This window comes from Micropterus salmoides, unplaced genomic scaffold (assembly GCF_014851395.1).
Source record: "Micropterus salmoides isolate LMB-PRFRI ecotype aquatic unplaced genomic scaffold, ASM1485139v1 Ms_hic_scaffold_14, whole genome shotgun sequence".
Classification (NCBI taxonomy): Eukaryota; Metazoa; Chordata; class Actinopteri; order Centrarchiformes; family Centrarchidae; genus Micropterus; species Micropterus salmoides.
In genome coordinates, this window is record NW_024040485.1 from 12,333,396 (window position 1) to 12,910,111 (window position 576,716).

Consider the following 576,716-nt stretch of genomic DNA (forward strand, 5'->3'; position numbering starts at 1 on the left):
AAGTGTTTATATATGTGTGTGTGTGTGTGTGTGTGTGTGTGTTGAATGCTAATGCATCACAGAATACACACACAAATACATGTAATCAATTGACAGATGGGGACATTCATAAACACATAAATAGAAATACATGCATGTCTCATGCCTTATTTCTCATGTCTCACATGATGCTCTTCATATGTGGGGAAAAAACCTTCAAATGCGCACACTCACACGCATGTTGTCTTATCTTCGTGGGGGCATCACATTGACATAATGCATTCCCAAGCCCCTTACCCTAACCTTAACCATCACAAGTACATGCCTAACCTTAACCTTTACCTAAATCTAACCTTAACCCTACAACCAGGTCTTAACCCTCAAACCAACAAGTCATCCAACCTAAACGACAATATTTGTCGGTTATCCATCCAACGACACATATGAGCGTTAACTACGTTAAGTCACGTGACCTACATCAAATGACATTAAACACGTGGTTAATATTGTGAAATGGTGGCTATTTGTTTAGGTTTAGGCAACGAAAACCACTTGGGTTAGGTTTAGGAAAATGTCGTGGTTTGGGTTAATGTAAGTAAATTACAGAAGTCATGGAACTCACATGACGGAAGTCAATAACGCAAGTCACATGATGTAAGACAGTAACGCTATTTAACTTAAAACTTTAAATAACTCAACATTTACTTGGTTTCACTTCTCGCTGTGTCTTTTCATGTTACCTTTGTTACCATTGTACGGCAACTAGGGGTTGCTGCCAAGAAAACACGTAAACATGGGTAGTAATAACGTGCTACACAAACAACATCTACTGCTGTCTCCCTCCCTCAAACAGTCCTTTAAACTTGTGGGGTCCAGCATTTTGATCCCCTCAAAGCTGGTCAGTCCCCACAAGTATAGTGAATCCCGGTTTTTGGACCCCGCGAACATAGTAAAACAAAAACACACACAATGAAAAATATGCCTTCAGCTCTCTTCTCCTCATTTCTGGATATATAGTTTATCTGACAGTTGCACAGAAACTTGCTGTAATTCTGAAACATTGTGGTGCAGTTTTCCAGCGTTCAACCTCCATTTTGTGATAATAAAAACAACACTTTTCTTATCTGTGCGCTGCAGGTTGTCAGAGTCTCCTGCTGTTCAAGCAAAGGATGTAAGACATTTCACAATGTATTTCCACAGAGAATCAAAGAAGGTGTCAGCCACGTTGCATTTGTTACCTGTAATGTGTCATAAAGGATTTGTCCAAAGTCACTTTACGTGGACATTATGAAATAATCACACCCACTAAAAGACAGATTATCAAGAAAAAGACACCAAGTTCCCTTTTTAGTCTCCCATTAACCAAAGCTAACTAAAAACTCTGTGTGTATATATATATACAGGTGATACTGGTCCTATAATTACAATATCATCAAAAAGTTGATTTATTTCAGTAATTCCATTCAAAAAGTGAAAATTGTATAATTTATACATTCATTCCACACAGACAAGTGTTCATTCCTTTTAATTTTGATGATTATAACTGACAACTAATGATGTGAAAACCCCAAAATCAGTAAATCAGAAAATTTGAATATTGTGAAAAGATTCAATATTGAAGACACCTGGTGCCACACTCTAATCAGCTAATTAACCTGCAAAGGCCTTTAAATGTAAATGCTCCGTACTTGTATAGCGCCTTTCTAGTCTTTTCGACCACTCAAAGCGCTTTTACACTACATCTGCATTCACCAGTCACACACATAGTGCTCAAACGGAAACTAACATTCACACACACTCATACACTGGCGGAATAGCCACCAGGGGCAATTCGGGGTTCAGTATCTTGCCCAAGAACACTTCGACACCAGGGGGAGCCAGGGATTGAACTTCCAACCTTCCGATTAACAGGCAACCCGCTCTACGTCCTGAGCCACAGCCGCCCCTGGTCTCTCAGTCTAGTTCTGTAGGCTACATGAGGAAGACTGCTGACTTGACAGCTGTCCAAAAGACGACCATTGACACCTTGCACAAGGAGGGCAAGACACAAAAGGTCATTGCTAAAGAGGCTGGCTGTTCACAGAGCTCTGTGTCCTTGTGTCAAGCCACTTTTGAACAAGACACAGCGTCAGAAGCGTCTCGCCTGGGCTAAAGACAAAAAGGACTGGAGTGCTGCTGAGTTATGTTCTCTGATCAAAGTAAGTTTTGCATTTCCTTTGGAAATCAAGAAGAATCAAAGAATCCACGTTGCTTGAAGTACAGTGTAAAGTTTCCACAGTCATCTGCTGGTGTTGGTCCACTGTGTTTTCTGAGGTCCAAGGTAAACGCAGCCGTCTACCAGGAAGTTTTAGAGCACTTCATGCTTCCTGCGGTTGACCAACTTTATGGAGATGCAGATTTCATTTTCCAACAGGACTAGGCACCTGCACACAGTGCCAAAGCTGCAAACCGGAACCTGGTTTAAGGACCATGATATCCCTGTTCTTAATTGGCCAGTAAACTCGCCTGACCTTAACCATATAGAAAATCTATGGGGTATTCTGAAGAGGAAGATGCGATACGCCAGACCTAACAATGCAGAAGAGCTGAAGGCCACTATCAGAGCAACCTGGGCTCTCATAACACCTGAGCAGTGCCACAGACTGATCGACTCCATGCCACGCCGCATTGCTGCAGTAATTCAGGCAAAAGGAGCCCCAACTAAGTATTGAGTGCTGCACATGCTCATACTTTTCATGTTCATACTTTTCAGTTGGCCAACATTTCTAAAAATCCTTTTTTGTATTGGTCTTAAGTAATATTCTAATTTTCGGGGATACTGAATTTGGGATTTTCATTAGTTGTCAGTTTTAATCATCACAATTAAATGAAATAAACATTTGAAATATATCAGTCTGTGTGGAATGAATGTATACATTATACAAGTTTCACTTTTTGAATGGAATTACTGAAATAAATCAACTTTTTGATGATATTCTAATTATATGACCAGCACCTGTATATGATATTGATATTGTGATACTATATTTTTTGGAATTTGCTAAATCAATTAACATCTATATCTCCACAAGTCTTTCTTCAAACACTACCAAATTAACTGTTGCAAAGGGTTTTTAAATCGGTCAAATGGTGAGTCTTCAGTATCTTGCTATAACTTGTACAGTATGCACAACATTTTCTTGTTTGCTCAGTTTTGGATCTAATGCCACCAAAATAATTCACAACACACCCAAAACCAGAAGAATGATGTGTGATTTTTATCAGAATTTTCTCACCAACATCTTGACAGTTGTAAGCGTTTTAAGTTTAAACTGACAAAACTATCCGCACCTGGCACATGTGACGTCACTCAACTTGTGAGAAGGTGTGTGGAAATTAAGTGTTTATGCAGCTTAAACTTTAAAACTTGGAAACACAAAATGTTGCAGGTGGGTTGGACATTTCACCCAGTAGTCCGGTACATACTCTGTCCTCAAGGTGATGCTGTAAAAATCAAGTTTGTGTTTCTGCAATTATCTTAAAGTCCAAATTCTTTCATCACTTTAATCTCTTAAATCATCTGCGTCTGTTCTTCTCTGAAAATGTCAAATGTTGCATTATTCGCGACTTGCTTGGATTACGATCATTGTCGCTTGCGGCTAGATTTGTTAAATTGTTTACATTTCAGAAAACAACAATATTTTGTTAGTGTTGCATTTATGAAAACAGCAAACACACATCCTCAAACTAAATATTGCTCAGTACACCCATATGAAAATCAAAGTTTGTGAACATGAAAGCAGGTTTTTTTCACAAATATTCACTAAATTAAATTGTTTTCAAGCACTTAATTCCAGAAAGGGATGTGAGGCATGAAAGGGAAGAGTTTAAAAGGTTAAGATGGTAAGTTAAGGCTGATTTTAGATAACTTTTTGTGCACTGGGAATTCAAATCATTACCAACTTACTAAAGCAAACTCCACCGCCATGGCTGGATCAACCTAATCGGGGCAAAACTGAGCAACTGGGCCTTCTCTATGTGCAAAATGTAGCTTTTATATTATCCAACAAAGTTTAAATCAAGGGCAACTGGACTTGGTTGTCAGTTGCCCTTGATTTTAACCTTCGTTGGATAACTATGACCTGGATGACTGAGAATCTTCATAGACATCTAGCTTTTATATTCAATTAAAAGGCAATGAGAAAGCGCATCTTGGATCTGACAGCGATGTAACTCAAGCAGGAGGGAGAAGGAGGAAAGAAAACACACAGTGGTACAATGCAAATTCCACATAAAGATGGTAAATCATTATAATGATAACAAAAATGATAATAATAGGACTACCTGTAATGAACCGGCGACCTGTCCAGGATGTACACCACCTCTCGCCCAATGTCAGCTGGGACTGGCTCCAGCCCCCTGGTGACCCTGCCCGGATAAGTGGTTATAGATAATGGATGGATGGATAATAGGACTAATAATAGTAATTGTAAAAGCGTGTGTCAAGCAGGAACAGGAGACGAGAAAGCACAAAACAACGGGAGAGTACAAATATTACACGGTTTGATGTGTGGTATTTTGATTAAACACGTTTATGAATTTATAAAAGTTAGCGCAAATCTGAAGGTCATGAAAACATACTGGGACCCTCTTCAAAACAGGGGCCACTTTAAGGCCCTTACCATGTCACTTTATATTGTGCGTTGGTGATGCGTATTCCCAAACTTGAAACACTTTGAGCCTGGAGTTTCGGGGCCCATGGGTGGGGCAGTTTCACATTAGCTACAGGTAATCTTGAAACCTTATACTGCCTTAATTGATCACTGTTGAGGCTGCTGGCATGGCTGTGGAGATATTTGCCCTGATATGAAGAGGGTCAGTGATTTCCTGTCATCAGTGTTAAATGGAAAACAGAGCAATGTGATTTGACGTAGTTCAGTGTGACATCTCGTAGTACTGTAGGCTTAAGCATCTCCAAATCACAGCAGATGAAGTCTTGGGCAGCCTTTTCTCTACGGTAATGCTCCCTGTTTGAGAGCTCTCATCCTCTATTTAAGCTTTCCCCTCAGACACCTTAACATAAACTGTACCTGCGTGACACTGCATTATCATAACTGAATAAAGATGGGTCAGAGTGAGTTGGCAGCCTCTCTGTGTGAAGAGGGCACAGCAGCACTGATATGAACTTGCCACTGTGTCCCCGTAGTGTGTGTGTGCGTGCGTGCATGTATACCCGCACAGGCACACTGGTGTGTGCTTGTGAATATACTCCCATCTGTCCGCTCACTTAGTGTATATGTGTGTTTCCTCTCACAACAATTTCTCTCCTCAGGCTTTGCAGCCCCCCCACCCTCCTCCGTAGCGGTAATGGCAGGTCGTGTTGGCCCCTCTTAGACAGTTTGCTCCTGTCAAACACAGTTTCACCCTGACGCTTTCAGCTCCTGCTGCACTGGGACCATCCATCTCAAGCTGCAGGCCTGTCAGAGACTTTCCCCACACAGCAGCAGATCTTGTTTCCTCTCCTGGACTCCTTTCATTTATTTATTTATTTATATACTCTTTGCTCTCCATCTCCTCCTGATTCCTGAGGGTTTTTTAATTTTTCGCTTTGTGCTTGTTCTTGATACAGTACATGCATTCAAACATGAATTTGATCTCTTTTTTTCCTTTTTCAGCTTTCATTGAACCGTCCCAAATCTCAACTTTAGTACTGAGAGACAGTAGTGGAAGAAGTATTTCTTCCACTACATCAATACAATGATGTTTTGTAAGAGGTCAAAAGCCCAAAAGATTGGAAACCACTGGTTAAATTGTATTGTATTGCTTTTTATTTAATAATCCCATCATATGTTTTTAATTTAAAATCTGTAGTAATAAAACTGTCAAATAAATGTAGTGCAGTACAAAAATTGCCTTTATTTTCCTCTGAAATTAAGTGGAGTTGAATTATAAAGTCAAATAAAAAGAAAATACTCAAGTAAAGTACCAATAACTCAAAATTGTAGTATAGTCCTTGAATAAATGTATTCAGTTACTTTCCAACAGTGATGAGTCAGAAAATAATGGACCCAAGTGTAAATACTGACTATGACCTCATCTCTCTTCATTTCTCCTGCAGTTGTCGCAGACTCAAGTATCAGTACTCCAGTTTTTTTTCAGAGCTGTATGGCCAGCTTCTGCTACATCTAAATTAGTTCTTTTTTTGCGTCAGGTATGAGGCCCCCCGGCTTTTTATCATCCATCGTGTCTGGAGTTTTGTTTCTCTAGTTACGACCCTGCAGCATCTCAGCCAGCCTTGTCGGAGTCATGATGAATGAGTTACGGACAGCTGGGGAGATAGATCCAGCAGGGTGATCATTAACTGATTCATAAAGAGATACAGGGGAGAAACAAACAGACCAGTATCTATATAATATATGTATGTATGTGTCTATATACAGGACTTGTATGAGTGAGTGCCTGCTGAAATATGTGCAGCTGAGCAATATGTTTTTCTTTTTTCCAGTCCTACATTGATCCACCCACAAATCCCCACCATCTTAAATCACATATAGATGGAAACGAGCAGAGGGGAGGAGGAGGAGGAGGAGTAAGGGTGGGTATAGCTGTTCATTACAGCCTTTCTTCTACCTAGAGGTAGAAATGGTAGTTTGATGGCCACTGTTTCCATGGCAACTCTGTTAGAGCAACCTCTGCCCACAACATCTGAAAAGATCAGAGATGTTATTTTTAAAGTAACACAGAGACAAGATGGTGTCTAATGGCTTGGAGGAGGGATAATCATTAATTCTCATACAAAACAGCCACACAGGCAAAAGCCAAAACAGCGAGCGAACACATTGTACACATTCAAGTGCGGTGCATGGAGTTTGGTTTGAGCAGTGTCACTGCTCAACAGGAAGTGGAGAAGCTAGAAAACATTCATATTCATCATCTCTTCTGAGAGAACAAAATAGCAAGTTTCACTTTCCTAAATCTGAATATTTAAACTGCTTTGGTGGACAGAAAAGGTCCATTAAATAGACAATAAATAGAACATCCGCTGTTTTTCAAGACCATATAAATTGCAGATTAACAATCAAATATAACAAAATAGTTTCCCTTGTGTGTTTTCAACGTATAATCCAATTATGTGCATGTTTTACTGCTGTGTTCGTAAACAATGGTGATACAACTTCGGATATTAATAGCTAAGATTTTTGATGGAGAACAACATGAAAAATAGGTCCCGACAACTACATTTTTACCTTATAGACAGCAGTTGACAAAAAAAATCTCTGTACAAGTTCCACTCACTAGCTGGTGCTTTGTGTGACACGTTACCCAGTTGTCATGGAATTGTAGATGTTAAAACCTATTTTTTCTAAGCACTTTATTAAGTTCAGACTGAAAGTTTGTTCTTTTTTTTTAGGGTTTGTTTTTGGGGCATTTTACACCTTTATTAATAGCTCACAATAGAGAGATGACAGGAAATTTTTGACTTGAAACATACTTCCCCAGCTGGACACAAACCTGGGACACTGCTGTCCATGGTCTGTATCCCAGCTCCTACGAGCCACCAGGGCAGCCCAAATAAAAGTTAGTTAGTTATTAGTTTGTTCCTAGAAAGACTTGTCAATCATTTGCATTCCTTTACGTGAATTTGTTGTTGGTACCGCCCATTTTCTGTACTCTACTACTACTCAGTGTTCAGCTAATGGACCTTTAATCTTGAGTTTTTTCAAATGACATGCCACAAAATTTGCCACCATGTCTTTAATTGGTTTTCTGGCTTTTCTCTCTCTTTCTCCTGTACATGCCTCATTTGATTTGGATCATAGACCCATCACATGTTTGATTACATTTCCAGGATGGATGTCTTGATATATTTTACCAAATACACTGAGGCAAAGCAGGACGTGGCTGAGACAATAAGAGTCCCCCTCTTCAGGGCTTCAGATGAGTGTATACAGCAATTCCAATGTAGCTGCTGCAGGCTCCTCAGTGGACACAGTTGCCAGTATGTGTTTCCATGGAGACACAGTTTGTTCACGCACCCCTGCAGCTTGTGTCATTGACTTCAATTAGTGCAGAAGGACGTCTTGCCTAAGCACATACTTACACAGAGAGCCTGTCTCAAAGGGTTGTAGAAAATTGGCAGAGGAGATCTGTGAGTGCAGTATACGTCAGAGAGGAGTTGAGGGCTACAGAAAGGCTTTATGGTGTAATGGCATTCATTTAAATACTGGAAGATTGATAAAACAAAAAGAGCAACATTTTTGAGACCCCTTTTTGACATTAAGATTTACACTAACTACAACAATAAAATGAAACTGGCCAAGGAGTCACATTTCCCTTAGCTCACAACTTAGACAGCAAAATAGATTCCTGTTGTTGCACCTGATTTCGGTTTCTTCGGTTTCTTCTAAGTGAGTGTTTCTCTGCACCCAAAGGAAGAAACAAGGCGTTCTTTTTTGGACCAAATTATACCAATTAGGCGTAAACATTTTTAAATTGTGCCCGGCTGGGATCATCAGCTTTCCAATCTTTCATAACAAGTTTATTTCAGCTGGTGCAGTGTACATCAGTTACAGTTCAGGCTAATTAAAAACCCTTTTTTGAAAAATCAAATAACCAAGAATTGTACTTACTGTAAGTGTCTTGATGCGCTCATGTCATTCTGTTGCTCACCAAATGTTGAGATCACATGTTATTCAATATAAAGGAGCATTAAACCAGATACTCTTCAGTACCACTTGTCAGCCACTTCTTGGAATATGGACACTCACAGAATTAAAACTCTGGGCTACACAGATAATTAAATCCCTGCCTAGGGCTGTTGCAATAACTGCAAAATTGAAATACTGCGCTATTGCCCAAGCCAATAAACGCGCAGAGGATGGCAAGCACCGCAACAACCGCAATATTCATATGTATTAAAGGTTTCTTTAGATAGATATATTAAGAAATTATATTTACTTAATTATTCAGTAATGTTTTTATGAATATTATTGTTATTTGTTCATTAATAAACAACAGCCAAATCAAGAAATTAAGTGCTACAGGATGTCTCATACTCCTGTAATACAGTATTTTACAACTTGGGAGGGTTTTCTCATCTGGACTAACATACCAAAGAAAATTACATCTCACATTTCAAAAACAGCGTCACATCTAGTGCATCAAGTATGACCACTGACAGATAATAGGAAAATGTAAGCCTCACTGTTTCTGCACCACAGTCCATTATAAACCACATAATACATGAAGTTTACAAAGGCATTGTCAGGTGAGGATCAAGGGTCCTCTCACTTTGTTTAATTTATTAGATAAGCAATCTGCAAATCTTATCAAAATGTTATTTTTTTATTTTTTAAAATACAATGGAAACTCAAAGTACTATTGATAGACATAATTTCAACTTGTGGTAAAACGGTGCAATGTTTTTAATGGGTATTTAGCAAGTGAAAGTACAAATTACACAATTGTGTGCACAGTGGCGAGGCACTATAAAAAAAAAACGGAACAGTATTCATTATTGGTCACTTGATAGGCACACGGTCATGTTATGTGTCACTATTAGCAGTAAAATAAATACATGTTTTCCACCAGGGCAGTATTCAACAGAAGTTTAGCTGCTGATCTGAGCTTCCCTGCTGTTACCGTTTTATTGCCAATAATAATCATCAGCGTTTTTTCTCAGGAAGGTAAGGGCACATTTCTGTCCACATAGCAAAGCCATAACAGAGCGCTGGAGAGTAACTACATGAAATTAATCCAACTACATATTTTACACAACTAGCAAAAGCACAGCTCTGGAGAATACATGAAATTAATCCAACTAGTAACTGGTTTTTTCTACCAGAGCAGTAAAAGTTTAGCTGGCTGATTGCTTCCACGCTGTAAGCTAACATTTTATTGCCAATTACTGATCAGCTGATTATTATTATTTCCTCTACTTCTTCTATGGATGCATTTAGTGACTGCGTCTACACTGCCGGAATTATACAAGCAGAAGAAGAAGCCATGATGACGAAACATCGGCTATTGTAGAAACATGGCGACAAAATACTGCAATGTCCATAGGATGGGGAGCCTATGGTTATGTAGATAAAAACGGCTCCTTCTAAGGTAATAAAAACATAATGGTTCATTGTGTAAGGTCTTTATACACCACTGAAAGCATAGATATTATATTACATTTCTGTCAATAAATCCACAGAAATATTACACACTGAGCCTTTAAATTAAATTATCATTATTTGGCGTTAGCATATTGCGCGGCTAGTGTGGCTAGCAGGCTTGGCGATGTTGGATTAACGTTGTGATACTAAGGGACACTAGATAGAAACTGTGAACAGTAAGGCTCATTTGAAGCTCACTAACTAACGAGCGTCGTGTGTCGGATGGCTGCAGCTGTTCTGTGGAAGTTATAACATTACTACAGCACAGGTGTTTTTAAAGTTGAATGGAAGTCCATTCTGCTCAATGTGTGTGTGTGTGTGTGTGTGTGTGTGTGTGTTGCTAGGGTATGTAAATTGACTTGATAGACATGCCCATGTGTCATCAGTTTTGCAGATTTCAAGGCAATAGTTAAGTTAAGACATTTCACTCAAAACCAAAGATGCCAACCTCATGGTGACACCATAGTCATCAGGCAACATCATCTGGTAACTATAAATGTCTTCATCAAATTGCATGGCAATCTATCCAATAGTTGTTGAGATATTATAGGCTGAAACAAAAGAATGTCAGCAGACCACCTAGAGCCATGCTGCTGGCCTGGCAAAAAAACACGTCATTCTGCAGCTTTAAGATGATTGTCATTAGCTTTTCAAAACATCCTTTGGGTCAGTTCCAGGATTCATCTCCCTGTAGTTGACTTAAATTTCCATGTACACAAACAAAAACATTACTGGCAAAGTGGTGGGTTGTGCCTTTAAAGTGATTCAACCTTGACTTTCCCAACTCATTATGAGCACACTCCCAGGCCGCATCTGTAATTACCATGAACAGGTGCATCACTCAGCCACATCGCCATGGAGTTAGAGATTTAATTTAGAGATGCTGCCCAGGATATTAACCCTGCTAATTACAACAGCGAGATCTGCGTTTAACCACAGGGATGAAACGTTGTGGACCTTAGGGCGAGGAAAAGCACACAATTACTTTCGCTTTTATTCTGAGGGGAGTCCAGGTGGGGAGGACGTGGTGTTTACACAGAGGAGGCTTCCAAATCTAGCTCTCGGCAAACTGTGTGATCACCAAAGAAAATGGCTTTTTGTTTTTTGGATGGATGCGTACGAACGGAAGGTTTTGGAGTTTAAGCAGAACAATTTAACACATGTAGCAAAGGATTTGTCAGCTAGAGTCTTGCATGGCCATATTCTAGCAATATAAGAAACATTGTATTCACTGGATAGTGTGGCTGCAGACTCTTAGTCTTGTTTATGATGCTTTTACTGCAAATTTACCATGCTCCACAGAAGACGCCATAACCTCTGCTCTCCACCCTGCCCTGACCCACATGGAGAGGAAAAACAGCTATGTGAGGATGCTAATCATTGATTTTAGCTCAGCCTTCACTACAGTCATACCACAACACCTGACTGTTAAACTGAGCCAGCTCGGGCTTAACAACTCCCTCTGCAACTGGGTGCTGGACTTCCTTACAGGGAGGCTGCAGTCAGTTTGAATCGGCAGCTCCACCTCCAGAACAATCAGACTGAACACCGGTGCTCCACAGGGCTGTGTGTTCAGCCCGCTTCTCTTCATAACTGCTGACCCACAACTGCTCAGCATCATACGCTTTTAATCTCATCATAAAGTTTGCTGATGTGACACCAATGTGGTAAACCTCATCGGTGTTGCATGTCTAAATTAGCTATGAATTTTAATAAATTTATGAGAATTAATACTGAATTATGAATTTTAACATTCAAAAATATATTAATCCATAAAAAGCTCTCATTTAAAAAGGGGACCACCGGAGTGGTTATTATCCTAGAGTCTCCGGACCTCTAGGTAGCTTTTAATAATTATACAATTATTACTAGTGATCAGTTAGTTAATAATCACTAAATTATCTTAAATCAATCAGTCAGTCTCATATCTAAAGGGTCAATTCTCTTGGCAGGGACGTGGAAATAGTCAACACACACAGTTCTTGATTACAGTGAATTTATTAACTAACTAAAGCGATATAAAAGGGTGGTTAAATACAGGGAAAATAAACAATGGCTAAACAATGAGGAATGGCGGTTCGATTGTGGGAAGCATTTGACTCATACGGCAACCTACAAATGCAATTAGATGATAACTCAGTTAAATTTGTCTAGGGGTATAAAGATTCCATATACTGGACTAAAGAAAAATGGATTAGCAACTATTGGAGGTCACTGACCACAGAATGCTTGGTTTTGGTCTCACTGCTTGTCGACGGCCTGCTTTGGCCTGTTGCACAGGTCCCACACTAGCTGCCCGATCCTGGCTTTTTGCTAGGGATTTTCCGTATCTGAAGGAAAAACCTCAAGGGTTGGCCGTCCTCCGTCTGGCAATTCGGCTGTTTTCAGGTTTCCTTCGTTGCCGCTGACCACGTGGCTTGGTCTGACCTCAGTGAAGTTGGCTCAACGAAAAAGCTTAAAAAGGGAACTTAGTCGTTCCTGAATTAGACCAGTGTAATTTAACGGACTGATAACTTTAACAAAACAAAAGAAAGAAAAAAATAAAACAAGTACAGTTGCTGGAACTGAGGGGCAAATCGATGTTGCAGCACTTCGCGTGTGTAGCTTCAAGCGAACAAAGGCCTCGTTGCGCTGGTCGAACTCTTAGGGCGTTGCCAGGAGAGGCACGTCCAGAGAGTAGAGCGGAAGACCAGAGCACGAGGAGAGAGAGCAAACGATGTCGCGTGTTGCTCTTTTGTTGTCTAGGGCGTGGTTCCCCAGAGGGCAGTCCTTTGTTCCTGAGGGAGTGTTTCCGGTTTCCCAGAGGGACTGTCTTTCTAAACTTAATGTCTATAAAAGAAAAGAAAATCTATTTGCGCGTATTATAATCAAATATTTCCTTCAGTGGTCAAACAGTTGGTAACAATTATTGGTCACGATGAATGAGTGACATTTAACGGCATTTCCGACAATGGTATGTAATACTTATTTTGTCCACTTGGGGGAGCTCAGGTTACATGAGAAAAGCTTAGATTAATCCAAAACAATCTTTCCTGAGGAACTGGGGAATTTCGTTATTCAGCCATTTCAAGCTGGATAATTAATTAAGTATAGAATGACATTTCTTTATCATCATTTCTAAAGGAATTGTGTGAGAAAGTATTGTGAACAAGCATTGGTTACACATAAGATGAAGGAGTGTCCTTAATCTTGCTGAAAATAAAAACACTGCAAAAGTAACTTATTTAGATTCTTTTCAGCACTAATATCAACAACAGATAGCAACAACATGGTAACATAACTATTGAAATAGAGGCAAACGTAATCAAGTAAATAAAAGATTTAATTAACCAGTTAATGCTTTGGGTCTTTGGAGACTGCAGTCTTTGTTTATTTAAAGTTTGGCTGTCCTGGATTATGTCACAAGTGGGTGTGACAAGGAGTATCCCTTTGATGGGGTAATGAAACACAGAGCAATATCAGTTGCCACGGTTACATGTGTGTGGGGGGGGGCAGTTTAGGATTTCCTGCCCCCCTCCAAGGAGAGTTCCGATAGGCTGTTTGTAATCTCTGGTTAATTTCCCTTTTGTCAGTTTAACAGTCAGGCACCGTGTTATCAGCTTCAGAATCAAAAGGTGCCAGTTTTACGATCAACTGCTCAGAAATAGCACTTAGAGAAAGCAACTTTTCCACCCCCCTTCCGTTGAGGTCTCTTCAGCAGTCTGTTGAAAGTTGATCTTTAACCCCCCTGCTCCTCTCTGGGAGAGGAAAAGAGGAATTTGGAGTAGCTCCAAATTTATTTAATATAAAATGCACAAATCCAGACTGTTGTCCCACTACATCGGCGACAATGATGAATTTCTTTACAGAGTGGAGGTGGACGAACTGGCAGCGTGGTGCAGAACCAACAACCTCTCCGTTAACATAGAGAAAACAATGAAGGGGGTCATTTTTGACTTCAAAAGCCAAACACCCACCACTCCCCTCTTACCATCAATGATAAAGATGCGGAGACAGTCAGCAACACAAAGTTCTTGGGAGTGCACATCACTGAGGACCTCTCCAGGTCTTCACACGTCACTGCTCTCTCCAAGTAGAACCGCCAACGTCTCCACTTCCTGCAGAAGGGTTAGGGTTAGGTACCATAGAGAGTGTTCTAACCAGCTGCATCTCTATCTGGAATGGAAAATTGGAAATTGTAGGGACTCTGACCGCACGATCCTACAGCGGACAGTGAACACAGCTGGCAAGATCATTGGAACTGCTCTTCCATGCATCCATGATATCTATGATGCTCGGGTATTCGGGGGGCCATCAGCATCATGAAGGACCTCACACACTCTTCCCACACCCACTTCACTCTTCTGCCATCTGGCATGGGATACCAGAGCAGAACTCTTAGTGTATTTTTTTAACAGGGTCTTGTATATTTTTGTAATGCTATACTGCTCATTATATTACAATGCACAGACCACAGTTTTCTACCTGTGTCTACTGTTTGTTGTTTATTGGCTATTACTTCTTGATTTATTTTATGTTGATTGTTCTATATGGCACTGAGGTCCAAGTGAAGTGAGTGAGGTCTATTCCCCTGTATGTAAGACTATACATATGCAAAAATAACAATAAAGCTATCCAAGTCATTTGCTGTCTAGTAAAAGATCACCTGATACACAGGGAGTTTAAGCTTCCAACAGTGTTTTGTTAGGAATAAAACAAATAAGAACTAAGTGATTAGCATGAAGAGCAGTGCGACACATATACAGTATTGTTTCTGTGGGCTAAACCAAAAGAGGAAAGAGCTTGATTTATTCATTTTGAAAGTCAAATGTCATCAACAGAAAATCAAAGGAAAGGCCACTCCAGAAGCCACAGTGATTGCTTACCTAGTGATCTGAGGACAAGCGCCAAAGATGGCAAAATTCAACAAAAAAGTCATCACAGATTTAATGCTACCCTGCCACAGCAAACCTTTGAAGAATCCTTTGAAGTATTTTTATGTGTTTTGAAATTGCATATATTCCATCTCTATCTGACACTCTCACACGGTCTCAAAACACCTCATTTTATGTGCATCTGCGTCAGAATAGTTTGTTTTTTTTTCATTGGAAAACAGAAATGGGTGATAGCTAGCCTGTGATCTTTTATTCATCCATTCGTCCTCTTCTCCTCACTCCTCGCCTCCGCACCAGGGAGCTCAGCATCTGACAGCCCTTACTGAAAACCACCAGCTGGAGTGACAACAAGAGGAGGAGGTAGGAAAGAAAAGGAGAGGAAATCTGTGTGTGTGTGTGTGTGTGTGTGTGCGTGCGCAGGGGAGGACAGGGGGGCAGTCAGGGGCACAATATGTTGACAGCAGCCTGGCCCTCAGAGCAGAGCAGATGGTTAGGACAGGACTGGCTGTGGCTCCAGATCAAAACCTCAAAAGTCAAGCTTAGAATAAAATGAACTTTCCGGTTTCAGTTAACTTTGTGCCTTTTTTTATTTTTGACCCCATTTTGCAATGCCCTTCCTGAGATTATTATTTTTTTAATCAAGTTATGAAAGTAATTGTCTTGTTTCCAAAGCTGCCCCGTGAGGCTGTACACATAGTTGCTTTGAGCGAAATGCTAATGTCATCATGCTAACATGCTGATGTTTACAATGCAGTGTTCACCATTTTAATTTAGCATGCTAACATTTGTAATTAGCACTGAACATAAAGAACAACTGAGGCTGATGGGAATGCCATTATTTTTGCAGGTATTTAGTGATTTACCAATAAATTAAGCAAATAGAAATTTTTACCTGACAATGATGCTAGATGAGAAGTTAAGGGATAATCAAAGTTATTCAGAAATATGAATATCTGAAACAAATCCATGTTGTTGAGACATTTTACTCAAATATCAACCACAAATATGAACTTCATGGTGGCTCTAGAGGAAAAGTCAGAGGATCACCAAAGTCTGCAGGATTCATCCTCTGTGGAACATGAATATCTGAATACATTTTCATCTACCCAATAGTTGTTGAGATATTTCAGAATGAATCGAAGTGGGGCACCAGCTGACCAACTGTCATCCATAGAGCAACAATTCTAGCATGTCTACTAATTTTTTTAGGAAAAGCCCTGGTGCTAATTGATGGCAGCTATAATACTTGTGATGCATTGCAGTAGTCAAATCTTAAGCTGTATTCATTTAATTACTGGTTGCCATTTATACCAACATGACAGTATATTTTATATTAGTAACAAAGGCCCGCTCTTGCTCTTGAGGGATCTAGATGCTTCCCAAATTAATCCAGACTATGAGTCGTGTTAGAAACCTACATTAATACCACAGAAAATACATGTTGTTCGCTCAAGATGTACAGTGAGTATACTGGATCCTCATCATCATCACCACTAACTGCAACTAAACTATGTTAAGACACAAGCATGTTGTAAAAACCTGGAATATTTATGAAACCCTTCTCATTTGAGGAAAAAGCTCAGGAAGCACCTTTAGATACCTTTTTGTGTACATACTGGAGTTGCACATTTACAAGAAGTACAGCACAACCAGTACAACCAGCAATGACAGAGTGTAGCTGGTAGGAAGAAACAGTATCAAAACCAGCAGCAGCAGCATGAATAATCACAAGTATGAGGATTACATGCTTGGGAGATTAATGAGAGCAGCTCATTAACTTAAATGTAATTGTTGGCTGAAGTCAGCTGATTCTAATTGCAGTAGCTTACAGTATGATGCCTGATCTCTGGTGTGTTGACTCGTGCACTGTAAAACAAAAAAAAACAACATCTAATAATCCATGTATATGCATGCTAATTTAACAAATATCTTAAATAAACAGCTACTGTGGTTTTCCTTTGTAGGACAGAATTTCTTCATAGTGTGTGTCTCTGAAGCAACAAGAAAAGCGCATGAACCAATGCTGACAGCAGCTCAGAGCTAAACAGAGGAGGTAACTGCACTAAATGCTCTTTTGGTGGTGACAAAACATGGATACTGTTTCTTATTAGTGACATTTTCTGTTTCTTTTAATAAATAGTCAAAGCTGGTTTTCTGTATCAATACAAGTGATTTTACTGTCAAAGTCCAGAAATGATGGTATGAACTAACAGCAAAGGTGCCGCCTGTTGTGGACTAAGGACATGAAGTTCACATCACCTGTCAGCTACAGACTGTCCTCTATCTGATTTTTTTTTTTTTACTATCTTCAGCCACTCATCCTGCATCGCTCTGTCTCTTCATCTGTCTGATTTTTATTTCTCTGACTTCGTATGTATCCTACTCTCCTCTTTCTTCCATTACTGGTATCTCGGCATTTGTCGTTCCTTTCCTGAACTTCACAGCCAACCTGTACCACTCTGACAGGAGAGAGCTGTGCGCGCACACACACACACACACACGCACACCACGGAGCTCCAAGTTGCCATGGCAATCTGATGATAAGGAGATATGATTGAATGGTTGAGGTAGAAATGTACTGAAATGTGCCGTGATTGCTACAGTGTGCTGCATAGCCAGTGATTTTTACTTTCACATCACAGACCCACTGCAGTTATCATTATTTCTGGTGAGTACTGAGCTGAAGTAATTTAACCCAATATAATTCACAGCGAAGTGTGGCGTCATTCAGCGTGACGTTTCAGTGTTCATCACTGCACACCTTCAAAGGAGGTGATCATGTTTGGATTAATTTTTCCTTACCATTTTGAATTGGTAAGACATATATGTACATTGTCTATTCAAACTCTCTTTATTCTGTAAAATATATATTTCAAAGTAAGTGTGGAAAATATAATTGAAAAGAGTCACTGTCAAAGTTAAGGAGCCCTGTTTTTTATATTTTTTTGTAAACTACTTTTATGTACCTTCACAGTTTGGAACAGTTGAGTGTGTTGGACTTAATTATAAGTTATATATATACTTTCTGTGTGATTCTATCTCTCTGTAAAAAATATCCATAACATTAACTGCAGTAAGCACTGCAACCATTCATTTACCACATCCTTATGAAGTTGCTGTATCTTGACACACACGAAGCCCACATTCACAGTGTTTTTGCCAAAACACTGACACATTTACCAAAGATCTGGCCATAACACTAAATATTTACACTGTGTAAAGTTACAGAAAAGCAACAGAAAAAATTATTTTGATGTTTTTGAACAGAGATGGACAGCAACAAGTTACAAATTGTCTATAGTTGGTCCACATAGGTTTATACTTGAGTAACAATGTTGTTTTGAGCATTTATATATTCCCTTAGAGTTTGGTTTGTTTTCAGGTATGTTACGAAAATGTGTAAACATCTAAAAAACTAACAGTGGTTCACCTGTTTATTCACAAAACCAAACCACATTTAGGAAATTACACAAAACCTTCCCCTGTCATTTGAATGTAGACCGATGCTGTTTTCTCTTTTGCTTAATTGAACTCACTGCAAAGAGATATTGTGATGTAATAATATTTTCCCAAGTGCCTGTCTGTTACTGAAATAGAAGCATCACAGTGTGTGCACCACATGGGTTCATTAGGCCCAAGTTTAAGATTTAATGAAGTACACTTGTGCTGTGACAAGACACGTACAGTAAACTGGGAACCACTGAGAGGTTTATAAGGTCACAGACACCTACACACACACACACACACACACACACCTGTTGAGAGTAAACTCACACATACAAAATTTGAATTGTAGTTTCAAACACTCACTGCAAGGTAAATTTGCTACATGTAAGTAAAGGAAAGACATTCTCTGATCATAAATGTCTACAGTACAAGACAAACATGACCATGACTGTACCTCCAGGGAGCTGCTAAAGTACGCATTTACAGGTGACAGCACAGTCATAGATTTTCTCAGCAGGCGCCTGGAGATGTCATCCAAAGTCATCTCCTATGGATAAATGTCTGTTTACATCATCACATCGTACATGCAAGGGTGAAGCACACATAAACACCCTTAAGTGTCATGTGGTTCTGCCTTAAATGGGAGGAAAGCACACAATTAAAATGGATAAAACAAGGAGAACAAAATTAATAAATGAAGCACTGACAAACTGAGGTCAAATCTTGTGATGATCCAGATATAACCAACAAATAAGGTAAGAATGTGCATGTGTCTGTTTTACTTGAAAGAACAAATGCCTTTTAATTCCACTTGGACATATATTAATATTAAAATGTTGTCTATTTCAAGAGATGTAGTATATCTGTGTTTCAGGTGTTAAATGTACAATTGGTGCCTGTTTGCATAGGCGGAAATAGCTGGGGGGTTGGGAGGGTCAGGACCCATCCCTTCTGAGGGTTGTCGCTCCCTAAATATATCATTCAGTAATATAATGATACATACTTAAAATAAGTGTGTAAGTAGGAAATCAATTCAAATACAAATGGGTCAACAAAAAAAGCGTTATAAGTTTTAAAACATTTTGAGTCCCCCATCTCTTGACTCACAGTGGTTTGGCCCACTGCCTGATTTCCCCCTTTAGGTCATCTACAAACACAAGTCCTATGGGAGAGAACAAAGTTTTTATCGGTAGTTGTGGAACTCCAGTAAGTAGGCTGTCATGGCTATTTTATTCACATCGGATTACAGATGATGGAGAGTCATTAATAAATTTCTCATGGCAAAAAAATTATGATAACTGATGTATTTTTCCACGAGTCCACTATGTCTAGGTTTATAGAGTTACCTAGTTTGTTTAATACCATGGTTCTGTAGCTTGTTGGATAACAACACTACACTAACAAGGTAAAAAGTCTATGTGTGAACTGTTATAAAGCTACACTTGTGTTGGGTTTCTCTAAATACGATAAGTGGCTTGCTGCAGTTGAATATCTAAGCAGGCTAAGGGACATCCTCTGTCCCAGACGAAACCTAGGCCTACTATGTGGAGGAGCAAGATAATATAACAGTTATAATATGACCGCATGGTGAACCCATGAACCTAACTCATATTTAAACAACTATCATTTTGTGTTGTGGGACAGAGAAAATGAAAGAGAAAAGAAAAACGATTATTAAAGATTATTTTTCAGTGTATCAAAATAGCAAGTAATTACAAAAAGTCCCGATATTAAGGCAATATGATAACTTCACGGCCTCCGTGCTACACTAATAATAGTAGTAAGGCTTTCCTCTGTGTACACATGTCCTATGAAAGTACAATTGTGGCTGTATTATTTGTGTCCCCTTCAAAAAGTGCTCTTGAGAAATTTTGTTTGGCTTCCCTCCCCCCAACTGTTCGATGAATTTTTCACCCATGCCTGTGTGTATGTAATTGTCTACACAAATGATGTAGCAGGCCCGGCGTCAGGATGAAGTGACTGAGGGGGCAGTTAAAAATGGAGAGGCGGCAACTCTTTTTATATATACATCAATACACAGGGCCCTTCACGGCGTGAAGCGCATGGCGCAGTTGCGTTGGGGCATCTCCAACTCCAATTTTGCTCGTTTGACGGCAGAAAAAATGGTCTGCTCGCCGTGCGCATGGTTCAAAAGGGTCATACTTAGTCTGTGAATTTGTCAAGGGTAAGTAGGGCATAACTTGCAATACACCAACCATGTGTCATCTCCCATTTAAAGCCAGGTGCGCTTGTACTTTGGTGCATTGCCATTATAGCGTATGAACAGCGCATTATGAAAAACACCAGTTGACTGATTGAACTGCAGACTCACAGCAGAGAGGGGATATGGACAGAAGTGTTGACGTGATCTAAAAACCATCTCTGATCATGAAGCCTGTGTTGCTCTGCTGCTCTGCAGTTTATGAGTGAAGTGTCGGAACTCCAGTCTGTTAACGGACAGACGAACGTCTGGATCCTCACTGCACTGCATTAAAATAAACTATGATGAACGGGTCGTGGGTCACATCTCTCCCCTACACTGTGTTTTATTGATGTATGAGTGTTTTCTTTTACGATTTACTGTCATGATTAGAGAGGCTGCGGTCATTTGATCTGAAGGCCGGCTGAGCGAGATCAAACAACTGGGTGTGTGTCCCACCCACTGAAACTAAGCTTTTGTCTTGTTAATCCGGAGGGCGATCTAAAGTATTTAACAGACTACTTGTACTCCTGTTGTACTCTTAAACACAGGACAAGAATCGTGGAGCAAATAAGAGTTTGCAGCAGTGAGGTAATACTTTACTCTGTCTTTCCTACTCTTGAGGTGCTATTTCTTTGCACTTTTACTGAGCAATCCACTAGAATCTGAAGGCCGGCTGAGCGAGATCAAACAACTGGGTGTGTGTCCCACCCACTGAAACCAAGCTTTTGTCTTGTTAATCTGGAGGGCGATCTCAGCTGGGTGCAATCATTCTTAATGCCCTACACCTGTGTGCAATTAGACTCAGTACTTCAGTGAAACCTACCACTGAAGCGTCAGCGTTAGCGTCTGCTCCTTGTGTGAAGACCTACTTGGGTAAAGTACAGCGAGTCCACTGAGCAAGGCCGCCTACAAGAGAAGCTTTTTCCCTTTCCGAGGCACACCCACTCACCTAAAGCTGCCAGCTACAAATACACTCAGGCCATGTGCTACCACACTATTACTATTGTCTCCGGTCCACGCAAGAGGTATCATGCCATCAGGCACAGAAACCAGGCACTCCTCAAGCCTTTAAAACAGGCACCACCCACATCTGTTTACTTGTCTGTTGGATCATTGAACTGCCAGTCGGCAGTCAACAAAGCTGACTTCATCACTGCTTATGCTAACACATTATCTCTTGGGCTACTAGTGCTCACTGAGACCTGGATCAAACCAGGAAACTCTGCTACCCCCGCTGCGCTGTCCACCAATTACTCTTTTACTCACACCCCCGGCCGTCTGGGAGGGGGGGGTGAGACTGGGTTCTTAATTTCCAACAAATGGAAATTCACACAGCTGCTACCCCCGAATCAATATGCCTCCTTCGAATACCATGCTGTCTTTGTGTCCGCTCCGGTAAAGGTCTCTGTGGTTGTCATATACCGTCCCCCAGGACAAATGGGTAACTTTGTGGAGGAGCTAGACACACTGCTGTCTTCAATCCCAGAGCATGACTGTCCCCTACTTGTCCTCGGTGACATGAACATTCACTTAGACAATTCAAACTCAGCAGACTTCCTGTCTCTGATTCAGTCCTTTGATCTAACACGGGTTCTCAGCCCCCCGACCCACAAAGCTGGCAAGGTGCTTGACCTCATTCTTGTCCGAAACAGTGCCACAGAGTGCCTAACAGTCACACCTCTACATGTGTCTGACCACTATTTCATTCAGTTAACGGTATGCCTACAAGAAAAGCCCATTCTTCCAACACCATTGGTTTCACACCGCTGCAACCTCCGCAAACTGTCTCCCGCTCACTTTGCCTCAGTGGTAGCTTCCGCTCTACCCTCAACTACTCCCTCAAAACATTTTCCTCACTTGAGGTCAATGATGCCACACAATCTCTGTGCTCTACACTAAGCTCGTGTCTGGATAGCCTGTGTCCTCTATCCACCAAGTCTGCTCGCCCAAACCAGCCCCACTCGTGGCTAACTGATACCATCCGTGGGCTCCGTACTGATCTCAGAGCGGCTGAAAGAAAATGGCGAAAAACCAAAGACCCCGCCGACCTTAAGGGCTACCAATTTCTCCTATCCTCCTTCTCAACAAGCATCAGTGCTGCCAAAACTGCGTTCTATAATGACAGAATAAGCAGTGCCACTGACACCAGGAAATTATTTTCCAACTTTTCCAAGTGCTACTAAATCCTCCTCCACCTCCACCACCCACAAACTTGTCTGCTGATACCTTTGCTGCCTTCCTCACAGGAAAAGTGGAAGCTATAACTAGCCAATTCTCTGAAACACTCAAACTCAACCATTGTAGCAGTCCTACTACATCTTTTCCTCTGCCCTCCCAGGTCAGTGGTTGTTCACTCTCCTCATTTACTCCTCTCACAGAGAGCGAAGTATCAGAACTCTTGACCTGTAGCCGTCCAACTACATTCCCACTGGACCCGATTCCTACGAATCTCCTCCAAGCCATATCTCCTACTTTGGTCCCGACAATCACTCGTGATAAATACTCCTCTGGCTTCAGGAACCTTCCCGACCACTTTCAAAAGGGCTCGGGTTGCAACCTTGCTCAAAAAGCCCTCACTTGACCCAACTCAAGTTGAGAACTATCGACCAGTGTCTCTTCTACCCACTCTACTGAAACGGCTCTTCTGTCTGTAACAGAAGCCCTAAGGTCAGCTAAAGCTGCAGCCCAATCCTCGGTTCTTATCCTGCTTGACCTATCAGCTGCCTTTGACACAGTCAACCACAGGATTCTGCTATCCGCTCTCTTTGTAATGGGCATCTCGAGTAAAGCACTCCTGTGGTTCGAATCCTACCTCTTGGGGCGTTCCTACAATGTTTTGTGGCAAGGACAATTATCCTCCTCCCACTGCCTCTCCACAGGGGTGCCCCAAGGCTCAGTGCTTGGGCCCCTTCTCTTCTCAATTTACACCACCTCACTGGGGCCGATCATTTGCTCGCACGGCCTCTCCTACCACTGCTACGCAGACGACACGCTACTCTACCTATCCTTCCCGCCAGGCGAGCCCACTGTCTCGGCGCGGATCACGGACTGTCTATCGGACATATCTGCATGGATGAAGGCTTGCCACCTTCAACTAAACCTCTCTAAGACTGAACTCTTGGTCATTCCAGCCAAGCAATCTATCCACCATAACATCAAACTACAAATTGACTCCTCAACCATCACTCCAACCAAGGTGGTGAGAAACGTGGGTGTCATGATTGATGACCAGCTGTCCTTTTCAGACCATGTTGCTGCTGTCTCAGGCTCATGCCGCTTTGCTCTATACAACATAAGGAAAATCAGGCCCTACCTCAGTACGCCACCCAGCTTCTGGTACAGGCCATGGTTATTTTCTCGCATCGACTATTGCAATGCCCTCCTAGCAGGTCTTCCAGCTGAATGTGTGTGAACCTGTGCGGTGAAACCCTTACAAATGGTTCAGAACGCAGCAGCGCGTCTGGTTTTTGATCAGCCCAAAAGGACTCATGTCACTCCATTACTCAATGACCTCCACTGGCTCCCCGTGGCCTCCAGAATCAAATTCAAGTCACTAATGCTTGCATACAGAGTGACTACTGGGTCTGCACCCATCTACCTAAACTCCATAATACAAACTTACGTTCCTTCTCGGCCGCTACGCTCCTCGAACAAACGCCGCCTGGCTCTGCCATCCCTTCACACAAAGCAATCCCAGTCCCGGCTATTCTCATCTGTGACACCACGATGGTGGAACGAGCTACCACACGCCATCAGAGCAGGGGCGTCCCTCTCTAACCTCAAGAAGCTCTTGAAAACTCATCTCTTCCGAGAACACTTCCTCTTATAACACCTCTAACTCCTAATCTCTAACATGCACTTCCTGTGCTCTTCTTCTTCTATCCCCTACAATGATCTTGTATTGATTGCACTTTTTGTTTTGATTGCACTTTTTGTTAACTCTTACTTCCTTCCCTAGGTATCGACCCCATTGATGTGATATGTACTGTGAGCTCTTACTAGTATGTATTATCAGTTGTAGATCTGTAGTTGATGCTCTGTTGATGCTTGTATGTTGTTCCTCAAATGTAAGTCGCTTTGGATAAAAGCGTCTGCGAAATGAGTTAATGTAATGTAATGTAATGTCATCATTTTAAACGTCATGTGCGCAATAAAGTCGCAACAAACATCATAGGGTATTTGAGCAGCAAAACAGAAAAAACCTGAAGTTCTAAACTTGACATGACAGGACAGAGGAAACTCTCCAGAGGAAACAGAATTCAACTTTTAGCTTCTGAAATAATTTAGACGCTCTGATGGAGGACTGATCAGGAGGATGGCTGTTTTACTCCAAACAGTTTCTCTGTATGAACCTGGACTGTTTGAGAGTTTTTGGATTTGTAAAAGAACACAGAACATTATTAACTTTAGATCCTGACCGATCCTGTTGGCGTGTCAGGAGATTTTAATAATCAATGAAGTTACGCTGCCTCGTGCGTAAATGAGCACAGTGTCACAGTAATGCGCCCCTAAAGTAACAAAAACAATCGCTTTCTGCTGCCTCAATAGCAACGTGCCAACAATATGCCTGACCTCACCTCATTTTAAGACCAACACTCCCATGAGTTCACAGATGGGTGCAAGTGCATTTACTGTTTAAACAACTCGGTCGCTTGGTGTGCAAATTTCAACTGCGGTGGTTTAGACACTTTCACCGCGCTTTGTGCTGGGTGCAAGATAGGGACAATTATCTTTTTGGTCTTTTTGATAACCGTAGGTTTTCAGCCTGCAATGACAATTTCTGTATTTGTTTTCATCCTGTGTGTGGCAAAATGTCGGTGCTGCATCATTCTTTTTGATGATCATGCCTCCCTATATTCAGCCCATCCTTGCTGTTGGCAGAGGAAAATTAATACAGCGTTTGTGCATGTTTACTCTGTGCATGTGGATCGCTGTCAGATGATGAGCTGTCAGATGCAGAATGAATCCAAGACACATCACTGTCCTAACCCCCCCACCATCAGTCTCTCCTTACTGAGCAGGTCTGCATGCCTGTTTAGTAGTAGACTAAAGGTGTTGCCAGTAGCAACACAAAATGTTTATCTAAAATGAGAAATTAATAGTGCGAAAATGACTGCGTTCTCTATAGATCAACTTTTACCCGCTGGCGCTTATGCAAAAATTGTGTTTTTTTCAATCAGTCTTTATCATGACACCTCTTAACAAAACACATAACTTAGGAAAAGTCAAAGACTGGGGGATTTGAATATTGTATAGAAAAAAATAGGCCTAGGCTACAATCAAAAAACAGCAGCACATAAGTTTTTGCCCCTTGGTGGTTCTAGACTGGGGGGTGCAGAAAATGCAACTTAGGGGACAAAGGCCCCTTCTGCCCCCTCGTGGCACCGGGCCCGTGATGTAGCATGAAAGTCATCTAAGGTACATTTGTAGCACTTAATTGTTTGTAGTCAGTGCATGCCATAAGATTGTAGTACCCTTCATTGTGATCTTGTGTCAGGGACATACAGATGTTTTGCATTTGTGCTAATTACTGGTATGTCTATATATACACACACAGAAATGCCTGTTTGCCTTGTGTGCCTGAAGAAGGAGATTGCTGAAGCTTGCATGAAATTAAATAGTTTGCAGACATTCTTTTATCATTTAACTAGGATTGTCCTCTAGCACCAAAGAAAACATTTCAGCCATGTAGGAAGTTGACATAGCATAAACATTTGCCATTTTGTATTTGCTATTGTCATGTAACTGGTCAGAGCCCTGGCTCCCCTTTCTCAGTAGTTCCTCACGTAGTAAAATCTCATGAAAAGATGCTTCACTGAAAGAAAGTACGGATACAGTTACATTTAACATAACAATGCGTGTAATTGCCATAATGCCATTTCTTTGCATTTACAGTTGTAGGATATTCTACTCAGAGTTGTTGGATAATTAAAAACCGTCTACACGAATTTCATTACAAGTGCAAATATGAAAAAGACTCCAGTGTAACGGTGCACCTATCTGACAAATTCAAGCATACGTTTCCTGTTCTGGCAGATTCGCAGGTCAGAAGTCACCTTTTGTTCACTGAAACACTGGTGCACTGTTGTTGTAGTTGGACAAATAGTTTCTCTAGCCTATTTCAGCATTATTTTAAGCACATTAACTCACTAACAGATGGATAGAGGGTATTGTATGCTGTACAGGTTTGTAAATCCCCTCGAGGCTGGTTTGTGATATTGGGCTATACAAATGAAAATGACTTTGTTATAATAAAGACAAATGTATTTTTATATCAGGAACAAAGTAAAACATATGCCTTGCAGCTGCAATTTGTGCCTCCCCCCTCCTTTGTTTCAGGCAGAGGGCAATCTGATTGAACTTTGTGAAAACGCTTTCTTGCCACACAGTATTAGTACAGTACTGTGTCCAAAATCACTCCCTTGTTCACTCATTCTATGCTCTATATATTGTAACTGACCCTCTGTAGTTTACTCTAGTGGGATGTAAAGAGATTTTGTTCACTTATGAATCATCATCATTTTGAGTCGCGCAAAAGTAATTTTAGCATTTATAAAATTCATTGCATCAGGGGATTGTTAACAGCATGTAGTTCACATGCCATGGACACTATTTTTTCCATTCTATGGTGGGAATTTTAAGGGCACTAACAAGCAAATACATTTCACACTCAAATATGACAGTGAATATATACAGTAACTGTACAAACTACATAGTGATTGCAGACACAGCCATAAGTAATCCGGTGACTGAATGATTATTATTATGACTGAAAACACCTGTGTGGGTAACCAAGCATTGAGAGTGTGTGTGTGTGTGTGTGTGTGTGTGTGTGTGTGTGTGTGTGTGTGCATACCTATAAACACACTGAGATCATGCTGACAATGAGGTAATAATGTGGTGAATTTAACTTTTGTTTTGTGTACAGTATTTACTGATATTTTTGCTACCTTTGTGACCTTTATATTTGCAGTCTACCTGCACGTCCCTGTCAAGTTTTTGGTTGAACATTACTGATCCACAGCTGAATCTTATGGATTTACTAACACCCCAAATAAAGAGTACTAAATTGCGTGTGCATTCTAAAATATTGCATATGTAATTGTAGTACCTCTTTATGGGTGATTAAGAATTACTGCGTAGATGAAAACAGGTGCAAACACAATGGAGGTGGCAGTATTTAAATGAGGGTTTTGCGTGTTTTAATGGTTTCCGCCATGGAGAGTCGGGAGGGAAAGTAGCCACTGCGTAAAAACCTTGGTTTTTAGACACCTTTGGTATCTGCCTTGGTACCCCTCCTGCTTCAAAACAGCCCCTATTACCCCTATTCTCAAAAAGCCCAGTTTGGACCCAGGTGGCCTCAACAACAACCGTCCGATCTCCAACATTCCCTTCCTAAGCAAAATCCTGGAAAGAGCAGTTGCTGCCCAACTTCATCAGCACACATCCCACTATGATCTCTATGAACCCCTTCAGTCTGGCTTCAGAGTGCACCACAGCACTGAGACTGCCCTCATCAAAATCACTAGTGACCTCCTCATTGCTGCTGATTCTGGACTTATCAGCATCCTCATTCTTCTAGATCTCTCAGCAGCCTTTGACACAGTTTCCCATACAATCTTTCTCAACCGTCTATCTGAATGTGTTGGCCTCACGGTTTCAGCACTCTCCTGGCTCCAGTCATACCTCTCTAATACGGAACAGTAGAGACTACAGCTCCCCCCCAGCCCCAGGCAAACAAGGTGTGCCTCAAGGCTCTATGCTTGGACCCCTCCTTTTCACCATTACATGCTCCCCTTGGCCAGATAATACGCCACCATGGTCTCAGTTTCCACTGTTATGCTGATGACACACGGCTGTATATCAGCACCAAACCATCCACTCAGCTTCCCCCTCTGTCACTTGTTAACTGTCTGAATGAAATAAAAACCTGGATGTCATCTAACCTACTCAAACTAAACAGAAGCAAAACAGAGCTAAGTAGTGTCTCCAAAGCCGCTGCTCCTGAGGGTAGGTGATCTACTCCTCAAAGTGGATGGTTGCTCCATCTCTCCATCCCAAGAAGTCCATAATCATGGTGTGATTTTGGACACCACCCTTTCCTTCCAGTCACATGTCAAACTCATAACCAAATTGGCCTTCTACCACCTCAAAAACATCTCCAAACATCGACCTTCACTCTCAGACTCTGTGGCAGAGTGACTCATCCATGCCTTTATCACCTCCCGCTTGGACTACTGTAATGGTGTCCTGTATGGGGTACCTAGCAAGGTCATGGACAGGCTACAATATATCCAGAACTCGGCTGCCAGGGTTCTCACTCACACTAGATCGTGGCAGCACATCACCTCAGTTGTCACTCAGCTTCACTGGCTCCTGGTCAAATTCTGCATTAACCTACGAAATCCTACTCCTCACTTATAAATCTCTCAATGCCACTGCCACTTGGGTCCTGTGAAAGGCGCTATAAAAATATAAGTTATAATTGTTTCATTCAGTGCGTCCCGAGTATGTGGAAATCATATGTACCTGCCCATCCTGCCTATTGCAAGTACTTGGGACAACAAACCTGAAAAACTGCTTTGGGAAACCTCAGCAGAAACAGATGGAATGACCCAGACGCGAGGAAATGTCAGCAGGTCGTGCTTCATCCAGCCAGGGGGAACAATCACCGACTGTCCATGCCCGGTTGCTCAGCAATCTCCTGTCCCTGGCCCTGGACACCCCAACGCCCCATTCCCTCTCCAATACCTACAATGGGTTGTGTCGCTATTACGATCGGTGCGCTGTGAACAGTTGGTGATCATTCCCTCTGGCTGGATGAATTTTACACGTGAATAACTAATTAAATAAAAAAAATTATTTCTATATATTGGATATAGAATAATTTTATCTAATATTTTTTATTTCTCTACGTCTTCTTTCATTGTGGCTATGTCTCCTTCTCACAATGATGACAGCAGCCATCTCTGCGCAACACTTGCCGGTTTACACCTTGTACCTTTGCACCTTGCAAACTTATTAAATACAGATGCTGTTGCACTCATATGAAATTGTGTTTAGGCTTGTTAGATTACACTGCATGTAGTAAATACATTTATTTGCACGTTACCCTCCCATTACTTTGCACAATAAAATTGAAACGCCCCAAATTGCATATTCATTAAGTCAAAAGTAGTAAATGAAGGTGCTTTGTTGCACTTTTGGAAGACATCATTCTCTGTGCACAATGTTAGTAGATCAGCTTACAGCTTTGCTGGTGATATCAAGTTTGCACGTTTTTACTCACACAAACCTTTAGTAAGTCTGGCCCATTGTGTACTATTTGAAAATACTGTTTACCTGAGAAAGGTAAACAGTCCACCTATTACTGTGTGTGCTCTCCAAAAATAAACCCATAGTGCAAAATTCTTCTACAGTCAGCATTATCTTCCTGTTCTTGAACTTTACACTTTGCATTCTTTTTTACGATATACAGCCTGCTCTGTCTCAACTCACCAGACTCAGCGCCAGTCGCAGACTGCCAACATTTCATGCTTGTTTGCATCACAGCTTTCAAGTCGCACATCATGTCTTTTCTTTAGAAATCCAAACTAAACATCTGTGTGTGTGTGTGTGTGTGTGTGTGTGTGTGTGTGTGTGTGTGTGTGTGTGTGTTTGGGATCGGGAAGGATCTTCTCTTGTCTTCTTTCTAATTGTCTGAATGCTTTTGTGGTACATCTCTTTGTGAAATAAAGATCCTGACACACTTAATGGTCTCTTCACACCCTGGCTAATATGTGTATAGAGCACATGTAGATGCTTTTAACATAGCTTATGCCACTATGAGAAATTATGTAATTGTTGTCTCATTTGTTGTAGTATCTGCCAAATAAACATGAGACACCATTTTTCCAGAACCTACAGAGAAATTTAAATGATCCAGTAAATTTTTGGATGTGTGTGTGTATCTACTTATTTATACAACAGTGCTGAAATTTTTGTTCTGATCTTTACTCACTGAAATGGAGGTAATATTGGTAATACTGCCAGGTAAAACCAGCACATAAAATCTGCTTCTCCTGTGCTGCCCAATTTCCAGTCCAATTAATGTAAACTACAAGATTAAGTAATAGTGTGATTAAAGCAATGAACCATTCACTGTGAATTAAACAAATGCAATCGTTTTATTGAAGTGTTTACAAGGTTCATAGCAACCTGGTTTCCCCAACACTAGTTTATTTGATTTGGTTAATGTCCAGAAAGAGTTATGGAAGAAACCAAAACACGTTATAAGTGACATAAAATGAGAGACGCAGGGATTTTATAGTTGTTGATTTTCAATTTAAAAACGCTCCAAGGGTTGTGTTGGTTTGTAATCCAAGAGCCATTCTGAATGTGTAGAATTAACAAAATCAAACTAATGTGTGTTGTATATGCCACAGTCATTTTAAATTACAGGGCTGTAATTCAGGTCTGTTAACTTGATTATGCTAGTTGCTCTATTTTCTTTTACCTTAATCTAGCTAATATAACCCAATTATATGTAGGCAGTATTGTCTTAATGTGGTTTTAATCAAATAATCAGGGTGCATGTTAACATGCTGGTTGAGCACAGTTCACTTTTAAAGGTACCCTCCACCAATTTTTTCTGACGTTGGTACATCCACCATATCGTCAGATCTTTGACCAAGCAAATATTGACAGGAATCTTTTATCTACTCCCCAAACACGCTTGTTGGAACATTATCTGTACACTCTTTAATATAGCTATTTTGTGATTGTAAAATAAATTTTCCTGTGATAATATAGCTTGTTACTGCCAACCATGCTTGCTATTAAACTAGCTGTCTGAGTAGGGTGACCGTATTTGTAAACCCCCAGACCAGGACCCTGTTGTGTATCGCTGTGACTCGTCTGGGATCCAAACCCATTTGATAAGGTTAAACCTAGCCTACTGTGGCAAATTAATTGTTGATTACTATGTTGGTGACCAATTTGGTTTGTGACTATTGTGGTCTGTGAATGCTAAAATGAGTTTAGGTACTTTTCAGCAGTGCAGATACAGTGCCTTTGCTATTTAGTATTTAGCATTGAGAAAAGAATTTGGGCAAGGTTTTTGTGCTGTGTTCAGACTGGTTAGTTTGTTTTTGGATGATGAAGGGTGCTGCATATGTCTCCAATTTGTTTATTTGCTGTTTTGAGATGTAACACGCATTTGTGTTTTGGGTGAGTATAGTCACATACACAGAAATTCACTTGAAGCAATGTTGCGAAAACCTGTCAGCGGTGAGATAGTCCAAAAGTCACCAGCGGCTTCAAAGCGCTGTTTGGAGAGGACCTGGCGAGTGGTGTAATGACAATTCGCTGGCTGACAGAGAACTGCTAAAGAACGGGGAAGTGTACGGGGAGGGGCGCTGCAGCTTTTTGACAAATAAACACTCGTAGTCGGTCTGGATTATGCTCTGACAACTACGCCTTTTACTCGTGGGAGGAGCTCAGAGTTAACTGCTTTTATTAAATTAGCTTTTTACCTTAGTTTTTGGGATTGCAACTTGATTTATCTTCACTCTTGCTTCTTGGCAGCTAGCTTCTGTGCACATCCAGTTCCACTGTTGTTGTTAGCATCGGACGGCACCGGAGTCTTGTTACGGACAAAACTGGACATTACTTGGAGAAAAGAAAGCGAGGAAGTTGAACTATCTGGTGAGTTCAGAAAATATGTCTCTGTAACTTTATTCCAGCTATCGTACTCTACTATGAACAAGTTAGCACAGCCCAGCTCAATCCGAACTGCATTCAGAAAATAAACATTTTAAAAGTTGTTGTCCTGCTGACAGACCTGACAAAATATGAATTCATATGTCAACAAATTGGCATCATATTGTAGTTATTTCGGCATCAGTTTGATCCGTTTATTTTAATTTAATTTACAGCAAAAGTTTTACTTTGATTCATACAGCTGTAGTATTCGCAGGTTGTGTTTATTCGCTTATCACGTTGTGTTTGAACACTCAAAATGTCCAGCGGTCAAACTCACGCGAGTAAAGCGAGGCGAATATTAACTTCGCTTTCAGTGTGAACACACCTTTAGACATGCTATGGTTGAAACTGTAAAATCAATGCTTTGTCTGATCTGAATGAGATGTACCGCTGAATTGCTTTAAAACCTGGTATGTCTGAAATGCTTGGGTTTATGATAAGATTTTGGTCTGGTTGATGAGGAACTAAAATATTGCCAGTAGGGAAATTAACCCTCTGTTTTAGCGTCTGCGACTTGGTGGGTTGGCCAGCTAGCTTTGGTAACTTTAAGTATTATAGCTCATGCTTTGTCTGGTTAGCGTGTGCTTTGTTGTAGCTTGTGCGTCTTGGGATGACTTGGTGGGCCAGTGAGCCTTTGTTTGGAAGAAACTTTTGGTGGGCTATTTTGGTTTAGCCATACTTGGTAATTTCAGTTTTGTGTGCATTTGGTTGCAGGAATTTTGGTATGTTACATTTAGCAGAAGGCCAACTTTGTTTGAGATGAGCTTTGGGTGCTTGTTCTTCGAACTTTGGGTCAGGGCTTCGACTTCAACTTCCCAGTTGTCAATATTCCTCACTTTTCTGTATTCCTGCAAAACTATCTGCAATTTGAGATGAGTACTGTCTTTACACTCTTTCGATCATAGGCGTTTAGGACCTCTCTATGCACTGATAAGCACCAGTTTTATCATGTGACTGTTTACTTGCAAATTCACGAGTTTCTCTTTGCTAGTTTCCCATCCTTAAATTGCTTCCCTGGATTCGGGGTTGATTGGCCGTGGTAAGATGGATAACGGTGAGTGGTTTAGGTCACTTATGGTGGCATGTCTGTGTTTGTAGCCACTCTAGTGATGGGGACCCTTATAAATGGTCAAAGTTAAATTGAGATAATGTAAATATTTTGTTTTGTGTATTTTGTTTTCAGATGTCAAGGTGGAACCTTCTTCTTAAGCTATGATACTTGGCTATCACTCGTTAGGCTAGCAACAATTGCTCCCAGTAAAAACCTTAAACTACTGACTGTCTCAACTGCTGTCTTTAACCTTTTATTTGAAAATGTTTTTAGCTAGCTGTATAGCTGCGCACCTACATGCATAGCGAGGAAGAAAGACAAGAACTATCTTCTGTTGTGGTGAAAAAAGTATGAATTCTAATTGACCTTGGTCATTATCAGTTGGTCATGATGGCTTGAGATGGATTATGGTCAGTGATTAGGTTAAAGTTTTCAAAGTATTTGTCATAGGCTAGCAACATTGACAATGGAACATTGACTGACACCAAGCGGGAAGCTTTCAGTCTACAATATGAAGCCAATGCGGAAGTCCCTGAAGCCTGCATTCTATTGAAAATCCAGCAGGGGGCGACTCTTCTGGTTGCAAAAAGAAGTCCGGCTCCATTGGAAATAATGGGAAAATGACCCTACTTCTCAGCTGAATAATTACCCCAGTAAACACTTTCCTGATGAGTTTATGGTCTCAGTCGCTAGTTTCAAGTCTTCTTCAATACAAAATTATGTTCATTTAGTAAATTATGGTCCCATTTATTTTAAAATAGACCAAAAAGCAGAGTATGTTTCAGGGTGGGATTATCTATGATTGACAAGTCGTTACCATAGCGACCTGTCAATCAGGCTAGAGCTGACTTGTACCCTCGACACTGTGTAAATTTAACCAGCGTCATTGAAAAAGCTTATTAGGAGTTGGCTGTTCACTTTCTCTGGTGAGTACATTTAGTTTTAAGACTGTTGTTCACTAGACAAAGTTATCAGCCCAGTTAAAATGACAGTTAACATGAGTTAGAGTTGCACCTAGCTAGCTCCACACACGAGAAGGGTCCAGCTGTAGCCCGCAGACAAACCATAGACTGTATATAAAAACCAGACAAACGTGACGGAAGTTGAACTTAATATTAACTATACTATACTTATATATATATATATATATATATATATATATATATATAATTATAGTATATTTATACTATAATTCCTGCAAATACTTTTTTTTAATAGCCTAATGATAATAATAAAGCAATGTTTCAATTCATACCACTGTTGTAAATTTTTTTCTTCCAAAGTGATTTTAAGTTTCACAAACCAAGAATATTCTGTAATGTTACATCACGAGCCAGATGTGTCTCGATTTAGGTTAAAACTTAACATTACTGAGAATTTATTGACAGAATAACAGCGGTACGAACATTATCAGCTGTTGCTGGACACATCTGCAGTGGTCTGTGTGACTGGGCCTGGGGGAGCTAACCGTAGCTAGCTAGCTATTCCTGACAACCCCCCGAAGTATATTGCTCTTACCCCAACCAGGGTATGTGCCTAAAGTTATTGATTATGCACTGATTATGGTCGGCACTTGCGGAGCTTCTCAACTCCGAAAACGTTTGAACACATTTTCGATTCGCTGCCAATTTTCGTAAAACTCGCAATCTCCGAAATCTACACAGTTGATTTCTCGCCTAAAAACTTCTCAGAAGTGTATTTAAAGTTCTGTTGTTGGCTTCTAAAGAATAAAACATTAGGATTAGGATCTATCATGTACGTAAGCCGAGATGAATGTCATCACGTTTTTTGCGCAGTGTCTTCTGGGAACAACTTCCGTCATGGTCTGCAGGCTGCAGCTGGATATACTTGCCGCACACGGCAGTTAGCTCCGCCGTATCGTCACTTCCGGGCACTTCCTGGTTGCATATACTTGACATGGTGGCGTCCTATCGGCCAAACTCGAGCCTTCAAAACGGCAGTCCACAAACCAACGGGTGACGTCACGATGACTACGTCCATTTCTTATATACAGTCTATGATTGACACACACATTGTTGTCTAGTAGCCTACTGTTTTTACAGTTGCTTCCAGTAAAAACTGCTGTCTTCACCCTTTATTTGAAAATGTTTTTAGCTATAGCTGTGTAGCTGTGCATCTACAGTCATAGTGAGGGAATAAAGATTAGAAATATCCTCTTTCATGTCATAAACTCTAATTTAGCTCAGAGACAGAAGAGGTTAGATTAAAGTTTTCAAAATATATTTGTGATGTTTGTGAACATTGTGCCTTTTTTGTTTGTTTTATTGCAAATGTGAAGGGGGGTGAAATGTCTCATTTTCAGTTCCTAACATGTTGATGTGAATTTTCTCTTCCTACAACTTTATTTCCTCTGGTTGGTGGAAGTGTTAGTGACCCTGCTTTGAATTCTTTCTGAGTTCTTATTTAAAAGACTTGACACAAAATTCTCCACACAACCAATAAATACCAGATACTGTATCTCCATGACAACATGGACCTTTTTGTTCCTTGATTTTTCCGATGCTGTGGGAGCCACATCAACACTGTGTGACTGACAGAAGGTGTGCTATTTAAAACTGCTTAGTGAATATTTTGTTATGCTTTTATTCTTAAAGATGTCAACAACTTTTTATCTAAGCACTGAATACATTAGGTAAAGTGTGTTTAAACTATAAAATGTGTAATTTACCTACAAATAAAGAAGGATTTTATAGTTTAAATACACACCTTTTAAATATTTACATATCATTGTCAAATATAAATCTTAGCATGCTGTAAATACTGCATATAGACATCCATTACATGCATAGTGTATATCCACCTACTTCATGTAATGTATAAAGTAATCTATTACATTATTCATTTAATATTTACTCAAGCACTCTATGCACTCTGCACTCTTGTTTACAATTTACAAAAACTGTTTGGTTTGTATTTAGACATTTTATGTTGTTGTTATTCATTGTTGCTTTTTAAAAATATGTTTATATATGTAATTATGTATATAATATTTAAGGTTTGTTTCTCATTCCATTCCATAATTTTTCATATTGAAAATATAATATATTTCATTTAGTGGTTCCTCTGCATTTGGAAGCATTGTGTCATTCTTGCACAAATTTCAAATACAGACAGACATGTTGACACATGCATAGAAGCCGGTGCCCTTCAAACTGGTAGTGGTGGCACTTTGAAAGCCTAATTCCAGTTAGAGGCCCAAAGTAACCAGTAGTGTCCTGGGCTCTGCAGCCAGTGGGCTCTGCAGCGGGTGATTAAAACTGCTCAGAAGATCATTGGTACCCATCTCCCGAGCATCAGTGATGTCAGTGAGGTGAGGTGCCTATGCAGAGCCCAAAGGATATTAAAGGACAGTACCCACCCCAGCCACAGCCTGCATACTGCTGCCTTCTGGGAAGAGATATAGAAGCTGCCACACCACCAGACTGCAGAACGGGGGTTATGTGCTGTAACCCGGATTCTATGAGTATAGGCGCAGCCCTCTAAGGCTATCGGTAATGGGTTTACCCCTGCCACACCGCTACAGCCTCCTCATTTGGAGAAGGCCCAGGGGAATCACCACGGTTCCAGTTTTCCGGCTGGAAAGTCTTTGCGCTTTAGACAATCTTCTGCTCTTTAGACAGCTCAGTGCTGAAGAAAAATGGGAGCCGAAGGCTGGGTCTCACTGTTGTGTATATATATTATAGGTGCGGACGTAGGAGAGGCCCACACTGTGGGTGGGCGTAGATTAAAATTCTCAGTGGGCGAAGGGTGAAGCCTATACGAAATAGAACAGCTTTTTCCCCCAAGCTATCAGACTGTTAAACTCTAATTCATCCTCAGCACTGCTCCATTGAATATAGTTCATTTCTGTTTACCATTTTTATAATTGCTTCTACATTAATGTATGTTGTCTGCTATGTAGCAGAAGGGAGTTACAAACTTTACAAAATGTAATTCTATAACCTGTTGTATTGTGACAAATAAATCTACCTACCTTCCCAGAATCCTTTAAATCTATGAACTGTTCAAGTGGCTACCCTGATGCCCTACATTGAGGGAATTCACCAGGCCTTTTTCCGTGGGTCCTTTGGAGGCCACAAGAGGAGAACTGGTTGTCATGATTCCAGGCCCTATTCATAGTTTTCACGTGACATCACATTCTAAGGAAAACGCTCCCTTGGAGGGCAAAATAAATTTTATTTTCCGCTGACTGCCAGCCAGGAAGCAAGTGATAGACTCTTACTTTGAGTTTGTTCTTTTGCATTGCCAAAATGCTGGATGTTTGTTGTGCTTTCGGATGCACTAATCAATGAGGAGACCAGCCTGAGCTGTTTTAGGTGAGGGATTCCCTTCAAGTGCCCAACACTTGCAGTTTGTGTCCATATCTATCTTTTTCTTGAGTTGAGAGGTGATCCAATTTTAACTGCTTTTGCAGTGTCTACGAGGGAGTCTAGTGTGAGCGCGCATGTCACGACTGAAAACTATGAATTGGCCGTCTCAACCTCTCTTTTCCACAAAGCCTGGCGCTGCTGAAGTCTTGCTGCCCGTCACCCCAGAGACTGAGCTGCCCAGCGCTCCAGAAACTTTGTTGGTCATCTCCACAGAAACTCAGCTAATCAGCGCCCTAGAGTCTTTGATATTCTTGCTATTGTTACGAACCTCCAGTGGAAAGTCCAGGGGAGGAGGAGGTTAGCAGAGATGGGGACTCGAGTTAGAGACTCGGACTTGAGTGCGACTTAAGTCGCACACACAGTGACTCGTGAACAATGTTTATTTTTAGGAAACGTCTGATGAGCTTGCCGTTATTCCCTTCCCTCCGTTACCTATAACCTGCATACATAACACGTAGCATCTGCTGTGCGCAGCCGCACGTGAGAGTGGACAACAAACACCGACAGCTGCTCCGCCATTCATCATAAACTTTGGCTTTAAAACTTCATAAAACAAGACCCAAACAAAGACACACGCAAATAGGTTAGTAACCTGTGGTGAGTAAACCTGTTTAGCTCAGCATTGGCCATCTAACGTTAGCTTGCTTCTTGCTTCAGCTACGACCGACGAGAGGTTTACTCCGACTGTCATTCATTATGAAATGATGAACGAGCGTTTGTTTACTTGCCAAACTTGTGGTGGTCGATTAACGTAATCGTAATTATGTCCCGCTGGCTGCCATCACGTTAATTTTTACCGTTGGTTAGAAAGAGGTTACAGGTTTATTATTGACCATGTAACCTTAGTTTTATTTAATTATAACGTTACACTGGTTTGAGAGTCTGGTGATGAGTAGTTTAAGCTGTCAGTGATTGCATTGCACATTATGGTTGTGCTCTGTAAGTTAAAAACAGGTTACAGTTTATTGATTTGAGAGTCAGGAGGATGTGTTGACTTACAGTAGTTTATAAGCTGTCATTAACTGCATTGCACAGGTTGTGCTCTGTAAGTTAAAAACAGGTTACAGCTTTATTGTTGACTATGTAACTTTACAGTTTTATTTAGTTATAACTTACACTGGGTTTGAGAGTCTGGGGAGTGTGTTGACTTACAGTATTTAATAAGCTGTCATTAATTGTAGACGCATTGTACATTACAAATTTACCTACGGGTATAAATAAAGTAAACAAACAAACAAACAAACAAACAAAGGCTACATGGTTGTGCTCTGTAAGTTAAAAACAGGTTACAGGTTTATTGTTGATTATGCAACGTCACAGTTTTATTTAGTTAACGTTACACTGGGTTTGAGAGTCTGGGGAGTGTGTTGACTTACAGTATTTAATAAGCTGTCATTAATTGTAGACGCATTGTACATTAGGCTACATGGTTGTGCTCTGTAAATGAAAAACAGGTTACAGTTACAGAATTCCTTATAGCCATGCTGTTTTATTAGCAACCTGGATTGAACGCAGCAGGTGATACAGCATTCATAATGACCATGAGAGACTTGACTTGGACGCTAGCTCAAAGACTTGTGAGCATCTCTGGAGGTTAGTGACAATAATAAAATCATTCCAGGTTGAAGGAAGAAAGTAGATGGATTTATCAGTATAGTTTGGCGTTTTATTTACGTTTTATTAAGGTATAAAAAAAAAAAAAACTTCCCAAAAACAAAGAGGAAGCGCCCAGTTCAGGATACGGTTGAGACAACACGCCATCAAACTAAAAGGTAGCTCACAGGAAGACAAATGCCACAAAGGAGAAATTAATACAATAACAAATACCACCCTCCCTCCACTGAGGGAGTAAACCCCAACATGAGGTTCAGACTTGATCCATACCACTGCAAGGACTCCACAAACGCCACAGCAGTGTCACCAAGCTCTCGTAAGCCGTCTGTCTACATAGGTCTGCTCTCCACACCCTTCCCCCTCAGTCTGCCTGCTCTCTGCTCCTTGTACCAGCTCCTGCGCTCCCGCTGATTGTAAACTGGGAACAGGTGTGCACGCTAGCCTCCCGACTGCAACATGCAGAAGGGGAAGGGCAGGACCTGCAGAGGACAGACAAGCAGCAGTACACCTGGGCAGACACACACACACGGCCTAAGGGCCGTAACACTATTGACTTTCAGCTGGTCCCAAAGACTCAGTTGCCCTGTTCCATTGGATAGCCACCGGTTTTGTCTGGGTCCCAGTCGGCAGTCTGGCTAACAGACAGTTCCTGATCTCCAGTCTGCAGCCAGGCCAACACTAACTCTTCATGTTTCGTTAGCTGCCCAGTTGACTCCCACTGTCCAATCGTTGGTCCGGGCAAGTCCTGGTTTCTATTGTCCAGTCAGTGGCCCAGCCAACTCCTGTTTCTTTGGCAGTCTGGCTGACTCTCGCTTCCAATGTCAAGTCAGAGATCACGTTACACGTTGATGTGGTGAGCGGTAAAACCAGCACAGGTTTACAGAGACATTTTGACTTTTCCAAAAAGACACTCGGACAGTAAAAGTCATTTCTGTCATTACATGTGTGGCAGGATGAGTTTTTTTCCCCCTCCCTCTTACCTGTGTACGGGAAGGTGCACCAGCACACCTGGGGCTCATCCCCTTTGATTGGGGGAGGTGGAGAGCTGCCTTTTTAAGCCTGTGTGGTAGACTCATTTGGGTTTCTGTCTTCTCCTGTTGGGTGTGGAGACGCGTCTGGGCTGGCGTGCTGCACGTTTGTTGCCGTTAGTTTACTGCGGAGTGGTAAGGAAGTCCTTTTGTTTTTGTGCCTTTCAGTGTTTGCATTGTTGGGCGGGTGGCACTAATGAGCGTTCTCTCAGAACCGACTTTGTTTCGCCGTGGATATTCCCCGTGTGGATAGATGAATACCTGGGCTGCTGGCGTTGGGTGCCTCGGTAAGCTGTATTCCTCCCTCTTCGTCCTATTTGGTGTTTATCAAGATCTGATAGTCTTATTTGTTATAGTTGGATAGCTTGCCCCCCTGCCGGGGTCTGAGGGTGGCGTGTCCCGTAAAGCGGTAAGTACCTTGTTTGCCTGTTTGCTACAATTTATCGTGGCCCTGTTTTTAATGGTGTGTTTTCACATCACAGCGGGACCGAGCTACAGCCGTGTGCATGTTGCTGTTGAGGCTGTTGGGTGCCACAGTTATCTAAGAGGTTAACACTCCCCGGCGTGTTTCTCCTCCCACTCATGCTGTTCTGGATATCGGTATAAAATTTTGCTGTGTATTGATACAGTGTCTGGATATATGACTGTCCTGGATGCACAGAACTGGTTTGGAGTAATACATTTTAAGTGTTTGAATATCCAGACATTGGCTCTGTAAATATTGGTATCAACTTGATGTATATTGCATGTGGGTTTGTTTGTTTTTTTTTCTTTGTTTGATTTTGATCCTTTAATTACGCATGCGGGTTTGTTGATTTGAATGGTGTTTTTCTCTAATACGCATTACATATTTTTTTCTTAATAGAGCAGGTGTTGCTATTTTAAATTATGACAAAAGAAAAATAAAATTGTGTATATATTTTTTTTATAATTACTTGATTGTCTCTGCCCCCTAATTTTGACAAAACGATCTGTGTGCTTTTAGGGTCTTGGGCCTATCCCAAGTGGCGTTGTCGGACACTTTCAGCTTCTCGAGTGTTATAGACCGCTCGTTTCATGCCACACATGTTTAGATCACTCATAAAGAAGCTGGTTCAGAAAATGATGCCATCAACTGTTTCGTAGTTTATTTGTTTTTTTTCTCTTCAAACTCTTGTTTGGCTGTTATAAAAGGCGGCTTTGGTCAGTCATAATCAGTCTTTTTATTCAGCACTTCATCAGTAGGGATGGGGATCGTTAATTTTTATTATTGATACCCTTATTGAGACACTTAACGATCCGATTCTTTATCGATACCACTATTGATACTTTATTATTAATTAGTGATGGTTATTTGGTCAGACCAGACCCAATGGGCATGAGGTAGGCCTGCACGGTATGAGGAAAATATTCAATGTGCGATAATGTTATATATTGAGATGACATATTTTAGATCCCGAGTTACCCCTGTTCAGGAGGTACTGGACCAGCTCTCCTTCGTAAAGGGTCCGATCCTCTAGGCCTATGGGTATTACCCTATTAGATATAACTGAGGACTGTTTAAGCTGGTGTCGAAGAGATTCGCCTAACTTCTCACTGTCTTCTTCCGAATGCCTACCCTGCTTACTCTGAAATGGCACCTGACTGAATAGCCCTAGAGCCAAATACCACACCAGCCACGCCTGTTAATGACCGCTCTCTTCTCATTGATCAGTGCACTTGGTATAGTTGCTAGGACTGTGTTTAGTGGCCAGGAAAATAGGCCCCAAGGTGTTAAACACACTTTACCTAATAAATTACTACCTTAGTGAAGAAATAAATTCAATGTCTACTACTTGTACTTTAAATGCAGTGATTATATATTTTATAGCAAAATTAAGCAAGGGCAAGCATACAACTTAAACTGATTAAAACTTGAGTAAACTGATAATCTCTTAAATTCAAAACCTGATTATGATAGCTGAGCTTGAGTATTTTGAAGTCGTCTTTTTGGAGAGAAAGGAAGGGGAAGGAGTTGTCCCGGCCGGTGAAATCCTTCCTACACTGCTGGGCTGATGACCCTGGTGGAAACTTGAGGCTTTGTCCAAAGCCCTCAAATTGTCTTCAAAAGTCTTCAGTCTTCGTTGCAGCTTGAGTGAGAGAAAATCTTCAGAGTCCAATGATTCTTCAGTTGGTTTGGTCGTTGTGGTTACCCTCTGTGGCTCGATCTCTTGAAGTCCCCTGAAGAATCTCTGAAGTGATCTCTCTCTGACTCCTCTTTATATATCCTACTCCGTGGCTGAGTTTCTTTGTCAAATCAGCCACCACCCTCTTTCTGTCTGCATGACTACTGTCACATAGCTTGTTCATCCTTAAATTCAGTTGGGCCAGAGATGTCCTTGTTTGGCCATTTCCTTTCCCCTTGCTGACCCTTCTCTCCCAATGACTCATAGTCATACGACCGTTACACCCATCTCAGTATTTCACAATCGGAAGATCAATTCAATTTATTAATCTTCAATATCAATGAGATATCCTGATTTTCAATCATCATATCATGTTAAATACCAAATCTTTCTTTTAATCATTATTCAATATATTGCTTATAGCATTGTTAAGCTCTGTTTTGCAGATGGAAGGATGTTGCACTTCCCTTTTCTCACTCACTGTTGTTACTAAAGGGAGAAAGGCTCCAGTTTTCTTCTTTGCGACCTGATAGCAAGAGCGTTGGGATCTCAACTTATTTGACACACATCACTTGTGATAAATAAACATATATTGAAGGGTACATATTAACTGCCTGGTTGTTTTTAATTTAATATTTTAAATACAGCTAAATGTTGTTTCTAGAGCAGCAACATTGTTTACAACAGCAAAGTAACTCAATAACTTTATCGGACATCACTAGTAGTAGTGAGTGACGTTTAGAAAGAATAACATCAGTCTGCATCAGTCCCTCCTCCTCTCTCGCTGACTGCAGGTAACGTTACCAGGTAGAAGGAGGAGCGGCTGGTTTGTCTCAGCCAGCAGCTGAGTTTTTAAGACTACAGACCAGTCTGTGCTCCAGACCGACAGCTTTCTATTTAGCTTGTTTTTAACATTTGGCTAATGCTAAGGTAGCGTTAGCTGTGCTTGTATAAAACATACAGGATGAGTTACTGGGGACAGAGATGACTTAATTAACCTCCAACAAAATTTTGAATAGGGCCCCCGAAGGCCTACTGCCGGCTCTGAATGTGATGATAAAATCAATAGACATCAATTTTAAAATCATTAATGACTACAAGGGTACATGTAACAAGAGATAAAAGCTCATACAATTAATGAATTAATTCATGATTAGGCAGCTTGCATACGAAGAAAGGGAACTTAGTGATTACACCATTTAACTAATGAATAATAGCTATGCCTACTCCTCAATAGCTCAGGGAAGGTAAAAATGCAAGAGCTGCAAGGTTTAGCCACAGTATAAAAGTCATTGCATGCATTGTCATTGGGTTTTTGTTTTGTATTTCCCATTTTATTTTGTTTGAGTCCTTCCTCATGTGTCTTTGTTAACTTCACTTCCTGCCTTTGTGTGTTTCCCGCATGTATAATTTGTCTACCCCTCTCTGATTAGTGGCACCGGTCTCTCATTATCTTCACCCGTCAAGTGTATTTAATTTATCTGTTTCCCTCATTCAGTGCCTTCATCTTTAGCCACTTTCTTACAGAGATCTCACAATAAATGCACAAAGAATATCCAATATGCTGCATTTGCCTATTCGTACTAAACTAACGTTTGCGGCATAATCCCTCAACCACGTGTGCTTTCATGTAGTGATCCGGCTTTCCGGAAGCAGCGGCGTAGAAAAAGACTATTAGGTGTAATACAATTACTATATTATTGGCGCAACACTCCCGGAAATTAACGCGGTGTGAAAGCAGCTTTTGTCTTTAGCCGCTTTCACACAACGATCCAGCAATAAACGCGAAAAGAATGTCCACAACATTGCTGCATTTGCTCATTCACACTGAACAAAATATTGTGGCATAATCCCACAACCATGTGTGCTTTCATATAGCGATCCAGTTTTCCGGGTTAGGCAGTGAAAAAAAGAAGACTATGACTTATTACACAACAGCGTTGAAACGCCACACCTGTTCCAGCATGCCAGCAGTGGCTTTTCACACAGACATCGTTACTGTTACTACCAACAATCTGCCCCCCCCTCCCTGCTCCGAACCTTTCATACAGCACAGTGAGCCAGCATTATGGCGTAATAATCCTGGAAAATAAGTGTGAAAGTGCCTTCTAGACTTAACATTCCAGCCTTTTCGTCGGTGTTCTCCCACTGCTTTTTGGATTATTTCAATTGGAACGTGCCTGTTAAATTGGACTTTGGATTCTGGACTTGTTTGCCTGGTATGGACTGCTTAAGTTACCTGGTTACCTTGCCTGCCTCACTTACCTGGAGGCTTGTGTACCTGGTTTGATTTGTTGTATCTTTGAACTACACCTTCCACCTCTACTACTGTATTTGTCACATACACATAGATGCAGCAAAATTCATTCTCTGCATTTAACCCATCTCTGAAGGGACCAACTCCTGATTGAACGGAGTGATTGGTCAAGCAGCACTGACTAGAGAACCAACCTAGCATGTTTTTAATGGTGGGGGAAATCTGAGCACCCGGCGGAACCCCACGTCGACACGGGGAGAACATGTAAACTCCACACAGAAAGGCCAGGACCTTCTTGCTGTGAGGCCACAGTGCTATCCATTAAGACACCGTGCTGCCCTTTAGGTAATTAGCACTAAACACAAAGTAGAGCTGAGCCTGATGGGAATGTCATCAGCAGGGATGTGATTTTTCCGGATTAATCCGGAATTCTCGATTTTCCGATCTGAAAATATGACCCACGTGAATCATGCAGATCTGTGGAAAGGATGGAGGACATCCTACAGGCTGACGTGTGTAAAGTTTTCTTCCTTTCCAAGGATCAACAAGGATGTTCGTTTGCGTTCAGCTGCCAATTCCACACCTGCACAGTGTGTACTTGGGTTGAAACGGTATGAAAATTTCATATCACGATTATAGTGACCAAAATTATCACGTTATCAGTATTATCATGGTATTGTAAAAATGTGCCAAAAAAGATTAAAATGTACTGATACACATACTGAAACCATTTCAACAAGTTTTATATTGAAAACTACAAATACAATTGACATTTTGTTTGCATAAAAAATCAAATACCTTTTGTAAACATATCAAAATCATTTAAGTGTGCAGATTTTATATTATATAGGTAATACAATGACCCTGTGCACAGTTACATGAAAACAAATATGTATTATGTCAGTGATAGTAACTGCAATGAGCCCAACAACTGACATGAATACAGGAGTCTGTAGCGTTTCTAGATATGCTGGTTGGTTGACTAAACTGTTTAATGTGTTATGTGCAGTGGACGAATAGACTACCTACACATGACGCACACAGCAACAGAACAACGTGCAGCGTTTTTACAAGAGCAGCTAACACTGAGAACTTCAGTTTACACGCTGTTAGCAAGTCAGAGAGACAAACCAAGGCTAAAAGTTGACTCACCCTGTGTTCACTATAAGGTCATTTTCTTCAATCAAGTTTCCCTCAGCACTCTCATAAAAACTAAAATACGACTGGCCTGAAAAATCTCCGCAGCGTTGTCATTGACCCAAACAAACCCACGTTGCATTCTGCCCATGCGCACCTGCTTCTGGGAGATGGTGGACAGTGTTTGCCATATAATTGCGCGGTAAACCGTACACAGTTAACATGGTAATTAAAATGTGTATGGTAATAATAACTGTCGGGAATTTTACCATGGTTTACCGTTAAACCGGTAATCGTTTTATCCCTAGTGTGTACCATAGTCGCTCTCGCGCACAGTGGTAAGTAACGTGTTGGGCAGTAATACTGTAATTTTATTTTTCCCAGTAAAGAGTAATTTAACCGATTACTATTTCCAAAACAGTTATATTATAATAGTTAGGCTACTAATCCAAGTAACGCTGTGCTACTGAATGCACCATCCCTGGCGTAAATGCGCGACCGCGCTGCAGGTCAGCGGGACCGGACCTTATGTTGTTTAAGTCAGCTGTTAGCCAAAAAGCTAAAGGAAGACTGGAGAACAGGGAGAGAGGTATTTTCGACAGTTGTAAATAAATTTATTACCATTATTGTGTCACAGTCTACGATGCAAAGAACATTGTCGTCCGTTGTAAACCTTCTGCGACCAGCAAAAAGTTTTTGACTGCGAACAATTCTACATTTATACTTAGGCTAATTGAAGCATCAGCTAAAACAACACAGCAACATGAAACTCAGAAAGAAAGGCCGGCTGCTACTGCCAGTGATGCTTTGACTATAGTCTATGATCAGGAGAGAGTGGCATTATATCACCCAGTAATAAGTAGAGTAAGTAATATTACTTTTTAAGGAGTATATGCTGAGTAACTAGTTGGTAATAACTATATTATTTCTGAGTAACTTGCCAAACATTGAGTTGACAATAAGGATCGGATAAATTGGGTATGTTTTGATTATTGCTTGTTATAGGCTGTTTAATGTTTACTTTGACTTTGTTGTTGATTGATCAATCACATAGACTATATAAGCTACAATTTGCTGTATGAATGGTTGCTTTTTAAGTTGTCCTTATGTTAAAGGTTTTGGCACGTTTTTAAATTTCTTGTGACAGGGATTAGGCTTATATAGCCTAAGGTCATTTCATATGGCTTTGATCCGCAGATCAACAGACAGGCAAAGCCTAGCCTAGTTATACACTCAATTATTTCATGTTGCATGTTGCACATATAGCGGTTGAAGTTTGGTAAAAAAATGTATACAAAATAATTATTATAGAGCGGTTGCGATGTCACAGTGGATTAGACACTTGTCTTTGATTCCCACTGCAACACATCCACCAAATAAGATATTGTCATGGGTCCTGCTTTACTATCCATGTTATAATAGAGCCGCGGCCAGTTTTATTGGGGTGGGGGGGGGGGGGGTCTCAGTATATTTTCCTGCTTTTTTGCCCTTTGCCAATCACATGCCTGATTAGTTTTGCAGGTATTTGGGCATAAAATAAAGGACACATTTAACTGAAAGGGATGCTATATGAACAGCAGCGTTGTTTGTGAGGGGGACATGATTTTCTGTATACATTTAATGGCAACCCATTTTACGCTAAACCACATAAGCTTTATGGTAGCATTAAAAAAGTCAGTGGTTCAAGTCATTAGGATTCATCCTCTGTGGCACTATGAATATCAGTAGCAAATAGCATGGCAATCCCTCCAAAAGTTCATATTTCAGTCAGGACCAAATGGTGGACCGACATTGCCATCCATAGAGCATAGAAATTTTGTAGATGAAGACTGAGCGGTACATTTTAAAGGCACGCAACAAATACAGCATAAGTTTCCTCAGGAGAGGGATTTCACAACCTGAAATCAATCTCCTCATTAAAATATCTCATGAGAAAAAAAATATGACTATTCAGGGATCACCAACAAGTAAGCATTCTGTAATCAGTCTGTAATGTAGCCTCACGAGATTCATGAGATCTCAGTCATCAGAACAGGGCAAATGGTCATTGTAGCGTGTTTGAACAAAGCCTGGAGGTCATGCAGCTGGCTTCCACTCGCGTTATAATTAGTTGTCTAAAGCAGAATGACGGTGATTGCTGTGTTGCACATAGCAACTATTAATCAACTGAGCAACTGCATAGTGATTGTGGCAGATCTTTGTTTGTACATGGATCTGTTTGACTGAAGTCTGAGGATGTTGTGAGTAGATGTTTTCAATGACCAGTAGTTAAGTGAATCTGCGATTGCCCTCCTATGGACCTGGTTTCTCCGCAACCATATGTAAAACCCAGAGTCACCAACCCCGGCATCAGAATGGAGAGTGATTTTACTGTGGTTTATTTGAGGCTTTTATCTAAAATTAATTAATCTGTTTTATCTCTTAATCATTTGAGTGTGTGACTCATGCCTTTATCTCAACCCATTTGGACTAATGTAATGCACTTCACACTGGCGTTAACCAAGCCTCCCTCGCGAGCATACAGCCAAAATGCAGCTGCTCATCTTCCAGCAGGAACTATGAGGATATTACCCCAGTTCTGGCCTCACCCTACTGGCTCCATGTATAAAATAAATTTTAAGATTTTGTTTGTATTTAAGTAGTTAAAGGGGTGTACATCTCGGACCTCCTACATGATTACTCCCCCTGGAGGTCGCTGAGGTACGCTGATCAGCTGCAACTTGTCGTCCCTAAGCTGATTATACACGGAGTAGCTTTTAGAGGCAAGGCAAGTTTATATGTATAGCACATTTCAACAAGGTAATTCAAAGTGCTTTACATAAAACATAAAAGCAACAGGGAAATATAAAAAAGTTTAAAAGCAACATAGGGAAATTGAAAAAATACACATTAAAAAATAATAAAAGTTACAGTGCAGTGTACAATCAGGGATAAAAGAGTTAAATGGAAAATAAAAACAGGCTGAGGGGTTGAGCAAATAATTGAGTTACAATTATTTTGAAAAGAGAATAAACAGAAGTATACTTGATCTACTCTCTCTAGCTAGTCTGTACTCGGGTCCATAGCAATCTTTGGGTCCACTGAAACTTCAAAAACCCTCGGACACTACAGAGAAACCAGGACATGTCTGTCCGCAGGCCACTTTAATCCAGTTATACTCTGGACCCACCTGCGTGTTTACAGGTGGACAGAGGTTCCTGCAAATCACTCAGGTGTGAGATTTAAGACCACTTCCTTCACTCTGTTCAATCTCACTCTCATTATCTTTTCACTCAATTGCCTACTCAATTAATACTTAATTAAAAGCAATGGTAAAAAGCTAAAAACAAAGAAAAAGAAAACAGGACAGTAAAAGTTACAGTGCAGTGTAAGTTATCAATCTACTAGTTAAAGGCAGTGGTAAAAAGAAAAATCTTAAATATTTAATTAAAAGCTATGGTAAAAAGAAAAGTCTTAATTTAAAAGAACTGACAGTTTCAGCAGACCTCCAGTTATCTGGGAGTTTGTTCCAGATATACGGCACATAATAACTGAACGCTGTTCAGTTCAGCTCTTCTCCTTGTTTAGATTTGACTCTGGGGACAGAAAGCAAACCTGCCCCAGACGACCTGAGAGGTCTGGATGGTTCGTAACGAAGCAGAAGATCAGAAATGTATTTTGGCCCTAAACCATTTAGTGCTTTATAAACTAACAGCAGGATTTTTGAAATCAATTCAATGTAAAGACCTCAGAACTGGAGTAATGTGATCCACCTTTTTGGTCTTAGTGAGGACTCGTGCAGCAGCTTTCTGAATCAGCTGCAGCTGTCTGATGGATTTCTTAGGGAGCCCTGTAAGGACACTGTTACAGTAGTCGAGTCGAAGATAAATGCATGGATAAGTTTTTCCAGGTCTTGCTGAGACATAAGTCCTTTAATCCTTGATATATTCTTCAGGTGATAGTAGACTGACTTTGTAATTGTTTTAATGTGGCTCCTCGGATTCAGGTCTGAGTCCATGACTACACCAAGATTTCTGGCTTGATTTGTGGTTTTTAACATTACAGATTGAAGTCGAGTGCTGACTTTCAATAGTTCCTCCCTGGCTCCAAAAACAATAACTTCAGTTTTATCTTTGTTCAGTTGAAGAAAATTCTGGCACATCCAGCCGTTGACCTGCTCAATACAGTTACTCAGCACCCGTATGGGATCATAGTCCCCTGGTGAAATGGTTATGTAAATCTGTGTGTCATCTGCATAATTATGGTAACATATTTTGTTTTCATAATCTGAGCCAGTGGAAGCAAAACAAACGAGGCCCCAGAATGGAGCCTTGGGAACTCCACATGTCATTTTTGTCAGCTCAGATGTGTGATTACCTATAGACACTAAGTAGTCCCTGTCCTGTAAGTAGGATTCAAACCATTTTAGTACTGTGCCAGAAAGTCCAACCCAGTTTTCAAGTCTGTTTAGTAATATGTTGTGGTCGACCGTGTTGAATGCAGCACTGAGATCCAATAATACTAAGACTGACACTGTCAGTGTTTAAATGGATGTCATTGAAGACCTTAACAAGAGCCGTCTCAGTGGTGTGGTGTGGTCGGGGCAATTTTTCAGCAGTAGCCCCTAAACTGTGTAATCAGCTACCCCCCGTGCAGGCAATTAGGAATTATGCACAGGGGGACAACATTTTTAAAATTGGGCCCCTCATTGACACCCACTCGAACACCACCTCCATCCACCCACCCTTAGTTCGAATACAAACACAGGTAACTTCAAAGAAGCTTTTGGCCCTTAGCCTTATAGTGACACAGATGGAGTCCGTAACAACCTTTTCCCAATTCAGTGTTGTAGACTCATCCAGGCCATGCTCGCATACATATTCAATTACTCAATATGATTATAAAGCACAAAAGGTCATTACAGTTTTTTTAATTAGACTGTGACCGTTATGTTACTCCTTTTAACTTAAAATAAGACAAGGATGGGAAAAAATGCCCTTCAGTGCTTGAGTGATTAAAGTAAATCAAACATTGAAGAAATTCAAATTATAAGTGAACAAATAAACATACTTCATCCATCAAATTCAATCTTAATGGCTACATTAATCAAAGTATTGGTCAAATTATGTGCAGACCAGAAATACTGTATTGAAAATATGTCTGTGTCGACTGAAATGATGATAATAACAATATAAAGAGAGGCATTGTTATGTGTAGTTTATTGTAATGTAACTATATTTGCAGCTGTATACTATGGCTTGTGATGTGCTGCTGACTAGTGTTTACTGTAGGTCAATTTTCTTGAGATTTTTACCGGTCTGTGTTATTAATCTTTATTAATATAAAGGGAAACACAAAATTAAGGTGGCAGGAGTATAATAGAATATAATGCAGTAAAGCTCTCAGGCATTCTGTATTGCTTTTAGATGTGTAGATATTCTCCTGACAACACAAGGTTGTTGTATAATGAAACAAAAGTTTTTTAGTCCTTTCATGCTGCACACACAGAACTTCACATATATTAATATTTGGATACACATTAAATGTGTATAAAAATGTTTTCTCATGTAATATGATTTCTGTTGAGTCAGTCTTCCCTCCTCTTTTGTCTTTGCCTTTGTTTGGGGAAGTAACCTCTTTAAATATGACAATATGGCACATTTTCTCACCTCAGTGATAAATGAATAAATTTTAATTCAGTGATAAACTCCTCGACTTGATTAGCTCCTGTGTTTCAGCAGGTTTTCTGCTCATGTTCAAAACCTTCTGGACATTCAGAATCTCTCCCTCGTATGTGTTCTCTGACATGTCCAGAAAAAATGTCGTAATATTTCAAGAATAATGTCCTCATTTAATGAGAATTCATAATATTTTTAAGCAGTCTACCTGCCCTGCTGTGCATAAGCCTGTGTTGTTGCTCTGCTGATTTGGCCCCTTTAGACTGTCTGCAGACAAAGACCTGTTTTGGGACTGTACTGGATGAGAGGTGGATAAATGAAACTTACTGAAAACACTTTGATCAGACAGAAATCTCACCACACATTCACAGACACCAACTTCAGATAAAGTGCAGCTTTTTTGTCTCTGTGTGTTTTGGCTTTTCTTTTTCTTGGGCCCCTGACAGGCTGCTGTGTTCGCTTAAAGTGACTGGCTTTGCATTTGCGGGTCCTGCACATCTGAATGGTTTCGACCATACCATTTTCACAATAACAGTGGGGGGTGGGTTATCAGATGACGAGTGTGAAATATGTTTTAATGATAATACATTTATTTATCATGTAAATACATCTAAAAAGTTTTGTTATTCATATAAGACAGTAAGTCAAGTGTTGTACTTTATTCCATATAAGGGTCAACCATAGACCTTTGCATGGGGCCCCCCCGGGCCTTGGGCCGAGGTCATTTGTACCTTTTGAACCACCTGACAGTGGGCTGCCCCCACGTCAAAATGTCCCTCACCCTTTAAAATTCTTGTCTAAACACTTACTTTTACTTGGCTTGTAATCCAGCATGAGAGCTGTTTGGTCTTCATTTAGTCTTTTTAGTGTTCTGAATTACCGGTTGTGTTGTGTGTTTTATGTGTTATTATATTTTTATTTATTCATTGTTTATTCATTGGAGCACTTTGGTTATCTTTCTGTGTTTTTTAGAATGTGCTGTAAAAATGAAGTGGCTTGGTGCAACCTTACCACTGACAAAAACTGGGGAGATCCCAACGTACCTTGCAGCAGAAGAACGTTTCAGATGACTGTCATCATCGGATAAGAATGGCTTTCTGTTTCCGCCCTCCATTTACGTTTCAGGTGCATTTAGCATGATTATTCACTGTTTTGAGGTGGGAATTACCCATAATTGTCTCTCTCTCAACTTTAATGTGTGCAGGAGATACATAATGTTCCAAACAAGCCATTAAGTTTAGACACAACAGGAAAACGCCGCATGGAAGAGTTTGTAATGCTGTTGTCTGCCACCATCAGCAAGGCAGTGACTAAGAAGTGGTAAAAACATAGAGATCAATGCCACACTGATTGAGAATAACAGGGCCACTTTGAATATACAATTAGAGTTTATCTAAACCTAAAACCTGTAAACCATGCCAGAGAAAACGGTAATATAAAACAACTGTTTGTCTCATCTGCTGAACTTTTCGTGCATTTCGTGGAATATCAGAGACACAATCAACTTTTCTTTGATGGTCCACATAATAGTTACAAAAACAACAGTGTAGAGAAGCATAGCATTTCACAAAAGTAATAGAGGCATGTAAAGGACCTATCCTGTATTTCATATGCCTTAACAGCATGTCATGTGCCTGTGCTCTCAAAATCAAACTAATTTTAAAGATTTCAGTCCTGCTTTGGTAAGACCTGTGTTGACTGTGGTAAGCAGTGTAAATGCCTGCTCACAGCAGAAAGTGGCAGAGCAACATTACTTCGTTAAATTAACTGAATAGTTTTAAGCATTTCAGTTATTTTTAAAATGATTTGAACAAAAATAACCATCTTTGGTCAAACCAGTCACGAATGGTAGACACATGCAACTGGTAAAGGTGGGGTCACATTTAGACTCATTTGTTTTTAAAGGTTTCAAAAAATGTTGATAAAGTACAAATGAATCAAAGTTAACAAATATTATAACCGACAGGTAAACATTAGTTCTCCTTTCTCTGTCTTTGGAGCTTAGACTGACAACAGCAGAAATGCCTGAACATGGTAACTAACAATAAATACAGTAGAAACACACACCCGAGCATACACACTAAAATCTCCCCTACTGAGACTTCTGATGTGTGATTTGTCATTCTCCTCTCCCACACTGACGACATGTGTCATCCATTACAGAACATTTCGCAGAGCTGCTCTTCTTATTCTCTGACAACCTGCAATTATATCAGCATGCTCTGAGAAGTCAATCGACGCTACCAGCCACACATTAAAGCCAATCAAAAGCTTTTGAACAGACTTGTCAGGAACAAAATGGAGGTCTAGGCCCTATACTGTCATACTGACACTGACAATTTCAGAAAAAAAGACAATTTGAACATCATGAAAGTCTGTGTTAAATATTTATCTCAACATATCATTCTCAAATTACTCTGACAATTGTAGTTGAAGAGTCCTGGAATAATCTGGTTAGAAAGACCATTCATCAGTGTATTTGCAAAAGGAATACATATATTACTATTTTGCTCCTTAGCTAAGATATTTGTTGGTGGCAAAGAAGACCAGCGTAACTGACATTTAGTTCTCGTGTCTGATAAAATTAAGAACACATTTCCCACAAATCATGCTGCATCCGATCCTCCCTCCAACTCAGTGGCATTCCTCCACATGCATTTGTTTTTAAGAGCAAAAAAGAGGGAGAGAGCTGATAACTGTGAACTGAGAATTTTCCATCAGCTTTTTGCTCATCTTACCATCTGCCACTGCGAGAAAACATTCGCTCTTTCTATGCTGGAAGATCAGCAGCCCTCCTCCGCTTCATCCTCCTCCTTCAAATTTTGTGCCATGAAGCAATCCAGCAGACTTCCTGTGAAATCATAACCCGGTAGCAGACCAAATATAGCGGAAAGGCCAGTTAAAGCTGCCAATCGTCTTGGCGGTGATATCTTTGTTTATTGTAATTATGATAATTTATCAAAACTAATGGTAGTAATGTTAAAATGCTACACAGAAGACTTAAATATTTAAAAACACTATACTCTAATGAGACTGAACACGCAAGTTGGACAGATTAACCCACATTGGAATGTAAATATGTGTATCTTCATTCACAGCTGCAAGAATTCCAAATGTTATATTTGTGGCTGTATGTCTTGGACACTCGGGTAAAGAGGGGAGCAGAGCTGAGAACTGAACACCACCTGGTGGTAAGTTGGATCAGATGGCAAACCCAGACGTGCAGTGGGGGTGGACTTGGAGAATGGAGGTCCCTTGTCTGCGAGGTCTTCAACTCCCTCCTCTTGAAGATGTTGGTACCTGTTGTGGCAGAAACCATAGGGTGTATTCACACCTGTCTTGTTTGGTTTGATTCTAACTCAGGTTCATTTCTACCCTTACTAACTGCAGTCGCACTCAGGTGCGGACCAAACAACCATACTGAGACCCAGCTGAAGAGGCGGTCTAGGCCGAACGGATGCTGATATGGTTCATTTAAGGTGCAATTGTGGCCCGACCTCTATCCAACCCAGTTGCAGAAAGCACCGCCCTTTTTGAACAGGCTCTTGTAGTCAGTACAGATTGTGTCTTTAATTACAGTGATAACTACCTCATATGACAGACAAATGCACTGTGTGCCTAGGCAGAGTGTGACAGGGTCAGATTTTTATTACGTAATTAGGGGATGATGAAATGGCTAAACATGACTCATTAGTGAGCACTACACAGCAGTATGCAGTAATAATTTCTGATGTAATAATCTGAACACAGCCTCTGTTTCTGAATGCAAACTTTATACTTGATCCGTCTACAGTGCCACTGTCAGCATGCCATGGTAGTCACACATAAGAGCATGCTCTCTCTGCAGGAGCTTATATACATCAGTTTGTGAATTGAAAGCTTCCTGCTTTTCCCCGCTTCAGAATTTCTGTCTAATGAACGGATGACCTTTTAAAGGACCTTAGCACACGTGGTTTTGTTTACAAATTCTAAAAGAGTAGTGTGTAAGTGAACCGCACCTTGCTTTGGTCTGGATTTGGTCCAGACCAAAGCGGACTAGCAGAACTAGCGGACTTTCCTGGTCTGGATGCACCCTTAGCATGAGCTAACTAACATTACATTAGGAACAATCAATAGCCTACATTTATCTGGATTTGGTTTAGGTTTTGGAAAGGGAATACATTTTAAGCAATTGTTTATTAAAGTGCCCTGGAGCAGTGTTTGACCATATCTTGGATATACAATATATAATACAGCAAAAAATGCTAGAAAACTTCTTCTTTTGCATAGGAGTCAATGGAGCACAGCAATGAAAGTGTCGGAGCTCAGTTAGAGTGAGCCCTATACTGCACTGTGGCCAGCTTGTATTTTCCGTGCGTGGCTTAGCGATAGGTGAATTGACAATTTCTCTTTTTCAAATCACGTACATTTCATCACTCCATTATTAATTTGTAAACTTTTCATTTTTTTAAATTATTTTTTTACACCCATTCATCATTGCATTTCACAATCATTTTACTTACCTATTTTTCAATTTACATGCATTTCTATCACCCCCATTTTTATCAATTAATTTTTGTTACGTTTTTGGTGGTTGTCCATCTTGTGAAGGGCTCATTCTGTGGGTGGAGAGAGTCCCAATCAAAAATGTAAAATTCAAGACTCCTTCAAAAACTATCCAAGACACATTATAGGGTTTGTGCCCTAAGTTAAAATACCTATATTTTACATGGAAATGTGTATTTTAAAAATTAATGTGCAATAAGTCCATTTGTGAAATTTCCTCACTACTAAATATTCCACGGTCAACTGTAAGTGGTATTATAACAAAGTGGAAGCGATTTGGAACAACAGAAACTCACCCACGAAGTGGTAGACCACATAAAATCCCAGATCAGGGTCAGCACATGCTGAGGTGTGCAGTGTGCAGAAGCCGCCAACTATCTGCAGAGTCAATATCTACAGACCTCTAAACGTTGTGTGGCTTTCAGATTAGCTCAGGAACAGTGCGTAGAGATCTTCATGGAATGGGTTTCCATGGCTGAGCAGCTGCACCCAAGCCTTATACCTCCAAGTGCAATGCAAAGCGTCGGATGCAGTGGTGTAAAGCATGCCGTCACTGGACACTAGAGCAGTGGAGACGTATTCTCTGGAGTGATGAATCACGCTTCTCTGTCAGGCAATCCAGTTGACGAGTCTGGGTTTGGCGGTTGCCAGGAGAACGGCACTTGCCTGACTGCCTTGTGACAAGTGTAAAGTTGGTGGAGGGGGGATTATGGTGTGGGGTAGTTTTTCAGGGGTTGGGCTCCTTAGTTCCAGTGAAAGACTCTGTTAATGCTTCAGCATACCAAGAAGGAACTGTTAATCAGCATCAGGATACCAAAACATTTTGGACAATTTCATGCACCCAACTTTGTTGAAACGGTTTGGGGATGGCTCCTTCCTGTTCCAACATGACTGCGCACCAGTGCACAAAGCAAGGTCCATAAAGACATGGATGAGCAAGTTTGGTGTGAAGAACTTGCCTGGCCTGCACAGAGTGCTGACCTCAAACCAACAGAACAACTTTGGAATGAATTTAGAGCGGAGACTGCGAGCCAGGCCTTCTCGTCCAACATCTGTGCCTGACCTCACAAATACGCTTCTAGAAGAATGGTCAAAGATTCCCATGACCACACTCCTAAACCTTGTGGACAGCCTTCCCCAGAAGAGTTGAAGACGTTATAGCTGCAGAGGGTGGGCCAACTCCATATTAAATCCTACGGATTAAGAATAGGATGTCATAAACCTTCACGTGTATGTAAAGGCAGGTGACCCAAAACTTTTGCCAATATTGTGTATGTTGCAGTAATGGGTTGAGTGCCCCTGTGGTTTCAATTGTCCAATCAGGACACACTCCCTATCACATGAATGAATAAAAAGGTCAGGAAAAAACAAACAAAAAGGTGAAAACTGGTTGGTTTCTTAACTGTCCAATGTAAAAGGCATTTTTATTGCAAGTCCCACATGGTTCCTTCTCTTATGAGATCCTGAAGTTAGCTTTTTTTTTTGTTTGATGCCCTTTATCAAATGTTGGCGAATTAAATGTTTACTGAACAAATTACCTTTTATATTTTAACTTTTATATCTTGCTTTTTTATTATCTTCTACCGACAAAGTACCCCCTCCTCCTTTGCTTAGTTTTCTAATGTGCATATCTGATTGATTAATTCCCTATACAAGTGAGACACTCAGTGGGAGACAGATATGTGGGAGGAAATTGGAGAGGGAATGGGGGTTAGGATGAGGTCTTGCATGGTTCCCCACTGCGTCCTCTTTGAAATGACGTGGATAGGTGGGCTTAGCACTCAACCACTTCATGCTTCCCACGCACATTGGAGTCACGATGGCAATCCAACAGTCTGACTGATGCATGATGGCAGAAGAGAGACAGACATAGCGAGAGGGAAATATGTCCTGTGGAGAGCCTCATTGAGTGGCAGCGCAATGGAGCATGTACATCTTCAAGAGACTGTGTTTTATATCAATAAAACAACTGAAGAAACAAACTTATTCTTCTCATCAAATCCCCATAAAATCCATTTTTTACTGTGCAGAGCATAAAAAATTAATATTATTATCTGCGTAAAGATTTATACTTACTCAAATACTAGAGGATTGCATCATTTCACACTGTGAGCTGAAGTCAGGTGAGTAGCAGACCGAGGGAAGAACCAACTGATGATTAATAGTTGGCAAAACAATAGGAAGGCTGACCTAGAACAGGAATATTCATGTATTGCCACGGAGTGCCAAGCATGCAGGTATTTATTAGTTGTTTGACATGTGTTCACCATTTAATGTGCCAATGTAGTCTAGAAATGTTCAGCCTTTAAAAGCATTGAAATAATTTACTTTGAAAACCATCTATCTGAATTTATTGACAGAACATAACCTGATTGGTCAAATAATTTCCAATTGCTTATCTTTTGGCGGCCAGCATGTTCAAGGTTGAAATATGACTTGAATTTTAAGATGTAAAAGTGACAATTAAATCTGAGCAATCAATATAGTTTTTTGACTATAGGATACTTGAATTTATTATCTGAATTTGCAAGCAATAAAACTTTAAAATCAAGCTTTTGAAATTGCACATTTTGAAATTACCTTCTGGATATTTCCTCAGAACGATCCAGGCCACATATATGCAGATACATGTTTTTTAAGTGATGATTCGTTTTCACAAATAGGTATTCATTCTCCTATAAGATTCACATCCTTAGGGACTTTCCTTGCTTTTAAAAAATGCTTTGTAAATACACAGCAAGATTGAAAACTCAAATAAAACCATGTTACCCTTTCAATTCATTACTTTTAAAGCTTTCTAGCCAGAAAATTTACTTCACAGACATTTTGGTCTTGGTATTTCTTGGTAAAATGGGTTGTACTACCAAGGTTATAACATGTTATCCATTTAATTTGTCCGCATGCAATACAAAAATACCTCTACCCACCTACCTACTAGTTTGGTTGAAGGTTACGTTTTGAACATGTGGAATAACAAGCTATTTGGTACAAATGAAGGCCTGCATGAACACATCACACAAATTTGTCCTGTTCCATTTAATAGCCAGAGGGTTGCTGGTTTGACCCTTGACACTGACAGACATTTCAATTATGGTCCCACCATCAATGTCACTATGTCCTTGAGTAAAATGCCTGGAACCCTAAATCGATTTTTTTTATGCTGTGACCAAAATGAAGACCTTGTCTGTGGAGATATTTCAGACAAAAATCCAAATCCAGAAACATTATTATTATAATATAATATGCATTGTTGTGTTTCTCTCTCGCTGTTCCGCTCACACACTGTTGTAATTATCACAGCAGCATAACACTGTCTTTGCCTCGCTGCCTTGTCTAAAGTTCATAGAGAATTCACTGGAAGCCACTGGAAGATGCAGCTGAGTGTTTTCCATGGAAACAAGGCTCAAACCATTGTCTTACCTGCTTTGTGGCTGCTTTGCAACTTACTTATATGCAACAAAATAGCTTACAGATTGCTGACTGCAAGATCAGAGATGTTTTTTATTTTTCTCAATGGGAGTATTTCCATGGATGTCCTTGAGGCAGGTCCAGTAACAGTGTTAAATTGTTCCAGGACGGCAGGAAACATGCGTCACTACCCTTCATCCAATCAGGCGTTTTCATAGATTTTTTCCCCTCACATTTAATATATTTCGATAGAACTGGTGTCTTCAAGGCAGTTATTGGAGCCTTTCCTATTTTCTGTTTTGCTCTCTGAGAATATCCACATCATGGCAGGATTTAATACTTTTTATGCTTCATTGATTTATGGCCAACCTATCAAAATGTCCCAGCTGAGTGATCAATCACCCCGCACTCAAAACACCAGCCTGCATATAGCTGGCACTGGAAATTGTCAACCCTGGATCCAGGGGCGGGTTGAAACCAAATGAGGGTGCCAGATTGGGATACAGTAATAAAGAAAGGGGTAAATTTGCAAAATGAATAAAAATGTGAGTCTCCCATTTAAAGACCTGGTTCTTTGCAATAAAAAGCTGTACTTTATCAATCTATACATTTGCATATATTCTGTTCTTACAGTTATTATTCTTTACATTTATTATGTTTATTCAGTGTAATAAATGAAATAATACATATTCTAATGTGAAGTGCATGAGACAAGGGGGGCCCTGGACACCCCAAACTGAAAGAGACAGAAGAGAGACTGAAGAGTTTTGGGGGTTTCATTTTGCATGTCTTTATGGTTGTTATGCATCTGTTTGTGGTCAGTTTGCATATCTTTGTTATTGTTTTATGTTTTCTTTGGTAGTTAACGTCTCTTTATGATTGTTTTGCTTCTTACAGGTCGTTTTGCATGCCTTTGTAGTAATTTTGCTTCTCTGTGATTATTTTGCATCTGTCTGTGGTCATTTTGCACGTCTTTGTTGTTTGCATCGGTTTGTTAATATTTTGCATCTCTTGGTGGTCATTTCGCTTCTCTTTGTGAATATTTCTTTTTTGTGGTTGTTTTTTTTTGTGTCTTTGTTGTCTTTTGAGTTTCCAGCTAAAAATGTTAACGTCCTTTCATACAGAGACCCCTGAGCTTGTAGCTATATGCCCGTTCACTAATCCACCTTCTCGCCCTGGCCCTGCCTGGATCACAACAATCCTGTTGAGACTGAATTAAAGCAGCTCTTAGTATTCAGACTGAGAAACTTGTTCATTTGCAGATACAATGTTGTAATGGACTTTAGTTAGGGCTTTACTTTGTGCCCATTGATGCCCTGTGACGATTGTTTGGTCGCTGTCTGTGGTGCTGAAAGTAAACAGGATCGCCTGCGGCCACAGAGGCCACAACAAATCACTTCCATGGGAATATAGCTGCTTTTTGGACTAAACTGCCACAGTCTGCTACATGTTGTGTAATTAGAATGAGAAACTTTTGACTAAATGTGAGTCACACACATGGGGGGGGGGGGGACTCAGTGCCTCACAGATTGCACTCAGCAGGGGACCGGACCTTGTACCTTCAGGAGCGTCTGAGAGGCGCAGGCGCAAATGTCAGAGTTTTATGAATTGTTTCTTTTCTGGAACAGAAAGTCCCACGCAGGCGACGTCGAGACTTTCAGTTCACCAGCCCAATGCTGAGACCATTTTAAAAAAAATCTATCTCCTCCTTCAGCTGCATTTGTAGACTAAACTGTTGTCTCACTTTATTGCCTCTGTGTCTGACTAGGTGCGATTCCCAAAAGAACTGACACCCACCTCCTCCTCCTCCTCGTCGTGGTGCCGCAGCAGCAGCAGTCAACACGGTGAGTGCGTCCTGCAGCAGAAACAGCAGCAGCAGCAGCAACGGCACCTGTCGTTTTCAGGACGAGGTGATAACCCTTTTAGGAGTAAAACAAGGTATTCGTAGCCAAATACCGCGGGGATCCGTTAACACCGATGGCTTCACGTGAAGATATTTGCGCCTCTGAAAATTACGCATCGGTAAGTTCCTTTGACTTGTTTTCCACGCCGAGTGCTGCGCGCTTTCAATCGTATCTCTGGCTTTCGCTGCGGCTGATCAATTAAGAAGGATTTCACTGATCTGTAAAGGCTTTTGTTTAAAACAAGAAGAAGCACATTTCTTCTTGCATGACAGTACGTGAGCTGTGATTTTCGAGTTAGAGCTTTTAGTAAATAAACGGTGGGTGAACGATTTTCTTGCTGATGTTTTCCATGTGCAAATCGAAGGTCACCCACATGCATTGATGAATTAAGCGTTTATGAATGCAGGAATAAAAGGGGGAAAGGGTTGGCAAAATTAGCTTATTGATGTGCAGCACCAAGGGAAAAATCTATCATCGACCGATTATAATTAAGACTGTTGTATTTTTCTTCTACCTCGGACATGCCCACAAACCGTTTGACATTTTACATGCTGTAATTTAAAGAACAAGGAAATACTCTTCAGCAGCATGGGATGAACTGTTATTCCTGTATTGTAGCCTACATGGCTACATTACAGGAATGTATGTGTGATTATGACACGGTTAATGTTTTTAATTGAACATATTAACAAAGCTGCCAATAACTAATGATTTTGAACGGACCTACATTATTCCACACTGACAGACATGCGATCTCCCAGGCATTAACAGACTTGCATTTGGGTTCAATGAAAGCGTTCTCCCGTCTTACTGGGATCGTTTCAAAGTGACCATGAATTATTAATGCACCACGATGTACAGATGAATTTAACACACAGGAGCAGGAAGCTGATATGTTGAGACAGATTTTTAAAATTCAGAGAGAAATCATTAAGGAGGGTGACATGATGTTTCTCTCTTGTTTTTCTCTGTATCTGCATCTGCAGATCTCATGCATGCGCTCACACCTTCCTATGGTTAGAGTAATTCTGCATTTTGGGTGTTCCTTGCCAGTTTTCTAACAAGTTCAGTGCCATTATTCATGACTGGAAATCCTCTTGCAAACTGCAATAGCCTGACCTGTACTACAATGTGTCTTTACTACTGGGGAACATTTATAAAATAAACAGTACAAGCAGGGCATTCTGTAAACCTGCACATATAGTTGTTCACTTCCCCCATAATCATAGTCCTGTTCAGTCCAGTACCTATCAAGCTTTACAGATTTCTAAGTGACTCACATGTATCCAGTGCTGAGCAAGGCTTTTTTGCCCTCAGGATGTTTAGCCCTTCTGTTGTTTCCTGTAGTAGTGTTTCCTCAGTAAAAAAGCCACATGAATTTATCAAGTACTGTTTTTTTAAACTTCCTTTGGAGCCTCCAGAAACATGGCTGCTGTGACATTTTGGTGCTAAAGAGATGGAGAGAAATAGAGCTAATTGATACCCTGCCTGGCAAGTTGTCATAGTGTTTTTCTCTCTTTCTTTCTCATGTCTGATTGTGTGTTTTTCTTTTTAAATTTGCATCCCGACAGTTTAGTGTTAGCCCTGCATGACACATGTTATCCCTTCTCTATATCTCCGTGGTTTTCCTCTGAGCTCGGTCTGTCCTACCTATTACTTGATAAAGCATACGAGAGATGCTTTAGAGGTAATTGGATTCTGTACCAGAGGGAAAGGACATAGAGCGGAATTTGTGTGTGTGTGTGCGCGCGTGTGTGTGCTCTGCTGTTTCTCTGATTGAATGTGTGTTATGTGTCTCTGCTGGTTCTGGCCAGTGCGTCCTCTGTGTTTGCAGTGAATCATTGTGTTTTCAGGAAGCTGGATGAGTAAGCCACAAGGGGTGGGGTTTTGGGGGTTGGTTAAAGTCTGACCCTAGGCACATAAATATTATTCTTAAAGGAGATTTATGTGATGGATTCAAATTTCTTGCCTTTTGTAATCCACTTGTCCTTAATAAATCCACACCATTGTTTAAAGTTTCTGCTTTAATTTGGAATTTAGGTGAATGACATCTTTTGTGGTTGTATATAACCTCAGAGAAAAACAACAAATGCTGCCTCTGTCATCGAGGAAGTTTTTATGAAAGTTGGTGTCTGTTGGATAAGATGAATAAAAATCCAACTTTTTGTTGAAGACAATTCAGTCAAATTATGAATGGCGATTAATTGATTGACAGTTTGGTCTATCTAATGTCAAAAAGTGAACAATGATGATCACAATTTACTAACTAAAATCCCAAGGTAATATCATCAAATTGCTCATTTTACTATCACATAAGACAAAGTAAAGCAGCAATTAAAACAGAATAGAAGATAAAGGAGAAGATAAAATGAATTGGAGAAAAATGTGTGATGTGCATCGAATTTAATGATGGGCCAGAAATAATTTATAGAGTTGCATAAATAAATTCAATGTCATGTGTTTATTAAGATGTTAATTCTAGAGGAAAAAGTTGCAGTCTATTTACATACTTACTCTTACATAGTGTGGTTATCTAATCAATTTGTAAAATTACTTTTTGGAACGAGCTTCATTTTTATAAAATGATTTCATGCTATAAATTAATTTAGCTTTTAGTGCCACTTCAACTTCTGCATAATAGTACACCAGTTTAACTATAAATGATGTTTAAGCAGCCTATATGGTCCTTTCAGCTCTTCTGTTTTCCAAATTACCACTACTTGTTCAAGTCTGTCTGATAGAAACAAGTTTGATTTAGAAGACAGTAACTCCATTTCAAAGGCTGACAATAAAAAAATCTAAAGTAAAGTTACAGGTTAATTAATCAACAAATTGTCTTATTCCACAGACTAACACTGACTGAGATCTATAGAGTTACAAAGAGGGAGGAGCTATTTTCAGGAAGTAAAAGTTTCATTAATTTTTCTTGTAGACAATGTTATATCACACTTTTGGAGGAATGCAAAATCTTTTATTGTCAACAATGAGGCGTTTTTCTGGTTCAGATCCCTGACTGCCTCTTCTCCCTGGTTAATGGCAGCAGAATTTCTCAGAAGCAAAGTTGAAAAACAGAAACCTGTGGGATTGTGACATTATCTGGGCGAGTCCCTGTGTATCTGTTTTAAGTGACATTGAGGACAATTCAAAACTAGAATCTCAAAAACTGAAACATTTTAAGTGCTACAGTTAGCAACAACAATTATTCAGTATTCAAGTTTCCAAAACACATAATAATATCAACTAATACTGAAGAATTTCAAAATGTTATACATTATAATAACTCAACTTGAAATCATAACAAAACAGTGATGCAGTGGCCGAACACAGTGACGATTCTCTCATGTTACGTTCTTGTTGTTTGTGCTCTTACGGAGCCTTTTTCGTCTGTGTGCTGTATTTCAGAGTCCTTGATGCTGAAGTGTGGTTACGCTAAGGGGAGCAATTTCAGTGCATCGCTGTGAACACACACACACACACACGTATTGTGGAGCCTTTTGGATACAAACACTTCACTGGAGACAATGAGAGGCTACCTGCTGACTGCAATTTTTCTGCTGCCCTTGGTGAGTAGATTGTGTGCATGCGTCTATGTGTGCTGTGTACACTGTGTAAGTGTGTGTGTGTGTGTGTGTTCAGGAGCATACATGAATATGTAACCATATCCACATATGAGGGAGTGAGTGGGTCTCCATCATCAGCCCCCTCCTTCTCATCACTTTCTCAGCTTCAGATTTTCATACGTACACTCTTGCGGGTGTGTTTGTGACAGGCACTGGAAGCATGGAAATCACCATATGCCGCATCAGCACATCAGCATACGCTACAGGTCCTGGATCAGCTCTGTGCTAAGACGGCCGGCCGCCTGTTAGAACAATAACAGATGGCCCGGCTGACCGGAGAGCTGCCTATCCATCTGCTGTGACTCACTTTTATTAGAGGTCTCTTAGAAATAAAAAGCAGGATGGAAGAGTTGTGCAAGATTTGTGGGAGGTATTATATTCAGCACACTAATGCAGCACAGCAGCAGTTTCCTTGGTGAAGCTACACAGATACAGAAATTGTTTTTGGTTTATGCAAAAATAAATGTAGCATTATCATTTTGATGATGACATCTTTTGCAGTAAAAACAGTAATAATACCAATTTGATGAGGGTTACTAGGTAGACTAAAATTAAATCAGAATGCAACCTTGTAGGCACAAACATCTGTACCGCACCAATATGAAGTGTTCCTCTAGCTGACATCTTTGCTCAAGCTGACCTACAGCTGCTGATGTGGCAGATATGTGTGTTGTGGTGCACTTACTGTGTTTTAAATGGGTCTGTACAGTGGGCCAGTTTTATTATCTGTGCTACGTGGTGCTGTGGAAGCTACTGAGTTATCTGGCCCTCGAAAAAATAGCCTTGGGGAGGGAAACATGGTTCTGCAGCTTCAAAATGGACAGCTTATCTGGACAGACATCTGGCAGAGGGCGAGGAGAGGAGAGGGGAGGAGTGATTGGATAGAAGAATAAGCTACACTTTCATTGATCTGTCTTCTGGCCTATGTAATGTTTTCCTGGTGCCTGTTTTAGGTTTTAACAGTCCTCAGTTGACCTGGATTGAGTTGCACTAGCTTTTGGTAAATCCATTATTAAGTTTGGGTGTAAAAAAGGCCACTTCTTCACAACAGTTGTGTGTGTGTGTGTGTGTGTGTGTGTGTGTGTGTGTGTGTGTGGTAAATGGAGATGTAAATGCCTGTGTGGAAGCACGTGTCTATGCGATCGGATTAGCATGGAAAAATAAATACCTATTGTAAATATGGGAAAGTAAAACAAAATACTAATCAAACTCAGTAACACCTGCTAGGAGTCTATATAAATAAATTAATGAATAACACATTTAAAACTGTCATCTTACATGCCTGTCTGCACTCGTGCCAAACAGATATTAGTCATCTGCATCCAATTATTTCTCATTTCTGGGAAGCCTTGCCTACAATATGTATTGGCTCCTAGCTGGTTACCTGCTGCTTAGCAACATGGATTCTTGCTACGGGTACAAAGAGGTCTTCCTTTCACTCAATGCCAATGTCAGTTTCATTAAATCATATCAAACACTACTGTCAACATAAAAAGTGTGTTCTTTAATATGTTTTTTTCTTTGTTTTGTTTTTGTTTTGCCATTGTGGTGAGGCAGTGTCCAGTATTTGTGTTTATAAGTGTGTCAGAAACTAGATGGATGATAGCTCTAATAGCATTTCACATAATTCGTGCAGTGTTTTAAAATTCTGCCCATGTGGAGCTTGATAAAGAAAGGAACTGAATCCTAGGGCATCTTCCCAGTCGTTTGATGTCCTATCTTATCTAGGCAGCGAGGCCTGAAGTGAATTCATATTGGAGGGCAGAGTGATGAATCAGCCACGGCTCAGAGGGCTGCGACTTATTACACCTATTATTTCACAGTGAGAGTGAAAGAGGGGAGGTTCAAGAAAGCTGAGGGTGCAAAACAGATATTGGCCTCAAGATAGACATACACTACTATACTACCTCTGGGTAAATAGTGTGTTTTCTACCTTGCCTGATTATTCCCCTAGTGAAATAGCATTTAGTGCATCTTTAGCTTTCATATTTTGACATATTCTCAAGCACTGCCAACTAAGACTAAACACACATTTTCTACCCATAATCTAACTCCCCTAGCTACTACAACCCATGAGCTAATAAAGTCAGCAGGCAGGATGAGTCATCAAAAATATTTACAGGAAGTGAAAAGAGAAGGATTTTGGAATAAAAACAGGCTACTCGTAAATGCGCTGATAAATATTTACATACACAAACAGATAGTATAACAATCAGGATAAAGTGGATTTTTTCCCCCTGCATTGGTAAATTTGTTTGTCCACTTGGAGACAGAACATTGACATATTTTAGTTTGGAAACAGACACATTAGAATTTATTTCCAGTCATATTTCTGGCCAACAGAGGAATGTATTCCCTCTAATAGGGTCTCCACCAGCTCCTAAAGGAAATATCTCTTTCGCGGCTTTATGCTCCACTATGTTCACCAGCTTACTTTCTCTGTTTGCCGTTGGTGTTTTCACAGAAAACAGCTGCCTGCTGTGGCTTGAAATGAAATTGATGAGGTCAATGAGACTCAGTGAAGTAATGGGCCTTCAAACCAAAAACAAGGAGCTAAAAGACACCAAAACTCTCCAAAGGGGACGCCTCTCTGTCGGATTGTTGCCATGAATCACATTTCACATTACATGTAACTATTTTATCCATTGTTAAATTAAAAATATTGATTAGTGCAATTTTAAAGCACCTTTCACATCTTGAGTATTCTCTATCATTAAACATTTGTGACTGAAAAAGCAACAATCACAGATATAGGAAAATGCAGCTTCATTAGGTGTGGTTTGATCTCGTTTGATAGGTAATAACCCCTCCGTGGCAAAAAATCTCTGCCCACAAGAGTGCTAACAAAAACACACATGGACCCTGATGCAGACACAGAGACTAAAGGTATACAATTATTGTACATGAAATGTGATGGCGGTTTCCAGACTGGGAAATTCCGTGAGCAGGCAGGTGGCATGAGCTGAGCAGGCTACACATACGAGGGCTAAAACTGAGCAAGGCAGACGAACTGGGCTCTCCTTTGTCGGAGACCAAGAACCTGAAGTACAAGCAGACAAAGAAATCAAGGAAAAGTCATGGCCGCAAAAAAGTCACAATCTGATGCCTTCCCAAATTTGGCCGTAGTGCGAGTGCCACTGAAATTAACTGACTGATTGGTCTGCCAGGAGAGGGAAAGGAGCACCATGCCCACACACACACACTCACACACAGACACACTCAGAGGACAAAAACACCAGGAAGGGGGAAAACAGGGAAACACTAGAGACCAAAAGGGCGGTACAGCCAGATCATGACACAAAAACAGAAACGTTGAATCTCACATAACCAGCATAATTTTAACTTTAGACAATATTGCTGTATTTATGTTGTACCCATTTGGCAAGAGTGAGAAGGTGGTCTTCAGGTCTTCAGGGCCTTTATCACTCTTCTCAATGGTGCAGAGTATCAGTATAGTTAATATTTCTTGTGAAACTGTGTGTGTTACTGTTTATTTTCTCCAGGTGGCCTCAGAGTCCGAGCATTGTCTCATCAAGCGTGAACATGAGAAATGCATGGAGATGATCATACTGCACAACCCCAGCGATGACCTTGACTTAGGTAAGTGATGTTCATTCATGCCTCTGCTGTTGTTATGAAATTGTTCATGTCTCAGGTTTCTCAGAAAACACTGTCATGTGTCAACTCATGTATCTCCCTAAAAATCGAACTTTCCGGGAACAAATTAAAAGAAAACAGGTTTGTTTTTATACTGAACAATGTGGCATTTGTCAGTTTATCTGATCAGTTTTGAGAAAGGTCATAGAGGTCATGTAAGGATGGGAGATGAGTGCAGTTTTCTATTATGTACATCACCCCAAAAGGCTGCTCGCTGTACAGCACAGACTACCATCCAGTTTACAAACCAAATGTCTGCCTGTAATGTCACGCTGCGCTGCTTTCGCATTTTTTTCCCACATGTCCCTTTTTTTCCAACAACACAGGAAGCTTGGTATGTGATTCCTGGAAGCAATTATTTTCTTGGCTATGGGCTGTGGTTTTCATTAGCAACTGCTACAGGACTCCGACTGCTCGAAAGTTGCCCAACAGACTGCATCTCCCAGACTGCACTGTGACTCACGGCTTTGCTGACAGCCTCCAGCTCCTTGAAAAACATATGAAACAAATAAAAGATTTTAGAGTGTTAGATAACAATTTCAATGAGGAGAAGAGCTGTAGCTCTTTTTGGATAGATATTAAATGTCTTACTGTGTGATACACGGCAAACTGCATGTGCTATATTGAAGTTTTTGTATTTTTAAATCTTTTTTTCACGTCACATGCCGTGAGGAGGTAAGAACACAGGTCTGATTTATAAATAACAATGTATATGTATTGCATATTTAGTGTTTCGTATTTATAGTGAAAATCAGGCATTCGGTTGCTATTTTATTCCCGTATTCTTCTGTAACATGAACAGTTATTTTGTTTTTCTATAGCACTATCCATTTTCAAACCATAGTGTCACACATGTTGGCCTGCCTTCACCTTTAAATGACCCTTGTTTCCTCCTATTCTTTAAAATGAACTATTCTGTGTGTCTGGCAGCAAATCGTTGTTGAGGAAATAAGGAAACGCCTGGCTTTTAGAGATCTGATTTGGGACTTGAGGAAAAGTAGAAAACGAGAAAAGAAAAATGTGAACAGTAAATTAGTAAAAAGAGAAAGAGAAAGGTGGTGGTCTGTTTTAGCTTAGTCAGACGATCTTTCTTTTTTTCTGATTCATCAAGATCTATTTCTAAAAACATTATTTATTTGTATTAGTTATCATATTTTTAACTGAGGTTCTCTGGACTCAGATTAGTCTGCAGGCCATGTGAAATTGCCACATAATGATTGAATATAGCCATTAGAAAATCAAATGGGCTGCACAGTGTTTATTATTATTTACAATTATTTCAGAACTAAATCATCTTCAGTCAACAGTTTCTCTGAAGCTAATTGTGAATGAAATTGATTGAAATTTGTGACATTTTATTTAGATTCTGACACCTAAACATCACACTACAGAACAGGACACTTAAATACCTTTAGGGTATTTTAAATGTTAAAACAACTAATCAGTTAATCAGTTAGTCCATTGACAGAAACTTGCTGGTATTTTGATAATCTTTTAATTGTCGGTAATTTTTCAAGCAAAAACACAAAACATTCTCTGGTTCCAGCATCTCCAATGGTAGAATTTGTTGGGTCTCCCTTTGCCTCACCCTTTAGGAAGTCATAATGGGTGTTTTTCCGCTAGTTTTTTTAGTACATTTGACAGACCAAACAATTAATGAATTAATCTGAAATTTTTACAGGAGCTTCATGACACATTTTTTTCCCAATAAATTATAAAAAAAAGATGAATGAATCCTCTTTGGGCAACTGGTTTATTAGTATTCTGCTGCAGTTGCACCCGATGACTCAGACTACAAAAAACTGATTAGTCATCTGATACGATCAGCCTTAATGGGAAAAAGTTTATGTCTGTATGTGTATGTGTGCTTGAGCTGCTGTGGTTGTTTACAAGTATTCTATACTATGCATGTGCAGGATGTGTGTGGATACTATGCAGCCCAGTGAATAGAGTATACTGTGGGATCTTGTGTGAGATAGCCAGTGATGCAGACAGAGTGCTTTATTAAGCCGGTTACCTCTGTAGCTCAGTGCGGCTCATTTGCCTGCGATTTGCCCTTTAAAAGGTAATTGGCTTCGTGTCCGGCTCACCAGACGGAACCAAAACAGATTAGAGAGCCAAGCAGAATGAAGAAAGGTCTACAAACACAAACACACATCCATGTCCAGGAACCCATGCACAGACAGTACTCACACTCAATAACACACTCAAAATGCACGCGTGTGAACACACACACACAATCAGACTCCTCTGCAGCACTATAAAACCACCCGGGCATAAACAGCATGGTAAACTTAGAGAGATGGAGAGAAAAAGGTGGAGGGATGGAGAGCTTCTCAAGATAAAACACATTTAAGCAGAAAGAAAGAAAGAAAGAAATCTGTGAGAGTAGCACTAAAAATACAGGATGTGAGATTTATAGTGAGCATGATGATGGCAGATGAATAGAAGTTGAAACTGGGTTGAGTAAAATTTAATTTCAGCCTGTTTGTGACACCCGATTGTGGAGTCTAAGGGGTGCCATTAAAAAATTTGAAATATGTTAAAGAATAAGAAATGAGTGAGGAAATATAGAGATAAATAAATAAAATAATAGATAAAGATTGAAAATAAGAAAATGTGGAAATCTAAAAACAAATAATTCAAAAAATGAAAGTGGAAATATAAAGATAAATAATAAAATATAAAATAATGATTATAAGCAAATTTTTATATCATTTATTTTCACATTTATTTCTTTAAAAATATATAATTTTTTGCATATAAATTATTTTTTTCTGTATATGTTTTACATTTTTAAGTGATTTATTTTATATAATGTACTTGATTTATTTTTATCCCTTAATTTTTCTGTATTTTTTCCAAGTTGTAAAAAGGCAGGCCATCCTGTCCAGGCTGAGTAGTAATTTCCTGCACACATGAATCCTGCGACTGTCAAATGCACCGCAGTAAGTGCAAGTACTTGTCAAACACAACAAGTGTAACACAAAAGCCCTGCAATCCAACATTAATGAGGGTTATCATGTTCAGTTTCTGTTTTAGAGAGGTGATGATGTCAATTTTATTGTCATTTAGGACGTTTGGTCATTTTGGCAGTGATGTACTGTTGAGATGTGAGCAGACAGGTGAAACAGTTCTGCAGTAAATTACATTCTGGTGAAATTGCTGCACTAATAGGTGTGCGTCTATGTGTGTGTGTGTGTGTGTCTATAGATAAATTGTGATGTAAGCAGTAATAAAGAAATGTTAAATTAATGCTTTGTTCATTATTTTGTATTTTGAATGTCAACAGGTGGTGATACACTTTACAGTTTTGGTTCACTTTCATAGCGTCATATAGTGGTTTTCGGGTGCAGCACGTGTTTTCATGAAAAAAACTCTAAAAACAAACCTGCTTATCCAATTGCCTAATTTCCACAAAATCCAACAGAGTTGATAAAAAAGTTGAGATACTCATCTGAGTCATCTTTACGTATTACTAGCACTGAGCTGCAGCTGCTGCAGCAAGAGGTGTGGTCCTTTGTCTCTCAGGCTAAACCACAGGTTGCCTAATCTTATTGGTGAATATTGCCAGGGCTGTATGCAAACTAAAAAAATGCTGGATGCAACCTGAAAAACGCGTTCATAATTTTTTTTTGTGAACAGTTAATATTCTCCTAAAAACACAGTAGAACTGATTCTTTTCCGTTCTACTGTTTTTTCCTTCATTGTGTCTCCCCCACTTGTGAAACCAAACCTTGCTCAGCACCAAACAGCAGACAGACACAGTTAGCAACTAGCTGGTGAACATAGTGAAGAATTTAGCAGCTAAAGAGCCAGATATTTCCCTCAGGAGTTGGTAGAGACCAAATACAGAGCTAAAAGAGAGTGAATATTGGGCTTCATCATGTGGCCAGAAACTCCAAAAATAACTGCTAAAAAGTTCCCCATAGCAACTTAAAAGCCATATTGTGCTTCTGTTCAAGAAGCACTTTTTATCATGATTATAAGTATTAAAACAGGCTAACTAAATTGTTAAGATGATCTGACTGAGATGGGCCAAGAGAGGTAATAAGACTTGAAAGCTGCTTTTTATTGAGTACGATTGAATTGAATTCAGTTCAGTTCAATTAAATTAGTGTCAGTACCATTTCATCACCTTTATAGCAGCAGTAAAGCTGATAGGACCTTTACACTGACCTCACTGTGTTTCTCTTTCCCCTGTTCTCTGCTCCTCAGTGTGTCCTTGGATGTGGGATAACCTGACCTGCTGGCAGGCGGCCAGTGTTGGTGAAGTTGTGGCGGTCAGCTGTCCAGAGCTCTTCCATGACTTCATGGGCCCCGAAGATGGTGAGATTAGCTGTGTGTCTCATGTAATTTGGTCTCATTTGTATATAAAAATGTGTTTCATTCAGTTCAATTCAGCCCAAATCAGCACAGACATATTTTTTCACTTTCAGAGATGGGGAAGGTCAGTCGTAACTGTACCGAGGACGGCTGGTCTGAACCTTTCCCTCACTATGTGGACGTCTGCTTCTTCTATGACAACACAACTAAACCTGTACAACCTTTTCTACCTCATCTAGATTTCCTTTTACATTTCTCACAGAGACACATGACTAACTTTCTGTCTCCAACATTAGGATAGCTACTACGCCTCAGTCAAGGCTCTGTACACCGTTGGCTACAGCACATCGCTGGTGTCTCTGACTACAGCCATGGTCATTCTCTGCAGATTCAGGTGAGCTTCACAATGCGGCTTCCAAAGTCAGGTTTCTTAAAATTGGTTCATGAAATGAAAATACGTTTCATTTATGCTTGTTCTCTTTTCTTTAACCATTTGAATCTTGTTGGCAAAGAATTTAGGGCATTTTTTACTTTTTTCTCACATTTACTAAACCAAATAATTAATCGATTGAAGGAAATAAATCAGCAGATTAATCAATAATGAAAACAATCAATAATTTGCTGCCCTACTGGCATTCTCTAACCATATACAGATGTTTGCTGTGTGTAGAAAACCATTCGATACACTTTACTATAAGTGCCTTTATCAAGTATTTATTTGGGAATATAAACAATAAATGGTTCATAACACTCTATAATGTAGTTGCAAAACATATATTTATTAATGTATTTGTTAACCACAGTAACTCTTCCTGTGGGAATCTATAAATGGAGCCTAGTGTGGAAACTGATAATGAATGACAATACAGTAATATAAAAAATGTCTTCATAGAAGAGGTTAGAAAACAATTATCTCCATTAATAAACACTTCAAATGCCATTATATCTGCCTAAAACTACATTTTGGTGTTTTATAAACCATTCTGCTTAGCTAAATGCTAAATAGGGGGCTATAAAGTAAAGTGTTTTTTTTTTTCTTCATAAAAACTGGCATGTATAGTACCACGGACATGCCAAACTATAGCATTCCCGAGTAGCCTGACCTTTTCTGAAAATACTTATATATGACATGCCGAGCTAAGACATATAGTATAGTGACTAACAGGGGAAATAAACAAGCAAAACGAGCAAAGGGTACATGGTCTAACATGGCCAGCTGCACTAATTAATTTACTTTTAGGAGTGAAGATGTGATCTATTTTCTCTCTCTTTTCTCTCCAGGAAGCTCCACTGCACCAGGAACTTTATTCACATGAACTTGTTTGTGTCTTTTATCCTGAGAGCCATCTCAGTCTTCATTAAGGATGGTGTGCTGTATGCTCAGGAGGACAGCGACCACTGCTTCGAGCACACAGTCAGTAACAACAACTAGTTAATATACTGTATGTTCATTTAAAGGTTAATACACACATTATCAGTGGCTGATGAAATACTTTTTCTTTTTATGGTTTTATCAACAGCAAAGAAAACAACTATGACTGCTTGGTTGGTTATTAATTAATGAACAAATGAATGGGTCATTTTCAGTTCAAAAGGCTAATTACTTCATTAATTGAAATTAGAAGCAGATAATTGCAAAATGAGGCCTTTATTATTCTAAATGATCACTACTCTGACTAAATAACCCATGGCAGGTTTTGAATCAGTATAAGAAGTTTGTATTTGTTTTCAAGATTATTGGTTAATTGGTTCCAGAGAGCTTTATTAAAGGATTCATCGCTGTGCCGCCAAGGAAAGCATGCGTGCAAAATATGATTGTGCACGTTCAGTTTGAGATATAAAATGAGTTTCACAGACAGAAGGGCTTGTAAACACTTCTCCTCCAGTCTTTCTGTGTTTGATACACACCTTTGAAGGAACTTCAATCACATGCAAATTTTACAAAAACCAAACACGCTATTAGATGACTAATACTCCCTGATTACAAATGCAGAACAAGCTCTTAGCCTTTGTCTGGTAACAACACATCGCCCACACTTGTTAAGCAGTCATGATAAATAAACCTAATTAGGTACGCTAATGTCTTCAGCAAGGCCAGTAGAAATCTTCTAGTAGATGCTCATTAACATATCAACAGGTACTCTACCCTTTTTTTTCTCAAACCCTCTGCTTCACCGTTGTTGCTATGGCGATCACAGGTCGCCATCATGGTATCGTGACACCGGGAATCAGATCAGCCCTGTAATTGGCTGACCCCACTCAGAATATGGACTCTTTAATTAACATGATGTCTTTTGAGGACAGTCCATCAGACCTGTAGGCGTGTCTCTGCTGCTGGCTGTTTAATCCACACATATTTGCTAAATGGTACAGTTTTAGGGTAATTGCTGTGCGGTGCAGTGTGTAGCAACCCTGTCACCACAATGACGACGATTTCTGTTTACACTGTGATTTACAGGAAAAAGGACATTTGTCACTCTGACATATATTGTCTTGAGCTTTCAAAAGAAAATCTGACCATCTAACATGGATTTTACACATGCAAAAGTTGCAACAACATTTACTTTTACTGTGGATAAAACAACCACCTACAAACATGTTTAATGATATACCTTTAAGGTCATGTCTTCTAAGTGAGATGATAACAAATCCACACTGCTTCAAATGCCCTAAAATGATTGTCCAACATCAGCAATACAGATGTGAAATCACTAAATAGATTAATAAATAGATTTCCCTCTGCCTTTGCTCTGCTGATGCACCTTCCCCTGTGTTTCCACGTGCAGGTGGCGTGTAAAGCAGTGATGGTTTTCTTCCATTACTGTGTCATGTCCAACTATTTCTGGCTGTTCATTGAAGGTCTATATCTCTTCACTCTGCTGGTGGAGACTTTCTTTCCTGAGCGACGCTACTTCTACTGGTACACCATTGTAGGATGGGGTGATTATCATTCTTTCTGTTTATACTGTATATTCAACCATTTATGCCACAATTTCAACTTTCAAAAGTAAATTTATTCATTTGTAAGTACATTTTTATTCTCAATTTTTTATGTTTGGAGGAATAGAATAGGACAATAGGGTATAGGGTTTACCAGATATTCTGGATTCTCATTACCTATACAATACCTCTTTATCCTGGAGGTCTCATTATAACAGTTTTGTATTTATTTATGTGCCAAGGACTTTTGAGATTTCAACCAAACTTGACAAAATAAATGTTTTAAATAACATGTAACATGTGAAATACAGTTGAAGTAGCAATACTGTCTTGAGACATTCTTCCTCTTTTGAATATGATAATTGCTTGTAAAAGTTATCATGTAACTGATCCTATATAGATAAATACAGTGTAAATGGGGTTTTATTATGCCAATTGTACTGCAGTTTTGCTCCAGTGTGTTAATGATCACTGTTATTGCAGGAACTCCCACCATCTGCGTCACTGTCTGGGCAGTTCTGAGGCTCCACTTTCATGACACTGGGTATAACTCCTCTTCCAACTTGCCTGTCAGCTGTTAGCCATGTCCATGTTGTATACGGCACTTGAGAACATATTGTATGAAAGCAAAGAAGCAGAGGCCGTCGGGATGCTGAGAATCGCCCACCAGAAGTCCAAAATCTGTATTACGATAACTCCTTGCAAATGTATCTCCTCTCCATCTTGGCAACTATATAATTTAAGATGAGGAGGGCATATCCAGTTTCTGGAATTTAGGACAATAGCCATTTGCCATTTAAATGGTAAATGTGGACAATACATTATGTTATATATAAGTGTAAGAAAAGATTTTCCTAAGTAGGTTAAATAATCTTCTCTTCATTATTATTTCTATTCCCTTTAGTTTGGCCAGCTTCCATTTTAAATCCTCCTCTCCCCTCCACTCCCCTTTCTCTGCAAATTGCCTCTTGATTGATGTACTGTATGGTGTTATGTGTTAAGGAAAAAGTTAAGGACAGCATGTTAAATGATTATTAAAATGCATTGTGCACCTCCTCCTCCAGGTGCTGGGACACAAATGAGAACACTGCCCTCTGGTGGGTGATCAAAGGACCAGTTGTGGCCTCCATTATGGTATGATGGATGCTGATTCACAGACATTGCTTAACTGACTGGAATGTGATTTATGACAACTCCTCCAGACTTATGTAAATTTGTGTTTTGTTTTTTGCAGATAAATTTTGTCCTCTTCATTGGAATAATCATCATCCTGGTCCAGAAGCTGCAGTCCCCTGATATTGGAGGAAACGAATCAAGCATTTACCTGTAAGTATCAGCTAATTTGCTAACACCAATGCTGTGTGTCTTCAGAAAAAAACTCAAAACTGCGTGTGTGTGTGTGTGTGTGAAAAATGTTGCACATAAAAAAATCACTGAAATGATATAACATGACTTTATGATGTGCACATAAACAACCCTGCCTAAAGAAATGTGATTCACTTCTTCTTAAAGGCTTGTATTCTCAATTTTTCTTCATTAACAAATCTCATGAGAATACCGAAACCAAAAATGAATTGATCCTACTAACAAGTATTCCCTGTGTAGCGTAAGCCTTTTGTAACTTATTCCTCTGTGCCATAGTGCTCTATTGGTGTCTGAAAAAGATTCTAAACATCACAGAGGTCTGTTGAAGTGGGTGACACGTTACTTCATTGTAATGAACCTGGGCACTGTCGTTTAATTTCAGTCAGTTCCACACACACCATCCTGCTGTAAATACTCACTAGAGCACCAAATGTGTATTAATCTGCAGCTGAAAAGTCCACACCAAATTCCCTATTTATTCCTTTCTTTCCATTTTTGAGGAGGCGAGTTCGAGTAACGTTTGCTAAGAACTACAGAGAATCTTTTAAAAATTAAAAATGTATATTTGTGACCTGAATTTAAAGATTTACAGTAAAAGCAAATGGGCTTGGCACTGACACAGGATGGGGAAGTTGGTTTTGAAGTATTGAGAGAAGGACTAACAAATGTTTTCATGGGATTTGTTGACGATAAAAAATATATAGACTAGCACCATTTTTTTCCTTTATTCAGACACTATGGCACCATGCAGACAAGATGAAAATAATCTGTGGATCAGTGTGTAATTAAAAAATAAATACATTATTTAATACAATAAAAAATAGAAGAAATGTTTTACACAGGAGCCATGCATTTATAAATGTCTTATTTTCACATTTCTATCCTTAAACCTCTGATTTATCCTCCTAGACATGTTTCAGTATATATTAATTTGTTGTACCTGTTGGCAGGACGTTTGAGCCTCATTATGGAGCTGTACTGTAGCCAGACGTCACTCCTGTTCGGCTCCCACAGGATGGTGTCTTTTGAGGCCCTGCAGATAATGTCATTCTCATCTGTTGCTTAGACCTGTGTGTGCGTGACCAAGTGTGAAGAAGTGTGTTTGAGTGAGAGTGTGTGTCTGTGTCCCTAAAGACATTGTCTTTGTTGTATTGTTGTGTTGTCTTTGTGCTGTGTAGCAGCTGTGCTCAGAAATGCTTCAGTGAGCCCACACAGGCTGTTCAGCATTCGTGCAGGATGTCAGAGTTATCCACCATCACACTGTAAGTGTGTATGTGGGTGTGTGTGTTTGCCCGCCGACACGTGTTTGTGTGTTTCTGTCTTGTGTCGACCGCATGTGTGTGTGTATGTGTCGTGTGTGTGTGTTTTACACCAGGGGTTCTTAAAGGTTTTTTAGAGGTCTGGCCTCCCAAACACATATTCCATTTGTACTTCTGGACTTGTGAAGACCCTCATTGACCTAATGCATCCTTTAGCTGCTAACATTACCCATCACAGATACATGTCTAACCCCAAACCTTACCCTAACCTAAAACCAGGTCCAGTTCATGAGATAGTCCTCACAAAAGTAGACATACAAGGGCACACAAACACACACACAAATGCAGAGAATTTATTTAATCTGTGTGAAAATTTTAAAAGTCTGGGGGGTTTTGTTTGTTTGTTTGTTTTTTTCCAGGGCTAGTGGAGAGACAGTAGCACAAAATTGTTTTTTGTTTTTGATCACAATAGAGCTTGAATGTTTTCTAACATCTCACAATGAAAGGGTTCAGAGTATAATGGGGCTTTTTGGCCCTTAAGGGCCCCTGGGGGTCACTGAACTGCACTGTAAAAACCACTGTGTCGCACATTCATGTCTTTAATTATTTTAAGGTGTCATTTATCCATATGTGTATGTCAGACACTATATTTTGCTGCATGAGATAGGACAAGATAAGGACACAAATAAAACTCTTCTGTATGTGTAAGATCAATTCATTATTGGTCTTTTTCTTTTCTTGTCTTTTTGAGAAAAAGAAAAATATGGAAAAACTCCAGCCTCATCATTTTAATGGATAATAGAATTGTGACTGAGCCTGCATTTTAAACAACACAGATGCCTTGATTGAACTTGAGAGAGAGATTATTTTGTTTTTAAATTTGTGGCTAAAAGTAAAACCTGCGTGTGAATGTAGTCAGAAAGAGATTGGTCAGAAAATGTGTTGTTGCAATACATCAGTAGCTCTGTTCTTGCATAACATCCAGCTGACCAGAACCAGTAAAACATGACTTTGATTTGCACCTCAATCTTATTAAATGGTGTGTTTGTTGTTGTTATGTGAATGCGCGTGTGTGTGCATAGGCGTCTGGCGCGCTCCACCCTCCTGCTCATCCCCCTGTTTGGTATTCACTACACGGTGTTCGCCTTCTCACCTGAAGATGTCAGCAAAAGGGAGAGACTGGTCTTCGAACTGGGACTTGGATCCTTCCAGGTACGCTTTTATAACTCTAACAGCTCCTCGAACACCTGGTATCAATTAAAGGAAATATATACAATCTTTGGAAAATACCAGAGGATGAATGAGAGAACATATTGTGATATAACAATGTCAGTTAAATAGTGGCAGAACCAACTGCTGGTGACAGAATATCTCGGTCAGATCATATAGAGACAAATTAAGATTATCGCTGTCTGTTCTTTTATTTTAAGAAAAGACGTATCTTTAGCTTCAATTTTTACAGATATTTGTTGATATTTTATAATGTACTACACTTTAATAGTCCCTTTTTGATATATGTCTCGTTATTTGTGTTTAAACAATTAGTCGATTAAATGATTGCTACTATTTTGATAATCAATCAGTCATTCCAGCTTATCAAATAAGACGACTTGCTAACTATTTCAAAATACATTATAAATATTGATTATTTAAACTGCAGATTGATGGGTAATACAAATGATTATGGACATGTTGCGGCCCTGAATGTTATGCTTTTTTATATGCACCATTTAAATCTTCTTCTATAAATTTCTTTCCGCATTTGAAAGACACAGCTTTATGCAAAAATACACACATTTACCAGCAAAGCCATAGAATTGGAATGCAACAAATAAGAATATCCTATCATTCTACTCAAAACCCAATATTTATCCCAATTTACCTAAATAATATAGTACGGTCTAGACCTGCTCTTTTATGAAAAGCGCTGTGAGATAACTGTTGTTGTGATTTGGCGCTGTATAAATAAAATTGAATTGAACTGAATTGAATATTCTCCTCCTCAGGGCTTTGTTGTAGCTGTCCTCTACTGTTTCCTCAATGGAGAGGTAAGCTTTTGTCACTGTTCATGAACACTTTGTGACATTTTGATCAACTTGTTATTTTCTGACGTGTACCAGAAATGCTCTAAATTATTATACCTTATATTGATGTACATAGCACATGAGTAACTGGCATTAATAAATGATTGATAACACACTATAACATATAATATATTATAACAATAATATAATAATTGTAATTATATTTAATGATATATAATTTAACAAGTATTATAAAAATGTATTAATTGTTTATGTATAAATTATTCACAGGCAAGTTTTAACCGGTTTATAAATGCCTTTAAAGAATTTTATTAAAAATTGTTGATTCAAGTTTCACTTTCTAGATTTTTTTCAATGTGCTTTTAGTCGTAACTTCATGGAGTTTGCTCAGTTGTCATAAAGAGTAAATAAAATGTAATTATCAAAAAGAAATGCATAATTAATTTGTTTAACCAGAATTGGTGTTTCATTAATAAATACAAATACTTAAATTAATATATTTAATTAATAAATACTGTGTGTGTACATCCCTAGTCTCATAGTGTAACCTAACACAGAACATACATTTATTATAATTTTTTCCAAATGAATATTAACGTAATGTGCTGTAACTCTGTAAGGCCTCACTTACTGATGGAAGATATGACATCTGCTCTCAAATAAATTTTTACAAATTAACAAACAAAACGGATTTTAAACATACAGTAGGTCTGCATACCACAATGCTAAAAAAACAGCCCATGAGTAAAATAGGACTTATTTTACAGCTTTGCTATATTCTATTGTCAATCATTCACTAAATGTTTATACTCCACTTACTGTTACCCACACAACACAAGTGTACTGTACCTTTTCGTGGAGCTGGTACAGCTTAAAGTACATTAAAAATGACCTTGTGAAGTTTCTCCCTGAAGGTGCAGTCGGAGATCAAGAGGAAATGGCGCAGCTGGACGGTGAACCGGTACTTTGCTGTGGACCTGAAGCAGCAAAGGCACCCTTCGTTGGCGAGCAGTGGAGTGAACGGCGGGACTCAGCTGTCGATCCTCAGCAAGAGCAGCTCCCAGATACGCATGTCAAGCCCGCTGGCGGAGAACGCCAACATCAGCCTCCCGACCTGAGCGTCTGATTGGCAGGAGTCAACTTCAAGGTGCCGTTCCACGTTTGTACATCCAGACCAACCAGAACAGACCAAAGTGGCCCCTCACACTTCTTAAATTGTGTAGATTGGCCTTTAGAAAAAAGCATCAACATTTCTAAAATCATTTACTAGATATTCATTAGCGGTGCAAAGCTGGTTTTCATACTTGATAATTTAATTTTTCTATACTCTATAAATTTAATTTATTTGAGTATTTTAGTTGGCTCTATAGATTTGTGAACTTAAGACCCTTCATTTTAAATTTAGCCCCTGTTACAAAAAAACCAAACAATAGTTAAACATGAAATGTAGGGGTCATAGATGGCTGCTGGTGTGTAAAGTAAATGTGCTTCAAAGTGCCGTACAGGTTGCCTGGGTTTGATCTCAAAACAATCCAAAGTTAAATAACAACCAAACATTCGCCTTGCTTGTACAAATGCTCATTGTTTAAATGTTTCATCTTAAATTTAAACATTTTTCTACAATCAGCCATAAGTACAGAGTATGTCAAAAGATTTATTGAAAAAAAAAAACTCATGGACTTTGTAAATAGTTACTTTTGGTGTCTAGTTCAAAATGTCTCTGTTTTGCATAATGCAGTATTGTAATAACCTTTTCAAACAAAAGGAACTGGAGCCCAAATCTGTAGACTTCATCACATATCCTGAGGACCCAGAAGATCCAGCCCAATATTCTAAACTATTTGTTTGTATTAACTTAATTAATTAATTAAGAACATAGTGCCAGAATGAATGAGCACTGTGGGGCAGTGGTTCCCAACCTGGGAGTCACAAGATGAATCGGAAGGGTGATGAGATCTCAGATACAACAAGTTACAACATTTTTCTGCTCTATTAAATTACGTTAGGACATTTATTTGAGCTTTTTTTTCTCGTCATCTGCAGGCTTCTAAAAATATTCTAATTAAACCATCTAAGAAACTTGATGTGAGGATGTCGTGAGTTGACTTTTGTTTTTAAAGAGTCACTAAACAAAAAATATCGGGAAGCACTGCTGTGAGAATAGCACCATATATACAATACAACATTTGATTGAAACTTTTTTTTGAAGTGATTTATCCTCACAGCTAGTGTCAGTGTGGAGCCTTTAAGCTACAGTAGTTTCCTCCAGTTGGTTTTCATGTTCTTGCAGACTGTGAACATGTGCTATTTAGTGGATGCTTCTATCCAGAGCTCCTCATAGTGTCATGGGTTTACAGTATATGTACAGCATTTTATTGGACTCTTTGTCTTGCTCTCTTTTCCCTGAGCCTCAACCCATCGTGCCATATTAAATAGCTTATAATTTTAACCTTTTGAATGAACCATCTCTTACACTCATATTCCAAAGTGCCTAGTCAGTCACAAATAGCTATCACTTTTATTTGCAGTACAATGAACAATTATCTTAAAGGTGTATTAATGTTTGTGTTCTTGGAAAGAATGTAGAGTGGTGTATTTTATTGTGGATCACTTTGCAAAGTTGTTTCATTGTGTGCTGCTTTTAAAGAAAAATATTTTGTTCATCTACTGGTGAAATTCTTTTTTTTCTCTTTTTATTAACTTACACTTAAAGTGAAGAATCCTCCTGTGTGTTTTTTTTCTTTTTAATCATGATAAGCTTGACAAGACTTGGGTAATAGCATGACATCTTTGCTGCTTAATTTAGCCACTTGGTCACAACCAGAGACACAACTATCATCTATTCAACATAACTGAAGACCATTTCACCCCGGACCAACGGTTTCATTATAGAAACATTACATGTTGTAATAGTTAACACAAAATGCTTTAATATAACAGCTGTTGACAATCGCAGATTTTTGCCCATTTTTTCTTTCTTTCTTTTTGTGCACAAACAAGCTAACAAACAATAACTGTCCAGATGGGGAAATTATTTAATGGGGTAAAATGTGAAGTGATGTGTACAGGAGGATTTCTCCACAATATTTTCTCAAGATATTTATTTTTTGTACTGTCATCTGAATGGATTACAAGAATGTAGTAACTTTAAACAATGAATTGACAATATCATTGAATAGATGTATATTTATTTTCCATGAATCAGTGTCATGTGAATTCAATGTACAGTATACATGCTTTCTTATGTGTAATTTAGTTGTTGCCTGATGTATGTTTTCATTACATTAGTTGATGTTGACTTTCATGGTCAAAGTGCCATAAATGTAGTGCCATAACTAGTGACAGTGGAAGATTTGTGGCACAGTGACTCATTTCAAATTAAAAAAAAAACAAAAACACTCACAGGTAAGTGCTGTCCAAAGCCGCAGAGGATATTGTGAGAGATAAAACACAGATATAATTTCTAAAAAAACAGGATAAAACATACTACTGAAGAGATGCATCAATTTTATGCATCTGCTTGGCTGGTTTTGGACAAAAAAAGTGTGTGACTGTAAGACAAGATAATAACCTGTGAACTAGTGCCAGAGGCAGAAAGTTTTTTTTTTAATTAGGAAGGTTTTAGAAGGTGTTACAACCGCAACAGATAAAACACAAAGTGTGTACTAGGGTGTCATTAAAAACCACTCTGCTGCTGCTTAAGTGTTCTATCACCAGCCGTCACTCTGAGTCTGAATCAGCTCAGATGGAAACGACCATGTCTCAAAGCTGTTAGTGTCTGTGAAAAGAAGAGTAGAAAATTCCTTACTTGAACATGTATGTGCTGTATATTTGTCTGCCACAAGATGGCAGCCAAGTGTAACAATTTTAGTTTAATAGAGAAGGGGAACTGGCAGTGATTTGCTTTTTGAGCCTTGTACTTTGAATTTTGGGTGAAATGGGGGTAGGGTGAGGCATTGAGGTATTTATATGCCACATGCATAACATTGCTCACATGTACCTTATGAAATTTTTCAAATCAACAAACAAGCCTACAAATTAGATTTTTTTTCAAAATGAGGTCTGATGTGCAATAGAAGTAGGTGACCCAAAATGTCCTTCCTGCTCACTCTATTTTCAAAACAAACTGTGAAGTCTTTGAATTTTAAAACATTTATTCTATGGGAGGAAATTGGAGAATCTGGGACATTTTCTAGTGCTATAACAAAATCAGGGAATGTTACTTATACTGCATAGCTGTAGTTTTGGCTAAAGCTAACCACACCTCTCTACACACACACCTCTTACAGTTAGTTTAGCATTACAGTAATACACTTATATATGTGTCAAAGAAAAGCCTGACATGTTCTCTTAAAGCAATAGTCTGACATTTTGTGAAACATGTTCATTCGTGTTCTTACTGAGTTAGATGAGTTGTTACAACTAACATGTCTGTATGCTAAATATGAAGCTACTGCCAGCAGCATCTTAGCTTAGCTTAGCACAAATACTAAAGGCAAAGGGATATGGGTAGCCTGACTCTGTCCAAAGGAACCCTCAGCTCACTTAATTCCCTGTGAAACCACAACAAATTTCTACACTTAAAAAATATAATAAACAATGTGTACTAGCTGATATCTGCTAGTAAGATATAAGATAAGCTAGCTACATTAACTATTAGCTAGCTTATATCTACTAGCTAGCTTTTTAGTTGTATGTAAGGACTGTGGTTGTAGCCTATCCACCTAGTAAATCTTAGCTAGCTGAACTCAACGAGTTAGCTGTTTCCACTATGTACAGTCTTTGTCGTATCAATCTTCTCATCTAACTCTCGGCAAGAAAACAAATATTTTGTGTCTATCCCAAAATGTCAAACTATTCCGTTAAATGTAACTATTCTCAGTGTGGCATATCTCTATGTTTAGATGCATTTTCTTTGGCGGTTGTGTGTTGAGCCAGTTTTATAGTGGTGAGCATATGTGTGTGAGTTCTATTGATTGCCAATGAATTTTTGAATGTACCGATGTTGCTCAGCTGCTCTTAAATGTCGCCTGCTATCAATTTGCCATAGTGTACAAATGATGTCTTTTCTTGATCATATATACAGTACAATGTATATATATTTTTTGGGCACACAGGTGGACCTCTTGAGGAAGACCTGTAATGTTTGTGACTGTGTTTTTCTATGTTTATGTAACTGTCTTCAGAGTGTGTGTGCGAGTATGTTTGAAAGTTGGAGAGAGTGTATTCTGTGCGCATGTGTATGTAATAACAAGCATTCATGGAGATAAAAGTAACTTAAATGTCAAAAGAATAGCCTATCTATAAACCCTCATCCATATTATGTTCTACCTGTTACAGTGTGTCATGTGTAACATGCGTTCTAGTGTCCAACATTCATGTCCCGGATTGTGTAAATTTGACTGCAAAATAAATATATGTGGTAAATTTTTGTGTTTTGTTGAGACTGATTTATTTCAGTTATTCCATCAATTAAACAGGGTAGTGATGGAACAGTGGATAAGACACATGGCTTTGGTGTGGGAGGCCTTGGTTCCATTCCCACTGTGACATCCACCAATGTGTCCCTGAGCAAGACACTTAACCCCTAGTAGAGTAGAGGCGTGCAACTTCTGCCATATAAAGCAACTGTAAGTCACTTTAGATAAAAGCATCAGCTAAATGACTAACTATATTAATATTATTAAAATGGAAAGTGTAGGCCTACAAATTTGGCAGTAGATTTTAGCCTACACTGTTTTCACGTTTTACCTGGTTTTTATTAAGAGAAAATTATTTTGTACAAATTTATTTGGGTTGAATAAGATCCTTGTTTAAAACCAATTTGTTTGCTGATTGTCTTTTCTGATTTTTATCTTTGCAGTAAGTTTCTTGGGCACCCAAAAATCCGTTTAAACATATATGAACAATCTTGCCCCACGCATTTTCTACCTCAATTCTACTATCTAAAAAGCAAACTTACACGTTGATAATAAATACTAGTATTTTGTCAAATTCAAGAACAATACTTCTCAAAACACAGATATTTAATTTATTACCATGCTTTATTCCCTACACAGGCCAACCTTCACTAAATCCACAAGAACAACAATGTAAATATAATATAATGTAAAATAAAGTGCAACATTACATCGTATTGTGTGCTGACAATGACTTGTGTGCTTTTCTGTGCAGCACATAATTTGCAGTCTATAAAAAGTTTTTTTTAAAACACTAGGGATGCGCCACAATCACATTTTTTCTCCACCACTGTCAACAAAATGTGGGGAATTAAGATTTTGGTGACATCTTGAGAGAAAACACTGGATATAAACACAATGTGTATCTTCAGACGCTGTCACTGTGTTAGTTTAAATGGTTCGTCTAGTTATATACAGGGTTGGGAGGATTACTTTAAAAATGTAATCCAGTACAGTTACTAATTACTTGTTAATAAATGTAATCAGTAATGTAATCCAAATACCACAAAATAAAAGTAATGTAACCTGATTACTTATAGTTACTTTTGGATTACTTCAATACCAAATACACAAATAAAGACAAGACAGTATCAAAGATGCATGGTATGCTTCAGTTTTTACAGAAACATACAGTTGTATGCAGTGGGTGATTAAAACTGCTCAGAAGATCATTGGTACCCATCTCCCGAGCATCAGTGATATCTTTGAGGTGATGCCTACGCAGAGCCCAAAGGATAATAAAGGACAGTACCCACCCAGCCACAGCCTGTTCACCTTGTTGCATTCTGTGAAGAGATATAGAAGTTTCTGCTGTCAAACCACCAGACTGCAGAGCAGCTTTTTCCCCCACGCTATCAGACTTTTAAACCTATTCATCCTCAGCGCTGCTGTAGCAGAGGGGAGTTACAAACTCAATTTCACTCACCCTTAAATGTTTTTATATGATAGACTATGCCTTACACTGGGCATATGTCATATGGCAGGAACTGGCCCATCAATGACAAACAATGTTCTTTTGTATGTTGTGTCATGTCCTGGAAAATTAGATTAAAATGTTGATGAATCATCCTACACTGGCAGGCCTGTATTAATTTAGTGACCAATGAAAAGCTGTCTTAATTTTTAAGAAGCTGCTAAAAAATAGTTTCTGGGACTGAGCACTGCTAAAAACAGATCAGATTTGATGAAAAATATTATGTGATTTTCTCTCAGATGTTCCCCGGCTGCTCTGCCTCAACTCTGTGGAGTTCCCTGATGGACAGATAGGTTTACTTGTTTCTGTAGCAAGTCAGCTAACTGCTGCTAACTAGCTACCATTACCTAATTATCTCAGTTAGCCTGCAGCTACTGGTCAAATTAGCTCACTCGTGTAGTGCCATAACTAGTGACAGTGGAAGATTTGTGGCACAGTGACTCATTTCAAATTTAAAAAAAAACAAAAACACTCACAGGTAAGTGCTGTCCAAAGCCGCAGAGGATATTGTGAGAGATAAAACACAGATATAATTGCCCGTACTGTGAACTCGGAGCACCGGAGTGTGTGTTTAAGTTTACACCTTTACTTAAGCACTGGAGGTTTTCAGGCCAGGGACGGGAGGGCCCGGCAAGGAATGATTGCGGGGAGCATCGCCGGGCAAGCAGGCAATGAAACTGCGCTCAGCAGCCTCCAAGTGAACACAACATGAACAGATCCCAACACAGTCTCATTAGTTGACTCAGCCCTGGGATGACAAGAGCCAAACCGGCAAGAAAACCACCTTCGTACTGTATTCCCAGTGGTCAACGGTCTCGGAGGCTGTGTTTGGTCCCGGGTCCAGCTTCCGTGTTCATTAACTGGGAGCTGGAATCAGTCCACACAGAGTCTCCATCAAGCGGGAAGCTTCCGGTCTGAGACGTGAAGTCCCTTAAACCTGCATTCTATTGAGCTGGCGGCTCTTCTGGTTGCAAAAAGAAGTTCGGCTCCATTAGAAATAATGGCAAAATGACCAAAATGACCCTACTTCTCACCTGAATAATTACCTCAGTAAACACTTTCCTAATGCGTTTTAATGGTCGCTAGTTTCATGTCTTCTTCAACACAACATGATGTTCATTTAGGAAATATGGTCCCATTTAAAGGAAAATAGACCATAAAGCAGAGTATGCTTCAGGGCGGGATTATCTATGATTGACAAGTCGTTTCCAAGCTTATTAGGAGTTAACTGTTCACTTTCTCCGGTGAGTACATTTAGTTGTAAGCCTGTTGTTCCATAGACAAAATTGTCAGCCCTGTTAAAATGATGTGAAATACAGATGCATCTAGCTAAGCAAGCTAGCTAGCTCCACACGGCCGTTAGCGCCACCGTCTCATCCAAATATGGGCTGTTTCTCAACACCGAGTTCGCCAAGTTCGGACTTCTGTACCTTAAAGCTCGGACTTGGCAAGTTCGGATCGGGAGTACAAACTCCCGAGCTGAGAGTCTCCCGAGACTTGATGACGGCCAGACCCGTTAGCGGGCGGGACCTCACATCTCCGAAAACATCGTAGCAATTTTTTAAATCAGCTATGTCTTGAGAAATTAACCTCATATTTGTAGTTTAAACAATTATATTCCCGCATTAAAAACTCTTAAAACTACTATATGTGACACAAGAACAGCAGTATTATAAGTTACAGTTCTGAGTTTTCTCGTCCGACAATTCCGCTTTTTGGCGGCGAAATGCATTCTGGGATATCTGGCGATCCGAAGTCCACACAAGTCACCACCGATGCAGGCTCGGTAAAATGGGCGGAGCAAGAACACATCCAGGTATTTGACTGTACTTGGCTAGATGCAGACTTTTGAATTGGAACAGTACTTTGACTGCGACTGATGACGTTTCACAAGTCCACAAGAACACAAGTACAGACAAGAATGCAGATTGAGAAACAGCCCGTGTCACATACGGTGCCACTGGTTGCAAAAACTTAACATGGCGGCGCCCTATCGGCCAAACTCAAGGCTTCAAAACAGCAGTCCACAAACCAACAGGTGACGTCACGATGACTAAGTCCACTTCTTATAAACAATCTATGGTAAGCATGAAGGGGTGGAGGCGTAACCCCATTCAAGTACTGGCTACACGCCGATCAATATCTGCGACAAATAAATAGTAAATAGCACTCCGCTTTCCATTTCATGGAAACTTTGTGTGTAACCCCTGTTTTTACAAAATGTACCTGTAAATACGATTATGTCTTCTTTTTTCTGTACTGTAACAGAATACAGTTTTTGTATCCTGATTACGTAACGCCATTACATGTAAACTGTAACTCCCCATATAGTACCATTTTGATGCCATTTTACCATGTAATTGCCTAGCACCCTGCTTGTAAATTTGGTATCTCCTGCAGTGCAACATATGTCCCGAAAAATTTGGATTATCACAAGTGGCAACAGCATAAAAAATGGCAGATGAAGAAAAATAAGCTTATCAATATTTACAAATAGGCCTACTGTTTTTAAAAGATGCTCATCAAAGCAGACAACTCCTCAAAATACCCAATATGTGGCCACTTCACACAAAGTACATTCGCTCAGGTCCCTCTGGATCTTCATGATTAAAATTTTCTCCCTGGCAGCAGGTGAATTGCTGTGCAGAAATCAATTTGCACTTTCTCTCCAGATCTGTCCTGCACATACTTTCACCTTGCACTGATATAGTGTAACTGCTCACAATTAGTCAGGCCTAATTTTGCATAATTTTGCCAAGTTCATTGTTTCCACAGTTATCTAATCCCTCAATATTTGTTCATTTTGGTGGTCCAATCATCCTGCTTCAAACTCAGGACCAGCTCTGTCTCTACTGCGGTCCACAGTGTCATCATAACATCCTTTTACAAATCAAGTATCAGAGTTCCTTAAGGTTTTGGTATTTTTTTGGTTTGAACCATTATGGAAGACAGACCACAATGTGATTAAGCTCTGAAATGTGTGCTGTAATGGCCGTAGTTGCTGCTGACACTGATAATAAAGTATCTTGACACAACACTTCTTCAATCACTCTCCAGTGTTCATTATGGTCCTCTCTCAGAGGGATTGTTGAATTACTGTCATTAGTAGGGTGAGCTTTGAAACTTCCTCTGGTATTTTGCATGACATTCTCACACTCTCATGGATGGTCTCATAAAATTATACTGAAGAGATGTTGCCACTGGAAGGTGGCCGCCCCCCGCTGGCTCGAACTGTGATCTGAGTGATACTTTGCTTGGCTGGGGTGAGAGGATTTTGATTGTGACACCTCCACAACCATCTCCGCAGCTCTGTTTGGACCTGCAGACAAACACACGTGAGCAGAGCTGTATTGGAGGCGTAAATACTCACTCTGTATTGGAGGCGTAAATACTCACTCACTGGGGATATAGCAGTTGCAGAAAAGACACTGTGGCAAATAGTGTAGCAATGTGTGCTGTAAAACTTATGCTTATATAAACTTGTGCTTATCTGCACAGATGTTAGAGCTTTAGGTAGTTTGTTTGTGTGTCTATGTTTGTAGGACTTTTGCATCACAAAACTGTCACCTACATTCACCTACCTCTCCATTCATGAAACAGTAAAGTAGAGCCACCACAAAACCCTGCAACACAAGATATATGGTGATTGTTTTAAAATCACAACACTCTAATCTTATATACACTTGTATTACTTGAATCAGGTAAGTGCAGATTGTAGGTATATCGGTATTGTAAGGTATACCGATAGATTTTCAAAAGACAGACAAAACAGTTTATATCAATATAGTTTGATGTTGAGTTAGAGAAGACCAGAAGACGTGTTCTGAGTTTTTTCTGCGACTTTATATAACGCATCCTAATACTGATGAAGAAAGTCAGCAGAACAGACATATACAAGGAGAGAGAGACAGAAAGAGGCGGGGCACACTGATGTGTTTGCAGCAGTATGTTAGGTCTGTGAGTGTGGGGAAAAAAGAAGTGAAGGGAAAGGGATCAGATTAAATTAGTGAGTAAACAATAAAAGAAGGTGGAGAATGAAGTAGAAATAAGCTGGTAGAAATAGTATATAAATACTGGACATACATTTTGGATTTAAAAGATATCCCACATCTCAATTTTGGCTTTGACATACAAATGAACATTTAGCTCACTTCGTAAAAATTACCGATCCTGTATCGGAATTCAGTCTAAAAAAGTATTATAAGATTTTGTTCCATATCGTCCAGATCTTGTACAGTTTTTACATTTTAAGTTAGCTCTTGGGTGTAAATTTATCCTATGATGCGCTTTTTTGAAAACCACTTTCAGATTGGTCTGTCAGTTTTTATTCCTTTCCATTTTATACACTTCAAGTGACATTTTTAAGTATTCATGTTTTCATTTACTTGTCATTTACATGTTAAATTTTAGACAGTATTTGCAGTGACCAAACTGTTAATAAGTAGGGTTGGGTTTAAGTGCAAGCATGAGAGTATCTTATTTTAAGCAGTTCCTCTTTGTAAACCTTTTGTAATCTGTCTTAATATAGTTTTTAGGTCTGGAGTTTTTGTTCTGCTCCCTCTCTTCTGTTTTATACCTGAAAGGATCCCAGCCCCAGCTCGATGTAGAGTCTGGCTGCCACTCCAGTGTTCTCTGGCAGGAAGGCAAATACTGTGTAGTGCATCCCAAACAGAGGGATGAGGAACAGGGTGGATTTAGCCAGCCTCCTGAGGGAAACAAACAACAGAGGAATGAAAGAAAGAAGAAAGACTATAGAGTCTAGGTAATGTAATGGGACAAGCGTGGGCTAATCCAAATTAAAAGGCCCTGAAAACACATTCCAGCTTCTTACTTACTCTAAGCGATGGGTCATTCATGAACAGTGCTGTTTCATGTGAGAGATTGCTGTCTTTTTTTTCTTTTTTTATCTGCGCCCCTTAGTTTTAGTGTTTTGAAGTGGACGGGGCTCAGTTGGAAAAAGGTCATGTCACATACCCCAATGCACCAGTCAGGTGTCATGGCATCTGTAGATTTGTTGCCTGGCTAATTTCAGTCAAATCTGATTAAACCACACCCACACTGTCCTGATGAAGCAAGCTGCTTATTAAAATAACTATGTTTCTTTTACTCTGACTTTGATAGTTTGTTTATTAATATTCAAAGAAAACCTGAATATTTCAAACCAAGTTTTCAAGAGCCTTAAAGTGAGCTGTATCAGGTCAACAAAAAAAATCTGAAAATGAGGTAATTATGGCCTTTCAAAATATTCACCTTTATCAGTGTCAGTCTAATCAGTGTTTATGTTTCAAATGCCACGATACAAAAGCAAAATGCATTATTCTGCCAAGTTTCATCAGAGGTAGACCGGATGTGATAGATATCAAATCTTTAATAAACAAACTGACCTTTAAAACAACACTGTAAGAAGGCCAATCAGTACATTAAAATGTCAAAATACAAAACCCTGATGCATAGTGCTCAAAGCTTAGTTCAAACCAGACCAGATATGTCTAAATATTGTGTAAATGTTATTTATTTTAGTGACACTACATTATTACACCAAAGTGCTGCAAGTCATGTGGTTTAGATACAATAACTCCACCTCTGTGATACATTTTAGAAAACAGCCACCGATTAATACCCCATACTCTCTTAATCTTCTTTTTCTCATTTTATTCTTTCATGTCACAGAGATGGTAAACCATCTGGGCACATATCTAATGATCTCACAACTAATTCAAAACAATCTGTCACAGATCAATAAACAGCAGTTTAAACAACCTCAACAAAGATGTTTGCACACTGTCTTGTTCTCTGATGATTAGATCATATTCAAAGCTTCTCCATCAAGCTGTCACACATAGAAGGATGTGATAATATAGTTTTAGTCATCTGAATATTCTAAATAACCAAAATAATCATTCTGATCCAAAATAACATCACCACCTTGGCTGCTGAAAGATTAAAGATGCAAACACAAACCAGATTATGTTCAAGCCTATGATAGGATTGTGTTTGCCTTTTGTCACACCTTGGATTTGTGCCTTTGTGTTAATGTCACAGATCCGTCTGAATCAGATTGAAGTTTGTAAGACGGAGATGAAGTGTGAAAACATGCATTGAAAAGGTAGAACAGTCATGTCGCACGCCGATGGAGGAGACATCTATTTCTGGTATCCGGTGCTATTTTTATGTGCTACTCTCATTCTTAATTGATTCAGCTGAGCTGGAATCTGCACCAACCAAATGTCAAAAGGAAAGAAGGATTCATTCTGTTAAAGCAGTGTTTCTGGGATCCCAGAGCAGATTCATAGACGCAGCATTTTCTCTCTTAGAACGTAAGGAAGAATTTATCATTTTATGAATGATTTCATCAATTCACTCACCTTTCCCTCTTTATAGTAAACTCTTCAAATAAACTGCCATCCATTTCCACCACATTCATTTGCACTCAGCAGTTCTACCTAAACACTGTTTTATAGTTTGAAAGAAGCACTTAAAACTTAACTTTGTCTCCTAATATATTATATAGAGAAAAGGAGGCTCTGCACACTTCCACTCCAAATGTCATTTTCCATAGTGAAGGTCTTCAGTGACAGCTTGACTTAAAAATGAAATACTTTCATTGGAGAGCCTTCTTTTCTTCATATTTGATGTTTTGTGATCTTTCTTGCACCTCACTATTGTGTTGCAAGTGTGGTAATATTCTCAAAGCCATGCTAGTGCCTCTATGAGGTGAGCCCAGCAGTTCTTTGACTTAAATGCTAACATAAGCATGTTAACCAACATTCACAATGCAAAATATTCACAATGACAATTACCTTAAACCTGCATTCTATTGAACAGCCAACAGGGGGCGACTCTCCTGGTTACAAAAAGAAGTCCAGTTCCATTAGAAATAATGGTAAAATGACCCTACGTCCAGAGATGGGGACTCTGACTCGAGTCCGAGTTCAGATGTGACTTGAGACTTGTCCTCACTCCCCTGACTCAGACTCGAGGTGCGGGACATGAACAATGTTTATTTTTCTGATGAGCTTGCTGTTATTCCCCTCCCTGCATTACCTACAACCTACCTACATAACACATACTACGTATCTGCTGCACGTGAGACATGACAACAGACACCGGCAGCTGCTGTGCCATTCATCATAAACTTTGGCTTTAAAACTTCATAGAAACAAGGCCCAAACAAAGAAGCGCTGCACGCAAACTAGGTTAGTAACCTGAGGTTAGTAAACATGTTTAGCTCAGCATTGGCAAATTGAATAAATGAAATAAATTACCCACTAAGGACAGTTGATGGAAAGTCAGGGGATCACCAGTTATTACAATTCATCATGAGGTGGAAAATCTAATAGAAAGCCAGCCAATAGACCTTTTTAACAGCGGACATTTGGTCCTAAGCACAGGTGTGATTGATAACATTAATGATGGCTCCAGTGTCCCAGCAAGCCATGATAGTGTGACAGTGATCCAGCATGCAGAACAGGACTCTGAAACTGAAGCAGCTAAATGGAATTTGTCCATCATTCATTTTTCCAGCTTTTCCAGCTGTAACATAAATGTCTTCCATGAAAAAGGCCAGTAGTTGTCAAGACATTCCACTTCACACCACACATATGAACCTTGTGGTGGCACTAGAGGAAAATTCAGGGGATCATCAGTCATTAGGAAATATTGTTGGGGACCCTAGGTGTCTGTGCAAAATAGCTGAGCTATTTCAGTCTGGACCAAAGTAGTGGGCCGCTACAGTAGATTTGATGCTTGGGTTTTATGTATTGCATCTAATGTTATACTAAGGTGGCTTCCTCTTTTAAGAGCTCTAAAAGGTTAAAGGTTCAAATTAAGTGTATTTTACAGTGAGTTAACAAGTTCTGTGAAAGAGAGAAACTTGAATTCAAAAGGTGTAGAGTTGAATTTTTCTGTTTGATAATAAAAATAGGTGTAAGAATATTTCTTTTCATATTATGAGTAAATTTTTTTTATTTATTAGACAAAAAGCTAGAGAGTTTGTGTAATGCAGCAAACTCACCACTCACATACCTCTTGAGGTACAAGACAGGGCACGCTGGGGCTAGCAGGTTAGCATGCTAACTTCTGTAGATATCTTCGTTTTTTGACATAATGTCAGAACTGTTACTTCTTTACATTTGGTTGATAATTTTAGTCAATTTTTTTTATGTTTTTAAACTATAATTCTGGTTCTAGCTTACACATTTTACCTTTAAAATACAAACATTACAGATCATCAAAATTAATGTCCTTTAAATGAGTATTACTGACTTTTAATCTCAAAGCTACTGCCTTAATCAGTATGTGTCTCATATAACTATATCTTATGGGATAACATGATATAACTGATCTGATCAGTAAATGGCATTATGCAATACAAATCATGCCAGGTCACCACCATAAGTATGTAATTTTCAGGAATGAAAATCCTCTTACTTCCTAAATATATAAATGAACTGGAAGTGAACTAAAGGCAGTTCAGGCAGAGCTCTATAGTTGCACCTGCATTTGCTGGCATCAGCTCCTTCTTTAATACCTCACAATCATTGGTCCATTCTCAAGCTGTTTGCCTACCTACTGGGAAGTATTATCCAATCACAATATCATGCAGCCTTAACCAACCTGACACTTCTCACTCACTTTGCCGATACACCATTTGCTGCGGCAGCTCCCTGCATCACCCAAACTCTTACCTTTTTATTGTATTGTGTGTGTTTAAGAAAAGCACTCCTTGCAGAAGTTGTGACTCACATAAAATGTCCAGTGTCATTGTTCCCGGCCATGGCTGAAGATTTAAGCTTTTGAACCAAAATCCGGATCACGTTGATGAAGATGACAATGTTGACCTGGTAGGGATGTTCACATATGCACAATTACAATTATTAAATAAAGAGAGAGAAAATACACAATACTTTAATGCATCAAAAGCTATTTAAATATGCAACAATACCACTCTTAACAAAGCAGACTGTAATACTATGTTAAATTGGCATTTGTGAATAAAAGCAATATTAGCAAGTGACCGTTGGCTAAACACCTCACTCAGACAGCGATTGTCCGATCAAAGTTTAGCAACCGTAATTAAGCACAACAATCTTTAGCAAGCATCTTTATTCAATACTCCTTTTCCATGTTTACCACTTAACACTAAAGCTGCGTGATCTGTCCAAAAATGTTTTCACAATAATGTGATATCATTCGATATCAATAATTATTAATCATTATTTCTTTCAAATTTAAACACAAATGGTTAATTGTGGTTTTAAACTTTTCTGTATGGTCAGAACAAACACTTGATGCCAAACAGTGGATCACTTCACAAATCTGAGGCAGAACATTCAAAACTATTACGATAAAATCTTTTTTCACCAAAATGAGTTAAAGTAAGTAAAATGTGTTTTTCAGTCCCTTTTCAACAAAATAAATATCTTAATAGAAAAATTGAGTGCTAATTCATTTGTGATTCTAATTAATTAAATCAAATATTTATTAACATTTGGAGTGCGTGTAAAGGGGGGACAGTCGTTTATGGTAACAACACATTTTTAATTAGGGTTATTGGTTGCATCTGAAGCAATAAGTTTTACATCCAATCAAAGTTTGGATGTTAACAAATAAATCAAATAAACAGACAATGCAAAAGCAATTTATTGATATTCCCAAAGTTAGTGGTCTTGAAAAAAAATCCTGAGTCCTCAATGTCAAGACCGAGACAAGGCCGAGTACAAATACGGTCGAGTCCGAGACGAGACCATCAAAAAGTGGTCCTAAGACCGGTCTTGAGACCAAGAGTGGTGTCAAGTACTACAACACTACTGCAAGCGATAGAGGCTTCAGATGAGGTGAAGGACCCGGATCGCATGTAAGGCTTGGTGAAGGACCGCCAATGTCCTCTTCATATCACATCTCGATCCATGGTGTAAGCAACTGGCATGCAATGTGAATGTTAATATCTGATACATGTAAAATTTGAAGCATTTTTGTTCCTTAATTCATAACCAGTTGTTGCTGGCAAAGTTAACATTAAGCTATGAAAACTGCGATTACAGCTTTGCAACAATAATCGGAAGCTACATGTAAATACTTGGGCCTAATGGTGCTTTCAGACCAAAGCGAAGCGAGTGTTCGGGGCGGTGAGTTTACATACAAAGTCAATGCAAAGACGCGTAGAGCCGCGATTTCCTGTCGGGCGGCGCGAAGCAACACGAAGGGGGGCTTCAGAGCGATGTGTGGATGTGTGGAGAGGGCCCGGCAGAGCTAGGGATTGAAAATCTGCTGGCTGGCAGAGAGCTGCTAAACGTGGGGGAGAGGAGCAGGGAGCAGCGCTGCAACACCCGTAGTCGGTCTGGATTATGCTCTGACAACTACACCGTTTACTCGTGGGAGGAGCTCGGAAGTAAACTGCTTTTATTAAATTAGCTTTTTACTTTAGTTTTTGGGATTATAACGTTGATTTATCTTCACTGGAGCTTCTCAGCAGCTAGCTTCTGTGCACATCCGGTTCCAATGTTGTTGTTAGTGTCGTTAGCTCTGTTGGACTACTACTTCATTTTTATATAAAAATCGGACAAAACTGGACATTACTTGGAGAAAAGAAAGCGAGGAGGTTGAACTACCTGGTGAGTTCAGAAAACATGTCTCTGTAACTTTATTCCAGCTATCATTGTACTTTACTGTGACCAAGTTAGCATAGCATAGCCCTGATCGATCCAAACTGCATTCAGAAAAACATTTTAGAAGTTGTTGTCCTGCTGTCTTGCTGACAGACCTGACAAAGCATGAATTCATATGTTTAACAAATCTGTATCATGTTGTAGTTATTTCGGCATCAGTTTAATCTGTTTATTGCTATTTAATCACAGCAAAATGTTTACTTTGGGTTCATACAGCTGTATTAATGAAAAAACCCTCCCAATGGACGCATCATGCTCATGGAAACGTGTAGCTAAAAGCAAGAATATCTCCGGCTGAAGTCATGCTTCATGTATATCCTGTTTCCACATTTTGTTTTTATCGATACACCAACTTTTCCTTCTCAACCAAGTATAAAAACTCTTTTATGATATATTTAGTTCAGCGTTTCCATTCAGGTTTTATTAGCAAAAATGCGCATAAAAACAGGTGGATGGAGTGAAAAGCAGGATCTTTTCTTTCAAAAATAAGCAAGAATTTAAAGTAAATCAGCCAGTCATCTTTGAGAGTGGAGTTTGACAGATGTAGCAACCGTAAGTGTGGGGTCAGAAGATGTTTAGTTTCAGTGCTCTCCACCAGAGACATATTAAGATACTATAAGGACTTTGTCTCCACTCACCAGCAGCGAGGCTGTCATTGGTCCTTTAATAATCCACCATATACCAGTGTTGTCTGTGTCGTCCCAGCAGCTACAATTGAAGAAAAATGAAATTCAATTCAGCATTAAGATAATGTTACACTCAAATCAAAGTACACAAACCGGAATAATTACTACTACTACTGTTTAACATGCAGTGGTACAATGTTATCATAGCATTGATATTATAAGGATATATAAGCTGCTTTGCTGCATGTCATGTAATATATCATACCCGCTGTCATCATAGAAGAATCTGGTCAACACCCAAAGTATAAGAACTGTTGATGGGAGCCCTACAACATAAGAGCAGAGATTAATTATTAATGTGTTGTGTATCTGTCATGTAAAATTAATCCGAGCGACATTCGAACCCCCAACTCACATGTTTACTGCATTTTTTAAGAAAATGTTGTTACGCATATAAAATATGGTGTTTACTCTGTGTAACTTATCTGTCTCCCACTTGCAACTCCATGACAGAAGAAGAAGCAGACACAGGATAAAAGCAGGAGACCAGAGAGAGAGCAACATAGTACAAACTAGAAAGAAGCCGATAAGACACATCAGAGCTACAAACACACACACAAACATACTCTCTGGGTTTCTTGTCAGGTTGTAAAAACTGACAGACAGATATGCACTTTAGCTATAAGTGCATAGTTTTATATTTGAATCAGGTTTGATTGTGTTTTGTTGCATACTGATGGTTTGGAAGATAATGTTTAAACTAAGCTGACATATTTGTTTATTAACATGCATAGATATATAGGGGAGAGCAGGGTGATTATATAGCCTGTTTCTCTGCAACCATAGACAAAGTTGGTTATATGAATACATATTTTTGAAGAGTTAATCATTTTTCTCTCCCTGTGGTGGAGAGAGGCCCTTGGAATAAGTGATAAGCACATTTAAGATTAAAAAACAGTTTTTTGCCGTTCAAAGTGATTTTTTTATGTTCAAGGAGTCCTGATTCTTGTGTCTGAACAATTACAGATAGGTTTGAAAAAGTCTTACGCATGTGTTAGTGCTTAAGGAAGTTACAAAAGTTACAATATGAGGCTATACCATTAGCATGACATACTCTTAAACTGCTGGACGACACAAATTTGTTAAATTGGCAGGAATGGGTAAGTTTGAGCCAAAGGACCTGGTGGAAGGTGAGACAGATAAAGACATGACGATAAACAGGATGGCTTTAAAGCGATACATTGATATGAAACAACTAGGAGACATAGCTGCAATGTTTCACTACTAAATGCAAATTAAGTGTTGGGAACTGGCATTTGAGTTTGCATGTTAAAATAACATAGATGTCACCGATCCCCATGTGGCTCAACTTATCCTCTCCCTTGGCTCAACTTACCCCTCATATGGGGTAACACCTCACTTTAAAGACACATCAAGTAAAAACTGGCTCAACTCACCCCGCTCTCCCCCAAACATAGATACTACATTGGCTGCTGCTGTTCATTACTGCAATGTGTCAAGGGTGCACGTATGTCCTTCAAGTGAATATAAATAAACCCATTTTTCAGCACTTTGGTTTGTTACAAATGCCAGATATGGATTTACAGGATACTTAAATGCTCCCTCCATGGTCTGCAGTTGCCATCTCCAACATCCTCCTACTCCATGCTGTCTGTCTGTGGAATGCTATTCCAACCATCTTAATGCAGTTTGGCTTGTCTAATAACTGCACTTAAAAAAACAGTTGACAAAACCTCCAAACCTTGAATGATCTTGTCTGAGGAACAAGCTGTTAATTAATTAGACAGTTATCAGCTGATAAAGGCCTTGTTCACCCGGGGGATCTGCTCAGATAAACAGATGGAGATCTGAGCATCCCTCCTGCTCCCACACTTCACCACATCCTGCCATAAATTTCATCTATCTCCATTTTAGAAATATACTCCTGCCATTGTCTCACTTGTCTCACCACTGGCTGAGCATTACAAGGTTTTATTGACTCTTACAATAAGCTGGAGAACAAAAAGCCCAGTAGGACCTCCAAAAAAGTTTGTTATGGCTAAACTTTTCAGGAATTCTCAGCCTGTAGCTGCTCGATTGTACTGTAACATTGTGGCTGATGTGGAACTGTGCTAGAAGCACTTGAGAGTACAGGCTAGACCATATACAGCACACAACAACCAAAAAGACAATTGGATTAGCAATGGAAATCAGTTGACTGAGCAACACAGGATAACACAGGATAAACAAAGGGAGAGCTGAGGAAATCAGCCACAATTGCTGCTCAGGCGCTGCTATTGTGTAAATAAAAAGTGGAACTTCACTACAACCACTTGAGAGTACAGTCTTAAGCATTTACAGCCAACAGAAAACAAAAAAAACAATGGGATGGGAATGGGATAAGCAATGGAAATCAGTTGACTGAGCAACGCAGGATAACATAAAGGGAAAGCACCTGAAACATCCACAGAGAGCTCAGGGAAGCAAAAGATAAGGGAGAAAACAAAGGGAGAGCTGAGGAAATGAGAGCAAGTGCCGCCACAGTTGCTGCTCAGGCGCTGCTATCGTGTAAATAAAATGTTGCCGGGTTTTGGGGACAGAATTACCACCTGAAAATAGATTTACAACCCAAATGTGAATTCATGTGTAATAACAAAAGGTAGACAAAATAACAGGAAAACCACACAACACTATTCAGCTTACTGTAATACAACAACAGGCTCAAAGATTACCCACTGAATCACTACATCTCTCACACAGTCTCAAGTGTAAGCTTCATAATGGACTGGTGTGCTGGACGGTATATCATGATGTGTTGTGTGTGGTGTCACAACTAATCGTGCCAACCAGATTTTCAAGTAACAAAGATGCAAAGTGAAAAAACTTGGCGACACTAGCTGATTAATGGAAGCATATTCTTTATTTCTCCAAAGCATTTTAGAGCACAGGGCTTTCATCATGGTTTGTAAAAACAGCTTTGGAATCACAGGGAGCCAGGGGAGGCTGGCTCCCCCAGAAGAGACCCGAGACCCCCCTAATAACTATTAGCATTAATAGTGCACTGAATGACTGAAAAATGTCAGTGTCCCTGGACAGCGAGTCTGACTTTGTGTAACATGACTGATCTGGACATGTGCTGATGATGGTGATTTCATTTTTCATGACTCATGGTGCTGCTATTGATGTGTTCTTATGTATGTCTATGCACAATTATTGTGAATGGACTGGATGTCAGATCAGCACACCCCCTAGACGCATGCAATAGTTGGACAGCCTCTAAAAGACGCTGCCCCTCAAACACACAAATTTCAAAATAAAAGACACACAACAAAACAGCAAAAGAATATAAATTTGAACCTGTGTGAGTGTTTAAAACTGTCAATACATGACAAAAACAAAACATTTTTAAATAACTATAAAAACAACTATAAAAACTCTAAAACATTTGTTCTTTCTCCTCAGATATAAACTTCTGAGATTGTAAATCAAAACATTTGCATGTATCCAGGGGCTTTATGAACGATCTACTTCGGAAACGAGACCAGAGAACAAATAAGAGACTGGAGAGAAATAACAAAAGGAACCAGAGCTTTTGGTGAGTTGGAGTTCAGTCACAGGCTTATCAATGATGATCAAAAACACACTTCAATGAAAACAGGCCAGCGGTCAAACACTTGAGAATGACACACAGCAAAAATTTTGCTTTCTAAGAAAGTTAATGTTTTCCCGTCTGCACCCCCAATTAAGCTCACTGATAGAACAACAGAGGCCCCTTTTGAATTCATTGTGTATTTGTGGGACAGCTTTACCAATTGTGTTATGAATATACACATTATAGGCTTATATAAGGCCAACGGCCTTAACACATGACTTGATTGGCAGTGTGTCAGGGGCTTGCCACCTCTTCAGTCATCCCTACTCACCCCATCCAATCAGGATGTACCACCAGAAGTATTTCCTCTGAGAGACGAAGGTCAGGGCCAGCAGGGTCTGCAGATACATGCCCTCCACCAGCAACCAGAAGTAATTGGCCAGGATGCTGAACTGGAAAAAAGCCACAGCTGACTTGCACGCTGCCTAGAGAGAGCCAGAATAAAGCACAGTTACTGGTACTGGATGTGCCCTCACTCAACACTGAACCAACACAATATCAGTCAAGGCAGCTGGTAGGTCCAGATGACTCATTAAGGACCTTTTCTCATGTCAAATTAGATGGGAAGATATAGAGATTAAAGTAGAGTTATTTATTTTTGATTGATTGATTGATATCTTTATTTTGAACATAATAATAACAAAATAATCAACGAAACAAAAAATAGTGGTAAAAAAGAAATGAACAAAATACAACTGCATACTTTCCAGTACTTAAAAACCTCTATTTACATGTGCAAAAAGGAGGTAGGAAGAAGTAAAACTTATGTACTCCTACCCCTTTACACCCTTACTACCATATTTAAGGAAATAACTACAAAATAATAAGTCTACAGAGATAATAAATCTGTAATCAATGAAAATATATATTCAGAAGTTCTATTCACATACAGATATTACCCATACACAACAATATTTTATACATACTGTGTTTCTCTGTACCTCTGGAATATAATTTCTTTGAACATCTTTTTAAAATAGAATATGTTTAGACATTGCTTTAATTCATTATTTAGTTTATTCCACAATTTAACACCACTGACCATGAAACTTTTCCTAGTAGTTCGAAAACTGGGCGTTTTAAAATTTGTATTATAGCCCCCCTCTATTTCAGAAAACCTTTTCTGTATATTGCCAGGCAATAATTTGTTTCTAGCCATGAACATAATTACTGCTGTTTGAAATTCAACTAGATCAAATCATTTAATGCTTTAGACTGTGAAAATAATGAGTTGGTGTGTTCCAAATATCCAGTGTTGTGAATTATTCTTATTGCTCTTTTTTGAAGTATAAATAACATTTGCAATGAATTTTAATATGTGTTACCCCAAACCTCTACACAGTAATTTACAGTGCCTTGCGAAAGTATTCGGCCCCCTTGAACTTTTCGACCTTTTGCCACATTGCAGGCTTCAAACATAAAGATATAAAACTGTAATTTTTTGTGAAGAATCAGCAACAAGTGGGACACAATTATGAAGTGGAACGAAATTTATTGGATATTTCAAACCTTTTTAACAAATAAAAAACTGAAAAATTGGGCGTGCAAAATTATTCAGCCCCCTTAAGTTAATACTTTGTAGCGCCACCTTTTGCTGCGATTACAGCTGTAAGTCGCTTGGGGTACGTCTCTATCAGTTTTGCACATCGAGAGACTGAAATTTTTGCCCATTCCTCCTTGCAAAACAGCTCGAGCTCAGTGAGGTTGGATGGAGAGCGTTTGTTTCGATTGGATTCAGGTCTGGACTTTGACTTGGCCATTCTAACACCTGGATATGTTTATTTGTGAACCATTCCAGTGTAGATTTTGCTTTATGTTTTGGATCATTGTCTTGTTGGAAGACAAATCTCCGTCCCAGTCTCAGGTCTTTTGTAGACTCCATCAGGTTTTCTTCCAGAATGGTCCTGTATTTGGCTCCATCCATCTTCCCATCAATTTTAACCATCTTCCCTGTCCCTGCTGAAGAAAAGCAGGCCCAAACCATGATGCTGCCACCACCATGTTTGACAGTGGGGATGGTGTGTTCAGGGTGATGAGCTGTGTTGCCTTTACGCCAAACATAACGTTTTGCATTGTTGCCACAAAATTTGATTTTGGTTTCATCTGACCAGAGCACCTTCTTTCACATGTTTGGTGTGTCTCCCAGGTGGCTTGTGGCAAACTTTAAACAAGACTTTTTATGGATATCTTTAAGAAATGGCTTTCTTCTTGCCACTCTTCCATAAAGGCCAGATTTGTGCAGTATACGACTGATTGTTGTCCTATGGACAGAGTCTCCCATCATCTATCATCATTTGTCATTTAGGTCAACATTGGATCATTCAGAGATCCTCACTGAACTTCTGGAGAGAGTTTGCTGCACTGAAAGTAAAGGGGCTGAATAATTTTGCACGCCCAATTTTTCTGTTTTTTATTTGTTAAAAAAGTTTGAAATATCCAATAAATTTCGTTCCACTTCATGATTGTGTCCCACTTGTTGTTGGTTCTTCACAAAAAATTACAGTTTTATATCTTTATGTTTGAAGCCTGCAATGTGGCAAAAGGTCGAAAAGTTCAAGGGGGCCGAATACTTTCGCAAGGCACAGTAAATACAGTAAAACCAGTGAACAATACAAAATGTGATCTGTAATCTAGAATGTGCTTAGCTTTAGCCAGGACTGAAATACTTCTAGACAGTTTTGTTTGGATATGTTTTATGTGAGATTTCCAGCAAATCTTGTCGTCTATAATCACTCTAAGGAATTTCATTTCATATACTCTTTCTATATTAACACCCTCGATCTGTAATTGAACTTGATTGATTAATTTACATTTGCCAAATATCATGAATTTAGTTTTGCTCAAATTTAATGATAACTTATTTGTGTCAAACCACTGTTTTATTTTTGTGAATTCTGAAGTGATTAAGTCCAGGAGTTGCTGTAAATTCTGACCAGAACTAAAGATGTTTGTGTCGTCTGCAAATAATACAAATTTGAGTAGATCAGATACTTATGTCATAACATATGTCATTTATGTAAAGGATAAATAATTTTGATCCCAACACTGACCCCTGGGGGACACCACACACAACGTCCAAATATTCAGAAGTGTAATCTCCCAACTTCACAAATTGTTTCCTGTCTTTTAAATAACTGCTTAACCAATTCAGCACTCCCCTGATCCCAAGCCTTTCCAGTGTATTGATTAGTATTTTATGATTAATTGTATCAAATGCTTTTTTCAAATCAATGAATACCCCAACTCCATTTTTTTTTTGGCCAGTGGAATTTGTAATTTCTTCTATGAGTTCAATTAAAGCTAGTGATGTTGACCTATTTTTTCTGAATCCATACTGGCTGTCAGTAAGCAGTTTGTGTTTATCTATGAATTTGTCCAATCTGTCATTGAAGAGTTTTTCTAGAATTTTTGAGAATTGTGGCAGTAGAGAGGCAGGCCTGTAATTTGTGAAGTGGTGTTTATCTCCAGTTTTGTACAGAGGTATGACTTTTGCTGTTTTCATTTTTGTTGGAAATTGATCGGTTTGAAATGACAAATTAAAAATGTGAGTTAATGGTTTTGAGATCCCCTCAATTACATTTTTTACTATCTTCATATCTGTTGCATTTTTTAACAATGCCTATTTCTTTTTCTTCTACTGCTTTAAGAAACATTGAACATGTTGAATTCGTTCTGTAGATCAGCAAAGGTAAGAATGATATACTATAAAAACCTACTACGTCTAATATATTCTATTCCATTATGAATGCATAAGACACTATGACATTTGCATTTTAGGTTAAAAGCGTTTAGTTGTGGCAAAAATGTGTAGTTGTAAAAACAAAAGCAGAAAGCATATGATATAAATAAACATAAAACAGTATATAAGTAAGCCTACAGATTACAGAAATTATTAATATAGTAGCTGTTAGAGGTTATTTAATCAGTTACTCTGATGTTTACAGCTTGAAATGGCATTATACTTACCTTTCTCGATTTTGAAATAGATTAATAGTAAATTATGTCTTTCCAAAATTTCAACAGTTCTGACAGTTTTTCAGATTTCTCTATTTAATTTAAGATTTTTCATTTAGCTTAAGATGTTGGAGGATTTTCTCATCCCATCCCACTCATATTTATCGTCAATAACAATTTCCAAATCTGGTCTATGTCTTCAGATTTCCTACATCACTGCAGTGATTGTAGCACAAAATGTGAGCATATGAAGTGGTTGTGGTGTGTAGTTACTGATTTAATAGGCTGTGGGGAAGGTTTTGAAAAGGTGTAACTGCTCAAGTGTGTCTGCAAAATAAAGATTTTTGACAAACATGCAACTCCAAAAGCAATTTTCTGTGTATTCTGCAAAAGCATAAGGAACAAAAACCCACTACAAAAGAAAAAACTAAATCACTACAAAATATACTACATGCTGTAAAAAAAAAAACAATGGTAAATTACATGAGTAATAATTCATGTTGCCAACACTTTATTAACAACATCAAAAAATGAAACATACCTGCAGTTTAAAATCCAATTGCTAAAATAATTCAGTTTTCCACCTGTCTTCCCATCTTTCACTTCTCTTTGCCGTCTCTTCCCATTGTTAATCATACAGCAGATGTAGCAATCTGCTTTATGATAAAAAAACATTGCTGATTAAATAGCGTGCTGCTCACCGTGGACACAAAGCAGTGGTCCAGGTTCTCATCAGCAAACAGCACAGTGTCTTTAATGAAAACAGCGCTGGCTCTCAGGATGAAGGAGGAGAATAGGTTGATGTGGATGTAGTTTCTGGTGCAGCGGAACTTTCTGAAAAAAGCCAAAACAGAGCGAGGGGAATATGGCACACACATTAAAGCAGCAACGATTCATCGAATTAATCAAATAGTTGCCAACAATTAAATTGATTAAATATTTTGATAATCGTTTTGAGTTCTTAAATGTAAATATTTTCTGGTTTCTTTACTCCTCTATTACACTGACGTCTTTTTTTGTGGACAACATTTCACACTAATTTGTGAACTGAAAAAAGGTTAGCTGGCTTCTCAGTTAAAGATGTAACAATTGAACATTCAACACAAAACCTTCCGCGTCCCTCTCTGTTGCTCGTATCACTCTGCTAAACCCGGCCCACTAAACCCACAAGTTTGTACGGCAGCCGAAGGAGCTGGTTGCCCTGAAAAACCTCATCCCGCATAGGGCTTGCTCTCCACGGGGAGAGTCTCGCCAGTCCCTCTCATTTTGACCTCAGGGGCAGCTGCAACAGCATCTAACAGCAGATTGAGAGGCTAGTACACCACTGTCCCCCCTAAAAAGTTATTCCCCATTGTTTGTCATCATGACTCATCAATACAAGTGCCATGGCATTGAAGATCATGAGCCTGAAGCTCTCTGTGGAGCCAGGACGTAATCACACAAGTGTTTCGTACTATACGCTGCAAATGAGGGATATGCAGTTCTTTCCTTGCTGGTGCTTGTTTCTCAGCCACTGTGTTTGCAGAAGTCTCATGTACAACTGTCAGGATATAGCGACAGTTTAACAAATACGACAAAACGTTATTTTTAAAAGAATTCCCTACTGCTGCTTTAAACACCAGCACATAAGTAAACAACTGCCTACTCATCCAGCAGATGCAGAGCAACATGAGTATCCCATAAGAGTTATGTTTCTATTCATCTTTTATATCTCTTACAACTTAGGTTTCATTTTTTTTAGCTTTGGACATTGGTTCTATCAGTTGTGTTATCATGATAACATTGTACTCACTATCACAAGTCATTGCTGAGATTTTTAGCTGGAACTTTTGTCACGGACCCCCTGCTGTGACACCTGCCCAGTGACATTGGGAGTGACTGTGTTTTGATTTATTTTTGCCTTTGGATGAATGTACAGTGCTTGGTGTTTTGGTTTTATCTGTCTGTCTGTGTTGTCCTGTCTCTCCCTCTTCAGTGGAGATTGTGGGCATTACCTCCCGTGAGTTGGCGCTCACCCTCACCTGCTAGCAATCACCACTCTCACACCTGTTCATCACCACTCCAATCAGCCTGTCCTTCTTGAGGACAGACCAGACATCCAGTCACTGCCAGATCATTGTGTCATTCCCAGTATGATAATGTGCCAGCCACCTTGTCTGCTCAGAGCCGGAAACGCTGATTGTTCAGGTATTCTGTCTTTTTTCTGCTGGATTTTCCCTGTCAGGAAGTCGTAGAACAGATCAGCGAGCCACAGAACTCACTTTCCAAAGACACCAGCTTCACCCTCCTGCCAGCCCACATAGGTTTCTGGATTTAAGCCAAACCCCAGCCCCACTCACCTGCCAACCAATCTGCTTCATTCATTCTGTATTTTTAAAAGTAAATAACCTTATCTTTTCCTGCTCTGTCTCCAGTCTGCTTTTGGGTTAAGATTCTGAAACCAGACAACATATCTTAAAACAAGTCCAACAGGAAACCATGAACAGTGGCATGGACTGTAGTTTTCCTTTAAGTCCAAAATAGTAAGAAATTGAGACTTGTTTACATTATCACGTTGTTTAATCCTGGGGAGGTAGTGTTCACTCGTCTTTTCTGAGCTTGTTTGCTGAAAATGTCTCCACCAAGTTTTATCTTTAGTTTAGCTTCAGAATTACTTTTGTTGTCGCTTTAAGACACACATTATGCTTCGAAAGTATCAATTATCCATATTATATAACACAATAAGAAAAAAGGAAAACAAACAACTATACTTTATTCAAGAAAAGCTTGACTGGGTCTTTATTGTCACTGATCATCTGAATATTTGGATATTTCTGTCCGTTAGAACTGTAAGATATTGTAACTTCAAACACGTCACAGCTATATACTCGTTTCTAAACACTGCCAGATAGGATCTTAACTACATAAATGTCAGGTGAGTGAGCATCCTAGTTGTTGTCCCTTTTATTGCCCTCTGTTTGCGTATGTATTTAGGGGAATGTGTGCTGTGCTGGTCTTACCTGAAGGCTGTAAACACCACTATGGCTGTAATGAGGGAGATGAGTGAGGTGGCATAGCCTACAGTGTAAACCTGTCTTAACGTAGAGAAGTAGCTCGTCTGGAGAGAGAGAGACAGAGATGGGGGGCGTGAGTAAATTGTGATGCTGTCAAATGCATGAATAGAATATGGCTTGATGAGTGAAATGTCACAAATGTCTCAAACTGTGGATCCGACTGGGTCCGATATAACAACAGGCCTGCTTTCCTTATTATAATCAATAAATAAAACTTTGGAAGTGGGAAACACAGTTATACCAAAACATCAACATCTCTATCTTTAATTGCATTGTAATTTGCTTTACAGTGTTGTATCAAACAATTTTAAGTCTGATATACCATCTAAATAATTCACAATTAATATTGAAACAAAAATGGCACAAAATGGCAGTATGAGCTACAAACATAGGCCCCTTGAATCTTGCTACTTCAACTCACTACGGTCAGTGTGGTGTTGTCACTTCTGGTCCTTTGAAGCATCAGAATGGCTGAAGTGCTGTTGATAGCTAAATAAATAGTGGCCTTGTGTATGCTAATTTGTGTAGGATAAAAAAATTGCATATATATTGCACACTGCACTATAATCATGCGACCCTTTGATGTATATTTGGATTTTTACAAAATCTTTCAATTTTGCTACTGAATTGAGGGGTTGAAGCTGTCACAAATCTGGCAACACTGCTCACTCATGTAGCAAAGCATTATATTAGCTAATGTCACATGCTAGCATGTAGCGTACAAGCAATAAAAAACAATCAATTTCTAATCAAAGTTCAAATCTAAACTAGATGGAGGGACTACAGTGGGCAGACTGCAGGTGGTCAAAGTAAAAGATGAGAGGCCCAAGTCATTAAGTTAAGCATATAAAAAAAAAGTTAAATTGAGCGTCAAACCCAAAATTCATTTGTTTTGCAGTAAAGGTGGCTCTCCAGTTGACTGTGTCCTGCCAGTGTGGGGAAAATTAGTGGAGACCACTGCTAAGCCTACATATAGGTCTGGATTGAAAAGGAAGCAGTCAGGGAGGAAGAGTGGAGAGGAAGCAGAAACAATATGAATAAGTTTAACAGACTGGCATGAGTACAACAAAAAGTCTGTTTACCTCATAGTCAGGCTCGCTGTCATCACGGAAAGCACATGCCTCCTCGTAGGATGGATACATTTCTGACCAGCCAGCAACAGTACAGTTCCTGGAAACAAACCCTGATGTGGGAGCAGATGTTTTAATGGCTTCAAGTGATTCAACCATTGCAAAGATTTACATAATACATCATACAATATATTTAAAAGCTCAACTATTTCTTATTCTTAACTTTTTAATCTTCTCTGTGGCTTAATTTAGTCTAAACCCAAACTTCTTGGAACATTTACTTTAAATTAACACTGCTGAAAAATGGAATAGGAAGTAGGAAAGAAATATAGACCCTGGTCCCTTTGGTCAAAGCGCAAGTTGAGGTCCCGAGTTCCTTAAAAGGTTCATAGGTTCTTGAAAATGTTTTATTCAGAGGAAAGGAGTCAATAAGTCTGCTTCAGAGAACCTCTGTTATAGTCATAATATTTGTCAGTTTTATTGTCTTGATACACCAAATCTGGAATATTCTTAAATCCTCTTTAGGATTAGCAGGTCCAGATGGAAATGAGCCTGCAATTCAGTTTAAACCTGTAATAAAAATGTCATGTTCATGTCATGTTTTAAGTTTATAAAGTTACTTTTTACAGCTCATCTATGTTCCCCAGCTAGCTGCTAACTACGTCCGTCTGCTGCTTGATGCTAATTAAGTATATTCAGTTTTTATAGCTCTTTCACTGAAATCTGCCTGCTGCGGCCAAAAAAGACTCTATATGAGAGAAGTGAGAGTGAACCAAGACAGTAAAGTTACGGCCGAGTAGCTAAACAATGAGCTGAATCTCACTATAAACCTTGTAAATCCTTGTGAAGCGGCAGATTCAGGTAATAAATCTCTGCAGCACCTCTTCCACATTGCCACGTTGTTTTCCATTGTAATGTGATACATTTTAGATTTTTATTTTATTTTAACATAGCCAATGTGACAATCTAGGCAGTGCAGCCGGTGCAGATGCTCTAAGAAATTGTCATAATTATGGTATTGTTATTGTAGTGGGACAACGGTGTGGATTTGTGCATTTTATTAAATAAATTTGGAGTTACTCCAAATTCCTCTTTTCCTCTTCCAGAGAGGAGCAGGGGGGGTTAAAGATCAACTTTCAACAGACTGCTGAAGAGACCCCAACGGAAGGAGGGGTGGAAAGTTGCTTTCTTTAACTGCTATGCCTGGGCAGTTGATCGTAAAACTGGCGCCTTTTTGATCTACGAAGCTGATAAAGCGGTGCCTGACTGTTAAACTGACAAAAGGGACACTAACCAGCAATTAGCATTTCCCTGAACAGCCTATCAAAACTGCGCCCCCACACATGTAACCGTGGCAACTGACCTTGCTCTGTGTTTTATTACCCCATCAAAGGGATACTCCTTGTCTCACCAAAGTGTGACATAACCCAGGAAGCCGAACTTTAAATAACCAAAGACTGGAGTCTCCAAAGACACAAAGCATTTAATTAAGTTTAATTAAATCTTTAGTTACTTGATTACGTTTGCCTCTATTTGAGTAGTTATGTTAACATATTGTTGCTATCTGTTGTTGATATTAGTGCTGAAAAGATTCTAAGTAAGTTACTTTTGCAGTGTTTTTATTTTCAGCAAGACACTCACACTAGAAATGATGAAGAAATGTCCTACTATACTCTTAATCGCCAGCTTGAATTTAAGGCTGAATAACTAAATTCCCCAGTTCCTAAGGAGAGATGGTCTTGGATTAATCTAAGCTTGCTTCACGTAACCTGAGCTCCCCCAAGTGGACAAAATAAGTATTACATACCATCGTTGGAAATGCCGTGAATGTATAAATATCCTGAACAATAATGTGACAATTGTTTCCTGTTACCAAATGCCTAACTTAGAACGGTACAACTGTTTGACCATTGAGGTTTGATTGTGGAAAATATTAGATTATAATGCGCGCAAATAGATTTCTTTTCTTTTAGACATTAAGTTTAGAAAGGCAGTCCCTCGGGAAACCTGAAACGCCCTCTTGGGAACCACGGCCCAGGCAACAAAAGAGCGACACGCGACGTCGTTCGGGCTCTCTGCTCTTCTCCTCCCCTCGTGCCCTGGTCTTCCGCTCTGCTCTCTGGACGCTTCGGCACGTGTCCGGCGTGCCTCTCCGGGCAACGCCCAAGAATTCGGCCAGCGCAACAGGCCTTTGTTCGCTTGAAGCTACACACGCGAAGTGTCGCGACATCGATCTGCCCCTCAGTTTGTTTTATTTTCTTTCTTTCTTTTGTTTTGTTAAAGTTATCAGTCCGTTAAGTTACACTGGACTAATTCAGGAACGACCAAGTTCCATTTTAAGCTTTTTCGTCGAGCCAATTTCACCGAGGTCAGACTAAGCCACGTGGTCTCGCCAGCGGCAACGAAGGAAACCTGAAACAGCCGAATTGCCAGACGAAGGATGGCGTTTTCTTCAGTCAGACACGGAAAACCCCGGAGAATCCCTAGCAAAAAGCCAGGATCGGGCAGTTAGCATGGGACCCGTGCAACAGGCCAAAGCAGGCCGTTGACAAGCCGTAAGACCAAACATTCTGTGGTCAGATGTCCCGTAATGTTAATATTTCCTTTTAACTCCTAAACTCATAGCTTACTTTCATTAGTTCTCCTATGCCGTATGAGTCAGATGTTTCCCACAATCAAACCTCCATTGCTCATTGTTCAGCCATTGTTTATTTTCCCTGTATTTAACCACCCGTTTATATCGCTTTAGTTAACTTTAGTTATTAATAAATTCACTGTAATCAGGAAACTGTGTGTGTTGCCTTTCATATTCTGAATTACATGCTGCAGCTACCCTGAAAGTTCAGAGCTCTGAAATCATCATATTTGGACTACTTCATGGACATTTCCACTCTTGGACCATTTCACTCCATTAGTGTTTTCAGTCAGAAAAAATTGTATGCTTTTTCAAGTCAACTGACATTTAATTCCTGCTTAATGTCCATTTGGAAGCAGCAGGTGTCTGGAGATGGTTGTAGGCTGGATTGCTCCCTGCACTGCTGTGTTTGTGGGACTGCACATCTAAATGTGTTTGCCACAAGCAACACATGCAGGCATTAGTTAGACTGTTTGAACGCAGACACACAGAAATGCTTGTTGGTTTTTGTCTATAGCCTTTTACCCAAGAACTAACCGCACCACTGAAAGCAAAGACCTTAAATTGAATGCACTTGCCCGGAAATTTGCAATTATCGTATGGAAACGCACCAATAAACGATATTAGGGTTATGAAAATAGTGTCACATGCAAATTAACAAGTTTCAGACATTTGACACGTAACATAACTCAGACAAAAGAAGAAAAGAAATAAAAAGAAAAGGAAATGCCTGTTGTAGCAAATTTGTTCTGTAAACTGTGTTACAAATAATATACCAATTATATTTAGTTACAATATACACATCTAAAGTTGATATCACATGTTTAAAACTTTGTAGGTCTGTGTGTGTTTTTGCGCTCCTCTCTGGCTGCCTGGGGTCAACAAAAAGACATGCATTACCAGAAGTGCTTGTGTGTGTGTGTGTGTGTGTGTGTGTGTGTGTGTATGCCAGCTGAGACAGAGAGAGCACTGCGAGATAGCCTATCTTTGCATGGATAGCCTAATCTCAGATACTTTTCAAATAAACAGTCGCCTGCTCTCTGGGACTTTCCCCATAATCAAATTTAATTGGTGTTTAGGATGGTATCCGTCCTTGGATGGCACAGGTATATGACCACCAAGACCCAGATTTGTAGGGTATCTGGCAGGAAAACTGCTGGTACCAGTGAGAAAAACAACCAAGGTCATGCTTAGAAACACAGGAGGTTGAAAGTTGAAAGTTGAAAGTCAGTTGTTACATGCCGGCATGTCAAATCAGGTCTTTGTTCTTGTAAAAGACTAAAACTCTACTTGGCATGGAACTTTAATTGCCACCAGTAAAGATTTTGGCCTCTAATTGCTGTCTATTTGTATTGTAATTACACTGTGGATACGTGCTTATGGCATATAGGCACTGCCATACTGAGCTGCTGTCACTACAGTTGCTTCCCTCCTGGCAATCCAATCATTGGTAGTTGGCTTTAAACACATAACTACCAGTTTGTCAGCACAGGAATGTCGCCACAGACACCAGATTTAAAAACCTTGGTACACTGTGAATATAAAGAGATTTACCAATACCTCTTAATCAGCATTTTTTGAACTTGTTGGCAAGTGCTTGAATATAGCGGACTCTCTAGTTTAGTTAAGGAAATAAATTGTGTGCAGTAAGGTCACCTGTCCAGAAAAACACTTAGCATGGTACTAGTGCAACTAATGCTGCATGTTCAGAAGAAAAACTGATATTTTTAAAAAAAAAATAGTGTCATCTAAAAACAAACACCAAAAAATGACTGTCTGCTGCCAGGCAAACTATTACAGCCACTGGTGAGGACCAGGAAACTGTCAAAATAACAGTTTCTCTCTGTCCGGGGTGCAGTTTAATATTCCACTGGACAGTGACCTACCACAACCACTGCATGCAATCTGCCCAGCCAGGGGCCACCGCATTCAAGATGTGATTCTGTGGATCACATATTATTTAGACATTTGATTGAATGAAATTGTTTTCTATTGAGGAAGGGGCATGGATTTGGAGATGGTGCCTCGACCTGCACATCAGTACAGTCGATTACTTATAGGCTGGTGCAGCAATAGCATAAAAATCCCTTTTTATCTGAGCTGCAGAACAGCGGTATAAGGAACTCAATGTACTGTGGTGTTAACTGGATGATACCCTGGAGAACTTTGGGGAGGGGACTTGTATGGCTAACAGTGGACTGGGATTTACCAGACCTAGCACCAATCTCCCTGGAAGGTCTCACTACCCAGGAAACTGACATGAGTTGGAGCGGCATTAGATCGAATTGTCTCTGATCTAAATTGAAGCTCCAGAACAGCACACAGGTTTTTAAGGATATGCCTTGGGAACTTAAACATCTTTAATAAGTGTAAACATTTAAAATTTATAAATATATAAATAATTGTAAAAAAAAATTCATAAAGTAAATTGCTTTTTCATCATCATTTTTAATATTTCACAGCACAAAACACAAGTTAGCTTATGTAGGTATTGGCTTACGTGTGGTCTACGGCACTTACATTTTGATCTTATTTATGAACAAGTGGGTAAGTACGCAAGTATTGATGAATACCACAAAAGTTCTCAAATGGTTTGAGTGCACAATTTCAGATTAAATCTGTACGTGTACACACGATTCATATGTGAGGCCCATTATCCCATAATGATGCTATCATAATGACACCAAGACAACAGAGTACAAACAGTCTTTTATTTATGTCTGTGTGCAAATTTAGATTTCAAGACTATAATTTAAAAAAAATACTAACTGTCCTATAACCACTAATTTACAGATACAAATTATTCATAATTCATTAAAAATGACATAAAAATAAGTTTGCTCTAAAAATAATGCTAAATATAAAACCTCAAAAACACCTTTAGTGTAGTATTATTAAAACAGAATATATGTCTCTTGGTGTCATCAGCACTATCTTTCTGGAAACACAACAACAGCCTAAGAGGATGTCAGACTGTGACATGCGAACCCTGCAGACAAGATTTTACGTCATTTCTCCTGCCAGAAACTTCCCAGAGCATTTTCTTGCCAACAAACATACATGAATAATTCATGCGGCACTCCTTCAACAGAGTGACTCCCGCCTGCATTAGCATTGCAGCTTACAGTACTGATAAATATACTTAGACGTGAAGTGACAGTGCGCCAGCAGAGAATGACTACATTACCTTCTATACTTTAACTATTCTATTATCTAGATGAAAGGAACTGAGGTGCTCTTTTCTATGTTGAGGTTGGGGTTGACATGGAAACCAACCTTGATTGCTGGAGAGATGCTGGAAGACATCAGAGCAGGATACGTTAACCACTTGCCCAACTTCAGCTCGCAGCCAGCATCCAATGTCGTCCCACTCTGTGTTACATCCTACAAATACAGACGTAGGGAGGAGCAGAGTCAGTCAATAAGGGTATTGAGTGCGCCTGAAATTCTAAATAAAATGTTTTTAAGCTCAGCTAAGGTGGAAAAGTTGATTTATCAAAAAAAGCAAGATGCGACACAGTGCCATGGAAACTAAATCATAAATCATGACATACACGAAGCATGTGACTTAAACATCAAACTGAAGCTTCCACTCCACTGAAGAAAAGAAAACATCAGATATGCGTGGAGTGATAAGGAGACTTAACCCGTCCTCAAAATAATACATGAAACAAACATAAAGACCAGGTTTCCATCATGGTTTCTATTTTGTTCTCCATCGTTTGAACTTTAGATAACCTCATCTCGTTGCTCCCTCTTCTTCTGCAATGGTTTAATTGCAATCAAATCGCACCACCAGCTGTTTATCTTGATGAATCAACACCAACAATATTTGCATAACAGTAGTGGATGAATCTTTCTAGCCACTTGAGTCAGATATTCATTATTCTTTTAGTTCTGTCTTCATCTCCTCAACTCCTGAGATTCATTCAACTATTCTCAATTTTCTTCACCGCACACTTACTTTGTCTCTTTGCTGCTTCTGACATTTCTGATGTTTGCTGAAACGGCTGATTATAATTTCATATGAAGAATGCTAAGACTGAACCATACAGTTTATGTGCCGTCAGAAAACCGCAACAGTGAGTTAAATGCTGCTAAAATCTGCAGTGTTGATTCTCGCGGGTTTTGCACCAAGAACGTTTATGAGACATACAGCACAATGTCATTTTGATTCGATGTAAATATCAAAAATATGGCTTAAAGCTAGGGTAGGTAATGTTTTTCAGAAGCATTATTGGCAGGTTGAAGTGTCACTTTCAATTAATCAAACATCTTTATTTCTCCCTGTGGGGAAATTGGTTTGCAGCACAATCACAAGGCAAATCCTCACATCACAGAGTCACCATCAGACATATTGACACACATAGCCCGCACCTTGCTACAGGTTAGACAGGTCTGACCAGCTAAACATCTTGCTTATTTTCTATGTTTAAAAACGTAATGACTTAAAATAAAATTTCTTATCTATTTTTAGTAAATAGAAGGAGGCAATATGGTTGCACAGATGGCAAAAATTCAAATGAAGAGGCACGAAATGCCTTCTCTTGTCAACCACAATGTTGTTAGGCATTCTTTCTCTGTAGATGCAGTCCATCCTTGGTAGCGTAGCAGTTTCCGTAGCAGTTTACTGGCCGTTACCGCTAACACTTTTTTCTGTGCCTCAGTAGCATTGCCAAAGAAGCAGGGGATGCAGATCACCAAAACACTTTCAATAAAAGCACAGTAAAACATCTGAAGCATTTTTTTGTGGACAAAGATAACAATTTGTCCAACTTCATCTGCAAGATAAACATTTTAAGAGGTTAAAAGTAAAAACATATCCACTACACAACTTTGCGTAGTGTGTGTATATAAATATTTTATAAGACAATCAGAAGACAAAGAAGAGAAACAACGGCATGAATTAGCATGTGTATGATGATTCATAATCCTCTATCTTTCAAAGACTGTATTGGGACTCTACGGATCAAACAGTCCATTGTGCCCGTTAAGATTTGGTACTGAGAATCATATCACAGCTGAGACACTCATCTCCACCAAATCCTCTGAAGTCCTCATAATTTTGATCAGCCAGACAAATCTGTCTTCCAAGTATAACCAGGCATCTAAATCCCCTCTGGCTTTGTTAAGGGTAATGTTACTTTCTCAAGCTACACACATATGTGTCAGGAAACTTGATTTCTGACCACATTTCATTATCTACAAAGAAGGGATGTGGATCATTTTATCATATTATTCCAAAGACTTTTTAGCATCTCTACCAGTTCATAGCAGCCACTCAGTGGTGGTGAGAGAGTGTTACCACTTGGGGAAAAATACATTATTAATTATTATCATTATTTAGTGTTTGCATAATTTACTGTGCTTGGCTTCTTCCATATTTAAGTCCGGTAGATGTCATGCTGTCTGTCAGTCCTGTAACATCACAATAATATCAGTTGGACTGAAGCTGACAAACACATTTCTTCAGAAGACAACAACAAACGAGAGACATCATCCAATTAAAGCTGCAAGCAGCGTTGGGCGGGCCCTCGCACTTGTAAGCGCGTCCGCGCGTGAGCCGGCCGAGTTGCATATTCTGGAGCTCTGCCGGTGCGGCTGTGAATTTCCTACGCGGTTCCGACGCCGCATGAAGGTGCTATATGTCACTTCCTGTGTCCCCTATGTGGAGCTACATAGCACTTGCCGCTATGAATATAAATCGGTATTGACGTGTAGATGTCTGCGGGGTGGGAGAGTTATCAAGCACGTAAAGTTTGTTTCAGATGTGAACATGTACACTGAACAATAATGTACCCAAACAATAAAATAAATTCCTTTTATATTTCCCTGCCTTGTTGTTTATGTGTACATACAGAGGAAGAATGTGAGAACAGCACACATTTCATCGTTACTGTGTGTTAGAGCATGGGAGAACAGTGGATACTTTTAATACAGCCCACACCCCTAATACTGTGTAACTATAACAAGTAGAGAACAGAAGAAAAAGATGTTCTTTCTTTACAACTGTCTGCATAGCTTATTCATATTGTGTAATGAATGAAAATAAATAGGCCTACTAGGATCCTCTCTACTTTGACATTTAAGATTAGCTTGTTTGATCCACCTTCATACACATGTGACATTACTGTACAACTTGAGAAAGGTGAGTTGTATTCTGCTCCAGCCTGCCTAAAAGAAAAGCGTTTTTGGGATTAAATGGACTTTATTAGCTGCTGCAGTGCAGGATGAACTCAGAATAGACCCATTTCTCACCTTATTATTCTAGATCATGCAACGAAGAAGAAGAAATGCATAAGAAATCCTGGGACAAAATCTGTAGTCAAATACTGTACAGCATGTAGTCTGATGAACAAGACTTGCGTTATAGCTGACTTGGGCAGTGAAATATTTTTTTAATTCATGTGGTCATAGTTGTCCACAACTCAAATCAGAATATAAGAAGAAATGTTTTATACCACCTCAAGAAGGCTTCCTATCAGAAAGGTAGGAAGGTATTTCAAATGTACAACTGCAGTACTTAAATCTAAGTAAAGTAATTTCCCTGACATTTTTGTGTTACTTTACTTTTAATAGACCCATGTAAGAGGTTTTATACGTCCTGTGAGTATAATCCAATCAATCTTATTTTCATACTGTATATCCGTTGTGTAATTTGATAAATTGTGTTGTATGTCGTGCTCGCATCTCAGAGAAGACTCTGACTGCAACATGCGTCTTTGTAAAGAGAGAAACAGACAGAAAAAGCCTCTAACTCTGCCTGTCAGCTCGCTCTGCTCCGTTAAAACTGAATTTACCATACAGAATTGAATACGAGTGCACTCCAGATTTAGCTGCAGCCAGCTGACCGTGTTCTTCTCCCTTTACCGCAGTTCTGTGTCCATGCATGCAGCAAACTGAAAGCACTGTCTGTCGGAGCGTCTACGTGAAAAGAGAAGGAAGACATTGCTGGTAGTATTGTCTTCAGAGTTGTTAAACACCTCAGCGCACGGAAGGAAGCCATCTGACTGTGTGAGGGGCAAGATCGTTGATGTCTGCAGGCAGAGTAGGAGCTCTCCTGTCTGACTGGTCCACCAATAGCAGAGAAGATGACCCCTTGAGACACAGCCCCTCCTCATTTGCATAATGAGGCAGAAATGCATACAAAAATTTAAAAAAGACAGGCAAAATAAATACCATGGGTGAAAATAAATAAGGTAAATAAATACAAAGGAAGAATAAACCAGACAAAAATATTAAAACACACACATAAATAAATACATTAAAAAAATTAGTAATAAATAAAGTTGAATAAACAAATAAGGTAATTATAACAAAGGTGAATAAGTAAAGGCACTAATTAAAATATAAACATTTATGTCTCCTTGTATAATTTAATTACTACCTACATTTATTTATTTACTTTATTTTTTTGTGTATTTAATTGGATGCTTATTTATTTATTGAGCATTTATTTATTTCTGTATTTATTTCTGGCTGTGTCAGGATCGGTCCTCCATAACGGGGTGGGAGAGTTATCAAGCACGTAAAGTTTGGTTAAGATGTGAGCATGTACACTGAAGTTACAACAACTTCCTGTGTCATGGCGAAGACTTGATCTCTGACGCCACGCCACGGACACACCCATTGACGAAAACTCGCAAATAGCACAACTTTTCATCTTCAATGCCTTTAGAAGGCACAGCACAAATTTGAAGTCGGTCGGACTAAATCCCTAGGAGGAGTTCGTTAAAGTACGAAGTGTGTAAATCATCCAAAATTTGACGTAAAATTCAAAATGGCCGACTTCCTGTTGGGTTTAGGCTATGGCTCCAAGAGACTTTTTTGTGCGTCTGGACAAGATACACGTACCACAGAAAATTCGTGCACGTAGGTGAAACGTGCGGCGGGGGCTGCTTCGTTAAAAGTCACTTCCTGTTGCCAGCAGGTGGCGCTATGACTGTGGGTGAATGTCAGCATGTACATGTGTTCAGGGCGGGACTCTCATCCTACATGTACAGTTTGGTGCAGATGTGAGCATGTACACTGAAGTTACGACAACTTCCGTGTCATGGCGAAGAGTTGATCTTTGACGCCACGCTACGGACACGCCCATTGACGAAAACTTGCAAATAGCACAACTTTTCATCTTCAATGCCTTTAGAAGGCACAGCAGAAATTTGAGGTCGGTCGGACTAAATCCCTAGGAGGAGTTCGTTAAAGTACGAAGTGTGTAAATCATCCAAAATTTGACGTAAAATTCAAAATGGCCAACTTCCTGTTGGGTTTAGGCTATGGCTCCAAGAGACTTTTTTGTGCGTCTGGACAAGATACACGTACCACAGAAAATTCGTGCACGTAGGTGAAACGTGCGGCGGGGGCTGCTTCGTTAAAAGTCACTTTCTATTGCCAGCAGGTGGCGCTATGACTGTGGGTCAATATCAGCATGTACATGTGTTCAGGGCGGGACTCTCATCCTACATGTACAGTTTGGTCCAGATGTGAGCATGTACACTGAAGCTACGACAACTTCCGTGTCATGGCGAAGAGTTGATCTTTGACGCCACGCCACGGACACGCCCATTGACGAAAACTTGCAAATAGCACAACTTTTCATCTTCAATGCCTTTAGAAGGCACAGCACAAATTTGAGGTCGGTCGGACTAAATCCCTAGGAGGAGTTCGTTAAAGTACGAAGTGTGTAAATCATCCAAAATTTGACGTAAAATTCAAAATGGCCGACTTCCTGTTGGATTTAGGGCATCGCTCCAAGAGACTTTTTTGTGCGTCTGGACAAGATACACGTACCACAGAAAATTCGTGCACGTAGGTGAAACATGCGGCGGGGGCTGCTTCGTTAAAGGTCACTTTCTATTGCCAGCAGGTGGCGCTATGACTGTGGGTGAATGTCGGCATGTACATGTGTTCAGGGCGGGACTCTCATCCTAGATGTACAGTTTGGTCCAGATGTGAGCATGTACACTGAAGTTACAACAACTTCCTGTTTCATGGCGAATCATCGACGCCACGGACACGCCCATTGACGAAAACGCGCAAATAGCACAACTTTTCATCGTCAATGCCTTTAGAAGGCACAGCAGAAATTTGACGTTGATCCGACTAAATCCCTAGGAGGAGTTCGTTAAAGTACGAAGTGTGTAAATCATCCAAAAATGGCCATAAAATTCAAAATGGCCGACTTCCTGTTGACTTTAGGCTATGGGTTCTTGAGGCTTTTTTGTGCGTCTTGACATGATACATGTCCCCAGAAAATTTCGTAGATGTAGGTTGAACGTGAACGAGGGGCTAATTTTTTCCAATTTTCTAGGTGGCGCTAGCGAGTCATTTTGCAACGCCCATGTGCGAAACTTGTAGAATACGAAATTTTTCACCGGTTCTGACATGTTTGCAAATTTTGGTGAGTTTTCGAGAATGTTTAGGCCATGTCATTTGAGCCTACTTTGCAGAAAAAAGAAAAAAAAAAAAAAAAAAAAAAAAAAAATAATCCGAGCAAATTCAATAGGGACCTCACACGGTCGTGCTCGGGCCCTAATTATCCGTTCAACTATTGGATGGATTGTCATGAAATTTGTTTCAGAGATTCATGCTCCCATCAGGATGAGTTGTAATAAGTGTGCGTCAATTCCCTGATTTTGCATCTAGTGCCATCATCATCAAAAACTTTAATTTGTCCAGTACTTTGATTTATGTACAAATACCTGCATCGACATAAATTAATGACTAGGGTGACCATACGTCCTCTTTTTCCCGGACGTGTCCTCTTCGTGGGAACTAAAAAAAGCGGATTTCTAAATCGCTCAATATGTCCGGGAATCGGCTTTGCTTTCTACAGTCTGCATTCATTGTGTGTGTTTTTACATTGCTTTGACCTTTCTCTTTCAGTCCCGGCCTCTCGCACGTCACCATTGGTTGGCCGTGTAGACCTACACGTCTTTCACGCAAACATTTGTTGGCCGTGTAGACCTACACGTCTTTCACGCAAACATTTGTCAAACTGCATCTCAATCATTAGCCTCAGCACCACAGCAACAGCCAAGAGACAGAGCAGCAGCTTATCTGTCAACAGTGGCACATGATCATGAACAGCGCACTTCTACATTTTAGTCTTTGGCGTACTGGGACTTTTTCTTGCGCGCCGGCACTTCTCACAAGCTGCCTGTACTCTTTTCTACCCTACCCACCGGTGTACCACCAGAGTAGGGAGAAGATCAGGTGGGGTTTTTGTTATCCAAGTGTGTGCATAAAGTTGCATAAAGTTATCAATGTCACTTTTCGTGAACTCACCAATCACAGCTTGGATTGGGCAGGACATTAAAAAAAAGTTTGACATGGTGCTACAGCAAACTCGAAACGGGATCCGTGTGAAGCAGAATGCATGACCTGCAAAACTGGTATGTACATGTCAGTGTCAAATAAAGGTGCTAGCAATCTAGAAGCACATGGAGACCCTATTAAAGTTCAACATATTGCCGCCCCTCACATACACATGACAATGGTGCCTGTCTTCTTTTTTGAAAACATAAATATGGTCAACCTGTTACAGTTTTTCTCAGTTACTTTGGTACATTTCTCAAATCATCCTTAAACTTTGCTAAACAGTGAGTGCATTACTTGAAACATATCTTACAAACAGCACAACACAGTGGATTACCTGCAAAAGCTCGTAACAAAATCCTTAGTCCATCTCTCAAAAGTAATATTTTTATTAGCGAATATTTCAGTGCCATCAGAATGACAAGATCTTGTGTCATTACTTACAAACATGACAGTCAGAATACTTAGCAATTTGGTCAATATAACAGTATACTCTGTGTTTTCATATGTAAACTATAGCTAAGGTTTGGATGACAATGATTGAAAATGCACAAGGCTGCACTTTTTCTGAATGGCATATATCAATTTCAACAGTACAAAGATACATTGCAAGAGATTGGACAGAATTCACAGTTACTTTTTTACTGTTTGTATTGTAATTTATTGACAAAGCATGCCATTGTGATACAGAAAAGAAAAAGGCTACATAACACTATGGAACATTTCTTTTTTTTTTTTACAAAATTAGAAATGTAAACTTGGGAAACGCCCCTGAGGCTGATGTTTCTGTCTGTCGCACCACAGCTTCTCATTCACATGACAAATGATATCTTTATCAGTGCAGGAAACAAAAAAGTCTAACATGTATAGAAAATATGCTTGACAGATAATGACATTGTTCAACTATTTTGCATTTAGTGGCTTATGTCTAGATGTTATGGCGGCTAAGCCTATTCAACAGAGAACCAGTACAATACATTGTGATCAACTTGACATGAGCAACTGATAATGCAGGAAGCAGACAATTGTACATAATCATTTGCATGAATGTGTCAAATCATTTGCAATCTGAATCAAAAGAATTGCTTTTATGATGTGCACAAATGACGAAATAATGTGAAAGTTGAACAAGTAGTTTAGAGAATTACAATTCTGATCTGAGAAATGTAGCCTACCAAAGCGCCTGAGAAAAACTGTAATGACATTCCCATCAACAAATGTTAGCATGCTAATTTGTTAAACTAATATGTTGAAAATAGTAAACATTATACCTGTTAAACATCAACATGTTGCATTGTCATTGAAGGCATGTTAGCCTGCTGACATTTAGCTTAAATGCTAGTATCGCTTGTGTTCCATGTTTTCTCCAAAACAAGTGTGTGTCTTTTAAACTATTTTATGTTTTTGCCCATCATGACAACCCCTGGATGATCAAAATAATATTTTCTACTTATAATTTGGAGCAGCCAGTTTATGCATTCACATAAGCGGCTTAAAAAGACAGTATAATTACATTATTGTGTGCTTGCAAATGTATCGAAATATCACTAAGGAAAAGAAGATCCAGCTTTGTACAGTGTTCCTAACATGCTCTATGAATTTCAAAATGTCACGGATCTCACAGCATCACATACTTACTGCTGTTATATATTTATTGAGAAGGGACATGAAACAGTTCTAACATCAACCACAGAAAATACAGTACTTACAGGTGACCTGATTGCCTCGTCCCATGCTTCTTCTCATGTAACCAAAAGAGGATATTTCTATTAATCCTGGCCTAATAAATCTATATCAGTGCATAAAACAAGCTGACAGGTCTCATACACAGTCCAGCATAAGTGGTCTTGTCTCGCCTTGTTTCTGTAAGTGGATTGCGGTAAAAGCTTTTGCACAACGTCACACACTCCAAGTTTTTCCATTTACTGTCCCACATTTTCCAGATGCTAGATCTGGGATTACTTACCGGTATATAATGAACTAATTCATATATCAATGAGGACATGGTCTCATGAGGCAAGGAGACAGGTTTGACAGGAGTGAATAGATGAATGGACAGAGTAACTCCATTCTGATACATATCAATCATTGTGATTAGCATAGTGTGTGGTGCTGCAAATATCTGCATCTCCATCCACTATGGATAAACTGTGATTATGAATTTTTAAAAAGGGCAATACAAGTTTTTTCATTTATCCCCAAGGCTGAAATGAGACCGAAATAAATGTCAAATACATTTTCAGCCGGAAATCTCATCTCTGAAAAAAGTTTAAAGTCCTCAGGTGCTAGAAGTTTCAAGAAACAAAAAAATGTTTCAAAGGGCTGGGAGTGATTTCTGACTCAGACATAAATACAATCTGCCTGCATACAAATCTTGGATTCTCACTCTTCACTCAGCAGGATGTCGGTGAACTACATTTTGTGCTGAGGCAGTCATTTATTTCATCATGTTCATCATGTTTATTTCATCTGCCAGGCAGGGTGACAGAGTCACCGTGACGTGGCCAAGGGACAGAGTGAGCAAGAGGAGAGTAGCTGTGAAGCAGTTAGCATGGAGTAGCTCAACCTGTAGGGTGGGAGCAGGGAGGTAGGGTCATATGTGTCATTTAGACTGGAGACACTGGGGACATCACTTTTTGAGAGCATTTCCTGCTCTTCCACCCATCTACATGGAAAGCCATGAGATGGGGTGAGCAGCTCCCTGCCCTTCCACGTGCCTATGTGGAGAGCACCTTCCTGCCATCCATGTGCATACATGGAAAACCCAAGGCAGAGAGCAGCAGTAAAGAAAACCCGTACAGAACAGAGCAGGCAGGGGATGGAGCAGTGGATAAGACACATGCCTTTGGTGTGAGAGACCAGGGATCAATTCCCCGCTGTGACACATCCACCATTGTGTCCCTGAGCAAGACCCTTAACCCCTAGTTGTTTCAGAGGCGTGCGACCTCTGATAGCAATTGTAAGTCGCTTTAATGTGAGCCCTTAAATGTCCCCACCACTTTTCAACACAAAATGACGCCATGTGTGTGCCATGCCATAGTGACAATGATGATGATTATTTCAATTGTCACCTTCTGCTGGTGACCACTCACTGCCAAACAGCGCAGCATAAGCTATTTGACATTGTTTATGTAGTATAGTACCTTAATGCTGTCTCAAATTTGGCTGTCCTAATGGCTGACATTATCTTAAGAATTGCGTTGGCTAATCCCACACAGGTGTGAGTATGAGTTGTGTACTCCATGCTACCTCTGATCATCAGGGACTCAGTAAATGACTGCGAATGAGTACACTGATCCACTTGCTCTGTTACACTTATCCATGGCACTTATTAATCAGCTTTATAGTGGTTTGGGGGAATATTATGATACTGCTGCAATGATGGTGTATTGGTGAGGAGTGTCTAAACGATTGTTGTGGGCCGCCTGGACCAAAAATGCCAGGGATTTTTTGCCCCTGTCCAGCCCTGCCTGTATTTACAATTCTTCTGGTGCGGTTTGTCATTTCAGTACAGTTTAAATATCATCAGTGTTTTCATCAATGCGAAATAGCCCTAAACACAAAATACATGTCTGAAGGTATGAGGTCATAAACCAAAGTACTGGACCAACACGTCCTCATACCTACACAGCAAAATAGGTTGATTGTCAAGTGTCCCTAAACAATGTACAATGTTCTGAAACGGTGGTAGTTTGATTAGATTTAGGCAACAAAAATACTTGGTTAGGTTTAGGAAAAGATGGTGGTTTGGGTTAAAGTAAGTCAGGTGACATAAGTCATCTGAAGAAAAAAAAAACGTTATTTATCTTATGTCACCTGACTTTCTTGAGCCTCAGTCTCTTGCTTGAAAGTCATAAGTTCCCCTTCGAGGGAACTCGAACTGCGTCGGTGACGACACTATGGGAACGACTCTGGGCGTGGCAGGGCTGAATCATGAATGAATGAATGAAACTAATCCAATCCAATTGGTGTTGCTAGAACGGTAGCGTGTGACGGCATAGCTGGAGGCGTATATAAGCACGCCGGTACACAGGACACATCAGCTTTTTTTCTATTCAGCAGGCACTCTGAATATGTTTGAAAGCTCCACTACCAAGGAAATTGTTGTCTTACCTGGAAGTCCTTACGAAGCAGAAGAGACCGTGTCTGTTAATCAGTTCCGACAATGTGTTTTTCCATGCCCACGCCACATCACGGCTGGGGATACTCAAGAGATGTGCGTTTCCTGTCTGGGGATGTTGCACGCCCAGACAGCTCTCGAGGGGGCTGCCTGTGGCCATTGCGAGACCCTGTCCCTGAGGGTGCTGAGGTCTCGTGCAGCTCTGTTTTCGGAAGACGGTCGGATGCGCTCTCCCCGTGGCTCAGGCCTCGGGACGGCTGAGGCCTTTTCCCAGTCCTTGTCTGCTGACTCCGCCTCCCCTCTTCCCCGTTCGGGAGCCCGTTTCTCGGCTTCTCCCGCCCGAGGTATGAGTCCGGAGAGGCTCGCACAGTCTGATTCTGAGGAGTTAGACGTGCTTAGCATCATGGAGGATGACTTCCGGGAGCCGGGCCAACGTCATCAGTCTGCGCTCAGCTATGATGAACTATTTGAAGTGATGACGCAGGCTGTGGTGAAGTTGAATATTGATTGGCCACAGGCGGTGCAGGAGTCGTGGGCCAGCAGTGAACTAAATGAGTGTTTCTGCAGCACCGCGCGCCGCCACCGCGCCGGTCGTTGCCATTTTCTTTCCTGATTTGCACAATGAGTTGTGTAAATCTGCACGGCTGACTATTTCCCCTCTGCTGGATTACAGCAATATGACAGAGATTAAGCAGCATGGCTACGGAGCGATGCCTCAGGTTGAGGAGGCGTTAGCGAGCTACCTTTCTCCCACCCTAGCGTCATCCCTCAATACGCCGGTGCTGCCCACCAAGCCATGTCGGGCGACATCCACTCTGGTGGGCAAGGCTTATATGGCGGCGGGTCAAGCTGGTGCAAGCCTGCACACTATGGCCATCCTGCAGGCATACCAGGCCGATCTGCTGAAGGACTGTGACCAAGGGGGGGGGCCCTCTGAGGAGGATATAGCCGAGCTTTGTAGAGCTACGGATTTAGCGCTTCTAGTCACTAAGGAGACGGCCCGTTCCATTGGCCGCTCCATGGCAGCATTGGTGGCCACGGAGCGCCATTTGTGGCTAAACCTCTTGGACATCCAGGAGAAGGAAAAGGCTTTTCCTGGGCTGTGGGCGAGGCGGCGCTCTCCTTGTTTGCGTCTCAAGAGTCTACGCACTGTCCACTGTGGTTCTCCCTCTCGCCCCCAGCCCCAGCACCCATGGCGCAGACGTGGCCAAGGCTGCGTCTGTATGCTTTTCCCCCAGTCGCTCTGCTCCCAGTTCTGGAGTGGGTCCGTCAGGACGGTGTCAGCCTACTGCTCGTAGCACCGTTTTGGCCGACCCGAGTGTGGTTCTCAGACATAACATCGCTCCTGGAGGGCCCGCCCTGGTATGGCCCTCTGAGGAGAGACCTGCTGTCCCAGGCGGAGGGCCGGGTCATTCACCCGCGCCCCTCCCTGTGGTAGCTGTGGGTCTGGCGCCTGAGGGGGCGCAGTTCCTGGAGGCGGGCCTGATGGCAGGAGCAGTCGAGATGCTACTCAGCTCCAGAGCCCCATCCACGAGAAGGATGTACAGCCCAAAGTGAAATGTTTTTGCCACCTGGAGTGGAGAACGGAGTGGAGACACCAGTTACCTGCCCGGTGATTATGGTACTGGAATTCCTCCAGGACCGTTTCTCTGCTGGCCTTTCCCCGTCCACGCTCAAGGTATATGTGGCTGCCATTGCAGCATTCCACACCCCTCTGCGGGATGGGCCTCTGGGGAGGCTTCCACTGGTCGTGCGCTTCCTCCGTGAGACCCATGACTCGTTCCTGGGTTCCGACTTGGGTCACGGTGCTGCAGGCGTTTCATCCCCCACCTCATGTGACGGTGGAGGACGGGAGACTTTATCTGCTCTGCCCTGTCAGAGGGCTGAGTATTTACACTTTGAGGTCTTCCCGGTGGAGTAAAGCAGACCAGTTGCTGGTGTGTTTCGGGTCCCCCAAGGCTGGGCTCCCCGCTTCTAAACACACGATCAGCAACTGGATCGTTCAGACTATTTCCCTGGCCTATCAGGTGCGCGGTTTACCTTCACCTATGGCCGTGAGGGCACACTCTACTAGAGGCATGGCGGCCTCTAGGGCCTTCCTCTCAGGGGCTTTGCTCCAGGATTTGTGTGAGGCAGCTGGCCCTGCCACGCACAGAAGCGTTCCCATAGTGTCGTCACCGACGCAGTGTCTCGTTCCCCTTCTCGAGAAACAAGGGTTACATACGTAACCCGAGACGTTACTTGACTCATCCATCCATCCCAACACCCTCCACACATTGTCGCTCTTTTCCTATGTCACCTGACATCTTCTGCCACTAGAGGTCGAGGCCTAGCAAAAAAAATTTAAATATGAGTTGTAATAATCAACCTTTAAGGCCTTTTTTGTCTGGTGAGCATGGGCTGATAGGACAAATGCAAATGTTGTCTGGATGATGTCACTAGATAAAAGTCAGGATATCAGCAATAAGGATTCATTTTCTGGTAACAGACCATCAAGCGACACCAATAGTGAAAATCAAGAAGATTTTACTCTAAGAAGATTATTTGGTTTAAAAGAATTTGAAAGCATTGTCCTTAACTTAAAAAAACACAATATAAAAATGTTTAATTGTTTAAATGTATTCGGTTTTACGTTGGGCCTGTTATTTAATTACCTATCCTTGAACATTAAAATAAAAAAATAAATCTTACAATTAATAGTCTGTGCCCGGTGGTGTGCACTCCAGGTAATTTGAGACAGAGCGGTGAAATATCCATTTTCTCTTAGTGCCTTATTTCATTTGTACAAAGCCATTGCATCTAATCAATTATGTGTTTCCCTATCTCACAAACCATCCACTTGCATTCAATCAGGTGGTCTGATTAAAATTATGTCACCTTCAAAGTAACCCTGGGAAACGATAGTGTGGCAGCGGTGTGCAATTATTCACGGAGGACCTGGGAGTTGGATGATTCACGTCACAGCTGCTCTGTTGCTGTCAGGCTTACTCAGACTGATATTCCTGAAGCTGAGGATCCAGGAGGGGAGAGGAATTGTGTTGAAATGCACTTTCAGATTTCTGGTCTGTCACTTCATTGACTGTTTGCTCAATGAGTTTTTGTCTCAGGGGTGGTGCTATGAATTGCAGGAGACTCAAGCACATGACCAAACTTTACACTTGTAAAAGTAAGTCAGTCAGTGTGCAGAGGATTCACACGCATTTTAAATGTACTTATGTACCGTTACCAAATTTTATTTGTATGTTTTGTTGTTTTCAATAATTCTATTATATCTACATTGCACCTGTATTTTTCTACTTATAATTTAGCTCTTGTGAAACACATTGTCATTTCATCTTTTTGTGGGGTACGCGATATATATAGATAAAGTATTCCATTATTGTTAGCATTTGTATCACTAAGTTACTGTTGTTAATGGACCCATCACTCATTTAAATTCTGGGTTTTGGCTCACCAGTAGACTCTGCCAGGGGAAAATAACTTGGCTTCAGTCTGCACAAGAAAAAAAACACTTGACAAATTATTTCTGCTTGCTCCAGATTGTCTCAAAACAGATGCTATGTCATATCTTTGTAAATATTTAATACTTTAATTTCACACTCCTCTGGCTGCCCCAAACAAATCATTTTTTTCTGATATATATATTTGGGGACTGCAAATTACATTTTAGTACAAATCTGGAGCCTTGGAGGGCTTGTCTTGTACCCTAACAGACCATTTTTTAACAGAAGACATTTGGACGACGTACAGTGGTTACGGAAAGTATTCAGACCCCTTTAAATTTTTCACTCTTTGTTTCATTGCAACCATTTTCCAAAAATCAAAAAAGTTCATTTTATTTCGCAGTAATGTACACTCAGCACCCCATCTTGACAGAAAAAAACAGAAATGTAGAAATTTTTGCAAATTTATTAAAAGAGAAAAACTGAAATATCACATGGTCATAAGTATTCAGACCCTTTGCTCAGTATTTAGTAGAAGCACCCTTTTGATCTAATACAGCCATGAGTCGTTTTGGGAAAGATGCAACAAGTTTTTCACATCTGGATTTGGGTATCCTCTGCCATTCCTCCTTGCAGATCCTCTCCAGTTCTGTCAGGTTGGATGGTAAACGTTGGTGGACAGCCATTTTCAGGTCTCTCCAGAGATGCTCAATTGGGTTTAAGTCAGGGCTCTGGCTGGGCCATTCAAGAACAGCCACGGAGTTGTTGTGAAGCCACTCCTTCGTTATTTTAGCGGTGTGCTTAGGGTCATTGTCTTGTTGGAAGGTAAACCTTCGGCCCAGTCTGAGGTCCAGAGCACTCTGGAAAAGGTTTTCGTCCAGGATATCCCTGTACTTGGCCGCATTCATCTTTCCCTCGATTGCAACCAGTCGTCCTGTCCCTGCAGCTGAAAAACACCCCCACAGCATGATGCTGCCACCACCATGCTTCACTGTTGAGACTGTATTGGACAGGTGATGAGCAGTGCCTGGTGTTCTCCACACATACCGCTTAGAATTAAGGCCAAAAAGTTCTATCTTGGTCTCATCAGACCAGAGGATCTTATTTATCACCATCTTGGAGTCCTTCAGGTGTTTTTTAGCAAACTCCATGCGGGCTTTCATGTGTCTTGCACTGAGGAGAGGCTTCCGTCGGGCCACTCTGCCATAAAGCCCCGACTGGTGGATTGCTGCAGTGATGGTTGACTTACTACAACTTTCTCCCATCTCCCGACTGCATCTCTGGAGCTCAGCCACAGTGACCTTTGGGTTCTTCTTTACCTCTCTCACCAAGGCTCTTCTCCCCCGATAGCTCAGTTTGGCCGGACGGCCAGCTCTAGGAAGGGTTCTGGTCGTCCCAAACGTCTTCCATTTGAGGATTATGGAGGCCACTGTGCTCTTAGGAACCTTAAGTGCAGCAGAAATTTTTTTGTAACCTTGGCCAGATCTGTGCCTTGCCACAATTCTGTCTCTGAGCTCTTCAGGCAGTTCCTTTGACCTCATGATTCTCATTTGCTCTGACATGCACTGTGAGCTGTAAGGTCTTATATAGACAGGTGTGTGGCTTTCCTAATCAAGTCCAATCAGTATAATCAAACACAGCTGGACTCAAATGAAGGTGTAGAACCATCTCAAGGATGATCAGAAGAAATAGACACCACCTGAGTTAAATATGAGTGTTTTTCTTTTTTAATAAATTTGCAAGAATTTCTACATTTCTGTTTTTTTCTGTCAAGATGGGGTGCTGAGTGTACATTACTGAGAAATAAAATGAACTTTTTTGATTTTTGGAAAATGGCTGCAATGAAACAAAGAGTGAAATATTTAAAGGGGTCTGAATACTTTCCGTACCCACTGTAAATAGTGCATTACATTACATTAGGTCTATCAGGTCACTTGTGCTTTTCCTGCTAAAAAAAACTAAATGGTACCTAAAAGGTTGATCCATGTCACCTTTAGAGGGCTAACTTGAAACTCTTGACTCTGACTAAGCCTGCTAAATACAAAGATTTCCTCTCTGTTGTGGGCGTCGATCCACACTAAGCCACAACTAATCACATCCAAAAAACAATGCTTGTTAAGTGCATCTTGTTGTAAGGGGAGGAAATCCATTATAAAGAATAAGATGATTAAAATTGGCAGTGAAGTACAGCCAGACAGTTAAGTGTCTGTTGGGGTTTAGTTTAGGAAGAGGTACAGTTTCTTTATGCAGTGACTAAGTAGCTGTGCTGAGGTAATTGGTATCAGGGATTAAGAGATTATATTCTCCAATGCTGTGGTTTCATATTTCACTAATGCCAGCATTGGATGTTAGCCACAATATTTTAGATTTGGTGAGAGGGGAAACATCTTCTTAAGCATATTGTATGTGGGAGTTTATACAGATGGGTTTAATCCCAATAGCAGGAAACAGGTTCCAAATAGTATTTCTGTTTTCATGGCAGAGACATTGGCACGTTTAGGAGCACTTTTTGGGTGAAACATACAAAACCAAACAGCAGTGTTATTTGTACAGAAGTGGCAGAATTAATTATACTGAAGGACAGGAGAGCTGATTGAATTACTGAACTTCAGGTGTTGCTTTACAAAAATCTATCTGGCAGGTTGTAGGGTTGACTTTACCTCTTGTTGGAGTAGCTGGCAACAAAGCAGCAGATGTATTCATTAAAAGTTAAGCAGATGTAGCTTCATCAAAAAGGTCTAACGTTAAGGTGGCAGTGGTGTTACATAGTGTTGCATTAATTGCCATCAACTGACACCGGCTTCATATGGGAAGCAAATGTGTTAAAATTACTGCTTTTCTGGAGAGTTGATGCACACTGACATTAGGCATTAGGACAGCGGCATATCCTGGTTGACAGTACGTGGGTTCACATAGAAAATAATGGACGTGGGAGCTTTGAAGTGCATCCTAAGCTGTCGGTGTGGGTTGCCCTTCATTTTAAAAGGACAACGCTGGTTTGTTTTAGAAGGTTTTCTTTATTACTTGACATGAGCAACATTAACATTATGTTATGAGGATGGTTTTAGATTTCCTCCCATTAGTGCTGGATGGCAGCAAAATGCTGATTTAGCATCTAAGAAGAGTAGTGATGATTTAACATTTTAGCAATATTGGTGTGTTTATCAATTAGTCAGTCAGTCAAACACTTTGGTACATACTAAAATAAGTATTCGATGGCTTGCCTTGAAATTTTCACACATATATTCATGTCCCACTCAGGATGAATTTTTTTTATACTGAAAATTAGAAACACTTTTTTGCCCCCATTCATCATGAGCTGAAGTCAAAGATATAAGACTTTCTCTATGTACACAAAAGGCCCATTTCTCTCAAATATTTTCGAGTGGCCTTTTATTGTGGCCAGCCTAAGGCACACCTGTGCAATACCCATGCTGTCAGCATCTTGATATGCCACACCTGTGAGGTGGATGGATTATCTCAGCAAAGAGAAGTGCTCACTAACACAGATTTTGACAGGTTTGTGAACAATATTTGAGAGAAATAGGCCTTTTGTGTACATAGAGAAAGTCTTAGATCTTTGAGTTCAGCTCATGATGAATGGGGGCAAAAACAAAAGTGTTGCGTTTATAATTTTGTTCAGTGTACTTTGGTAATCCCTTTATTTTAATCTAGCGGTGTCATCAGGTTTGTACTTGGTTTATGAGTAAATACCTTTAAAATTAATGTCATTAAGGCTAGTTGTACTTTGTGTTTGATGCTATTTAACAAATGTGACCATGATAACACGTTGTATGACACATTGTATGAGCATATTAGCATGCTGATGTTAGCAGCCACACAGAGCTGCTAGTGCACCTGGAGACTCCTTGTCTTGTTCCTTATTCTTATTATTATGTGGTGTTTCATTGTGGACAGAGAACTTTCAGAAAACTACCTGAAGATGCTGCTGTAGACAAAAGCCTCAGGTCCTTTGCATTATATCTGAACCAAAGTTTATATCTAGGTTGTTTTCTTCAAGCTGTTTGTTGGATTGCTCTTACAGATTAGCTTCCAAGTGCGAATGAAAGTGTTACTGTCTGTCAAGTAGTAGAATAATATTCCCATTAGGGAGTTCCCAATCTTAGATGCTTAAATTCAGATCTCTGGATTTGAGTTGTGCAGACACTGAGAGTGATGTGACAACTATGATGTGCTGAGTATGAAAAGATTTCATTTTTAGCACCAAAGAAAGAGGCACAATTATTTGATTTATGTTAAAAGAAACATTTGTCCTCATTCACCAACGTAAAAAAATAAATAAGCCACAGTGAGTGTAGTGAAAACCAGTAATTATGGAAACTTAGACTTTCACTATGATTGACACCTGTTAATCACGGGGAATTTTGAACTACATGTGGGGAAAACTATAATGTTATATTGCATGGTTTGTCTGTCAGAGATCACAATTAATATGTCATATCAAGAGGTCAATGATTATATTTCAAAGATTTCCTTTCAAATCAACTGAAATGTTTGTCACCCACAGAGCAGGGCTCTATTCTTAGGCCTTTATTAACAGACAGCCCTAGAGGAAGCTATACAATTTAGCCACTTGAATGTCACCTCATGTAGGATTAGCACTGACGTGTGAAATTACTTTGGACAGCGAGTGCTCCCACAGTACCGGGGGGGGGGGGGGGGGGCAAATGACATCTTCATTTGCTGACTATGTTGTTTGTTTAATATACATCTGGGTGTTTTTTTGCCAGAAACAATATCATTGCGTTTTTGGCTAAATCTGCAGCTTTCAAACTATTTATATGCCAAAAAAATTACAAGTTCTAAGTGCTTAAACAGAATAAAATCATGTCAATCCATCCAATAGTTGTTGAGATATTTCACTCCACAAATGTGAACATCAAGATGGCACTAGATGAAAAGTCAAGGGATCCATAAAATCATGAGGATTCAACCACCCTGCATTATGAATGTCTGCACCAAATTTCAAGCAAACCATCCAACACTTTAGTTTAGTTATGTCAATCTGGACAAAACTGGTGGCAAACTGGTGGCCATCTGCAGAGTCACACTACTAGCTATACTAAACTTAGCGACTTTACTAACACATTTCGGAGTTGTATACAACATATGATGTGTACTTGGGCCCGTTACCTCCAGTCACTGATGACACTGATGATTATTTCACAAAGGTGAAATTTCAACTCTGCATGACTCTCCAGCTCTGTATGATTACCTGCATGGTTGGCATCACACTGATGGACACACAAACACACCTACTTCGACGGAGAAATTCATCAGCAGACATTTATCTGCGTAATGAGCAGCGCATGACAACTTTGCACCAAAGTGTTGTGTCGCACCGGCGTTCAGACTCATCGGGGCTAATTAAGATCAAATTAGTCTGGAAATGTTAAAGTTCATCACTCTCACGGAGGGGAGTTGCCAGTGTGTGGTTGTTCTGGGGCAGTTTCTGATGAAGTGGAGAAGAGCTAGGCTTCAGTGATAAAGCCCGTCATGGAGACACGCAGTGGCCCTCTGGGAGACGCCAGGTTCATTAGTATGTGAAGTCAATGAGTCAGACTGGAAGGACAACCAGGTGAAGGCTCACCAGGAGGAAGAACAGTGTGGGTATTAATTCAATATGATTAAGATAACATGATGTATTAACACAGAGCCTACGCACATTACAGATTTCAGACATTCTCTGCATTCTCAGTCTTTTCATAATAAGAACTTTATTGATCCCACTCAAGGTCAAATTAAAGTGGTGTCACACAGTTCCTCTGCTGCTGCAAGTGCAGTAACTTCATTTTTAAGCTGTTATCACAAAACACCCACCACTGTACAGAGATGGAGGTATTATTACATATATTTGCACATTCATAGATATTTTTCTGTGAAAAAACATTATTCTTTTTTTTTTTTTTTTTTTTTTTTTTTAAACCTGTCCTGCCCAGCAGCCTGGTATAGAGTATAATGACCTGGATACCATATTGTGCCAGACAGATTTTACTTTAACAAGAGAGTATTAAAATACTCCTTTGTCTGTTTTATTATTTATTTAATTATGTATTGATTTGTCACCGGGCCGGACAGGGGGGCAGACACGGGGATGGGGGGGCACAAACAGACAGCACAGAGAAAGGACAACACCTGCAAGAGAAGGGGGAAAGGGGGATGGAGGGTGGGGACAACAGGGAAAAGCTGTGGGAAACACCAATTGCAGAAAGCAACGAAACCTGCAAGAGAACAGAGAGGGGGGCTTGGGGAGGAGAAAAACAACAACAAACAAACACAAACAAAAAAACAATAAAAATAATAATAGTAAAAGAAAACCAGCCGAACAGCAGCAATAAACAGCTGACATATTAATGACATATTAAGACAACTAAGAGAACAATGAAAACAAGAAACAGTCACACACACTAAATAAGCAACACAACACAGCCACGAGAGCTGGAATAATAATTAATTTAAATAAGTAACTGAAAGAAAGGCATCAGGAATAATTCTACCAGGGACAACCTAAGTTTGTTTGTGTCTGTGTGGGTGAATGTGTCTGTATGTGTGTGTATGTACATGTGTGTGCGCATAAGCCTGTTAAAGAATGTAGTTGTTAGAGAGAGTGGGACGCCACGACTGTAACAGGCAGGCAAGAACCCCAGTAGCCAATAGGGGTGGAAGAAAGAAAAAGAATAAATCAAATCAAAAAAAAACAAAGACTCCCAGATGCACCGCGATGCAAACGCAGAAGACCCCGACCCAAATGCCAGTTGACAACGTAATGCCGACGGAACGCAAAAGAGGAAGAGCAGCGCCCGGACCGACCGCGGCGCAGACACAACATAGACCAGTGGCCTCCCCCATCCAGCACCCCACCGCCGCGCAGCAAACAACCACAATGCCCAAATGCCACGCAATCATCAACACCAATGCACAAGTGACGAGCCCAACGCGCACACTGCGCGAGCACGGCGACACCCATGCCCAGCAGCCCCCCGTGAATCCCGCGTGCGAGGTCGGGCAAATGAGAGAGAGCAAACGGAACAACACGACAGCGAAAGCCAGCGGAGAGAGACACCAGCAGCAAGTCCCAGCCCGGCAGCAAACGCGCCGCACAGGTCACCGTGCACCCGCCAATAAAAGTCCACCGTCCCCCCAACCGCCGGAAAAAACTAAGGCCGCCGGCGCCAGCCGACATCCCCCATGCCCAGCGCGCCCCCCGGCCGCCATGCAACACCAGCCAAACCAGCAACGAGGCAAAATCAACTAGCTCAGCTGCATGCCACCAACAACCCACCCATCCATCAAGGGCCGAGAACTCCAGGCACAAACCCAGAACAAACCGGAGCACAGCCCTGCCCCGCACCCACACTGCACATCCCGAAAACTAACTATATACCTCAGTATCCAGAGGGGTCCAACAACTGGCCGACAGAGAAATGGGCAAGCACGGATCCGAGGCCAACGAAGCAAAACAGGAACGCAAACAGGTCCCTCCAAGCCAATGAGGAGATGCCTCCCCCGGACTCCAACGCACAAACTAAACGCCCAGCAGCCATCCAGAGACCCTGCCCAGGGAAAAAGTATAATACATCAAGATGCATCGATAATCGCCCCACAATCCCACCGCAGACCCCCACCCCCAGAAGCCAGGACACCCTGCGACCCCCCAAAGCGCAAAGGACCCCAGACCGCATGTCCAGGGGGAAGCTGTACCCCGCCCCAAGGAAGAACAGCAGAAAGCCGTGCCGGGAAGCTCGCTACCGCCAGGGAGCGATAACGCGGGAGAACCAGGCCAACGGTCCCCCAGCCCAGCCAGAGGCATCCCTCCCTACAAGGCCGATCTCATCCCCGGACAGGGGCCCAGCCCCCCCAGTCAAGCACCCCCAAGGAGGAGCACCAAAACCTACCCCGACAGCACCGGTCATGCGCCCCAGAGACTCCCGAATGCCCCCACCGTGAGAGAGCTGGCAGGGGGAAGCAGCGGGAGCCTCACCTCTGCCGAAGAGGGCCCAGGCGAGGAGAGGAGACAACGGGCCCCCAGGCCCAGGGACACACCACCCGCCCAGAAATGAGCAAAGGCCACAAGCCCGAGTCCGCAGAACCCTAGGCCAAGGGCGGGCCCCCACGCCAGGGGAGCCCCGACCCCCCCAGCCCACCCCAGATCAGGCAAGGCCGCCACCAACCCCACAGCACCCCCAACGCCCGGGGCTCCAGGGGTAGGACACGAGGCCAATGAGAATCTCTCCCACTCCTTCAACCCCTCTGCCTGCCTCTGTAAATGTATTGTTTTGTGTTGGATGCATGTCATGGATTGTGAAGTGTTGTATGGTGGAGTGAAGATAAGGTGTGTGGTAACTAAGGTGCAACTAAAATTGGAGGGTAGTTGTGACACAGGCACCCCACAACTGTCAGGTAGTGGAGCCTCCCATCGTGCCCCTCCCACCCCCCAAGCCCTCTGTGTCTAATGTGTAATTAAAATTGAGGGGCAGGCAGTGAGGGAGGAAGAAGTGCGAGGCCGCAATAAAGCAGCCCCACCCCCCAAACGCCCTGCAGGCTGCCCGTCCCCCAGGATCCTAAGGGTGTATGTTGTGAGACATGACCAAAGGGGGAAAGGTGAAGGAGGTCATAGGGAGGCTAGAAGACCAGATTCCTGACTGGCCCCATCATTTATTCAGTCCCGTCCCCCACCCCCCTAAGCAGGAGGACGCCAGGTCCCTCCAGCCCAGGGCTTATAGCAAGAGCCCCTCTAGCACCGGTAGCACCCCAGAGTCAGTGACAACCCCGCCCATCCCCAGGACGGGCCCAGGGGGGCCCAGCCCCCCCAGCGCGCAGACCCGCCCCAGACCCAGAGGCTCCAAAGCCCCGTGCCCCAGACCCCCACACACTCCAGAGGCAGGTCAGTGCAGCCCCAACCCAAAGTCCAACAATCCCCCGTCCTCGCCGGGGCCCCTCCGGCAGCCCCACTGCTAACCCCTCACCTCACCGCTCCCCCACAATCAGCAGTACTCCGAGCACCACCAGCCCCCAAGGGAGCAGGTCCGGGGCAGCAAGGACCCCACCCAAGGACAGAACGGCCCAACAGCCCAGATCCGAAGGTCGGCCCACACCCAGGAGGCAATGCCACTCAGGCCAGGTCAGGCCAGAAGACCCCCACCCCCGCTCCCTTCCCTCCCTAGCAGCGAAGCATCCCACACACAAACCCCCACCGTCCCCAAAGAAAAGAGACAGCAATCACCCCGCGACAGCAGCAACAGCCCCTCAGCCCTAGGGAGTCAGCAGATGCAAATAGCCCCTAGGACTCAACACGACCACACTCCAGAGGGCCGCGACGCGACTGCAAGCAACCATCGACACACCCCAAAGCACAATCCCTCCATACACAGGATCCCGGCACAACCACCAAGCATCCAGTCCGGGCACTAAAATCCAGAGGAGACACCCCCAACCAGCTCAAAAAGGACCAGCCCGCACCCCCAACCCACCCCGTCAACCCCTTCTTCCCGGTCCCCCACCCCTCCAACAACCAGTCGCCAGACCCCTCAGAGAACCGAAATGCAATTATCAGGATGCACAGCATGCACACAGGACAGAGCCGCACACCAGCCCAGTCCCGGCCCGCACCCGATGCCCCCAACCCCCGACAAGCACGCAAGCCAATAATGACCTACAGATGAGCCAATCAACACTACCCCGCTACCAATCTAACTAGCGGCACACAACAGCCAAGTAATGCGCTGCGCAGGAGAGATGCCAGCCGGCGCAAACCGCCCCCATCCCCCCGCAGCCAGAGAGACCACAGACCCCACCCACGGCTACACCGTGACCCACGCCGCACGTTCACCACCAGACCGAAACCCACCACAAGCATCCCCCCCCACCAACCTCCACCGCCATGCCCGCCGCCCGCCCCCTCCCCCCAACCCGGACCCACACACAGGACACACAGGGAGGCAGCCAAGCACCGAGCGCCACCACATCCGCACAGCGCGCGAGTCAAAATCACCACCCGCGCACCGATACCAACAACCTCGCGACACCTAAGCAGAGTGGCTACCCACCCCGCAGCAGCGGCACGCCGAATACAGGGCAAACACCGGTCCCCCCGTCAAGCCCGCGCCCTAGGCAACCCGAGCGCCGCACCACCCCCCCCCCCGCCAACACCATGCCATCAACCAACATTTAAAATTAGAAAAAGTCCCCCACGCCCGCACCGCAATGCATCTAAGAATCAACCCACCCCCAGACACACCTACCAGCCGTACGGGACCCTGACCAGCAAGGCAGTACACACCCACCCCCATTAAGTGATAAAGTTGATCAAGGGGGACCAGAGAGATTGGAATTGTGTCAATTTGTTTTTTTTTACAGCAGACATTTTCTCCATGCTAATGTGATCTATAAGGTGATTCCGATATTGGGTGATACTTATATTCTTTTTGGCCTTCCAGTTCATGAGGATAGTTTTCTTGGCGATGCATAAGGCAGTGAGAAGCATGTATGATGTGTCAACCTCTATACTAATGTCACTTAGGTCCCCCAGCACGCAGAGTGATGGGGAAACTGGGACGGGGTAACTTAGCCATATCGATAGGTCTTCACATATCTTCTGCCAGAACTTTTGAACAGGTGTACATTGCCACATAGCATGCATGTAACTATCAGATATGTTACCTGAGCAGTTCCGGCAGATGTTTGACTGCATAAGACCCATTCTGAACATCCTTTGTCCAGTATAGTGTGTTCTATGGAGAGTTTTATACTGTATAAGTTGTAGATTGGGATTTGTAGTCATTCTAAAGGTATTTAAACATATCTGCATCCAAAAGTTTTGGTCTGGACTAATGGATAGATCTGTTTCCCATTTTAAGAATGGGAGAGAGATTGAACTATCTGTTTTTAACAGTAACATGTATACTTTTGATAACAGTTTTGGAGGCGAGAGTTTAAGAAAGTCTGTTATCATTGGAGGTAAATCTAAGTCCATTATTTATCCTTAAATCTAGCCTGAATTATGGATTTAAACTGTTGAAATTCCAGAAATCTATTATGGCTAATTCCATATTGTGCCACTAGATCCTGGAATGGAATAAAGTTACTGCCTTGCATTACATGCTCTAGATGTCTTATCCCTTTGTCATACCACAGTGGGGAATTTAGTGTTTTCTTATTTTGCAGGATGTCAGGATTATTCCAGATTGGGGTAAATCTGCATGGGATAGGTGAAGACCCAGATATTTTGAGAAGTTCCCACCAAGCTGCCAAGGAAGTGCTTATGTTAATGCTTTTAAAGCAGGTATGACGTTTGATGCTGGAACTGATGAATGGCATATCGGAAATTTTAATTTCATTACAGAAGGTTTGTTCTATGTCCATCCATGAGTGGTCCAGGGGGCTCTGATTGATCCATTTTGAGATATATTGTAGTCTATTAGACAGGAAGTAATGATAAAAATTTGGCAGTTCTAAACCACCACAGTCTTTTGCTTTTTGCATAGTTTTTAGACTGATTCGTGGGGGTTTATTTTTCCACAAAAATTTTGAGATGTTTGAGTCCAGTGATTTAAACCAGACAGCAGAGGGTTTGGTGGGTAACATTGAAAACAGATAATTGATTTTAGGTAGGACCATCATTTTTATGGTGGAGACTCTTCCCATGAGTGATATAGGTAATGATGTCCACCGTACAAGGTCATCCTCTATAGATTTAAGTAAAGGCGTGTAGTTTAGCCATGTCAGTTCTGACAGCCTGGAGGAAATATTGACACCCAGATATTTAATATTCCCAGACTTTAGCGGTGTGGTAGATATACTCTGGAAATCACACTTTACAGGTAAAACTATGGATTTACTCCAGTTAATGGAGTAGTCTGAGATGGATGAGAATTTATCTATAAGTGTGATTGTCTCAGAAAGAGAAGTTTGTGAGTTTAGGAGGAAAAGTAATACATCATCTGCATAAAGGCTTATCTTATGGTGTATATTTTCTGTTTGAATTCCTTTAATATTATTATTTTGTCTGATCGCAGCTGCTAGTGGTTCTATAAAAATAGCAAATAGCGAGGGAGAGAGTGGGCAACCCTGCCTGGTACCCCTCTGGAGACTAAAGCATGGAGAAGTATGATCATTTGTTTTGACAGAAGCTCTTGGGGAACTGTATAAGATTTTAATCCAATCTATGAAAGAGTTTCCAAATCCAAATTTATATAAAGTAGCGAATAGAAATTTCCAATTTACTCTGTCAAATGCTTTCTCTGCATCTAAAGAAACAACTATAGTTTCCAGGTTATGAATAGTGGCATAGTCTATTACGTTAAGTAGCCTGCGTGTATTGTTGGTGGAGTGCCTACCCTTAATAAATCCTGTTTGGTCAGAGTGTATTATACCAGGAGTGACCTTCTCTAGCCTTCTTGCTAGGGTTTTGCAGATGATTTTAAGATCTGCGTTAATAAGTGATATTGGGCGATAACTGGACGGGAGTGTGGGGTCTTTGTCTGGTTTAAGGAGCAGGCTGATATTAGCAGAATTCATTGTTGGGGCAACATGCAAGTACCCCTAATTTGCATAACCATCCTATAGAATGTGGGCGCAAGTATTTCCCAGAATTCCTTATAGAGTTCAGCGGGAAAACCATCTGGCCCAGGGGCTTTATTATTCGGCATATGTAAGAGAGCTTCCTGGAGTTCAGCCATTGAAACAGGTGAATCCAGAGCCCTGATCTGTTCATCATCTAACCTTGGCAAATCTATATTGTTCAGAAATGCATCGATGTTAGAGCTAGATGGGTCAATTTGTGATGTATATAAGTTTTTATAATAATCTCTGAATGCATTGTTGATTTCTTCTGGGTTATAAGTCAGATTCCCAGCTGAGTCCTTTAAGGAAGAAATAGTTATTTTTTCTTTATTCAATTTCAATTGGCTGGCTAAGAATCTGCCGGATCTATTGCCATGTTCAAAGTTCTCCAAGCGTAGTCTTTGCAACTGAAATTGGGTCTTTTTATTAATAATTTCATTTAATTCAAGTTTTGATTTTCTCAGATCATTCAGCATGTGTTCCTGTGGGGAGGCAGCAAGGGTAGTTTCTAATGTTTTTATTTTTGTTCTAGCTGTAATTCACAAGATCTCTCTTTCTTTTTTTTGTATGATGAATAGGAGATTATTTTACCTCTCATGACTGTTTTGCTGCCTCCCAAAGAAGACATGGCGAGGTTCCTGGCAGGTCATTAGTTTCCATATATATTGCCCACTCCTTTTTGAAGTAATTTATAAAATCTAGGTCTGTAAGCAATGATGCGTTAAATCTCCAACTTCTAGTTGGCTGTGTGACCCTTTTTTTAGTAAGAGTGATAGAAACCGGTGCATGATCACTGATAGTGATAGGGTGAATCTGAGTGTTGGAAATGTCTGTCATAATTGAGCTGCTAACCAAAAAATAGTCAAGGCGAGAAAATGAGTGGTGGACTGGTGAAAAGAAGGTATATTCTCTAAGAGTGGGGTGGTGAGAACGCCAAACATCACAAAGACCAAAATCGCTCATGTATTGTTTAAGGATGTCTGTTGATTTCCAAATACGGTGACCACCTGCCGTACTGAGCCTGTCAACTGCTGGATTACATACCATGTTGAAGTCCCCTCCTAATATAAGAGCTGTGTCTGAGTGAGCAGAGAGTGAGTTGAAGAAAGCATGAAAAAAGGAGGGGTCGTCAACATTTGGGCCATAGATGTTAGCAATGCATAAAGGAGTATTTTGAATCGAAATGTTAACAATAATGAATCGACCCTCTGGATCAATAGTAGTGTTATTATGATTGAAGTGTGTTTTTCTATTTATCATAATGGTGACACCCCTTTGTTTTGAGTTATAACAGGCTGAGTACGAGTGAGGAAACCGTGGTGAGGTTAGCTTATCTGCTGTCTTGGGTAAATGAGTCTCCTGTAGTAGGACAATGTCTGCTTGCAGATTATTTAGATGGTTAAAAATTTTTAATCTCTTTTCCCTTGAACCAACTCCGCGTACATTCCAAGAGGTGATTATAAGTGAGGTCATCATTCAACTAAGGGATGTGGTGATGGCTAGTGTGTGCAGTGTGCGCGTTGTATCATTGTGTGTGTTGTATGCGCCTGTATGTGTGTGTCTATGTGTTCATGTTGTATGCGCCTGCGTGTGTGTGCTAGCGGTGTGCCCGACTGTTTGTGAATTAAACAGTATGAAAATTGCGCAGCTGATCGATGTGTAAACGGCGGAGGAAGAGCAACATTAACAAAAGAAAGAAACAGTGAAACAAAAACAGGGGAAAATACACAAAACATTATCGGACAGACTAGAAAAAACATTATTCTAAGTAGAGCATTTTTTTAAGTTGTAAAAAGTCAAGTCAAGCAAAAGTTAGAGTGTTCAAGATGAGTCATCAAAAATATGATATGATAATATATATGATATGTTTAGACACATACTTTGCAAGCAACAAGATATAAAAAGATATAAAAACACAGGACAAGAACTTGGAAAATTTATATTGCTGTCTTTAAGACATGCTCTGTCTTACCACCTCCCACCTTCCAATGACAGGCAGGCTAGGTTAATTAGTGACTCTAAATTGTGTGAATATGAGTGTGAGTGGTTGCTCATTTTTATGTACCCTATGATGGACTGGCGACCTGTCCAGGGTATACGTCACCTCTTGCCCAATGTCAGCTGGGCTTGGCTCCAGCCACCCAGCATGGACAAGCAGGTATAGATAATGGATGGATGGATGTGTCTTTAAGACATGTCTGGAGGGGATCTTTAATGTAAGGCCATATGTGTGTGTATTTCATTGCACATATATATATACATGCGCTCCTGGATAGCTCAGTGGTTAATGCCACTGACTTTGGTAAAGGTGATCGTGGGTTCCCGTTCAGGGCGGGGGTATCCAGGTAGACCCTAAGGCAAGGTTCTTAATGTTACCTACCTCAGAATGAGTGAAACCGCAAATACAAGAGCCATACCGGCTCGGACGTTGCCCGGGTCACCAAGGTCCGTGTCCGGTGCTAGGGAACCAGGGCAACCTGATGACAAATGGACTACTGGAACAAGACATTCATGGACTAGAGCGGAAAATATGGATCTGATGCAATGCTACTATACAAGCAATCCCATTGAGAGGGGTTATATACAGAGACTGTGGGATATATGGATGCTTTGGAACCCATCATCAACACTGACAAAGAAACAACTCCTAGTTCAGTGTTCTAACATCCGCAAACGGCAGCTCCTATCACAACTAGAGATTGATGAGGTACGTCAAGGGTGAGCCAGGACAACAGGTCAGCAGGGAGATGTCATCATCATCCCCACACTAATAGAATCACTCAACATAAGGGCGACTGACCTACAATTGAAGATCATAACCAAGCTGGACCCCCAAGTACAACAACCAAGATTGCCATGGCTAAGTGACAAAGTACCCTCTGAAAGTCTGCTAGAAGATGTGAATGCAGCACTACATACTATCCCTACTAAAGCCATAACCGAGACCAATGAGCTGATGTATGCCACTGCAACAGTGATCCTAGAGATGCTTGGCTATAAGATGAACACCACAAGCTACAAAGAGCATTACCCCCCATGGAGGAGGAGGCTAGAGGCCAAGATCAAGGCAACACGAAGAGAGGTTAGTCAACTCTCAGAGCTACAGAAAAGTGCAAGGGAGGGGCTACCTAAGAAATACAACAAGCTGTCGATACCCGAGGCTCAGGAGACTGCCAAACAAAGACTTACCACTCTGGCTACCCGCCTAAAGAGATACAAGGGAGAAGCAGAAGCCTGGAGAATAAACCGGATGTTTTCCACCAAGCTATCCAAAGTGTACTCTCAGTGGCAGGGTAATAACACAAGATCAGATCCACCCAGGACTGAGACTGAACAGTACTGGAAGAACATATGGGAGAAAGAGGCATCCCACAACACCAATGCTCAGTGGCTGGTGGATCTAAGAACAGATCACAGCAATCTCTCAGAACAAGATCCAGTAACCATTACAATGGCAGACATCCAAGAAAGAGTGGCAGGTATGAAGAGCTGGACAGCACCAGGCCCTGACATGATCCACACCTACTGGCTGAAGAAACTAACTGCACTCCATGAACGCCTGGCAGCACAGATGAACCAGCACAGATGAACCAACTGCTGATGGATGGGACCCACCCAGTATGGTTAACCCAAGGACAGACAGTCCTGATCATGAAGGATCCCCAGAAGGGAACAATCCTATCCAACTACCAGCCAATAACCTACCTCTACACAACATGGAAGCTCCTGTCAGGCATCAAATACCTTAGGGTGCCGCAGGGTAACGGAAACCATGAGGAGGCAGCAAGGAAGTCAGCCAGAGCCAAATACCTACAGAGAGTAAGGCAGGTCCTGAAAAGTCAGCTGAATGGGAAAAACAAGATCCGAGCCATCAACAAATACGCCCTGCCATCAGATACCCCGCTTGTATAATAAACTGGCCAAAGGAGGAGAGAGAGGCTACTGACATCAAGACAAGAAAGCTCCTCACACTGCATGGAGGGATTTGCCACAAATTCAGCACCCTGAGACTGTACACTAAGCATAGCGAGGGAGGCTGAGGGCTAGTGAGTGTCAAGACCACTGTCCAGGATGAAACAACAAAGATTCAGGAGTACATCAGGAAGATGGCCCCCAAAGATGAAGGGCTTAGTGAATACCTCAGGCAGCAGAAACCCGACGGTGAGGACAAGGAAGATGAAGAACCTTCATGGAGGGACAAGCCGCTGCATGGCATGTACCACAGACAAATAGAAGCGGCTGATATCAAGAAATCCTACTAGTGGCTGGAAAAGGCTGGACTGAAGGACACCACAGAAGCGCTAATCATGGCGGCACAAGAACAGGCCCTCAGTACAAGATCAATAGAGGCTGGGGTCTACCACACCAGGCAGGACCCCAGGTGCAGACTGTGCAAGGATGCCCCTGAGACAGTACAGCACATAACAGCTGGGTGTAAGATGCAGGCAGGAACAGCGTACATGGAACGCCACAACCAGGTAGCTGGCATAGTGTACAGGAACATCTGTCATGAGTATGGGCTGGAAGCCCCAAGGTCAAAATGGAAGACACCTCCTAAGGTAGTTGAGAATGACCGAGCTAAGATCTAGTGGGACAAACTGGCGATGGCTAACCAACCAGACATCATGTTGATCAACAAACAGCAGAAGAAGGCAGCAGCGATAGATGTGGCAATTCCAATATATATATATGAAGTTTGCCCATCTGAATATATTGAATGGAAGTCTGAATATATTGAATGAAAGTCTGAATATATGGAATGAAATCTGACATCATTAAGGCACTGGTGCCATCTTGTGTTTTCAATGTGATTAATCCATATGGATTAATATGAAGTGTGACACTGTGAGCGAATCAGCAAGAATTCTAGTGTCAGTTATTCGGAGCAATGAAGAGATTACAAACACACTAGCAAATGCATGTACGAGCCAAAATACTGGGAACCATATCCATCCATAGCGGTATCTTAATGAAGTAATTTATTATCTTTCATTGTGGAAGACTGAACGCAGGAAACCTCTCAAGTCAGGCAGTTCCCATTTATCAGGCAAAAAGAAACAAGCCTTGAATCTCACAGGTGCCACAAGTTAGTTTGGATCCAAACTAATCTTTCAAACAACAAATTCACACAAAAAGCTTTAAAAAGCTTAAATCACACAATAATCTGGTAGCAGTAACATTAAAATTATTGTTTTTGTCAATAGAGTTTGGTGGCTTTGAAGAGAGCAATATAACGGCTAATTCTGGTTAAACACAGGATCTTACTCAACAATTCAAATGCATTCAATTCTAGTGTTACTGCCTGTGTCCTGAGCCCTTTTGGGTGGACAGACAAGGATTGTAAATAGGGGCTGTTGTGGGGGGCACCTGTGAGGTTAAAGACATATTTCCGTTTGCCTGATAAACGGGAACTGCCTGGCCTAGAAGGTTTCCTGCATTTGGTCTTCCACGATGAAAGAGAATAAATTTCTTAATCAGGAGAACGGTACTGGACATGGTTTCCAGTATTTTGGCTCGTACATGCATTCGCCAGTGTGTTTATAATCTCTACATTGCTCAAAATTGCTGACACTGGACACTTTCTTGCTGATTCTCTGGTCTCACCATTTGGTGAGTCCGGGCTGCCAGTACACCAGGCGATATGTAAAAACTTTGCTTGTGCTTTGAAAAGTTACATAAATATCAACAGCTAATATATGTTGAAAATTGAAACAGTTTGTTGTTTAATCAGTTTTGATCAACAGAAAATAAATCTGTAACTATTTTGCTAATTGACTGTTCAAGCTAAAATGTCAAACATTCACTGGTTCCAGCTGCCCAAATGTAAGGATTTGCTGCTTTTCTTTGACATATATAGGCCTAATAGTTAAGTGAATATTTGAGGATTTGTGACTGTCACACAAGTCATTTGAAGAGGTCACGTAGGGCTCTGAGACATCTTGATGGCCATTTTTCACAATTTTCTGACATTAAATCGACTAATCAGTGAATTGCGAAAAGCAATCATGGGTTGTAATCCTACAGTCTTGTAAAAGGAATCCAGGTAAAATGCAGATAAAGACAGATTATACAACTGAAACCCTAAAACATGAGAGGTTTGGGACACAGTCTTTCGTGAATTTCAATTAATCCACTGTTCTCACCTCAATTTAATTTTGACCTCTGAAGGCCATTTAAGTCGTGAGGTTTTAATGGTCTTATACTAATCATAATGTCTCCTGTGTGTGCTCATGAGGGTAATAAGAGGTTCATCACATGAACTGAGCTTCAAACTTTGCTCACAATGCCACACATATCAAGCCACAGAAGAAAAACTAACAGCTAATTAGACTTTTGAAAGACTTAAAAAAGGTTCTAATAATGTGCGTTTCAAAACTCTTCCTTTTTTAGTTTAGCCCACCTTTCTGTCTATGTAAGTGAGTGAGTGTGTGTGTGTGTGTGTGTGTATGCGTGCAGAAAACACAAAGCAGCAGCATCACACACACATGAACCCACCGCTGTGGTCAGTCTGGTTTTGCGCTTCGCTCCTCCTCGTCTGGCTACAAACCTCCTCAGCCCTCCGGTGCTGAGAGATGATGGCGCAGTCCGGATGAATTGCTTCAGCCTGAAAATACAAGTCAACTTAGTTTCTACAGTGAAGCAGACACATTGCACCACAAGCCGCTCTTCGCTGGTTGTAGGTGTATTCATTTAAGAGAGGAGCCCCCTTTTGTTAGAAATGTCTTCACAGAAGAAAATAAACATATTCAACTTCCCTGCCAAATTAAGGTCCTTAAGTTGATATTTTGCCTATAACATTGTTAATAAATTAAAGTTATTTCTTATCAACATGCCCGTTCAAATTTTACAAGACAACATCTGGAGCAGTCACACTTTTTTCTTCTTCTCCATGTTTCCCTTGTCCATTTTGTATATGTTTTATGCAAGATGGTTTGAGGTGAAGGACGCAGGTCACGAGCCTTGATATCCACTAAATAGTGCCGGCGCTTAATGAGGACATTTGCTGTCTAAGTGTGGCGCGTGAGGACAGAGAATAATAGCCTAATGGAGATAGCATCGCAATAACGATTTCATTAGGATATAATTATAATGTCGTAATTAGGTTTTTCGCGTATAAATGCAAAAATGGTCAACTTCATCTGCACTTTGAGCTGCTTTTAATCAGTTCACGGGTGACGGTATTTTCGGCCCAGATAAGAAGCCTTTAAAAATTATAAAGAAATATGAACATGCCACTCACTATAGGCCTGCACCACAAATGAAGGTAAAAGATGATGAGCATGAATTTCTCCTGTCGTCCTGGCAGCCCCTTCCAACACATTTCCATTTTCTTATCTCTCTTCTTTAGATCCCGCATCGGACGATGATGATGTGAGCGCGAATCCGGGTTATTTGTTCCTATGTGCCTCGCTTCTTCTTCACAGCCTCGGTATGAAAATGTACTCTGTTAACCTAAAATAGATGAATCCCTATCCCCGTGAGCTGCAAAACTTGAGGGGAGTGGAGAGCTGCTGTCACACATCTGCTCTCTCTCTCTCTCTCTCTCTCTCTCTCTCTCTCTCTCTCTGTGTCTCTCTCGCTCTCCTTCCCTCCCTCCATCTCAATTCATTTCAGTTCAGTAGGGCTTTGGGAAACGTTTAGACGTTTAGATTGCTAAAGCAAGTGTGAAATAAAAACTAGAACATGAACAGAAGAATTGTGCAATTAAAAACATAGCCTACAGATAAAAGCTTGTGGCATCTTGATACACACAGTATCTACATAGTAACCTCTCCGTCTTCCTCTCAATTCAATTCAGTAGCCTATGCATTATTGGCATAAATGTTTGGGTTTAACGATGTTGCCTAAGCGGTTTGCAGCAAAATCACAAAGTTTACAATTGGAATATAACAAGAATTAATGCATTCATGATCATTCAGTTTAGCTGTTACAACAACAAAAATAACAAATACAGATAGAATGTCTCTCTCCATCTCTTAGTCTCTCTCTCCCTCATGCTCCCTTTCTCTTCCTCTCTCTTTGGCAACATTGTTTAAATGAAACATTCATGCCAATAAAGCACACTGAACACACTCTCTCTCTCCCTCTCTCTCTCTCTGTGTCTCTCCCTCACTGCCTCTCTCTCAGGGCAGAGCAAAATCAGGTGAATGAATATCTCCATTCAGAGAGATCACAGTGGGGATGCCTGATGAGACAAACAGCCAATGGCCTAATTTCAAGTCACAAAATGTACTTTGCAAATGACCCCCTGTATAGGCCTGTCTCTTGTCTTAAAAGCTATTTAATATATAACATTGTTCATTACAAGTGGTGGGAACTAGGCCAACATTTACTTAACTATACCCCAAAAGCCCCCAAAAGGTCCCCTATGGGTCAAATTGGCTGCACTCATTTGGCTATATATATAATGAGGTTGGTCCTGCTTTATCTCTACCTGGTGTGTGATAGCTTTACATGATAAAATACCAACAAAGGGGTGAGAGAAGTAAAATGTCTGAGTCTGGTGAGTCTGGGTTTTATTTGCTGAAAGGTTTTCATTCATGATTGCCTTCCTAATCTTGAAGCCCAGTGTTGTATAGCACCCTCATGTCAGTATCTAATTAAAAAAAATAATGGTCTCAGCTAATATGTCATCAAATGGTGTATATTCCTTATTCAATTTCTGTTTAATCAAATTACCACACAGCAAACCTGGAGCTATATAATATTCCAGCACCCTGAACACAAGAAGGGGAGGAGTAGGTAGTTAAAAGGGGCTCAGCTGTTCGTTTTTTGCCCCAGGGCCCCCAAACAGGTTAATCCGAACATGGCACTACTGTGAGCAGGAACAATGTGATGGCAAAGTGCTATGAAAAAGAAGGATAATATGGGGAAAATTTTAAAAAGTTGAAGCAAATTTATAGAGAGGAACAATTAGAGTGAGCAAAGAAGGGTGACTTTTTTGCCATCCTTTTTCAAAAGTCAGTGATTTTAAGTTATGATACACAACAATGAGGAAGTAAGTCTGCAAAAAAATACAGACTTAAGATGATGATGCTTCCAGCTGTTCATGTCATGACTTAAAACATAAAAAGTATAAAAGTATAAAAAGTAAAAGTACTAATTATGCAGTATAATGGTCCCTGCCAGTGTTATTAGTCTATATGGGATGCTTTTCGATTAATATTTTTGCTGCACTAATGTGTAATGTTGCATTTTTACTGCTGTAGATGTTTAAGGTTGAGCTGATTTTAACTATTTTACATACGTTTGGTTAAACAGTTTATTTAGTTTAAGAAGTATGAGAATGTGCTCAACCCATAAAGGCACACTTCACCTTTCAGTTGATCACAACCATTCAAAATCACCACATTTGAACATACAGTACATGGTTTTCACTGGACATTAAGGATATGAACATTTGTTATCTGAAAAGTAACTCCTATCTAAAGCTGTCAGACAAATTTAGTGGAGTAAAAAGCACAATATTCCCTCAAATTTGCATTAATTAAGTACAGTACTTGAGTGAAGTGAGCTGGTTTGGGGTCATGGTACAAATGGTGCAATGTCAGACAGTTTTCAGGTGAGAATGTAGAGCAGGTCAGTGCTATAAAAGCTAAACACATCCCTGCAGAACAGCTTCCCAAGAACAAGAACACAGGATTCAACCTTCAGCTATACTCCTCTGGAGCTACTTGGTGATGCATATACAGGATCTTTTTAAAGGTCAGGTGTTCAACTAAAGCTCCTTGCAAGCGAATGATCATGCTTGTCACTCTTTAGGCGTGAATCTGTGTCCCTCAGGGTGAAACAAAGTGTACCAGGGGCTTCAGAAAATAATTAAAAACAAACCTCTTGGTATTTAAGGTTGCGTGTTATCAGGTTTCGGTCATCTCTGTAGCATGGGCTTCCCATAAAGCTTATCCTTAAACACTATGACCCATTCACAAACACAGGTTAACAAAAGGTTTGTGTGATATCACGGATACCTGTTGGCTAATGGCTTATTTTTCAAACATATTGGTTGTTTGCATTTAAACGAGGCTTTGCATTGCCTGTTTGACCACTGGCTTTAATTTTGTGGAGCAGGGAGGCCAATCTATCAACAGTAAGGCTGTTGTATGAAGTGAAAACAGCTGACTGTTTTCACAAGCTACTAGAACTGATTTTACTGTAAGCAAATCAAAAGTTGGGGAAAGCACACATCATACCAGGGCAGCAACAAATTATTATTTTCATTATCGGCTTATCTCATTTTCTTGATTCACATTCTTTGTGGTCGTCGCACGTTTGATGTGCATTTCTTTGTATTTGTTTGTTCTTTTGTGAGTCTTTGTGGTTATTTTGTGTCCTGGTGGTAATTTCGCATCTCTTTGTAATAATTTTGCATGTCCTTGTAGTTGTTTTGCGTCTCTTCACCCTCAATTTAGGTTGTTTTGCATCTTTGCAGTCGATTCACGTCTATTTGTAGTGATTGTGTGCATTTCTTTGTGGTTATTTCTCCTTTGGCGTCTCTCTGTAGTCCTTTTATGCGTCATTGTGATGGTTTCGCATCCCCATAGTTTTTGCATTTGTAGTTCTTTTGCGTCTCTCTTTGGTCATTTGATTTGAATTCATTTGATTGACATTCCAACAAGAAAAGACTGGGTGATGGAGGAATAAATCAGCCAATTAGTGAAAGTAATGTTGTTGAACTCCTTCCAAGAACACCATATTTTATAGATTAATAGATTAATTAAATCAACAGTTTAATTGATAATGAAAATAATCATTAGTTGCAGCCCTTAACAAGAACTCAAGGTAGTAATGCTACAAGTTGCAGTTCTGACCGCAAACAAGATTAATGTTGTGGCATTTATCCAACTAAATGATGCAAACACAACATGTTTATAGGATAAAAATAAAGAGTCATAGCTGTGTGTTTTCCCTCCCACCTATACTCTTCTCCCTTAAAGATTTTTGGCTTAACACAGGATGCAACGTGTTTTCCTTTCCATTTTCCCCCCTCAGCCATAGCCATAACACCCGTATTACAGGCCTTACCAGTGCTACAGGACAAATACATATTGAAAGGGCTTGCTTAAAGAGAAATGTCACCCAATTGTAGAAATTTCATGTATTAATTCTGAGTCTCAGGCAGGTCAGGCATACTTACCTAAATGTCTGTTTTCTTAAAACCTGAAGCTAAAGAGCTAACCATTATATTATCATATCAGTAAGGTGTAAAAAAAAAAAAAAAAATAAGTGGACTCTCACTTTGATTATGTTTAAATACCTGTTGATACCTGTTAGCAATGCTTGAACATGAACTTTATGTGGTTTGACAACTCAGCCTAACCTTGATGGCTCCACAAAGTGAGCGCTTCATCTGTCGTCAGTGGAGCAGATGCTAATTTTACAGCCTGGAGACTTTGGAAAGTGTACAGACTGACTGAACTGTGCGTTCTTATAATAAGTAGCATTCATCTTTGATGTTTAGTGAGAGAAATTTCTGTCAAAGGGTTTTATAGCTTTTACTGTAACAGATAGAAGTGCACTTATAATTGTAGAGATGGTTTTGGACTCAAGATGCTCCCCACATGAATTGTATAAGTACAATGCTTAAAATCCCTGAAGCAATACAGAACAGAACCCAGACACATGCTGTATCACTCAGATATGGGACGATGGAAAAGTCAAGAACTGCAATCACAAGTAATAAGAAACTAGGGTCAATGTTGGACAAAGGAGGAATATTATTCCTCCAACCCTTTTTTCCTTTTCCTTATTAAATGTCCTTATTGAAGATCTCCTGGAGTAGATCTCATGTGAATAAGATGTTGGTCTGATTATGTGATGTCCTTGTGGGTTCAAACCGAACCCCTCTAATGAGAGAGGCTTTACTTTGCAGAAGTGACAAGAGTAAGAGGAGGTTAGCTGAGGCCAGCTTCTTGACTTCTGTGAGATTTCTGAAGCCCTCAGCAGTAATCACTGGAAACATTTAAAAGCTCGTGACACTCATTTTGAAATCTGCATCTAGCAGCAACATGTCATTGAGAAATGTTTTTGCATCATAAAGCTGAAAACTCAAGCGGTCAAAATACATTGCTCAAATTAGCTCCATAAGTCTGCCCTCTGCAGGTCAAGGGAGGAAAAAGTACGTGGCTTCACAAGAAATTTAAACCTGAGCTGAACTTATAATTACTGATATTTAGCCCAGTAATATTTTAGGACATGCGACCCCCGAGGTCCGTTTGTCAAACTGTAAAGGCAAAAGACAAAAGCAGCAGTGCATCGTTGTTCAAACTACATATAAAATCACAGTTATGTATGCAGATGAACTACACAGCCTGTCAAAACATCATGAAAACTCACAGCTCATCGTAAACTGTCGGTCTCTTACACTCACGGGAAATGGAGTCTTTGCCCGAAATGGATCATACCAATCTAAAGGTACGATGTAAATAATAGCAAAAACGCGGGTTCCTTTAGATTTTCAAGATTCATAGAAAATAACGTGCTTCTCTGTGTGTTTGTATATTATTATATTTTTCTTAAACATTAAATAAACGCAGAAATCATCGATAAAGTCGTCGCCCCCCTCCCCTCTGTCACTGAAGAATACAGGCGGCCCGTAACTGCAAGTCCTCTTCTCCCGTCGGATTACAGCCGAGGCAGCACGCAGAGGGACTGTAACCGAGCCATAAAACGTCGAATAAAGCCAAAAGTAAGTGCTGAAGAGTTGTATCTTTACGACCTGGTTCATAACAAAAAGTGTACTGCTTGTAAAACCTATGAACTATTTTGAATTTCGAGTTGTTAAGCGCCACGTGGTCAACAGAACTACAAGTTTCTGGGGCTGTCAGAAAACTAAACTAACCCAACTTTAGCTAGTGTCTGGGTGAGCAAGCAACAGATGGAATATAACACGAGTTTCTCCTGTCATTGCTCTCACTTTAACTGTGCCTTTTACCTTATATTTGATATGTATTATAAATGAATTGCCCACTTCCTTTAAATGTTTTTCCTCTACGTGTAACGTTATTATTGGCACGTTGCACATACTTGTTAATTGTTAATCTTTGTTGTGTTATATTTCTATATTGTCAATTTATGTACACAATTTTCTCTTCCTTTCTGATACGACTGCACAACAAAACCCTGGATAATGCACATGTTAATATTTGCGACGTTGTTCTTTCTCTGCAAGTAGCTGTATTATTTTCTCTATTCTATTATTATTATTATTATTTTAAATCTTATATTGTCTATAATATTTTATATTTTTATATTTATTTATGTCAGCTGTATGTTTGTCTACGTGTAGCACCTTATCACCAAAGCAAATTCCTCCTATGTGTAAAACACTACTTGGCAATAAAAGCTCCTTCTGATTCTGATTATAGTTTTGCTTTGATGTTGGCATTCCTCAAAGTAGATTAAATCATAGCCATCTGGTGGTTGTTTTTTTCCATTAAGGCTTTTATGAGAAGTTTTGTGTTGTCTCTTATTTCTCTGTTGGGCATTAGCTTCCCATTCCAGATACAAAAGGTGAGTGTTGAAGCTGCTTTTCAGCTGATGCTTTAACATACACTGGTTTATTGCTGTCTTGTGGTGTAGTGGAAGTATTTTACAACCAGTTGCAAGTTTACTAGTTAACACACATAACCAAAACTAATGCAGTGTAATACAGCACACCTGCACTAAACTGGTACTATACCAGAACCATATTACATTTCACTGAGAGGTGTTTCCAGCATTTCAACTACTCCCATTGATATATGGGGAGATGGGCTGTAACTTAGTTATTTCCATTATTGACTGCTGGTTGTTTGCTCAAATAACCAGTTCATCTTTTTGTTAACATTGCAGAAAAAAAATACCTGTCACAATTCCCAGAGCTAAAGACATATATATTCAAATTACTTGTTTTGTCCAACTAGCAGCCAAAACCCCAAAAAGATTTCATTTACACTGTTCTAAAACAGACATTCTGTCTATTGACTAATTTTTTCAGCTTACAAGGAGAACAAAATATTAGAAATTCCTCCCAGATGAACACAGGTCAACAGCTTAAAAACTACAAAATTAGTAAAGTTGAACCACTGTGTAAAACTTCCACATGAATGTTGCATGTTTTACTACAGGGCTGTTGTGTTAGGCTGCACTAGTTTTAGCTAGGTGTACTTCATTAAATGGAGGTATATATCTGCACTAACAGTGCTGTAAGGAATGTATCGCAAAGGTTTGCAAGTACGTTTTTGTGTTTTTATATATGGCGACATTTTTGATTTCATGCATGAAAATGTAAATAGTGTCTTTTGGTTGTGATGTTTGCCTGCTTGTTTAAAGGCACTGCTACTATCAGAAACATTTTGGTTGTATTTTCAATATAATTCAAATGTATGTGATTGCTTTGAATTATTTAAATATTCCATTCCACAATAGGTAGCGTACATTATCCTCCAGTATGCCAAAACAAAGGTGAGCCAGACACTGTTGCACAAGTTGTTTTTTGGGGGGTGTTTCATAAGAAACATCGTGTCATATTTAATGCATTTCACAGTGTTTCCTTGTTAATTCGACACAACTGCTAGTTTTGCATCACACTTGTCATCATTATCTGGGTGTAATTCACCCTGTGTGTTTCAAGTCAAAATTGCAATGCTTCTTAGTCATAAAATCACTAGATAAAAAATATATTTGTACTGCATTGATTTTCACATTTGAAACAAACATGGAGGAAACACTGCAAACACATCCTAACCTAAATGTTGGCCATTTTCACCAATCATTTTGCATTGTTTGTTTTGGCTTTTTGAAAGTCCAATGTGAGATTGATCAATGAACTGTTAACTGTTGGTGGTGTTCCATATAGCAGACAGAAATGAGGCCCTTTGCATTTTTATCTTGATTATTCTATTCTTATTCGGGTTTTGAACTCTTCCTGTAAAGGAAAACAGATATTTTCTGGACAACTTAAGCTTTTTGATCAATCAACTGTCTCTTTGCCCTCATGACCACATTGGCATCACAGATCTGCTGTTTTGAGCTTTCTTTGATGCATCTAACCAACAAAGTTCCTTTGTGATGCTAACTTCACACTGAACTAATGGCTGTAGCCTCCACCTGTTGCTTCTTTTCTTTCCTCATAAACCTGACACAAAAGTGAATAGAGAAGAGACCCCTTTGATAGAAGAATGGATCAGTCATTGCCAAACCGTTTGCAAGGAGAAGCCCCACGGCATGCTGTACCGGTGGGGGCCTTCAGGCAGGGTGGTAATCCTACTCTGGAGAGAGGCATCATCAGCGGAGACAACATCCAGTTTGGGAGGCTGCGCCAACACACACGTCTATCCCATTCAGAGAGCCAGAGCACTGGGGCTGAAGAAGAGTGGTTGAACACCTACATGGATGCGAGCAGTTCCTATAGTCAAAGCCCCGTCCTCCAAGGCATGCAGGCTGAGATTAACTACAAACGCCGCCCCGCCTCTAATGGCAATGGGCCGCTGTCATCCTCTCCGAGGAGTCCAAACACCAGAGGCTACTTGACCTTCCAGTCCAGGCGCATTCGCAACCAACAGCAGGATCAGGGGCACCCCGTCACCACTGTGAAGGCCTCTGGTACCCCCCAATGTCAGTACAGTAGGGGCCGCAATCGCACCTCCTCTGAGACAGAGCAGCGGGGCAAAGGCAGCAGGGGCCCAACCCGGAGAAGAGTCCTTTCTGAGACGGAAAGCAGGCCCAGATGGGACAAGTATGGCACCTCTAATACAGGCAATGGGAGAGACGTGATGTGTGTTTCCAGTTTTTTTTTGTTTTTTAACTACTATGATTTTTTTGTTTTTTTTTTTTTTTATTGTCTGTCTGCATTTTTGTTTGGCCTTTTTGTGTGTGATATTTTTGAATATGCAGGTTTATAGATCATTCATTCACTTAAAATTAGGTCAGTCCATTGGTACATCAGAGGTGCCAACACAGAGGGCTTCAGCATAATATTTCAACTTTCTTACTTATTATTTTCACTGTTTATGTCGACATCATTGTGGTGAAATTAAGGGATTTTGACCATGATAACTTTCTATACAATCCTGTGCCATGTTTTCATCAGAAAATCCTTTAACTAGTACAGTTACCTGGATCAAAGCACACCCATCAATGCAGCCTTTTGCATTTAAGTGTGGCCTTGTGACAGTATTAGGAGCCATGCAGTCATGTACGGTCACGTATAGTGAACTGTGTCTGTGTTTGATAATTGTCCAACAAAGTGGACCTCTGCTATCACTAAGGGGAGTTGTTAGCAGGCAGGGACCAACCTTTTGTTCTATAATCCAGACTTTGCAGACCAGGCAACTGTTTCACTGAATGAGGAATTTGTACATGCCTGTCTGCTGCAGTAACCCATCAGCAAAATGAAAAAAGGAGGTGAAGCATATTTGGTTTGTTTTTTAACCCCCCCCCCCTTTTTTTCTTTTTTTTAATGTTACTGTTTATTTCACAGAAACTGCTGTGTGTTGTGCTGCCATTAATTTATTGTGTTTATGATAAACTGTCTGCGTTGTGCTTTGGTTTGGGAAGCCATGTTCTCGTGTCATTTGTTTCTTGTCACTGGTTGTGCTGGCTGTAAAGACTGAACGCCTGGTCATGGCCCTTTGTGAATAGATAGTGTTGGGTGCAGCTTGATATTGTTTGATGGTTTTTACCTTTTTTACCCCCCCCAGTACCAACATGAGTGGACTGCAGTGTCTCGCCTCAGAGAACATCTGGTTCGACAAACAACGCTACGATGAGGCGGAAAGGTGCTTCTATGAGGGAGCCAACGGACCCTCCACAGAACAGCGACAGGTAGCACATTTTTGTTTTTCTTTTGATACCTTGACTGTTTTATGCAGCCCAACAGCAAAGCTATTTTAGTTTTGTGTAGTTAGGATATTGTTCATTGTGTTATCAAACTGATCATTCTTAAAACATAAGGCCAATTGTTTTTTAGACAGTCTTCATTGCCAATCGTCCTCTTGTCTCTTGATGCTGTCTTTTGAACACCACCTCAGCTCATGCTGCCCTGTCAGTCACAGGCCTATTAGTTTAAGCAATAGTTGCATCATCGTCAGCCACAGCCCGGAGCAGCTGTGTGCATGTGAGTTAAGCCACTCGATTTAGATGTGGCTCGTCCTAGTGAGAGCGGGTCAGGTGGTTTGGCAGCTGTCTCTGCTTCTCAGGCTCGCCAGGGCTGCAGCGGCTCTTGAGTTTCTACACAGGCCTGGGAAACAATGAGATTATAGTATAATCACTTCCCAAATCACAAAAAAGCCATATGTGCTAACTGACCCCTTGTGATTATAAGTAATGCAGCGTTTTCGAGATGTGTGCCCTGCAGTAGAGCAGTGTGGAGCAGAAACAATGTCCTGGTTACTCAGGATAAACCAGAGATCAAGTTGTCAGGTGTTTATTTCACTAGGTACGTTTCTTGGGTGGAAAGTAGTTTTAATGAAAATGGCTCACATCAGTAAACATGTACTGAACTCTGGGGATGTGCGTGTCAGGTCAGGGGTTTGTGTACCCACATGCCTGCTGCTGAAATGTGTGGAACCTTTTTTATATTGCAACATAAGGCACAACTAAATAAACCTGTAGCTCACATTTATTTGCTCATCATTTCTTTTCCACTTATTAAAAAATATTTAACAGTTATCTAACAGTTTCATCCTAAATGTTGGGTGTATGGGCTGTCTTGCTTTTGTCTGTTTTGCATGCTGCTTTCTGTCTTTCTTACTGCTCCGGCTTCATCACTGCTTTACCCACACATACCTGCAGGAGAGAGAAGTTAATGCTATCCTGCAGGACATTGCTAAATCCCGACAGAATATCCAGCAGTCCCTAAATGTAGTGAGTACTGTACTACAAATGAGCTGCAGGCGCGCACACAACACCCGCAGTGGCAGGACTGTACTCACTAATGTTCGTATACCAGTGCTAAAACATGGGTATAGCTCTTAAAAGTAGATATGATTTAATTATAGACTGCAAGTTCTGTGTGACTCTAGCATTAGTCCCAGAAAGGGACTGAAATAATTAATGTTCTACATTATGTGACAAGACACTTATTCTCCCTCTGCTTGCTTCTCATCAGTGAATAAGCTGCTTATGTGTCTTTGCATCATTTGCATTTGTGACCTATGAGTGTGGTCCCTTTTGCATAAACAAGTGAAAAATAAGGATTTTAAAGGATAATTGTTCCTCCTGTTCACACTGGTTGTCCACTTTTAAAGCAATGTGAATGTAAGTAATTGGTGATGATATCCCAGTCCATGTTATGTGCAAAAACCTTTTTAAATACAAAATTAATTACTCCCCCTCTGCCCTTGGCTTAGCAAGTAAACAAGCAAACAAGGATTCAAACAAATAGACCACTGCGGATTTTGTCCCCACACCCTTACTTTCAAATTGCTTCAAGAAGGTATTTCTTTGCGGCCAGGAGGAACGATTACAGTGACTAATAACACTCAACATGTTCATGGGTATGCGAGTACTGGATTGATGAATTAGAAAAATGTGAAGCTGTCTTTTCTTCTTTTTTTTAAGTTCAAGCAGGACTTCAAACCAAAATGAGCTGCTGTATTGTTCACCAACAAAATTCTTTGAGCTTGTTTGTGAGGAACGGCTATCCAAGAGTCAACTGTGTCTAAGACCTGAATGATTAGTGATTTTTAAGGCACCACCTTAAACATGATGAAATGGTTAAAGGACTCTGTAGAGCTCCAGGATTGGGTTGATGTTTCCCATTTTAGCACTTTGGTGACTTTTTAACTAGTCATTTGATTTAGTGTTGATACAAAAAGTTGATTAATGCAGTTTAAAATTAGTGTTTTCTATCTATCTATTCTCTCTCGGTGTCTATCCTAATCTGAAGCAGTGGATGTTGAAGCATGTAAAGCATCCGACTTTCTACCTACAACCACTACTTTTCTTTTTGTGTTCATGTTTCCCCCCCCTTACCTTCACCTTGTACATCACCGGGTGCAGGTGAAAACGGCCCTGCAGCAGGGTAAAGGGCGCCAGCACAAACGGCAGCACAGAAACGTAAGTCCTCCTCGTCCAGCTTTGCTGCTCAGGCCTGTGAGCGCTGCATGCCTGAGACAGACGGCCATGGTGTGCTGGCTGTTGTCTGCTGCTGCCTGAAATCGGGGTGTGCTACTGTTGTCACAGCACTAAGATGTCTCATCCTGTACCACCATCTTATGGTCCTGCATCATTTTTTAACTACCACTAACTGATTCAGAATGTATGTTTTTGATCTTGACTAGATATTGTTATTATTATGTGATCATCATTAAATACTTTGTAAATAGCTAATCAATTTAACAGCTAGCTGGCTCTGTCCAAAGATATGAAAACATACACCTACCAGCACCCACCGGAGGTCACTAATTAACATCACATGTCGCTATTAAATATAATCCATATAAATACAAAAAGTGCGTGTTTATTTATTTTGTCTTTAAAGATTTTGTCTTTAAATATAAGTGGTTTTGTTACTCTCTGGACAGAGCTAGCTGTATTAAACTGGGCTTATAGGTTGCTGGCTAGATTTATATATTTTAAAAGATTCATATTTAAATATGAGTGGTATCGAATCTTCTCATCTTTCAAGAAAGCAAATACATTTTTCCAGTAATAAATTGTGAGGGGGAAAAAATGACTGTGTACCTCAAGCTGGTGTCTTGTTTGTTTAAAAACTCTGGCTTGTCTGTCTGCATGCGGTCAATGTAAATTAAATCATCATTAAATCATCATTAAATCATCTATGGGGATAGTTGATTTCAACATCAGCATTGTGTGTGTGAACTGTTTCCAGATCAGTGTTGTGTGATATATTTTAGCCTTGCATGTCTTTCTTTTTAAACTTCACCACTTTTGACTGTTTATTTTTCACAACCTGGATGATGGTGCGTTTGCTTTGTTACTATTTGATCCCTAGCCTACCACATGACACTTGCTAATTAATTTGTGTTTATCTTTCGACAGTCTTCCTCCCATGCAGGAGGAGACCAGGAGCTGGTCTCACGCATGAAGAGCCTGGAACTGGAGAACCAGAATCTACACAAAGGTGTGCGCGTGTGTGTGTGTGTGTGTGTGTGTGTGTGTGTGTGTGTGTGTTTTTCAGGTATCTCTGACCTGTAGCTTACTTGTTGCACCTTATTCATACTTAACTGTCATATTGTTTGCTTGTTAGTGGTAAAGGAGATGAGGGCAGCCCTGCAGAAGCTGGAGTCCAGAGTTGGCATGCTTGAAAAGAGCCCTGCATCAGCAGCTGTCCCATGTGTTAAGGTGGATAACTAAGACGCAAGTTACTACATGTATATGTTCACTGTATATTTAAAACAGGTCTGGTCATCTATTCTATCTTCTCTTGTTTTTGATTTTAGTCCTGATGTTTTGTTTCTGATTGAATTGTTTTTTTTTTTTTTGGGAGGCCTTTGTATAATCCCTTTGGCTTCCTTCCTCCCCTTGTTGGTAAAAGCTTACCTTCATAGACATTTACTATCATCCATTTTTATTTTATTTTTTTGACCAGACTGCTCCAGTCAAGGCTGCTCCAGTCAAACAGGTAGAAAATGGTGATGACGACGATGACGACATTGACTTGTTTGGCAGTGATGATGAAGATGAGGAGGCAACACGCCTCAAGCAGGAGCGCATTGATGCCTACGCAGCCAAGAAGTCCAAGAAACCCGCCCTCATCGCCAAATCATCTATCCTGTTGGATGTCAAGCCCGTATGTATGCTCCTGTGTCATGTAGCTCATTAATGATAGTTCCATTGCAGGTGTGTTATCATGTAGGGAAACTACAGTTCACAGGATGACAACACGAAAGTTGTCTTCCCAGGCCATGAATTTGATGTAATAATGATTCAATATTTTCTTGTTTTGGAAAAGGTGAAGAAAAAAACTAATTTATCTACTTAAATCTTAACAAAAAAAGAAACCCAGTGCATTTAAGTCAACTCCTCATAAAATGTGGCAAGCTTCCTAAGCAGTGATGGTGATTTAAGAAATTTCCAGGTCTGGGTGGAGAAATGTTCCCAGACTATGCCCCTAATCTATATTCTGAAATATAAAATTCTGAATTTCTAAAAATAAATTGATCATACAAGTAGGCAGTGGTGCTAGGAGCAGGCAGGCAGCCAGCACAACCAAAATGTTTACTACTGTGTAAGAGAGACTCTACGCCTGCATGTCACAGCCCAACAGCTCCCCCCAAGTGCCTTATGAGCGTTCTAGGAGCACGACAGCAATCTTAAACAGACACATGGCTGACCGTGACAAACTAATATTTCTTATGTGCACACAGTTGAACTCTCAGCAGTGCCCTTGGTGGTAAATGTGCCGTAGATGGGAAAACTGTATTGAAAGACGGTTCAGTTATCAAACTGACAACTGCCTCAAACACCATTGTTTCCTCCTTCATATGTAAATCTTTGAAAGAAATTCAAATTCTTAGGCCTTTTTTAACATTTTCCCAAATAACTTTTGCGATGAAGATGACTTGCAGAGATTGTTTAACTGAATAATAACACTGACGACATATTTTGACATCAATTTACATGCAGAACAGGTTATACTGTTTGATAGTTTTATTAGTTGTTTTAATTACATAAAGGCAAATATACTTTATGTTGCCTTTTAGTTGATGGACTATGTCCCCATGGAAACGCATATTGTACAACATCAAGGGCACTGCTTAGAGTTCAGTACACAACTTATTTTATTTTTTTTTTTTTTCCAACTCGTGTTTGGCTTGCATTTATAATAGAAAATATGTGGGGAACAATAAATATTTTAATAGAAAATTAGTATTTCTAGCATTGGTTACTTCCTCTGACAGTGGAACACCGTCTAACTTTCTGTGTAGTTAACATTAAGTAACATTGATTTGTATGAGGTACAGTACCTAGCTACAATCTTCTGGTAATTATTTGGCATACATAGTCAGAATGTACATACATGTTGACAGTTGTATTTTAAAACCATAGATTTAAACTGATAGATCCCATGTTGAATTTGTCTTTATAGCTTTAAGTTAATGTCTGTCTGCCCCCCCCCTTGTTCCCTTAGTGGGACGATGAGACTGATATGGCGAAGCTGGAGGAGTGTGTGCGCTCGGTGCAGATGGACGGGCTCCTGTGGGGAGCATCCAAACTGGTGCCAGTTGGCTACGGCATCAAGAAGCTGCAGATCAACTGTGTGGTTGAGGACGACAAAGTTGGCACTGACATCTTGGAGGAGGAGATCACCAAGTTTGAGGACTATGTAAGTAACGGCCACTTTGAATTTGTTCCCCCTAATCAGAAAACATTTTCAGTTACCTGGAGTAGCCATGTTGAAAACTTTGGTTTTACCTGCTGATGTTTTAAAGGTAGAGGAAGCGATTCTGGAGAAATCCAACACCATGACAGATACCATGATATAGCGCGAACAACAACACAGCAAGCATTGTAACTAATGTTAGCTAAGTTGCGGATTAACACACTCGCTACCGTAGCTGCAAAGCTAACATGCAGAGAGGACGAGACTGTCCCAGAGCCAGCACACCAGCTCCAGACAGCGATATTCACAATTCTGCTACTGCAGCTATCACAGCAGCAGCGTATCTTGGCAAACTAGAAAGCAAGCTGAATGTCTGTGGGCAAGTCATTTAACTTTAGCTGACATGCAAATCATGGCAGGAACAGCTGTTATAGCGTTGTGTGGGCTACTTGTGGTTTTTTTTTCCCCTATACAAAGCCAGGGTTATGTACAAACACTTTTTCCCCAGCGCACACAGAACGGACCGCTAGTTGAGATATTCACTGAATTTGACAAAGATGTGTATTGGATTAGAATCGCTTACCCTACTTTAAGACGTGTTATACATTTCTATCTCCACCCCAATAATGTGGAGCTGTATTTCATTTGTGGTACTCAGAAATTGAAAATTGCAGTACAAGATTCAACAGCAAAATCTCTTCCCAGAATCTGTCGGTCAATACGTTTATATGGATACATGTGCTTTATTGACTTTAAATAAAATGGCTTGGACATACAAATTGCTGATAAAATAGATTTGTTGTACATTAAATCACTATAACACCATAAATATGTTCAAATGGGTATACAGTTTGATTTGTTGAACCTTTTTTCTCTGCAGATCCAGAGTGTAGATGTTGCTGCCTTCAATAAGATCTAAGCTCCACCAGCCCTTAACCAGCTCCCAAGTGTTGATGCTGCTCCCGGCTTGTGCGGTTATTAAAATGCTATTAAAATGCTATTAAAAGTTTTGAGCACAAAAATCTGTGTTTCATTATTATTGTAAGTCAAACAAATACTTTAAACCCTGTATTTTACATTTAAAGAGAGCATAGCCTCAAAGTAGAGCTCAGCCCCACCCAAAATCCTGGGTACACAGGCTGGGTGAATGTAGTCTTGATTTTATGGAGTAAAACCATTGAATCAGAAACATTATAGAAGGACAAAGTCCCTGCCCTGAAGTCCAGATACACTGCTATCCTGCTGCAGCAGGGGGCAGCGATGGTCACAGTCTCCTTATCATGCTGAAATGAACAGACTGAGGGAGAGCAATCCAGGCTCCAGGATTTGGAGTTGTGTCCAATCTTGCAGTCGCTCCCTCCTCCATTCCTGCTCATGTTTTTGTAGCAGACACCGATGGAAACTCCTCCCTTACCAGACCACTCTACCTCCCAGTAGCAGCGTCCAGCCATCCCAGCTCTGCCCAGCACCTGGGCCCAGCTGGAGAAGCGAGACGGGTGGTCCGGGTAGGGCTGCGGGTCCAGAAGTGTTGTCACCACTCTTAGACCATCAGAGAAGCTTAGATAGGGATTGGCTGTGTTGGTGTCCAGAGTTATCTCATTGTAATCTGGGCATAGTAGATGCACATTGTCAAACACAAACTAGTGGTAATTAGTTTCATAAATATGGATGTTGGTAAAGTTTATCAAATAATTGTGCTTACATTGTAGAAAATCAGCTCTTGTCTTTGGTTCTGAGTTGTAGGTTATGCCCGTGTCTTTTGCTGTTAAAGTGCAGGATGACATGTTAAACAGAATAGGTCCCTGTTCATTTTTCCCATAGACAATGTGAGTCAAGTTGGACCCCTTCTACTGCTTGGACTGGCATGGAACTTTTTAAATGGTAAGGACAAAAGCTAAAGAACTATGTTCGAAACTATATGGTTTTTAAATTAAAAAAACAGACTTACAGAAAAACTTTGAGGTAGATGTTAACTATGATTCCTAAGGTGCATTTATTTTGAAACCAATCACTGAGCATAAAATTCTGAAATAAAGAAGCATTTTGAATTGCTCCTCTTATTGGCCTTTTCTCCATGATAACAAGGCTCATGGATATTGTAGTATTACCTGTCCAAGTGAAATTGGAAGCCCATTTCTGCCACTGATTGAAAAAGAAAAAAAAGATCCTGTAAGTCACAGAAATTTCAAAATATTCACTTAGCATCTCAAAATTTTGAGATTCTCTACTATATTTTGAAACCGTTTCTCATAGTGACTTGCAGGATTTTCCCCCCCCATCACAGTGGTGGAAATTAGCTTCCATCACAAATTGAATTGAATTACTTACCAGTGTCCCCTCCCACTTATTAACTCTTATTTACAACATTTTAATTGATGTTTGCCAAGCCCCGCCCCCTTAGTTACTGGCTGCTATTCCTGGCAAGCTTTCTGTTCTGGCGTTGCACACTTCCAGTTGATAACTGGCAGATTTACAACTTGAAATTTGTAATTTTTGAAACAATGACTCCTTGACTCCAGACAGCATAGATAAAATCACTTCACATTTGTAGCTATTTGTTTGCCATGCGAAACAGAAAATGTCAATTGTAGCTGCCAGATTTGATCAACTACAGCTATTAACTGTTTAAAATGCAGATTCCAGTTAACTTAAATTGTTCCAGACTGACTTATTTAAAAACTACAATCTAGTGAAAAGGTTCTTACGCACTTCATGGCTACAATAAACTATGTATCTAAAACCGATACAGTTGACTGTGGCTAAACTGGCATAAGTCTGCATCATCACCAGCAGATAAGATTTATGTTAGAAGACATGGGAATAAACAGCATTACAGCCAGTTAATCCTGCCAGTATGATAAGGAAAACGTAAGACCAGACGGTTTGTTATTACACAACACTGTTTGGCATACACTGTTCGTATTTTCAAACTGCTTTAACTTAAATTTAAGAGTGGTTAGCTAAAGTATGTTGGGCAAATGGAGATCTGTCTCAGGTAACATAAGGCTAGGGTTTCTGAAATGTAAACCTTTAGTTAAAAGGTCAATTAAAAAAAAAACAACCTCTTACCTTTAGTCTTTACCGAGGTACTTTGGTGTCTGGCTTCCTTAAGTGAAATTACTAGAAATGCAGGCAAGTAAATAGTGATTTTAGTGACTGTTTTTAATTTTCATCATCTTTGTGGTAATCGGTTGAAAAAGAGACTGAGGCCTACCTTTTTCAGAGACCCTGTTAAATTCTTTTTCAAGTGTTTTGTCCAGACCGTCTTTGATATCAGCCAGGGCTCCTGTCATGGTTTTATACATCAAATATTGAAGCGCATCAGTGTTGGGCATCTCCACAGTCTTTGCAGGGAAATGAAGAGACTTGCACTTCTGCAATGACACGCAACACAACCAAATTAGAGGACAGAATTTGAATAGAAACACAACAACCTTAAACCAGGAAGGAATCACTTTGTCGGTCATGAAACTACTTTGAGTTTACACCTCACACAGCAAGCATGGCAGACTAGATACGTTTGCCCTGTGTTACATTTGATCATTTGTCTTTACCTAACAGTTTTAGAGTGCTTCACACAAGGCGCGTCAAAAACAAATACATCAAAATGTAAATGTTTAAAAGGGTAAATAAAATACATTAACTGGACTACAATAATAATGTAATGCTTCAGGATGACCTTATACACCTTGATAAAACCAGACCAGAAAAAAAAACAGAAAAATGATTTCTCAATCATATTTCCCGGTCAACTATAATTCAATGACTTTTCAATCAAGTATAATCGGGACAACTATAAATAAATATTATTCCTATGTCACGCTCATACATGGTCGTTTTTCATCAGTATTGCAATATTGATTCAACATTTATTTAGGGTTGAGATTTCAATCTTAACCATTCTGATGATTCAGATGGAAAAAATCAATATTTATTCAATGTAGTCTTGCTATCTGGGTAGTGTTTGGAAGGGAGAGGAGAGGTGTGCTGCAGCTCAGTGTTTTTCCACCAGTGTTTTTGAGGGCGTGTCGGACTAGTCGCTCAGCTTCATTGTGATGTCACAAGAAAGGGAAGTAAAGGCTGGACTACAAACAAGCTGTTTTCAGGCTGTTCAGAGCAGAGTTTTCTGTGGGAGATGTGAACTCCCTTTGGGGTGGACTTTAGGCTTTTTCATTTTGCAAACCTATTACATGCACAAAAAAGATATATAACTCAATAAAGGAGAGGGAAAAAGCCAAAAACCATAATACCACCTCTTTAAGTGTAATTCTTAAAAGTTACGATAAATACAGAAATATTGCAAAGAGCCTTAAAGGTAATCAAATGTAAACTACAGCTTATCTTTTTCTTCCATACCTCAAGAAAGTGGATGTGGTCCTCGGTGTGGGAAAGCTTCTCCAGCTCTGCATCAGCCCTCCTCAGCTCAGCTAGCTCCCTCTGTATCTTCTCCAGCAGCTCCTCAGCCTGATTGACAGCTGCTCTCTCCTGGACTCTGAGCAGCTCCTTCACATCACAGCTTTGTTTCTCTATGGAGCGGATCAGCTTGAAGAATACCCTCTCACTCTCATCCACTGCTGCTTGTGTGGAGTGCTGCAGAGGATAAAGTCCTCTAGGAATCAGGCACACGCCACTTTTGTGTAGAGTCAACAACATATTTAAAGCTCCTATATATTGAAAATACACTCACCTTGATGTACTTGACAACATATCTGAGTTCCTTCTCCGTGTCCTTCAATTTATGCACAGACTTCAAAGAGGTTTCTTGGAGTTTTTTCTAAAGGAATACAAAAGATGAATATCACACAGCGCAGTCCCTCAGGCGGCTGAGGCGAATATTCCTTCCACAGTTGACTTTCAAGATGGAAAATTTTGATTTACAATCAAAAGGACTGGATTGCACTGGAAGGCCTTTGGTCCATCAATCTAAACTTTTGACACAGTAACATCAGAGCACAAGATATGGCTGCAAGACCAGGGCACATTTTACACTCCCCGTATTCAATATTTCAAACGCAGAAGCCTTTAAACCAGGCTACAAAAAGACATCATCTATACAAATGTGAGCTGTTCATTATCACAGTCAGCTTGGAGCTGCAGCAGCGGCTGTGACAAACAGCCCATGGAAGCAATTAAGGTACTTTAAGTGGGACCCCTAAACTAACACAAATTAGACAGCGGACCCCCATTTGAGAAGATTATGTCCCTGGGTTCCCCATCTGATAGGATTTTTGCTTTTAGATGTTTTATTACAGAAATTGTATGAAGGCCATGACCGAAATAGTCAGACATTCTGTCACTGTGCTACTTATGGATAGAATTATAACAAAAATAAAGTATTCCCCTTTTTGCAGGGGACCCCCTGGAATTTCCTCAAGGAGCCCTGGGGGTCCCCAAGACCACTTTGAGAACCACTGCCATATAGCACAAAATAAGCCCACGCTAATCCTTAGGATGTCATAGTGATGTAATCGGGGGTTATTTTCTCAGAGTTCAGGAAGCTCACACTATAAACAAAAATTTCAGGGGCTCAGGAGTACCATCCAACTATAGTACCTTAACTTTAATATTTAAAGTCAAATACATACATACGCTACTTTCAGGTAAACCCTGGGTTGAATTTTGTGCTTTAGAGCAGTAAAATAAAAAGTAAGTTATAATCAATTCATTAATTTATTCAACTGCAAATCGTGCTGTTCAGAAAAATGTATACACCCCAAAATTGAGATGAATTTATAATTAATAAAAATATTGAATCCCACCTGTTGTGCTGCTCTCTGATCCGCCACTGAGACTGCGTCGTGGCCCTTATGTCTCTCTTTCACACACTGGGAGCACACACACTGCTGGTCAGTGCGACAGTACAGACTCAGTAATTTATCATGCTGCGGGCACAGCTTCTCTCTCAGCTGACCTAAAGCTGGGATTAATTTATGGGTCTTCCCATGAAAGCGTTCTTCGTGGACTCTGGAGTGAACCGCACAGTAAGACTCTGAACACACGAGGCAGGATTTAACAGCTTTGCCTTTTCTCCCGGTGCAAACATTGCATTTCTCCTCGTCAGGTTTGGCAGGGTGTTGAGCTGAAGCATTAAGTCTCGTTCCCTGAAACTTTTCCGCCACTTCAGCCAGAACTGTGTTTCTGCTCAGCAGAGGTCTCGGGTTAAACACCTGCCTGCACTGTGGGCAGCTGTACTGGCCTTTCTGCTTGGGCCCTTTCCAGAAGTCTTCAATGCAGTCCAGACAGTAGCTATGTCCACAGGGGATCGTCACCGGGTCTCTTAAAACCTCGAGACACACCGAACAACAAAACTGGTCTTGTTCAATCGAAATTATTGCTGCTGCCATTTCCACACAAACTCGGAGCATAAACCGGAAGGGACAGAGGGGGCGTGGCTCACAGGTGTGCTGATGATTTACAGCGTGTCAGGTTTTACCTGCTGCACCATGACGCCTCCAATCACAGTCAGCAAACCAGCAAACAGGCTGTCACAGACAAAACAAACTGTGCAAACAACCTTCTATTGAACCCCCTCTCCCAGGTATACATTAGGTATACATTAGGTAAATTCATATTAGATGCTCTGACCTACAGTATTGATGTTTTTTTTTGCCACGTATAATTTTACATAAAAGCACTGCAGTGTGTTTGTGTTTGCAGGCAACTTCTACATGTCCGATGTAGAAGTTGCCTGCACTATTTGATCAAAGAACAATGAAATGTAAACCAGTCCCCATACAAAGAAACAACATGCTTGAGAAAGCCTAGTTTGTAGGAGTCTGTTTGCCTTTTTAATGTCAGCATGTCACAAAATCATATTCCATGTATCTGGAAAGCAAAAGATTTTTTTGAAGTTTTGTTTCAAACAATGACAAATAATTATAAAAGCACAACATTGTTAAAAAAAAACTAATAGCTTACTTTCAAGGCAATTTCCTTGCAAATACTTAAATTAAATGTAGTAAGTTAGTCCTGCTAATTAAATGCACTGTCAATGAAGTCTTCTGTGGCACTTAGAAATGCTTTCCTCATCTCTGTTCACCAGCACTATAATGCTTGATGCAAGTGTAGCTGACTGGTGAAAACAATATTGAGCGTAAGAAGAGGGGAGAACTCAGGTAAAACAACATTCAGCCCGTGTAGGTGCATGTGAATGTTGATTTTTGATGTCCACTACGAGTTTATTTCCTCCTGGGGTGAGCGCGCCGCTGAACGTGCCTCTGTCTGGATCCCGAGGAGAGTTTGGAGCCTGAGCAAACAGAGGAAGAATTATTAGTCTCAGGCAGCCCTGCGGCAACAAAATAAAGAATACATTGGAAAAGGTCACAAATCTGTTCCTGGACGTAATTTGCACTGGGTAGTATGGACAGATCACATACAGAACCATTTTTCCAGTAAGGTGCAATGTTATGAATTGTCATTTTGATTTCAGTAGTTATAATATTATGAATAAAACCACATAATAGTAACTATCAGCATAAGACCCACAAAATGACTTGAAATTAAAAAAAGGTTTAAATAAAATGAAACCTACTTCCTTAAAACTATTTTAATATCTACAAATCACCTGACATCAGTGTTTCCTAAGACATCACTGTCTTAGTGATCAAGAATGTAAATTTAATAATCAAAAGAATGACAGGTTCACAGGAAAGTACAGAGGAGGCAACCTAGTGACAGTTGTTTTGATATGGTAAGACAGATCACTCGTTTTGCAGGTGTTCTGTAAAGGAACATATCCACATACAGCGACTTGTGTGGACACCCCAGTAGTTGGTATCTTGGTACTGGCAAATGGGGATTCAAATAAAGAGCTAAGTATACTCAACTAAGATCTTTTGATTCATGACACACACACACAGCCATAGCTTCAGCTGGTCAGAGTTCCTAGAGCCAGACTCTAAAAGGTGAATGTGAGTTGAAAAGGTGACTCCTACAAAATGCTGTCATCTGCAAAAAATCTGTACATTTACACAAATACTGTACTTAATTTCATTTTTTCCTGACTGATATACTTATTTTGCAGATACATGTTTTACATATAAACGTATATGTCAGCTTATTCAATAAAATGGATTGTTTTAGATTGAACTAACAACAGTATATACCGTGGTGCTGGTAATGGCGCAATGGATAATACGCTTGCCTTTGGTGAGAGAGACCCGGGTTCAATCCCCCACTGTGACGCATCCACCAATGTATCCCTGAGCAAGACACTTAACCCCTAGTTGCTCCAGAGGCATGCGACCTCTGAAGTCACTTTGGATAAAAGCGTCAGCTAAATTAATAAACGTAAAGTAGTTAAAATGATCTCTATCTCAACCCACTCTAAAATATAACAGGGGCAGGGTTTGTTCCGTGAGTACTTATAATAATAATAATACTCTCAGTACATTTACTGCTAATACTTTTGTACTTCTACATAAGTAACATTATGAAAGGAGGGCTTTTATTTGTAATGAAGTAAAATATCTCAATACTTCTTCCACCACTGCAGAAAATATGTCATATACTGAATTAGTTTGTTTCTTTCTGTCACTAATATGATGAACATTTGTAATATAATTTGCATTTGGTTTGTAAAATGGGCTCTGCACACTGTGTCATTCTGATACACATTTCCTTTTTTATAATGGTATAAAATGGTAAATACAATACAATATTCACCAAATGGTGAGAAGGCAAAGGTTGACAACGCATGTCCTTGAGTGAGGAAAGGGTTGAGAGGGTTCACAGGACTTTGGTCTAGGCCAGGTGGAGGGATCACTGCAAGCACAAAGAGAACAAACGTTATTGCAGTTACTGCAGAGTCTCCGCGCTCCAGTCTGTCAGAATCTGCATCCTTCAGCAGACTCAACAAACTTTACTAGAAACAAACAGGTTGACTAAGGTGTTAGTGACTTAAAACTCAGATTAGGGTTACTCAGGTTCAAAATAACAACTCAAATGAAAAAGTTAAAATTGGAGATTATACAATTGGAGCAACAAGGTTGATATTAATCTAGTTTTAATAATAACAAATGAGATTTCAAGTACTTAGGTTAAAGCTGTGTGCAATACAAATGAGGAAGATATGATTAGGAACGCCCTATTTGAAAGCTTTTTCATAACATCACAGTATTTGTCAGTTAATGCCATTCAGAAGTTGATTTACAAACTGCTTCTTTTAAGCTAGTTTTCAAAAAACATGTAAATAACTAGAACATACCTTCCAATCTTGGAAACTGTGATGGACATTTGTCACTATTTTTAGGATATTTTCATCATCCAAAACAATTATGCACAGATAAATTGATATTAAAATAAGTGTTAGTTGCAACCAAGTCAATATTATCTATACAGCCCAAAATCACAAATTGGCCCCAAAGGGCTTTACAGGACGATGTACGACCTCTACCTTTTGACCTTTGATTTGAATAAGAAAACCTTCCTCCAAAAAGAAAAAAACTTTTGAGAGCCTTAATTACAATATAGTTTTGTTTAATTATGTGAATCCTAAACAACAGGTTGTTAAATGTTATTAAAAATGAATTCACATTGAGCTATTTAAGTTCAGAAATGCACAGGATCCCTGACGATTTTGGGTGTTTTAAAAGCTGTAATGACTGACTGATTCATATTTTAAAGACAAGCACGAGCGGGTTTGTAGACTCACCTACTGTTGCTTCCATTAGTACGGCCGGCTCACCGTCACTGGGCTGTGTTGTGTCTAGCTGTGCAGCAGGATTTGGAGGATTTACGATTACTACATCTCTTACTACAAAAGAGAGAAAGACAAAGTCACATAAACAGCACAGAGTAGACAGAATAATTAGTATCAGACAAAACCACTAAATTGACACAACGCTTTGTATCCACCTCTCTCATAGATGCTGACAAATCCACTCTGGCAGACCTCCTGCAACAGTCCTTTAAAATCTGACAAGGCGGTCATCACTGGGCCAAAGGTGACAGAGGGGTCAGCTGTGATTAAAGGCAAAGCTGACAGCTCAGGTGGAGCATCAAGAGACTGACAATTCTGGAGGGACAAACAAAGAGAGACCAAAAGTTCAAGGTATCCTGAATATTGGAATGAAATCAGCTGGTCAGTGGTTTTACCTGTAGGAAAATGATATGGTCCTCAGTGTGGGAAAGTTTATCCAGTTCGGCCTCGTTCTTCTTGAGCTCAGCGACCTCCTTCTGGAGCTTTTCCAGCAGCTGCTCTGCCTGACTGACAGCCATCTTTTCCTGGGCTTTGATCAGCTCTCTCACCTCAAAGCGCTTCAGCTCGATCAACCGGATCAGTTCGGTAAAGACGGCATCACTCTCCTCGGCTGCTGACCGAGTAGCGCGCTGGAGAGAGACACAAAGCAACATATATCGTCCAAAGGAAACGTCCTCGACGGCAGAGTTTTAAGGGTGCATTATAAACTGTTTACAGAACTCTGGAAGAGGTGCGACATTTTATCTATGAAGGGACATACTGCATGTCTACTATATCAGACCAAACTGAGGGTTTGACACTTACAGTGAGAGAGAAAATGGCATGTCTCAGTTCCTGGGTCTCCTTTTCCCTTTGATGAATTCTCAACTGGGAGGTCTGCTTTATGTCACCAAGCTGCCTCTGAGGAAAAATGTCATCAAAATTGGAAGTTAAACTTACTGCTACTTCATTTTATTGTTCATGTGTTCATGTTATTGTGCCCATATGAAGTTATAAACAAAGTTCTTCACTTAATAAATGCCCATTAGGCTCAAGCTGGCTTCCAGTTCAGCAGAAATGAAAGTTCTCAGTTGTCTTTACATCAGAAAAGGCTTTAACATTGTTTAAAACCATTTCAGATTTGAAAACCTTTCTTCTATTTGTGAAAACTGTAAGAGGCCATGTAATTGCTTTTTGAATTGATCAAACCTGGACTAGATTAACATGAAGAGTCTAAAGACAGTTTGAATCCTTTATTTTACTTGTGAAATACTGAAGAAAATAGTGATTTCACTGGTTCTTCGCCATCCAGACCACATCAGACCCAGTCTAATTGAAAGTGTACCTAAGCTTGTTAAACCTGGACCAGATTAACATGGATACTCTAGAGACTGTTTAAAATGTCTCGTTTTATGAAGACTTTATTCTGTTCTGTGAAAATACAAACAGACCACAGACACATTCGATTAAAAAAGAATCTATTTAGACTTAAGACAGGTTTAGACTTGATTATCGTGGAGACTCCAGAGACTGTTTAAAATTGAGTTTCAAGTTTGTGCCCTTTTCTCTATTAAGACCACATTAGACCAGGTAAAAATGTTTTTTTTTAAAACAGCTATGTGGTCTCAACCCAGACTACATTAGACCAGATCTGTAACCGTACACACTAAATTAAAACCTCTTGTGTCTTTGGAAGGTTAAAACGTTGTACTTGAGCATTTTGAATGACACTTGTAATTGTTTTCTTGAAAGTGTATATTTTGATATAAATTGTGAGTTGTTGTGAATTGCTGTGTGTTTTCTTCATACTTATGCTGAATATGTTTATACTTCTCCTGGAAAAAGAGACTTTGATCTCAATTAGACTAGCTGTTTAAGCAAGGATTAAATACAATGAGAAACTATGAAGCCTTTCAGCAATTTGTGAAAACAGAAGTACAGAACAACTTCTTTTACATCATGCAGATCCACATTTACATTACAGTACTAGTACTGTACTTGAATACAATTTTTAGGTACTTTACTTGAGTATTTCCATTCCGTTGTGATACTTTATACTTACGTACTATATATCTCACAGGCAAATATTTTATTTAAGTATTTTACAGGTCCTGACTAACAATGCAAAATAATCTACAAATAAAATATGATGATATAGACAAGGTAACAAGAGAAGACTTTATCCAGCAGGGGTTGCAACCAATTCAGTCATCTGCTAAGGGACATTAGGGGCACTGAAGCTTGTGGGCTTCATATCACATAACTAGTTTTTACACACTCTGGTCCACAATGACCATATGGAACACTGGTTCCTATTTATAAACATAAATGTTTATATAATTTAAATATTATCTCTGACATTTATTAGCTGTTTCACACAGCCAGAGAAGGTAGAAAGCAGATTAGGAGCTCAAAGACATGTCCACAGACCACTCACTATGTGGTCCAGCTACAGCGTCCTTAGTGGGTTCGATTCCCATTGTGTCCCTGAGCAAGACCCTTAACCCTTAGTTGCTCCAGAGGTGTGCGACCTCTGACATGTCTAACAATTGTATGTCGCTCTGGATAAAAAGCGTCAGCTAAATGAACGTAATTTAATGTAGCGACCAGTGGAGAGACGACTGAATTGATAACCTCAATTTACTGATCCCCGGGGGACACAAAACATACTCTAAAATGAGACATATATACAAATGTTTAATATGTGACTTATTTCAGAGTATTTTTACACTGTGCTTCTTCCACCAGTGTACAGATCACACCAGGTCTGCTCTACTGTAATGTCTGCTTAGAGGACAGTCGCTGATCACCAGCCTTGTGTTGAATCAATCAGGTGATTAGATTACCTGCTTCTGCTGTATCTCTTCCTCCGCCAGCACCGTGTCGTGCCCTTTGTGCTCACCAGTCAGACACAGGTAACAGATGCACTGCTTGTCTGTGCGGCAGTACACCTCCAGCAGCTTGTCGTGTCGGGCACAGATCGTCTCGTGGAGCTTTTTGGAGGCCGACACCAGCTTGTGTTTCTTGAAAGCAGCAGATTCGTAGTGCGGCTGAACGTGGACGTCGCAGTAGGAGGCCAGACACACCAGACAAGACTTCACAGCTTTGTTTTTTCTCCCGGTGCAGACGTCGCACTCCACGTCGTCGGCCTCCGCGAAACTGTTTGAAGGCGTCGTGTCCTCTTGGAGTCCGGTCTTCTTGAATTTCTCCACCACGTCGGCCAACATGGTGTTCCTGGCGAGCAGCGGCCTCGGGTTGAAGTTCTGCCTGCACTGCGGGCAGACGAAGACCCCCAGGTAGTCGTCCTGGTCCCAGTAGTTCTGTATACAGTCCGAGCAGTAGCTGTGTCCGCACGGGATGGTCACAGGATCCTTCAGCACGTCCAGACATATCGAGCAGTTAAACTGGTCCTTGTCCAGAACCACTCCTGCGTGGGCCATCGTCGAAAAAAGGGTGAAGAGGGTGTACCAAATGAGCGAAAGTACAGGAATCTGACAGACGGACAGCTGCTGCTTTGTTTACAGGAAGTGACGAGAGGGGGCGTGGTAAATGATGCATCACCGGAAACCGCAGCAGGGAGTTTTAATGTCAAAATAAAATGGTATTACAAACACTAAATTAGAAAATAAAAATAATAACTTTGTTTTTGTTTTGTGTATATTTTATGCTATGTATATATTATAGAGCGATGGAAGAAATAGTGACCATATACTATTCTATACCTAAAACAGTAAAACTCAATTACAAGTATATCCCCAACTTCAACTCAAGTAAAAGTACAAAGGTATCAACATCTAAATGTACTGAAACTACAGACTGAATAAAAAACTGAAACTAATAAATAAATGAGTGTTTTATTCCAAGCGAGAAATTATTGTTACTGATCAAGATGGAGCTAATTGTAGCTACTTTATATACTTTTGGGTAGCTTAATCTACAACAATGCCCCGTGTTTACTGAAGTTCATTATGTTTGAAAAAATAAATCAATAAAAATGCGTGTAGTAACATGAAATGTAGTGAAGTAGTGGCATGAAATTGGAATACTCAAGTAAGGTTCAAGGACCACAAAAGTGGCAGTACAGTATCTGAGTTCAAATACTTGGTTACAGTTACTTTCCAGCTGAGTGTATATGTTTAATGACAGAATAAAACTAAACCAATTATAAATGCCGTCAAATAAATGAAAGAAAATACCATACCATTCCAATTGTATAGGCTTTAAATGCAAAAAAATTTAATGGCAGCGTAAGGAGGAAGTACTGATCAAAAGGAGTTCTTACTACAAAATTTGTCCTTTTTGTAGTTGAGAATGGTGGAGATGAAACCTTTATTTTGAAGGATTCAGATTTTGTAGTTGCATTCAATCAAGTAAAAGCAGGGTTCGACCAGTCAAATTTAAGACTTTTTAAGACCTTTTTAAGACCATATATAACTACATCAAAAAAAGAAAACGTGCAAAGGAAATGCAATCACAAAACGACTTGCAGAGTAAATAAATGTATTCCAATGTAACAGTACTGAACACAGATTAGATGCATTGCATCCCAGAAGAAAAAAAATATTTTATTTATGTTTTCTTACAAAAAAATATGCAATTTCACATATTTTGGACCACTATTATTACCACATCTGTAAATAATAAGTTTGAATTTGCAGAATTTGAATAAACTCCACCCCAAAAGCTAAACTTGCTAAAGAAGTCTACAGGGTTTGAATTATAACCATTAGATCTGGGGAAAGTAACTGAATTAGTTTTGATGCTCTCAACAATGATTTTACATTCACAGTGCAGCACCAAGCAGTTTTGAGCCTCACCACCTTATAATGGCAGGTAAACACTGTTAATATGACCTCAGATCTTTACAGATAAGGTTGTTAATGTTTACCTTTTGTGTCCCAATTTACTGCTTTGTACATTTCAAACTGTAATATAGCTGACTGGTGTCCAGCTAATTTTACTTACTTTATATAGCCTACGCTTTTGGTTAGTATAACAATGGCTACAGCACACATTTTATAAGCCAATAATGTTTTTTAATTTAAAATTTTAACGTGCAAATGATAACTACCGCGGTAAGATTAATGTTGTGCAGTAAAAAGTTTGAAGTAGAAAAGTACCTCAAAACTGTAGGCTACTAAATAAATGTAGGCCTACACATCGCACCTCCGCCAAAAACCAAGCACTACGTCCTGACTTTTTTTTTTCCATCTTAGTACTGACATCATAGTCTACTTGCTAGCAAGGTAAACCAGGAAATGTTGAGTACCCCAAAGTTTTATGCTAGAAATGTATAGTATGGGTCCCCAGCATGGGCAATTAGCATAATTAGCATAAAGTAGCATAATCACATATAGGCTGTGGACAATATTTCAGCAAGTGCTTGGCCAATTTGGACAACCTTGGAGTGGTTTTGGGGGTTATTGAGGATGGTGAATCAGTTACTTACATTTTCAAAACTCCTGGTGGACCAATTTTGATGATGTTTTTGAAATTTCAATTACATTTTTGGGTCTATTTTGAGATCATTTTTATGCTTAATACATTGGGCCTGCATTTCAGAATCAAGAGAAATCAGAATCATTGGTGTGAATGTGGTAGGAGTTCAAGACCAACTTAATTCAAGGTAATTAATGCATCAATAGTTAGTGATACCACAACTACCAAAAATGGTTACCTAATCATTTGGAATGCCTAACAATTACTCTACTCATGGATGCTTTGATGGAAGACATCAGGCTCTCTAATTTTATTATACTCAAGTGCTGTCTTAATATTAATGTCTTAAGAACCTCCTCCCGAGGAGGTTAGGTTCACAGCATCAATTACCGGAATTACTTATCTAGGGTTTATCGGATCTCGCTCCCTGAAACAGAAAACCCAGAGTTTCCCTCATATCAGGCTTAACATACTCAGAATTTCATTTAATTTAATCCCGCTTTCTGAAACGGGGCCCAGGTAGTTGCAGGTTGTCACAAGTCGAATATTCGGGTCCAGCCCTCCTGCACTGGCTTCCAAATGTCTTTCATTGTCATGTTCAAGGTTATGGTTAGCTTTTATTTCTCACCCATTGTTTGAGTCACTGTGTTTGTGTAAATTTGACTTGTCTTTAGGTAGTTGCAGATGGATGGATTTGTTGTTATTGCTATCAATATTTTTATTAATTTAGAATTACACTGGTAGAACTGTTACACTATATGATGTGCTGCAAAAATATTTGTATAATAATTATTTTGATTGTCAATCTAGGAACAACATGAGGTACAAATGGGATGCGTCCAACCCTCCCTGCCCTCCAAGTGAACCTGCTAGAGGATGACTGACTTCTTCAAAACCTGCAATGTAAGTACTCAGTGTACTCACAGAAATGTCAATATCAACGACAAGTAATATGAAATGTACAACGGGAAACCAACTTGAATGACTCTTCCAGCACCTGACAGGTTTAAAGAGATTAGGGCTGAAATGATTAAATCGATTAATTCGATTACTAAAAAGCATTGACGCAAATAACTCTGGGGTTTTCTTCTGAATAGAAGAAATTACACCCAATTCACGCCTAAGGCTCTAAGGTGCATGATAATATAGCGTTGTGGGCTAAACTCACCTATTTCCTCACTGCTAAATTCGATTGTGAAGTCTAATATAATCTTCCACTGCATAGTACACGGCAGACGTGTGTGTGATGTTGTAGCCTTGCCACAGTGTTAGATTTGGCCGTTAATGTGTCTTTAAACTCCTCATATCTGGACACAATCAACGTGCATTCTTCTGGGGAAAATACGGAGCATCCGCCGTTGCGAAAAAACTCTGTCTGCACGACTGAACACTATAAGGTGCCCCTAGGGACATTATTCAGAATTACATATACATGTACTTTTCCTCTCACATACACATATGAAACCAAACTCATTCACATACTATACTGAAAAGCTCACACACATACAAGTAAAATGCTCTCACTCACACAACTGAAAATATTACGTTCACACACACAACTGAAAAGCTCTCACACACTCAAGTAAAATGTATGTTGTATAAAAGCATTTCAGTACGTAGTTGTTGAGAGGATTTCAGTTGAACAGGAAGTTTTTTAAATAAAAGCACACATCCCACAATACATGCAAACAACTGTTGATTGTACAACGGCATTGTGTTTATTGCTTCTGACAAGCATTGGAGCATAGTTTGATTTCTTCCAAAGTATATGTTCAATTTCATACTAATCAGATGGGTCGGCTTTAGCCCACTGCTAGTTATTAAATGCCAGCACACCAGCGCTTAGGGAGGCGCACTCTGACCAGACAGACTCCTGGCAGAGCTAGAGAAGAAGGAGAAATTCTTTAAGAGACAAATGTGACATTCACTAAGAAGTTGCATTAAAAAAAAAATTATTTGTACACTGAATAGTTTTGAAGCTCTATAGATGGTGTCATTTATTGTGACCCTTGAGTAGGTCTTGTGGATATTACATGTTTATTGGCTTACTGTATAGTGTGTAGTGAGGCAAAAGGGTGAAAAACATTAAATGATAGAAAGCACATATTTGCTACAAGTGCATTCGATCAGCTGATTGTTTATTTTTGCTCTGTGTGGGCTACTTGCCTGAGAATACCTCAGAGTTTGCAACATTGCAATTAATGATACATCTAGTGGGGTTCATAATTTCTCAGTTCATTCTTTGTTTAAGCACTTTACCCAGTTTTGTTTGGATTTGTGCTCATTCTCTTGTCTTTAAACTACACTTACTGTACATGAGAGCAGCAAACAAGGCACTCTTCAAAACCTTCTCTGGCTCTAGTTGCTGAGTGTAATGCTCCTATGTTATCTTCAAGTATAAGGTACAATGTTAAAAAAAACTGCCTAACTATTTAATCTTCTGACCTTTTCTGACCAAGGTCAGAAGACGAAACAGTATTTTCACTTTTCAACTTATACTAGACTGCTCTCCCTTAGCAAAAGAGTTAAGCTTTAATATTCAATGTTTTATCTGTGTTGCATGATGAGCTGGTTCTTTCAATTGACAATCAGAATGTAAAATGAACATTTTCAGTCAGTAGTAAAGACAAAATAAGTCTAAAGTATAAATATATTTAGAATTTATTGCAATGGGAACCATAAGCCATTTTTTAAATGGACATAAAACACAGATGTTTAAAACCACAGTGGACGATGAGGAGATCCAGTGCTGCTCTTCCTAGCAGGGAGTGGGAAAAGAAGTAGAGAAGGCCTTTTAATGACTTAATAGGCCAAAAACTGGAAATAACTATGGCTACCATTATGCAAGCAAAATAGCGCATGTTACCATATTTAACTTAACATTAGCCTACCATTGACTTATTAAAAGAAACACTATAATCAAGTGACATCCAAATTATTGACTCATCTGAAAATCTGAATTCAGGTTTAATTGATTTGCTTCAAATAGTTTGTTAGACATTTAACAGCTATAACTTAGTTTAAAGCTGATTCACGTTTAGACAATTGTGGTGTTGCAAACCACAATTACAGTAAATACTTAAAATCATTAAGGCATTTTAAATCTTGTGTATAATGTCAATAACATATAAGTCATTATTTAAAGTTTTGGTGTATAGCTTTAATGTTAACTTACCTGAAGTGCAAGCTGGGATCATTGGCTGGGACCAACCATAGAATTTCACTTATGTGTGTGTAAGGTTTTCATTTGTGTGTGTGGGGGAACGTTTTAGTTGTGTGTGTAAAAGCATGACGCTTGTATGTACGTGAGCGTTTCAGTTGTGTGTGTGAGAGCATTTCACTTGTATTGTGTGTGAGCTTTTCAGTATAGTATGTGAATGAGTTTGGTTTCATATGTGTATGTGAGAGGAAAAGTACATGTATATATGCATGGTAATTCTGAATAATGTCCCTAGGGGCATCTCATAGAACACTGCCTTTCTATGTGAACACGCACAGCTCCAGTTGCATTAACACCGGGTTAACTCCGACTCAACTAACCAACATCTTATTCACAGCCGTAGTACCGTTTAACTCCAGTGGAGGCAGTCAGAGTTTGCCCGATAACCCTGAGTTAACTCTGAGTAGGTTGAACTCCCTTCGTAGTACAGGCTACTGGTCTTCACCATAGGACCACTAACCACAGTACATTAGTGGCTCAAATTGCTATTGAATAAAAAGGATTTAAAAAGGCAAGCCCAATCACAAACATAGTTTCCAATGCATTTTTAATTCAAAATGCCTTTAAATAACACAATAAATAAAATTTAGTACATGAATCCATTTCAAAAGATCATAAATAATAAGTGGAAAATTAAAGGACAATGCACATCTGCAAACAAAAACGAATTAAACATGATTTTGTTGTCAACATAAATAACAAGTTAGACATATACATCTTTATAAATTGATTTTGTTTCCTCTTCATACAGAACAATACATTACTTTGGTCACAAACTAAAGCTTTTTATGCATCAAAAGGAAAGGTTCCAGATTTCAAAAAGCTGTCTCAATAAATCATTCTAACATCAGTAATCGTGCAGTGCAGGTTTTGAAAAGTTGCCAGCAACCTCATATTAGCATTTGCTTATTATGCATGTAAATTCAGATTCAAGCAGCTTCTCTTAATATTACATGCAATTCCAATTAAGAAGCCCACCTTTTAATTGCATGTATTGTTCATTAGGTAAAAGCACAATACTATACTGTTAAAAGGATCCCTCAAAATCAAATATTCCCTTTTAAATTGTTACCAGGTATTCATTTTGTCTCCTCACTTGGGTTACTTTGTGCAAAATGCTGATGGGAAGATTAAAACAATTGACCGTACATGTTCATGATGTCCATTCAAGTATTTCATCAAACCTAAATTGTTGTTTGTTTGTTTGTTTTTACATAAAAAGTTATAATTCTCTGAAATTATTAAAGTGCAAACTACGGCTAATCAAGAAAAACAGGCACAACATTTTTTTTCTGTTTGTTTGAAAACATGCATTAATGTCAGTGGAAGATTAACTTTTGCGCTACATGCTTATCTGAAGTTAGAGGATTTTGCTAAATGAGAATGTAGAAGCCAGTCTATTCACAGTCCACGGCCGAATAAGCTGCAAGGATAAAGCTGCGTTCTTGTATCGCTTTCTTCTGAGATAATAACTTCCAATATGATCCCAATGCATGTAGGGGATTTTAAAACATGGAATACCTTACAGTTCAAGTTTTCATATTCAGCTGTCCGAAGTTCAGTATTTCTGATCACATCATACAAAAATACACAGCAAGTAGGTTCGACCCAAAAACAGATAAATGGAATTTTGAACTTCAACTAAAAACTGTTTGTGTGAGTATGTATATGCGTGCGTGCAATGAAAGTGATATGCATGTCTACACTCATGACCACGGTGTCATAGTGTGGCTTCACTTGTTTTTCTCCTCCAGTCCACTCTCTGCTCTCAGGGCCTGGCTGCTGGCTGAGATGAAGCTAATCCAGTGTTTGAGGTCCTCAGGAAACTCGGGGCACTCGATCTGCACACAAAATTGGCAGAATGGCAACGTGAAATAAAAGTCCAGAGCTGAAACAACTATCACATGACAGAAAAATGCAGGTTTGTGAGGATTTGATGCTATTCTTTGTCTTGTGTGATAGAAAACTGAGTATATAAATAACCTTTATTTAACTAGGAAGTCAGAATGAGATTAACAAGTGAGACCTAGCCAAGTGAGGGTCAAACAGCAACATCAAACAATTAACAGGACGACAACAACGGCAAATCACAATGGCAACGTTAGGTATAACAAAAATACATTACATAATAAAGTGCATAAGCAAGGCAGTAATATTTAATCACATGTTCATTTGGTGAAACAACCTCAGCTAACAGTGGCCACTTCCTTTATTCTATTTTTAAAATCCTTTAAAGAGATAAGGGTCTTAAGTTTGAGCTTGGACTGCACATCGTTCCAGGACTACGGGCCGTGTGTGGAACAGGCTTGGTTTGCCAACCTCTGTTCAGGCACTTCAAACTGAAGCCAACTGTGTGACCGTGAGATCATGACTTCCTTTTTAAGATTAAAAACTTTAAATGAATCGGAGGTTTACCTGAAATAATCTTGTAGATTAAAATGTAACAGTGTTATAGCCTTCCCAAAGTAAGGGATGACTTTAGATTCTGGACTGTTGGTCGTACACAATGTAAAGCATCACCTTGGGTTTTCTAAACTCCTGATGGACACTTTTAAGACCAAACGGCAAAGCTGAAATGATTAGATGATTAATCAATCAGCTGACTGACAGAAAAATATTTGACAAGTATTCTGATAGTTATTCCTGTAAGTTATTTCTCAAACAAAAAGCCTGATATTTTCTGGTTGTAGTTTCTTTCCTCGTCTTATTCAATAATGAAAAAATTTTTTTTGAGTGTTGTTTGGGGAAAAGCAACTATTTGATATCATCACCTTGGGCTTTAAGAAGTTGTTTTTTGACCAAACAATAAATTGAGATAATGATCAGCAGATGAATTGATAATATAAAGAATCCCCTGTTGCAACCCTACAGCAGTCATACCAATACTTTACTCCATCTCCTGCTATTCCTCACCTTCCTTTTGCAGATAAACTCGATAATGCTCTCTGGGCTGCAGCGCACCACATTCTGCCTGCAGAGCATAATCGCAGAAACAAAACCATCTGTCTTGGACACAAAGCGCTGCTCCAGGTAAAACGCCTTCTCATCCCATCCCACTATTTTGGTCCGAATCTCAAAAGCCTCACGGAAAGCGAGGGAGCGCCGGTACCTGATGGTGGAGGCCCCTACTACCATTTTGGCACCCAGTTTGCGTGAGGCCATGAACAGCCCGTTCCGCATGTAATGATGGAAGCGGGCAAAGTCACACTCCCTTAGATACCGGGAGTTGTTCATGTGGCCCATGTAATCCAAGTCATGGGGAAGGACCGTGCCATCAATGCTTTGCTCAGCTAGAATGTCCCATATCCGGGGTTGGAACCACGACTGGATGAACACCTGGACGCCACGTAGGAAGTACCATACATCCAGACTGCAGAAGAGCAGCAGGAGGGCTCCCAGCACCAGCAGCAGCATCTCTCTGGAACAACAGACCAAATATTAGTGACACAAATGTGCTAAATATTACAATAGTATTTCCAAGTGACTTCAATAGCTGAGTTTGACAATTTCCGTTTTAAAAAGCCTACATAAAAGGAGTTTCTAAATTCATGATCACACTCAGTATTAACTCTAATGCTCCTTTGACCTCATCAATGTCAGTGCAGATGTGTAGAAAAACAAGATTTTAATGCTTTTTCACTAAAATTGTAGCTAAAGAAATACGGAAGCAGCTTATTACCCTATTCACACACACTTCAACCTTGAGAGGACTGGGAAGCTAAACGCTGCTGCATTCAAATGAAGGCGGCGCAACCTGCTGTGACAGCCAAATCTGTTAGCTTAGCTGCTAGCTGCTAGTAGTTGGTGGCCTTGGCAAAATAGAAACCACACTGTTGACGCGTGAAGTCGCTGCTTTTAAGTTTTCTCGTGGCCGAAATTTAAGCAATCGCCACAAATACGGTGGAATAATATTTTTATGGCTGTAAAACTTACTGTGCGTCCAGGAGAGAGTGCTACCATTGGATGCGATATAACTTGAAGAAACCGGTGCAATGAATGAACATGACTTCCGGATGTGTGACGACACGCAGTTCTTCTTCTTCTTCTTTGAGTTTAACGGCAGCAGCATCCCCGACGCTGCATTACCGCCATCTCCTGGAGTTATTTAACTCCTACAGTACTTATTACTTATTTTTATATACAGTCTATGTTATTACCTCCTCTTTCTAATTCAGAATCAGAATCAGAAAGATATTTATTGCTAAGTACTTTTTACACATGCAAGGAATTTGCTTTGGTGACTAGGTGCTAGACATTAATCTATATAAATAGAAAAATACGGCATAAACAAGATCTACATTATAAAACTTATAAAATAATAATTGAGATTGTGCAGTTATTGAAACGTGCAAGTTCATCAGATTTCCTCCCCTATTTCTCACAATATCCACTCTGAATGAAAACCTCCTGATCCCAGTGCTCTATTTTCTTTCATAAAATGTCCATACTCCTTTCCCTCTGATTCTGAAAGTTTAGTTTGGCCACTCAGTTCACTTCAGTTCAATGTTCTTTATTGGCAAGAGTGTTTAAGTTAAACAATGAGGAACCCAAACTGGTGACCTCAGTGCCTTGTTTTATTACTTTCGAATGTATTGCCATTATTTAAATCCTAGTGATTACTGGATGCACCTGGACTGCGCAGAGACTGAGACACTACAGACTACATCTTTGGTGTGATTTGTTTAATCTCTTCTAAAGCCATCAAAATCACGTACAACTCAACAGTATACACACTTAAGAAATTTGAAGTTCATTGGCATACTTCATCTCTGTGGCTAGGAGTGCCCTTTTGATGCATGTCCATAAACTACACTCCCATAATAATAATCTGACCTTTATCCAATTAGAGCTCTCTCTCGCTCTCTCTATACATATACTGTACATGCAGGTGCATCTCAAAATATTTGAATATTGTGAAAAAATAAATTTTTCCTGTAATTCAAAAAGAGAAACTTTCATATATTCTAGATTCATTCCATAGAAAGTGAAATATTTCAGGCCTTTTTTTGTTTTAATCTTGGTGATTACAGTTTACAGAAATCAAATATCTCAGTGAATATATATATATATATATACACACACTGTATGTGTGTGTGCATATTTGAAAATTACTGGCAATATGTTATCTTGTTATTAATTACACTTATTTAGTCTTGAATGTTAAGGTTTCTTTTGATAGTCAGGCACATGTCAAAGGTCTGTTATGACTGTCACTTTACTGGTGAATAAAACCTTTTAAAAAAAATGAAATAACTGAAGAAAATTTAAGAGCTCAGCAAAAATCTGTTTCTTCTTCCACCAACAGCTGTTTTATATACATCATGTTGCCATACCAACCACAGAGCCGTTCGCCCAATCGGAGTCCAAGCAAATATTTACAGGCACATCTAATCGAATGTGTTGCTAATGTCACATTACAGCTCACTGTTCATTCACTTTTGGGCTGCAGTTAATGTTATGCATTTTATTTCTCAAGGAATCTGTTGACTAAATTAATGACTATGTACTTGCTGTGAGGACTTAATTGTTGCTCTGTCTGTCTCAGGTGATGTGATAATTAGTCCAATTTTCTTGTAATTTCATTTTCACCTTTTATCAAATCCTTGTTTTTGGTATGCTGCCTCTTTTTCCTCATTTGTAACCACCGTCACTGGTTTTACACCACACTGTTTTTCACATTTTCTTACAGTAAAAGCTTCACTTGAACTCCTATATTGGACTTATTGGAAGTGTGAAACTCTCTGCACAGCTGTGTGTCTGTATGCAGAGTGAGGGCATAAAAGTACATCAACAGGAATTCTAAATGGATGTGTTTAATTGCTGTGATAGTACAAGAAAATACACATTTATACAATCATATTACTTTCCTGTTACTGAATAAGTTATTTTCTTTCAGCCTAGCCAAACAATGTGGTGTGCTAGTTCTTCCAGTCTCTCAGATAGGTAAGTATTGGGCTTATTTTTCAAAAGTGTAGGCACAAGTGTGTTTAAGGCAAGTATTTGTGAACAAGAGACAAAGGTCTCTCTCAGACAGCTTTTTAATCCTGAGTGAGTAAATCAGCTGGTTTACAAAAGGAGTCTTAATAGCTGCCCATGCAATGTCTTATTTGTTCTTCTCATCAAGTCCACTCTCAGACCTGAGGGAATGGCTGCTGGCAGAGATGAAGTTGACCCAGTGCTGAAGGTCTTCTGGAAACTCAGGGCACTCCACCTGCAAGAAGCAAACCATAGACTCAACGTTCTTCAAGTATGAAAGGACTTTTTATTTCCTTTCTGGTGTAAAATGTGTTTAATTATCCCTTCCTTACCTTACGCTTACACAAGTGCTGCATGATCTTGTCTGGGCTACTGCGTATGATACTCTGCTTGCAGTACATGACGGCACACACTAACCCATCTTTTGATGACACAAATCTCTGCTCCAGGAAAAACGCTTTGTCATCCCAAGTGACAATGCGACTCCGCAGCTCGTACCCCTCGCCTATACACAAAGCCCTGCGGTAACGGATGGTGGTGGCGCCCACTACCGCAGAACCTCCGAGCGCTCGCAGTGCCTTGAACACACCGTTGCGCATGTAGAGAGAGAAGCGGGCAAAGTCACACTCCCGGAGGTAACGAGCATTGTTCATGTGGCACATGTCAATGTCGTTGGTAGTGACCAGACCTGTAAGGGTCTGCTCTGCGGTGACATCCCAGATTGGAGGCTGGAACCAGGCCCGGAGAATGACAGCAGCTACCCGTAGGAAGTACCACACATCCAGACAGCAGAAGAGAGCGAGCAAGGCGACGAGCACCCACAGCACCCACCACATCTCTCTACAGAAAGGACATCCAGAACACAAGCAGAGGAAGGCAGTGTGGTTACTTTGATGTAATTAAAGAAGCTAAAGTAGATATATGATAGTTATGGTGTCTTGTAAAAGTATAACAAAAAGCCAATCTGAGTCCAGTTTATTTACAAATCTTTAAAAATCCATTTTACAGGCAGAACTGAAAAATAAATCTTAATGAATAATTTCATAGATTGTCACTTATCTTACTGAAATTTGTCATATTAAGAAAATGATAAAACATTCCTACTCTGAGCTACTTTAAAGCCTAATTTGAATGTTTTAGCTTTTATTGGTTTCTGGTAGGTGTTGCTTTGACTGGCTGTTCTAAATGAAGATTTCTCTGGGAAAGAGGCATCTCCAGTACCTCTCAGGTAGATGAGAGAGATTTATTTTCTCAAATGATTATATGTATGTATGTATGTATGTATGTATGTATGTATGTATGTATGTATGTATGTATACACACACACACACACACACACACACAAGCAGATCCTGATTGGCTCAGAAGCACAAATGACACAAGAATGGGCTCTGCATGTGCTTGAAACTCTCTTGAATGCCCAATAAGTCAGTGACCATTACATGGACAGATGTTCATAGATGTTTATAGTGGCCACTAGCTATAAGACCAATATTTTTGTGTGTTCTGTTTCATTCATTTCTTGTTTCTAATAAAAGTGAGAGGGCTGTGTTCACCTCCTTAACCTGCAGTATGTCGGTGTGAATCCAGGGTGAGTTCCCGCTAATGTTGACATGAAACCTGTGGCCCCTTCCTTGGGGGTAATTCTTGCATCATCTTACAGTCCAAACACAGGCAGTACAACTACAGCAAGCACACTGTGATCCAATGCGACGGTTTCAAAATGAGTTTCAGTGTTTGCACTTTCCAGAATAACGGAGGTGACTTAACAGGTTATGCAGGAAAGGCAGGCTACCTATCTGCAATAAAACTACGTGTCGCAAGAACATGACCACATTTAATATTTCAGATAACGTTAGACACTAATCCCACCTGCTGAAGATGTCGTTGCAAGGCTGTGCTAACTCTGACATTGCTGCTAGCTACATAAAATAGTAATTAATGGCATAAAAATCAGTGCCATGACTGCATAAGTTATGGACAAGAAATCACTGCACTTAATGTTCCAGTTAGTACTACAGTACGAGAGTATAGCCTTGTCAGAAATGTCCTTCACAATAACTGTGTTATTTGACTAGCTAAAGTTAACGTCATCATGAACGCTCTAAGTAACGTTAACTTAAAACTAAGGTTAACGTTATACCTGTTCAGGTAACGTTAACGTTAGTATTTCAGTCTAACTTCGACTGTTAACAATCCGACAAAGTAAAGTAAAACTATTTAGGGAAACTCCAGGTAAACTCACCTGCGGTCTGTTCGCTCCTGTTTCCACTAAAATGTACCGAAAAAAGATTTCACTCAATGAACCAACTCGAGTCAAGCTGAACATTTAACTACACATTTGAAACACTTCCGGCTTCAGCTTTCAAAATAGTATCACTGACGCAAGCGTTTTAGGTTCCCTTCAATCGGGAACAAATCGTACAAACATGAAATTATAGGATTTAGGTTTTATTATTTTGTTGTTGTTGTTGTAAAATGACACTTTAATATAGTATGTGGGATTATAATGCATTCAATAATTTGTCCTACTTAAAGGGAATATAATTTGAAGAGTGATTCACTTCCTCTCATTTTTGGGGTCAGTGGATCACATGGCTCACGCCCAGACCTGATCACGTGACGTTTGGCAAAATTGGGGACGGAGATTGGTCCTAGAGCATGTACTCAAGAGATAATCTAGTAATACTTAAGGAACAGCAGTATCAGTACTAAATCCACCCAACTCGCATTGGGTAGATAAACGTGGGTGAAAGCTGTAATATAACTATTGATCATCAATCATTAGTGACAGTCCTACATCTAACACACAAATAATCTAATAATGAGTAATTTTACATCATTTTAATTATTTTCAATGCAGGAATTTTACTTTGAACGCAGTATATCTAGTGTGGTATTAGCATTTTTACTTACCACTGGTGAACTATCATCTCCCCTATTAGTTAAATTATCATCAAATGAATGTTAATCTTGATGTTTTTATCTTAATTATGTTTTTACCCATGACAATGTTTAATTATTAGCCAGGACTGGGTGCTTAGAATTCCCTTTATTATTGTCGTCACAACGATCTAAATTACCTTAAAAGTTATACATTCATCATTTGAGTTAGAAAATGGTCAAAATATGACAGCATGAAAAGAAACAAACATTTAAATACAATTAACTCCAACCACAAGTGTCTTAACAGAGAAAACTATTTACTGTCAAGTAGAAGCTGTCTCAGGGAAAAAAGACACGTAACCAAACCCTCCTTTGTTTATTCAGTAAAAGCAACAACAAAATGTATAGGCTATATTATGATCATTACATAATTCAAATAATTACCTTCTGAATGAACGATAATGAAAACAAACTTTGAAAGGTATTATATGAAAGTAAAAGTATGAACAAGCTTATCAAGCATTTACTGATCACTTCAAAAAGCTGAATATGTGGGAGAGTACAGAGGCATATCTAACTTGCACTTGCTTCAAATGTTTTGCTCAGATTCACTTTATTTGACGAGAACGATGATCCATCACCATTTTCTTCATGTCCTGGTCGGCTGTGATGTCATTCATTTCCAGCTCGTGCCCTGGGCCGGCCAACGGCTCATACGCGTGTCTGCAAAAGAGCGTCCAGTCAACTGGGAAAATACATGGCAATGCAGCTGCAGAGACTGTTTTGGGGAGGTGATAATGGTTTCAGACTTGTGACCGGACATTAACCTGCTTTTGTCTTTATTATTTCAAGTAAAAGATGGTGGGTCTAATTCATCACATGAACTTTAAGATGTTCCATTAAAAGACGGGTTCATATGAAACCGTGTGGTTTCTAAACATATATCAGTCATTTAGGCAACCGCATCATATTTAATTAAATTTTCAACAGTAGTAAACAAACTCACTGTTTCAGATGTTCCTCAATGGCTTTGCGTTCGTACACAGTGCCGTACACTGTTTTCACAGGATCAATAAACATCTTCTTGGTGAGTGGACAGATCAGATGTTGGGGAATGAATTGTTGCTCAGGATCCACCAATGTCTTTAAATAAAAACCCAAAACATAAAACAGTTTGTTAGTTTAAAGCCAGGAGGACACAGATTATGTAATGGGGAAAAAGGTAACGTCTAATGGTAATATAGGGGAGCTCATTTACTTTCTCCATGTCATCCATCGACTTTCCTGCAGTTTCCTCTGTATGTTTCTTGGCTTCTCGTTCATATATGTCACGGCTCGTCAGGAATTCCTCAGCCAAAATGCTTCCAAAGGAAAAAAAAAAATCACCACAAGTTTAAGTAACCGTCTAAAAATACAGGTGATACAATGAAGCTATTTCCACCATATTTTAAATCAATAGGACAGACTGAACTTTGGAAATGGGTCAAAAACACCTTTAACATAAGAAATATCTCTTGGTAAAAAAAAAAAGGCTTCAGTGTCTACCTGCCTTACCTTAAGTGGGACTTATTTATGAATGTGTGTAAATCTCACCTGTCCAGTGGATCGTCAGGCTCAGGGATGATGAGCAGTCCGTACACAGCTTCTAGGATCTCTCTCATGGTGATGTGTGCATTGTAGTTGCGGTCAAATATGTTGTGACAGATGCGGCCCACAGTGTTGATATTGCAGTGGTACACCTGTATTTATGTTAAGAATTTTTTTCCTGGAAAAAAAGAATACCTTATACATTTCCTAACAATTAACATTACTTTAACAATGAACAACAAATGCAAAAACATTTCAGCTGTTTGTATCTTGGCAGGATACTTGTGTGACAAAGCGGACTAGTGGAGGCTTCACTGGGTAATCAGGGCCGAACTGGCAGTAGAGCTCGAACACTCCTTTCTCATATGGTGTGTCAGGAGGGCCTTGCATGAGAATCCTCCAGAATGCTGAAAAGAAAAAAAGCTTGTTGCTATTAAAAACCTTCAAGCAAGGGCAAAATGCAGTTGATGATACCTGAAAACAAGGTTTACTGCCCAGTGGTCAACACAATTATTTATCCTTTACATGTTTCACTGAGAACATTTTCTAAGACTACGGTGGTAATGTGGACATTTTCATATAGTGCCTTTATGTAAACTTTAGAAAAAAAAAAGAAAAGGTACAGTTTTTGAATATAGTACATAATACATTTTTTTAGGACTGTTCTGTGTTTCACGGAGACGTGGCTGTGTGAGCTGATACTGGACTCTGCGCTGCAGCTCGCTGGCTTCCAACTGTACAAAGCGGACCGTGGCACAGAACTCTCCGGCAAAACAAAAGGTGGAGGTGTCTGTTTTTATATTAACAATGGCTGGTGTAGCGATGTTAAAGTGATTCAGCAGCACTGTTCTCCTAATCTGGAAGATTTTATCATTAACTGTAAACCGTTTTACTTCCCCCGTGAGTTTGCTTCATTCACTCTGGTCGGTGTTTACATTCCAACGTTCAGGACGCGTGTCCAACCAGAGAGGGGAACACTTTGGATCACTGCTACACCTCAGTTAGCAGTGCCTATCACGCCGTCACACGCGCTCCACTGGGACACTTTGATCACCTAATGGTCCATCTGATTCCTGCTTATAGGCAAAAACTAAAGTTCTGTAAACCTGTAGTGAGGACATCAAAGAAGTGGACTAGTAAAGCTATTGAGGATCTTCAGGCGTGTTTGGACTGCACTGACTGGGACGTTTTCAAGAAGGCTACCAACAATCCGGATGAGTTTACAGAGGCTGTGACTTCCTACATCAGCTTCTGTGAGGACACATCTATACCAACACGCACCAGGGTGAGTTATAACAATAACAAACCCTGGTTTACAGCTAAACTCCAACAGCTAAGGTTGGAAAAGGAGGAGGCATTTAGGAGTGGTGACAGGGCCGGGTGCAGGGCGTTAAAGTACAGGTTCAGCAGGGAGGTGCGAGAAGCTAAACGACTGTACTCCGAAAGACTAAAGAACAAGTTCTCTGCAAACGACGCCACTTCTGTCTGGAGGGGGTTCAGACAGATCACAAACTATAAACCCAAAGTCTTCCACTCCATAAACAATTCTCGCCTGACAAATGAGCTGAACCAGTTCTACTGCCGCTTTGAGAATCAATCGGTGGATCACAGACTTCCTGACGGACAGGAAGCAGCACGTGAAGCTGGCAAAACATGTCTCTGATTCCAGGACCATCAGCACCGGATCCTCAAGGCTGCGTTCTTTCCCCCCTTCTCTTCTCCCTGTACACCAACAGCTGCACCTCCAGTCACCAGTCTGTCAAGCTCCTGAAGTTTGCAGATGACACCACCCTCATTGGGCTCATCTCAGGTGGGGATGAGTCCGCCTACAGGTGGGAGATCGACCATCTTGTGACCTGGTGCAGCCAGAACAGTCTGGAGCTCAACACTCAGAAGACAGTGGAGATGGTCGTGGATTTTAGAAAGAACCCAGTCCCACCCTCCCCCCATCATCCTGTATGACTCCCCAGTCACCACTGTGGACTCCTTCCGCTTCCTGGGCACCATCATCTCCCAGGACTTCAAGGCCCAGCAGAGGATGTACTTCCTGCGGCAGCTGAAGTTCAGTCTACCAAAGACAATGATGGTGCACTTCTACACCGCCATCATTGAGTCCATCCTCACCTCCTCCATCACCACGGTTTCATCTCGTCGTGCACAGACCTGGCATGTTGCACATATTTGTTGTTGATCTTTGTTGTTATATAAATTGACAACATAAAAATATACATTTATATGTACACAATATTCTCTTCCGTTGCGTTACTTCTGCACGGCACAGACCCAGAATAATGCACATGTATATATCTGCAACGTCGTTCTTCTATTCCATATTTATATATTTCTACATTTATTTATGTATGTATATGTATTACTGTATGTTTGTCTACGTGTAGCACCTTATCACCACAGCAAATTCCTCGTATGTGTAAAAGACTACTTGGCAATAAAGCTCCTTCTGATTCCTTCCATGGTTCCACGTTATGGTGCAACAAAAAACAGTAGTGTGCCTCCCGGAAAAAAATTACAAAAATGCATTATACCAATATGAGAACTGGCCACTTACTGAAGTCTGACTCTGATGGAAAGACTCTAAAGAAGGGATGCGGGTCACAATGTAGGCTCTTCAGTTCCTCCAGGATACGTTTGTCCTTCTCCAGGAACCACCCCTTCTTTGACTCCTGAATCTTCTTTTTCAGAGCACTATTTATGTAGAGAGCTTATTAATGCTTCAAAAGTAAAGCAAACAAAAAACAGTTAATTTGCCCCAAAATATGACCATTACTGTTTGAAGTCATAATCGAGACAAAAATATCAACAACCACTGGATGGATAACTTTGACATTAATACAAACATTCATGGAGCTCAGAAGATGAAGCTTACCGACTTCGGTGATCCCCTTTTCATCAAGGTAGAGGTCATACTTTCAGTTAGTGGCCAAATACCTGAAAAGCTATTCACCTTCCCATCAACACCAGCTCCACTGTGCCAATTAGCAAATGTTGCTATGCTAAATTGAAATGGTGAACATAGTTGGCTTAACATACCTGCTTAGCATCAGCATGCTAGCATTATCTTTGTTTATATATTTCAATATACCACTGTGCACCAAAAACTTGGCTGTGGAGTCTTAGTCTTGTTTACCCTGAACAACAAAATATTTTTGTAAGCACTGTCATGAAATAATTCAATTTAACAAGGAAGCTTCTTTTAATGTGTAAAACTTCTACTTTGTTAACTTGATCTCTGTGCTACAGTTCAAAAATCATAACCTATTAGGTTAACAAATCAGACTAAATATGGCAGCAGGTAAAAAATAAAGTGATCGTCAGCAGACGGAGATGGTTGTTATTAACCTGACCAGTTTTATTATCAGCCTAAACAAAATGGTTGCTTCCATTACTCACCTCTCTGTCACTGTCACTTTGCTGTTTATCTGGCTTGGCAAGGAAGTCTCTGGACATTCGTCATACCCATGAGTAGCGAAGATGTTTGACAAAATACTCTAAGAGGACAAATAAATTAGGCAATGTGCAGAGTTTATGCCTGTGTGAAACTGATGCGTTTCATGTTCAGCTCACTTCCAACAAAATGGTGGACAATGATCTACAATAACCAACCTCACTGATGGAAGACGGGTCAAGTTGATCCTTGAGTTTCCGCTGCTCCAAAGACAGCAATGTCTCAATCTCAAACAGCCTGAGACCCTCTTTGGTTGTCTGTGGTTTGAAACAGCAACCACCTGGAAGCAATACGGATGCGTGAGTGTTCTGAACCGTCAAAGAGGTTGTGTTTAGAGTTTGCGGTTTTCAGTTTTTGCTGCCAAGCGTCCAGGCTGAACTTATTTTCCTGGTGGCTGAGGCTGCTGAATGAGGTCACTTCAGGGCAATGGTGGAGTAACAGTAATTAGGGCAGGGCGATAAGGCCAAAAATGTTATAACGATAAAAACATTTCATACCATTCAATATCAATAATTATCACAATAAATGTAAAATCATTACAGCTTTTAAGTTTAAAGGCTGGCACCTGAGTGAAAGTTGAAGAAACCAGATTGTTAATTGTGGTTTCTTTCTTTACAACAAGTGGGTCACTTCACACATCTGAGGTAGAACATTCAAAATGATTCTGATAAAATCTTTTTTTCAACAATTATAATTAGGAAACTTTTTTTTCAGTACCCTTTCCTCAACAAAATAAATATCTTAACACAAAAATTAAGTGCTAATTGGTGATTCAAATGAATAAAATCAAACATTTATTGACGATATATTGAAAATTTGTTAATATTTTTATTGAGGAAAACTATATTGCGATAATTATCATTGTTTTGTTGCCCAGCTCTAGCAGTAATAACAGTGACTGTAAAACACAGATGCACACACGACAATGTGCTCTCTGCAAACTTTTTAACGTACACATCATGGTATATACTACTTGTAAACCTTTCACTGCCAATTTCTGCCTCTCTACCCTAACCCTCTCTACCTCGGTCGGTGTTTATGTATGGTCTCTTTCAAAAACGTAAAAGAAATTAACAAAAATATGTATGCTTGACCCATTTGGTGTCAAATATCTTCAACCTTGTAGCAAAAATAATAATAATGCTAAGGGGGGGAAATTTGTCAACAACATTAAATAAGACTATAATTATGAGTTGTATGAGATCCCTTGAATTCCATCAAGTCAATTTGCTGTTTGATGGCATATATACATGGCATTATTTTAACAGTTTGCCATACCAGTTGCATTGCTGATTCCATGCAACATGTTGTTCTCCACATTTCCAAGGAGGATTGAATCCACAATGATGTTAGATTTAAGCAGTTTGGCTGTAACGGGAACTGGCTCTATGGAGGATCTATGGGTAGAATGAAGAATAAGATGTCAGCGCACTTAATATCACATATATCTGTAGTTTGACATTTTGAATTTTCTTACTGCTTACAGTTCAACAGGTCAAATATAAACAAAGTACAAAAACAGATTAAAACAGAGAAAGAAATGTACCCAGAATCATTTCCATCAGTGAGACAAATGATGTGAAGTCTACAATCTGGGAACCTCGTCTTGACCTTTTCCAACTCAGATGCCCCACGTCGCAGGGCGTCGTACAGCAGCGTACATCCACTCGGCTCAAGCTTACGTACGTGTTCCTACAAATGCGGGGGAACAAAAACAAAAAAAACCCTTATCCATTTAGTCATATTATTGCATTACACACAGACAACATTTTCTAAAATAGAAGAGGGTTGAATTTACCTTGAACTTTTCCAGATTTTCAGTAAATGTGTGGAGAGTTTTCACCATGGAGTCAAACTTAACAAGGCCAATGACATGATGAAAATCATAAGCCATGCTCCTTGTTGCAAAGTTGTGAAAGAGCTCTTTCACAGCATTAATCTTCTGTATTTCTGCACCTACATAGCACTCTTCTTCCATGGAAGAGCTTGTATCTATCAGCACCTGATGGAAATTTGAGTCAGGAGTCATCATTTTATAAATGTGTCCTTCCGCTATTTTAATAGAAACATCTTTACATTAAATTTTAAAAACCTAGTGCTTGTGATGGAATATTATAACATAATCCACTACATAAGATGCATTATATTACTACAGGTACAATGACTCTAAACTTACAAAGACAGCTCTACAACAGTTAAGCAATAAATAAATGTAACATTTCTCTTGCCAATCCCATTTTCTTCAGAAGAAAAGTGTTACCAGTATAGCCTCTTTTGGAGGCCTGGTTGTGACAAATGTTCGGTCATCTCTGTGGTCACCAGTCCTGTGTTAATTTCAAAACAGTATGACTTTTACAGAGGTTCATTCAGTTAAAAAGAAAATACATCAGCTGCTACACTGTGGCACTGCACATACCTTGATTTATAGTTTACTGCTGCCTCATCGGTTCTCATTTTGTGCACTACTTATATAACTGTATCAAGTTGACTGTCAGTGTGATGTCCTTATTTGTGCAGGTGAAATAAAAATAGCAATAGAAACTGGAAAATAAAACCTACAGTGTGTGTACATTATGCACAGAAATGGCCACAAATTGGCTCAAATAACTTGACTGGATGTCTTTGGTATTGGCTTTAGGCAAAACAAGAGGTTTTCTGATTTGAGTTAGTCCAATTTTCATTTCATTTAACATATTAAAACTACATTAAAAAGTTTGGTTTTCAGTAAAATGCTCACACCCTACTTGCTTAATGCAAAGCAGGGGCAATTCACAAAAATTTATATTTTCTTATTATATTAATATCTTATTCTTATTATTAATTATTCTTATATACTTTTTTGTGAAAAGAAGCGATATGAAACATTTCAGAAATATAATAGATTCCCTCTTTCCCAATTCCTTTATAGACAGGAATAAAAACAAAATAAAAATACACAGTATTCTACTAGAACTCTACCTTGCTGGAAAACATTAGATTGATGTAAGATACTATACATTACCTGGCTGCCAATAGATTCACATCCACTGTTTTAGTTTTTCCATCCAAACAATCAAGCACGCGGATCATGTCAGGGGATCCTTTTTCTTTACACAAACTGACACCAAGGTTGTCTGACAAAGAGAAAAAAACCCCCCTCAAAATGTACATTACAAAGCTTCCCACAAACATGGCACTAAATATCAGAGGAAGTATAGAACACCAATGGGAAGTTCCTTTGAGATTGATTCAGAATTGAGTACATAATATTGACATTTGGCCATGGGGCGTCACGTCCACACAACTGAACACATCATACGAAGTGCGCGTTTGCGACATGAATGTGATGGTTTTGTTTTTTATATAGATTTGAAGGGATTTTTTTTGCACACACCATAATATTTTATTATCATCCTGTGCTACAAGAAACAATAAATGTTTTTGTGACTTCAGGGGATCGGTTAGTTTTTCTTGTTGCTTAACTCTCATGAAGTATAAAGACTTTTGGAGAACTCCAACCTGAGCAGCCTAATCAGCCCCATGACTGGAAACACCTGTGTGGGTATAGAGGGCCTTTAATAAACAGTAATGCATCATATTTTAAAAGTTTATATTTTTGTATTTAAGTGACTACAGCTGTCAAATCTAGCAGAATAAAAACAATATTTCCCTATCATACGCAGTGAAGCACTAGTATAAAGTTGCATAATTTGGAAGTACAAATGAAGTACTAGTACTTCAGTATTTCCAAATTATGCAACTTTATACTAGTGCTCCACTGCTTAAGAAATTGTGACTTTTTACCACTGGTTGATTCTTGTTTCTTGTCCTGTTGCACTGCCATTTCATTCTAGTGTCTCTTCTCTGGTGCAGCTGACACCACACTAGTGTATCGGTTAAGAAAAACAATAGGTGCACGTTTTAATGTGATTCATACCCTGCCAGTGTGTCTTGCCCTTTAAAATAGGTGCCAGTGCCATTTGAAAAATGCATGTTCAGTCACAAATGACCCATCCAGATTGTGATTAAATAGAGTACCTTCACTCAGAAGAACAAGGTGTGCTTGACACTGTCCTAACTCCTTCAAATGTAGAGGTGGGGTCACATTGAGGTATTGATTGGAGGGAGATTTTAATTCTTCCACCATGTTTCCGAAAGTCTTCTTCATTTTTATCTGGAAACTGCCATTTAATTGTACAGGTTAGTAAAAAAACAAGGATCAAGTCAAAACTTTGTTGGATGGAACAGAAACATAGACCATTATGCTCATTGTCAGAGCCTTGCCACTTGGAGGGGCTAAAAAATTGTTGAGAACATGATGGCACTAGAGAGCAAGTCATGGATATCAGCAACTCAGAAGGCTTCATCTGTTGACATGATACATGTGGCAGATGTCATAGCAATCAGTCTATAACGTAACAAGTGACAATATGGTGGCAATAAAAAGAAAAGGCTACAGGACCACCAAACTCAATGGAATTACCAACTAATGCACCTGTCCGTGTGTGCAATGCTGCTGATTTACCATTTGGGTGTCAAAATGGCAAATGTGTAACCACCTTGAGAACGCTAAAGCTAGGGTAGGAAATGTTAGAGAACTAGCAAGAGACCGCTAGAAAACAAACACATTTTTATGCGCAGTGAGTGCACGGGCAGAGGGCGCAGGTAGGCAAGTTTATTGATTGCTGTTGCGATGTAAACAAATATATAATAACAAATATAATAACAATGCTAAAATAATTGCCTACCCTAGCTTTAAGGCTTATAAAATATCGTGGCAATTTTATTGTGGAATGTACGTAAGTAAGTGGACATTTTGGCCTCAGAATGATAACAGAAGAGGGTTGTGCCCATTAATGATGTATGAACTTTTGACAATTGGATACGATTGCTGATATCCCTGCTGCCAATTAGGATCACATTTTGGGTGGTGAGGTACAACATATTAATGATATGTGTAAAAACTCTAATCAATCTGCTGTTTAAATCTAATAATTGGCTTAATCTGCATTTTACACTTAAGCTTAAACTAAAATGTAATGATTTTCCAACCTTAGTACGGACTCATATCAACTCTGCATAAGGCAATGGATTATATGCCTTATATAATTAAAGAGGTGGGTAAACAGTATTTGTGTGTTTAACATATTATCAGGGTACCCCCCAGGATTCTCAAATTTAATTTAAGACTTTAATACCAACTTCACTGCCGTTTAATGAAAAATCTGTATGAATTTTAAGCCCAAGAAATTTACGAAGTCACATGAATTTAATAAAACATTTTATTTTAATACATTCATATTTAACACACTATAGCTTGGGGTGTGTTTGTACTTCAACAGCGGTGCAACGCCGACACACAGACACGGTCCTCGTCTCATACACACCTGTCCTCGTTGCATCATTCACTGACCAGTAACCTGCAGCGGGTCTTCCAGCTCTGCTGTTCCATTAGCGCTCGCCACAGCGTGACTGGCTCGCACGCCGATCAGCTTGCTGTGCTAACCTCAGCGCCACTGCCCTCAACTTCGTCCGCCAACTTGTTCGTATCTCTGGCTTTCTGAATTTCAGACACTTGCCCATTCTGAGTCGTCGAGCTAACGTTAGAAAAGAAAACGTCTCTGACGTGCTACTAACAAATGACTGTTTCGCGCAGAGCTGGATGCCAGAGCTCGTGCACCGCGAACACTCCGCAGCGTAAAGCTAAACATTAACGTAAACAGTAACGTTACCTGTACTGCCGTATAACACAGTCACACCAAACGGAGTATATTATGAAGTCTCACACACAAAGTATTCATTTATGACGTTAGGGCATAAATTAAATCCTACGGAAGGACAAGAAAACATTTAAGACCTTGGTACAGGTCTTAAATTTAAGACTTTAATACTTTCAAGATCCCGCGGGTACCCTGATTATGGCCCTGTGCCTTCTTAGATAGCTCTAAGAACAGAAAAACACTGATGTCATGAAGATTGCAGTCTATCGATGACCATATAGAGCAGATCACTAGGCAGCAAAAAAACAGCAAAGGTAATAATTGTCTAAATAAACAGAAAAGGCATTTCATTAAAGTACTTTTATGATAAGTAAAAATCTGATACATACTTTTGACCAGTCGTCTTGTCACGATGAATCCACAGAGGATATGTTCTGAAGGATGGAGGCAAACTGAGCAATATCTTTTCAATGTCGTTGGCTCTCTGTAACGATGTTTCTTGCAAAATCTCTTCAGTGCAGTTTGGAATTTTATCTCCATCTAAACAAAAAGAAAGGAAGGTGAAGCTGATAGCGCAACACCTTCCACCTATTTAACAAATACAGTTCTGAAAGAAAAATATAGAATTTGTACAAATACTATTGCCGCAGCTCTTAATCCAAGTAGCTCACTGCAGCTACTTGTACTGCTCCTCAGAGTGCATTCAAAACAGATCAGCTCATGAAAAGGGCAGAAAAATTTCCCTATCTTGCTGCTAGGCCTTATAAACAAGTACAATTGCATTTCCTGTTGCTGCTTCCCAATAAAGAAAAAAAAAAGGGGGGGGGGGGCAGATCCGTCAACAGTGGGGCTGCTTTTTCTGCATCTTCTCATTGACCTCTTTTCAGATAAATACTACACTATGGTGCGTCTCCTCAACATAGTGCAATTTGATCGGATTTATGACTTTTCAATGTTTTTAAATTTTACCTTTGATTTTCTGGAGAACGTATGCTCGCTCAAAGGTACCAGGTACTCCAGGCACTCTGACTGGTTCACAGAAACGGCTGCCATTCTCAGACGTAAGAGTGATTGGTGCATAGCTCTCACAGTCTGATGCCTGTTTCTGTCAAAATAAGACAAAGCCGAAGCGGTCATTACTTAAGTGCTCAACCATTGGATACACCTGAATCCACATCGATGCATTCATAAATACATTCAAATCATGTTTCACCTTCTTTCAGGATGCCATCGTTCATCGGCGATGGCTGACAAGACATCACGACGTTGAGCCGGTATCGTGTTGTAAAACCTCCGCCTCCCCAGCAAGAAAAATCTAAAATTTTCACATTATACCACCCTGTGAATGACCTGATCTGGTTTTAATGACCACGAACATTATTATTGTTTTTAAGTTTGCTTTGCATCTGACTCGGAAATCTCTTCTCCCCACACTCTGACACACTCCTAATGTTACACCTCAGGTTAACACCCCGACTTGACCCGCCTGTCTCTGTCTCTCTCTAACCCTCTCTCCAACTCTGCTCCATTTTCTCCATCAGCAGTATGTTTTATAAAATCGCCTAAAAGACTGAGAAATCGTCTTTTTTCTGTATATATCCACCCGCGATCCCTTAACACAGCAGCAGGTGAGCCGCCGGCTTATTAATGACGCAGCCTATCAAACAACTGTAGACATCACCCAACCCTAATGCCAACTTCCATAAAAAGGTGTTAAAGATATATTAGCATCCAACAAAATACTGGCAATTATGAACTTAAGTCTAAAGTTACTGGTTTATGCTTCACAAGCTAATATTAGCTAAACTTCGTTATCATCTAACCTTTGCTTCTGACAGGAGATGTGCCCAGCAGTACAGTGAATTCTCAAAGACATCCAGGTCCTCAATGAGTTTCTCCCCTCGTTGACTTCCACGTTGAGGCAAAAGTTGTCTGAAGAGCAGGTACAAGCCTTCAACAACTGCAATCTACAACAAAAGAAGAGCATCAGAAGAAATGGGTACTGGTGAAAACACGTGACTGTGTAAAAGGTTCAGTTCACCCAAATTACAGGAAAACATCTTCCCACTACAGAGCAGAAAATTTGAATTTTATCTGTTGAGATATTGACTGCAGCGACCAATACACTGAAGGTGAATACACTTTTGTTTGTAGTGCAGACAGACAGATATATACGTACACAACAGAAAACGTTTTATAGATGTTTTTTTTATTTTTTTTAAACTATGTATATTAAATGCACCAATCCTCAAAATGCAATGGAGCACAAGAAAACAAAAAGCAAAATACAGTGTATATTAAAGGCAGAATTATACCAGTTCATATTGTTTACCTTCTGGTTCCTGGTTAATCTTTCATTCCTGCAAAGTAACTGATGCAAACTTTGGCCGAGAGGGTTACATCCAGTCAGTTTTCGTATGTAGGAAATCAGTTTCTTCAGTTGATCATTATTATAATGACCTTTCTAGAAGAAAAAAATAAAATGAAATGTATTTTAAATAATGTATAATTAAGCCAACAGTGAAAGGTAGGATAAAGGTAGGTGATGTAATACCTACAAAGTTTTTACTGAAAGTTATGGATTCTGTTGGGCCCCATTTGATCTATGTTTTTAACAGCTCCTATCTACTGGTTGTGTCCCTGATTATTTTAAAACAGCTTGCGTGAACCCGCTTTTAAAGAAACCTGGTTTAGATCCCTCCCTCCATCAAAACTTTAGACCAATTTCAAAACTGCCTTTTATTAGTGTTTTAGAATTGACTTTAAAATTGTATTGATCACTTTTAAAGCTCTTCATGGCCTCTCACCTTGTGATATTTCTGACCTTTTAGTCCCATACGCACCAGCACGTACCTTGAGATCCTCGGGCAGAGGTCTGTTGTCTGTTCCAGAGTCTCGACTGAAAACTAAAGGGGACAGAGCGTTTGCTGTCAGGGCCCCGAGGCTCTGGAACAGCCTGCCCGAGGAAATCAGGTCGGCTGAGTCAGTGAACTCTTTTAAGTCCCTTCTTAAAACATACTTTTATCCCTTTTATTTTATTCTATTTTACTTATTTTATATTTATCTTAAACATGTATTTTGGTCTTTTCAATGTTTTCTTGCTCGTATTGTTGTCTTTTGGGTATTGTATTGTTGTCTTTGCACTTGTTGAAGCACTTTGTAACTTGTTTTTGAAAAAATAAAGATTAATTATTATTATTATTCTTATTATAAAGTTACTTTACAATGGAGGCAACTTTAATGCTGGATTTGCCATCTTTTCAGATCAGTTTAAAAACCTTTTTTCAGGAAACAATGTCTACAACCATGCTAGTGGTGCTTTGAGCTAAATGCTAATTTCAGCCTGCTAACCACAGTTATGATCCTACCATGCTCACAGTGACAATGCTAACAAATGCTGATACTAATCATGTGTAATCGGCATAATAGATCACCATAGTTTAGAGTGTTAGCATGGTAACATATGCTAATTACCACTAAACGTACAGGTGAGGATGATGGAAATGCACGTCAGTATTAGATACAATTAAAAGTCTGACCTGATTATGGCGCAAGATTAAAAGTTCAGCACTCGCCAGTGGTATCGCAATTCATCCCTAAGTGTCCATACCTCATCTCAAGGATGGTTTCTGATATGTACATTTTTGCTGCCTCTGCTTCAGAATTCATGTGATGAAGCAATTACATGAATCTGACCCAAACAAACCCACGTTGCATTCTACGGGTGTGTGCCTGCTTCTGGGAGACGCTGGACAGTGTTTGCTGTGAGATTATAATAGCGCGGTTAACCGTGCCCGGTTATCATGGTAATGAAAATGGGTACGGTAATAATAACAGTCAAGAATTTCACCATCGTTTTCCGTTAAACCGGTAATCGTTTCATCCCTAGTTACAAAAAAGCTGAATTGAAAGCAGTCTGTCTGTAGTATGTGTGTTCATTTTAGTTTGCCACGTAGCTTAAAATTTGGCACATCGTTATAGCAATTGAGGTTGAGATAAACCGGCCACTCTTCTCTACCAGGTAATAAAGTTACCTGCAGGCCGTGAATAACAGCAGAGAGGAGGAGGAGGAGGGAGGACTGATATTGGAGTTCTTTATTCTTTCTAAACGTCACTCAGTATTTTTGACATCCGATTTTGAGTTTATATAGTGATTTTGCTGTTGTAAATTTAAATGTTGGTGCTCTAGAGACATAAGCACACTGGTGGGGTGGGGGAGGGGTAGCGTTCCTCTTATAAAAAGGTATGCGTTTCACACAGACTTCACTCTGTAAAAAACTTGGTATTACGTTACAAAACGTGGACATGGTAGATATTTTACAAGCTCTGACCAGGTAAAGCAACAGTGAACATACAGAGTGCAGTCATGGATTTGGGTGGATCCATCAAATTGTGTACGCTACTGATAGTTACTTACAACAGCATAAAGTGAAGACAAGAACACACTGATGCCTTTCTGGGTTTGCTGGACTGAAGGCACAACATCATTAATGAAGAATGTCTCATCGTGTGGCGTCTCATCAGAGAAGGTGGACAAAGAAAAGGCAACTGTTGACCCCTCAGAGATTCCACAACTTTGCAGAGTGTCACCAGCACTATGCTGACCTCTGCAAACAAAATAAGCACAGGAGAGACCAGAAGTGCTATGTGGGTAAAGACACCTGTAATGACAAATAAGGTCACAAACCATAATATCAATGTGTGGTGTGATGATTACTTGTAATAAAGGACATGTGCTGGGAATCCACTTTCATTTGCCAACTTGAGTCTCAGGCTGGTCATGGTGTCACTTGCCAAGTTCACCATCACCTCAAAGTCTCCCTGTATGAAATAATTAAAATATTTTACACATGCCCTGGGGTCAGTTGAATCATAAAATGATAGAATTATACTCACTTATTTGCATGTCATATATATTTGCACCACAGTAATCTAGTAGATACCTAATTTATTGCTGGAACTCTATCTTTGATCATTGATTGGCTACTTGCCTTAGTTATGACTTTGTGTCTAAACTAGTGAACAAGCTGAGCACTGCCTATGGTAGTTGGGCTAGAAAGATACAATTTGAATGTCTTTAATTAACATTGTGTTGATTGTATATATACACACAGCGGTGACCTATTACATTATTGCTAAGTTGTGATTGTTAAATTTAACGAAAGATTGTTAAATTTAACGAAAGAGAATTTGGAAGCTTCTTGATTACAAAAAGTATTAATCAGAACCTCTGATGTGCCTGCATCCACAAAACACAAACAAAATCACCAAGAATATTAAAATACTAAACAGAGTGCTTCCTCGGGAGCACCGAGCTTGAAACATATTGCCAACCAAGGTTTCTGGCTATATAGGAAGTTGAACATTTTGCTTTGCTTGTGCTGTGATCAGAAGAGACGTCCCTAGGGACGCTTGTCTTGTTACTGTAACACAATAATGGTTAGATAATCTTTAAAAGGGATTTATGATCATGCTAATATGAAATATGGTTCATGAATTACATTTAAGCTGGGCCATAAAGCAAACATATTTAGTTCGTACAATAATTTCCATTCATTAGGTGCCAATATCTTCATCAGTTGTATCATGACCAATATTGTTAAGACGCACCTTCAGCATGATGTGGCATCGAACCATGTCGTCTCCATAGGTTTCACCAACCTCTCGCTTTGGTATCTGAGGAGCCTGCTTCAGGTTTTCCTTCGGTGTAAAGATTGCATAAATGACAGCTCCACTTTCAATATGTCTGTCTTTCAAAGACCCTGTTTGAGTAGACGACATTTTAAGTTGATATGGTCACACACAACCCGTCACGTACAGATCAACATTAGAATTTATTTGCAGCTGGTAGTGTACACTGGGTTTTTAAAGCTTTCCCTCTGAAAACAGCTACCAGCTTGAGCCAAACCAGTAAACATGTGGACCGTAAAAAAACAAAACAATGAGCTGAAAGACCCTATAAAGCTTAGATGGATGGCAATTCTCTTTAGGTTGATCATTAAGTTTGCACCCTTTCACATACAAGTAGTCATGTGATCCATTGTTAATATAAAAAGTAATGATCATAGCTGCTTTTACAGCAATAAGCTCACTAAAACCACTATTAGAGCTGCAATAATTAATTAGCTGCAATTATTAAATTAACTATTTTGATAGTCAATTGATCGCTTTAAGTCACTTATTTACAAATGTAAATATTTGTTGTTTCTTTTCCTCCTCTATAACAGTAAGCTAAATATCTTATGGACAAAACAAGACATTTAAGAACGTCTTAGACATTTTGCACAATTTTCTGACATTTTATAGACCTTTATAGACATTTTAACAAAAATCGATTAATCAAGAAAATAATTGTTAGTTGCAACCCTACTTACTATGCACACATAAATACCATATTATGCAATCAAATCTTTTAGTCATGGAAAGATGAAAAATGGCAAATGCAAGCTACAAGACTTTTGCTCCAGTTCTTAGATACGAGACAAAAACCCTCAAGTCAGCACAGAATCTGTGCTCATGCCCGTTTCACAGCTGGTTCTCAATTAGTTCAAAGATGCATCTACACCTCGCTGTCCCAAACACTACATCAATTTTCAAACATATCTGATTTTCTTGCAGCCAAAGAACTGGACACGCTTGTGGTCAGGGCATGGAGATAGTCGAAAAGCATCATCAGTGTCCTGGATCAAGATTACAGATGCTTCAGTACAAATGTATTGTCACTGTTGTATCCACAAGCTCAGTAAAATACACACAAAAAGACTCCTGGCAACAGTAACTTAGTAAAAGCCTAGTAAGCATCACTGTAAAACGGTGTCTGCTCACATGTGTTGAAGAAGGGATCATCTGTTAGGGGCATCCCATCGACAGTGTAGAGACAGACTCCGTTGGAATTGCCAACACTCTCAAGATGACCGATCCTTAACATCAGGTCCTCAACCGTGTTTTGTACTGGATCCATATCTGTAAGTTCAAAACAACCACCGTTAAGCAGGGCCGTGTTCAGTTATATGTGGAGGTCTATACATTCTGTAACACAATCACCACATCTTATTTCTGACACAACACTGCATACTGCTTGATAGGGTTGGGTACCAAACCCAGTATCAATATGGAACCGTTTCCTACGGGCACGAATTAGAACGCACATTTTGGTTTGAAGTATGTATATCGATTGAACTACTCTCACTCTAGTGCTCCTTACAGACGTAAGAAGCGCCACCGCTTTTCACTTGCTGTCAGACAATAACTACTATTTAGTGTTAAATTATTGTAGTTGGGTTATGTGGCTTAGATTTTATATACTGTGAATTTGCTATGTAAACTTTTTATGTTTTTTTATTTACTTATATTTCTATTTAAATAAACTTTAAACTGTTAATATGTTGTTCAATTTAAAGAATTTTAATTTTATTTGCATGCATTGGTTCAGGCACCATTTAGGCACCAGATGTTCTCGGGTGGTCAGATCTCGGACAAACTACAGTGTGCCCCATTTACAGGTATAGCTATCCGATCTGCTTGGGGTCTGTATTTATCAATAAATGTTTGTTTTATTTCACATTTACAGACACACTTTAGCTTAACTTGATCGGTAGCTAACATTAGCGTCATAACGTTAATTAACCGGTATCACGGCCATTCTGCTCTCAGGTCTTTTCAACTGATGGTCAGGCTTTGGTAAGTCCCATTTAATAAGTACTGCTTTATTTCAAGTTCTCCCAGAGCTTTCCGTAGTTGGTTCAAGGGCCTGCAAAAACTATGTCTGTAAACACTCCGACATGCAACCAATCACAATCTGCCACGTCGTCATACAAACGTACAGCCAATTATGTTATGTGACGTTACTGGCAGGTGCAGGACCCCGAGCAGATCTGGTACCTACACTGGAACTGTTTTAGAAGTATTGATTTGGCACCGGAATAGTAAAAAAACAAACGATATCCAATACTACTGCTTGATCAACAAATTAGTGGTTAGCCCAAGTTCATCTAATGATCAGAAACAAAAAAAAATGTGTTCCCCTTACCTTTGATGTGTTTTGGTTGAGGACATTTGGGGTATGTGTACTGAAGACAGAACAGCTCCAGTGATTTCTGCACAGGCGTCACTGCTTGAACATGGCGCTCTGGAGCTCTGAGTCTCTGAATGAAGTTTTTCATTGCTGAAAAACGATTCTTCTCGACATGACTTAAACCTGTGAAGATGTGCAAAAGGATTAATATTAAACATCTTACAAAAAAGGAATGTATTACAGGATTGCTGTATTGGATTGTACTGCCATGTAAATGGATCTAATTTTTATGGTTACCCAGTACAACAAACATTACATATTCAGGCAAAAAAAAAACTAGATGTATGCATGTTGAATTGTTTTATACCAAGTTTAGTAAAAATGTTTAGTCTTTGGTTTGAAGCTGAGGTTCATCTCACCAATGCGGTTTAGATCTTCATCTGTTATGCCATCCAAGAAATCTCTTTCATCCTTTACGCCCAATGAGAAAAAATGGCTGTAATAAGATTCCAGTCTGAACTGCTCAAGTATGTTGAATATAGCGCCCATCTAAAAAAATAAAATAAATAGAAACGACATCAAGATACTTTCAGTCACTATTTCTTTGAATGTGTGTTCCAAATGGACAAACACACACACACACACACACACACACACACACAGGCTAGTAGCACTAAGCCACCCCCTCCAACTTGAATACTGAACACACTGGATTATGGTACAGTATTATTCAATTATTATTTAAAAATATAAAATGACAGTGCCGATCAGCATGTGAAGCACATGGACACAAAGAACACATGACAAAATATGAAAATGAGACATTCAACTTCAAGTACATTCTCAGTTCATTTGATATAAATCCCCCCACACCTACTCACTCTGATGTTCTCTGCAGCACTTTATTATCTACAGAAAATGTTTCTATAAATTATAATATTACATTTCTATAAATTGCAATATTAACTACAAATGAATGATGTCTACCCTATCGGGCTTGGGCTTCAGTTAGCTTAGTTACAACAAACTGTGACTAACTAAAGAGCTAAGTTAGTCTGGTTGTGAAGAGAATTTGGTATAGTTAAACTTACATATTTTTAAAACAGTGTATTCTAATAATTTCCAGCATATCTTCTGCCGACAGGGTGGGCATGTTACAAAAACAAGTAACATTAAACAAACTCCATTGGAAAGTCACTCACCTCAGCCTGAGAACTTCCCGCCACTGAAGCGAAAACTGTTTCTCTAAAGTGGCATTACCAAGTGTACAATACACTCAAGCAGAGTAACCTCTTATTTAACAAAATATTCATTTGAGTATGATTTGACTTTATTTTACTTCATTGAAACTGAATGAGCAGTGCATACGACGTAGCAAAATAGCCCTCCTATACAAAACTAAATCTAGAAATTATATCTAAAAGAGCCAGGTAATGTTTTTTTTATGAATAATTAAACCTAGCCAAATTAAGTTAAATTTTTAAATTTAAAATTAAATTTTTAACAAAATAATAATGTAAAGGAACCATACAGGGAACATGAATGTGTGCATTAAATCATACTGTCCTCGAAGTCCTTCACAATTTTAGCTTCAACTTGTCTATTCATTCAGCCTCAAAGTATAGGCTAACCTGTCAATCTCAAACTCTCTAAATTAATCTAAATTAATCACACGGAGCTCCTCTTAAGTGTTTTAAGCACTCAAACAGCAGAAACGCCTCACCTTACTAACGGTATAAGTTTCTCAGTGTACGCAGAAGTCACCTGAAGTCTCCACCACCAGCATTTCAGCATTTAACCCATAGATTGTAGATTAACCAGACTTTACAATTAGCCGGACCCAGCATGCACCTGTTGGTCGCAACACCATGGGGCATGGTGCATACCGCCACCTACTGTACTGGAGTGTGTAGCATCATATCACTCAGCTATCAACCTCAATAAGGTGCTCTCATATTCTGTTCACCCACCCAGTGTCTTTAAGAAATTTAAATAATAATGCCTTCCTGGTGATTCTTAAACCCTTTTCTTCTCCTTCTGTTTCCACTACCCCCTTCAGATTCCATTCCCGCCCTGCTTCCTGAACCCTATCTTGAAATATCTGTCTTTCCAACTCAAACAATATGCAGTGCAAAATGATATGATCAACATTTTCTTTAACCCCACAGTTTTCACACTTTTCACTATTCCTTTTCCCCAATAAAAACAAGGTGCCATTCAGTCCTGTGAGATCTACTCTTAGTCTTGTCATAATAATTTCCTCCCGCCTGTTGCTTTCGCTATAATTTTTATTACTGACAGACTTTTGTATTTTATAGTAACCCCTTCCTTTCCTGTCTTCCTCCCACCATTTCTGCCATATTTCATTACCTTTCTTCTTAATGGCTATTTTTCCTTCTCCTTTTCCTAGCGGTATTTGAACTGTTATTTCCTTTTGTAATGCCTCTTTTGCTAGTTTGTCTGCAATCTCATTTCCATTTACTCCCTCATGAGCTGGCACCCAGCAAAACTGATCATCTATCCCTCCCCGATGTAATCTTAACAAGCTGTGAAACATTTCTATCAATAGGTCTTCTCTGACAGATGTCATTGACTGAATGCTTTTAATAACTGCTAAGGAGTCTGTGCATAATATCACCCTATCAGGTCTGACCTCTTCAACCCACTGTAATGCTATAATGGCTGCCACTATTTCTGCTGTATATATGGATAGCCTATCTGATAATCGTTTTGAGATATTTATTTTGATGTATGTATTCCAATTCCCACACATTCCTGTTTGTTTTTAGATCCATCTGTATAGATTTTTAGAAAATTATGGAAACTGTTTCTCTGCAAGGGGCTTCAAGCATAAACTGTTTATGAAAAGGGCTTCCAGGTATTTTTTCTCCCGTTTGGTGGGCGTGTCTTAGGTGTTACCCAATCTGCTGCGAAAAGTTTGTAAACACAACGCAGTTAAAAAGGCAGGAAAATTCACTGCGCTTGCGTACACAGCAAACAAACTTGTTGTGTATGGGAGTAAGAAATCGAACAGTTGGCTAATTAAGATAAAAAAATTACGACATATTTCTTATTCTAGTTTCAGTGTTGTCCCTGTTAGAGCCTGAAGGAACAGTATCCAGACATAACGGCGTGTTACAACATCAGCACCTCAAACTCAATAGATTATAGGCTCATTTGGAGAAAATACAGATTCTGTTGTGACATCTAACCCATTAGTGAAAGTACAAACTGAAGTAAACAATCATACCTTGACATGTAAAGGAGACATTTAAGTAAACTACCTTACCTTGACATGTTAGAAGTCATGTGACGTTGTTGTTAAGTATCAGTTTCTATTTGAGGTGGAGGGTGTGGCTTGTAGAAAACGAAACTACTAAAAACGTGCTGAAAAGGCAGCATCAAGATCAAATATTGGAAAATGTGTTGGTGAGCTTGGCCACATTGTCCTCTAGGGAAGTTTTAGCAGGATAAATGTTGCTGAAATTCTTGGCTTTCATTTGCTTTATTAACATTAATATATATATACACACACGTTACTGTTTCAATTATTTATTTTATTTTAATATATATAGTTTCTTAACACACAAACACACACACTTACTGTTTTATTTATTATAATGTATGGGGCTGATTGTTCTTATGTTGTATGTATGATGCTTTGGCAATATTGTTATTACACATTCATGCCAATAAAGCTAATTTGAATTGAATTGAATTGAATTAACAGGATTAGGACAGAGTCACTACATGTCTTTGCTGGAAAAATGTAGTTATTTTCAGGACAAGTTGGGCCCTCATTTGTGTTTTAAACACAACACAAATATCTGTGTATTAGAGAAGATCCAGTAGTGTTTTGTATAGCTTTAATACAGCCAATGTAATATTAAAACAACCTAAGCGCTGCTCCTTCTGGGATATTTTTCTGTTTGTTGGTTGCTTTCAAATCAGAAAACATTTATCATAGAACCTCAGACTTTAAACAAACAAAGAAGGCCAGGAAAATAAAGTATGTGTGTAGTAGGTGTATACAGACTGTGCATGATTGATATCTCCCTGATGTTTCTGTTTTGTGAACCTGTTAGGTTAGATGGACACCTTCATGACTTTTATTAGTACATAAAAATCTGGTGACTATATGTAACTTTAAAACATTTACTTTTTGGTTACACACTTTTCAGTCAAATATTAAGATATTGCAAAATTACAAGCACAAGAACTCAATTTTATTTTAATTCATGCTTTATGGGGGGGAAAACCCTGTGAGGAACCAGACACAGCAGTGAAATTATTGGCTGACTTCAAGTCAAAACCCTTGCAGGAGGAGCTGGTAAAAGTTGTTTATAAACGCCCAGTTCCGGCTGGGCCTCTTTGGCACTTTTTGGCTGACTCGCGGTGCCCTCAGGTGGTCTTTTGGGGAAAGTAAAGAATTGCCCATTTATCCGTATGGACGCTGGATGGGTGCACTTGGCCTGCCCCTGTATATCTCTGCTTTCTGGATGATGTGAGAGGCGGTCTGTCAAACAGTGGCTACTAGGCTTTGCTGTTGGGCGACATCCTTCCCAAGATTTATTAATATCAATTCCAATGTTGCTTTCCCCACTGCCAACACAGTAACTCTCAGTACTCTTCCTTCTGTCGCTATCTGTCTGCACTGTTGTTGACACTAAACTACCTCCACAGGTACTATTCTGTGTGTTTGATTTCACTGTCGTTGACCCAGAATGGTCAGTATTATTGTTGCTGTAACTGCCTGCATCACAGTGAGAGCTGAGAGCAGGTGAAGGGATACTACTGACGTTTCTTGACTTCCAGGCAGAGCAGCCTTTTCTCTCCCTCTTTGGTGACAAATCACACTTTCTGCTCGGGCTGCGAATGGATGATAGATGGGTTTCATAGAGGGGTGAATTTCTTGGAGTTTTTGCTTGAAAACCAGTATTAGAAGTCGGGGTCATGCAGCGGAGACATGCACTATCTTGCTCTGGAGAAAGACTGCAGCAGTGTGTGGTTTCAACTATTATCTGGTCACTGCCGGGCCCTGGAAGTGAGGCGGTAGGCATTTGTGTTTTTCTAGGTCCAGAGGAGGATGTTGTTCTTCTGTGCTGTCCACAAGTGCTAGGCAGTGGAGAACTGTTAATTAGTTTAGCTGATGAAGCGGTCTTGCTGGGAGGAGCGCCAAGTGGTGGCCTGGGTTTAGTATGCCACAGAGGAGGAGGTGGATGTGGTCTTAGGACTGATGTAGTGCTTAAAACTTGCGGAGTCTCATCAGAAACCCTTTGTCCTGCTGACAGTCTGGGGGAAAGGAATCAGAAAGGGAATCAGATCGAGGAAGATTTTCTTGCATGAAGACCATAAAATAAAAATAGAGTAAAAATAGTTTTGTAAATCAATAGAAACATTGTGTGTACAGTGAGAAAGCGTGAATGGAATGAGAAGGCACAAATCGTCAGTGATTGTGAAGCCGCTACTGTAGGTATCAACTGCACAGTGTGAGTGTTATGCACCCCACTTACTCCTCATAATGTGCATTTCTTCTAATTCTAATGTGTGTTATGTGCACTCTGATACAGTTTTTGTGGTTGGCCATTCTTTCCATTCTTTAAAGTCCCGTCATTCCCTTTTCATTTTATTAGTATTCATTATGGGGTCACGTTTATTTAAAATCAAATCAAATAATAGTTTTTTCTGCTACTCTTAGACTCTGTTTGTTCTTTCTGGTGGTCGTAACAACAAAACGTAGGTACCTGAACCTGTTTTTCAGCCACTTCAGAGGGAGAGGGGAAGAAGCTGGCGGTGAAGAAGCTGGCGGTGAAGCAGCAAACGAAGAGGGGTATAGTTCCAAGTCCATTTGTACAGCTCCTCTAAGCTCTCTCAACTCTGCACGTATACAAACACAACAGTATTAAAATTGGGGGAACAAAAAACAAAACTAAAACCATCACTCTGAAGTATGATTGAAACACACTGTTAGATACTTGAGAACAGAAAACCATCAAAAGATAACAACCACTCAGTGCATTGCTGTTTTACTGCTCTCTAATGTATTCAAATTAGTTTCACTGTCATTTGGCCCCGAGTAGATAAATTTGGCTAGAGTCCTCAATTCATTTTCAGAATGGGTTTTACCAGCTAACGGAGGGTGGGTGAAGTTATCATCAGTCCCATTTCATCTGTAAATGTATTCTCTGAGCTAAAGATTAAATGGGACACTAAAAGAGATAGAGAGGAGACCTCTCCTCACACACCATGTGTTAAACAATAATGTGCCACCAGATGGCGGCAAACACCAAACTGTTGGTATTAAGGGACTCACCTGCAAGCGAGGGTTCGGATTTCTCAAATTGTCTCTGACACTTTTGTTTGATATTTCCCTGTGAGGAACACAAAACACAGAACAGAAAGTGACTGAGCAGTTTGAGTGTACATCTAAGTACTGTTTACACAATACTAAGGCAACAACATGGAAATATTCAGCCTAGTTACAGGGGTGGAAGTGGAAAAAATAAGAGGGAAATGCATTTTCATGAAAGCATGAGCCTTTGGAAATAGCAAAGGTACAAGGAAAATGGATAAAAATAACAGCTGGAGAAAGAGGAAAGGAATGTGTGTCTGTGACCACTAAACGTTTGAGCAGCAGTGCTCCATCATAATTTGGCCTCAAATATACAGAGCAAATGAAAACCATAATGCTGTGTGTGTGTGTGTGTGTGTGTGTGTGTGTGTGTGTGTGTGTGTCTACAGCTTGCAAAAGACCAAAGACCTGACTGAAAAGTGTCTTCATGTGTTTGTTATGAGTGACTGGCAGCCTCCTCTCCTCACTTTACAACAGCAGAAACACTAATAGAGTCTTTGTAGCAACCACAGACTATATAGTCCATTACACAAAGACACAAAGACACACACACACACACACACACACACACACACACACACACAAACACACCCACAGGCCAGGAGAGTGACAGTTAAAACATATATTTTTGGTCTATTTTCCCAGTGGGATTCAAACCCAATCCTCCCAGAGCCGCAGAAGGAGTATGTGTGTCGCGTCTCTGAAAGTGAAGTGCTTTAAAATCCAAAACAACTTGAAAGCGCGCACACATGCACTCTGAAAATAGGCTTTGTGGTCCATGTGGGGGTTGAACCCATTATCATGCGCTGACATGCAGATATTTTAGGAAAGCTTTTGCATGTTACTGTCATTATTCTTATACACAAATCTCTAGGACCTAAATCCACCTCTGAACAGACAACATACACAGAATCTCCAACTCCAGAACCATGCAGGTCATGCTCTGACTATTGATGCTAGTTTAATGGTGAACAAGTTATAATTTTGACCAGTGACATATTCCTCACCAACATCACGGTACAAGAAATATTTTCATGCTCCTACACTGACTGATAATATTATCACCTGGGATGAAACCGGGGTGGTGGTGTCGCAGTGGGTAAGACACATGCCTTTGGTGTGAGAGACCGGGGTTCGAATCCACTGTGACACACCAATGTGTCCCTGAGCAAGACACTTAACCCGTAGTTGCTCCAGAGGCATGCGACTTCTGACATATATAGCAATTGTGAGTCGCTTTGGATAAAACGTCAGCTAAATGAATTTAAAAAATGTAATAAAAAGCTACCACCTGTGCTTAACAGACAGTGTCTACAGCTGAGAATGAAGTGGCTATGAAAGCACGCAGGAAGCACTGAAGGTCTAAACCCAAATCCTCCGCACTAGTATTGAAAGCAACTTTAACAAACTTACATAGAGCACCAACCCATTTCAACAAAATATTCGATATATTCACGTAAACCAGTCCCTGAATTGCATCGGGATATTGGCAGAAAGACATCACACATTCAGTTACAGAACATACATCCCAACACATTAGATAACACTTGTCAGCAGAGCAGAGTCTTCTGGACAAACACGATCACAACCCTGGAATTACACTGAACAACCAAAAGCAAGAACATCAACACTGAAATTAAAAAAAATAATAAAACGCCTTGTGGAGAGCAGTGACGGACAAGTTAGTCAAAATGACCTTAACTTGGGAGGAAGGTCAACATGCTGTCTTCTGACCACTCAAAGCAATGTATGTCGAAGCACATTGATACAGTGATGGCAGAAGATACCATGCAAGGTGCCAACTTCTCATCAGAAACTAATCATTTACACACACTCACACACCAACGGCAATTTAGGGTTCAGTATCTCGCCCACTTCAAGACGCAGACTGGAGGATTAGTGGTCGACCTGCTCTACCTCCTGAGCCACAGTAGCCCCCTGACAGTGAACTAATGTGTAAAGCTGCAGATACAATGCAGCCTATACTTTAGAGATCAGGATATTTGAGAAAGAATTCCCCCCATATTTTCCACAGCTTGAGGTTGATAGGATACTACAATCAATACACCGTCATTCAACACATACTTTGAACAACTGAGACTGTGTGTGGAAGTTAACCTTGGGCTGCTGCTGAGCCTCCCTCCTGCTAAGAGAAAATGGGTGATTAATTACAGTTGTGTTTAGGACCAATTTATGACTGTCTGCTACAAGGCAACCTAACCCTCTATATGCCTGATTTGGCTCCATTAAAAAAAGAGAGGACATAATTTAACTGCATGGAATAACACTAAATCAATAGCAATCTCAGCTGCGGCAAAAATGATGGTGATGGGAAAGTCATGACACTCCTCAAGCAGGACACTTAACACTATCTATACTCAAAATAATGTACAAGAAGAAGAAGAAGAAAGATGGTAATTTGAAGAAGTGGATTAGTGACTGACTGAAAGACTACTGTAAATATATTTTTCAGCATATACAGTTAAACTAGTGTATATGTCTCACTGAAGCTTTGTTCAGTTGTGAGAAAAAAGTGAGAACTGCAAACCATGGCTACAGATTTCACTACCGCTTCTATTAAGCCTCCGCTATAGTATATTCCTGCATCATTAACATATTTGTACATTTAGATGTTCTAAAGATTTATGACAAGCTATAAATCACACAAAAGGTCCTGGGCTGATTACAGTGTCCTCCCTTCCGACGACTGATGAGTTATCACAGCCTATGATGCAGTGATGCCTTGCGCTGCGCAGCATCAACATGATCCACCATTGCAGCACAGCGCCACCTGAGCTGTGGCTTCATCGCACCTGCTCGTGCACCAGACAGCAGCCCTTTGCTTGAGAAGACAATGTCTATACAGGGAAAGTGCCACATATCTGCTTTACCGCAGGATCCTTTTGAGAAAGACATTAACTGCCTCTACAGTAAAAGCCTCGTGACCACCAAGAAAAGTCTCCCTACAATTAGCTTCACACCATCAGGTCTTTAAGAGTGGAACAACACAACCTTGGGTTAGGAAACTTTACTCTAATAATGTCCCTCCCTCCCTCTCCTACACCCAGTTTTACTTGTTTTCTTTCCTATAGTGAAAATGCCTCCTGAGGTTTTCCAGACAGTACCTGTGCTGTTTGGTTTATCTTTGCAATGGGGTCTTCATATCCCTACTACTATTTTTCTTTTTACTTACAAGAACAACATATGAATAAGTAGGTCTTCATGCAACAGGCAAAATGATACTCTATGGCCTCACACCATATTCACTTTTGACTCTTAACAGACATCTGAAACACACAGACTTTAAGGCCATTTTTTCCTTTACACACAGTTTTCCCTTTTATCAACTTGTCCCGTTTCCAGACAAACTGCCAATCTAACATTTCCAGGCAGACGTGCACATAGAGGCTACAGAGAGATAACTTCCACATCTGGTCTGTAGAAAAGTCCCACATCTGGCCTCTCATATTGCCAGTCAAGCATGACAGTGTAACTAGACTGTAGGTTTCTTTGTTAATGTGTATGTGTGTATGTGTGTGTGTGTGTGTGTGTGTGTGTGTCTGTATATATTTTTTAAGTCATTTGAGTGATTGGAAAGAGATCGATCTTCCTCAGCAGCCCTGCAAAGCTCTTGGCTAGACAGATGGGGGGAAAAAACAAGCTTAGACTGAGCCCTGGCCGTTTCCTGTGTGTGTGCGTGAGTGTGTGTGTGTGTGTGTGTGTGTGTGTGTGTGTGTGTGTGTGTGTGTAAATGGAAACTGTGGCAGGCTTTCAGTGCCAGTAGAGAGTTGGCCGGTCTACCTGAGGGATTCAAAAGTTTTGTTTAGGGGGAAAAAGAATGCCCCTGGTTGAGGAAGTCAGTAATGTTTTGTAATGTGATTTTAATGAAAATAATCATCATTGTGTAGAATACATAATTTAACAATTTTATAGTCATGTAAAAACAAATCATTGTACAAATTGTATCAAACAACTGGAACTCGTGTTGTCTGGGGACATTTTGTTCAAATCCTGAAAATGTAATAAAACATAGAACATGTAAACATAAATAAACAAATAAGTGCGGCCAGATTTGGGGGTAACATTGATTTATGTTTGATGTAATGGTGCAGCTGCAATGAACACTAAAACAAGTATGTAATATTGTGCAATGTGGATTTATTTTCTCTATGTAAATAAAGAATTTAAGAGATTAAATAGATAAAATTATTCCTGAAGAAAAATCATGTTGTACTAGTACCGTAATATGAATAGACTGCCCAGATTTGCAAGTTCAGCATAGATTCATAACTCAGGCTGCCTACAAGGCTATACTGAATAGATTCTGAATGTTGAAATCCCTTCGTAGCTGCATCAGTACAGCAAATCAATATTTTGGTTTTGGCCTGGTTTCCCATAAATAATTGTAGGATTTGGATCACTATTGCACTGGCAGCTGAAAAACAAAGAAGATTAAAGATTAATTTGGTAGTTGGCTGTTTTCCATCCTGTGCTTCTTACCTTGAAATGCATTACCAGTCTGTTCAATGCTTCACATTCCTCCATAAGGACAGACCTGGAGAGACAGAGACAGACAGACAGATGGATAGGGAGAAAGAAAGAAAGTAGCCTTTATCTTTATCATCAGTTGTTTTTCACTGAAAAACTATTGAGCAAAAAACTTAGATCTAGGTCAAAGTGGAAACTGTGCATCACATACACACAGGGAGACACCTTAGTAGAAATGCCGATTCTACTTTAACAGTGGTTTGTTTTCTTAAATACAGTAAAATAAAACCACATATTTAGCATTGAATATCCTAATTTTAGTACATCGGTGTATATATGATCAGTTCGAACAGCAGCATGTGAAATTTAAAAAAATGTTATAGGTTTGTGCAGCGATTAAATCCTTGAGAAGTATACACTATATAACACTGTATCTTTATCAAAATGTTGGAAATGCACAATGGAAGATTAATAAGCAAACCTAATCACACAGCTGAGGCAGTGACAACAGAATAGATACTTGGTGTCTGCTCAGAGTTTCTCCTCTTCAGTTTTCATGAGGGTACTAAGGATACAGCGTCCTATTTTTCTCCCCCCAATCAAACACACAGGCACGCATGCACGCACACACAAACACACGCACACACAAACACACACACACACACACACTTTCCCCTTCTCTGGTTACATAACCATAGTAGATTTCTTTCAAACGAAAAAGAAACTTCTGCCTGCTCTGGGATCATTTTCTGACAATGGGGCCTTTTGTTCTGATCGAGTCAGGAAATTGGAGACAGAGTAAGAGAGCAAGAGAAAGAGAGAGAGGGAGAGAGAGAGGTAGCCTCAGTGACAGTGTTGCCCTGTGGGAGTGTGAAGGAGGCAGGGGAGCAACAGACGCCACAGAGGAGAGTTGAGGGAAATCAAGGGAAAAACTGAGAGAAAGGAGAGGACTCTGAGGAATTCACTCACAGATTTACAGAGAACATACTGTATGAATTATGTCATTTACAAGAAACAAATCTATACCACAAAGAAAAAATACACACACAAAACATGCATGATGTGTCTCTGCTAGTTAGCATTACAAACCCAAGATAGTCCTGACAAGACATGTTTTTTGTATTGTACTGTGTATTGTGTTGTGTTATGACATATGTTATTTACTCAGTCTGTATACACTCTATATCCTGTAGATCTTTTTTTGCATTTCTCTCATTAAATATTGGATTATAAATTGCAGTACTGTACAGAAATAAAACACTGTTTGAGCTAATTTAGAAACAGTGTCTCCATTACATCGTTTTGCATGTAACTTGGTCAAAATTCTTTAAAAATACAAAAACTGTGTCCCTATTGGTGTTTGTTAAAGGTTTAGTGTGTAATATTTAGGAGGATTTTTATTCACAACTATATTTTCAGTAGTGTATAAAACATGAAACATGTTGCGCCGCCATGTTTCTAGAGTAGCCTAAATGGACATAAGGCTCTACAGAGCGCATTTCGTCACCACACTACAAGTAATGTTAATAGTAGTAGTAGTAGTCGACTGGTTTATTAGAAATAAGCAAAGAAGAGAAATTTGGACAAATGGAGGGCCACACATGCAAGAGCAGACATTGTGTCGGCCACTGCAGATTCTCCTCCGCGCTTGGAAAGGGATGGGTGAGCGTTGACTGATGGTGCATTCATGTGGTGTCGGAATAATCACAATCTTTTTTTCCTCAAATCTTTATTGCAAAAAGAGAAACAAACTGTACAAGGGACATCAAGAAGTATACAGAACTTTAATTAGTGCAAAATCATGTATTTCACATCCATATTTTGCAAACATGTAATTTGTAATGTGGTAATAATGGCTAGTTTGGTGTCCATGTGGAGCGAACTAGATGTCTATGAGCTGTTTTTATGCTCTGATAATGCTAATCCAACACATTTTTGTAGTAGCATCCATGTTGATTCCTAATTCCGATTTAAGACCACATGAACACACACTGAAGTCGGAAGAATGATTTCACAAATCGGGAAACCATCCGAGGGGGAGGTGAATGCACCGTGAGCCGTGGTTACAATTCACAACCCTCACCACTAAAACTAAAACTTACACACTGAACCTTTAAGTGTTTATCCTTCACAAAAATTAGTCACTCGATATGTTGTTATCAGATTTTTTTAACTCCCAAACATCGATATGAGTATTGGCCTCCAAAATCCGGTATTGGTCGGGCTATAGTCACAAGACAAAAAGGTTGGGAAACACTGCTCTATGCATCTTACTTGAGACGATCCACCACTTGGTCAATGTCAGCGACATTCAATTTGTCGCTCATTGACTCAATCTCATCCTCAGCGTTGGACTGGACAGAACAGTGAGAGCTTGGTCTGAAGGAGAGAAAAGAGAAAACAAAGAAGATTAAAAGGGATTTTTTATATTTTTAGTAAAATATTAAAGATATGTTTAAACATTTTTACTTACCTTCCATTATGAATATCTTTATAGTTGGTACAGTTTCTGTAACAGCTGTCAAGGTGGCCTAGGGCGTAGTCCACCGTCTCAGGTTTGTACCAAAACAAGAGCTCATCATCATCTCTACAGCAACAACAAGCACAAACAAAGAAATACTCTTCATACAAGTTAGTTTACTGTATCTTTCTATGTTTATATGATGGTTGTATTTGTACTTTTGTTGCAATTGCACTAACCTGTATGAAAAGGGCAATACAAATAATGTTTGACTGAATTACTGCCTGAACAGAAGTCACATTCTTGTCTGTGATGCTTTCAGTTCCATAGAGGCATTGCAGCATGTGCATAGAAATCTATATCTGAGCCGGGCTCATTTTACCATATCTACAGTGGTTATCTTACAAAAAAAAGAAAGAGATCTCAGTAATGAAAAGATAAGCAGCAGCGACATTATATTTTCTGAATGATCCCTGGGAGAAAAAGAATCAAGCAGATGGTGTAGGCGGGGTGATGACCTGGTCAGTTCTGCTTAATCTTATAGTCTCTAGATGTGGAAAATTTAGTCTTTTCTAGCCACTGAGACAATGGGGTGTGTGTGTGTGTGTGTGTGGCTGGGTTGATGCCTAGGGAATCAGGACCACACAGGAGGCCAATAAAATACATCATTTCAAGGTACACACCCTCAATCAAATGGTTCAGTTCACAGCTATTTTTAGCTGTTTTTACCCCCCTCCTGTTGAGGTGGATTTAAGCAAATCAGTTAGTTAGGCCTTTGCTACCAAAAAAGGAAAGTGTTCTTGGCTAGCATGTCTGGTAAATTAAGGTTTCACACATACACACAAAAATAATTTCCGGCCTGAGAGTATGAGAAAGGCAAGGATGCTGGTGTCTATCTTGATGCATTGGCAATATCTTCTCAATTTCCATGCTAACAAAGAACATAAAATTTAAATAAATCGACAAACAGAGGGCTGTGGAGCATTATTAAGTGGAAGTGTTATTACAGGGAAGAGTGTTCAAGCTATTCAGCTGATATACACTTGGGACTTGCCCTAATTTAATGATCAAAGGCTTAAAATGCACACACACACACACACACACACACACACACACACACACACACACACACACACACACACACACACACACACACACACACACACACACACAGTACCATGCATCAAGGTCAACAAGTATACCGAAGCCAACTTCAAAGAGAAAAGGCGATTTGTGCTGGTCGTGTTCCTACGAAGCCAATAAGTGGGCTATGTTTCTCCCTCTGAATGGGACTTTTTCTAAATCATATACATCCCAGCCAAAGCACTTTACGAGTGGCTTGTGATGTGCGAGCAAGTGAGGCTTCAGGTCGTGCCTTGCTCAGTGACACTTTAATAAGACACAGTGCTGTTGTGGATATCCGACCTGTGGCCTTCTGGATATTGGACTAAACATCAGGCCTCGCAGTCATCCTGACTTAAAATAAACCCCTGAAAGATTACTTCAAAATAATCGCATGAACCATCTTATAGTCTGCTGGGGGGACTACTCTGTGGAAGTAAAAACACTCAACAATGCTGCAACTGCCCACTGCCAGTGGGGATGACCGATATTAGCTATACTAGCAATGTGGCTCTAGGGATGGCAATGTTGGTCCACCACTCAACAACTATTGCATGGATGGTCACAAAATTTAGAATGTTTTCCTCATGCTGGATTGTAATAACTTTGATGATCTTCTGACTTTTTCTCTGGCGGCATCATGAGGTCAAAATACTTTGGTTTATGACCAAATCATCGTTAACGCATGATGACATTAGTATCTAGCTCAAAGTCATAGTACAGCCTCACAAAGGTTTAGTCATTTTGGACAAAAATAATGTGTATGTGAATGTTCATTCTACAGAATAGTCAACATGGCTCAAATCTGTTCGACAAGTGGTTCCAAACAGAGGACTAGTGATAACGGCATTTACAAAATAAGCACACACATACACAAAAAAACACCTAAACCACTAAAGAGTTGCCTGCAGCTTCTAGTTTAACAACACAATGGCCACAGAAAACAAATAAAGCACAATAAAAAGGATGTCGACACATTGACAGGCAATAAATAAACGGTTTGTCACAAAAACGCACAACAATCCATCTTATATTGTGTTTTTCCTAAAAGGCCTCAGAGAAACCTGAGAGGTGACATGGGGCAACATTCCTAGCAGCAGCGAGCTAGTTGCTGGGATAGTTACCACGTTACATACGAACTCTCACACACACTTACACATCCTCACAAACACATTTTGATACATAAGTTAGGCTGTAAAATTATAATGTAAGAATGTAGGCAGCAACACTTTTTATGACATTCTTTAAACTGACAGTAGTCAGTAAATTTCCAATCGCTACAAGCTCATCTCTGACCTGAGTTATAAGATTAGCCATAAAAATTAAAAACTAAACAACAATTAGAAAGTTTAATTACCTCTTCTTGAGGAGATTATAACTCTCACATGACTGTGCTTCATAAAACAGAAACAGAGTACCAAGCATCATTGCAATCTCCCTGTGAGCACTTCACTAACAACAAGATGAGTATTTAAATGGACATTTATGATAAAAACACTTTGTTGTCGTTGTTGACCTAGCAGGCCTTTAAAATCTAAGTTGGTGTTTGTTGGCATTTGGTGTGGAATGCATGGAAGTCTCCCGCCTATCATTGTCCCATTGTTCCACAATTCCCAAACCAGTTTGCAACATCCCTACGCCAATTGTTCCTCTGCTGTCCATCCCATTTGTAACTGACGTGGGAACACAATATAGCATTTTATGGCTCTCTTTGTCAGGGGAAAAATGACGCGGGGAGTGTGAGAGCAAGGTCTTAACCTTCTTGTACATACTATCTCTTGGCTTGTGAAAAGGCCAGCATGTTGTGCTTGGTTTAGCAAAACACAAAAACTAAAACACTAATAAATTAGATCGAGAGAAATTGCATTTATTGAATATTAGAGAGATTAATCATGCAAATCCATGTCTGAATCCTAATTCAGACAAAAGTAAATTTCCTTAAAGGACTTTGTGCTAACTTGTCAATTGTCATTAAGTATAACTAATAACAGACTGACAAATTGCATGTGACAATATAACATTTTTTAAGGAGTGTAATCTGGAGTGGGGTAAAACGGGATAGACACAGTCAGCTCAAGCTACGTGGTGTACCTCTGAGATGACTACCACTGTAATTAAACAACATTCCTTGTCAATCATCAGGGGTGGATTGTAGTGTTTGTATACTTTTTTCTGATAGTATGCAAAATGACTTTTTCACCATGTTAACTAATTTAACCTCACATTGTCCTGCATACGTATATTAGAGTTGGGCAGCTGTAGTGTAGAAGTGTGTTTCTATGACACATGGAAAATGGTTGTAATGTTTGTGAATATCTATTTATAGATATTATAGATATTTCGTCAATAGACTATATATTTTTTTCAATTAGGTATTATGGGTATGGAAATAATATTTGATTTTATTTTCACTGTGCTCATATATTCCCATTTGACAGTATAATTACAAAAAATACATACTTTGTGTTGTGTTTCTTCATATTTGTATCAAAATCACATTACTATCACTGGCATTACTAGTGCAGTGTCTTAAATAGTTCCCTCATACTTTACAGGTAAATTAATAAAAATATAAAACATTAATGCAGACAGATTATGTTTAGGGCAATCCGTTTCAATAATTCACTAATAATGTACAGTAGAGTGGATTTTTGTGTGTGAGCTCTTGCACTTACCGTCCTCCCCTGCTGGCTCTCTCTCTGAGAGTCTGCAGTAACATCTTGACCTCGGCTCTCACCATCTCTTTGACTGCAGGGGGGTCAGCTAGAGGGGACCCCTGCTGACGTGGGAGTGGGGTCCCTGCCCTGCTGCTATTGTTTCCTCGCTGGCTCTCCTGACACATCTTGTGCCACATCTCCGCCTGCAAATATTATTATTATTATGGTTAGTGAAGACAACACGTTAGAGATTTCTACATGCAATAATATATCATAGTAACAGGATATTTACAGCTTTACAGACTTTCTCTGTCAGTCCAGGTGACATATTCACAGCTGACAGCTTATGAACGCAATATGATTTAGTGAAGCACTCTTTTAAAGCAGAGTGGACAGTCTGCTTGCAATAACCAGTGATCCAGACATCTGTCATGCAGTGACACCTCTGACAACAGCTGGAGTATCTCAGGGAAGGCAATGGAGGATTATGTCATTTCTTTTGAGTCTCAGTGAATGAGAATATGACTGTAATCTGTGAAAAACCAATTATACTGTAAGTGTGGATTCCTCTTTAATGTGGCACAAACTGAATGCGACACTATTTGTACTTACGGGGTTAAGAGGCATTGTTGCCAAAAGTACTGTAAAGGTTTCCTGGACTAAAGACATTTTTACAAATTTGTGTCTATTTAAACTAATAAAAATTGTGAAAATGTGAGATGAAAATATTGCTCATGTAAAAATCTGAGTGAAAGTGTAAGAATACCACCAACTTGCAATTAAAACACTAGCATTAAACTGCTTTTGTTTTCCGTTTGCTTTCAGGGACTATGCTGCGATCCGTTTTTCTTTCTATTATTGAAAACACTGTCATGGCTGTGCTCGGCACAAGAAGACCTTGTTTACTGTAAACTGCTGTAAACATTGAACATTGTCTTCTTGGAACAGGAAGCAATACAATTCTTGGATACACAGAGACACAGAATCTGGGTGAAACTTTCTTTCAATAATCAAAATAAATATATCATTTTCAAAATACCATTTTGGTGAATTTCTAAATCCAAAAACAGTAAGTTTTACATACAGTATGTCTCATTCACATGGTCACATCGTTGTTAACCAATATCTTGCTTTCACTATGTCCAGAGTTGGGAGGATTACTTCAAAAATGTAATACGGTACAATTACTAATTATTTGTTAAAAAATTTAATCAGTAACGTAATCCAAGTACCACAAAATAAAAGTAATGTAACCTGATTACTTTTAGTTACTTTTGGATTACTTCAATGCCAAAGAGGAAAATGAAGCATTGTCTGCTCAGTGTATTTTTAGAGAAATATACAAAATCTTCAATTCCCATGAAATCAAAATCCATGTTTGAATGTTTTTATATGATATGCTTTGCACTATGTGAACACTAAAGCAGTATGTGTTTTGTATGATATTTTACAGTTTGTCATTTGGGAAAGCATTTTAACATGATGATGCATTCTGCACTTAATGAAAAGATTTCTCAATATAATGCTGCTGAAGCATAGTTTTTCTGGGACTGGGCCCCACTGATTACTGTACAAAAACACATTTTTTTTTCACTTATTTTAGTGAAACTGGATCATATTTGATGGATAAATATTGGAAATATGGATAAAATATATTCTAGTTTTCTCTCTGATGTCCCCCAGCTGCTCTGCCTCAACTCTGTGATTCACAGAGTTTTCTGATGGACAGATAGCTTTACGTGTTGCTGAATTTAGGTAACAGCTAACTAGCTTGCTGTTATTGGCTCAGTTAGCTGTGCAACCACTGGTCAGATTAGCTCACTCTGCCCATACTGGGAGCTCAGAGCACCGAGGGAGTGTTTGTTACACCTTTACTCAAGCACACATTTGGTGCTACTGGCGACTGTAAACGGCAATCAATGTCTGTGACATGTGCCTCCCCAGCTTTGTGTTTTTACAGGAACACGTACATATACCATAGAGTGTATATGTATATAAAAAAAAAACATATATAGAGGCAAATAGCACGGCATTTTCTGTTTCATGAAAACTTTCTACTTTAAGTATTCCCCATAAGTAATCAACAATTTAAAAAAATGTACCCGTAATCTGATCACGTCTATTTTTTTCTGTACTGTGAGTGAATATAGTTACTTTTTTTGTATCCTGATTACGTGACGCCATTACATGTAATCCGTTACTCCCCAACCCTGACTATATCACACCATGTTAACAAGCTTTCACACTATATTATGTCTGCAACTGAAGAACACGTCGCTACATGTAGCACAGACTGAGTATGATGAATTTTAGGTTGGCCATGTCACAAGAAAAACAGTGCAGCCTGCTGCAGCACCAGGCAGCTTTTTAGTATTTGTAAAGATTATCACTGCAGATCAAGGATTTGTAAAGAAAAAAAAGTGAAATAGGTCAGTCTTTATGCGTGACTTCCTCAGTGATCCGGTAGAAGGGCTGAGCACCCAGGACCTTAGGTGTGCTTTTACACTCAGCAGCTTGTTTTCTGTGCTGAAAACTCAGCACTATTTAACCATAATGTGACAGCACAAAAGAAAAACAGTAGGGGTAAAAACCATCAATGTGGGTTAAAAAAAGAGAAGATGTGAAAATTTGTGTGTGAATGTGTTTCAGTGAAGTCTGGATACCATTAGCACCTCCACACCTGTTGCCTGCCAATCATTTCTGTCATGTTGCAGTCAAAGACCTCACTTCAAAGGAAAACGTGGGAGTATACGAAAACACACCACTTCTGCTCTCTGCATGTGTTTCGATGTGTGCTCGCGTCCACTCACATACCAGCATTCACACAGTATGTTGTGCACACACATACACACAAAACCCTTTTCATTCATGCTGGCTTCCTCTGTCTGTCTTTCGGTGTTGAGGCGTTTATGTTACAGGATTCATTGCTCACTGGCTAACAAGTTGTTCCTGGATATTTCCCCCCCTCCCTCTGCGCTCTGAGACTGTTGATCTCATCCAGCAGCTATTTTAAGGGAGTGCTGCTGAAACCTGTCAGTTAAAAAACCTACTAGGAGCTATTAAGGGGAATTATTTAAATGAGGTTTTAGAATACATTTAACTTGGAGGGCTCGTTTCCATTCAGACTAGAGTGAAAAAGTGACAGCATAGAGGGAGGTACAGAGAGATTGGCCTTGTAGCGAGATTTGAAAAGAGAGGCGCATTTTCCTTCTGATCTAACCCCCAAAGACAAAGAAGACCTTGATGGAGGGAGGAGTGGTGGTATTGAGGAATGAAGAATCAACTATTACTTTTCCCAGCTGCTCACTAAGGGGTGGAATTCATTACATGGCTGCAAGAGAAACAGACAGAGGAGAGAAAACCCAGAGGGAGAAAGACATGGAGATACAAGAAAAAAAGGAAGTGATCCAGTCTGCAGTAAATGTTATAACTGAAGAAACCTGCATGCACTAGTCTGAGAGCTGAATAAGGTGCTCTGTGCTTTGTTTTGTTTTTCTTAAAGCTCTCAGCCTAACTAAGTCGTTCTTTCCGTCTTAGGGCTTTACGCGGCCAGCTGCTGCATTCATCGAACTGTAGGTGAAAAAATAACAGGACTGGGTTGCACCAGCTGTGTGTAAGTTCTCTCCTAAGGGTGTAAAGTCAACACTAGAAACTTAGTAACTACTAGTTGGTTTGTAACTAAATCAGCTACTAAAATTGGTTGCACCATGATAACTTGGGGCAGAATGTATCTAGTTAAGGGTAAAGTCATAACTAAGGCAAGTGGCCAGTCAACAATCAAAGATGAGTTCCATCGTCATGTGTGCGCATTAGTTTTCTGCTTGGCATGAGCCACTTGGCATCGCAGTGAGCTAGATCGATATGGAAATATCATATCAATAAATCAGGTCTATTCTGGATTACTGTGGTGCTAAATGACATGAAGTTAATGAAAAAACTATGCTGTGGGGCAGAAAAAATAGCTTATTTACTGTTACTGAGTATAATTCTGTGACATCTTATGAGTTCCACCTACCCTGGGGCATGTGTAACCATTTAGTTGTTGTGACTCATCCCTGTGGTGCAGGCGCTTTTAGTTTAGCAGTGCATAAATCACAACGTAGGAATAATTTACATTATAACTAGGCTTGAAGTTTGAACTTACCCACAGCTGCCGCAACAGGCTGCGGAGCAATTCGAAAAAGTCACACACACAGTGCACATGTGCACACACGCACACATCTCTTTTCTCTACACAGACAATCAAGTCAAAGAATATGTGTTGCTAAGGGTCTTATCAACAGGATTAGCCTCTTTAACCCTGTTATACCAACCCCCTGACTCAGTAAGCTTCCTGGGCCTCTTTCTGCGTATAGATGTGTGTGTGTGTGTGCGTGTGTGTGTGTGTGTGTGTAGATCGCAGTGTGTCTGTATATGAGTTGAATTACTCTACATCACTGTGGTTTGACTTGAGGCTTAATGCTTCTTTGAATGGTGCTCTTAAATCCTGTAAAAAGACATTTACTTATTTAATCGTGAAGTGATTCATGCATGTTTTACATGTTAAATGTCACAAAAACAATATGTGGTCAGCCAGACAGACTATGCCCATGTGTTTTTCAGCGATCGGGCCTGTCTGCTCACTGCAGGCTGATCAAAACTGAACGATGACAGGAAAAAGGGAGAAGATGGCAGAAGATACAAGAGTAGAAAAGCTGAAAATTATACTGCATGAGAAAGAAAAAAGCTAATGCAGAGACATTTATATCCTACAGAAAGTGCTGATAAGAGGAATTCTTTGTGTGTGTTTGAAATCTACAGCTACAGACTTGGTCTTCAGTTCACATGACAAGACCTCTCTTTATTTAATTCAGCTTGAAAGGAATGTTCTCTCAGCAGACTTGGCCGTATTTCTTCACATTTATCTTTAAGGTCAAACAATGAGCCTTTTTTTAAAGCACCGTAATGTTTTGGGTTTCATTGACAGTTGACAATGATTAGTTGACTAATCAATCAGTTAATTGACAAAAACATCAACCCACTAATATTGTATTATTTTGCAATCGTTTAGTATTTGAAGTTGTTTTTATCTGCTTTTCTATGTTTTATGTTACTATGAATTTGTTCAGATTTTGGTTTGTTGTTAGTACAAAACATGACATTCAATGATGTGGCTTTGGGCTCTTGGAACTTGAGATGAACCTTTTTCACAATTTCTTTACATTTTCTAGATGAAAAGATTCCTCAATTAAGTGAAAAAAAAGTTAAAATAATCATGAGCTGCAGCCCTATATTCACTGTAACACCGTCAGGACAGGCTCCATGTCAGTATCATATCAAACTATGCAAGCTACAGCAATTACTGAAGTCCTATTTCTTTTAATTATATTTCTAAATCCCTCTTTGACTTTATCCGTGATTTGTGACCACACTTAAGGAGTTTTCTCAAAATATTTTTCTCTTAAAATTAAAATTAACACTTTAATACTCCACCTTAAGCTGGGGTTGTTTCTCACCTGCAACTCTTTCTGGGGTGTGGTTATTTTTCCATTGCTGAGTGGTTTCCATGCACAGGCTTTGGGGCCGAGAGTTTAGCTGGAGTTGAGTAAATATTGATGTCTGTCTGGCTCACATTTGGATTTCACTGTAGCGTTGTGCCACCCACATTTCACTTTTATTAGAGTCTGGGCATTGTAATTAATGAGTGTATGCAGCCCAAATAACCTACGTACGTTCACACCACAGTTGATAAATTGTTTGGCCAGGGATGCATAGCTAAGCAAATTTTTTGAATTATAATGAAACCAAGCTCAAAAGGAAATTCTTGTAGATGGTGTGGTGGTATTATTGTGAGATCTTACCAGAAACAGGCCCAGTGTCTGAATTCTTTGAACAAATAAAACAGTAAGTGTCAGAAAACATGATGAAGCTTTACCGGCTGAATCGGAAGAGAAACTCCAGCTAAAGTATGCAGAAATATTTTGATAGAACATATATCATATATTCTTGAATTTCCCTCGGAATAAATAAAGTATCTATCTATCTATCTATCTATCAATCAAATATTGCAGTCATAAAATCCCTTTTACCTCTGAGTGCACCTCTGTGTACATGTCAACCAGGGAGGGACCCAGTGCTGTACGGATCTTTGGCAGCTCTGACCTGTGAACATGCTCAGCAATCAGGTTCCACAGAGACTGGCCAGGGCTCCAGAGCTGGTTTCCATCAGGAGACTGCATGTGAATGGCAATCTAGGGGTGAAGGAATGGAAAGAAAGTGCAGAAAAATAACAATATACACCAGTATGACAGTTCACTTTATACTGTACTTTTTACTCGACTACATCTATTTGACAGGTTGAGGTACCCCAATACCCTGGAGTTAATTTCTATTAAATGTTAGAACATTAGTAACAAATGCCTGTAATAATTTCCCACAGCCCAAGGTGATGTATTTAGACTGCTTGCTTAATTAAATTAACAGTCCAAAACAGAATCCTCACAATTGAGAATCTGGATTTGGGACTCAAAACAGTCAAAACAGCTCCACCCTGACCAGCTAAAACAGTAAAATAAAATCACACATTAATGCATTAGTAACATTAAAAACAAACCCAATAACAAAATGAGTACTTTTTTGATACGTAAAGTACTTTTAGCTAAAAATACTCCCATACTAACAATGCAGACTTTTACTTGTTTTTACACTGTTGTATGTGGTTTGTCTTACCTTTGGACTTAACCAAAAGTAAACAACATTAACTGGTTGAAACTAACTGTCGAAAACATACTGAAACACCAGTTTAATGCAAAAGTGGCAAAGTGAGCTGAGAAGTATGACATCATGTGATACGTATGTAGAATTTAAACATGTGTTCAAAGTGGAAAAATATCTGCTGCATGACAACCAAAAGTATAGACAGGCTATTTGTAATTTCAGGGTAAATAATACTAGAATCCCCAAGGTCATCTAACGTTATAAAGGACTGGATAGAAACCAGAGGATTTGCAACCTTTGTAATGATAACCATCTGGGAGATGAGTATCATATTTTGTTTGTCAGATACCTCTCTCTGAAATTCATTATGTTTACATTCATACAGTCAAAGTATTATGTAAGGTGTCTATGTGTAAGTCAGTTTTATTGCTGCAATCAGACAAACCAAAAGTTACAGGCAAACTGGGTGTCTTTTAAAAAAATGTTGGTCCTCTGTTTCAGTTTCCAGTCTGTTTCATTTGTTTCTTGTTTACCAAGCAGTATGCCATCCTCTCGTCATTTTGTTTTGCTTTTTGCTCTTGCGCAAATAAAATAAATGAAAATAAAATGCATTCAAACTTGTTTTGACTTTTAAAACCCTCCCAGCAGATACAAGGGGAGCAATCAAGCTTGTTTTTGCATGTGTTGAAGCAGACGTGTCTGAAATAGAGTGAGCCTACTTATTGTAGCCCAGCTAACGTTAGCTTGCTAAGTTACCTGACCACCTGCGGAAATCCATCATTTCACAAAAGTGAAGTGTTCACAGAGCATATTTCAAACACTGATTTGGTTAAACGATAAAACTGCCCGTGTTAAAACACAGCTAACGTTTATAAAAGTGCATTTACTGTGTTGCTACAGTGAAACAAACGCTCACCTTAAGTGGTTCCTTGTTTGTATCTAACAAGGATGTGGTATCCAAGGCAAACATTACCGTTGCTAAGGGGAGATATCGCGAGATCGATCGAACTGTCACGGTAAGTTGATCTAGAAATGGAATATTTATCCCATTGATACAGAGTTCACGTTTATGATTTATTAAAATTAAGCCAAATATGTAACGCAATGGAACCAATTAGGCTAAAATGCTTAAAATGTAGACTTAAGTACCAACAATGAGACCACCTGTGCTCAAATCTGGACTAATGCAAATATGTTAAATTGGGGGAGGTAGACTACAGACTTCAGCAGAGACTGCATGACGTGTGAGGCAGTAAATATAACTTTCCCTCTTTATGCCCCCAACCTCCACCCCCTTCCGGGCTTTTTGCTGGAGTAGCCTACACGCAGCCCCCGCTGTGGAAGGAGGACCGAGTAACGCCAAGGAGTTTTGCGTTCACTTACAATGTAACATACTAAACATTTTTGTAAACGTGGATAACCTGTCTACCAAATCCCAATTGGACTATTTCAATTTACTGACGTGCTTGTTAACTTTTTTGTTTTGGACAAGGTGAATCAAGTCAAATCATCATGGTTTTCGGAAAGTGCAGAATACGCACGGCCGTTTTGGCACTGCTACTTTGCGCACAGGCCGGTTTTGGCTTCTCAGTCGCCGGGCAGCAGGAAAGCACCTGCGAGGCAAACGGCAGCATTTACTTCGTGGGGGAATGGTATTTTCTGGACTCTGATCACTGCACACAGTGCGAATGCACCGCCGAGGGCTCCGCATGCTCCCGCACTGAGTGCACCTCTCTCCCGGCTGCGTGCATCCATGTCAGCCACTACCCCACCGACTGCTGCCCCAGATGCGAGAAGATCGGGTGTGAGTACCGCGGAGTGGTGTACGAACTGGAGCAGAACTTCCAGGTAGGCCTGATAGCGATGACACATGGTAACTTGCAAAAATGGTGGGGATGAACAGGCTTGTATGGATGGAGATTGAATTGCCCTATATCTTGTTATTAAAGGGCCTCATGTGTTTTGAGATTCTTAGGCTATTTTCCTTTTCTGATTTGGAATCAGAATATAGACACCGCAGTATAGGCCTACTATATATCACAGTATAGCAGTGGTTGCTAGAATGGTGGTCAGGCCCCAAGACAAAGGGGAGTCCATCAGTTTGTTTCTGACATTTCTACACACTTTTTCCATTTACATGGGAAATACTGGATAGATTTTACCACCTGGAGTATCTCTTTCTTGAACTGTTCACAGCTTATGGCCACACTAAAGCCATAACCTGAGATTAGGGGGTCAAAAGTAGGCCCTAACCCATTGTTTCATTTTAAGGGGTCACAAACCAAAAACTCCTGATATAGAATATAGTTTAGCTTCTCTATCATTTGTGTTGGCTCACAACTTTCATCAAAGGTGAGCTTATTTTGTTTTTTAAGGGTAGAGTACAGAAATAGAATAATAATTCTTAATAAAAAGGTCCTACAAATTAAGTCCAAAATTGTCTCTCTGCACTATGTCAAAACTGCTGCATTTGTGAAGGCTTTAATGCCAATCATAATGTTTGATGTTTAAATGTCACTGCAAAGCTCTAAACTACAGTATATTTGTATAGACTGTATTTGCATGTCCAACAGAAATGTTTAAGGAATGCCACAAACTATTAAGAAGAACGCCATGGACACTATAACCATGTTCAATACTTCATACACAGAGGACTTAGCATCATGGTTTTTCTCCAGAAAGGTGAGCTTTAGATAATGTGCAGTAGACCTGGAATGTAAATCTTCCACAACGCTGAACCAATGAATTACAGTATGGTATGTAGATATGTAACTTGAGTATACAGCAGGGAATTGGAGGTAAATGGCGCCCCCTTTTGAGATGACATGAGGAGGTCTTGGTGAGAGGTGCTGGTTAGAAATCTGATCCACGTTGAGTCTCATACCTTCGTGTGTACATGTGTGTGCTGTTTCCCAGCCATCAGAATGTGAGCAGTGCACTTGTGACAGTGATGGCATCGCCCGCTGTCTAGTTGCAGATTGTGCCCCTCCACCATGCGTCAACCCTGTCTACCAGCCTGGGAAATGCTGTCCTGAATGCAAGGAGGGTGAGTTGAAAATAGCACTAAAAAGTAAAAAGTTAAACACAAAGGGCCAACAGGAGACTGATCTTCTCTATTGTATGAGCACTGCTGTCAAACATAGTTATAATACATTTGATCATTAGATGCAGTTAGTGATGTTGTCACCTTGACTTTATGTGCTTTCGTGTTTATAGTATCTGCTCAGCTGCAGTTACACTTAGCTCTGTCGATCATCTCCATCCAGGTCCTAACTGCTACACTGACGCGTCACGCAGCCAGGTGATTCCTGCAGGAGAGCCCATCTGGGTCGACTCCTGCACCAAGTGTCGCTGTCACGATGGCCAGGATGCTGGCTACTGGGAGGGAAACCGTCTTGCCACCTGTTCCCGCCTTAGAAACTGTACTCCTGAACAACCATCCACCCAGAAAAACTGACCAATTATCTATACACCTTCCATCTCTAAGAACACACTGAATCATCCTGTGCAGTGAAAACAGCAGTATAATAGCCAGACATAAAGCAGAACTGTACAAGAACCAAAAGTAAAAAAAAATTCAAATTTCAAAAACCACCAGAACAGATAAGCTGCCATTCCACAAGGGATTTTCATCCAAGATTTCTGCAATAGTGATGAGACCCACTGAATTTGTCACTTTGGTGCACAAGCCTGGCCCATTATCACAAGCTCTGAGTCAATATGTAGTTGTAAGACCTTTTATTATTTTAGTTATATTGTGCTTCTATGGTGCATATTCCTATATAGTTGTGTTTAATCAAATTACCACAAATTAACTGAGATATAGACACCTTGTGGGCAGGTATTATTACACCAACATGGCAGTACTGGTCGGTACCTACACAATGCATAGAGGGTGGATGGTGCCGGATCAATAGGAGGTTAATTCAGCCATATGTTAAGAAGAACAAATTCAGACAGAACAGAAGACTTCATTCCGCCAGAGAAGGAAAATTGTACTCCTTGAAAACAAATGAAAATATGAAGGAAAACTGGATTAAAACTCTCTTTTTGATAAAGTGGACTGCATAGATGTAAAAATAAGATGTTTGATTCACAGGGCCTTAAATCCCCTCAACCCTAATGTGAAAAACTAGAAATAACAAACTTGCCTCTTGAAAGGTGAGCGCACTCCAGATATTTACCCTTTTATCTGCCTTTTTTGTGTTGACTAGATTATGTTGTAAGAGAGAGAGAGAGAGAGAGAGACTGGTAAGCTTTTATAGAAGCTACCCAGGAGGTATTTTTAATTTCCAGACAGCTGCTTTGGGAAACAACTAGCAACATAAAAAAGCCAATGAGATTATTGGATGATGAGAAATTGTAATTGACCTGTCACGGGTTGATGCATCACCCAAATGTATGCATAGCTGTGATGCAATTTAGGCTAGGAAATGGCTTAGCAAAGCAATTAACAATTTGTAACTGTTCTATAAATTCTGCAGTTCAATTTCCCTGCTAATTGAAATATAAACGTATGAGACTATACTAATATATGACTGTACAGTAGGAGCAGACCGGGCGATATTTGAAAACAAGGTTTCATTTAATGGAACGACATTTGTGCGTGTACACTGTAGAGCAGGACAAACGATGTGTAATTTACTGCTTTATTAATTGTTCACAACACAGAACATGTAGCATTTGATAGAGGCAACTGTTTCCACTGTTTACCTTCATGTACCTTCTTCAGAGTAAGCTTCAGTGCATGATGAGATCGAGACAGTGTATTGTCATTTTATATAGGTATATATGCAGCAGATCTTCCTACTGTCATTCGCTACTACTTTAATCAAGAGGGACCTTTGAATGAAAACCAAAAGTAATTTTGTCTTTTTATATGTTTTTGTGTAGTTCTGGAGCCTTTAATGACATTTACTTTACTGCACGACTCCCAAGCTGCTGCTGCATGAAGTACATAATTCTCCCAGAAAAGCTTCTTTATGCAAGGGCTGGGATTAAGGTTAAAGGGTTACACCTGAATTTTATTTTTATCACAGACTTTATGAATGACTACGCTCTCACTGTAGTTACAACATTTTCTTGAGGGGAGCAGTATTCAAATTAAACGGTGTAAGAGTGAGACTAAATTCTTGAATAATCGAAAGAAACAAAGATTAAGTAATAGTTTGACTTTTGCTGAAAATACGCTTAAAAGCTTTCTTGCCAAGAGTTAGATGAGAAGATTAATACCCTTCTCAAGTCTGTTTGGTAAATATGAAGCAAGAGCCAGCAGTCTATCTGTCCAAAGATAACTAAATCCAACAAGCATCTTTGAAGGTCAATAATAAACTCTTTATATCTTGTTTGTTTAATTTGTACAAAATCCTGTACATGTTGGTTTATATAGGGATTAAACAAACAAGATGTAAGGTGAAGTGAGATTGGTATGTGCTGACTTTTATTACCTATGGATAGAGGCTGGCTGTTCCCCCATTACCAGTCTTTATGCTAAGCTAAGTTAGCATTACATTTACTATACAGACATGAGAGTGGTGTCAATTGTCTCATGTAACACTCAGCGTAAAACAAAAACAAAATGTCAAACTATTTCTTTAAGTACTGGCTAAAATAAAAGGGAACTGTTATGAGTCACATCTAAAAAAACATCCTTGTATCAAGCTGGTAAAAAACACCGGCTTTACGGAAAATCTTGTAAAATATCTCAAATTAAAACACATTTTCAAAAATCTCTCACATTGTGTTTCGTCTTGCTTTTTTTGATTTTATATGAACATTTTGCTGTTTTGGGAACAGTTTGGCTGCCCTCTGAGAGGATGCTGTCCTGATTTCCCTGCAGAGCTTTTCTTCTGACAGTCTGGGACCAGTAACCCCCAACAAGACAATAAAAGAATAATAAGTTTAAAGTAGAGGTAGATTTAGTTGGTAGTGTTAAATATATGTTTATACTATAAGAGAAAATGTAAGACTGCAGAAGTAAAGCCAGATGTAATCCACAAGGTGGTTTAGCATTTTAGTCCGCTAACTCACCAGGGCCACATAGAAACAGGTATTAACTGCAGATATTACATTAAAAAACTCTGGGATTACCTCTGTCTGCAGGTGAAAATGTATTTCTTATGATATTTCCAAAAGACTTAATAAGACACAGTAAGCAACTGACACACTGCCATACAATCTTTATCCATCAGATTTATTGATTGTATAGAAAAAGTAGGTTTGATATGACATAATGCATTCTATATAAGATATAACATTTTCAACATTCAATGTACAAAAAAACCATAGCTAGAGATACAGTAAATGTTTAAAAATGCCAGCAGGCTTGGAAGTCCTGTCTGCTCTCAAGCAAAAAAATTTATTTGAAAAACCATTTTGGAATACTTAACCACCTGAGGTGTGCTTGACAACTGGAACAGCTTCAAAAGTCAAACGTCCAATAAGAAACATCAAGCACTCCTCATGGTTCTCCTTATTCTCAAGTAAAGGAAAGGTTTCAAATAACTATTTTTGCTGAAGTTTCTTTTGCTGATCTTCACATCTAAATCCCATGTTACCTTGCCTTGATAATGTCATCAGGGTTTCAATTGGGCTTGAAACCTCAAAAAACAGAAAGTCTGCTTAATAAGCTGGAATTGTGTGGAATGAAAGTGGGCATTTATGACGAAGGGAGAGTCTACTACAGATGTGAAGTAGGAGGAGCCCCCGATTCTAGAAAACATTCTCTCTGGTCGATTTTGAGAACAAAACACAGCGCCATAGTTGACAAATCTGTCCATAATATGGACCGAGGAATCCAAAGTGAATTTATTTAAGATGCAGATTATACATTCAGTTTTATCAACAGGGTAATCTGTAGCTTCTGCCTGTTAGTGGTGCATGGAACAGAATTGTAAGCTCTGTGATTGAATGTTCCTGCTGAAATGCACCTTGGGAGTCATAGTTAATGTCACATTTTTATATACACAGGCTTTGACTATTTAGGAAAGAATCATTTATCTTCTAAAGTTCTTAATGTTTTGTACTGCTGATTTAACTCGGAGATTTGTCGCCAATCTATTATTGGGCTGACATTGTGTAGTCTGAACCTGGCATCACTCTGTCTATGTAAACCAGGGGCGCCCAAAACAGAGAAGTCCCTCCCCTTAAGGTGGACCACCATTCGGAAAAAATATGTACGATAGTCAATAGGAAGAAACAACTAATTTTTTGATCCTGTTTGAATTGTGCCCTGCATTACACATATGATGATGGTCAATTTAAAATATACATTTAAAAGTCAAGAAGGTTGCAAGTATAAGACTGTGAAAACACACATAAATACAAAGAACAAAAAAACCCAAGAGACGCGTATGTGACGTCGTAACGTTTCCTTTCAATGACTGAAGCTAACCTCAAAGAACTGACATGTGTAGATGATGTGATAAAAGGACCTTGAGTCGTTGGATTAAACACATCAGGTGAGATACATTTCTGTGTGGAACACTAGCTAGTAGCAACCAAGCAATGAATGTTAGCTAGTATTACTGCACTATCATGTTGGTGACGATTGCGCGAGACGAGAGATGTGGTTTATTGAACACTTTCCACACAAAACTAAATGTAACTTTACTTTATTAAAACAAATGTCAACTTATTGACGGAAAAAAATATCTTTTAAACTGACAAACAACATATTCAGGGAACAGTTCAAACAGGATCAAAAAATAAATTCTCTCTCGCCATTGACTACTGTACATATTTTTCCCGAAATAAGGCCCCATGGGCCGGAAGCAGAAGCGAGTGACTTAGGCTCTCTATAGCTCCTCCCAATTCACAACGCTGAAAAATGCTATCCAGGTGCATTATGGGATCCTGTGTTTTGGTATATTGACCCTTACTAGGGAATAAATGTCAGGATATCTCAACCACTGCTGCATTAATTTTGTCCAATCCGTTTTTGAAATCTGTCTCTCAAAAGTTACCCAACTTTATGGAAGTAAAACACTAACACACTTCTTTAATACTGTAAGAATGGAGAAAATAAAAGCAATAGCTGTCATTTTGTCTGTTATGTACTGATCATAAGGATTTTAAATCAACAGGTGAATCAGAGGCAAAATAAATCTTTATGGGAAAAAAGCATGATTGCATTACAAACTGAACTGAAACCAACCCTTAAAAGATTATTAGCGCCTCATATCCCACTTGAAAACAATTACTTTAAAGCAGGATACGGGGTAGATGTGAACAAATCGGTAATATTGCACAGGGTAAGCCGTAAACAGTACAGAGAAGAGATTGTGTTGGCCTCTCCATGTGTAGTATGCCCACTGAGGACACCGAAACTCACCAGGAGAGTCCTGCACTCTATCGAAAAGAAAAGAGGGAGGGTGAAAAAGAAAAGGAGAGTCAGATAAAGTGGGGGACAGAATGAGAAAAACGGCGGGAGACAGAAGGAATCACAAATGGGGTATGTGTACTGAAAAAGAGAGAATAAAAAGAAAAATAAGATACAGTAAGTGGCACAGATTCAGAGACACAAAGAGAGGCTCTGTCGATATCTATTGAAAGAAGAAGCACTCTAGTGAGACACAGCTGTGCCTGAAGTGGGCCCACCACAAAGCACAACAGAGTGCCATTGACACACACAGCCTGGACTGGCAGAGTAAGAAAGAAAAGGCAATGAAAGGGGAGATAATGCAAAGAAAAAAGGGAAGACAGTGTGAATGTGTGTGTGTGTGTGTGTGTGTGGCAGGGAGTGTGTGTTGCAGAGAGGAGCAATCATACCTTCCAACAGGCTTGAGGCGAAGATAACGAAGAGCCAAACAGATGGGAACATTTTTTGCCTCGAGGCTGATCAAAGAGGAGGCCAAAAATACACAATTTTCACCAAAATTGCTCCGAAATATACAAAATTCGAACAGCTACAGCATTGCACACAAGTCTTCTGTCTGTTTAAAATTTCAAAGATAGTTAAAAGTAGTTTGTATAGGTTATTCATGATCTGGATTTTTTTCAAACTGAAACAAATGTGTTAATTTCTGTGTTACCCATCTTTAAAATACACAACAATTTCACAAACAAAAATGACCTTCAAATTAAAAATAGCCTTTCCTGCCCCTTAGTGTAGATAACTTCTGAAGGCATCGGTTTGGTGTTTAGGCGTCAACAATAATTGTGTCAACGGTAGAGGAAAAATAAAACAAAGGCAGAAAAGTGATCAAAGCATAAAAGAGTGAAAGGCTCCAATACACTGATGTAGGAAATCAGAAATTAGCTCATTCCTTTTTCACACGGGGAAAGTTATGTAACTCATATGAGACAGAAAAAACTTTTTAAAATTAAAACAAAAAAGTAACTCGGACTGTTTAATTCCCTACATTTATGAAAGTGTGTTAAACAGATTCCAATACAGGACTGACAACTGATTATGATAAAATCTGAAGCAGCAATAGAGATGTCAGTCACACTGCTCAAATGATAACTTCTCATTACAGCCTTAAAATTCACAATTTCCACCAACAGAACTATCACTATCTTATAATTTCCTCTTTCTGGATATGATATAGTCTTTTTCTCAAAGATTGAAAGAAAGCAGATAGAGAAATGACATAGTAACAGTTTCAACAGAGGTTTAATGAATTGTGATTTAAAAAACTTCTCACGCCCAGGTTATGCTGTAGGCTAAAGAATGACCTCTAAAATTCATTACTTTTCACCTAGCCTTGTCTGTGGAGCCAGTGTAAAGTTACAAGAGTGAGCTTTTGTATCCACAAGGCTTTTTCCTGTAAATCATGACTTGATCCTGACAGCTCATTTCTGATTTTTAACCCCATATATGTTCAGAAAATATGGTAAATGTCCAATTTTCTAATCTAAAATGCATATTTGTACTTCATCACGTTTGTCCCTTAAGGAATATTAGTGTACCTCAAGCCATTTGCATCTTATAGAGACAAAAATGCACCTTCAAAGCTGAGATCACCAAAATAAATCTCTATCTTTCTTCAAGTGGAGTGAAAAAAAACAAGGTTTCCAGAAACCTAATCTCCAATATGTGCCACATGGGGTTACAATCATGACTGAGCTGTCAGTATATATCTGCATTGTTGTCTTCAGTTCCTTGATTTGATTTCAAATGCATTCCCAAGATAGTTCCATCACACTGCATTCAGCACAGGAGAAATCCTTTCATATCTCCAATATGTTTACTTTTGTTGGTAAAACTTCTCCGTAACTCCACGACAGTTTCTGTTTCCAACGTTTTAGTTTATATTTATAAAAAGAGAACAAAAACAGAGTTCTCAGGAGTTTGTTGCTGCTGACGAACATGTTTTATCAGCGTGTCCCAGCACTGTTTTTGAATCTTCTGCGGTAGATGCAGGCACAATACACATTCATTAATTTATACCGGAGTATTTGATTGAGTAATTAGATCCAAACAAATGACTCCCTGACAAAAATGTCAATATTAAATTGTCTCTTAGCAACATTTCTCAAAATAAGCAAGAGTTGGCCGATTTCTTTGATATGCAGTCCATCAGATACAATTCCATAGACCATCATTGCATGTCATCAGACTTGTTAATGTTATGTTATATGAACTTGTTCAAATAGTCCAAGAAATCCCACTCGATGCTGTCCAGTATTTCAGTCAAGGCCAGGACAGCTTTCCAAAGTCTCAAATGATGTCATTGTTTCATCTCTAACCTTCCAACAAAAGTTCCTGTTAATATCCTCCGTCGATATGCCATTAGATGCCCTCTCCAGTTTACAAAAGATTATTAATGGAGAGACTCCAAGTTTCAGCTTCCATGTTTGATGCCAACCTTTGGTCAGCAACTGATAATCCTGCTTTGGTCCACACGCTTTAATTCTGAAGTCACTGAATGGTAAAAGGTAGGAGATGTTAAGCCATTGGCTGCTTGAAAAAGCTGAAGGGGGAAAAACCCAGAGTTCTGGTAACAGAATGGCAAGCTGAAATTAAAAAAATAAAAAACAGAGAGAGAGGTAAAGAAGGAGAAAAAGACCATGATGTGCTTGTGACTTTTTCCTCTCCATTTCCAGATATCCTAGATATCTGGAAATGGAAATGTTCTCTTTATTTTCCTTCTTAAAAGCTCCCGTCTTCTTGTGTTTTTCCCTCCAGTCAATGTGCGTCAACCCCCTCATCTTCCTCTCTAGCCCTTAAAAGGCCGGGGCGGTGGTTTGCCAATCTCCACAGAGATATTTGTATACAGGGGGTACCTCTTGACCTGAACCACTCTGTAGGTCAGAGAGCTGATGCCGTCCCTCTTCATCGTGTTCTTGGTGTTCTGTATTTTATTAAATCTGGAGGGCGAAAGAAAGAAAGAGGTGGGGAGGGAGGTGATGGAAGAGAAGTAAAGAGAAATTGTGAGAAAATGAAGAAAACTGAATTAAAAACAATACCTACTGCCAAAAATTCAAAGTAACATTTTTTCATGACATTTAATTGGGCTTTATTAGCATGGGGAACAGGTGCTTACATTGCAAAAGCAAGTGTGAAATAAAAACGAAGTATTGTGTTATAATAAATATATAGATACAGGAAATAATTGTGCATGTTTGTGTGAGAATATGTGGGTAACTCAGTGTGTTTGATTGCTTGGACACAGCAAGTTGTGTCCTCTTTTGTTAATCATCTAAGGGCCCTTCAAATGTATTAGCAACCCCTTACGGGAGTCCAGATCTCAAGGTCGGGAATCACTGAAATAGAGCACACCTGCTTTGTTGTGTAGGTACACAAGGGAAATGGATTTCACAATCAGTACATCCCGAGGTCCAAATACATACGAATCAAACACAACTCTTCAAAAAACTTGAGAATAAATCAATGCAGAAAGCAATCAGGAAATCAAAAAATGCAAATACAATATTGGAAGGAGTATGGGAGAAAAAGTCCTGTATACCTACAACCTTCAAACACACCCAAAACTCAATTTACAGCATGAATGCTAACATCAAAATCCACATTTAAACCCATAGGATCTAAAGAGCCTGATGTCTGTATTGATTAGTCTTTCTACTAGGCCCCCTCTAGGTAATTGTACAATTGTTCAATAACCTGAAAGCAGAGAGAAGAAACGGTTCTGTTTAGCATCTTTAACATCAAGTTCACATCAAGTTTCCTTTACAATGTGGATCTTGACCAACAGGTGGTGCTATTGCATCGCACTGTGACTCAGTGGACAGTTTTATCCATCACATCCGCCTCGGATTTGTTTGAATTATCCTGGAATCTCCTTCCCCATTGGCTGTGATTCAGCAGTTACATCAGGATCTGCTCTGGTTTTAGCATTAAAGATGCTAAAACAATTCACACAGTGCGTCAGACAGTTACACAGTGCTGCTGCTGCTGCGCCTCAGATCAGTTTGTGGTGCAAACTCTGACCTAAAACAATTCACACAGTGCGTCAGACAGTTACACAGTGCTGCTGCTGCGCCTCAGTTCAGTTTGTGGTACAACCTTTGGCCTAAAATCAATTCATAACACAAACAGTTCAAACAGTAGAACAAACAGTAGAATCAGTTTTTGCAGCCAGTCAGGATGGAAATGAGGCCACGGGTATGTGTGTGTCTAACAACATATTTACACCATTTCCTGTCTTAAAAATGCCTTTTTTCCTGAGAACAGAGAAAGGGCGGATGTGTGCAAAAGTCCAGCTGTGCACATTCACTTTTCACAATACAGCAGTGATGGACTCCAACAAAAGACGTCTTCTTAGTGACATGCTTGGACGTAAAACTGTATTTGACACTTCAATCCAACATGGACTACTGAGTCTACAGAGCTTTGTCAGAACTGACTAGTAAAAATCTCGTTCTTCCCGCTTTCTTTTTCTGTCTCTCTCAAATCAAATCAAAAGGAGCTTTTATTGGCATGAATGGAAGCTGGAAAAAAATGTTGTCAAGCATCTTTCGCTTGAACAATATAATGCAATAAGATATAAATAGATTTACATGTTTTCTGACGTCTACCAAGGATTGGCACTTGTACCTAAAAGCAAGGGGAATTAGTTTAAGAGTGCAAGGAAAGGACGGGAAGGAGAGGAGAAAAGCAAGTGGTTTAAAGGAAGGCTGGATTGCAGGGGAGAAAAATGGAGGTTACATGGGCAAAGAGATAAATATATATCTGAGAAAGGGAGTGACAGATGGAGCGAACAAGATAGACTGATGTTAGAAATTAAGTGAATGAGAACTGGAGGAAAGATAAACAGCTGAGATTAAAAGCAATAAACTAATCCCAATATACAGTATATACAGTGAACATCACATGCATGCACACATGTGCATCATTTCAAACCTATTTTGTCTCACTCATCTTATTTTTATTTCAGAGAATTAGAGGGCAAGACAAAGACAGTCCTTACATATTCATTAGCCTGATTTCCAGGTTGAGTCCTAACTGGGCTAAGTAAAGCTCTATTTTAATTCCACTGAGGGTCTCACAGGAAAACATTTCTGGTTTAAGATTTCAACAATGGCTCTTTATGCCAGCTACTGGGGGTTATTTTGTTCTGGTGGCATATATTTTGAGTTGGCCTACTTGACCCTGTTGTAGAAAAATGTCTCAAAGGAACAGTTCAACATTTTGGGAAACACTCTAATTTGCTTTCTTACCTATGATAGATACCACTCTCATATCTGCTATTAGCTTAATTTAGCACTAAGATTAGAAACAACCGTCCAAAGGTAGAAAATCAGCCCACCAGCACCTCTAAAGCTCACAAATGATCATGTTAATCCGTCAAAAACATCAAAGTGGAAAAACGTGTCAGTATGTTAGTTTTTGGTAGCATTGCTAGCTTGTCTGCAGTTAATAAGTGCATAACACAACTGTTCTTAAAACATTAGTCATTATTTCTAAAGAAAAAAGAAAAACGCAGTTAAGCGTGTTAATAAAAAAACACCCATACAAACACTTCAAAATATAAAAACTAAATCATGAGAAACAGAGTTGTAGCAAGCTAATCTCCCTCCAAAACATTTTACATCCATTATGAATAACCATGCACATATAACTTACAGATCAATACAATACAATCAGATTTTGAAAAACACACTGAAGGATCCTGTCAAAACATTTCAGTGTCTTACACTTCCATTATCACAGAATTTCACTCAAAGACTTCCAGTAACCCTGTTCAGAATATCTATTATATATCAGAATATTTATTTTTTCAAATAAAAACTCACTAAATATCACAACATGGTCAAACCCTCAAGTCTATTTGATAACATAATAACAGCTTGCACAGCCAACAGTAATAGCTGTTAGCAGATTAGCTCGCTAGCAGTAGTGCTAGCTTGTCACAAGACCCTCGGTTTGCAAGTCAACCAGTAGCAGTCTGTTGAGCGTCTCCCTGCATTTTAAGGGGGGCTATGTAATAGAAAAAGAAAGATAAAATCCATCATCTAACCGCAACTAAACTATAAAACAGTGAATTGTTGTTTTAGTACGGATATAACGTCTTAATTTGTTAATAAGTTAGTGGTGCTGGTTGGTGGATTTTGTTACCGGTGGACTGAGTCAGGTCAACGCTTTCCCCGATTCCATTCCACACATATGTGCCGTGCAGACCTAAGAACGATAATCAATCCTCTCATCTAACACTTGGCAAGAAAGCTAATATTTCCCAAAATGTCAAACTATTCCTTAAAGGGATTCTACAGAAGAGTGTAAAAGTTGTGTTCATCCTAAACACACATACAAACACACCCTGTATCTGCACTGTCCCAGGATGATATGAATGGAATATTGAACACTGTTACTCAGCAACTAATTCATTTGCAATGCATGAAGCGCCTTATTCTAGACAAAATGTGCATGTGTGTGTGTGCAAACTGATACTCGCGACTGGTGATGAATGTGCCTCTTTCTTACTTCCGCTGGGCCAATATCTCATTGCTATGCCTAACCAGCATCTCCAAAAAGGCTGAGAGAATGGACTCCTGCGCGAGACTTTGTGCATGTGTGACTGAATATGTATATGTGTGTGTGTGTGTGTGTGTGTGTGTGTGTGTGTGAATGCAGAGGAGATAGTAAACATTCATCAAAAAGTCGAGACAATGCTTCCCTTGGTAAATGCTGGACATTATGCAGGTACTCCAGATAAACTCTCCCAAAAGGCTCAATCATTAATCTAAATCTAAACAGAAAGGCAACCCTGCACCTGAAGACAAAGTGCGGAAACAGAAGCTTAGTTTATCTCTGTAATTGAGTGACAGACCTCTGTGTGTACAGCCTGAGAAGTAAAACTGATTTTATTAAAGGTTTTTTTCAAAAAGACAAACTGATGTTGTAGGATGTTGCTGTAAATGTGACTTTGACAATGAATGGTTTCAAGTTGACTTTCATTCACAAAAATGTGAACTGTAAACATTTATTGTCAGTCCCTCGCACCTTGCCGGTCACATGAATCATAAACAGCAATTTCAATTGAGGTCCAACTTGGGGTCATGTCTTCACGGAAAAAATGTATGGCTCCATGACCGCCTAATTTGTCACAGGGAGTTCCTCAGATAAAAGAAAGGGGTTGAAGGCATTTTTATTGGAAACCCAACATGTTCAAATCTGTGAATTCTAATGAAAGATCAAAAAGAAGAAGAAAAAGGAGCACCCTTTCTCTGTCAATGTGTTGAATTATCGGATAGATTGTGTTTAAATTTGGTACGGACATCCATGTTCCTCCCTCAGGATTAATTGAAATCACTTCTGAGGATGAACTGTAAATATATAAAATAGATCCACTGACCTTTCCTCTAGCATCATCATTAGGTCAAAATGTTAATTTGTTCAGTACTATGGTTTTTGACAAATTGACGAAGCTATAACTTGCTAAACTACGATGGTGAACGTGGTAAACATTACACCAGCTAAACATCAGCATGACTGTACTCTTTGTAATATTATTTACAGAGACCCAACAATTCTCACCGTGGGCAAGCACTTGGCAATGGTGATATTAATGATAATAATAATAGTAATAGGACTAATAATAATAATTGTGGCAGCGGGTGTTGAGCAGGAAAACTGAGGCAGTAGGTTGCTTGCAACCACAGATCCAGACTCTACAGTTCAGCTGGCAAAAACGCAGAAAGCGACAGAAGGAGAGGAGAGGGAAGTTGAAGTTGATTCCCCATTTTTCTTTCATACAACTTTTTCAATTATACAAAATACAAGATAACTTGACAGATCAAGGGTTTAACACTTGCAGAGAAATTCATAAGCCCTCAAAACTGCTCTGAAAGAAATTTAAAACTTCCTCCATGAGATGAGAGCATAAGGGAAAAACAAAACCCTCTCCACTCCACCCACACTGCCTGAATACTTCCATGAGGTGGCCATTCCTCCTTTCACAATTGCCTTATTATTCGAGCCACCGTGCGTTATTAAAGTCCAAATCCCACTTCGTTTCAAAAGATCCTTTAAGCCGAAATTTCTGAGACATTATAACGAGTGTCCAGAAGGGCTGTAAAAAATGAAGTGTGTGCCGACTAATAAGCCACTATTTTTTGCGCCCCTTGCTAAAGTTATGAATAATGTATTGGCCCCAAATAAATACCATCCCTGTTGGTGTCACCTCTTATTGAGGAAGTCTGATCTAAGGACCAGAGAGAGAGAGCAGAGCGGAGAAAAACTGGAACGGAGTATCAAGCAGAGGCACACACACACACACACACACACACACACACACACACACACACTTTCTTTCATTGATTTATTGATTTTGATGAAGGCAACTAGACTAGACTGATCTAGCTGGCTCCCATTTCTATTGGTGTCATTTCAGCAGGCAATTACTGAGAGGTCGTTGAATCTCTCTCTCTCTCTCTCTGGCACACACATACATGAAACAGTGATGGATGAAATATTACGCAGGCCTGGTTGTTTTAGACATCGTCACATTTAAGTTATTGCTGCCATTTTACAGAATAGATTGCTAGTTTTAAAGCTAAACCACTTCTGGATGGATGTCTGACATCTCACTTGTTTCAGCAGGAGCTTGTGTCAGGTCAAAAAAATTAAATCTTTCAGTTGATGTCACAGGCTCCACTTTTGGCTATCTGCCTTGCTTCCAGACTTGTAGTGGTTGCCACGGAGAAGGGCACACTACAGGTATATTTTGACAGAATAAAGACGCTTATCAAATCAATAAAAGGTCAGTAAAGTTTTATACCAGGACCAGGAAGTGAGCAAGGTTTTTTCTCTTCAAGCGACGCAACAAATTTATGTTCCAACCATATTTTTCATATTCCTTTTTTCACAGACAGGTTTTAAGTCTCTGTGACACTCAGCAGGAGCTTGTTGCAGGTAAAAAAACACCCTGTAATTTCTTTTCAGTTGATGTCACAGCCTCCGCTTCAAATTTCCCTTCCTCCCACGCCTGTATAATGGGGTGGATTTACGTTTAACTTTTAGCATGGAGAAGAGCAGACTATATGTGATCACATCTGAATGAGTCAATAAAAAGTTTGAATGTGACGCCAGGATGTGAGAACCCTTTTCTCTGTTCAAGCTTCTAAGCAACTAAAAATCATCTTTTCAGATAAACAAGTTGCTGGCAGCTCCTTACAAATCACAATTAGCATCACTAAAGAAGACATACACATTGCTTGACAGTGAAGCAAAAATAATCTGGGAAGGTGTTACATCACATTATAACCATTACAAAGTTTTAAATTCTTGCATCAGATATATAAAATGTTGGGATCAAACTCTTTGAATCATAAATGCATGGCTGAACAATGGGCCTCATGCAAGAACCACTTGTGAACAGATTTGTTCTTAAGTGGCTTGCGTGAGTGATTTAGGAGAACTTCACCAATTTTCTCATATTTTCAATTTTCTTTTAGGTATGAACACAATTTACGAGTGGTCCAGACCTGTTGTAAGAGTCATGTGCAATTTTGAGTTTAAAAATCCAATATAAATTACACTTCATAATTATGCTGACATTACCTGTTCGACTCAATTCGAAGTGTGTCAGGCTCTTGGAAGAGAGTGACAGAATGCTGATATGAGACAGATGAATGGCTATTGTCGCGGTTTAGATTTCCACGTGCTGTGCTTCTGCAAATGTAAAACCTGTTGGAGCTGCAACTCTGCAGACAGACCACACCTTTCCCTTAATTCCACTGCTGACGCCAATGATAGACTTTCCTTTACGGATGTCCAAAAGCAGGACTTTGATCTCCAAACTCATAAAGTACTTCTTTTTACTCTTCACTGTCATGAATAAACACTTACGATGAATGACATATGTGACAGGACATGTAGCCTTATATGGTCTTATCGGGGCGCCAACTATGCTAAGGTACAGTTCTTATGAATGTGGCCTCGGTCACACACAGAAGGCATTCAATCATGTTTATGTATGTCATTTACACAGTCATCTGAAGTTAGGAGCATCTGATGTGGCACACTCGTAGGAGCCCACCGTACGAAAAAAGTGAGAAAAAGATTAGAATATGAAAATGTTCCTGCATGAGGTCCAATGCATTTTAAGTGTCAACTAAGCCATTCATTACGCCATCTTTGTACTTTGTACTCATGTAAAGCAATAAGTATTATTTGGTTGAGTTTGAAAGTTGAAAAATAGTGAATTTATGGAGTTGCTGGGATTTCTTTTTTAAAATAATGATCCAGTGGCAATTTGAACCAAATCTTTACACATATAATGTTTAATAAAATAAAAAACAAAAAATAAAATGGTTTCTAGACTAAATACTTGTAATACTTTTTAAAACATACTACATATTATGTATCAGAGGCTCAAACAACACATATTCAGTAGCTCTATACAAAATTCCAATCGGTCATGTCATAATGTGTTTGGCTGTTACTTCTCTTTCACATGTAACTCTCGCTGTCTGTATTTTTAATCTTCTTATAAATTAATTTAGGAGCCACAACAAGAGACCTCGACTGTGAACCCTGACGTAGTCCTGTCACGATGCTATGATATAATAATGTCACATGAGATCACACTAAAGCAATGTTAGAAGAGGGAACAGAGTTCACTATATCTTCATTCTGCCCCAGCTACAGCAGCTATTGATTTTTGTGTTGAGAGGCATCGTTGCCTGGCCTACCCAGGCATGAAAACGAGGGCTCTTAGAGGAGAATAAACAGTGATAATCCACGTTTAAGCAGCTTAATGTGAGGTGCTATACTCCTGGTGATTAATGTGTCTAGAAGGGCTCATCTTTGCATATTGGGTCTCATTCATCAAACCATAAAATAACACATTTATACAGGAAGCATTTTTACACATTTGTCTGAAAAGCAATTTAAATGGGTGTAGCCAAAAGAGCAATTTAAGCCCCGGGGTTGTATCTCTGAAAAGCCATTTTTGGTTTAGTGAAACTGTTTTGTTCTTGGCATTTTAAAATCTTCCAATCTTTCAGTGACAAGTAAGGCCAAGTTGTGATTCTTCAGCGCATTATGTTTATGTTTATGTTCCTCAGTCATGTGATACTTTTACATTTGAAGCCCCAATCCATATCTGTAAGGCCACATCTAGTGCCATTACAGCAAGCTAAGGCTACACATTCAGTACTTTCAGTATTTATGTAACTTGAATATTAGCAGAAACTGAAGACAAGAAAACTGCTATAGCACATTTGAAATGCATATATGTTATTTATTTAACATGTCTTCATGCATTCCAACAGCTTCGTGCATTAAAATTTTAATATGCTGTCATGAGTGAAATGTTTAATCAGTTAAAGGAAACATGTTTCTCTCTGTAACTCCCCAAACATAAAAAATACCTGACTTACTGTGAGACCAGTTTAATTGCTTTATTTCTGGCTTTATGGTCCCTGTTCCCTTTGTCTTGGTTGAATAAATAGCAGCAGCAGCACTAGTGAAAGTGGATGTTTTTTTTGTTTGTTTTTTTTTAGACAAATATCCAAAGATGTAGCTACCATTGAGGACGCTGAGGTCCTCAGTAATTTATGGAGGTTTATAGATTCTTCCAGTATTTCTGACTCAATATATTTCAACAAAAATTTAACATTCAAATTAGCCAGTATTTCTCCACCAAATGTTAAAATTCCTGGCAGTGGAAATGTAAATGAAAAAACAACATAATGTATAGTCTGTCTCTTTCATGTGTCCTGTTTATAATAAAGGGTGACAGGAGAGATGCAAACAGGGAAAAAGCCAAAGAAATATATCAGATTTAAGACTGTTGGTCAGTTAATATGACAAATGTCTAATTTCACTGACCTAAGTGACACTTTCAGCTATATAAAGGGCTGAAAAGCAATGTTTTGCTCTCTCTGACAACACCCAGTATCACTGATGGTTGTGGTGTGGTCAGAGTTTTGTTACACCAGTAATCACACTCAACAGTGATGTCACAGACTCCCGGAATACACTTCTACATCACTGCTGCAATATTAGATGTGAAAAGGAAAGAGAAAGTAGAGGTTAAGGAAGATTTTTAGGCGGTAAGAAGTGAAATAGCAGGATCAGAAGTAGGCAAAGTTAAGTTAATAATGTTCTTTCATCTCTCAGTATTACTAGAGACTGCCCTCAAGTACAATAAGGAGAAATCACACTTATTGGCTCTTTCACAGTGAGTTATTATTCAGTGAAACATTCCAATTATCTCTTATATACCCGTCTAGTATATAAATCTCACCTGTGAAATAAATCAGCTCTTAGATGTGAATATGCACAGTGTGAAACAAGAAATTGCTAAAAAAAAAGAAAAGGCATGACTTTTAATTTAACCATCAATGTTTAAAGGTTAAAATATCTTGTATTTTAAAGTGGACAGAATGAAAGCAGATAATGTGGACGACAAAGGACAGAGGAATCATGATAAACTGCTAATACCTCTCACTGCTGGCCTATTGCCTGTGTTGCTCTTGTTTAAGTATATTGCCCTGTAGCTAACACTCATTATAAGGGCATGTTATTGATAGCGTGCCCTTTGCAGCGCCACATAATCATAATTCTTTCAAAGAGCGATGAAAAAGTTGGAAAGAAACATCTGAACTGTGTAGCTCTGACACAAAAGCAGCTCGATCGATCCAAATGGAAAGCCGGAGAAGGAGTTTGGACAATGATGCAGTACCTCTGTGGGTTGGGCTCGTTGTGTTTGTCTCTCTCGTGTTTAATCATTCTGTAGCGGCCGATGCGAACGTCTGGCCTGGACACCTTCATCCCATTCAGAGTGATCCTGCAACACATACAGATACATTATCTATTGGAGAGAGAATAGGAAACACACACACACACAAATGCAGAGACAAAGAGACAGACAAGAAAGAAAAGGAAGAATAATAGAATAAACAACAAATAGAGACTGAAGACAAGGAGAGGGAATGCACCTTGAGGTTTCATGAAGAAATGAAGCAGGGCTGAAACTACTTATTGAACTTATTTTTTAAATTCAATTGATTCATTCCTGTATAAAATATCAGAAAATGAAGAAAAATCACTAGTTCCCATGGCCCAAAGTGATAAGGCTGCAACTAACATTTATTTAAAATGAATTGATAAATGAATTGATTAATTGATAAATCAACCAACATGTCAGAAAACAGAGGGAAAAAAGCCTGTTATAAATATCTAAAGCCCAAGATGATGTTTTTAAATAGCTTGTGTTGTCCAACAATCAGTTTACTGTCGCATAATTGCAAATCGTTTTTAGAAGCTGGAAACAGAGAGTGTTTTTGCCTAAAAAATGAATTAAACGACAAAATAGTTGCTGAATCATTTTCAGATGACGTCTTCAATTTGATTGTTTTGTCTTATCCAACAGTTCAAAACCAAAAAGGTGTTCAATTAATAAAAAAATGCAATCCTCACAAATGAGATATTTTGGTTTTCCTTGAACGTAATCAATCATCAAAACATTTTGGCGTTTATTCGCTGCACTAAACCTCTGAAAGTACTTTAAATGAGCATCTTGTGCCTTCCCACAGACAGAGTTCCTTGCTGACCTCCAGCAGGGATACGTTGTTGTAGTCAGGTGTGTTGCCGGGACATGGCAGCAGTAAACCCTTACCTGATGCCAAGACAGTTACCCACTTGATTTGGCTGACTCAAACTGCTGAAGCCTCATATTAGCTTCCACTGATATGCTGGAAAATATTTTTGCATGGTATAAGAGATGTTCGAGAGAGCGGCTGCACTCTCTCAGGCACATGCAGGAGTCATATCGGTGACGACTACGATGATGTTCTTCCAGGTTTTTCGCTGAATTCCAAAATGCCTCCCACAGAGAGAAAATGGTAAAAAAGTTGCATTGCATTGTTTGACTACTGCTCATTTTGTGTTCTGCCTCGCACAAGGTCATCGCTTCGGGTCTGGAACTGCCATTTGACAGTGAAGTTGCACTAGGAGAGGATCACTTCAAAGCCAGTACAGACAGGGGAAATGATAACCTATCCATTAGTTGCTAAGGCAGAATAATTAATAGCGGTGCACCTGAATAGAATCAGGGAATAAACGCTACATAACATAACATAGCGGCGCAACATGGCAACTTCCATTTAAGGGGAGCCGCGGTGTATGTAGATAGAAATGGCTCATTCTAAGGTAACAAAAACATAACAGTTAATTTTGTAAGGTCTTTATACACCACTGAAGACTTATGCATATTATATATATATATATATATATATATATATATTGTATTTCTGTCAATAGATCCTCCTAAATATTACACACTGAACCTTTAATACCAAAATATGCTTGTTTGACATTGTCTGCTAGAGCAGGATGTTCAAGCACTCACTGTAGTCCTTCACACATGGCTCACAAAATGTACACACAGAGGCCCCCTCACTGAACAAGTACAAAAGTAGAAAGAAACTCTGGTCACAGACTTTGTGACCAAGAAGCACAAACTGTTCAACATCAGGAGCTGTGAACTTTCAGGACACCAGCTGGGAAAAAAGACAAGGATTTACAGCGTGTTTCAGTTTAAACAAAGCATGAGATCAGAACTTTGAGGCAGAGTGGTTTCAATACAAGGGCAAATCTGAGAGCGATTTATATCTAATGCAACAACAAACGGAGTGTGGGCAACAAAAAATGTGTTCCGCAAAAAGCCCAGCTTAAACCTCGAGGTTGACAGAGGCATTGATACTCATACCTGCAATGATATAAAGGACTGTGTATGTGTGTACTGAATGGGCAATGTTTATTTGTCACAATGCTCTGATTGGTGCAGTCTTGTTGTCTTAAAAAGCATCCATGCCTGATATTGCTCCTCAACAACTGCTCGTCTACTCCCCTCCTCCCTCTTCTCCTTTCTCTCTCCTTTTCACATTGTCATTTCTCCTCATTCCTACCCATTTCTTCATTTCTTTTCCTTCTCTTTCTCCTCTTTTATTCCCCGTCTTTCTCATCTTTCCCACTTTGCTTTCTTCTTCTCTCTTTTTTATCTAAGGGTTTTTGAGGGCAGATACCAATGTTTGTACAGTACACTGAAGATTAATAGCTGGTACTTGTATGATGTAAGATGTCAAGGATTCAGCATTTCCAACAGCTTTTTCTTTCTTGGCATAGCATGGGCAAATATTCCTCTTCAACTGCAGATAATAATAGAAATATTTTATAGAAAATATTTTAGGGTTAAGGCAGGGTGAATTCATTCACAGAAAAGAAACATTACTGTAGAATCAAATTTAACTTTGTGGGAAGTTGTGGTCAAAGAGCAACTTCTAATTAAAAGGAACAACATTTTGGTAAACTTGCTTTCTGTGAATTAGAAGATTGATATTGATATATGAAAAGTTGCCCATGTACTGCCTCTTCACAAAGGTGGAGATATTAGTCACCTTGATAACTACAGGCCAATTTCTAAATTATCCTTCTTCGCTAAAATATTGGAGTCTCTGGTAAATAAATAGCTGTGTGGTTTGTTATCTTAAAGTGACATTCTAAATAAATATTCATCTGGCTTCAGACCTGGGCACTGTACAATAACAGCTGCTACTTCTCCATCACCATCCCAGTGGATAAGATACATGCCTTTGGTGTGAGAGTCCTGGCTTCGAATCCAGTGTGAGACACCAATGTGTCCCTGAGCAAGACACTTAACCCCTTGTTGCTCCAGAGACGTGCGACCTCTGACATATATAGCAATTGACCCTTTGCTAAGCCACGCCCTGAATACACAGCTGGCCAATCACAGCGTAATATGGGACTTGCTCTAACTGAGGTCTGACACTTTCATAGATGTGTTCCATTGACTCTACTGCAAAAAGAGTCGTTTTCTGTTGTTTTGGCTGCATTTTTCTAAGATATGGTCAAACACTGTTCCCGAGGCACTTGTAATAGTTACAGTCACTACCCAGAGAGGTTGATAGGAGAAGTACGAAAGAGTTTTAGAAAGAGAAGTACGTCTTTCTAAAACCTAAAATAAATCCAAAAAATGTCAGCTGTGGATTGTTCCTAATGTAATGTTAGTTAGCTAACGCTAGCTAGCTTCCTACTGAATGTAATGTAAATAAAAGCCCTACTATTCTGCTTTTTAATGATTGTAATAATGAATAGAGACCTACCCAGATGTACAGGAACAGTGTTGATCCTTAATATCGTTGTCTTTTGTCTCAATCGTAGGGGGATGCGGTGGTTCACTTGTACTGTGTGACTGGTAGGCTTTAGCTTCTATCTTTCATTTTCTTTCACGTCCATTTGAGTCAGTTTGACAGCCAGAATACAACCTTCAAATGTATAATGCAACTGCAAAACAGTCTGCTTCTTTCTGAGATCGCTTTTTCCAACAAATTTGACAATATTTCTCCGGGCAGTGCAGTAATAGACAGTGCCAGGGCCAACAGTTTGTCGGACTTAGCAACTAAGGGGGGCGGGGCTTAGCGAAGGGTCAATTGTAAGTTGCTTTGGATAAAAGCAAGCAGCTAAATGAATAAATGTAATGCTACAGTACTTGTTAGATATTGCCAAAGTACTTGAAAAATCTTTTTGTGCAGCCCTGTTCATTGACTTGTCAAAAGCCTTCACACAGCTGATCATTCCATTTTGTTGAGATAATTGTCCTCACTGGGTGACACCTGCGTGTGGTTTATAAAGAGTGATAGAACCCAGGCCACTGAAACAGATGGTGTGAAGTCAAATGTCCTAAAAGGGAGTTCCTCAAGGTTTGATTTTGGGTCCCTTGCTGTTCACTTTATGTATAAATGATATTTATAACAGTGTGAGGAACTGTAAATATCATTTTATGCTGAAGACACTGTTATTTATGATACTGCTTTATCCAGTGCTCAAGCACTTGCTTATCTTAATCAGATTTTTCACTTCTACACAAATCTCTTATTGATCTTAAGCACATCAAATTAGTACGCTGGATGGTTCTGTTATAGAACGTGTTACAACTTATAAATATCTTAGTATTTTTAGTGGGATGAACATCCTACTTTTAAAACACATATTACTGACTTGATGTGGAAGCTAAGATTTAAAATCGGGTTCTTTTATAGAAATAAATCATGCCTGTCTTACCAGCATAGAATTGACATTGTAGAAGCTACTTTTATGTCTTACTTTATTATAGTGATAAACTGTATGCATGCTTCAAATGTTTCGTTGAAGCCTCTCAATGCAGTTTATCATAATGCCTTGCAGTTTATTACTATTGCCAATGTTAATTGCTGCAGCAAAAAGCAAATATGTGTATTTCCTAAAATATCAAGCTATAGTTTTAGAGGTGTAGGTAGACAGTCTTTGAACTTTGGACAGAACCAGCCTAGTGTGTGCTTATACTAGGCTACATGCTGGATCTAGCTCCATATTTATAGTATAGACATGAGTGTGATATCAATCTTCTCATTTCATCTTGCACTCACTATTTTCATATTCCTTTAACTAAGGAGCCAGTAGACTTCAAACAGAGCTACCCTGGCTAGCTGTTTCCCCATCCTTCCCCATCCTCCAGTATTTACGCTAAAGTAAAGGGGAAAATAGTTTATTTGTTTAACATAACTATAGTGTCCTTTCTCTGGTGTGCTTCTCGTCCATCTCTTTTCATAACCCCCCCCCCCCCGTTAATCTCTAAGCTTCCTCATGTTAAAATTCCTCTTCTGTTCTTTTCACGTCCATTCTCTTCTCTTCCCGTCCCTTTCTTTATCTTTTGGCTTGTATCTCCCTTCCCCTCTGTCCTCCTCTCCCTTCCCCTTTCATTTTTCTCCTCCTTCTTTACAGACCAGTGAAATGTAAATAACCCAGAATGTAGCCCTTTGCCATCAAAAGTACATCAACCCTTAACAGGCGAACCCAAACTCCATCAAAACAACCTCCCATAAATACATTTATTTGAAAACTAAATAACACATCTTCCTCTCTCTCTCTCTCTCTCTCTCTCTCTCACGAGTCTCAGTGACTTTGCTGACTTGGCACATATGTATAGATGATTGCCTTTGTCAGTGTGTCAGCGTGTGCGCGCACATATGAGCATGCATGCATTTGCATAATTTAGAGATTTATTATGTTGCAAATAAAGTGAGGGTGAAAGAGTGAGCAAGACAGCCCTCTCCTTCTCTCCTCAGCTTTTCAGTGCAGTGAGCTTAGTTATACATTATGCACAGTTCTGCATCTTCAGAATAATCTTCTTCATGCCCGTTGCCCTGCAGAGTCTGTAAGGCTCGACTGTCTCAGACTGAATCAGCTAGAAATGTGAATCCCTCCTTCTTCTCTGATTCAGTATGAACATCAATTTCATTCTGAGATTTAATTCATGAAAGATATTTTGGAGAAAATAAAGTATTTTCTTTGTTTTGTTGTTTGCCGTAAAGAACAAATTGTATCAATTCCACTGTGCAAAAAGATGACAAGTTGTAGCTGGTTGAGGTGGAGCTACAGTTTTAATTCCAGGGGTTGCCAAACTAGGGGTTGGGCCCCCTCCAAAGGACCACAAGATAAATCTGAGGGTTCTTGAGATGACTGATGAGGTAGACAAGAAGAAAAAAACAAATCTCTGTTTGCTTTTTAATGTATAGCCACTTTCTTGTACAGTATTACAATTAAATCTATCCCTCACTAAGCAAATATGAAGTGTGCAGAAGGAAAATTATGAGTCAGTGTCTACAGATGGCATAATTAGTGGTGTCTGACAGCTTGAAAATTTCTGAATTCACAAACACTTCCAAGTGTTTAGTTTGTGCTTTAAAGTTCTCTTCACTAAAGTACTCTTTAAAGTACAATTTTACCCACCCCAGTCACAGCCTGTTCACCCTGCTGCCGTTTCAGTTGCCGCACCACCAGACTGCAGAGCAGCTTCCCCCCCCAAGCTATCAAACTTTTAAACTCGAATTCATCCTTAGCACTGCTCCACTGAATATAGTTTATTTCTGTTTACCATTTTTATAACTGCCTTTATATTACTGTGTATTGTCTGCTACATAGCAGAAGGGAGTTACAAACTTAATTTCATTACAACCTGATGTAATGTGACAAATAAATCTACCTTATGCCTTGCAGTACTGGTCTAAGTTCTATTACCAGTGGAACACATGACTATGTGTAAGTTGAAAAGAGTTGCTCATAGTTATATAATAGAACATTTTTACCTAAATCAGCTGTTTCCCTCAATACTGTGGAGAGTTTTAGCATCTTTCAGCTCATTGTTTTGATTTATGTACCACAACTTACTGTTTTACTTTACTCATGAACCTTGTTTGTAATAGCTGCAGACATATTTTTTTTTAGAGAAAAAGCTCTGACAAACAGACTGTACACTGCCTGTCCAGCACCAAGAGGCAGACAGACAAAGTTAGCATTAGCAAAATTAAGTGTTTAGCTGCTAAACAGACAGATATTTCCCCCCAGGAGTTGGTGTAGGCCAAAACAGAGCTAAAAGAAGAGTGATTGAACTTACATTCATCAGGTGGCCACAAAAATTACTCCAAATGAAAGCTAATGTTGCTACTTGTCTGAGACATAACAACTTTCAATGTGGTGTTCGCCCAAGTGGACATAACAATAAATAAATGCAGGTTTAAACTAATCACACATATATTTGTATGAAGTGCCAAATGTTTTGCACATGCAAACCATGTTTGAACACCTCGTAATGTGTTTATTACATCCACGGTTACAACTGTCAAAGTTTCTTACTGGCTGTACATGAGCCACAGAGTCACAGCAGAATTGGTTAATAAGGGCAACTCGGGTTACTAATACAAACGTGCAGATGAAGGAATACACCAAATTAAAAATTCTGTTTGTGTGGTGAAATGATAAGAAGCAGTTTCAAGCCTGTGTGGCCACTTTTTAGTGTAGGAGATGTTAAAGCTTCTGAGATGATGGTCAACTAGACCGTAATCCTTCCAGCATCCCCAGTGTTGTCAAACGTTGGCAATGAAGTTAGCTGGCTTCTGAAACATAAATTTATTTGCTTGTGTAAAATATTATCAGATCTTTTGCTGCGTCGCTGTATCTCAGCCTGTTAACTTCCCCGCCTGCTTTCAAAACTCCTCTCATGAAACGCTCTTTCGGTGGGCTGGCTCTCCATCTCATTATCTGTCAATCTGAAACTTTGCGTGATGATTAAATGCTGGTCCAAGATTCTTGTTCACAAAAGGAACACACACATACACACACAGACGCAAGGCATTCTTATTATTCCACACATATGCATGCTCCTCAGTCGAATACATTCTCACATTGTTTGATGAATGAAGCTCAGGGTTGTTCTGTCTAATAGGGTTCATTTGGTTTTGGGGGGAACATTGTGTGCAAAAAATGTCTAAAAGGAACATACACTTCGGCTGTGACCTTGTTGTGGGGTTGTGTGTTTTTGTGTTTGTATATGTGTGTGTTGTTATGAACTGTGTAGTAACAAATCAAATGGCTTCTCTTCATTCTTGTAGACAGCACGGAACTGTGTCCTTGGACCAAAACAAAACTTCAGCTGGAGCACACAACAGACACACACTCCAAAAACACATCAGTGCAGTCATTATTTTTCACTACTCTGACAGGCAGTAGGCAGTAACATGGCGTGACAGCGTAGTGAGAGTATTATGTAAGGGACAGGACTGAGGATACAGTTGAGCTGCAGGATGGAAAGCTTCAGCGTCCCCTGTGTGATGTATATAATCCGGAGCAGACTCATTCGAAAGCCACCTCCGCTGAAACACAGCAGGTGGGTGGCTGCTGTAAGATTCCCCACTGTGCGGGACCTTTAAGCATTCTCTGACGTTCTGTTTTTTTTTTTTTTTTGGGAGGGTCGATAAAAAAAAAAGGTTGGGAGCAGAAGGATAAAAATGTAAAAAATGTTTGTGTCATGGCAAGATAAAAGCAATCGCCTCTGCTAATGCAAACCGAGCGTTTCACACTGCTGCTGTTTCACATTAAAAAACATTCAACAGGTGAAACACTGGGTGGTTTTTATTGTTAAGCAGTCACAGGAGACACAGTGCATTTGTCAGGACTGAAATCTTGAGGCTTCCAACTTTATATAAGGTACTTTTATTCTGATTGAGCTGTTACTCTGGTCATTGTTGGAATAAAAAGCTCTATAAAAACGCAGCTACAGTTGGACTCCTGGAATGAATCCATTAAACATTTAAGTCTACTTAACTTACAGAGGAAACTTATTCATTTGAAAAGCTAAGAAGATTGTGAAGTAGAGTGGACTGTCCAGCACTTCTCTCTCCTTAGAAACATATCTGCCCCCTAATGTTATCTACCATGAAAAATTTCATTTGTAGCCTGAGGCAGAGAAGGTCTCTGTGTGTGTGTGTGTATGTGTGTATTAAAGAACAATATTATAGCAGTTTGGACACTGGTCTGGACACACACACACACGGACACACATGGCCTGGACCTGTTTGATTGGATTAATCAGGAATTTCTCCAGCTCTCCTCCTTTATTCCCACCAGTGGAGTTAATTGCATTAGAGCAATGGAGTGGAGGAAAATTGGGAGCTAAGTCCTGCCTCAGTTCCCTCTGACTGCAGAAATGAGATGGGAGAGGAAGAGGAAGAGGAAGAGGAGGAGGAGGAGGAGGAGGAGGAGGAGGAGGAGGAGGAGGAGGAGAAGATGCACAGCACAGAGAAAGTAACAGCAAATAAAAGTAAAGGTGTGCGGGTGTGAACAGGAGAAAGAGAAACAATTTTTAGCGCAGCAGGAACACATCTGGATGCTGCATGAGTGAGAAACGCTCAAATGGCCGTTTGCCAGTTTTACTACAAGTAGGGCTAGTTAATGAGACTGTAGCCCATTAGTTTGACTGATATAAAATAATCTTAATATAAAATACTTTGTCTGAAAAGCTGCCTTTTTCAGAGACATGAGTAGGGATGTAAGGCGGGAAAACAATGACCTCCAAATCAGCCAATCTGAAAGCTAATAAACCAATATCAATGCCATTTTAGAAAAGACCTAGAAGGCAAATATATTTTAAAAGGAAGGGGAATAATGACCTAATCCTGTGTTTTATTTATCAAGGATAACATATTGATTATTCAGGACTATCCTAACATAGTATAGTCCCTTGGTGAAGTTTGTTTATTTATATGTATGTTGGTTTTACTCAACCTAAGTCTGTATTTTATGTTTGGTTATTTATTGGGAAGCTCTTTGTGGTATCTGCTCTTGAGAGGCGGTATTTAAATAAATGTACTAACTTTAATTTTGAAGGATTCAGGCTGGAAATCCTATTCTTGCTGCTGCTGGTGGGAAACAATCAAACAATTTCTTGTCAAAACGCACTTTGTCAATACATCGCAAACGTTTTGCACAAAATGCGAGCTATTTATTTCTTTCTCTCCCATCTACATATTTTTATCTACATATTTTTATCCAGGTCCTGTAAAGAAGCACTAATTTATGTTTTCTCCCTTGCTTAAAAGACTCAGTCCCTAAAATAATCCTCAAATGAATGTGTCAGTTTAATACCATTTACTAACATTCACGTTATATTAACATATGTGCTTGTATACAAAGGAAGCTAAATGTTTCTGCAAATAAAAAAAGGTCAGTAAAATGAGTTTTGGTCAATTCCACGCCACTCCAACACCCTGCACATTTTCTTCCTAAGGATCTTCCCCTCTTCTGTCACATTTTCTGTTAGATCATCACTCTTTATTGTGTCCTCTGATACAATTTCACACATAATGGGTACACAAGAGAGGAAGAGAGAACTGTATGTATTCCAGTTTTAAAACTCAACAAAGATTGAGCCCTTACTGGGAAGGTAACATGCAATGAAAGCGCACATTTGGGTCAGTGGATAGGTTACTGTTCAGCTCCAATAGTAATGTAAGGGTCCCACAGAGCCTTGGATCTGTATTTTAAGGATATAAGATATACAGTATATCTGCTGTCAGTTACATTTTCTGTGTTGCTGTCTTTTCAAGATTTAAATATGAAAGAACTTTGAGATCTTACTTACTTTTTTAGATTTTATTTTTTTCTTGGTCCTAGTTAAGATGATGATGGCTACATTTGTGGAGCTGGTAAAAAGCTTTTACAGGAAAACCAATAAAAAGGGTGTTACAGTAATCTATCCTGCTGGTGACAAATGCATAGACACGTTTTCAGAATCTGTCTGGGATATAAAGCATTGCATTGCTGCCAATATGTGATATAAATTCAGGTCAGCTTTGATAATAATTCCTCGGTTTTTGACGTGATCAGTGGTCTTGGGAATTGGGACTCCAAACCGGCACAGACCTGCTGCCTCTGAACATTTGCACCCAGCGTTAAGATTTCAAAACTATGGTGAGGCAGTGTGGAGCGCCACCTTCATGCTTCAACAGCCTTTTTCCAACCAAAGACAAGACAACGTCATCACACAGGACGGACATTCAGGCACATTAAAATGGTTAATGATGTACACCAACCACTCATCTCTGCGGCACATTCACTGCTTGCTGGTGCTTTCCTCCGTCACCTCGTCTTCACTTCCACTGCCTCTTTTGTACTTAAAACAGATTAAAATAAGTGACTTTCTGTGGTGAAAAATGACAGAAGTTGCTGAAATGTATACGTAAAATGCTGTTAAATCATCTGCTGAATCACTCAAAAGGATCAATGCTCCCTTTATGAATTCTTTAATGTGAGAAGAGGTACAGACTGTTTAGTCGTAAAGATTAGAAGACCTTGGGGCTTCTCAATTTCTTGATATGTGGACTGTTGGAAACTGGTTCTTAGTGGATTTTGTTGTTTAGGGAAGAAGCCATGATAGCTAGGAGGAGCGTAGACACCCCTCTTTATGACTTGTCCTGTGGGTATATGTCGGCAAGTAGAATATTTTATCAAGATGACAATATTGTATTGTTTGCATCCTGGTGCCAGTACTACATAAATATATTTAATATAAATATAACTGAGATGGATCAGAGAGTAGCTTTTTATTAATCAGAAAAGAGACTGACCAGAGAGTGGATTTTTATTTATCACTTAGAGGCCTGGAAAAAGAAAGTAAATTATTGCCATCTGGACAAAGACACAGGTACTTAAAATGGAGGAGAGCAGGAGTTTTGTACTGTCGGCCATTGCAGCTTTGACAAAACTGCCTCTATATATTGTGTGCTGGAATGTATGAATGTATTTATGGGGACTCTGTTTGTTGTATTTAAGTTATGCTTAAAACAAGCTTGGCTAGATGACATGTAGTACGACCATGTTTAAAGACAAATTGTGCAGTTCAGTTTAATGCATCATTAATAGACTTCTGAATACACTGGAATTACTACTGAGTAAACTCTTTTTACTATTGTGTTTATTAGTTAACCCCATATGTAATAACAATTATTTTTTTGAGAAAGAATGATGCTGATGCTAGCTATGATACTCAAAACTACTAAAATGCTCTCTGAAGGTTTCAGAGGAGCGAGGCATCGAGTGCTGTTTAAAACAGATCAAATCATCTCTTCCTGTCCTGTAAGATGCCTTCAAACTGTCCTGTAACAGTCAATTTTGAAGGCAGCATCAATGCTGACTCAATGCTGCTATTATCCAAAAGTCTGTGCGCCAGAGGTAGCTCTAAAAAAATGGACAAGATGGCAGACGAACAAGTCAAATTCTTCTAGTTTTTCAAAGTTTTTAGAAGTTTTTTTGCTTCGATTTTAGTATGATTTCTGGGTGTCTGTTAGCCATTTGCCTTTTCAGTAGCTAGCTAGCTGACGCTAAGGCTAGTGACTGACAGCCAGAAGAGACGCAAGACGGCAAACTGACGTCACGCGTTGCCATAAATTCTGCCCTAAAAGGCTGTTTGAAACCAATGTTCATAGAAGATGCCTTCACTTGAAAGTAATGCCTTTAGGGCACCTGTCCATTACGATAGTGAGGCAACTGCCTTCTGTTTATAACAGAGTCTGAGTAGTCATAGTAAACTTTCAGTGTGTCTTCCATTCTATGTTTAAATTAGGCCTCAAATAACCCTTTACAAAACCTTACAAAGTGCCTCACAGTTCTAAATGAAATGAAACAGAATATACAGCTAAAAGAGAAAAAAGAACATGAACCCAACGATCAATCAAAGCAAGTGAGAACATCACTAAAGGATAGGACAGTTTTAAACATGAGGCATCAAACACTCAATAGAGTTCGCTGACCCGACCCAAGGGTGCAGACCTCCACAACCTGGAAGTGTGACTGAACTTATCAAAGGCTTGGCATTCTCAAAGTGTTAAGCCCAAAATATCCTGACTCGTACACCAGTGTCAAAGCTTCACAGAAACGCATGCAGTCCTTGTGCTGCTGTGGCTGCATGTGTACATGATGCTGGCTCAGGCTCTGCTGAAAGCCACTGCAGGGAGATTTAGAGGGAGGAAGGGTAAAGGGCAAGGAAGAAAGAGAAGGAGCACTGGAGGAAGAGAGTGCGTGTGTGTGTTGAAGGCTGGTCTTCCACTGAAGCCCTTGGGACTGGTACAGACTTTGCCCAAGGCTACTGCTGCATGTTCAGAGAGGGTGAGAGGAGGGTGAGAAAGATACCCCCGTCCTCTCCATTTCTCTCGCTGTAATATGCACCAACTTTATAGACAGGGGAGGGAGGGGGACGCGGCACTGGCAGTTGTGTAAGTGGCATGTGTCCTATCCGCCATGGGCTCGGGCCACACTGAGCAGCAGGGACAGCTAGTTCCCCTGGGCTGGCCCATTTCAGACCGTGCCATGGTCTGTGGCATCACAGCCAGCATAAAAAGGGAAATCGCTGGAGGGAAGCACGAGAGGGAGATAGGAAAAGAGACGTAGGCAGTTATAGGGGCAGAGGAGAGGAAAAATAGATTAAGGGAGGGATGCTGAAGTACAGTGTGAAAGAGCCATTTAGTGATTTAGGTGTTGCTGCTTTTTCTGGGGCAGCTTTCAAAGAACAGCAGATGGAGGTTCAGTGTCCAGTCAAGGACACTTTGACTGGACACCAGGCTGATGGACACATTGGCTGCTTACACGGTTCAAACCTGTGAACTCTGCTAGCTTTTAACGACAGAGAAAAAACAAGAGACAGATTTTCACGGATGTCGCACACTCTGATCCATCCCTGCACCCTCCTCCTCTAGTTGTTTTACTGAGTACTGAGAGACTGAGCCGTCTAGCCTGTTGGGTCACTCAGCTGGAAACTCCATCCTCCCCACTGCCCGCTACCACAGCTTTCACACAGACCTCATAAGAATGACTAATAATAAGCTTTTCCCTATTGATCGCTGAAGGGAAAATGTGCCTCTACAGGACCAGGCAAAGGGCATGATTACACCCCCACCTGTATGCTCTGCACAGAGTAGCTTTGAGCCAAATGCTAAAGTCAGCATGCTAATCATGACAATTGTGATATTTAGCAACTACTGTTTAACAGGATCACCATCTTATTTTAGCTCGTTAGCATGCTAGCATTTGCTAATTAGCAGTAAAGTACAGTTGGCATTGCAGATTTGGTCATAAACTAAAGTTCTGGGGTCTCATTTATAAATGGTGCGTTCCCAAAAAAACTTGACGGGAAAATGTGCGTCCTGTAAGTAAACTCTAAACCATGCGTTACCACATAAAGAGTAAAAATGAAAAATGGCAACTCACATGGCAGAAGGATGAAACTGTTTGAAATGAAGGCCTACTATTGTGTAAAATATATCAAAATATTACCTCTGAGTAGTATAGGCTTAAAGCCTTTCTAAATATTCATACACTCGTTTGATTGATTTTCCCTGAAGTGCGCAATAAAAAAAACATAATTTAAGATAATTTGCGGTGCACAAGACCGTGCACATGACTGAGGATAATAAACACAAACGGAGATATCTGTTTCTGCAAAAGAACACCTCAAATATGTTTAAACAGTTTAATCAGGAATCATATTAACTAATAGGCCTACTTGCATGCATTGAAATTTATTCTCATAAATAAGGTGAACAGGAGGAGAAATTATATTTAAACTGATGCCGTTTTCAGTGCGTCAGCTGAACAAATACGAGGGCATAGTTTCATGTATTGTTATCACATGTTCGTTAGCGCACCAAACGCTGTGCGCCAGCGTGTGGATGTGATGCGCTGCTTGTAAAAACACATTACGGAAAAATAACACTATTTTATTGTCAGTTACAACAAGTCACGGGCTATTTCTTTTAACTCATCGCGAGCCTCATTAAGTGAGTGGACTGTTTGTGTAGCCTAAATAAATGTTTAAACACAAGCGGAATGCATTTGGTTTACTCTCTTTTCAAACGGGACCTGGGTCATCCCGTCTTGCGTGTGTGTGTCCCCCTCCAAACCGTGACGTCACAACTCAAGAGAAATGCCCCTTCCTGCAGATCGGTTATAAAGGGTGGAGCTCCGGTGCCCCCTTTCCTCCGGTGCACAAGCGTTGCGTGAAAGTGCGTTTTTTTAACCACCAAACAACATGCTTCAGCTTCACTAAAAGGAATGTCAGTGTCACACTGAGTTAAATCTCGTTTTGTAGGTTTTCTGTCAGAATTTATCTCCTTTACTTCCTGCAGTCAGGACGTATTAATATTAATGAGGGGTGTTTCACTGACCATTTATAAGCAACTATGGGCGTTTGAAGGGTCAGACATGGAGCTCCCTCACATGCGCCAAATTTCAAGTTGATTGTGATTTATAAAGGGAACTTGCTTAAAAGTGTGCTTACGCACGGTTTTATAAGTCTGAATATTTTTTGCCGTACGCCATTTTTGGCTTTTGGGTGCATGTACACTTTAATGAGGTTTCTTCAACATGAGTGAGTAGGAGTACATTTTTGCTTGCGTCTTGACACTTGGATCACTTGATTTCTCAGTGAAAGGCTTAAAAACAAGCCAGGCCTGAGAAGCAAAGGTGGATGGGGGGAGGGGGTGTGAGCCTTGGAGAACGATTGAACCGCTGGATTTTCACCCACAGCTGAGACCAAATACACAGCAGGATAAATTAATGTTTTTTCTCCAATTGTCAGTTTACACAGGGTGAGATTTATGATCAACTCTCTATTGCACTTTGTTCTTGCACTGAGATATGGCAGTTGTTAGCAAATAAGACAAGACAAATCACAGTGCAGATATAGTTCAATACATTGGAGCTGTGTACAGAAACAAAGATCATTTAGGTTGCAAGTTTCTGTTCTGTAAAAAGCATCTAAAAATGATGCATTAAAGCAATCACCTATGCAACTTATTTTTTGTTTACAACAATGCCACTGCCAGCAGAAACTTTAATCTGCCACACTGCGGTGCATTGAGTGAGTTTGAACCACTAGGATGCAAACAGACAAGAAAGGCTAATCTGTTAGCAGCCAACTGCCAACTTACACATCCAGCTAACAGCAGACAAACCTCCCATTTGGAGTCGTGCTTCTGGCCACCTGATGAATGTATGTCCAATATCTAGTGGTATTTTTTCTGGCTTCACTAACTTCTGAGAAAATTATTTTAATGTTTAGCCTGCTAGATGTTCATCTTTGTGCTGTAAATCTGAAGCAATGTCCAAAAAACGACATAATGCAGCAAAGAGCAACGGTGTTGATTTTGTTAGAGATTTGCACTATGACCAAACTATGTCAGATGTTATCAGATCATTGGATGTGATGCCAGCATGGGAAAAAAAAAATCACCTAATGCAGGTTTAAAGAAATACTCCACCAAACACCTTTTGACCATCAAACCTTGTAGCTTGCTCCTACAGGAGACGGCACTTGTAGTCAGGCAGGATTCGCAATCTTACTGTGAATTTCAACAGTGACCCAGATTCATATTCCAAGGAGTCCAAAGTCTAAAGAAACTTCTCAAACAACTCCTGCAGAAAAATCCACATCTCTCACTGCCGTCCATCTGTATTCTGAATATGCTGCAAACACACAGCACAGTTAGGTGCTCACTTTTGTTCCACCCAAGTGTGTTCGCTCATGTTGGTTACAAAATAAGACCTTTTTTTGGTGGACTCAACCAGCAACTTCTACTGTAGTTCTACTTAATTTAGTAATTTTATGCCTTCTCTCATGACAACAGTGGAGAATTTCAACAGAACAGGTGTGATCTTGTTGCATTCAGATTAGGGTTTAATGTAAAAACATGGGTATAACAAGTGGTTGCATAGTTAGAGTATCCTATTGACATTTTATTTTTAAACTCAAAATACAAAGTGGTTGAATTGCATTATGGTCTTTAACTTACCTGAATTACTTAAAGCAAGGCCATGTAACTTTTTAAAGAAAAAATAACACATTGCTCCTCTTACAAATAATGAAAAGTGATATTCTAAATGAATAAAATGTACCTTGATCAACACACTCAGGGTCAGTGTTATGACCAGTAGATTATGGTGGCTAATGTTAGCTAGTTTTAGTTAGGCAAACTTTAGATATTGCTGCTCTTTAACTGACATTACTCAGATGATATGATGACTTTTGCTACAGTCACACTGCATATTAGCATGTAACAATTTTAATGGTTTTAAAAATAAAATAATTAGAAAACACACTGCATCTCACCAGGGGACATACTTGTTATGGAAAAAAACATGCAATAATGATAATGTTTGTTTATATTTTAAAGTTGTTTCCCCTGCATTTCTGCCTTTATTGGATAGTATACAACAGGGGTTAGTCTGACACACTGTGGGCCCCTTCTATTTCTGGGATAATGATGTTATGTAAGTACAGCTGCCATGATGCTCTGTGGGATGTAAACAGTAAGCAAAATGTTTCCAGGGATTCAGTGAGTTATGCTGTGATCTACAACTTAAGCCCTATTTTTTAGCCTGTATTTGTTTACATTTTGAAATTGGCACCTTTAATGTATGCCAAATTAGCTAATAGAAGCTCATGTTTGCTATGTGCCCATGGATGTATAGACAGCCATCACTGGCTTACTTTGATTTTGAAGAAAACTTAAAAACATAATGAGTCTTAAGTAAGTTCTGGATTTATGAGGAACACTTTTTTCTAGGATTTCTAAGTGTAATTAATAACATTTATTTAGGATGGACATCAGAGGTAATGATATCCTCGAAAGGTTTAAGTCAAACTCAATCCAACAATATGTGTATCACAGTTTGAAAACATCTGGTGTAAAGCGAAGAGCTTACAGAAAATGAGGGAGTGAGAGCGGTGGTCCCGGATGTACTCAACTCTGGCACATAGTGATTATATGGCATCTTAAACCTCTATGCCACCAGGATGTTCCACTGATATAATTAAAGCAACTGACCCCAGACAGTCTTGGAAATTGAAGGGAAATTCAATTAGCCATTATCCGGTAACTGCCATGTATGGCCAGAGTGTCCACTGGTCATCACAAATTACATCAGACTCACTTTATGTACAAAGTACTACAGAGGAAGGAAAAGCTACAAAGAAACTTTTGCTCTTTGGTTCAGAGGAAATTAGTTGTGTAGCTGTGTGGGAAATATCTCAGCAGGATGTAATTCTGTTTGCATTTTGCGTCTTATCCAAATAAATGTGAACATTTAGCAGTGTTTACATGTTCAGTGAAAAGCTTCTCCTTTGAGATCTACGGATGAATTTATCAACGTAGCCTTGTAAATGTATGTATAGACACTATGCAGGTGAATCTGAATTGCAGAAATCAATGTCTGAATGATTCAACTGAGATTTTAATGATATTCCCACGCGTCACTTCACATTTCATAGCAGCTGCAATTGCTCAGTTCGAGTGCAGAAAATATCTCGAGGGAAATCTACAGCATCTAATGGCCAACTGCAACTATCATCCAATAAAAAAGTTAGAGGTTTAACTTTATCTATCATCCATAGACACATTATTGCGCTCCCCCCCCCCCCACACACACACAGACAGAAACACAAATGCACACGCGACATGACTATTCAGTGAACCGCACATGGATCTCTTTTTATCTCATCTTGCCAGACGCTGACAAACAACTGTAATCTCTTGAATACTGTGTTGACTGACACAGTCCATTCTCAAAAACACCAATTTTCAAATGGTCTATTTTCAGTTTTCTTATAATGCTATTAAACTGAGAGGAGAAAGATAAGCTTCACAGTGTGAAAGTGACAGCGGGACAGAGAGAGAGAAAGAAAAAGAGAAAACAAAGAATGGAGATACAATAAAGATGGAGGTCGCATTTTGTCTGTGAGGAGCCATCCTGCTGCGTTTGTGTTTATAATTAGTGTAGCCAAGCCGCGTTCTCTGTATGCATATGCATCTGTTTATGTGACAAAAATAAATTAAAAATTTAAGCTAATTCGCCACGGAGACTGTCAACTTTTTCAATTATGAAATTTATGCAACCTTAAATGTTTATTTCAGCAGTATGAAGAGGACATTTCCAGTGTGTTGATGTGACTGGCAGGGGTAACATGTGCAATGGAGTGGTTACAGAGGGATATATGGAATATGTCAACTGTGATTAAGGCACAATGCAAAGGTAGTTTCATTATTTCTATGCAAAATCATTTGTTTAATTGTCAGATCATAAGTTCACCAGGTAATTAAAAACAATTTTCAGTCCAAACAACCGTCTGAGTAGACCATAAATTAAACTAATGGCTCTGTAAGTGGTTCAACACATTTAAGCAGTCTTAAGTCATCTGCAGTCTTCCTGTCAAACAGATATTCTTCCCCTGGATTTGATTTCAGCTCACTTCCATAGTAATATTATTAGTGAACTTGAGCAAGTCATTAAAAGCTGACTGAAGTGCTTCAAAAGGTTAATTTATTTGCTAATCATTCTCCTTCTCCGAACAATTACAATAAATCATCCACTCCATGAGGAACTTCACTGCCACTTTCAGCTGAGAGACTTGATTTCGCCACATTTACCGCTACAATCGGCAGTAGAGGCTAAAATGATGAGCATATTTGTGTGCACATCAATGTGTGTGTGCGTGTGTGTGTGCGTGTGTGTGTGTGTGTGTGTGTGTGCGCACGTGTTGCAGTTGGTGGTCTGACAAGGATTTTATTCCAAACAGATGACTGAACATAACCCTGACAGATGCAATATTACTGTTTTTTCCTGTGGCTGAACTCATTACAAAATGCTAATCTTGACAAGTAATTTAGTGTAGTTTGAGTTTGAGTTTACTTTACTTGCCTGATCACAATTTAAACATAGACATAATGGTAGACAGGATAATGTCACATTTAAATGGTGAAGAAATAAGAGCCAGCAGCGCATGCTATGTCTGTCCATGGTTACCTGTTGTAGATGTCATCGTCCTCCCCTCCCCAGCCCCAGTACTCGTTTGGGAAACCGTTGATCTTCAGAAACTGTTTTTTACTGAGGCCTGAAACTCCTCCAAAGTAGCCTGCGTAGGGCAGCCTTCACAAGAGGAGAGAAGAAGAGATGGGATGGATGAGGGAAGGAGAAAATGAAAGGTGGGAGAATATATAAAGGAAGCAGGTTATTACGTTTCAAATCATATACATGTAGCATTTTAAATGAATATATTTTTACAATTTTTTTTAGAATTGCATAAACAAACAAGATCCTTCATACAGTAGAAAGATTAGCAGCTTCAACTCTGTGATCCCTTTTAACATCCTAATTAGTGAAGTAAAAGAGAAATGTCTTTGCAACAGGAAACAACAGCGTTCACAGGAAATTTGGACTCAACAACACCAACAATAATCCGAGTATGATCTACCATCATTTTAACCATGGCCTCATTTGTTTACAGCATTTATAGGAAGCCGTTAGCATTAGCAGAAAACACCAAATCGAACATTTAATAACAAAAATCCAGTGCAACATCTGAAGGATTTCCTAGTCCCCAATATTGTAGGAAAAACTAAACCGCAGTTCATTACATGACATCAAATAAAATTGGCATCCACTCAAATAATCGTTAATAATATTACTAATATAATATTTCTTAAAGTTAGTGGAAGGTGCCAGCTTTTTTTTTTTTTTTTTGCATTTGACTTGCAGAAATGGCAGAATTTACATTTGAATCATATTACATCATGAAGTGTTTTGGGCAATCAGATCTTTTCCTAACGTGTATTAGATACATTTTTAAGTGGATAATTTATGGGTGCGCCTCTACAGTAAGTGGATAATCCATATCCATATATAATCCACTCAAGACACATGAAATGACCGGGTGTAAAGAGAGGCTATAGTATCACTACATACTGTAGGGCTCCGGTGGTTAGAAGCAGCCAAATAAATATTGGCTGATTATTAGCCAAGTTACCTTTTTAGCATTTTCATATTTGCCCCAAAATCAACCTTGTGACCTTATCGGTTAAAAAAGACACATGACAAAGCGACTACAGCTTAGAGTAGAATGAATGAGTGAAAAGATAAGAACAGAGGGAATGAAGAGAAGACATACAAGAAAGAAAATGAATAGAAGAGGAAGGAAGAAAGAACAAGGCAATAAAATGACGGAGGGTTTGTGTTCTGTTTATGAAAATACCAGCCATTTGTACGGTGTGTGTGTGTGTGTGTGTGTGTGTGTGTGTGTGTGTGTGTGTAGACAGTGGACAAAAGAGGGCGGACAGGTGTTTTATTTTTTCCTCAAAAGTTGTGAGACTGGTGGAGTGGGATGGACGTCAGCTGCGAATGTCATGACAGGCGCCTGGAGTCTACCCGGAGGGTGATGTGTGTGTGTGTGTGTGTGTGTACATGTGTGTATATTCTGTACAGTATGTGTTGTCAAACGCATGACAGGTCCCTGTTGAAAGATGACAAGCAGAAACTAATGAGTCCGTATGTTTCCAGCAACAATATGGAGTGTGTGTGTGTGCTTCTCCTTAAAATGGACACATGCTAGTGCAGAAGAAGAAGAGAAAAATCGAGAGAGAAACTGGAAATTGTTTTTATATTTTTATTGAGAACTTAAGAACTTAGTCTCACTTGTAACAGGATAAAGAAAAGTCTTAATAATCTTCAACGGTGTGACTCCATGAACTAGTCTGAAAAATACTGCATAAGCACGATAGAAATGCAGCAATAATGTTATGATGCCAATTTGGTGACTTCTTGTCCTCTTATTCTGTACAAATATATTTTCTCTCTGAGGAGTGACTGACACATGTCAAAGGTCAGCTTAGCTCCGCTGGTTTACTTTTTTACAACAAGTATTAGCATGGACGGCAGAGAATGAAACACCTGGGGCAGGTGAATAAGTGACAATAAGTGGATAATTCCAAGCCATATTATTCTGCAAATAAAAATACAATTTTAAATACAATATACTGGGCTCCACTGGACAGATGATGAAGTTTATCATTGTGTTGTGGCATTTAAAAGTACACTGATTAGTTGGAAAGGTGACCTGCCCTAAATTTTCAACCGTTAGTTCAGTATGGATTTTAAAGGTCCTGAAAACTTATTTTCTCAAATAGCTTCCTTCTTTGAGTGCTGGGATACACTTGACACTTTTATGCTAAAGCTGGAACCGTTGTGGTTATTCCACATGGCAAATTTCTGTATTTGTGTTATTATTTGTCATACACCACTCTGAATTTAGCAAAGTTTGAATCAAAATCTGATGTTGTGGGTTTTTCTGCTTATGTTGCCAGGACCGTCAATCAACCCTTAATGAAACGACACACACATATTCATAATCAAACACATTAGCAGAGTCTTTAACTGTTATTTTATTGTGTTTCTAACTTAAAAAGTGATCGTTCCTTATTTAATTTAATTTAAGTATTTAATATTACAGAGAAATTCTAAATTGTGGAAACCAGGTTTTTTTTCCATCCATCGTCAACCGCTTATCCTGCGTAAGAGCCAATCCCAGCTGACATCGGGCGAAACGCGGGGTACAGGCCATGGACAGGTCACCAGTCCATTGCAGGGCCACACATAGACAAACAACCACTCTCAACTAAGGACAATTAACCTAGTCTTTGGACTGTGGGAGGAAGCCGGAGCACCTGGAGAGAACCCACGCAGACACGGGGAGAACATGCAAACTCCACACAGAAAGGCCGGGACGACAGGGGTTCCAACCAACGACCTTCCTGCTGTGGCGACAGTGCTAACCACTGCACCACCGTGCTGCCCTGTTTTTATGGTCTTTAACCTGTGAAATTATTGTAAAAGTAACATTTCTTGTCTATTAACTCCATCAAACAAGCTGAATGCATTTCCTGCATCAGCATTCAGCATTTTCAGCTTGCGGTCTTCTTCTCCTGTATAGCATATTGTGCATTGTTTACCATTTTGATTATTTCACATATTGCCTGTCTTTAATTTTCTCAAAAGCGTGCCAACGTTGCCAGGATAAGGTCATGACCTAGTATAAATGTGCTCTCTGTAAATGTGCAAATGGGCTGTAGCACACTCACAGTGCGCCTACCCAAGAAACAAGCACTTAAGCTTCCACAGCATGTTGTATAATATAATGGTAATATAATTTAATACATTGCATAAGGTCCCTTGAGAGGCGATAATTTGTGGAATGTTTTTGAAAGAGTCGTGTTGTGAAATGGACTTCAAGGTGACCCTTTCTGCTCAGAGAGCTGTAAGGTGTTGTCAGGTGCTAAGGTAATGGAATAGCACTTCATGTGACCTGACTTTCACCGGCGATGTTTTCACTATTTATCAAAAAACTACTAATGCTTTTACATTTGAGAGCAGCTACGATCGTCTTCCTGAAATGACTCAGCTAAAATGCTAAATTTACCCTCTGCGCTAAGTCAGCGTCATGATGCCTAAATCAAAAGTTTCACTAGTTCTTTATTTGCTTGTTTGTTTCTTGCTGACTTTATTTCCTTTCATTTGGAAGTGCTAAATGCTAAAACTGGAAGGGCCGAACAAAAAAAGTTGGTGGGCTGACTCAGACTACTTTAACCTTGGGAGCCAATTTTCTACAAGGATCTGATTTTTACATCAGCAATTAACTTCAATCAATTTTGTGACCTTCCACTCACTCAAACCACCAGGCTTAACTTTAATCCCTCTGTCCTTCATTTTCTGGGGGCCAAAAAACTCTGGTAAAACGATTTAAAGTCCTGACTGATTCATTGCTAATAAGAAGCGTTTGCTACAACCCTGGTATTGTATATTTGTGCCAGATAGAATTAGCTTATTGAGCACTATATCAGGGACCCGCTGGAGGGTTTTCAGTAGGGTAACTCTTGTGGACTGACAACTCTTGGATGGGGTAGGGCGCATTCACTCGCCATGTTAGGGTAATTTAATTATTGCTTCTAGTGCTTTTAGATAATTAAGGGCAGGTGTGGTGCCTTTATGCAAGAAGACATAAATAAAACAGAACCAATCATTCAGTGCTGGCGGAAAACTCTGGAGCTGTACACTGCATTTTGATAACATGCATCATGGTTACCCCTTAGCTTTAAAATCACATCCATTGCACACAAAGCCAAAGTGATTGGTGGGGGTGTTCCTCTCTGACAAAGGTTTCTTTCAATATATTTCCTATTCAGATTTCATTGGTAGTTTTTTCTCATTCAAAGGAGGTCTAAAATTCATTGTGGTGGGTAAGGCGGTGAAACTGCCCACCACATTATCTTTTGAGGATGAGTCATTAATTAGCTTGTGTCTGTCTTGTCTGACCAGCACACTAAAACCCAATGATATTCAGTCATATCATATCAATAACTGAGAGGCCTGAACTAGAGAATGTATGACATTTTTCCATCTAATTGTCATGCGAATTTTAAGCAGACTTTTGAAATGTCACCAAAAAGAAAAAAAAGTAAATGTGAAATACATGCGTTTCCATCAGCTGGTTTGGAGCGAATAAACCAGGCTATAGCAAGCGTAGTTACACATAATAATAAACGTATGGGTTTCAAACCAGAAACAAAACTAGTCACATGGAACTGATGGCTACTGATCTTAGAAAAATGGAGAGAGTGTGTTTCAAGCGACCAAGTTGCTACCAGCCATTTCTCCGGCAAGACGCCGACAGCGGAAACAGCTGATCATTGTGAGTTACAGGGGTTGGACAATGAAACTGAAACACCTGGTTTTAGACCACAATCATTTATTAGTACGGTGTAGGGCCTCCTTTTGCGGCCAATACAGCGTCAATTCGTCTTGGGAATGACATATACAAGTCCTGCACAGTGGTCAGAGGGATTTTAAGCCATTCTTCTTGCAGGATAGTGGCCAGGTCACGACGTGATGCTGGTGGAGGAAAATGTTTCCTTACTCGCTCCTCCAAAACACCCCAAAGTGGCTCAATAATATTTAGATCTGGTGACTGTGCAGGCCATGGGAGATGTTCAACTTCACTTTCATGTTCATCAAACCAATCTTTCACCAGTCTTGCTGTGTGTATTGGTGCATTGTCATCCTGATACACGGCACCTCCTTCAGGATACAATGTTTGAACCATTGGATGCACATGGTCCTCCAGAATGGTTCGGTAGTCCTTGGCAGTGACGCGCCCATCTAGCACAAGTATGGGGCCAAGGGAATGCCATGATATGGCAGTCCAAACGATCACTGATCCACCCCCATGCTTCACTCTGGGCATGCAACAGTCTGGGTGGTACGCTTCTTTGGGGCTTCTCCACACCGTAACTCTCCCGGATGTGGGGAAAACAGTAAAGGCGGACTCATCAGAGAACAATACATGTTTCACATTGTCCACATCCCAAGATTTGCGCTCCTTGCACCATTGAAACCGACGTTTGGCATTGGCACGAGGGACCAAAGGTTTGGCTATAGCAGCCCGGCCGTGTATATTGACCCTGTGGAGCTCCCGACGGACAATTTTGGTGGAAACAGGAGAGTTGAGGTGCACATTTAATTCTGCCGTGATTTGGGCAGCCGTGGTTTTATGTTTTTTGGATACAATCCGGGTTAGCACCCGAACATCCCTTTTAGACAGCTTCCTCTTGCGTCCACAGTTAATCCTGTTGGATGTGGTTCGTCCTTCTTGGTGGTATGCTGACATTACCCTGGATACCGTGGCTCTTGATACATCACAAAGACTTGCTGTCTTGGTCACAGATGCGCCAGCAAGACGTGCACCAACAATTTGTCCTCTTTTGAACTCTGGTATGTCACCCATAATGTTGTGTGCATTGCAATATTTTGAGCAAAACTGTGCTCTTACCCTGCTAATTGGACCTTCACAGTCTGCTCTTATTGGTTCAATGTGCAATTAATGAAGATTGGCCACCAGGCTGGTCCAATTTAGCCATGAAACCTCCCACACTAAAATGAGAGGCGTCTCAGTTTCATTGTCCAACCCCTGTACGTCAGAGCTTATTTGCCAAAAGTGTTCCCATCTCCCATTTAGCGCATTAACAGTTTTTTGACAAAGGCAAAAACCACCTCAAGCAAGTGTAAAAACGTTTTTGCAAAATCAAGGATTTTTTTTTCAAATTTTGCCGTTTCCATCAACCTTTTCTAATGCGATAATTCAAAAGGCGCATAAAAAATGTTGATGGAAACACGGCTAATGACTATTCAAATAGTTGCAGATTCCTTTTTACTCTATGTGTATGTTTATACTCTAGTGTACTGTATGTGTACTGCGTTTTTACTGGGGAGCCTGGTGATCAACACTAAAGTTTACTAAGTTTCTCATTAGTGAATTTACCCACAACGACAGCACATTGTCATTGTCAGCACAAGTCAGTGCCTCACTGATATAAATCATGGAAAACACACAGTGTCGTCTTGTACAGATCCTTTAGGCTACAGAAACAGCAGCTGCAGCAGACTGCCCAGCAACTTGATTCATACAGGTTGATCTAGCAGGTCCATCATTCGAACACAGCCTTCAAAATTAATAAGGGTGTTTTAACAAGCTGCAGACTTGTTAGTTACGCTTTGCATCATGTGCTCTTGTCAGGACTACAGAAGTATGACCAAATAAAAATTGGCAGCGGTGGACTGTGTTGTATTTTCATGTTAATTTAGACTTCACACAAGGATTTCAAAGTATAATGAGATTTAGTCAAATTAAATACTGCTCTGTCAATTGTCTGTCAGAACAAAGACTGTCTGTAAAATGTTTTGTTAGGCTGCCAATTACATATTTAAATTCCACATATTTACATTTTACAAGAGAGATTAGCTCAAACTAAAATGAGAAATTAGACTTTGGCAAATGCCATATAAAGTGAACGTCAGTGTTCCTAAGCATCAAGACTTATTATGGTAAATGCAAGTAGGAACTTGTGCTAAGAAGGTGGGTACTGTGGTCCCTCGTCAGCCCTAAAAATAACATGCAAGTTGAAAATTGTCTCCTCACCTGAAACCAAACTTGTCCATGGCGATGGCGAAGTGTCTCGGTTGGTCGTAGCAGTGGTACAGGTTGCGGTCGTCCATTGGGATCAGGTCCACGTCACTAAAGATGAAGCAGTCGTACTCTGCGTCCTTCAAAGCCTCTGTGTAGCCAACATTTAACAACTTGGCACGGTTGAAGGTGTCCTCACCCAACTGCAAAAAAACAAAACAAAACAAAACACACACACACAAGAAAGACCATTATTTAATTCAATTCAATTTTTCAGTTCAATTTTATTTATATAGCACCAAATCACAACAACAGTTATCTCAGAGCACTTTTCATAAAAGAGCAGGTCTAGACCATACTCTGTGATGTTATTTACAGAAGCCCAACAATTTGTTTGCATATAGATGAGGAGGGAAGATCATGTAGCTTCATCAGCATGTTATCTGCCTGAAAGGCTCTGTGTGAAAAAGGTTTAACAGCTTGGAACATGTCGCTGTCTGAAACACAAATCAGGATGTTCAATTAAACAGATAACAGGTTCCGTAACTCTCTTTCTATAATTTACACGTGCCCTCAAATTGTGATAGCGTGCCAACCTGTAAGGTAAAATGCAGAGTAATACAAGTTAAAGGGCACTAAATGATACAGAGATAATTAATACTGCCAAAATATATAAAACATGATATTTTCATTATACTTCAACACAATTAATGTGGCTTAGAGTGGTGTAGAAGCAAACTGCAATTATGAAGTGGTTTATGTAGCCTACGGTAACAACAACTGGATGCTTAATCGCTACAGCCAATGTTACCATAAAGAAAGAGGAAATGAGTCAGACCAAGCCAAAGGAGGTCAGGCTCACATCAAAGGTGCTTTTTCTCTGGATTAAGCCAGTACGAACGTTTGTGTTTGTTGATCTCATGTTGCCTGAAACAGTGAAAAACATCTGCTTCTGAGACTCTGAGACAAATTCCAGTATTTTTCAAGCATTTTTTGTGGTATCTGTTTACTTCTGTTGAAGCAGAATAATGCAATATATGAAATGAATAGGTAAGGTAAATGTTTGTTATGTCTAGGGTTGCCAACTGTCCCGTAAAATGAAGAACCATCCTGTAATTGGAAACTAAATATGTGTATTAAGCAGATATGTGAGGAGCTTTGTTACGTATTTTTGAGAATAAATTCAAGTGGGAGGTAAATATTACAGGTTGGACTACATGACAATAAGAAAGGGTGATGTAAATTAGATAGAAGGAAACTGTCTCGTTGCTATGGTACGCCTGATAGCGGTGCATAGGACTTCCTCTCACACCCAAGTGTGCAGGCATTTTTATGTTATGTCTAGATAAGTCTACTAATGAAGGGTAATGCAAGAGTTAAGACCCACAGTTTTGAACAAAATGAGAAGTCCAGGGCCAGGACGACGTGATTCTCAATTTAGTGCATGTGATGTTGATGATGATAGACTGAACCATGCAATAGCATCAGAAAGGTTAAATAACAACAACAAAAGGCTACCGTTTCAAAATCAAAGAATATGTTTTTTTTTTCAGAGCACCCACATAAGAACGTAGCACGAGCAGAGCACTAAATATTTTTACAATTTTTGAATGATTCTGTGAAGGGGGAGGTGCAGAAACAGCTGGTGAGAGTGAAGCCTGAACTGAAGTTATAGTTAGAAGCTCCACAAGCTCTGATCAGGTTAAAATCCAGATGAGATTTAATACACTTTCATTTACACATATTAATGCACACATCTTCGTTGACAAGATCACAAATCAGATTGCAATTTGTCTTGGTTTTCCTGGGCTACATGCAAATAACAGCCAGAGGTGTTTTGGTATTGTCACTGCCAAAATTCCCAGAAGAAGAACACCACGCACTTTAAATTCAACAATTTACAGTTCAGCTCACAGCCATCCATAAACAAACACAAACACATGAATGACATGCTCTCACACCCATACATATCAATGCTCTCTCGTCAACATAGTTCATTCATTGATTAAACTGATCAGGGATCAAATAAATTCTACAACAGCATGTTATGTCTTGTATGAGCCCCTTCCCTGTTGTTACTCCAACAAGTACAATTTAGTCAAAAAGTGACATAATGTAACGGAATCCATGGTGCTTGTCACTACCCACCTCTAATCAATATTTAGTGTCCTCAGTAGGCTGTATTTATCTCTGCAACATGCACTATGAAATTATGTGTGTGTTAACCCAAAGAGAGAGGAATGCTGCAGTGAAATGCATCTGTTTTCCAGTCTCGCATGGCCCAGGTTCAGCAGCACAGCAACATAAAATAGTCCCAGTTAATATATATAACAGTTATAAATTCAATAATGTACAAGGCACTGTATGTCTCTTTCTAGAGTCCAAAAGCTCAGCTTGGTAAAATCCAAGTTCTTGTCAAGCTGCAGGGAGGTCAGCGAGCAAGAAGTGAAGCTACTGCGCAACCTGACACTCTTTGGCAGATACTTTTCTGATGCATGTTGACAGCCCACCCTCATCGAACACTCTCTGAATTTATTCTACTTTTCATGAGAAGTGCATGCAGCCTGAATAACCGGAAGCAGACAGAGACAGAGATGTACTCTCCACGAGTAAGATAAAAATTCAAACCCTTTGTACTGTCAGTACCTGGTACATGCATTAACAGGCCGAGTCATCAGGACAATTTTCCCTCAGGAAACGCTTTTATTCACTTACTGTACAACTAGTCCATTTATTTGAGCACAAATGCCCTCAAATCCCTGAGCAAGGGCAAGCATCAGCCAGTGCAACAAGTCAAGCTCTAGTTCAGTTCAGCAACTACAGCTGCTCCATTGTTGAATAAGGACATAAAAAGACTGAATTTAGTTACAAAAAGAGTCAACAGATGGTAAAAGTATAACCTTCACATTTGAGCTAAAAGATTAGTCAATTAATGATTAGTTTATTGACAGAAAATTAAGTATTTTGATAATAAATAAACACTTTAGTGAGCAAGCAAAAAGAAAAACAAACAAAAAAAAACTGGTAAACATTCCTTTATTCCAGTTTCTCAAATGTGAGGATTAGTGTCTTTTTCCATACCTTATGTGACAGTAAATTTTTGAGTTTTGGATTGTTGGTCGGCCGAAGCAAGCAATCTTCAACTTGAGTGCTAGGAAATGTGTTATTAGTATTTTTCAGCATTTTCTCACATTTTATAGACAAAACAATTTATCAACTAAACAGTAAATAATCTGTAGATTGAAAGTGTTCATTACTTGAGACCTATGCCACATGTAAATATATGAATTGTTCCATTTCCAGGAATGGAAAACACAATTAACTAATACCAAAGACTGTTTTAATCCTGTTACGTCAGAGTATTTGATTAAATCAAATCTATTGTATAAAGAAACTACATTTCACACAGCTTAATATAAATATGAAAAGAAGGTTTGGACATTAGAACATTAAAAAGCATGACAACTATTCATCATCTAGAAGTTGATGAATACTTGCAAGAGTCAAACATAATGTTATTACAGACAAGGTCTGATAATCAAACTTTTCAAATTGCTCTTTATTTTTGGACTTTCTGTAGTGCTGTTGTTGGATTATATGATTTTGAGGTGTCTTCTAAGTAATTGCAGGCAGGACACAATAAAAATGTTATTCATTCATTAATAGTAATAAGTGTAAGTTACCTTTCCTGATATACAGTTACAGTTACAATAGTGAGCTACAAATAAATGTACAGTATATACACTGGATATACACTTTGCTTTTTGAGTTGTTATGACTGTCATTTAGACTTTTAAAGTCCTTATTCAAAATCTCCAAGATGTGAGGGGCCCCACACGACAAGATTACATTTGTTTATGTAAATGAGACTGGGGCTTCATTCCTCATATCATAAAAAAAGGACATCCCAGTTGGATGAATGCCTCGGTATCTACAGTATGCAGCAGAACAATTCCCCACTGTTACTCAATTGCTGCAGTCACATATTCCTTGGCCATTAGGGAAAACCACCCACTTTCAGCACAGAACATCTCTGAGATAATTATTTTATTTTTTCGGAGGTACACTTCCATACCGGTGCATTATCTATTCGGACCGAATCAAGTACAATGTGTAATCCCCTTGGTAAGCCTACTAATACCTGAGATTCGAGAGCATAATCCCCTGTGCAGGTAACAGAAAAATCTATTGTCACAAATCCACTGGGGCTCCACATATCTAGCTAAAGTGGTCTTCTGGCTGTTGTTGATCACAGTTGGTTCAGTAAGTTGGAACAACATCATATGGGGTTAGGAAAGCAACATACAGTATGACTGATCTCAGCTCAGAAACTAAGGAAAGCAAGATCACCAGCTGATACTTTCGAACAAAAACAGTGAAATACATCTTCAAAAACAGAAGTATTAATTCTTAAAATTAATATAAAATATATAAATATAAATATATATATAAATATATATTATATAAATATAAAATTAATTTTATATAAATAATACAATATTCAGTGATTCTTGGGAATTGGAAGGAAATATGTAAATAAACAGATGAGATTTAGTGAAAAATTTAAATGATTTAAACCCTTAAAGTACCTGGCACCTTTGCTTAATATAATCATATTTTGAATTATATCTCAAATATTTCTCATACTTTCACTTTGCTTAAAAAGTGTCAAAAGGTTATGCAACAAGCTACTGGCCATAACGTCATCAGTGAAATTAGCAACAACATCATTCTCAGTTTTCCAGAAGACATAATATTATCAAATCTCTCAAGAAAAAAAGTCTGTTTCACCAAATTCCTCAAAACGATATACGTTCAAATGACAAAACTGGTTTCATTCCCGAGTCTTAACCAAGTGTTCATTATACTATGATGATGATGGTGGTCCCCTAACCTCAACAAAGCAGTAATTTTAACCTAAACCACAATATTTCCCTAAATATAACCAAGTCGCTTATGTCTCTTAACCTAACCAAACTTTACCAGAGCGTTGCCACATCATAAAATGTGTAATGGTTTTGGAAGGCACAAATAAATGATGTCCTGTCATCAGAACAAAACACTGTGTCCTTCCAGAAGGCATGGACAAACAATGAATTTTGACATTTAATTTGAAGGACTTGTTATAATGTCACCTGATAATTAAATAATTAAAATTTTGTTGACCAAATATGCATTTCTTTATGTGCTTGAGAGACAGAATGAGAAATAAAATCAAGCAAAGAGTCAGAGAGTTCAGGAGACAGGAGAAAGAAAGACATTATCTGCTGTGTAGCTCCCTGCAGATTAACTAATACATCTTTCCCAAAACTATGCCCTCTTTTTCTGCTCCTAACTCCGTCAAGCATCATTGGGGTGATTGGCTGTCTGTGTGTGAACCTTCCAGCAGCTCTGCTTTATGGCTCTCTACATCTTTTCTAATCACTTCCTGCCTAAAGCAAGTTCACATCACTTACAGGATGTGAGGTAAACTGACCCATTATTGGAGAGGCCATTTAAAGCAGTGTGGGTTAAGGGTGGGTGATATGGCCCCCCCAAAAAATTCAATTAAGAAATGGTTTCAAAATAACTATACCCTACCTCATCCTATTTGACTATTTTCTTTTATTTGGAACAGCGATACAAAAACAAAAACATCTCCTCCTGCTCTGTATTTACAGTTTCACTCCCTTCTCCATGTTTTCTTCTGCGGTGGTTGGAAATCCTGCTTAGAGGTGCATTACCGCCACCAAGTGTCGCTCTCACGTCACGTCACTACCCCTAACCCTTTGTAGCAGAGACACGAAGGGATAGCTCCCGCGGTGGAAGCGGTATTGCCAAATCTCTACATATGAACACATTTCTACCGTTGCATGGTATATACTGCAATATTGCTTAAACCTAGTGTGGGTACGCAAAGGCAATGATAGATTTATAGATACAGTGGCGGTGTGTAATCGTGTGAGTAGGTGCGCTTATTTTAATGCCTTGATGAGATTTTAAGGTGCAATTTGTTACGTGTTAAAATCATATCCCACCACTACACTGTTGAGTTGTTTTTCAATATTGCTTGTTTATTTTGACACAGTGTTTTCTGTGGACTCTGCATTCCCCCCCCCCCCCCCTTCCTGCTTTAAGCTGTGTATTTCTGACCAAAATCCATCTCCATTTTTTCTCACCCACATAGCATTGGAAAAACTGCTCAGCCACAATTTGCCTACAGAGGCCCACAGGGGATAGCAAAACCGTTCACGTATGAATATTTCACAAATCAACAAATTACATATTGACAGGTTGAAATGCAGAAAGGGTTCTCCAATTTAGCAGAGGGCCATTTTGGATCCTCATTTGCAATTTCACAGGCATCTTTTAACTTTCAAGGACATTTCTGCTCCATTAAATTTGATCAGGCTGTACATAATGCAGTGCGCATATGCATGTGGTCTCAGTCTTGCATAAATGAGTTTACTGACAAGTATGTGTGTGTCGCAAATATGGTTCCTTGGAATTACACCTCTGCCTCTTCAAGCTAACAGATATATGGAGAAAATATCATCAAAAATCTGGTTCTCAAGCTCCTGAGATTGATGTTCAACTGACTGCATGTGTGTAAATTACACTCTTTTGGCAGATGCTTTTGTCTGAAGGGACTTACAGTAAGTTCATTCAACCTCCATAAAGAAAAACTAGATGTGATCAAAATTATACAATTTATAAATGGTACCGCAAAGTCAAATTTTGAAAACCAAACTGCCTTTATGAAAATGTTGTTTTCAAAATTTGACTTTGCGGTACCATTTATAAATTGTATAATTTTGATCACATCTAGTTTTTCGAGTGAATGTTGATGTAGAAATGTCAACGTTGCTTGCCTTGAACGAAGCTTCAAACTATCAGTACAGCCCTATAAACTGTTGCACCAGCACAGATGACCCAATACATCAAAGGCAGTTGATAACTGAGATAAAGTGCTGGCAGCAGCTGGGAAAGCAGACCCTGACTGGAAAACTGCTGGAGTGAATCACTGGCTGCCCTGGAAAATATGGGAGGGGTAATTGAATGTGGAGCACTCATCATCTGCCATCAAGGTGTCCAGTTGCTCAACTGCAGCAGCTCAGTGACTGACAGCAGGAAACTGGGGTTGTAAAGCTCCATGTTGTGGTTTTTGGCAGCTCTCTGTAATGTGTTCAACAGTGTGTGTGTGAGGCAGGGCACCGCTGAAAGAAATGTGAGATTTGGACCATCTGGAGGTGGTTATCAGCTTCAGTGAAATTGATAATTAACCATCTCAACAAGCCTGAAGATAAAACTGACTGTAAAAAACAAACAACTGCCATCATATTTTCAGAGTTCATCTGAAATAGTAATGCCACCGACATCTCAGCTGCCTTGAAGACTCAATATGCTCTTGAAACTTACAAAACAAAAAGATTGCCTGAGTGTTAATCCCTCTGCACACACCTGTTGAATGTGATGGGAAATGTAAACCTCGTCGGCTTGCAGACAATTCACACAAAGCAAAGATGTGTACATTTTGGTTGTAGTGTTTGGAAAACCTGTTCCAGGAAACAGAGGCATACATAAATCTGAAACAACACTCTCGTTCAATGAAGAAGGGCTACCCAATAGAAAGTTATTACAAAATTAGATTGGCACAATTCAGAAAAAGTGAAAATCATTGCTGATGAGAGTCTAACATGCTGCAATGATTCTCAGTTATGGTCAAGTGACGGTCATGGTATATCTAGAAGCGCTAATCAAGTGCAACTGGATTCAACTTAATACTTGAAGATGTTTGTCCAAAAGCCTTCTTCAGTTCTGACTAACTGGTGGTGAGTCATTTAACGTCTCGAGGGTTGTTTACACCTCAAGAGTCGTTGCTCAAGAAGCATCCAAAGGGCCACTTCAGAACTGAAGAAGCCCTTTGGATAAGGGGCGAAATGTCTTCAACGATCTTATTCCAGTTGCCCTTGCCTAAAGCCATGCTATGGGTTTATTTTATGAATCTCACTATGAACAGAGAAATGTCTCAAAGGAAAAAATCATCAGAATTTAACGTTCTTGTTATGTAGCCCTGTTGTGGACTGTAACACTGATCCTAAAACCCACCCACACTAAAAGCACTATTGGAGCTGTTTCCACTCGTACTCAGCATTCTAACTGTCATTTATCATGCCCTCGTTGACCTACCCTTAATGCTCCCCCTCAACAGAGTCCCTTCTGCCATTATAAGTGGTATTTTGTTTAAAAGTTTAAGAACAGTTATTAGTTTTAGGAGACTAAAAGCCTTGTCATATCAGTAACAATGAATTTTCTGGAGGTTATATATGCATAAGTATATAAGTATGTAAGGTTACATATTAAGTATGTAAGGTTACATATTAAGTATGTAAGGTTACATATTAAGTATGTAAGGTTACATATTAAGTATGTAAGTAAAGTAATATCACTGAGATGATGTAGATTTATTAATTAAATTAACTTATCTGGAACATTTTATCTTCTCCCTTTTCTGTTTTAAGAAATTAAGGCAAGTTCTTCACGTCCGTTGTAATGGCAATTAAAGTTAACGAAACTCAATTTATTTATTTTATTCTCCTGTCTCAGTATTGCACGTTTAATCATTTGCAACCCGTCTGACTGTATGTGTGGTGCCACATATTGTTTTTTGTAACAAGAGAGAGAAGAAGGAAACTGTAAATGACTACTGGGACATTCTGCTTTTTCGACACATTGTCATATCTCAACGGTTATTGTGATCATTACTGGATTTTTGAGACGCATACCAATAAATAATCTGATTAGGATATATTATCTGATTTTACATTTTTTGACATAACATAAGCAAATGTTTTTGATATGGATCCCTTAAATTTGCAAATCTGTCAGTGCTCTCTGTAGGACGAATTATGTAATGGCATTGCTGTTTCTAAATGACTTCAAACAAGTTTCAAACTCCAGGTTTATTTTTTTAATCTAGGGGAGAGTGAGATTGGGAACGACACCTCAATAAACTTCCCCAGCTGGACTCCCACCAGGGCACCTCTGGGCACAGCAAAACAATCTCACCTCAAGGGCCATTTAGTAGCTTTTCTGGAGCTTTCAGTCATGATCTGATATGCACCTACAAATCCACAGGATCTGGGAAAAAGGTCATGCACAGGATAATGTGATCTGATCAAAAGGTCCAGAACAACCACTAAATGGACTTGAGGTAAGGCTGTACCTCAGGTAAGAACTACCTCAGATATATGTTTGACATTTCTGCACTGACATTTCTTGCGGCCACATATGTGCTGCCACCATGCAACCCTTTGTGTCCAAACTCAAATCAATATAGAGTGAGATTATGGTGTTGAATTAAGAGGAGGGAAATTAGTTTAAAAGGCCTCCAGTGACACAAAAACAAAGAAAGAAATTAAGGAAATAAACATTTGCTCTATCAAATTTAACTGACCCTCTTTTTGACCTTAAACTTCCCTCATAAATCTCATCCTTGCCTCCTCTACTCACTCCATAACTTCTCTTTGACACAAAAGGTAGAAGGTAAATCTTCTTCCACCTCCCCTCCTCCCTACACTTCCTGCTCTCACATCATCACTTCCATTTATTTTCGCTCTGCTCCTCTCATGCTTCTTGCTCTGTCTCTGGCAGTGCTTCCTTGGTGTCTCTGCAGTAATCTGGTCAGTGTCAGTCTCTACATGCCCTCTGAAAACCAATTAACCCTATCAGCCATATCGGAGTATCACCAGATAAATCCATTGCCTCTCCCGCTGTGTGTGTGTGTGTGTGTGTGTGTGTGCGCGCGCGAGAGAGTGTGTGTGCCTATAAAGACCATCATATAACTTTCTCCCATGTCTGGTCACTGTATACACACACACACACACACACACACACACTTGAACTGTTGCCATGGAGATGGATTGAGGTCCAGCCAGCGCTCTGCCTGAATGATTGTCACCAGACAGCGGGTTTGTGTGTGTGTTTGAATGTGATGTGTGTATGTCCGTGCACAAATTTTGAGTGCCCGTGTGTGTGTGTGTGTGTGTGTGTGTGTGTGCAGAGTTTGTGTGTGACAGGATTTATCAGCCTCCTGCAGATAGACGTAGGTGGGGCCTCTCATCCTATCATTTAGCCGGTCAGTCAGTGCAGGGAAAGAGAGACCACAGGAGAGGTAGAGAGATTTCACCTTATCTCATTTAATGGAGATTGAGTTGAATGTGTGCAAGTGTGTGCATGGCTTCCTGTGTGCACGCATATGTGTTAGGAAGAAGAAAGGAACTGACAGCCCCCCCAAACACCAATTGTCCGATTCATAGCTTAGCAGTCGTAAGGATAGCATTCCTTCCTTAGGATTTCTCCACATGTTTAAGAGGTGTGCATGAGGCTGCAGTAGGGGTGATACTCAGCTTTAAAGAGTGTGGAGACTGGTTTCTTTTCTTTCAAAAGCAAAAACAGAGGAGAGAAGAAGTGTATAATAAAGTGGATTAAACAGTGTGTTTATCTGCTCTAACCTAAGCTGCAGCTTCAACCACCTCAACCTAACTAGCATACTTCTTACAGTGGTAACCGAGTGTTACTTCCAAGGTCAAGGAGCACATTATTAACCACATTAGTTTATGCGGATACAGATTAGTTTTCTTCAGTAGAAAATATTCCCATGAAAATGGTAGACAGTTAATTCTGTGGATTATCTACTTAGCTCTGTTGTATTGGACACTGATTCGGATAGATGCTGCGATCATTACAAATTAAATTCCATTAATTTACAAACCTACAAAACAAAAGAAACTAAAATAAAATCAATTTAGATGGATAGATGGACAGTAGGTTATTAGTGTTTTGGCAATACCCAGAATACATTCAGTGGCATAAGCCTCATTCATCTCTCACAGACTGTAAAAGTTGTTTTTTTAATGACTGAATGAATTCAATTTGCAACAGATGTAAAATTGGAGAGCAAAGTAAATGACGCAAAACTCACATATATGTGTTTTGTGATGTGTGTGTGCGCCTCTGTCAACTAAAGCCACACATACTGTGTCTGTCATAGCAGGACAGCAACAGTAACTAAGCAATCAGTCAATCGGTAGTTGAAAAGTACATAAACGAGAAAGACAGTTATCATGTTTATTAGAGCCTGTATGAGCATTTGTGATTAAATGCACTTGGCCATGCGCTGTTAATAAAAGATGATGATCCCTTCATTTCATCGCCACCTGGGAAACAGGAGGCTCATCAAAGCTTGATTAGATACTGCAGTCAACCATGCACACACAAACACACGCCAAGCTATGTATATCTAATTCATAACCTTACAGTCTTCAGTCATACTCGCAGCAGCGCGTCTCCTGCTTTATGAGAGCCTGGCACAGAACACAAAGAGTTGGCGTGGGGTCAAAATAACTAATTTGCTGTAATGACTTTCTGGCAGTCCGGACACAGAGGAGCTCCCAAATAAAGCAAAAGGCCGGGCCACAACGGGCAATTCAATTACCATTTTTCTGCACTGTGTAGTCGATAGACGCAGATCAGGACATCATCAAGACAACAGCTGGTGAAAATATGCTACTCTGCTGTGCTGAAACAATGAAGCAAGTAATTTGTTGTGAGTAAATAAGTACATGACAGCACTCCAATACTAACTGTACAGTAACTTTCTTTTATTGCAGGGATCTGGACTGAGAAGCCCGCATGGAAATAAACAGTCCACTATTTATTTTACATCTGGGTTATTGTGCGGAGTGTTTATTGCTGAATTAAAAATGTTGAAAAATAACTTATTAACATTTAAGTGCAAAATAAGTGAGGGAAATCACAATTATTCTGCTCTCTATATGATTAACTGACACTTTCGGTGTGTGTAATGGTTTTATTCCTTATTAAAACTTTTACCGATTCGAAAGGTTCACTGGAAAGGCCAAATAGTCTCAAGAGACCAGAGCTGAAATAAAACTGTGAATTAATATCTCAGCATACAGTATGATTTACTGGGAAGCCCTTAATCCACAGACTCAAACCAGTAGAAAAAAAAAAATGCATTAATGAATACATTTGATTCCAAGTATAAAAGTCCCATTCCATGCAACAACATCAAACAACTGTACAGATCCCCACCACTACCTGCAATATACAGCATTGTACTACATAATCAAATATAAATAAACACTACATCACATTTTGTGTCAAAATGTTGAACAAAGAAAAAGTCAAATAAGTTCTTAACACAATGTATTACTTACAGGATAAGAGTTTTTTTTTAAATATTTTTTGTTACTGTCAACAAATCCAAGACCAACTGTTCCCATGAAGAAGTATTGTCTGTGTAGCCAACATATGTCATAGCACATTCATTTGTGCTGTAGATCAATACATAAGTCTATCAAAATTATATCAGCCACCCAATGGCACTAGGTAACTTAGGAAAAGTCATATCATTGCACTCTGTATGATAGCATCACCTGAGAGACGAGAGATTAGAGACTGCCAACTGGACTGCTTCCCATAAGAACATAAATATTGATATATAAAATTGCATAAATCATGTAAGACCATTTTATCCATATCACCCACCCCTATATCACATATATATTCTTTATGAACTTGATCCAGCTCTTCTTTACTGTAATGTTCAAACCCAAGACACTCGATCAAATGGAAAAACTCTAGATGTCATTTCACTCACTCTAGACGCCTTACTATTTGGTATCTTAAGAAACGGTGGGATCTCTGCTAGAAATGACCCTGTGTAATGATGCCCAATGGCAATTATGGCTTCTGACTATCTTTTTTATTAAGTGCCTCTATATTTAAGCTCATTTTAGCATGTTAGCATGCATTTCCTTTGCGGGACCAAGTAAAGAAAATAGGCTGCAAACTTGGACAACATGTGGAAACCCAGAATTTATTTTGTAAGTAGCAGACACACAGGCAGTAAACGATACAGATAGAATACTGTGTGGTGTTGGACCAGAGAGTGACAAACCAGAGTTACAGTTAGCAGCATCCTGACATGACAACCATGAGTCAGAGAGAGAGAGAGAGAGAGAGAGAGAGAGAGAGAGAGGAGTGACTAGCATTGGACTAGATCAACATGACAGCATAAGCCAAATAGAAGAGGGTCAGAGACCAGAAACTGTAAGAAAGACAGACAGAACAAAAGATTGACATACAGAAAATAAATGGAGACCGTGAGAGAGAGAGAGAGAGACGACGATGATGATAATAACAGAGTAGCTGCCAAGAGAAATGACAAAAAAGGTTAGAGCTACCCTGTGGGACTGGGCCGGCATGTGTCACTCAGAGAAAAAGCACACTCCTACAGAAAATGCACACACATCCACACAGATACTGTACTTAGGATCTGCCACCTTACAAGCATAGACTGGCATGTCAAAGAAGGGCAGCGGGGAGGTGAAGGGCAGAGAATCAAACCCACCTGACAGTTTGACAAATATGGGGCCAGATGGTTGCTGTGGCTTGTTGCTTTGACCTGCTGTGCCAGACCTGCTCTCACAGACATATGGGGCTCTGTCTGTGACAAAAACCTGTGTGATGGTGTAAAAAACCAAAAGAGGGTCGCTCTCCAGAGGGAGAGGAGTCTCCCTCTCTCTCTTTCAGGCATCACAGCCATAGCGTGCCTCATCACATCTAACCTCTCCATCATCAAGGGCAATACACACAAACGAACACTCCCAGCTAGAAACTACATTACTCCAAACCACCTTTGTTTCAGTATTAGACATCGCCCTCCAAGCAGCACTGAGGCGTTTCTAACATTGAACTTACAATTGTCAATAAAATACAAACATGAATCCACAATAAAAACGTATTAAATATCCACAAAGGGAATGCAGGTCATGTAGCCACTAGTTTCATTATAAACAAGCTTGAATTTAAGAAATTGAAAGCAATTTGAGAGAAAGAAAGAAACTGACAGCATTACAACCACTGGGGAAGGACTCGATAGCAGAACATTTCAGAAAAAGTAACCAACTGGGGCCAAGGATAAAAGAAATGTCCTTATAGGTTTCTGGAAATGACATTTTGCACAAATTCTCATTATTATGTTTGATCCCCCTTCTTTGATGCATACTTCTAATTTGGGCACTAAAAAAGTTAAATGCCAGAAATCAAAACAATTTCAAATATTGCAGAAAAGGTTTTCCTGCTTGGCTGAGGTAGAATATTTAGCACATAAAACGAGACAATTGTCACAAAGCTTGACTGAAACAGATTGTTTTAAATCCATCTTGAAGCTGTGGTCTTCTACTGTAGACAAAGCATTCATGTAGCGCTGCCAATACTTTCATTATTGATGATTCTATCAATTATTTGTTCGATTATTGTTCAGAAATTAGCAAAAAATCCCCATTACAATTTCCTAGAGCCCAAGGTGACTGCATCGAATAGCTTTTTTTGTCCCACCAGTATTCCAGACCCCAAAGATGTTCAATTTACAATAATATAAAACAGAACAAAGACGCAAATCCTGCAAATTATGAAGATGGAATCAGCAAATATTTGCCCTTTTTGCTTAACAAATTACTTAAATGGTCCATTTGATTATCATAATTGTTGGTGATTACATTTCCCCTAAACATTCAGCTGATTAATGGTGAAGACACACAGCAAGAAAACAAATCTTGTGATAATTCCTCCATCACTTTTAACACACACATTAGCAAATATTGTGCAAATAAGCAGACTCTGCAAGTTTATGTCAAGCAGCCCTTTGTTATTATGTTTCGGTAATCTTGGAAGGGACATACAAAAGAAGTATCCTAGAAACTACAATATCCTCCACATACATGTATCCATGTAGCTAAAGACTTAAATTCCACACAAATGCCATCTTATTGTAGATGGGAAACGGTAATGAAAATCCTCATGCAATGATGTGCCTGAAACTTCTATAACCTCTGTCACTTTTATATCACAACTTTTTTCTCTCCCGCAGCGGACAGAATTTTCCCCCTCTCCTGTTTCCACCTCCTTTTCATGTCAGGTAAGACACACAAAACAAAACATGAAGGCTTGGTTACATGCTGCATGTCCCTCAAACCTACAGATCGATACATTCAGATGACTCATCCTTCCCCATTTCCCATCAGGACCAATATGGGACACCATCTGCCTCCCCCTAATAAGGACAGAGTCTTCTCCAGTTTCCCCATACTTTTATTACTTGGCCCGTGTGGGTGTTGAATGAGTTATTCGCCAATCTTGCTGCAAGGATCTGGAAACATCCTCTGTTTAGACTGACAAACAAACTAATAATGAAATCTTTTTTTTTTCCCCTGACATTTTTTTACTGGAAGTGAAAGCCACCGTGGAATGAAGTCGGTGTTTCTTGAGGACACACAGATTTTCTTGTAACCACAAGGAGCATCCCAAAAATTGTCCCCTCAGATCACTGTAGATATTTTGAAACTCAGTTCACAGAGGTGCTATTGGTTATGGGTTAACTCTTGAGGGCGCACTCACACTAAGCCCGGTTGCCTTGTACTGTGCCCGAGCATGACTGCCCCCCCCTCCCCCCTCCCCGCTGGCCTGCGCTCACACTGTGACTAAACAATCCGAGCCGGAGCACGCCATCACTCCAGTGTTTCCCATACATTGATTCTGGCGACCCGCCACAGTACCAATGCTGACCGCCACGTATTGATTTTTTTTTTTTACTAGGCCCTCTCTCTTTCATGAACACACAGCTGCACATAACATAAAGCTGTCAATGTGGAGATCCACCTTTAAGAAAGTTCTCAGCAAGCATGTAAAGAGCCTAACTAATAAGGATAGCTATGTTAATGTTAGATCACAGCTGGGTTGCACTCTTTTGGAAAAAAAAAGCGCTCTCTCTCACACGGCACAGTGGCATTTATGTCCGAGTTCCGTGCTCGGGCATGGTTAGCAATCACACTACAAGTGCCGGAGTCCAGCTTAACCACAGAGCGATTACACTGGTCAAACTTTGGGGGTTAAAAGTGCTCGGGCACAGTACGGATTGCCTAGTGAGTATGCCTAAAGCTCCACTGATGAATACTTTTACATTACAATCAAATGAGGGCTTGCTCACAGCAATGAGCCCACAGAGAATCAGCACCTGACTCTCAAGTTCACCACAGCTCTAGCTTACTAGCTTCTTTCAGCTCATTGTTATGGTTTAGCAGCACATAGATTTACTCTGTGGCTGAGTCCGAGCCATACAACTGTTTTGAGGAAACAAGCACAGATAAATCAACCGTATGCTCCTTGCCCAGAATCAAACAGCTGACAAAGTCAGCGACTAGCTGCAGAAACAGGGCTAGGATAGTGAATATTGGTATATTTTATCATTATCATAAGTATTATATAACATTATGATTACATTCTTAGACAGCAAGAGACTCCAAATAGATGCTAAAGTTGCTCTGAGTTTTCTGAATGTTAAATGAACAACTGTCTGTTAACACATAAAAACTTTAAAAAACAATGTCATCTCAAGTTTTGTGTGTCTGTTAGCTAGTTGTTTGGTTTTTCTGATGTCCACTAATAGCATCACTCTACATTGTAAGTCAATATGGCAAACGTGTTAAAAAACAGTTGCCTATTAACACACACAAGTCCAATATTCACTCTCCTTTTAGCTCTAGTTTGGTCTCTACCATCTCTTGAGAAAAACATCCGTCTCTTTATCTAGTAAATGCTCTACTACTTCATTTGCTAGGTGCTAGCTTTGTGTTGCCACCTTTGTCTATTAGCAGTTCAATGCTGGCAAATTCACATAATGAAAATCCTTTTTGTTTATTCAAGTTTTTTTCACTACAAACCTCGTGCTTATGTTGCTGGAAAGGTTGATGAGAGAGGTGAGACCAAAACAGTAGAGTTGTGGGCTATTAGAAAGAACAAACTAGCTGAAACATGCTCTGTAGAGCTCAGGCAAACTGCAGAGTTGGACTCAGTGGGTTTGTCATTACAATCGACCCATTTCACATTATTCATTATCATCAGATCCATTGTTAATATAATAAATATTCATAGGTACAGCTTTAAGTTAAGTTGAGGACCCAGCATGGTCCATGTGGGCTGTTTTGCAAAGAATCCTATCATGACATTTGTAATTAAGTGTTTTATTAATTGATTAAACTTGTGTTGTCGAGACACAAGGGGACCTCTGAAACAAGACTCCATTTCTCATCTGACTTCAGAAAAAATGTTTACCTTCAGGCTTCTCTCAACAAGCATCTCAAGCTTCTGTTGTGATTTTCACAAAGTCACATAATGAAAACCCACCCAGTGAGACGAAACCCTGTGAAGCAGGGAGCTCTTCATTTTTGTCAGTCAGAGGACCCACCATTAGAAATTTAGTCTCACCCCAAGACTCAAGCTTTGGGGCTCTTTGGCCGTCATCCTGTGGGATTCTGTCACGTGAAAATTTACTGCTACTGTTGTCAGAGAGGAGGGTGACCCAACAGCGAGAAATCACACGTCCCATTAAGTATCACTGCTGTGAAGAAACTCTGCTACACAAACAAAAACAGATGATCTACTGGCAGACAGACAGACAGAGAATGAATATTATGTCCTCTCATGAAGATGGGGATAAGGCTGTGTGTATACTCCACATCTTTCCTTTGCTTTGTTTCTTCTCTGTTTTCTTTCTTTCTGATTTTATCTCTTTATTTTGTTGATTCTCTCCTTCTTTCCTTCCTTCCTTCTTTGATTTCCTCTTTCCTTGTCTTTCTTTCTTTTTTCTTCCATTCTTCCAATATTATTTCAATGATTGCTTTGTTCTTTCCTTCTTTATTACTTCTTTCATTCCTTTTCCCCATCTTTCTTTCTTCATCACTTTTTCTTGCTGTACTTCTTTCTTTGCTTCTGTTTCCGTCTTCCTTTCTGGCTATCCTTCTTTGTTTCCTTCTTCCCTCCCTTGTTAGCGGTACCATATTGTTTTTGTGTGTTTTAGTTATTTTTATTTGTTGTCTGCCACGCCGGCTCAAGTTCCTGTGAGCTGGAATGAGCTAGAAACATGAAACTTGGGGGAATAACTGGAAATGGTGTGCATCAGCTTCCATAGAAGTTTGAAACCAGTCAGCCACATGGTGGCGCTATAATTAAGGCTTAAAAATGCAAACTTTGAAAGGCCACGCCCCTTACACCATAAGTCCGATTGACTTAAAATTTCTCATACAGGTGCAGCTCAATGTGCTCTACAAAAAAGCCTCTGGGACTATTAAGGTCCGCCTATAAAATCTTTCCGCCATTTTGAATTTTTTGAAAATAACATTTTTGACATCTCCTAGACTGTAGCTCCGATTGCCACCAAATTTTCAGTGAATCATCATTGGATCAATCTTATTAAAAGTTGTATAAAGCATGTCGATATCTCAATTACTTTTCAAGATATGGACCAATGAACTTTGAAAGGGGCGTGGCTCTGGACATAAATGAACATAAATCAGCAACCGATCGATCATCACAAAACTCACAGGATATGTTCAGATGGGTGCCCCAGATATACCTGAACAGTTTGATGTACATTTGTTACTAGGGGGCGCTATAAGCGCAAGAAAGGTGCTTAGCATTACACAAATTACACTATAAATCCCATATTCATTCTCCAATCACAAATCTCTCAAGATATGTCCTCACAAGTAAATGAAACATGCCCTGAAAGTTTCATTCAAATTCACCACTAGGGGGCACTATAAATGCATCGTAACTGGAACGTGGAATGATACAAATCAAGCTATAGATCAGAAAATTGTTGTCCAGTTGTTACAAAACTTGCAGGATGTGTTTAATAACAATGTTGAACCGTATGTGTGAAATAATTTTGATGGTGATATTGGGAAAAAAGGTATGAACCCGTAAATCGCCGCTTGCGGCTATATTTTCCTTCTTTATTTGCTTCTTTGTTTCCTTCATTCATTCTTTCCATCTTTTTCATCCTTTCCCCCCATCTTCCTTCCATCCTCAAGCCTGCCTTTCCTAATTTTCACTGTTGTCCGGGGTCAAGCAAGATCTTATACGTTTCACGCCACAACATCTTAATGACTTCTTTAATGCTTCGTCAGACAATTAGATTTTGTCTTCTGCTTCATTAGTTAAACGGCACATATTTTGCATATCTTTTCCCCCCTGTTTAACCTGCATTCATTAACAGCGTTGTCTCTTGCTGCATTTTTCAATCTTAAAAAAGAGTAAAACTGTTTGCTATTCCCGCTGCTTCCAAGCTAAAGTTTGACAGCCAACTTATGAAATCTTAAAAAATTTTGTGCAAGTTGCAGCACTTTTTGACAATTGAATTAAGCTTAAATCAGCTGTTCTTGCCATCAGCAGGGTGTAAGGACAAGTATTAAGATCTAATCAAAGCTGATAGCTGTTCAAGGAGGATTTATTAATTAGTATGTTGGTGTGAAAGGAGGGAAGCATGGAGAGCCTGGGAGTTGTCAAGGTTTTTAAGAAACATGGCTGCAGTGTAATGCGGTATGAATACCAATCAACTCTAATTAAAATAATTTAAGACATAGTACCCGTCAGCAGCTTCCTTCTACCGTCTGTCTCTTCTTCCTTTATTTCTCTCTTTTCTCCTTTTTTTTACTTAATACCCCTTGACACCACACCATTAACTTCACTTATCATCACGTCATTGGATGCAAACAAGGCCCTCATGGGAAAAAAACAAAACATAAATCAGACTTAAAAAAAAACAAATGTGCATTGCGCTCTGAACAGATAGGCAACATGATCTATTGGGATGTTAAAGCTGCTCCATATTATTCATAGCCATGTATAGCTGGGGTCAACAACATGGCCGCTCTGGGAATGAGAGGTCTAAAAGCGCAGTATCATTCTAGATAAAGTTTACAGCCATCAGCTTAATCTCTTGTAAGTGAATTATGTGCCATACGTTAACTCGACTCGCCTGCAGAAGGCCAAAAGGGCCATAAACTCACTTGGCATGGATCTGTAACTCTAGCTAGAGGACACTGCTTCGCTGAAAATTGCATATGATATGAAGCATGCATGCTGGATGATAAAGTTTCATCCACAAGATAGCTTCAGCTAAATAATATGATTGGTGTCACCATTTTAGGGTTCTTGATGTTTTGGATTTAGCTGTTGTTGTTTTTGATTAACCCAAGCCTGGTCTCTCGTGTTCTTCAGAGTTTTTGTGGGTTGTCGCGTGATGTATTCTCTGTTGTGTGGACATACAGTCGTAAGACTGTACTTTATTAAATCCTAGTGACTATACCTCCTCTGTGTATTTGCATCTGAGCTCTAAACGCTTGTTGTCAGAATTATGGCTGACCCTGACAGCTGATTAGAGTTGCATTCCAGTAGCTTACTGTACTTCTTTGAACAAACTAAAAATAAATAAACAGCTGTCTAAACAAAATACAGTCTTGAAATAACCAAAATAATAATTAATAATAAGTATTGTGCTGTGTCTGTGAAGCTGTGCTCTGAGCTAAATGCAAACGTGACAACATTAATACACTATTGTTTAGAAGGTATACATTTTTAAGCATGTTAACATAAACACAAAGCAGCCGAGGCTGCTGAGGGTGTCATTAGTTTTGAAGGTGTTTGGTCACGACAGATGAAAAGTTTAAGGATCATCATCACAATGCATCCTGAGGTGAACATAAAAAAAAAGTGTTTGTTAGTGTTGCTAAAAATAAGTGAACAAGATCAACAATCTAACCAGGCATTTAGTGCCAAATTTTGGGAAAGTTCTTGATGACAAAATGAAATGACAAAATTCAGTTAGAACTCAAAACACCCAACTCTGCTTGGTAACTGCTGCTATATGCCATATTCTCATGATCACAAATGGCACAAGGCCACATGTTGTACAAAACTCCTTCTCTATTCAAAGTAAAGCATACCCTTTTAACTAACATCTTGCTGTACACTACAGAAAAAGCTAAGACAGGTTTTATTTGTGTTCTGGATTTGCAGTGACACTTGGCCTCAAAAAGAAAGCAGAGATAGAAGAATAATAATTCTTTCCTGAATCACAGGCCATAACCTTTGGCTTTTAACTGGAAGGAAGCAATGTTGTTCTGTCATCCAATAAAGTAATATGCCCGCGGTTTGCCCTTGCCCTGCCTGTGCACAGAACTGAGATAGGAGACAGAGTGGAGATAAGGAGTTTTCAGACTGAGCACAGCAAGGATAGAGCCCCATGGGGCACGTAAGCCCAGAATGCGGCCAGTCAGCTTACTGCACAGCAGGACTGACGTGTGTTTGTGGTTAGACGTGTATGTGTGTGTGTGTATATAAAGGGTAATGATGCAGTGAAAATAAGAAGAGGGGTGCCATCATCACATGGTAACAGGAACAACACACTATAAACCACAACAGCAAAACTCGGAGAAATATAAAAAGAGCCAAATAAACAGAGAGCTGATTCCTGTTAATAACTTTTGCAATTAAACTTAAAAAATTTCCTGTAGGGTGCCATGGACGAGCATCATGTATTAGTATTTTTTTTTCTGAGGGAAGACATATAGCTACTACAACTACCTGTAGCTTTTGCCAGGCAGCTTGTGCTAACTGGAAGAGATCGAGTCAGGTGACCTCTTCACTTGCTGGCATGATTTTTTTCCCTTAAGAATATGATTGACTTTCAATCACAATGCCACAGACCACCTCCAGTGGCTGCTCTGATCATATTCTGATCACAATGGGTTCTCATTGCATTTACACCTTTCATTAGGCATGTGCTTTTTCATATCCATATCAACATTCAGATCACTTGTTAGCACAAATACAGTCCAATAGCAAAGTTTTATGGCATTTTATTGCGGTTATGCAACAGCCTTAACATTCCCGGACAGGATGTAGATAAATCATGACCACCATCAGCCAGTAAGCATGATCCCCTATCATTATGTGTTTTACTGCAGATCCAGAAAAAAAATACATATATTTAGAGTATTGTGTAAACTTACAGTAACAGAATAGTGCTTTTAAGTTAAAAAAAATAGTTGCAGGATATACCACCAATATAAACCAACAATGAAATAAAGAGAGGAGAGAGAGTGTGAGTAAGACAAATTATTGCTGGCAGCAATAAAAACTTTCATAAAGCTGTTTCATTCATAATACTTTCCCCCTGAGCCTCTTTATTTTTTGTATTTGACGTAATGCTTGGAACTTATGCTTCAAGAATAACTTATGAAGTCTCTACTTTGAGTCTAACACAGCGATACCAACATATATTGTAGCTCAATATGTCTCAGAGGATATTAACAGGTTTCTTTTACCACATTCACTTCTGCAAAATTGAGCCAACATTGCAACTCACAAATGACTGGGCTAGACCGGCAACATTTAACCAAAGAAGTCTACTCATGTAATATGCAGTATCACATGACGATAACGTGTGTCATTCATGCGTCTTAGACCTACATTGGTTTCTGTCAGCAGCAAGAATGTTTATACTGTGGACTAATTGTACCATAATCCTCTCACTCTCTCAACATCGTGTATATACACATGAAGAAATGTACTTGAACTCAGCTCCCTTTGAAGTACCTTAATGCACTTAAGTATGCAGACTTGCACTTCTAACGTCAAATCACCCACTACACTTTAAACTCTACAACACTTGCTAAGCAGTCAGCGCAACAGATTTTTCATTTTTCACATGCTCAAATAAATCTGACGTTTTTCTTTTCCACTTTATATAATCAGCTCATATCATCTGCCAATTTAGAGAGGAGTGATTTAATGATGTAGATCTACTTTTATGATTGGCAGATGATCAAACGAGTAAAGATGAGAGAGAGAGAGAGAGAGAGAGAGAGAGAGAGAGCACTGACTTCACATGCCTTGAAAATGCAAATAACCAGTGGATGTTACTTTAATCGGTAGGTTCATCAGATCATTTAGCCCTACTGATCACAGAATATTGACCACAAGATGTTTTCACACAGGAAGGCAGATGTTCAAGGACTGAAGCAGAAGGAGTGCAGCAACTCTTCAGAGACATTTTGATGGTGAAAGACATTACTGAAGCTAAAAACCCACTCTGGCAGCAACTAACACAATCAAACAGGACTAAAACATACACAACTCAGAGCTGACAGGGTAGTGATGCAGAGTTTGAAAGAGTTTATCCTAGGACAAGAATATGCGAGACATCTGTGAGGACCAGCTTACTGGCACACAAAACCTGTTCAAATGTGTTGAAATAAATATGTTTATATCAATGAGCTGTGTTGCATATGATGTCATGTGATTATATTACATGGTCCCGTATGTTATTATGCTTGTACGGTATTACACATTACTATGCAGATGCAGAGAGTTGTTGTCATTATCTCCTAGAGGACCGTATGTATGTCATTAAGGCTACATGGGCAGAGTCGTCCATCTGCACTGCTGCTTGATAATATTACAATCATGCTTCACATTTGGTTGGTGCTGAATGATTTGGAAAAATAATTGCGGTAAATTGTGAATATTTTCTATAATATACAATGTGTGCAAAAAAACATAAATTGGACACATGGCGTTCTATAAAATGTCAATCAAAAGGCATATTTATAAACTTAATCTTACTTAATCTGAAGAATATTGTCTTTTCGTTTGCATTAGAATTGTTATTTCACTTCATAAAGTATGTTTCAGTGTGAGCTGCTCTAAAAATGAATCACTGATCGACTGTCTGATGTTAAATAATGAGGACAGAGATTACCGCCAATGATGGTTTATAGGTACATGTGATCGCTTAGAAGCTTAGCACTGTATTAGGCCACAGCTGTACACAGTAACGGTCGTGTGCAATAACAGCACCAGATACAAGGGTGTGAACTTCTTGAGACACTGTGAATTGACCATTTATAGCAAATGGTTACACACTTGGATTTGGTGGAAAAGGCTCTGCTGTTTGAAGGATATCCAAACAGCAACGAGGATTCTGCTGAAAGTGCTAACCCCGGTAATAAACACATACATGAACATTAAATCTAAGTTAAATCAACAATATGAAATACCACATGAGTTGGAGGTCAGGGTGGTGGAGGATCTGCTGCAGCAAATGCATGGCCCTGGCGTGAGTGTGCATCATCAAAGCAACAGTGCAGTGATGAGTGTAAGGTTACAATGTCCGTGATGTACACCAACATGAAAATTATTGTTACAAGCCACGCTGCTGTGAATGAGACAATCATTGTGAAGCACATTGCAAACAGCCAATAAAAGCACAATTTCACTGCTCTGCCTGACCTATCCTAATACCAGGCATACATTTTAATTACTTTTCTTTTCATTCTTTTACAATGGCTTCTGAGAAAAAGAAAGAATGTGGCCACAGTTGTTCCCACTCTGTCCTTCCACTGTGCTTTATAGAACTAAAATATATTTAATTAGTGTTATTTCATCATGTCGTTCATGTTCTCACATTTTTCGCTGATGTCAGAACATAAGCCAAAACTGTAGCTTACTTGACATGCCTTGCCTTTAGCTTCATAACTTCCTTGCGTTTTGAAGGTAAGCACGCGGCCCACAGAACACAATTACACAGGAACAAAATGCTCATCAGTTTCATTTGGTCCAGCGCTGGAGCTCTAAGGCTTGATTACAAAAAGTCTATAATGACAGATTGATAAGTGATGCCTAAAATGCAGAGACACAATATAATGATTTGACAGAAAGACGCAGGAGTTAAACAGCACCATAACAAACACTATTATAACAATCAGTGCCCTTTTTGAGAGTTTGGAGGCTAAATACTATTATTAGAAGAAAAAAAGACGGATAACATAGTTAGCTATTTTACAGACTGAATGAGGTGATCATATTAAAAGCCTACAACAACGCTCTTTATCTACATCTTTTCTTCTGGTATAAGATGAACATATATCAAGTACTAAAAGTGCCCTGGTTTCATCATGGCTGTACGGAAAGAAAAAAAAAAAAACAGAAAACAAAAGAACAAATACATTTGATCCAACAGGCTGCCAAGTTCAGGCAACACCTCTCTGCCACTGTCTCAACAAATAATACTTATTGCAGGGCTATTGCCTTATAATGTGCAGGTGTTTGTGTCATTGTGTCCACCCCCCCTTGTAGATGGAATAAAGCAGAGGAAAGTCATCCAGCATGTTGGCAGCAGCGTAGGTTATTGAGCTTCACCTTCACTCGTGGAAAGATAATCAACCCACTGGAGTGTTTAATCTCAAATATGTCTGCTGAACCATAAACCACTTTGTACAACCGCTCTATACTGCACAGAGGCAGGGCTGAACTTATTTCAGTCCTTGACAGGCAAGCGCATCTACTCTGTCTTGGACTGATGTGCTGCCGCTCCAAAGGGACTGCCCCCTTCTGATCTGATTCGTTCGAGGAGCGTTCTGCAAGCTACTGTACTGTACTGTTCTGTATTTCAACAACGACTCCTCGTGAGATGATGGAATTGTTTCGGCTGGCGGATTGTTCAGTCAAGTGCCTCCACTGGAGTTTGAACTCCAGCTGTCAGCACCAGTTTACCAACACAGTGGTGGAGACTGTGGTGGAAGAAAATGTTATCCATGCGGGGAAGAGCAGAAAGCTCATCAGGAGGTCTGAGGAAAAGTAGGAGGGAAAGATAAGTGATCTGCCTCAAAATACACACACTCAATCAGGGAAACCAAAGCCAAATATTTTTCATCGAGGTAAATGCAGAAGTTTAGAGGAAAACATTGAAAACACTGCAAACTGTATTAATAATTTGGTTGGAAATATTATACAATAAGTGGGTGAAGTGCTACAACAAATACTAGTGTAAGTTACAAGGTCCCTGTGAGTTGTATGGTGCTTTGTCTTGGTAATTCTTCTGAAGAAATAGTGTTAGGAAGTGATTTATATTTGGTTATAATACTATTAGCAGCGAGTTAAAAAGCTATTATGACAAGCTGGGGGAAAATAGCTCCTCCAACACGGGAGCCCTGGGTATCAATTGTTGAAGAAAATAATAATAAAAAAACTGACATATCTTGAGACTACAAGAAGCGCAACTAGAAGAAAAATGGGAAAAAGGACAAAGACTCAAAGTAGCAGCATTGGAAGAGAACAACAAATTAATCCTTTAAAGTCCCAATCAGTTTTTGTTGTTGCTGGTATTATTGAATGTTGTAAATCTCTTGCCAATAATAATAATCACAAAAAAAATAAATAAAATGTTGACACCTGGATTTTAGGGCTGGCCTGTCTGTAATTTTTTTGAGTTGATGGCATGCGCTACTGGTGGAGTTACCGGTTGCATTACGCCGGCTGTATAATACAGCTACGTATTTCATAGATTAAAGCTTAACAACAGAATGATGAATGCCCAAAAAGTTCTGGCAATGACATGAGTGAGGGAGAAACTTGACGAGGAAGAGATAAGGAACTGACTGTGTGTGTGAGAAAGAGAGAAACAGCACGTTATTATTACGAAAAGGTTGTGTTTAACTTTTCTCGTGGCTAGGCTAGTAGTCCCAAGTGCAGGCTAACAGAGGGAGATGAACTGGAGTTAGATAAAAGAGGAATATTTATTTATTTGCGGTGTTCAAGTGATTGAAAATTGAGTTGGGGAAGAGCGAGGCACACTGTAAGACTAGTTGCTGCAGAACCAGGTTGGTTGCTGCAGTGCAGAGCAGGAGGGAACCATAGCTGAGAGTCCAGAGGGTGAGAGGCTGAGCTGAGCAGGTCCAGAACAGATCCATCCATCTATCGTCAACCACTTATCCTGTGTACAGGGTCGCGGAGGGCTGGAGCCAATCCCAGCTGACATCGGGCGAAAGGCGGGGTACATCCTGGACAGGTCACCAGTCCATCGCAGGGCCACACACAGACAAACAACCAGTCACACTCAAACCTAAGGACAATTTAGGGTCACCAATCAACCTAGCCCGCATGTCTTTGGACGGTGGGAAGAAGCTGGAGCACCCGGAGAGAACCCACGCAGACACGGGGAGAACATGCAAACTCCACACAGAAAGGCCGGGGCAACCGGGGTTTAAACCCGCGAACTTCTTGCTGTGAGGGGACAGTGCTAACCACTGCACCACCGCCCTTCCAGAACAGATCACTCGACTATATTAACCGGGAAGGGGTCCAGGTAACAACACGTTATTATGTAAAAATCACTTTTAACTTTTTTATAGCCAACTAAATGTTTTTAAACCCCATAACTGCTGCACTGCCATTGTCATCACTCAGTGTAGAGTGCTCCCACAGAGCTGAGGGCTTCATTTTGTTTTCCCTTTGATGTGAACTGGAGCGTTAAGTTCACTACTGTGGGCAGAGGTCAGGCGTGCCAAAAATTGCCATCAATATTCAAATCCCCAAATTGAAAATGAAATTTGTACAATCGAGATATTCGGGTACTGGATTTGGATACTACACACCAAAAACAAATAGCTTGTTCCCTGGCCAATGACCTTACCCCCATTAAATTCAACTGAAATCTGAAGCCATCTTTTTGGAACATCATCCTAACTATTACCACTCCTCTTTGTGTTCTCCCTCTCTTGTTTTCTATCTCAGGTGCTCCTGACTGTGTTAAGTGGGTGGCCCTACCCCATGTTTAATGGAGGCTGGAGGAGAAAAGCACGCTCTCTCCCAGACGGAGCAACCTTCTGACAGTCTTAGTGTTTTGTTTCTTTGCTTCTTATTTTGTGTTTCTTACTTTGAGGATGGAGGTCTGGTAGTCCAGTTGTTGTGGCTTTGTTTGTTAGTTTAGTTTATAAGCTGTTTTGAGGGGGTGGTGGAGCTCTGTGTCCTACGGTCTATTGTGTGGCTGGCCAAGACTACCTACATCCTTTTGTTCTCTTTGGCCAGGCCTCCAGACTCCCATTGTTCTGGTTTCTTATGGCATTATTTGTTTATAAAATAATTTTGCTTAAAAAAACTAAACCCTTGAATAGTGTCTCTTTATCTTACTTGTCACAAGGCTGAGCCAAATGTTTTTGTTTTGGCCCTTGACCAACTAACAAACAAAATAAAACAACAAAGGGTATGACTATGACAGTGCTAAGATGATGATGAGCAGCTGTCTTACTTACTCATGTTAGCATGCCACCATTAGCTAATTAGCAGCAAACACAAAATACAGCTAAGGCTGATAGGAATGCCATTAGGTTGTCAGATATTTTGTAATAAACCAATGTATTTGACAAATTGAAATGAACAGACCTGATGATGGGGCTGGATGAAATTCATCCTGAGATGGACATGAATGTGTGAACCACATTACGTCAAGAGGGTCCAACTGCAGACCTCCTCTGTCAGGCCACCTCCACTGTCATGACGGTTAGGACAGGAAATACACGCAAAAAATACAAAATAAAAGCGTGCGATTGACATGAAACGCATTCAAAAATTATAAAGTTTAATCATGTAGACACTTACATGGGGAGGGATTTTGTCGCTAATTCCTTAAATATAGCATATTGATTTGAGTGTAGCAACAAAGCCGACTGTATATCGCTTCAATCATTCAACTAGTAACAGTGTCTTTTTTTTTTTACAGGCACTATGAAAATAGTGAAATAAACCAACAAAGACTACTGCTCAAGGAGAGCCGCCCTTTATGGTATCATAATAATTATTAATCATGTTGTACATTCATGCGGTGCACAGCATAGTTCATTTGGAAAACATGTTTATTTAAGCCTGTTTATCTTATTAATTTAAATAATTTCTAATAATCTGTAAAAAATGAACACACATGCAATACAACATGTAGCCTATACCTGTATCGATCATTTTGTAAATATCCACTTTTTAAAAAAGAATGGAGACACAAAAGTTAGTAGCCTACTGTAATAATACTTTTACTTTATTCACTGTATACACACAGATTACACAGTTAGAAAAGGAGCTGGCAGCAGTGACTGATTTGCATTATGCAAAATATTTTTTTAAAAGGCTGAATGCATGGGTCTTGGCATGTTCCATCAAAATATCTACCACTATCAATATTTGTACATCTAAACCACGCAAATTAGGATATGCCAACAGTGGCTGTGGTGAGGAGTACTATCTTTCTGTGGATAACTGTTTATATAACCGTGTGTGTTAAATCTCTCAGTTTATTTATGGTTATTTCCTGACCTGACCGACTTGACAGTGGAGGTGGTCTGACAGTGGAGGTCTGCAGTTGGACCCCTCTCCATTTCGTGGCAATTTGTCTGATGTTGAGGTATTTCACTAAACGCCACAAACGCCAACTGGATGTTGGTGAAAGAGGAAGAGTAAGGGACTCACCAAAGTCATCCTCTGGGGACCATGGCAATCCATCCAATAGTTGTTGAGATATTTTAGAAGTGGTGGACCGAACGACTGACCAACTGTCAGACCGAAATGACTTTTTTCTTGGCTGATGACTTAACTTTCCATCATATTTCATTGAAATCTTCTGTGACCTTTTTGGGACATCTTGTCAACTAACAGACCAACAGGGCCCAAGTTACATCCTCTTTGCAGCAAAACCATCAGTGTATGTAAGTGCATAGTTTGAACAGGTGCCTCAAAACAATATCAACTGTCAGACTGAACAGATTCAATGAACACTTTTCAAATACAAATGCTGTCATTGAAAAATAAGCTCCCATTGAAACCAAAACTTCAGTGGTTTAATAATGAATTACATTTATATAGCGCTTTATCATGGAAACTCAAAGTGCTTCACAAGTGAAATGGGGGAGACGCACCTCAACCACCACCAATGAGTAGCATCCACCTGGGTGATGCACGGCAGCCATTTTAGTGCCAGAACGCTCACTGCACATCAGCTTGAGGCAGAGAGGGAGGGAAACATTGAGCCAATTCCTATGGGGGATGATTAGATGGCCAGATGGTGAAAGCCAGGTTGGGAATTTTGCCATGACACCGGGGAACCCCCTACTCTTTGCGACAAGTGCCACGGGATCTTTAATGAGCACAATGAGTTAGGACCTCGGTTTAACGTTTCATCCGAAGGACAGATGAGAAAATAAATTTTATTTTACCATTCTTAGTAACAAACTGTTATCTTTGCACACACCCTGGCTTCTCTTTGTTCCAGAGTGTGGCTGCTTCAATGCCAGTGGTGCAATGTGGTTTTTAAATGGGTCTCCTTAAGCCTCGCCTATCTGCTATCCTCATTATACCCTCTCTATATGATAAGCCAAATAGGACTGAGTCACCGTTGTGAGATACTGAAGGCCATTTGACAAAAGGTTATTTTAAGATAAATGTCACTATTCCCTTTTGGTAGTGGACTTTGAAAATCTGGTCCAAATTTCCTGTAACCTTATAGCACTGACAAGAGAGAGGCAGAGGGTTCTCATGCTGAATATCACAAATATTATAACACTTACAGAGCTTTAGTATTTTGTTGTAAGTACCCAGCAATGAAGCATAAACTGCAACACAAAAAATGTTGAAAGTAACCAATACCCAAAGACAAGCTCTGACCTCGCTTGTTGCCTCTCGTCAGCTATACATCCCTGTGCATTGCAGTTTGATATGTAAATGGACCAAATGTGATTCAATAAGTAATTCACAAGCATGACATTAAGGTCAGTCGCCTCTATGTTTTCCAGCCAGTTTCACACCTGGTAAGTGGTTGTTGAGGAATTTCATGTTATTAAGCTCTATGTAGGAAATTAGAGCACTGGTCCCAGTAGGGTTAGAGTCTTGGAATGTGATCAGTATGGCATGAGAAATTACTTTGCAACCATCTGCCTGCTCTTGTCTCAATATGTTTGAAAATGTGCACAGAGGAAATTATACCCATTCATGGCCATCTCAAACAATAACAGACTGATGACTATAACGTATCGTAAAGTGAGCATTTACTTGTTTCAATGAAAAATTACTAGGACAGAGAACATAGTCTCTGTCAGGTATCTGTCAGTGTTGTGTTCAAGGAGCTGTAGTTAGAGTGATATTCCCCATTTAAAGGGTTTGGAGGACGGTGCCTTTTGTTTTTAGCCTTACCAAAACCAAAAACACAAGAGAAAAATTGTGATTGTGTTCATCTGCTCTACCTTAAGCTGCTAGCACGACCTGTTAACCAGATAATGACCTACAGTAGTAACTACCGTCGTGTTTCGACCAAAAGTACACAGGACTTTTAAGGAACTAAAAGGTTCCTTTAGCCCATTGTTGTGTGCGTTTCCACTCTGGTCTAAAGACCTGCGAAGATTAAGAAAGTTAACCAGCTGACATAGGCTATAGGCCTAATTTGACTGGAATATAATGAAAAACTATAGGCTATGCTTGACCATTAAAAACAGCTTTTTTTGTGTGGGAGTATAATGAAGAGACACGATAAGGATTATTACAAATTTAATAACAAACTAGATAAAGCCATCACGTTAAAAATAACTGCAGCACAGAGAAAGAAACAGAAAAATAAAACTGCAACAGTTTGGAAGGTTATTAAAACATTTCCAGCCGACAAGAGCTGCAGATCAACTGGCCAGACTCACGTCTGTCGCCTGAGCGTCGGAGTAACGTGATGTTTAACGAGCTTTATTACCTGCTGTAATCAGCTGTTCCGCTTGTTTTGGAGAGGAGGAGACCGACTTCATCTCTGTGTAAAACCTTTCTGACTAAAGAAAACTTTGGACCCAGTATTTAGCGTAACTCCATCAGCTGTTTCAAATTATTATATATGCATTACCCCAAATAGGCCATGAAATAATGAAATAGCAACCTAATCGAACATTATTAACTTTAAACAGCATCTAGAGTGCGAGAGGATGACGGCAAGTGTTTCTTGATTGGTTTAGAAGTATTAGGGCTGAAACGATTCATCGATTAAATCAATAAGATCAATTAATAAAATGCATCAACACAAATTCTTTGAATCAATGCTTCGTTTAATCCATTTAACTATACAGCACAGTGTTTCGCACGGACATTTATTACTGTCGCACATCGTGCTTATGCTGTGAACACGACATGATTATAATGGAGCTGTCTGCAAAGTGGAGGAAGAGAGAGAAAATAGTGAGGAACAAAGAAGAAAGTGTCCAAAGTCTGGGATTATTTCAAGCTAAAGAAAACAACAACTCTGTAATGTCACCGTCCGTCCACCGTAAAATGAAACTATTGTCACTTCGGCAACAGCGCGATGGCACCTGACCAGAAAGCAGCTGGTGTTCTGCCAGCGGACCACAGACAAGGTAACAGTAACAGCAACTTTAGCATTTAACTGAAATCATGATTGATTGTTGAGTTGAAGGCTAGCCAAAGTAAGCTGCAGACCAGAGCTGAAAATGTGCACACGTGCGTTTGTTGTTCTCCTTTTTGGGCTGTGAGTTGTAATCTCACATTCAGGAGTTAACTGGGTGTCGGGGAACTGCACCTTTTAACTCACCTCCAGCTCTCTCTGTAGCTCAGACGTTTCCGGCTACCTGCGTGTGCCAATCCATCCTTTCACCCATATTCTTTGTATTTATAATTGCCATCTTTATGTCAGCTGGAAACACTAAAAAGTCAGATGAGGACAACTCAAAGAGTTAGCATCCACTAACTGAGTAATGACAACTAACTATATCTGATTGAATCTGCCAGCGACACTTGCCATTGCCGTCAGCTACAAATGAGATGCCTACTTCTGTATGAAACCACAGACCCACTGTTTTAAAAATTACTATGAACTTTTGGAGGTAAATCTGCCACCATTATTCTAAACTGCAACAGTAACAAAGCTTAGGGGGGTAAGCATATGGTCAACTGAGGTCGACAGAAATCAAAAGGTTTGTGTTTTAACCTTTGTTTAGACAGTCTATGGTTTTAACTATCTACTTCTGCAGATGTGCAACGGCTAAGGGCCTACATGTGGAGAATAAGAGTGGTATAATAATAATTGGAACACCAGAATAACATTCAAGGTAATCTTTCAAATACAGAATTGATCCACTTTGGTTAAGTATACTTGCCATCTGTTGCAGACTAAGAATATGATACTGGGATAGATAAATTTAATTTATGCTAAGTACTAAGAAGTGCACAAATCACTACTTTAATCCATGTATTAATGACTTGGCATCCCTTCCGAGTGTACAGGGTGCTTTATAATTGGAGACACCCCTGAAACTTCTAATTAACAGTACTATTAGCTTTAACCATAAAATTATAATGAAAACCAATCTCCGGAAGAAATTTAATCAAAACTAAGTTAAACCCCTTTAAATCACAATACCGTTGTTTCATTTGCAAAAAGTTTGCTACAGTGGATTATAAGGGATTTGAATTAATATCTTTGTTTTGGATTTAGAGGATCAGAATTGGTTTGATCATGGGGGGATTAGAGTGAATTAGTTAATCTTTATAGTAGAACCTTCTTTTTAGCCACATGCTGAATTTCAATATTGGGCACAGGTTTGAAACCACAATACTGCACAACACATTATTATATTTATTATATTGGCCTAATTTAAAGCACTTTTATGTCATCCTTTCCCTCTTTGCTGAGCTGCTTTAGTTCATCATCTCTTCGCTAGCAGTGGCCCGGCAGCAGGGCGTCATTGGTCTAAATTCCTTAAATAATATGCAAGGGCCTGCAGTGATATGATGTGACCTCGGGTCAGTTTATAATTAAACCCCAACAGAAGCTGCCCTCCATTCTGCAGTGTTTTAAAGGTCATACATATGTTGGGGGGGGGGGGGACAGGGATGGCGGAGAAAATGGCCAAATCCCACTCAGGAGGCTAACACAGCATGTGACCTCCTTCTCCCCAGGGCACATTTACCACAAATTAAGATCTTTCAGAGAAATTTACAGTACAAGACACTGATAGCTCAGGGAAATGGGAGTACTGTAAAGCAACATGAAGCAGTCTTCATCTTAAATTAACTTTAAATGTATCTTGCTGATCTCAATTTTCCGCTATTTGATTTTTCCTCCTTGCATATGTTTCAAAAGCTTGAATGAAAAACTGATTGTTCAAAATTTTATGAGCTATGAAAATTGTTCTTGAATAAAAAAGTTATTAGATGGTTAACAGGGTAAGTTGTGCAGTTTAAGCGGTTTACTTTTTTAAGGTTTGTGTGTGTGTGTGTGTAAAGCCGCAGTATTATGAGCGTTAATTCAGTCAAATTTTTTGCCTTGAGCACTGTTTATCCTGCTTTTATACAACCACTGATATGATGTGCAATATTAAACTTTCCTCCCAAGAGCTATGTATATTAAATCTAGTCAACAATATGTCACTGGGATCCATTTCAAAGACCCAATAAACCTTCACTTTTAAAGTGCTAAAACATCTCTGAAGGTCGCAATATATTGCATCAGTCATGTCTGGCACCTTTTAGTGAGTCTGAGTTGTTTAAAAAAGTTAAAATAATTTATTTCCTCTGGAAGATGAAAGTGGCTTTGTGGAGATCTGATAATCTCTTATGATTTTGTCATGTTGGGAACAGTCTGTTACTCTGAATAAGACCGTGGAGTTGAATTGAATTTCATTGAGATGCAATGGATGGAGAGAAATAATACGATTTCACATGATACGTATATATGCGATATCACAATTGTACTTTAAAAGCCCTCTATATTTCTTTTTCTATTTCTGAGATATTTAATTATGTATATATTATTATCTGATTGCTTTTTTTTCGACTGTAAAAGCAGTTAGGTCACCATTTGTTGTCTTTAAATGTGCTCTAAAAACAAATTCAGTTGATTTAACTGTTTTTTTTTTGTTTTTTTTTGCTGCCTTGATATGTATTCTAACAATTTTCTGGGTTAATTTGCAGTTTATTTAGAAGTCTACTAAAAATGGGTATGCAACTATGACAGTTCAAATTACACTTTTCTGTTTACAGCCCAAATGTTACAACCACGTGGACTGTAAACGCAGTAAATGCCTACTGAATGTTTGGTGAACAGAACTACAGATGCACACTCCAATTGTAGTTAAAACAGAACGTGCATGTGTAGCCATTGTCCGCCTTTCCATATCATCTTGAAAAATAGGGCATCTTAAGTGATGACTCATCCTGCGCTCGTGTGTGTGTAACTGCTGTAATAAGTCCAACCAATAAAGTCATCATAAACATAACCCATTGGTTTACACATTGGATTGACCCCTTATTGTCCTGTTTTAACCTTCATACAGTCATCGGTTTCAACAGGAAACACATCACATTTAGGAAGTAATGATACCATTTCATAGGACTAAATGTTAAAACTTTTAAAGTATTGTATGGTTCTTACTTGGTGGTGTGAATAAACAATACAAGCTCAGGAGATTGCTAGCTGTTTTTGATAGAAAAGTCTATCAAAGTTATTGTAGGTGCAGGTGGTCCCACTGGTAATCAACACTCAAGACCTATGTGACCCAGGGTTGTGCTGACCACAGCATGAAAGACTATAAACTATTTAAAAATTCTGCTAGCACAACACTAGACTTGAAGACATTATTTCTGCAGGATAATACAACATTTAACTCACAGGTTCATACATTAGTCACTAGATAACAAAGCAACTAATGACCTAACCAAGGCAAGCAGCAGACGGATTCTCAGATACATATATGCGTATATACATGCAGACATATGGTTATATTGGCCTTTATACATGATGTTGTTCCTCTCGAATAGTTTGTTAAAAAAGCCAATTTTATGGACTTATGGTACAGTAAGGTTCAGGCTCTGTGAGGTCTCTGCCCAGCCTGGTAATCCATCATGTGGGAGGACAAGGGAGAATGGCCATGATTCTCTGAATTACCTCCCCACCAACACACACACACACACACACACATTCCCCTGAGTCATCAGCAGCCACCACACTCTCTCTGGGAGATGCCAGGTGGTGGAGAGTAGGGGGAAAGATGAGCGGAGGAAGGACAGGGAACAGAGAGAGAGCGTACAGAAAGAAATGTACAGAAAGAGAAACAGGCAAGTCTAAGAGAAAAAACAAAGACAAAAGGCAGGAGGAAGAGCAGAGCGTGGGGCTAGACAGAGATACACTAGCCTATTACACACAGTACTCAGGGTTGAATGCCTGCCTGCCTCCTTAGCAACAGACAAACCGTCTTAAATTGCTGCAAGTTGCTGAAATAAACATCCTCCCACCAATCCATAGTCACACAAAGAACCACTAAAGAGCTTTTGTTCTTTATGAATAGTGTGTTTTTCTCTTTCAAATACATATCTCAGGAAACATTGCATTTTAGTCTGTAATATAGCTAGCAGATGAATGTAATGGTGTCAGTAGGGTCAAGGTTGTTGCCCTGACTCGATCCCCATTAGCTTTGTCGCACTTCCACTCCTATTATTTCCATTTGGTGTGTCAAATGTCACTGAGCTGTGGGGACAGACATGGTAAGTTCCTAGCCAAAGTACAACAAAGTACAGCGAAAGCACCAAGAGGAAAATTCATACTAGAATTTTTATGGCGGCTCAATTGGGAATGTTTGTCTCCATTGCTTCCTTTTGACATAGTAAAGTCAGCATTGATGCTGCTTTCAAAACTGATCATACGGGGGCAGTTTGAAGGCATCTTATGAGACAAGAAATGATTGTTCAATCTTTTTGAACAGCAATTCATGCCTTGCTGTTAAGACACCTTCTGAGACAGCATTTTTACCCCTTTCGACAGCCTTCATGTATGTTCACTGAATTAATAACAGTGTTTTACTGCCTATGGGGACTTAATGTTCTTACACTGATGATACTATTTTCCTTCCTGTTATGAGGCACAATGTAACTAACTTTGACAGCCAATACTTTCTGAATCCATTTTCCTTTTTAGTAATTCACCTTTAAAATACCTTTGGTCTAACTCTTGTTAACAACATATCTTCTTTCTCTGATTTGTAATAACTAACACTGAATTAGTTGTTTCCAATTAGCTGTTGTTTCCAATACCTTTTCACAATTTTACTATTGCTTTCAGTAAAAACCTCAAAGGCCAATGTCTCTCCTAAACCTTTATTGGAAGTATGTTTATCTCACTGCATAGCTATGCACCTACACACATAGTGCGGGCAGGGGTTAACAGAAATACACAGTAAGGAATCCTGATGGTTCAAAATTAACCAAAAAGGGGTGTTTGTGAGGGCATGATGACACATCATCAGGATGCTGTCAACCTAGACAACTGAACACTGTATATTTGGTAGCATATACATTAGTACATACATAAGTACAAAGGACATAAAAGGACATTTCTGTTGTCAAGAAATGTAAATGAATGAATCAACAAGTTGTCATTTCTTTGTGATTTCAAGCAGAAGTTGTCTTATATTTAAAGACATTTATAGAAAATACACTCATACTCATTGGCTTTATCAAATCAAGCTTCCACTAGCTTGTGGGTGGCTAACAACCTATCATCAGGTAAAGGTAGAGAGCTTTACTGGAGGAGGTGTTTTTGTTCTGCTACAACACCTCAACACAATTATAGAGTAGTTAAGCACCCTCATTACTATGGAAATAGCAATGAAAGTTTAAAGATCTCGGTAGTTTTTGTGACTCTTAGTCATTCAATTTGAGGTTGCCAAAAATAAGACATTAAATGCATTTCTAAAATATGGTCAAACAACTTACAAAAACCTTTACTGTGACAATTAAAACCCATGAACACTGCCAGATATGCTATCAGCAGCTTCTTTCTCCAGCCGTGGAAAGATCTTTAAGAAGGTTTAAAGATTATTCTAAAGCAGAATGAAGAACATGGCCGGGGCAATAAATAACAGTTTTATCAATACAGAATTAAACCTACTTCCGTAATTGTATTCCTGTGTGTGTTTCAGTTACATGTCATTGTTAAAACACAGTTTTTCCTGCTTATTATCTTACCTGGTTCAGAGTTTGACATTTGAAGATAATATTATTTTAGAGTTTCTGTAATGTCCTATATGTTCTCTCATCTAATCCACCCTCCCTGGATTGCATAGAGTGTGCATGGTAGAGAGGGTGGGTGCATGTCATAATGCATAACCCATCCTACGACGCAATATTAATTTTAACATTTAACAACATCAGTTTAACATTTAAACTTTAGCTGCAAAACCTGGTCAAAGATGTTAATGCAACATTGGCCTCATATGCATTTGATGTGATTCTTTAACATCTCAGCTGATCTGTCATCCTGTTCACATTCATAGGCAATTCTACCACCAATACACGTAGATACATACAGAATGCAGTTAAAGATGGAAAGCAGCAACAAAAACTCAAATCCTTGAATAACCTCAATTTTGTCTTCACTTGGCGTCGCCCGATCTCTCTCTTTCTGCTTACTTTTCTATTCGAACTCCCTCTATTCAAAACCACTGAGGAAAAAGGATGCAGAATAACTGGGAAAAAAAGAGAAAGAATGGCGTCTTTCACAGAGCGAAGGTCATGTCAGTTTTTTTGACAGCATGCTCCTCTCTCCCGACATACTGTACAATCCCTCTCTTTGTTTAATTTTTCAAAAGGAAGGTTTTGCTGTGCTGCAGCTCAGAGTAACAGGCTTCTCCTGTTGAGACCTTGAGAAGAACAATATCAGACCCATTTTGCCAAATCAATATGTATTATTTTCAAAGATGTGTTAGCTGCTACTGACAGAGACTGTTGCAAATTTAATATGGTGCTTTATCCCTTCTCATATCCTCCTGGGTTCCCTCATCAAGATGTCGAAGGCCTTTTCCCATTTCACAGAGATTCTCTGACTGCTGGGCTGCTGACACAACGGCAAAGATAAACAAGTTGAAGGTCAGTCCGCTCAGAGAGATTGGTCCTATATTGCCTGGTATTAAAGCTGCTATCATACTACATCTCATGGCCTGTCACACCAACACTAGATTATTGACTGCTTAAACATCCATCAACAAAAATGGAAACAGCACTGTCCTTGACTCAAGACATGACAACTTTTAACCCCCCCCCCCAATATGCAGCAGGTCACTCAGATGAAGGAGGGACGGCCTCCACTGCATGGAAGATGTGAAACCTCTAAGGAACTTGCACGTTGTCTGACAAATGACAATGTAAATCCTTTTTCTTCAAATCTTTGTCTTCAAGTTGAACTGAAAAAAGTTATAATGTCAAAATATGTGTGTAATAGATAGAATGTTTCATATGTAACACAAACACCATCCATTACTTATGCCACATCATGTTATCTCCACATGTAATACAACAGATCTGTCATGTATATGTATATCACACAGTACATATGCTCACACATTTTGTATATTGCGGCAGTTTGTGTTTGAGACAGGGCTGTCTAAGAGGGGGTTAAATAGGCTCTCTAATACTTTTCTAGGGGGTCACTGCTCCATCCAAGGTGAGAAATAATACTGTGAAAACTGTACACCTGATGATATTAGACATATTACTCTGGACATGTAACTTTGTTTAATTTTTAACAACACTAAACATAAGAAGATGGGGTTTCAAGAATACAACATAAAACTGACAAAACGAGATCACATTTCTTCCACCTCTTTGCTTCTTAGCAGTCATCTTGTCACCTGCAAAACCTGTATACTACTTAAGAATAATGATATATTATTACAACTTGGGTTTTCTTTTTGTAGTTTTGGAGCATTACTCGTATCAGTAATAATGATGAGATCTGGTCTGAAACAAAAACCTTGAGCAGTCAAACAATCAAGAGGTTATAAACAAAGACAGGGTTAATCAAAGGAGAACAGCAAAATTAATAAACTGTCTTTTGCAAGTATCTATCAAAGTTTAAAGACAAATTCCTGGTTCATCTTTGACTGACAGCAGTTATAGGCAACATTTCTGGTGCGCTCACCTTTAATTTTACCACCAATAAAAGTGAAACTGACTTGCTACCATCCTGTTGTCAAACATGTGCAAATGTCAGGCCATCACCCGTAAAGGAGCTTGTGGAGTTTTGATAAAAAAGCAGGGCTCAAATTTGGACTCTGGGCGACCAGTGCGATTATCTGACTGCTCAAAGTAAAACTGAAAACTTAAATAAATAAATAACCTCCTCATTTATCTAATCTAATCTAAACTACTTAAAACATTTGTTAAAATCTTATTCATATGCAGATTAGCTTCATTTACATCTGGCTTCTTCCCACATTAGGCAGTATAGTCATTAATACTACAACTACTAATAACTACTACTTCATAATAGTTTATCTTATTATTACAGGATCAAAGGACATTTCAAAATAAAGCATCATGCATAAATATGCTGTGCTTGTGTGTATTTATGTAATATCCTAAAAAAAGGAAATGTGGCAACATTTCCTTTGAAAAAACAATAAAGAATCCATCCATCTATCCAACCATCTTCCTCTGTGGAAGAGGGAGCTCTTCGTCAAGATCAAATGCCAATACATTCATGATGAATAGCTCCTTATGCTATTGGTACAAATGCATCATGGGACACTTGCCCATGATCCTGTTGTGTACTTATAAGCCTCATATGGCATGCTGAACCACAACACTATCACACAGATGAGATGCTGCGGTTTGCAGAAGTTATTGTGCTAAAGATCTGGGATCACACACACACACACACACACACACACACACACACATTCATCCTCTAGAAAAACAGCGACAGTGCGGACAAAGGATTGTCTAGAAATGAGAGAAAAAACAAAGTGCTCCTCTAATAAGAGAGAATTGAAAGTTACATGAAGTCTCACTTATCCTCATCTTGCTTTGGAACCACAGAGCAGAGCCATTAGGAGGAAACGACAATAAATGGGAAGCATTTTGGGCCAATTTTCTCAACAATTACGACTAACAGTATTTTTTTCCCCATCCCACTTTTGTGCTTTATAGCTAACCGCAGTATGTTTTACACAATGATCTTGTCCCCACTGGTAATCTCTAATACTGCTGACATTATTACAAACCATCTTCAGTGCAGCCTCTTTGTGTCTTGGCCCTAGTAAGCAGAAAGGACGGCGGAATGAAATAAAGAGAGGAGACCGAGAGATAACTAAAAAATCTTGCCTTTATTACAAAATACATTGGGAGGTGTGAGGGCTGAATATTAAAAACGTGTGGGTTGTTTATAATGCGTCTCCCTTTCGAAATATAAATATAACCCTGACTGAAAGGTTCTTTCTGTTCGGTTGTATCTCTCTGTATCTGAGGTCGCCTACCTGAGATTAGCATGTGTGTCATAATAACACTGTGTCCAGGCATTATTACGTTCAACCTCAACATTAATATTGAGTTCCTGTGCCCACATTGTGTCAGAATCTTTACAGAGACACAATGCCAATGCCTTTGGCCCTGGAGGAGCTTTATCAAGTCTGGGAAAATAATGATAACTTTGATTTTTAACAGAAAACCTGCTTCACAAACTAGAGGCTTGGTGTTTTTTACCATTCTTTTTTTAATCCATCTCTCAATTTTCCCCAAACATCAGGAAGTCCAATATTATATATAGGATATCAAAAATCCCATCCTGCGTATTCTGCGTAGGGTCACAGAGGTCCTGTTACCTATCCCAGCACACATGCACGGTTGACACAAACAGCTATTCACTTTGGATCCTTTTAACAAGACAAAGGTAGGAACATTCACTCACAAAGACTCCTGCTGGCTTTCCAGGTTTGAACGCAGACCCACTTTGCTGTGAGCAAAAGACCACCACGCTACCCTGTCCAAAACCACCTAAAGCAAGATCCACATTTGTAAGGCAATCCGACATCTATGAACTTGTCTACAGACACAATGTTCCAACTCTGAAATAGCCTGTTTTTAAAATATTTGTTTACAGGTTACTGCCACTGCCCTTCAGGCGAGCACAAATGCAAACGTTATGTTTTGCTGAATATTAGCTATATTCAACCAGCTGCCTAAGCTACCTACAGGCAAACAAAAAATCTATTTAATCACCATTAAAGCAAGGGAGTAGGTTCATATATCTTCTCATGCAACCTTTATGGACAAGAAGGAAAGAAAACAATTATTTGTCTGGCCTTCTCTGCCAAATCAGTGTGCAGGAGGGAAACACAGTGGAGACACAGTCCAAGTAGAGGCGAGCGCTGGGTAGGGGAAACAGCTGAGGAACGAATGGGTTTGAATCAGAGTGACATTTTTGGGCCGCTTTAACGAGGGCTTGTCAAGGTGGTTAGAAGGTTTCACCCAGCTGTTCTCAGCTCTCTGAACAGCAAGGTCGTCAAGTTTGGCTGTTTGGCTGACAGCACAAGAGGAAAGTGTGAAGGGCCGCTGTCCAAATATCACTACACTTTGGCCCTGAGTGGAGGTGAAAAAAAAAGGAAAAGGTTGTGGTTTCAGAGTTGGAGGGACTAAAAACACCCGACATGTTATTAAGGAGAGATATTACACACATCCTCAAAACCTGATTAAATTTATTAATCCTTTTTTAAATAATAACCAACATGTTGATCCTGTAGATGATGAAGACACAGAAGATGATATACATATATCTCCTGTTGATATGATATGTCAGTGTGTATATTTACAGTTATGTCACAGTCTCTGTCTTTATGACATTCAAACCTGCCTCACAAAAGCGGTTCTATTTTCTAAAGGCAAGGCAAGTTTATTTGTATAGCACATTTCAACAACAAGGCAATTCAAAGTGTTTTACACTAAACATAAAAGCAACATAGGGAAATTGAAAAAATATAATTTTGGTGAAATAGAAAATAAAAACAGGAATAAAAATAATAATAATATAATAATAAACAGGGTAAAACAGGACAGTAAAAGTTACAGTGCAGTGTACAATCAGGGTTAAAAGAGTTAAATGGAAAATAAAAACAGGCTGAGGGGTTGAGCAAATAATTGAGTTACAATTATTTTGAAAAGACAATAAACAGAGAAGTACACTTAATCTACTCTCTCTAGCTAGTCTGTACTCGGGTCCATAGCAATCTTTGGGTCCATTGAAACTCCAAAAGCCCTTGGACAGTACTGTTAAATACTGGTTCCTCCACATTTTATGTTCGTACAGCTTGTGCTGCTCACTCTAGGTCTAAGTGGAGTGTTGTGCATTTATTTTGTACGCTTGCTGCAGCTGCTGTTGCTCATTTGGGACAATAAAGTTGACTAGAAATTTAACTGATTATAAAAAGTGAGACAAAACTCTATAAATAAAATAACGGCCTCATATACTGTATTATGTAGCAGTATAATGGTGTGAGTATGGACCATATTTGTCTTTTCTGTCTCAACAGCTCGCTGTTAATGGACGCTTGATTGAGGGGGAAGCTGTGGCAAGAAAAGTTAAATTATGCATCACTAAAATATTTGCTGTTGCACCATGCTTCAAATTACGTCTGTGCACTTTATCCAAGTAAACATGCAGCTAATGTTTTGCATTTTTTTTTGCACTTCAAAAAGATGCATGTGTATACTGGGCTTGTCAAATGTGTGTGACAGGTCTTCTGTGATTTATCAATCATTATTGTGGTTGATCAAGCTGCAGACTTCTGGAAGATGCAGTCAAAGTCAAAGTCTTAGGGGGCTTTCACACCTACCTCCTTTGGTCCGGACTTTCCGACTTTTCAGTTTGGTCTGAACCAAAATTGCAGGTGTGAAACCTCCCCCGGACCACAGTCCGGACCAAACAGACGAAATTTGGTGTGATGAAAAGAGGTGGACTTGGTCCGGATCAAACTGAACCATGGTTCGATTCGTTTCTGGTGTGAAAGCATTTTTTGGATGGTTCCGACTTTCAGACTACAGGAAGTTCGGCGGTTGCTGTGTAAACTGGAAACAAACAAATGCACGAGGAAATGCATTGAAATAAGGACACAATTATAAATCTCCCGTGACAGCTCATCTTTTCAAACAGACGGCCACTATAGAAGCACACTGCCACCCATCTCTTTGGTCTCTCCTCAAACAGAGGTGCAGAATGATTGCTTGCTGTCTTCTCCTCCTGTTGGCGACGTTTTGATGTTCGCACAACGAGGACATTTAATTGCGATTTTGAACTAGCCTTCAGTTTAGTTAGTGCTGCAGGTAGTAATGCCATAAAAATAACAATATAGTGGGAAATATGCATATTTTCATTCTTTATTCATTCATTTTTGTCAAAGATACCTGATTGACTGGTTAATAAACCAATCAGTGTCAAGTACAGGGAGACGCTGCCCACATAGATGATCGGTCGCAGATTTGTAGTGTGAAGCCAAACCAAATCTGACCGAATGTATCAAAATGTATAAAAAACATGAACTTTGGTTCGGATCTTGGTGCAGACTTTCAGGTGTGAATGCCCCCTTAGATGCGGCTGAGTTACAGTTATAGCCGCTACATCTAAAATATAACTCCAATCATATTAAATAAGCTCCCTACAGTTTATAATGGATCTTTTGACATGTGGTAAATCAGACCATGGAACTACTCAAACTGCAAGACAGTTGATATATAATATATGATATGCTTAACGCCACATGCCAGAAATCAGACAAATTGTCCAAGAGCAAAATTGCTGAATGTTCAGGCAATTAATCAGGTGCTGTGAATAACTGCTCTCAAACTCAAACAACAACCAATTATGTCAGAAATTCAGCCCGATTCTAAAATTGATCAGGGTCGATCACTTCGGGGTTAACTTTATTGTCAGTTATTCTTTACAAGTGTTGCTAGAGTTTTGACGTCTCCAGACCTTTTACCTTTTCTCCATGCACTTTGGAAGTTAGTGAAGTTGTGCCAGAAATCTCAGATAACCATTTTAGGAGTTTGGGATTTTAAAAAGGTCACACACTTTTTATCTCACTACGCTCCACTGTAGGAGGTGTTAATGGATATCTGGAGTGTGTGCATTTGGTACAATGCAATTAGAAGCGGCAAAGAAACAGTACTAGAGGTTAGAGTTGCTGTGAGAGGAGAGAAAGACTTCATCTATAATTCATCGCAGCACAGGCTAACACAGGCACTTTGCACCTGGGACTCAATAGGTTCTAGGGGTGCGAATGAGAACATTATTTTACTGTACAGTTCCTCTACAAAACAGTAACAACGCTCCAACACACACTGAAACATAAAAGTTCAACAGGGAGTAAGGTGAGGGGGGGAGAAGGAGGAGGACAGGAACAGAGTTGTTGCTCATCAGATCAATACCCTATTCCATGGTCAACAGCACAAAAACTCCCTCATTTTCTTTTCTCTCTTTTAACATTTTCAATTTCTAGTAGTAGAAGATGGAAAGTGCATTAACCATGCATGGGGTAGAGTGGTGGTGAAAGTGAAAGAGAGAGAAACAGAGACTGAAAAACAGATTGAGGTCTGGCACAGGCTTTCCTTTGTTCTAAGAGGTTTATGTCTAAATATCTCAACCAGGTCTGCACCCTTTCCAAGTAGATAAGAAAATAATTAATTTTATAATTAAATAGGCTTTGTTCTGTCTATCACCTGAATAAAATTGCTAATACAGACTAAAGATAAAGAGTGCCATGGATTGAATTTTATTGCTATGCGACTGGATGGATCGCACTAAAACTTGTTACCAAAATCACAAATACAAAGACCGACATGCTTTACTAAAGAGTCAGTAATTTCATGCACTATGGCAGTGTGACGTCCTAATGCTCTTTAAGTCATCTATAAATGCTTCTTCACATAAACAGTTTTTTCTAAACTGATCTGGGACACATGGAAAGCTGATTACCGATGAGAACAGATCAATTATACTATGAGAATACGGTCATATTGTGCTATTATAAGTCTTGAATCTTACGTGATTGTGCATTTATTTTTCATTGCCTGATTCAAACTGATGTCACACAAATATTCTTTACAACATTGTGAAGTTGATTTTCTATTATATTGTCCCTTTGTTATATTAAATATTGTAATAAAGTCAAATTCCTTACATGTGTACACATGCCTGACAAATAAAGCTGATTCTGATGAATTGATTAAGTCGACTGACTGAAAAATAATTTAGATCATTTAAAAAATAAGAGCAACTGCTTTTATAGTTCATGCATTGCAGCTTGTCAGATTTGCTGCCTTTTTTGTCTTATGTGATAGTAAACTGAAAAAGTTTTAGGTTTTGACAAAATAATGTGACATCAGTGTCGCGCTGATCTGGCAGAGGTGCGCCTGTCTCCCGTGTGCCCGCCTCCTCCTGCATGCCGTCTCACCTGCGTGCCGCCCCGCTCTGCATCGGCAGCCGCGTGTGACCGTGCGTGCGCGCCCTGGCGCACCCTCGACCAGGTGAATTAGATTGAGCAATCAGAAGCTCGCACACACTTCAATCAGCGGGAGCATATAACGCAGTCATTTGGCTGGTGGAAAGGGACTGACATGACGGAATGAGCAGCACACATCCACTGCGGGGAATGAGACTTTTGATTTGACGGGCTATCGGTTTTTCACTGTCAAGTGTTTCTTTTAACTGTGAGGTGTCCACACTTGAAAAGGAAGGAAAGGTCATATGCCTCCAGGGGTGTGTGAGGCAGAGTGTGAGGACGTCTCCTCCACTCAGCCTGACACACCCCTGGAGGCATATGACTTTATGCTCCGCCATTTAGAGAGCCTGGTGCACAAAGCCAAAGAAGCGCACCAGACCTGGAACCGCTGGGCTCCACGAGCCGAGAAGCAAGATTTCAATCGTCGGCTAACGGAGCTCGAAACCCTCCTTCCCAAGCTGGTGTCGAGGAAGGCCGCCCTGATTGGAGCAGCAAGTATTAAAGAGGACAGCAACAGAGTACCTGTCACAGCCCACAGCGCAGCCCCTGTTGCAGCCATAAAGCTAAAAGCCACAGCTTTACCAAAGTTTACCGGCAGCCAGCGTGAGTATTACAGATGGAGGAAAGAATGGGAGGCTCTACAGAAGCAAGGTGAACCAACCGGATCCAAAGAGGTGAAGAAATTTCAACTACTTGATAGCCTCGACGAAAGAGTGGCCAAGGATCTACGGCTCTCTACTTACACCTCAGCAGACGAGATCTTCAGAGTCCTAGAGAACCGCTACGGAAACCAAGCCACCATCGCTATTGAGATTGTCGAGGAGCTACAAGCTATCCCACCTGTTCGTGGTAACCACCCAAGAAGAATCGTAGAGCTCATCCAAGCAGTGGAAAAGGCCCTCTATGATTTAAATGAACTGAGCAATGCAGATGCCATAAAAAACCCACTAGTAATAAAATCCATCGAGAGCAAGCTGCCAGAGTCCCTGAAGAAAGACTGGCTTACCCACGCTGCTGACCCAAGAAATGCTGTAAGCCACCAGAACCGCTTTGACAAGCTACTGGCATACCTCCAATCCCAAGAGTCTATCTACGAGCAGTTAGAACAGCTGAGAGACATCGACCCTGCCAAGGAGAAGACCAGGTTTCAAACAAAGCATGCCCGAACAAGGACAACTAAATCCAGCAGTGAATTAGGAGGCTGCATCATCTGCGGAGATCCAAAACACAAAAGAAAGCTCTACATCTGCAGGAGGTTTAGAACCACCACAAAGCTCCAGGAAAAGAGGGACGCAGTGCAACAGCTCGGAGCCTGCAAGAGGTGCCTCGAAATCCACAATGAACCCTGCAGAGAAACTACTTACCTGTGTGGGAATCCAGAGTGCAGAGACCAACACCACTACCTTCTCTGTCCCTTACCCAGACAGCTGTCCCAAAGACCCAAGTTTGGTCCGGTGAGAGCTGAGGGGAAAAATTACACCGAGGCCCAGGAAGAGTTTCTTTCCAAACTTTCACCTGAGCTAGCGCAGCAGTGTCGCAATGCTTTCTGCAACATCGCATCTCGAGCATACAACTCCACTGCAGCAGAGAGAGGAGAGAGAGGCCTTCTGGAGGAGACTGGTCTGCACGAGTACCCTGTGATCCTGATGCTCCTTAACGTCACTGCCAATGACGGGCAAAGAATCGGAACACTTATTGACCTGGCGTCTGACACAAATTACATAACCCACAGAGCTGCAAGCAAGCTGAACCTTCGCAGTGAAGATGTCGCACTAGTCGTCCATGGCGTCGGAGGGATGAAAGTATCTGTCGCTACAAAGCGCTACCTCCTCAAGATCAGAGTCAGGACTCCAAAAGGAACTCTGAAGTCTCACCAACTGATCTGCTACGGACTTGACAAAATTGCAGAGGTGCACCGACATGTTCAACCTGACAAGCTGCAGAAAATCTTTCCTGATGTTCCCCTCAAAGACTTCATCAGACCCAGAGAAATCCAGCTTCTGATCAGCCACAAAGAAGGCCAGCTGGTGCCCCAAAAAATCCGTTCAATTGGTGACCTGGTGCTCTGGGAGGGTCCACTAGGCAAGACAGTCGGGGGCATGCATTCAGACCTCTTTGAGGAAGTCACCCTGATGGCCCATTCGTCCAAGACTCACTTCGCCAGATCAATGAGAACTTCAGCAGTCAAATATCTCGAATTCAAGACAGACCCAATTTCCTGCCAGTATCCCGACCACCCCGAGACCCAGTCTAACACAGCCACCAGCAGCAAAGACTTTCTGAAGTGGTGGAGGTGGGAGAGCATCGGAGCCGCCTGTCAGCCGAGATGTGGAGGGTGTCGCTGCGGGAACTGCCAGCCAGGGGGAAAGGAGATAACTCTTGCAGAAGAAAGGGAGATGGAGATCATAAGAAATGGTTTGACATACACGACTGGAGATGTACACAGCATCGAACCACACTGGCATGCTAAGTATCCGTGGACAGAAGATCCAGCAACCCTGCCAAACAACAGGAAAGCAGTAGAGGCAACATTCCTCAGAACTGAGAAGCAGCTATCAAAAGAACCTGAGTGGAAGGCGGCCTACGCTGCACAGATCCATGAGATGGTGAACCGCAGGGCCGCAATGAAGCTGTCCAAAGACATTCTGCAGAGTTGGACCGGGCCAGTGTGGTACATAAGTCATCTCATTGCACTAAACCCACACTCAGTCTCCACCCCAGTCAGACTAGTGTGGAACAGCAGCCAAAAGTGCAGAGGTCTCAGTCTGAACGACATCCTCATCAAAGGTCCTGATGTCCTGAACCCAATCCGAGCTGTCTTATTGAGGTTCCGAACTGGTGTCTACGCTGCCCTTGGAGACATCCGGAAGATGTACAACTCTGTCTGGCTGGAAGATCGGAGGTCCACCTGCACAGATTCCTGTGGCGTGACAGTGAAGATGCCGAAATAGAAGATTTTGCCATAACAAGAGTCAACATCGGAGACAAACCTGCCGGTTGCATAGCCCAAGTCGCCATGCGAGAAACTGCGAACTTACCTTCATTCAGCCACTTCAAGGAAGAGAGACGCGTGCTGGGAGAAGATGTATACGTCGACGACATCCTGACTTCACATAACGACCTTGACCATCTGAAATGCCTCACAGCCAACATCAAACACATCCTGAAAGCTGGAGGATTCCACATAAAGCCCTGGGTTTACTCCATTCAAGGTGGGAGGAAAGAACCCAAGGATGAGATACCAAAGACTATGATCCTACCAAACCAGCTGACAAAAGACGACAACAAAGCCCTTGGCCTTGGTTACACCATCAGTGACGACAAACTCCATGTCATGGTTGCAGTTAACTTCTCAAAGAAAAGGAGAAAGATGCGCCTTGGTCAAAACCTGCTCAGACAGGAGGTCAGAAATCAAACACCCGATCCACTCACCAGACGAGAGCTGCTAAGCCAGGTTTCTAGCCTGTATGACCCACTCGGCCTTGTGACTCCTGTCAAACAAAAGGGTGCCATCTTGGTCAGGAGAGCTGTTCAAGAAGCCAAGGTAAAATACTGGCTAGAAGACTCGTGGGATGCTGCTTTGTCTGAAGGTCTCAGAGAAGACGCTATAAAGCTATTGGAAGAATATGCTGACCTGAGCCAACTTCGTTTCACCAGATCCCTGACTCCACCAGATCTCTGCGCAGAGCCCAGTGCAATCACATTCTCTGATGGCAGCCAACACGCATATGGCGCAGTGATGTATCTTCGCTGGAGTTGCAGCCGTGGTGTCGTTGTGAGACTGGTCGAATCCAAATCCAAGCTGACCCCCCTTGACCACAAAGGGGATCCTGTAAAAGCTGAGATATGCGGAGCAGTCTTCGCAGCCCGCCTCAAGACCTACTTCCAGAGACACTGCCGACTCCAGGTCAAGAAATGGTATCATCTTGTCGACAGTCAAACAGTCCTGGGTGCAATACAGCGTGAGAGTTATGGCTACCAGACTTTCTTCGCAAATCGCGTTGGTGAGATCCAGAGCAGTACCGACGTCCAAGACTGGTGGTGGATTCCAGGGCCAGCAAACATCGCAGATATCATCACTAGAGGGGCCAGTCCAGATGCCCTAACTGAGGACTCCGAGTGGCAGTCGGGTCCAAAGTTCCTCCAACTTCCTGACGATGAGTGGCCAAAGAAATCCGCCAGAGACGTCGCAGCCCAAGCTCGGGACAAAGTCACAAGGATCCAGAAAAAAACATTCGTAGCACTACTCTCCAGATGTCGCCTGAAAACGGCACAAAATCCAGCCCAGCTAGAGTATGAAAGACCACCAGCAGGAGCAGCAGTCCGGCATCTAGTCGATGGAAAGCGCTTCAGCAACCTGAGAAGGCTGATTGGGACTGTGGCTTGGATCTGGAGAGCAGCTAAAAAGTTCTTAAGTGCCAAAACCAGAGACCAAGAAAAGTGGGAGGCAGTACCATCCTCGGGTATCCTTACAGTCAGAGAGAGACGGGACGTGTTTCGAGACCTTTGCCTAGCAGCACAAGAGGGCGTCAACTTCCCAGGCACCACAACAGACAGATTAGTCGTCTACAGAGACCAAACAAGTGGACTTCTAGTTTGTGGTGGGAGAATCCAGACCTTCAAAGAAGACCGCAGAGCTGTTCCCCTCCTACCTTTCCAAGCCTGGTTATCTACCCTGCTAGCCAGAGAAGCACACAGTAAGGGACATGAAGGTGTGGCGGGAACCCTGCTGCGGATGAGGATAAAGGCGTGGGTCATCAGAGGAAGGGTCATTGCCCAAAAAGTCGTTGACAAGTGTATCGTCTGCAAGAAAGCAAAAGCAAGAACCTGCAAGCAAATAATGGGAAACTTACCTGATGAGAGGTCTAGTCCTGCTGCACCATTCGAGTTTACGTCTGTTGACCTGTTTGGACCTTACCATGTTAAGGATGATGTCAAAAAGAGAGTGACCATGAAAGTATGGGGCGTCGTGTTTTGCTGTATGTCCAGCCGAGCCATTCATGTCGAGCTGGCAAACACACTATCAACAGAGAGCTTCCTGCTTACCTACCAGAGATTCACCGCTGTCCGAGGCCATCCCCGTAAAATCTGGTCTGATCCTGGTACGAACTTTGTCGGAGCGAGACCTGTCCTAAAGAGATGTACACTTACCTGAATCAACAGAGCAAAGAGTCACTTGAAGAGTATGCTGCCAAAAATGAGACAACCTGGATGTGGAAAATCCTCCCGGCCGATTCACCTCACCGAAACGGAGCCGCCGAAGCTGCTGTCAGAGTCACCAAGAGAGCCCTCCAAAGCCTTGGCAATGTAGAAGGTCTTACCTTCAGTGAGTTCCTGACAGTGCTCCAGCTAGCTGCTAATCTTGCCAATGAGAGACCCATTGACGCCAGAGTCCAAAGCCGAGAAGAGCGCATCCAGTACATCACGCCAAACAACTTATTGCTTGGTCGAGCTACACAAAGTGGAGACTTCAAAACTGTCGACTACACCACCTACCCATTCAAGAGGCTCAAAGAAGTACAAACGATAGTAAACAACTTCTGGAAGTCCTGGAGCCAACTTGCTGGCCCGAACCTGTTCATTCGCAGTAAGTGGCATACTGCTGAAAGGAACGTTACCATTGGAGACATAGTTTGGCTCTGCGACCAAAATGCACTGAGAGGGCAGTTCAGGCTTGCAAGAGTCATCGGCGCAAATCCTGATTTCAGAGGTGTCGTTCGAGATGTTCATGTGAGAGTCTCCCCAAGTTCCAGCATCTCTGTGAGAAGCTCAAGACCTGGTGCCGCAGATCCTGGATCAAGTACCATACTGCATCGGGACGTCCGGCGCCTTGTGGTCCTCATACCATGGGAGGATCAAGTCAGAGACCAGCCCACCTGAGAGTACGATCTTTCCGGGCGCCGCCACGTAAAGATCGAGTGGGAGGTGTCGCGCTGATCTGGCAGAGGTGCGCCTGTCTCCCGTGTGCCCGCCTCCTCCTGCATGCCGTCTCACCTGCGTGCCGCCCCGCTCTGCATCGGCAGCCGCGTGTGACCGTGCGTGCGCGCCCTGGCGCACCCTCGACCAGGTGAATTAGATTGAGCAATCAGAAGCTCGCACACACTTCAATCAGCGGGAGCATATAACGCAGTCATTTGGCTGGTGGAAAGGGACTGACATGACGGAATGAGCAGCACACATCCACTGCGGGGAATGAGACTTTTGATTTGACGGGCTATCGGTAAGCTCACTTGAATGTTGTTTAAATCTTTTCTGTTTAGGTGTTAATATGGGTGTGTTAAAGTTGTCGCTGCATGGTTGAAGAGAGGGAGAAACTATGTTCAAATGCATGGATATATATGGTTAAAATGTGTGGGTTTTCTACCTAATTTGTGTAAAAGAATGCTTAAATAGTAAGCCAAAATTGTTTTGTTAAAGATTAATTAAAATGCATAATTAGTTTGGTGAAATGTGAAGAATAATATTGAATTTAAATATACTTACCGTTTTTGAAATATTTACCTTGACTTGTGTTTACTGTGGAAATACCTGTTTATTCAAAATGCTTTTTATTTCTGTGTTTAAAGGTTTTTCACCTATACTGTTCAACTCCTGTTCAATTATTCAAATAAATTATTCTGAGTGAAATCCGAAGTCTGGTCCTTTTCAAGTGTGGACACCTCACAGTTAAAAGAAACACTTGACAATCAGCTTGGGCTTTAAAAGACAACTCCACCAGCAAACCAGAGATAGTCTTTTTTATTCCAGGCATTATTCTTCCTTGTCAAAAGCTAGCACCAACATTACCCACACCGCAATGGATGTACAATAAGACCTGCTGTTTTTCAATCTGCGTTCTTGTCTGTACTTGTGTTCTTGTGGACTTGTGAAACGTCATCAGTCGAAGTACTGTTCCAAATCAAAAGTCCGCATCCAGCCAAGTACAGTCAAATACCCGGATGTGTTCTCGCTTCGGCCATTTTACCGAGCCTGCATCGGTGGTGACTTGTGTGGACTTCGAATAGCCAGGTATCCCAGAATGCATTTCGCGCCAAAAGAGCGGAAATGTTGGAGGAGAAAAGTCACAACTGTAACTTATAATACTGCTGTTCTTGTGCCACGAAATGCAGTTTTGAGAGTTTTTTAATGTGGGTACCATGGTTTTATGTGCCAGGCAAGCAATTCATACTGAACTAAATAGGCGATATCTTTTGGTCTGGCATAAAGATCTTTTTATACATCCATGGTTATGTTAGTAGCGTCAAGCAGAGATGAGGAGCGGGTTACAGGGGTCTGGTAAGGTCACTTCTTTCTAACTCCATACCCCCCAACTCAGCCACAAACTATGTTGACTCAAGTGACATCGCTTGAAGAAATTCAACAGACTTTGATGCATAAAATCCCTGAGTTCCCCTACAAAAAATCATGATGGAAAGGGATGGGGATCATTAATTTTTATTGATATTTATACCATTATAGAGACTACTTAATGATCTGAGTCTTTATCTATACCACTATCGATACTTTATTTGGTGACAGTTATTATATATAATAGCACGACCAGACCCAACGGACATGAGATTGGCCTGTATGAGGAAAATATTCGATAACATTGTGTTTATATTGAGATGACATATGACTTGCGATAAATAAATAAATATTGAAGTGTGCATATTAACTGCTTGTTTTTTAATTAATTGTAGGATTAGAATTTAATATTTTAAATACAACTAAATGTTGTTTCTAGAGCAGCAACATTAATGTTTACAACAGCAAATAAACTCGATATCTGACAATACTGAGTGACATTTAGAAAGAAAACTGTTTCAGTCCTTCCTCCTCCTCCTCCTCTCTTGCCTGGTAGAAGGCAGAGCGGCTGGTTTACAACAATGTGCCAAATTTTAAGACTACAGACCAGTGTATATTACAGACAGACAGCTTTCCATTTAGCTTGTTTGTAACATTTGACTAATGCCAAGCTAACGTTAGTTGTGTTTGTTTAAAACATACAGGTTGAGAGACTGAGGACAGAGCAGAGAACCCTTTCTACACGTTTAACCTACACACAGGTGTATTGATATTGTATTATCTTTTTACTCACAAAAGTTTTTGTGCACACACTTACAGTAACGAGCGGAGCATTCGGCAACTTGAATAGTTTGGAGCTAACTTAACTTCACCGTCTCCACCGCAATGGCACGGCATCTCGCTCTGCTGTGTGTATGTAGGAGCCGACAGAGAGCAACAGGGGCTGCAGCCTGACTATAAAGAGTCCCGGGCCCGTTTGATGCCGTGTTTCGGTGTCATCACTAAAAAAACATTAGTTTTCTTATCTATTGTGTTTAAAGTTAAATCAGATTTGACACTCGACACATAACGTTACATTATAGGACCCGCTAGTCTCAATCGCAGTATCGATAAGCTTATAACCTTATTGATTTTCGGGTTTTGAGAAATTTTGAAAACAGGTCCTTTTAGAATTGGGCATCGATCCCCATTAATTAATTCAGACACATTCTGGACCAAAAGATTGATTGCCTAATTAATAATGAAAGTAATTGTTAGCTGCAGCGCTGGCAGTCAAATAACAGCAATTGGATTCTTATCTGAAATTTAAAAAAGGATGGACCGTTTTGTAGCATTTTTGCTTCAGTTTAGTTGGTGGCATCACACGAGTCTCTTGAAATTTGATAAAATGAGCACATCAGCAACGCAACAAAGACAAGCACAACAAAGATAAACCAGTAAAATGCAGAGGTTGGTGCACCCAGAAATATTTTGGCAGTCTTGCACAGAAAAACTAGCAGGCTCTCTGGCCATTCCAAGACCAATGAACTGCCCGGCCCGCCTTAGCGTGACCTTCAAGCCCAAACAAATACAGACAAAAACACAGAGAGCTTAATCCAACCTGATCCTTTGGTGTCCACTCAGTGCCGGACACTGTTGGAACTGAAGTGTAGGCGTGAATAAGAAGACACAAACTGCGTGAAGGATGACTGGATTCTCCTTCCGCTACAACATAACCCGAGAATCTAGACAGATGCAGTTGCTGGAAAGTCCAAGTGTGTGTGTGTATGAGGGGATGGCGGGGTGGCAGATGGAGAAAGGAGGTAGTGGGTCATATCTTGGTGGATTAGTGGAGCCAGGGGCCCAGAGAAAGATTTTACTGTTGTGTGTGTTGACACCAGATGTCAGTATGTGGCATTTTATCCTGCTTTCATTTTTATCCTCTCGATTATCTGCTGGTGCAAAAATCCCACAAAAAAAGAGACTAAGACAACTTTAGACTCAAAAGCACCTCCAAATTTAGTTACTGCCTAAGCAGTGTATTTTTCTTTAGCAATTACAACTGATTTAGAATATTCGTATTTTGCATTTGGACTGGAGCCACGACACACACACACAAACCTTTTTGTCCTGTGACCTCTTACAAAAAAGCAGTGTTGGGACCATTTGTCACATTTCAGATGTCTATGAGTTTTTAGGACCAATAGGAATGCTGCTTACACACTGAAGCATCAGTATTAACAATCATCATCATCATCATCATCATAATAACAATAATAATAATAATAATAATAATGTTATATACATACACACACACACACAACACACACACACACACACACACACACACACACACAGGGGCCTTCTTGCTGCAGAACCATTACTTTTACGTTTGATATCTGAAGTATATTTTGCTGATAATACCATACTAAAATAATTTTGAATGAAGGACTTTTACTTTTAATTGAATATTTTTACATTGTTGTGCTGGTACTTATTCTTAAGTAAAGGATCTCTGTACTTCTCCCACCACTGAAGATTTTGGAGAAGAAACGACAAAAGGCAGAATATTACGTGACTTTTGCCTTATAGACTTCCCCATAGCTGCAGCGTACTAGACGTTATAAATCAATAATATCATCCAGCTTTTTTCGACCTGAATATAGCCATAAAAATCCTAACAGCAGATGGCTCTTCTTTCTTCATCACTTCTGTCGCTCACCTACCTCCCTCACCCTCTCTTTCTCACCTGCTTTTCTTTTTGTTCGGTCCCCCTCTCTGGGCTTTTCTCCAGTTTACATGATGAGCCGATGGCCAACAAACAAACATTGGCCCCGGTCCTCGGCAGGCACAGAGGACACAGAGCAGCAGGGCAGAACAGCAAGGTTGCTATATAACTTTCCGCATGATCCCTCTGCAACGCCTACTCACCGTACCTCACCAGTAGCACCACTTTTTAGTGTGAGATGATAGCTGCTTAAAAATGTCCGGTTGAGACAAAACAAAGGCGGCAGGATGGTGCAGCAAGCAGACAAAACAGCCTCCAATCTGAAGTAATGTTCATGTGAATTCAGCCACAATAAGAATAAATGACAAGCGGTTTGTGGTGCTCTTTAGCAGCTGAGCCTCTGACATGTGCCCTTTTCAATAAATCATTGCTATTATTAAACCATTTCCTGGCAAATACAATAAAGTGCTAAGAAATTAAATGACAGACAAAATGAACTGCCAAAAATTTTGCTAGTCAAATAATCATTTAAGTCATGTTTTAAGCAAAAAAAAACAATTACTCGAGAAAGAAATTGTCGGATAAAGTGACATTAGTTGCAGTTAGTTTCAACCATATCCAACTACCTTTTTCAGTGACTTACTAAGTATGAAACCTCTGTCACATGATAACAAGAGTTGCATATTTCTCTGTTCAATGATAAAATAACCTTCCTGAAAACAGACTGGGGACGGGGGAGGGAATAGCAAATTCTGTTCACTGCCGAAGATATGATTGAAAGGACTGGAAAACGGCAGTAACCTTGGGTCAAGAATATGTTACCACAAGTATGTGGTTTCAAAGGTGGCGAATGAATCTCCATACCCAAAATTCTGAACCCAAAATTCTCCAGCGGCTCTAAATATAGTCAAAAAGACTGTATTTAGAGCCGCTGGAGGGAATCATTGTCTGTAAATTTTTGCACGTGGCCTTTCCCCATAGCTCTGACTGCTGCTTTACTAAATAGCATGTTTCTTACAGAATCAACTCAGGAAGGGTAGCTCTGACATCATGGTGCACTGAGCAGTGGCATGAGGTGGGGTAAATTTTTGTGGAAGCCAAGTGAGAGGGAGGTCCTTTTTGGAGGGCAATTATTTCATGTATTGTGCTATTACAGTGCAGGGTATAATTTTACACAAAACTGAATCATACTTTAAAGATGTGCACTATCTGTTATCGATACACACGCTGAAAGTTGCATTTACTGACACGTACGTGGTCTCTCTCTCTCTCACCCCAAATAACATACGTAGCCCGCTGCTTATAGCCCTGCTAGCATGTTTCTTTGGTTGTTTTTTTAAGCACTAACCATATCTGCTTGTGAACGTACCGGTAATTCTGTAGCATTTCACTTCACCTTCCTCCAGGGTTTTTCTCCTTTTAATGTGCTTCCTCTCAGCTCCATCATTCCTCTTTCAACTGTGCCGTCTGTTTTTTCTCCACGCTGCTCGGCCACGTGCACTCCACCCACTGACTGAGTGTTGTGTTGATGCGTGCGTGTGTGATGTGTGTGCCATCAATCTCCTGTGATGACAGGCAGAGATCATACCATCAGGTTAAAATGACTGAGTGCTGTGTTGATGCGTGTGTGTGTGTGTGTGTGTGTGTGTGCACGCGTGATCAATCGTGTGTGATGTCTGCAGCTCTGAGTGGCTGAAGCTTGCCCGTGTTGTTTGCTCTTTGATTTACACATTTCACTTTAACACTGGCCTGATACTGGATCTCTGACTCTTATTTTATCAGGTTTCCAAAACATCATCAGTTTGGTGTAATCTCCACACTGCTAGTCAATGTAACGTTACTTAGACAGGCTTGAATATACTTGGACAGGCCTAAGTATATCCTATGCGTGGGAAACACTGACATTAATTTGTATATGTGTGTGTGTGTTCATGCATGTGTGTTTTTGCGTGCATGTGTGTGAAGTGAAGGTGATCCCAGGGCATTTGTACCGTCTACCATTGGGCCTTTCTCTTCCACAAAGTGACTGTTTTGACTCTAAGGACATGACAGCCACTATCTGTTAGCAAGGATGAGACCGGAGGGGGAAAATTATCACTGCTCATCCCACTACCTGCATCCCCCTCCAGTGGCTCTATGTTAAAAGGTTCAGACTTCCACTCATTTTATACTCGAGCGAGCGCAATAGAAAAGTGCTCTCCGCCGTCCTCTCAGTAAGTGGCACTGGGTGTAAAGGTTTAATCGCTCATCGTGTCAGATACATCAGGACTTCTTGTCATCAAAATCCCACCTCTGTCTCTTTGATTCAGCTGCTCTCAATCTGCCCGCTTGTCTGTCCTGTTTCTAGTCTACCTGCTTCACTGTCCACTTCACCACTGACTTCCGCTCAGCTTGTCTGGTAGTTTGATATCCATGTGTCGTGCATAACCTCTCTCTACACGGGTAGATTTGAGCATTTGAAACAAAGTAACAGGATGAAAACCTAACGGAAAGATATTTTTTATACATGCCCCTGTTTGTTTTGTTTTGTGTTGTTTATTAAGGAAACAGTTAGGCCTTCCTACAGGTACAGATCGGGAGCCCTTTTTCATTTTTTTTTATTTGGAGCTATAGCCATAAAGCTTTTATGATCTGCTGTCAACAAGATCATCATAAAAACTCCACTATGGGTGGACACATTTTAAAATATGTTATAAATCCAGGCTCCAAACCGTGTGGTTCCCAAAGTCCCAAATTCTTTAGACTAATTTGGCATGTGGCCAGAGCTCAATGCAAACATAAATCCTGGGAGTATAAGTGTAGCAGCAGTGCTCCGATTTGGAGCTAATGGAAACACAATGATAATATTAGATGTGCAACTGCTGAATAAAAAATGTATAACCTCAAGATGCCCTTCCTTACCACTTAGTATAAAATCCAAATTTCAATCAAGGAGAAACCCAAAGGTTTTTTTTACCCATAAGCAGTTGCTGATGAATCAGTCCTTTAAGAAACAGTTTTAAAGAGGGGAACACTCTGCAGTCATTATTACTTGTAGTGGAACTAAAGTAGATCCCTCCAGCTGTGGTATTAAAATCACTGGTAATCTCTGGGTCATTTCAAAACTAATCTAAAAACTCGAGGCAGAAATTAACCCCACTACACAATGCACCTGCGTAGCTGGTTACATGAGAGAATATATCTGGTTTTAAGAATCTCAACAAGTTTAAATGCATTTTAAAAATACACATGAGTAATTTCCACTTCAGACAAACCCCTCTAAATCAAACAGTTATGGAAATGATGATCGTTTTACAGATAATTACAGCCGGGCAGCGGAGCTGTATCTGTTTGAAGTGCAGGTGAACGAGTTGACGATGTAGCAGCAGCTGTGATGACGTCGCTGTCAAACTGTAAAATCATATTACCTTGTGATCTTGCATTACATAATGACTTTTATTGGTAGAAACAAATACAAGACAAGAGATACAGGTTTGGAGCAGTGATATTTACAGTTCTTTTAATGAGAGGCTGAACAGTCTTCAGAGAGTGAAACCTAACTTTCTAAAAAAAAGCCTTTTATATTTGTTAGCCTTCACATTTATTTTTCCATTTTCAATATTTTTATTAGTTTATTTTAATATTTTTACTATTTATTTTAATATTATTTACTTATTATATTTTGGTATTTTGCTCTATTTTATAATCTGAAATGTGCTAAATAAATTGTTGTTATTATTATCATCATCATCATATCATTTTCACAGAACCTCCTCTACCATGTCTTCTCTTAATCCCTATATAATCATGTCCTTATATTATTTACTTATATTATGATTTATTTCACTGTATTCTTGCATTTTCATTGTATTTTTAAGCACCTTGTATTGTAATCTTGCATAAAAGGTGCTATATAAATAATGTTTGATTTGATTTGATTCAGCATGATCAGAGACAAGCGGGAAACAGAAATGAATGAAAGTCAGATTTAAACTTGCCGGCATGTGCCAGGATTTCTGATCAAGTTACATAGCCTCAAGATAAAAGTGAAGATAAAGTGAAAGTCTAGAAAGTTTTGTAACAGTGATGGAAATTTCAAAGAGAGTTGAGCCACTCTCCTAGAGAAATGAAAGGAAAGGGAAGGATAGGTTAAAAAGCACCCACTCTAACAGCTCTACACACCCTCACCGTCGCATCTTTACATTTGAGATAAGAAAGATTCATTATTGCTAAGATGCTCAGAGAGAATATGTGTTTGTGCGTGTGTACAAGTGTAAAAGCAAGACAGTAAGACACTGGAACATAGCCATATCAAAAGCAGAACACAGCAGGGCAGGCGGAACCAAAGGTCTGTCCCACAGGGGGAGTGATTAAGGCGTTGCGCAAGGCCCACAGGGGAGAGAAAGGGCAGAAAGGAGAGCTCATTACCGATAATGTAGAGGAAGAAGAACTCTCATCCAACACAGCATGGTAGACTCACACACACTCTCACAGCGTTGCTTAGAAAATCACGCTCCTTGTGCTTCTGCTGAACTGAGTGCAGTGAAAGTAAATATGTTGCTGATTTATGCTGCAGATGGGTTTTTGTTGTAAGAAGAATCAGTCACTGAAGATCAGTTGGGGTTGTGGAAAGATGGAGGGCAGCCTGTTGAGGTTTACTTGTTCTCAATTTCTACATGCAGTTATAAACTCTCCCCCGCCATATTAATAAACTGAAATACCTGATGGTGGCAACAGTGTTCTAATTATTGGTTCACTACTCAGAACTTAACATGAGCTGACAGATCTAGTTCATGTCTACTTCTTGTCATAGCGTAATTTGACATACCTAAACTCTTTTGCTTGGCCTGTAATGCAGTTTATCATAAAACAAATGTCTTTGCAAGAAAAAAATTATATTTATTACCCATGACCTACTTTGCGTGTGATGTCATACTAAAGATTGAGAAAGGAGAAATTCACATTTGAATTCTCTAAATTTTTAGAGAGATTATGAATGTGATCATTTCAAATTTTCTGTATACTGAGGAAGAGATCCAGGTAGTGCTGAAACGATTAGCCAACTGATTAGTACACAAAATGAATTAGCAATTACGTTTGCTGGTTGCAGCTTTTTACATGTGAGGATTTGCTGCTTTTTTATATCACTGAACAAAACAAGCACTTTGTAGACATCCTCTTGAGCTCTGTGAAATTGTGATGGTCAAATTTCACTATTTTCTGACCACCTACAAAGAGTTAATAGACTATGTTAGTATGAGTTGTAGGCTCATAGTATCACTTTTTGGCTGGCTGGTAGTGGGCAGGACTTATCATTAACTGTGTATTAATGTATTATTCATGCCATTTTGGCGTTACTGTAATATTCTGAATTAATAGTGTTCACGTCAACTTGCAAGTTGTAATACTGTACTGGGATGTTTTTTGAAAGCTCGTATATATCCGAGCTGGTGCAAAACAAACAACGTCTCACATCAGCCAAAGATCAGTGTAATTAAACATAAATTCAATGTGGTGTTATATTGTCAATGACAGTATTTTAATCCTCGCACAAGAACCTGATCATACAACCGTCTTCATGACGTAAACACCCTCCATGTTTTCTCAGGACTTTGACTGTTCTTAAGGCTTTTAAATTTTCCATCTGTTCCTTTACTTAATTATTTATGTATGGGATAATACTGTTATGCTGCTTACCATGTTATGTTATCTCATTATGTTATTTTATTGTACAGCACTCAGGACAACTTTGGTTGTAAATGTGCTTTATAAATCAACTTGATTTGATTTGACTCCCTCTCTCTCTACCACTGGTTCTCCTGTGAAGCAGCATTGGGTTGTCAAATCTGTTGAGCTTCAGCTGGACTGAGAGAGAGCCTACATCCGTTTACCCACTTGTCTTGTGCTGAGAACTGTTAAGGCTCTTCCTCGAGATCATTTCCTTTTTTGGACCAACCACAAATAACAAAACCTTAACAAGAACATCTTTGATGTACACTATTTGGCTGACCACTCGTGGAGCCTGTGCATGAGTTAGCTGCTGGAGGCCACTCAACTCAGCCTTGACTTTCTTTCAAACTTTATGTTATAGAATTGTGCTACAAATTCTCAAGACAAAAATAATCCTCAGATTAACCCACAATGAAAATAATTGGTAAATGTAGCCAGAAGGTCCTGGTCTTACTTTACAATATTTGTGCATTCAGGCTGAGGAGGTCTTGCATGATCTACCTGGTTGATGATGTAGATGCCATAGTCAATCCTCTGCCGTCTGAGGATAGGGTGGAGGTAGTGGAGCCAGTACTTTAGGTGGTTTTCTCTGTGACGGAACGGGATGATGATGGCCACCTAAACAACAGAGATGGTAATTTGTTTGGGAATTTCAACTGGTAATTTGTTTGTATCTAACAGGAACATTTACAATAAAACATTACCACATTTCAATGAGTTGGGGAGCCATTCGAATGCATAATCAAATCAATGCTGGCAAAGAAAATTGAGTATGATCCGTCAAGGTGCGCTGCTCTGAAGCTTTTCTGTTGACAAAGATTATGAGACAGTGCCTCTTTCAGATCTCTGAAGAGTGTTTCTTTGAGCAATTATGCTTAAATGAGCTTTGTTTCATCCTATGCTGAACTGTTCTGCACCAGAACATCATTTCCCTGGTTAATGTCACAGTTTACACAAAGTTGGTGCTCATTATTTATGAATGAAGCAGTTCAAGGAAGGACCTTTCAATGGCATTGTAGATCTAAGACAGATCTGAGGTCGTCTTGTATCTCTGTGCTTATAGTGAGTCATTCTCACGTGTCAAAACCTTTCAAGGTTGAATAGTAATTTACTGTGTAAATTCACGGTAATTTTGCACTCAGATGAAGACTGGCAGCAAATTGACCTTGGTTTCTGTACGGTTAGTCATTGTTATGACAAGTGCACCTATTTTGGTGTTATCTTCGCTACTCAAGGAAACACCCTGACCTCAGCGAAGTGTTAGCAAGAGGAAAAAGACTTCGAACACTTAAATTGTTTTTTTTTTCCACTCTGAAAAAAGCGACCACATTTCTGTACAGAATTCTGGTTTGCTTTTCCCATTTCTACCAGGAAAAGGAAAAATAGATGAAAAGTTATATGTGATAAAATAAAAATGACAAATTCAAACTATGAGGGAGTAAGATTTTGATATTTTAGTAAGATATTTTGAATTTGTAATGTCACAATTTTGACTTAGAAACTTAACATTTTGACTTAGTTACTAATAATCTTTAGTTATACACAGACCTTCCATCTAGGCCGACAGTCAGGAGGCGTGTAGCGGCCGCCCTCCGTCACGTTGGGGTTTTCTTTCTGCACTCGTTCCATCGTCATCTGGGAGCTGAACTCGATCAACAAACGCCCAACTGACAAAATAAGGAAAGAGGGAGGGAAGAGTTAGTGAGATGAAGAGGATAACAGAGGATAAAAAAAGTAGTGGAAAGAAAAAACAGATGACGGGGAGAAAGAAAGCAAGAGAGGGAACGAGGGACGTAGGGAGTGAGGGACAGAGAGAGAGAGCTGTTAGCTTCAAAGCAATACTGTACGTGTATCAAAGCAATGTGTGCAGAAATAATGGTTTCAAGGGACAGGCTCTGCATAATGCTGCTTTTAATAAGATGCACAGGATTTGGAAAACATATATTCCTAAAAAATAAACAAAGACTTTGAAGTCAGTCAGTGTAAACACAACATGAAAGGTAATTACGCTGCTCAATGATGAAGCCACACCATATGTTATATCACTAGAAATCTATCCATCAGTCCTTTGAGTACTGACGGATCAAATGCTAACTAAGCGTGTGTGTCTGTGTGCATGAGATTGCGGGTTCAGACTAATTTAAAAGGGCTGGCATTAAAACTCTGTCCCGGACAGTAAATACAGCCCCTCGTTCAGGGAGCAAGGATCATTAAAATATATGACCAAGCTTTGCCGTTTGGGCTCCAACCAAAGCCCTGCAACCATAACCCTCATTTTAACAAACTAGACTTTCAGCACTCATTCTGTAGCAGGATGAAAAATGTCAGTCATTAGTGCATGTTTTTCTTCTACGTCAGTGTCAGAAAATCAAACTTATTACTTTATTTACAAAGCATCCCGTGTTTAAAAGAAAAAAAACAAACATATTACCTGCTGTTAGTCAAAATCTAGAAATAAAGAGGGCCATGTATGTGATTTAATCCTGTATGTACCTATTACATGTAAAGAAAGCTCTGTATTTAATTTGTTGTTAGTTGTAATTGTGCGCAACCAATCATTTTAGGTGGCTATTTTAGACATACTGTGTTACCCTACTTTTAAGCAAGCACTGATACCACAAATGCCAAATATATATCTAAAGGATAAGGTAAGTTTTATTTTTCTTAGTCTTAACAAATCCAAGTAAAAACTAAAAGCAGCTTGTAACTGATCCTACAAGTACTAACTACTAACAAGTATTGTTTGTGTATCCAAACCTGATATATCTTATTCTCCTGTGCTATAGAGCATTTTGTGCTCCAAACACTACAAACACACAACAAGCCACTGTTACACTTGGGTATCACATTCATTCATTTTAATGAACCTGGGCATTGTCGTTTATTTTAAGTCGATACATACACAGTTCTGCTGCTGTAAACAGTCACTAGCGCATGTGAGTATATGTATCAATCTGTGGCTGAAAATAGTCCCCACCAAATGCGTGATTAACTGGATTACTGGAATTATGTATTTTTAGACCTATTTTTAAAGATTTCACCTCTTCACTACCAGTGAAGGAACTTGGCGCTAAAGGCTGAGGCGTACTTGAAACAAACTAGTTCTCAGGTGTTGTGCCGGAATTCCAGTGTTGGGCGATTTTGTATTCGACTATATTATTGTCTGTCGAAAATATTTGTGCCTCTTTTTTTTGACTGTTGCCCGATGTGTGTGTAAAGAGTTCCTCTGCACAATTGGTGGCTCGGTGGCTCTGTCGGTGAAAGAAAGGGGACTGGCACTTCGCTATACGTGGACACTTATTGGCCATTATAGGCTGTGAACAGGGCATAGAAGTTTCTATTGGGTCAATTAAGGTGTCACTCAAAAGGTCAACGTGTTGATGCTTTTTTTGTTTACATGCTAACTGTAGTTAGGCTAATATAAAACGTTGTAAGAGCAGTCAGTGTGTATTTATTGAAATAATAATGCATTTTGGACTAATTATTTTACTGGATTGGATCGTCTGGACCTTAACAAGGCCATTTTTGTCGGAATGTGATCAACCGATGGACTCCGGCTTCAAAGATAAGTGGTGCCAATTTTGATAATAGGCAGAGCTTGACGTGGGCCACCGATACCAGTAAGTTACTTCTACATTTTACTGTTTTGGGTCCCGGGACCTTTTTGCGTACAGGTGGGCTCTATGTGGCGCTCATTTGTTCCCATTCTTGCCTGTCTGCTAATCTCTGTCGGTGGAGACAGAGCAGGTAGAGGCTCGGGAGCAGCCGTGAGCATGAAGTAGCTGTCACAGTAACTTTTCGTGAACCGATTAATCACAGCCTGGATGGGGCGGGACATTAAAAGTTTGTTGCGCTAACGTTACAGTAAACTTTTAAAATGTTGAACTTGTTGTTCTGCATGGATGATTAGTGATGAGTTAGTACTTAGCATTAACTAATTAGAGGATGTGAATGGGGGGTACCAGCAGGGCTGGGCAATAAAACAATATGGATAATTATCGTGATAAATTTTTCCACAGTAACAATAATACAAATGTATATTTATTTCATTTGAATCACGAACAAATTAGCACTCAAATTTTTTTATTTTGTTAAGGAAAAGGGACTCAAAAAAAGATCTGACTTAATAATCATCATAGTTTTGAATGTTTTGCTTCAGATTTGTTAAGTGATCCACTGTTTGGCATCAAGTGTTTATTCTAACCATAAAAAAAAAAGTTTAAAACCACAATTAACCATCTGGTTTCTTCAACTTTCACTCAGGAGAAAAAATCTGCCTCTAAACTTGAAAGAAATAATGATTTGACATTTATCATGATAATAATCGATATTGAATGAAACAAAATGTTTTATCGTGGTAACATTTCCGGCCGTATCGCCCAGCACCTATATTTTCCACTTCAAGCACTGATTATAGGTGGTGGCAGAAAATGTTACCAGAATGCAGGAAATGAAGTGTTTACTGCTCAAAATCTTCAGGGGGAGGACCCCCCACACCCCCTCCCCAATCTTTGTCGTAAAGCCCGAACACATTTCAGGCACAGAAAAATGTCTTGCTTTAAGCCCTGTAGTTTGTACGAAAAGTTGCTCAACCATGTCTAAAGGCTGAAGTGCTTCTATCTGTTGCAAATGAAACAGAAGTTTAAAACCAGCATACTTTCTCACCTCCTCTCATCTCACCACCTTACATCTAGCCAACTGCTGCTTTAAGTAGGACAATTGCTGTATTGTCATTTTGGAAAATTACAATATTTGCCAGACACAGACTTTGAATTGTGTGAGGGGATTTCAGACACTGTTTGAAATCATAACGTATTGAGAGGTTGACTTGTTGGTTGTTGGTCTTTTCATGGGATTTGTTGACAATAAGAAAACTACAGAATGCATATCAGAAATATTATATTCTTTAAGACATTTAGATGATCACAACGACCAGATACTTTCTGTTTCCATTGATCAAAAATACTGGTAATGTACGTCACGTCGTATGATATGTGTATGAGTACACAGTAAGAGATGACTGTGATGCAGAGAGGAGAAAGCGAGCAATGAGGCCAGTGCAGGTGTATGGCTTAATAATCCACTTAGCATTGACGTATGAGCTTTGTGTTGAGAGGTCTCCTCCAATCAACGCCGCACAGGCGAGGAGCATAATCGATGCCAACAAGGTTACATGTTCATAACACACTTCTTTATTACACCACAAGAGCTGAATGCAAATAGTCCCAGCAGCCCTCTCCCCTGACCACTTCTGCTCATCCCCTTCCATCCTCTCCACTCTCATCCACAGTCATGTCTCTTTTTTTCCTCTTCCCCTCTCACACTAAGTTGAACATGGTTGCGTCTTGTCTCAAAATGCTGTTAGTTGGCTCGCAGACAGCAATAAAAACTCTAGAACAAAAAAAGGCTATTTTTAGATCACAAGGTGTGTTGTTGCTTTTTGACACGAAAGGTAATTTATAAATGGAGTTACATTTGAGTACCAGGTAAACAGTTCAGTGTCGTCTTCCGTAAAGCTACAAATATCAAATATGTCCCCACTGTCTCTTTTAAATTTAAAGAAATAGTCCACTTAAGAAACCTATATCATTCTTCATTTAGGGCAAGCCAGTACAAGGCAATGAGCGCATTGTGTGTTTTCAGCGTCTCTGCGGCTTCCTGACTATAATACCCCTGCGTGTTCACTTAGTAGCTGTACAGTGTACACTGGGTTTTCTGGAATCACAAAGTGTTGTATTAAGTGTTAGAACAAAACTAAACTATGCTTGCAGAGAAGCCTCTATCTAAACAAGTGTGCAGCAACATGACTGCACACTAAAATCTAACATGTGGCTCAAGTATGAATCAAACTGGTAACCATGCAGTGTCAGAGGCACAAACTCTTTTAATTCTTAAAACATCAAAACAGGGATCAAAACTCAGATTCTTCCTAATAGGAACAGTGTTTTGCATTGGTCGGAGCATTCAAGAGCTGTTGAAGAGTTCTGACATCTAATATTAATGATAATGTCAATCGCTTTAAAGGAATATTTGGCAAGAGTTAAATTGTGTTTAGCATGGAGCTAAAGCGGCTAGCCTGGCATTGTCCAAAGTTCTAAAATACTATTAAAAATACCTCTAAAACTCACTAAATGACACATATCTTTTTTTGTTTTATCCGCATCAGACTATTTGTGGTTCACAGGGAGTTATGTCCTGTATTGTTGTTCCTGGCAAAAAGTAGCTGGGTGTTTTATGTTAAGATAGGTTAATTGCCTCCAGACTGCAGGTCTGCATTCAATGCACAGAAGCACTTCTCAACGCATTTCTCATCTTTTGGCAAGAACTAAGTTTACTTCCCGAAATTATAAACTATTACTTCAATTCAAGAAGATGCCAACTTCGCACTGATGCACTTTAGTCACAACATGTTTTTGTTTTGATTGGAAAGATGGTGACAAGTAGAGGTCAGTGAGTAGAGGAGACGTTAAAACAACAACTGACATCATCCTGTTTTGCTCTGACACAGAAGACATGAATAATACAAAGTGTGTGCATGAATGTGTGCGTGTGCACATGTACGGAAAATGGGAGAATGTCGGTTTGAGCTAATGTTGGTGGAGGTAGAATTGATAAATGAGAGTTGTAATGTGTGGTAGGTTGATAGCGGTGCAATTATCACATACGCTCGCACACACAAGAGTGTAATATTATCTTATCGATGTGGTGATATTCCAGTAATACATTATAATCACGCAGCTTGATCGCTCTATCTGGGGCACCCACTGCACTTTGGGGGATACATCTCTGCTTTGTCTGCAAATATACACTATACACACCATAGCCCCCACCCCACCCCAATAATAATGAACCACATCTCTGAGCTATTAGGTAAGTAGCACAGTTCACTGAGAGCAGACCTGGGGCAGTAAGACGTACTTAGTGTGAGTCAGCCTATTTGAGGATATGTTTTAGCCTGGGTCAGACTTGACACTAAGGACACAGAAATTTGGTTTTGAGGGTTTTGTGACGTGGCATCCATTCACAGATTTTAGTGCTCTTCTCTTTCTCTCTTCCCTGATCTGATTTAGTTGATTTGTTCTGCCCCTCTCACCACATACCTCACATTTCAAAGCGGAAAAATCACTGGAATATAACAGACAACTGGCACACCTTTCCCTCCCTTCCTATCACTCGCGCTCACTCTCCATCAGGCCAGTGGTCTTGAACATGGGTCCATGTGTAGAGGTCGTAACAGGTACAACTGGTTCCTGGTAACCAAGATTTGACCCTAGAAATAAGTAAGGCCATGTCAGGCCAAATTATATATTTACTCTATTGCTGCAGAAATCGGGTCATGTGGTGTGTCATTGCAGGAGGAAAATGTGTTTCTTGAGGTGAGACCGGTTGTGAAGTGTAAAGTGAACGGTAAGCGGCGGAGCGTCATGCTGCTGCCAGTGTTCTCTCTCTATTTTAAAAGGTTTAACTGAGAAATATTTGGGATGTTTACATTTGATGATTCATTTAATTATAAACTGATGATTAAAATGGTTAATAATTATATAATATTATATAATTTATGCTATTCAAATAGCTGCAAAATTTCCCCTTTAAAGGGGACCTGTACCGACGCATTTAGGATATGTAAAAAATATATCTATAAAGCTTTTGTAGCTTTTTGTAGTGTCGTCATGTGAGTCAACATCAGCCATTGCTGAAGACTACAAGTTTGGAAATGAAGAAATCCGGGGGTGCGGAGTTAAAAAGAAGGGAGCTGACCAGACCTTTTTAGCCTGCTGCTCATCTCTGCTTGAGGCCAGCAGCTGAAGGATACATCAGCTACTAACAGCATAAGACACCCAAATCTCAGACTAAGCTGTTGGTGGTCGAGTTGAATTGTGGGTAATGTTGGTTTTGACAAAAAGAAGATGGAATAAAGAAGAGAAATTTAACATTGATTAGCTTGTTAAAACAGTTCATTGTATGAATCATCGAGTCTACAGATAGCCAGCGTAGGGACACAGGCTAGATTTTTCCTGGTATTTGAGGGGAAAAAAGGCATAACCTTGTAAAATACTGTATTTACTGCTTTGTGCTATGCATAACAAAAGACACTTTGTTAAGTTGTTCACTTTGACACTTGAAAATGATGTCTTTTTTCAATGACTGCAATAAAGTCTTTTCACTGCTATTACATCTCGATGCACAGTAATTGAACGGAAGATTAACACGAACATCTTCCTACACATGTGCTTAGAATAAAATCTGAATAAAAAGAGGGGGAAAGTGCTTTGAGTCAATTTGGCAGTCTGTGAAAACTAAACTAAACTTTCATGTACAAAACACAATGACACCATGTCCTCACAGCGTCACTGGTCAGGCCATCTGACCACACAAACTTCACGACAGGCTGGTTGTTAATCAGCAGTCCTGTTCTGAGACTTTCTGCACCTTCATGTTACTTAAGTGACAACCGAAGCTGTGCCATGGTTGGATTCTGGAGACGTTCTGAGTTTATAATTGGGTTTGGTTCTTTGGCTTCAGGACGGGTGAATAAATAGAAAGAAATAAGGACAGCGAGAAAAAGGAAACTAGAGAAAGGGAAGTGAAAGGGGAGAAAAGGGGGGAGGGGGGAGGGAGAGATTGCTCCTCTCCTCCTGCCTCCCACTGACACAGACTCTGTGACAATGGAGACTTTCAGCTCTCTGAATCTTATTAGCCTGTCCACTCCCTCCTTCTCCTCTCTTTCTCTCCCTTTCAATCATTTACAAGTGCCTCCGCCAACCATGGACTGTAATTGCTATTCTTCCAGAGAAGAGGAGAAAGAGAGAAAAAGAAATGGAGGTGGAGTAAAGTAGATGTGATGGAAGGAGGGAATGAGAGGAAGAAAAAATGTATGCAATGGACAAGGAGAAAGGGAAAGAAGTCTTCAAGTCAAGCAATTACATGTACAATGCATTTTTTTTTTTTTTACAATATCTTTAACTTTGTTTATCTCTATTTCATTTTGTCCTTTGGTTGTCATCTGCCCTTCTCTTGTCCCCTCTTTTCTGGAGTCCTCATTGTGGATCTATCCTCTGAAAATGACTCGTGGCAAAGGCAGTGATCCTCTTCGTGTGCGTGTTTCTGTGTTTGCATGCAAGTGTGAATTTACTGGATCACAGGATTATAGGTATCCAGTCGTGTGTGTGTGTGTGTGTGTGTGTGAGTGAGAGAGAGAGAGAGAGATCTAGGGTTAACAGTGGTGTATTCACAGCTCCACTTTGGTTTAAAAAGGTTGCTGTTCTGCAGTTTCCTTAAGGGCACAACTGAGACAATTTTTTGAAAAATTGTTGGATTTTTTTAAATTACAAAAAATTTTAAAGGGATAATAATATAACCTTTACAAAAATGCTTAGAATGGTTAGAGTTAAGAAAGAAATCAACTACAACTCCCAAGGTGCATTTCATAAAAAGAAATTCAAAAGTTTGCAAAACTTAAAATCATGCTGCTTCTGACATTAATGGCAAGCTGAAAATAAAGAAATGGTCAGCTGCCTTGAAATGCTTCATATGGTCGATTAACTGTACAGTGCATGTATGTATAAATAAAAATATGAATAAAAATAATTCTACACTGTTTTGTATCCCCTCAGATTTGTTTGCTGCCATATTCAGACACACAGCCATGATTAGAGTGAGTAAAAACTATTTTTGTGTAGTTTTTCTGGCGTAATGTAGGACCTTTGTGTACATAAAAAAGTAAACAGGAAATTTCATTAATGAAACACTTGAAATACAAGTACTGATTCTGTAATAAGTCTTCAGTGTCTTACATCAAGTAACAGTTATTGCTTTCAAGTGCTACTCAGTGCCCTATTCAAAAGCAGTGTTGTGGATCGTTACCCACACAAGCAAGGCAAAAAGCACTTAATGGCTCGAATCCATGTGCACAGTATGTTCACCAATGTGTTTTTGTTCTGAGACGGAAGAGGTTGGAAGTAGGGGGCATGAAACAGATGGAGAATGCATGTAGCACAACGTCGTATCCTGGCACAAGAAAGAGGGTGTGTGAAACGGAGACAGAGCAAGGTGGACGAAGACGGCATCAGCAAGAATAAAAGAAGGAAAGAGCATGACAGAAGCGAGTGGAGAGTGATTGTGTTTGAGAGGGACAAGGACAGCAGAGGGAGGATAAACAGACAGAAACTGAAAAAGAGAGGAATGAAAGGGCTAATGGGAGAATAACAACGGATACACAAAGCGAGGGGTGGGGGCGGCGGGAGGTGACAGATAGTGTGAGGTCATGAAACTAATTCCATGGCAACACAACGTTTAAGACCTTTTCAATCCCACAGATAATGCAGCTGAATACCTCTTTCATGGTCATGCGCACAATCTACTGTCAAAATATATAAAAATATAAATTCTGTTGTTGTGTCTCATTTCCATAATACATAATAATTGTAACCAGTTGTGAGAATACGGTAGATTTACATAGAGAAAAGTGACAAAATCAAGTATACTCAAGGTGCCAGTATGGAGACCAAATTCACTTGAGTGTGACACACTTATTTCCCACAATGCTATGAATTAAGGAAATGAGCTACTACTACTCCTACTCACAGCTGGAATTAAAAACAATCTTCAGGTGGTGGTGAGACAGTTCCAGGAAAATCTATGGCAAAACATTTAGCTCTCTCTATGTGTAGAAGATAATAGTTTCTTGCAAATTATTCACATGCCATATTGTCTTGTTTTTGTTCATAGAATAACTTGACATTACCAGTGCAGTCTACGTGTTGCTTTACACCTGTTTATCTCAGTGTCCTGGGATGGATTCCAAAGTCAAGACGACACCAAAGTCAGCCATTTTCTAATTTTACACTTAGTGGCTTTAAGGTTGATTAGCATTAGCTTTCCAAAGTCAGGCTTTGATCCTTTTCTGTTACCTCAGAATGGTAAAATACATACTGCAAATACACACTTGGAACATTCTTAGTATATATATAGTCCACACACTATTATTTAAGTAGTAGGGATAAATGTAATTATGTCCAGCAATATTGGGTGTATTTAAAAGATTTTACATTAATAAACACTTTCAGCTAAAATCAGCTAAAATAAGAGCAATGGAGTGTCCCTTTACTTCTCACAAACTAAGCAGAAAACTTCCTCAATAACAGGACAAAGATGGAGCACAGAAAATAACATGAAACACATTATTCAATTACCTTTTTTTTTTAAAAAACAGACAATTAAGCGAATGTAATCCTTGATTATCTTCATCCTATTTATCTGGAATTAACCTATTCCAAGGACAGAAAACATAGTAAAGCTGTGTTTTGTGCTGGCTCTAACAAACATACAAACTTGTGTGTATTTCCCAAGATGCTGTGTTTGGCTGGACTGGTTTGGACTGTTCTCCCTATTACATGATATAAAATCTGCATGACTGGCAGAGGAGTTGACACTATCATGCCAGAATGAGTCAATGTGTGCATGTGGTACAGCTACAGGTCTCTCTGCCACTATCCAGCTGGCACACTGATGTTGTAGTTGGCAAATATGCTGACACACACACACACACACACACACACTACAAACACTATTCTCGGAAGAATCAGCATCCTGAAACAGCCGTAGCTAAGTGCACGAGAACTCCAAGGTCATTATGCTGTCAGATCACTGTGTGGCTTGGTCAGAGTGGACCGATGTGAAATGGTGCAGGGAGCTGGGTTCAGGCTGCAACAGGATTACAATGTAGACTCAACTTTCATGCTGCCACGACACTTTAGCCAGGAATAACACTGCAGAATATATTCGTTCATTAGTCCAGAGCTCAGTTTAAACCACATTTCAGAAGTAAAAGTCATGTAGCATGAGACAATTTTAGGATTTTGACAGGAACAATGAGAAAAATAATATTCATGCTGAGCTAAATTGATTCAGTGTCAGTTGCTTTAACTACTTAAAAGCTCACATGAATTGTCAATAATATTAGATGCTCAAAGTGGCCAATGCAAAGCTAAAATTGCATAAAGTGAGTTAGTGAATGAAAGGTCAATTAATTAAAAAATGGATAACTAATCATAAAAGGCTCAACTTAAGCTTAATGCTGGAGTAGGCAATTCATTTGGTTCAAACAAAATGATTGGCCGGTCTACCTGTGCGCACAATGCCATTGTACTCACTGTGCATGAAAATGTGTTTTGGGGGTGGCTTGACGAGAGGGTGTGGGATTTTTTCCGTTGAATACTTGCAAAATCTAGCTGTCTCTTGCTAGTTATTCAATGTTGCCTACACCAGCTTTAAAGAGGTGGTATTATGCAAATTTTCAGGTTCAAAATCCTATTTAGGGGTTGTACCAGAACAGGTTTAATTTTCAAAAAACACCATATTTTTTGTCATAATGCACATTGCTGCAGCTCCTCTTTTCACCCTATGTTGAAGGCTTCGTCTTAGCTATGAAGTGATGCATCTTGTCTCTAAATGATCTTTGTTGGGAGTTGCACATGCGCAGTTCCTAGTTAAGGACTACTTGCCAATCAGAAGCAGAGAAGGGCGGGTCAGCGAAAAGACGGTAAACAGCTTCGATTCAGCTGTACATGTTGCAAGAGTTTCAGAGTAGTGAGTTATTAATCTGTAACAAAAGTATCTTTCATCCATAAAGTTTTAACTGAGCTCTGTCTCAACATCACAGCAACAACTTCATGTCCATTGACTGCTTGAGGGTAACTAGTGTTTGGAAGGGAGAGGAGAGGTGTGCGCTGCAGCTCAGTGTTTTTCCACCGGGGTTTTTGAGGGCGTGTCGGACTAGCCGCTCAGCGAGCATTATGACACGTATTTTCATTGTTATGTCACAAGAAAGGGAAGTAAAGGCTGGACTACAAACAAGCTGTTTTCAGGCAGTTCAGAGCCGAGTTTTCTGTGGGAGATGGGAACTCCCTTTGGGGTGGACTTTGGGCTTTTTCACTCTGCAAACCTATTACATGCACAAAAAATGTATATAACTCAATAAAGGAGAGGGAAAAAGCCAGAAACCATAATACCACCTCTTTACTTGCTAGGCTAAATTGTTACATTGTTACATTAGCTTCTTAGTTGATCATAAAAGCCAACAAGCTGTCAGTAACGTTAGCTGCTAACTATGTTGATCATAAAGGCTAATGCTAAGCTAAAATGCTCCCATGTCAGTTTTGTTTACAGCTATGTGGTTTAACTAAGCTAACAGTAAGCTTAAAATTAAATGTCTATAATGTAAGCTGCTAACTGTGTTGAGCATAAGGCTACTATTAGTTGATAACTTCGTCCACCATTACACTTCAAATCTTTTGACTGAACACAAATACAGATATATATAAATATTTAGAGAGCTTTATGACTCTAAATGTACAGAGGCAACAAGAAAAAGAAAAGAAACTAGAGAAAGATAACAGGGGAAAAAACGTGAGATTATGCTATTACATATTTAATACACATGTGTAGGAGAATGGCTGTTGAAACTTTTGCCCACACATATTTATATATAGTCAGGACACGCACAAGAGCTGTTTAATTGAGGGAAACCTTTAGGCTCAGATCTCGAAATCCTAATAATACTTTCTGTCCACTAGAATGTCAAGCTGAATGACTGGACAACCTGTTTGTCCTACAAACATGAATTTTGTGGTGGTGAATATATGGTCTTTGCTTGACCTTGAAGGATTTGTTTTTAGTAGAGGTTCAAACAGAGAAGGAAAAACTAAATACTCTTTCAGGAGCGCATCATGTCAAGCACATGTTTCTCACTGAACTGAATCTGACATTTCTGAAGGCTTTACTATGACACTTGCATTGTATTGTATATTTGCATGTGTCTGCACACATACACACACACACAAACCCATCAGAGTATCAGTGTCTGTTCACGTCTGTCTTGATCTTCCTCTTCTTTAATCTCCTTTCCTTCTTTTCTCCCTGGAAATTCTTTCGTCTGTCCGTCACCATTAGAGGCTACCCAAACACGTCCACCCATGTGTGGACGCTAGTGCTAAATACACACACACAAACACACACACACACACACACACATCAGAGACATGCCCTGGTAGACCTGACTTCTTGAAAGAAATGTAGTTCAGCATTTCATTCAAAGTAGTCATGCCAAGGTGGAAAGAAGAAGGGGGCAGATCAAATAAACAGAAATACAATTTAAGCTGAATCTTAAAAAGTGTTGATAAAGAGAAGATGAAATAGAGGAGGGAAGGGGATTCCATTGTTTGGGGGCCGTTACTTAGGGCTGGCATTCAGAAATGTAAGGGGAGCATTTCTAGAGCTAGTAGGGTGCCAGTGGAGGGATGCAAAAATCACAGTAATATGGTATCCTGCTTTGATCTTCTGAAAAGATTGAGTTTTTACAGAGACTACAGAGTATGAGTGATACTAAAACATAAGGAGTCACGGTAATCAAAGGGGATGGATGTCAAAGGCATGGATGGCTTTCTAAACACACACTGAGAGACAGTGAGGCGGAGATGTACTACACTGAATGAAGATGAATTGTGTAAGAAATAAAAGAGTTTGTCTCAAAAATTGATGGGATCCTCATTAAAAATTTAGCTGAATTCCTCAAATTGGATGAATTCCTCCATTAAATCATCACTGAAACAACAAACTCTTCTCAACTCTCCTCCACCACAACAATCAGCTTAATTTGACCTCTAACAGTGTTTGAACAGCAGCTCTTTGTTGAATGGTTTGCACTCTATTGTAATTATTGGGTGTAAAATGACTTAATGACTATGAGGGTAAAGTGCAAGCTATATGTTTTCATTTCAGAGCCTTGCAGCTACAAGATATGAACACAACACTTTTTTCAACCCTTGTTCTTTCTTTTTTTTTGTTACTTAGCTCAATTAGGGAAACAAGCAAAGAAAAACTACAATTGAAGTCATCCATGCCTGTCTCTAAACTCGTAGCTACCGTAGCAGCAGCACAGTGAATCAAAAGCAGCTTGATAAGTCAGACCCTCATTTACTCCACGGTGCATCACCATAATTAGGAGCCACACAGAGTCACGGATGAATCCTCACAGAAAATTGCAGAATCAGAAAATAGAGTTTTTGGAGTAACAGCATTTTCATGTTAAAAATATTTTAACCATTATCATACAACTTGTAGTAGAAATAGTAGTACAGAAACATATGTAGCGCTGTGAGTGAGCTCTACAGAACCAGCTTCCTAAACGTTGCCAGTGAGTTTTGATGCTAGTTTGGAAAATGCCAGTTTCTGTCTGATCCAAGATTTCTGGTTTGAAAATAAATAAATATTACTAAATCGCGTCTGCATCCGTCACGTTCATGTACTCTTCTTGATGCTCACAATGCTTGTTGTTGCCTGAAGGTGCTTACAGTTGCCGGAGGACACTTTAACTGTAGGTTTACTTGGTGACAAAACAGCTCAGCCACAACATCACAGGCTTCTTGTTTCTTGAAAAGCAAGTTTAAAGCTGTGGGAGAGCCATTATTTTGTGGGTAACAGTGTAACGGAGTGTCTACACAAAAGGTGTTTAAGTTGTCCGCCTCATGTGCATCTGACGCAACAGACACACGTCTATTATCAATTTAATCAATCCAGCTTTCTACACAGGGTGTATAATGGCCCGAAGAATGTTTTTATTCTTCAAGGAGCACCGAAGCTGCTGCTCCGTTAACATGCTGCTTTATCTATGTAGACACTGTGTCAAATACTGGCTGTTTCTGAAATGAGTCCCCATTTACTATATGGTGCACTACATCTACCCATTTTATTTGAGCGCGTGAAATTTATGCACTATATAGTGCCCTCAAAACTTCCCACAATGAAACTAAAAAACTAACAACTAGTATACTATTTTCTTCTGTCCCTCAATGAGATGGGTCACATTTTATACAGAAATTTGAGTTCTACAGCTGTTAGTGACAAAATAATGATGATACACACAACTGTCAAAAATCTCATTTTCAATCAAAGATTGAACTATTAAGTATCTCAATTATAGGGGACAGCGAGTGAGGGAGTCGTTTTTTGCACACAGCTGTTGTTTAGGAACCAGCTGGTGCAACAGGGGAAGAAAGAAGAAGTAAACTAAAAAATAGTTTACTTTATGTTGTACTTTAATACAATATTTGTTAGCTAAAGGTAAAAGCAGCAAGAAAATCTTGAAGAGAAGGGTTTTATCATCTCTAACAACAACAACATATATCAGTTGTTGGGACAGGTCTACCTGCAATTTATCCAATTAGGTGAATGCCCACACAGACCAGACAAAGTGGTGGTGGGATACTTACGCAACATTTTGCTAGGCTGCATTTAAGGTACCCAAACTGTCAATGTGGGTGGCTTCACTTAAACTACAGCTATTTCTTTTATTTTTCTATTTCTCCAGCTGTTCAATCACTTGCAATGTTAGAACATTTATGAGCACTGGCAGATGATTTTCTTCAAAGCAAAGTAGTCTACAAATGAGAGAATCCAAGCCACAGTAGATGAGGTACAACAGTACAATCATATATGCAACAGTTTTTAATTACCAACATGAAATAGAGGCAATAAATTCACTAAGAGCTGACTTTTTTGATGGGGCTGTGGAAATCAGACCTATGTTGGTGTGCTCAAAGTAATAAGATCGTGGACTGGATAAAAAGAAAATATGAATATATAGTATACTTCCTATATATAAAGTGCCCTTCTTAATTGGAATGAACAAAAAAGGCTAATGAGTTTAAATGAGTCACTTAGAAAACCACCTGGACCTGTTATTTAAGCAGAGCTGCAGGTAAGACGACACAGAAAGATATGCCGGCAGACAGAGTGGCTGAAAACACGCTGAGGCACGAAGGAAAGTGCAGAGAGAAAGAGTGAAAGAGAGAGAGAGAGATGCTTTCAGTCTCTCCACCTGGTGGTGGTTGCCCAGCCAGCAGCCCCGACAGGCGGGTATGGACTTCCCCCACACCTGAGGTCTCTCTCTCTCATTTATAAACCCGACTTCTAAAGTAAAACATGGTCTGCAGTCCAGAAGAGAAATAGAGGCATTTCTCTTATTCAGCTGCAGCGTACCTGCATATGTTAATTATTCATGCTTTGAGCTGCAGCTTAAATCAGCACTCAGCAGCAGCTGTTAAAAGACATTTGCATTTGACCTGACAGCACTTGGAGGCTTTGTTTTTTTTTGCAGCAGTTCGGCATTTATATTCATAACAACAAAAAAGGATCAAATTATTATATTTCCAAAACCTCTTCCCTTCCAAAATTTTTTTTTCCGGCCTGGAAATTCATTGATTTTGCAGCTGCTTTTGAGTCCTGCAAATGAACAATGATCCTGCAACATAAACAACACAACACACACTCATGTGGCTCATGTGTGTCTGTACGTGTCCGCAGCTGATGATGATATCCATCTGTAAGAATGAGAACAGACAGCAAGGTGTGATTCTTTTTCAGTTTTGACAAAACACACACCTCAAACCAATTCAATTACAGATACAGACACACACACACGAACACAGGGCAAACCGCTCAATAACAATATATCAACGCCCTCATAACAAATCACCGCCTTTCACCTCTTGTTCTTGTATGTTGTGCCCCAAACAGCAGCAATCACTGATTCAACAGAACAAAATACAAAAATGAAAACACTGCAGGGAGTTCTAGCCTAATATGGAACAGAAGCAATGTGAAGGGAAAATACAGCAATAAAAAGATAATGAATGTTCAAGAAGGCATAAAAGCTAATGTGGTCGCAAGTAAGGAGAGAGAGCGTTATTTTTCCACCAAAAGCAATGCATCATTTTTTTTTTACAAATATAACAATAAATAAAATATGACACAGCAAAGTCTCAGCTGCTGTGACGTGATTAAATTAGCTTCCTCGAATTATAGAAATAGAAGGTCTTTGAGAACTAATTGTAAGACTGCTGTGTTAGACGGCATTAGTTTTAGCTAGGTGTACCTAATAAACTGGCAACTGAGTGCATATGTTACATGTTCCTGTGGTTTAACGTGTTATACAGTATTAGCAGGCTGTTGCTAAATTTTGGAATTTGCTAGTGTCCTGCTGGTGAAATAAGAATACATACATGAGCAATAAAATGATGATATAACACCTACACAACATAACTATACTGTGCCTGAAGGTACTAGTTATCAGTTGTCAGTTCTTATTTGAGAAATGTAGAAAAATCTGCTCTCAAATAAGCTTAAACTCTATTTTTGTAGGATTTTTTTTATCCATCCCACTATTCTCATATGAAACATCACAGCTGGATGTAAACTTGGAAGACTTGGATGTAAACCAATTTACAGACAGGCAGAAATTCTCTCAAAGCCACATTCACAAAATGAGACACTGCCCCCACACACACACACACACACACACACACACACACACACACACAATCCTCGGACTTTGGCAGCGGCTCAAACGGGAGCTGATTTAACTGATGTAACTGCAGATTTGCTTTTCTGCTGGGTTGAAACCCCTGGCAACCCAACTCTATCCATCTCCAAAGACACAGTGACAGATCCGATTTCAACAGAGTGCTCTGCAAAGACCTGAAAGAATAAAAGCGAAGCGAAGAGGAGAACGCTGGAGGGAGGAGGAAGAGGTGAAAGGAGGAGAAACAGAAAGCTGAGGAAAGTGGGAGAAAATAATGAACTGAGGGTGTGATATCAACTGAGGCCGAGGGAGAAAGTCAAGTATTCCGAGGCAAAGGGAGAGACAGAGAGAAATGAGTGGACAGGAAAGAGGGAGAGGGGGGGAGACAGATAGAGAGAGAGAGAAAAAGAGAGAGGGGGGGGAGAATGCACGGAGGAGGAGGGGAGTGGAAGGACAGAAGGCTTCTTTTGTTTCCTCTCCATCAGCAGCTGTCCTCTCCTCCCTGTTCAACATGCTCTTTCATCTCCAGCCATGCAGAGATAAAGAGAGAGAGAGAAACAGAAAGGAGAGGGGGACAATGCTACTGATCATCAGCATCTCTCAAAGTAATCTGATCTTCCTGCCCTTTCTCTGCTGTCTTTATTCTCTCTCCTGTGGAAACCTGAGTGAGTCGTGCTGCGGCTACCACAATGGTCACTTGTCCAATGAACCTGTCAAACACGGTGAACATGTGAATAAGGCAAATGCCGTGCTAAGTCCTCCCGTATTTCATGCATTCACATAATTGAAATGCATGTTACAGGTAGACAATGCATGTGTGGACACAAGAAGGTGAAAACAAATTTCATCATTTTAGGGGCAAGGCCACAGTCTATCTTAAGGGTTAAGGATGAATTTTATTTGTATTGTATTTTTTTTTAAATTTGTTAACGCTTGTCATGTAATTACTAATAGTAATTACATGACAAGCGTAACTATTAATCAGGGATGCTGGAAGTAAGTCACAGTTGGGGATGCTGGCAGAAGTCTATATTATATAATGACGTTATACTAAGTGGTGTGCTATGTTCGCGTTTTGTTTTGAATGGCCAGGATTACTTATATCTAATAGTTATTAACAGAAATTTTCAACAATTTGTGATAATTTTACACCAGAGCACACGTTAAACACCAACATACTGTATTGTCAAAGTAGCCAGAGCAACTATGCAGTCAACAACTAGGAACTAATGCATTAAAGGGCCTGGAAGAGAGAGAGAGATCTGACCTACGACCAATTCATCTTAGTTTATAATAATGCAGTAGTGACACAAATGGACGTATAAAACGCATATCTGTCTGTTTGTCAGAGACTCCAGTCTGCAGTGTAGTTCATACACCACTGATCTCTCTATATCCACACGCTCCCTCTCTTGCTCGTCCACAGCTCTCTTGCTTGACACTGACGTGCGCATCCCCTTTATGAAAGGTTGAAGATGTATCAGCAAAAGGCACCTGATATAGCTAAAATAATGACATGTATGTCGTGTCACATACCAGCTAATCTGATAACCTGTGGGGTTTTTTTTTCTTTTGCCTGAATCTGTTTTTGACAAGCCAGCTATGGCCTGTTTTTTCCCCTGCTACAGGCGTCATTTGTTGAGTCGCTGCCTTAGCCTCTCTGTAGAATCTCTGCAGATTCTAGGGACTTTTTTATGTCATCTTAGTTCTGATAGTGAGTTAGTTAAAAATCGCCTTAATATCGACACATGAAAAACCAGTCGCTGATCATCCCTTCAATCGTTGATGGCCGATCCAATCGCCAATCGGAACAAGCCTACGACAGATACATGCAGTTGGGACATTTTCTGTTGGTAGGCAACAGATTGCAGATACATTCGAAATAAACCTTTACTTATGTTGATTTTAAAAATGCTGCTACTGCATTTGCATATTACACCTGAAGGAAATATCTCTTTCACCAGCTATTTGGTGCTGGGCAGATAGTGCTCAGTGGGATTGGTTGAGTGCTGAAAACGGCTGCAACTACAAATGAAGCTGAGGAGAGCGATGAGACTGAACCAAAACAGTAAAGCTGGAGGTTGTAAAACAATGAGCTGAAAGACACTAAAATGCTCCGCAGAGCTGAGAGGAACTGCAGAGTTACGATTCTGTAACTTTGGCACTATGAGCCACACCTCACAACATATGTAGTCATTTGATCCACTGTTAATATAAAATTATTGATTAGAGCAGCGTTATGTTATAATTTGCTCCCTTGTTCTATATGTAGACAATCCCAGCATGTCATAGCCTCAAACAGAATATAAAACTGTTGGGGCTTAATTTGCTCTTCTGTACTACACCCCTACTTTGTGATTAAGACTGACAAGTTGGGTGTATTTCTGCATAAAACATCTTGCCTAACATGGCAGTCAGTCAGTGATGTATTAAAAAAATGACCGAAAATGTATCAAGCAAGAAATCACTGCGAATATATTTGGAAGCTGCGTCTAAAATATTTATCATCATTGTGCCGCGGCTATGACAAGACAGCATGAAGAAAGGGTGAAGGGAAGAGGAGACAGAAAGTGAGAAATAGTTAAATATTGAGAAGAGATAAGAGAAGAGGAGAGGAGGGTGATAAAACTCCCAACACATCTCGTGGTAATCTGATCTTTCTGCCTCCTGCGCTGCGAGCTACAGTTGCTCCTCTCATCGACAACAAAGCCCGCAGGTCTCGGACCTTTCTTGTTTGCACAAAACCTGCATTCAGATACACAGTGTGAGGGTTTGTTTATCTGGGACTTTGCTCCTCTTGTTTCTTCCCTTTCCCTCTCATGATTTTGATGAATTATTAATCTTGTTTCTTATACTTTCTCCTAGCTAATACTTTTCTCAGTAAATGCATTTTGAGGCTATTTCATGCGGTATTTGCTGTTGAATATACAGACAGACTTAACTATAGTGCATTTTGCATGCAAAATGTAAAACTTTTTGAATAAACTACAACTCATGATACACAATTTCGGGGTGGGAAGTCATTAATCCATATACAGCCAGCGGCTCTCCATAAATTAAAGGATATGAAAACTCTAAACACAAGCAAGTGTAATTTTGAAAGGATTATATTTGTTGTATTGCACCATATTTTGCTCACTGTGTCGACTCAGAGGGCTGGTCAGATGGGGTTTGGGGGGGGGCTTCCATTGTTGTATGAAATATGTCAGGCTGCTACATGAAAGCAATATGAGTAAGAAGGAAAATCTAAATGTGATGTATTGCCAGACATTTGCTGACGCAGGTGTTATGGGGCTGATATTCAAATGCCAGCCTGCCACATGCTGCTGCTGGAATACATCATGCTGTCTGAGTCCTGCACAATTGTGGTATTTTCTACAGCGTGTCTTCATCTTAAACGGGTGTCACTGAGTACGAGGTTGTTGTAGGTCACAGATACAAAATTTCTGCAGCTACAAGAAAAGCACAAATCCAACTGAGGATTTTGTCACTTCCTAAACAATCAGCAGTGAAAAATCTGCATACAGGGTTCGAATCTAACCACTGACACGAACTCCCTCCCCCCCACAAAACCAGAGCTGGAGGTTTGAGGAAAACAACTGCCAGACATGTGCAGGGGTTGGTACAGGGACATCACTCTTTGTCTGCTAAGCCATGCAAACAGGGAACACAGACTGTTTATGACAGCACAAGCAGTGCATTTGCATAGCGCTAGCGCTGTGAGACTTGATAAGCTACGTGGCAGACGCTGACTGCATCACAGATGATGGATGGGTGGAAAATGAGACTGGCAGGCAGGGAAATAAAGGGAATTAGAAGGGAGTGAAACATGCAGAACAGAATGGAAACAAAATGAACATGGAGAACAGAATGGAAACAAAATGAACATGGAGTCTAAGAACAATAAATAAAAGCTGAATAATTTGATACATAACCTATAACCCCACAAGTTTAGAAGCTGTCAACTGTACTTGAGTTTTGAGGGTTAAAACGTACATTATAAAACCTATTGGTCTCTCTGCATTGCTAGGTGCAACAAGTACAACTGTTCTCTGGGAGCTCTATAATGCATGCTGGGAAATGGAAAAACAAAAAAACTGAAGTATAAATATTTGAACCAGGTTGCAAGAAAGTAAGACTTCAAACACTGTAAATGATCATTCTTACACAATAAAGGCAGATCAAAACTCAATTTTGAAGTCCAGTTAACACATTCATGAGTTCGTTGAAAGTGTATCAGATGCTAAAACAGATATTGCAAGTGAAGTTATTACTATCAGTAGTAGTAGAAAATGCTGTTCATATGATAAGGCAGTGATTCCCAACCTTTTTGGTTTGTGACCTTTTAAAATCAAGCAATCTTGGCTGGTGACCCCGTCATCACAGGTTATGCCTTCACAGTAGCATGAGCACTTTAACCAACATGTAATTTTACTTCTTTTTAGTTTCATTTAAGGATGTTTAGAGGCCTGATGATATAAATAGATACAATATGTGTTTACTGATGCAGTGCTAATGTTGGTCTGGACATTAAATGTTCTGCCAACATAGTTTATTTCAGTCATAGAGAAAAAAACACATGCACACACATACTATATGTGATAATATACTGTATATATTATTGTCATTTGTTGTCTTTGTTGTTTGTCTTGTGTATGTAAAATCTATTAACAAGCAATAACAGAAGTCCAATAAATTAATTGTTTGCCACCACAAGCCATCAAGTCTTCTTTACTCAATAGTTTAACAACCTTTATGTAATAAGCTAAATTACATTAAATTCTTGCATCCAACTGGCTACATGTCTGCTAAAGATACTGGCAGAAGGGAGAGTTTTATCACAGTGAAAATCTGGCTGTGGGATTTTATGGCCCAACTGCAAGGATCACATCCATGGCACAGTCCCTGGTGTTCGTATTTGTTATGCTACTTAAGTCAAAATCTGAAAAAAAAGAAGAAAAAAAGAAAGAAAAACAGCAACGCTCAAGTATTTAATTGCTCTGCTGCTTTGATTTTTCTTCCTTTCTGCAGATCAGTGGTGGCAGAGCTGTTCTCTAGAGGTCAAATTTTATTACAATATCAAAACCAATCCACTGGGAAAGACATGTTTCTTCTTGCATTTGGGTTGTAATCTTTGCTTATGATATTGACAACGAACACTGTCCATAAATAAAATCTCAGCCTTAGCCTCGTGGTTTTCAAAATGAATTGTGAAAAAAAATTTTTTTTTGGGTCCCCGTCTTCCATGGCCGAGTGAACACACCATGCCCCATCTCAGCAGTGCACACAGCGTGTAGTGTTTTCCAAATAGATAGATGCCTTTGAGAGGATAATGATTTTGCATACAGCCATGATCAATACTAACGTGACAGATACTCTTTCTTGCATAACAGCAGGGCAGCAGAGAAGAAAATGATTTATTTTATTTATTTTAACCTCACAATAAAATGAACTGAAATGCAGGGAAATGTCGTTGATGGATTCAGTGATTTCAGCTCATTTAAACTTTAATTATTGAGAGAGTATAAATAAATTCCTTCTCTTGACTGCCACAGTGTTTAAACTCTAAACACCTAGTATTTCATGAATGTATGTGTAATTCTTCATCACAATGGATCACATGACTACTTGTACGTCAAAGGGGTCGATCATAGCGATACACTTACAGAGTTTTTTTTTTAAAGAGTTTCTTTTAGCTCATTGTTTTGTTTTTTGGGCTTCCAACTTTATTGTTTTGGTTACCGTTCACCACTTTCATAGCATCAGCAAACAGCAACTGTATGACAAGCTATTAGTGACTAACTGATGGACATAGTGGAGCCTTTAGTAACTAAAGAGACGAATAAAAACAGAGCTAAAAGGAGAGTGAATATTGGACTTAGATTCCCCAAGTGGCTGGAAACAATACTCCAACTTAATGCTAATGTAGCGCCGGGATGTCTAAATAGGCAACAGTTCGCTAAGATGTCCGTCATGTGTTCACAGCGTTTTTGCGCTGCCAAGTGACCAAAAGTCAGTAACTGTGGGTTTGGATCATTTCAGAAGAAACAGACATTGGGAGATTTGTGTGATTTGATTGGCTACCTTTGAAGTTTAGACTTCACACCAGCGTGCCAGAAAGAAGAAAAAATAGTGATTGGGGTCGGGCATGACGCTCAATAGCTCCCCTAACCAAACACTGTTTTGGACAAATTTCTGTGATCTTCATGAGACTGGGTGGGATTATTGCTCTTATTACACATTTCTGCTTTTGTGATGAGATTTTGCTCAACAGGAAGTCAGGTATTTTGCATTTTTCTTTTTTATTTATTGGCATGTCAATGGCGTGGCGATAAATTGATGTTTTGCCATGAAAAAGGAAGTAGCATGTATATGGACTAGACATGGTCAGATCTGTTCCAAAATTCACATGTCAGCCCCTTAGAGACTTACATGTCAACATCCAGTCACAGTGATAATGCCACCTACTGGCATCAGGAAAGGACATGTTTCAAACTTTATTTCTTATGCCTAATTCATATTCCCACTTATCACCTTAGCGGACAAAAATGTCCATAGTGAGGCATATATGCTCCCCACAGCAGGTTGACCACACCAATCTCAAAGTTGTTGTCAAATGCTGTTGCCTTGGTGAGTAATTATTCGCAATTAAACAGGAAGCAGTTTATTGAGAGCTATACCCTAAACCCTACCGGAACTCAGCAACTTTGAATTGAATAACTAACAGACATCAACGACAAATAATTTCCACTCTTCAACAGTGTAATGTGCAGTATTAACTTCAGAGACCCCATCTGTCGCTACACCTGAAGTGCGCAAGGTGGCGAGGGCCCGTTCAACGCTGCTTGCAGGTTTAATTTCTATTTATTTTCATCAAACTTAGTTAACAGTAACTTGCTTTGTTGGACAACAACACAACTCTCACAACACACACACACCTTGGTTGTGTGAATATGAATAAGTATAAGTGAGAAAACTGCACTGTATATCTATTATGTGACAATAAACAGAAAAATGACATGCAAGACACAAAAAGCTGCCTTGGGGACCAACCCAGGTTTATCTTATTCTCCCTCTGTGTCAAACTGACTTCTGGGTAAAACAAAGTGTAAACTCTTGTTGAATTCAGATAAATGTAGCAGTCTAGAGACAATAACTGTTACATTTACCTGTTATTTCAATACCCTGACATTTTAAGAGACAAACCTACATCTTATCCCAGCTGGGGAACTCAAATCAGAGGAAACAGTTGTAATGGTGCTGTTTCCCTTTTTCTACTATTTGTCACTTAACAGTTTTGTTTTGCCACCTGGTAAATGCTGTGTAACCACTTATCAAATTAAATATTTATCTCTTTAATGTTAAAAAGATTTTAAAATGCTTTGAAATGCATGGTGTTAGGTAAACATGCATGTATTATAAGTACATTTCAGGCCTTCTTTGATCCGTGATTCATGTTTTTTCCTTTCCTTTTCTTTGAGTAAAGGATTTTCTTCCTTTTTTCTTTATGTCACTGCTGAACGTCTACACGTCTCTTTTTCGGGAGAGAAAAGGCAACAAGGCAGCATGAAAACAGCATTACGGCAATCAATAAAATACAGACAACATAAAAGGGCCAAGATAACTGTCACACAGGACACAAAAGCCGCAGAGTATAAATTAAGGATACTGAAGACACACAGGTGAGAAAGAAAGTCACAATACAATACAGTTCTCTCTTCCTTTGTGCTTCAGTCATAGCTAATGTATCACTTTCTCCTTTTTTCTATCCTCTCATTTTGTCTTTCAGCCTCCTTTTCTCCCCTTCCTTCCATTATATCCAGCCCTCCCTAGTTATCCTTACTACTTCCTCCTCCTACATGTTTCCATTCTTCCTTCTTTATTCCCATCATCGTATCCCCATTCATTCCTTCCTCGCTAGCGAGGCGTTTCAAGGCTGCTCATGTCTGGGAGCGAGAGGCCAACCCTAATTAATAATTAGTGAAGTGTCTTCGCAAAAGTTTGAAAAATATTCCAGTTTTTTATTTTTATTTTTTTTTTAGATCAAAATAACTTCTATCTAATCTCGGCTGCCCTGCTTTAAATAGAGCAAATAAAAGTAAGTTCATCACTTTTTGAAAGTGCAAACACTGTTTTTAGCTGGAAACATGATCATCAGAGTTTCACTTCCATGACTGGAACTGCCCTGTGAAGTTCTCCTGTAAACAAACAAACAAAAGTTATGTTTATAATTCAGTGTCTCCTTGACTCCTTAACAAACGTGTAGAAAGCATTTCTCTTCTCATAAAACTTATATTATATATATTGTGTAATTATATAATATATATTGCGTAACAGCGTGAAACTGTCACGTCGCTCATGTGATCAGGCACACATGCATTTGCTTCCTGAAACAAAAACGACCAAACGGGGACCCACTCTTAGAAACATTGCTCCATGGCGCTACTTATAAATATATATATGTAAACTCAAAAAAAACCTCAAACACATTAAACATATTTTGTCTGCTTCAGTGTCGGGCTGCAACTGATGATTATTTTCAATATTATATTCATGATTAGTTAATGTCTATGTCTATGAAATGTTAGACATTTGGGGAAAAACGTCATTCACAACTTCAGAGCCAAGGGTGACGTCTTCAGTATTCTTGTTCCTTCTTTTTCTTTAAGGTATTCACTTAACTGTCATGTATGACAAAGAGAAACAGCAAAGTGTTTTGGATTAATGGATTATTAAAGTAGTTCTATATCTTCTTTCAATGAATAATCTATTAATCAACTAATTGACACAGGTATACTTCATTACTTCGGTAGTTGTGGCATGTATTTATTTAAGTTAAGTCTAATGTACTTTAGCAGGAAATTAGTTTTTAATCATTTGAAACTAAATATGACAAATGAGGAAGAAGAAATTTAAGCTCTGTATTTATTGGATTATAGGAGAACTCAAGGCGTTACTAAACACAGAGCACAAAACAACAAAACAGAAAATATGCAGTCTTGTTGTAGCTCAGGAACAACAGTATACTGAACACAGATGGTTGAGTCCCAGTCCAAATGCTGCGAGGCTGATCCAGTATCTCTGCCTAATTGGGGCAAAGGAAAATGGGATCAATTCCAAACCAGACGGTTTTGGCCCGGGTGTGGACAAGTCCCAAACCCCAAAGTCTGGGCCCTCAGTCTCTTTACAGGCTCAACTAAATATCATAAATTCCAATTAAATTTTAACTTAATTGCTTCTCTTGTTTATCTCCACTGCTCTCTTAATTTTGTTATGTCTAAATAAACTGCAGCTTTAATGGCCCACATGTACAGAGCTTTCGCTTTGATGCAAAGTACAAAAAGGCTAGTGATCTTAACAGGACTTTGAATTATTGTTGATTTTCCCTATTGTCAACCAAATAACACAGAAATAACTAAACAACAACAACGTGATATACTGTCTCTCCATACTTTGTGATGTTCCTATCCTGTCTGTGACACTGACCATTTATCCCTACCGAAGGTGTGAAAAAAAAAAAAAACATTACTCAAAAAGGAAGGAAGTCTTGCATTTGTTGGGGATTATTTTTAGTCATGGGTTAATACAACATACATGCCATGCAAGGCGCTGGCCTGCGCACTGGGAGCAACTTGGGGTTCAGCATCTTGCTACTGTGATTACATTTCTGGACAACAATGGAGGTCTACAGCACAGACAATTAGGCTACAGTATGTCAGGCTTTGGCTACACAGGCAACGCATTCAATCAATCAATTCATTAATGGTTTAAGTCTTTATTGGATATGTTGGCAGAAAGAAAAACACGGAATATCACTAGACTCCCTCTTTAAAAACTCGCTCTTTAAAACAAGTACAGACCATGTAGGCTTGACAGAAACTAACAGCAAAATAATTAAGATGAACTCAAAGGATGCTGCTGCAGCTTTTTAATACTGCCTTCCTCTTCGAGTCAGCTATAGCTGATTTTTCCCCCAGTGGCATGGACCCAATACATGTAAAAACTTTTGCATGCTTTGCATTTGTGTAGCGTATGTGAGCATGAGCGTATATGTGCCAAAGTGTTTGAGAGAGAGAAAGATAAAGGTATTCAACGGTTCAAAGCGGTGACCTAAATACAGGTACCATGGTAATGTACCATACTGGATTTCTCTCAATAGCCTGAAAAAAAGGCTGAAATAAACCAAATTTAGAGCCATTTCTTTTGGATCCGGTGCGCATCAGTCTTCAGTGTAATTTGCAGTGGCTGCCTGTTCTCCAAACACTTTAGTGCACAGTGTTTTTCATTTCACAGCATTTAGAGATGAGCACAGAAACATCTTTATGTAAAAGCTGCATTTAGGTAGGTAAAAACTAAATCTAAGAATAAAAACTGAAGAATTACAACATGTTTGTCAGGTCTTATACCAACTTGCATAATGCATGATAGTAATTCTGCCTGCCCCTCTGTCAATAGACGGAGATATAAAGCACAATGAGAGACGTAGGACGAGGTGACAAATCACCACTTAAGCTTCTGCTGCCTTCCCACACTGCACAACAATGCAGATCTGGCCATATGCGAAACCCTTGACAACAGTGGGAAAATATGGTGCCTTTTAAATTAATGCCAAGCGTATGAAATATAAATTAAGAATATCTGAGTCGCTGAGTTAATTCCTGCTGTGTAGATCCTTTCATTCTTTTCCTAAGCATGAGGCACATTGATGGAAGAAACGTGTAACTAAAATCTGCTGAGTGGCGATTATTCGTTGGAAGCACAGGGGGAAATAGGTTGATGTAGTAATAGAGCCACAATGGTTGCAAAAGGGAGGAGGTCAGGGTGAATGGATGGGTCAACACACAGGAAACAAACACCGGCCTCCTGGTTAAAAATGCAGTTTCTGGCCCTCCGTCCTCCCCACCCACCTTCTTACTCAGTCTTTTCTGTTAAATATCTTACACCTACCTTTACCGTTCAAAAGTGATGCTACAGGGCTCCCCCAGTGCTTTGAACTATGACGCTATGGGGATCCCCAGTGCGTTCCAAACTGACGCCAATAAGTCTTGACCATGAGTCCATATGTGACGACTTGTGAGAACGGTTTGTCAGAAACTGCACTGAATATGGCTTCATGGCTCGAAAAAAACAATACAGACTTTGCACACTGTGAGTAGAAGAATAAGTGTTACTAGTACACTAAGGGCAGTGTCCTTTAAATATAATTACCTCATGACTGGTAAACTGTAGAGGAAATGAACACGCTGTGGCAACACTACAAGGCACAGCACATCATCTTTGTGTGTGTGTGTGTGTGTGTGCGTGTGTGCGCGCGTGCATGCATATATGTGTCTTTTTAAATCTCCTCTCTACTTTGATTTGGATGAAAGTAATGGAAAGAGGACTGTTTACCCAGACTGTTGTTTTGCCATATTTGGCTCTCAAACAAATGTGCAAGCAAACACAAACACTCCTGGACTTTGTGCTGAGTGAATAAAACAAACAGGCGTGTCTGAAAATGACAGTTCGTTTTCTGTCAATAATTCATTTGCTGTGTGAACTCCACGCAATTTAGTAAGATTATTGTTTGCTTGTTTGAGACTCCCTTCTAAGATTAAAAAAAACAAACACATTTTAGTTGTTTTGGTATCGATTAAGAAGTTCTGAAAACAGAAGTTAAATATGTTTTTCTTTTAAATTATTTAAACCCAATTAAACTCAATTAATAAAACACCAAAGGTTGCAAACAGGATAAAAAGACAAAAGATATAATTATCAGATCATGGTTCACTTTAAAAGCTGTTTCCTCTCCAATTTATCCCCCTGACCACACTAACACACACTCATCTCACCCAACAAGTCAACTGAATTTTAAAAGGCTCATTGAAAAAGACAGCCCTAACAGGGTGCCTGGAGGGTGCCAACAAATCCTTTAAATGTGCTTAGTTTAACAGATGCCTAGTGCATCTAGCATTTTTACATAAATACACTCTTAATCTGTGCCGTCTGTGGAAAGATGATGTGAGGAGCCACATCGCACGAACAAGGAAGACATTTTGCAATGTTAGAGGCAGGATGTGATATAACCTAACACTTCTGAATTCCACTGACAGGTGAAGATCTTTCTATGCAACGATTATACCAACATGTTTGATACGGCCTCCGTGTGAAATTATCCTTGTCAGAACTGAATGAGTGCCTCAGCAGACAAACATGAAGAAAAAACAAAAACATTTGTGTACCGCGCATAGGAAGCAAAGGGAAACCAGGGTCTTGTATTATGCAAACAGCAAAGTATGCCCACAATAATGACTGAGTTTTGAAAACTCCATGTCTGAACGACAGTAGCTCACAGGAACAAACACAGATCAAGATACACAGTCTGCACAGACTGAATCATGCTTCAATTAGTACCAGCCATGAGATACTGTCGCTTTAATTCAATTTCGTTTCCAATATGATTTTATCCTTATCTTATCCATTAATCAATTCATTTATATTTTATATGCCCTTTTATATTGTTTTGTCTGCGTTTTTTGTATAAAATGTATAACAACCTGCCCAGGTCCTGCACATGAAAATTAGCCTTTAATGTTAAATCTGACACATTGAGGCTACATCTTAATAATGTTAATTAATGTGTGGTGGCCTTGATAAATAAAGTAAAATCAAGTGAAGCAATTAGTTGGTAGACCAAAGATTTATCAGCAATCAGTCGTTTGTGAAGTAAAAATGTTGAACATTTGCTGGTTCAATTATGAAGATTTGCTGCTTTCTATAATAGTAAACTGAACATATTTGAGTTTCAGGGTGTTGTGTCTGACCAAATAGGCAGTTTGAAAACTTTACCTTGGGCTCTGGGAAGTTTCATAATGTTCTGAGATTTTAGAGAAACAATTTTTAATCCAGAAACGAATTGACAGATAGATCTAAAAAAAATGGGTAGCTGCAGCACTGATGGGAATTGCCTTTCATGTCTCCCTTTCAGTGAGACAATAGCACTGCTGAAGTTTGTATCTGCGTTTTCAGTGAGTGAATGATTATCATCGTCTTTCAGTGATTATAATAAAGATCAGAAATGATTTTCCAAAAGAAGACTTAACATGGATCCTGATAATACCTCTCAGTGTCTCATACTGATTCCTCATCAGTCAACTATTATTTCTTCATTTCTATAATAACAACTATAATTTTTACAATAACGTCAATTCTCTTAAAAAACTAAAAACTTCTTGTCGTCATCCAAGGCTTTTTAGGAGGGCTATTTCTGTATTGCACACTTTAAGCTTCATCAGTTCTCATCAACTCAAATGCCAGGCTGACTGGACCTGCTGCCTTGTACACAAGCCTGTTCTGCTCCTGATGCTGAACATTTCTAAAATGATAACAACAACCCCAGGCTGTCAAGCATATTATGGGCTAATTTCAGATTAAGCAATGTTGCACATGTCAGAGGCAACTGTCAAGCAACTGGGGCTGATCATCCACAGGGAATATGAAGGCTTTACAAAAAAAACCCCACAACCCCAAAAAAACAAGGCATGAGGCGCAGCGGGAGGGAAACTGAATTTTGCCGGCAGGGGGACACAAGGCATAAGAGGTTTAGGAGACAGCTGGGAGGAAATCTCTGCAGCTAGCTATTTTCTGACAGCTGACAGAGGATTGTAAATTGGTAACTGCATTACATTAGCAATGACAGACACTGTAGGTACAACTGAGGTCATCTGAATGCACAGAAATGTTTAAATGTAAAGAGATTAAATGAAACATAAGACGTCATGGCAAAACATGTCCACATGACGGCTCCGAGCTCTGACAGACTACTGATCAAAGATTTCATAACCAGCAGGCGCCGCATGGAGCGGACTTTTCTCAGGAGTTTATCTCTGAGATCACTAGTTGGTTATGTGAGCTTTAATTCACTCTGACACATCCATACAAAGCATGGTCAGATGATGACATTTTGATGAAATGCACCCAACGCAGATCGTCTTTCCAAACTGGAGTGTGAAGGGCAAAGGCAGTTTTAATTTCTACTGTTAGGAGATCAGATGTGATAAGATGAGAGCATATGTTGTTGCTGTTGCAGTGCTGCTGTATTGATTAGTTCATGATAACCTGTAGAGTTTCCTTATTAAGTGACTGCTCTACAGGAGCACATGCAGAAATGTTGTCGCACATACCCTGATGGAAACTGACAATTTCATTCTTTCACTGAGAATAAGCATTTGCAAATTAGATCAATTAGTTTAAATAAAATTAGTTTTTAAACATAACAATTAAAAAGATTCAACTCTTTATTATCCACTACAATAATTACTCGCAGAGAAATATCACAGTAGCTATATTCTTTACTCCCCATTCCTGCTTTTGCTCATCATCTCAGTCTGGCGTGTTAGCATGCTTCCATGTGCTAATTGGCTAACACAGTACAGCTGAGGCAGGTAAACCAAAGTACTGGGCATATCTTCACCCAAAGATGATGGCACTTGAACAGTTAGGAGATCACCAAAGTAGTTCATCCTGAGGTGAATGTCGGCAGATTATCATACAATCTAAAAGATGTTAAATATTTCAATCTGGACCAAAGTGGTGGAACGACAGATGGGCCGACATTGCAATCACACATCTAGCATGACTAAAAAACCTGAAATGTACTGTATGCCACAGTCATTGGTAACTTCTACAAGCCAGAATCTACCGCTAAGGAAATGCTTTAAGAAGTACAGGGTTGGGAAACATAATGCAACATCGATAACGGATGATAAAGGCCGAGCTGCAAACCACCAGCAGTGATGATAAACACTGGTGGGCAGTAGCGTGCTCGCCAGGATGCCTGCAGCTAAAAGAAACCAAATCAGTTTCACTGTGGACTGTTTATGTTTATGTCGTATTCTGCCCCCATGTGTGACAATAGGGGGGCTTGAAACTTTCTTTTTAGCTGGGTAGCACCACATGGTGGCGAGGCTTTTGCAATGTATGTGGGACTGTAATGTGAGAGGAAGCAGTGAAATGTTCAAAAATCTGATGGGAAGTAAATAAATAACGGAAAAGCAAAGCACGTTAGGTTTTATGATCAACACACCAAACTTTTAAATAACCATCTGAACCGGTACAGTAACTCAAGCGAACTTCATGGATTGTTCAGTGCATTGATTTCCCACCCTCTGTCAGTGAGTCAATGTGTGTGCATGTGTGTGTATGAGTGTGTGTGGGCAGAGAAAGAAGGCTGAGTCTCACAAACGGCCTACATGAACTCTTCACAGGTAATTGAAGCGAGATTGAGGAGTTGTAATTGGAACTCAGAGTGTCAGTCTGAAGCTCTCTCTCGCTCACTCACACAGACACACACACACACACACACACAGGGACAGGTGAGGTGATAGGGTAACAGTCTCTGGGTTTATGTTCAGGTCGCCAAAGTACCTCTTCTCAAAATATGGTGACAGTATGTTTGTGTTTGTGTGTTTGTGTGTGCGTGTGTGTGTGTCAATAAAATCACCAAAATATGTGCATGTTAGTATGTAACTACAAAAGTGTCCACATGGAAGTGATGTGCTTCGACTGCAACAAAATACAGTACGTTAGGCTTCTACATGCTGAGCTGATGTGTGTGTATGTGCTTGTGTGTGCGCGTGTGTTTGCGTGACTGACAGCGTGGCCAATGAGTCCGTCTCTAGAGGAAGGAGTGACTGTGCTCTTATATAAAGTGCTGCTCTGTGGAAGCTGTACAGCAAAGGCACTTGAGTCTTTCACTGACAATGATTAGTGTCGACTATGAAATGCCTGATATAGAATAAAGGTCAGATCAGTCTGCTACACATCAGTTTTATTATATTTAAAGGGAGCAACGGTAAAAGATGAAGCAGCCACAATTAACTGGTTATATGAGGAGCTGCAGGTGACAGGCACCCACCTCAGTTTGAATCAAACCTTCTGCATCACGAGCTGCATCGTTTACAGTGTGTTCCTGTTTCATGGGAACCCACTTGAGCTGCTCAAGCATCACAACCTCTGGCTGCTCACAGTATCTTAGGAACTGACGTCCCGGCACAAAAGCTGCCTGGGTCGCTATCCATTGGATCACCGTGCCGCCTGTAGAAGATGAAATCTTGACCATACCCAAAATTAGTCCCACTGGCGGTGAGATGTTGCTGTTGGGTAGATTTGGTTTATCAAAGATGCTAACAAAGCAACACAGTACCTTAAAAAAAAACTCAGCATAAATGTCAGATATGTTGGATCACTGTGTTTACCTATATTTCTTTAAAACGCAGAATTCTGGTTGTGTATCAATGTAGCCAAATCCCTGACTTGTGTCTGTTTTTTGATTAATAATGATCAACATCTTTTGCAAGCTGAATTAGACAGACACTGACAAAGTCAGCATCTAGATGACAGTTTAAACAACCCCCTTACTCATTAAATACTAAATAGGCCTAATATTATATTTCACAACATGTAACAATTTTGTTTGACATTAGTAGAGGGACTTCACTATAAAACACTATGGGAATTGCATTACTTGTTATTATTTTCTTTATTGAACAAATCCTTTTTTATTTGTAGGAAAACTAATGATCGTCATCATCCATAAGTGTCATCTTCTAATTGCTTTTTAGAGGGTTAACCCAAAATGGATTCACTTCATAATGATATGAATAGAGAAAAGCTGCAGGTCCTCACAAGTGAGAAGCCTGAACCTACAAATATTTCTTATTTTTTATAAATTACTTAATAATTTAAAGAGTTTGATTTTCTGTCGACAGACTAATCTGATAATCATTCCAGCACTAATCAAACTTCTTTTTAAAGAAAATTAAGGAGGAGCAAGTATATTCATGTTTGATGTTTTGACTTGATGCTCTTCATTATGGTTGTGAAATATTAAATGCCTATATTGTAAGAGTCTGCTGTTTCTTAAATTAATGGTAATTTCATTCACGCCACATGAACCATTATATGTCTTCCTTTAGGCTCTCAGACAGCCGCACGGAGACTGGTTTGATGAATCACACCCTGATGTACTTACATTCCTTCAGCTAATCATGCACACCGTGCAGCCTAACAGTAATTTAGGCCCCCCGGGGAGTCACAGCTAAATCCTCACAAAGATACACTCAAACATAAAAAGGCTGGAAAAAGAACTTGACAGATAAGCTGAGGTATCAAGAGGAAAGTGGAGTTTATGCACGATATAAGGCTGTGTACAAGTCACTGCAGAGCGAGAGGTTTTACAACATTTTAATAATTTATATCGGAGTGGAATTTCAGTCTGTCTAAATATGTTTAGCTGTCTTTGAATGAATTGCAATGAATAAAGTCGGGCTACAAGGCGAAATAAACTACCATCCTTTATCTGAAAGCATGTACTTGAACAGCGCTGCCTGATTGCAAATGAGGAATAAAATGTGTTGTTAACTTTATGCAGCTCACTGTCAGCTTTATCATAACTACATAACCACTTATTATGACTCTGGTGTCACCACCTCCTTAACGCCACTGTGTCATTTGTTTTTTTACTTGAAACCACACATACAAACTGTATGGACTTCCAGTAAGTATAGTATATTATTGTAAAACTAAAACTGATTCTGAATATAGATATAGAAACTTTTTTCTCTCCTGATATCAAGTCTCATATATTTCCACTTTCAAAAATGTAATTATGTAAACCTGACTGCATGGAACTCATTTTTATGTCAGGTAACGTCCTGCCAGGGATCGTTGTGACACTAAAAACTGAGTCGGCAGCCCACTGTGACTGCAGTAAATCAATGTAACTGAGAGCAGAATTTTTATGACACCGACAGTGAAACCGAAGTTAATGTGGTTGTCATGGTAGATAGGCAAGCCGCTTCAAAAGGTCAAATGTAACAGCGCTGACACAGATTTGGCGGATCGAATCGGTGCATCCCTACTTTTGGCCTTTTCCTTATATGCCCGTACACACATACAGTATCTGTAGAAAAATATTCTTACTTGCATTTGTTTATGCACCAGAATTTGGGCTAGGTTCTGAATTTGAACCATTTCCAAATTTATTTAAAAAAAAATACACAAAAACACGCTTTACAATTCTGCTTTTCAGTGGCTAAAAGTCAAAAAGCAAAAAGCCCAACAAAATTAGGCAGATATTAAAGAAGTGGTATTATGCTCATTTTCAGGTTCAAAATCTTATTTAGGGGTTGTACCAGAACAGGTTTACATGGTTTAATTTTCAAAAAAACATTTTTTTTTTTTTTTCATACTGCAGATTGATTGCAGCTCTTCTTTTTGTCCTGTGTGTGAATGCTTCGTTTTAGCTATGGAGTGATGCATCTTGCCTCAACATGATCTTTGTTGGGAGTTGCACATGCGCAGTTCCTAGCCAATCAGAAGCAGAGAAGGGCGGATCAGTGAGAAGCCGGTAAACACAACTTTGGTTCAGCTGTATATGATCCCCTTACCAGCTAAGCAACATGGACTGGAGCAAGAGTTTCACAGTGGTGAGTTATTAATCTGTAACAAAAGTATATTTCATCCATAAAGTTATAACTGAGCTCTGTCTCTACTGTCTCTACATCACAGGACATCTTTATGTCCATTGACTGCCTGGAGGGTAGCTAGTGTTTGGAAGGGAGAGAAGAGGTGTGTGCTGCGGCTCAGTGTGTTTCCACCAGTGTTTTTGAAGGCATGTTGGACTAGCCGCATTATGACGTACATTTCCCTTTCATCCCTGTGACGTCACAGTCACACGTCAAACGGCTGGACTACAAACGAGCTGTTTTCAGGCAGTTCGGAGCAGTGTTTTCTGTGGGAGATGGGAACTCCCTTTGGGGTGGACTTTGGGCTTTTTCACTTTGCAAACCTGTTGCATGCACAAAAACTCAAAAACTCAATAAAGGCAAAAACCACAATATGACCTCTTTAAATGTTGGGCGAGGAGGCTGACATTAAACAAAGCTCCACAGCCAGATTTAAACTGGGGAGGGTTCAGCCTACATGGTACACATCTCAGACCCCCTTCCCCAATAAATTAATTTCCGAAATCTGAAAAAGACTGGAGCATGCAGTCGACACGAACAAACCAGCATAGAGCGAGACCATGCTGCTGCCAGGTTTAGTTCCACCAATTCATGAGCAGCTGTGGTCAAAATACCATTAATCATTTTTCCTGCACTTCAGTGCCGTGTCAAAAAACACATTTTTCTCCGGTGATCATTACGAAGGGAGCCTGCTCAGAACCATTCGAGTATCAGACATGTTGACATATAGACAGGCTTCAATGAAATGGAACCCGACACAATTAGACTAAACATAATTTAACTTTAATTTAACTTAAGAATGCACTGTTTTTTTTACTGTATTTCCCCAGATACAGATACAGTATTGTCGTGGAAATTATATTCCTGGTGAGAGGTTGAGCCAATAATTGAGTTACAACGAACCATTGTCTTTGAAGAATTTATTTAACAAAAGAGAATAAACAGAGAAGTACTACAACAAAATCAGCTAAGACAGTCACTAACGTATGGCCCAGAGCCAATGGCTACATGATCATTTACACAGTCTGAGCATCTACGTTTTGGGGAAAAAAAGATCCTTGACTGGCCCCAGTCAAGGAAGGAGAAGAACAGCTAGTGAGGAAAACAATCAATAACAACCACATCCCTGACCTAAACCCCACACATGTGGACAGACTGGAATAACAAGAACAATAATAAAGATGGAACAGGTTAAAGATTTAAAACAATATATAAGACATAATAAAGGAGAAAAATAGCCCCCAAATAAGTACTTGCATAAAGGATTATAAGTAAAGAATAAAACAATTTTCTGCCCTTACAAGTATAATGCCTCTGAATAAGTTAATGTTCAAAAGTTCAAGTAACTACTAAACATTTAACTTCTACATGAAAAGATTAAAAATAGCTAACTAGAATCACGCGATTCCTAGTCTAAGACACGATGGCCTACGTCTGCTGGAAATAAACGTGGTTTACACTTCTCACTCAAACATTTGATAAGAACTACAATTGATGAGAAGAATCACAACTGTACCCACATTCTTGCTACTGACTAAACACAGCCACCAACTTTCTCCCTGTTCCCTGCACCGTCTTTGACTCATACAACAACTTTCACCGCTATCCTAACTCATTTGCTAGACGTCTGTTGACCTGCTGAGTAAATCTCAAACCTTCAAAGCGTACAGAGGTGGCACATCAAACAATGGCCTCCCCAGTCCAAATATTTGCAGAGCCCCGCTAAATAAATCGTCTTTCATCCTCTTTCCCTCGCCCCGGGAGTTGTGTGAGTCACCTAATAGCCTGAATAGAGGTGTCAGCTGATGCATTAGCCTGCTCCATTGAGATGAATCACCAGATGGCATCACATAGGAGGAAAGGTAAGACACACTAAAAAGTAACCAGAACTTTTAAACTAAAAAGTGATTCAAAAAAGAAACATGTTGCCAAATCAATTGTATAAACACAAGATTTAGTCTGTAGTTTTAAGTTGTTGATATTTGTATGACCAAGGTCCAATTAAAACTTTTCTCCAAAGAGAAGAACTCTAGTGTATACTCTGCCCCTATTTGTATGTAGTACAGCTCCTCATTACAGAGGGGAAATGGCTGCTCGTGAATATTAAGGCACACTAGTTATCAATTAAAACAAATATCCACTTAGCTCTTTCTGTGTGTGTGCGCTCGTGTGTGCGCGTGTGTCCTCCTGACCCCACTAAATTGATCTATTTTTCCTATAGAGGCTGTGGCTTCTCCACAGACACCACGCTGCTGCTGCTGCTGCCTCTGGCATACTAAACTACTACTTCAATCCACCCTCCTCTTTATTTGCCGCCTTCTTCTCACGATCCCTTCTCTCCTCTTCCTCCCCCACCCCACCTCCTCTATTTATCTTTAATCTGTTCATCATCAGCTCATCTTTCTCATCTAGGCCTCCGCCTCCGATTTCTTCGTTCCCTCCCTCATTTGGTGCTCCCCGTCCTCATTTGTTCTGTCTCTTCCTCCTTTATTGCCCATTCCTCTGTGGTGAATTATTAACCTGAGGTCTTCAGTCTTCCTTACAGCTAATATGAAACATGTAGCGCCAAAATTATACAATATATTATCTGATCTCATGTATAACTTAAGCTTATATTTGAAAAATCATCACAGAAAGCACTAAATTGTGAACAGTCAACTAAACAACAGACAACTAAACAATATGGTGCATATGGTCACAACAGTATTAAAAAGAGCATTTCTTGTTTTTTATGTGTTGAGATTTATTTTTGCTACAGTATCTATACACTATCTGGGAGTCTTGGCCTAGCAAAAGTAGAAATAGGCCAGTTTATTCCAATTCTTCATACAGTTCAGTTGTGGTAACCTACACATAAGTAATTGCTTATATCTGGGAACAGGGAAGAGGATGTGATAGGATCTAGGGCCCCATTGACCAATGAGCCGATCATAAACAAGGAGCCATGTGCAGCCGGTGCATCTACAGACTGTAAAGTTTCAAGAGCAACACGCCGTCTACAGTCACGCTAGCAGCTCTGTGTACGTAGACACACTAGTGCTTTGAGCTAAATGCTAAGATCAGCTTGTTAACATGCTCACAAGTTGATGTTCAGCAGGTATAAAGTTTACCATGTTCACCATCTTATTAGAATGAAACATTTGCAAATAAGCACTAAACACTAAGTAAAGCAGAGGCAGATGGGAATGTAAGTATTTGGTCTTAAACGAAAGAACTGGACACCAAAGTTATCATAATTCATATCATACTTTTTCATTCATTAATTATAATTTCTGAATATCTGTTCCTTGGAAACCCCACAATATTTCAGTCAGGACTAAAGTGGCGGACTGGCCAACCAACTGACTAACTAGATTTCAAGCTTATAAGACTTGAGAACCTGCAGTAGGTGGTAGTAACACATTACAACACCACACCACACATGATAAAAATAGAGTTAAGTAGGATGAGGTGACATTTCTATTCAAATGTGAATTCTTTAGTACATGTTTCCCCTGTGACACAGCAGCAACTGCTCATCCCATTCATTCAAATTTCAAATATATCCAAACCCCATTTGTAGTCCACCGGTGCACCACAACTAGTAATAATCCATTTAACTAATCCACATCAAATCTCTCACAATGCTAATCCGTACGGCATTATGGTCCACGGTAGCCGTTCATCTGTGAACACTTCTAACCGTGCTTTGGCATGCATAATTAAATTGTGATGGTAATTTGTTGTATTTCTGGGCTTGGCAATGGGTTTAACTATTCATGTTCTGAGGGTTCACAATAGGGTGGGACATGGCAGCGTTGGGCATGTATAAGACAGGCGTAACGTGTCCGAGGATAAGGAGAATAGAAAATTACAGCATGCAAAATCAAACACAACAAGTGCAACTCACTTAAATGAAATATATATAATAAACATATACAGATACAATTAATCATAATTAGATGGATGAGTCAGCAAGATATTATGATTATTATATTAAGTCCGGTTATTACTTACTTAGATGTAAAATGTGGATGATGATGACATAAAATCTCTTTTTTTCTTGTTCGGTGCCACAAGCAGTGATAGAATATATGTAACAATGCACTCCAAGCTGTCCTGATTCATAAAAATAAATAAATAAATAAAAATGTATAAATGACACCCAAACAACAAAAAAGGTCACGTGTCCGTGTCCAAAATGACCTACATGATGGTACAGAAAACAAGTCATGAGTGTTTTCGAATCCAACACCTTTATGCTTGAGCTCTATTAGGTTTAGGCGAGTAAAACTACTTCATGGTCATGATTAATTTAGAAAATATTGACATCATAGTTAAAAGAAAACCCAAGTATGTTGTTGTTGGTGTCGGTACAATGCAAAAAGTCCATCCACCCATGTCTCCCTAAGAGAGGACGCATGGTTTGTACCTCTTACACATGGTTTTGCTTCATTCAATGCAAGGCTCTTTATTTAACACTGGTGGTGAATCCAAGTGGCAACCATCACAGGTGAAAGTGGAACCAATGTAAAAGTGCCATATGTTCACTTTATCAAACAATTTAACACCTGTTAAAATAATGTGAATCAAATGCTATGGCCTAGTGACCAGATCTTAACCTAGTTTAACATTTATTAGACCTTAAACTCAATCAAGTCAGCTACAGAATTAAACATGTAATGAACGCACATTGTTAATCGTTTATCATCCTTATTTTTACTGTGCTGAAAATGTATTAAATAGTGACACCATTGAATCATATGCAATCAAACAATCCATTTTGTGAAGCTTGAAACAAACACAAAATCTGCCACCCAAATCTGCCGTTGTAGTGTTTGAAAAAAAAAGTTTTATTGTCAGTTGAATGCCAGCCCATTTGGATATGTTGAGTTTTTTTATACCCCTACATCTATCTACCACATGTCAAATGTGAATGAATGTTTTGTAATGGTTGCCTTATTTTATGAGGAAGTGGGTGACTGGTGTAGACAAACGAGTCGCCTCCTACAAAAGAGGGCACTGAAACATTGCGTCAATATATATATTTTGGATGTTAGACAGTGTGCTGGAGTTTTCTTTGTAACTATACCTCTAGAGTCCCAACACATATTATTATTATTATTATTTTAATTATAGAGATACATTATGTATAAGTTCTGCTTCATTCTATCTGACTTCATTATTCCTCGAATAAAAAGGTCTTGACTCTTTAACGTAGTGATGTAACTGCCTCACGGGCTTAGGCTTTGTCATATTATAGACTATAGTCTATAGATAGAGATAATGATAAATCCTGCAAGCTTGTGTAGGGTTATATAACTAATATACTGAAGTTTTTATTAGGGATATACATTTTCTGCATGAAACACATCCACATGTTGCAATTCCCTCGTTGAAAACGCTGAGATCCACCTACTTAGACACATTAAAAGCCAACCTCACAGGGTGGTGAATACGACAAGACATCAGCCCACTCACTGCATTCTTTCTGAAATACAGTTACTGTATGACAGCACAGGAGATTCAGCAACATTACGTGATGTGACTGATCTGAGTTTTGACTTTTGAAATTGTTGCTTCTCCACTGCTAGTGTTCCAGCAGCGTACCTGCTCTTTCAGTTCATGCCAATCACAACAGAGTGAGGCCGGTGTGTGTGTGTGTGTGTGTGTGTGTGTGTGTGTGTGTGTGCGTGTGTGTGTGTTTGTGTGTTTGTGTGTGTGTGCGCGTGTGTGTGTTGCTACATGCAGTGGCATATATTAGAGTTTTGTGCACATTGCATTATGAGTGGTCATCTGTCATACAACGCTTGTGGCAACACTGATGTGATGGATGTTTACTCTATATTTCTATGTCAAAGAACTAAACAAACCTCTGACATTATAAAGGATTTACCCAACATAATTTAACAAGACAAAGAGTCTACAGCCACGCTAGCAGCTCTGTGAGGCTGTACTTATGCACAACGGTGCTTTGAGCTAAATGCTAACGTCAGCATGCTAACAGGATCACAATGCTATGGAAAGCAAGTATAATGTTTACGATGTTCATCATCTTAGCTTAGTGTGTTAGCATGCTAATATTTGCTAATTAGCACTAAACACTAAATTGCAGCTGAGGCTGATGGGAATGTCATTAGTTTTGCAGGTAACTGGCCATAAACTAAAGTAATGGACAAACAGTTTGACCTGATGGTGGCGCTACATGAAAAGTCAGATGATCACCAAAGTTATAAAGTTATACCTCAGGGAGACTTGAATGTGTATTAACATTTTCATGGCAATAGATCTAACAGTTGTTCGACTGACATTGGCAACTCTCGAGCCATGCTGCGAGCACGGCTAAAAACAATAATATATATGTTTCATCTACAACTTGTATCTGTGAGAATATCGTAGAAAAATAAACAGACATGAAACACTTTTATGAGAAATATATTTCAGATTATAGCCAGCAAACCCACTGTCCAAGAAAACACATAAGTTTTAAGGTTGATAGTAATTCAAACACGCCACAAAATTAATTCTACTAACTAACTTCCAGAGGATTCTTTGTATGGCGCCAGTTATTACTCTCATCACTGATTAGTGGCCTAATTAATGAAGTCCAACATCAACTCAAAAAGCTCTTAAACATCAAACCCAACTTTGTAGACTAATTAAGACAGCTAAAGGTCAGCTAATTTAGTTTTATAATCAGAAGGCAAGCTGCTACAATATCAGATTACTGTAAACAAACTGTAATGCAGCTTTTGATTCTCCTCGCTCTTCTTCCTCTCCGCCTTTCTCACTTCGTCAAACATTTTCTGCACATTTAGGCAGAGTGAAAGGAAAAGAAAAAAAGAAAAACAAGAGAGCAGTGGTTACTTGCGCTATGTATTCACACCCCACTGACGTTCCAAACATTCATGCCATACCAATGTGAGAACCCTTGCTCCACTTTCACTATTGCCAACATACTGTAATAAACATCAAATTAATTGAGATTTGATTTTGAATAGTTTTAAACCATGCTCATCTGCCATCACAGGTGGTGGTGTGGTGTCACAGTATTTGTGATTTACACATCTATTAAAAGTGAGGCATTGCCTTGTTGGCAGGGTGCGACTTACAGGGGAGCCAGGGGGAGCTTGGCTCCTCTTAATAAGCCATGAGCTCCCCTAAAAACAAGCTTTCTGAAAAAGTTATACTATTCTATTTTTTCCATAAATTAAAATTTTTCTGCATCTTCATTGTGGATCATGTATAGAATTAGGCCATTAATTATACATGATTGATGCATGAGAGGGATTCATTACTAATTCACTTCAATAAAGATACCGGCATGCATGCCATACTTGTCACCACCATCGAAGCGTGGCGGAGCAATATCATAAACTTCACTCACTTATCGCCATAATTAATTTAAAATAAAGCACTAGGCGAATCGCTGGAAAAGCTTTGTACAGCAAGCAGGACATACCTTCCCATCTCATCTGAGTGTGAGAGGTGGTCTACTGCCGTTAGTGAATAAGTTGCGTGAAAACAGCCTCTCATCACTCCTTTTTGTGGATCTTAATGGACCTCCTTAGGCAAGTTTCGGCTGGTTCGACTCACCAATTATCCTCTAATTTTTTTTCCAAGACATACAGTCTAACAAACCTGCGTGTAACCAAACCAGGCATGGTAACACAGTACAGTCGCTCATTACCAAATCATCAGATCATCGCTCATCATCACTCTCTTCTCTCCATGACCAATCAGATAAACATCCATCAACAGGTTGAAGGATTATCTCAAATGGGTGTCAGCAAATCCCTTTGATATTTTCATGCCATCCATTGTTAGCTGCACATAAACACACAAACACAGACACATTCAGACACACAGCCACACATTTACACTATGCTTTGAGGCAGACAAACTTGGAAGCGAACAAATACTCAGACAAAGAAAGTAAGTCTCACAAAACAGCCAATAAATCATCACTAAAGAGTTCAGCTGCATCTCATCTCCTTCACAACAACAATCGATACTGAATGGGCTCAAAGGAATACTAGCCTTTTCTATCTGAAACAATATCCCGTCGTCATTTTCATGGTGCGGCCTTTACCAATATGCAAAGCAACCCGTTTCCCTGAGGTGCAAAATAGCAAATTTGAGAGAACAAATTAACATAACAGAGATGATAACACCATTACAAAGACAAAACTAAAACACTGCCATTTAAGCAAATTAACACAATCAAAAGTAAGAACAAAACAAGATATCTGATTGGACACCTCAGATGTCACACTTGGACACCTAGATGTAGAAAATAGATTGTGCTCATTTTTGGTGCTGTTGTAGGCAGTAACATGGTTCCACTTGTCCTCCCTCAGGTAGTTATTATAAAAATGCAACAAAAAAGTATTTTCCATTTATTTTTGCTGATTTTCCCATTCCCTTTACGCATCAGCAGACCACCTAACACCTACCTTTGTGACATGTTGTTATATAAGCAGGAGCTGCACCTTTTCTCTGTACCAGCAACAAGGACTTTCTATGTCACCTCTTACTTTTCCACTTCTACACCTCTAACACAACAAATAGGGGGAAAAAAATGGGAAAACAAAGAAACGTGACAAAGGGTGCCCCCAGTGGCTCACCTGGTGGAACAGGTTCCACATGTGTCTGGTTCTTGTCCCGGCGTTCAGGTCCAGCCTTTTGCTGTGTGTCATTGCCTTTTGTCTCTCTCTACTGTCAAAAAATCTACCATCATAAAGCAAAATGGCAAAAAAAATAAACAAATAAATAATGTGACAAAACGCACAACTATTCAAAACAGTCATCCCGTCTATATGCCAGGGGTCCACCGTTAGAGGCAGATTTATGCTTTCATGCGGTCATGTTTTAAAATAATATAAAATTTTCATTTGGAAAAAAAAAAAAACCTTAAAGTCTATGCTTATAAGACTATTTGGATGATGTACAGTATGAAAGAGATGGAAACTGTCAGCAGACCAGCCAGACTCTGTGTTACCTTCACTGCACCCTGCCATGCAGGTACCATCTATGGAAATGTCATTCCCATCCTATATTCACTACAGCTGCGCTTTCTATTACTTTTATTTGTTGTGGAACATTATCTGTTTTATTTATTTGTTTGTTTCCTCAAATGTTGTTGTGTCTTACAATGGGGGGCCTCAGTAGTCTGTTTTTTTTGTTCCTTCTAAATCTTTTCTCGATCTTGTCTCCCTATTTTCTTATTGTCTGTATCTGTCAGTGTGTGTGAGAAAAAAAAAAATCCAAGATCTGAGTGAGAAAATGAAACTGAGGCAGGTGAGAAGGAAATAAGTGAGATAGCGAGTGTGAGTGTGTGTGTGTGTGTGTGTGTGTGTGTGTGTGTGTGTGTGTGTGTGCGCGTGTGTGTGTGTGTGCGTGTGTGTGTGTGTAAGAGAAAACAACAGTGTTTTGCCCATGTGGAGGCAGTGTGTTTTGTCATTTATCATTTGGAGAGCTTGCTTGTTAGAGCACACATACCTTAATAGTCACTCTGAACTGGGAGAACTGAGATGAGAGCAGGCATTTTATTAGCCCGTCAAGACTACAGACACACGCAGCATACATTATAATGTGAGAGGTTACAGACAGACATACCGTGCCAACAACACATTTAGGATACACACACCGGCATGCAGAAACTGATGTGAACATATCCTCCAGTAGACAAACACATAATGCACATAAAACGCACATGCACACATATAACCAAACACAAACCGACTTTATATTAAACGAAAATAGCAATAGCAATAAAACAAATGACCAAATAGCTGGAAACGCAGCCACAAACACAACAGTACTGCAGTTTTTTAATCCTCGAATGCTACACAATTTTTGCGTAACAGCCAATTCTGATCGCTACAAGGCCGTGGAAGCATTGCCACCAAAAAGGACATGTTGTTTCTCAATAAAGAAATGTTTTTCACACATTCAATAATATTTCTTTAGATATATTTCTTGATTTAATCAAACAGTCTGATTCAGATTAAGATCTCTTTTCCAAGAGAGACCTGAGAAAAAGAAACATTCACAAGAACACAATCAGCACACAGAAACAACACAATTTCACAATAAAGGAGGAGTTAGTATAAACAGTTACAGAAAACATCAGACAATAAAGCTTTGAAATCTCCAAGGGGAACGTAAGAGTCAAGTTTTGGGGGGCAGTTTGCAGTTCAATCCATTTATAAATGTGCAGAGTAACTAAAACCAGTTCTGCCAACATTAGTACGTACATGAAAGGTATCAATGGTTAGGTATAGAAGGAATCGGGATTTTTTGGGCCGTTCACTGATTGCTGGAACCAGTATCGGCTGATACCGGTCACTGGGTCTATTTGAAGCCTTTTATTTATCATGTAGTATTATACAGTAAACTGTATATTTATTTAATTAGTCCTAAAACAATGTATTAAGTATTAAAATTAACAGATGATAAAGTATCATGAAATGGCAACTGTTTATTTTATTTGCCAGGTAACATGGGCTAGAAGTTCCACTCTATTTGTCTTAGAGACTTAAACCATTGAAGTCTTTGCCTGGTTACTGCGAACATCTTATATTATAAATTTACTTCAACTATAAAAACTGCAACAAAAAAAGACTGTAGCCAAAATCTTTAGGACACAAAGGAGCGCAGGCATCCTGAGTCGATGATAAACTCTGAAGTAGCAACTTTTTGTTCTGGAAAGCTCAGGCAGGTTCTGTGGGCTGTAGGGGGTAGAGAGTGGAGCAGAGAGAGGGAGAGTGGGCTACAGAGAGGAGTCAAAACTGTCACCATTGAAATTTAAATAAATAAAAGTACAATGTTATAATTGTATGCTGAATACTGAAACTAAAACTCTGTCAGTAGCATCATGTTTTTGATTTGCATGACTGATAAGCCAAATGCGTCTGTGTCATCGTTGTAAAAAGTCCTCCGTTTTTGCATTTTCAACATTTTCAGATTCGTCATTTTAGTCTGCACAGGAGGCAGAAAGTAGCAAAAGGTCTCCATTTTTGTTTTAAAACTTAGAGAGAGGCAGTCAGCTGATTGAGTGGCGCCTCTCTTTGCATCAGGAAACTCACACTGAAGGATCAGTCCATCTGCCTGATGGTGTGGGTCAAGACAATTAAACTCCGGTTGCAGGCGGCGTGTGTGTAAGATGAGCGCAAACGCGACAGTTTCACATGATTGCTCCTGCTTGCTGCTCCGCTTGTTCTGATTCCTGTCTGAAAAGGACTTTGGTGATAGCTAGCTTTGAAAACTGCTCAGACCGTGTAGTTAAACCATTTTAGCTACCGTTGAAAATTTGTCTGGCGAGTATCACATCATCCGATCGGCTTTTCTGATCGGCCTTTTTAGAGACCACCGATCAAACTAGTTTAAACCATTATCGGCAGATTAAGATTAGTGTCCAAACGATTGGAGCACCCTTAGTTAGGTACTTACTGGATCGTGTGCTGTAGTTACTAGATTTAAATGAGAAGAGAGATGTGTGGTCGTTACATAACCTGACCTCCTCCCTTGCTCCAGTCGTAATTACTCCGGACACTAAGGGACTTTATCACTTAAGGCCAGTTTATACTTCTGCATGGAATCTACGCCATAGCCAGATGCACAACTCCCAAAATGTTTAATACACATTGCAGCGATGCAGACATGAAGAATTGTGATTGGTTGGCTTGTTAGCATTTCCAGCTTGTCCGTTTTCTGCCTCAACCGCTTCAAGGTCATACGCATAGAAAGCTCGCGTTAAGTTTAAGCTACACCCAGTTGTTTGGCTGCAACTGTTTGTAACTTTATGTGAAAACCTCTTAATATTCCTCGTGTTAACAGGTCCTGATTACAGCTTTAGATATGTGCCCACAACTGCTATGTTAAGTTCATAGTCATATTATACACCGTTTGAAAGCTAAAATCCTTGTGCTTCGATCAATGCAAACCATTTCAAGATACAATCCCCACAGCAGGTACAATCAGCCCCTCTGTCAGACCAACCAGTAAAATCAAAATTAATGCGACTCACCTATGAAGCCTCATAGTAACTTAATCCAACGATCGATTATATTCCAACAAAAATGCTCTTGATACTTTGTCAAAGGTCCAGACGATCCAATCCAGCAAAAACATTAAGTCCAAAACACCATCAATAAATCCCCAGGGACTGCTGCTGCATCGTTTCATATTTGCCAGTAGACGTGGCTCATATGTCATTATAACCGTGGACTGGATGTTAACAACTACAATATCTTGTGTTCAAATTAGCTGCTGAACTCTGACCTTTCGACTGACACCAAATTTGACCCAATAGGAGCTCACATGTACCTTTCACGGCCTACAACAGCCAACAAGAGCCCGTGCTATAAGAAAGGCCCAGCCGCTATTATTTCGTGGGTAGGCTGAGCCAAATGCAACCAATTGTGCCGATGACTGGCACTTTTTGTAGCCAATAAAATTCTGAAAAATAACGATACAGCAAAAAAAACACATACGTCAATCTACGGCGTGATGCAGCAGCAAACGCTTGCCGCCAAGGGGCAGTGCTGTTTTTGAAAAAATAAGCTAAAACATATCCTTAAAAAACCTGTGTAAATTATTCATTTTTCATGGTATTGGTATAAAATTGAAAATTGGACTAGATAAGGCTCACAGTGTTTTCCAGCTAATAAATCGCAGCTGTAGTTCTCTGCATCATGCATTTGTTAGCAAACTTTTTTCAAGGGGAAACAAAAAATTTATAAAATATAATTTAAACGAATTTTACAGGGCTGGTAAGAGGTTACCGTTACTGCCACGTGTTTCCATTACCTATTTTCTACCCCATTTCCATAATCAGTGAAGCCAATAGTAGCCTAAATAAGTTCTATATAGTTAGAACAGAAACACTCACTACATCTTCCAAAATGATCATACAGTTGAATTGCTACCTCTCTTAAACTGTTTAAACATAAACTCAGTTCCTAAAAATGTCATATGACTTAACTGGACTTGCTTGACTTTCATCACAGTAACTTGGGACTTGCTTGAAACTTGGACATATGTGACTTCCTCTCACCTCTGTCCTACACCAACAACAACAACAGTGGCTAAACTCCAAACAGCGGTGCAAAACCTCACAACAGTGAAAGTAACAAGTAACATTTTAGCACAGAAGTATAAATGCTCACGACAGCATGGACTAGACGCAGAAGTATAAATTTGCCTTTATACGTAAAAATGTTTGGGGGCAGAGCCTCCTCCACATACACCTTCATGTTGGAACACCAGTTAAACAATAAACTCCATTCGAGCACCAAGTGACCACTTCTAAACAAGCGCTGAAGGTGCCCTTTCTAGCCTCATATCACATTTCCTGAACCCATACAGTGTTGGTGAAGGTCTAATTCTGCCTGCTGCTAAACACATTGCAAGGGGTGATGAGACACTTGATACAGTAACACTGTGCAACAACACAGTGACCCGGACGGGGAGCAGTGAAACGGTCGAGGACGTGTCGTTTCACCTTTAAAACGGGCGTGTTCCAGCTCACGTCATCACTAATGCTTTTTGCTTTCTTTATGTTCACTTTCTAAATGAAGATACTGGAGAACTTTGCTGAAGAGATCATGTTTTGCAAAGAATTCAGGAAAAGAGGAGAAAGAATGAAAGAGACAGACAGAAAGAAAGAAAGTTAGAAAGAAAATATCCAATAACCGAAATATCCATAGATAGAAAAGACAGGTCAATTAACTGGCTAGAAAAAAATGTAATAATGCTGCCACACGTGGATGGAGACTCACACAAAGCAAAATGGTCCTTTGAAAAGAAGTGACTGGCACTGAAGAAGGGAAGCAGGGCCATTTTAATGAAGTTATGGCAGCCATTATGTTGTCAAGAGCCCTTTGCCTCTGCGGCCATGGCTGCGTCGGCTTCCTCGCTGTGTGGGAGTGCATAGCAATGTGTTTCTGAAGGGAACAACCTTGTTTATTGGCTTGAGTGAAAGCAGTGAGAAAACAGGCTGTTTTCCTTTCTCACCTGACTGATGTTATTTCCTTGCCTAATAAACGCAGCGATTGATGAGGAAAGATTGGCATAACACGTGACATCTTGGCCATTTTGCTTGAGCTCACCTTGGGGTTGTTTTCCATTCTTTTCTTTTCTGTATTTAATTTACAACATGTGGAGTTAAACAAACAATAATGTGGTTGGCATTAACTGATACCCAGGTATGGTTTATTTTGAGCACAAACCCTGAACTCTTGCACCCTGTTATCTGGTCTATGCTTTACAGAAATATCTGAATATATTTAACACAGTCTCTAAAAATAAAGCAGAAAATACTTTTGACATGAATGGGTAATGTTTATCAAAAAAACAAGTGGGATGAAACCTGATGCAGCCTGTGGTGAAACAGAGTTGCACTTGTTATGTAATTAATAAACGTTAATTATTGAGGAATATTGATCCTAGCCTCATGCTGTGCAATGATTTACTAGGCTATAGATTCTGTCATCATGTGATTCTTGTTTTCATCATTACCCAAAGAAGGTATACTTGCTCCCAGTGAATGCTTCCACACCCGTTTGCTGTGGTTTAAACAAACTCCGGTGTGTTTGCCCACTTTAATTGACATTCATTTATATTTATGCATGGTTGTTTGGTAACCATGGAGATATGTATATGTACATGCATCAGAAAGTGAGTTAAAACAGGCGTGTTGTACTTGCGTTGTACTCCATGTCGTAGGGCTAGGCGATGTGGCCAAAAATGTTATCACAATAAAATTATTTCACATCATTCGATATCAATAATTATCATGATAAATGTCAAATCATTATTTCTTTCAAGTTTAAAGGCCCTGAATGAAAATTGAAGGGCCAGATGGTTAATTGTGTGGTTAAACTATACTTTATGGTCAGAACGTGACACTTTCTGCCAAACAGCAGATCGCTTCACAAATCTGAGGTAGAACAGTCAAAACAATTATTGTAAAATCTTTTTTCAAAAAATATGATTAGTAACTCTTATTTATGTCCCTTTTCCTCAATAAAATAAACATCTTAATAGAAAAATTAGGTGCTAATTCGATCGTGATTCTAATGAATTAAATCAAATATTTATTGACAATATATTGAACATCTGTTATATTGTTATGGAGGAAAATTATATTGCTGTAATTATCGTTATTGTTTTATTGCCCAGCCCTACCATGTCTTTTTAAACATACCAACCACACAGTAATTATCCGCCTTGTCTGTATAATATCACTCTTTTTACACTATCCCCCCAAAAACCTAGATATGGTAACACCTCTGATTACATTCAGTGACAATGTTTTTTTCAAGTCCAGTGCCAGTGTTTTCCGAATTCTTGCTTTCTACAACATCTTCGGATGGCAATTACAGTATGGTTAAAGTAAGGGAAAGATCTTGATGATGGTTTTTAAAAAGCAAACAAGCCTCTATAGTGTTTTTTTGCCCTGTTTCTACTGGTTACAAGTTCAATTTGCAGTCTCAACTAATTATGCTCGTAATCAATTATTTGTTATTTTGCTCCTTGTAACACCAGAAAAGATGAATAAAAACAAAAGGTGCAGTAAAACGCTGCATAACTCACTGTAGTCTTATCCACAATGATGCATGATCGCACGAAGGAGTTACCCCTCAGTCCATGAGACTTCATGTTTGAACCTCTCGATTTGTTAGCGTAAATGTGAAACACACCAGAACTAAAAGGCAACAAAGTGTCACTTAATATTACCTTTGTTTACTACTAATTACCTCTGGTTGCATGTTCATACCAAAAGCAATCATGCATCTTGACATTACACTGAACTCACTCCTGCTCAAAGTCACAGCACCGAGGCAAGCGCATGAATATAATTCAACTCATGTTCAGTATTGACAAAGATATTCTCTCTCTTTGTAGGAACTATAATTTACAGGAAAGAAATCAATACAAAGTTCTGCAGTGTTACACACATCTGTGTTTCGGTGATTCCTTGTTAGTAGTTTTAGATGAAATACCTTTTCAAAATAAACCACCAACTGTTTCTAAAAGGGCCCATTTGTAATTACATATGAAAGCATAAAATCTGCTGTCCAACCACAATCTCGGTTTACTTTTTACTTGTGATACAATAACGGACAGCCCAACAAACTGCTGATTGCAAATCTTAAGGCTCAAGAAGGTGAAGGTCTAAAAAGATAAGGGCCACCCTGGACTCGACCTGGCTGTTGAAGTAGGTTTTAACAGTATTCGCACATGCTGCCAGGAGGGAGGGTGAAATGGTTCAGGCTCTCCTGATGGTTGCCCCCTCAAGGGACACACATGTAAAAGTTCAGGGTTACAAGGGACATGGCGTTCCATTCAAATTACTCTGTGGCTATGAATAAAACAAGACTACACCTCTCTCATCCAAAAGTGGAAAAGTGGCCTACAAAATGTACAAATGTATGTGGAAGTGTCTACAAACTCTATGTACATGTGTGCAATTACAAATGTGCTCGAATGTGTATATGTGCATGTTTTTAAGAATGTTGTTTATCAGTGTTGGGCACATTACTTGAAAAAAATGTAACAAATGTCTCACTATTTGTGCCCTGGATCAGACAGCAAACAAGCTGAGCCCCCAAAATGTCAAAGTAATGAAGAATTACTGTGATCTAATAACTGAACTTCAAACTGTAATAATTTCTGCAACTCATTACTGAATAATGTACACATAAATTACTGTAATGTGCTACTAAATAATGTTTTACTGTTTAAAGTTTAAATACATCTCAAAAGATTTTTTTTCTATAGCTTCGAGGCAAAGCTTCCAATTAGGTAGTCAATCATTGTCTCAACCCTCAAGTGTCACATGCTTTGGGCAGTGCTTGAATGAATGAGATAAGAGCAGACAAGATGATACCTCTAGAGTGAGATCAGGGCAAAGGTGGTTCCACCTTTGTGCAGCCGGAGACTCAGCGCCCGCTGCCACCTTGCTCCCACGAGGTCTTAAGGTGGTGATTTTCAGATACTTTGCGGTTCACATTGTTTAAACGCGGTTATCACCACATGTTTTTGCTGAATCTCAAGGAATGGTACTTTTACTAAGTGTAATAAAATATTAACGATTCTTAACGTTCGTAAAAGATATACTGATCATTTATCACTATTGACCACTATTGATACCACAAAGAATATTATAGCATTTAAAAGCAGAATTTGTAGGTGCATGCAATTTTCAGCAGGCACGCAAAATTCGGCATTATACCTGTTGAAGTCGACAGCTCCCCCGCCTCCTTTCCCCCCGCCAGTGATTTATTTGTCAAACACTGCTTTGACAAATAAAATAAGAGCAAATGTAACATTTTACCATTTGTAGTAAAGACAAGCTTTAAATGAAACAAACAGAACTGGAGGGAGAAAGGGGAAAAAAGGAAAAGAACGTTACTCCTACACAGAAAGCTAATGATACTCATGTTTACTGAATGCAACAGCAGCCATCTGTCCAGCATCTGTAATGCACCGACCATTACCTGAGAAAGACCGGAGTTGCTATGTTATTTTCCCTACATTTAGGCACGAAGACAAGCACTGTGAAATATTTGTTGTTGTAGTTAAAGTATTGAAAAAGTTTAGTGTTTCTGTTCAGTCATGCTGGATTGAGGACGGCTCAGGTGCATCCTGCTCTGAGTCTAGCATCCGTAGTTTTATACGATCTAAGAGGACAGTTAATTCTTGCTAATTACATTTGATTGGGAAACCCCTGTAGAGGATCCAATTACAACAAGGCCTAGAAAATAGCTTTTAACCTCCCACTGAGCCGTATGTGTGGGTGTGTGTGGTGCGTGTGTATGTGTGTGTGTGTGTATGTGTGTGTGTGTACTCAAGCACCCACATATGTTGTGTGCAGGAAGAACTGATTAATGGCAAGAATAAATAATGGGGTCCAGGCTTGAGAAAATTCACACACACACACACACACACACACACACACACACACACACACACTGTCTGAGCATACACTGGCGACAAGTAGAAAATTGCTTATTAAATACTCACAGATTAAAACCAAACACATTAAAGCTTGTATCACCGTCCACTGTAGACTAGATGCAATATCACATCAAACAATTCATAGGTAGTCGTGAAGAACAGGTCAGTTCTAAAGGGAAAAGGGGGGGGGGGTTTGAATGCAGAAAAGACAGAAAATTAAATATGTCCACAAATATAGGCACTCAGTGGCACGAAGAACAGGAAAAAGTCTTCAACCAGCAACTAATCTTGATTGCAACACTTTTCAGGTTTGCTCGAGAAGTTTATACTGACATGTCTCTAATATCTCTAGAAATAGAAAGCAGGCATGAATGAGATAAATACATCGTAACATAAAACCGTAAAAACAAAACATGCACTATTGACAAAGAACACTGAAAATCCTCCAAACTGACATATTTAAAACTGCGTCCACAACCAAAAGATATTTATCTTATTTTCACAGAAGACATAGAATCCCAGCAAATATTCACTTTTTGGCAGCTAACTACGTTTGTCACCACTGGGTATTGGGCAACCGGATTAGTAGTATGTAGAGGTACTTCTAAGGAGACAGGGCTGAAACAACAGAATTAATATGTTTGCACTTTATGATTTATATTCCAGATTTTCTAAGAAATGACGCGGCTTTTCAACAGCAAAGAAGAACATTTCTTTTGGCATTACTTGTCAATGCCTTAGTTAAATTTTTTGATGAACAGCTGATTTGCATATCCCACATGCCAGTTCACACTAACACACACACAAGCGCGCACGCATGCACGCACAAACACACACACACACACACACACACACACACACATACAGCCAGGATATAAACTGTGGATGCTAGCCACTCATACAGGCAGCACCTGTCAGCTGGTGTTCTGGGACAGCCAAGGGCCTGTTTGTTTGTTTCTCCCTCTCTCTCTTTCTGTGTGTGTGTGTGTGTGTGTCTATACCTCTATCTGAGGTTTCCCCCTTTTCCCTCAACACCCCCTCACCTCTCCACCTGCTGTTCCTTCCTTCACTCCACCCCGCCTCTCTGTCTGTCTCACTTCATACCAACCATCATACCATCATCCATTAGATCTCTCTCGCTCGCTCTCTTTCCCTGCACCTGTGACTGAAAAACAGACTCGCTCAGTCTTTCTCTGCCTTCCTGCTCATTACAGCCCCCAGGCAGCCACTCCATCACAGAGAAAAGGCAGAGATAAGCTACAAGAGTACACCTGTGCCTGGTATGAATGCCAAATCCAGAGTCAGTGACAGCCAATTCCAGGCCAAATAATGGAATCAGCGAACCTCAGCTTCAGACAAATCAACCTGACAGCTTTATCTCACACTCCCAATTTCAAAGCACGTTACAAACCTCATTATTAAATGAAAAAAGCAATCAGTAAAAAAAAAAAAGAGAGAGAGAGAGAGAGAAATGTTGACACTGCCACAATGGTGCTCGCGAGGGATTAAGTTTACAAATCTCATTTACAGATGGAACAGGTGGGAGAAAATAAGAAACATATTTTCATTTCATCAGCAAAGTGCTGCTGAAAGTCAACTGACAAAAGGAATAAAAATATGTTATAACAAATACATGCAGCATTATTTTGCTCTATATTAGTAACAAAAAATAGTTCCTTCATTAATGATTGGAATAAAGAAAGAAAGAAAGAAAGAAAGAAATCCATATATTATCAAATATTCATGTCAAATCAAATCAGGTTTATTTGTAAAGCTAAATCTCACAAGCCCAAGCTTTTAGGTCGGCAGTATCAATGGTTCACAACCCAGTCCAAGCTCTCTAAGAAGATAAAGAGAGCAAAGCAAGAAAAGGGGAACAACCCCCAGATAGAGAACCTGCCAATGGGTGAAATCACAAAAAACCAATTGTAAAAATTGAACAGAAGGTTTATTTATTTGCTTTTACTCATTAAGCTTCAGAGCACCTGAGAGAGAATATGTGTGACATAACCAGTGCCTGAAAGCTTTTCTCTCACTGTTTATTATGGATTATTGACAGCTAAACTACAAAAACCATGAACCACAACATCCCTGGTTTGCATCCAGCTAGATCTCATGATCTCACATGCAAAATCAAGATCCAAAACCTAATTCAAGGTGGTTTTAAGTTCTTTGTAGGTTGACATCTTGGGAAATATACATTTCTACCTCTCATGTCTGTATATTAAATATGAAGTAACAGTCAGCAGCCAGTTGGCTTAGCTTGAACTGGAAACTAACTGAAAACGTTTTTTTAACAAATGAAATGACACACAAAATAGTACACTTCCTGTTACTGGGATGAATGATGGTGAAATGATATGCTCCACAGCAGTCCAAGACCCAGCTTCCAATTAGAGTCTGACCAGAGAGCAGTTGTTTGGCGTAGTTCGAGTCTGGTGTTCACACCAACCCAAAAGAACCGCACCAGGGGGGTTCAACCAGACTACAGAAGACTGGTATGCATGCTCCGTATTTGTATAGCGCCTTTCTAGTCTTTTTGACCACTCAAAGCGCTTTTACACTACATCTGCATTCACCATTCACTCACATTCACACACTGAGCCCATCGACTGAGCCTAAGTGCTCAAACAGGAACTAACATTCACACACATTCATTCACTGGCGGAACAACCGCCAGGGGCAATTCGGGGTTCAGTATCTTGCCCAAGGTACTTGCCCTTCGACATGCAGCCTGGAGGTGCCGCGGATTGAACTGCCGACCTTTCGATTAACGGGCAAGATAACAACAAGTTGTGATTTTCATGCTAAGCTAAGCTAACTGGCTCCTGACTGCTTCATATTTAAACAAACATATAGTGGATGATAGTGGTGTTTATATAGTGTATTTCCTATATTGTCAAACTATTCCTTTAAACCTGAATAAAAGAAGATATTTTTTGCCTCACTGGTATCAGGATCAGTTGATCAGAGATAGCCGGTCAAAGCTACTCAGGCTAATGTGAAATAAAGACAGCAGGGGTTAGTTTCTCCTCCCTGAGCTTTATTATCTGAGTATTCATGACAGAGAGCAGGAGAGAGAGATGATATGTGTGTGTGTGAGAGAGAGATAGAGTTTGTGTCCACTATGTAATTATAGATTTAGTAAACCCGAGGCTTAGAGTGACTCAATCAACCTCTGATTTGTTGGGTGGATGGATACTGATGAGGTGTGTGTGGGGGTGTGTGTGTATACGTGTTTACCAGTGTGCAGGGGAACTGTACGCATATCAAATATTGTTCCACCTTTTCCCCCAAGATATGTATGGTGTGTCTCTACCAAAAAATGTATTTGTTTTTGTTTGTGTTTGTGTGTGTGTGTAATGGCATCGCACGTTAATAAGAAAGCTTTTCGCTGATGAAGGCAATTTTTATCAAGAAAAAAAAGTCCAGACTCTTTACAATGCTATGGCGCATTTATAGTGATGATATATGGATTTTTTTCCCTGAATACACCAAGAGGATTATGGGATTTGTAGTAAAAGAAAAATTAAATTGCAGAACACTTCAGCCTTTTTTTCACTTTTCTTAAATTCCTACTTAAATTGATGTATGTTTTTCAAGCATTGCGTGTGCTCATGCAGACAATGCAGATTATTACAAACTGTAAAACAATGAATAAATAACTTTTGGAAAAAACACTTCCAACCACTGTCACTACTTCAAAATGTAGTGTGCAAAACTTAAACATTACAGTTTATACACAAGACGCCTACAACGGCAGCCTTCCTTTAATTGCGCTAAGCATCTTAATTCATTTAGTTATTTCAACTTCTATGTTCTTTTAAGAAATAAAAACACAAAACAAATATTCTTAAAGCTCTGAAATGTACCTGTGCTGGTGTGTGTGTGTGTGTGTGTGTGTGTGTGTGTGTGTTTCTCTAGGCATGTGTGTCTGACAGCATGAATCTCTGCTAATAGATCCACTGCGAGTCTATAAGGCTGAAATACCACAGTGTAAATCATTGACATTAAATCCATTTTATGTTGCAGGCTGACCCGGAAAAACAAAATTATGGCTATACTTGCTCTCTCACTAATTGGAATAAGATTGGAGATGCATTTATTCACTGAACATATAATAGTACCCTCCAGCTTCGAGCTCCAATGACGGTCTCATCTCTCCTATTCATTACACAAATCAATGACGTGCATATCCTCTGTTATCAGAGGTACAGTACGTCCAGGCCGGAACAACACATACAATCTGACTGGACAAACAAATCGAGCAAGTAGATCATCAAAAAAGGTGATTAAGCAAGATAGAAAGTGATTAAAATAGAAAAGTCATATTTCAAGCCCACTCATGCAGATCAAAAACTTAAAATATATGACTTTCTAAGCCATATTGGGACTTTACAGCACAGAATAGAAGCAGGGATACTGTGTTGTTTGTTTATAGACATCATAGGGCTAGGAAACATGAGCAAAAATCCAGTTTTAATTTATGTTTTGCTGCAAAATGCAAACATGATAAATGCATCATGTTGACTTTATGAGCAAGACTGCTGAGCAAGAATACTGAAAGACCTGCCCCACTTGCAAGCATTTAACATGTTCTCCATGCAGATGTGGACTCTGAGTGCAGAGCAAAGATATCCACTTTAATAATCAGTGCCAGCACAAATAAAGCAGAGAAGACTGCTTCACATCTGCTCCAGCCATTTCTGTTTCAACAAGACACCAACCCGATATCTGCAGACTGCTGGCTAGCTAGCGTTAGCTTGCTGGCTGTGGGGCAGGGTCAGACTGGATGAAGTAAAATCGGCACACTGCCCAGTCAACTAATCCCATAACCAGAAAGAAGGCCATGTCAACAAACAAAACCGAAGCGCACGGATCCATTTTCAGTGTTTCTGTCTTCAGTCTGTCACTCTCATAGATGCATAGACACCTGGGGTCACGACAGTTTGGTAAACTGTGGCGGGTAATGTACCCTATCATCTACTGACTGAGTGACATAACCTTTATGGGTTTTAATATCTTGATTTTCATGATGCAGACATTTTAAACATCTTGCAAATACAAAACCTTTCATAAACTGAATTAATTTGATATGCGAGTCATTTTAACAGGAAATGGTGGTCACATGCGCAGGAGTACCCTATGACATAATCACTCACCAAGGCCGGGTGGGTTCTCAGGGCACGGCGGCAGCGGTTTGGGAGAAGGTGTCTGGTTGGTCTCGGGCTGCACACTTGGCATCAGCTGCTCTCCTGTGGCCAGATAGCTTGCTAACGTTGCGTTGGGCCTGGAAAGATTGTAATAGTAATAATGATGTCCATTCCCTGCTGCTCCGCTGACATTATTCCTGGATCCATTGCGGCCGTTGTTGAAGCGGCTGAAGAGGTCAAAGCGCTGCGAGTAGACATCAAAGTACAGGATCATCATGATGAGGAAGTGGAGCAGGCAGAGCAGCAGGACACCTTTACAGATGCGCTCCAGAGTCCGGCCCAACATCAGCCGGGTCATGGCCGAGGAAGATGACCGTCCGGCGACGGCCAGCCACGACAACGCTGGCGCGGCTACAGGCATGCGCTCATCTGGATGGCCATGTGGGTAATACAGCGGCTATTAGATCTCTGATAAGGACATGTGGTTAGCTCACACCGACTATCTGACTTCTGCAGAGGTCATGGGGTCATTAATGAGCAGGACAGGCATGCTACACAGTCCGCTACGCCTAAAGTCTGAGTTGCCAGCTTGTTTCTTGTGCATCCACAGATTCCCTGCATGACAAAAGCACTAAAATGTCCCGGGATGAGATGAACCTTGATTATTGCTTATTCATTAATGTACTTAACTTTAGACATAGCAAATAAGTACTAATGATAAGTTTAGTGCAATCTAAGGCACCGATTTCTGCTGATATAGGAATGTGATGATATGAGTTGGTCACTATTCCAGAGTCAAGGTGCTGCCGCAGCTATGTGGTATCGATAGGTTAAAAACCAGTCCAAAATGTCCAACGACTAACACTTAAAACCTCCAATTAATTAGTGATAGAGCACAACTAAAGCTGCCAACAAACATTCATCAATGTAGAGTAAAGGGTCAGCTGACGTTTCAGTCAAGATGTCCGCTTCTTGTGGCATCAGGCCGGTCAGACTTGCAGAGTTGGTTGGCTTAAACCAGTCCCAGGCACCTGCAGGAATATGAAAGAAAAGGGCAATTTAATTACCCAAAAGTATGGCTGTGTGCTGTTAAACAGTCTTATTGTTTTGACTGATTGTTGAGACCAATGCAGGTGAAGTGCCATTAATCATAGCTGTGCATTTTCATTCAAGACATTCGTTGTATAAAATCAAACAGAACATCATTGATCTTCCTTTGGCAATTTAAGAGTATTCAGTGACCTTGTTCTTATTTGACATGCCTGGTTGAATAGAGGTGAAACAAATTTAGAAGTGGACTCTCAATAGAAAAAAAGTACACATGAGAATTTGACATAAACAGATTCAACAACAAAAGCATCTACAGACGCAGACAAACAATCAGCTTTGACTGGAATCGACATGCCAAGTCAATTTTCCAGTCAAGTGGTTTAAAAAGCATTTATGAGACGGCAAGTGGGGAATACACAGCGCAGTCAACATATGAGCAAAGGAGAGAAGGAGGGGGGGGGCACTTAGAGTTTTCCCACAGGCTATGCTTGTTGTAGGTTTATGGCTTTTCCAATCAATGAGGGGAAAGACGAAGATGAGGTTGAAGTAGATGATAAAAACCCTGACCGACCCAGACTTTCCGATGAAAAACCAACTGACTTTCCGATGAAAAACCAACTGAGTCAGAGAGAAAGAAAGGGAGGGGGTGATAAATGTTGAAATACTGATGCCGGTATTTGGAAAAGGACGGATGTCTCATGCATGTGGAAGCTCAGATTTTTTAACAATGGTACTTATCATCATAGATATCCTCTGGGAAAATCCTGTAAACTTGGCAGATGCTAGATATTTGCAAAATATTTAGCATATCTGGAAATTTGCTGTTCCACCAGCCAGATTCTCATCCTTGATGGGAGGAAGACACATAAGCTTGTTCTGTCTTTATTTCAGACTACTTACTTTTAAGTGTTTGATTCTATTTCTGGTCATCCGATACTTTGACCTGGCCTAAATGTTTTGTAAACTACTGTTTGGTAAATAGAGTTTGGTATCAAACCATAATTCTTATTTAATTTAATACTCTAAACTACCAAAAGTTGACATTAAATGTCATAACTCCCTTTATTTATTCTTTAATCAGATAGCTTCTGATTTAAATGTAAAATCTAAGTGTGAGCTTCAATCATAGTCGATTAAAATGTTTTTCGCTAGCTCACTTTCATCATGGTGGTGTCTTAAAGGGTGTTTTTTTTTCCAACCCGGACCTTATTTTCCAATGTCTCTGTGTCTATGTGACTAACTGGAACAACATTTTCTGAAACTGGTACAGTAATGAGCAAGCATGTGGCAGTCGCAGCAGCAACACGGTGCTGCAGGCTGCAACGTAATGCGCACTGTCAAAGTAAGTCCATTAAAGTGCTTGTTTTTGCCACTGACAGGCTCAGATTGTTATTGCAAGTTTCTGAAAACATTGTGGAAAGGATCCCTACAGAGATGTACCCTTTTTTAAAGAGTAAGATCCTTCTTGTTTAACTAGAAACAGTCACTATATCGCTCTCTTCAAAACCACCAGACTCTATTGATAAAAACAGTAATTTTACCTGTTTGTGTTATTGTGTGTTTTAAATGGTTAAAAACACCAAAGTCCCACAATTATGCACACTAACCAATCGAAGCAGTGGTAGATCACAGAGGTAAAATTACAATTTTTGTCAAGGGAGTCTGGTGGCTTTAATAAGAGCGATATAGCAACTGTTCTGGTTACCAAAAAGGATCTTAAAAAGGTCTATTTCTGTATATTAAGAGATGTAAGAGATTTAAGTATTACATTTGAATTTAAAGATTAGAGAATTTGCTGCTTTGTATTTAAAAAATTACATTGGAATTTTTTCCACATGAAAAATGCATTTGCTAAAGAAAAATCCAAAAAAAGTGGGTTATTGTATTGTATTGTTGTATGATGATTTGTATTTGTAGTGATTTATATACATAAAAAATACTTTTAACCAACATGGAAACATGTTGGGTAAAAGTATTTTAAAAAGATCATGACTGATCAATGAACTGTATATAAGGAAACCATGAAACAACTTCAGACAAAACAGTGACGAGGGCAAGATAGCTGAAAACATCTAATAAGCCATTGTGTTTCTGTCCAGAAAGTTAGCTGCCTCGCGCTGTGTCTGTCTTTTGTCTTTGGACAGCAAAGTCGAGACTGCCAAAACTGAACCTCAAAGGGTGTGTGTCTGTGTGTGTGTGTAACTTGCTAGTTAATGAGATAGATTTCTGCTGACCCGGACACCGCACGGCAAGTCACTGCTAGTGCAGGTCAGGATTTATTTCCTAGCTGCGCTGCTCTTCAGTGACTAAACAGGCTGGCATGTGATGTATCAGGGGTGATTTCTGGAAAAATATGGTGTGGCAATCAAATAGATAATCAGTAAGACTGACAGAAGAGTCTTGCCTATTTTCTGCTTCAACTACAAAGCAGGTTGCCCCCCGTGTCCAACAGGTGTTGAACCATGTGATAGCGTAGTGTGTGGCACTACTAAAAATCAGCAGCAGAAAAACAGAAGAAATAAATCCACTGACAAGACTGAGAACCTATTTATCCCCGGATGACCAGCTGCTCAGAACTTACAATATAGATACAACACATGTCATTGTTTTTACTCATGTGAGGTACCAAAGACAAAGCCCATGAGAGCTAAATCCATCTGTACCCCAACCTCTTTATTTGCTGACATTTCCTCAACTGAGTTTTCTCAAGACAACAAGAACTATCTTGGGATTTTATTTGTTTTGTCTTGAAAAAGGTCAGCAGACCAAAACAAAAGATGATAAAACAGTACAGAGGAAATCTCTGTCTTTCACTTGCTCTCTTGTTCTTGTATCCCTTTATTTTTTTTGTCTCTCTGGAACATCTCACAGGGATTGTATACACGGCGGTGCAGAGTGTTCACTTTCAACTTAATATGTAAATGGTACCTCGGGAGGAACCACAAAGCCAGGCATGAGTCTATAAAGCTATTTCATTGAGAGAAAGACCAAGGACAGAGAAATGAAAAGTCAGAGATGGCCACAGTGACAGAGAGAAATAGACCTTTTATGTAACCAGTTTATTCAAGGATCCCTCCCATTTTAACAGCAGCAATAAATTTCAACAGTCCCCGGTAATATCGCGTCTGCCAAGGAACCCACAGAGAAATGCTGAAAATATGTGAGGAATCCATTAAGTTTAAAGGTTGTTTCTAAATGAGCAGACCAAAGACTAGACCGTCCACATGTCATGTAGAAATGATCCATCATCATCATCATCATAACAATGAGCAGTTGTAAGTTACAACAAGATAAGTTTATAGCTTCATCAACATAAAACCAGTTGTACATCCCAATCCTAATTTGTAAGGATTTCAGTTTTTCCCCTTCCATGGAGAGTAGTGGGTTTACTGATCTCTGTGTAAAGCTGCAAGAAAGCGCAGCCTCCGTCACAGAGGTTAACAATTCAATTGGTTGTGGTTGTAATTATAATACTGCAGAGAAGAAATTGTGAAAGAGGACGTAGTCAAAGTGAGCTTACGGGATCAAGAGGTGCGGCTGGCTCCTCAAGGCAACATCGTTTAGAATGCCATTCAGTACCAAATAAATTGAAAAACAACTATTACAAAAAAATGCATTAAGATTAATTTAAATTACACACTTGGAAAGTAAAAAAGGTCATTGAAGGAACAGTTTTGGGAACATTTTGGAAAACCAAAAACTTGCTATCTTGGCGAGAGTCAGACGAGAAGATTGATACCACTTTTACGTCTGTATGGTAAATATGACAGTTAGCCTAGCTTAGCATAAAGACATTTAGATCCACATACCAGTATATCTAAAGCACCCTAATTAACGCATTGTATCTCATTTGTTTAATCCATACAATAACAACAAAAGAGTAAAAACAACAAATTGCAGTGTTAAAATTTCCCAAGCTGTCATATCTCAAACTATTGCTATACATTTGCCAATGAGGAATTGATAGCTATTAAGTAAGATAGTAATCATGTAAAGTGTCATGTTAAAATGATCGCGTTGTAAACATACATGAATATGAATGGATGCAACTAATCAGCGGGTAGCCAGACAGTCAGTGATTGGGAAGCAATGAAGCAACTACTGCCAATCACCTAATACAAGAGCAACTAACACGGTAAATCATTTTTTATACGTGTTGTTTTGTTATAATTATATTTTTGAACTTTTTTACTTCATTAGATAGAACAGCTGCAGAGAGAGACGGGAAATGTGGGAAAGAGAGAAGGGACGACATGCTGCACTCAGCCTCAAGATGGAATCGGTACGGACTTTATTAGCCCAGTGAATTAATTGATTAGCTGAAAAGCAACATGCAATCAACAACAATTTTAGGTTTTTTATACATACTGCATAAAGAATTTGCTGGTAGCAGCTTCTCAAATATGAGTATTTCATGCTTTGATCTGTTTGGTATCATTGCAATTTGAATATCTTTGGGGGTTTGTACTAAATCATTTGAATACATCACTTTGGGCTCTGGTAACTGTGTGTGATTGCATTTTGTAAACTTTAACCTTTACTCTCACTTCACTCATTCAATTCTATGCATCTTGTCTTTCTGGTTTTCAGTACTGAAAAGACATTATGTTGAATGTAATAGCCATAGTCCTAGAACTTGCCAATCATAGGTTGAAAGTTATTTTTATGGATTAGAAAATCAAGTATAAATAGGATAATTATGGCGATAAAAATTTATATTTGAGACCTGAAATCCACTATCATGTAACAGCTAGCCTCCCCTATTCACGAGAAAAAACAGTAAGCCAAGTAGCGAACTGTACAGTGTGATTCTAACTAGGTGACCCAGGTTTCTTTTAGCTCTGTTTACAGTGACAAATCTCTCTATCACTTCATCTCACATGACTGTGAGGACCTTTAAAAGTGACAGTGTGTCCCATTAATATGACAACCAGCAAACATGAGCTGTCGTGTTATAAGTCTTACCTTATTATTTAATATGGTTTCTTATTTCTTACTTTTAAACTGCTTGATAACAATATAAATATGTTAACTCAAAAATTATGCCTTTGATGAAATTTTTAATATAAATGTGTTTTATATCAAATCACCACAGTATAAGTCCTCGATATGCAAATTAGCTTTTTCATAGTCATTAGTGATATCTCTTAATTTAAGAATAACAAGTTCTCTTCTGAGTGTTAAACTTTTCTTTTTTTTGCCATGTTCATCCTTTAAGGTGCAGCTCTGAAATTTACATTTTAATAACACCGCAGGACTTAGTTGTGGTACTGTGGTTTCTGGCTTTGCTCGAGAGCTGTTCATGTACACAGTTACAGATGTGAGTCTCATAGATCCAAATAATACTGTACCATATATGAATTCCAGCCCTGAGTCAAATTTTCATTTTAGCACTGAGGGTACACAAGAACACGGATGTAAGATTAACTAGAAGGATATAACGCATTTACATACGCGTATGTATGTTCAAACCAGTCTGTCACAAAGAGCAATCAGTCAAATCAAGACATCAAGTTGCCATATGCAGGGTAAGCTTAAACACTTCTGTGTGCACGTGAACATTTGCAGGCTTTAAAGCAACTCTATAAGATATTGTACTAGTTCAATAACTTGTGGTGCTGTCACATAGCAGTAATGGATGCCTCCCTTTAAGACTTAACACGCATGCACACACACACACACACACACATCAAAAAGTACGTTTAGATGAAGTGCCAGCTAAAGCTCGCAGAATGTCTACAACATCTGTATCTTAAAATTTTAATTAGTTGCCAGACGGGTGGCCAGACTGGTAATTTGTGAGGGTACATAATTCATCGAGTCTATGCCAAGCATATGCTGGAAGGAGAGATGGTCTGTGACTGAAGTGGGGACTTTAAATGTGATGGAACGTCTCAAAACAAAACTAAAATCACGTCTTGTTACACACAGTGACGTCAATGATTTCATCCTAAAAACAACTTCTCCGGCCTGTTTCTTGGACCGTAAAGCTTCGGATTAGAGATCACAAAGTCCACATTTATAGTAATAAATAACAATAATCCCTGTCTGTTCCAGTGGTCACCGGGTTTTATTTAACATTTATAGCATTAAGTGCAGAGTTGCTCTGGACACTTTTCATCCTGCATTGTTAACCACTGGTCAGTTCCACTGGAACATTTGTAGGTTAAGTTCAGCTTCAGCTACAGTATATGCTGGGCCACAGGATCAAAAGCAAACCTGGAGAATTTTAACCGGCAACCTTTTAGTCACAGGTTTCCCTGTTCAGTCCAGTCAGTGTACAGCGAAGCTCAGATTTTGTAAATGTCAGCGAGGTCGAGGAATCTTTAAGTGCAAATGAAGAGATTTCTATACTCTTCCCTTTTCATACCATATAGACATTTGTCTGTTTCTCTACTTTCACTCTGCAGTGCCACTTCACCTCTCATGTTAAACCAATCAACCGGACTTTTCAAATATTCAAAAATGCATCAAACATTTCGACGAGAAATGTGAGATGTGCATCCTTGTGCAGTCTAAACTGTGTTTGTTTCGTGGGTGTCGTTACTTTGTGTATCTGAAAATCAGCTACTGCTGAATAAATAAATCATGTATCTATACTCAGGATGTTCTTATTAATTATCAAGAAGAACAAAATCTAAAATGCTCTAACATTTAACTGTGGACTGTAATATAGCAGGAGTAAGGAAACACGTAAGAGAAACATTGTATTGTATATGATAGCTGTCCTACTAGCTGGTCTCCATATAATAAACTTGAGTGTCAGCAATTAATCTTTTTATTATTTTCTTAATTTACTGTTTAATCTATAAAATGCCATAAAATGGTGAGAAATGGTAGTTCAGAAGTCAGCACATATTCACAACTGAGAAGCTGAAAAGAGACTTTTTGGTATTTTTGTTTGAAAAAATTACATAAACAATTAATCAATTATCAAAATTGCTAAACTGGAAAATACTAAATTAAAGTAGCAACATTATCTACTGCAGTGATACAGTGACATTACTATGTCTATTCTACATACATTCAGCGCTGCAGGAGAAGAGCACAGGGCATCCTCAGGGACAAAAATCACCCAGTTCACGCTCTGTTTAAGTGGGGGGACTCAGGCTACAACCTGAGACAGCGCAGGCCCGTGAGCATCAGCACTCACAAAGTCCGCTTCCACAAAAGCTTCTTCCCAGCCACTGTCAGGCTCGTGGCACAGGACATTAAGGAGGGAAAGAAATACCTCACTCCTTACTGACCACTACCTGATCCCATATACACACAATGTGCAATATTATGAATTCACCTCTAATATGTGCAATATACAACATGCAATAAGTATTTACAAGTATGTGTACACATGTATATACCTTATATATATATATATATATATATATATATTTAATTTATATATGTACTTTTACCTTTGTTTTTGTTTTTTAAAGTTCTTTTAAAGATGACTCTGAGAGACCCACAAGAATTCCAATGTACTTGTACTGCAACGTACCCGTGCAAATGGCAATAAACTTTATTCTATTCTATTCTATTTCATTGCTGTTAGCAATGCTACAACTCTGCTGCCAGCAGTGCACTCCAGAAGCATCAGAGTAGTTTTGAAAAAGGAAATTAAACTCTTGGTCTACAGGCCAGCTATGTTACTAGCAACAACAATGGATTTTTATTTGCCTTTAGTTTTATCATCTTTAATATATGAAAGCGTCACTGCATTTGTTGGGAACTTTCACAGCCTGTGCAAAAGGACTGGCATCTATCATTAAATAAAGCTGCAAATGGCACTATGACTGCTTTTTACTGCAGTTATGATCTTTGCATCAACATATTGATAAAGGGTGTGTTCCAATTTTAACACACATTCTCCCACTGTTTCCGTTACTACAGTTTTTGCCTGTTCTCACTCCTCCTTGCCGCCTTCCTACAGTACGAGGTGAGTCTTACAGCAACACACCATCCAGCACTAATCCATTTCAACACTGAATTACCTTTACAGGTGGTCTATGTGGAAAAAAGTGTGATCCTTTAACAATTTCTGAAAGGAAGTTTTAGTTTTATTTTAGGGTAGGATATAGAACCCCACCACAGGAGCTGTTAGGAGATCAGTGTCATGCTCAAGGGCACCTCAGCAGGGCAGACATGCAAGGACACACGTGACTTAATGCAGGTCATCCTGCTGAAGCACATGGCAGAAGATCAAAAAGAGATGGAAGGATGGGCAGTGGAGCATAAGGATGAGTGAGAGCTGTGAATCAGGTGAAGATGCAAAAACTGACAACATCAATCTGCAGAGAGATGCACTGAAAATGGGTTGTTTGCATATGAAGTAATACAGTTGTATTGCCTGGGGCCCACTCCTCCACATACTGTATATCTATCCATTTGGCATCCAACAGCTGAGCTCGCAAAATAAACTAAGAATATGAGACTGTACACAGGCTATGATTTCTGTCAGTGACATCACCATTGATCATTTATAATAAGGTTTAATGCAACAGAGCAGAAGGTCGTCTTTTCCCAGCAGCACTGAGAGATGCTTCTCCACTACACATACACATATATACACCCTGCTACATCCTTATTCTCAAGTCTATGTGTTTTTAGCAGATGTTCCCAGCTCAGCCCTCAGGCTGCAAGCCTTGTTTTATTAATTGTATATACCCATCTTTACAAACTGATGTGGAAGATAAATGACTCCTACGTTCAGTCCTGTATGAAGTTTGACTTTGTCTTACAGTTCTGAGAACTATTTCTGACCATTTGTATTACCTTTCTTCAGTCATTAAAGCAGCTTTAATCAATAGTTTTATACCAACAATGACCCATAGGACCACTTATCTGTGAAATATGTGGCTAGTGATCAACCTACAAAGAATTATCATCAAACTCTGCCTGACCCCAACATCTCTGATGTCTGTCAGTTAAAGATGGAGTCAGCCAGGCACAGCAACTTCCTTGAGTCTCCTCTGGTTGCCTGGTAACTGCTCATACAGAAAAAGAAATGTCCAGCATTTCAGTGAAAACTCAGAAATGTCGCTATCACACTGTTTTTTATACATATTAAACAAATGGGATAAAACATGTTAATTGATGAGCTTTAGAGGCGCTGGTAGGCAGATTTTTACAGTTTGACAGCGCCAGTCTAGTGGTTCCCTGTTTTTACCCTTTAAGTACTAAGCTAAGCTAACCGACTACTGGCTGTAGCTTCATACTAAATGTGCAGACATGAGAGTGGTATCAGTCTTCTCATCTAACTCCCTGCCAGAAAGCAAATAAGTGTATATTTTGCTTTATAGTGATTGTAAAATCCTTGTTGTTCTCATTGTTTTTTGTCCTGTCCTTTTAGTGTTTTTTGGTTCGCTCTTATCAGAATCAGAAATACTTTATTATTATTATTACTATTATTATTATCATTATTATTATTATTATTATTATTATTATTATCATTATCACTCTAATAACGTTATTTTCAGCCACAGTGATTAGCTTCTTTCAATGAAAACGCTCTAAAAATCCACTGTGCACCTGCCCAGCACCAAACACCAGACAGACACAGTTAGCAACTAGCTGGTGAACATTATAGAGCATTTAGTAGCCGAGTAGTATGTAGCTGCAGTACCGGAGGCTGCAGTTTCAGGACTGCAATCCTAGGACTGGAACTGCATTTCTTTGATACTGCCAGCTTGCTAGCTAGATAGTGAACTATGTTAGTCTTAACAGCCCCCCAAAGCCTATCCTTACCACAACCATCACCGAGTGTGTGCCTAAACTTAAGTTATTGATTATATGCTCCAGCTGCACACATTGGCCTCACGGGCCGACGTGCTAGCAGACAGGGTTAACCTCCTTCGTGTTGCTGTGCATTACCCACACCACTCCACTAGATGGCGCTGTCGCAAAAGAACTACAGTCCTAGAAGTGCGGTCCCAGGATTGCGGGGGTCCCTCCAGTACTGCAGCTACATAATATTGAATAAGCCAGATATTTTCCTCTGGAGTTGGTGGAAGCTAAAAACTGAGCTTAAAAGGAGAGTAAATATTGGACTCCAAATGAATGATAATGTTGCTCGGTATCTTCTTGATGTCTAAACAGTTTATAACATTGAAAAGGTGATAATATGTTGGGATATATTCCCAGCTTGTTTCCACTGCCTCCAAGTGGCCAAAAGATGTAGTCACTGCAGATTTAAACAACATAAATGTTTATATAACATTATATATCTAATATTCCTTAATATCTCGACTGTAACAAAGTAGCTAAAAAGTAAAACAGACAAAGTTATCATATAGAAAATGACTCTGGGTGGAAAGGCAAAATCTTTACAGGATGAAGATCACAGCCAGAGCAACTCTCTCTCTTTCTATCTCTCTTTTCCCTTCTTCACTCTGTCTCTTGAGGCCCGGGCCCTTGCGTTTTAACCTACAACTCAGCCCTCCCAGTGTTATCAAAAATGCATTAGCCATGCTACACTTGATAGTATGAAGCCTCAGAGCTCTCTCATGGCTCCAGCACATCTTGCTATAGGCAAGTTCATTTCCCACAAACAACCTGGTGCACAGTGGGACAGACAGAAGTTATCTTTCACTTGGTGCTACCAGCCTCAACAATGTGCAGTTAATGTATTAGGAAAGTATCAAAATCTCCATTCACATGCGCACAAAAAGAGGTCACTTAAAAAGGAGCATCTCATAAAATCATTTTTTTTCCTTTCGTTACAATATTAAAATTTTGTCAGATCTTTGGTCAGATTTAGTCCATCTAAAGCCTACAACAAACAATTTCTCAACACCACAAATCTTTGATGAAGATTATATCCCTCCGCTGAAAGCACAAACAAATGAGTGATATCATAAAAATGAAGAGGGGGGGAGGGAGAGAAAGGATGGCAGCAGAGAGACAGAGACAGAGTACACTACACGCTTTCATTACGAAGGATCTGGGTCACTAAGCAGGGCATGATGGTAACCATACATATTGTGCAGGAGTTAAGAAAATGACCTACTGGCATTGTCCTTGTTTCAGCCTCAGAATAAATAATACAATCTAATCCTGCACTAAGACCAACGCTCATAAATATTTTAAATACATCATGCAGGAAAATATAATCTGGTTTCCACATTCTCTCCGTCTTCAAAAAAGAGCTACAACAATTAGTCATCTAATGGGTTACTCAATTAGTCCATCAACATAAAATTATCCAGCAACAATTCTGATGATTAATAGCTGTGTTTTGTTTGTCTTCCAAATATAGACAGATAATTTGGGAGTTTTGGATTGTTGGTCAAAGCAAATAAGACATAATATCACCATCCTGTGGGAGGAATCCCTCTTCTGTTTTTCTTTCTTTCTTGAGGTTTCTTCCACTTTGTCACAGTTTAAGGTGGTTTTTTAGGGGAGATTTCGCCAATTTTCGCCTCGCGACGCTTTACTTGCGTGAGTTGTTTTCTGAATGGAGTTTGGATCAATCAGGGCTATGTTATGCTAACTTGGTCACAGTAAAGTACAATGATAGCTGGAATAAAGTTACATACACATGTTTTCTGAACTCACCAGGTAGTTCAACCTCTTCGCTTTCTTTTCTCCAAGTAATGTCCAGTTTTGTCCGATTTTTATACAAACATGAAGTCATAGTACGACAGAGCTAACGACGCTAACAACAACACTGGAACCAGATGTGCATGGAAGCTAGCTGCTGAGAAGCTCCAGTGAAGATAAATCAACGTTGAAATCCCAAAAACTAAAGTAAAAAGCAAATTTAATAAAAGCAGTTTATTCCGAGCTCCTCCCGCGAGTAAACGGCGTAGTTGTCAGAACAGAATCCTACCGACTAAGGGGGTTTATTTGTCCAATTGTTGCAGCGCTGCTCCTCTGCCCCACGTTTAGCAGCTCTCAGCCGGCCTGCAGATTTTCAATCCCCCGCTCTTGAAAATATTCAACTCACGCGAATTCCTTCGCGTTGCCTTCGCATCGCCGCCCCCACCCCCTTCGCGTCGCTTCACACCGCCCGACAGGAAATCGCGGATCTACGCGTCTTTGCATTGACTTTGTATGTAAACTCACCGCCCCGAACGCTCGCTTCGCTTTTGGTCTCAAAGCACCATAAGGATAATGGATGTTGTATGCTGTAGATTGTAAAGCGCTTGAGGCAAATTTGGGGTTTTTGGATAAATAAAATTGACTTGAACTTGGACAGTGAAAAATTGTGATGGGCATTTCACAATAGTCTAACAGTCTGAATCCACGTGTTTAAGGTGTGTTATGTGTAGGGCTGCAGCTAACAATGATTTTAGTACTTGAAGCTTCTACAGATTATTTCATCCATTCATCGATGCATCGTTTAAGAAGTACTTTTGTTTGGCGGCGGCGCCCCCTCCTCCCTACATTTAAATTAAAAGTGCGCAATACACTACTTTAGAATTCATTATTCAATTTTGCGCATAACAACGCGATTAATCGCAGAAAATCATGCGATTAAAATTTTTTATCGTTGCCCAGCACTAGTAAAAACACAATTATACATCACTATGTTAAATAGAAACATTCATTTTAAAACACATCTACAGGGGGCTGAACACATATTTGCAATCCTTCTCAAAACAAACTTTTGTGAGATATCAGCTATTAACTTAAATATAGTTCTGAGGTTTTGGGCAAGTTATTGTGTCAAAAGCAAACTTCTTGTGCTCATCATCAGTGAAACATGATGTAGCCTGTTGTGTTATTTAACAATACACAAATGAAACTAGAGGACCAATATATAGTCAAAACCAATCATACGTCAGTCACTGAGTTTGACAGCATTGACGGAGTGATCTTATTTTTCTCCAGTGAGTGAGCTTCAGTCTCGCCGTTGTGGAGACACATGATGCCGCGTCATGAATGAATCAGCCATTCGACTCCACTCCACCACAACGCTGACCTTTCAGTGTTTGTTAACTGACTGAATTCAATAGTTGACCGAGTTCATCCCTTATCCTTATAGAAAAAATGGCCGTGGCACAAACAAAAGGGAATAAATTATATTGACAGGACTAGAATGAATATGACAGTGTGTGAAGACATCTGTTTCAGAGCTGTTTGGATTGGATGGATCATATGTGGCATTTAAACATCAATAAATCATTATTGTAGTGATTTTATAACATTATTGCTGTTAATAAATTGTTAAGTTGATAAATCAGACCAGTGTCCAGAGCAGTTTCAAGTAATGACGATAAAGGGAACTGTTATTAGATTTGTCTCCATAGATCAAAGGTCATAAGTACCTTGAATAACTGACTGAATTGCTATTTCCTTTTAACTCCATCAGCCTGACATGTTTATGTTGCCCCTTTTCCTTTTTGGGAGGCAAGGTTATTTTTCTCATAACCTATAAGTAATGACTGATGAATCCCATCCCATCTACATAATTTTCAATCGACATGACAGCTGCGGTAACTTAACGTAGGTCATGAAGAAAAATGGCAATTTCAATGTAAAAACCAACAAACTGTATAGATGATTCAATCTCATCCACACTTGTTGCAATATCTTGGCAATTTTTGTGTGAGAGTTTTCCTGGCTCTAGCACAGCAAAATGACTTCACAATTCTAAATCCAGCCCACAAAGCCTTCACCTATGTAACTCTACAAAAATACGGCATATCCTGTCTCAGAATGATGCGGAAATACAAGTCCACACATTTGTTACTTCTAGGCTGGATTATTGCAATTCCTTATTATTAGGCTGTCCAAATAAGGCTCTTCAGGTGATCCAGAATGCTGCAGCACGTGTACTGACAAGAACCAGGGAAAGAGATCATATTTCTCCAGTTTTAGCTTCTCAGCTCCAGCTCACTGTAAAATCCAGAATAGAATTTAAAATCCTTCTGCTAATTTACAAAGCCCTTAATGGTTGGTCACCATCATATCTTAGATGGTGCTTAAGAGCTTTAAGAGCTTAGAGTACATTATTACATTACAAGAACACTGCTCTCCCAGAATACAGGGTTGCTTGTGGTTCCTAGAGTCTCCAAAAGCAGAATGGGAGCCAGAGCCTTCAGCAATCAAGCTTCTCTCCTGTGGAATCAGTTCCCAGTTTGGGTTTGATAGGCAGACACTAGACTCAGGTGAGTCTCGAACCATCCGTTAGTTATCCTGCTATACGCCTAGACTGCCGGGAGATTTCACATGATACACTAAAAGCCTCTCTCCTCCCCTCGCCCTCTCCATCTGTATGCATTCCTATCCCATTAATGTATGTTAATACAGCAAGTCGACTTCTTCCCCTTCCCGTAGTTTTGTGCCTCTCCTCTCTCCATCTGTCGCTTTCTGCAGGTTACTGGAGTCTGGATCTGTGGTTGCGCGCTTCCTGCTGCCCCCATGTTCCAATACTATTAGTCCTATTATTATTATTATTACTCTCATTATTAGTAAAAATTATTCATTGATGTCTGTACCAGTACCACCTTTACTGTTGATTTGCATTTCTGTGCGATTATTGTGTTGGGCTGCTCCCCCCATATAAATAAATAGAAACTGAATTAGGCCACTAATCATGCTAAATTGCTAGCTTTACCATACATTTTACACTTTACTGTTCATCTGCTGGATTGCTTTATGAAACAAACGACAGACAGGTGAAAAACTGAAAGTCAAATTGAAAATTAAAAAAAGAAAATCACTTGGTACACGTTTATCTTATTCAGCAAAGCTGAGTAGAGAAGGGTTGAGCACAGATAGGAAAATTTCGGTACACGCTCGTTGGAAAGCCTGTGGCAGAAACTTGTCCTGTGATAACCTTTGATTTGTTCCTAGGCAGGATAACTAAATGTTTTTATACTGAAAACTGAATCTGAAAGAGGGCAATGTTCTTATCACAAGACCCGGGATTGCATTCAGTTAACCATATATTGTTGTCTTGACAAGCCAGAAGAGGTGGTTGTTGATTTCACCAAATGCAATGTTTTGTAGGGCTGCACAATTAATCTAATCGCAATCACAATCGCGATGTCGTCATGTGCGATTACATAACACCAAAAAGTGTGCGATTTAATAAAACAGTAAAAGTGTGTGAGACGCTCTCTTCCGTGTGTGCGCTGCAGTCTGCACAGGGCGCTCGCATGTGCCCTCTAAAAACAGATAAGCCTATGTGCAATGAGAAAAATGTTTTATGAGCAGTGTGCGAGTAACTTTTAAGACAACGTAACCCCCTCCTCGCCCCGCTGCTAATCGTTCAAAACATAGTTGGATTTGCCACAGGAGCACCGAGAAAATGGCCGCTAAGATAAGGAAGGTTTGTGTTTGGCTCGCTGGCCATTTAACGTTAGCTGTAGGGCTGCAGCTAACGATGATTTTAGTATCGATGCGTCGTTTAAGAAGTACTTTTGCTTGGCGGCAGTCTTGAAGTCGTTGTGGCGTTCACACTATGTGACTGATCGGTGACAGGGACACACACACTACAGGAGCTGACAGCAGCTGTGTCACCCGACGCTGGTCTCCAAACCACGTTTTGTCAAGAAAACACATGTGAAACGGGAAATGGAAAATGAGCGATCCTGCACACGAAACAGCTGTTTGTTATTATAAAGATGGCAATTATAAATACAAAGAATATAGGTGAAAGGATGGATTAGCACACGCAGGTAACCGGAAACATCTGAGCGAGAGAGCTGGAGGTGAGTTAAAAGGTGCAGTTCCCCGACACCCAGTTAACTCCTGAATGTGAGATTACAACTCACAGCCCAAAAAGGAGAACAACAAACGCACGTGTGCACATTTTCAGCTGAGGACTGCGGCTTACTTTGGCTAGCCTTCAACTCAACAATCAATCACGATTTCAGTTAAATGCTAAAGTTGCTGTTACTGTTACCTTGTCTGTGGTCCGCTGGCAGAACACCAGCTGCTTTCTGGTCAGGTGCCATCGCGCTGTTGCCGAAGCAACAAAAGTTTCATTTTACGGTGGACGGACGGTGACATTACAGAGTTGTTATTTTCTTTAGCTTGAAATAATCTCATACTTTGGACACTTTCTTCTTTGTCCCTCACTATTTTCTCTCTCTTCCTCCACTTTGCAAACAGCTCCATTATAATCATGTCGTGTTCACAGCATAAGCGCGATGTGCAACAGTAATAAATGTCCGTGCGAAACACTCTGCTGTATAGTTAAATGGATTAAATGAAGCATTGATGCAAAGAATTTGTGTCGATGCATTTTATTTATTGATTTTATTGATTTAATCGATGAATCGTTTCAGCCCTAGTTAGCTGTATCGGTGCCTTTTGTTGTTCAACATGTTGAACTTTTCACAGAGCCGACGTGCTTGTCAGTCATGGGGCGGGACATTAAAAAAAGTTTGACGTGCTACAGCAAATCATTAAATGTTGAACAATATGATTATTGACAAGTTAGTACTTAGCATTAACAAATTAGGGACCTATGTAGAGCCCTTTGCTTACACACGGATCAAATTTTAAAAAACAACCCACAAAAATGAAACTGCTAACTGGTTTTAATACTCAACAAGTGGTAACAAAGGATACTATTATATGAAATTCTAATTAATGTACCATTTAATATATTATTGTTATCCTAACAGTAAACTTAGGGTTGGGCAATAAAACAATAATGATAATTATTGCAGTATAATTTTGAGTAACAAAATAACAAATGTTCAATATATTGTCAATAAATATTTGATTTAAATTTACAAGAATCACAAACAAATTAGCACTTCATTTTTCTATTAAGGTTTATTTTGTTGAGGCAAAGGGACAGAAAAAGAGTTACTAATCGTATTTTTGAAAAAAAGATTTTATCACACCTCAGATTTGTGAAGTGATCCACTGTTTGGCAGAAAGTGTTTGTCACATTCTGACCATAAAGTATAGTTTAACCACACAATTAACCATGTGGCCCTTCAATTTTCATTCAGAGGCAAAATCAGCCTTTAAACTTGAAAGAAATAATGATTTGACATTTATCGTGATAATTCGATATCAAATGATATGAAATGTTTTTATCTTGATAACATTTTTGGCTATATCGCCCAGCCCTAAATTAACTATTAACTAAACATTATACTCTTTATATAACACACTAATGTACAGTTCCTCCTCCAGGTTGTGGATAGAGACTCTGCATTAGACAGATGTACATTGAGCCTCCTCCGTAAAGCAACACGCTCCCCTTGTTCTGTTTTACATCTATTTTACTTGTTATTGTTATAAATATTGTTTCTTGTCTAACTTTGTTCAAGTTGAGAAATACACATTTCAAAATGTCAGTATTTCACACATTCCTTGATAATTCAACAAGCAGACTCATAGTACCATTTGTTCCATTATAATCGAATTGCAATCGCAATATTGTCCACAATAATCGCAATGTGACTTTTTCTCCAAATCGTGCAGCTCTATTGTTTTGTGAATGTTTAAGCATTGAAGATGAAATATTTGTAAAACTTTAGAAGAGCATTATTCATCATATAACATGCTGGTTTTAAATCAGGTATAAAGTTCACAATGTTCACCATCTTAGTTTAACCCCTCTCTATTCTACTATGGCTACAAAGACATCAAGCTAAAACACGACAGAGCAAAAAAGAAAAGAGAAAATATGAAAGGAGCGGAGTGGAGGGAGGCAGAACAGAAGAAGAGAGAGTAAAAGCAGACCTAATCAGAAAAAAACTCCAGTGTTCTCTGTACTCAACCCTTCTCTACTCAGCTCTGCCCATGCGGATATTAAATTGCCTCTCAGCTGTCTCTGATCTGAAGGAGGTTGGACTGGTTAAATGTCTGATATCACATTGCCTCTCTGCTCTTCTTTCTGCTTTATGCCATGCTTTGTTTTAAAAGGTCCCACTCCCTTCCTCGTTTCTGGTAAATTTGTTTTGCCAGACAGAACTGACAAGAAACAGATGAAATCAATGAGACATCGCAGTATGGAAAGGTATTTGATGGCACTCCCGACACTGGGAAAGTATCATCACGTTAAGTCAGGGGTAGAAAGCCATTCTAGGAATTCTCCTCCAGTGTAGCGTCTGCAATTTCTCAGCATGCAGGCTGCACACGCCCTATGCAAATACAACAAAGTCCCGTCTGCTACAATCCATAGACTACAGAGGAAACATCATCTCTCTCTCTCTCTCTCTCTCTCTCTCTCTGCCCTCTTTCTCTATGTCTCCCTCCCTCTCGCACTGATCCAGCTGCTCATTTGGCAACGAAGCAAAGAAATAAATGAAGTGTTTCAGCGGAAGGAAGGCTTCACTGGGAGAAGGATTGTGGGTAGAGGGAGTGAGATGAGGATTTGGTGAGGTTTTTTTGGCTTAACACATCAGTGGGACATTAGGCTTAAGGCCACTACCGTCCAATTATGCTTTCAACGGTTTAATCAACCTGTGTCCTTCAGTGCTATTTTTTGTTTTTTTTGCAACTCTATTAAGTGAATTGATGGAGTTTGAAAAGGTGTGTTTATTCTTTTTAAGTGAGAAAGGAAAAACATTTATCCAAGTATCTGAGGTCATGTTGAATAGAAAGGTAGATCTTAAACGGTGAGACAGAAGGGTAATAAGGGTAAATCTGTTCTTACTAACTAGCGGGCTAGTCTAAAGTACTCTTTTACACATGGTATTAACATTTGATCCTGTACCTGATAAGTTATCTGATCAGGGGCTGTTGCATTATGCTTTACTTATTGTTCCTTTGCCTAAGAAGAAGTCAGCAATAGTCTGCAATAAGGCAACCCCAATACCTTAAAGAAGTAGTTGACATTTTGAGCTTATTTGCTTTCTTTCCAAAAGTTAAATGAGAAGATCTAGACCACTCTGTCTGTCCGTTAAATATGAAGCTACAGCCAGCAGCAGGTTAACTTGGATTTGCCCAAAGACGGTGAGGTTGCAAGGCAACCAGCCAACCATTTCTTTAAAACGGCCCTGTTCCCCCATGTAGGGATGGGGAGCATTCTGTGCCCTTTATTAGATGCCTATAAAGGAGACATTACAGGAAAGCAGGCAGAAAAAGAGATGCAAGAAAAGTACGAAGCGGATTCAAAACTGGGGACATTATAGTTCAGCGTTCAGAGCTTAGCGAATCTGTGCATTTTGTCAACCTCAGTGTCTAAACTCTGAATAACTCGCCAGTCTTTAATTATTAGTAGGCTAATAATTTTTACTCGCAATATGCAGCAAAACGTTCACACTGTAAAGTGTAAAGTAAAGTCGGCTTAGGGGAAGGAGAGCAGTCTGATGTGGACAAACACAGTACAGTAAAGAAAGGATCAGCTTTATTTTAGCCAGTAGCGATCTATTAAAATATGCCCAGATTGGCACTGATACCTAGGATTGGTTTGGGACATCTCTAAATATAATAGAATACTGTAGTAATGACGTGAAGCTGTTAGTTTGACCTTTACTTCAGAACCTAAAGAAAAGAAAAAGTGAACCAATGTAGACAACAAAAGACACTTAGACACACACACACATTACACACACACAAACACACAGTTCCCATGACAACAAATCCCAACACGAAAGAGCGATCAGAAGAATCTGTAGCAGCCGCTGCTGCTCTGACTGTCACGACCGGCAAGGTGAGGACACCAATGTGAAACACGCTGTTTGCTTTTCACTGAGCTCCATGAAAGATGGAAGCAAGTTAATCTACAGTGGTACCTTCCCCTCTGCCGGACTGGACAGAGCAGAAATGAGTGCGGAGGGCCTGATGATAGTTTTCACAAAGCTGATCCGAACACTCAACAGTGATATAGCATGCTCCAGTCAACCAAGCTAGGCTACAGCACAGAGGAGGTTCTTTTTGTCTGGAAGCACATTTTTACAGGTTGTCCAGAGTTATTTCTCTTATCATAAAGGTATATAAACCCTCAGTCAGAGCTCAAGGAACAGCACAGTAGAGCAGATTTAGGTTTATAAAACTTAAGACTAGCCCGCTAATATACAGTATCTATCTGAACTGAAACAGGTGCCAACTAGGAAGGTTTAAATTACATTTCACAGAAATGACACAATATACCTCAAATTACAAAACATTATGCTAATAACATTAGCCTAAATGACTCATTGGATAGTGCGTTAGTACAACCAACCCTGAAACACTTATTTCTCCACATATAAAACAAAGTCACACCTATGTTTACAAAGAATTGGCAGTTAAGTTTAATACATCACTAGACCCTCTGAAAGTTAGTTTTGGCAGTTATGTGACAGTTTGTTACATAAGTTTCCTAGCTATGTATAAAGTATATAGGAAGAACTTTACACACAAACTTAGTAAGGAATTAACAAATAGCTGGTGCAACCCTGACTGAACCTGTGACTTTCTGGTTCCAGGATAACCTGATTAACCGCAGAGACCACCCTGCCACCCACATGTGTATTCCTCAAAAACAAAGTCAGGACAATAAGGTGGCAGTGAGGACAGAAACAGCAAATTAATCACCTCAAGTGTATGCATTTTAACTTCATCAGAGAGTGTTTCACAGCAGGAAGCTCTCTTTTTAAAAAAGGGACAGATCATGTGACAACCAATCAAAAGAAAACAGTTATACCTGTACACCTACAGGAAGATCCTCCACACACACACACACACACCACACAGTAATAAAAATGAACCACAACAAAACCTGAATTTAAAACAAAACACCTGCCACCTTTTATTACACAGCCTGCTGCCATAACCACCTCTCTGCTATCTGATCTCTGATCTAAGCCTGGAGTCAAGTCTCAGATAACACAGGTTTTCGCAGCAGATGGAAAAAAACGTTTCTGAAATATCACTGCACATGAGTGAACATAACTGGACCAAGATATGTGCTCTGCATTACTGAACTGGTTTACTGAAAACAATGTGAGACTTAAGCTTGACAGACAGTTCTTTCTGGCCCTTAAAAACAACACTTGACAAAACAATGCTCACTCGAGGTCCACTTAGCAACATGTTCTGGAGCTTTCAACTGTGTCCCACAGTCCTCATCAGCAGATTGAGTTTACTGTATATGTTTTTCACCGTGATTCTGAGCAACTCTAGCGTGACTTCTTATCCATGTTGACTTAAAATCTACTTAATAGGCCCGCTTCACAGCAGACCGTTTGACTTGTCATTATAGGGAAATTGAAGCAGCTAAATGGGATTCAGCTGTCATTTATGTTATTATTTACGCCTGCTTTTCCATAATGTCTACAGTGAAAAAGACCTCTCAATCCATAGCATGCAACTCTGCAGACACAATGTACCAGTGAGGAGAGTATGATACGGTCAAAAACTCCAGAAGTCCTTGGGTTGAGATTTGTTTGTTAAGTGGGAAACTCTCTTCCAGGCTGCATACAGACACATAAAACATCTGTGAATTATTTACTCTTTCATTGAGTTGAATAAATTATTATTGTGTAACAGGATGTTTTTTTGATGATTACTCATTTATTAATCGCTTTAGTAAATGTTCAAGTAAAAATATCAAACTCTCCCTTATTCCAGTGTCTATGTTGTGAGTATTTTCTGCTTTTCTCATGTTTCATGAGATAGTAAAATTAACCGCTTTAGGATTTGGACTGTTGGTCAGACAAAACAAGCAACCTGATAACATCCTCTTTGACTTGAAGACATTATGATGGACGTTTCTCCCTATTTTTTTGACATTTTATAAACAATTAATCCAGAAACTTATCAGCAGTTCAGGAACTCTTCAACCTTTAACACTGAATTAAAATTCAAAATATAACACATGGCCTTAACATGTTTTGTAGAATACAGCATCAAAATTAAAATTTTAACTGGATGAAAGTCACTACACCAAAGGCCACTCTGCACAGGACAACTTAGAGCACAAAGCGTGGTAGTTCCAGTCCACTTGTTCCTATAGACGCTATAGCCCTAAAAAGATACTCGTGTCACAAAATGAGAGAGATGTCAGATTGGATTAAATCTATGTAAAGAGCTTCTGTGTAAACGCCTGGTTTGGTTAAACATCCTGATGAAGGAGTCTCCTCCACTTCTTCTTCCTTTTCTTCTTCCTCTCTCATTTCCCCAGTGTAACGCTGGCTGTGCACACTGGTGCTCTTTGCCCTTAGTGTGCTGTGAACAGACCATGAGACGAGAGATGCTGGAGCCCATAGACTTTGCATCCTTTTATTAAAATTGGGGGTGGGAACAGTGCCAGCAATTTCAGAGAGCCGTAGTAAAAAGTGAATTTTAAGAGCTTTAAAAGCTCCAAATTGAACCCAAAATGCATTGCAGAAAATTCCCCTCAGCAGTCTGTATGGCCTGGGATGGTTCATTTTCTGTAGAGGAACAGTGCAGGGAGGCTGAGTGAAGCCTAGTATGGCGGGTGTAAAGATGCTGCTAGTTTGAGGAAATGTGCGTGATAACAAAAGAGGGGTAGGGGGCAGTGCATGCGCTCATACTCCCAAAGCATCCACTGCTTAAATATAAGCAGAAGGTTGCAGGATGGCAGGATAAACGTATGGAGGCTGGGTGGAAACAAAGGAAAGCGTGCATGCGATGCTGAATGAAACAATGCGTCCCAAGAGGAAGATACAGCACCTACCTTGATGTTGTCAGGCGAGCACTTCTATCTGAGCATCATCTTCACTGGAGCACCACTGCCTTCATCCACATCAGCCGAGGAAAAAGAGTCACATAAAAAAACTGTCAATGAGCTTTTTTGATTGATTTTTGATGAAAAATTGTTGCAAATGTGCAAAAAACAAACAAAAACCCCCACTAAAAGCGAGAGGGTCAGCCCAGCTCGCCCTGCTAGGAATAACTATATTCTTTCCGTTTCCACAGACAGGTTTTTTTGTGTGCTCTTCATCAGGAGAACAGCCTCATGTTGTGTAGCATTACGCTAGCCAAGCGGCTAACGTAACCCGTAACGATATTCTACCGCAGACCGGTGAGTAGAGAGATGATATCCTCATGGTTTTCCGTCATCCCGCTGTGTTTTGGTGAGGATGATAAGAAAGCAAAGAAAAGGATGCTCTCAGGCTGGCAGCGAGCAGGTCCCTTCGCTCCTCCTGCTGCCTACGGAGTCCCGGATGATCCAGAAACTCGCTCTCTTTTTTTATTCAACTCATCTGGTACAAGAAGGGGAATGGTAATTCCATTATCTACCGTTACTTCCTCTCAGAACACACGAACACATAATAGAGGAAATAATATCACTTTTAAATACATAATAATACATTTAATTTATATCGCACTTCCTAATAGATCTTATAAAGTGTATCACAAGGCAGTAAGAAAATTAAAAAATGGCTAAATAAGCAGAACACATGCTATCTCCACCATTTTTTACTTTTTAAAAACATTTTAAAGGTTTGTATGGTTGCTCCCTCTTACTCAGTTATTGGACTCATCATTATGGTGTCTGTCCACTTAGACACTTTGGCTCTATTAGACACTTTGGCTCTATTTTTTTTTCTGGTATCACAAATTTGTTTTGGTCTCTATTAAATATTGTCTAAATAACAGTCATGTTTATTCATATACACAAATGTTACAAAGTGCTTCAAGAGGCAAGATGCATTTGTCTATATATAGCTGACATAAACAGGATAACCCAACCGAATACATTTTAATCTCAGATAAAAATGTATAAAATTAGATTAGGCGATTTTATCCTTTCTTATAAGGTAAAGCAGCCATATGTTATAGACTGTGACATTTTCTACTTGCTCCTTTTTACTCAGTTAGTTGACTAATTGGTCACATGGTCTTGGTTCATTGGTTCAAGACACTTCTTGTCTTTTTGTTTATCATACTCAATTAGATTTTAGATTAAGCAGATTGTTTTGCAAGGTTTGGGAGTAAGCCATTAGTCATTTGCTGTTAATGTAAAATCCACTACAACATCTGGCATCAAAATAACATTCATAAAATATGGTTTGGTATTAGTTTTAAAAAATTAATACACAGACATAACACATGCTAAGTGTACTTTGGTTTGTATTTAAATGCAGATGGATTTACAGGATTGATGACCATATTATAAAGGTTTGCTGCCCCTTCATAGTTAGTCAACAAACTAGGGTTTTTGTTGAATTGAATTTGTGTTTTAGATTTTTAGGTTATTTATTTTAGATTAATGTTCTGTTTTGCATGGTCACTTTAAAATCTGTATAAACTATTAGTTCACTTGGCATAAACAAATGGTTCTAAACCACCTGGCATCACACTGATATTCACAAATATGATTTTCATTTGTGGATATGAGGAGATCTTCTGCAGTCGAATGCAAAAGGACAATATAGGAGAAAAATAATGACCACTTTCAGATACAAAGAGGATTTTTAATAATTCTGCACTGACGCTATGCTGTTTTATTCAGTTTCACACGAGGTTGACAGCTACACCAGTCAACATATGAATATTATGTTGAATGATAACAGGAGATGGGAGCTTAACTGTTTCCTCAACTGAGCTTTCCAGTGAGCACAGAGCTAGTTTTAATCAGTAGGACAGATGTTGTGGTTTTCTGCGCCATCTAGTGGAAGCAATTAAACACTGCAGGACGCAAGACAAATGTCAGGGTCCTGGGTCACACACAGCTCCCAATTCAAACAGCAGAATTTTTTATGCTTGGGCACTTCGTATAGTTATAGGACTGAAAACTCCACAACATGAACATCGATATGAGTCAGAAACAAATCCAAACATCTTGATTGGACCATTTTTATTTTCTCAAGGACATTTATGAAGCCAGAAGGACGGTCTGTTTTTGTTATTATACACAATTTCAAAAACAATGAGTTATTGTCCGATCACCATCACGTCAACATAATGCACACACGGTACCAACTACACTTACTGAATGCCTAGGGTTTGGTGCAGAGCCTGGTGTACCAAAGGAATCTTTGAGTTACAGCGTGGCTTCATTATAAAACCATCGTAATTGGCAAAGACGATCTTGCAGTTTAAGACACCTTTTGGGAGGCCAGGTCTGGATATATTAAAGACAATGGAGTTTCCCCAAGTCAAGATTCAATGTTTACACTCATTCATAACTCCACAAGAGGGTTGGGGTGGAAAATTACAGGAAGGAGCTGAGACGATTCACAATTAGCCACGGTCTGTCGTCTGAACTTGTGGAATGACACATCAAGAACAAAAGGTGCTACCAAAAGTGTTTCCATACAAGCATTTTCCACTGGGTGCCCACATCAACTCTTCTTTCCGCCAAACCCCCCCCCATTTACAAGTTGGCATCAACAGGAAATAGCTGAAACACTAGAGGACTAAGCTTTAAACACTCATTAAACTTCATTAAGGAATGTTAAAAAATAATTTGGGAACACAGACTTGAACACCTAACATGTTAAGATGTACATTCGAAAAAAAAAGAGCTTAATAAAAAATAAAAAAGTATATTATTGTGTTTGTGTGTGTACAATAAGGATTTTTTTTTTAAAACTGTATCCATCAATGTGTTGGTTCTGTAATGAAGTCCATAGTTTTTACCCAGAATTTTGGGAGCCAGACGACCAGTCTTTCTAAAATGATTTTCACGTAAAACCTCTACTACAATGACAGTAATGATACAGCAAATATTAACAGTTACTACTCTAAAGCTAATACTAGTAACTGAGGCGCTCTTTAAAATATATTCCTCCCTCCTGTCTAAGGTAATATAATGTTCAATAGTGACTTGACAAAAGGGGTTAGCAATTTTGTCTTTGTTAACAGGAAACCTGACACGTTAAGTTTTCATCTTCATGTTAAGGTCCCGTGTTGGACAAGGGTAATGTGGCCATCCTCAATCTTTTGGCTTCCTTATAGTCAACACAGAACAATCCACTTTCATGTCCAATCCAACCAACCACTGGTTAAAACTCAAAAAGTAGACGATACTAAAGGGAAAAACAAGTTATGGCTGTCAGCCATGTTCAGCAGGCTCATGGGTTTGAAAAACAGAATTCGTAACATAACATAACATTTTTGGGAAGTAAGGTTATGACTGACAATTTAGAGCAGATCTGCTGCAGTGACCTGACTCTATTTGGCCTCCCAAAGAGTATATCCAACTGTCCACCTTACTAATGATTCCAGATCAGTACTTTAATTCAAAATTTTGTAGATTATCTGTCACTACAGCAGGAGGCCTAACAAATACTGTATTTGGGAAACAGCATGGATTAAGGACCACTTGCTTATTAGCAAATAACAGTTAAAAACAAAAGAACTGACAGACCAGGCTACAGTAATAAACAATAGTAAACACCCTCATGCTTCAAAGAAAGAAAAAAATATATATATCGATCACATGTCCAGCATACACACACGCACACAAATATTTTCAAATACTCCAGTGTAATTTTTAACTCATCATTCATCAAAGAGTGGTCAGAGAGGGAAAAAAAAAACACCATCACACACACACACACCCCAACTTGTATGAGCTGCAATTCAGCTGGAAGTGATCCAGGCTTCACAGCTCTCAAGACTACATGCTGGCTGGTGTTAGGAAACATCTAAAATCCTTTAAAACATGTAAGCTCTGCTTGTACTAGCCATCAAGCTGAACTGCTGGAAAGATACAGGGTTCACTCATTTATTTCAGGGGCAAGAAATGCACACGAAACACTGGCATCTGGTGATCCCCCCCCCCCCAGTCGTCTTATTCAACATTCATGTTTCTCTCGAGACAAGTACCACTCTTGCATGAATAATGGTTAAAAACAATACCAGGCAAATAGAGACATTTAAATAATTTACGATGTATGTACACAATAATCCATCTCATTTTCCAGCAGTGTGTCTTTTTATCTTCTCAGCGTGCGAATGCGTCTTCTAGTCGCCCATCTTTACTTTCGATGTCTGAGGGAGAAAACAGTGAAACCAGTGATTACATATTTTCAAATATACAAACATACAATACATCGACAACGCAGCTGCATCTAGACCTTTGTCGAAATAATTCCTCTCTTTGCAATGACATTTCTGAGACTCTTTATGTGAAGACAGACAAAAAAAGCAGTCTGTCTCATTCACCTGCAGAATGGCTACAATGACACCAAACAGGCCAATAGCACTGCCAAAGATTTCCACAATGAGGATCTTCACGAAGAGGCTGGCGTTCTGGGCATCTGCCAGCGCTGCTCCGCTGCCCACAATGCCGACACAGATGCCACAGAAGAGGTTGGAAAAGCCCACAGTCAGACCAGCTCCAAACATGGAGTAACCTAGTAGGATGGAAATCAAATGAGTCAGAGACCTCCATGACTAATAAAAAAAATATATAATTCTCCGTCAGATTTGGACATGAGAAGAGTTGATTTTGAAGCATCTTAAAATGCACATCACTTTGAATTGGAGCACTACCAGCTCTTCGTGTCTATCATTTTTAGAGTGAATTCATTTTGGGATCCATACATGTTAATAGATCTGTTGAAATTCATTAGATTTTGTAAATGCATTGAGCAATCCATATTTGACACTTATTTAGACTGAATGCTGCAAGTATCTTTAGATTTTCCAACTTATGGTTTGCAACCACAAGTGTTAGTATAACATATATACCAGACTGTCATATTATAACACAACCTTTCCCAAGCTGGAAGCCTAATTGTCTACATTAAAAATATGTGTGTAAAAAAAAAAAAGAGAAAGATTTGCATTGAATACTGTAATTTGTCCGTCAATTCCAGGTGTTGCTTTATGTTAAAATTGTTCATGTTTTTGGAGTAGATTTTTATTCATTGCTTTATGTTTTCTTACCAGCTTGGTAGTTCCTTGCCCCAATGGTCTCAGGGGTTGTTCCACTGAAGTTCTATAAGATGAAAGAGATTATTTCTTAAATTATGGCCGCACTGTTCCCTGCACAGTGCTCCTGTCTGAAATCCCCTCTAAAGACAAAATGTATCATGAACAACAGAAACGCTTATTGCTTACCTCAGCCATGTTGCTGATTACAATGGCCATGATGATCCCATAGATGGCTACAGCTTCACAGAAGATGATGCTAGAGAGACATAAAAACAGAAACAAAGTAAGAGAACTGATTGGGTTTCAAATTGGCAGCTTGTTCTCTCACTACACAAAATGCTGCTGTGCAGTAACAGTTACTAACTGTGGTCATGAAGGCTTGGTGAAACAGCCACTTCACCGGCTATGAAGGTTTGGGAAAGCCAATGAGAGCAGGACTCCGCATTTATCTAGTTTTAGTGAGTGATTTTAGAGTATTTATTTGGGATGCAGTGAACAGATTGTGTAGATGCATACTACTAGTATATCATACAACACAAGGTCGTACAAAGAAATGAAAGTTTGTAGTCTAATAATAATAGCTGCAGCTTTGAGTATTCACAGAGGTTTTGATGTGGCTTTCTGATATTAAATGGCTCCAATATTTCTCCAAACAGAATATAATTACAAACTTCTTCGTAAAGCAGCAATATTCAAGTACGTTCAACTGGATAATACTACACCTATAGGTTTCAAGAAGGAAGGTACTTAAGTAAACACAAAGGGAAATTGCAGTGGTACAGCAGCTACTTCACATAAATCACAGAGGACAAATAGGTAGAAACAAGTATAATAAAAAGGCAAATTTATATATACTATAAATAAAATAAAATATAGAAATATCAAATAAGAGAATTTGACATAATGGAACTGAACGTTTGATCTTGAATGACCCTACCTGACTAAATTCTTGGTTTTGATTCGTGGTGCCTTGACACCACCACCAATGATACTTGAGCCAGTGATGTAGATCCCCCTGGAAAACAAAAAACAATCGGTCCAACATCATCTATAACTTGAAAACTACCAGGTGATGAGAAAGGATTAACAAGAAGCATAGCCAAAAACTACTTATTTACATTTTATTCTCCCGCAACTATTATGAAAACACTCATGACAAGATTGCAGTTCATTTTTGTGTGACAACCTACTTATTTTGGGATGTAACTAACAACTGTTTGATATGCCTATTTAATCATCTAAGTATCATAATTATCTGATAGAAAATGTCAATGTTTCTAGCAGATTTTGGAACTCATCAGCATCTGATAACTGAAGGTTTGTTTTTTTGCACAAAATCAAAACACCCTGCAAAAGCCCCTTTTTACAATCTGATCACCACTATGTGATCTATTATAGGGGTACAGCAAAAACTACTAAATGGATATAACAAAATGCAAAACAAGCAGGCAGCTCACACAAAACCAAAAATGCATTTTTAGGATACTTGTGGATGGGGAACACTTGAAACAAGGTACTTAAAACTAATTTAAATGTCTCAACATGTAGATTAGAGATGCATTAAAGTCATGTTTAAATGTAGCTATATGACATTTAGCCACTATACAGATACAACAGACGAACACCGGCTGGAAGGCGTTGTGAGCCACGAATGGCTGACAGTCGCCTGTAGTTTTGCTGCGTGTTCCGCTCCATTGGCTCTAATTGGCCCTTATCTGCCACTGTTCAGCCAATTCTGCTTGTTGAATGTGCATCAAAAGGAAGTCAGTTAGACAACGCTCTCTGACTGGGTGTTCATGCTGATGAATCACTTGCCCCTTTCGTATAGCCAAGGCGGGAATGTTGTTGCTGTTATTCCATCTCGCTGTATGGGACATTGATGTGACCTTCTGATGACATGTTATGTGTGCAACCCACAACCAGGGGATTTAAAGACCAGCAAGCAGCTTAGCTGTTAACTCAATCAAGAAGTAGTTAGCAGCTAACCTACAGTAACCGAAAATGTCTGCCAATTGAGGAGACAATGAGGTCCAGAAGCTCCTTATCCTTCAAGATTATTATTATAAGTAATGTCGCTGCCCAACACATATGTTTTACGTCACCCAAGACACCGACGTCAAGCCTCTTTTGCTTCTGTTGTTTGGTGTAAAAAAAGTCTCAGCAGTTTGCATGCCCTCAGCAAACGTAAAAATAAAGCTCATCAAAATTAATGGATTAGCTGTTCGGTCTCTGAAATGTCAGAAAATGGTGCATGTTGATCAGTGTTCAGTGTCGATCAATATCATCCCCAAACGTTGTTTTGTCCACAACTAGGGCTGGGCGAAATGGCCAAAAATGTTATCACAATAAAAACATTTCATATCATTCGATATTGACAATTATCACGATAAATATCAAATCATTATTTCTTTTCTCAAGTTTAACGACTGATTTTAGAAGATTTTGAAAATTCAAGAAACCAGATGTTTAATGGTGGTTTTAAACTTTTCTTTTCAAACTGCGTTCCTTGTCATTAGGTACTCACCACGCTGCTCCCACCACAGACAGAGAGATGGCCAAGCCAATGCCCAGACTGGCCCACATGAAAGGAGAAGTCTCTGTCAGGAACCTGCAATCAAAGATCACAGCTGATGAAGACTACGTTTTATAAGGAAAAATATGTACAAGCAGCAAAACATTCATGTCTCATTTGTTTTAATTTCAGTGTGTGTTGTCAGAGTGGTAAAGAGGATTTCTTCACTTGCTTCCATTTTGTTTTCAGCTCTCACGGCCAACTTACAGTTCACTTAAAAATGTTATAAATCACAGTCCAAGATAGAATGTACTGTGCAACATATTCAACAGGCCTACTAAGTTAGTCCCAATGAACCATATCTTTGCCTAAAATGACTTCAGGTGAAACAAAACAATACACATAATCACAACAATGTTGCCATTGCCATAAATGGCCACTAATATGCTTCCTGTACTGGAAACCAGGGCCAACAAGAGTGTGACTACTACATTATTCTTTTACAGCTTATGCAGATTAGTTTAGTTAATTTCAGTATTTTCACATATTTTGGAGTCAAAATGACTAGCAGGCCCTGAATCTATTACAGAACGATCAAAGTAAATACTAATACAATTACACTGTACTATACGGAACAGCCTGAAACTAGTAATTGCTCTAAGACAGTAGTAGTGAAGTATTCTCAAAATTGCGCAATCTAGGAAATGTCAATTAGTTTTGTTCCTTCAGTATTAGTGTGTTTAGTTCTACTTTTAAACAGCCCCAAATTTCAACATCTACTTTTCTGCGATGGAACAATGTCAGGAAGGCTCAAATCATTTAACTGAAAAAGTAGACTGACTTCAAGGTAGTGCTACAACAAATTATTTTTAAGAAAGCTTGAAAAATGACAAATAATCAATCAACAAACTACTTGCCATTTAACTTATCACTTTATGGACTAACCTTGTAGCTCTATTTCAAACCAACCTAAAATATCAATAGAAATTGTTCCCTGTCAAGTTCTGACAGGTGAGAGAATAAGAAACATTACTAGGAGCCTTGGAGGTCCATGGTTATTAGCATGCATTCACTGGCTTTATGCCAAGATTGCTTACCATGCCACATCAAAGCGGAATCCAAGGTCAAATATGGTATAGCAGGTACCTGCGTTACAAAGAAATTATTAAATTAGACGTGCAAGTGGAAAAATGTCAGCCAGATGCATAGTTACAAGTAAACTTTTTGTACGTGAAGGAATACAGACATTTACAGCATGTTACTGTATTAATCCACTTTTTCCCTGAACCGTGTGTGAAACATTGTCACATGTGTGTGCCAAAGTGATTGAAAGAAGTTCTAACTTTAGTGTGATAGCCTCACTCTCACGTGAAAGCTCCTGCAGTTCCTGTTCGGGACTGTTTCTAATCAGTCAGCTGTGCACACGAACAGCTAACGTTAGCTTAGCCAAATTAAACGCCTTAAACCCTTGCAAGAAGAGCCACCCGTGATCCAATCGTTAGCCCCCACCAAACAAAAGCTGCAACCAGTCAACATAAACCGAAAACACTGTTATCCAGCGTTTGAACTTGTGTGATTTAGCTACGAGCAACCCGGACATTAGCTTAACGTTCAGTAGCGTTAAATGCTAGCGAACTGCTAACATTAGCTAACTTGGATGCAAAATCGGGTCTCTTATGTTAAATGGAAATACATAAAATTTAGACAATACTCAGTAATACGTTGTGTTTTGGCGTCTGTATGGTATTAATTACCACCATGCATGAATAACCTTTTTTCCAGTTTGCACATTAACCTACGTGTAGTAGCTAGCAAATATAATGGAAACAGCCGCAACCACTCTAGTCCCATGATTTAGCCAGGTCCCCAAATACAGCTGTCAAACACAAGAAATGCATTTTTCCATGAAGAAATAACGAGTGGCTACACTATCCTTGTTGCACAAGTCAAGGAAATAAATCATTTCATTAATTAAATGCAACATTCTGAGTAATTGTCAGGGGAAATATAATCTTACCGACGATGAGTATGGTAGTCCAGAAGGCCAAAGTGACCCCCGTATAAAGAATAGCGTGTCCGTTCATCATCCACTCTAGCAGCATCTACCCGGCGGCCTAACCTGCTGGATCACCGAGATCTCCTTGGCTCAAATATATAATTTGACGCTACGATAACGAAATAATGCCGCTTAAAGACGCGCTATCCGTCGATGGACGAGAAGGAGCATCAGAAAGGAGAAGCTGGCTGATGTCAGCTGATCCAGCTTGACAAGCATGTGACCTGACGACTGGAGGGCTGCGTTCGGTAAAACTTCTTCTCCACCTTGGAGAAACGATTTCGCAGCGGTGGCATAAACATTTTTTTTAAAGTCTACATCTGTTACCATAGGCAGTAACAACAACATGGGTTATGATTCACAATGCACTTCATGTAGAATAAAACCGTTTGCAGCTAAGTCTGTGGAGACACAGGATTGTAACCGAATGCGTCCTAGATGGCTGCGTTTCACCTGTGCGTAGTGGACGCTAGATGTCACTCTTGTAGTTTTGTATGAGCAGAGAAGGACTTTGAGTCAAGACTTCTCTGTTGGTTACATGCCTATTAAACTTTTACATTTACATTTACATTGGTTATTATCAGCATTGGCTTGGTTGCCTGTGTGCTAACACAGTTTTTCACCCCTACAAATAAATTATGTGGAACAACAAAACCAGACATTGTTGAATACTGGATAAACAGTTGCCCAGTTATTAAATAATTAAATAAGAATGGACATCTATTATGCCTACATAAATTCCAAATACTAGTTCAACCAAAAGTAGGCTACATTGTTGTAATAAAAAATGTTGTGTGTGAGTGTCTAAAGGTGTTTGGTTTTTAGGCTACTTTTAAGAAATTATAGAGATATATGCCTAATTTGAAACAAAGTGCTGTTTCTCCGTTATCAAATATCAACTTACTTCACTGACATACAATAAAGCATTTGTGATAAACACAGTTAAGGAGGTTTCATACGAGTTACTACAAAGAATTGATCCTGAAACTGAATACGGATTACAGGTGGAGATTACTACTCAGCCTGTAAAAACAGTTGTAGGACAATGTAGAAGGAAAATGTGTTTTTTATCTAGTCCAACAGAAGGATCCTTCTTTCAGAGCAGCACTGTCAAAATTCCATTTTCTGGGATTTTAGTTATTAATATCTTTAATTCATTTCAACATCAATTTTATGTGTATTGCAACCAAGGTTGACTGATGTGCTTTACAGGGTAAAAATACAAAAGAAATGTAAATACAAGGTAAAAGTACAGCAATAAAACATTAATTAGAATATTTTCTATTTCAATGTATTTATTTAAAAGGAAATATACAGTATATGATGTATTAATGATATTAAAATCACCAAGGACATTAACTATCATAGCTCAAAGGAAATTGATAACAAACTCTAAAAATGTCTGTTTCAAACTTCTCCATTAATGCTATGCAACATAACATTATTTGCCAAAACATAACAAAACGACATTGATATCTCTTCCTTTGAAACAACCCTTCTTGTTTCCATCTCTCATTTTTGGAAAGACTGTTTGGTCTTCATAATGTCTGCAGTTCAGAACAAAAACAGTTCCACATCCACTATAATGTATTTTTATAAAACCTTTATTTAAAACTTTTATACATGAAATGCACCAGTACATTCAAACCATTCCCTAACTTTAAAAGCCTTAAAAATAACCCTGATAATGTATCTTGGCCAGGACTTGAAGACTAAACACTTGCATGCTAACGTTGCATTATGGAAAATAGGATCTAGCATTTTTTGAGCTTGGTCCATACTAGAGACTGAAAATCACTTGGCTCCATGCTTATTTGACCATCGGTTCTTTAATGTGTCTCTTTCAAGTCTCCCTACATTTTAGAAATCTATGGAATCCGACTGTTTTGTGGTTGCACTTGACTTTACATATAAATAACTAATAATGATCCACCAGGGGGAGTTCTTTCCATAGCTGTTATCCTTCTGTGAAGCAGTAAAAGGCTAAGTTCAAAATGTCTGTGTGTCAAGTGTAGGCTATAATGTGTGTGTTTTTATGACCCTCTTGAGAACAGAACTATTGTTTTATCTTTGTTAAACAATAAAGAACGTCAAGTGAGAAATGAAAGATTAACAACAAATAGTACAAAAACATTAGTGACACAGTCTTTGCTGTGAGACTAACAGCATGAAGCTGGAAACAATCCATAAATCTGATTTTCCTCTTCATTAATTTCCACACAGGCTTTCTGCCAGCGATTCTTACCTCCAAGGACAAAGTTTCAGATTTTCACTGTAATCCATCACAGATCGGACATGATTTAATGAGGACTGTGGGCCCTTAAGGTCCTGAAGTCATCTTATTATAATCATCTTATTCACACCACCTTGAGAAGTGATAGATTCTGTTCTCAGGAGTCAGGAGTTATTGGTAACCATTATTTCTATATTCTCCAGAATCACCATCTTTCTATCTCTCCTCACACCTGTACAATCCTATATCTATTTGGTTTTGTGTTTTCTTGAACTTGTTCTGTTGTTTAGCATTATGTGATGGTGTTTTACTATTCTTTTGAGGACCAAGAAACAGCTGTATCAATAAATGCAAGAGGTTGTGCTATGTATCATTGATTGAAGGGAAAGGTTTTGCAGCACAAGGCTCAGTTTTTGCCAATTTTCTTTCTTTCACTGACTGAAGTAAAGAACTGCTTCAGTCATCTTGACACTAGCCTTCTGTACCTGTTTAGGCTATGTCAAGGGAATATTGATGATTTTGTCAATCTGATATTGTATATTATATGTAGTTGTCATTTATAAAAATCAATGCTGTTATGCACAAACACAAAAAGACTGCTCCTGCTTAGATCCCAAGGCTATCCAGTACCAGGACTCAACAGATCTCTTTTCAAGGAACTATAAGGTTCCTTCAGCCCATTGTTGTGTGCATTTCCACTGTGGTCTACAGAACTTCGAAGATTAGGCAAATTAACCAGCTGACATAGGCTGTAGGCCTGTACGCCTTACACAGCGATGCACAGGTATCATTATTTGTAACCACTACACTATCTATGTGCAAAATGTATAAATGAACATCAGATTTGATTGGAATACACTGAAAAACTATTGGCTTTGCTTCACCATTAAAACAGCTTTTTCTCATCAAGTTCATGTTTTGGAGAGGAGTAGAATGACTTCGGTCCGTGCAGAAACCTTCTGACTGGGTGCAGGACTGGACAGACTACATCTTACTGCTGAATCATTAATAGCTACAAGCATGTAGGCCTGGGGCTGACTGTGAAAATATTAGGCATCTTTGTCTTATTATAATAATAATTTTTATTATCATATGTAGCCATTGTGCTACAATTATGCTTCACACAATCTCTGCGACCTGACCTTTCTTTTCTCCGTGAGAGGGAAGAATTTAGAAAGTTGCGTGGCGCTGCAGAGAGCCCCCCATCTGCAGTAGTGCATGGATCATGGATCATCCAACCAGAGGGAACGATCACAAACCATTCACAGAGTGTCATACTAGCGACACACCCTGTACCGGAGAAGGAGTGGGGCGGACCAGGGACACGAGATCGCGGAGCCACTGGCCCGCTGTGGACGGTCAGGTGATCGTTCCCTCTGGCTGGATGAAGTCTCACTCTTCGCATGATCCATGATGATGGAGAAATATAGAGATTAACCTCTTAACATTCCTGTCAAATTCATGCAAAACGCCTATTCAAGGTATATCCAAAGTAAATTGAATGTAGTTCTTGAACCATTTGGAGTATATGCATGGTTTTGGGCTTCTCTGAAAGACAACAGTCAGGAGTGATTGTAAGTGCTACTGGAATTGATTAATATAAGTTTAAACACACTAAAACTAATATATTTTTCATCTGCGTTTGAAAATGCTTGCTAACAAATGCATGCACACAACTATAGCTGGGACTTAGTATTAGCTGGAAAACACTGTAGGGCCACGGCATAAAGCCTTACCTAGTCCAAGTTTAAATTTCCTACCAATACCATGAAAAATGGCTATTTTACACAGGTTTTTCTAAGTGTATGTCTTAGCGTATTTTTTCTAAATGAGGACCGGCCCTTGGCGGCAAGCGGATGCTGCTTCATCCCATCGTAAGCCAGGGATCGGACAGTGAAGCCGACCAAAGCCTGCATGGAGGGATCCATGTAGCGGGGTGGCTTCGTCCAGTAATTTACTGTCTATGGTATTAGCCGGTAGCTTGATGCAGATGTATTTTTTTTTTGGCTGGTAGATCATAAACTTCCTACTTAAAGCTGGATGTCGTTATTTTCGGGAATTTTATTGGCTACATGAAGTGCCAGTCTTCAGCCCAATTGCTTGCAATTGGCTCGGCCTACCCATGAAATAATAGGGGCTGGCCCTTCCTTACAGCGCGGGCGCTCGTTGGCTATTGCAGGCTGTGAGAGGGACATGTGAGCTCCTATTGGGTCGGATTTGGTGTCACAAAAGGTTAGAGTTCAGCGGCTAATTTGAATACAATATATCGTGGTTGTTTACATTCAGACTGGAGTTATTACGGTTATAATGACATATGAGCCACGTCTGCCGGCAAATATGAAACGATGCAGCAGTAGTCCCTGGGGATTTATTGATGTAATAATGTGTTTTGGACTAAATATTTTTACTGGATTGGATCATCTGGACCTTTGACAACGTAACAAGACCATTTTTGTTGGAATATAATCGATTGGTGGAGGGTTGCGAATTGCTCCCCCCCCCTCCCCTACCCAAGCGAGCAGTATCGCTATGGTGCCTGAGACAGGACAAAGATGTTATCTATGAGATAAAAGAGATTTCCAGTCAAGAAATGAGGTTTCTTTTAGATATTAAGAAATTATATAAAACCACATGTTTTTTTGAATATCATTGTTACTTTTTCATTAATAAACAACAGCCGCATGAAGAAATGAAGTGCTACATGATGTCTCATACTCCTATAATACATTATTTTTTATATTTATTATTTATATATTTTTTATTTATTATTTATATCTTGGGAGGGTTGGCTCATCTGGACTAACATACCAAAGTAAATGAAGAAATTCTCAAACACTATCACATCTAGTGCATCCAGTATGACCACTGACAGATACCAGGACAATGTAAGCCTCACTGTTTCTGCACCACAGCCCATTATAAACCACATAATACATGATGTTTACAAAGGCATTGTCAGGTGAGAATCAAGGCTCCTCTGGCTTTGCTTAATTAGATAAGCATGCAAATATTACCAAAATGTCTTTTTAATTTTTTGAAATACAACAGAAACACAAAGTAGTACTGACAGCCATAATTTCAGCTTGTGGTAAAACGGTGCAACGTTTTTAATGGGCATTTAGCATGTGAAAGTACAAATAACATATTTGTGTGCAACATTTTTAATGCAAATTTGGAAAGTATTTATTATTGGTCACTTGATAGGCACAGGTCTTGTTATATATCACCATTAGCAGTAAAAAGAAATACATGTTTTCCACCAGGGCAGTAAAATGTGAAGTTTAGCTGCTGATCTGAGCTTCTCTATCTATCTATCTATCTTATCTATCTATGGAGGGATTATTTGGTCAGAACTAAAACTAAAAGTCTAGTTTTTTTAACAGCAGTAAGATCAATAACAAACACAGGGACAGACGGGAACACTCGAAACACAGTGAAGTGAAAGAACAAATGGAGACACTATAGGAAAACACTGATGACAATTGCATTAATCACCATTCACTCCCTGGTCAAATGACATCGGCAGTGATGCAGGTAGTGTTCTCTGTTTCTGATTAGCGGATGTCAATCAGGCCTCAACGTTACATCCATATGTGTGTAGTAATAATACCATACTATGTCTGCCGGCTGAGACTTTATAGCTGCGCTGTTATGTTTTTCAGAGCACACAAACACTGTAAACACACACCTGTCACCTGCCCAGCATAGTGCTATTACCCAGAAACACAGCTTCTACACCTTATCTTTACAGTTTATACACACAGCCCACAGCGAGGTTAATAGCTGCATTTAAAACCTGCATGTACCGACAGTAACGCAACTCATGCATGTCAGCAACAGTTAGCCTAATATAGCTAACTTGCTAATGTTATCATATCTTACCTGCTGTACTGTCCGCTGCTTTCTCGTCAGATGGATAGCGTTCCTTTCACTGTTGACTTTGTGTGTGAGGCCACATGGACAGAAATGCTGTACACTTTTAGTTATGGTATTATAAATGATCGTCCTCCCTGCAGCCTTTGGGTCACGCCTCCTCATTTGCATACACAACTCAATCCTCAATCCTCAATCTTCAAATCCCCAAACCCCCCAATCCTAAATCCCCAATTTCTCAATCCTAAATCCTCAAACCTAAATGGCTAAATGACTAAATGCCCAATCCTAAATACAAAATCCCCAATCCTAAATGGCTAAATGACTAAATGACTAAATCCCCAATCCTAAATACCAAATTCATTTTTGACTTCGACTTTTAGTTTTTGATTTCGACTTTTAGTTTTAGACTTTTAGTTTTAGTTCGGACCCAATAATCTGTTACTGTTTCATTACCAATAATATTCATCAGCTGTTTGTCTCAGGAAGGTAACGGCACATTTCGGTCCACGTAACAAAGCCATAACAGAGGCTGGAGAACAAATACATGAAGTTACAATCCACCGACATATTTTTTCTACCAGGGCAGTAAAAGTTTAGCTGGCTGATCTGAGCTCATGCTGGAAGCTGCCGTTTTATTGCCAATTAGCGATCAGCTGATTCTCAAGAAGGTAACATACAAAGCAAAAACAGAGCGCTGGAGAGAGAGAGAGTAACTACATGAAATTAATCCAACTAACATAACACCACAAGCCAAAGCACAGCGCTGGAGAATAAACCAATCCAACTAACAATAAATGTTTTTCTACCAGTCAGTTAAGGTTTAGCTGGCTGATGCTTCCATGCTCTAAGCTAACGTTAAGTTTTATTGCCAATTAACATTACTGATCAGCTGATTGTCTCGCTAACATAACATAACCAGCAAAGCCAAACTACAGGCTGGAGAATAAGTAGGCGACATGAAATAATCCATATTTCACACCACTGACAGGTGAAACATGGCTCTCTGTGATTATGGCCAGCTAATAGCTAAAGCTAACAAACACACAACAGTTTTCATTTGCATCGCTAAAGTCTGACAAACAAAGTTAATTACCTGTCCAGCAGAAAACAGACAACTTCAGCTCCGCTTTGAAAACATCTGTCCCACATTAATTTTATGGCCTTCCATCTGGGAAAATCCACAATATCCGTGATTTCTGCCGTCAGCTGTCTGTCCTGACTCCTTCTGGCTGTCGGACCTCGTGCTAAATAACACGTGTGCTCCTTCCGTTGTCCAAATGTCACTTCTCTAATTCTAATACACCAGAAGTCTACTCGGAGACTGTATATTATTATTATTATTATTATTATTATTATTATTATTATTCCCTCTTCTTCTTCTTTGTAGGTATTCAATGTAGTGACGGGCATCTACACTACCGGAATTACACAAGCATAAGAAGAACTCGTGATGACGAAACGCTCTCTGTAGCGCTGTTTGTTACAAAATACAGCGACCTCCACAGCAGGGGGTGCCCGCGGTTATGTAGATATAAATGTCTCATTCTAAGGTAATAAAAACATAATGGTTTATTATGAAAGGTCTTTACACACCAAGGAAACCTAGTTATGGATCTTATATTGCATTTCTGTCAATAGAGCATCAGAAATATTACACACTGGACCTTTAAGTTACTGTAAGTCGTGTCAATTTTGATTGTACTGGCTGGTCTGACGGATCTGGAGGAAAGTTCTGTGGTCAGATGAAACAAAATCTGTAAAGAGAAGTGGTCAAAGATTCAACCAGAAGCTTCCCAGAAGCTCGTGGATGGCTATCAAAAACTATTTGAGGTGAAAATGACCAAGGGACAATTAACCAAATATTAACATTACTGTACTGTTTTTTTGTGACAAGGTAGTATGTGCTCCAACTTTTCCAATGTTCCCCAAAAAGTTGGTGGAATTATTGGGAAACCCAAACTGCCATCACATGTAAACTTTTGACCTCAACTCTGTGTGTGTGTGTTCTTGTTAGTCATTGGCTAATTTAAACATTTTTTCTTGACTTGCTGTTAGATAAGAAGATCTGCAGATGCAATTTGAACTGCAGGGATGTGGTACATTTTCATTGCCCTGTTTGTGACAAAAATTTCATTAGAAGAAATGACATGGAAAGACACCTGTGTCACGGTCTTCAGTTTTATTGTGGTGTTTCTTCTGTAATTTTATTATGTCCATTCCTGTGTTGCTCTGTGCCTCTGTGTTCTTGTTTAGGTTTGGTTAGTTGGTCATTGGTTCCTTGTTCTCTGTTGTATTTGGTTTCACATGTCCTTGTATATTGTCGCTAGCTTTACTTCCTCTTTTATTTTGGAGTGATTAGTTTCATGTGTTTTTGTCTAGCTTTGTTTCCTGTCTGCGTGATTGCTTATGTGTCTCACCTGTGTTAATTGCCCTGCCTGCTTGTGTTTGTATATATTGCCCTCACTTCTGTTTAATCCTCGTGGTGTCATCATCTTATGTCGGGTGTTCTGCCTCATGTTTGGTTTCCCTGGATTTTTGGATATTGTTGGATTTTACCCATGTTGGACTGCCTTTGTTGGCTTTTCCCTTTTGTTTAGACTCTTGCCGTGAATTAAGAAGTAAGCCTGTTTTGTTAGTATTCTTTTTTTGTTTTCTTAATGAACCGTTTGAACTGCATCCACCCAGCCACTGTCTGCATTTTGGGTCCACACTGTTTCCCTGCCGTAACACTCAGTCTACCTGATACCACACAACAGACATCGACTTCAGCTGCTCCTTGGTCCGACCATAACCTAGACCCTAGTCCATCTGCATCTCTTCTCAAACATATCCAGAAGAAACGCAATAAAGAATCGAAGGACATAACGCTGAGTGACCATTTAAAGAGTGTCTGTGCAACCCGTTCTCACTCCCAAGTCGTCACATATGGACGCTTGGTCAAGAGCCATAATCGTCAGTTTGTGACGCACTAGGGATCCTTTTTACGTCATAGTTTGACGTATTGAGGGAAGCACTGTTGTGTCAGTTTTTGATGGTAAAGGCAAGTATGATATTTAAGAGAAAAGACGAAGTAAGGAGGTGATTGGGGTGGATAGAGGGCCAGAACCCGGACCTTGAAGCAGGAGAACAGGGTTTGTGTCCCGTGCGAAACAAAAGATTAAATGTTTTTATTTAGGCGAGTGAGGTAAATTGACATTAACGTTAGTTAACTTAAGTCTTAATTGACATACATAGCTATTTTAACCCAAACCATGATCTTTTCCTAACCTTAACCAAGTACTTTCTGTGCCTAAACCTAACGAAACTGCAACGTTTCACGACTTTAATTATGCGCATTTCAACATGGCAATGTATCGAAACGATACGTTTTATCTTGAAAGTGTAACCGGATATTGCATATTTATTGTTGCTAAGCGTTGCTAACTTGACTGTGGATCCCTAAACGTCAATAATTGATGCAAAAGGGCTACCCAAGTCTTTAAAAAGCGACGACAAAGGGCCTTGACCATGCGTCAGACATTTGACGAGTAGGGAGTGAGACTGTGTTGGTCTGTGTGGATGCTACAAAGTGGATATGTGCTGTCCGAAAAGCAAGTCACAGCTTTTCTGTGCCCATACATGTCCCAAAAAAAACTGGGGTCCTGTGCATAAGGTTCAGTGTGAATTGGAAGAATGCAGGCAGTACAGTGTAATGGCGTTTCGAAGTGAATTTAAGTTTAGCCATTGTGAACACAGCACAAAGACACTGTCTATCCACCATCGGCTGAAAACTTGAAGAGACTTGTGCAGTACATATATAGTCATAAAGCTTCCAGCCAACCTAACAGATGACTTTGTGAAATGTCAGTACATCTTGAGTAGGTTTGTAGTCCACTAGCTATAGACCTGTTCAAATTGGCAGGTAGGCTACAGTACAGTTTATTGCTAATATCCAGTTTGTTACCAATGTGACCAGTTTTGTTGACCTTTTTATGTGTGAGTTTTAGGTGCAGATCATCTGTTTGAAATCAGAATAAAAAGCAGGAACTATTGGTTATTCTGTCTCACATTATGTGTTATGTATATTGTGTGTGGATACTTTTTGTTTATGCAGCAGAATTAGAAACAAAAAAACTTCATTGTAAGCTATCCATCAAGCTGGGAGTACTCAGTAGGTAGTAGAGTGTCTCAGTGGGTCTGGTAATAGTGCACAACAGAATAATGTATTCATCCATCATCTTGGACCGCTTATTCATACAGGGTCGCGGGGGGCTGGAGCCGATCCCAGCAAACATTGGGCCAGAGGCAGGGTACACCCTGGACAAGTCGCCAGTTCATCACAGGGCTGACACATAAGACAACCAACCATTCACACCTAAGGGCAATTTAGAGTCGCCAATTAACTTATGCATGTCTTTGTACACTGGGAGGAAGCCAGAGCACCCAATAAGAAGAATAGTGTATAAAACATGATAAATATTATACATAAGATGATGAGGCTTATGACATAAATAAGAGCATTATTTTAAGAAATAAATATGCTTTTAACTATCCCTGCCCTCCATGTTTGCTGACATTGCTTGCATAGTTAAAATATGTATTGACCTATATCTCTTCCACAGGGTTATAGTACAAGTAGACTCATCAGAATCTTGTGTCATTAAATACCCACATTTGATTGATGTAAAATGCAGTAGTATATTATTCTTCAAAGGGAAACTATGAATGAGAAGAACAGAAGCTTAAGCTCCAAATGTTCAATAAACGAGCTACATGTTTTTCTATGAATTGATGTTGCTAGGCTGTGTGGACAGAGTTTATGTCTATTTTGACAGAGCATATGTAAATAAGATACTGTTACTAGTAGAATTGTTGAGTACAGTGTGTTGCTACACTGGCATAGATATCCACGTTACGCACTATGTAGACAGAAGAGGCAAAAACAAAATATATGCTGCATCTAAGGAAATAATAGTTTTCACGTTACAGTGTTCACTAATTAAACATAAATCAACGACAATATTGCTTCCACTGGAAGTGTGTGAAGAGCACAGCCAGCACCGGAAGCGACCCCACAGAGGAGCCCTGCAGGCAGACACTATTGTTTTTATGCAGCCTTTCTGCAGAGATGGACTTCTTCCATGCTTATTAACAATTGTTAAAATTGTGAATGTAGTTGACTTTATTTACAACAGTTGAATTTTTTTTGCATTTAACCCACGGCTGCTTTTCTCTCAGACAAATAACTCTAAACAGCCCAGAGCAGGGCTGGACTGGGACAAAGAATCGGCCCTGGCATTTTTGTGTACCTGTAATATTTGACCAAACCAGCTGAGTGGTATGTGCCATGGATAAGTGTACCAGTGCAAGTGAATCAGTGTACTCATTCACACTCATTTACTGTACAAGTAGCCTACAAGTCATTTTCAGAGCAGCGTGGGATTACCCAAGGTACCCAATGCTGACAAAATAGCCTCATCTCAGCCATTAGGACAGTTAGCCAAAGTTAAGACTGCATTAGGAAACTATGATAGCTATAAAAACAATGTCAAATAGCTTATGCAGCTATTATAAAGACAGTGAGTGATCACCAGCCGTAGGTGACAGTCTCACTTTATGATAGTGTTATGATTTTGTTAAAATCGTTGATCTTAATCGAAGTAATCATCATCAATGTTACTATGGCAGGGCACACACCCTAAGGGCGTTACTTGTATTGAAAAGCGGTGGGAACATTTAAGGGCTTCAGATTAGGGGTGTGACGAAAAACCACAAGATGTGACATTGCACAAGTTTGGGGTCATGATAACAAGACGAGTATATTTTAATGCTATTTAGTATGTCCCCAGCGTCCCCAGTGTAAATGACACCTATGAACCTTCCTCCCTGCTCCCTCCCTACAGGTTGAGCTACTCCATGCTTACTGCGTCACCTCAACTCTCCTCCTGCTCTCTTTCCCTCGGTCCTGTCACTTTGTCACTCTGCTTCGCTGTCACACACATCCTCTGCCTGGCCACGGCTCTCCTTCTCTCCTTCTACTTCTTCAAGTGCCTGTGCCTGCATTGAAGCTACTGCAGCCCCAGTAGCAAAGATATCAGTTATTTTCACCCATTTATCTTAAGATTTCTTTTTTTTGATCTGCAACGCAAGAAACAGAGGGCAGCGGGGGAGGGGTGGTGGGCCAGTAAGGCTGTGATTGAGCCAGCCCAGTGTCAGTATAGTAAATTACCCAACGGGCCGCTGTCCGTGCTTTATGGCCCATTTTTAAAAACAGTTAAATGAATAAATAATTTACGTTACACCGGCCCCAAAGATTACCAGTCCACCCCTGGCCCAGAGTATTTGCCTATACACTTTCTACACAGAATTTCTGATTATTATCATAATCTCCACTCATGAGCTCAGGACAAACAACAGCATTTTCCTCCATGCCTTCAAGCTCTTTGCCATGGGGGATCAGGATTTTGGCATGTGTAGACTTCTCCCTGCCTAAGGAGTGCACTATGACTGACCACCTGACAGGAGGTCAGGCTGTCCCCGTGCAAGGGATATTTTATGTGAAATACTGGATAATTCCTTTGCTACTCATCAGGTGATCTCTGCATTCAGATATTAATGCATGTAAAATCACAAATGTAGTGTGAGGCCTGATATGTTGAAAGCCTGTAATTCAGCAAAAATTTCCATTAAATTCAAAATGGCCAACTTCCTGTTGGGTTTAGGGCATCGTTCCAAGAGGCTTTAGTGTACATCTGGACATAACGCATGTGCCACAAAATTATGTCGAACCTTGTCGTGGGTGCTGCTCTTCAGGGGGGCACTAGTGAGCTATTTTGCAACGTCCACACGTGAGACCCATATAACATACATTCTCACCCTGTCTGATGAGTGTGCAAAGCTTCATGAGATTTCGAGCTTTATAAAATGCTATTCATTTGCAGAAAAATAATTCCTTCAGTTCCAATAGGGACGTTTCATGCTCTGGCCCTAATTAAGGGTAAAAGTAAGCACACTTAAGAGCATACAGCTCCAGCTCCAAAGGTCTATAGATAATTGAACTTTAACTAAATGTCAACAGACCACATGTTTCCCGTAGGAATTAATTTAGAAAGCAACAGAAATCAATAAAGACAGTGAATAGGCTACTTAATCCAATGCCTCAGTCTCGGAAATGAAAGATCCAAACTGAGCACAGACATTTGTCACCAGCACAGTAGGCTATATCACTTCTTGTGCAGTGTTTTACATTTAAGTTTATGAAACTAGCAAAAGCACAAACCAACGTTTCAAAAAAAAAAAAAAGACTGTACAAAATACAGGTCCAGCAAAGTATAAAAACACGTTTTATCCAGCTAGCTTATTTTGACGCTGCTGTTGTTTGCTCTACAGTTATGACATTTAAGGTAAAAGAATTGACCTTTCACTAAGCCCGAAGTACTGCAGCTCCAACTACTTACTGTTGTTACGGTTGTCACACTTAATTGTTCTGGAAACCGTGGCGAACTTACCATCAAAATACAATATTTAAAACAGTGTGTCCTTGATTTCTAACAGAGGTCGACAAAAGCAGGCTTGTCTAGCTGGTGAACGTTTTGCTGAGTGAAATTGTCACTTGAGATCAGTTGTAGCGATCTAGTGAATTAAGCTAACCTTTTTAAGCTAACAATAAGAACCAGCTACATACATGTTGTTGTGCTTAAGCTGTGTAACCATGTGTGGTGGTTGAAATGCTCTTTATGAGAAGAAACAACAGGATGGACACAGAGCACTTTACTCTTCTCCACACTTCATCAGCTTCATAACAACAACAGCACTTCCTCGTTCAGCCTCTCACATGACTGAACTAACCAATCAGAAGCTAGCAGGAGTTAGACTGAAGTAAATGCAAGGAAAACACAGAGGTTGATTCAGCTTAATATCATAGCTGATTTACAGATTAAAATGTAATGATTTAAACATGTAAATATGTAAATACTACTGTGTAATACAAAAATGTAAATAGTTAACTGAGTAAACACTGTAAATATATATTTTAAAAAAGTAAATTACCTCAAATGTATAAATTGACTTAACTTCTAACTCTTACACCTTTAATCCCTCAAAATGTCGCTAATTATGTAGGCTACTCTATTGGTCTTAGAAGTAATGTCCAGGTACTGCTGTGGGTAGTAAGCCAGTTCGCTGGACATGCTAATGTTTGTTGCATCTCGGGTTAAAACCCACCATTCCTTACATTTTTCATGTTTTGGTTTTGGAAAGGCTAAAAAAAGACACCAGCCTCCCAAACTCTTCAATATGTGTCCACTATGCTCATCAGCTCAAATTAGTCTTTCTGCTGTTTGGTATTGGGCAGCATACAGTCAAGTTTATCAAATCTTTTTAGCTGAAAACAGTTGGATGCTGCAGTTGAAAACAATGCAGGTGACAGTGTGAGTTGTGGGCTGCAAAACCAAAACAACAAGCTTAAAAACAATTTAACGCTCCCCAGAGCTAAAGGGGAACTGAAGCAAGATGCATAAAGAAGCCATGAATCAGGTGTCCACATACCTTACCAATGTAGTGTAAAAATACCTTTATTGATTGCTTAAAACACAGAGCTGATTCTTCTCCAACTTATTCATAATGCAAACCCATGGAACTTACTATGAATGTGCATGCCTTACTGAACATTACATAAAAACAGAACATTAGTTTTATTTTGTGATTGACCCTATCAGTGCTAATGTTAGTGCATGCAGCTTAAAACACATTTTATTATCCTAAATGACAAGTACTCATTCAAGGCACATTTACCTATATCAATGGCCCCAAGGCCTTTGTGTCATTGACAATGTGTTTACACGCACACAGTATTCTGTTATATAGCCCAAGCCAGGTCTTTTATGTATTGTGCTATTTGAATGCATCCTCACACCCCTTATCACAAGTATAAATAGAACAATCTAAACATAGCCATGGAAACAAGACATGCAAACTATATAATATGGAACAATTATGAATGGGATATATGTATCAGTTCCCAAGATTATATGACCATATGAAACACGTCCATCAGTTTTCATACTTGAGTATCCTGATAATTAACGGGACACTGTTGAACATTGCAAGAACATGTCCTCCTTTTTCTTATCATTTCATCTTTTTCCATATAGATTCTTTTTTCAGGAGAAGAAGCTGACAGAGAAAACAAAACAAAATAGTCACAGTGACCAGTGCACAATTCATTTACATATGCTATGTTCACAGTCCACTGAATGATGCAGCTCGCATTATATGAAGAGAAAGCATGTTGTGTTCTCGCATGTCTCTTCCATCTTTGTTTCCATTACACGGACACACTCTAAATACAATTGTCTCCTCTTTAGATGCAGACAAAATGCCAAGGGTTAATAAAACAGACAAGACAGAAATCATAATCTACCACTCAAAATCATCAAGCTCCATTATCAAAACTCCATTGAGTGTGCTTACATGCACACTAACACCCTGTTATTATCTGAGATACTAAGGTTTCGCCTTTTTAAGCTGCTACAATTATAGCGATATTAAGCACTTCTGATCAAGAAAAATACTACTGTAATGAGCTAGAATATAAATATTCTACACAATGATTTCATCATTTCTCTTCTTTATATGTGTTGAGAGATTTGTTTGGGATATATGGTCATACATTTGGGCTCTAATAAGTGTGTAAACTTTTCATACAAACTGCACATGAATTTGCCCAGTTCTGTGAATGTGGTCATCACTTATTGACATCAGTGGGTATATAATTGTGTGTGTAGATGCTACAGATGCTGCTCCCCTTTGCAAGACAAATAATTTGTCCATCCACCTCCAACCATACAAATTGACTATCTTTAGAAAAGTACACAGAGTCTCAATAATGTTCGGGAATAACCAGAAAAAAACATGTTTTTGAATTAGTTACCAGCTTATCAACTGTGCTCACATAAGCGTGTCGTATTTCGAAGAATCATTTTGTTCAACTCAGGGTTTTTGTGTTTTAATTTCCTGGCTCCACTGAGGTAAACACATGACAGAACAAAATTTGTTTATTTTACTCATAAACCTTCTTCTCTCTTGGGTGAATTGGAAAAGCAGCATTATGGACACTAATATTTCACCAATAATGCAGATGCATTTTTTTTGGCCAATCATCACTTTCTCCACCCAGAAAAGACAACTATTTCAAGTAGGACTGTAGTGAAGACCACTTGATCTGAGTCCAAGACAAGGTCATGAGTCGTAATGAAAACAAAACAATGGCCATTTTAATAATGTTAATCTGGTTGTCTTAGTGACAGTGAAAGTCAGTAGTAATATAACTCAATCACTCAGTAAAGTTCTTTTTAATGAAAAATTGTGAAATGTGAACAGGAAACACAACATAAAATTTTAAAAGAAACAAAATATTCTTACATATTCTGAACGTGTGGTCAGGAATTACACATTGCACCTTTAAGATAGGAAAAGTGTATTATACAAGAATCTTAACTTGCTCAATTGCACAGCATGCTCACAATTCATAAGAGCTCCTTTGGACTAAATATGGAAATTATATTATAATAAAAAGTCTCTATCAGTGATTGTTGCTTCACTATCTTCAACTCATTGCTAACTGCAATCTTGGATGCAACCCCCTCTAAAAGTAAGGACTGTAGTTGTACGTGCAGAGTGCAATGGGCTAACCGTTACTTTTGCTAAATATTTAACAAATACCCCACTGTGTATAATCAATAAATGTGTTTGGACCATTTGATAGTATAATTAACCACCAAGCCAACATAGTATAATGCACCAATACTTCAGTGAATAACCTACCGTGTCTAATTTATCAATCTTTTCCAACACTTTGATAGTGTAATCAACCATGCACTCCCTTTAGCTTTGATAACATTCCTCCATTTATCATCTACCTGAGTGCTGTGTTTTGAAACAGCAGGCAAAGTGAACCTAATGGTATTGATCTGTCTGGGCAGGATAATGTTGGTGGTGCAATATTCTCTGTAATTGTATTTATCATGAATGGGTTATCTTTTATATTTATGTCAAGCCATGTTTTCCATGAAATCCTGTTCTTGTCTGTGTAGCCTTGTATATTACCACAGTAACATAAAGCTATATATTTTAGACTGTCTTGAGAACACATTCCCAGACTTTCTTGCTGCAAACTTTGAAATAAAGGACAAAACCATAACAACTTAAGAGACGAAATTGACTTGGCACAATCTATTGTCTAAATTCCCTCCTTCCCGCATTGCTGTAACTGCCGGTTTCAGCAGGCAGCGAGAGTGCAAAGAATCTCATCAGTCATGATTGATTTAAATAGACCTGATGAGCCTAAGTCATGCTTTACGCTTCCAGTGGCTGATGAGGGACAGAAACACTGCTGTGCCGGTGATCATTTACTGCAATCACTAGCTGCATTTATTCCTCTTAAAGAAGAAGAATTACTGATAGACTGGAAAATGGACTGACTTGACATTACAAGTTGTGTAAACTGACAGACTGGACTTGGTTTATTCTGTTGGGTATTTAATTCTTCCTCATTATAATATATAATAAGCAAATTACATGCATCTTTCAGCATAAGTGGTCATATGACGATTAAAAGCTTCCCATTAGTTTTAAGTGTATAGGCCAAGCATTATGGGGCATTAATGAAATTTAAGTGAAAATTATCAGAATTATAGAAAGTCTTTTATTCAGTGTTTTGCCATAAGAAAAATGTATAAATTTTATAATCTTATAAATAAATGGCATTACGCTGAAACCCAATGCGTTCTCATCTCAATGCATCATAACTGACTCTTTCAGACAGCGTGACAAAGCGTAAGTATTTTACGCTAAAGGTACCCTTCAGCCTCCGTCTGAAATTGTTTGCTACGTCGCAGCAACACAAAGGACACTAACCTAGGGTGACCAGACGTCCCCCGTTTTCCGGGGAATGTCCCTGGTTTTGGTGGCCTGTCCCCATATGGAGCTGTCCCCGTTATTAACTGTGTGTTATTCATAGACTGTATAAGGTGTTAACAGACCTGAAATCAGATTTTAAGAGGCCAGAAAGACTGGACAGCAGAGTGTACAGGTGTTGTGCCGAAAAGTGATGAAAACTGATTGCTGTCCACGGGAGCACTCGCAGCATGTTAAAGCTTTATCGCCCCGTCTCTTTACATCTGCAGCTGCTTTTATCTAGATCAAACAGACATAACGTGCAAATAATCATCACTTTATGTCGGTGGTAATAGCAAAGATATGTCTTTTTGAAAGGCCTGCTTTTAACATTTCTAATAATCGCAATTGACACCTCGCTAAGCCACGCCCCGAATACAAAGCTGGCCACAGCGCAGTATAGGACTCGCTCTAACTGAGGTCCGACACTTTCATGGTTGTGCTCCATTGACTCTAATGCAAAACGAGGCGTTTTCTAGCTTTTTTTTGCTGTATTTCTCCAAGATCTGGTCAAACACTGTTCCTGGGGCATCTTGTAATAATTACAGTCAAAACCCAGAGAGGTTGAAAGGAAAAGTATGATTTATTCTCTTTCCAAAACCAAAAATAAATCCAGAAAAATTTCGGCTGTGGGTTGTTCCTAATGTAATGTTAGTTAGCTAATGCTAGCTAACTTCCTACTCAGTGAAAAGCAATAAAGCCCTACTCATCTGCTTTGTAATGATTGTAATAATGAATAGGGGCCTACCCAGCTTTACAGGAACGCTGTTTTAATCCTTAATATTGTTGTCTTTTGTCTCAATCATCGGGGGATGCGGTAGTTCACTTGTACTGTGTGATTGGTAGGCTTTAGCTTCTATCTTTCATTTTTTTCACGTCCGTTTGAGTCTGTTTGACAGCCTGAATACAACCTTCAAATGTATAATGCAACTGCAAAAGTGTCTGCTTCTTTGTGAGATCGGTTTTTCCAACAAATTTGACAATATTTCTCCGGGGAGTGCAATAATAGACAGTGGCAGCGCCGACAATTTGTCGGACTTAACAACAGTAACTAAGGGGGCCAGGTCCTTTTTACCTGTTGAAATACCTTTAAATGGCCAAACACACACATAAAATGCATTATTGTACTCACCAGAAGGTAACTATAGCCTCTACTTATTGACTGAAAGGTAGATTCTGCCTCAAAATGACTTGATTTCATTAAGAAGAGTTATATTTGACAGATTATAAAACCGAAATCGTCCCTCCTTTTTTATTTCATAATATATTTTTTAATGACATACTGACCAACAACCAAAAATATCCCCAGTTTTCTTTTCAGAAATCTGGTCACCTTATGCTAACCCTACCTGCTCACGGCCGATGTGCACAGCTGTAGGGTTAGCCAGTCGACATGCATAAAGTCAGTGACTTAGGTTTAGGTACTAACATTTCTGATGGTTGTGGTAAGGGTAGGGGGCTTCAGGGGGCTGTCAACACCTTTAACAGGAACGCAGCTAGCTAGCAGTAGCTAGCTAATACTTCCGGTCTGTACGAGACAGAGCATCTCATAGAGACAAATAACTACGTTTTGTCACTTTTTCTGAAAGCGTTGGTATTAGACGCCCTGAGATGAGAATTTGATGTTGTGATAATTAACAACAATTTTAACAAATGTTAAAGAGGGGGTCACTCGCAACTGGAAGTGGGCGTGCTTGTAAGTAAGTTTTTGAAAGTTACAAAATGTTGTTGGTATGGTGTGGGGTGCGATGGTTTCAGACACTGTTGGACCAACAACTTAGTTTGAAGCATACTGTTAAATGTAGTTATCTATGTTTTGACTGAGTTGCAAGTACTGAGGTGTTGGTGTTTAATTTCACAACATTTACATCTGAATGGGTGAATCATTCCTTTGTGAGTGCTGACATGAACAGTCTTGAGTGTTTTGCAGCAGAGAGCTTTGCTTTGTTGGGACTAGACTGTCTAATTTCAAAAACTTGACTTGAACACCTGTTTCCAAGTATCGTACCAGGTTCTGACTGACAGATAAGCATTCATAATCTAAATACATCTTTTATTTATAAAGACTGACTGATTTTGATTAGATTTTTGCTTTGCCTTGAAAAAAAAGATCACACCTGATATTGTAACTTGAATTCAGCATCCATTAAGATAACTAACCCTAAACCTTGCCAGCAAAAAAAATACTGAGAGCCAATTTCTGCATTCCGCCTGCAATGCAAACAAGGATTTTCTTCACCCAACAATGTGAACTGTTTAAATAGATGTTGGTCCATTAATGCAACTCATGTTAAATCTGGTGGCTGAGACTAATCTTTAGCATTCTCTGTTTTTACAGAACAAACCAGGCTATTTCTGTACTGCCTAGGACGATGAAGTGTTGCAGATTGGAATTCAATTCTTGCCTCTGATACAGGCAATTCAGCCTCCAGCTCATCTGCTCATCTCTCTCCACTACTGAAGTACAATTTAGGTTGTTATCTTAATTTGCTTTGAGATTGGTTGATCATGTAGCTGACTAACTGTTTCCATCTGCAGGCCATCATGCCATTGACTACTGGGTGCTTATTTTTGTTCAAATGTGCTGTAGCATGTGACATCCAATCAGTAGGAGGTAACAAAAGGACACATCTATTTCCCCTTTATTGTTAATCTTCTCTCAGTACAATGCTGTGCAGGACTGTCATGCCAAACTCTGCACCTTTTAGAAGTTTTGAGGTTTGATGTGGTGTTGAGCTATTCTCCTGTTATTTCCATTAGCCTAAATTTACATAAACATCCCAACTATCATTAGCTGGCTTTTTAGGTAGAGTAGGCGATCCATTAAACATAGCATTGGCGGTTTGGGCCTCAGCTCCTCATCTCCACATGTTGAAGTGTCCTTTAGTAAGACTCTGAACCCCAAATTGCTCTTGATGGCTAGGCCAGCTTGTGTGTGTGTGTATGTGTGTGTGTTCACATTTGTGAAGCACTAGGGTTGAAAAGTGCCATATAAGTGCAGTCCATTCACCATATAGTTTGTAAAATAGCTACCTTTTTGAAACAGTGAGTTTGGCTGGGTGTACAGTATATCTTGTATTAGGGTGCCTGCAGCCCACATAACAAAATAAAAAAAAAAACCCTGATGCTAACGTGGACAGCGGATGCACACATGGTTCTGTTTCTTCCTCCAGATGAATAAAATATAATTGACCCTTCTCTAAGCCACGCCCCACTTAGTTACTAATTTTAAGTCCGACAAACAGTCAGACCTGTCAGACTTTTAGCAGTGTTGGGCAAGCTACTTGGAAAATGTAGTGAAAATGTAGTCCATGAAGCTCTCTTACATATGCCGAATAATAAAGCCCATGGGCCAGACGGTTTTCCGGCTGAATTCTACAAGGAAGTCTGGGAATACTTGCGCCCACATTCTATAGGTTGGTAATGCAAATTAGGGGTACTTGCATATTGTCTCCAACAATGAACTTCTACACTCCCGTCCAGTTATCGCCCAATATCACTTATTAACGCAGATCTTAAAATCATCTGCAAAACCCTAGCAAGAAGGCTAGAGAAGGTCACTCCTGGTATAATAAACCCCAACCAAACAGGATTTATTAAGGGCAGGCACTCCACCAACAATACACGCAGGCTACTTAATGTAATAGACTATGTGTTACGGGGTGTGGTGTGTGGACAGAGAGGACCCAAATGCAGCGTTCAGAGGGAAGGAGGTTTATTGGGGGAAAAAAGGGTGAGAGGGACTGGAGTGGAGGGAGAGTAGGACGTCGGGGAAGTACTGGCACGGGGAACCAAGGAGAACGGGGGCCAGGGAGCCGGGGAACACGGGCCAAGGAAGCGAGGAGAGGCAGGGGAACAGGGAGGACGCCGAGAGGGAGGTCCGAAGGGGAGTGGGCCAGTGGATGAGCCCAGCCGAGCGGAGGACGAGGGTGAGTGTACCTGGGAGGGAAACAAACAGAGAGACAAGGTTAGGGGGAGACAAAGACAAGGCACAGGGTAAGTTTGAAAAAACAAGAAACGAGGAAGCCTGAACACAGGAGTGGCACCAGGTATGGAGCAACGACGATCAAGCAAGGATGGTGTGGAGAACCGGGGTTGAAATACAGGCTGGGATGAGGTTGATGACTGGCAGGTGTGGCAGGCAGACGAGGTGGATGATGGGTTGCAGGTGCAGGTAGTTGGCTGGGCTCAGGAGCGGAGGGAGAGAGAGCACACGGGGGAGAAAACACAGAGAGGCGGGCAGAGAACAGGAAACCAAGGAAGAAAAAAGCAGAAAAACTGATAAAAAGTAGAAAAAAACCAGGACACTCACCGTCAGCCGGGCTGCCACCACAACACTATGCCACTATTCATAACCTGGAAACTATAGTTGTTTCTTTAGATGCAGAGAAAGCATTTGACAGAGTAAATTGGAAATTTCTATTCGCTACCTTACATAAATTTGGATTTGGAAATTTGGATTAAAATCTTATATAGTTCTCCAAGAGTTTCTGTCAGGACAAACGATCATAGTTCTCCACGCTTTAGTCTTCAGAGGGGTACCGGGGGTTGCCGACTCTCTCCCTCGCTATTTGCCATTTTTATAGAACCGCTAGCAGCTGCTGTCAGACAAAATAAAAATATTAAAGGAATTCAAACAGAAAATGTACACCATAAGATAAGCCTTTATGCAGATGATGTATTACTCTTCCTCCTAAACTCACAAACTTCTCACACTTATAGATAAATTCTCATCCATCTCAGACTCAGACAAATCCATAGTTTTACCTGTAATGTGTGATTTCCAGAGTATATCTACCACACCGCTCAAGTCTGGGAATATTAAATATCTGGATGTTAATATTTCCTCCAGGCTGTCAGAACTGATGTGGCTAAACTACCCGCCTTTACTTAAATCAATAGAGGATGACCTTGTACGATGGACATTGCCTATATCACTCATGGGAACTTAATTATAGTGGAGACTCATGAGTCTCCACTATAAAAATGATGGTCCCACCTAAAATCAATTACCTGTTTTCAGTGTTACCCACAAAACCCTCTGCTGTCTGGTTTAAATCACTGGACTCAAACATCTCTAAATTTTTGTGGAAAAATAACCCCCCCAATCAGTTTAAAAACTTTGCAAAAAGCAAAAGATTGTGATGGTTTAGAATTGCCAAATTTTTCTCATTACTTCCTGGCCAATGGACTTCAATATATTTCAAAATGGATCAATCTGAGCCCCCTGGACCAATCATGGAAGGACATAGAACAGACATTCTGTGAGGAAATTAAAAATTCCGATATGCCATTCATCAGTTCCAGCATCAAACGTCATACCTGCTTTAAAAGCATTAACATAAGCACTTCCCTGGCAGCTTGGTGGGAATTTCTCAAAATATCTGGGTCTTCTCCTATCCCATGCAGACTTACTAAAATAAGAAAACACTAAATTCCCCACTGTGGTATGAGAAAGGGATAAGACATGTAGAGCATGTAATGCAAGGATCTAGTGGCACAATTGAATTGAATTTCAACAGTTTAAATCCATATTCAGGCAGGATTTAAGGATAACATAATGAACTTAGATCTACCTCCAATGATAACAGACTTTCTTAAACTCTCGCCCCCAAAACTGAATCAAAAATATTTATGTTACTGTTAACAACAGACGGTTCCATTTCTCTCCCATTCTTAAAGTGGAAGACAGATCTATCTATTAGTCCTGACCAAAACTTCTGGATGCAGATATGTTTAAATATCTTTAGAATGACTACAAATCCCAATCTACAACTCATACAATACAAAACTCTCCATAGAACACACTATACTGGACAAAGGATCTTCAGAATGGGTCTTATGCAGTCAAACATCTGCTGGAACTGCTCAGGTAACATATCAGATAGTTACATGCATGCTATATGTGCACCTGTTCAAAAGTTCTGGCAGAAGATATGTGAAGACCTATTGATATGGCTAAGTTACCCCGTCCCAGTTTCCCCATCACACTGCGTGTTGGGGGACATAAGTGACATTAGTATAGAGGTTGACACATCATACATGCTTCTTACTGCCTTATGCATCGCCAAGAAAACTATCCTCATGAACTTTTTTGAATGTTGATTGATGACGTGGTGGGAAGCGGGGGTGCGGCGCCCAGGCCACCTGGGGCGTGTGCGTGGCGGGGGGAGCGGTGTTTGCCCTGTGTTCGGTGCGCCGCCGCTGTGAAGTGGGTAGCCACTCTGCTTGGGTGTTGCGCGGTTGTTGGTGTCGGTGCGCGGGTGGTGGTTTTTGCTCGCACGCTGTGCTGATGTGGTGGCACTCTGTCCTGTGTCCTGTGTGGGTCCGGGCAGGTGGGTGGGAGGGAGCGGGCAGCGGGGCATGGCGGAGGAGGTTGGCGGAGTAGGTTGGCGGGGGTGGGGGGGTGGGTGGTGGTGCTTGCGGTGGGTTCCTGTCTGGTGGTGAGCGTATGGTGTGGGTCACGGTTAATCCGTGGGTAGGGTCTATGGTTTCCCTTCTGGCCTGGCCTGGGTGGTCTTGCTTGCATGGGCTTCGGGTCTGGGCCCTAGGGGCCGTTTCCTCCTCACTAGAGGAAGAGCTGTCCACACTGGATCCTGATCCTTCTCACTAGCGGTGTTACAATAACTATCATAATAGAAACTCATTCGCGCGTGTCTTTATTCCACTGCAGCAAAGTCGCAGACATCAGCCCAAGGATCAGTACGTGATGTCACCGTCACACGGAAGCGCTTCTGCCAGCTGCACATACAGATCCGTGTGTTGCGGTGGCGTCACTTACTAATCCTTCAGACATGCTTGTGAAAATGTAACGTGTGTGGAAGCCACTGCGCTACTCGGCCAATAAAAGAGCTTCGTTACTGAAAAGCTATTTGATTCAGAAATTAGCGACTCTACCACCAAGCTACTGAGAAATGTAGTTAAACTAGTAACAGCGCTACTTGTAGCGACGCTACTGCCCAACACTGACTTTTAGCATGGCGCCACCACAGTCCAAAAATTAGGGAGTGCACCCTGGAGAAATATTATCTAATTTTTGGAAAAAACTATCTCAGAAAGAAGCAGACAGTTTTGCAGTTGCATTGTACATTTTAAGGTTGTATTTAGGCTGTCAAACTGCCTCAAACTGACATGAAAAAAATTATGATAAAAGCTAAAACCTAACGATCACAGAGTAAAAGGGAACCACCGTATTACCAGACTATTGGGAAAGAGGACAACGATATTAAGAAACACTGTTCCTGTACAGCTGGGTAAGCCTCTATTCACTATTATCATTAAAAAGCAGAACAGTAGGGTTATATAATGTTACATTTAGTAGAAAGTTAGCCAGCTTTAGCTAACTAACATTACATTAAAAACAATCCACAGCCTACATTTTTCTGGATTTGTTTTAGGTTTTTGAGAAGGGAATAAACTGTACTTCTTCTTCTTAAAGAGACAGGAGCATCTACAGCCTGTTCAGACAGAGGCTGAAATGAAGACTTACATGAAGAATCAGTATAAGAAAAAAATATATTTTTTGAACTTTGAATCATGCAAAGCTGCCATACAGGAGTCACAGAACTACAATATAGGACTAGAAAAGCAGTATAATAGGTCTCCTTTAATTTATAAAAGGTAAAAGAATTTTTATCCTCCCTTGTTGCATTGGCAATTATTAATAAGTAAGATATCAGCTAATATGCATATCTTTACATAGAATGGATAAAACCGATTTTGGATATATTTGTGGAAACAGAGTCTAAGCCTTGAGCTTCAGTGTGAGCATTTCCCAGCATTGCTAAACGATACAGATGGAACTTTTAGTTTCTGGTCATTATAATGATGAACTCATAAGTGATAAATTTTGTTCTGTATTTTGATAACTAGTCTACCTGAAGCTCTTATTGGTTATTGTATTCAAAATTTGTGGGTTGTATGTGTCCGGTGTTATGTGTTTTTGATATGTTTTTAATTAATGAATACACCATGGAACCTAGTAAAGCCAAAGAAGTTTCCAGAAATGGATAATAAACTTTCTACCTACCCACCTACCTACCCACCCACTCAGTATCAAGACACTTAACCCCCTTTTGATGCGTGTGTATCTGTGAGTGGAAAACATGTTGCTTTGGCCTAAAGCGTCTTCCAAATCAATGTAATGTAAGCAGAGGTGTCCCGATCTGGTCCTAATGATCAGTATAGGGGCCAAATAAAATTAGACTTAACCAAAGTCAAAACAAACACCAGGAAGATGCTGTAAACTGAACATTGATTCAATTAATTGATCACAAAGTTGTACAGCTAAAACGTGTACTGTCTGAGGATAGTGGTAGTGGTCAGAACTGCACACATTTAGCATGCATTTTACATTTCTCCTCTTTACTCCAGCCACCTACACAATGACATTTTCCTACTGGATACTCATTTCAGGCTAGGATCTCGTGCCTCCTCCTTTCTTTTAAAGGTTCAATCCATTGGGATTGGCGTAAAAGGTCATCACGAATGCACAAACATGCATGAGATACTTCATACAATGGAAGCATCTGTGTGTGGGTATGATTGTGGATGTGTGTGTACTATATATTATGTATTGACTGAGCTACCAATTGTCCACAGTGAGCTGGCGAATGATGAAATGCGACTTTTACACTTTTTTTGAAAATGCTATCTAGAGAATGAATCTGAAAATGTCATCTTGGTATTTTCTTGTGGATGGAGAAATCTGAGCTTATGGATAATGATGAAGTAAGTCTGCTCAAACACAGCTCGGAGTTGTGCTGCTGTTAAGACACAATTTTCTGACGCCTCTAACCCACTTTGTTGCTCTGGGTTAGAAGCCCAGACATTTTTGCATGAGCTTGACTTTCTGTTTCACCTTAAAAATAAAGCGTTTTTAAATAATCTGGCTAAAATTGCTTGCTTGTTTTAAACCTGTTTGATCTTGCATATATTGTCACAGTGACTCAAAACGTAGCAATTACTTTGGAGAGTAAAACGTTTTCATAACTGTTAGACATGCTGACAAAATGCTACAAAAATAAGACCCATCTTGTAATAAACAGGAATTGTCCTATCAGTCATTAATCTATCTACAACAATTTTAACAGCTATTTAATTGTTTCAGTGATTTTCTTTCGAGCAGAATCACCAACGCTTTTCTTGCTCTTCCTATGTGTGGAGCGGCTGCTTTTGGACTGTTGGTCGGAAAAAAACAAGACATTTGAAGACATCGCCTTGGGCTGTGATCAATGTTTTTCACAATCTTCTCATGCTTAATAGACCAAACAGTTAATCAAGAAAATAAAAGATTAATTGACTATTAAACTGATCATTAGTTGCAGCCCTAAGGGCTACTTTACTTCTGGCTGATCACCAAGAAAGCTTTCCTGCTTTTGTTAAAACCCAAACTTCCATAGTGCTCTTTGTCTCTCATGGTTATGTGAAATCATTTAATGTAATCCATTCACTCTTTTTTATGCTTCCGTGCCGGTGATAGTCATGGCCAGAGGCATTGTGTTTTTGGGTCTGTCTGTCCTTCCGTCTGTACCATAATCATACACCCAGGAATTAATTGAGGGAATTACTTCAGATTTTGCATAAATGCCACAAAGATGAACTGATTACAATTTGACCTCACAAAACGTGTTTTTGGCCATAACTAAAATAGTAATTATGAGAAAATTACATAGATGTTTAAAGAGGTGCTTTTTGGCTTTTCCCCTCTCCTTTATGGAGTTATATATCTTTTTTGTGCATGTAACAGGTTTGCAAAGTGAAAAAGCCCAAAGTCCAGCCAAAAGGGAGTTCCCATCTCCCACAGAAAACTCTGCTCTGAACCGCTTTAAAACAGCTTGTTTGTAGTCCAGCCCTTCACTTCCTTTACTTGTGACGTCACAGCAACAGAAAGTTTTATATTTTACAGTTTTCGTATGGAGAAGAAGAAGTTTTGAGGTGAGAAATCAGCTGTGTAGATTTCGAATATTGACAGTTTTACGAGAAGTGAACAAAAATGTGCTTGAATATTTTCGGAGTTGAAGAGCTCCGCAAGTGGCAGCGGGGGATGCCTGCGCCAACCCGCGAGAGGAGTGTGTGAGGCCGGCCGCCCGCTCACAGAGCCCTCTGCTCCCGCCGTCACACAGACCGCTGCAGCAACAATGACAAAAACACAGCTGGAAGGTTTTCATACCGCTTATCTGTCTTTACATTCTGAGGAATGTTGAAACGTTTTAACTTAAAACAGTTCGTCGCTGGTGTGTGTGTGTGTCGCATTGAACATTACATCGCGGCAGTTGTGTGTGGCGTCGCTATGACGACAAGCTACGTAGTATCTCTGGGTACTATCTGCAATGGAAAACGGAGCAGGGCCGAGTTGAGTAGAGTCTATCGATTTATGGTTGCATTTTTCGGCAAGGCAGCATAGATAGTCAGAACACCGGCAACAGTTTAGTCCTAATGGTAAGATGTGGAACAATGATGTTGTGTGGTTGTGGACTTGAGTAACTTACACCATCTGCTAGGTTACGGTTGCAGTCTGAAGCGGCTTTGATTTGGATCACACTACCTTGTTTCTTACGACCCGCCCTTCTCTGCTTCTGATTGGCTAGTAGTCCTTACCTGGGAACTGCGCATGTGCAGATCCCAACAAAGATTTTGTACAAGTAAGATGCATCACTCTGTAGCTCAAGAGCGGAGCATACAACACACAGGGTGAAAAGAGGAGCTGCAGCAATGTGCAGTATGAGAAAAATATGGTGTTTTTTGAAAATTAAACCATGTAAACCTGTTCTGGTACAACCCCTTATTAAGATTTTGAACCTGAAAATGAGCATAATACCACCTCTTTAAGGGGATACAATGATGAAGTGATGATATTTATATACATAAAAGGTCAAAGGTCAACTTCACTGTGAAATTAAAATGTACTGGAAAAACACTTTTTTTGTCCAGTATTCAACACCATAACTCAGGAACAGAAGAGGAGATTGTGACCATATTTTACAGTTGGTCAGACACTGAATTGGTGACACTTTTGACTCAAGGGCCAAAGGTCATTGTGACCTCAAAATAAGAGTGTTTACTCATAATTTAAGAAGGAATTTTTCCAGATTTCACACACAAGTTGACTGGGACAACACTTTGTGTGAACAATAACAAGCCCATTGCCCCTGAATCTCGTCCATTCTGCCTTTCACTTCCTGCCTCATTCTGAATTTGAGTGTCAAGGGAATCACGTGACTGCAAACTGTATATTGGACTGCGCCTTGCTAATCATGATTCAGTGAGTGAGTTTCAACCTATAGCTCACAGAAAGGCTTTGCATCAAAAAAAAAGCACCACATTTTTTGTAGATAAGAATCCATCTTTACATAGTACTCAACATGTTTAGATAATACAGATGTGACAATCTTTCATTAATCAGTTCAACAATGTAAATTTACTAATCTAGTTTACATCTGTTTTGGTCTCCACCAACTCCTGGGAGAAATATGTGGCTCTTTAGCTGCTAAATGCTTCACCATGCTCAGCAGGTTGTCGCTAACTTTGTCTTTCTGTTGTTTGGTACTGGACTGGTTGATTCTCTATCAATGGCTGCCTGCTGAAACTGGAAACAATGCCGATGTGAGGTTTAAAACCAAAACAAGGAGCTTGAATATGAAATACTCAAATAAGCTATAATGCTCTGTAGAACTGAGGGGAACTCTCTGGGGGTTTGTCACTGAGTGACACCTTTCACATGCAAGTCATTTGTCATTTAAATTTTTTTATGTAAAAATATTGATTAGTGCACCTTTTATTAAATTCCTATCAATAGCTTATGACAAGGGATGGAAAAGGGATGAATAGTTTACACTGATATACAGTACATCCTATGCTTTGGACATCAGGCCAACTTAGTTGTTTATTCTGCACTTGAATGTTTATCTGTAGGCTGCTGGTGTTTCTCTGCTTACAAAACAACCACCACTCCAGCAACAACGCATTCAGTCAGCAGTTACTCTTCCACAACAGTCAACCACTTTCCTCCTGTGAGACTTTGCCTCTCGTCTGTCTTCCTCCCCTCTCTCCACTCGCTTATTCTGTTTCTGTCCTATTCTTCCTCATCTCCGTTTACTCATTCCCTCTCAATTTCTTCCTCTGTATCTTCTATCGATGGATCTAAAGTTCAGGTTCTCAGTCCTCAGAATGCCAAATGGTGTTTAAGCGGTCCTACCACTGAGCTCAGAGAAACACAAATCAATACACTCAGTCTGGTTCTGACTTTTACTGAACACGCATGTCATGAGTTTAAATCACAGATGACGCGGCCCTGCTCACTTTCTGCTTAGTCTTTCTTCATGAAGGCAGTGGAGGACGTGACTGAATCAAGCCCGTCTCTTAGAAATGACATTTATTAACAACTAATTTGCAACAGCAAATATGTTTTGAGAGAAAAGTAATAGAAACCGGAATATGTTTTCTATTATTGTAACATTCGGCCCTTCATTCAGACAAAAATATGTTGAAAATGAAATAAGTTAGTAACATTTAAACTTAATTTCTGTATACAGGGTTAGAAAATATTAAAATATCAGACAGTTAGTTTGTGGATCCTTTCTTTCTACTACTTGATTTTCGTTTTAATAAGAATTTTAACTGAATGGATGCCTCACATGCATATTACTTGATACAATGCAAACGTGGGTGTTCTGTTTTAGGTATGTGGTCCCTGGACTGTCACCAAGGAACCCCTTTATTTGTTTTTTGGATTGGATTTTTCATATGTGGGGGATCTAAAGTAATTTGTTTTTCTACAAGGTTGGAACTGTCATTTCATCCTGTAACCTTGCGATGCTTACATTTTTCTCTTTTTTCCTTCTAGCGTTTTTTTTAAAAAAGAGTTCTTGTGCCTTTTGGGGGTTTTCTTTTTGTTTGTTATTCAATTTTTTATTCAACTGCTTATTTATTAAGTATTTCTGTGTGTGTGGAATTGGGGCTTCAGAGATTGCACACATACTGTAAATAGCTGCACAGCTTTATATTTATACCATGCAGTCTAAGGAAATTTTTTTTTTTCCTGACGTGAATTCATCTTTAAAAGCATAGCAATATTATCCCATCTTTTTCCCATCATACCTTCAACCAAACATCTGAATGACTGGCTTTTAGATATAGTGTAATTGGATTGCTGTCCTCTATACATTGTTGTAGGGCAAAAGTCTACCCTACATTGACTGCTTACTCTGCAATCAAACATGTTAGCAAGTTATAACTCGAAGCAAACTATTTGGTCAAACGATCACTTTGTCAACTTATAATGAAATTGTGTCCAGTTGGCTTCTAAATGGCTGGAGTTTTGGTTTAACTGAAAATGATTCATGCAACATTTTTTTTGATTTAGAGTTACTTTATTACACTTAATCAAGAGGAATTGCTAGAAAATATGCATTGTTCTCCCCTGTCACCCAGTGCAAGTAATTACTGGTAAACTGTTGTTGAACAGTATACAAAACACCCACCTGATCTTACAAGAGGCTCCACTTCACCCGCGATTGTCTGGTCTCATTATTCCTACAGTATATAACTGCCACTCTAACACGATTGCTTTTGTTTTTCTATGAAAACAGGCTGTTGAAATAAGTTCTCTGTTTTGAGTGTTGCATCAGCAAATGGAAAAAATAATATTTAACTTTGCCATGACAAACTGAGCACTAACTGAAATCTTAGTTTCAAAGTAAAACACCAATTATCATAGGGGGCTTAATGTAAAAATGCCAAAACTGATTTCCAAAATGTCACCTTGTGTAACTAAAAACATTGAAAATAGCTGTGTTTAGGTATGCCAGTGCTGGGAAACTAGTATTGTTCTTCTTACTGGCATATATTGCCAGTAATCCATGCCTGTAAGCCTACTCCTCATGACATTCATGGAGCCTTTAGCCACAGCTCCAGAAGACAAAGGAACAAAGAACACCATAGGGGTGTTTAATCTGAACCTACTCAGTCATAGAGGATGCATGATCCAAACATAATGCTCAAACTGCTTCGGTTCCGCTGTTAACAGTTTGTTTTCTTTTAGATTATTTATGCTCCTTCCTTACAGAAAACATTGCACCGGCTAAATGTGTGTTGGTGACAGAATGAGCAAATGTGCGTCACTAGACCAGGCTGTTTGGACACCACTCGGCTTTGTGATCTTGTATCACTGACGTCTAAATGTTTAACTGACATTGCAGCTTTTCTAAATAGGACAGAAAGAGACAAAGCGCATTGAGTGAGCTTGCAGAGAGAACTGAAACATTCCAATATTTTGTACAGTATGTAATGTAATTCTTCTACAGTTTTGCGTATGTGTATGGGACTCCATTTGCAGACCAGAACCATGACAACCTGTAATTACACAGCAATTTCATATGAATTTATCAAACGTAATGGACGCATGTTCAATAGACCTGATAAACCTGTGTCATAGCATCTCCTGTACAAAAGCGTTATTAATGACCATTATGCAAATTTCTACACTAAAAATTTATAACATGTTGAACAATTAATTTCACCATTACAACCCTTGACAAGAGGATTTTTATAAACAGTAGCGAATTTATCGTAGAGTCTGAGCACATATCCACGCATCGTAAAAGGCACATACAGCCCTCCACTGCCCTCTTTCTCACCTTCAAGGATGGACAGTGTGAAAAATCTTACATCAGGAAAGGTGGGCTACTGTAGGATCTCCCCACCTCTCCACACAGGTTGTGGCTGTGGGCACACCACAGTTTAGTTATCCCTGTGGACTGTCCATGCGCAAGGATCTGGCAGCAGTTTTCCAGCAAGGTCTCCATCCCAGAAAGGTGGAAACCTTTTTTAAGTCCCCGATTGAAATTCCCTATTACCAGTTGTTCTTTCTTCTCCCCCGTTTCAGAACAGACATCTTTCTTATGCCATCCCTCCCTCTTGCAACACACCTGATAAGAATGCACAAAGTGAGGGTGAAGTTTACTCTTGCAGATATGCCAGAAATCCAACAGGGCATGTTAACACATCCCTTTCTCCAGAATGTTTGGCCCCAGTTCTGTGAGGATTGAGCTGTGAGCTATAGAACTACACAGAAGAAGTTGGCGACTCTGCATTGGTGTTTGGGCATCTCTGCCATGGTACATCTATTTGCAAAGGTGGAGTTGTTTGACACTCAGTGTAGGGATGACAAAGGACATCCTAGTCAAAGCTTAGCCCCTGGGAAGCTGCAGTTTCTGCAGAAACTCTTAGCATACTTTCACACCTTTGGTTTGGTTCATGTGGTCCTGACGGAGAATAAAAAATGATGCATTAGTTTTTAGTTCTGGTCTACTTTGTGTTGAGCCTGGCTTATTACAAACTAATCAAGAGGGATAAACATGATGCCATATCAATTGGCAGTAACTAATTTATCGTACAGTTTTGGTGACAGTTAATCTTGCATCATGAGCACTCCGTGAGATCAAATTCTAGAGACAAGCAAGTTATGCAGCACTTCATGGGCAGCAATGTGTTTTTTTAATGTTCTCTGGCGTCTGCTTTATACCCAGTTAGGTTTGAAAGTACTCTTAGACTCTTGGTAGTCTCCTTCAGGGGACTAGCTGAATTTAAATCCAGAATGGAAACACCAGTTGACCAGGGGACTGCAGACTGCTTACTTCATTTCTATGTGTAGGAAGCTGTCATAAGCCTGTCTTTGCCCATCACTACTTGTGCAGGTTCCTGCCCGAAGGTGCATCAATAATTCACTGTGTGGATATCAGTGTTCCAGATATGCGGCCACTTTTCCACTCGGCTTTGCATCTGGCGGGCTGGTATGAATGCCTCTACTTCCCTCTAGTTAGGTTTTACAATTTTGCGATATGGCAAGCTTATAGCATCTGTGGTCTTGGCTTTAGGCAACAGTACTTGCATCTGGCAGTACATGCTGGCCTAGTAGTGTGTGCACAATGTACATATGTAAATTGTTCATTTGTTGGGCAGCAGCCCTGCTGCTTTGTTTGGAGGATTAATTCATTTAGCTGTTTTTGTTTGGGTGGAGTAATCACTGTTTTTTTAAACTAATTTATTCATTTACAATTTTATATACATGACTACATAATTTGACACTTAATTCCATTTGATATAAAAAAAATAGTGTTTTTATCGCCAGGAAAAAGTTATACACTTTGAAACTGAGCTTTAAGATTTATGTAAACTGCATCTAATTAGTTGTCCAACATAAGGTTAATCAAGAGGCACATAAACCTAAAATTCTTAGCAGGTGCTGGGAAGCAAATATCTTCAGTGTAAGAAAAACCAATACCACAATACTGCTTGCAAAATACTGCATTTCTTCTTTTTATACTGGGCAGATCGGCTTGTTGGTCTTCTTCAGGTCCACCATGTGGACAAAAATATTACAATAATCCTCTATATTTTGAATACATAATAAATAATTTCCTTTGAGAAATGTTTTAATGCTATATACTGTTATATATCGGTACATGTAGTTTGGAAATTAACTTCTATTTTACTAAATTTATCTAGAAGCTTACCAGCTTTAACCTGAGATGTAATTTGGACTGTTGCTATTTCATGTTTACACTCTGTTTTGTGTAGAGGTATGATATCTATGTAGTTGCAGGACATTATTGTAATTCCCTTTGGAACAGAATGAGAGGGAGAGAGACACAGAGTGTATTTTGGCAAATTGTTACAAAAAGATGGATTGGGGGATAACGTTGCTAGGAAACCCTGATAGATGTATCTCAGAATCATGCTGTAGACCATGTGCATTCAGACGCACTGTGTGTGTGTGTGTGTGTGTTCCTCCTCTCCCCACTGCGTCTGTGAGTCCTTGCTCTTGCTCGTACTATAAAGCCGTCAGCATCTCCTTTGCTCTCTGCTCTCTGCTCGAGTAAAGTCAAGGCTGTTGTTTACGCTGATACATTAATTACAGTCAACTCAGCCGTGCTTTGAAAATGAACAACTGATGAAGCTTTTATTTTTTTTTTTTTATACAAAGCATATCTGGTAGGCATACTTCTGTCAAGGTTGTAGAGCAAATATCAACTCCCACAAAAGCCGGTGCCTTCCCTGAATCAAGTAGCTCTTTTTTCCTACATGGATGGTTAAGAAAACAAATGCTTGAACTACGCCACGGAGACAAACAGCGGTGGACCAAAGAGGTGAAAACCAACTCAAGAAAAGGAAGCTTTGAGTACGCCGGAGTGTTTACCTTTAAGCAGGCTATTTCATCACCAAGCTCATACAAGACATCTGTCTGCCTCATCATACACTCTGCTCCTTGTGAACAAATCTCCAGAGCAGCCTGGAGGCATGCTTATCTCGCCAATCAGAAACACAGCATGCTTGAAAGCTCCGATGCGTGACGTGGTTGCAGCAGAGGGGCAGTTTTCTGCCAGCCTGATCTGAAGAAAAGAAGCGCTTTCTCTTCTCTCACTCACTTTCTATCCTACGGAGTCCTCTTCACATCACATCTCATTTCTCTCTTGTTACGTTCCTACTTCAGGCTGCAATGAAATAAACACCACTCCGCAACTTGAGCGCTCTTTGTTCTTTCTCATCTGACCACTATTTCCCTCAATCTCCTCTATCCCTCCACATTTTCATTCACCTTGCAAACTTTCCCTTCTTTCTTTCACTCCTCCATTCCTTTCTTTCCCAGATTCAGTTTTTCCTCAGAAACACTCACCTCTTAGTCTATTATCCATAGTCAGCTCTGCACATGCGTTCACCACTCATTACTGCCCTTTCCTCTACTTGTCCCTCATGCTCTGTTGCCACAGTCCCCCCCCCCCCCCCCCCCCCACACACACACACACTGTTTTCAAATCTCTACATTTCTCTCCTTTCTTTAGCCCAAAGGCACCCAGGACTCAGTGAGTGGACGGCTCACACATTCGCTCTCCTAATTGCTATCTCTTCGTCTTTACCTCTGACAGCCCGTTGTCCTTCCTCAGCAATTTTTCTCTCACCTCACTCACAATTATCTTGCCCGTCCTGTCACAATGTACTCCTCCGAGGAGCTATGGAACTCCACTGGGCAGGTTTGGATCAACGGCTCTGAGGCGAACTTCTCTCTGGGAAGACGTGGGGATGATGAGGAGGAGGAGGGAGATCAGCACCCCTTCCTCACAGACGCCTGGCTGGTCCCCCTCTTCTTCGCCCTTATCATGTTGGTCGGACTGGTGGGCAACTCTCTGGTTATTTATGTAATTTCCAAGCACAGGCAGATGAGGACGGCAACCAACTTCTACATAGGTGAGCAAGAACAAAAAACTACTATATGCATGTTTGAGTTCTGTTTTGTGAAGGAGACATTGGGACAGAGAAGATGCCAAAACAGATTTAAACACAGGACATCCTGGAGGTCAGTGGGCTAGGATGTAAGCTTTATCATGAACTCCCAGAGCATAAACTTCTCTTTCATCTATCCAGTAGCTCTTCATTGCATGCCAACAGTGGGTTCAAAAGATCTTCAGGGGTTCACAAGGGAGTTACATGTGATGTTTCTCACTCATTTGTCCAATTAGTCCACAGCTGTGTGTAAGAATGCCCATGTTGATTACAGATTTCACTTTTATCCTCAGAGGAAAAGACAGATTAACAGATTCAGGGTTGACCTGAATTGAAAATTGATTCTAAGACTGGATACCTTAGGAGAAATTCTATAAAGGTGAAATAATTATCTGCCAGAGGCGTTTGGAAAAATTAATTTGTGCAAGTAAGCAATTTTAATAGAGCTCAGCTTAAAAATGTGTTCAGCTTGTTTGTGATTATTTGCAAAGTGTATCAAGAAACAGTTGTTGGCACTCATTCTCCAGTCAGCTGTCATTTCAGAAGAAGAGGTACAAGATAATTCGAAGATATCTGTATCCACTGCACTTTGTCAACTTCGTTATTATAGATACACTAGGTTTTGACCACCTCTGCCATGCGCAAATTAGAAATGTGCATAAAAATAGCCGGGTCAGAAGAGCACTTATAGATGTTGTCTGGGGGAATTCATTAATCTCAGATGTATCAAGTATAAATCAAAGGGGTGTATCAATCATGCACACTGACTTGAAACCTGGATGATTGATTTTTGTTGCCACTTTAGAAGAATTGCAAAAGTGACTGAAGTTTAACTCCACAAAAGATAAGAATGTAGATAATAAAACATATAAAATAAAGAAAGGCATGTCACATAGATACATATATTTAAACTTGTTTTTCTCTTGGTGTGTAAATGAGGCAAAGGTTTGTGCATTTCTGTGATTTAATGTGGAGACCATTTGTGTCTGTGTTTGCATATTGCACTTTGTGTTTGATAGATAGATAGACAATATATCTCAAGGCCACAGCTATGAAACCCTTTAATATTCAGCATTATTAGATTTCCATCTGCCCACCCTTTCAACATAATGGTCCAAGAACTATAATGTGATCAGATCATCTAGCATAACAAATAAGAAGTGTGTGGCGTATTTATCAGAATGACAGATTAAACAGGAAAAAGGGAAAACAAGATCAGACTGTCAAGGTTGTCACTGCAGCCTCTGCTTGGTGTGCTATAAAGCTATTGGGTAGACAATGTAGAATTTAAATTTTGTACATTTCTGTACGAGTCTGTGTGCGTAGGTGTACTGTATTACTGGATTTTCAGACGTGCTGATTCCGAAGTGGTCTCTCAGCACTTGACATCAGGTGCACCAGATTTACCTTACTAACCACTAAGCTTTTCAGAGTAATCTAACACAAACAGATACAGTTCGAAGTGGAAACAGAAACAACAGTTCAATCCACACAAAACTGAATATATCACCTTCAGGAAGGTGGTGCTTACAGCATAAGAATAGCACTGGATTACATTAGATTGTACGGGTGTTGCTTGTTGCAACTGGTAGATGATGCTGTGTATAGGACACACAGTCACAGATTTTAAACTACATAGCATATTTTTTTACAAGTCTGAATTCATCAAAATCTCAGGATGCTTATTTGCATTTATTTTCACACCTGTAGCACACCAGGAGCAGACAGTTAAACATTTATGATTAAGTTTCAGTAAAATGTATGATCACACTTAATAAAACACACACTACGTTTTACACTGGTTGGTTCTCATAGAGGGGTCCATGTCCTAAAAAAAACAAATATTTACTTTGGAGTAGCTGGAACCAGATCATTTTTAGCATATTTGCTTGAAAAATTACTTAACAATGGATCAATTACTGATTAATTGAGTCATTGTTTTAGCTCTAATGTGCTGTCGTTAAGCCGGCACATACTGTAACTGAAGTATAATAATGCAGCATAACCCCTTTTGTCAGATGATTAAAAAGTATCACTACTATGGGACTGGTTACTACTCAGGATGGTGTTTAGGTACTTTTCTTAAAATATTTAAAGAATCTATGTGATATTTACTGGACACAACCTTAGATACACTAAAACACTGTGCTGTAGTCTGTACACCAGACATCTTGTGTGTTGTTTTCTCTCTGTGCAGCAAACCTGGCAGCCACTGACATCATCTTCCTGGTGTGCTGCGTCCCCTTCACTGCCACCCTCTATCCTCTCCCTGGATGGATCTTTGGCAACTTCATGTGCAAATGTGTTGCCTTTCTACAGCAGGTAAAAACATGACTCATGTTTTTTTTAAATATATTATCACTATCATAATTATGTTTTTCTTAGCTCAGAAATGTGCTTTCACACACACACTTGCACACACACATACACACAGAAGTGCTATTTTCATGTGCAGACATTTATCGAACATGTCGGATTTGCTCTTAAAAAAAACTAATAAGAATTATAATTCAATAAATTCACTCACAGGGACAACATTTAGGATTGATTTCATAACTCAACTGTGTGTCATAGAAAAATACAACTTTGTAATTCACTCATGGAGGTCACAGCTTGTCCTTTTAAAATTACAATAAAGGACTCAAGAAAAGCTTCAATTCAAAAAGAGCCAGTGTTGCTTTTATTCACAGTTTTTCAAAAGAGTTTAGAATGAAAGAAGTTTCATTTACACAACTATTGCCATTTACACAGCAAATTTTATGAGGAGTTGATTTTACTTGGGTGGCTTGGATTTTGTCTTGCAGCTGCACTCATACAGTAGTACAATCACTTTCAACATTGGCCTTGCTTGTTGGTGACCAACGCATAACTAAATGGGACGACAGCTTTGTATGATGTTACCTGAAAGCAACCAATGATGGACAAAAAGACATTTTCTTGGCCACTCGGTAGGCAGCACAATAAGCTGTAAAAACAACACTGACATATTATCAACTCAAATACTTATTATAGCGAAACGGATGCTTTTTTATACATCCATCAGACATGGAGAAACAAAATTTTGGAGTTGTGTCTCTAACTTTAATTTTAAACCTGTGTAAATACATGTAATTATGCTTCTCCAAGCTGCATGTAGGCGAACATTTCCAACCAACCTCCCAACAGGAATTGAATCAACCAGCCAACTTGCCTGTTGCGTAGGTCCACAATGAGTAGTTGAGATCTTCTGTGAACTTCTGCTAGCTACGATTACCCATAATACCCTTTAGAGTTTACATCTAAATTACACCTTAAGTTCAAAATTTACTTTCCTTTGAGCCTGATTTTAATCTCACCAAATCCTGAGGTAGATATCTGGCTCTTTAGCTGCTAAATGCTCCGCTATGTTCACCAGCTACTTGCTAACCTTGTCTGTCTGCCCTTTGGTACTGAGCAGGTAGTGTACTTTGGGTGTATCAGAGGTTTTTCATTGAAAATATCTGCCTGCCCTGTCTGGAAACTGGGTTGATGAAAGTTGTGGGCCGTCAAACTTCTGACCAGTACCCAAATGCAGACCGGAAACAGGAGTAAAGGAAAAGGATTATTTATTGACAAACACAGCACAGGTATTCAGCGTTGTTGGCAGGTGAGTGGGTCTAGGGTTTGGTTTGAGTCCTTGTCCCAAGTGTGTGCTGACGGAGTGAGGGGCTGGTGCATAGGAAAGTGTTCCAGTGAATCCTGTGGAAGGAGGACTGAGCTGGGTGATCCAGGGTTCAGAGTGCGTGGTCCGGTAGTTATTTTCTAAAGACCGGGGAATCCCGTTAGGGGTGCAAACAAGCAAACAGACAGGTTTTCAGAGCAGACAATTTCTCATAGTTGAGACTAGTTGGCTTTCGCATGAGCATACTCAAATGACACAACAATCCAGTGGGGACTGGAAGTCTGGTCTCCGTCAATGTAGGCTGAGGTGATTGCAGTAATAACAGAATGGTGACTGAAGAATGGTGAGGAGGAGTGCCAACCACGAGTCACAGGACACGCCCACCATCCTCATGCAGAGCATGAAACAGAAAAACACAAACAGACAAAACCAAGCACAAGCAATCATCCCAAAAGGCAAAATAAATCAAAACCCACTTATTTATATATCCCGGATGTCACTTTAGCAGGTAAAATCAAAACAATGTGGTGAAAGATGCTAAAGCGCTCTGTAGACTTTCCAGTTTTGTGAATAGGCAGATACTAATCCAAATGCTGGTGATGTCAACCTGCTCTGCACTCTGTTCTGCACCCCACCCTGCAGAACATACTGTTAATAATGAGGAAAAACACAACTGTGATCCTAAACCGCTGGTAGTCAGTGAAGTTATTACATGCACGTATTTTCTTCCTCTTTGCACAATTGCATTATCAAGCAGAAGCCAAGCAGAAGCCACAACCTGCTGACTCCACGCAGCTTATTTAAAGAGGAAAGCCATCAAAATATCCTCAAATGCACAGTGTGTGACAATGAGCTGGCATGAAGCTCAGATGTTAAAACGCTTCGTTTCTATGCTACACTGTAATTACACATAGCTGTGCACTAATCACAGTGGACAGCTCTAAAAATATGCTCAATCTGGCCCCTCCGACCCAAATACCTCTAAAAGGCTGTCCTGTCACTGAGGGTCTAAAAGATGTTTATTTAATAAGCAACCAGTCAGGTTATGCAAATAAGGACCAACACTGTGCAAGCTTGACAAAGAAGTGCAGTACATTCAATCAGTTTTCTGTTTTGTTTGAAGATTGGGTTAAAAATGTACCTCATTCATAATGAAGCTAGAAGGGAGGAGGAGACGATCTGTCAGGCTTAAAAAAGAAGCGTTCAGCGTTCTTTTGAATCCAAAATGAGAATGTAGACGGCAAATTTGAGCATGAAAGAGTAAGATGTCTGTCTGAGAGGCACAAAGGCTAAAAGCATTTTTAATTGAAAACACTGAAATGTGATTTAGTTTATTCATCTGAACATGGAGACTAGTACCTTGTGAGCCTGTCTTTGGTGAAACAATGACTGCTAAGGGCGATGAGTGAGCCTGGACCTTCTCCTTTAGAAAATGTTAAAAAAAAGCAATTGTCTGTCAAGCAGGCCTCTCTCGTAGCTTTGTCAGTTTTTCAGTCTGAAAACGGCCCAACCATTTTCTGTCTCATTTATTATTGCATGTGCATGTGAGAAGGGTAATGAGGTTTTTAATGATTGTAATGAGACAGGATTACTGACCGCTCTTCTCAAAGAAATATGGACCGTTAACTTCAAAATGTACACAATTCAATGAAAACAACCAAAGTGAGACAGGTGGTGAGGGAACTATGCGTGCTGTGTTTACACCCATCGTTAGTCTCTGTTAAAGCAACATTACATGACAGATTCCCCTACTACTGCTATTATTTCATATGGTACAAGTGATTGTTCCATAGCAGATAATGACCAAGGAGCTTGATAGGACCGTTGATAAAGACTCAGCAATTACTTAAAAAGCTGGCTAATGGCCCAATTAGCCATTTTCCCTCCCCGGTGCCTAAACCCTACTGAGCATCTGTGGGGCATCCTCAAACGGAAGGTGGAGGAGCACAAGGTGTCACATCCATCAGCCATGTTAGATATGTTATATAGAAATAACATTAAGCTTTCAAATCTTGGCTGCAAAACTTACCTCTCCACACACACATTATCTAATATCCATGCAGCCAGGGGGACAAACTCTGTTTTTAAATAACCCAGTGGTCAATCTTTTAGCACCATCCTCCAAACAGACTAATGGGGCTTTACCGTTTCAGCCATGCAACTTTATACCATGAAAATCTGCTGCAGTCACCTCGAAGTTCAATTTCAATAGATTGCTCATTGCGTCATTGGTAGAGGCTGATGAAAGTAAGTGTTCACAATCAAGCAGAAAGGTTTTCTGTACATCTGTTATTCCTTCTTTTGGTGCAAGAAATCTCCAATTCAGCATTTAATGAAACAGGTGCTACTTAGAAGATAACATGAATGCCACTTTGTGAGTTCTCTTTGTCATCTCCCAGAGGAATTTTTGCTGCTCACAATAGTCTGTTCTTTGTCTTATCAGAAATAATTTTAATAATAATTTTTTGGAGATTACTAAATTCTGACATGTTTCCCCTAACCCCCTGCCCAAGGAGAAATAAGGAGCAAAAGAGTCTAAGGCTAATTATTTGACATTATCCTGCCCAATTTGAGAATAATAGCAGAAACACAAGAAAAAGCAGTTGTCAGAGTTTCAGATCTTTTTTTGTTAGTTTTAGAAAGAAAGAGTGATGCAGGCTACTTTTCCAGTAAAAGCTAACACACTAATTAGAAAAAATACCCACTATAAATATTTGACTGAATTTCTTTTAATGAATATTTAAAGTGATTTCCTGAATAAATCTGAGTTTTCTTCAGAGCTACATATGATAAACTACAACGATCAAAAGAAAAATGTGGAGGGTCTACTTGGCTATATTTCTTTGTCCTGGTATTATTTATTATTCTTTCTATTCTATTATTCTTTATTCATCTTTATTAGTTGGGAGAGATTTTTGCCTTTGTCTGGATATAGTGTATGTAATTTGTCCAGAGGATTTAGTTTGGTTTCAGTATTGGCAAGAAAGCATATAAGCATGTTCCCAAAAAAGATTTTTATTATTTAATGAACTGCCATTACATTTTACATACATTGAAGATGACACATAGAATATAGAACACTGACCAAGACATGAACGGGTTTTGCGTGACCAGTAGGAATTCAAGCAAAATTTTAAGATCTGAAGTTAACTGTTACCATCAATCATAACAACTCTGTATTCACTGCCATTTACTCATTGTGTACATAATCTGGGAAACCATTTTATACCTAATCAACTTGCAAACGTCGTAGTGAAGATAGATGTGTTTACTTGTCTTTTGGAGGTAATTATTTATTTACTCTGAATTATTTACTACTCAGTTCTTTCACCCAAGCCTTTAAAGACACAGTCATCCTATTGGTTTAGGAAAGATGATCTAAACACACTCTTTTTATGAATTTAAGGGTAGTGAGTTCTTAAATAATATTAAAAAGAGTGCTGTCTAGACCTGCTATATATGAAAAGTGTAATGAGATAACTGTTATGAATGGGCGCTTTAAAAAATAAAATTGAATTTGATTGTATTAATGCACCAGGCTTCTTACATCTTGAGGGATTGTGGTCCTGACTTCCTCGGTGGCCTAAACAGTGAACTCCCCATGACCCCTTTCTGCCTCTCTCATCATATCCTTTGAAACACTGATGTGATGTGATCCAAAGCTCTGAAGGGTAATGGGTGCTGGCTTCACAAAATAAAAGGTGTAGAGAGAAATAGAGGCAGAGACAGAAGTGAGACAAAATTAGATTCTATTTTGAAAAGAGCATGCAGAGAACTTTCATTTCTCACCTTGCAGCATATATTTCAAAGCAATATGGATTAATTGCATATAACACATTACAGCCCTCAGAGGTCCTTGCATTTTTGGGGACTGCTCTACTGAAAATCAATGTACAGATGTGTATAAAAAGAAAACATGGAGGTGCTTTCTAATGGAGAACATAATGACTTTGAGACTTGAGTAAAATTAAGTGGGGTTTTTTTGTCAGCTGGTAATGTGATATGAATTATGTCTGCAATTCTCACATTTTAAGAAAATGTGGATTCTGTGAGACGATTCTCTGATTCCACATTAAATTAACATTCTTCTGATGTGCCCAAGTTTAATTGAATCAAGCATCATTGAAACCTATTAAAAATTTAATTGAATGATTTGTTCATGTGCTAATTAAAAAGACTTATCGCAAATACAGCCTCCTCTCTCTTCCTGTTCCTCTGCATGCTTCCTCCCTCGCCCTTTCTCCCCCTGCATGCTCTTCAGTTTAAAAGCACAAGAGCTCATTAGCAAAACCTCAGACAAGTAGAACAAATCTGAGATAAAGCCGCCTACTAGAGGATAAGAAAAAAGCTGCTTGAGCTTCTCCTCTGTTTCTTAATGAGGGGTGATTAACTATAAGGCCGGATACACAGACACCATTAGAAAGGTGGTGGGCAACTTCTGTTGCAATTAGGCCACCCAAACTATTTAAAATTTCATACGTCTGTGATAGGCTCTCTAAGAAAACAGGAACATGTTTCTATATTGTAAAACTGTAGCACCAGAAATAATCATTGACGTTTTACATCTGTCATACAACTTACATGCGCTTTTTTTAAACACACAGTGTTTGGTAAAGTCTATACTGTGGATGGATAAGACCACAGGATTTGTCCACAGGAAGTGCTGCATGTAGTTTCAGTGAAACTGGGATGTGTGTTTATCAACTGGGTGTTAGCAGAGGAGACAGAGAGAAGATAAACGTCAATAGAAAATTCAAGAGGCAGTGGGGTGAAATAATCCCTGTAGAAAAACACCACAGTAATGGCTACATAGGCCCAAAGATGTTGACCAAAAAATAAACAAAAAAAACATTACTCAAGAATTACTTGTAACTTGTCTTGGTACAACTATTCGTTGGGCTCCAACATTATGTTTATAAGGAGATAAGGATACAACATTTATCTCAATATACATAAATTTATAGCAAAAAAGTACATTTGGCACTTTGGTTGAGGAAAAGATTATTATTTTGACTGACTTTTTCTTCATTATTTAACAAACAATGATCATTCCTTAAACTTAACCAAGTGCTACGAGTGCCTAAAAATAAAATTGTTTAATCATGCTTTAGTTTCTACAGGTGGATACTGTAAAGCAAGATGAAATATTTTTGTCATTATGTTGACAAAGTGTAACCTGTACGGCATTATGTTTCTCCCAAATAAATTTTCTCTTGCACATTTCTAGGATCCAAATGTATTTTTTTAGGAGACACGGTTGAAATTGCAGTGCATGTCATCATTTACACATGTACAGAACAAAATATATGTGTACATCATGTATATGTTTAACTGTCTTTCCTAGGTTACAGTCCAAGCCACCTGTATCACTCTGACAGCAATGAGCGGGGACCGCTGTTACGTCACAGTCTACCCTCTGAAATCTCTCCGCCACCGCACCCCAAAAGTGGCCATGATCGTCAGCATCTGCATTTGGATTGGTATGTCCTGCTTGTTTGATGAACATTACTCATCATCATCATCTCTGAGGACATCTCAAATTTTTTATTTATTCACCACACCAGAGTTAATGAATAAATTGTATATAAAAAAGATTAGAGTGTGCATGATCTCAGCTACTTCTGCTAACACAGTCCTCGTGCTGTCCAGGCTCCTTCATCCTCTCCACCCCAATTTTAATGTACCAGCGTTTAGAGGAGGGTTACTGGTATGGCCCAAGGCAGTACTGCATGGAGAGATTCCCCTCTAAGACACATGAGAGGGCTTTCATCCTCTACCAGTTTATTGCTGCCTACCTGCTGCCTGTCCTCACTATCTCCTTCTGCTACACTCTGATGGTGAAAAGAGTGGGCCAGCCCACTGTAGAGCCTGTAGACAACAACTATCAGGTATGGACAAGGTTTGTTTTGCTTTGTTTTGAGCTTAACTGTAATTACTTGACTTAAACTTAACTTAAAGATATGACTACAAGCCCTCTTGTTAAAGTTAAAAAAGCACTTCTCTTCTGGATATGGTGGCACTACCTGTCCCTTTATAATACTCGTTAACTTGTGTTTTATGTTGGCTGCCTTTGAAAATGTCTTTGAAAGCTCCTTTATTTGAAGCAGCTATAATAAATTATTTTGTTGTAACAATGGATCAAATGACTATGTGTAGTTAAAAAGGTGGTAAGCTTTTAGTAGAATTATATCACTGCTCTGCAGTTCCCTTTAGATCTATGGAGCTTTTCAGTGTCTTTTAGTTCATTGCTCAGTTTTCCAGCCTGCAACTTGGCTAAACCTTAGGGGTGACCAGGTATGGTTGTAAAATGAAGAGAGTTGTAACAACACCAAATCCACCAATGAGAGAAGAAATATGATTCATGAGATCATTTTAGCATTTGCATTCTTCCTCCCCAATCAGGCATGGTGGTTGTCAAGCCTGGAAACAGGTGCTAATACAGCTGGCTAAACAACGGCTGACATGACTTGTTTTTTGTATTATTGTCTCTTGGGTATTATTGTCTTTACACTTGTTAAAGCACTTTGTAACTTGAAAAGTGCTCTACAAATAAGGATTATTATTATTATGAGTGAGGTGGCTTACAAAAATCCTCTAAACATAGGGACTTTATTGATTTTAATACACACACACTCACACACACACAGATGTTTTTTTGTTAGACCTAAAGATATACAAAGATTTTCTTTAATTAGATACATTGTAGTAGTGTTTATTAAGTGTACTGTTAAGTAAGTTTGTTCTAGTAGACACACACAATCAGACATACTCTGTTACAGAGAGAGAGAAACATTATTCTTTTATTTCACTATACCTGTTTTTGAAGCATACCATATGGTGTGGCATCTGTTTTGCTTCTTTTGTCTTATTGTTGTAACTTACCCCAGCATGTGTTACAACCTCACCTATTAGTGGGGTAGGTTGTAACAATGGAACACAATGCATTTGACATCTACTCACAAGGTCTGTGACATTATTGTAGAGGACTGAATCGGTGACATATGTAGAAGAAGAATGTGGGTACTTTGTATAAAAGTTTGAACTCCAGCTAAACAATTCAGCGAGTTATAAGCAAATTGTGTTACAACCACATAGCCCCAGTCATAGCATTCTTCAATTCCAGTAGGCAGCTGTTGTCCAGCATCAAATGACACACAAGTTAGCAACTATCTGATGAGCACAGCAGAACATTTATTAGCTAATGAGTCTCATATATCCCTCAAGAGCAGTGATAGAATGTAACTAAATGCATTTACTCAAGATGTACATTTTCATGTACTTGTACTTTACTTGAGTATTTCCATTCTACTCCATTACATTTTGGAAGCAAATATTGTGCTTTTTACTCCACTACATTTATTTGATAGCTGTAGTTACTAATTACTTTACAGGATTAGATTATTAAAACAAAATACAAATCAACTATTAAATGATAATGTGTCATTATGATGGGTAAATTGGTAGATTAAGCTACCCAGCAGTATATTAAACAAGAAAGTGATGTAGGCTAGGCATTAATGCATCAACAGTAAAAAGTATTATTACACCATGGTAACAATCTGAATACTTCTTCTGCCACTGCCCAAGTAGAAAGCAATACCAGAACTAAAAGGAGACTAAAAACCAGACTCATATTCATCAGGTGGCCAGAAACACAACTCCAAATAAATGATAATGTTGCTCTGTAACTGCCTGATGTGTAAGTTTGGTTGGTTTTACTATATCAACTGTTGTGTTGCAGCTTATTTAGTCTGCCCTCAATAAGTAACCTGTAATTACAGGTTTACACAGTTTTGTGCTGTTACTGTATGAAACGCGAGTTGACGTGACGATGTGTCCAAGTTGAAAATGTTTCAGTGTAAATTTTGTGCTTGGGGCTTTATGGAAAAAAAACTCCTGTTGAGTTCTGAGATCAGTTTGAAAGTGAGCTGCCACACAAACACATGCATGCACTGAGTGCACACCAAGCATCAAGGAACAGGGCTGGGTAAAGAACAACCGGGAAGCTTCTGGTCAGAGAACTGAGGCAAATGCGGAAGTCCCATAAACCTGAATTCTATTGAACGGCCAGCAGGGGGCGACTCTTCTGCAAAAAGAAGTCCGGTTCCATTAGAAATAATGGTAAAATGACCCTACTTCTCACCTGATTTATTACCACAGTAAACACTTTCCTAATGAGTTTATGGTCTCAATAGCTAGTTTCATGTCTTCTTCAACACAACATGATGTTCATTTAGTAAATTATGGTCCCATTTAGAGGAAAATAGACCATAAAGCAGAGTATGCTTCTTTATTGACAAGTCATTACCATGGCGATCTATCTATCAGGCTAGAGTGACTCGTACCCGTGGCACTGTGTAAATTTAATCAGCGCCGTTGAAAAAGCTTATTAGGAGTTGGCTGTTCACTTTCTCTGGTGAGTATATTTAGTTTTAAGACTGGTGTTCCCTAGACAAAATGGTCAGCGCTGTTAAAATGACAGTTAATGTGAATTACAGATGCACCTCGCTAAGCAAGCTAGCTAGCTCCACACATGGCCGTTAGCTCCACCGTCTTGTCCAAATATGGTCACGTCCGGTGCCGCTGGTTGCAAAAAATCAACGTGGCGGCGCCCTATCGGCCAAACTCGGCAGTCCACAAACCAATGGGTGACGTTTTGATGACTATGTCCACTTCTTATATACAGTCTATGGTTGTGAAGTGATGTTGGTGTTGTGGCCCAAAGGGTATTGTAACTTCCGCGTTCATCATGTGACGCACAAACATTTTGAAATGACTCTTTTTATCATCAGAATATGATCCATTCAGCCCAGTAACACTTGGAAAGTCCAGAAGAGCTGTTTGTATTAATTAAATCCCATTTACATTATCGGGGAGCAAAAGAAAGTCAGCTGACGTAGCCAGTGGAAGTCTCAAACGTTTCTTAACTGGCTCAGCTGGAGAAGGACTCTAGTGCACATTTTCCATCGCTCCAAAAACGCTTTCTAGCTTACTGCTAATGTTTGTACAGTTGGTACATTAACTGTTTGGGACAAATAACCACAAATTGTCCAGTCCAGGGTTCAACTTTACACAAATAACGCAAACTGAAAACTGTCTCCGCTCTCGTCTGAACACACCTTCAGAAAACTCCTCATCTTTTCCTCAGGTCAACCTCCTGTCAGAGAGAACCATCAGTATCAGGAGCAAAGTCTCCAAGATGGTGGTGGTAATCGTCCTCCTCTTCGCCATCTGCTGGGGTCCCATCCAGATCTTCGTCCTCTTCCAGTCTTTCTATCCAAACTACCAGCCCAACTACACCACATACAAGATCAAGACGTGGGCCAACTGCATGTCCTACGCCAACTCTTCAGTGAACCCCATAGTTTATGGTTTCATGGGAGCCACCTTCCAAAAGTCCTTCAGGAAAACCTTCCCATTTCTGTTCAAGCACAAGGTCAGAGATAGCAGCATGGCTTCGAGGACTGCCAACGCTGAGATCAAGTTTGTTGCTGCAGAGGAGGGCAACAATAATAATGCCATGAATTGAATCTGACAATTAAAAATATGATTATTATAGTGTCCAGAGCAATCACTGTGAGATGAAAATGTAAATAATGAAACATTTCCAGCCATGTGTTCATTGTGTGAAAGTCGTAATAGAGAAACTGGCTGATTTTAAAAGGCCAGACTTTGTCTGTTTGGCAGACACATTTACAGTTATGTTAATGAATATAACTAATTAAAGAACTGATGTGGGGACACACAGACTCATTATACGGATGGACACTAACAGTGTTTGGCATAATATGTTACCTGTTCTCTTGCCAAGGTCAGGCAGTGTTGGCACATAACGTCGTCCATCAAGCTGCCAAACACCACAACCAAACACAGTCATACGCATCTGATGACGAAAGAGGAAAGTTTTCCCCTCAAGCTGCAGGCGGGAGTCTTAATCCCTGTAAGATCATGTTTGACAAGGCCTGCAGCTTTGGTATAAACTGTTCAATATTTGGACAGCTGATGACATTATGTATTCTAAGACGTATGAGAATATGATATTTTGGAAATGACTGCAGACTGAATGTGCATTTTGAATGGAAAATTGATACTCTAGAATAGATGCCAATGGACATGTTTTTTTTATGCAGTTGACATTTGTTCCTATCACTGAGAAAATTCAACTAGAGACACTTCTCATGTCTGTTGTTTTGTGAAACACTAGTGCATTTTTTTAGAGGAATAGTTTGACATTTGGGAAATACTCCTTTTTGCTTTCTTACAGAGAGCTAAATAAGAAGATCGTGACCCCTCCCACATCTAATTGCTTAAAATGTAGCAAGAGCCAGGAGGTGATTAGCATAGCTTAGCATAAAGACTGGAAGCAGGGGGAAACAGCTAGCCATGCCCTGTCCAAAGTTGCCTACCAGCACTTTTTAAGCTCATAAAATACACATACATAGCAAACATGCCAATTTGTGAGCTTTGGAGGTGTTGGTAGGCATATTTTTGAACTTTGGCTATAGCCAAACTAGCCTTTAGTAAGCTTATTGCTGCCTCGCTCTAGGATTGTAAATTACATTTAGCTTTCAAAAGCAACTTACAATTGCTGTATATATCAGAGGTCGCACGCCTCTGGAGCAACTAGGGGGTAAGTGTCTTGCTCAGGGACCCAATGGCAATGGTGAACCCAGGTCTCTCACACCAAAGGCATGTGTCTTATCCACTGCAACATCTCCCCCACCCCCACATATGCTGCATTCATGTAATATTGGAGTTACTGTAATGAGTTTCCATAATAATAATTCCTAATAAAGACTTAATACAGAAATACATGAAAACCAAACAAAAACTGATGCCTCATCAGCCAAAGTCAGTCACTGAATGTAATTTAAGTCAAATAAAATGCTGTTATGTTAGTTAAAGGCTATGGAACTATTGAACCTAGGTGCAGACACAGACAAGAGGCATTTATTACTAAGAGAGAGTTCAAGTGCATTTATTGTAGAGGAATCAGAAGAAAATGATATGAGGGGAATGGGAGCTTGGAGCAGCGAGCTGAGGACTGGAGCAGGACAGAACCATGGGAACAGGAGGTAGCTGATTCAGAGGGATTTCCAAGGGAAAAGCCAAAAGAAGCTGGAGACTGTAATGAAGCAGTTTGATACTAGTATGTATTATTTTAATTTAATACTTTACATTGCCTTTTAGTTTACTGTTTACCATTTACAATGTGTGCTTCCACGGGAGCTGAAATTGTTATATGACGTCTTTCGGCTGGTACTCGCAAAGTTGGGGTACATATTTTTTCTCCGAGTTCCCAATTAGGAAATCCGACTTCAGGTGGTGTTCCATCTTCTTCTAGTTGGAGGTCGGAAATTTCCGAGTTCCCAGTTGCCTGGAACGCAGCACAAGAAGAACTCTTGATTGCAGTGATGTGCTACAGCTGTGAGGTTCCACCATGACTTCAGCACACCTGCAGACAATCACTCACACAACATATGAACACACAGGAGGGGGAAGGGAGAGAGAAAGAGCACTGCTTCTGAGGGGCATCAGTTAGTGAAATGAAGAGGAGGTCCCAGTGGCAGAGGCAACAATATGTTCATTTTGCAGTATTTTTCTATCCTTAAGTGACCAGCTCTGTATTCGTACAACCATCTTTAGTTTCTTTACTTCCCTATCCCAACCATTTCCCAAATAGTCATACTGTTTCTTTAAAAAATGTGGCTATATGTTGATGTTGTTGCCCATCTCCTTTTCCTGTTAAGTTACAACCCAAACTATAAATCAAAACACTAAAAACAACACCACTTTTACTTATATTTTCATGGAGGTTGCTGTTTAAGTCATGTTTTCATTTTTAACCACATTTAACCAGCTGTGTAGCTGTTAGCTCAGGATAACACAGGGTTAAAGTTATGCTTTTGTTTGGTGATACTCCAACAAACCAAAGCCAGCATCCAGATAAATACTTACTGACTTACTTTACTGCCAAATATGATGAGTTGGAGCTTGCGACCGGTGAAGCATGGACAGTGTTTACCACACAAACATTCACACAGTCCTTGCTGATGTGTGCACATACACAGGCATGTGCACTTTCAGCCAGTATAGCCAGGTGTTGTTTGTTGGTGTAAGTTGTCACACTTTTTAGAAACAAGCTTGTATGATCTTGTCAAACGGACTAACTTCCAAATGGTTGAGGCAACCTGCATGGCCTGTGCCCTGTTGTGACAGAGCAATTTGTTGGAGAACTTGTTCAGGGAGCTGCTGTTTAGTGATGGATATATAGTCTGTGGTTGTTAATAAATCAACTAGGTCCTCCCAGCTCTCCCCTTTCTAGATGCAGTTCTTTTCTATCCATCCCACACAGTGACATTCAAAATCAGAACTCCAATTATGACCCATAGAAAATTGCTAATGCAGTTCTCATTTGAATTGTAGATACTGTGGGGCTTGCTGTCATCAAGGCTCCATTTGAGTTACATGAATGTGTCTTGAAAGGAAAACCAGAGTGCTTTTGGGTTGTCATATTCAGCCATGACAAAAGAGTTTTTAATTAATTCAGCTCATATCTGGGCACATTTTGAAAACAGAAGTGGACAAACCTTTTGCTATGGCCACCTTAATGTAACTAAAGATGTAAATTAACATGTTTAGTATATATAAAATTATATGTAGCCTACCACTGAATACATTTTTTTAACACGCTTAACTTTCACAGAAAAAAGCATTTAATTTAATTTAAATGGTTTTGAGTTGCTCTATTTTAAGTGATTAGGCCTCCATAATTTTATTTTTATAGAAGGCAGCCAACAAAATTAATGTGACTCAGTTTAATCAGCATGGAATAAATGACATAGTATGAAGAGTTTATTAAGTGCTAGTGTAAAACACATTTCAGCACGTTTAATTTAATACTAATGACTGCTTTTATTGCTTTTTAATGTGTGCAAATTGTGCTGCACTTCTTCCACAGACACTAATGTACATCCATTAGGATCAAGGTCCTCTATAATACTGTATGTGTGTTTTCTGCTTTACATTAAGTGTTCTCTTGTATATGCGTTTATTCTGATATTGTGATTCTAAATGTCATGTTGTTCAGCAATATCTTCAGTTAAGCTTCAACCTTGAACAATAAAACACAGAGTGACCATTGGATGTTTGGTTAGGCCATTTCAAACCAAGAATGTCACTGTGGAGAAAATGACAAATGACTTGACCATAATCAGTTCAAAATTTCAGTTTGTCGAATACTCTGGTCCACAGCCAAAAAATAATGTGACTCTCATCAGCCTCAGCTGTGCTTTGTGCTAGTGCTAAATAATTAGCAAATGTTAGCATGCTAACACTGTAAACTAAGATGTCAAACCTGGTAAATATAACACCTGCTAAACTTTCATTTTCAGTTTTTCCCCCAAAATATTCATTGTGAGCGTGTTAGCATGCTAACATCAGCCTTTCACTAAAAGCACCACTGGTGGAAGTACAGTCTCTAGACTCTTAGTCTTGTTATAACATTACACAATATAACAAGGATGAATACTGTAAGAGGGATGATTAAATCCAGTAAAAATAGGATGTACACAACCCACAGATGAAGTGGAATCACTGAAATTCTAAAAGGCCTTGTCAGTTCAGTGACATTTGACCGTCAACTGTTGAAAGCAGGATCGTCTGTACGATATAAAGAAAGGATTTATCTTCAAATGTCAGGGACTGACACAAATGTCATGGCAAGAGATGTGTTTTATTATTTTACCTTGTTCTCTTTCAATGTGTCATTAGCAGCTGTGAAAAGCAAAATAAAAGTCCCCACTGCTGATTTTTAGATACTAAAAAAAATAGACAATAATGCGACAACAACCATTGCGGCCACTCACCATTCCTGAATAGAAGATCCGCCCACGCTGTGCACCAATGTACTTGGTGATGATGACCTTAGTATCAATTACATCTAAACTCCAGTGTTGTCCATTTAGAGTTAACTTTAACACTGAAAAACACATGTAGGCAACTTTTACATAATGTTTTCTTTTAATCCATAAATACAGCTCTTCAAACACCTTTACATTGACTTGAATTATGAAAAAGCTTTTTTTTTTATTCTGTCAGAATCAATGGAAACACTAGTAGCAAGTTGTATTGAAGAGGAAAAAGAAATTGAACATGGAAAAAGCTCAATTTGCCATTCTTTACCTCTGTGAAAACTCCCCATATACTGTAGTAATATGTAGTCAATCAGACAAATAAACTGTCTGCAGTACAATTTTTGTTACTTTTTTTCATGCCTAAACGTAAAAAAATCTGGTCTTTTGAGCTTTTTAATCAACTGTCCCATGTAAAACCCACTGTAAAATCACCCTTACATATTTCTGTTTAGTTGTATTCATCTTCACAGTTTAGATCTGATAAAACAGACACCAGATTGGCTGCAACTCCCTCACTAAACAGAACCTTGATATTGGAGATTCTCCAAAAACCTGGACAGCAACGATTGGTAATTACCAGCATTTAAAATTGACCCATCCTTTCATTTGCCCTTATTATGTATGTAGTGCAGCCTTGTAGGAAGCTAATCTCACTTCCAATATAGGTTGAAGATAGCCATGGGCCTTTGAGATTTTTACGGGATGCACTTGTACAACTGTGAAAATAGTATTAGACAACAAATGTAATGATGGTGATTACAAATTTGTTTTATTGCTGTCTAAATATAAAGAGAATTTCAACAAATATAACAAAAAGTTGAAAAGACTGTGGTCATGTTATGATTAGTGGTTGATTTGAAATGGGACACACACCCATGTCTACAGGGTAAAACATGTTACTAAAGTTATAGATTTCAACATTTTGACCCCGCCTGTTTTCACAGTGGCTTCAGAAACGCTACAACTCATTAATTCAGATATGAATAGGAGCAGACTGACCCTCCTGCCAAGTGCGTCTTCACCAACAAAGGCCCTAATCCCAACATTAACCACTAACAGCCTGATATCTGCACATTTTTATTCAGGTATAGAGCTGGCTTATTTTGCTATGAGTGCTTGCTGCCAGACTGTCTTAATTTAATCTCCAGAGTGTGTCACTGTCCATAACTTGTTGAATAAAATAAACGTAAAGTGAATTCTCAGCAGATGTGTGCTCTATTCTTCTGCTGGGCATTGAACTACATTCTTGCCTCCTCCATCAAAGGCTTCTTTTTACATTTTACTTAAGGAGGTTGAGTTGTTGAGGGTTTAATTCGGTGGTTACACTATCTTCCATTTGCACCTTCTTGCTGTTCTGCCCATCTCTCTTGGTTGAACCACTTCCTTTTGTGCTCTGAGTACACCAAGAACATTATCAATAGAAAGCAACACAATGAATGAACCAGTTTTTGCAGTGATGATGTAATATTTCCACAGCCAATTATACAATGCTGGATAATGATATATTGTGGAAAAAAAAGGAGTAACCAGTGGACTGTCTGGAGTGCCTGGGCTAGGCCACGTAAATCCATTTCAGGGAAATATTCAGGGGAATTATAAGCATACAATGATATGATATGATATTTTAGACAATATTATGCATTCAAAAGGGGTGCAACAGTTTAAAGCAGGTCCTTTTACTGTGACAATGTCCCTATGCATTAAATGAGACTCAAAATGAAATGGTTTTCCAAGTTTGGTGAGGAATAACTTGACTGGCCAGCACAGACTCCTGACTCCAACATCAGATTTCAAATCTCATGGGAAAAGTAAAGGTTGTGATTAATACCCATGGTAATGGATGTGATCCGAAATGGATGTACAGTATTGTGCAAATACTTTTGGCCATGTAGTGTATTTTACATGTAGTAACTTTGCCTGACAAGTGGTTATGACCAAAATATTGTACAAAACCTAATCTCGACAGAATGCATTTCTGCTTTTACTACTACTAAATATAGCATTTATTTTGTTAAATATTAGTTCTCTTTTTAGCTCTTAGCAATTAAACCTAAGTTTCTAAATGCTCCAGTATGTTCACCAGCCGGTCAGGTTTTCGTCCATCCACAGGACAGGCAGCAAACAGTCATATCTGGGCATTTTTGCTGAAATATGTCCGGCTGCTGTGACTGGAAGCTTTCATCACTACAAAAGACCTCTTTCACATTACTGCACATATCAGACATTTGACCCAACATTAATATAAAATATTCTTTAATGCAGCTTAATTTGACATTTTGCAGCTTTAACAGTGAGGTTGCAAATGTTTTGAGGTGAGGGGTCGTTGTTTTCTGTTTCAGATCATGACATCTGTTGACTCACACCTTCTTAAGAGATAATCACTTATCAGCATCCCTGCTGTCCCTCCTTGACCTGCCCACACTTGTTGTCTGGACACCTCAGGTCCTAACAGACAAATAGCACCTTTGCTGTTTATGTGGGCTTCATTTCAACTGAGATATCAGTTATCAGTGCTCCCTCTCAGTTACCTTGGCGGCTCCAAATGGTGGTGTGGTGTTTTATCTAATCGTAACCTTCTCAAAAACCTCTTCACCTGCTTCTCAATATAACACAAACTCATGATTAATAATTTCACCTGGCTGAATGTGAGGCTCCCACAGGAAATTATTCTTCAGATTAGAAAATGTAACAACAACAATGAAAAATGACATGGTAGAAAAGCCGGGAGAGATGCGTGTGCTGCTATTTACCATTCTGTTTAAAACCTCACCACTTCACAGTTAACTGGAAGTGTAATAGAGTATAAAAATTAATTTTATGTCACTCTGGCACAGCCATTATGATCCTGCTGCAGCCTTCTGGCAAATGGAGTTGTATTTACGCTAAATTAGTTTGCTGGGCTCATTTTGTGAACTGGTCAACAGAGGTAATTCATCACTCATTGAGGGAGACACAGACAATCAATCAAGTTCAAACTCTCCTTGCTTCTGACTTTGACTTTCTGACAGGGGTGGAAGAAATACTCAGATCTCTTACTTAAGTAAAAGTACCAAAAGTACTCAGGGCCATTTCTGCATAATGTATTATTTTATTGTATTATGCTTATTGATGCATTAATGTGTTAATCACTGTAATGTTGCAGCTGGTAAAGATAATATTGTCTTAATAATTTGACAAAGTAGCATCATTTTTAATAAATTGATTATATATGTTTTGTATGTAAAATCAAGGTAACTAGTAACTAAAGTTATCAAATAAAAGTAGTGGAGAAAAAAGTACAATGCTTGCTTTCAAAAATGTAGTGGAGTAGAAGTATAAAGTAACAAAATATTCATGGTAGGTACAAGTACCTACAAATTGTACTTAAGTACTGTACTTAAGTAAATGTACTCAGCTTCTTCCTATGATTGCTATCTAGACACCACCGTATAAGACCTCCAGAAGAATAGATTTGCCAGTGAAGAAGAACTCGGGTATTTTCCTCAGTGTCCTCGATGTAAAGTGCAAAGCAATCGCCTGAGATTACTGCCAAAAGCAATTTGATCTTTTGACTTGTCCAGTAATGGTTTTCCCCTTGTGGCTTGTCATCTCAGAAACACTTAAGACATCACTCATTTTATGACTCAGAATTATAACAGTGTTTGTTATGACTAAGGCTCAGTGTTCCTGAAACTGCATTTCCATCCGACTGTTTTTAAGCACAATTTGAGTGGAAATTACAAAAAAGACAATATAGGTTCTCATGCTTGGCTGAGATGGAAAAATTGGAAGGCAATGTATCAATAAATGCGATGGAACCAGACTTTGCAAATAAATCTTTGTGTACATGAAGCACATGACTCTACAGATGTAAATACTGCATTGCCATCATGTTTTCTTCATTGTTCATTGTTCATTGTTCATTGTTCTTGTTGTGTTATCCAAAAGCAGACAATCGGGGCTGACGAGTTGATTTAATGATTTATTGATTATGTGTACTTGCAGTTACAGGTAGGCAGGCAGGCAGGCAGGTACAGGTCCAGGTAACATATAACTAAAAACTCAAACTCAAATTCTAAAGCACAAAGCCAAAACCAACATTGCAACTGGGATGAACTGGTTAAGTATCTGCAGGGCTGATGAGGGAGAGTGGGAAGAAATTCCCCGAGCACAGCAACAAAAATCAGGTGCTGGTAGATAGCAGGATAAGTCTATGAAAAATCAAAAAACAGAACATGAAACAGTGGTGTCTTGAACACCTTGTTGCGTATGCAAGCGCACTGCCCTGCCTTTTTAATATGTCTCGGTTTATATCTATAAACATCACTGCTGATTGGGTAACACATCTGACACACCCACCAAACAAGAGAAAACATACCTCAAAGCCCGTTGCACACTGTTATGAGAAGACATTTTGTTCAAACCGTAGCAAAATGGCGGACACTGTTTTCAGATTTATCATGCCCCAGGTAGCTGCAGGCCTGATGAGAGTTGTGGGAACAGGTATGTAGATGGGTGGGGCAATCAGGTGACGGGGAAAGGATGGAAAGTCCAAGTGCATCTGGTGGACAGCTTGAGGATGGCTGACGAGTGGGACTGAGCAACAAACAGTAACGGTTTGAGGTTTGACTGGTGCTCATTTCATCCATCATCTCGTTGCGCCCTCTTCCTCTGCAATGATTTATAGGCACTGGACTGGAGAATTAGTGCCATCACCTGCCTATCTTGATGCACTCAACTCCAAATATTCGAATAACAGTACATGATGGAAATGCACATTGAATTGAAATTTCTTTTGCACAATTCTATAAAGATTTGCACCACATTTAGCTAGCAACATTACACTTCACCTGGCTGTTGTTTTTCTTGCAGCGTGAGACCAAATGTGCTGCTGAAAGACAATTCACTGCTCGGGTTTTGTTCTGGAGTAGTAGAGAAGTGTATATATATATAAACTAACACTCAAACACATGAGCTGCATCAGGTGCAAGTAAGCCAAGTAAGACTTTCTCAAGGTTGAGCTTATTTAAAAGCACAGGCTTAAATGGGATACTGGGGAGTTTCTCCAGTGGAGCTCATCAGCTCTGCAGCACATGATAGGAAGGCAATTGTGTATCATCAACAAAAAGATGACCTAATATATTGAAGGTAGAAGCAGTCAGGGGTAGCATTGAGACCAGAAAGGCATGGCAAATATCGGTGGCATGATCTCCCAAGGGCCAACAAGCTGTTGTTCCTGAAGAGGGAGACAGAGAGCCAGGGTCACTTGGGGAACAAACCTATGTTGCAAAGCAGCAAATCACTGTGCGACAAACTAGGAAACTACTAGGGGAAAAAAGTGTCTGGCAGAGCTGTGGTAGTTTTTCTTGGCAATGGTGCATGTTCTGTGGAAGAACACTGTTGTGCATGTGCATGTTTGTGAAGACAGAAAAATAGTTCTAGCTCAAACGGCAACAGTAACACCAGTATGACCGCTGCTTCTGCTCTGGCCCCAAAAACCACATCAGATGATTTGGGGGGCCCCATGAGACAGGGCTAGTGATGTGTAATGGAGCAACTGGACTCAACTGACAGATTTCTCAGCTCCGAGGATTGTAGCATATTTAAACTGGCTGGTGGTTCAAATTTGGGTGTTAGATGCTAAATGTGTTTTTGGTCGTGTGGAGATGGAAATTACCCTGTGGTCTTTGCCATGATGGCCTTGCAATAAATATAAAATAACAAAAATTAAAATGAAAGTCGTATAATTCTGGGTGGCCTGGCCTGGTAAAATACAGCAAATAATGCGGATGAAAAAAACCCTAAGCCTAGTGAGCCGTCGTCACACTTAAAGTAATGAAAACGGAAGGTGCAGCTGCTGAAATCTAAACCTACAGTTGTTGCTCTTTATTCTTTCATTCTCTCTGTCTTTTTCCCCCCTTATTTCTTTCTCAAATAGCATGATGAAGAATGACGACAGCGGCACCAACTTGTCAGCTGGGTTGGAGGGGAAAATAATTGTCTGCAGTGGAAAGAGGGGAAAAGGCAGAGACGGTCAGACACAAAGAGGCCTTTCTACCAGCGAGCAGAACTGCCTCACGTCACAACACAAGCAGGAAACCACACCACCACCTTGCCCCTGGGACTGTGTGTGTGTGTGAAAGAGAGAGAAAGAGAGTTGGAGGGGCAGTTGGGGAAGGACGGAAAAGGAGAAAAGAAAAAGGGTCTGGGACTTTTAATGAAACCCAATATCCTGCCTCTGGTCTAAAAATAAATGGAGCCACGAGCACGTAAACACAACGTAGTATGTGTGTGTTTAAGAACGTATGTGTGCGTGTGTATGACATATAGACTAAGTGGTGCTGAAGAAAGGTGTGAGAGAGCTGAATTCATTTCACAGGTTTATTTGAGCTGAAAATGAACATTGTGTCCCTCCGGCTGCCTCTACTGCCCCACTATAGCACAGACACACATATATAAACACACTCAAGAAGGTGAGGTAACATCAAGTGGTGCACAACTGCATGTAAAGGGGTTGATTACGGAAACTGTACAGACATCAACTCTCGCTGTATAGGCAATTAAATGGTAGACTGGGTGCAAGCAATTAAATGGTGAACTGAAACTTTAGAGCTGCATATTTTCCCTGTGTTATTCTAAGAGTGCGTGTGCATGTGTGTGTGAAGGCTGATAATTATTAATTAACGGAAAAGTACGTCTCCGTAATGTTTTTCTTTGAGTTTTCATGCAACAAGACAAAGTTGTCACCCCACTAATAAAGTAAATCGTTACTTAATACACCAGATATAATAAATATAGAGAAAATAATGTTGGCAATACTGGGGCGGAAAGCTAATGACAGCTCACTTAAGTGACACAAGTCCATCTTTGGAATGGAAAATGACATAACATTCAGTCCAAAGGGACAGCACAGGAAGTGATAGATTGTAGACATTATTCAACAGTACTGTGGAAAAAAGACATTTTTATTGGACTGTAAACATTCATTAAGTGCAGCCTGCAGCAGTATGGACTCCAGCAGTGTCACAACCAATAATTAATTAATAAAATAAAAAACAGAACAGTATGTGCAGGTATTATTGCCAATAGAAAGAAATTGGATCAGCCCAACCAAATTAAAAGCATATTTTCTTACTTACTTTGGGTTTTATTTGCTCATGTTTCAAGATATCTGTCTCTGAAATGCCTGCCGCTTTAAATATCAACAGCAACATTAGTGTCCCTGCTACTCTGAATAATCCACAGACCTTACTGTCAACATTTCAAAACTATTCTGTAGAAAGTTGATCTGATGAAAACGTTTCACCAGGAGGGCTTCAGGTTATAATGAGCAATCATGAGATTGCTTTATGGTGGGATAATTACAGAAATGGATGATTCAGGGGTTGCAATGCTTGGTTTTGCCTGTAGGGACCTCACATTTTAAAAGCCTAAGTTTGTGTAGTCCTTTATAAGTTCAAATGTAGTAATCTAGTAATTGGTTGCTAGAAAACAATTGGTAGAGCTGTCTGTTCAAAAGCAATCAACAATTTAAACCGGGCGTATCTGTATCCTCACAAGCTGTAGCATAACTTCCAAATTAAACAGAGTGATTCTGATGAAATCCAATAATATGACAAATACCATGATATAGAGTGAAAAACGACCCAAGACGGTCCCAGACCCAGCACACCAGCTCCAAACAGCGATACTCACAACTCTGCTCCTACTATAGCTAGCATCTCAACCACAGCATGTCTTGGTGAACAACAAAGTAAACTACATGTCCGTGGGCAAGTCATTTAATGTTACCTGACACACAATCATGGCTGGAACTGCTCGAATGGTGTTGTGTTGTGGAGTCCGGCCACTTTGTTTGTTTCGCTTTTATAGAGCTAGGGCGGTGTACAAACACCGGATATTGTTTCAGCACACACACACAGAACAGTCAGCTGGCACTGAATTTGACACAGGCATTGAATTTAAGTATTGGATTAAAATCGATTACCCTACCTTTAACTGCCAATCATTTGCAAATATTTATTATTAAATTATATTTTTATTTGCTTTGTTTTATTTATACATAATTACACAGACAAAATATGTATTTTGAAGTTAGTTGTATCCGTGCAGTTTAGAATGAGTGGGAAATATATGATTATGCTAACGTAAACAATGTCTTTTTGTCATTCAGTCTAATATCGACACATTATGTTATTTACAATTTACATCATTATTAAACAGCATTTTTTCAGGTGTCAGGTCAAATGTGTTGACCATATTCTATTACTTTGTTTACTCTTTAAATGTGTCAACTATTAGCTAACATTTATCAGTGGTCAGGAGGAGTGTGTGCCGTGTGAACCTTTCTAATTTAGTGATGAGTATATAAAATAATCGTATCATTATACAAATAATGTAATAAATGTCCTGTATATAACATCTGACAAACCAAAAATGAAACTGGATAATTAATTCAAAGAAAAATCAAGAAAAACTTTCTGACACTTTTTATTCCTGTTATTTAGTTTTTTCCTTTTTCATTTGCAATTTTGTTTTTCAACTTGAAAAGAACATCTGGCCCCCATTTATCTCTATACTCTGGCTCCTGGATCCTACCTTCTGATATTATGTGTTAGATGTGGGCCAATGTTGGAGCATCACACCTGGCCTACACACTGCCAGCCCATCCCTTGCCAACTTGTCATGCGTGAATCGCCACTTCTCAGAAAAGGGAGGTATCTTCTTTGTTTTGTTTGGCTGTGCTATAAAAACAATGATGTGACGTACGTTACTTTCACATCAAGTGGGACCGAAGATGGAGACGAGAAAGATTCCCATGGCCATGACTTGCATTCTTTTCATACTGAAAGATACAGTATGTTACACATACAGAGCAACAAGAAAAAAAACACTTATATATTAGCGATCAGATCAAACCAAACTCAAGAGATCCCTTCTGGGCGCAATATAATGAGCCAGGTGACCTGTGCCTCCACTCCTGTCACCTGCACTTAGAACATGAGTGTTCATTATCCTCATGTATGTCTATGTATGTGTTCTATATGTGTGTGTAGGAGAGCATGCCAAGCCACCTGGAGCAGGTATTATTAGTGATGGTGCCAAGAGACACTTAAAATGCAGCCACTCTGTCTAGTACAAACACGCCTGTCTAGGCACAGATCAGAGGTGTGTGTTTGCACCTTCGTGGTAACCTGACAAAGCCCAATTATTAGTATCACCCATGCATTTTATATTTTTATGTTTTATAATAAATGCACAGATAGTGGCCAGTCCAGTCACCTTATGGATTTTTAAGATTTGTTTTGCCTTTACTGGACAGTGACAGCTGTAGGAAAGGCAGAGAGAAAGTAGCAAAGAGCCATGGTTTTGAATCAAACCCGGGCTGCTGCAGTAAGGACTCAGCCTTAATGGTAAGCACTCTGCCAGCTACCAGGTCGCCCTGACCTTCAGTATTTCTAGTAACAGCAAGAGCTGTTGGGAGCAGATGGATGAAATTTACAGAATTGATGATTTGATATTCAACGAACAGAAGTGCACATTTACTAGAGATGGTGGAATTTATCACTCGACTGCCTATTGGCACTACTATCAACCTTTTCCTCCATGTTTTCCAAAACAACATATTACTGTCTAAGGTGATGAAAAATGAAGTTCAGGTGTCAATACGCTCTAGGATCAAATCCCAGCCCTGTTTGCTTCTGTTAACTGTGTTTGCTAATTTGTAGGTTTAATTGTGTGTGTGTCTACATTTTTTACATTTTTCCAATTGCTGTGTAATCCATCAGGGGGGCCTTGCTTCATCTGTTTGCCGTAAACTTGACACGCTGTTTTATTTTTCACCACACAATGTACTGAACGTGTTGTGCTGTAATTGCTGTCAGACTGTGGTGTTGACTTTCAGGTAAAACTGACACTGAGGAGACACATCTAAAGATTTTTCTTTTTCTTTTTTGTAAGCAAAGAGGCTTAAAGGAGGGACAGGGTTGAACACCAGTATCAAGTGTCTGAGGTTTTTTTTACTGCGATTTGAACAGCAGCTGTAAGTTGTGTTATGTTGCAACAATCTTGACTTTTAAAGCAGAAAAAGGAAAATGTTCAATCTTTTATTTTCTTTAGAATATAAATTTGCTTTCCTTTCAAAAGCAAAGTCCTTTTCTTACTCAATGTAATTGGGCAATTTTGTAAAAATAATTGCCTCATTATTACGGATCATTATCAATGATTAAAGATGTTGACCTCAATAAATCATTATTGGGAAATCTGAAAAACATCATCAAAATTGTATGTATAGCCATTTATTACAACAAGATGTGTCCCTGTATGACATTTTTCTAAGAAAATAAAGTGATATACTGTATTTTTTGCACTATATTCAGTTTGTTTATTAACATTTTACATTTTAATTTATGTAGTCTTTCTTATTGTATTAATCTAGTATGAATTTGAGTAGGGCAAATATTATGACTAAATCTAATGACAGTATAAGTTGTATGTGGTATTATGTGTGTGTAGGATTTATCAATATGTCAGAAATAAAAAGTGAGGTATCATATCTTACAGGAAAAAAATGCAATGTGCAAAAGGTGACAAAATGCTGAAGATGATGACCAGACCATTGTCACTACTTTTTATTCTACTATTTTTTGTCAGTGTGCCGGCATTTATTTTCTGAGATGGAAGGATTATTTTTATGTATTTAAAGGTTGTTTTGCCAAATCAGTGTGTAAATAGCAGATGGATTTAAAAATTACATTAACTCTGACCATTAATCATCTCAAACTGCAGCACGTGAAGGTGGTATGCAGCCATGTCTTGTTTGCATTAAGCCAGGTTTTGAGACATTAAACAGAATCTATCTGCACAAGTGTTAATAAATTTGGATGAACTCGCCCTTTAAACAGACTCTTCCAAGTTCCAACCTGAAGAAGATAACAGAATGCACCCAGACAGCAGCCACGCTAAACACAGCCCGCACATTAATATGAATGGAACAAGCCCGGCTTGTGTGTATGTGTGAGAGAGAGAGTTTTGTTAAAAGTGCAGTTTTTTTTTTACTCTGCAGTTCACATACAGTCACTCAGACGTTATGCAACAGTAAGTGCCCTTCTCCTATTTGTAGATTTTCCATTTGAAAGAAATAACCATGCTCATTAACTGAAATCCATTACATAATATATTCAACCTTATAAATTTACTATAACATTAGGGTTTATTATAATATGAATCAACAAATCTTGCATCTGGGTGTAGTCAAATAAAAATTCTTTGAAGACCAGACACAAATCACTTAAATTGAAAAAAGCTGACACAGGAAGAGGTTTGAAAGTACAATATATATACTAGAATATATGTAAAAGGAGTTACCACAACAAACAAAAGCTTCACATTCAACCGATTTCAACAGAGAGCTACTCAGTGATGTATGCGTGTGTGAGTGTTAACAGCTAGTGAGCCTATAAACACTCCATCTTTATTGTTTTGAATGGCCTGCCAAAACATAAACAAAAGTCCAGAGTGATGAAATAACCTTATCACAATGCAATATTGGAATTTTTGCTTTTCCAAAAATAACTGAAGAAAACGCTTATCTATTGAAGGATCTGAATCAAAAATAGTACAGGTCAAATGGATTTGGGAGTTGTACATATTAACAGCAAAGTTATTTTTCTGTCAGTTTTAATAAAAGGAGTTAATTAATTCCTCAAAAAAAGACCACAATTAAACTTCACTATTCACAAAATTCCTGAGCATTTAGACTAAAAACTTTCTTTCCCTATTCCCATGTCATCAGCCTGCCACAGGCCTGTTTAGTCACAACCACACCCGCTGCCATTATCAGTTTTAATGGTTGTAGCTGTCATTTAAGGTGCCGAAAAGGCGTATGAACTACAGTCAAACACTCTAATAAAGGAACTTTAATCATAGTCATATCTCAAGGGAATTAGATGAGATGGTTTAATACATGCAGTGGCTGGAGGGCAGGTGGTGTGCTCTCCCTCGCCCTGTTTAGTTGTCTTTATAACTTGCCTTGATTAAGTTCTTTCTCCCCCTTTAACACCTGCGCACTCAGTGCTGTGTTCATCCTGCATTATAAAAAGGAGGGAGTCTAGCATTAGCTGTCTCTCTTTCGTGGGTGCAGTTTTGGTGACACTGAGCACCCTGTGCTTTGCTCCAGCATTCTAATCACGACACAATTACTTGGCATATGGACTCACAGAGTAACATAGGGAGTGTCAAGGTATCAATACAGACAGTGAAACCAAAAATTCATGCCAACTCGAGAATGTGGGGGAACGCTGTCATGGCACAAAAATTATAATAATAAATAATAATTTATAAAACTTATAAACTAAAAACTAGTTAACTAAATATTTTACCAAGTAAGTCCCCAAGTCAAAACAAAAATTGAGGATATATAGGCCTATAAAGACTTCTTAGCAAACATTATTTTCAATTTCATTTCCACTTTGAAGGAATAGGTCCATTTTTTGTGTTCAAGTGGCTCCACAAAACTCTGTAAGGAGTGAGGTTAATCATCAGCCTGCATCTCCAGAAGAGAAGGCATAATATCCAATCATGTTATTTTTTAAAGGATCGGGAATGAAATCATGAAAGAAAAATATATCAGGAAAGCAAAAAACAAAACAAAAACGAGGAGAGAATACAATTAAAATAACATGAAAGAAAGGGACTCATTGCTAACGTTAATTAGCTTGCACAGATTTTAGCCTAGCTTGCTAGCTTCCACTTTCTGATTGGAGTGCTTAACAGCCTGATCCTCCCAAATGTTACATGTTATAAAGCGACGGCTTAAATTGCTAATGGTGCATTCCCAACGCTATGTGTGTTTGTTGAATAAGGGGGAAAATTGTATCAGTGTTTGTAGGCTATACAGGGCTATGATGTACAGCAGTTAGTAGCGAATGATGTAATTTTATAGTGTTGAAGTAAAAACGTTATTGAAGCTAATGCCAAAGAACTTAGACACAAAAAAAGTAAAAGTAACTTTTCTGATTTCTGACTGCAACTTTCTTGAGGGACAAAATGTTCTTTTAAATTGACAAACAAATGTGTAATTCAGGCCACAGTTCAAACAGGATCAAAAAATAAGTGGTTGCCATTGACTACTGTACATATTTTTTCGGAAATAAGGTCCCATGGGCCAAAAGTGGAAGCGCGTGACTTAGGCTCTCTATAGCTGCTGTATCATTATAGTTTATACTCTCACACAGAACATGATGAAAATTAAAATATCATTTCACCTTTAAAAGTGAGTTGACAAAACAGGCAATTACTGCATAAATATGTAGCATTATTTCATTCTGTCTTCAATCTCCTTCTTCCCGCATTTTTCCTCCTTTTCTGTCCTGCTACATCTCTTCTTCTCTCCGACTCCTCCTTCCTTCACCCCATTAGAGACAAAGGGAAGCTATTAGCCCATCGATCACGCTAACCTCCTGTGTGACCTCTTGCCAAATGACGCCCCCAGAAAACCAGGTCTGGTCCATGTTGTTCTTTGTTTGCTCTCTTCCTGTGTTTCTCAGAGCAGCATTGTGGTACTCTCAACAAGTGGCTCATTTAGCCACTGCAGCAACAGCGGCTCAACGTGTTGAAACATACATCCTGCTCTAAATGGAGGTTTGGTCACAAATAAAATACAAATAGTGCATTATGCACACTGGATATCAAATCGTGTGTAACTGCAAAATGTAATTGTTGCCTTAACTTCTCCCCTTCAAGGTAGAATTTATTTAGAACAGATGAGAGATCTTCAACCACAATGACAACTCATATCACGGAAGAATATTTACAGTTGTAGTGGCAATAGATGTGTTGGAATAACTGGAATCAGCCTTATTTTGTGACTGAGCTCAAGAGGAAGAGCATATGGGCAATTTAACAGCAGGACAATGCTGATGAAAGCAGGACAAATTAAGAGGTGAAAAACAGAAGAGGAGATGCGGAGAGATGGAAACAGGAGACACAGAAGGGGAGAGGCAGAAGAAATGGAGACAAAGTCAGGCGAAAGGCCAAAGTGTTTATTTCCCACAAAAGAAAAACAATATGAGTCAGTGTTTCTGAAATTTCTTTCAGTTCCGTGCTGGAATGAAGTAGATGGGAAACAAACATACAGTGGGTTTACTCCCTTTTTTAGTTGAGAAAGTAAAGCTGATTCACAACGTAGTTCACACTAATGGATTCATATGATCATCATACTTTAAGAGGGAAAAAAGCATAATGCATATATGAAAATGAAGCTGATTTGTACATACATGGTGCATTTCTTTGGCTTATAAAACAGGTGACTCAAGCTCATAGCTACCTTTTAGTTTTGCATGGACTGTTTAGTCATTTTAGTTATGTATCAAAAATGCAAATGAATCCACCCTGTACTTATAACAGACAGAAAACCTAATTTCCTGTATGAATTCACATGACACATTTATTTTAAATGTTGGCATGTGTCTTTCGAAACGGTCTGGGTTCAGCTTTTATATTAAAGGCGAGGCAGATAGTCGTTGGAGAAGCAAATATTCGTTGGAAAGAGAACTCTCCCCACAGGGGGAGGTTGTGACTCATTCACCTTGAAGAAGAACATTGCTAGTGGCTGAGTCACGGGGGTCACACCCCTACACACACACACACCCACACACACACACACACACACACACACACACACAAGCATGCACGCACACACACAAATTCAGTACAAGTACAAGAACATGTTTATGCTTTGCCATGCATGGTGTGCAATGCCAATTCATTTTGCTCATTGTTAAGCATGCAAACACCCATAAACAGCCAACTTAGCATTTTAAAATAATTGACATGACTCAAGTGTTAATATTTTACTGCCATCACCTTACATAGAAAAATACATAAAAATATAATAGCTGAACAATACAGCTATCAATATTCCTACTACTCATCTGTCCATATCTCAGATCACCCACATCTTCTGCTCAACATTGCTAAGCAAAAATGTGGAGTTTTTCCAAACATTTAATTAATCACCAAATCAACTAATTCTTTAGTTAAAAAAGCTTGCTATTAGTTATTCCTCATTGAAAAAGAAATGGCACCAATCCAAAAGTCATCTGAATACTCTCACAAGCTGAAATATAGATACAATGAATAGGGAGATAAATTTAGCTAATTCTTGGCATGGCATTTCAGAAAAGAAGCTTCTGTATTGGCTATTAAAAGGCATGCTTTTGTAGAATTCAGTCACTTTATTAACCAGAAGAAGTTACTGTTAGACTGATAAGCAAACAGATTTTTTTTTTACATGGTTTAGACATGCATCTACTTTCTGAAGTAACTATTTTGAATTAAAGAAATGTAATAATGGTCCACCCCAAGCTATGGACCAAGCTCTTATAATCGTTTTATTAAAACCAGCGAAGGATCCTTAATTGTGTGCATCAAGGCCAATTTCACTCTTATCATCTTGCTATAAGATATTAACAAAGGTTGTAGCTCTCAGGCTAGATAACATCAAATCTGCTTTAGTAAAAGAGGACCAGTCAGGCTTTATTAAAACCCACTTCTACTTTTGACATAATTACAACTTTCCTTATTACCTTATATAGCCTAGTCCTAAATCCACTGAGAGTGGAGTTTTCTCTTTGCAGTACTACAAAAGTGGGAAAAGGATTTGGTCATATGTTTTCCAGACTGTGAATGGGAAACAATATGTAAAGAGGTTCAATCCTTTTATTAAAACAGCTGTCACAAACTGTCACTACTTTACAGCAGAGAGACTCCACTCGATGAACAACAGCTTCTCTAATATTGTCCTAGAGGTTAACAGGGATCGTCAAATGTTCTGTGACTGCGTGAAACTAGACCACTACTAGGGATTTATTAGAGACACAGCCAAGAATATCATAGCTTATATACACTGCTTACCTGGACCCATTAAAATTGCCGTAATTACTGGCAATAAATGTATGACCCACCCTCCAGCTCCATTTGGTTTAAAGAACAGCAGACAATACCCCCGCACATGAGGCCACTTTGACATATTGGATACAACTTTGTGAGGAGAGCGATACCAGATTTAACTTATATGTTTATAAGATATATTTAAATATGTTTGTGGTCATATGAAGTTGTTAGTAGTTTGCAGTTTATTTATTATGATTGTTCTTTTTTATATTTTATTAAAATAAATTATATAGTTTTTATGTTTATCAACCCATTGTACTATTGTGTATTATTATAATCCTTATTACCATTACTTTTAATAGAATTTTAGCTGGGGGGACGGAGAAGAGGTGAATATAAGAGGGCTCTCATGGGTGGGTGGAAAAAATCTCAAACTTTCTGATACTGTAACAATCATGTTTATCAGTGGAAAACAAATATAATTGCAAAATACAAATACCCAATGAATTGAGTAGAACAGGAGAGTGGGTACATCCGTAAATGTCAAGTTGTAAAGTGGGAAGGTAGTGCTATAAATGTGGAGAGTGTATTTTAAGAGACCATTTGTCCATGTTTGGGATGTTACAATGGAATGCTGAAAACCAAACGTGAAGTTGTCCTTGTATCTGTGTATTTCTGCTTCCTCTGTGCTTTTGTGTGTTTAAGTTCGTGAGATCATATGGATCTGTGCTAACAGTTCATTTAAAATATTTGTTTATGTGGCTGCCAAATATGCAATCTGCAGTCTAAAACAGCAATCATTTTTCAAACGTATCGCAAGGAAGTTTCCTTCCTTGTTCTTGAATTGAATTAGATGAGAAGATTGATACCACTGTCATGTCTCTACGGTAAAAATTAAGCTACAGCCAGCAACAGATTAGCTTAGCTTAGCATTAAGACTGGAAACAGGTACTTTTTGTACAAATTAAACATACTAGTTATAGTTATGTGTAGAAAGCATTAAAGGTGCTGGCAGGCGTTTTTTGCTACTTTAAGACAGAGTCAGATTGTTTTGCTTTGAAAGAAGCGAGAAAGCCACTGTCCACATCCTTTTTACAGCCACCTTTCAAGCTTACAGAGTGTAGCCTATATGTTTAAGAGTTTAGGTGGAGTCTCACTTTATGTTAAGTGTAATCCAGGCACCACACATCAAACTCGGGACTAACAACATTTTAGCTAAATGGATGATCACCTGCTCAAGTATGACAAAAAAGTTTAGTGGTACACAACCAGTGATTTAACATTACACAGTGCTAGATGGACCACATATTTGTTTTATCTACTTCACAACATACAGTCATTAAGTCCAGACTCCAGAGTCCAAACTGCCTTTCACATTTATCATGGTTACATATTTATGCAGCTTTCATCTACATGAATTAACATCTCAATACGAACCCCTCGACACTGTTTGTGATCAACATGAATAGATTCTCCAGGGGTCGCGGTATTTCACTGCAGGAACTCCTGTCACAGTTCTATTGCAACCAGAAGGAGTCTCGACAATCAACAGGCCTTCAGGTTTCCACATGTTGAGAGTCACACTGACCTTGAAAGACATGCTGATTTTTGCTGAATGTCACTGATGACATTATAAAAAGCTTTGAATATCAAAAGATCTCATAAAGTTAAACTGCAAGTCTGTCATGCAACCTGTGCCATTATAGAATAAATGAAAATGATGGTATATGGCTTCTGTTGAATATTTACTCCACAGACATTGTCTTCTGAAGGAATGAATGGTGAACTCTTGTGATGTTATGATTTTGTTTGTTCACTATAACAAACATATAATAATACCAACTTCAGTTAGTGCACTTTGCAGTTAGTCATTAAATCAGTTTTGCATATTATATTCCTTTATATTATTACTATGCCCTAGTATCTAGTTGAATTAATTTTATTACTTGAAGAGTGTGTGTGTATGTGTGTGTGTGGGGGTGGTTATATGTATTATAAATTATGAATAGTGATTGTTTATCTTCATTGAACACTGAAGGTGTGTGTTTCCTCGAGCTGTTTCATTACAAGTTGACCTCATTTTTGTGGTCGTCTCATTACATAATTTACCAACATCTAGGCATACATGCACACACTTGCAGACATGTTGTGATGCTATACCTGACAAAGGTGTCGTGTGGACCATGTTGTAAATAAACTAACAGTAAGCAAAACTGTGTGCAGGAGTTATTACATTTTAATTCTTTAAATAATATGATATTTTGCTTTTAGATCAATGAAAAGTGTTTTGAAAAATGATTGTGCGCTCCATCAGAAAATATTTTTTCTTAAAAAAACCGCACTCAAGAAAGTTAAAGCATGAATAAATCAACAAACATTTGTTTCAGTGTCTTCCAGCATTTTCCTTCTTCCAGTCAGTGAAATGAAGAATCCAGTGGATTTAATACACTTTGTCAAACTTTATCCTTTTTTGACTTTCCCCTTAAGCCATAAATTGCTTGCCAGTAAAGAAAAAACAGCCTTAAATTCAGTGGATTATCATAATGTAATCCATCCATGAGCAGGAGTCCAGAGGCTTTACACACTCTACTGCCTTTATTAGCTTTATTAAATTTACAAATGACCAAATTTAAATTAACTCTGAAAGCTGATGCTTTCTACTATACTTTCCTTACAGCCTACATGGTCAAATCTTCAATCCTGTTTAGTTTAAAATCTATATCGCATTGATCAATGTTTTTCATGCTACAGGGCAGGATTACAGGCCTCTGTCAAAACAAAACAGTGACTCAAGAAAGAAAGGTTTCCCTCCAAATATCTACAGAAACACACACACCACAGAATGAGTGTATGTCCGGGTTTTTTAAAGAATGCCTCTCTGAAGCAAACTTTCCACATTGATGGCTGGATCTTCCAGTAATCAGATGGCACACTATTTTCCACGGTGAAAGAGAAATTCAGAGCATATCAAAGGTGTGAACAATGTAAATAGGCACTTCTAATACCACACTGGCAGGAAAAAATTACTAGTTTGTCTCTTGGATACTTTTACTGACAGGTCTGGTGAACAAAATGAAAGTTGGAGTTATAAAATTGTCAGTTATATTTACATGTCTCATGTACTTTTTACACATACAGTGAAGCATAGCATTTAATCCTCATTTAGCCTCATTAAAATGGCTAAAATTAGTCCTTATAGTAGTTCTACCATAGCTTACCATAAAATAAAAAGCCTAGTCCCAGTTGGACGCCTGTCCCTTTTACTGGTCTGGTGTGGCTACACGTTTTAACAAATAAATGCAGGTCTCAATTAGAAGCCTGGTTGGATTTTTATTGTAGTTCTTTGGATGTAACGTATAAAGCATTTTAACCATCGGGTTGTCCGCTTGAGCTAGTTCTAGGCTGCTTAGATCACACATTCAAATGTAAATTTTAACCTTTTTTCAACATATACATGCTACACATTGTACATTCTCCACAGTTCAGTCGTTGAAAAACAATGAGCATCAGTGTGTTCTTGAGGTTGGCCTAGATGGGCTGTCTCTTGGAAATAGATGATTTGGACCTGTTACCTGATAGCCTCATTTTTAGACAACTTATGTTAATATTGGTTGAAATAAATAGTTTGATAGTAGCCTATTTCCCATCTTTGATGAGCGACAGTATTATGCAAAAGGAATTAAAGGCCTGTCCCTTTTAGGTCTGTCCCTCTGCCAAATATAGGCAGGGTAGGTTCAGTGATTGAAGCAAATTAAAACCTAGGCTATTAATTGAAGTTTCACAGTAATTGCTTTCTTGTTGAGTGTAGATGACAAGATTTATACCAATCTCATGTCTCTACGGTAAATATGAAGCTGCTAATATAAGCTGATGGCAGACCTTTTGTTTATGTTAGCATTAGCACTGGAAACCAAGTGAAAAAATCCACATAACAGCACACCCATAGGTCTTTCATTAATACGTTATATCGAGTTGTTTCAATATGTCGAAACCCAAAGTGTAAAAACAATACAGACAAAGCTGAGCTACCCCTTTTTGTCCAGGCTAACCTGGCTGTGGCATCATATTTACTGTAGAGACAATAGACTGTATATAAGAAATGGATGTAGCCATTGAGACATGAACTATTGCTTTTTGAACGACTGTTTTGAAGCTTCGAGTTTGGCATTTTGGCTATCGCCATCTTGCTTTTTTGGAACCAGAAGTGGCTATATTTGGATGAGAGGTTGGAGCTGGCTAGCTTGGTTAGTATGGTGCATCAGTAATTCACGTTAACTGTGATATTCATTGGGTTGCCAATTTTGGCTTAAGAAAAACAGCCTTAAAATAAAATGTGCTTACCAGAATATCACACTCTAACACTACAACTGAATGCTGAACAAGACATTTTTAGGAAACCAAAATGTTACAGATAACTTTAATGAAATTAAAATGCACTGTGAAAGTGTAAAAGGTCTTAGATGAAAACACAGACAGTTCATTTCCCAGAACTATTTCTTTAAACAAGGCTTGCTTTGTGTTTGAAAAAGAGTGAACTTAAGAGGAGCAAGAAAGACTTGGATTCACTTATACTTGAACTTAACCCAACAACATTGCAGAATTTGTTAGGATAAATCCCTTGTTAAATTTTATCTAACAAGATCCATCCAAGATATAACTCACACCCACTGCCAAAAATTGTGGCATTGTAAATAAATGCAAAAAAATGTCAAGCATGTATAGTGCTGATAATACAAGCCATGGAGGGTTGCACAAGGTATCATTTAAAGCATTTTAGGGGACTCACAGATAAAGAGGACATAGGCTCCAGCTGGATAACACATTCTGTCATCTTATAGATTCATGGTTTTGGTTGGGTTTTTTTTTTGGCAAAATGTGGATAAACTGGAAAACATTTCTTAAAGCCTTTTGGCTTTCTTTCTGAAAATGTCACCAAAACAAAGGTAGCCTGTGCAACACCACAATTTCAGCAGTAACAATATATGTCCCTGTCAGTACCAATGTTCCCACATCAAGCATATGTAGACGACAGGGCTGCAATCTGGGGCTTGGGTCTGCTGCATCTCTCCCCTGTTGCCTTATAATGAGGGCTGACTAGAGCAGAGATTAACTGCGATCTGCTTTACGTTAACCCCCAGCAGCTTCACAAGCTTCAGATAAAGATTAAATATTTTAACATGGGACTATAAGGTGGGTGGTTACTTGATTTGCCCAGTTTGTCAAGTCTGTTCATGAAAAATACACCCAATTAGGCAGAATTGAATGGATGGCCATGAAAACTACACCCAATTATAGAAAAAATAAATGGATATCTCCAGGAAAGAAAACCTTATTAGTGTGAAATGAATGAAAGTCTGTCCAGGCTGATGTAAGTCGATGTGGCGCAGCAGATATTGAGACTAATCTCTCTGACAACTAATTTGCTGATGTCACCCAAGGTGGCGTTAGAGATTACAAAAGTTAAAAGCAAACAGCGCTAAACATGATGTGTAAATGCATAAAGAGGAGCATTTTGCCACTTGCGACTTGTAAATTCAGCTTTTACATTCACTTTCAACTCCTTAGCTCAACAAGACGTGAAGCACGAGGCCCATAAATGTGGCTGCCAAAACACTGCAGTGCCCCAGCATCAGGATCAGCAGACCTCCCAAACATTTGAAAATGTGATACAAATCACTACATTTTTAATATATTTAATGAAAAAAAATAACTTTTTTATATTAACTGTTAACTCGACACACTGCCAATGAATTGGAGAGTGAAGTGAGTACATCTGAAATCTGAAATATTATAATCATATATTGTGCAGGAAAACTGCATACTGCTGATCAAAATTGAACTGATGTTTACAGCCCACAGTTTGGTAATAATTTTCACATTTGCCTTTATTGTCTCTTCCAAGTAATAACTGTACAACTGGAGGTTTGTTGACAACTGGTGTGGTCATCTGACTGGTTGTGTTGCTTCTTGTTCCGACTGATAATCAAAACTGCTTGTACTTGTGTTTTACAACACCTTTGGTCTCATTTTCACAGTTTTTGGCCACTCTTTCTATTGGTTATTATAACATTTTAAAGAGGTGGTATTATGCTGATTTTCAGGTTCAAAATCCTATTTAGGGGTTGTACCAGAACAGGTTTACATGGTTTAATTTTCAAAAAAACACATTTTTTGTCATACTGCACATTGCTGCAGCTCCTCTCCTCTCTTCACCCTGTGTGGAAGGCTTCGATTTAGCTATGGAGTGATGCATCTTGTCTCTAAATGATCTTTGTTGGGAGCCAATCAGAAGCAGAGAAGGGGGGGTCAGCGAAAAGACGGTAAACAGCTTCGATTCAGCTGTAGGCTACATGTTGCCGACCAGGTTGGCAATTTGGACTGGAGCAAGAGTTTCAGAGTGGTGAGTTATTAATCTGTAACAAAAGTATCTTTCATCCATAAAGTTTTAACTGAGCTCTGTCTCTACATCACAGCAACAACTTCATGTCCATTGACTGCTTGAGGGTAGCTAGTGTTTGGAAGGGAGAGGAGAGGTGTGCTGCAGCTCAGTGTTTTTCCACCGGTGTTTTTGAGGGCGTGTCGGACTAGCCGCTCAGCGAGCATTATGGGATGTATTTTCAGTGTGATGTCACAAGAAAGGGAAGTAAAGGCTGGGACTACAAATGAGCTGTTTTCAGGCAGTACAGAGCAGAGTTTTCTGTGGGAGATGGGAACTCCCTTTGGGGTGGACTTTGGGCTTTTTCACTTCGCAAACCTATTACATGCACAAAAAAGATATATAACTCAATAAAGGAGAGGGAAAAAGCCAGAAACCATAACACCACCTCTTTAACATTTTATAACATAGATTGATAACTCCCAATGGGAAATTGCTGCGTTAAAGCAGCCAAATCAAATAAAACAGAAATGAAAAGGAAGGACAGCAACAAAAAAATACAATAAAAAAGCCACATAATGTGAAATAACAAATACACTGAACTAAAAAAGCTAAGAGGAAAGCTTAAAAGTAGGAGCAAAGTCTTTAACCGAATATACACTTGCACACATGAGTAGTACATGGCTGTGGCTCAGGAGATAGAGCGGGTTGTCCTTTAGCAAGATACTGAACCCCAAACTGGTGTGTAAGTGTGTGTGGATGCTCGTTCCATTCTGATGTGCAGTTGGCACCTTGCACGGTAGCCTCAGTGTATGAATGTGGGTGAATGTGACATGCATTGGACTAGAAAGACAGTCCCTTTACCATTTACCACTGTACATTTGTTCAGCAGATATTATTATATGCTGCACAGTAGGTTTCCAATTATTCTTTGATATTAAAATATTACTAATTATATATTGTACATTGTGTATATTTACATTCACAAGTATAGGTGGAGGTCTGTTGTGCAATACTACAGACTTAGAAATAGCATAGCAGATGCAAAGGACATTGAAAGAGACAATATCAATTACAAAAGCTTAAGGATACTTTAGGTATTTACTTAAGTATTTGTGCTGAGAGTAATGAGTAATTGCTAAGCTCTGGAAACATGGCATCTTTTTTGCAGTGTTTTTAAAAACCAATAAGTAACTTACTGAGTATTTAAATGTTACCACAAGGAATAATGGCGAAAAGGTGACAAAGTTGAGTTGTTGTTTAGTACAATGCATGAGATAAGTGTGCTTCATTCCTACTGTGCTTAGGCTTGATATCTTTGAAACTTACGTTGAAATGAAACTACCCACGACAGTGAGCTGAAATACAATATTCAATTTGCCCCTTCAGTGTTGAGCCTCACATCTTAATCTCTTCTTTAAGGGTGGATGCACATGGCTGATGGATTTAGCCCCAGACGGCCTTCCCTCTCATATAAAAAAAAATGTAAATCCTGGTTTTTCACTTTCTTCTTCACCAACAAAAAAAAAATGGACGGCAACTTTGGCACATAATTAAGTCAAGAAATTTTGTAGCGGTTTGCATCCAGGCTTCCCTTAACCCTCGGGTTTAACTCCATTTCTGTTTCTAGACGTGCACTCTCTTGATCCTCAGTCCAAACCACAGCGATGACTCACGGGTAAATGAGCTGAAAGAGGAGGGGGAGGGCGGGAAAGGACAGATTAAGTCGCAGGGAACGGCTTGTGGCGGGGAATCAGAGAGACGTAGTTTGAATGAGACTGCTTGCGGCTGCTGGAGGCCTATCAGGCGGTGCAGTTGCCTGGAATAACAAACAGAGACTGTCAGGATGACGAGCATGGATGGTGGTCCCTACCGTAAAGCCTTTTATAGTAGATCCTCTGGAGAAGGAAGAAAAAATGATTAATTTCATTTTTATTCTGGAAAGGTTTTGGGAAGGCATCCAGGGTGTGTCCGCAGAGTATAGTAAAACAGTGTTGGATGAATACTAACAATATGAAACACTACTTTCATTCATATTTATCAGAAGAACAGTTTTGTTTATTTTTCTGCTTCTCCCCAAAATTGAGCTGAATAGTAAACATTGTATTACAGGTAAACCTTATGCATTATTGTAAACTTAGTGGCGCAGTGTAATTCTGTATTTTTGTTATTTATTTATTTATTAACATATTGTCAACAAACTCCATGAAAAGATTAAAACCAGCAATGAACTGGTCTCACTGACAAGTATTGTCTGTGTAGCCAAAGCCAGATATAGTTTATTCCTCTCTTCTGTAGACCTCCATTGTTGTCCAAAAACAATTAAACACACATGATAGGGCCATGCTGTTGCACTAGGCAACACATTCCTTCATTGTGATGAATATGGGCATTGTAGTTTATTTTAAGTCAATACCACATATGCCGTCCTGCTGCCGTAAATACTCACTAGTGCGTAAATGTGTATTAATCTGCAGCTGAAAATAGCCCCCAACAAATACACTATTTAATCCTGTTTGAGTAATATTATCTAAAAAAAACCTATGTATTTGTTATCAATTTCTAAAGATCTTCGGTAGGAAGCTTGGGGCTTGATACACACAGGCTGACTCAGAAAAATCTGAAAGTATTGAGAGGCGAATGCATTGTTGGTTTGTATTTTTCATGTAAGTTGTTGCCATAACTGTCACTGTATTTAGTTTAGTATTTAAGTCGACCCCACACACATCATCTGGTTATCGCAAATACTAACAACTGTGTGTTAATCCACAGCTGAACATAGCCGCCAGCAAATGCATAATTCACTCTTTTTTGAGTAGCATCTGATAAAATCTACAATGGCAGTTAATGGCTGTTAAAGAAAATTACTTTTCTTTTTTATTTTAAATGAAACTATAAATAAATGGAAATACAAGAAATCGGCTTTGGTCTAAGGGCCTTAGAGAGGGTAGGGAAGCCAGACAGTGTTAAGAGACAAAGTGAAGTCTTGTTGGTTTTGGTATTTTCATGGCCTTTGTTGACAGTAAGAAAGATATAAAGGAAGGACAACAAAAAAACATTATGGTTAATTATGATGAATTTATATTATGATTTCAAGTTACATAATTGCCACTAAACCCTAGTGCTGTTTCTGTTTCAGCACAAACCATTAGATAAATCGTTATTTATACAATATCTTTACATTTTCCAAAAGATGAATCTGACATTTATCTGAGACATGACCAATACCAACAACAATCCTATGATAAAATAGTCCCATAACAGTCTGACACTAATTGCACATTTTCAGCTTTTTTATTTGTAAGAAGAAGAAAAAAGAAATTAAGACAAAAACTTTACAAGTATCACTATGAAATCTCTTAAAACGAGTAAGAAGCACATAGTAGTTCAGATGTTTTTGACTACCAATGTTCAAGCATGCCCAGATGGTTGTAGTTGAACACCCGGCTGTCTCCAAGTCTACTTCACCAGAGGCACTACCATCCAGAACAGAGTACTCTCTGCTGGTAAGTGTCCAAGTGTAGGAAAAAAAGAGAAAAGAAAAACACTTCTGTTCTGTTTCTGAGATAAACACCAGTCACACAGGAGGGGAAAATAACGAAGGCAAGATGGACGAAGAGAATTGGACTTGTATTCACTGACTGGACTGTTATTCATATTTGATTGACTTCACTTTCTTGTAGCAAATCTATCACCCATCAGGATGCATCATTTCATGTGGCATGCACACAGTATAGCAGACCTGCTGTGAAAGAGAGAGTTTTCCTTTCTTTCTTATAATTCAAATAAAATAACACAGTTTCTGCCCCGTGGTTCCTCTGTGAGGTTATGGCTGTTGTTGGGGAACAAGCTGTACAGTTCAGCTGGTCAAACATTGCACTGAAAGGGGCCTGTCCAAACCTTCCATTAACGTGAGTAATGAATGTTAATATGAGGTGATAATAGCAGAGTTTAGACAAACATGACTCACGGCCTGTTGAGGTTAAAGATTTAACAATAAAACAGATGTTAGAGCTGAATCAAACGTCTGTTTAAAACCAATCAAGGCTTGCTACTTTTTACTAGATATAGTGCTAGATCTTGTTTTTTTCAGCACAAATTCAGCTTTCAATTTATGACAGTTATTGAACTATACAATATGATATCATTGATGTAACTGTGTTAACATGAAAACAACAAGCTCAGAAATTAAGTCAAAACCATATATATATATATACATACATATATATCTTTTTTACATAAAGTAACATAAATCCACTGTGTGCTCTTACTTTACTGATGTAGCCTCCACAGATACATTATCCAGTCATGTGAACGCATATGTATGATTTGTATCATCCAACATATTACTTTTTTTTTGTTAAATGATTTGTTTAATATCAAAGATCTGGAGAAAGAAAAAGTATCCAGACATGCTTGGATGCAGAAGCATGAAAGAGTCGTATTGGCAGCTGGAAAGATTGCATAACTTGGTTGGTTTATATATTATCAACATACATTTAAATGATAAATAAAATATAATAATCTATAGAAAGCAATGTCTAATCAATCAAGCAAACCACAAAAAGAGAAACAAAAACATACACGGAGAAAACACTGTGTAACTCTGGGTCAAACAGCTTTACATTTTGCTGAATTTTGTGTTATTATTACAATGACAGCAAGTAAAACATGCAATACCTCGTTCATAACTATATTGGCGTTGTTATGACTTGTCTCTAATTTGAAACAGTGTTTTACTGATGTTACACATTTCAGTGACCTCACTCCAGAGCCACAGTACATGTTTCTCCCTCTGAGCTCTTCCTCTGCCTTTGAAATAAAAGCAGCATGTAGTAAGGTCGACTGAGGTAGCTACAAGTCCTTCCCTCTCCAACGGAGGATGTGCTACGCACGCATCTTAACTGTGTGTTTGTGTGTGTGTGTGTGTGTGTGTGTGTGTGTGTGTGTGTGTGTGTGAGCCTCACCATCTGGCCGCCATCAGCCGCCCGAACTGAGGCCCTGTTGACAGTCAGGACCAGCTGGCTGACTGGACAACAGTACAGTTGTACCAGGGCAGACCAGGATCAGATGGAGACAGGTTACTGCTGGGTCTGACCCTGTGTGAAAATACTGAGTTTATGACCTTGATCTTGATGTAAAGCAGTTTTACTAGACTTCAGTTATATTATGTACTAAATACTTTACCACTTCTTGCTCCCATTTTAGGATAACTATAATTCTTGCTTTAATAATACTTTTAATTTTGCATGTGTATATGTTTATGTAGGCTATGTAAATGGGGATGAAGAGGGTATGAGAGGAAAATGGTAAGATGAAGGAATGTGATGTTATTTTTACTTTAGTGTACATTTATGTCTTGAATTCCGGTTTACTGAATGTTAAATTAACCTATGTTTATATTGAGAAAATATGCTAAATAAGCAAAAGTTCATGTAATACTGCCTTACTGATCAGAAAGAGGCTGGTAGGCCCACATTTGCTGGCCTGGAGAGGTTTGGCTTTGTGGGAAAATCACAACGTATGCATTAATGCTGACACAATATTGGTAAACAATACACTGTATAATGAAAATACAGCATGCTGAACAATGTTTCCTTGAGGAGCACCGGTCCAGAAAATCCCTACCTTGTTGTGCTGTAGTCATTATTGTTGTTATGTTGCTGATGATCTATTTATTTGTTGTGTTAAACATTAATCAACAACTGTGCACACAATTCGGAGATGATTGTCCTTTACTTGAGTGTTTCCATTTCACGCTGCTTTATACATGCACTTCACTACATTTGAGATGCTGCTAAAGTAATTCAACATAATAAATGCATCAGTAATAATAATAATCCAAAAATGTATAAATAATAATATAATACTCAGAAACTTTGCATAATGGGTACTTTTGTCTGATAATACTTTTATGCGTGTACTTAAAAGATAAGATAATGGTGTTATTCTACACATTTGCTATGGTGATCAAATCTAGGTATACATCAAAACACACAGTATGATATAAGCTTTACCCCATCCTTTAGTCTATGGCACTCAGCCTATAAACTTGCCTCAGAGTAACTTGTAATTATAAATCATCATCATCATCATCACCCAGCGCAACAGTGTGGCTCGTTGTACTTCTGTAATGTAGTACTCAATTATAGGACCTGAATACTTACTACTGTATGTAGTATGTAGTACTATAAGTAGTTTTACTTTTGCAGCTATCAGGTCTGGAAGTGGAGGCCAACTGTACAGTATTTCCTCCATATCCAGTGCTAGATGAGATAAGAGTAGAGGCCAAACCAGAAACAGGCAGCAGTAAAATGTAGAGGACTGAAACATCCTGTATGCCTGCCAGCGCCTGAGCCTTTGTAGCCTCTCTGTGATATCTGCTGTGTAGCTGGCGCAGTGCCTCAGTTTGCTCATTGTATAATCCACAGCCGCATTTTCAAGTATCATGACGCAGATTTAAATGCATTGTGGAAATTGCAGAGCCGCCTGTGTCGACTCAATGGTGAGTCAGTGCATCATTGTTACGGCCGCCTTCCTCAAAATGGCCCCTACAGACTAGACTTGACGAGGCCGCAGCAGAAAGAGAACAAAGCATGGCCTCTGGCCCCAGTGTTGTTCCCACACTTCCACTGCTAGTCACAGAGAGTCCAAAACACAGGATGAAACAGGTTTACATGTCATTGGCATTTGCATCAAAACAATATTTGTGGGGGAATCAGTTTGTAACTTAATACAAAATAAGTGCAAACAGGGAGATAATTCTACATTTAGAATCAAAATGGCATGTTGCTAGCATATCATATGTGCTTCTTTTTAACTTTCAGATGTCTTTGTTTTCCGTGAACTAGGGCTGTTCGGTATATCGGTTTTATAAGGTATACTTCTTCAAAAGACATATAAAATTAGACAATACCGTTTATACCAATATAGTTTAATATTCAGTGAATTAAGTCATTTTTCCATAAAGTTCTGCCAGCGTTTGCTCCTCTCTCTCACTCACTTCTCAATGCCACCCCCACTCTCCCTCTAGCTCACAAATTCTCTAGCAAAATGGAGGGAGACACAGTGCTGGTCGACACTGCTGAAGACCTGGTTTGTAAAAAGAAAAACAATGGTTCAGTTATTTGGCTATATTTTGGATTGAAAAGATCAAACGTGTGATCCATCTCAATATATCTCAAATTTGGCTGCAACGTCCAACTAAAAATTTTGCCCACTTCGTATAAAATACAGATGTTTTTTGTGTATCGGTATTCACCCTAAAAATATTTTTGGTCTGGTTTCAGACACGCCCTGTATGTTACAAGTGGTAAAGTTTTTGATGTATTAGTGGATTTTATTTGTGTGTTTGTCTTCCGGTGTTTGTGCGCATCAACATCTTGTGCAATCAGACCAGATCCCATCAGCCACGGAATAAATAACAGCATGCTCATCACGGCTGTGGGGCAGAAACAAATCCACAGTCGAGATCTACTGTTGAGGGAAATAAGTCATGGGTGTGTTTGTCTCTTCCAAACAGCTCATCATTGAGAGAAAATCTCTGTAATCGTAAAAAAAATAAGCTCTAGAACAGAAGCCAACATGACAAGACAGTATTTAAATGTTGAATATATTAAATCTAGTTAATTGTTAACATCTGGTGTGGATAAACAAGCCCCCACTGGTGTTAACAATACTTTTTTAAAGGTTGTGTCTGACTATGTGTTACTGTAATTCTAAAAAATGGTCGTGACATTTTCAGTGATCATGTATTGTGTCTTTAGAGGCGAGCCTGGATGCCCGGGAGGTCTGAGGACTGTGACTCATGCTTAAAGCCTTTGCGCCTGTGACATGAAGAAAGGAAATAAGAGCCAGATGCCAACAGATATCCACAAGCACATGGCTCACACGACGGACCTTGCTCTGTGTGTGTGTGTGTGTGTGTGTGTGTGTGTGTGCGTGTGTGTATTCCCAGCAGTCTTACACAAAGGATTCAGGTGCGACTCAAGTGATTTTCCAGTGGTGATTTTACGTCAAAGTCCTGGCAATATGTTCAGATATTAAACTTAAGAACCAAAACAAGACTGACAAAAACACACACACACTCATAGCAGCAGCCGCCCGCGTACAGTAAGAAGTATCATGGGTTTTAATTGTTTACTCTGCGACCTATAATTTTCTGCTGGTTTTTATGATGTTTTTTCCAGAGTTTTGGCGGGGACGAAAATGTTTCAGCTAAAACAGATTTTACCAACCATGTTTTCGATTAGCAGAATTTAAGAACTGGCACAGACGTTGGTTTCCATCAGAAATATCTTAATATACTGTGGTGTGCTGCCAGTAAATCATTTAAAAACCAAGATCCACCAAACAGTGGAACTTCCACCATCTGCTTATATAGTTGATTCAAAGAATGAACTCAAGAACTAGAATTTATGAAGCGCAGCTTTCTCAGGGTTTTACAAAATGTTCTCTCACTTGAATCCAAAAAACTAGAGCATCAGTAGCTTTGTTTATTTCTCACACTCCTCCTATTTTAAAATGTTCATCCATCATCCATCTATCCATGTACAGTAATATTTTGTTGGTATGTATGTCTCTAACTTAGTATGTGTACACTGTGTGGTCTTTTTTATATTAGTGAAACATGAAATACAGGTGAACAAGACAGAACATAATACAGTGGGTAATTAAAGAAAGTTGACATGTCAGAATGTGCATAGAGTGAACAATGTTAGGCCTAAGTATCCTGTAGGTTAAAAGTGGATTTACAAGAGATGTTGTATTGAAGTCGGAACACTTGGTTTGGAGAAGGAGGGCAGAATATCCTGTGTGGTTTCATGGGTGGGTGTGAGTGTGTACTCAAAGTACACGCAGAGGTAATAGATAAATCAGTAGGGGGGGGGGGTTCACCTTTCCCTTTTGTACTATACTCCTGTGGAAGAGCTGGGTGTCACTTTTTAAATTCTATTCTATATAACAGTTCATTGTATAACCCCCAAAAAGATCATTCAGTGTGATTTCAGTTGTAATTTAACAGCTAAATACTGCAAGCTTAAAGTAAACTTACCCTTTTATTTATTTAATTTGTGTAGAAGCTGAAACGGGCAGTCCTTTTCCATTACGTTTTGTTGTATATGAGTTTACATTCCATGTTGAATACTGTACCACTTTAGGTTACATAAGTTTTACTATTCTCATGTGGGAGAGGAGAGACAATTTTATTTACGTTAAATGATGTTCTATTTCATTATTCATTCATGTCCAATTTCAAAGACATCCCTGTGTCACAGCATCTTCATTACTAACCAACATAATGAAGTTACACATACATCCAAGTGTCTGGGAAGCTGCACAAGCTGGCTGATTCTGTCAGAAAATCCAGAAAATTTGAGATAAAAAAAACATTAAACCTTTCCCCTCGAGGATGAACAGGGTGTGTTATATTAAATAGATGGCATAACAAGATGCCCTGAAGAAATCAAGTCCCTTCTATGAGGGCTCTCGAGTGAGCACTATACCATGCTAAACAGACAGAACTGGCAAATCTGACTCCCAAATGCATTAGCCGTGAACAATGCTTCATGTCTCAGCTGGCTGTATTAAAAATCAAAGACTATTGTGTACATCTGGAGAACATGGACGGGGGCGGGGGGGGATTATCCAAAATATGCATGTGCCTTTAGAGCGATCCATCATTTGTTATTAATCAGAAGAGGGAAGTAATACATCGTGGTCTTTGAGAGGCAAGAGGCAATTACAAATCCATCTTTCTATGGCTGACACATAATCACACCGTGTACCAAGACTGGAAGAGGTAGTTAGAAGATGTAGCTTTAAGATATTAGGCTGCAGGGTGGGTTGTTTTTGATGATAAATGCTGTTAGGACAAATACATATAAAGTGCAATTCTATATGTAGATGAGACAACACTGCTAGATGGCATTCCTCAAATTCACAGTGACAAGTGACGTTGCCAGAAAGGTGCCATAATTCAGACCTGATGACCTTTGTTGGGTTTAACAACTAACTACTAGATACTAACTTGTATCTTTAAGAGAATTAGTCACCTGAACATCTGTAACCTGATACTCATCTGTCAACGACTAACAAGAGTTACAATGAGGGTATTATAAACAAGGGAACGAGGGTAAATGGTTCCAATTTGTGGGTCGCTGACCCATAGCACTGCTGCTTGTTCAAGTAATGCTGTTTAGTTTGACATGAACCCTGATGTGACTCATAATGTTTACATTTTCCACCACATTCTTCTCTTTGCTAGAGCACACAGTGAAAGGGATCAGTCACAGTAGGTGTCGGTTGTGGCCGAGGTCAGCAAGAGCAGGTTCATAGCATGGAGTCATCAGCATACTGTTTAAACTTGTCTGACTGAGTTGCTTGGCTTTGTTTTCCATGAGAATTCCATGAGAACATTAAGCATGAGAACATCTCCACTTTAATACTTTGGGGATATTAGATAGATTTCACATATACACAAACTCAGAGATATACTAGTGTACTAATTACTACAATGCTGATTATGATTATTATTATGATTATTCCTCAGTCTTAACTTCTATGCACATGCCTGTGCACACAGGTTTGTTGCTCAGAATCATCCATTTTTAAGACCGCAACTGCATTAATGCCAACCCAAATGCTCAAACATCCTGAAGCTTCGTGAACAGACCACTCGGATGAAACTAGGATCAATCAAATACCTACAACAAATTCAATAGGGGGGAATGTGCTCAATGTAGACGACGGTGATCACTTGTACTACTTCAGAGACGCATAATCAGACCAGCACTTCCTGGAATATTTCTTTTAAATGTACGCTCAGTTGGCAACATAACAGACAAACTGAAATTGCTGATGCAGTATCCTTACGTGGAGCCTGTATTTTGCTGTGAGCCGGTTATTTGTAGCTGTTTTGTCGCTGTAGTGTGAGAGGCTCGGGAGCGCGCACAGGGCTGAATCCGACCCGGAGTCCCCACATTAAAATCAGAATAGTGGCTGATGAAAGCAACGGAGAAAACAAGCATGTGCTTCATATCTAAGTGAGTTTTGAGCCCACTGACAATAAGGCAATGAAAATTTGATTAATTTCATTGAAAAACGTAGTCCCTTTAATTCCTGGCCAGATTGTCAATTGCCTTTGCTTCCCAGAAACTGCTTTTGCTTTCTTGCTACCTGTTCCTGACCTGCCATGCCTTCTTGGATTTGAAGATGAGATGAGAGCACTTTTTTGTGGACGAGGTGACTCCTGCCATTCAGTGCCTTCTAATCTACTGCCAAAATGCCTCCAGTATTAATTATGTTATTATATAGGGACACAGCCCCTGTGTCTTCCAAGTCTTGGCTGGTGAAATTGCTGCCTGGATGCTTTAACTTATCTCCAGCCTCCTCTACACCCCAGTCAGCAAGCCTCAGGCCCGTCAAAGAGCCATCTTCCAGATATCCAGTAGGTCTTGAAGCCCAAAACCCTTACTGACTCTCTCCAAAACCCTGTGCAGCTCATATACAAAGCAATTAGATCTGTGATCAACACCAGTGATTGTCTGAATGTGTCAAACTTCTTTGCAGACAACACTACTATGGTTGACCTTATCTCAAATAGAGATGAGTCCATGTACTGAGAGGAAACGGCTGGCGTCATTGTGTGGAGCTAACCGCCTGGAGCTAAAGTAGGGTCAGACAAAGCTGCGCCTGTATTTCCTGGGACAGCTAAAGAAGCTCAAGCAAGTAAGCACCAGTGGTCCAATTTCACACCGCCATAATTGAATCCATTATCACCTCCTCAATCTCCGTCTGCATTGGCTCTGCATTATCACACTCTAAGCAGAGACTACAGCGTATCGTGTGTGTGCAGAGAAACTCACTGGATGTCGGCAACACCCCTCTGACAGAACTGTACTCATTCAGGACCAGGAGGAGAGGACAGAAAATCTTGATACAACCTGACAACTCGCTCTTTCAGCACTTCTCCTCTTCAAGCGAGACTGAGAATGAGAGCCCTAAAAATTAGGACTACTCGCCATATTCAAAGCTTCTTTCCTCAGACCACAATGCCCCCCACCCCCACCATTCCTATCTGCCACTTGCACCCCACTATACAGTATGACAATGTGTCACCATCACAGGTTCTGGATCTCCTCTGTTGACTTTACTTTGAACAGCATGCATATTGTACTCAAATACTGTTGCACTGAATACTGTGTTTTAATCTAAACTTATCTGACAACATTAAAGGTATCTTTGCAAACATGTACATATGACCCATCACTTAAAGTATCACCATCAAATAAGTATTTACAATAGTTTTACGACAATTTTTACGACAAAGTCTTCTTCGTATATCTAATCTTATTTCTTTACTTTGCTGTTCTTACACCTGCAAAACAGGGAGAGCAGAGTCTGATTCTAATTCAGTAAATTTGTTCTCAAATGGTAAGCACTGAATATTTGGCAAGATGTGTTTTCTCAATGATCCGAAGACTCGTGTATTTACAACTACTAAAAAGCTGTCCCAGCGAATATGCATGAAGGAAAATACATGAAACTTATTTCATGGTCTAATGGTTAATATGAATGATTTTCTCCAGACTGTTTACATTCATTCATTCCACTGCCTTGATGTTGAATATTTGGACATGTTTTATTTCTTTTAGATGGAATCCAATTCAGGTGACAAAGATCATTTACCTCCCTAAAATCTGATCAGTAAGACGTTGCTGTCTTCACTCCGCGGTTGTACACACAGTGTGGGACTAATGGAGCACACCCGCCTCTGTTTAAGTGTTTCCACATTGCCCACATTGCCTTTAAGTCATACATTTTACGTTTGACCTTTCTGCCTTGCCAATTCACATGCCATTAAATACTGGGACAGCTTAATGTTCCCTGGCATTAGAACACAGATGAAATAAAATAGCCCTATTCTTTTTGTGAGCATGCTGCAAGAATATCAGTGTGCTATGAATTTCAATGCAGGATTGATCTGGATGATTTATTGACTTTTCTATGCTTCCAGTAGTGTTGTTTATGGAGCCCTTTGAGGATTTCTCATATACATATTGTTTCAGTATCCATACAGCATGTGGAGATATTGACATAGTGTAGGGCTATAAAACCAGACAAAAAGCAAGCTTGGCAATTAGTCATGAATGATGCACAGATGGACACAACAGAGGTGACAACTAGGAGAAAATAACAAGCATATTCTTTATTAAATGTCTTACATTTGCAACTGGTAGCTGCTATGGTAAACATTTAATTTCAAATATGTGCAGTGAAAAGTGAAATTAAGGGGACCACATGGCCGCACACTTACTTGATCTCCCTGCTAGCCAGCGACTCTGGTCTTTACACTCGCTGCTCAGATGAAACTTCAAAGAAGAGGACGTCTGTGCATGAGCAGCACAGATTCGTAACTGGGAACAGAGTGAACTGGAGCCACACTGCTGCCACAGCAGCTTGTTGTGCGTGTGAGTATGTTTCTCTCTTTGTGTTTTTACTGCGCCGGAGTTTATTTGATGAATTGACACACTGAAAACTGTTTCTCTGCCAGAAGCAGATGGTGCTGAGCTGAAGCAGGAGGATTTCAATCCACAAGGCCCCTATGTAGCATATCTGCAGCTGCCACGGAAGCTAACTGTTGAGCAAAACGAAGCCGCGATTCACTTAATCTGCGATACATTTAACCTGCAAACTGATTTATTGCAATGAAAATAACAAAGCATGTTTATTAACAATAACATACTGAATAAATAAGTTCACACACAGTTTCATGCATGGAACAATATTTAATCTAGTTTAATTAGCAGTTCTTTATACTCACAATGTCAGCAGGGGTTAACACCTGCCTTGTTCACTTGTAACAGTACACTGGTTTATGATCTGATGCTGACATACTTTGCTGTATTCACTGTTAAATCTTAATTAAAAGGCATGATATGACATGAGCACAAGTAACCGCTTGACAGTCAATATGTAACTCAATCCACCAGGATAAAAATCCATCAAAACAACAAAAACTGTGTTTCATAGCAACACGGAGGGGAGCTTGACACATACATATTTTCTAGCAGAAATTATTTAGATTTTGATTTTTTTTTTTGCAACAGTAATTGGCTTGGACACTCTCAGTTCTCAAATATTGCTCATCAGCTTTCAGCATTTTTACTAAATTGTTTTAAACTGTTTGTGGCATATTTTATGGAATTTGTAGCATGTGACAAATGTTTAATAAAATCCTTACCAGTGTCTTCATACCAGTCATTATTTCCTTGGGCTGTTTTTGTTTCTTTGAAAAACTGAATTTAAACTTGTTGGTTATTCCATCATGGGATAAATGTTGTCAGTATAATTCTTGGCACCTATTTAGGAATGAAGACCGAAGTTTTATGTTTTGCAACATAAAATACTACAACATAATTACTTAATTGAAGTGGAATTGTGTTCTTTTATTTATTGTTTCTATTTCCATCATTGCTTCTTCAAACTGCATTCATTGTTTTCATTTTAAAGCATTTTATGAACTTAATTTCACACAAGTGATATCTAAATTATTTAAATTACTTTCATTAAATCCACATTCAAGTTCAATTCCTTGATGACAACAACTGTTCTGCAGCCTTTTTAATTCCTCATGTGCTTCATGAATATCTCTTTGACAAGTCTTTGCCTTGACCATCCCAAAAAATGAGTCAGCGCTAATAGCTCAATCAGCCCCATCTTGAAATACAAGAATAAACCACAAACAATCTTCCTATTACAGGGGTGTGCATAGGAGTCATTCAAAAGTGCAAAAGTATTATAGTCTTAACATTTTAAGGTGGAGCAACCCTTTTTCAAAGAGGCTTTTGTGATGACCTGGGAATTAACTACACTTCTATGCTGTAACTTGAATTAAGCTATTAGAAGTGCTGCTGTTGTTTTAAGTTTCCATGTGAGTGTCTAATCACCGGATTACAACCCAGGATGGGTACAGCCTCATTTAAATTTTATGAGTGATTTGCTGACAAAATCTGAACTTTTAAAATTTGAGTAATGATTGGCTAATATTGAAATTGCGAGGACACTTTAGCAAGATAAGCAAGTCCCAGGTAGCAAGTAATTTTGGGAAGTATCTATATGCAGTTAAGTATTAAATGTTTTGACCAACAAGTCAACTGACAATAAATCTGACAAAGATAAACTGTTTTATGATATGACAATGCTATGGTTAAGGTTTAGTTAAGTTTAGGCACAAAAATAAATTAGTTTAGCGAAAGATCACAGTTTAGGTTCATAAAACATAAGCTCTTAGTTAAGGTTACAGAAACTGGTAACACCATATGGTACACAAAATTGTGAGTAGTTGTAAAGCCTAATAGTTGTGTGTGAAAATTCCCAAATCATCCAGGTGTTAAATGAAGGGCAACTGGTCAAAGATACTCACTTGGCCTCATGTCACAATGCCAACGACTGTCATTCAGACTTGGCTTTAGGTGACTCTAATGACCATGACAACAGTCCATACAATGGCCAGGAGCACTACCGAACCAAGCGGTACCCATCACCTTGATAACGACACCACAGAGGTTAAATAGCTGGGACTCTCTGCCAGTCGGTCAGAACTGAAGAAGTTTCTTGGATGAGAGGTTAAACGTTTTCAAGTATCTTCAACCAAGTCCAGCTGCCCTTGATTTAACCCTCCTAGCATGACCTAATAATGAATGATTTGGTAATAAGCAGTTAGTGAATAACTCAGTATGGAGGACTATGTAGTAGATAATGATGATTTACTAGAGAACTGCTTGGGAGGTACTTATTATCTGGTAATTATTACTTAATAAATATATGTGGCTCGAGATACATACCACTTTCTGCATGTGTCGTCCTTACTTCATAATTACAACAAGTAACATTGTTTGTACTCTGTAGCTACTTGGTATAATTATGAAGTAATATAGGATTACTTAGTAGCTACTTAGTACGATGTCTCACTTTACTTGAGGGGACACAAAAAAGAGTAAATAATGATTAAGTAAGCAGTTGTTAATAGTTTTACATATTTACTACAGCCACTAGAGGTCTTTGCCATGTGAACATAAATGTGTAGTTTTGGCACACTTGCTGAAACGACTGATGCTGTCGTTCTTCTAGGGAGGACAAGCCTAGAAATTACCTTTGATGGAGTTTAGAGGCACTACTGCCCTTTAAATATGCGGTTCCCAACCACCAAGCCATGGACTGTTATAAGGTCAGAGAATACAAAACAGAATTTGTAAACTGTATTTTCCCTCCTCACCTGCTGTCACATCTACATAAACAGCAAACCAATTTTGAACTCAAAAAGACCATCAGTACGCTGATCATCAGTCCGTCATCACCTACTTAGCTTCTTGATCTAAGGGTGCTGTTATTACTGAAAAACTTGGATGTATAAAACCTTCAACTTTAGTTAGTCCCGTCCACATTCGGTTTAAGCTCCTCCCATTCTGAGTACGGATAGGGATGCAGATAATTTAGTTGATTGAACAGATACAGATAATGTTGTACTCACTAATCTCTATACGGTAACCTTCAGCTTTCATTCTTTTTAGGCTACTATTACGTTGACACGGGGCTTTCTCTCTCTCTCTCTCTCTCTCTCTCTCTCTCTCTCTCTCTTTCTCTTAGCATGAGGGTGGCCTACATGCAAAGTCTAATGAATCATAACTGATATGTTATTTGATAGTCTAATTATATTCATACCAAAATATTCATACCACTATAAACAAATAATTTGATAGTAGCCTGTTTCCTATCTTTGCTGAGCAAGAGTTTTGTGGGAATGGAATTAAAGGTCTGTCTCACATAGAAGTCTGTCCCAAATATAGGCTGGGTGAGCTCTGTGTTTGAAGCAAATAAAAGCAGGTGCTATTAAATGAGGTTTTACAGTATTTACATCTCAGTGTTAAGTGGTTACACTATACCAATGCGCCGTACCCGACCAGTGTCTCCTCAAAAATGGAACTACACAGTGGGGCTATGGCGGCTACAGAGATATCACATACGCTGCAATTGGAATGCACAGGCTGCTTGTGTTGTCTTCTACAACTTTATGACGCATGAGGAGATTGTTGAGAATGAAGACAACATTATGGAACTTGAAGAAAGACTCTCAGTAGTGTTCTTTTCAGTAATAAAGCCATTGCACTACAGACATTCTGCTCATCGCAATTCCTGCTCTGAATAAATAAACGTAAACACACCAATTGAACAGCACGGTGGGAGGTTCCTATTCAGTAATGTGGAGTAATATTAGAAATGACATAAGTAAATGAACCGTCCAAAGACATGCAGGTATGTTAGCTGGTGACTCTAAAATTGCCCTTAGGTGTGATTATGAGAATGTATGGTTGTTTCTCTCTGTGTCAGCCCTGTGATGAACTGGCGACCTGTCCAGGGTGTACCTCGCTTCTCCCCCAATGTCAGCTGGGATTGGCTCCAGCCCTCCCTGCACGAATAAGTGGTTATAGATATTGGACGGATGGATAAGTAAATGAAAGAAAGCAACTGTCAATGTGGAGAGTAAAATTACAAGCAATACAATTATACAATTATACAGATCACTGACAGTTAAAATCCAGCATCCAATTATAAATCAAAACCTATGTCATAGTTATCTGTGGCGGGAAAACCATTAACTCTTTGAAATGAAAATAAATCCAGCTTTACTTTCGCAACTAGCTAGCCAACTTATAATAAAATAAAAAATACATACAGTTGCTGGGGAGTTTTTCAGCGGCGGCAGGGGAAATGAAAGGTGTGTGTAACATTCAAAAGTCTAACCTACTTTAAGCCTAACCTTATTTTCGTCCATGAATACACCCTCCCCCACCCCTCTCCTGTGAGTCATTCTCCAAGGACGTTGTTAATATAAAAATGATCCAATGTGCAAGAAAGGTTGAGGACCCGAGTTTTAAATGATGACTAAAGCAGTAGTGTCGTTTTGTAAATGAGAAGGAATAAAATATGAAATTGTGAATAAAGTTTGTTATGTAATGCTATAATCTAGTATCAAACAACACGAAAGTGGTTTTAAACCCATTTGACACCACAAGTGTTCTAGTAAATGATCTGCTTCTCATCAACTGGAGCACCACACTTAGGTTTTATTTTGGCATTTACGTAAGTAGGCGAAAACTTGTTGCAAAACAACTTCAAGCGTTGCCACGAAAGCCCAATTTCAGTTGGATCACGTGCGGCAGGAAGTAATGCAGAAGACACAAGAAACAGAGGATCCTGTGCTTTCACTCCTCACTTTTCTGGGTTTTTTTTGTAAACCTGAGCCAAACAGATAAACAGACAACGCATTTAATTTCAAAATTGTATTTATGTGAAGATACACTCCCAAATAAGCCCTGAGGCTGCTTTATTTGAAATGAAACATTAAAAAACAACACTATTAATTCAAGTTTTACAATGCGTATGTTAGCCAACAGTGACAGGCAGCCATCAGTAGTATTTTGTGGGTTGGGCTCAGTCTTGGAGGCACAGAGCGACAGAGAGAGACACAAGGAAAGAGTGCGAGAGGCAGCGATGGGATCCCTTCGCTTCCTTTGAGAGGAGCGACATTTGGAACAAAGAAGCCAGTTATGTGAGCAGTTCAGCAGACTGACAGAGTCCAAATACTCCGGCAAATCAACCGCCCACGTAGGGTGGGGTCTCTCCAGGATGACTCATTCACACACACACACAGACACACACACACACAGGGAAACAGGAACACACACACAAAGTATATACTGTTCATTCTCAAAACTTCCTTAAAAACATCAGTTATGTAGGGCAAAGGTGTGCAACTGTGCAAATCTGGAAGGAAATGTTAAATGGAAACGTCTAAGGAAATAAACGTCTTGTTCTCACACTCGTTTCTCAAACCCCTCCGTTTTGTCTGCGGCGCAGGTGAAAGTGTTCCTAGTGGGATTGCCTGTCTGGCTGCTCTTGTCACTGATAGTGTGTGCGTAGGCAGCCTTTGTTTTCACTTGCCATCTGGGCAACCTGCCAGACCAAATAAGACTTTTTATAGTTTGTTTCTAGAGCCCTCTTTTGTGAGATAGCACTTTATTTGGCTCCCTGGAAAGGCTTTGTCAATATTTCAGCATCCATTTAGTCACAGTAAATTATGCTGGCCAGACAAATAAACACTATTTACTAGAGTTTGTGTGGTTTTGCTATCACTCATGGTGGTCAGCTAAGCTACCAGCGGCAGCTTTTGCATCTTTGCCTGGAACACTTCTTTGTGTCTCCCTATGCGTCATGAGCGCTGGAAGAGGAAAATTATGAGATTTGGTATATATGTTGCTGCCGCTCGCTGAGCCGTTAATGTTAATTTGATAACCTAGATAGAGCTGGCTGTTCCCAAGCAACATAATATTTGTCCATAAATAGAAACTAATGGACACATCGCCTCGCTTGGCTACCTCCCAAACACCACCTCCGGTCTCGATAGTAATTTTTGTGAATGATTACTCCTGAAATGCTGCAAGTACGAACTTTGTCATAATTGCGTTGTTAACATAAGCCAGAGGAACTCCCTGGAAAGTAAATATTAAACAGTTGAGAAACTATAGCTACAAAGTTATCTTCCTTGTTTGGTCAGAAAAAAGAAAATATATATATATAGCCAAAACAGAAATATATATATTTCCATTATTGTCATTGATGCAAACATAGCAAGGATGCATGAGTCCAGGTGACAATGTCAAACTGATTCTAGTACCACATTTTCTATCTGCTCTCTTCCCTTGCTATGTACTAGCTCTCCTGTCACTTCACATCCTGCCACTCCCCACTGGCATTGACTTTTTCCTGTTTCTGGCCATGAGTAAAGTGAAATTTTTTACTTTACCTGCCTGCCTGTGGTTTGAGCTAGTTTTACTGAACCGTTACAGAATCTTGAACATTCTGAAAGTATTGTCTGTGTGTATCCAAAGTCTGATGTATCTTGTTCCTCTGTGCCACAGAGTTGTCATAAAATATTAACTTGTTAAGGAAACAAGTGCACTGGGTGACTTGTTTCCTTGTTACAATGAACATGGGCATTTTAGTTTATTTTGCATTTTTCAATCCCACATATATTACCCTACATACTACATGGAATGCACTTATATAGCAATTTTCTACCATAAATGGACAAAGTGCTTAAAAATTACAAATGTTCACCCTTTCACACATACACACACACACACACACACTGATGGAGCTGCAATGTAAGGCGCTGGCCTCAGGAATGCACTCTTTACTCTGTTTGATTGACATTTGTTAAAAACAGTGCCCAGCTGTTTCAGGAAATTATTTAATCTTTTTTTAAAATTATTATTATAAGACCCATTTTCAAAGATGTACGTTCCTCAGTGGGAACAAATAGACTAGGGGTCTTTGAGCCACAGACAGGGGAGGGAAAGTATCAAGAGGCAGAAACATTGTTGGTTTTGGTCTTTTTATGGGATTTGTTGACAGTAACAAAAATATAGAACATTGCCAACCTTATCCTTTAAAGGGAAAACGTTTCTTTTAGACAGCATGGCTTGTTTCAAACACAGAGACTCAACCTAGTTTTCCAGGAAACGTATTGTTCCGTGTGAGTTTTGAAGACTTTAATCCATAGCTGTGTGAAACCAAAGATCTAAAATCTATTTAAAAGGTAGAACGTGGCACTAACACTGCCAGGAATAGGAGTTTGATTCCCGCCAAGCTATACTGAAAGCATTGTAAAAACCATCTTTGGATGAAAGCGGCCACCAAAGGGCCTTATGTTATGTTATAATAAAGTAAGATCAAATAAACGGCAGGGGCAGAGGAATTGCTCTGGGATCACACGTGTTTGGTTAACGCCAAACAGATGTAGGCATACTGTATGATTACTGCATTATAGCATGGATTGTATACCCACTCAGACAGGAAAGAGATGGCAGCTGTTAGCCATCAGGGAGGAGGTTCAGGCAGCCCCAAACTATAGGCCGCAGCCGTGCCTACTCAAACACACATGAACGTATACACATGTTCGCAAATGTACACGCTATGCAGGCGGACACAGTGGAGCGTGTGGAGGCACGAACACACACAAACTAATCCCTTTTATCTCTGTAATCCGATGTTTAACGTCAGGGCCCACCGTACGCCTACCGCCATCTTAAAAAGTACAGAGCATCTGCCAAATAGCATAAACATCCTGAAATGACTGCTGCGCTGTGTCATAATGTTCTCTTCATAACAGAGCCCTACTGCCTGGCTATTTCAAGGCGCTGGGTGACCCTGAAACCAGAAGTTTCTTCACTCCTCCTCTTGTTATTTAAGGAAAACTTCAGTGTTTCCCTTTCTGCTCTGTCTCTCTCTCTGTCTCTCTCTCTGTCTCTCTCTCTTACTGGGTGTGGTTTTCAAGAGGCAAACTTGTGTGAATGATGTGGACTCTAAAGTCATAGCTTTGACTCAGTCCACACCCTTGAACTTCAAGAGGAGCTTGGAGGAGGTGGAGCAAAGCAACGCTTGGAGCACAGTTTGAGCTTGGACTTGAGCTCAGAGGCTTTTGCAGGCAACATGTACGTACGCTGTGACCTGTGCTGCACTCTGTGACTTTTGGGATCTCTTCAGTTTGAGCGTTTAGAGGCATCAGGTTCTTCTTTTCCTCTTACAGCCTGTACTCAAAGACTTGTGTGAGTTTGAGAGCAATTTCTGCTTCAGTAGAGTTTCAGAGGTGAGTGAAGTTTGCATGTGGTGGCTGCAGTAAAGGTGAAAATGAAAGAGTGTAGGGAGTAGTGTGATTCATGATGTGTTTTAGAGAGTACTGCTGCTTTAAATTTGTCTTTTTATGTACTTTATTTAGGGGCATAGTTTCAGAAAGTTTGCACATTGTAATTGCAGTACTGGAATGTTGTCACTTGATATATTCTTCTGAATTTAAGATAAAATTATGAATATTTTATCTCTCAAAATGTATTAATTCAGAGGTGATGTATTGTTTCTTAGGCCGACAACCCTGATCTGTCTGCAAATTTATTCATTTATTTTCTTATTTTGTTTGTTATTGTTCGTATTTTGTTGCTAATTTCATGAGGAAATACTTGCGTGTGACTCCCTGTGAGGAATCAAGACTGTATTGCACAACAAAAAACAAAGCAAACTTATAAAATCAGTGGTCAAACTGTAAATATCACTGTGTTTCCTACCTCCAATCTTAATTTGTCATTGGAGTGCTTGGTTAATCTGTGGTTTGTGTACTGACATGAATTTAGAAACAGCGATTAAAGCAAGAAAGTGATACATGGTGTATATGGCGGATAGTTCTATTTGTTTTAGGCTACTAAATATCTTATGGGTAGATTTTTATATTAACATCTCCTACGTTTTTTGCCAGAACTTGAAGAGTTTCCATTGTCTGTACTGATGGGAGGATAATAGGCTTCTTCATTCATAATTTCTTTGGCCATCCTCAGCTAGACGACAAAGTTTTCCAAAGCTTCATCTGAATCTGCTGTGTTTCATGTTCATTGTTACTCGGAGTAGATTGTTTTTAACTATAACTTTAACTGGAATGACATGTTTGTTCAAAGGTGATTTGGTTCATTCTGAAGATGAACATGCGAACAGAAAACTGACTAACTCAGACCACGTGGCCTTTCTGCTCTCGCCATCTCTCTTTCTCTTTCTCACTTTGTCTTCCTCCCTCTCTCCATACGTTAAAAGTTGGCACAGACGGAGGAAGTAGCCAGTCTTTTCCACCTGACATCACTTAGCAATTACACACACACACATGCAAAGACACACAATGGTCGCCAATTCACTGCTGCCCAGTTGCCTTTACTAATCTGGGTTTCCTCAGTGAGCAGTAAAAATTAAACTGATACTATCCAGAAAACTGGAAGAAAACACAGAACTCTGAATGAAAAAACACACCTGCCTGTCTATGTCAGGGGGAGTGTGTTGAAACAGGCCAGAGTTATTTTAACTCCTCTAACAAACTAAAGCACAAGGACTGTAAGAGCAGTAGCACGTCACCGTGAGAAATTGCTGTTGACATGAAAATACACTGTAATGTGACGTACGTATTTAAAGTGTCTGCAGCTTTGTTTGATTTAGCTTTTTTGGGCAATGTGTGTCATATTTCACACATATATGGATTTTTAAAAGCATGAAAATAGTCTTTTTACATCTTTTATGGCGGTGGTGGAATTTCTGTTCCATTGTATCACGGACACAATTTCTAAATCACCTTTACTGCTGTAACGATTATTATTATTACGATTATTTATTATTTTAAATGTTTTTAATTGCATTTTTATCGATGACAAACAGAAAAAAAGGAAAAAATACTTTCCATTCGTGGATTTTGTGCAATTTGTCTTCTGTAATACTGCTTTACATCAGCTTTGGATCTAATAAAATACGTCACATCAGTGGAGGTGTACTGAGGTGTCCAGGCCTTGCTGATTGAGTTTTATTGAGCCTGATATTTAATGTGTACCATGGAAGCCAGGAAAAACGCTTGCAAATCAAGTATATATCAAGAGGTTGCTTTAAAGATTAGGTTTATAAACTCAAAAATATGTTGGAAATGTTGAAAAGGCCATCCCAACAAGAATTCACACAGATGAAAATAAGGAGGAAATCCAGATTTAGTATGGTATTTAAATAAATGTCACCCACTGCTCAATATTGTGGCAATTATAGTATTAATCTGCCACATCCTGTTAAACATTGTTAATCCTGTTAAAAACTTGGCATTATAATTTGTAATTTATCACCCAAAGTTGGCAGTGATAGGTGCTGTATTTTTTTCATTTGCAACAATAAAAAGTACTAATTGTTTTTTTAGAAATCTTTACGTCAGCAAGTTGCTCTAAGAACAAGTTAGGGGAGGAAGAAATGGAGAGCGAGGAAGAAGACAGAGCGACACTGACACAGACTTCAGAGAAGAGGCGAGTTAAGAGAAAGAAGAACCAAGACTGAAAGCAAAGCAAAGTAAAGCTGGGGGAAAAATGGAGGAAAACAAAGATGAAAGGCTAATTCTAGACGGCAGTGGAGTGTTGGAAGAGTGTGAGAGGATTTGTTCTCCTCAGTCTTGTTTACAGGAAGTTCTTTTAAAGTTCCACAGATGGCTGCATTCACAGAAAGGCTTTTTATTGCATTTTCCTGAGCCCCATAAACTCCCTACACCTTCATTTATGTGTGGGAAACTATTATTGCTGCTGCTGCTGCTTGGCTCGAGGATGGTCTCATCTTGAGTTTTCGTCAAAGTGGATTGCAAGCTAGCTGCACGTTGAATGCCGACAGTCATTACCTTCAGAAGAGTTAATTCTGTTTTTGGAAATGTTTGGATCTCTACCTGTGTGTGTGTGTGTGTTTGTGTGTGTGTGTGTGTGTGTGTGTGTGTGTGTGCATGTGTGTGTCTGTGTGTGTGTGTGTGTGTGTGTGTGTGTGTGTGTGTGTGTGTGTGTGTGGGTGTGAGTGTGCATGTGTGTGTGTGTGTGCATGTGTCTGTGTGTGTGTGTGTGTGTGTGTGTGTGTGTGTGTGTGTGTGTGTGTGTGTGTGTGTGTGTGTGTGTGTGTGTGTGTGTGTGTGTGTGTGTGTGTGTGTGTGTGTGTGTGTGTGTGTGTGTGTGTGTGTGTGTGTGTGTGTGTGTGTCTGTGTGTGTGTCTGTGTGTGTGTCTGTGTCTGTGTGTGTGTGGTTTACTGTCCGTAGTTGTGGAATCTGTGGAAAAAATTTAAAAAAGAAATCTCTTCTGACTGACCTAAACGCTGTAACACTTCAAACAAAACAAAGACTTCAAACAAAGCAATATCTGAGCTCTAGTTCATGTAAATAATTCTTCATACAACTGTATGATACAATTGTGTCTAGCATGACCAAATACACACACCATGAGCCAGGCCTGAGTACACTAGATATATTAATTATGCAAATTATGAAAATTATAAACACAGTTATTCATGTAAAATGTGTTTTTGTTATGACTAGGTAAAAAAACAACATTTTTAGGTATTATCATTACTCAAACGTGAGTATTTGCTGCTCTTATTTATTTTTTATCTTTGTACATTGAATATTTTTAGCTCTTGGACTGTTGGTTAGACCAGACAAGTCTAGTCTAATAAAGCAATTTGATGGTGTCACATTAAGCTCTGAATTGTTCATTATTTTCACCATTATTTGTGTATTAAATTCTATTAATTTTAAAAATAAAAAAACACAGAAATATAGCTGTAGTCTATACAGTGTAGTATAAATGGGAGGCATGCAACCAGCCCTGTTGTTTAGTATTTTTTTGACATTCCCTTCTGCTCATGTGCACGGCTTCATATTTTGAGGGTCTGTTTGGTTCCAAGCACCCAAAGCATCCATTTGGTCTTGCAGTCCAGGCCTTATCCAAGACTATGAGTCTACAGAGGCCCCTTTAAAATGCTGCAAAGGCTTACATTTTCCCAGTAGGATGTTGAGATGTAAATAAAGTTAAGGGCGCCGTGAGGACGGTTTTGCCTCCAAATTCGCTGGGACTTGTGTCTGTAAGAGATTTAGCGGGCAAGGAGTGTCTGCAGAAGTGATTTGGCTGTGGTGGCCAAACCTCAAACAAATTATTTCTCTTGATTTATTTCACAGGCAAATGTAAGCCATCCTATGGTGTGTAATTAGGCTTATTTTTAGGCTTTTTCATGAAGTTTTACACATATGTTGACAATTGAGACTTTATCTGGAAAAAAATATATGTTCTAGGTTATGGTTGGATGCTTGGAGCAGGAAAATTTTCAAACACGGTCCAGTGAAGCTGTTAAAGATGTATTTAATTATGAAATCATTAAGTTGCATTTGGCTCATAAAATGCTAGACTTTGAACTTTTGATATAAATTACTAATAATAAGCACAGGGAAAAGAAAGTTTTTTTTACATACAAAACATAAAAGATCAAAGAACATTTTTAAGCAGTTTATTCTACTGAAATACTAGTAATCAGTAAGTTTGTCAGAAGGTTCATATTTAGTATAAATGCACTACTGTGAAAAGACATTAAATCACTATCTATTATGATTCATAGTTTCATACTTGTGGGAGAAACAGGGCATACAGTAATATTCATGATATTCATTTAGATGACTGAAACCACTGTTGTTTCCACAAACACTGTGTGTGCCACACTGTGCTGTAGCTTACAGCAATGATTTCCATCCAGGGGTACTTCTGGTAAAAATAGACAGCTAATGTTGTTGATAAACAGTTAAAATGGCTAAAAGTAAAGTAAAATGGTTAGCTAAAATTAATGGACAAACTTTTGAAACCGTTAAAGATATATACCACATGTAATATTAAAAATAATGGATTAATAGTTAACATAGACAGTTAAAAGTAAAGCTAAAAACTATTGAAACAGTTGACTAAAAATTTGACAAATGGTTAAAATGATAATCTAGCAGTAATGGACACAGTTGAAATAGTAACAGTTAGCGAAAACGAATGGATACACAGGTAGCTAAAATTAAATGATAATAAGTTATGTATATACAGTTGAGATAGCTAAAAGTGATAGATAATTGATTGAAATAGCTGTAATGGTAGATCATGAACTTGAGCTGCGGGGGTACATCATACAAAATGTTTAGGATCCATTGGCCTACAGGATGTGTTTGGCCAGAAGACAAAGCATACAAGAGAGTCTGTTAAAGGTGGGGTCGCTTTTGACATTGTGTCTTCGGCTGATATACTTTTACTTTTACTAAAAAGTCCTGCATAGTTCTTTCGTGCAATGCATGCTGACTTATCACTGGTTTTAGAAAACCTTTTAGAAAACTATGGAAAAGTAGCTACAGGCTATCTGAAGTTAAATCTCTCCTTCTATAAAGCTCCTCTGTTTAGTCCTGTTAAAGTTCTCACTGTCTGCTCATACGTCATTTCTACTCACTCTGACTTCCCTCTATTCCCTCTTCCTGTGTCTGCCTCCCTGTACTTCCACTCTCCCCCTCTTCCTGTCCGCCACTTTTTCCCCTTTTCACACCACTGGCACAAAGCCAACTCTAAAGTCAGCTGGGGAAACTCTCCTATAGGTTCATGAAAATGCCTTAAAATGTTGAGCTCGGCTTACTGAGCCCTGATCCAAACCTTTGAACATTATGAGCAAAGTGGCGAAACCAATCCAAGCATCGGCCACATTTATTTTAGCACCGAACGCCACAGGTCAAACTAGGATAAACCAACCATGTGCAAGCCCCAGACAGACCCTGACCAATCATGTGCACCCTTGGCCTGTTCCCAAAAAATAGTGTCTAGCCAAAATACAGCACAGCTGAGGCTGTTAAAATCACGGGGTAATCACAAGAGAAGGGCCCTGGCTGGTAGCTCTCCAGAGAGTGAAATAGGCTTCCATACATGAGTCCGATCTATGTGTTGATTGTTGGATTAATGTGTTTCCAGACTGAGGTGACAGCTGCCGATGTTTTAGGTGCCTCAGAAATGGAATGCATTTTAAGGCTGGCCACTGCAGCACTCTGTCTTTCAAACTTTCTACCTGATAAAAGGATGGCGAGAGAAAGCAATTATCTGCAAACTTTATAACTGTCATTCTAAAGAACATGCCAGCACATGCAGACACTAGGATCCAGTTATTTTGCTGTGCTAAGATAGCCCAGCAGACGAGCTTCATGCCCTGCTGCAATGTATTTTAGGCACTTCAGTGAGAAACGTTTGGGGTGAAAAGGCTGCTGGCAGCTACTATGAATTTCCTTTTTAGATAGCTTGTCTCAGAAAGCCTGATGGGCATTAACTGAGCAGTTTTCTCTCTTGATTAAACAAAAGTCAGGAGCACTTACAATTAGACACATCTGTCATGAGGCCAAGGATAAGCATGTGTAAGGCACTTTAGGTTCACTAGTCTATTCTTACATCTTCAATATCATGTCATATGTTGGGATGGACAGCTTTCTTCAGCATATGATGAATGGAAAATGAGAGAGAATAGAAAAAAGGACAAAAAAAGTATGTGTGTGGAGGGCATTAGTCATGTACGTACTTCCTGCTGTTATTGAGTAGCTCAGGTGGTTTGGAGCTCGGCCAGGCCAATTGTTGCTCATTTAGCTGGCATTTAACAGCCATAGCTGAGAGGCAGCTTCAGGCGAAGTTTTACACTGGTCGAAATATAAGACTTTTTTTAAATGTTGTCATGTGAGTGTGTTTTTTGGAGACATGTGATTGAACCCTTTGAGGTTAAAATTGTGGGTTATTTGGATTTTCTCTTCTAACTTTAAATTGCTGTGTCCTATTTAAGGTGTATCTGTTTTGCTTTGTTGGTGTTGAAAAAAACATGCAGATGGAAGTACAGGCTTAACAAGCCCCTATGTGCAGGTCTGTCACTCTTGCCAGTTTTAATGCACCGCAGTGGTGCTGCATTAGTGCACATTGCTTTCCAAAAATACCACTCTGGATTGGCGGTTAACACATGGAGAGAGTGCGAGGGAGATGGAAAAATGGAGGTAGACAGACAGTACCAACTATTAAGTGACTGTGACTGGCTGTCAACGTTGAGCCCAGAAAGGGACTAGCTTGCGGCTATTATTGTCAGGCAGCTGTGAATCCAGATAAATGTGACAGAGAATAAGAAAGTTTAAAATAAATTAGAGAACCTTTGCAGCACTGAAACCAAAAGAGAAAGGCATCGATAAGAAGATGCTTATCACTTGTTCCCACCAATGTAAAGCAGTTAAACCACATTAAACAATTTCATTTCATTTGAATACGTGTTTGTGGCCACATGATTAATGTAAGTTTAATATTCACTCTCTGTTTTGGTCACCAACTCCTGAGGCCCGTATCTGGCTCTTTAGCTTCCAAATGCTCTACAGTGTTCACCAGCTAATCTCTGACTTAGTATACAGTGGATTTTTAGAAAGTAGCTGCCTGCTCTATAAATTTGAAGTGCACTGTGGAATTAGGTGACAGTTATTTGTGGGCTTGATGCTGTGAGTGACCAGTTTCACATACACGTCATACGAGTTATTGTTAATATATTAATATTGATTATAGCAGATTTAAGTATTAATGTTGTTCTTTCTTAGTTCTTAGTTTCCTCAAATAGATGTCTGTTTTGTTGCTAAAGTTTGCTGCACAGTTTTACTGCCAATTTCAAATGCAGAGTCAGGAGTAGACAAAATTTATTAGTTTTCTTTTTACATATCGACACTTGTCTCCTTTTTTTAACATGGAAAAAGAAAGAGAAAGAGGAGAATGACGTGATTAAGGGCCCTTGTGGGATCAAACCTGGAGCATTTGTGCAATAGATCACACATAAATAATGACGACTTTGGGGCTTTCCAAAGCATTAGTGGTCCAAGACATATAATAATAAAATTAATATTAATTAATATAATTTTTATTACTATTTTTAGGGGTGTTGGATGTGGTTGCCATTATTTATCAACCTACCATGGACAGAACAAGTTTTGGATATTATATATTATACTAAATATACTTCACAAGACAAGAACAATAATAATAATAGTAATAATAATAAACCAAATAGGAGATCCTAATACACTATTAGACACCATTGTACAAGATGTAATTAGAAATCCAATATATATTTGACCTTTACTTAACATAGTCATAGTCAAAGGGTGATTTGTTACATATTAGAAGAAAACTGTACTGTAAAGTCAAACCACTGACCATCGGGTCACATCTTGTCACTACTTTACATGTCCCTCGTAGTCCGGATCTTCTGGAGGTTCCTCGATGCTCTACTCCTATACCCGTAAAGACATCAGACTATTTAATGCCATGTCACTATCCGAACCCCAGAAACACAGGCAATGGAAGCTGCCAGGACACTGCATCTTTATTTCCCACTTTTAGACCCTTATTAGACTTTTTAGAATGTAATTTGCAACACATTACAAAATAACTGTACCGTAAACTAAAGGAAAATCACGTATCTGCTTCTATTTGCTAGACACATCAGCTTCGGCTGGTCCTGTACAATTGATGCACTGGTTCTAAAGCTTGTTTCAAGATTAGTCTGTGTGTGAGACGAGCATTAACCAGACTCAAATAGATCACTTCCCAAACACAGTCCCACTCACCTTGCTCTCCACTTAGATTAAAGCAAACTCTCTCAGTCATTGAATAAGTCTGCATTCACAATTCTGAAAGTTATGGCCAGCAGCAGCAAACACTGAGTAATTACAGTGCCAGAGGGAGAGGAAGCCTGCTGTTTACTCAGGATTGGTCACTCATGTATTCTGTTCTATCAAACACTGTGTTGAGATAAATATTTGCAAAGGCCAGTCACGCGCACCCCTTTACTTCTGTTTCTGGGATGTAAAATGAGGCAGCAGGTCAACAGTGTTTCCCAGTAGTGAAATCACATTTTGTCTACCTCCTCGCATCCCCTTACATGTGGAAAAGGAGGCTGTGGTTGTTATATTATTCAGAATAAAGCATAATCAAGTAGTGAAGACAATCTGTTTCAGGACTTGTTGAAAAGAACTGCTTGCTTAATAATCATTTGAATGTCATACTGAATAATAGAGATTCCTTTTTGATGTTGTTGCTGCTTAAATGCATTAGCTTTTCTGCGGTTCTCTGTTTCTTTTTTCCATTTGTGTTTACCAGCTCACCCAAGTGCTTTGTGACGGGAAGCAAATATTAAGTATTGTGATAAATAAAAAGAAGCCTGATTTGAGTAATTTACCAGGTTATGTAATTCTTGGTAGCTTAGAAAGAACTCAAATACATATTTATAATACATATTTAGTTATTAACAGCAGTTAAGGATATATGCTTTCATACAGACAAACTGCTAAACATCTAATAGGTCAGTGGTTCCCAACCCGGAGGTCAGGACCCGCACAAGGAGTCAAAAGACAAATCTGAGGAGGATTGGAGAGAAAAAAACTATTTCTGCTTCTTTAAATTATGATAATTTATTTAGGTTTTTCTCTATTTTTTTTGTTGTTTGTCTTGTGAAGATATTTTTACTTCTAAAAAGTATTACAAATGAAAAAAAAGGCAAAAAACTCAAAACCGGTAAAGAAATGCCACCTGTGACGAGATATGGCTTCGTTTTAAAGGGGTTACAAGCTGAAGAAGTTGGGGAGGACTGAAATGCGTTATAGTGAGATGTTGGCAGTGGTGAGAGTACACTTCAAGTAAAAATAGTTTAGAGAGAGTAAAGGAAACGACCATTAATAATGGAAAATCTTTTTCCGTAACTGTCCTCCCCTACAAAAAATAAGCCTCCATTGTTTGTTCAAATGCCTAAAATGATCTACACTGTATAAAATTACCTGACACGGATGTATTCTAAAAAGAGAAAGAGGAGGTTGGGGTGGATGAATGGGTCGGCAGAGTGTGTTATTTCTGTTTCCCCATATGTTAACAGTCAGCATAGGTATCTTTTTGCCATCACCAGGCTCTTTAACTAACTTTGGAGGTATTGTTGCTTTGTCCATTGATTGATCACTCACACACACACAATTTCATAAACACTCATTAACTACATACGTGCCTGCAATCAGTGGCAGGCTATAGATTTAAAATGCAGTTCAATTTGTCCAGGTGCATCAATGAAAGAAAACTCTACCAACTCGAGTCACAAGCATGCTTGATGTGTGGGTGTGGTGCATGTGTTAACATTTAAATTGTGTGTGAGATAGTTTGTGTATTTCCCATAATTACACAGTGATGACATGTAAATGCACTCTGCCATGCTGATGTGTGCTCAGATAGACACCTGCAGTCTGCGCGCTTTCTCTCTCTGTCTTCACCTGCAGCCTTCTCTCATCACAACATGCAGCTTATTTCAGTATTTTTTCTTGTCATTCTCTCACTGCCCTCCTCTCACCCTCTTCTCCATCTAGTCCTCCTCCTCATACTCCTCCTCCCCAACATTGTTTTCCCGAACAGGATACTGAATGGTTGGTTTAGCTGGAGGGATTCCTGGCAGAGTGATTTGGTTGTGATGTAATATAAATCACATTGCCAGGGATTTCCAACCAGCTACAGCTGAAACCGACACCAGCCTCCAACACCTGATGGCTGCTCTGCAAACAACCAGGTCAGCACAAGTCACTGCTCTAAATCCTTCTCTTAATGTTTTTTTTTGACACATCTCTTGTCAAGTTCATGCTGATTATCTCCTCATGTTTTAAAGGAATAGTTTGACATTTTCAGAAATACAGAGTTATATGGGAAGATGGATAACCACTCTGTTCATCAAATAAAGCTACTGCAAGCAGCTGGTCGGCTTAGCTGAGCATAAAGACTGGAAACAGGGTACAAAATGCACCTACTAGCATCTCCAAATCTCATAAGTGAGCACGTTATATCTTTGTTTGTTAAATCCTAACAAAAATTACTTTTGTTTAGGTCTTATGGGGATTTTGTGCTGGACTATTTTTTGTTAGAGGTGATTTTAGGTGGATTTTGTTACCTTTTGACCGAGCCTGGCCGGCTGATTCTCGGCTTCCAGTCTTGCTAAGCTAAGCTGCTAAACTAAGCTAAACGGCTTCTCACAGTAGGTACATACTTATCCAGCAGACACAAGATACGAATCTTCTCATCTAACTCTCAGCAAGTATTTCCCAAAATGTTGAACTATTAAGTAGGAGTATTCATGTCTATTCTAGTACTAAAGTAGAAACAGTTCCCTCCAGATGCCTTCAGTTTGTGTTTGTCCAGAGTTTGATAGAGGGGCAGGACTTAGCTCGCTCCGTGAACAGTTCAGTGAAAGCCTGTGTTCACAGTGGCTAAGTTCCGCTCCTCACAAGCCTTTCCAGCTTTTAACGCCCACTGTTGTAACAGCTGTAAGAAGTCAACATGGAATCAAAGGTTTTTATGAGATGACGTGCTGCTACAACACACTAAACAAAATTGTAAGGGGCTTAATTTCAAGGAAATGAACATATTTTTATTTTGTTGAGGTTCATCTTTAGCTAGGCTATGTATACACTGTATAATAGACATATTGGTTGTGTAACTGACACACTGTAACAGAGCACAATGTTTCCTAGCAAACCATTCATGTCATGTTAACAAGCGTCATATATCTCTTGTGTGAGACATATCCCTCTATGTATGAGATATGATAGACCCAAAGGCATTCAGGAATTCTTTTTTCTCTGACCATCACTGCTAAAACGAGGTTCCTGAAAAAAGGTGGGTAGGCCTAGCTGTTTAGAGAAGAGAGCACGAGGCAGGGAAGGGAGAGCTTACTCATGCAGGATGTAAGTACAGGAAATGTCCCATCGGGAAAACAAGTAGCAGTGCAATTGTGATTCCTGAGCTCATTTACTGTCTGGGTGGTCATGAAAGCAAAGCACTGATCGTGTGTGTGTGTGTGTGTGTGTGTGTGTGTGTATCCATGTGTACAGGCTATGTGTGTACAACATTCAGTTGCCCATATATGTAGGGGAAAAAGTAAAAGAGACTTTTGTAAATGGTGCTTGACTACACAGTGCTTGCTGCTAATATTGTTCTGTGTGTGAATCTTGAAATTTAAAGATTTTTTAAGTGCTTCCAAATGCTGCCAGACTGTTATTTACTGTGTTTAGATGACAATACATCATGGGTGAATGGAAGAATCTTAAAACCAAATGTACATGTTTAGTTTGCTTTAAATTACATTTGTGTTTGTTTGTTGTAATACATATGTTGTAACTTCATAGTGCTGTAGTCTTACTATGCTTTCTAAGTTTAGTGCTATACAAATAAAGCTGTTATTATAAACATTTAAAGGTAAGAGAGCAACATGGCTTCCATGCAAGCAATGATTCTGACAATGTGACATAACATGGGTGTGATAACAATGTAATTGCAATGGCAGAAATAATGGAAAATTACTCAAATGTGTGCATTAAAATGTCAGTTCACTTAAAAATAAAATACATAGTGGTATAGTCTCTATAGTGGGATCTAGATTTGCCTTTTTTGGTTAATTTACCCAGTTATTGAGATAGCATCTCTTAGATTGCTACCACATCTCATTATAATGTAAGTGAACAGAAAATCATATGTGGTGCTCATAGTATTGAAAAAAACTTTCCATAAACAGTGTTGCCGTTACCTTATCATACACAGTTTACAGTACAACTACTATACTGTAGGACTGCAACGATTAATCTATTAGTTGTGTTTTGATAATCGATTAATCAGTTTGATTAACTTTTTAAGAAAAAAAGGTCAAAAGTCCAGCTTCTTAAATGTGACTAATTTCTGGTTACTTTCCTCCTCTGTGACAATAAACTGGATATTTTTGGGCTGAGGACAAAAAATACAAATATAAAATTTGAGGATGTCATTTTGGGCTTTGAGAAACATTGATTGACATTTCTCACAATTTTCTGACATATTGGAGACCAAACAACTAATCGATTAATTGAGAAACTAATCCACAGATTAAGTGATGATAAAAATAATCATTAGTTGCAGCCCTACTATACTGATGATATAGTGCCTACAATGTGAATTATCAAGAGTAATTAATTTTTTCTGGAAAAACATGTTTCTGTTAAACTGCGTAATTCAGTGCTTTAGAGACAGAGATCTGTGAGATGTCTTAAAACCATGGCACATCAAAATAATCTATTTACATGTCTAAATACGTAAGTGAGGAAAGGTTTTTATTATTATTCGGTGAAGTGACTCTTCAAATAGACGTTTAAAAGCCCCCTTATTGTACGTGTAACTGCAGCTGAGTAATAAAAGACAAGTGAACTAAATCTGAGGGGTAACCTCTGTTTAGGTAAGAAAGAGTACGACAAGAGTATGAGACAAATCAACATTATCTGTCCACACTATCCGGATTCCTGTGGCAGTATCCCTGTTGTTTGCTTCCCCTTGTGGTGATAGTGAGATGGTGCAGGTGCCTGGGCTCAACCTCCTGTGCCTACTGAGCTGATAACAGTTGGATGTTAAAGCACTGGCTCAGTTCAGCAGGAACCGGAGTTAGGCCCTCTACAGCGACGGAGTGGATCACCCACTGCAATTAACAGTCAAGATGACTTTGTGCACCAGTGATTTGTAGTCAGTGTTTGCCATAATACTGTAAATGTATGTATGCACTTATAGCTGGCTTATACATGTTTTCTCCTACTGAAGGTCATTATATATTTACTGCTCTGGCCATTCTTTAAATAACAGCCAGAGTATCAGAGCTGAGGAAGCACAGAACTCACACTATCCACACATGCCATCTAAATCTGTAAAGCTCGTGATGGAGGAAATCTGCTTCTGTTGGTTTGGTATTACTAAAAGACCACAGGAGCAGAGTTTTTCCAGTTGTACTCTCTACATCATGCTGCACAAAGGTTCCAGGAGGACTCTTATGGAGGTAATTTAAGACATATGGTGCATTTCAGTAATTGTTTTAAGTCCTTAAAAAATTGTTTATTTATAATCAGAGGTGGAAAGTAACTAAGTGCATGTGCTTAAGTAAACTTTTGAGGCACTTGAGTATTTATGCTACTTTATACATCCACCTCACTACATTTGAGACAACTTACAAGATTCTTTTCTGAGTATTTGAACATCATTTAAGATGGTGAAGGGGTTTCCCCACATGGAAGTGGTGATGGGAAATCACTATGGCTGAGGACAAGGACAAGGCTGAGTCACTGAGACATTTTTCCATCATTTTTCTGTGTCACTGGAATGAGTGAAGACTACGTGCAACACAGGCTGGGAGCTCACTGTCACCAGGAGAAAGATAAGAGATCTTTAATCTCAGTGAAATTACTGTGTCTGCTGTACTTTTACACATAAAACACATTATAACATAATTGTAAGCAAATATGGTGTAGCTAATATGTGATAACACAGTATAACATATAATATGTGATTCCACACATAAACAAATCCATACAGTGTCTGAATTTATTAACTTTTTGTTAATAAATGAGAATGTGTTAACATTCTCAGTTGTTTAAAATGCTTTTACAACATTGGAAGGCATAGCATTAACAATACTGTAATTTTATCGTTAACTGTTTGTGCTGAATAGTAAATACACATGGCAGGTGGCATTTCCCACAGAACACATATTATTTTTACTTTCACTTCTAGTAGCGGTTGGACACAGAAAAAGAACATCTTGAGTAAGAGATGTGTCGCTCCTGCTGCTTAATGAGAAATTGCTGCTGATGACAGTAATTGCAAACATACCAGTTCAAAGTCAGAGTGAGAGTTTCTTTTAGCCTATTTATAACTGCTTGCCTCTGTAATGGTAAAATCTGCAAGATACTAACTTCAGTCTAAATTCAGCTTGAAAAACAACACCTGTTTGAATATTCAGTGGTTGGTGGAATACTTAAATTCTATTCAGGCCACATCTAATCCAGCTTAAGGGGTGATTCTGTTTTGGCTGGATTTTTATCAGCCAAGTTGGCACCTTCATTTTCTGCTGCAAGCATATAATAATAACTTTCTTCTCTAATCAAACAATTAAGCACCACCTCAAGGTTGCTATAAATAATCCCAAAGCATTGTTCCAACCTGAATAGAAATTAGCCCATTACAACATTACATACATTATGTAAGAGCATATTTGGACAGCACAGCACTGCACCTCCTTCAGTAAATTCCACACTGTAGTTTATGTCTCAGACGAAGATTTCATTCACCAAACACACTGTGTAGTAAAGGAAATAAATATGTGCAGCAGTGAGTAACCTTTAAACTTGTAACTGTGAAAAAGAAGAGGGGGGGGCTTAAAAACTGTGATTTATTTGCTATCTGTTTCTTTTGTTGTTATATCTTGCACCGACAGAGGATATGAGAGATTTTCAGCACCTCGTCCATGTTCCTTTTCTCCATCTGGATTCTTCAGCTGTGAGTCATGTCGTTTGTTTGTCGTCTACCCTGCTGTATCAGCACACACAATCTCGACATTAATACACACACATCTGCATCCACACAAACTCCACTCTTACATAACCCTCACTTCGTACACAAGCTCAAACTGTATGCCACCTACATACAGCAGGCTCAATTTTCACTCTGACCTTGTAAAATCACAACAGAAATGCACTACCAGTATGAGTTTTTTTCCTGCTTGTAAGACACAGCTGTAATGTTATACTGAAAGAGAAGCCAGTTAGCGTGACAACAGATCACCATCTATATCTGAGAGAAACCACAGCCAACAGCTGTGTGCATGTGTGTGTGTGCGTGTGTGTGTGTGTGTTGAGTGCAATCTGTGTTCAATATGAAAGTAAATCATTTAAGTGTGTGTCAAGGTTGTTTGTGACATTCTCAAAGCCAAAACCCAGTATGAGGTCTCACATTTCGATAATTAGAGTCGACTCACACACATTTCCACACTGGTTCATTTCAGAAACCATTTCTTTACAGGATAATTAAGCTGGGACAAAACTGTCAAATATATTTTTTTAAAATTTGGATCCCGACAAACCTGATGAGACTGAAGCTGTTCTATTAACATCTGGATGCCTAACGAAGCAATCTTTCAGTTTAGATTGAAATCTCCAACCATATGGTCTGTCAACGATCACAGAATGTTCCAAACTCAGTTAAGTTTTAAAAAGCCCATTTGGAATTAATCTGAATTAAAAGTAAGATCGGGGCATTTTGTTATGAGTGTTGTCTTAGTCAGCCGGGATGAGAGATGAGATAAACAAAACAATTTAAGGTTCTTTAATTGGTTCCAGCATGCAAAGTATGCTTCACAAAACTCAGAGAAAGATTATAGCTGCGCTCTCTGACCTGAGTGGTTCTGTATGTGAGAGGTTTTGTCTTCTCAGTATGGACATCGCCTGTCCTGGGCATTCGAGGCAATAGCTCTGTAGATTTTTTCTTCATCCCCAAATAATTCTCCACTTTTGTAGCGGTTTGGAATTGTCACTAACTTTGTATCTTCAGAGAAACGGAACAGAGGCAAAACCAGTCAGAGAGGGTTTACAGGAAAATATGCGGAAACACTCGTCTCTTTTAGGCAGGCAGGTCTCTGTTTCAATTCTTCAGTTGATGGGATTACTATACCAAATGCTAGCTAGCTCACACAGTCAGTCAGTGTGAGAAAAAATTGGGATAAGAAGATTGTTTACCAGTAAAAACGGGGTTGAAGTGAAGCAGTGGCATCCACTTACGCTGAGCCAGGAAGTTAAGGTGTGTAAATGTCCGTAGTTCCAAGTTAAGTGAACATGATATGAGCCGAGTTTAAGTTGTATAGACTCAGGGTGGCAAGCAATTGGTACAACAGCATATTAGGGCCATTAGGTATTTAAAAAAAGTAAGAAGCAGAATCGAGATTAAAGTCATAAGTTTACGAGAAAAAAAAGGCCAGCAGGTGGCAACTCCACTGGTAGCAAGAAGAAGTCTGATTGCACTGAAGTCTATGACACAATGACCCTACTTCTCACCTGATTTATTACCCAGTAAACACTTTTCTGAGCGTATGGTCTCAGTCGCTTTGTGAATTATGGTCCCATTTAGAGTAAAATAGATGATAAAGCAGGGTATGTTTTAGGGCGTGGCTACCTTGTGATTGATAAGCTGCCCATGAAGCTCAGGTTCTGAAGCACTTAGCTGAGAAGCGTGAGCATGAAAAGGAAGTGCTACAGAAAGCTATGGAAGAGAACAACAACTACGTACGTACGATCGCAGAGGAGAAGCTCAATCAGAAGATGGAGGCCAACAAAGAGAACCGCACAGCACTTATGGCAGCCATGAACGAGAAGTTCAAGGAGAAGGTCAAGAAGTTGGAGGAGGTGTGAAAGAACAAAGAAACCAAAGAGGGCACTTCAGAAGACTGAAAGTTACAAACAGGGGATTGTATAGGTTTTTTTACGTATCCAAAGGATTGATTTATTATTATCGCTGCCACAGCGACCAGGGATAGCAATACAAATCCATCCACAGCTCCACCGTCTCGTCCAAATATGTCACTTCTACATCACGGTGGATAAGTCCACTTCTTTTAAACAGTATATGATTATTACCCTCAACAGAGACCTGGTTTATACTGAGCCAATAGGATTTTCCCTAAACACTTGCAACCACCCAGGGGAAAATGAACTGCAAAATCATTATAGGGCTAACTACGTAACTTGAGAATTCATATTTCACCAGTGTCTGCATCAACAGTGTGAAAACATCTTATTGCAAGTGCCAAAAGAAAAATGAGCTCGGTCACTATGCAAGAAAGTATTTCACAATTAGTACTAATACACATACTGCACATATGTTGTTGACAGCAGTATAAGAGCATAAATTAGCAGGCAGACAGATGCTATGACATCACCCATAACCAGATCAGCAGGAGAGCCATAAAACAAGAAACAGACAGCAGGATCAGCAACCTCACAACTTACTGGTAACTCCAAGTACACAAACACTGACAGGACTGAGCCACGATATCAGTTGCACAGTAGCACAAACAGTCTAACATGTATGGATCATCAATAGACAGAGACACCATCGTCTGAAACAAAGTCAGACAGCAGGACAGAGAAACATGTATCTGTCTGAAGCTTCAAATGAATGGTTGAGGCTTCAAAAGTGTGTTTGTGGCCTGCAGCTGACCCAAGGCCAGTAAGAGGGATTGCAGCACAAACACATTTATTCCTCCACAAAGCCAACCGGAAGCCACAGTACTGGACTGGTGAGTGGCTTAAAAAGACAGACAAATGCTTAGCTGTGAGTACAGTATGTCATTTGTATAATGGGTTATCTGCAGCTTTACTCCATTTAACTGGACTGGAACAATAACACCTTATCACCCATACTGAGAAATAACACATTCCACATTATGAATGAAGCAGCTATTCACCTGTACACACTTCAACTAATGAACAGCTTAAATAAGCTTAGCATATTAGCTACTGTCTACTTTAACGTAACCTTGCTTAGCCAGACTATAAACTGCACTACCAAATTATGGTCTGGTACAAATACATCTTGTGAATAAAGTTTGTTAAATCAACTACAAAGAACTTTCATTATGTGTTGACTCTGGCACCCCTTGCAGACAAAAGTTTTAGTGTTTCCACCACCTTGTGTCGTAAAGATCCCGTTGTGGCTAGCGGGGCATTTGTTTTGAAAGCAAGTGAAAGAAAGACGCAACTTACTTTTAATTTTTAAACAGCTGTTTGCAGGATGCACAGCATTAAGGTAATGTATGTATTTTTGGATATGTAAGAACAAATAAACGGTGTTTTTTTAGTACGTTCATACATCCAGGTTACATGTAAGCCGGAGAACATGAGATTCGATTGCTCTGTAATAATAGTTTTGTTGAGAAAGCTAAAGTTATCACCATTCCCTAGTAATGTTATGTCTTATAAAATGTTGTGTTATAAGCCAGTTGTAGTACAGTAATATCCACATGACCTATACCTCAATGGACTGTACACAGTAAAATAAAATAGACATATTAAACACCTGACAAGGAGGTAGAGGGACAATTTTTGAATCCTTTCAAATCCCACTATTCTCTCCATTTGTTTGATGACATACCAAGGCCGACTTATGTTTTTGCCTGTGCTCTATCACTGTCCCTGAGGTCAAAAATAAAATTCTTTAAAAACAAATCTCCTCCTGCTTCCTTCTAACTGGCTTCCTTTTAATTAATGTACTCACTGTGAAACTTTGCCTGGGAAAATGTAAACAGGATCTTCCGGTCTGCCTGCTGTAAATCGTTTCATATGATTTTCCAGGGAATCTGACCTGATGACAGGCTTTTAGAATACATATAGAAATAGCCCACTCGCCGATGGTCTTGCTTGGTAATATAGAGGCATCAGTATTAAATTGAGAATGTTTCATAACATTAAGTTAAAAACTCCTTGTAGTTGCTTTAAAGGAGTTGTATGCAACATACACTGCTACTAAATATCGCACTCACATCTCAGACCAAAACAAATGACCAGAAAGGATCCCTACAGAGACCTTTTTTGTTAAACAGTAAGATCCTTTTTGTATAGGCCTAACCAGTAACAGCTGCTATATCACTCTTGCTCATACTCCAACGATAAAAACAATAATTTTACCTTGCTGTTCATCTTATCTTCTCCATTCATTTCAATGGGTGCTGTGGTGCAGAGGTTGCAGCACTATACCACAACCTCAGTACGGCGCAGTTCGGGGGGTAACCACTAACCCCCCGAATTGCAACAAAAAGTTGGTTAAAGTTAGACAAGAAGTCCACAATCTAGTTATGGTTAGGTAAAAAAGACATGGCAAGGTGCTATAAAGGTGCTATAATCTATTCTATTCTGATTTGTATGTGTGTTCTGTGTGTGTGTGTGTGTGTAAAGTGAAGGGGGCTACAGCTTTAATTTAGTTGTTTATTGTAGCATTACTAATAAATGTACCTTGAACCATATTACCCCTGTGGTCACATAATGGTCACAGCGGCTGCTAACACACTCAACCATCTACAGAGAACAAGGTGCTGGGATTCCTGCCATAATTGGCCCCTTTACACTGCCCAGACTCTAACAAGTATTAACTGTGTTCCCTGCTCTCTTTGTGATATTGACTGACAAGTTTGATTCAGGTTTAGTTTATGTTTGGAGAGTGTGTGGCTGGTATGTGAGTGGGATATCTGCTGTTTGCGGATGGTGCAGTGCTTCTGGCATCATCACACAGTATCACCAGTGTGTGTTAAAGCAGTTTGCAGCTCAGTGGGAAACATTCAGGATGAATCATAAACTCCAAGTCTGAAAACTTTCTCTCTCTCAAAGCCGGTGTTTTTCAGGTGAGAAGAGTGGAAGAGACTGATCATATTCATTTAAAAAATATAAATTTAGTGTGGATATGAATAGTTATGAATAGTTTTTTTTACCACTTGGGGAGCAGTGCAAAGAACTCTAAACACAACACTGACATACATTATCACCTTTGTTAGTTGATCTGACAGTCTTGTTAACAATTTAACGGAGCAACAATAGCATTCATAGAGTCGTGTTGTACCCATAGACTATATATAAGAAATGGACGTAGTCATCGTGATGTCACCCGTTGGTTTGTGGACTGCCCTTTTGAAGCCTCGAGTTTGGCCAATAGGCCGCTGCCATGTCGAGTTTTTGCAACCAGTGCCCGGAAGTGACGATACGGTGGAGCTAACGGCCGTGTGCGGAGCTAGCTAGCGTGCTTAGCTAGGTGCAACTCATGTCATTTTAACAGGGCTGATAACTTTGTCTAGAGAACAACAGTCTTAAAACTAAATGTACTCACCAGAGAAAGTGAACAGCCAACTCCTGATAAGCTTTTTCAATGACACTGATTAAAGTTACACAGCGCCGTGGGTAGGAGTCACTCTAGCCTGATTGACAGGTCGCCATGGTAACGACTTCACTCATAGATAATTCCGCCCTGAAACATACTCTGCTTTATGGTCTATTTTAAAATAAATGGGACCATAATTTACTAAATCAACATCATTTTGTATTAAAGAAGACTTGAAACTAGCGACTGAGACCATAAACTCATTATCAAAGTGTTTACTGAGGGTAATAAATCAGCTGAGAAGTAGTCATTTTCCCATTATTTCTAATGGAGCCGGACTTCTTTTTGCAACCATAAGAGTCGCCCCCTGCTGGATTTTCAATAGAATGCAGATTTCAGGGTCTTCCGCATCGGCTTCATATTGTAGACCGGAAGCTTCCCGCTTGGTTGTACCTAATAAATGTAAGCCCAAATATTCACTCTCCTTCTAGCTCTGTTTTGGTCTCCACCTCTTCCTGAGGGAAATAACAGGCCCTTTCGCTGGTAAATGTGCCACCATGTTCACTAGCTAGTCACTATACCTGTCTGCGTCTGCCGTTTGGTGATGGACAGGTAGTGTGCAGTCAGGATTTAGAGCTTTTCATTGAAAAGAGCGGTCTTCTGTGGCTGGAAATAACACTGGTGAGAGCAGCGCTAAAACGCTGAGGGAACTTCTGAGGGAACTGCACTTTTGTCACATGTGTAGCATGATATATAACACAGCTTCATGTCATGTGGTATATCTGTGTCATACTCTTTCTTTCTCTCTTATCTACTGTTTTCAATGTTTCCTTATTTTGAGTTGTATAGCTTTATCCAATATCCAAATACACACAATAATCCTCTGCTCTAGCTATAAGACCACAAATTCCCACAGATAAAATCTGCAAGCGGGGCTGCGAAATCTAATTAGAGCATGCATGAGATCAATTTTAATAAAATTGTGAACTGCAGTCTGTTTCTGATGATTATGTAACAGGCAGGATATGGGGATGTGAGATGCTAGGTCTGAACAGGTTCAGAGAATGGGAAAACAGAGAAAACCAGTGAGAAAAGGATTCATTGGGATAAAGGTCATAATTAGAAAGAGGAATTTAATGAAATAATCTGTTTGGTGTCCCAAATTCTGAAGCAGTTACATTAAAACAAATGACTCAGTCTTGTCAACTTGATACTTCCCCACAGATCCATAGACAGAACTGGATGTCCTTATCTGTCTTCATGCACCGGAGGGCTAAGACTGATTACTGGCCAGTACGGCTGCTCTATCACCAAATGTGTGTATTGAGTGCCAAGGCTGATGTAGTGATGTCATTTGTTTTAACCTCATCTGCATGTACAAGCAGTTTGAGACCATGAAAGGCAAGGTTTTCTCAGTCACTGCAGCCTCCTTTCCTGTCTGTCTATGTATATTTCTATCTATCTCGGTCTGTTTCTATGACTCACACTGTCTTTCTGTCTCACTGTTTGGAAATAACACATCATTATTGAACATTGTGCTGTAGGGTCACAGAAGGGCACAATGTCTCTGACTTTTACACTCCTTAAAATTGGTTTTCTTATCTTTTCTTGTCATTAAAGAAATTAAGTTAATTCCCCTAAAGCATGTTTCAGGAAGTTACTCTTGTGTCAGCTAAAAGCCAGAAACTAGATATTATTTCATATTTTCATTTTATCTTCAAATGTATTCTGCTGTTATCGTAAAGAAATTGTTTTGGGAAATATGCCTTACCGCTTTCTTACCGAGACTTGGATCAGAAGATTGATACCACTCTCATCCTTTTCTGCATGTCATCCCCTCTCTCCCCCTTTATCTATCTTCAGCTGCTGCTGCACAAAAAAAAGAAAAGAAAAGAAATGTGTACAGCATCACCTACATGCGTGTGAATGTGCAAAGGGGAAAAATCCTGCTCCATAGCATTACTAGAGGTCAAAAACTATGGTGATACAGCTCAAAGTCAGTTGTCTTGGCATAAAGACCTGAATGGACAGCTGCCTTGGCTCTGTGCAAAGTTAATAAAATCTGCTTACCAGAAACTCTGAAGCTAACAAATTAACACGCTATATCATTTGTTTAATCAGTTCCAAAACAAAAATGTAAAATGAAAAGTTGTGGTTTAACTTGGGGTTATGTTTTGGATTATTTCAGTGACTTCCAATGCTGACAGATGGATTTGTTTTTACCTTTGACAGAGTCATGCTAGCTGTTTCCCACTGCTTCAAGTCTTTATGCTAAGCTAAGTTAACTGCCTGCTGGCTGTGGTTTCATATTTATGGTAGAGAATTGAGAGTTGCTTTTGTGCTTCTGCTAATAAAAGCTTTAACGGCTATCACGCTTATAATGCCTTTTGATGCCTTTTTGCTTTTGATGACAATCCCCCATAGTTCAGGCTGACATTTTGAGTTGAACTCAAAATAAAGTTATGTGGGCTTTAACATAAGTTTGTAATGAGGAACCACCAAAGGCTCTATTGGCCATAGGAGATGAAGGACCCCCCCAATGAGGCAAGATAATTTGATTTACATAGCACATGTCATTACATGTAAAGTCAATGTGAAATGACTGAGGAAATATGGCACAACAGAATTACAACTAATGTTTAACTAATACTTTTGCAGAACACAATGTAGTTATGTGCACAGGTGGAGTTATAACACAGTTCGCTGTTCTTTATTTCTCTGTATCTCTATTTGGTATTGTAAGAGCACCCTCTAGTGATTTATCCTCATTACACTACATGCCCACTACAGCAATCAAGTTGGTCTCCGTCCTGTTTCTGCTTTGTACTCAGGGATGTGTAAAATGGCATGATAACATCTTAGGATGTTATCATAGAACTTCTCATATTCCTTCTACTCACATTATCTGGAAACACTTGTCCAATGTCCAATTTTGAGATATCCTTGTTAGACTATGAGGCATTAATTAAGTGTCTTCTCAAATGTCTTGCATCTTGCAGGTATTCAGTGGATTAACACGAACTAACTGTAAATCAAACAGATGTCTCCATTAGTTTGGTGTTTTCCTGGGAAATGCAGTTCTAACTTGCATTCTTGTTCGTACATAGTAACTGCACCAGTTTTTTGTTTTATGTGGGCTGAAGGGTGAGTCAGAGGAGAGTGACTAATGATTTAGTCATCCATGTGATTCACACAAAGTACACGCACACACATGCACATCCTGTACACATACAAAAGTTAGACACACTTTGTCCTTGCTTTTTACTTCTTTCTTTCTCTCAAATTCACACAATGCACATGCACACAAATACAGGTAATATAATAACCCATTTTATGGGACCATTTTTGGATCTTTACATGTCATCCTCAGGGCAGTCTTGTGCTGGAAAAAATACAGAATATTGGCGTGCCTTAACAAATCAGTTCTTAAGAAAAATAAGCTACACTGTAAATGTTGATTGTTTACCAGTTTCCTCTGCACATCTGAAACTATAGTTAAAGAGAAACAGTGTGAACAAACATTTTGTGGTTATCTTTACATGTGGCTCATTTGATTGATACTCAGCAAGGGAAACTAAAATCAAAATCCTTTCCTTTGTTGCCAATATGCTGACTCACTTTGACTGAAATTTGTCTCTCTAAAATTTAAATTAAAACTCTGCTGTTCACATGTGCCTTTGACTGATTGATTTCTGTATTGCACTCTTATTTTCATTATTTTGTTTTTAAATGTGTTTTAAGTATTTTGAATTATCTGTGTGAATCATAGACTGTATATAAAAACATGTAAACGTGCTATACACATTACACAAATTATAGCCTATAAATTGAAAATACATTTGCTCTGCCTCCAGTTTGTCTTTTAGCTTGTAGCTACAATAGCACTACAAATCAACAAATCAATTATGTGCGTAATATTTGACACAGTATTTATTTAAATGCTTTCAAGACGTTTTATTTTGAAAATACAAAATAGTCATCGCGTGTTTTCTACAGTGGTTTTCTGTTAACACCTTTTATTTTGAAGTCAACGACCCGGAAGCCTTACGCCATCTTTTTTCTTCTTTCCGGTGTCCTGCACTCTTCATCATGGCACAAGCAGTTCAGAAACTCGTCGCAAAAGTACCCACTTTAGTCGGGGGTAAGTTTACTTTACTCACCCTTGTTGTTTTTTACCAATTATAAACTGAGGTAGTGGAATAAACCATATAACAGTAGCTACGTCACATTGTTCATTGCTCTTTGGCAGCTGCTCAACTTCAGTGTGACCTCTGGTACGGTAACGTTAAGCGCAGGTAACGTTATTTAAATATATAATTATATATCAACCACTGCAGGTTACAGGTAACGTCAGAGTGTCAGTGTGATATTTCGGTTTTCCTTTGGGTAGTTACTCAAGAAAGGCCAAATGGCTTAGTGGCATTTGCTGCTTCTTAGCTAATGCTATTTCCTTTTTAAAAAGTTTGTTTTTATCACATGCAGCCGCGGTCACATACTCGAAACCCCGACTAGCGACCTTCTGGTACTATGCCCGGGTGGAGCTCGTCCCACCGTCCCCTGCTGAGATCCCCAAAGCCATAGAGGCCGCATCGGGTCTCATCAAGAGCTTCCAGTCAGGACGCCTGCGACAAACCACAATAAAGGTGTGTGCCCTTACAATCTTGACCGGCACTTGGCTTTCTGTTGTTGTGTGTGAACGTTGAAAAGGGCAACAACATGTGGGGGAAAAAATTATCGGCTGAATTCTTAAAATGGTACGCCTTTATTAAGTAGGAATGGATATAATCAAGTTTGGTCTAGAAATACAGCATGCATTGATTTGTTTTCACCTGTATGGTGTGTTAGGGAGCATAAAGGGGTTAAGGCCCAGAATCATTAAATAATTTACCAAGCAAAGCCAAATACTTACTGGTTTCAGCTTCTTCACTGTGATGATTTACTGCGTTTCTCCACAAAAGGGATATCCTTAAATTTGAAATATTGAACAGACAATGCAAGCTGACTATACAGGTTCAGGCTCACGGAAGTTTTAACTGCCATTTCATTAACTTTTGGGATTTTTTTTTTTTGGACTTTTATTTGTCACTATATTCACTAAACAAATAATCAACAGATTAATTAATAATCTAAGTATATATGTAACTGTTACAGCAATCCAAAATTAAAATCTTATCAAAGTCCTACTTGTTTTTATCAATTTATGAAACCCTTAATTTGTACAAAATAAGTTCAATAAAACTGACCTGGATGCATGATGAAAGATGTGTGTGTGTGTGTGTGCGTGCGCGTATGTAGAGGTGCTGGTCATATAATTAGGATATCATCAAAGTTGATTTATTTCAGTAATTCCATTCAAAAAGTGAAACTTGTATAATGTATACATTCATTCCACACAGACCGATATATTTCAGAAGACTGCTGACTTGACAGCTGTCCAAAAGACGACCATTAACACCTTCCACAAGGTCAAAAGGTCATTGCTAAAGAGGCTTGCTGTTCACAGAGCTCTGTGTCCAAGCACATTAATAGAGAGGCGAAGGGAAGGAAAAGATGTGGTAGAAAAAAGTGTACAAGCAATAGGGATAACCGCACCCTGGAGAGGATTGTGAAACAAAACCCATTCAAAATGAGGGGGAGATTCACAAAGAGTGGACTGCAGCTGGAGTCAGTGCTTCAAGAACCACCACGCACAGACATATGCAAGACATGGGTTTCAGCTGTCGCATTCCTTGTGTCAAGCCACTCTTGAACAAGACACAGGTTCAGAAGCGTCTCGCCTGGGCTAAAGACAAAAAGGACTGGACTGCTGCTGAGTGGTCCAAAGTTATGTTCTCTGATGAAAGTAAATTTTACATTTCCTTTGGAAGTCAAGAATCCACATTGCTTGAAGTCCAGTGTAAAGTTTCCACAGTCAGTGAGGGTTTGGGTGCCATGTCATCTGCTGGTGTTGGTCCACTGTGTTTTCTGAGGTCCAGGGTCAACGCAGCCGTCTAACAGGAAGTTTTAGAGCACTTCATGCTTCCTGCTGCTGACCAACTTTATGAAGATGCAGATTTCATTTTCCAACAGGACTTGGCACCTGTACACAGTGCCAAAGCTACCAGTACCTGGTTTAAGGACCATGGTATCTCTGTTCTTAATTGGCCAGCAAACTCGCCTGACCTTAACCCTATAGAAAATCTATGGGGTATTGTGAAGAGGAAGATGCGATACGCCAGACCCAACAATGCAGAAGAGCTGAAGGCCACTATCAGAGCAACCTGGGCTCTCATAACACCTGAGCAGTGCCACAGACTGATCGACTCCATGCCACGCCGCATTGCTGCAGTAATTCAGGCAAAAGGAGCCCCAACTAAGTATTGAGTGCTGCACATGCTCATACTTTTCATGTTCATGCTTTTCAGTTGGCCAACATTTCTAAAATTCCTTTTTTTGTATTGGCCTTAAGTAATATTCTAATTTTCAGAGATACTGAATTTGGGATTTTCATTAGTTGTCAGTTTTAATCATCACAATTAAATGAAATAAACATTTGTCAACATCAGTCTGTGTGTAATGAATAGAATATCCAAGTTTCACTTTTTGAATTACATTTATTCATTTAGCTGACGCTTTTATCCAAAGCGACTTACAATTGCTATACATGTCCAGGTCTCTCACACCAAAGGCATGCGTCTTATCCACTACGCCATCACCACCCCATATAATATTCTAATTATATGACCAGCACCTGTATACTGTATATGGTGTGTGTCCTGGGACTGGTAGCAGGTAATTGTATGCATGGGAAGGGATTCATTTATGCACTCTACAATTACTCTTTCATGTTACATTGTCAGGCCTTGTTTAAACTACCATAACTCATTTTCTAACTCTGGAAATTGTCATTAGAGCAATTTTCTTGAGTGAAATTTGTTTTTGTTTTGTAGGATGCCTTGAGGAATGGACTTGTGACCACTGAGGTGCTGATGTGGTTCTACATTGGAGAGTGCATTGGCAAAGGAGGCATTATTGGATATGATGTCTAAATATTTTACTTTTCTTTCTCCTTTTGCACTTATAATTGTCACATTCTCAACTACCTGCACCAAATTGTCCAATAAACAGATGTCTAGTCAGAAGTATATTTAGTGTCTCTTGAGTGTTGGTTTCCAGATTGTTGGATAATATATTAATCACAAAACGCTTTAAATATAACTGTTGGAAAGTTGCATTGAGTTTTTGGGAAATTTCATGCACAACTGAATGACAGTGAAGATCTATAATTACTAAACTAAATGTTCAATGTCACTCGGAGATTGCAGATGCCAACGAAAATGTTCTTCATCAAGCTGCATATTTTATAGATTCCACAGCTATGTAATGATCGACATCTCCTCTCGCTCTCGACTTTCCGACATTGTATTTACAACATTTTCCAAGTATCTGCGGAAAGCTCGCCTCACATCTTCTGGTTCCTCCTCCAGGTTGGAGTGAATAAGCAGCAGTCTGCTCAGATGTGAGGCTGCATAAGAAAGAATATACATGTCAGCTGAAAAATAGCAATAATTATTCATACAACAGCTTTGGGAGGCTTGCAGTGAAAATACCTAAGGGCAGCCGTTTGTCTTCTACTCCGCAGCCAGGCTTGTGGTGAGCAATGAGTAGACACTGGTTGTCCTGCAAACCTTGAGAGGAGATGAACATCGAGTGCCACGTCTCTATTTCTTTGAGGTGACTTGGAACATCAGGATTAAAAATGATCACCACACCGCTGGAGTCCTTCATCAGTGCAGGCCAGCATGATTCAAATCTGTATGAAGAGAACAGATTGTCTATCTGCATCTGGATATTTGGCACTGAAAAGGACACCAGTTATTGAAAGTAATGACTTTTCTAATATGTCACAAGTTGGGACAGGGTAATGGATACGTCATTGTTCAATGAAAATGTGTTTGACATTTAACTTACTTAAAATCTCCTGAACAGTCCCAGAGTTCAAACTCACATGTCGTGTTGTCGCCACTGCCTTTAGGTTCTGATTCAAATTCCAGTATCCTTGAAACAGTCAAATAGCTGCATTTTGTTTTTCTGATACATCACATGGTAAAACGGATACATTGCTGTAATCATCTAATCGTGGAGGTAACTGATTTTTACACTAAAATTAAAATGGCATTCCAAAAGTTCTGTTATTTTCATCTCAGGGATTTAATGAGTTTGGGTAAACTGCCTGTACCATGTGGAAAGCAGTTAAGTTTAAACAGGGTTAGTACCTTACTCCTTGAGTAGGTCTGTATTCACCTCCCACATTTTCTGTTGTGTCTGAGAGAAAGTTTGCAAGAACCGTTTTCCCACTCTGAAAAACAGACAGATGATTTTAGAATAGTCATATCATATGAATGCGCCATTTTCACAGCAGACATTTTGACAGACAGTATAACTTCCTTAGTTGAACACCCAAAGGGAACAGAGCCATGTTCACATAATTGGTTTCACCTGTGCTTTTCCTGCAAGTCCCAATGTGTGCTGTGAAAAAGGTATCAGAATTACAACTTTTACTTAAGTTAAAAGTTGATAGTCAGACTTCTCAACACCCACTTAAGTAAAAGTATTAAAATAATACCAAAATGTACTTCAAGTATCCAAAGTAAAAGTAAATATTTTGCAGGCAGCATTACATCTTCAGTGTTATATTATTCTATAATGTTATATTAGATTATTATAGTCTGAAATGTAAATATATTAATCTTATAGCTGGTCCAGGTTGAGCTAATTCAAATGTATGTACATATTTTTGGCTGTTCCAGTGTTTTTTTTAATGTAAAATATTAACTAGCAAAGTCACTAGTAATTGTCGAATAAACAGATATCTATAGTCAGAGAAGTATATTTACGTCACTTGAGTATTAATTTCCAGTGTGGCTTGGGTGATATTTTATTTACAAAAGACTTTAAAAATATAAGAAACAAAAACACCTAAACTGTAGGAAAGTTGTATTGGGGTTTTGGAAAATTTCATGCACAACTGAATGACAGTAAAGATCTATAATTGATAACTTAGAAATGTGATGTGTGAAATGTGAATGTTCATAAATGCCACTCAGAGATTGCGGATGCCAAAGAAAATGTTGTTCATTAAGCTGCATATTTTATGGATTTTGCTGCTATGTAATGATAGACATCTCTTCTCGCTGTTGACTTTCCGACATTGTTAGCTAGCTAACTTATATCTGTATAATGCATCAGATTTCAACTAATGAAATGTTTATAATCCGTGGTCCCTTTCAAATAAACGTTAAAAACGGTAACGTTACTGTAGGCTAAAAAAATGCTACGTTACGTTTCACCACTGCACACTTCTCGGTTAAAGAAACGTTAAACAAACACACGCACAGGCGCTCAGGTTTTTGATGCAAGCATACACTTGTGATGTTTTTGTTTGTTGCTTTTGACACGGAGAAATCAGTTTGAGCATTGAGCGAGTGAGCATTTTAAGTCACAGAGTGCAATGGTTGTTAGCTATCGTAATATGTGCTAAGCACATAAAAGCTTACGCGTTCACTGCTCACAAACTACTATCTAGTTAAGTTACCTATCGACATCTGACAGTAAAAATAGAGGGAAGGCGTGTACATACCTCATTGGGACCAATAAAGAGTATTTTTGCTTTGAACATTTCCATTCAAATGAAGCCGAGCATTAGCTGTCCAGCTAACTTGAACTGCAGAAGCTCTAGCAAAGATAAGCTACGCCACGAGAATAGGTTAAACAACACTCAGTTTTATCTTAACAATGCTATACTGTGTTTTGAGTTTCATGCAAATAAAATGTACAAAATATGAATACTGTAAGTAACGTTAACTTGATGTTAACCGTAAGATGCCGTGGAAGTAAACTTTTCGTTTCTATGGTTTCAGCCAGTCTCTTTGCTTGCTTTCGTTCATTGGCTGTTCGCAACTTTAATCAAACTAAGTTCCGCCCACTTTGACCTTGGGGAACAAATCAGCAGTGAGAAAATAACTCTGTATCATTACGTTGCCTGAGAGCTAGCCAATCCGGTTCGAGCATTGAAGAGGGGCGGTTCAGTTTGGAGTAGCGTTATTCACAACCGACAAAAGGTGAAATCGTAAGTAGCTAATATTTACATTTTCAGTGGCGTTATTTTTACGGGATTACGAAATACACGTCAGTGGCTTTGCTTTGCTTTTTGCTTTGTGTTTTGAGTTAACATAATGTTTGCTGTCTTCAGTGTAACGTAAAGCTTAGCAGTCACTAAACCTGGTACTGTCGTCTAACGTGATCTGTTGCTATCAAGCAAGCTTAGTTAGCGTGCTTGACAACCTACTGTAGTCTTACTGTCCTTCAGAATAATGTGTAAGCTAGGCTGTGCAGTCTAACTAAGATCATTTTAAAAGTCATGTGAATGTGAACTAACTTCCTGCCCGCCTCTGTATGTCAACACTGATATTGTATGTTGTTTTGTCAGTAGTAAGAGGTATGTCTCCAGAGGATGAACTCCAAAGTCCCCCACTTGGTTTCAGCTCTGCCAGGGAGGATGTCTCTCTGAGCTGTGGTGATCTGGCTAGGTCTCACGAGCTGGGGAGAAGGAGCAGAGCACGCAGCGTTCTTCACACAAGTACCCCAGAGGCTGACATCAATTGGTGAGGTCCTATGGTGCACCAACATGTAAACATACAGTCTACTATGTGGGGATAAACACAGTCTAACTGAATTTAAAGCATTTTTCACCCTGTTTGTCATTTAGTCATGGAGACTTTGCTGATGGAAAAAGCCCTTTCTTGAAAATACTGATGGATGCAGAAGCAGCTGCAAACTCTGCTGCCGTACAACTGGTGTCTTTTAAAGATGCCATGGAAGATGAATTTGCTGTATGTTTGTTGCAATTCTGCATACATTGTCGTGTTAAATATCATTTTTACATTTATAATCGTTTATTCTAACTTTCTTGCAATTAAGGATTCAAGACAGTCTGCCAGTGATAAGCGCCGAATTGCAAGGCAGAGAGGACTTTTGCTGGAGAAGTTGGAGGATTTTAGACGAATAAATAAGTCTGTTCGTCAGAAGCTGAAACAGCTCCAAGATTCAGAGGTTGGTTACAATACTACCTTGTATATATCTCAGGATAGTTATGGGTTTAGATTCATAGTAGTACTGTATTACTTTAAGTTCATAACAGCAAATGGAAAAACTCTCACACTGACTTAAATGCTTCTTGGAAATTTGTGAAAAGTGTGTTTTTCATTATACTTGTTTTAAATAACTAAATCTCTATCTATCTATCTATATGTCTGATATATATATATATAATATAATCTTTCCATACAGACTGATCAAATTGATGCCGTCCACCAAATAGACATTTTATTGAAGAAGATCACACAGGCTGAGGGTGAAAATGAGGTGAGGGGTTTCATTATGTATATGCAATGAATCAAGGGAAAGAACTTAATTTAAGTGTATGCAAATAAAGCTTTGCGCTTAAGTCGTGGCAACCTGTTTGAAGATTTAGTCTGTGAAAAGGGGTTAATCTGGGTTAATCTTATGTACTACATACTGGTTTGAATGGTTCAATTGGTAAGTGCTGGTCAAATTAATATCAAAGCTGTGTCACCTGACATAGCCACATTTAGTACTAAATTAATGTGAGATATGACAAAGTCATCTACTGTATGAGAATGTACTTTTATTGCACAAGAACCCTAGAGAACAAGAATAGCATGCGAATTCCAGTCTCAAATCATCTGCTGACTGCTGTCGTTTTTGTCTTAAAGCATTTAAAAAGAGATTTGAGTGAGACAGAAAGAAGAGTCGAGGAACTGATGGATCTGCGGAAAGAAGAGCAGGTAAGCACAGCAGAACTTTTCATATAGATGTGCTTGCAGATTCTGAAAGTGCAAAGGATGCAAAGTGTATTTTAAAGCATCCATCGATAATGTTCTTGACAGGAGAACATAAAGAGTGCTGTTCACATGACCAAGTCTGTGGAGGCGACTCGTGCTCACCTGCAGGCGCAGCTGCTCAACAAAGAGGCCGAAAACAATCGTCTAACTGTACAGCTACGGGTAAAAATGGCTTTACCACTCTCTTGACAAACTTAAAGAAAACACATGATATTATAGCATATCATTATGTGTATGCTGTCCTTTGCAGACTTTGGAGAGAACCCTGACCGAGCAAAAGATGGAAATTGATGATCTGAAAGGCTCCATCACCTCTCTGACGGAGAAGGCAGCACAGGACAAAGAAGCTCTCAAGAAAGCCACCCGAGCACAGAAACTAAGAGCTGAGAGGTTTGAAGCTGCTATTGAGAAATGCTATGCGCAAATGAAAGAAAAGGTATAAAGTCAAAATAGTTGTGTCTTTTTTATATATATACACACATCATTCAGGATCTAGCTTTGACATTATTTTCTTGGTTGGCATGCAGGATGCTCAGCTGGCCAGCGCCCGTTTAGAAAGAGACTCCAGGAGACAGCAAAAGGAGCAGATGATGGATGCGAATGACAAACTTGTCGCTCATATAGAATTGTTGAAAAGGTTGGCCATTTCTCTTTTCCACACACCGCCACTTTTTTAATAATGGAAACCAACACACAAATATATGGCAACCACCAGTTTTCACTGATGAATTTTAAATGTGCACTCTCAATCAAGCCAAATTGCAGACTTGACAGCGAGGCTGCAGAAGGAGAAGGACGAGCTCACTGCAGCTAATGAAACTGTGATGCAACGTGTTGAAAAACTCAGTGCTGAAAATGGAGACCTCAGCCTCAATAATGCAACACTCAAGGTACAAGTAGCCAAACAGGTTGCATGTCATTACTGTAAAAGGTATTAAAAAAACACTTGCAGCATAAATCATGGACTTTATATAAAAAGGCATAAATATGTCCATAATTATTCATACTGGCAATTAGTATCCACAGTCAGCTGACCGATGAACATTTGTTATTTCTAGTTTCTCTTGTTTGTGCACATCCATAATATTCTTAAGAAAGGTGAAATCTCTCTCTCTCTCTCTCTCTGATTTATTTTTTTTCTATCACTAAAATGATCTTGATGTTTGTGCTATTGCAGGCATCTGTTGCTCAGTTGGAGCAGCAGCTGGCTGATTGTGAGTCTGACCTAGTAGAAGAGAAGATTGTGTCTCAGGAGAGGAAACACGAAGCCGTACAGTGCCAATACCAGGTTGACATCTGCTCATTCATTTTACTCATTACCTTCTTTTCATTTATTTTTGTGGCTCTAACCTGGAAGATTAGAGTTCCCCCACCAGATATTTTAATTTGAAAAATAAAGATAATAGTCGTAGTAGTCAACTAAGACTTTCAATATGCAAACATTTAATTCACAAAGAGCATATTTGCAAATTAACACACATTTTACCATATTTGAACCCACACATAATGAATATGAAGTGACACCTAACAATGTACTCCTTAAAAAGCCCACATGGCACATTAATCACTGTAATTTATAAAGGAAAATTTGAAGTGTTTTTTTCAGTATGATTCTGTTTTATAACAGATTATAAACACTGTGAGGAAGAAAGCATTTGATATCTGAGATGAAGTTGTTCTCAACAGCATTGCATTCATACAGGAAGCCCTGCAGCCTCTGTGATATAGGGAGGAGATCTTAATTCATTAATGCCAATTTCTGATCATCGTTACTCATTTGTATAATTGAATTATGCTAAATGTTTTCACATATTTAGATTGACGATATTATGTGTCCAAAAATATGGAGCCAGTTTATAATCCAAGAAAAAATGTCCTAGATGAAAGTGCTAAATTTACAAGAACAAAACTTGGAAATTCCCTTAAATTAAAGTTACAAAAATTCCAAATCACTTTGGCCTAGTTCACAGCAAAGTCCCAGTGCATATGATAATATGGTGATTGTGGGCTAAAATCATGATTATTTCCTCTGCTAAATCCAGTTAAGAAGTATAATTTTCCACTCCGCACATAATACACGGTAGCAGCGTCTGTATGATGTTGAAGCCTTGCAAAATGAAGCAATGTGGTTCCTTGAACCAGAGAGTTTCTCTCATAAATGTATGACTTTAATATAATATCAGAGAATATTCAAGTTTTTTACTTGTAGATTTGTGATTATTTCCCCCCATAAATTTACCACTGAAATACTGAATTTTGTTCTCTTTACCCCTCACCCCTGGCACCATATATTTTTAAAATAACAATGGACCAAATTTGCATCTTAATCATAGTGAACATAAAAGAAGAGTCCATAATGTACAAAATTGAGAACTGTACCAAGAAAACTCTGAAGATAATTACAAATTTACTCAATATGCTACCAACAAGCCTAACCTATTTGTTATGCACCAACTCCAGTTACGTTGACTCCAAATCCACTAACCAACATCTTATTCACTGTTTAACACCAATGTAGGCAGTCAGAGATTGTCAACCCTGACTTTCCTTGATAACTCCGAGTTAAAACTGAGTAGGTTAAACTCCCTAGGACAGGCCTCTGGTCAGGAAACAAAGCAAAATACTAACAAGTTTTGATCCTTTAATTCCAAGCTATTAATCCTTTTACCCTTTTATATTATGTGAGGGAATTTTCCTTAGTGGTCTTAAACTGAGCAACAGGTCAGGTATGGATCATATACTTGTCACACTCGGGTTAACTTGTAGATCTACAAGTAGAATGACCTCTGCCTCCCTAGCAATATTTCTTGTCACTGTCCTCCTCAGACAGTAAACAACGGCAACTGAAGAGATAGGAGCTTGCGGTTACCTAGGAGGCAAGTCTAGTAGATATGGGGTGTTTGGTGCCCTCCAATTTTAAATGTTTACAGACTGACTGTCTCCTCTTTGAATGTAATGTACATGTGTGCACGTGGCCTCCAGCTCCCACCGTGACTTAAAAACCCCATTGTTCAATAATGTTTTCAAATGTGCTTTCAATAGTAATACTGAATGTGGTTTGAATGAATGATTCAGCAAAAATATTAGTTTGCAGTTGTAGGGAATGATACATCAGATTTACTTTTGTTTTTCTAGGTTGCAGAGCTTCAAGCTGAGATAGATGATCTGAAGATGAAATATGCAAATCTTTTAAGAGAAACAGAGAAGACACGAGATGGAAAAGATACAGAAGTTGAGAAGGTAACCTCCCGCCTCTACATATACAGGTTTCCCTATATTTTATTGAAGTTTTGAACACTTTTAATGTGCACACATCTTAATGAACAGCGAGTGTATCTAACAGTGATATCTTTTAGATCACTAATTTCTATCTTTTTTTTGTGCTAACACATTCTAACATTACCTTTGTGCTTTATCTGGTATGTTCAGATCAGCCGTGATGTTTTTGCTGCTGTTGAATGGCCAGTCAGTGCGCTGTTAGATGTTTCTTTTGCTTTTTCAGCTGCATAACATTTGTTGCACCTGGATCTGCTAACTAAACTTCCTTCAGTAATTCTGAGCAGCAAAACACTTCAGCTGGCTGTTGTTGCCAAAGCTCAGTCCAGAGATGAATCTTGGCACATTCTGCACGCTTAAAGGATTCTCTTTTAAGGGCTGTGATGATTCTTTAGGCTAATATGTTGTCTATTCCCAACACCCCATTCCGTCTGCCGTCCTCTGGAGCCCAGGTGAGGCAGGAGCTGCAGGGGCGTGTGGAGGAACTGAAGCCTTACCCCGAGTTACTGAGTGCAGCTGAGCAGAGTCTCTTCGAGTGCCAGGAGAACCTGCGACGCTCGGAGAGGAAGTGCTCAGAAAAGTCAGAGTCCATTAGGCAACTGCAGGTTAAGGTGTGCAATGATACCTGTGGCAGTCAGGTGGCATAAAATGCAGTCATTGTCCTACATCTAACCACTAGGTGGTAGTACAACCCCTTTTGTCTGTCAGCGCATCTTGTTTTCTGGTCCTGTTGTGAGTTGATTTTGATTGATTGTGATAAAGAATTCTCCGATTGCAGTGGAAACAAGTAGGTTGCAACCATCCTTACCTACCTACCCATTTGTGAGTGTTTTGTGCTGTGCGAGTCCTTTGCATTCACCCACATGTTTCCATCAGCGGTGATAAATTGGCATCTTGAAAACAAGACTTGTTGTGCCAAATAGCATGAAATGGGCTGTCATTTTATGCAGTTTGCATGTGATGTGAAACACTCTTATCTGCTCCATTGTAACAATTACAGGTGATTCTTAATTTGACATTTTACGTACACAGATAGAGAGTCAAACAAAATTGCTGAAATCATCTGTGGAGATGAAAGAGTCCACGCATGAGGCCAATTTACAACTACAAGAGAAAGTGCAGTCGCTTCAAAAGTAAGCCATCCTCTCGTGTCTGTTATCTAGATATCAAATATTTGTTTCTCATTTTGTACAGCTAACTAGAAATGTTGAACTTACGTGTGTGTGTGTGTGTGTGTGTGTGTGTGTGTGTGTGTGTGTGTGTGTGTGTTCGCTCGCAGGCAGATGGACACACTGCAGCAGGAGAACCTGGACCTGGTACGGAGGCTTGCAGCTCAGGAGGAAGCTCTCAGCTACAGTAACCGGCAGCTGGATCAACGCTCATCAGAGTCCCAGGCCCTCAGCCGGCAGCTGGAGGCAGCGTTATCAGACGTCAAACAACAGGTACAGCTCAGAGACAGCTCACACAGTTATCAACAAACATGACAAAAGCATCAAGTGTTTTGCCTATTAAACTATCTGTTTGGCAGATTGCTGGAAAATGTCATCAGTTGACCAGGTAGAATTGAATTAAAATATAATCCTTCTTTACCTTGGTCAACCAGGATAGGTGCAGCCCACTAATCCAATCAACATTTTTAATTAACAGATTGTAAGGAGCGTAAATGCCAGTGCAAATGTTCCAGTTTCCCACCTCAGATTTTTAACTTTAAAGTAATAATTTACATATACATATAAAATGTCTATGTGCTCTCTCACTGATTGATACAGCACAGTCGATCCCACAGGTCCTGAAACACTTATCTGTACTTGCTGTTAAAGACCCGATATTTGAAACACCTATAGTGTTTTCCAGATAAAGATCTGGCACAAAGGAAGCAATGTGTTTCACTTTGTCAGATAATTTAACGTTTTCCCACTCGTCCAGGTCAACAAGGTAAAAGACCAGGCTGTTTCCAGACAAGAGGCCCTTCAGACCAAAATCCTGGAGCTGGAAGCCGAGAAGAGCAGAAGGGATAATGAGCTGAGGCTTCTTCGCCAGAGCAAGCTCACTGTGAGTATCGTGCTTTTCTTGAGTACACAAAGCACATAAATGTTACGGAGCTGGCTGATTGCACTCAACTTAACCTTGATGCAACCTGGGGAAATATCTGAGGAAAATAACTGTCTGAATTTTAATCTGCAGGCAGAGAAACATTTCGATGCGCGTCTGAAGGACCTGCAGCTCAGCTTGGACCAGTCAGAGAGCCACAAACAAAGCATTCAGAACTACGTTGATTTTCTCAAAAACTCTTATAAAACAATGTTTGATGAGGGACTGCAAGCATCAAGTTTTGGATCATCATATTTTCTAAAATGATTAAGGATTCATCTGTTTGCATTTAAAACAAAATTGTTTTATGTGTACTGTAGTATTTATGGTTTATTTAAAAATGACAAAATAATATCACATTTTTAGAGTGAAAGGAATTTTTTTTAATATAGTTTTAGGCTATATATAGATAGCTACTTCTACATTTAGCTGACAATCTGGGACTTTTTTTTGTTGTGAGAGGTTTTGATACCTGTTTTTAGCTCATGTCCCAAGAGATGTTACATAATATTTTCACATGTGTATGCAAATTGTGGACTGTGAACTCTTGGTGCTAGTGTGTCTTATTCCTATTCGACAAGGAGCCAGTTGCATACATTCAGTTTTAGATTAGTCTGAACTTTCGACATCTGGTAGATTGTTGATTAATTCTTATGTTGCATAAACATTACTGATTGACTAATTCAGAGTTACTTAAAGTAACCACATGCCCCCCCTTTTAAGTTTGAGTAAAGATCCACTTTTTATAGCAGTATGAGTTGGTAACAGACGTGTTACCTTAGTCCTCTGTTTAAAACCTTAAACAATTTGGCAAATTTTTGGTTTATTGTCAGAGTTGTGTTGAAAATGTATTGCCAACTATTCCAAATATTGATTAATTATTTGAGTCATAAAAGGAAATGTAGAGTTTATCTGCTTTTTATCACTTTAAATTGAATACCTTTGGGTTTTGGACTTCCTCTATTTTCTGATATCTCATAGACTAAAATGAACAAAAACAAAAGGGGTTTCCAGATGGAGGAAAGCAGTGTGCCACTAGGTGGAACTGACTTGTTAGTCATCTTTTTGCTTTTGTCAAGTGTCTCGTTTTACCCACAGTCCGCTGTGCGCTTGGTTGTAATTCTTACCTTAGTCACTACTATATGAGTTCTATGTAACATAGTAAAAATGTGTAAGACTAGGTCTACTTTTTATGCAACTGGCTCCAGCTTGTTTTTTTGCCATATATTTTGAAGTGGCATGTATACCTATTATGAAAGCAATTTTTAACCAATACAAGTAGTGCTTGAAAACCAAATACCATGTGGGTGCATACGTCCACCCCTGCCCCCTGTTAACCAGGGGTGGAAGAGACCACATTTTCCATGGTGCTTAATTTAAACATGAACATGAACTTTGCTCTCGCTTTAATCATAATTATTTTAATGTGACTCACGCATCTATCCTGCTGATGCTGAAAACACTCTTGTGTCTGTTTTTGTGGTGATTATAGAAAATGTGTGATGCATATTGAATGTGTTTCTTGATTCTCAGCTGGACTGAGATGAGTGAAATCAATTGTTCCGCTGTCAGTTATGAAGCTCATGCCTTTGGGGTTGCAAACAGGATTACTGAAGTGATGCTGATACATGCGCCACTGGGATGTTTCCAAACCACTTTAAACTCTTGCTCAGTTGCACTCATGCTTTTGCAATGGAAGGTTTTTATATTACTGAGGGGTAGACGCAAACACGAGAACACAGGTATCTGCTACAGCATGATTTACCCAAAAACTGAACTATGTTCATCTTGTACTGTACTTCGATCTTCATGTTCTGCTGCAGTTGCTTGTGGTCTCATACTGTAGCTTTGGTAATAAACTACCATGGGTCCAGACCTGCGTACAGGCTGTGTTGGATGTGTTTTTGCTGTGGTGGTAGTCCCCCAAGTGAGCAGTACTTCTCTCAAGTTCTCAGAGACAAAGCTCTATTGTGCTCTCCGTCAGGGGATGGAACCATTTCATCTCTGCGTGCGTCAGTACCCCTGTTTTTCCTTTGCTCTTGTTCTTGCTCTCTTGGTCTTGCCCATTTACGTAATTCTGTTGATCACACTTTGGGAATTTGGTTTTCTCTGCTGTTTGCTGGAAAATATGTGTATGTCTTACTTCTAGCAATTTGGTTGGAATCACAATTCAGCACCTCGATGGGCACGCCCTGAGATTTTGTCTTAATTAGACTCAAATTAGTTGGGTGACCCATTTATTTTTCTTTTTTACAAACTGCTCCTGGAGCAATGATCAAAAACAAACAAGAAGATTCACTGTTGCATGTAACTGAAGGTCACATATAGAATGCTAAACTTTTTTGGACGGAAAATAACCCCTCAATATTTGCATGAATTCACACAAAGTCATATTTCAGACTAGAATGAGCAACATAACACCACTTTGCAATTTAGCATGCTTGAAAGAAACTTTAGAAGAGCAAGGAGAAATTATATTTAACTAACACTGTCACTGTATTGCATTCAATAGCAGAGAGCTACACAGTTCACATCGAGGCTTGTCCTCTGTTCTGCATGTAATATCTCTCTGTGGAACATTTAGATAATTCTCTGCGTACCCTATAACTGTTTCATAAAACAACATTCTGTGGCTTTGTGCCCAGTGTCCAACAGCAGGAAAACTACTGTGAGGTTTACATTACACTCATTCCTTTAACACACGTAGGCTTTCTCAGAAGTGGGTCAGCCAGATGCAGTTGAAACAGTAT

At 39.5% G+C, this 576,716-nt stretch overlaps 17 protein-coding genes and 3 long non-coding RNA genes across 38 annotated transcripts; 9 read left to right on the forward strand and 11 right to left on the reverse strand.

The window, feature by feature from the left end:
• The first annotated feature begins 40,538 nt into the window (after positions 1-40,538).
• On the forward strand, positions 40,539-41,175 carry LOC119901929. Its single transcript, XR_005444265.1, has 3 exons — positions 40,539-40,606; positions 40,684-40,758; positions 40,954-41,175. It is a non-coding gene; the product is annotated as an uncharacterized LOC119901929 (long non-coding RNA).
• Positions 41,176-61,219: 20,044 nt separating this feature from the next.
• On the forward strand, positions 61,220-86,167 carry LOC119901930 (pituitary adenylate cyclase-activating polypeptide type I receptor-like). 5 transcript variants are annotated; one of them, XM_038717715.1, is made up of 15 exons: positions 61,220-61,463; positions 64,926-65,086; positions 68,647-68,743; positions 73,019-73,129; positions 73,240-73,340; positions 73,423-73,520; positions 74,408-74,540; positions 75,913-76,066; positions 76,550-76,610; positions 77,131-77,200; positions 77,301-77,392; positions 78,610-78,693; positions 79,773-79,902; positions 80,697-80,738; positions 81,637-86,167. In XM_038717715.1, the coding sequence occupies exons 2-15, from the start codon at positions 65,045-65,047 to the stop codon at positions 81,859-81,861; spliced, it is 1,440 nt and encodes a 479-aa protein (XP_038573643.1). In that variant the 5' UTR covers positions 61,220-61,463; positions 64,926-65,044; the 3' UTR covers positions 81,862-86,167. The 5 variants fall into 5 exon arrangements, with proteins under 5 accessions (XP_038573643.1, XP_038573642.1, XP_038573645.1 ...); XM_038717714.1 differs by lacking the exon at positions 61,220-61,463 and adding an exon at positions 61,474-61,641; XM_038717717.1 differs by lacking the exon at positions 61,220-61,463 and adding an exon at positions 61,474-61,641 and having other exon boundaries at positions 81,650-86,167.
• A 4,038-nt stretch (positions 86,168-90,205) lies between these two features.
• LOC119901931 (vasoactive intestinal polypeptide receptor 1-like) lies at positions 90,206-107,542 on the reverse strand. The gene is made up of 8 exons (XM_038717720.1): positions 107,269-107,542; positions 102,885-103,038; positions 99,227-99,287; positions 98,974-99,043; positions 96,414-96,508; positions 92,245-92,374; positions 91,250-91,291; positions 90,206-90,987 (listed from the first exon to the last, which is right to left on the reverse strand). Exons 1-8 carry the CDS (start codon positions 107,443-107,445, stop codon positions 90,847-90,849), a joined length of 870 nt encoding a protein of 289 aa, XP_038573648.1. The 5' UTR covers positions 107,446-107,542; the 3' UTR covers positions 90,206-90,846.
• Positions 107,543-156,350: 48,808 nt separating this feature from the next.
• Positions 156,351-167,038, forward strand: eef1da (eukaryotic translation elongation factor 1 delta a (guanine nucleotide exchange protein)). Of its 6 annotated transcripts, none has more exons than XM_038717725.1 (8): positions 156,351-156,472; positions 160,467-160,590; positions 162,769-162,825; positions 163,771-163,852; positions 163,979-164,073; positions 164,321-164,521; positions 165,863-166,057; positions 166,935-167,038. In XM_038717725.1, the coding sequence occupies exons 2-8, from the start codon at positions 160,474-160,476 to the stop codon at positions 166,971-166,973; spliced, it is 786 nt and encodes a 261-aa protein (XP_038573653.1). In that variant the 5' UTR covers positions 156,351-156,472; positions 160,467-160,473; the 3' UTR covers positions 166,974-167,038. The 6 variants fall into 6 exon arrangements, with proteins under 6 accessions (XP_038573653.1, XP_038573656.1, XP_038573651.1 ...); XM_038717723.1 differs by lacking the exon at positions 156,351-156,472 and adding an exon at positions 158,201-158,229; XM_038717724.1 differs by lacking the exon at positions 156,351-156,472 and adding an exon at positions 158,201-158,229 and having other exon boundaries at positions 164,336-164,521.
• On the reverse strand, positions 166,764-172,538 carry LOC119901932 (E3 ubiquitin/ISG15 ligase TRIM25-like). The gene is made up of 7 exons (XM_038717721.1): positions 171,814-172,538; positions 170,742-170,828; positions 170,411-170,644; positions 169,269-169,428; positions 169,124-169,174; positions 167,757-167,816; positions 166,764-167,660 (listed from the first exon to the last, which is right to left on the reverse strand). The coding sequence occupies exons 1-7, from the start codon at positions 172,417-172,419 to the stop codon at positions 167,134-167,136; spliced, it is 1,725 nt and encodes a 574-aa protein (XP_038573649.1). The 5' UTR covers positions 172,420-172,538; the 3' UTR covers positions 166,764-167,133.
• Positions 172,539-172,816: 278 nt separating this feature from the next.
• On the reverse strand, positions 172,817-179,313 carry ftr67 (finTRIM family, member 67). Its single transcript, XM_038717722.1, has 7 exons — positions 178,580-179,313; positions 176,559-176,654; positions 176,150-176,383; positions 175,910-176,069; positions 175,707-175,808; positions 174,719-174,817; positions 172,817-173,300 (listed from the first exon to the last, which is right to left on the reverse strand). Exons 1-7 carry the CDS (start codon positions 179,171-179,173, stop codon positions 173,233-173,235), a joined length of 1,353 nt encoding a protein of 450 aa, XP_038573650.1. The 5' UTR covers positions 179,174-179,313; the 3' UTR covers positions 172,817-173,232.
• A 5,609-nt stretch (positions 179,314-184,922) lies between these two features.
• On the reverse strand, positions 184,923-188,433 carry si:ch73-52e5.2 (protein THEM6). Of its 2 annotated transcripts, none has more exons than XM_038717730.1 (3): positions 188,326-188,433; positions 187,306-187,810; positions 184,923-186,233 (listed from the first exon to the last, which is right to left on the reverse strand). In XM_038717730.1, exons 2-3 carry the CDS (start codon positions 187,804-187,806, stop codon positions 186,126-186,128), a joined length of 609 nt encoding a protein of 202 aa, XP_038573658.1. In that variant the 5' UTR covers positions 187,807-187,810; positions 188,326-188,433; the 3' UTR covers positions 184,923-186,125. The 2 variants fall into 2 exon arrangements, with proteins under 2 accessions (XP_038573658.1, XP_038573659.1); XM_038717731.1 differs by lacking the exon at positions 188,326-188,433 and adding an exon at positions 188,072-188,221.
• Positions 188,434-190,189: 1,756 nt separating this feature from the next.
• On the reverse strand, positions 190,190-192,752 carry LOC119901938 (protein THEM6-like). The gene is made up of 3 exons (XM_038717732.1): positions 192,614-192,752; positions 190,701-191,208; positions 190,190-190,603 (listed from the first exon to the last, which is right to left on the reverse strand). The coding sequence occupies exons 2-3, from the start codon at positions 191,202-191,204 to the stop codon at positions 190,496-190,498; spliced, it is 612 nt and encodes a 203-aa protein (XP_038573660.1). The 5' UTR covers positions 191,205-191,208; positions 192,614-192,752; the 3' UTR covers positions 190,190-190,495.
• Positions 192,753-193,401: 649 nt separating this feature from the next.
• Positions 193,402-215,443, reverse strand: LOC119901939. 5 transcript variants are annotated; one of them, XM_038717733.1, is made up of 25 exons: positions 215,307-215,443; positions 212,437-212,566; positions 212,033-212,200; positions 210,829-210,966; positions 209,614-209,765; positions 208,721-208,824; positions 208,421-208,610; positions 206,336-206,467; positions 205,827-205,970; positions 204,973-205,108; positions 204,393-204,543; positions 202,322-202,464; positions 201,306-201,417; positions 200,565-200,628; positions 200,103-200,306; positions 199,851-199,996; positions 199,583-199,701; positions 198,463-198,584; positions 198,250-198,347; positions 197,408-197,544; positions 195,124-195,248; positions 194,848-194,993; positions 194,513-194,615; positions 194,261-194,397; positions 193,402-193,977 (listed from the first exon to the last, which is right to left on the reverse strand). In XM_038717733.1, exons 2-25 carry the CDS (start codon positions 212,564-212,566, stop codon positions 193,863-193,865), a joined length of 3,216 nt encoding a protein of 1,071 aa, XP_038573661.1. In that variant the 5' UTR covers positions 215,307-215,443; the 3' UTR covers positions 193,402-193,862. The 5 variants fall into 5 exon arrangements, with proteins under 5 accessions (XP_038573661.1, XP_038573662.1, XP_038573663.1 ...); XM_038717734.1 differs by lacking the exon at positions 215,307-215,443 and adding an exon at positions 213,741-213,764; XM_038717735.1 differs by lacking the exon at positions 206,336-206,467.
• A 778-nt stretch (positions 215,444-216,221) lies between these two features.
• On the reverse strand, positions 216,222-217,820 carry LOC119901942. The gene is made up of 2 exons (XR_005444266.1): positions 217,762-217,820; positions 216,222-217,309 (listed from the first exon to the last, which is right to left on the reverse strand). It is a non-coding gene; the product is annotated as an uncharacterized LOC119901942 (long non-coding RNA).
• ccdc24 (coiled-coil domain containing 24) lies at positions 216,319-236,844 on the reverse strand. Its single transcript, XM_038719370.1, has 9 exons — positions 236,710-236,844; positions 235,166-235,327; positions 229,116-229,300; positions 225,331-225,444; positions 225,132-225,236; positions 222,870-222,924; positions 218,331-218,388; positions 217,762-217,894; positions 216,319-216,427 (listed from the first exon to the last, which is right to left on the reverse strand). Exons 1-9 carry the CDS (start codon positions 236,761-236,763, stop codon positions 216,319-216,321), a joined length of 975 nt encoding a protein of 324 aa, XP_038575298.1. The 5' UTR covers positions 236,764-236,844.
• A 266-nt stretch (positions 236,845-237,110) lies between these two features.
• Positions 237,111-241,527, forward strand: zgc:113531 (uncharacterized protein LOC541359 homolog). Its single transcript, XM_038717738.1, has 3 exons — positions 237,111-237,641; positions 238,710-238,839; positions 239,060-241,527. The coding sequence occupies exons 1-3, from the start codon at positions 237,306-237,308 to the stop codon at positions 239,248-239,250; spliced, it is 657 nt and encodes a 218-aa protein (XP_038573666.1). The 5' UTR covers positions 237,111-237,305; the 3' UTR covers positions 239,251-241,527.
• Positions 241,528-241,970: 443 nt separating this feature from the next.
• Positions 241,971-429,157, reverse strand: b4galt2 (UDP-Gal:betaGlcNAc beta 1,4- galactosyltransferase, polypeptide 2). The gene is made up of 8 exons (XM_038717739.1): positions 428,669-429,157; positions 405,091-406,112; positions 346,667-346,785; positions 345,620-345,736; positions 283,391-283,578; positions 276,394-276,516; positions 256,889-256,993; positions 241,971-247,106 (listed from the first exon to the last, which is right to left on the reverse strand). Exons 2-8 carry the CDS (start codon positions 405,500-405,502, stop codon positions 246,956-246,958), a joined length of 1,215 nt encoding a protein of 404 aa, XP_038573667.1. The 5' UTR covers positions 405,503-406,112; positions 428,669-429,157; the 3' UTR covers positions 241,971-246,955.
• On the forward strand, positions 292,356-298,744 carry LOC119901945. The gene is made up of 3 exons (XR_005444267.1): positions 292,356-292,585; positions 298,314-298,361; positions 298,468-298,744. It is a non-coding gene; the product is annotated as an uncharacterized LOC119901945 (long non-coding RNA).
• On the forward strand, positions 334,550-336,023 carry LOC119901944. The gene is made up of 2 exons (XM_038717740.1): positions 334,550-335,635; positions 335,982-336,023. Exon 1 carries the CDS (start codon positions 334,555-334,557, stop codon positions 335,293-335,295), a length of 741 nt encoding a protein of 246 aa, XP_038573668.1. The 5' UTR covers positions 334,550-334,554; the 3' UTR covers positions 335,296-335,635; positions 335,982-336,023.
• Positions 429,158-430,780: 1,623 nt separating the features above from the next.
• atp6v0b (ATPase H+ transporting V0 subunit b) lies at positions 430,781-438,631 on the reverse strand. Its single transcript, XM_038717742.1, has 8 exons — positions 438,354-438,631; positions 437,434-437,482; positions 436,349-436,432; positions 434,762-434,839; positions 434,011-434,080; positions 433,837-433,888; positions 433,111-433,301; positions 430,781-432,936 (listed from the first exon to the last, which is right to left on the reverse strand). Exons 1-8 carry the CDS (start codon positions 438,436-438,438, stop codon positions 432,910-432,912), a joined length of 636 nt encoding a protein of 211 aa, XP_038573670.1. The 5' UTR covers positions 438,439-438,631; the 3' UTR covers positions 430,781-432,909.
• Positions 438,632-474,246: 35,615 nt separating this feature from the next.
• kiss1ra (KISS1 receptor a) lies at positions 474,247-491,500 on the forward strand. Its single transcript, XM_038717743.1, has 5 exons — positions 474,247-474,678; positions 476,912-477,036; positions 483,699-483,834; positions 484,004-484,242; positions 487,503-491,500. The coding sequence occupies exons 1-5, from the start codon at positions 474,426-474,428 to the stop codon at positions 487,881-487,883; spliced, it is 1,134 nt and encodes a 377-aa protein (XP_038573671.1). The 5' UTR covers positions 474,247-474,425; the 3' UTR covers positions 487,884-491,500.
• Positions 491,501-560,705: 69,205 nt separating this feature from the next.
• Positions 560,706-563,822, forward strand: LOC119901952 (ATP synthase subunit g, mitochondrial-like). Its single transcript, XM_038717751.1, has 3 exons — positions 560,706-560,837; positions 561,179-561,339; positions 563,626-563,822. Exons 1-3 carry the CDS (start codon positions 560,786-560,788, stop codon positions 563,722-563,724), a joined length of 312 nt encoding a protein of 103 aa, XP_038573679.1. The 5' UTR covers positions 560,706-560,785; the 3' UTR covers positions 563,725-563,822.
• An 87-nt stretch (positions 563,823-563,909) lies between these two features.
• On the reverse strand, positions 563,910-566,548 carry ift22 (intraflagellar transport 22 homolog (Chlamydomonas)). The gene is made up of 5 exons (XM_038717750.1): positions 566,316-566,548; positions 564,952-565,034; positions 564,647-564,733; positions 564,286-564,488; positions 563,910-564,200 (listed from the first exon to the last, which is right to left on the reverse strand). The coding sequence occupies exons 1-5, from the start codon at positions 566,358-566,360 to the stop codon at positions 564,052-564,054; spliced, it is 567 nt and encodes a 188-aa protein (XP_038573678.1). The 5' UTR covers positions 566,361-566,548; the 3' UTR covers positions 563,910-564,051.
• Positions 564,422-575,849, forward strand: LOC119901948 (outer dense fiber protein 2-like). 5 transcript variants are annotated; one of them, XR_005444268.1, is made up of 17 exons: positions 564,422-564,559; positions 567,165-567,339; positions 567,444-567,567; positions 567,656-567,787; positions 568,025-568,099; positions 568,471-568,542; positions 568,645-568,761; positions 568,850-569,035; positions 569,127-569,236; positions 569,354-569,489; positions 569,777-569,887; positions 571,735-571,839; positions 572,328-572,486; positions 572,908-573,008; positions 573,159-573,317; positions 573,802-573,927; positions 574,060-574,082. XR_005444268.1 is itself a non-coding variant. In XM_038717744.1 (17 exons), exons 1-17 carry the CDS (start codon positions 564,478-564,480, stop codon positions 574,231-574,233), a joined length of 2,148 nt encoding a protein of 715 aa, XP_038573672.1. In that variant the 5' UTR covers positions 564,422-564,477; the 3' UTR covers positions 574,234-575,849. The 5 variants fall into 5 exon arrangements, 4 of the variants coding, with proteins under 4 accessions (XP_038573672.1, XP_038573674.1, XP_038573673.1 ...); XM_038717744.1 differs by having other exon boundaries at positions 573,155-573,317; positions 574,060-575,849; XM_038717745.1 differs by lacking the exon at positions 564,422-564,559 and adding an exon at positions 566,737-566,804 and having other exon boundaries at positions 573,155-573,317; positions 574,060-575,849.
• The last annotated feature ends 867 nt before the right edge of the window (positions 575,850-576,716 follow it).

Excerpts from the sequence above, each read along its gene's own strand:
- LOC119901939 (XM_038717733.1), bottom strand. The coding sequence starts at position 212,566 with ATGGGCGCTATATTCAACATACTTGAGCAGTTCAGACTGGAATCTTAT. Across the intron at positions 208,611-208,720 it reads GCACATGTCCTTTATTACAA|AGGTCAGCATAGTGCTGGTG; the intron begins GTAATCATCACA and ends TTTTGTTTGCAG. Across the intron at positions 194,398-194,512 it reads CGATGGATGACATGGAGAAA|ACATTGGTGGATCCTGAGCA; the intron begins GTAAATGAGCTC and ends TTTTATTTAAAG.
- b4galt2 (XM_038717739.1), bottom strand. The coding sequence starts at position 405,502 with ATGCCTGTAGCCGCGCCAGCGTTGTCGTGGCTGGCCGTCGCCGGACGG. Across the intron at positions 346,786-405,090 it reads TGAGAACCCACCCGGCCTTG|TTGGGCGTTTGTTGATCGAG; the intron begins GTGAGTGATTAT and ends TTATTTTGTCAG. Across the intron at positions 345,737-346,666 it reads ACTGTCGGCCTAGATGGAAG|GTGGCCATCATCATCCCGTT; the intron begins GTCTGTGTATAA and ends TCTGTTGTTTAG.
- ftr67 (XM_038717722.1), bottom strand. The coding sequence starts at position 179,173 with ATGGCCCACGCAGGAGTGGTTCTGGACAAGGACCAGTTTAACTGCTCG. Across the intron at positions 176,070-176,149 it reads ACCATATCATTTTCCTACAG|AATTGTCAGTCTCTTGATGC; the intron begins GTAAAACCACTG and ends TTGTCCCTCCAG. Across the intron at positions 175,809-175,909 it reads TGTCAGCATCTATGAGAGAG|TAAGAGATGTAGTAATCGTA; the intron begins GTGGATACAAAG and ends TCTCTTTTGTAG.
- LOC119901948 (XM_038717744.1), top strand. The coding sequence starts at position 564,478 with ATGATTCAAATCTGTATGAAGAGAACAGATTGTCTATCTGCATCTGGA. Across the intron at positions 568,100-568,470 it reads AGGCTGAGGGTGAAAATGAG|CATTTAAAAAGAGATTTGAG; the intron begins GTGAGGGGTTTC and ends TTTGTCTTAAAG. Across the intron at positions 572,487-572,907 it reads TTAGGCAACTGCAGGTTAAG|ATAGAGAGTCAAACAAAATT; the intron begins GTGTGCAATGAT and ends TTACGTACACAG.
- kiss1ra (XM_038717743.1), top strand. The coding sequence starts at position 474,426 with ATGTACTCCTCCGAGGAGCTATGGAACTCCACTGGGCAGGTTTGGATC. Across the intron at positions 483,835-484,003 it reads CAGCATCTGCATTTGGATTG|GCTCCTTCATCCTCTCCACC; the intron begins GTATGTCCTGCT and ends CGTGCTGTCCAG. Across the intron at positions 484,243-487,502 it reads CTGTAGACAACAACTATCAG|GTCAACCTCCTGTCAGAGAG; the intron begins GTATGGACAAGG and ends TCTTTTCCTCAG.
- ccdc24 (XM_038719370.1), bottom strand. The coding sequence starts at position 236,763 with ATGTTTGCCTTGGATACCACATCCTTGTTAGATACAAACAAGGAACCA. Across the intron at positions 222,925-225,131 it reads CAAGTGGTGGATCGTCTCAA|GTCTGTCCTTATGGAGGAAT; the intron begins GTAAGATGCATA and ends CTGTCTCTCCAG. Across the intron at positions 218,389-222,869 it reads GACTGGTAATGCATTTCAAG|GGAAATATCAAACAAAAGTG; the intron begins GTAAGAAGCACA and ends TGTTCCTCACAG.
- LOC119901952 (XM_038717751.1), top strand. The coding sequence starts at position 560,786 with ATGGCACAAGCAGTTCAGAAACTCGTCGCAAAAGTACCCACTTTAGTC. Across the intron at positions 560,838-561,178 it reads AGTACCCACTTTAGTCGGGG|CCGCGGTCACATACTCGAAA; the intron begins GTAAGTTTACTT and ends TATCACATGCAG. Across the intron at positions 561,340-563,625 it reads TGCGACAAACCACAATAAAG|GATGCCTTGAGGAATGGACT; the intron begins GTGTGTGCCCTT and ends TTTGTTTTGTAG.
- LOC119901944 (XM_038717740.1), top strand. The coding sequence starts at position 334,555 with ATGTACACTTACCTGAATCAACAGAGCAAAGAGTCACTTGAAGAGTAT.
- atp6v0b (XM_038717742.1), bottom strand. The coding sequence starts at position 438,438 with ATGCTGCTAGAGTGGATGATGAACGGACACGCTATTCTTTATACGGGG. Across the intron at positions 437,483-438,353 it reads GACTACCATACTCATCGTCG|GTACCTGCTATACCATATTT; the intron begins GTAAGATTATAT and ends TTTGTAACGCAG. Across the intron at positions 432,937-433,110 it reads TCATTGTAGCCATTCTGCAG|ACATCGAAAGTAAAGATGGG; the intron begins GTGAATGAGACA and ends TTTCTCCCTCAG.
- LOC119901931 (XM_038717720.1), bottom strand. The coding sequence starts at position 107,445 with ATGTGTGTGCCATATTCCCCTCGCTCTGTTTTGGCTTTTTTCAGAAAG. Across the intron at positions 99,044-99,226 it reads TTCTTCTATGATGACAGCGG|CTGCTGGGACGACACAGACA; the intron begins GTATGATATATT and ends CTTCAATTGTAG. Across the intron at positions 90,988-91,249 it reads ACTGTTTCATGAATGGAGAG|GTCCAAACAGAGCTGCGGAG; the intron begins GTAGGTGAATGT and ends GTTTGTCTGCAG.
- LOC119901930 (XM_038717715.1), top strand. The coding sequence starts at position 65,045 with ATGAGAGGCTACCTGCTGACTGCAATTTTTCTGCTGCCCTTG. Across the intron at positions 76,067-76,549 it reads GTACACCATTGTAGGATGGG|GAACTCCCACCATCTGCGTC; the intron begins GTGATTATCATT and ends CTGTTATTGCAG. Across the intron at positions 77,393-78,609 it reads AACGAATCAAGCATTTACCT|CAGCTGTGCTCAGAAATGCT; the intron begins GTAAGTATCAGC and ends TGTGCTGTGTAG.
- si:ch73-52e5.2 (XM_038717730.1), bottom strand. The coding sequence starts at position 187,806 with ATGCTGCTGCTGGTGCTGGGAGCCCTCCTGCTGCTCTTCTGCAGTCTG. Across the intron at positions 186,234-187,305 it reads AGTTTATCTGCAAAAGGAAG|ATCGAGTGCCCCGAGTTTCC; the intron begins GTGAGGAATAGC and ends TTTTGTGTGCAG.
- LOC119901932 (XM_038717721.1), bottom strand. The coding sequence starts at position 172,419 with ATGCTCCGAGTTTGTGTGGAAATGGCAGCAGCAATAATTTCGATTGAA. Across the intron at positions 170,829-171,813 it reads ATCAGAGAGCAGCACAACAG|AAAAAACTCCAAGAAACCTC; the intron begins GTGGGATTCAAT and ends GTATTCCTTTAG. Across the intron at positions 169,175-169,268 it reads TAACAGGGTCTCTGAAAAAG|TAATTTCACTTAAGGAAGCC; the intron begins GTAGGCCTCAGT and ends CTGCATTTCTAG.
- ift22 (XM_038717750.1), bottom strand. The coding sequence starts at position 566,360 with ATGGAAATGTTCAAAGCAAAAATACTCTTTATTGGTCCCAATGAG. Across the intron at positions 564,489-564,646 it reads GACTGTTCAGGAGATTTTAA|ATTTGAATCATGCTGGCCTG; the intron begins GTAAGTTAAATG and ends CTCTTCATACAG. Across the intron at positions 564,201-564,285 it reads AGACAAACGGCTGCCCTTAG|CCTCACATCTGAGCAGACTG; the intron begins GTATTTTCACTG and ends TTTCTTATGCAG.
- LOC119901938 (XM_038717732.1), bottom strand. The coding sequence starts at position 191,204 with ATGTGGTGGGTGCTGTGGGTGCTCGTCGCCTTGCTCGCTCTCTTCTGC. Across the intron at positions 190,604-190,700 it reads AGCACTTGTGTAAGCGTAAG|GTGGAGTGCCCTGAGTTTCC; the intron begins GTAAGGAAGGGA and ends TGCTTCTTGCAG.
- eef1da (XM_038717723.1), top strand. Across the intron at positions 162,826-163,770 it reads ACAAACGGCAGCACAGAAAC|TCTTCCTCCCATGCAGGAGG; the intron begins GTAAGTCCTCCT and ends ATCTTTCGACAG. Across the intron at positions 163,853-163,978 it reads GAACCAGAATCTACACAAAG|TGGTAAAGGAGATGAGGGCA; the intron begins GTGTGCGCGTGT and ends TTTGCTTGTTAG.
- zgc:113531 (XM_038717738.1), top strand. The coding sequence starts at position 237,306 with ATGGTTTTCGGAAAGTGCAGAATACGCACGGCCGTTTTGGCACTGCTA. Across the intron at positions 237,642-238,709 it reads AACTGGAGCAGAACTTCCAG|CCATCAGAATGTGAGCAGTG; the intron begins GTAGGCCTGATA and ends GCTGTTTCCCAG. Across the intron at positions 238,840-239,059 it reads CTGTCCTGAATGCAAGGAGG|GTCCTAACTGCTACACTGAC; the intron begins GTGAGTTGAAAA and ends ATCTCCATCCAG.